Source organism: Entelurus aequoreus, linkage group LG19, assembly GCF_033978785.1.
Source record: "Entelurus aequoreus isolate RoL-2023_Sb linkage group LG19, RoL_Eaeq_v1.1, whole genome shotgun sequence".
NCBI lineage: Eukaryota > Metazoa > Chordata > Actinopteri > Syngnathiformes > Syngnathidae > Entelurus > Entelurus aequoreus.
Window position 1 is genome coordinate 37,627,502 of NC_084749.1, and position 576,716 is coordinate 38,204,217.

At 40.7% G+C, this 576,716-nt stretch overlaps 4 protein-coding genes and 2 non-coding genes across 6 annotated transcripts in view; 4 read left to right on the plus strand and 2 right to left on the minus strand.

Moving 5' to 3' along the window:
• Positions 1–91,769: 91,769 nt before the first annotated feature.
• Positions 91,770–363,922, plus strand: adcy1a (adenylate cyclase 1a). Its single transcript, XM_062028481.1, has 20 exons — positions 91,770–92,565; positions 140,792–140,941; positions 187,464–187,582; positions 221,587–221,698; positions 241,183–241,310; positions 256,024–256,182; positions 256,548–256,689; positions 258,655–258,810; positions 269,769–269,963; positions 279,633–279,730; positions 279,817–279,901; positions 290,083–290,172; positions 305,339–305,595; positions 308,993–309,119; positions 319,934–320,050; positions 325,381–325,527; positions 327,572–327,670; positions 333,540–333,654; positions 358,963–359,087; positions 362,294–363,922. Exons 1-20 carry the CDS (start codon positions 91,951–91,953, stop codon positions 362,624–362,626), a joined length of 3,369 nt encoding a protein of 1,122 aa, XP_061884465.1. The 5' UTR covers positions 91,770–91,950; the 3' UTR covers positions 362,627–363,922.
• Positions 363,923–388,847: 24,925 nt separating this feature from the next.
• Positions 388,848–390,934, minus strand: LOC133634965 (THAP domain-containing protein 3-like). The gene is made up of 5 exons (XM_062027628.1): positions 390,884–390,934; positions 390,404–390,503; positions 389,794–389,986; positions 389,519–389,608; positions 388,848–389,060 (listed from the first exon to the last, which is right to left on the minus strand). The coding sequence occupies exons 2-5, from the start codon at positions 390,481–390,483 to the stop codon at positions 388,848–388,850; spliced, it is 576 nt and encodes a 191-aa protein (XP_061883612.1). The 5' UTR covers positions 390,484–390,503; positions 390,884–390,934.
• Positions 390,935–447,485: 56,551 nt separating this feature from the next.
• On the plus strand, positions 447,486–456,096 carry igfbp1a (insulin-like growth factor binding protein 1a). Its single transcript, XM_062028491.1, has 4 exons — positions 447,486–447,983; positions 448,087–448,256; positions 454,440–454,568; positions 454,921–456,096. Exons 1-4 carry the CDS (start codon positions 447,602–447,604, stop codon positions 455,029–455,031), a joined length of 792 nt encoding a protein of 263 aa, XP_061884475.1. The 5' UTR covers positions 447,486–447,601; the 3' UTR covers positions 455,032–456,096.
• A 5,693-nt stretch (positions 456,097–461,789) lies between these two features.
• On the plus strand, positions 461,790–461,861 carry trnap-cgg (transfer RNA proline (anticodon CGG)). The gene has a single exon. It is a non-coding gene; the product is annotated as a tRNA-Pro (tRNA).
• Positions 461,862–478,092: 16,231 nt separating this feature from the next.
• LOC133634921 (insulin-like growth factor-binding protein 3) overlaps positions 478,093–576,716 on the minus strand; it is a 112,274-nt gene continuing 13,650 nt past the window's right edge. The window contains exons 2-4 of the mRNA XM_062027579.1: positions 567,801–568,042; positions 552,534–552,653; positions 478,093–479,190 (exon numbers count right to left, since the gene is read on the minus strand). Of these exons, the coding sequence (XP_061883563.1) occupies positions 479,065–479,190; positions 552,534–552,653; positions 567,801–568,042 (488 nt within the window). The 3' untranslated portion in view covers positions 478,093–479,064. The remainder of the gene's footprint in view (positions 479,191–552,533; positions 552,654–567,800; positions 568,043–576,716) is intronic.
• Positions 500,033–500,104, plus strand: trnap-cgg (transfer RNA proline (anticodon CGG)). Its single transcript has one exon. It is a non-coding gene; the product is annotated as a tRNA-Pro (tRNA).

The window sequence follows — 576,716 nt, forward strand, 5'->3', positions numbered from 1 at the left end:
ACGAGTATACGGACACTGTGACCTCATACATACAGTTCAATGAGGCGCGCATCATTCCAACGCGCACCAGGGTTTGTTATAACAACGACAAGCCCTGGTTCACACCCAAGCTCCGACAGCTGCGCAAGAAGAAGGAGGCTGCGTGGAGAAGCGGGGACCGAAGTACATACAGAGAAGCGAAGTACCACTTCACCAGGGAAGTGGAGAAAGCTAAATCTGTGTACTCTAACCGTCTACAGGAACAGTTCCGCTCCAATGATTCTGCGGCAGTTTGGAGAGGTCTAAGGGCCCTTACGAACTATAAGCCCAAAACTCCCCAGGCCCTGAATGACCGGACTCTCGCTCAGGGCCTCAACACACATTACTGTCGTCATGAACGGCCTTCAGCTCATCAAAGCCATGCTCCCCCCACCATCACCCTCCCCACCAATGCCAGCACTTCATTAAAGGAGTTAAAGGCCTCAAAGGACTCCAATGACATCACAGGACTCCAAAAACATCATAAGACTGTAAAGACCCTCTCCATCAAAGAAGAGGATGTACGCCGGCAGTTCTTGAAGCTGAATATGCGGAAGGCCCCCGGGCCGGATGGTGTCTCCCCCTCCACTCTCAGACCCTGTGCGGACCAGCTGGCTCCTGTCTTCACTGACATTTTTAACACCTCTCTGGAGCTATGCCGCGTGCCGTCCTGCTTTAAGACCTCTACCATTGTCCCTGTCCCCAAGAAAGCACGGATCACAGGACTAAATGACTACAGGCCGGTCGCGCTGACGTCTGTGGTCATGAAGTCCTTTTGAGCGCTTGGTCCTGCCCCACCTCAAGGACATCACCGCCCCCCTCCTGGACCCACTGCAGTTCGCCTACAGAGCCAACAGGTCTGTGGATGATGCAGTGAACCTGGCCCTCCACTTCATCCTGGAGCATCTGGACTCCCCAGGAACCTACGCTAGGATCCTGTTTGTGGACTTCAGCTCTGCCTTCAATACCATCCTCCCTGGACTGCTACGAGACAAGCTCTACCAGCTCAGCGTGCCCGACTCCCTCTGCAGTTGGATTAATGACTTCCTGACACACCAAAGACAGCACGTACGGCTGGGGAAGATTGTCTCGGACAGTCGAACCACAAACACTGGTACTCCTCAGGGCTGTGTACTCTCCCCCTGGCTCTTCTCCCTGTATACAAACTGCTGCACCTCCAGTCACCAATCCGTAAAACTGCTCAAGTTTGCGGATGACACCACCCTCATCTGGCTCATCTCGAATGGCGATGAGTCCGCCTACAGGAGAGAAATGGACCGGCTGACATCCTGGTGCAGCCTCAACCATCTGGAGCTGAACGCCCAGAAAACAGTGGAGATGATCATGGACTTCAGGAAAGTCACAGCCCCACCATCCCCCCTCACCCTGATTGACTCTCCCACCCCCGTGCCCATTGTGGACTCCTTCCGTTTCTTGGGCACCACCATCACCCAGGACCTCAAGTGGGAGCTGACCATCAGCTCCCTCATCAAGAAGGCCCAGCAGAGGATGTACTTCCTGCGGCAGCTGAGGAAACTTAAGGTGCCGACCGAGATGCTGGTGCAGTTTTACTCAGCCATCATAGAGTCCATCCTGACCTCCTTCATCACAGTGTGGTTCCCCGGCGCCACAGTCCAGGATAAGAATAGACTGCAGCGCATCGTACGTGCTGCTGAGAAGGTGATTGGCTGCAAGCTCCCATCCCTCCAGGACTTGTTCTCCTCCAGGACCAGGAGGCGTGTGGGTCGGATCACAGCTGACTCTTCTCACCCTGGACATGCACTATTCTCCCCTCTCCCCTCAGGCAAGAGACTACGCTCCATCCAGACCCACACCTCCCGCTACCTGAACAGTTTTTTTCCCTCGGCCATCAGGCAAATGAACAATAACTCCTAACAGCAGCTCCTTGAATTCCTTGAATCCCTTCTAAGTCTATCTGATAGCTCAGTCACAGCTCTTTTTATTACCAAATATGTGTTATATGTGTTTTATGTCGCACGTTTGCACCAAGAAAAATTCCTAGTTTGTGAACCCGTTCTCAAACAATGGCAATAAAACTATTCTGATTCTGATTCTGATTCTGATTCTGATTCTGATTCTGAGATAGACAACATCCACACTGACATTCACAATATGAAGCCTAAAATACCACAACGGAGACTCCGGACTGTTGAACGACTTAAGCTGTACATCAAGTAAGAATGGGAAAGAATTCTACCTGAAAAGCTTCAAAAATTGGTCTCCTCAGTTCCCAAACGTTTACTGATGTAACACGTAATACAGTGGTAAACATTTTGGTAACATCGAACATTACATATCCTGTCTTTGCAGTCTATTCAATTGAATATAGGTTGAAATTGGAGCGGCCACGAACAATCTGGACGTGTATACGGACACTGTGACCTCATACATACAGTTCAATGAGGCGCGCATCATTCCAACGCGCACCAGGGTTTGTTATAACAACGACAAGCCCTGGTTCACACCAAAGCTCCGACAGCTGCGCAAGAAGAAGGAGGCTGCGTGGAGAAGCGGGGACCGAAGTACATACAGAGAAGCGAAGTACCACTTCACCTGCAGTTCGCCTACAGAGCCAACAGGTCTGTGGATGATGCAGTGAACCTGGCCCTCCACTTCATCCTGGAGCATCTGGACTCCCCAGGAACCTACGCTAGGATCCTGTTTGTGGACTTCAGCTCTGCCTTCAACACCATCCTCCCTGGACTGCTACGAGACAAGCTCTACCAGCTCAGCGTGCCCGACTCCCTCTGCAGTTGGATTAATGACTTCCTGACAGACCGAAGACAGCACGTACGGCTGGGGAAGATTGTCTCGGACAGTCGAACCACAAACACTGGTACTCCTCAGGGCTGTGTACTCTCCCCCTGGCTCTTCTCCCTGTATACAAACTGCTGCACCTCCAGTCACCAATCCGTAAAACTGCTCAAGTTTGCGGATGACACCACCCTCATCGGGCTCATCTCGAATGGCGATGAGTCCGCCTACAGGAGAGAGGTGGACCGGCTGACGGCTGATTCTGATTCTGATTCTGAAAAGGATTTGCAAATCATTGTTTTCTGTTTTAATTTACGAATTACACAACGTGTCCAACTTCACTGCTTTTGGGTTTTGTACATGTGACTTGCTCTTGTGTTTGCTAATTATTTTCTAAAATTGTCCTTTATTATAATAATAATAATGCATTAGATTTATATAGCGCTTTTCTATCAACTATATAATCGAAGCGCTCACAGAGAAGTGAGAACCCACTATTTATTATTTATTCAGCCCACATTCACACGAAGGTGGTGGTAAGTTACATTTGTAATCACAGCTGCCCCGGGGTAGACTGACCAATTTGCGCATACGGCCCCTCCGACCACCACCAATCATTCATTCACCAATGTGAACGGCACTGGGTCAAGGGTGAAGAGTCTTTTGTCCAAGGACACGACGGCAATGATTTGTACGGCCAGAACCTGGAACCCTCAGGTTTCTGGCACAGCCGCCTTACACACTACGCCACGCCGTTACAATGTACTAAGACAAAATAATGTGTGCAGAGTGGAACCTCAAAAAATAAACCATTTATTGTGAAACCACAAGGTGTTTATTTTTATAAGATATTTTAAATTCAAAGTGTATGTTTTATTAGGTACAGCATAGGGGAGGAATGGCTCACAAAATTCACGGTTCAGATCTTATTACGGTTTTGTGACGCGGTTATCTGTTTGGTTTGGTGTGCATTGATGTTCTTTCTAACAACCAATAATCAATTGCGGTTCTTGCCAAAATATCTTAGAATGACTCCCAAATCTCTGACCGTTAACTGAATGTAAACAAAAAAAATAACTGTACTGTCTTTATAACCACATTGTATAACATCCCACCTACTCAGTGGCCTAGTGGTTAGAGCAGGGGTGTCCAAAGTGTGGCCCGGGGGCCATTTGCGGCCCGCAACTCAAGTTTTTTTGGCCCGCGGCATATTGTTGAAATAAAATAAGACAAAAAAAACAACAGTAAAAATGTAAGCATAATACCATACCATACCAACTTTATTTATAAAGCCCTTTAAAAACAACCACAGTTGAAGAACAAAGGGCTGTACACCACAAAGAAATAGAGGCAAAGGACAGGCTAAAAAATAACATTTAAAACAGAAGTAAAATACACATTTAAAAAGCAAATACAAATACCCTAAGAACAGTTTGTTAGATAAAAAGCAGTTAAAAACCGTTAAAAAAGTTAAAAACAGTTTAAAATCTCATGCTGGGTTAAAAGCCAGTGAATAAAAATGGGTTTTTAAGAAGGGTCTTAAAAATAGCCAAAGAATGGGCCTGTTGGAGAGGGAGAGGGAGATAATAAGCAAATATGGTAGCTAATTTTAATACTAATAATTCATACGAAGCAGACACATTGTTTTGTCTGTAAATTTATGTATGTTTTAGATAACATTTTTTAGTTTTTTTACAAAATATAATATCAAAACGGCCACCGCATGCTTTGACTCGTCAGTGTGCGGCCCTTTGTGGAAAAAGTTTGGACACCCCTGGGTTAGAGTGTCCGTCCTGAGATCGGTAGGTTGTGAGTTCAAACCCCGGCCGAGTCATACCAAAGACTATAAAAATGGGACCCATTACCTCCCTGCTTGGCACTCAGCATCAAGGGTTGGAATTGGGGGTTAAATCACCTAAAATGATTCCCGGGCGCGGCACAGCTGCTGCCCACTGCTCCCCTCACCTCCCAGGGGGTGATCAAGGGGATGGGTCAAATGCAGAGGACAAATTTCACCACACCTAGTGTGTGTGTGACAATCATTGGTACTTTAACTTTAACTTTAAGTTGAGGTCAGTAGCACACCGAATGTAAAGAAGGTCAAGGCTAGCGAGCCACATAATACGGTAAGGTAGGAGAATGAGATTGATGAAGAAAAGTATAAAGATTTGCAGACCAGGGATCTCGGTACTAAGCACAGTTAGGCTATTAAAAGTGTTAACCCAGTATGGGGAGAGGAAAGACAGTGAGCGTGTGCTGTAGGAGTTCAGAGTAATGGGGTAAACGTGGTCAATATTACAAGCATTACCACCATCTCCTGGTAAGGACAATGTGTTTTGCAGCAAGTTCAAGCGCATGGGATCCTAAAGCTACTGTGAATGTTCTAGGCTAATATACCCTATTTTTCGGACTATAAGGCGCACTTAAAATCCTTTAATTTTCTCAAAAATGGACAGTGCGCCTTATAATCCGGTGCGCCTAATGTACGGCATAATTTTGGTTGTGCTTACCCACCTCGAAGCTATTATATTTGGTACATGGTGTAATGATAAGTGTGACCAGTAGATGGCGGTCACACATAAGAGATACGCCAGTAAACAACAACAAAACTTTAAATGTTCCATTGAGAATATAGAACATTACATACGGCGTTCAAAAATCTGTCAAAATGTTTTTAGTACGACTTCGGTAAGCTATTAAGCCGCACCACTTGATGGATTGTCGGCGCATTAAACATACGAGTATTATTATGGTGTGTGTATAAGGACTGCAAAATAGCACCTATGAGCAGATGTTATCTGGCGTTTTGTTTCGCAATATTATGCAAAACCAACTGTTCTTACCTTCTGGTACCTGCAGATCTGTATTTGGGATCTGCATAAGTACTGAAAATTTGCGCGCTTCCACCACCGTAGTCGACAAGCTTCTTCTTTTTCTGTACCTTCCTGTTATGTGGCATTCATCTTCAGCTGTTGCCATTTCTAATATAAAGTAGTGTAAAGTTCTTTCTTATATCTGTCAGTTGACTAGCTATCAATGTGCTAAAAACTGTAGTGGGTTTACACAATTCACCCACGGAACTGTAGTTATTAGAGGGTTCCAGTCGGACGGTTTTTCCACGAGACGCATTTCTGGCGTTGATGTTGCACTATTGAGCCACGGATGAGGAGATGCTGCTCCGTTATTGATTTAAGTGAAGTCTGAATGTCATTAAAACAGTTAGCTCCATCTTTTGACACTTCTTCCAATCCCGTCCTTGCATGCTACACCGCTACAACAAAGATGACGGGGAGAATACCTGTCGAAGGTGAGCCACGTACGTAAGACCGCCCACAAAACAGAAAGCGGCTTGAAAATGGTCTGTAAATCATAATCTATGCAACACTTTCACCAAAGAATCACCATTGCATGTTATGTAGACCACAAGATAGTGTTTTAAATTTCATAATATGACTCCTTTAATGCGCCTTATAATCCGGTGCGCCTTTTGTATGAAAAAAGACCTGAATAGACCCGCTCATCGGCAGTGTGCCTTTTATTCCGGCGCGCCCTATGGTCCGAAAAATACGGTAATAAAGTATGGTTGGTTAGCACTTTACCTCAAAGTTGCAAAGAGGCGGTGATTGTCCCGATTAGAAAGCCAGGAAAGGATCCAACTAACCCGACCAATTATAGGTTTATAGCTCTGACCTCAAACTTGGGGAACTTAATGGAAAGGATGGTAACGGAGAGGCTGGTGTATTTTGGGGAGAGTGAAAAAAATCTTTCAGCATACCAAAGTGGGTTTAGGAGAGGAAGGGTAACCATGGATCCTGTAACGTGAAAAGCTCAGGTTAATAGAGATTCAGTGTTGGCAGTATTTTTTGTTGTAGAAAAACTTACGACATGGTTTAAAAGGAGGGACTATTAATTAAGTTAGGATTGATGATGTGAGGAGGCGTGGCCGGCAGACCTGCAGCGAGGCGGGGTGCGCCAGGGCCGACTCCGAGATGGCGGCGAGGAGGCTTGACCGGCGGACCGGCAGCAAGGCGGGTCGCGCAGGGACTGGCTCCGAGATGGACGTCAGGTGCGTGGATCGCCCACCTGGGCGCAATTCTATAGTCACCTGGCAGTGTGTAAAAGGGCAGCAGCCGAGAACGACGGGGCAGAAGGAGTTGGAGAGCCAGCAGTACATGAAGTGCGGAAGCGACCGAGAGCGAGACGAAGAGGAAGACAACGACGACGACGACGACGACGCGTGAGGCTGAAAAGCGAACCGCAGAGCGAGCAGTTGGGAAAAGGAGCACAGAGGTTTATTGAAAAATAAACAAAGTCACGAAACTGCTCGAAGTCATGTCTGTTCTTGGTGGTCCATGGAACCCGGAGGGAGGAAGACCTCCACAGATGGGTATCTCGGTTTGAACTTGGAGATGGACTCAAGTTTTTTTTACTAAATAGGTATATAGAAGTTAGAGTTGTGTCAGAGCTGTCGAGTATGTACAAAGTGGGAAATGGTACTCCTCAAGGGAGTGTGATTAGCCCCATTTTATTTTATTTTATGATCAATGACCTCTTTGAACAAGCTGAAGGCAGTATTGGGCGATCATTATTACAGATAATGGAGTTTGATTGAAACGTGGCGGAAACATTTGTCACATAACAAAGACAATTCAATAGGCAGTAAATGTGGTGGAAGAATGGTTTTATCGGTGGGGTTTTACGTTTTCAGTGGGGAAGACGAAAACAATAGTGAAGAGTCCTATCTCCCGTTACGTTGTATGGCTAGGTAATAGAACAAGTAAATGAGTTAAAGTTTTTGGGTATGTCGATGGATGCTAGGTGTCAGGTTCAAACACTGATGACATCTATTAAACTAGACAAAAGGCAAGGAATCAAACAGAGACAGAATTCAATTTGGACTCAATTGAGGAGAGACATGGCCACTGTACTCTCTGTACAGTCCTGCACAACGTTCTGACGAAGAAGGTTTTCATCTTCTCTTTTATTTAGATGTTCAATGTTTACGCAACAACACATTTCTCAACAGGAATGGGGAGTATGTAAACAGTCCTTGTTTTCGGTCACATTGAAGACAAAAGAAGAAGATCGCTTGGGCTTGTCCTGGATTCAGCTTGATCAGGTTTTTGAGGACAATGGATGACCCCTCCCGTCTATCGTACACAGCGGAATCTTCCAAGCGTTTGGCTTGGTGCAACAGAGACAGCTTTTTGTCTGTTCATTGAGAACTCAGAACGGAAAGTTTTTTTGATAATTTAAATACAATTTTTCTGACACTAGGCTTACATGGAATGCACATGTTACCAGCATCGTTACAAGGTGTAAAACAATATTGCACGTGATGAGATGTCTGGCAGGAGTAGAGTAGGACGCCAGCAGGACAGCCCTTAAAACGTTTCATATAGCTATGGTAAGGGCGATTGTACATTATGGGTGGATTGTATATGGGTCAGCAGCAAAAAGTGTGTTAAATTGATTGGAACCAGTTCAGACACAAGCACTGAGATTGTGTTGTGGAGCTTTCAGGACAACTCCTCTTTCTGCACTACAGGTAGAGATGGGGGAGATGCCATTGCAGATGAGAAATAAGCAAATGACAATGCAGTACTGGGTTAGTCTCAGAGGTCACTCTGAAATGCAGCATCCAACAAGAAGGACGAACAGTAAGGGAGCTAATAATGAATGTTTTGAATGGAGGGGCAGGAGAATAGCAGAAGACATGAGCTTAACACAAATGTAATTTCCTTTATCAAGACCTTCAACAGTTACACCTCCATGGTTGTTCCTTGCGGTTTCGGTCGAAGATCAAGGGCTGAGTGGAAGTGTGGCAGGGATGGTTGAAGACCGTTTGAATACTAAATACAGTTTGTTTACCCCAATATTTACGGACGGATCAAAAGATCCAAACACAAGAAGTACAGTTTTTGTATTTGTAGCACCAAGGCTGCGGACAGCGGTTACAAAAAGAACAACAAACCTTCTGGCAGTTGAGCTATTGGCAATCACAGCAGCGACACAGTAGTTAGAAGACTCCGACTCAAGTTCAGCAATAATCTCCATTCAGAATTTTAGGTCACAAAGCAGACAAGATATAGTTAATGAAATATATGAAATATTGTTGAGGCTTGAGAAGGTGAATACCAGCGTAAAGTTGCTATGTTTTCCAGCTCACTCCGGCAGAAAAAGGCAAAAAATTGGCAGATCAGCTGGCAAAACATTAACGCTAAAGCAGCACAGAGAAGTACAGTACCACCACCAAGGCAGAGGCAAAATCATTAATTAAAGGAAATATTTTGAAAGAGTGGCAAGTACACTGGGACATGAGTACATCAGGAAGACACTTATATGCAATACAGAACACAGTAGGAGTGGAAATAACTGTAAAAGGGCAACACAAATGAGGACTAGAGATGTCCGATAATATCGGACTGCCGATATTATCGGCCGATAAATGCTTTAAAATGTAATATCGGAAATTATCGGTATCTGTTTCAAAAAGCAAAATGTATGACTTTTTAAAACGCCGCTGTACGGAGTGGTACACAGACGTAGGGAGAAGTACAGAGCGCCAATAAACCTTAAAGGCACTGCCTTTGCGTGCCGGCCCAATCACACAATATCTGAGGCTTTTCACACACACAAGTGAATGCAAGGCATACTTGGTCAACAGCCATATAGGTCACACTGAGGGTGGCCGTATAAACAACTTTAACACTGTTACAAATATGCGCCACACTGTGAACCCACACCAAATAAGAATGACAAACACATTTCGGGAGAACATCCGCACCGTAACACAACATAAACACAACAGAACAAATACCCAGAATCCCTTGCAGCACTAACTCTTCCGGGACGCTACAATATAACCCCCCCCCCCCCCCACCTCAACCTCCTCATACTCCCTCAGGGAGAGCATGTCCCAAATTCCAAGCTGCTGTTTTGAGGCAAGTTAAAAAAAATTATGCACTTTGTGACTTCAATAATAAATATGGCAGTGCCATGTTGGCATTTTTTTCCATAACTTGAGTTGATTTATTTTGGAAAACCTTGTTACATTGTTTAATGCATCCAGCGGGGCATCACAACAAAATTAAGCATAATAATGTGTTAATTCCACGACTGTATATATTGGTATCGGTTGATATCGGAATCAGTAATTAAGAGTTGGACAATATCGGAATATCGGATATCGGAAAAAAAGCCATTATCGGACCTCTCTAATGAGGATGTAATAATATTACCTATTAGATTAGAGCTCTCCAGACTGAATAAAACATTGCACCTTATAAACAAACACCCAGCAGGCTTTATGTGACAGCTGCAATGCGATAGTCAATACAATCATTCCCATCCATCCATCTTCTTCCGCTTATCCGGAAGAAGATGTAATTAGTAATAAGTCGTTAATGATTTTGTCTCTGCCTTACAATCATTCATTGTGGGAAATACAGTACAGAAAGGAAAATACTAAGAGAGGAAGTTAAAAGACATGGGCATTAGGAGCTTACCCCTAGAGGGGTACTCTGCAGCAACCAAATAATCTTAGTGAAGTTTCTACAAGAGACAGGGTTTATGGAATATAATTTGGGATAGTAAGGTACAAAATTATATAAGTATTTAAGTGAGGAAGGGAGGGAACGCTGGTTCACACTCCGACAGAGTAGGTGGCGGTAATGCACCTTTAACGTTAAGTTCCCTGCCAATAATCAAAAAGCAGCGGAAGGTTTCAGTTTGCCAAGTCTTTGTCCAAGTAATGTATTTATTATCTGTATGTGTTTATTTTGTGTTTAAGTAATCTTTGAATATAGTATTGGCACAATTCATATTTTTGTACAGTTTCTTATTAAATATTTTAGTGGTAATAATGGTTATGCTTATGGGGTTAGTCTATGTTGAACATGCATACAATTACAATATGATGCCTCACATATTTCCAGTTCCTCATTACAGTATGTCCGGAAAGGAGTAGAAAGACGCAGAGCTTATTGAACGCTACCCCTTGACATTTGTTTGTATTCAAACTGTAACACATAGAGCTGTGTACCATTCATATTTGAACCAATACTTTACTGATTTCAGTCGGAATCAATATTGATAATTAACGCAAATTTTCGGTCATTTTGTGTGTGTGTTAATAAATAATTGTTTTTAATAATAACATCTATTTTTTATTGCAACATTTAAAAATGAGCTGATAATAACTGCTGCCCAGTAGATACATCTTGTTTTACTATCACATTTCTGAGTCTCATTTGGAAGTGTGACACTAAGTAGCAATTACAGTTGCAAGTCCAAGACGTTAGATTGCAGTAGTGTATACAAAACCCAAAACCAGTGAAGTTGGCACGTTGTGTAAATCGTAAATAAAAACAGAATACAATGATTTGCAAATCCTTTTCAACCTATATTCAATTGAATAGACTACAAAGACAAGATACTTAACGTTCGAACTGGAGAACTTGGTTATTTTTTGCAAATATTAGCTAATTTGGGATTTGACGCCTGCAGGAGAAAGGGGCAGAGCAGAAAAGAGAAACAGCAGATCAACTGGTCTAAAAAGGGGTGTATTTAAAGGCTAGCGTATACAAATTAGTTTTAAGATGGGACTTAAATGCTTCTACTGAGGTAGCATCTTTAACTGTCCCGTACTGTAGGGCATTTCAGAGTACTGGAGGTCGAATAGAAAACGCTCTAAAGCCGGAGTTCTTTGAACGCATAGTTCTGGTCGGGACATGGTACAATACAATCAGCAAGATAGCATGGAGCTAGACCGTTTAAGTGCCGATGATTGTCACACACACTAATGAAATTATCCTCTGCATTTGACCCATCCCCACAGGGGAGCAGTGAGCAGCAGCGGTGGCCGCGCCCGGGAATCATTTGGTGATTTAACTCCCAATTCCAACCCTTGATGCTGAGTGCCAAGCAGGGAGGTAACGGGTCACATTTTTATAGTCTTTGGTATGACTATAAAAACGATGTGTTTGAACTCACAACCTACCGATCTCAGGGCGGACACTCTAACCACAAGGCCACTGAGCAGGTTAGTATTTTATACGCAAGTAGTAAAACCTCAAAGTTGCATATTTAGTGCACAGGAAGCCAGTGCAGGTGAGCCAGTATAGGCCTAAAATGATCAAACTTTCGTGTTCTTGTCAAAAGTCTAGCGGCCGTATTTTGTACCAACTGTAATCTTTTAATGCTAGACATAGGGAGACCCGAAAATAATACGTTACAGTAATCGAGACGAGACGTAAGGAACGCATGAATAATGATCTCAGCGTCGCTAGTGGATGCATGAGTTTGCAGTTATCACTTCATTAAAGGTTTGATTGACATACCTTTAACATTTATTATTTCTGTTGTGAGTAAAGTCTGTTCACTTCAAACTAACACACAGACTCTGAGGAACTTTTGAGGAGGAAATACTGTTGTGTTACGAACTTTTGTGTGGTGTTGCTTCCTTATTTGTCTTCATTCAAAGCTGATTTGAATGTTTACTGAACGTGACAGCGTGTCATAATTATGTCGGTTAGCTGGAACAAAAAAATACCAACAGCAGTATCGTTAGTCCAGAATTTTATCCAGATATTAATCATGAAATGCCGTTACTAGATTACGTAAATGCTAATAAAAACTGTAATGATATATTTTACAGACAGAAAGTTGAAGAAATGTATACCTTATCCCATGTTTGTGCTACATCTCATTGTCATACTTGCCTATCCTCCCGATTTTCCCGGGAGACTCCCGAATTTCAGTGCTCCTCACGAAAATCTCCCGGGGTAACCATTCTCCCGAATTTCTCCCGATTTCCACCTGCACAACAATATTGGGGGCGTGTCTTTAAGGCACTGCCTTTAGCACCTGAAAAGGAGACTATTATATATGTCTCTGTTATCCATAGGTTTATCTATAAGCCGTAAAGACGGCAGGCACGGAGCTATTTCTCAGCGTGTGTTTATTCCAGCCGGCACGTTAATACACTGACACACAACATCCGGATTCCCATCATGCATTGCTTCAAAACTACGGCAAGTAGTAATGTCCAAAAACATAACAGAGACGAAGCAGAAGAACGAAAAAGAGACATGGCGACGATGAGTAAGAAGAAGAAGTACGCTTGCAAGTTCCAAAATGATTGGAAAAAATAATTTCAGTTCATCCAGGACAGCTCGAAGGGGAAGGGGTATGCTGCCTGCAAATTTTGTAGATCAGACTTCTCCATTGAACACGGTGGCCGAACGGATATACTCATTCATGAACGGATTACTTATATATATATATAAGAAATACTTGAACACCCCCCCATCTCCCGAATTCGGAGGTCTCAAGGTTGGCAAGTATGCTCATTATACAATTGAATGTTTTAAGCGGAAGTAAATGTGATCTCTGAAAGGGGTACCACTTATTTCCAAAGCAGGACCCCTAACCTGACATACCGTATGAGTACATAGCTCATGAAAACCAAGATGTGAAGTGAAGTGAATTATATTTAAATAGCACTTTTCTCTAGTGACTCAAAGCACTTTTACATAGTGAAACCCAATATCTATGTTACATTTAAACCAGTGTGGGTGGCACTGGTAGTAGGTGGGTAAAGTGTCTTGCCCAAGGACACAACAGCAGTGACTAGGATGGAGGAAGCTGGGATCGAATCTGGAACCCTCAAGTTGCTGGCACGGCCACTCTACCAACCGAGCGAACCACCCAAGATGTTTTTGTTATTTTCTTTGTGAGTTGGCCAAATCACCTATCTTACAAAAATATTCTAATGAAAATTACTGCTGTCATTTGATTATAATAATAAGACATTTAACTTGTTACGATGTCAGGGACAAGTGTGCTGCCGGTGTAGCCACAGTCTGCATGTTTGATGTTGTCCACTGAATGCTCAGGGGGTGTTTAAGTTTGCTCAGACACATGACAAATTAGGGGAGATTTTGGGACACTTCAGTTTGGACTCATTTAGCCTAAAGTGTTTCCATTGTTTGGTTTTGTTCTACAGTTGCTATTCTTAGCGTGTAAATATAAATGTGTTTATGAGTATTCTACAGAGGTGGGACCAAGTCATTGCTTTGCAAGTCACAAGTAAGTCTCAAGTCTTTGCCCTCAAGTCTCGAGTCAAGTCCAGAGTCAAGACAGGCAAGTCCCGAGTCAAGTCCAAAGTCAAGACTGGAAAGTCTCAAGTCGAGTCCCAAGTCCTGCATTTTGAGTTTCGAGTCCTTTCAAGTCCTTTTAACCACAGACTAATATTTTTACACAGATTGTGTATGCTTTTAAAACGCTGTATGTATTTATTAAAACAAGTGCATTTGAAATTGCAGGAAAAAAAATAGTGCTGACATTGCAATTCATAATAGCACTATTAACCAGTCATTTTAATAGTTTAAACAATTTTAAACATTTAACTCATTCCTTTACAGAATAAACACATTTGCAAAAACAAACATTAACATACTATTGGTTGTATTTTATGAAAATAATATTACCACAGAGTTGAGAAGGAGCAAAGATCTTCAATATTTGTATGTGAAAATCACAAATAAATCTTCTGGGGGAGGATGACCCCCCTACAGGGGTTTGGTTTACAAACTTTCAGCCCCACCTAAAACAAAATTCACCAGCCGCCACTGATTATGATGCATTCTCATTTTAGGCAAAATATAAGACAATACTTTCTTAACAGTATAATTGTAACCAGGAATAAGTCTTCAAGTAACAATATTCAAATACTAACATTGTTGGGTAAAACAGCATTTGGTTTTATTCTGAATGTAGTGAAACAAATTGGTGGTTTTAGCTGGTATAAAGACTTTCAGGTGTTTATATATGTTTAAGTATTTGGCAGACGCTTTTATCCAAAGCGACATACATAAAAAATACATACATAACAATCACTGTAAACATGATCATTTAAGGGAAGAATGTAATACAAAATATCAATACAAAGTGTCAAGACAGAATAAACTCTCTGCTGCTGCAGCAACAGAGATACAGTCTATAGGTCCCTAAGATATATAGATATCTAATGTATTCATACATTGTTTATGTAGGATATACGCATGTATATATAACCTAATCATATTGTTTCTTCAATTTAAAAATATCTTACCGTTTTTTCCCCCTTCTCTGGGATTATATTCCCAGTTTTGATCTCGGACGTCTGGTCACTTATAGCGTATAAGAATATTATATTACTGTTAAGCAAACTATGAATAATAAAACTTGCCAAAACATGTGTCCGTTATCATAGCTACACGTATGACAAAAAAGCGCGTGAAAATCAGTGGTATTCAGTGAGGTAAAATGAATTAAATGCGCTGACAGTTCATTGCTCCTGCCAAATGAATTGCACTGAGTGGAGCGGATCACCACTCCAAGATGGCGGCCCCGCGTCTCGTCTGCGCCAGTAGGCAGTAGCGCTCGATGCTGCGTACCCTTAAAACATGTCTATGGTTATAACGTTAGCAGTGAGTTTACAGCCTCACTAATTTAACTACACAGCAGATAAAAGTCATGTTACTTAGCAACTTCAAATGTCGAACGAAGTTGGAAGTTGTTGCGTCTCCGTCTGTAATATTCGAACTGCGTGATTTGCATACGCAATTCGTTTTTTGTTGACCAAGTCGTAGTTTTTATACCCGAACGAAACCAACTTTGGCATAATTGTTTCTCTCTGCCGCATTGTTTGACAACTCTTGTAAGGTGATTGTCCTGCAATTTGATTGGATGAATGCTGTGTGATGAAAACAACGTATAACTAATTTGATTGGCTGTTGTACTGAGAGCACACCAGCTGACAGGAACAACACGCTGATAGACAGACACGTATAAAATGAAAGATACGGAGCGCTCCCAAATAACTTTTTAAGCTTTGGGTTTTGGGGAAAGTAGCAAGTCATGTCAAGTCAAAAGCCTCAAGTCCAAGTGAAGTCACAAGTCATTGATGTTAAAGTCTAAGTCGAGTTGCAAGTCTCTTTACATTTTGTCAAGTCGAGTCTAAAGTCATCAAATTCATGACTCGAGTCTGACTCGAGTCCAAGTCATGTGACTCGAGTCCACACCTCTGGTATTCTACAAAACAGTGCTGGTCAGTGGCGGGCCGTGTGTTTCTCACCGAGGCCTTCAGTGATGTCCGACTTAGTCCGACTTCACCTCTCAAAATACCGTAATTGATGTCACCACATGGACACGGCTGGAGATACTATACAGAAACACACTTGCATTGAATCCCCTCAACAGTCTACAAAACGATCTATTTTTCAGCACTTTTAACATTCGATAAACCCGCTTCAGCAATTAAAACATATCTTACGTGGTACTGTCAAAATTAAAAGAATTGTATAAAACCAATGAAACCTGAAAAAAGTAAGAAATAAAATATTTGAACTCACAATTTGTAGCACCCATTCGACGCCGTATAAGCCGGTGGTACCGCTCATAGTCGGTAGTTGGTCGTAGACGATTGATTCGTGTGAAAGTGGCGGGCAAACCATTTCACCGCTGGGATAGCTTCCGGTGTCGGCCGACCTCATCTCACAGGATGTAGTTTCTCTTAAGTATCCTTCTTCAAAATGGCTTTGCAAAAATATATCTGCCACCTAATCAACATTTTGCTCTCCTTCTTTGTGAGTACCGGTTGTCATGATCCGTGGTCCGGATCATGTTTTGTTATGTTCTGTTAGTTTTGGACTCCATGTAGTTCCTGTTTTTTGTGCACCCTTGTTTGTTTTAGTTACCATGGTTACTTATTATTTCCACCTGCCTCTGATTAGTGTTCGCCCGCTCACCTGCTGCCCGAGCACTAATCAGAGGCATTATTTAAGCCTGCCTTTGCGGGTCAGTCGGCCTGGCTACATTGTTCGCTTATGCCTAGTCCACGTAAGATTTGTTTGTTCATGCCACAGCTAGTAAGTTTTCCTTGCCATAGTCTATCAATCAATCAATGTTTATTTATATAGCCCTAAATCACAAGTGTCTCAAAGGGCTGCACAAGCCACAACGACATCCTCGGTACAGAGCCCACATACGGGCAAGGAAAAACTCACCCCAGTGGGACGTCGGTGAATGACTATGAGAAACCTTGGAGAGGACCGCATATGTGGGTAACCCCCCCCCTCTAGGGGAGACCGAAAGCAACGGATGTCGAGTGGGTCTGACATAACATTGTGAAAGTCCAGTCCACAGTGGATCCAACACATCAGCGGGAGTCCAGTCCACAGCGGGGCCAACAGGAAACCATCCCGAGCGGAGACGGGTCAGCAGCGCAGAGATGTCCCCAACCGATGCACAGGCTAGTGGTCCACCCGGGGTCCCGACTCTGGACAGCCAGCACTTCATCCATGGCCACCGGACCTATGCAACTCCCCCTCGCAAGGGACAGGGGAGAAGAGGAGAGAAGAAAAGAAACGGCAGATCAACTGGTCTAAAAAAGGGGGGGTCTATTTAAAGGCTAGATTATACAAATGAGTTTTAAGATGGGACTTAAATGCTTCTACTGAGGTAGCATCTCTAACTGTTACCGGGAGGGCATTCCAGAGTACTGGAGCCCGAATAGAAAACGCTCTATAGCCCGCAGACTTTTTTTTGGCTCTGGGAATCACTAATAAGCCGGAGTTCTTTGAACGCAGATTTCTTGTCGGGACATATGGTACAATACAATCGGCGAGATAGGCTGGAGCTAAACCGTGTAATATTTTATACGTAAGTAGTAAAACCTTAAAGTCGCATCTTAAGTGCACAGGAAGCCAGTGCAAGTGAGCCAGTATAGGCGTAATATGATCAAACTTTCTTGTTTTTGTCAAAAGCCTTGCAGCCGCATTTTGTACCAACTGTAATCTTTTAATGCTAGACATAGGGAGACCCGAAAATAATACGTTACAGTAATCGAGACGAGACGTAACGAACGCATGAATAATGATCTCAGCGTCGCTAGTGGACAAGATGGAACGAATTTTAGCGATATTACGGAGATGAAAGAAGGCCGTTTTAGTAACACTCTTAATGTGTGACTCAAACGAGAGAGTTGGGTCGAAGATAATACCCAGATTCTTTACCGAGTCTCCTTGTTTAATTGTTTGGTTGTCAAATGTTAAGGTGGTATTATTAAATAGATGTTGGTGTCTAGCAGGACCGATAATCAGCATTTCCGTTTTCTTAGCGTTGAGTTGCAAAAAGTTAGCGGACATCCATTGTTTAATTTCATTAAGACACGCCTCCAGCTGACTACAGTCCGGCGTGTTGGTCAGCTTTAGGGGCATGTAGAGTTGAGTGTCATCAGCATAACAGTGAAAGCTAACACCGTACTTGCGTATGATGTCACCCAGCGGCAGCATGTAAATACTAAAGAGTGCAGGGCCAAGAACCGAACCCTGGGGAACTCCGCACGTTACCTTGACATAGTCCGAGGTCACATTGTTATGGGTGACGCACTGCATCCTGTCAGTAAGATAAGAGTTAAACCAAGACAAGGCTAAGTCTGACATACCAATACGTGTTTTGATACGCTCTAATAAAATATTATGATCGACGGTATCGAAAGCGGCGCTAAGATCAAGAAGCAGCAACATAGATGACGCATCAGAATCCATCGTTAGCAATAGATCATTAGTCATTTTTGCGAGGGCTGTCTCCGTAGAGTGATTTGCCCTGAAACCGGATTGAAAAGGTTCACAGAGATTGTTAGTCACTAAGTGTTCATTTAGCTGCTGTGATTGATTGATTGATTGATTGATTGATAGTCTATGCTAAGTATTTGCTTTAGCTCCAAGTGTGATCAGCACGTTGTGCCTTCGCATTTTTTTCCGTTTTTGTACCCTTTTGAGAGAGAGTGAGAGTGAGAGAGTTTGAGTTTATTTCGAACATGCAAGCATACAACATGATACATCACAATTTCCAGTTTCTCTTTTGAGTTTTGATGGTTAAATCATGTTTTTACCTGCACGCCTTGTCCGGAGTAGTCCGTCTGCCTTCCTGGGAGAACGACCCTGCAGTAAGCTGTGAAAACCTCGTCCTGACACCGGTGAGTTTTCTGTGGCTTTCTATGGCTCCGGTGCCACTTCCTGCTTTCGCAACTTTTGATTGGATACTCACTTGGAGCTCCCAAGTGAGTATCCAATCACAGGACACGTAAATGTCAGGGCCAGCGAGAAGGCCTTACTGACAACAACTCTTGATCTGATTTGGCTATCGCAACTGTCTATCAACTGTATGTGTCCGTTCCCTTACAGTGCACAGACGCCTGCATTGTTGATTCTGAAGGCCCCGGGCAGATTTCGTACAGCATGGCAACATAAGATAGCTGAATTCTGATTGGATACAACTTAAAACTAACCTAAAAACAACAGCACTGGAAGGAGCATAATATGACATGAAGAGAATATGAATACTTTTAGATATTTAGGGAAAGTAAATTAAAAATTACTTTTATCTTTAATTATGATCATGATTTCTGGTTATGTTAGGCCAGCATAGAAGGGTTTGCTGGCCCTGACGGCACACCACTGGTGCTGGTTAACTAACTTAGCAGGATCAAATGCCAGTGTGTGCCCTTCTCAGAGAGATTGTGTGTACATATATGAGTAAGTATCTTTCAATTATAACCAGCCAAACACAAAGCCTCATATTTCTGCAAGATCATGGTACACACACACACACACACGCACGCACACACACATGCATGTTGGGTAGGGTTTAACAGAATTAACGTGACTAAGGCTGGTGTGCTTCCCAATCACCCCGGATTGGGTTTTTAGAGTGAAAATCCCTCAGGAAAGCACTAATCCCTGACCGTAAGCAAAGCGTTCTCATTCTATCTCTCTCTTGTTTGCTCTATCATTCTATTTATAGCTCCGTTAAGCTTCTCTGTGTGCGACTGTTTACATTCAGAGCACCCTCTTTAGATTAAATGCCTTATTCCACTTGTTTCCCTTGGCTCTCAAGACAAAGAACTAAAAGCAGGAAGATTTTATTGACCAGCATGCACAGCAGGGGATGGGTAGACTTGATTTTATTGATGATGGCTTAACGGATAGAGTTCGAGAGAATAGGAGCAAGGGAGATGTGAAGATGACAAGCATGTTCAAATGTGTTCCTTGTGTCTGGGCAAGCTGTCTTTCTTTTGCAGCGACATATTGTCGTTAAGTTAGCTCCATTATAAAAATTATATTTTATTTTTATTTTTTCAGATCTCTCTAACCTTAATAATGTCATGTCTGTGTGATCATGTTTTGTTTTGGTTATGTTCGGTTTGGTTTTTACCCTTTGTGCACACTTATTTGTTTTGTTTCCATGACAACCCATTAGTTTTCACCTGTCCTCATGTCACGCACCTGTCTCACGTTTTGCACTCGCGCACCTGTCACTAATCATGTCACTGTTATTTAAGCCTGTCTTTTTCTGTTGATCGTCCTGGTGACATTATTCCTACTACCCCTGTTACGCCATTGATCACGTGTTCCATGCCATAGATTCCTGCTCTGTCAAGTAAGTTTTTGTTATTAATGATTAATGAATATAAGTGATTTTAGTTTCATGTTCATAGTTTTTTCCTTTGTGCTAGATTTGTTTTCATTAGCCAAGTTTGTTCTTCCGCCCTTGAGCGCGCCTTTTGTTTGCACCCTTTTTTGTAGTTATAGTGTTAAAATAAATATGTACTCACCTTCACGCCATGTCCAGTCCAACTTTACTTGCATCTCGGGAAAACGAACATCCCATAGTCCACGTTATGTCAAATAGCTGCAGGTGAATCCCCACATTTACCGTATTTTCCGGACCACAGGGCGCACTGCCGAAGAATGGTCTATTTTCAATCTTTTTTCATATATAAGGCGCACCGAATTATAAGGCGCATTAAAGGAGTAATTTTATCATAAAAAAAATTCTGAGTGGAAAACACTTCCTTGAGGTCTACATAACATGTAATGGTAGTTCTTTAGTCAAAATGTTGCATAGATTATGTTTTACAGATTATATTCAAGCCGCTTTCTGACAGTCTCTTCCGGATGCGCTGTTTTGTGGGCGGTCTTATTTACGTGGCTCACCTTCGGCAGCGTCTTTTCCCTGTCATCTTTGTTGTAGCGGTGTAGCGTGCAAGGACGGGAGTGGAGTAGAGGAAGTGTCAAAAGATGGAGCTAACTGTTTTAATGTTTAACTCTAATAACTAAAGTTCCTTGGGTGAATAATGTAAACTCACTACACCGGTATGTTTTAGCGCTTTCATGGCGAGTTTACTGACAGATATAAGTACGAACTTTACACTAAATTATACTAGAAATGGCAACAGTGGAGGATGAATGTCCCATAACAAGTAGATAGAGAAAAAGAAGCAGCTTATCGACTACCGTGTCATCACAGACTACAAAGGCGGACTCGCGCAAATTTTCAGGACTCATTCAGATCCCAAATACAGATCAGCAGGTACCAGAAGGTAAGAAAAGTTGCTTTTGCATAATATTGCGAAACAAAACTCAAAATAATATGTCTTACCTTATACACACAGCGTAATAATACTTGTATGTTGAAGCACAGTACAATCCATCAAGCGGTGCGGCTTCATAGCTTACCAAAGTTGTACTAAAACATTTTGATAGATTTTGGAGTGCCGTGTGTAATGTTCTATATTTTCAATGGAACATATAAAATGTTGGTGTTGTTTACTTGAGTCATATTGCAGTCTACACGTATCTCTTGTGTGTGACTGCCATCATATTGCAGTCTACACATATCTCTTATGTGTGACTGCCATCTACTGGTCATACTTATCATTACACCACATACCAAATAAAATAGCTTCGAGGTTGGTAAGCAAAACCGGAATTATTCCGTACATTAGGCGCACCGGATTATAAGGCGCACTGTCGAGTTCTGAGGGAAAAAAAGGATTTTAAGTGCGCTTTATAGTCCGGAAAATATGGTAGATTACTTTCTATTAGGGTTTGCTTCATGTATTGCTGGTGGTTATTTACAGCTAGAATTCACCAACTCGAGTATTTCATATATATTTCATATATATATATATATATATATATATATATATATATATATATATATATATATATATATATATATATATATATATATATATATATATATATATATATATATATATATATATATGAAATACTTGCTTTCAGTGAATTCTAGCTATGTATATTTTTTTATTTATTTATTTCATTTACATAGAAAAAAACAAAAAAAAACTTGAATTTCAGTGTTCCAGTGGCTATCCATTAGATGGCAGTATTGTCCTGTTTAATTTCTCCGTTCATGATGAGTATATCATTTCGGCCGCCATGTCTGTAATTTCCTCGTTCTTCTGCTTCGTCTCCTTGTTGTGTGCGCAGTTGTACACTCTATAAAAGCCCTAGATGTTATGACGTCTTTGGGCAGGCAAGCTGTTTATTTTGTGGGAAAGCGGACGTGAGAACAGGCTGTCCCCACTCAGTCTCAGGTCCGCATTGAGCTGGAGGGGGCGTGGCCTCCAGCTCCGGCTGAATACCGGGAGTTTGTCGGGAGAAAATCTCTGCCGGGAGGTTGTCGGGAGAGGCGCTGAATACCGGGATTCTCCCGCTAAAAACGGGAGGGTTGGCATGTATGGTATATTGTAGCGTCCCGGAAGAGTTAGTGCTGCAAGGGGTTCTGGGTATTTGTTTTGTTGTGTTTATGTTGTGTTACGGTGCGGATGTTCTCCCGAAATGTGTTTGTCATTCTTGTTTGGTGTGGGTTCACAGTGTGGCGCATATTTGTAACAGTGTTAAAGTTGTTTATACGGCTACCGTCAGTGTGACCTGTATGGCTGTTGACCAATTATGCTTTGCATTCACTTGTGTGTGTGTGAAATGTCGTAGATATTATGTGATTGGGCCGGCACGCAAAGGCAGTGCCTTAAAGGCACGCCCCCAATATTGTTGTCTGGGTGGAAATTGGGAGAAATTCGGGAGAATGGTTGCCCCGGGAGGGGCACTGAAATTCGGGAGTCCCCCGGGAAAATCGGGAGGGTTGGCAAGTATGTGTCTGGGAGACGCAACTGCTCTGTACTTCTCCCTACGTCCGTGTACCACTCCGTACAGCGGCGTTTTAAAAAGTCATACATTTTACTTTTAGAAACCGATACCAATAATTTCCGATATTACATTTTAAAGCATTTATCGTCCGATAAAATCGGCAGTCCGATATTATCGGACATCTCTACATACACATTCTGGAGATTGACTACTTATCCTACTTGTCTAAGTTTCTGTCTACAGTTGTCAGTTGGTCTTTTCAAGCTGAGATGTGTAGCTGTTTGCAGCAGCAACTAATATTTAACTCATTATAAAGGCTAACAATCAGTTGTGGCTGAGACCTTAGGTCTTTTGAGACACCCAGACAAAACAAAGTATGTTGCATTACCAATCTTGCACATAAGAGGTTGATTGTCTATTACAACTGCTTGTGTTATGCAGTAAACCGGAGATGCTGTAAACTTGTTATGCCATTTAATGTGATGGAGTTTCCCCCTCTGTGTATTTTACACTTCGAGGAGGCACGCCTCCACTTGTTGTTCATGCCAAGTGTCAATTGTGTGATTTGATGTGAGTCCAGCAGCTGCTGTACCTGTGACTTTGTGCATTTGCCTGCAAAAAAATGTGAGTGTTTATGTGGTGAAAACAAGTTAACCTGCTACCACCGAGGCGTTTTGGAGCAAACATATTTTGTTTGTAATATAATCATTTATTCAGGGCCATTGTTTTATACCGGAGTAACAGCACGTATAAGCGAAAAAAAACATTTGTAGGAGAACATCAAATTAGAGATCCTACATTTGCTTAAGACAAAGAGTATTGCACCCACCACTTGTGCCTTTAGATTTATAAGTCACTTATTTTTGTTGAGTTATTTCATTTGGTTTAATTTAAAGCAAAACAACAGTAGTTTAGTTTCAGTTAGATAATATGTTAAGTTGACGGTATGAATAATCGAAATGGTCGTTATCCCACATTTCCCAAAAATATTTAGACTTTAAAGGGGAATTTTGCCAATCTTTCAAAATCCATATGTGAAACAAGGACACGTATGTTGTTTTCTTTATCAAAACAGTTTTTGTCAGAAGTAGCTAACAATGTAGGTAGTGGAGATATAATATATTCTGCCTATAAACCATCCAAAAACCTCCAATGTCGTTTTATATACTGTATTTTTCGGACTATAAGGCGCACTTAAAATCCTATAATTTTCTCAAAAATCGACAGTGCGCCTTATAACCCGGTGCGCCTAATGTACGGCATAATTCTGGTTGTGCTTACTGACCTGAAAGCAATTGTATTTGGTACATGGTGTAATGATAAGTGTGACCAGTAGATGGCAGTCATACATAAGAGATACGTGTAGACTGCAATATGACGGCAGTAAACAACACCAAAACTTTAAATGTTCCATTGACAATATAGAACATTACACACGGCACTCAAAAATCTGTGAAGATGTTTTTAGTACAACTTCAGTAAGCTATGAAGCCGCACCGCTTGATGGATTGTAGGCGCATTAAACATACGAGTATTATTATGGTGTGTGTATAAGGACTGCAAAATGGCACCCATTAGCAGACATATTATCTGGCGTTTTGTTTCGCAATATTATGCAAAACCAACGTTTGTTACCTTCTGGTACCTGCTGATGTGTATTTGGGATCTGCATAAGTCCTGAAAATTTGGGCGCGTCTGCAATTGTAGTCCGTGCCGACGCCGTAGTCATAAGCTTCTTCTTTTTCTCTACCTTCTTATGTGGCATTCATCTTCCACTGTTGCCATTTCTAATATAAAGTAGTGTAAAGTTCTTATATCTGTCAGTAGACTAGATATCAAAGCGTTAAAAACTGTAGTGGGTTTACATAATTCACCCACGGAACTTTAGTTATTAGAGGGTTCCGGTCGGACGGTTTTTCACGGGACACATTTCCGGCGTTGTTGTTGCATCATTGAGCCACGGTTGAGAAGATGCTGCTCCATTATTGATTTAAGTAAAGTCTGAATGTCATAAAAACAGTTAGCTCCATCTTTTGGCACTTCTTCCACTCCCGTCCTTGCACGCTGCACCGCTACAACAAAGATGACGGGAAGAAGACGCTGTCGAAGTTGAGCCACGTAAATAAAACCGCCCACAAAACGGCGCATCCTGAAGCGACTGTCAGAAAGCGTCTTGAAGATGATCTGTAAAACATAAACTATGCAACATTTTGACCAAAGAACCACCATTACATGTTATGTAGACCACAAGATAGTGTTTTACATTTACAAAAAAATCATAATATAACCCCTTTAATGCGCCTTATAATCCGGTGCGCCTTTTGTATGAAAAACGACCTGAATAGACCCGCTCATCAGCAGTGTGCATTTTAATCCGGTGCGCCCTATGGTCTAAAAAATACGGTACATGCTGCAAGTTTGTAACGTAGTAATAGGCACATTCATGATAACATGTACAAACCCCATTTCCATATGAGTTGGGAAATTGTGTTGGATGTAAATATAAACGGAATACAATGATTTGCAAATCCTTTTCAACCCATATTCAATTGAATGCACTACAAAGAAGATAATTGATGTTCAAACTCATAAACTTTATTTTTTTTTGCAAATAATAATTAACTTAGAATTTCATGGCTGCAACACGTGCCAAAGTAGTTGGGAAAGGGCATGTTCACCACTGTGTTACATGGCCTTTCCTTTTAACAACACTCAGTAAACGTTTGGAACTGAATAGACACATTTTTTAAGCTTCTCAGGTGGAATTCTTTCCCATTCTTGCTTGATGTAGAGCTTAAGTTGTTCAACAGTCCGGGGGTCTCCGTTGTGGTATTTTTAAAACAATATTAAATACATAAATAATCATAATCTAAAAAAAAAATAAGGTTCAAGATGTTCATCATAATTGTTCTTCTTTGTACTTGTGAACACTTGTAGTTTGAACATTCTCTTAAACTGAATTATATTGGTGTTTTGTTTGATTTCTTTGGTTAATCCATTCCATAATTTAATTACAAATACAAATATGTTCATGTCTTAAGTGTTTTGAATTAGATTTTCCTCTAAGATTATATTTCTCCTCTTTCTGTCATGTCTGTGGGATCATGTTTTGTTTTGGTTATGTTCGGTTTAGTTTTTGGACTCTTTGTGCACTCTTGTTTGTTTTGTTTCCATGACAACCCATTCGTTTTCACCTGTCCTCATGTCACGCACCTGATTCATTTGGACTCACACACCTGTCATTAATCATGTTCAAGACTATTTAAGCCGATAGTTGCCAGGAAGTCAGCCTGGCGACATTAACTCTGTTTGACTTCTGCTACCCATGTTACCCATGCTACCATAGTTCAATGCCAAGTGAGTTTTGTCTATTTTCATGTTCCAAGTAAGTTTTTGTTTATTGTCCATAGTTTTGCCTTTGTGGTAGTTTTTCTTTCTTAGCCAAGTTTATCTCCGCCTTGAGCGCGCCTTTTGTTTGTACCCTTTTTGTAGTTTAGTGTTAATAAATAATGTCCTTACCCTCACGCCATGTCCGGTCCAAGTTCTCTTGCATCTCGGGAAAACAAACAACCCAAAATCCACGTCGTCATGACACTTTCGTTGAGAAGAATTGTTGTACATTCTTGGGTAGCAGGTTATAGTTTGCTTTGTACCTAATTTTAGCTGCTTACAAATGCACCAAATCGTTGAATTTTTATATTTTTGATTCAATATATAAAAGGTTTGAATGTTCTCTATATCCAACATTATGTATTGTTATAATTTATCTTTTTTGTAACAGTTAGTGAATGGAGCGCACATTTGTAGTTGTTTCCCTATATTTCTGCACAATAACTCAGATATGGTAACACTAGTTAACAGTACAGAATATGAAGTGATTTTTTGCTCAGTGCAATCAAATTTTAAGATATGTTTGAACCGTTTTCCTATCTCATTTGACATAATTGATTGGGGTGACGGCTAAGGTGCTATGTGAGGATCTACTAGGCCTAGGGGCAGTTGACAGTGAAGATGAGGACTACGTCCCTCATATTTCTATTCGGTACGTTACCATTAGATTCTAATTGCCACTGCCTTGCTGATTATTTAGAATACTTCTGTGAATACATTTATTCATAATTGGAAAAACATTTAGACATGGGTTCTTTAGATAATTTCTGCCCGTTGTAGAAGGGTCATGAGTAATGTCCTCAAAGACAATTTCCTCTCTGTAGGCCTACACGCCATTGTTATTTAATCTATTTGTCCTTTATCTATAATTGAGAAATACTTATTTTATGTCTTTAGGATGGATGGAGCATTGCAGGCGCCACCATGCCGAGATACTCTGCCAGTCATTGATGCCAGTGAGACCATTCACGACATCCCTGATGTAGAACCTCTATCAGCCGTCTTACCTCCACTTCATGATCCTGACTTTCCTGACAGACTGGACGTCATGAATGAAGATGACCTCATCGGGAAACATGCCCTTATCATTTATGAAGACAGTCTGAAGAAGCTGGCAACATTCCTGGGGCTTCCAGTGAAAAAGTGCCCTTACATAGGTGGTGTAGATAACCCGGTGGAGTGTCAATGCCGGGGTACTGCAAGGATCACGGAACGGGTAAGTTTTGTAGTCTCACTAAATCGCAAATAAGTGATGATTTGTGTTGAAGGCACTGCTGATGTGTTGATAATGCTCTTGTGAAACTTGATTACGCTTCCACAGTCTTAGATTTAGACTAATTTGTTTCCCATTTCTTGTCAGACATGCCCTGTTGGTCATGTGGCGTAGATATGGAGTTCACCAGAGGTGTGGACTCGAGTCACATGACTTGGACTCGAGTCAGACTCGAGTCATGAATTTGATGACTTTAGACTCGACTTGACAAAATGTAAAGAGACTTGCAACTCGATTTAGACTTTAACATCAATGACTTGTGACTTCACTTGGACTTGAGGCTTTTGACTTGACATGACTTGCTACTTTCCCCAAAACCCAAACCTTAAAAAGTTATTTGGGAGCGCTCCGTATCTTTCATTTTATACGTCTGTGTCTATAAGCGTGTGTGCTGCTTGTCAGCGTGTGTGCTGTCAGTACAACAGCCAATCAAATTAAATCTACGTTGTTTTCATCCCACAGCTCTCATCCAATCCAATTGCAGGACAACCACCGAACATGAGTTGTCAAACAATGCGCCAGTGAGAAACAATTATGCCAAAGTTGGTTTCGTTCGGGTATAAAAACTACGACTTGGTCAACAAAAAACGAATTGCCGTATGCAAATCACGCAGTTCGAATATTACAGACGGAGACGCAACAACTTCCAACTTCGTTCGACATTTGAAGTTGCACAAAGAAGGGTAAGTTTTGAATGTAAGATAACGTTTATTGGCTAAGTAACATGACTTTTATTTGCTGTGTAGTTAAATCAGTGAGGCTGTAAACTCACTGCTAACGTTATAACCATAGAAAATCTTCTAAGGGTACGCAGCATGGAGCGCTACTGCCTACTGGCGCAGACGAGACGCGGAGCCGCCATCTTGGAGTGGTGATCCGCTCCACTCAGTTCAATTCATTTGGCAGGAGCAATGAACTGTCAGCGCATTTAATTCATCTTACCTCACTGAATACCACTGATTTTCACACGTTTTTTTTGTCATACGTGTAGCTATGATAACGGACACATGTTTTGGCGTTTTTATTATTCATAGTTTGCTTAACAGTAATAGAATATTCTTATACGCTATAAATGACCAGACGTCCGAGATCAAAACTGGGAATATAATCCCAGAGAAGGGGGAAAAAAACGGTCAGCTATTTTTAAATTGAAGAAACAATATGATTAGATTATATATACATGCGTATATCCTACATAAACAATGTATGAATACATTAGATATCTATATATTTTAGGGACCTATAGACTGTATCTCTGTTGCTGCAGCAGCAGAGAGTTTATTCTGTCTTGACACTTTGTATTGATATTTTGTATTACATTCTTCCCTTAAATGATAATGTTTACAGTGATTGTTTTATATCTATTTTTTATGTATGTCGCTTTGGATAAAAGCGTCTGCCAAATACTTAAACATATATAAACACCTGAAAGTCTTTATATCAGCTAAAACCACCAATCTGTTTCACTGGATTCAGAATAAAACCAAATGCTGTCTTACCCAATAATGTTAGTATTTGAATATTGTTACTTGAAGACTTATTCCTGGTTACAATTATACTGTTAAGAAAGTATTGTCTTATACTTTGCCTAAAATGAGAATGCATCATAATCAGTGGCGGCTGGTGAATTTTGTTTTAGGTGGGGCTGAAAGTTTGTAAACCAAACCCCTGTAAGGGCGTCATCCTCCCCCAGAAGATTTCTTTGTGATTCTCACATACAAATATTGAAGATCTTTGCTCCTTCTCAACTTTGTGGTAATGTTATTTTCATAAAATACAACCAATAGTATGTTAATGTTTGTTTTTGCAAATGTGTTTATTCTGTAAAGGAATGAGTTAAATGTTTAAAATTGTTTAAACTATTAAAATGACTGGTTAATAGTGCTATTATGAATTGCAATGTCAGCACCATTTTTTTCCCTGCAATTTCAAATGCACTTGTTTTATTAAATAAATACAGCGTTTTAAAAGCATACACAATCTGTGTAAAAATATTAGTCTGTGGTTAAAAGGACTTGAAAGGACTCGAAACTCAAAATGCAGGACTTGGGACTTGACTTGAGACTTTCTAGTCTTGACTTTGGACTTGACTCGGGACTTGCCTGTCTTGACTCGGGACTTGACTCGAGACTTGAGGGCAAAGACTTGAGACTTACTTGTGACTTGCAAAGCAATGACTTGGTCCCACCTCTGGAGTTCACAGAATAAACACAAAAACATCACATCTAACAAACCATTCCATCTACTTTACACAACAAAAAACACAAATGTCATATCTACACAACATAACCATTACAACACAACCACTGCATTTCATATTACTAAACACGCATCCATCCATCCATCCATTTTCTACCGCTTATTCCCTTCGGGGTCGTGGCGGGGCGCTGGAGCTTATCTCAGCTACAATCGGGCGGAAGGCGAGGTACACCCTGGACAAGTCGCCACCTCATCACAGGACCGACACAGATAGACAGACAACATTCACATTGACATTCACACACTAGGGCCAATTTAGTGTTGCCAATCAACTTATCCCCAGGTGCATGTCTTTGGAGGTGGGAGGAAGCCGGAGTACCCGGAGGGAACCCACGCAGTCACGGGGAGGACATACAAACTCCACACAGAAAGATCCCGAGCCCGGGATTGAACCCAGGACCAACGTTCCCTCTAAGGTGCGCGCCTGTGCATCTGCGCACTGCTCAAGCGTCCTCTGCGCACGGCAAATCTATGCCGCGCACAAAATCAAATAAAAAAATAAGCGCATAACAATTTTCGACACACGGACACGACAGAGAAAACAGTTTTCGTCATCATTGTTCAAATATTGTAACGTCTGTCGAGACGCTTTGAGGACATGAATTCCATCGATCACTTTACTGAGCAAAACTCTTTATTGTCGGCCATAAACACATCACCAAAGCATTAGTAAAGAAAATGATATCTAGCAAAACTGGTCATTTTCTGCAGTACAAACCAGACCAAAAGCATCTTTGTTATATCAACAGCAGCCGCTCGCTCTTTCTTACTTGCGCCAACACATGCACATATGGCACTTACCCAGTGATGCGTTTACAGCCACACAAAAAGTCGGACAACTCCAACACCACACTTCAAGTGTCATTCCAGGTCGTCACACTATGATTTACCAATCAAATGTGTGCTTATTCTAGTGTCATTTATTAGGAATCTTCATTTATAAATATTAATCAGGAAATGCTGTTAGTATATTAAATAAATACTAATAAAAATATATTTTTTTACAAAGTTGCAGGAATGTACACATGATCCCCTGCTTACATCTCATTGTGCAACATGTGAATGTTTTAATGGGAACTAAATACAATGTCTGAAAGGGGTACAAATTATTTCCAAAGCAGGACCTCCACCCAGACAAACAATACAAGCACACAGTTCATGAAAAACAATATTTTCTGTTATTGTCATTGTAAGTGGGCCTAAACACTTATATTACAAATGGAAATGACTGCTGTCATTTGATTATAATAATAAGAGAATGTTGTCTGTCTATCTGTGTTGGCCCTGCGATGAGGTGGGGTCTTGTCCAGGGTGTACGCCGCCTTCCGCCTGAATGCAGCTGAGATAGGCTCCAGCACCCCCCGCGACCCCGAAAGGGACAAGCGGTAGAAAATGGATGGATGGATGGAGATTGAACTTGTTATTTAGTCAGGTTTGGGACAGGTGTGCTGCTGGTGTAGCCACAGTGTGCACGTCTGATGTTGCTCACATGGGCTCCACTGAATGCTCAGGGAGTTTTTGTGTTTGCTCACACACATGAAAAATTAGAGGGAACATTGCCCAGGACTTCTCAGGACCTTCATATTGTAAACACACATCACATCTAGAAAATATGACATGTTTTATAAACACAACCCAACCGTCATTTCTACACAAGTAAACCAAAGAGAATAACTAAATTGTGGTCAATTTACAATTAATGTATGCTCTTTCCAATACATTTTCAGTCAAAAATTGTCCCCCTGTGACGGCACCAACCATTGAGGAACTCCTGCATACCCGAGTCAGAAGGGGTCTTGGTAGGTAGAATGCCAAATTATTTTGTTTGAACCTCGGGCTGTAAGCCACACACACCAAACAAATGTCATGCGTAACACAATTGAAGAGTCAAGGTCAAGACTTAGTAGCTTCCTCTGCTTACTCAGGAGACTCAAAGTATCATCATCGATCCTGAAAGGTCTTTACTTATCTGCAGTGGAGTGTACAAACACACACAATCAGTCTCTCTCCCACACATTTACTCCCTTGCACACACTCTGGCTGACAGCCCATGCCCTCCTCACAACACTTCCCCCGCACACACCCTTCGCCCAAGTGAAACATATCTAAATCATACAGGCAAGCTTGTAACTCCGAGCACCACCTCTATCATCATGTACCGTAACTCATCTGCTGTACTATCCCCTACACCAGGGGTGGGCAATTAATTTTTACCGGGGGCCGCATGAGCAACCCGAGCACTGCTGGAGGGCCACATCGACAATATTTCAATTAAATTTTGCTCAATATTATTTTTGATATATACCGTAAGATAAATAATAATAATAATTTATAATAATAGTAATACTTCAACATAGTGTATGTAACAGCATTCCATGACTAATATAAATAAATTAACATTAATAATAAATGACAGTAAAATAAGCACACGTATGACTGAGGAGTCATAGTGTAACTTTGTGTGATGTTTGAGTTGTCCGACTTTTTGTGTGGCCATAAACGCAGCAGTGGTTTAGTGCTATGCGTGTTGGTGACAGATGACAAGTTGGTTTTGGCCTGGTTTGTACGGCAGAAAATGACTAGTTTTTCGAGATAGAAGTGTTTTACTTATGTTTTTGGTGTGGTTATGGCCGAATATAAACAGTTTTGCTCAATAAAGTGATCGATATAATTCCTGTCCTCGAAGCATCTCGATAGACGTTACAATAATTGAACGGTGTTCAATTGAACGGTGTTGACGAACACCGTTAGGGCCGCTTGTTGTCACTGTCACTCAAAGTTGCATTGCAAAATTACATAGAATAAATATGTTTATTTTGTTTAGAATTCAGATGGGATTTGATTTGGTGCGCGGCATATATTTGCTGCGCGCAGCAGACGCTTGAGCAGTGCGCAATTGCGCAGGCACGCACCTTAGAGGGGACGTTGCTTTGCAGTCCATGTCTTGTTGGAAACACGCCATTCTTCATCAACTTTTCTCTTTTTAGCGTCTCGGGTGTAAACCGTGCATCACTTGTCGCTGCATGTGCACCTTCACTCGCAGGTTACACACTGACACACGCCCATAAATAATAATTTTCAAAATAAAAGCAGCACAGTTGTATTGCGCGCACGACATAGATGTTTTTTCAACTTTATTTTGTAATTAATGATTGCAGCTGTTCACATTCACTCACAATCACGCACACGCATACGTCCACACGGAAGTAATACAAATAACGATTTTCAAAACAAAAGCAGCACCGTTGTATTGCACACTCGACATAGATACTTTTTAAAATTTATTTTGTAATTTATAATTGGCCTCACACGGGCCGGACAGGGACGCACAAAGGGCCGGATGCGGCCCGCGGGCCGCAGAATGCCCAGGTCTGCCCTACACGCACACATCATCATAATCTCACACTGCTACCAAAGAGCACCTGTTATACAGGTCAGGCCAAACAAAGCACTCTTCGTTAAACACTTTTCGCAACTAACTTTGGTTTCTATTTATCTCTCCTCAGTTCCAGCAATTCAGACTGAAGACTCATGAAGCCCAGTTTCAAGAGACATCCAAACTGGACTGTTATTATTGACATTGGGTCACAACCTGCCTATCAACTGCTTGTTGTGTGGTCATCATACTTGCCAACCCTCCCGATTTTCCCGGGAGAGTCCCGAATTTCAATGCCCCTCCCGAAAATCTCCAGGGACATCCATTCTCCCGAATTTCTCCTGATTTCCACCCGTACAACAATATTGGGGGCGTCCTCTACAACCTGTCGTCACGTCCGCTTTTCCTCCATACAAACAGCGTGCCGGCCCAGTCACATAATATATGCGGCTTATACCCACACATAAGTCAATGCAAAGCATACTTGATCAACAGCCATACAGGTCACACTGAGGGTGACCGTACAAACAACTTTAACACCGTTACAAATATGCGCCACACTGTGAACCCACACCAAACAAGAATGACAAACACATTTCGGGAGAACATCCGCACCGTAACACAACATAACCACAACAGAACAAATACCCAGAACCCCTTACAGCACTAACTCTTCCGGGACGCTACAATATACCATACTTGCCAACCCTCCCGTTTTTAGCGGGAGAATCCCGGTATTCAGCGCCTCTCCCGACAACCTCCCGGCAGAGATTTTCTCCCGACAAACTCCCGGTATTCAGCCGGAGCTGGAGGCCACGCCCCCTCCAGATCAATGCGGACCTGAGACTGAGTGGGGACAGCCTGTTCTCACGTCCGCTTTCCCACAAAATAAACAGCTTGCCTGCCCAAAGACGTCATAACATCTAAGTTATTTGGAGGTCTCAAGGTTGGCAAGTATGGTGGTCATCCGATTTTTATTACTATAACATTGATTTTGTAACTGTTTCTTTACATTGAAAAAAGTCTGAACAAATATGCTTGTTTATTGAAAAAATTGGGAAGGTTTTACACAATCAGAATAAATAAAACCTTTTTTGTAATAACATATATACATCAATAAATAACTTGAAATAAACTACATCAGACATTGGGTGTGAAGTGGATTAATGAAGTCATACTATGTTTTGCATGTGGTGAATGTTTGTATTCACCTGGGAGAAAGCAAACCACCAGTTTAAATAGTAGGTATTTCAGTTTGGGCACATAATAACATAAGCCCTTTAGTACTGACTTTTGTATGTGGATTGGATTAATTCTCGCGGAAGAAAAGGCAATAAAACTAGACCTTGGTATGCAAAGGTGATGGCCCGATCCGTGAGAAGAGACTACGTGTTTAACTTAATGACAGCATCTAAGATACGACCTGCATCTGTTGTCTTTCCAGACACTTTCACACGAACATCTCATTTTATGGTCAGGGTGTGCTGTCCTGATTTAGCACACACCCAGAGACAGGAAGGAGGAATATAAAACCGATGGTTTGGCTTCTCCAAGTTAGGAGCGCCTCATTTTTGACCTGACCTCCTCCAGGAACTGCAGCCCTGTATAATGACGCTCTCTTGTAATAAAGCAACTTTTGGTTCAGTAAAGCGTCTCCGACGTCTCTTTTGATCCAGCCGCACTGCAGTGCCATCCTTCTGTCCGGGCGAGGGTGACAAGACCAGAAATACACATCAAGTGTAAATCCAGTATATTGTCCTTTGGGGTCAGGGTATTTGTCCCTTATGGGCCAAACACAGCAGCTGGGAATAACTCGTGGGTTAGCTTGACCCAGTGCCCCATGCTGCCAAAAGATAAACTGACAATAGGCAGCATATCCAAATTGTCGGTTTTCATCCCCTGGCTCTCTCACTTCACCAACTACCAAAACATAATTTCTATACTGTATGTGGAGATGCAAATAGCCATCTTCTAAACAATAAAGGTCAAAATGTGGCAATTTGCTTATGCAGTTGACAGGCCCCTGACGACAGCATTTCCTTTTAGCATCTGTGGCCATTTCTCTACAGTTTCCACAAGTGCACCAGGGAAGAGCACCTGTAGGTGGAAGGGTGGGTGTGCTTTCCAGTGTTTGCAGTGCATCAAAAAGCAGTCCCGGGTTCCTGGAGAATAGCTGGGTTGCAAGGTCTCTCAGCCTCACCTCACTCATTTGCTGAATAATTACCTAAGTAACCAAACCACAAAATATTTTTTGCATTTACCTCGAGTAAATCTTATTACAAGAAGTAATGTTGGTGCAGTCTATCGATCAATTGTTTTGCACTCTGGTAACTTCTCTGGAAAAAGACAAACCTATGTCTGCACTCTGCGCTCATTTTGGGGTACTTGAACTCTCTCGTCTTTTGCATCTCTCCCTCTCCTTCCTCTACGGCCACCTACAGCAACAGGACTGGCATTACCTCCTCCTCGTGCACCTCTTTGGCCCCGTCCACCTCTTTGTCCTCTACCTCATTGGCCTCTTCCACTTGATCCATCGCTCTCTGGATTCGCTCCTCTCTGGCCTGTGTCTCCTAGATGAAACACAAAGAGCGAGGAAGCACATAGGCAAGGAAACCTGTAGACGTAATGAGGCTTACTGTACGTGTACATGTAGCTACGTTCTGGCACTGGAACGCAAGACTCGCTGGCTTATGAAGGCAAGTCTCTCATCTACGACAGGTGTGTTGATTGCAGAGCCAGTGCAGCACATAGGCAAGGAAACCTGTAGACGTAATGAGGCTTACTGTACGTGTACAAGTAGCTACGTTCTGGCACTGGAACGCAAGACTCGCTGGCTTATGAAGGCAAGTCTCTCATCTACGACAGGTGTGTTGATTGCAGAGCCAGTGCAGCCGCTCGGAGGCGCGACTGCAGCCGAAGAGGAACGCCCGTGGGCGTGTCTTGAGGTGCGCTCATCAGAGTGCACAGCAGGATGAGCGGCAGATAAGTGATCCGTAACACTTCCTTTGACTCTTCTTTTCCTTGGTCTACGGCTTCTCTCACCTTGCCAGCTGTCTTGCCTCACTTAGGACAGCGGGCACCTCATAACTGAAGTCTGCGTCAGTCTAAACAAATAAGAAATGGCCTACACAATTGCGGTTTCTGGTACGGTATGTGCATCAAACACATATGGGGTGGTATTTGCTTGGCACAATAAAATGGATTACATGTAATGATTTTCTACTTTGTGTATTGACATGGTAGTAGGCTATATGATTTATGCGTAACGTGGTTTATGCGTAACGTGGGTTGGCTCATAGAATCGCACACTGTACTGAAAGATGGTGATGTGCGTACATGGAAGAGAATGCAGTGCGTCAGGTTGGATGCCACATGGAATTATGCTGAACGAAATGTGGCAGTAATTTTACTGGTGGCCTTGGCTTGCCATCAAAGTAGGCCTACGCGATATATAATATAATATATATATTATTATGTTCAAAACCCAAAACTAGTGAAGTTGGCACGATGTGTAATTCGTAAATAAAAACAGAATACAATGATTTGCAGATCATTTTCAACTTATATTCAATTAAATAGACTGCAAAGACAAGATATTTAATGTTCGAACTGGGAAACTCAATTTTTTTTTGCAAATAATCATTAACTTAGAATTTAATGGCAGCAACACTGTTATGGGCTGGAGGAGGGAGTTGTGACGGCACAGTTCCACAAGGGGGCAGTAAAGCTATATGCTTCAGTATGCATACACAATATATATAATAATAAAACAATAATAATACAAACTAAGGAAATGGAGTGTGAACTAATATCCAAGAGTGTGTGGTGTAGACTAGGTGTGGGAATTACTTGAGTGTTTTACCGTACTGTAGAATCGAGAGCGGGGACAAAGCAGAGGAAGGTCCACGAGACAAGCGGTAGGTCCGTGGGGCTGAGAGAGAGGTGTCAAGAGGTCCGTGTCCAAGCAGGAGGTCGAGATCAAAGAGGCAGTCCAGGAAGCTAGGGGGGGGTGTGAGGAATGACGAGACACACAGCAACGTCAACACAGGAACAGAGGTATGCAGTAAGATCGACAAGGTGGACAAAAGACAATCAAAATGACGGGGGAAGAAAAACAGAGAGAGAGAGCGAGATTGCACAAGGCACGATGATCGCTTATTGCACGCCAACAGAAGGTTATGTTCCAGCGAGTGATGGCAGGTTATGCAGGCTTTTTGTAAGCAGGTCTGATCATTAGCTCCAGGTGTGCAGATTGCCGACGATTGATTGCAGCTGTTCGCTGCCGTTGGTCTGGGGCACGATTTGCGCGCTCTCGGAGCTGCGCTCAGAGCAGCGCACAGTTGTATGCGCACTGACGCACGCCCGGACCGTGACAAACACATTGGAAAAAAGTTGGCAGAGGGGCATTTTTACCACTGTGTTACATGGCCTTTCCTTTTAACAACACTCAGTAAACGTTTGGGAACTGAGGAGACACATTTTCAGGTGGAATTCTTTCCCATTCTTGCTTGATGTACAGCTTAAGTTGTTCAACAGTCCGGGGGTCTCCGTTGTGGTATTTTAGGCTTCATAATGCGCCACACATTTTCAATGGGAGACAGGTCTGGACTACAGGCAGGCCAGTCTAGTACCCGCACTCTTTTACTATGAAGCCACGTTGATGTAACACGTGGCTTGGCATTGTCTTGCTGAAATAAGCAGGGGCGTCCATGGTAACGTTGCTTGGATGGCAACATATGTTGCTCCAAAACCTGTATGTACCTTTCAGCATTAATGGCGCCTTCACAGATGTGTAAGTTACCCATGTCTTGGGCACTAATACACCCCCATACCATCACAGATGCTGGCTTTTCAACTTTGCGCCTATAACAATCCCGATGGTTGTTTTCCTCTTTGGTCCGGAGGACACAACGTCCACAGTTTCCAAAAACAATTTGAAATGTGGACTCGTCAGACCACAGAACACTTTTCCACTTTGTATCAGTCCATCTTAGATGAGCTCAGGCCCAGCGAAGCCGACGGCGTTTCTGGGTGTTGTTGATAAACGGTTTTCGCCTTGCATAGGAGAGTTTTAACTTGCACTTACAGATGTAGCGACCAACTGTAGTTACTGACAGTGGGTTTCTGAAGTGTTCCTGAGCCCATGTGGTGATATCCTTTACACACTGATGTCGCTTGTTGATGTAGTACAGCCTGAGGGATCGAAGGTCACGGGCTTAGCTGCTTACGTGCAGTGATTTCTCCAGATTCTCTGAGCCCTTTGATGATATTACGGACCGTAGATGGTGAAATCGCTAAATTCCTTGCAATAGCTGGTTGAGAAAGGTTTTTCTTAAACTGTTCAACAATTTGCTCACGCATTTGTTGACAAAGTGGTGACCCTCGCCCCATCCTTGTTTGTGAATGACTGAGCATTTCATGGAATCTACTTTTATACTCAATCATGGCACCCACCTGTTCCCAATTTGCCTGTTCACCTGTGGGATGTTCCAAATAAGTGTTTGATGAGCATTCCTCAACTTTATCAGTATTTATTGCCACCTTTCCCAACTTCTTTGTCACGTGTTGCTCGCATCAAATTCTAAAGTTAATGATTTTTCGCAACAAAAAACATGTTTATCAGTTTGAACATCAAATATGTTGTCTTTGTAGCATATTCAACTGAATATGGGTTGAAAATGATTTGCAAATCTTTGTATTCCGTTTATATTTACATCTATCACAATTTCCCAACTCATATGGAAACGGGGTTTGTATTAATAATAGTGGAAACAAGTTGAACAGTTGAATGCTTATGAATGCAAAGTTTTAAAATACTTCAAAGTGCACCTGCATTGTTTTGTGTTCTTTTCCAGACATATACCTTGTTACAGTAATTTTCTTAAGCAGGAGCGCTGTCAGGAATTTAGGTCTGCAGGACCCCCTGAAACTCACCCGCCCCGCCCATTTCCACAAACCCACCCACACACACAGACTCAACACCAGCCAGTCAGGGGTCCTTAGAATTGTCCCCACTCTACCACCCACCACAACGCCCATGTTTAAAACTAATCTCAAAATCTCATCCTATCTCGTTCTGGTAGCCCCAATATCGTGTATTGTCCAATTGGCCTTATGTCATCAACATATCTGAACCATTGTCTCGGATTGGTTCATTTTTAGGGAGTCCGGTGCCTAACTTTACACTTTTATGTACATGTTGGCCACAATAAGGGAGACCGGTGAGACTACAGCAACATCAACCCTTTTGTGATGACCTCCAGGTAACACACCCACCAGAGACATATAGTGGGAAAACACCACACCTAAAAGCTTGAGGGTCTGAGTGTGGTGGTCAGTGGTCACCCTGGTTAGGCTCTGGGAACTAACCCTTTCAGTGTCGTTGAGTTGTTTTACGGAGGAATTGTTTTGTAAAGATAACATGACATCTCTTAAAAATGTCATTTTTACTTTTGCTTTTAAAATGACAACATGTATGGCGGCGCGTGTGGACGCAGCGGGCACTCTGTCCCCAAGCTTGGAAATTTACACCAGACTGGCTATGATTCTGTCAAGCAGAGGTGTCAAACTCATTTTAATTGGGGGCCATATTGCAATTATGGCTGCCCTCAGAGGGTCGTTTGCATCAATGAATATGTATGAATACAAACGTAAAATTGTAGGAACGCCTTGTAAGAACGCATTATGTAAAAATGGTGCAATATGTAATCATGTAATACATTTTTCATTTCATTATGTAATAACACTACTATTTGTGATGAAATTCTTGAATGCATTTTGTAAATCTTGCATTTTGACAGAATGTGGAATGCACGTGGATGCTGCACTGTTTTTGACTACAATTTATTAAAAAATAATGTATCAAATGTTTAGATTTTTGAAAAACAGAAACATGCAATTAGTAATTGATGGAATAAAAAACATTTCATATTTTTAAATTTTGATTATAGTATCATGTAATCATGTATCATAATGTCAAGTAAGGTATATACATACATATATATATATATATATATACATATATATATATATATATATATATATATATATATATATATATATATATATATATATATATATATATATATATATAAAACACTTCATATTTGTAAATTTTGATTATAATATCATGTAATCATGTATCATAATGTCAAGTAAGGTATATACATACATATATATATATATATATATATATATATATATATATATATATATATATATATATATATATATATATATATATATATATATATATATATATATATTTATATATATATATATATATATATATATATATATATATATATATATGTATATATATATATATATATATATATATATATATATATATATATATATATATATATATATATATATATATATATATATATATATATATATATATATATATATATATATACACACACATACAGTACAGGCCAAAAGTTTGGACGCACCTTCTCCTCATTCAATGTGTTTTCTTTATTTTCATGACTATTTACATTGTAGATTGTCACTGAGGGCATCAAAACTATAAATGACCACATGTGGAGTTATGTGCTCATTTTAATGCCTTCAGTGACAGTCTACAATGTAAATAGTCATGAAAATAAAGAAAACGCATTGAATGAGAAGTTGCAAAAAAGTTGGCACAGGGGCATTTTTACCACTGTGTTACATGTCCTTTCCTTTTAACAACACTCAGTAAATGTTTGAGAACTGAGGAGACCAATTTTTGAAGCTTTTCGGGTGGAATTCTTTCCCATTCTTGCTTGATGTACAGCTTAAGTTGTTCAACAGTCCGGGGGTCTCTGTTGTGGTATTTTACACTTCATAATGCGCCACACATTTTCAATGGGAGACAGGTCTGGACTACAGGCAACTCTTTTAGTATGAAGCCATGCTGTTGTAACACGAGGCTCTGCATTGTCTTGCTGAAATAAGCAGGGGCGTCCATGATAACGTTGCTTGGATGGCAACACATGTTATCTTATTAACTTGTATGTACCTTTCAGCATTAATGGTGCCTTCACAGATGTGTAAGTTACCCATGCCTTGGGCACTAATACACCCCCATACCATCACAGATGCTGGATTTTGAACTTTGTGCCTATAACAATCCGGATGGTTCTTTTCCTCTTTGTTCCGCAGGACACGATGTCCATAGTTTCCAAAAACAATTTGAAATGTGGACTCATCAGACCACAGACCACTTTTACACTTTGCATCAGTCCATCTTAGATCAGCTCAGGCCCAGCGAAGCCGGTGGCGTTTCTGGGTGTTGTTGATAAATGGCTTTCGCTTTGCATAGTAGAGTTCTAACTTGCACTTACAGATGTAGCGACGAACTGTAATTACTTTCTAATGCCCATGTGGTGATATCCTTTACACACTGGTGTCGGTTTTTGATGCAGTACCGCTTGAGGGATCCAAGGTCACGGGCATTCAATGTCACGTGCAGTGATTTCTCCAGAATTTTCTGAACCTTTTGATGATATTATGGACCGTAGATGGTGAAATCCCTAAATCTCTTGCAATAGCTCGTTGAGAAATGTTGTTTTTAAACTGTTTGACAATTTGCTCACGCATTTTTTCACAAAGTGGTGACCCTCGCCCCGTCCTTGTTTGTGAATGACTGAGCATTTCATGGAAGCTGCTTTTGTACCCAATCATGGCACCCACCTGTTCCCAATTAGCCTGTTCACCTGTAGAATGTTCCAAATAAGTGTCTGATGAGCATTCCTCAACTTTCTCAGTCTTTTTTGCCACTTGTTCCAGCTTTTCTGAAACATGTTGCAGGCATCAAATTCCAATTGAGCTAATATTTGCAAAAAATAACAACGTTTTCCAGTTTGAACATTAAATATCTTGTCTTTGCAGTCTATTCAATTGAATATAGGTTGAAAAGGATTTGCAAATCATTGTATTCTGTTTTTATTTACGATTTACACAAGGTGCCAACTTCACTTGTTTTGGGGTTTGTACAAAACATCTTTGACAAAGCATTGTCGTAATAATAGACAATTTTTCATTTTGTTAGACGCTATTATTGTGAATTAATGTGTGATTGGTTTGAGAAGAGGGCGAAAAAAACGACATGACAACAAATAGAGAAGTGACTCTGGACATCCTGCCTATCGTCTTTTCTTTCTGCTGAGCTTTTATGCCATCTTACTAAACTAGTTATAGTAACAATCTCCATGTTATGTTATCAATGTGGACTAAACTGTAAAGTAAACAGGGAAGTGAAGCTCCACCTCTCTGCAAGCGCTGCAGTAGGCAGTTGCTCCATTGATGTCGGCTCACGGTGATTGTGGATACAACAAATTGCTATTGTTTTGTCAGGAGAACCACTTGCCATGGCTCTGGACCTGGTAATTCCATAATGTACCTGTGGAGGGGGGCGTGGCCTGCGGGCCTGCCGCAAAATGGGGTGTGCCAGGACCGGCCTCGAAGACAGCGACAGGTGCGTAGATGGCCCAGGTGGGCCTTGTTATCTAATCACCTGTCGCCCTTTTTTAGCAGCAGGAGGAGAGAAGTAGTTGGAGTTGGAGGTGCTGCTGAGCGGACGCAGCAGACAAAGACACTTTGCTGAAAAGCAAAAGCCTCTGCACATTTTATGAAAATAAAACAGTGTTATACCCTGAATTCCTGGCTCTCCTGGCAGCGTGTGGTGGTCCAAAGAACCCACTAGAGGGAAACCTCTAGAGTACCCTTTTCTTTCTCCATTTCTGCTCGCTATTTTCCCGCTTGTGGCTTATCGTTAACCAGTGAACACAGCTACATTTTCTATGTTTCGTAATGGACCGAGGGTCAACAAGGACACATGACGTTAATCGCGCGTCAAAAAAAGTTGCGCCATTAAAGGAACTTATAGTAAATGCGTTTTTTTCCTGTTAACTTTGACAGATCTAATTTAAATATAATTGCATGATACAAACAGTTGATGTAAGCTACTATCTTTAAACAATCTAACAATAGAGATGTCTGATAATGGCTTTTTTGCAGATATCCGATATTCCGATATTGTTCAACTCTTAATTACCGATTCCGATATCAACCAATACCGATATATACAGTCGTGGAATTAACACATTATTATGCCTAATTTTGTTGTGATGCCCCGCTGGATGCATTAAACAATGTAACTTTACCATGAATTGATTAACGTGGACCCCGACTTAAACAAGTTGAAAAACTTATTCGGGTGTTACCATTTAGTGGTCAATTGTACGGAATATGTACTGTACTGTGCCATCTACTAATACAAGTTTCAATCAATCAATCAAAAACAAGGTTTTCCCAAAATAAGAGAACAACTTCAACTCCAGTTATGGAAAAAAATGCCAAAATGGCACTGCCATATTTATTATTGAAGTCACAAAGTGCATTATTTTTTTTAACATGCCTCAAAACAGCTTGGAATTTGAGACATGCTCTCCCTGAGATAATCCTGATACCCATTACAACAATGGGAAATACTATACTTTGACTTTCACAAAGTGCATTTTTATTTATTTTTTTTTAAACATGCCTCAAAACAACAGCTACAAAAACAATGAAGGCACACAGCTTCAGTCCAGAGTATACTAGAGCATACTTGCCAACCTTGAGACCTCCGAATTCGGGTGGTGGTAGCAGGGGTGTATATTGTAGCGTCCCGGAAGAGTTAGTGCTGCAAGGGGTTCTGGGTATTTGTTCTGTTGTGGTTATGTTGTGTTACGGTGCGGATGTTCTCCCAAAATTTGTTTGTCATTCTTGTTTGGTGTGGGTTCACAGTGTGGCGCATATTTGTAACAGTGTTAAAGTTGTTTATACGGTCACCCTCAGTGTGACCTGTATGGCTGTTGCATAAAGCCGTAGATATTAGGTGACGGGGCCGGCACGCAAAGGCAGTGCCTTTAAGGTTTATTGCCGCTCTGTACTTGACCCTACGACCGTGTACACAGCGACGTTTTAAAAAGTCATACATTTTACTTTATGAAACTGATAGCGATAATCTTGAAACCGATACCGATAATTTCTGATATTACATTTTAAAGCATTTATCGGCCCATAATATCGGCAGTCCGATATTATCGGACATCCCTATCTAACAACATTGTAGATTTGTACACTTCTGCCAAACAATAATAAGGTATTTTCTTACGTTTTTCCCTTTAAAAAACGCATAAAAACCACTGGTCATTTTTTTACCCGGAAATGGACAGTACATGCATATCTATACATTAAGTGGATACATATGTCACTCAATAATTAAAAAGGGCTAGCCAATCCATTTTTTATACTGCTTGTCTTAATTAGTGTCTCTGGTGAGTTGGAGCTAAATTGAACGAGAGGCCAATCACATAATCATACAACCATCCACAGTCTTATTCACACCTATGGACGATTCAGAGTCTGACACATTGGCGCCAATCCCCTGGGTGCTTCGGGGCCCGAGCACCCACGGACAATGCCGAGCACCCATGTGGGGTTGATGGCATATTCTTTCTCACCACCAAGCAAAAACTGCGCATGCTCAGAAAAGTAGCGTCAGATTTACCGCCCGTCCGAGCACCCACTGGCAGAAATGTAGATCGGCGCCTATCGTCTGACATACAACATCTAATGGATGCCAAAATGGAGCTCTCCAGTCTGGGAGGCCTACGTGCGGCCAAGAGAGGCTTGTGCAATAGTTACTTGAGATGACTGATTCACTGAGGAGTATGTGCAAAATCCATTTACCTTTCACTTTACAGAAATCCTGTTATATTCTCTCAGGATGAGCATAATCCTACTTTGAAGTCCTCTGTGGCTGCATAGGTTTCTAAAAGCGGTGCGAAAAAGTATTAGGTTGTCAACACCGTGGGGAATTCATATATGTTCTGTTCAGTTTCCAACATGCTTATAATACAATTTCAATATAATGCATCACCTTTAAATAGACCCCCTTTTTATACCAGTTGATCTGCCGTTTCTTTTCTTTTCTCCTCTGCCCCCCTCTCCCTTGTGGAGTGGGGGAGGACACAGGTCCGGTGGCCATGGATGAAGTGCTGGCTGTCCAGAGTCGGGACCCGGGGTGCATCGGTTGGGGACATCTCTGCGCTGCTGACCCGTCTCCGCTCGGGATGGTCTTCTGCTGGCCCCACTTTGGACTGGACTCTCACTATTATGTGGGATCCACTATGGACTGGACTTTCACAATATTATGTCAGACCCACTCGACGTCCATTGCATCCGGTCTCCCCTAGAGGGGGGGAGGGGTTTCCCACATCTGCGGTCCTCTCCAAGGTTTCTCATAGTCATTCTCATCGACGTCCCACTGGGTTGTGAGTTTTTCCTTGCCCTTATGTGGGCGCTGAACCGCGGATGTTGTTGTGGTTTGTGCAGCCCTTTGAGACACTTGTGATTTAGGGCTATATAAATAAACATTGATTGATTGATGATGGGCCTTATTTCCAGTTGTACATCCAAAAAGTAGTAGGAAGAAGCAGAGTTTATTTAATCTTACACCTTTTCATATTGTAGCAGTTTTATCCCATTTCTTTGTTCTTTGTTTGTAACAGAACAGTGAATAAATAAATAGATAAATATACAATAAGTAAGTACAGTATTTTCCGGACTGTAAGGCGCACTTAAAATCTTTTTTTTTTCTCAAAACTCGACGGTGTGCCTTACAACGCGCCTAATGTAAGGAATAAATTTGGTTGAGTTTACCCACCTCGAAGCTATTTGATTTGGTACATGGTGTAATGATAAGTGTGACCAGTAGATGGCAGTCAAACATAAGAGATAAGTGTAGGCATTATGATGGCAATATGACTCAAGTAAACAACACCAACATTTTGTATGTTCCATTGAAAATATAGAACATTACACACGGCGCTCAAAAATCTATCAAAATGTTTCAGTATAACTTTGGTAAGCTATGAAGTTGCACCGCTTGATGGATTGTTCTATGCTTCAACATACAAGTATTGTTATGGTGTGAGTGTAAGGCAAGACATATTACCTGGCGTTTTGTTTCACAATATTATGCAAAAGTGACTTTTCTTACCTTCTGGTACCTGCTGATCTGTATTTGGGATCTGCATACATTCTGAAAAATTGCGCGCATTTGTCTTTGTAGTCCGACCCCGTAGTCGATAAGCTTCTTCTATTTCTCTATCTTCTTGTTATGGGACATTCATCCTCCGCTATTGCCATTTCTGATATAAAGTAGTGTAAAGTTCTTACTTATATCTGTCAGTAAACTCGCCATGAAAGCGCTAAAACATACCGGTGTAGTGAGTTTATATTATTCACCCAAGGACCTTTAGTTATTTGAGTTCTGGTCGGACGGTTTTTCATGGGTCACATTTACGGTGTTGTTGTTTCCGGATGAGAAGATGCTCCTCTGTAAAACATTATCTATGCAACATTTTCACCAAAGAACCACCATCACATGTTATGTAGACCACAAGGAAGTGTTTTCCACTTAGAAAAAAATAAATAATATGACTCCTTTATTGCGCCCTATAATTATATAAGAAAAAAGAACAAAAAAAGACCATTCATCGGCAGTATGCCTTATAATCCGGTGCGCCCTATGGTCCGGAAACTACGGTACACAAATAATAAATACATAAATAATCATTGTCTAATTTTTTTAAAGGTTATGTTTATCGCATTTCTTCTTCTTTGTACTTAGTGAACAGTTGTAGTTTGAACAGTTTCTTCAACTGAATCAACCTTTGTTTGATTTCCTTACTTAATTTATTCCATAATTTAATCCCACAAATATGGCTATGCTAAAGGTCTTAAGTGATGTTTGTGCAGACAAATTATTTAAATTAGATTTTCCTCTAAGGTTATATTTCTCCTCTTTTGTTGAGAAGAATTGTTGTACATTCTTGGGTAGCAGATTATTGTTTGCTTTGACATCATTTTAGCTGTTTGCAAATGCACCAAAATGTTGAATTTAAATATTTGTGATACAATAAATAAAGGGTTTGTATGTTTTCTATATCCAACATTATGTATTATTCTAATTGATCTTTTTAGTAACACCGTTTTGTAGTTGCTTCCCCATTGCAATGTTACACAGTGCCCCTCGGTGGTGATTTAAGGAAATTATTTCAGTCAGAAACGCCCCCATTTTCTATTGGTTGTCAATGTCACCTGATAAAGGTCGAAGGTCAGAGCAGCCATCTTGTTTTTCCATTGTATGTGAGACAATGTGCTTTACAAACATTTCCCTCTGAAGCTTTGCGTCTTCGTTGTTGAGCCTTGAAGAAGCTTTGTTTGTAAGTGTATCCAATAGTGATGGGTTGATGAGGCCTCATGAAGCCTTTCGACACATTGCAAAACTGCATTGATACTGTGTCGATACTGTGTCACTAAATACTGACATCTGCTGGACATTAAAAATCCCTACAGGCAACCAATGGACCGACTCAACTGACACTGATTTTATGACCTAGTATATACAATAATATAAACCAAGTCATTGTATTTCATTTAGGATTATTTCATATCTTCATTTAAATAAAAATATATTTTTATCTTTTTTAGATACAGTCAATAAATAATGTAAAAATGTATCGTGACTAGGATGGTAGAAGGTGGGGATTGAACCCCATAACCAGCAACCCTCCGATTGCTGGCACGGCCACTCTACCAACTTCACCACGCCGTCATTCCTGTACCTTTCTCTAGTAACAGTAGTGATGGGTCGTGCAACACAGATGCATCGGCGCATGCGTAGAGCTCATAGAGCGAAACCCTGTGTCGGTGCGCGTACCGCTTTTAGAAGGTCACGTGACCGATCATGAGCTGCTTTGGTCACGTGACCGATACGCGAACCGTATCGCACTGACGCCTCCTCTGTGCCCTGTGAGCAACGTTCCCTCTAAGGTGCGCGCCTGCGCATTTGCAGTGCTCAAGCATCCTCCGCGCACACTGTGCGCCGCACAGCAAATATGTGCCGCGCACCAAATCAAACCCATCTGAATTCTAAACAAAATAAACACATTTATTCTGTGTAATTTTGAAATGCAACTTTGAGTGACAGTGACAACAAGCGGCCCTAACGGTGTTCGTCAACAACACGCATTGCGCCGCTTCCTAATAAACACAGTTTGGCGCGCAGGCGTCAGTGCGATACAGTTTGCGTATCGGTCACGTGACCCGAACAGCTCATGAGCGGTCACGTGACCAGAACAGCTCATAATCGGTCACGTGACCAAAACAGCTCGTGTTCGGTCACGTGACTTCCTAAAAGCGATACGCGCACCGACACAGGGTATCGCTCTATGAGCTCGACGCATGCGCCGATGCATCTGTGTTGCCGGACCCATCCCTAGTGGCTGGATGTCCAGAAGGACATTAATGGTGGTGATCAACCAAGGGAATTGCCAAGGCTCAGTGACACAAGGTGAGCATGTAGGGCAGTGGTTTGCAGAAATTTGATGGGCAGGTTAGGTTGAATAAATCCCTGGTGGATTTCTTGCAAAAATAGATTGAACTTTTATTAGCCTTCTCTCTTTAGAGGTGGGAGGAAGCCAGAGGGAACCCACGCAGTCATGGGGAGAACATGCAAACTCCACACAGAAAGATCCCGAGCCCGGGATTGAACCCAGGACTACTCAGGACATTCGTATTGTGAGGCACATGCACTAACCCCTGTGCCACCGTGGGGATAGGATGATTGGCAACACTAAATAGGCCTTAGTGTGTGAATGTAAGTGTGAATGTTGTCTGTCTATCTGTGTTGGCCCTGCAATGAGGTGGCGACTTGTCCAGGGTGTACCCCGCCTTCCGCCCGATTGCAGCTAAGATAGGCTCCAGCACCCCCCGCGACCCCGAAAGGGACAAGCGGTAGAAAATGGATGGATAGCCTTCTCTCTATTAACCCGAAGCTACTTGGAGATACTAAACTGCTTTCAAATATGTTATAATCTCCTATGGTTGACCTAGCTATGGCAGCAAATATGGTGGAGTCATTATGTGATACAATTAGGGAATACAGGACCGATGCTTTTTGTGATAAATTGTGGACTGATATTGCAGACGCATCTGAAACGTGTAATGTTGCAATAGAGAATGGTAAGAGAAAGAGGGCACAAAAAGTACGTAGAAGACTGGGTGGATTTGTCTCAATGTCTACTATTGGTTTGCGGTATTCTAGGGAATACAAAGATGCCTTCAGGCAAACTCTGCTATGCCCTATCATTGATTCTGTTTTGGGAGAAACGGAAAAAAGGGTTTCAAAATCAATCTGCGCGATACTGCAATAATGTCCAATGTCAGCAATTGTCTTACAAGAGGATTCAGTCCAACTGTTATATGGGTGCCACCCCTGCAGAAATAGGTGCCACCTCTGGGAAAAAAAAGTGTGGACTCGCCACTGAAATAATAGATTGCTGATATATGTTAAAGGTTCTGAAATTTTTTCAATAACCTTTTTTTATCGTTTCCATATCAATTCCGTTACAATCAGTTGAGATCTTGGATTCACATGTTTTCACAATATTAATTGTTTCCTCTTTTGTCACTCCTTCGAAGAACATCGAGTTGGCATTTCTGTCTATGGTGTCATTCAAGTCCTCATTGACTTGGAATCTGGAATCTTTTCCTCCAGATTTGGTCCAATGTTCACAAAGTACTTATTGACGCTTTTAACTACTTCATTCATTGTGTAATTCTTTATATTTCACTGTAGACGTCCCAACTTGGCTCTCTCAGGTCATTCTTAAAAGCTGTCATACTTTTTTCTGTGCATATTCTTCGGAATTAGCCATCAAAGTTCCTCTTCTTGTAGTTTCCGTCATAGATTATGAAAACTGGCAGATGATCACTGATGTCAAATATAAGCAGACCACTTGTGGTATTATCAAAATCATTAGTAAAAATATTATCAATAAGTGTGGCTCTGTGTCCTGAGATTCTGCTTGGCCTTGTGATTTTAGGATATAAACTCAGGATGTACTTTGTGTCTATAAAGTCATCCATGGACTTTTGTTTGTTAGGGTTGAAAAGGTCAATGTTGAAGTCTCCATATAGTTTTTTTGACTGATTTCTGTTAAAGTTGCCTTAATCAAATGTATCAATGCTTGAATTAAGTGATCTATATATGCAGATGATTGATATGTTGTTTTTTTCGTGACATATTTCAATGGTTAGAAGTTCTAAGACTGGTTCTTAACCTTGTTGGAGGTACCGAACCCCACCAGTTTCATATGCGCATTCACCGAACCCTTCTTTAGTGAAAAATAAAATAGGATTTTTTTCAAATTCAAGACATAGGTATATGTTTTTTTTTACTGGTGCACAAAATGAACCGTGCATGAATATCACCTTGTTCAAAGAACAAAACCAACTCATATACTCTATTCTGTCGCTGATGGTGTCATTTGAAAGAGGAATTTGGGATTATTTACCTTCGGCCACTGTTCTCAGTATCAGATTCGCCATCTTTAACACAGCTGGTTTTATGAGTGTCTCACCAATGGTGTGTGGCTTGCCTTGCTTTGCGATCAGGTAAGCAACTTTGTACGATGCTGTGAGGAACGGTTTGTTAATGGGCACAAATCCAATAGCAGGCAGAGTGGCTTTTTCAACGAATCTGGCTCTCTTCAACTTGAATTCAGCAAGCATTGTGTTCTTGTATTCCCCATCTTCATGCAGCTTCATGAAGTGTTCCTTTAGTTTTGCCGGTGCGAGATAGTTGCTCAACTTGACATTGCAAATCATGCAGATAGGACGCTGGGTCCCATCACATTCCGTGATACATGTGAATCCATGTTGTACATATTCGTCCGACCACTTTCTTTTTTTGCTCGACATAGTTAGTATGGATTAAAATATCAAGAAAAAAATCACACAACGTACTACCACAACAGTCACATGTTGACTACGGAGTGTACTAAATTCCCCGCAGCACTGATTGGCCAAGCAATGTATTGTAATAATCCCAGGAATGTAGGCTCATACGTCTTCTTTATTTATCTTGTCTTTATTGTACAAGATGCAATTTAACCACACAACAGCTCCAATGTGCGTCTCTCCTCTTTCCCGGCAAAACTCGAACCCCCACTTTCTATCAACAATGTCACTTCCCTAACTTCCTCGGAAGTTCCGCCCCCCAGCCAAAGCCATTGGCTAACACCCCGTAGCCAGCCGCTACATCATCATCTGCAGCCAGTGATGGCCAAGCGGGGCGTATCATCACGAATTGACACGATGAGTCGGGTGTGTCTTGCCCTCCGCGGCGGAAGCTCCGCCGAACCCCTGAGACCGACTCACCGAACCCCTAGAGTTCGATCGAACCCCGGTTAAGAGCCACTGTTCTAAGATGTTATCAATAGCAAATGACATATTTTCCCCTGTTTCCTCAAGTTGCGTGTTTTCTTGCCGATTTCAGCATTGCGTTTAGGGAGGTGCTCGTTCATGTACACATTTGTGCCCTTCAGCTTTTTTTCCTTGTGTCAGCAATGCCATTTTGGATTTCCTGTTGGCGAGTTCAATGATGGTGACTGGGTTTGTATTGTTGTCTCTTCTATTCAGTGAAATGCACACATCAACGGTGTTAATATCGACATCAATTCCCTTTGATGGCCGAAAGTTGACCACTTGTTGCTCTGTTGAAGCAGCGTCCTTCTTGTCTGGTTCTCCTCTGTTGTCAACTGCTCTTGCATAGGACCGAGGATTGATGCGTAGCCCTACAATGATGATGTCATTCTGTTGTGTAAACTGATCCATTTCCTCTTTGATGTTTTCCAAAACACTGATATTTCCCATATTGGTGATATATTGTTGTTGTCTGGCGTTGAGCAGTTGTCTCAATTCTCCTCCATGAAGTTCTTCAAATCAGCGTTATCTAGTTGTTTGTGTCTCCATTGTAATGTTCTCCACAACACAGCTGTTGTGCCAATAGGTGTTGTCTTGCTGCTTGGCATTCGACTGTTGGCACAATGTTGCATTCTCTACTTTCAGCTTCCTCACCTCCTGTGGTAATGCTGTGTTGTCTTCACTGAGAATCTTCATCTCTTCTCTGAACGAAATTATTTTCTCTCTGATAATCTGTTCTTGGAGATTTGCGACATCTTTTTGTACACCATTGATCATCTGTTCATGGAAATTGTTGACATTGTTTATTATCAATAGCACTATTTCTATTGGTATTCATATTGCTCCATTTTTAGTGTAATAATGCTCATTGTCATTTCTGTATTTTTTTTTTTTTTTTTTTTTTTTTTTTTTTTAAATTTTCGCTAACTGCTTATTTGCTATTACTTTTACCATCATATTTGTACATGTCGTATTTGCTGATGTTGCTCTGTTGTTGTTGTTGTTGTGTTTGCTGTTGTTGTTTTTGTCTCTCTGTCTAATCCCCCTCTTGTCCCCACAATTCCCCCCTCTGTCTTCCTTTTTCTCTCTTTCTATCCCCTCCTGCTCCGGCCCGGCTGCACCAAATGATAATATAAATACATTTAATAAAGTCAAAATACAAGTAAGGCAACAAGAGAAGAATCCTACGCTTCTCTTTTGTAAAGTAAATCTGAACAGCCGATATGGGCATCTACATCTGCTATATGATTTGCCCGAGAAGCTGGGCAGGACATTATAAAAAAAAAAAAAAAAAAAAAAAAAAAAAAAAAAAAAAAAAAAAAAAGAAATTGTTGACATTGCTTTGTACCTCATTTACATCGTTTTGTAGAGTTCCTATTAGTGTTGTCCCGATACCTAAATGTATTTCGGTACTTTTTGATACTTTTTTATAAATAAAGGGACCACTGAAAATTGCATTATTGGCTTTATTTGAACAAAAAATCTTACGGTACATTAAACATATGTTTGTTATTGCAAGTTTGTCCTTAAATAAAATAGTGAACATACAAGACAACTTGTCTTTTATTAGTAAGTAAACAAACAAAGGTTTTAAATTGAGCTGCTGACATATGCAGTAACATTGTGTTATTTTCCGTTCTATTATTTTGTCAAAATTATTAAGGACAAGTGGTAAAAAATGAATTATTAATCTACTTGTTCATTTACTTTTAATACCTGCTTACCCTCTCTTTTAACATGTTCTTATCTAGACATCTGTTAAAATGTAGTAATCACTTATTCTTCTGTTGTTTGGATACTTTACTATTAGTTTTGGATGATACCACAAATTTGGGTATCAATCCGATACCAAGTAGTTACAGGATCATACATTGGTCATATTCAAGGTCTCGTGTGTCCAGGGAGGTATTTCCTGAGTTCATAAACAACCAAAATGCGTCAGTTCTCCCTTTTCTGTCTACACACTTTGCTTGTAAGTAATCCGTGATTGTGCGCCGTCGAACATGCTCGTCTACTCGTAAACCAGCAATGTGACGACGGCGGGGGGGGGCAGGGGGTGGGGGGTCGCTACTTCTTTAGAGGCTGTATAGTACCGAATATCATTCATTAGTATCGCGGTACTATACTAAGACTGATATGCCGTACAACCCTAGTTCCTATTGACGTTTTTAAGTCCGGTTCCACTTCTGGTAACACTGTATTGCTCCTTTCACGACTCCTTGTTGTGCTCATGGTTGCTTGGCAGCAAAGTGAAGCCGTTGTTGTTGTTAGCTTCTGCGGCGGCTCTAAGGTGTTTTTTTCACGTACCTTGCACCGGCCAGAGTTGTGTAAGCCTGTAGATCCCCTATCTGGTTAGAAGCGCTTGAAATTAGAGATGTCCGATAATATCGGACTGCCGATATTATCAGCCGATAAATGCTTTAAAATGTAATATCGGAAATTAACGGTATCGATTTCAAAAAGTAAAATGTATGACTTTTTAAAACGCCGCTGTGTACACGGACGTAGGGAGAAGTACAGAGCGCCAATAAACCTTAAAGGCACTGCCTTTGCATGCAAGCCCAATCACATAATATCTATGGCTTTTCACACACACAAGTGAATGCAATTCATACTTGGTCAACAGCCATACAGGTCACACTGAGGGTGCCCGTATAAACAACTTTAACACTGTTACAAATATGCGCCACACTGTGAACCCACACCCAACAAGAATGACAAACACATTTCGGGAGAACATCCGCACCGTAACACAACATAAACACAACAGAACAAATACCCAGAACTCCTTGCAGCACTAACTCTTCCTGGACGCTACAATATACACCCCCCTACCCCTTACCCCCGCACACCCCACCTCAACCCCGCCCCCCCCAACCTCGCCCACCTCAACCTCCTCATATCCCAAATTCCAAGCTGCTGTTTTGATGCATGTTAAAAAAAATAATGCACTTTGTGACTTCAATAATAAATATGGCAGTGCCATGTTGGGATTTTTTTCCATAACTTGAGTTGATTTATTTTGGAAAACCTTGTTACATTGTTTAATGCATCCAGCGGGGCATCACAACAAAATTAGGCATAATAATGTGTTAATTCCACAACTTTATATATCTGTATCGGTTGATATCAGAATCGGTAATTAAGAGTTGGACAATATCAGAATATCGGCAAAAAAGCCATTATCGGACATCTCTATTTAAAATATGTCCAACTCTTTCGGTTTTGTTGTTTAGCTTTGGTTGCTAGGCAACAGCTTTGAGTTAGCATTTAGAGTTTGCCCACGGTTTTTCGGCCCCTTCTGTTTGCTTACTTTAGCAAATCTCTGCCTCCCGCTGGGCCGAGTTGAAGTCAGATATGTTGGCAAGCTTTCCTGTTGCTGTGATCACAATCAGTAGTCAGTTTTTAGTCAGAAATGTGGTGTCGGGAGCGTAGCTCTTCTCGGAAACAGGAAGTGGGAGTAATGTCCTAAAGTCCTAATTATTTATATGTCAAGTTTTAGTCCTGTCAAAACCATTTCAAGCCTTATTTCTTTTCACAAGGCAAAGTCAGCATTTCAATTTTATTTCAGATTCAGGTCAACACACACAATGCAATCGCCTTCTCGATCTTGAGAAAAGTTTATTAAAAAAACAGGCAATCTGGCAGGATTGTTTTTAATTTTCAAAGATTCAACTTGTGCAAAATGAAAGGGTGCTTTAACTGTATGTTTGTGGGAGAGTGTGTATTTAGATGATAGTTGCTGTGGAAGTGTTGTTCAGCTTCCCTCCGACGTCTCTTGCTGTGGAAGATGAGAGGAGTTGACAAACAGAATTAAAAATATCTCTCAATAACACACCCACACACTGTAAATTGAAAGGCTACACACATGCACACGCATTCACACGCACTTGCAGACACATACACACACACTTTAACATACGGTGTTACTGCTAAATACAGTATTCTTTTAATATCTAATTTTTCCTGACGTGTACAACTTGTACTTTTCAGTGCAACATTAAATAAAAAGCCGTAAACGCCCAAGTGAATGTTTCTGAAGGCATGAAACTATTTGTTTTGTCATACTGGTGCATTTATTAATGTCAATGTTTACTTTAAAGGCCTACTGAAATGAAATGTTTTTATTTAAACGGGGATAGCAGATCCATTCTATGTGTCATACTTGATCATTTCGCGATATTGCCATGTTTTTGCTGAAAGGATTTAGTAGAGAACATCGACGATAAAGTTAGCAACTTTTGGTCGCTGATAAAAAAAGCCTTGCCTGTACCGGAAGTAGCGTGACGTCGCAGGTTGAAGGGCTCCTCACATTTCCCCATTGTTTACACCAGCAGCGAGAGCGAATCGGACCGAGAAAGCGACGATTACCCCATTAATTTGAGCGAGGAGGAAAGATTTGTGGATGAGGAACGTGAGAGTGAAGGACTAGAATGCAGTGCAGGACGTATCTTTTTTCGCTCTGACCGTAACTTAGGTACAAGGGTTCATTGGATTCCACACTTTCTCCTTTTTCTATTGTGGATCACAGATTTGTATTTTAAACCACCTCGGATACTATATCCTCTTGAAAATGAGAGTCGAGAACGCGAAATGGACATTCACAGTGACTTTTATCTCCACAACAATACATCGGCGAAGCTCTTTAGCTACGGAGCTAACGTGATAGCATCGGGCTTAACTGCAGACAGAAACAAAATAAATAAATCCCTGACTGGAAGGATAGACAGAAAATCAACAATACTATTAAACCATGGACATGAAACTACACGGTTAATGCTTTCCAGGCTGGCGAAGCTTAACAATGCTGTTGCTAACGACACCATTGAAGCTAACTTAGCAACGGGACCTCACAGAACTATGCTAAAAACATTAGCTATCCACCTACGCCAGCCCTCATCTGCTCATCAACACCCGTGCTCACCTGCGTTCCAGCGATCGACGGAGCGACGAAGGACTTCACTCGATCATAGATGCGGTCGGCGGCCCGGAGACGGAGGAAGTCAAGGTGAGGTCGGCGGCTAGCGCGTCTGCTATCCATCTCAAAGTCCTCCTGGTTGTGTTGCTGTAGTCCGCCGCTAATACACCGATCCCACCTACAACTTTCTTCTTTGCAGTCTTCATTGTTCATTAACCAAATTGCAAAAGATTCACCAACACAGATGTCCAGAATACTGTGGAATTTTGAGATGAAAACAGAGCTTTTTGTATTGGATTCAATGGGGTCCGAATACTTCCGTTTCAACGATTGACGTCACGCGCAAACGTCATCATACCTAGATGTTTTCAGCCGGAAGTTTCCCGGGAAATTTAAAATTGCATTTTATAAGTTAACCGTATTGGCATGTGTTGCAATGTTAAGATTACATCATTGATATATAAACTATCAGACTGCGTGGTCAGTAGTAGTGGGTTTCAGTAGGCCTTTAACATTTGATAAATGACACATTTAAGCATTTTGTCAAAAATTAAATAAAAAAACTGAATCCCTAGACTTTGAGGAAGTTCTTGCAGTTGTTTAATTTTGCAGAAAGAAAGGAGATAACCGATACACACTTACAGTTACTTCAAATGGAACCTTTCTGGCTTGAGCAAACACTTGATATAATCTGTGGTAGTCAGTAACTGCAGTTTTGCCAATTTGGCGACTTTGTCGCTAAATCTGGCGACTTTCCAACTCTCTAGGCCAGGGGTCCCCAACCTTTTTTGCACCAGGGACCGGTTTAATGTAGGCATTATTTTTCACGGACCGGCCTTCCACGTGTGTCGGATAAATACATGTATAGCAAATAAGTGCATGAAAAATGAATACATGAAAAAAGTCACCATAATGTTGAATTAGTGGGAGCCCCTGGCCTTTTCCTTTTGCAAAAAAGTTCTCCTTAGACTTTTGTTTTTTACTAATTGTTGATAGTAGTAAGCTTTTTTTTTGGCTTGCGTATCCGATGGGTTATAGGTGATACATCACATTCAAGGACAAGAGTTTGGATTTATAATAAAGCTAGACATACTTGCCATTAGTTACAATAGATTTCTGTCTATTTCCATTCTAAAAGTTATGTATTCATATTTTGTGCAATATTTCATACGTAGATACACAAATGTTACCTTTTTTTGGTCCAACTTTCCATGCGTAAATGCATCTGCTATTGCTAACTACTCGTGTAATAGGACTATGTGCAATAATACCAGGTACTTTAACTTACTAGGCCAAAGGAAATGTGTATTTTCTTCCTTCCGCCCTGAGATCGGTAGGTTGTGAGTTCAAACCCCGGTCGAGTCATACCAAAGACTATAAAAATGGGAGCCATTACCTCCCTGCTTGGCACTGAGCATCAAGGGTTGGAATTGGGGGTTAAATCGCCAAAAATGATTCCCGGGCGCGGCCACCGCTGCTGCTCACTGCTCCCCCCACCTCCCAGGGGGTGAACAAGGGGATGGGTCAAATGCAGAGGACAAATTTCACCACACCTCGTGTGTGTGTGACAATCATTGGTACTTTAACTTAACTTTAACTTAAATTCAGCACAATTATTATATGCAACAATTTAGCACTTCTCCATCTTTAACTACTTTGTTCCTGATCTGCCCTGATCTTAGGTCATCAACCTGCAGATGGGACCTAGCTTTTGGCTATGATTTGGCACCTTTACATGTTATATGTTAGCCGGACAAGCAGTAGAAAATGGATGCATGGATGTGCATTTTGCCGATATGGGCATTTACATCAACAATATGATTTGCCTGGGAAGCTGGACAGGACAAACAAATAAATACAAATAACAAATAAATTAAAATGTGCAATTTACCATGTAACAAGGATGTAAGAAATATAACAAATGGCGACTTCCTATCAGGAGTTTTATAATGCATCTATGAACAAGCTTATTGATGTGTCTGGTCAGACTGGCGATAGTTAAGTAGGACAAAATGCGGTCTGTTAAAAATTATTTAATGTCTCTGTGCGGCCCAGTAGAAAATACGTCACGGACCGGTGGTTGGGGACCACTGCTCTTTTTTGGTCAACAGCTACTAGTGACAAATCTACCGACTTCTTCTGGATACTTTTTTATCTCTTGTAGACTTTTTTGATTCTTGGAGACTGAGGTGAAAGCATCATCAATGAGCAGTGACGTGTGCTGCCGGTCCGCTGCAGAGTACCTCACAGGGAGGGAATTGCAGCGGTTCGCGCATGCGCTAATCATTTGTCGTCTGGACTTTTACGATGCGTTTGTTCCATTTGTAGTGGGGAGTTGGAATTTCCGAGTTCTTAGCTGAAAGTTTCGACTGTCACACTTACTGTATTTTCCGGACTTTAAGGCACACTTAAAATCCTTTTTTTCGCTCAAAACTCGACGGTGCGCCTAATGTAAGGAATTAGTTTGTTTGCGCTTACCCACCTCAAAGCTATTTTATTTAGTACATGGTGTAATATGTGTGACCAGTAGATGGCAGTCAAATATAAGAGATACGTGTAGGCTGCACTATGGTGGCCATATGTCTCAAGTAAACAACACCAACATTTTTAATGTTCCATTGAAAATATAGCACATTACACACGGCGCTCAAAAATCTATCAAAATGTTTTAGTACGACTTTGGTAAGCTATGAAGCCGCACCGCTTGAAGGATTGTCGGCGCATTAAACATACCAGTATTATGGTGTGTGTATAGGGTTAGACATATTATCTGGCATTTTGTTTCGCAATATTATGCAAAAACAGCTGTTCTAACCTTCTGGTAACTGCTGATCTGTATTTGGGATCTGCATGAATCGTGAAAAATTGCGCGCATCCGCGCTGACGCCATAGTCGATAAGTTTCTTATTTTTCTCTATCTTCTTGTTATGGGACATTCATCCTCCGCTGTTGCCATTTCTAATATAAAGTAAAGTAAAGCTCTTATATCCGTCAGTAAACTTGCCATGAAAGTGCTAAAACATACCGGTGTAGTGAGTTAAAATTATTTACCCAAGGATCTTTAGTTATTAGAGTTCCGGTCGGACGTTTTTTCACGGGACAAATTTCCGGTGTTGTTGTTTCCGGATGAGGAGATGCTACTCCGTTATTGTTTTAAGTAAAGTCTGAATGTCATTAAAACATTTAGCTCCATCTTTTGACACTTCTTCCACACCCGTCCTTGCACGCTACACCGCTACAACAAAGATGACGGGGGGAAGACGCTGCCGAAGGTGAGCCACATAAATAAGACCGCCCACAAAACAGCGCATCCTGAGGAAAAAAAAAAATCAATCTAAGCCTGGGCTCCTGGAGAGGGGGTCCAGACTGTGGCCAAGGAAAAAAAACCTCATGGCCGTAGCGCACATAAACATGTGTGTAAGAGGGACTCATATAAGGACATTAAAGTCATTGAAAGAGCAGAGCTGATGCAGCCAGCTGTTACTCCAGCAGTGCCACATCTACACACAGCCACAAAAGTAAAACAACAACAACAACAACAACAAAATATTCAACCAATAATATACATTGCGCACACATGATTACACAATGCATAGACAAGCGACCAAACAAAAATACAATTTCAACACCAACACACACTGTAGTGGCCTGTGCGGTGTTCCACGCTATCCTCTGCTGGGGTGGGGGGAGCATGGCCAGAGACAGGAGCAGACCCAACAAAGCAACCAAGAGAGCCGATTCCACCCTCGGCCGCCCACCAACTCTCGGCCAGTGTCCAGTCTGCATGGATGAGCGAGGATGCATCCAAGGAGAACGAGGCGTCCGATACCTGCTCATTCAGCCAAGACACTGTGAAGCCTGTCCGTCCCTGCGCTCAGCGCCATCTCCGCAGCCCCGTCTCTTCATCCGCATCTCCTCCAGTCTCTCTAAACGGACTCTGGTGTGGCAGAGACCCAGCAGCTGGTCCCCATGGCCAAAAGGCTCCCGGTAAGCAGATCCGGAAACCCACAAAAAAGCACAGCAGAAGTCACGAAAGTGCCACCCCTTGTCACACAGTCCCAAAGGGTCCCGAACCAAAAGGCAAAAAAAAAACCAAGAAGGAAACACCAGGAATACAAAAGGATGACACAAGAGTACAGAGCTCCTGCCAAAAGCAGTCATTACAGCCATGCCATCTTGGAAAAAATTTTCAAAAATCACTCAACTCTGAGGAAAATATGGAATTACCCGGTAGGTTTTCTTTTCCAAAGATAAAACCTGCATCAGGTTAAATATGTTAATTAGTCTGCAGTTAAAAATTTGTATTCACACCTTGGAAAGCTTTCACCAGGTGGATTGACCTGAATCATGACCCCAACACGGGAGATGTCTATTGAAACAAATGAGAGGATCATGGAACTTTAAGAAGGTTTATAATCACGCAAAGTTGCAAAAGATGCTGAATGTTCAGTCAGCTGTGTCTAAAATCTAGACCAAGTACAAATAACATGGGAAGATCATAAAAGGCAAGCAAACTGGTAGACCAAGGAAAAGACCAAAGCGTCAAGACAGAAAACTTGAAAGGAGAATTGCCCTTTTTTTTTTTTTCCCCCCTGTCATTTCTTAATGAAATTAAACAATGGATGTCCGCTAACTTTTTGCAACTCAACGCTAAGAAAACGGAAATGCTGATTGTCGGTCCTGCTAGACACCGACATCTATTTAATAATACCACCTTAACATTTGACAACCAAACAATTAAACAAGGCGACTCGGTAAAGAATCTGGGTATTATCTTCGACCCAACTCTCTCGTTTGAGTCACACATTAAGAGTGTTACTAAAACGGCCTTCTTTCATCTCCGTAATATCGCTAAAATTCGTTCCATCTTGTCCACTAGCGACGCTGAGATCATTATTCATGCGTTCGTTACGTCTCGTCTCGATTACTGTAACATATTATTTTCGGGTCTCCCTATGTCTAGCATTAAAAGATTACAGTTGGTACAAAATGCGGCTGCTAGACTTTTGACAAGAACAAGAAAGTTTGATCATATTACGCCTATACTGGCTCACTTGCACTGGCTTCCTGTGCACTTAAGATGTGACTTTAAGGTTTTGCTACTTACGTATAAAATACTACACGGTCTAGCTCCATCCTATCTTGCTGACTGTATTGTACCATATGTCCCGGCAAGAAATCTGCGTTCAAAGAACTCCGGCTTATTAGTGATTCCCAGAGCCCAAAAAAAGTCTGCGGGCTATAGAGCGTTTTCTTTTCGGGCTCCAGTACTCTGGAATGCCCTCCCGGTAACAGTTAGAGATGCTACCTCAGTAGAAGCATTTAAGTCACATCTTAAAACTCATTTGTATACTCTAGCCTTTAAATAGACCCCCCTTTTTTAGACCAGTTGATCTGCCGTTTTCTTTTCTCCTCTGCCCCCTCGCTGGGTTATTCTGGTTCCGGTGACCATGGATGAGGTGCTGGCTGTCCAGAGTTGAGACCCGGGGTGGACTACTTGCCTGTGCATTGGTTGGGGACGTCTCTGCGCTACTGACCTGTCTCCGCTCGGGATGGTCTTCTGCTGGTCCCACTATGGACTGGACTCTCACTGTTATGTTGGATCCACTAGGGACTGTACTTAGAGGGGGGGTTACCCACATATGCGATCCTCCCCAAGGTTTCTCATAGTCATTCACATCGACGTCCCTTGTGTGGGCTCTGTGCCGAGGATGTAGTTGTGGCTTGTGCAGCCCTTTGAGACTTTTGTGATTTAGGGCTATATAAATAAACATTGATTGATTGATTGACTGTAGGATGCAGAAACTGGCAGAAAAATTTCTATGCAACATTCATATTGTTGTTACTCAGACAGTGTTTGTGGGTCTGATGGACCCATTGCATTTTGTGGCTTTTAATGCCTCACAATCAAAGTTTATTACCTTCTCCCAATAAACATCTGTTCAGTATTTTAACATAAAAGTGTTTGATTGTGAGGCATTAAAAGCCACAAAATGCAACAGGTCCATCAGACCCACAAACACTGGCTGAGTAACAACAATATGAACATTGTGTGTTTGGTAGAGTGGCCGTGCCAGCAACTTGAGGGTTCCAGGTTCGATCCCGGCTTCCGCCATCCTAGTCACTGCCGTTGTGTCTTTGGGCAAGACACTTTACCCAACTGCTCCCAGTGCCACCCACACTGGTTTAAAAATGTAACTTAGATATTGGGTTTCACTATGTAAAGCGCTTTGAGTCACTAGAGAAAAAGCGCTATATAAATATAATTTACTTCACTTCACCTCAACATTACACAAGGGTTAAATAGCATGTTAGCATACATTAACACAAGGTTATGCACCAGACAATAGCATAATTTTTTTGTATTTGCACACAGCATCACAATTTGACCACAAATATATGTTGCAAAGGACAGGGGGAAAATAGTTAGTCTACCAACAAAATGCATTGACGTCCCTGTTCTTTTGCATGTAACTGTGTAGCGTTCAAGGACTACCAAGGCTGGTTGGTTGAGGGCTGGTTGGTTGACGGGGGAAGACGCTGTCGCTGTCTTTGTGCTGCTTCTATGTAAAAGAAAACCCCATTACACTAATGAAGGAAGAAACCCATTAACCAGTGCTTTGTAAGCTACACCTGGGTCAGATACAACGCAGTCATTCCTGAGCCTTCCCCTAATGTTTAGGCGTCAGCCTACTCTCCTCGGCTGCCTCCAGCTGCCATGCTAGGCATCCCGAGTACATCCAGCGTCTCTTCCTTGTTGAATCTCCCCCACTCCCAACACATTTCTGCAATGTCCTGCTCTATTCAGTCAGATCTCCACATTCCAGGCTATAGTCCACTGTGTTTGTGCTCCTTTCCGAGATCGTCTTTGCTCCTTGTGTACCGGACCAAATGCTCAAATACTCAGCCAAACAGCTCGTGAAAGTTAGGAGCTGTGCCCTTCCACCGTGCCTCTCAGTCATCCCAACAACTTGGACTACTGAAAAGATTCCGGTATATTCACAAAAGCTCCTGACGCAAGCTTATCCACTTTCAATCGGCAAGCTCCATTCCATCTAATTGGGTCCAGTCATCCCACTTTCCTGGTATCTCCTTCTACTGCCAACAACATCTCACTTTCCCCTCCAGGTGTCATATTTGATCTACATCTCACTTTTGACTCCCACATCAAACAGCTCTGCAAAAGCTCCTACTTCCATCTCAGAAACATTGCCAGACCTCGACCATTTCACACCATTTAGGATGCAAAGAAACTCATCCAAGCCTTTTTCTCCTCCAGGCTGGACTACTGCAACACACTTTTCATGGGGATCCCAAACAAGAGCCTTCAAAAGTTTCAATATGTCCAAAACTGCACAGCCAGGATCCTAATGAAAGTACGCAAAATTTATCACATCAGTCCAATCCTGAAAGACTGGCTCCCTATACAGAATCCAATTTAAAATCTCCCTTCTTACCAACCATGGCAACACCCCATTTTATCTGAAATAACTTTTAATCCCCCAAACCAACTCCAGACATCTCCGGTCAAGCAAATCAAACCGCCTCCTCACACACAAAACTAAGATTTGCTGGATGGGGGACCATACCTTCCACTCATCTGCACCCCGCCTCTGAAACATTCTCCCAAACCACATCAAAACTCCAAAGACAGTTGAATCCTTCAAAAACAACTCCAAATGTTCCTTTTCAACTGAGCATTCCTCTCCTAAGCAGCTTTTAATTGTTTTATTATTGTACTGCTCACTTTCTTGTTTTTATACTTTTAAACTTATTTTTAATAGTATGCACCCATTGTTGCACTTTGAGATTTGTTGAAAATGTAAAGTCCAGTATAAATAAGAATTATTACCGTATTTTCTGGACCATAGGGCACACCGGATTAAAAGGTGCACTGCCGATGAGCAGGTCTATTCAGGTCTATTTTCATACAAAAGGCGCACCGGAATATAGGGCGCATTAAAGGCCTACTGAAACCCACTACTACCGACCACGCAGTCTGATAGTTTATATATCAATGATGAAATCTTAACATTATAACACATGCCAATACGGCCGGGTTAACTTATAAAGTGACATTTTAAATTTGCCGCTAAACTTCCGGTTCGAAACGCCTCTGAGGATGACGTATGCGCGTGACGTAGACCGGCGAACACGGGTATGCCTTCCACATTGAAGCCAATACGAAAAAGCTCTGTTTTCATTTCATAATTCCACAGTATTCTGGACATCTGTGTTCGTGAATCTGTTTCAATCATGTTCATTGCATTATGAAGAAGGAAGCCGAGCAAGCAAAGAAGAAAGTTGTCGGTGCGAAATGGACGTTTTTTTCGAACGTAGTCAGCCACAACAGTACACAGCCGGCGCTTCTTTGTTTACATTCCCGAAAGATGCAGTCAAGATGGAAGAACTCGGATAACAGAGACTCTAACCAGGAGGACATTTGACTTGGATACACAGACGCCTGTAGAGAACTGGGACAACCCAGACTCTTACCAGGATTACTTTGATTTGGATGACAAAGACGCAGACGTGCTACTGTGAGTATGCAGCTTTGGCTTTTTTTTTGCGTATGTACGTAACTTTTTTAAAATATATAAGCTTTATGAACCTTGGGTTAGGTGAACGGTCTTTTGGGCTGAGTGATTGTGTGTGTTGATCATGTGTTTGAATTGTATTGGCGTGTTCTATGGAGCTAGGAGCTAGCAGAGGAGCTAGGAGCTAGCATAACACGTACCGTGGCGTGGTGGGTACAGCAGCCGTGCCAGAAGCTTGAGGGTTGCAGGTTCGCTCCCCGCCCCTTGCCATCCAAATCACTGCCGTTGTGTCCTCGGGCAGGACACTTGACCCTGTAGGCGCAAATTGGTAGCCACACTTCCGTCCGTCTACCCTAGGGCAGCTGTGGCTACAAATGTAGCTAACCACCACCAGCTGTGAATGTGGAATGAATGATGGGTTCTCACTTCTCTGTGAAGCACTTTGAGTGTCTAGAAAAGCGCTATGTAAATCTAATCCATTATTATTATTAAAATGTTGCATAGATTATGTTTTACAGACCATCTTCAAGTCGCTTTCTTACAGTCGCTTCAGGATGGGCTGTTTTGCGTGGCTCACCTTCGACAGCGTCTTCTCCCCGTCATCTTTGTTGCAGTGGTGTAGCGTGCAAGGACGGGAGTGGAAGAAGTGTCAAAAGATGGAGCTAACTGTTTTATTTACATTCAGACTTTACTTAAATCAACAACGGAGCAGCATCTCCTCATCCGTGGCTCACTAGTGCAACAACGCCGGAAATGTGTCCCGTGAAAAACCGTCCGACCGGACCTCTCTAATAACTAAAGTTCTGTGGGTGAATTATGTAAACCTACTACATTGGTAGTTTTTAGCGCTTCCATAGCGAGATATAAGTTATAACTTTACACTACTTTATATTAGAAATGGCAACAGCAGAGGGTGAATGCCCCATAACAAGAAGATAGTGAAAAAGAAGAAGCTTATCGAGTACGGTATCGGCACGGACTACAATGGCGGACCTGCACACATTTTCAGGACTTAAGCAGATCTCAAATACACATCAGCAGGTACCAGAAGGTAAGAAAAGTTGGTTTTGCATAATATTGTGAAACAAAACGCCAGATAATGTCCGCTAATGGGTGCCATCTTGCGGTCCTTACACACGCTATAGTAAAACCGTACTTGTATCTCTGACTACGGTAGCCGCAATGGGCCGACAGTCCATCAAGCGGTGTGGCTTCAAAGTCATACTGAAACATTTTGACAGATTTTTGAGTGCCGTGTGTAATGTTCTTTATTTTCAATGGAACATTTAAAGTCTTGGTGTTGTTTACTGGCGTCATATTGCAGTCTACACGTATCCCTTATGTGTGGCTACCATCTACTGGTCACACTTATCATTACACCATGTACCAAATAAAATTGCTTCGAGGTCGGTAAGCACAACCCCAATTATTCCGTACATTAGGTTGTAAGGCGCACTGCCGATTTTTGAGAAAATGAAAGGATTTTAAGTGCGCCTTATAGTCCCAAAAGTACGGTATTGTTATTATTATCAATGATATTACTATTACCAATTAAAGTATTATGCGGAAGGAAAACGTAAGGAAACAATGCAAACATTGTGTGTTTTCTACCGCTCAGTATTGGATCTTGTGCTGCTTCCTTTTATCAGTATGAGACTTGTGTGTCATTTACATTCCACAGGAAGTCACCTCATGCTGGTTGTCTTGAGAAAGGGACAGACTTCTAGATCACCTGGTATCACCTAATATAATATTGCTCTGACATTTCAAAAGTTGATTATATTTTGATGTATTGACTCTCCACACAGAGCTTGCGGTCACTCTACTCTCCTCTTGCCACACTGTTATGGGATATTTTCAGCAGTTCGATGGGGAGGTTTGTGGTTATGCTGTCACCTCCGAAGCTGCCGTCTGCACCAGCCTTACTTTCATGTCAGAGCATCAATTTGGAGAAATGTCAGTGAGCACGAAAAGAAGGGGTGCTGTGTCACCACGGCGGATACAGAACAGCTCAGCTACACTCATCAGCTCAAAGAAGCTGAAAGAGAAAGAGACAAAGAGAGAGAGAGAGAGAGAGAGAGAGAGAACGCCAGGGTGTTAGATTGGGAAACACCTCAGCAGCATATCAGTCAAAACTGCTCGTCTTACTGCTTCTGTTGCTATGGCAATAGTGGACAATCAGGCATCCTGGAGGGAGGATGGTCCAAATATCTGCAGCTGTCACTTACTTCAGGAGAGAGAAAGACATGGTGTTTGTGTGTGTGTGTGTGTGTGAGTGTGTGTGTACGTGTGTGTGTGTGTGTGTGTGTGTGTGTGTGTGTGCGTGTTCTGGCAATGCTTACTTAAAGGCCTACTGAAATGATTTTTTTTTATTTAAACGGGGATAGCAGATCTATTCTATGTGTCATACTTGATCATTTCGCGATATTGCCATATTTTTGCTGAAAGGATTTAGTATAGAACAACGACGATAAAGATCGCAACTTTTGGTATCTGATAAAAAAAAGGCTTGCCCCTACCGGAAGTAGCGTGACGTAGTCAGTTGAACATATACGCAAAGTTCCCTATTGTTTACAATGATGGCCGCATGAAGTGAGAGAGATTCGGACCGAGAAAGCGACAATTTCCCCATTAATTTGAGCGAGGATGAAAGATTTGTGGATGAGTAAAGTGCAAGTGAAGGACTAGTGGGGAGTTGAAGCTATTCAGATAGGGAAGATGCTGTGAGAGCCGGGGGTGACCTGATATTCAGCTGGAAATGACTACAACAGTAAATAAACACAAGACATATATATACTCTATTAGCCACAACACAACCAGGCTTATATTTAATATGCCACAAATTAATCCTGCATAAAAACACCTGCATGTTTGTTACGCTAGCTCCTAGCTCCTCTGCTAGCTCCTAGCTCCATAGAACACGCCAATACAATTCAAACACCTGATCAACACACACAATCACTCAGCCCAAAAGACCGTTCACCTAACCCAAGGTTCATAAAGCTTATATATTTTTAAAAAGTTACGTACGTGACGCGCACATACGGTCAAGCTCTCAAATGTTTAGCAGCCAAGGCTGCATACTCACGGTACCTGATATTCAGCTGGGAATGACTACAACAGTAAATAAACACAAGACATATATATACTCTATTAGCCACAACACAACCAGGCTTATATTTAATATGCCACAAATTAATCCTGCATAAAAACACCTGCGTGTTTGTTATGCTAGCTCCTAGCTCCTATGCTAGCTCCTAGCTCCATAGAACACACCAATACAATTCAAACACCTGATCAACACACACAATCACTCAGCCCAAAAGACCGTTCACCTAACCCAAGGTTCATAAAGCTTATATATTTTTAAAAAGTTACGTACATACGCAAAAAAAAAGTTGCGCACATACGGTCAAGCGATCAAATGTTTAGAAGCCAAAGCTGCATACTCACAGTAGCACGTCTGCGTCTTTGTCATCCAAATCAAGGTAATCCTGGTAAGAGTCTGTGTTGTCCCAGTTCTCTACAGGTGTCTGTGTATCGAAGTCAAAAGTCCTCCTGGTTAGAGTCTCTGTTATCCGAGTTCTTCCATCTTGACTGCATCTTTCGGGAATGTAAACAAAGAAGCGCCGGCTGTGTACTGTTGTGGCTGACTACGTTCGAAAAATACGTCCATTTCGCACCGACAACTTTCTTCTTTGCTTGCTCAGCTTCCTTCTCCATAATGCAATGAACATGATTGAAACAGATTCACGAACACAGATGTCCAGAATACTGTGGAATTATGAAATGAAAACAGAGCTTTTTCGTATTGGCTTCAATGTGGAAGGCATACCCGTGTTCGCCGGGCTACGTCACGCGCATACATCATCCTCAGAGGCGTTTCGAACCGGAAGTTTAGCGGCAAATTTAAAATGTCACTTTATAAGTTAACCCGGCCGTATTGGCATGTGTTATAATGTTAAGATTTCATCATTGATATATAAACTATCAGACTGCGTGGTCGGTAGTAGTGGCTTTCAGTAGGACATTGCTCTGTTTACACAGTCACCTTTAGGGGACCTCTGACAGTATGGGGACCAAAAAACAGGTCCCCTAAAGGGAAACCTTTTTAAATGATAGGCATCTTCAGAATGGATCTGACTAAGTGATTTTTAAGCTTTGGCCCATAAAATGATAAATAAATGGGTTATACTTGTATAGCGCTTTTCTACCTTCAAGGTACTCAAAGCGCTTTGACAGTATTTCCACATGTACCCATTCACACACACATTCACACACTGATGGCGGGAGCTGCCATGCAAGGCGCTAACCAGCAGCCATCAGAGGCAAAGGGTGAAGTGTCTTGCCCAAGGACACAACGGACGTGACTAGGAAGGTAGAAGGTGGGAATTGAACCCCAGTAACCAGCAACACCCCGATTGCTGGCACAGCCACACTACCAACTTCGCCACGCCGTCCCAATAAAGCATGTTTACTGGTTAGTTTGAGTGTGAGACATTTGCACAGCAGCCCCTTCATCGGGCTGTAGCTGGTACTGCACTTTTATGTTCAATGTTGTTAAAAATAAAAAATAAAAATAATAGTTCAAATGAGTTTGTATTTTATTTCTGTGGTTTAAAGTAAGATAAGATAATCCTTTATTGATCACACAACAGGGACATTTGGGTTACGTTGTTGACGTGTTTCAAATATTGGTAAAAGAGAAAATAAATGTTCTTGAAAATTGAAATATTTGTTATCCTGGCATTAATAGTACTGTGATTCTGTATGGTAACTGTCCTTAGTTAAAACTAATATATTTTTCCAAAAACAAATTCTGGTCTAGTGTTCCTTAGGATGACATTTTCATACAGCATGATTATAAAATAATATTACCTTAAAGTATGATTCACATTAAGAATGTCCATCCTTCTATATGTGGTAGTTGGAGTTGCAGACTAACTTCATTACTGCTAAATAGCAGTTTTCAGTAATGTCACAGAAGATGCAGCACTGGCTTTAACATTTAAGTGGTGAAACTTCCTATAAGAGGACAGCTGTAGTGCTGTATTCTGAGGATCATGTCATATTTCATTTGAACTTTTTTTTTTTTTAATGGTCCTCAGTAGTCACGTACAAATTTGTGTGAATTATGCAAAATTATTTAAATTTGCTCCCCATGAACCATATTAACTCTTTTTCCCCCAGGGTCCCCAGTAAGAATGATCAGCACATTACTTCATCAATCCAGAGATTTAAAGATGTGTATGAGCTAACTGGGCAGTGGCCATTTTACCTTTTTTTTTAATGCCTCCACAACCTGTAGAAAGGGTGGTCCCCACAAGTGATGATCAAAATCTTGGTCCCCATTCCAAATGATAACCAGTAGGTGTGTGTGTGTGTGTGTGTGTGTGTGTGTGTGTGTGTGTGTGTGTTCTTGTATTAATATTCTTCTTGAGACATCAACAAGGAAAAGTGCTTTCCATATGAGGACCCGTGAACAAGTCAGGACGGAAATCATGGTCCCAATACAGGAAACCATTGCATTTAATAGAGAATGTCTCATTTGGTGGTGAAATCTATCAAAATTAGGGTGGTCAAAAAAGGAGGGAATTTTTCAAAATTGACTGTCGATTTTAAAAGTACTCCCCCTCTGGCCAACGTATGAAATAACAAGCGTGTGTATAAGAAATTGAAATGCGCCCCCTTTGGCCAAAATTAATAAAATAAATATGTATATAGAGACATACTGTAATAACTTGAAGTAAATAATGAAGATTAAAAACAAATTTCAAACAAAACAAAACAAAAAAAATTAACTGAAAGCATTCTTTTTCTTAAAATGTCTCATTCTTTCTGTTTCTGTAATATTGCAATATTTTCTTGGAAAATTATTACTTTTTTATGGAAAATTATTACTTTTTAATGTAAAATGGTGACATTTGTCATATAAAATTCTGACTTTTATCACATTATTGCCAATTGTATTGTTGTTCCTTTAAATTATTGTCATTTGCATTAATTTTGCCAAGTAAAATTCCGATTATTATAATATTGCCAAAATGTTAGTTTTCTTATAAAATTGTGACTTTTGTCGAATAAAATTACGACTTTTCATAAAATTGCCAACATTTTAAGCTTTTCTTGTAAAATTGCGACTGTTATTGAGTAAAAGTCCAACTTGTATCATAATATTGCACAAATGTTCCGTTTTTTTTGTACGATTTTGACTTACGTTGAGTAAAATTACGACTTATTATAATACTGCCAAAATTCTACGTTTTTCTTGTGAAATTCCAACTCATTTTTCACAACAAGCGTTTTTATATTTGCATAGTATGTACTGTATATATTATTAATGTTGTAAATACAAATCTTTACATATCTAGAAAGGTAGGCACTTTTCGGAGGTCTCAAAAAGGTAACAAATACAAGAGTGTGGGTGTGAGTGTGGGTGTGTGGGTGTGTGTGTGCAAACACTCATTGTCTGCCTCATGGCTTATATTAAATACAATAGATGTTTTGAATCAGATGCAAATAATTATCTGTTTTAACACAAATTGAATGTGCAAATATTGTATGGTTTACAGTAACATTGACAATGTAGTTTCTGTATGGAAGAAACGATTTGAAGTTGAAATCTTTGAATTTAAAATCCACCTAAAGGGGAACTGCACTTTTCTGAAATATTGCCTATCATTCACAATATGCCAGACAAGAACACAAATGTTTTTTTTTTTTAATGTATTCTGACTCATAAAACGCTAGCAAGAGTCATCTGACAATGGTGGTAATGGGATTCACTTGCCTGTAAAGCGCTGTGAAAACATTTAAGAACCTCAATCATTGTATTATATATACGCTGTATGTATATATGTACTGCAAGAACAAGTACATTCTTGTTACTGCAGTATGTTGGTCATTTTAAGCATAGAGCAACATATTAATTATTTCACAGACTTATCACAGCTTTCGCTATTGCTTCAACAACAATTACTAATCATGGCAGACTTAAATAGAGACAACGACGACTACGTAGGGACAAATGATTCAGAACCTTATTTTTTAAACTAAATGTACAGAGAATAAGCTACAAGTTTTAGAAACTGTTTGAAAAGCATATCAAGCATGTAGCACTATCAAGTGCTAAGCAAGATATACAAACTACGAACATGATTAAACAATCACTTACTGTACAATGATTGCTCTCACTGGGATGCTGACTGATGGGATGTTCATATCTTCCCGTTTAGATAAAGAATTAATCATAATACTCACGTAGGTAAAAAGCAAACACAAATCAGAACAAGTGTCTTTTGGTGTCTTTCTCGCCATCTACGGGTATAAATTCCGGGTCTCTTTTTTACTTTTTTGTAAAAGCTGACTCAAGGAGAAACGCACAGTAATTTAAATGTACCTCTACTGTCCTGTAATTAATACAGTGGTGTGCCAACAGGGCCAGCAAGGCCTTCTCTGCTGGCCTAACATAACAAGAAATCATGATTAAATTAAATATATAATTATTTTTTAATTTACGTTCTCTAAATATCTAAAATTATTCATATTCTCTTCATGTCATTTTATGCTCGTTCCAGTGCTGTTGTTTTTAGTTTTACTTTGTATCCAATCAGAATTCAGCTAGCTTATGTTACCATGCAGTAGAAAATCTGCCAAACGCCTTCAGATTCAGCAATGCAGGCGTTTGTGCATTGTAAGTGAACAGGCACATACAGTTGATAGACAGTTGCCATAGCCAATCAGATCACCACTTGTTGTCATTAAGGCCTTCAAGATGGCCTCACGTTGAACGTGACATTTACGCGTCCTGTGATTGGATACTCATCGGGACCGTTAGCGGGTGAGTTTGAGAACACAGAGTTGAGAGACAGTTGCGATAGCCAATCAGATCACAAGTTGTTGACAGTAGCTGTTCTGTTACAACTAAAAGTTGTTAACTCTTGTTGTTAAAGTGTGTCCATCCATTTTCTACCGCTTGTCCGCTTTGGGGTGCTGGAGCCTATCTCAGCTGCATTCGGGTGGAAGGCGGGGTACACCCTGGACAAGTCGCCCCCTCATCACAGGGCCAACACAGAAAGACAGACAACATTCACACTCACATTCACACACTAGGGCCAATTTAGTGTTGCCAATCAACCTATCCCCAAAGTGTGTCATGCTTTTTATTTAATGAACATTGTTACATGTGTATACGACGCCATCATGTGGTCAGGGCAGTTAATATATCTTTGAGAAGTGTGTACTTTGAATCAAACTTTATTGACCGGAAGTTGCATAAGCCAAGCAGAGAAATTTACGACGTATGTTTTAATTGCTGATGCATTTTAATTGATTTTTAAATGTGCTAGAAAATAACCCGTGTTTGTACACTGTTGATGTGATTTAATGCAGAGTAGGGTGTAAATGTGTATATAGTATTTCTCTAGCAATGGTCATGTGGTGACATTAATGATGGTATTTTGAGAAGTAATCATTGAAGGCCTAGGTAGGAAATGCACGGTCCGCCACTGAATTAATAATAATAATAATACATTTTACTTATGAGGTGCCTTTCTGGGGATAGGTTGATTGGCAACCCTTAATTGGCCCTAGTGTATGAATGTGAGTGTGAATGTTGTCTGTCTATCTGTGTTGGCTCTGTGATGTGGTGGCGACTTGTCCAGGGTGTGCCCTGCCTTCCGCCCGAAGCAGCTGAGATAGGCTCCAGCACGACCGTGACCCCGAACGGGAGGATCGGTAGAAAATGGATCGATGGATTGCGCCTTTCTGGGCACTCAAGGACCCCAACAAAATCAAAAGAATAAAATCAATTGGATAAAAACAAAAACAAAGATCTATAAGACTTACAGTAAATAAGCAGTCAGGATAGGAATAGGTTTGTTTTGAGTCTTGATTTAAAGAGGGATATTGAGTCTATATTACGAAGGTCTGTTGGGCACCCATGGTGGACAGTTTATATAAGGGGACCGTGAGATGGATGGATGAAGAGGATCTTAGGGAATGTAAGGACGTAGCGACATGGAGCAGGTCAGAGAGATATGACGGGGAAGGTTATGGATAGCTTTAAAAGTGAGGAGAATTATTTTAAATTGGGTAAACTGTTTGATGGGTAGCCAATGGAGTTCTTGCAGAACAGGGGTGTGTTGGATGAAGGGGTTCTGGTGACTATCCTGGCTGCAGAGTTCTGGAGAAGCTGAAGTTTGTGAAGTGACTTGTGGGGAAGACCAAACAGGAGTGAGTTGCAGTAGTCCAGGCGAGAGGTGACAAGGCTATGGACCAGTATGGCAGCAGTATGTTGGGTTAGGGATGGGCGAAGTCGATTAATGTTGCGTGGATGAAAGTAAGCAGTAATGTTGTTTATGGGAGCTTGAAAAGAGTGTGTGCTGTCGAGGATGACACCCAGACTCTTAACTTGGAAGGAGGGTGAGACAGGAATTGCAGAGAGTAATGGACAAGCTGTTGGTCTTGGCTAGAATGGATTTTGTACCTACAAGTAAAATTTCGGTTTTATTACTATTGAGTCGGAGGAAATTGGATGAGAACCACAGTTTGAGTTCACTTAGGCAGTCTGTAAGGGAGGAAGGAAGAGAAGCAGTGGGTTTGGTTGAGACGTAGAGCTGGGTGTCATCCGCGTAACAGTGGAAATGTATGTATGTAATTCTTTAAATGGCAATACACTTCTATTCTATTCTATTCTATTCTATTCTATTCTGTTATAGAAGAGGTGTCTTGACATGTTTTGACGACACAATAAAGACAATAATGAAGTGCCTTTTGACTACCGACCTACTGTCTTTTATTTCCATTTGCTGCAGTGATGACGGCAATCGTGGTCCTGTCTTGATGGGAGAAAGCTGTAATAAACAACCCTCTACAGGCAAGTATGATGTGTAGGAATGTATGCCCCAAAAGCAATTTGACATAAGTAATTTGAGGCTCCGTGTCTCATCTGGATATTCCTCGGTTGCAGAGATCCACTCCACAGTTTGCAGCCAGCTGGCAGAGCAGCCATCTAGGAATCCAATTGTGGATTCATCTGTGTCTTTTCAAATGTAAAAGATATGTGACAGCATGTTGGCAATTTTTCCCCAAAAACCAGACTTTATTGCTGGTTGTACTGATTTTTTACATGTTTGGCAAACTTCCTTCAATTTGGTGTTACATACTTAAATCCTTGTGATCGCCGTTCCGTGTGAAATCATCTGTTGATCTCACACAAGCACTCTGGCAGTTGAGCACAATGACACAATCAGTTGGAATAAAAGAAAATAATGTTTTTCCTTGAATTGTATCTTATAGGTACTGTAATCTTCTTTGTACAGTTCTGAAGTGAAGTGAAGGCAGTGTGGTGTTTTCACACAGTGGTGTGCCGTCACGGCTAGCAAGGCCTTCTCTGCTGGCCTAACATAACCAGAAATCATGATCATAATTAAAGAAAGAAGTATTTTTTTATTTACTTTCCCTAAATATCTAAAAGTGTTCATATTCTCTTCTTGTCATAACATGCTCTTTCCAGTGCTGTTGTTTTTAGGTTACAGTTTGTATCCAATCAGAATTCAGCTAGCTTATGTTGCCATGCTGTACGAAATCTGCCCGGGGCCTTCAGAATCAACAATGTGGGCGTCTGTGCACTGTCAGTGAACGGGAACATACAGTTGATAGACAGTTGCGATAGCCAATCAGATCACTAGCTGGCCTTATGCTGTGATTGGATTAGTGTTGTCCCGATACCAATATTTTGGTACCAGTATCAAAATGTATTTCGGTACTTTTCTAAATAAAGGGGACCACAAAAAATTTCATTATTGGCTTCATTTTAACAAAAAATCTTACGGTACATTAAACATGTTTCTTATTGCAAGTTTGTCCTTAAATAAAATAGTGAACATACGAGACAATTTGTTTTTTAGTAGTAAGTAAACAAACAAAGGCTCCTAATGTGTCTGCTGACATATGCAGTACCGTATTGTGTCATTTATAATCCTATTATTTTGTCAACATTATTAAGGACAAGTGGTGGAAAATGAATTATTAATCTACTTGTTCATTTACTGTTAATATCTGCTTACTTTCTCTTTTGACATGTTCTATCTACACTTCTGTTAAAATGCAATAATCACTTATTCTTCTCTTGTTAGATATTTTACATTAGTTTTGGATGATATCATAAATTTGGGTATCAATCCAATACCAAGTAGTTACAGGATAATACATTGGTCATATTCAAAGTCCTCATGTGACCAGGGACATATTTCCTGAGTTTATAAACATAATATACATTTAAAAAAACCGAAAGGAGATTTTGTGATGCTAAAAATTATTGATGTAATCATAGTAGTATCGACTAGATACGCTCCTGTACTTTGTATCATTACAGTGGATGTTAAGTGTAGATCCACCAATGGCCTTTGTTTATATTGTAGCATCCCGGAAGAGTTGGTGCTGCAGGGAATTCTGGGAATTTGTTTTGTAGTGTTTATGTTGTGTTGCAGTGAAAATATTCTCCCAAAATGTGTTTGTCATTGTTATTTAGTGTGGTCTCACTATATGGCACATGTTTATGTCAGTGTTGGCGTTGTTCATACGGCAACCCTTAGTATGACATGTATGGCTGTCAGTGTTGGGACTAACGCGTTACTAAGTAACGCGTTACTAAGTAACGCGTTACTAAGTAACGCGTTACTAAGTAACGCGTTACTAAGTAACGCGTTACTAAGTAACGCGTTACTAAGTAACGCGTTACTAAGTAACGCGTTACTAAGTAACGCGTTACTAAGTAACGCGTTACTAAGTAACGCGTTACTAAGTAACGCGTTACTAAGTAACGCGTTACTACTAAGTTGCTTAGTAACGCGTTGCTTAGTAACGCGTTGCTAAGTAACGCGTTGCTAAGTAACGCGTTACTAAGTAACGCGTTACTAAGTAACGCGTTACTTAGTAACGCGTTACTAAGTACTTAGTGTTAGTGTTGGCGTTGTTCATACGGCAACCCTTAGTATGACATGTATGGCTGTCAGTGTTGGGACTAACGCGTTACTAAGTAACGCGTTACTAAGTAAGTTAGTTTCGGCGGTAACTATTAATCTAACGCGTAATTTTTTTATATACAGTAACTCAGTTACCATTACGGCATGATGCGTTACTGCGTTATTTTACGTTATTTTTATGTGGTATCGGCTAGAAACTGAAGATCTGAGTGTGTTTTATTGGAGCGCTCCGGTGGAAAAGAAGAGGCGTGCTTTCCCCCACCCACAGAAAGCACGCCTCCCCACAGGGGAGACGTTCCTCCATAGCCGTACTTCGGGTCTAACAACTTTCACTTTACCCGGAAGAGGGTCTTTACAGCTGAGGGTGAATGACGAGCCCGGCGGTTTGTTGCAACTTTGTGACTTTATTGCACGCAGGCATCCACCAAGCTAGAGCACCTACACGCACTCACTGTCGCCGCTCCCTCACCTCTCTCGCCCTCTCACTCACTGACGTCACTCACCTCTCATGCTGTCATATCTTAAAGGGCCACACACACACACACACATTACGCTACTCTCATAACAACTAACAAGACATCATGGCGAAGCCAGAAGTCGAGTTTTTTAACATGGAGACATTCTCAATACTTTTCTTTTGTCGAGCACAAAGAAAATAACATTTGAGTTAAATGTAATTTGTGTCTTGGATCAAAGATCCTATCTACTTAGAGTTAAAGTTAAAGTGCCATTATGTTGCAGCTATTTCAAATAGTTTTGTCAATTTTTTCTGGCCTGAAATAAATTGGCCCTTTGAAACATATCTTTGTCTTTGTGTGTTGTATGTAGACCACATTGCCTTCTGAGTTCAGTGATGCAAATGCATGTCAAGTTGATCAACAGATTGTATTATTCTCCAGTGCAATAACAGTACTGAAATGAAGGCTAAAAGGGCATTAATGGGAGCCTTAAAAAAAGGGGGGAAAAAATAAGTAACTAAATAGTTACTTTTCACAGTAACGCATTACTTTTTGGTGTAAGTAACTGAGTTAGTAACTGAGTTACTTTTGAAATAAAGTAACTAGTAATTGTAACTAGTTACTGGTTTTCAGTAACTAACCCAACACTAATGGCTGTTGACTAAGTATGAACTTCATTCACTTGTGTGTAGTGCCGAGGATGTCGTTGTGGCTTGTGCAGCCCTTTGAGACACTTGTGATTTAGGACTATATAAATAAACATTGATTGATTGATTGATAGTGTGTTCAAAGTAAAGATAAGCATCTTGAAGGTTAATGATCAGACATAATGAAGTATTGGCTTGACTTTGTCAACTATAGACCTTTTTTTATCACATCCATTGTCATGACTGCGGCGTGTTGTGAAGCATGTATAGCTCTCACTCGTCCTACAGGGATGATACTTAAAACTAATGTACTTGACATGTCTCCTTGGAGACAAGGATTAGTGATTTTGAAGTAGTTAATGCTGACTGCGGACAGACATTGGCCTCTAGCTAGTTAGCCATGTCTTAAAGCACCTCTTCCTGAGGGCATTTCAATGTTATAACTTCACCTTTATCTTTAGTTATTAAGCCAAAATTTGTCCGTTGTCACTTTCCTGTCTACAGACTGTGTGCGCTTGTAAGTACTCCGTAATTGTGCACTGCCGAACATGCTCGTCTGCACGACGTGACGACGACGACGGGTGGGGGACTGATACTTTTTAGAGACGGTATAGTACCAAATATGATTAATTAGTATCGCGGTACTATACTAATACCGGTATACCGTACAACCCGAGATTGGGTGTCCCAAGTGAGTATCCAATCACAAGTTGCAAAAACAGGAGCCATAGAAAGCCACAGAAACTCGCCAGTGCTCACAAAAAAGGAGAGCAACATGTTGATTAGGTGGCAGATATACTGTCGCGATCAAAAGTTTACATACACTTGTAAAGAACATAATGTCATGGCTGTCTTGAGTTTCCAATGATTTCTACAACTCTTATTTTTTTGTAATAGAGTGATTGGAGCACATACTTGTTTGTCACAAAAAACATTCATGAAGTTTGGTTCTTTTATGAATTTATTGTGGGACTACTGAAAATGTGACCACATCTGCTGGGTGAAGAGTATACATACAGCAATGCTATTATTTGGTTACATGTCCCTTGGCAAGTTTCACTGCAATGAGGCGCTTTTGGTAGCCATCCACAAGCTTCTGGCTGAATTTTTGACCACTACTCTTGACAAAATTGGTGCAGTTTAGCTAAATGTGTTGATTTTCTGACATGGACTTGTTTCTTCAGCATTGTCCACACGTTTAAGTCAGGACTTCCTTTACCACTTTTGACATGTGTTTGGGGCAGTGACGGGCAGTCAGGGGAGGCAGGTGAGGCGGGGCCTCACGTGCCATCATGGAAAGAAAAAAAAAGTAAAAAGAAAAAAAAAAATTTTTAATTGTTATATGTATCCAGTGATTATACTATAAAGTTATTTTCCATTTAACTTCACCAGTTTTAGATTATTTTTATTCAAAATCGCTAAATTTTCACATTTGCCGTTCAAATACTGAGAAGAGACTTGCGGTGAGTCAGCAGCCAGTTGAGCCTCGCCATGGATTGCGCAATGACTCGGCTAACTGCTGGCCTGCTGTGCAGTGAGACCGTATTGCTATATGAACTATATTATACATTTCCATAGTTTAGTTAGCTGAGGTATATAATGTACAGTGTATTTTGTCAACAACTGTATGTGTGTAACGTATTTCTTGTGCTGAGCAATCATAAAACGGCTGCGAAGACGCACTGGGTGAGGCTCGCAGTAATCCAGCCTCATGGTGGTAGAGGGCGCTAGTGATCCCAGATATCATGCTTGCGACTACCTGGCTGCAGAATAAGTGACAACAAGCAGCAACAGTTAGCAGCGATCGTTTATTTTTTCTTCTCGCCTGAACTTTTAACATGGAGGATTACATATCTAAAATAAAGCAGTTTTCTAAACTGGACTTTCAATCGAAGCAGGAGGTAATAATTAAAAGAAGATCTCCATCGAGACAGAGAGACTTTTAAAACTGAAGAAAGATAAGGAAGACTTCTATAAACAAGTTATCGATGCTTTTGTTCATAAGGAGCGGCGCATTGACTTCATTTATAAGTAAAGGTAAGACCATAATAACTTTTTTTTAATTAAATGTGCTTTTTTGTGTGCTACAGTTTGTATGTGTAAAGTTAAAGTTAAGTTAAAGTACCAATGATTGTCACACACACTAGGTGTGGTGAAATTTGTCCTCTGCATTTGACCCATCCCCTTGCTCACCCCCTGTGAAGGGAGCAGTGGGCAGCAGCGGCGCTGCGCCCGGGAATCGTTTTTGGTGGTTTAACCCCCAATTCCAACCCTTGATGCTGAGTGCCAAGCAGGGAAGAATGCTGGTATGAGCTTTTAAACATAACCCGTTAACTGCAGCCAATCAAATGGTGAATAAGATACTCTTTAGGGTTCATATGTTTGTAAATCTGACTGTGATGAAGTCAGTGCCTCACCAGCCATGAACCTCACCGCACGTCACTGGTTTGTGGTCATTGTCCTGTTGAAACACCCAACTGCGCCCAAGACCCAACCTCCGGGCTGATGATTTTAGGTTGTCCTGAAGAATTTGGAGGTAATCCTCCTTTTTAATTGTCCCATTTAAAGCACCAGTTCCATTGGCAGCAAAACAGACCCAGAGCATAATACTACCACCACCATGCTTGACAGTGGGAATGGTGTTCCTGGGATTAAAGGTCTCACCTTTTCTCCTCGAAACATATTGCTGGGTATTGTGGCCAAACAGCTCAATTTTTGTTTCATCTGACATCACATGGAAAAAGATAAGAGCTTCTGGAGGAAAGTTCTGTGGTCAGATGAAACACAAATTGAGCTGTTTGGCCACATTGCTGTATGTACACTTTTGACCCAGCAGATTTGGTCACATTTTCAGTAGACCCATAATAAATTCATAAAAGAACCAAACTTCATGAATGTTTTTTGTGACCAACAAGTATGTGCTCCAATCACTCTATCACAAAAAAATAAGAGTAGTAGAAAGTATTGGAAACTCAAGACAGCCAAGACATTATGTTCTTTACAAGTTTATGTAAACTTTTGATCATGACTGTATATTTGCATGGACATTTTCAAGAACGATATTTAAAGAGAAACTACATCTTGTGAGACGAGGTCAGCGATGAAATAAGAAAATGCCCGCCATTTCCACTCAAATCAACCGACTATGAGGGGCGTTACCATACTTGCCAATATTGGGAGGTGGGGGGGTGGTGGTTATTTACAGCTAGAATTCACCAACTCGAGTATTTCATATATATTTCATATATATATATATATGTATGAAATACTTGACTTTCAGTGAATTCTAGCTATATATATATATATATATATATATATATATATATATATATATATATATATATATATATATATATATTTATTTTATTTACATAGAAAAAAAACAAAACAAACTTGAATTTCAGTGTTCCGTTGGCTATCCATTAGATGGCAGTATTGTCCTGTTTAACTTCTCCGTTCATTGGGCAGGCAAGCTGTTTATATTGTGGGAAAGCGGACGTGAGAACAGGCTGTCCCCACTCAGTCTCAGGTCCGCATTGAGCTGTAGAGGGCGTGGCCTCCAGCTCCGGCTGAATACCGGGAGTTTGTCGGGAGAAAATCTCTGCCGGGAGGTTGTCGGGAGAGGCGCTGAAAACCGTGATTCTCCCGCTAAAAACGGGAGGGTTGGCAAGTATGGGCTATACGGTGTCGAATGGGGTGGTACAAATTGTGAGTTCAAATATTTTATTTCTTAATTTTTTCACATTTATTATCCATCAATTTTCTACCACTTGTCCCTTTTAGTTTATGTTTTTTGCAATTTTAATTTTGACAGTACGACATAAGATGTTTTAATTGCTGATGCGGGTTTATTGATTTTTAAATGCGCCAGAAAATAACCCGTTTTGTACACTGTTGAGGTGGTTCAATGTACAGTAGTGCGTAAATGTGTTTCTGTATAGTATTTCTCCATGCAAAGGTCATGTGGGGACATAAATTATGGTATTTTGAGAGGTAATCATTGAAGTCGGTCATCACTGAAGGCTTAGGTGGGAAACGCACGGCCCGCCACTGCAAAACATATATTTTCTTCACTGTCGATGTGGTATCAAGGGCCATAAAAAAATAGGAATACTATGGAGTTTAAAAATATTTGTCTGTTAATGGCCTAGGTCTGAAAAATTACGGTAACCACAGCTGACTTAGGGCCCTATTGTCTTGTTTGTTACGCATGTTTCTCTTATTCATATTCTCCCATTCAGCCTCCAGACACGCCCGTTCCATGCAAGTGAGGCACAAGTGTGTAAGTTGCGAGTGAAATCGGGCTCATTACTAATGAGGCAGACTTTTCCTTGATGCCACTTTTTGGCTGTGCGAAAATTTTGCAGCCTGACGTTTTCCTAACACTTGCGAATGTCATTGAAATCTGTAGAAAATGTAGAACTTAAAGTTCGAAAAGGCTGTATGCATCAATACCCCGTTTGATGCATGTGTTTCGTCATTGTTATGTGCCGTTTAACAGGCTGAATATTACATTTTATTAATAAATAAGTAGAGAAGGTTAAAACATTGTCATGCAGAGGAATGAATGCCATTAACATGTACAGACTAGAATATCAGAAATATTTATTCAGGTAGAAAAAATATCACCTAACATCTTTGACAATCAAAACATGATCATAATAACACATTTTGTGTTATTAATGTGTTAAACTGGTATCCAAACATGGAAGTGCAGTTCCTCTCCTCTACAGGCAAGTGCTCCTAAAGCAGGAATACACATTCTGTATTACTACAAAACTCAAACTCTGGCAAGACACGAACGCACGACAGGTATTTTTTAGTTCTTTTTAAAAGGGTGTTTATGTCCTTTTTGTGTTGTGCTGTTTTACAAAGCATAATGTTTGAAAACATTTCATTTCAGCAAATTAATTGACCAGTCATGATATTAAAAACTTACAAAATATCTGTCTATGGCACACTTATTAATAACAAAAAAATAAATCCTTCTGCGATTAATCAAGATTATTTTTTAAATTAACTATGATCAAAATGCGATTATCGGTTCTTGATATCAGATCTTTGACATTTGTAGTAGGCTCCTGAATGTTATTATAAACATAACTCCCCAATGTGATCTGTGGGATATAATTTTCCTTTAAGCGAAATCGGTCTGGTTTCAGGGTTAATGCCATAAGCATGTGGTTATCGAGAACATTCAAACCCTTTACTAAGTTCAATAATTTGGTGCATTTGCAAACAGCTAAAATTATGCACAAAGAAATACAATGTATTAGGTAGAACCATTTTGAACCCTCTCGAAAAAAAAATGTAATCTTATTCATCTCATTACTTACCGGTAACTTCTTATTTATGAAAAGCTTACTTATTACTAATTTATTCATCAACTCATTTACATATTTACGTATCTATTTGTATGTGTTACAGATTGATACAGGGAGTAAACAAACAAATGTGGAAGACATTTCTATAAAACGTAAATGGGGTCGGATGAAATAAGCTCTTCTTCTTCATACTCCTTTTCGGACATGCTGTCATGAGAAACTGGAAGTATGTTATGTAACATATTGTTATTATATGTATGTTGGAAATAAACTAATACCATAACCATGAGCTATAAACATTTAATCAATGATTAATACATTTTGCCACAACCAAATTGTGTACCAATAAAGATAAAAGACATCACATTAAATAATGTAACATTTACTGTAAATACTGACCGACAAAATATGTGCACAATGCATGAATGGCAATATAGGGCTTGAAAATGTAACGCGGAAATGCACTGCATTGTGGGTCTTGCTGGACTCTGAATCGCTTATTCACATGGCTGAATGCAAGACTCTGTGCTTAAGTTTTGTTATTTCTTTTAAACAATTTCAAAACAGGCCACATGGTGGGACGGGGGTTAGTGCGTGTACCTCAAAATAAGAAAGTCCTGGGTTCGATCCCTGGGCTCAGTGTCTTTCTGTGTAGAGTTTGCATGTTCTCCCCGTGACTGCCTGGGTTCCTTCCGAGTACTCCGGCTTCCTCCCAACTCCAAAGACATGCACCTGGGGATAAGTCGATTGGCAACACTGAATTGGCGTTAGTGTGTGAATGTGAGTGCGAAAGTTGTCTGTCTATCTGTGTTTGCCCTGCGGTGAGCTGGCGACTTGTCCAGGGTGTACCCCGCCTTCCGCCCGATTGCAGCTCAGATAGACTCCAGCACCCCCTGTGACCCCGAGAGGGAAAAGTGGTAGAAAATGGATGGGATGGGTTCAAAACATGACGCGAACGTGCGGCATCATTGACTGCCACGATTATGGTCATGATCGCTTCAGGAAAAAAAAGGGTTTGGTGAGATTTTTCTCATTTCCGGCGTTAACGCAAAGCACAATAAATTTGGGTTATTAAATAATGTGTATTTCTGGTCTTGTCATCCTCGTCCGGACAGAAGGATGTCAAGGCAGTGCGATTGGATCAAAAGAGACGTCGGAGATGCTCTACTGAACCAAAAGTTGCTTTATTACAAGCGAGTGTCATTACACAGGACTGCAGTACCTGGGAGGACGTCAGGTCAAATATGAAGGACTCCTAAACTGGAGAAGCCAAACCACCAGTCTTATATTCCTACCTCCTGTCTGTGTGTGCGCGCTGGGTCAGGAGAGCACATCCTGACCATAGAAGAGATGTTCATGTGTAAGTGTCTTGAAAACAACTGCTTTAAGTCATAACTTAAATCAGTGGTTCTTAACCTGGGTTCGATCGAACCCTAGGAGTTCGGTAAGTTGGCTTCAGGGGTTCGACGGAGCCTCTGCCGCGGAGGTCAAGACACACCCGACTCATCGTGTAAGTAAAAACTTCTCCCTGTCGGCATATTATGGATACCCCCAAACAATGTTCCCTCTAAATTTCCATATGTGTGAGCAAACGCAAAAACTCCTTGAGCATTCGGTGGAGCACATGTGAGCGACGTCAGACGTGCACATGCACTGTGGTCACACCTGCAGCACACCTGTCCCAAACCTGACTAAATAACAAGTTCAATGTTTTATTATTGTAACCAAATGACAGCAGTCATTTCCATGAGATAATTTTCTAATATAAGTGTTTTGGCCCACTTACAATGACTATAACATATTGTTTTTCATGAGCTGTGTACTAGTATTATATGTCTGGGTGGGGGTCCTACTTTGGAAATAATGTGTACCCCTATCAGATATCGCATTTAGTTCCCACCAAAACATTCACATGTTGCACAATGAGGTGTAAACATGGGATCATGTGTACATTCCTGTAACTTTCCGTTTTTAAAATATATCTTTATTAGTATTTCTTTAATATAATAACATCATTTTATGATTACGGTTCGGGTTCGGTGAATGCGCATATGAAACTGGTGGGGTTCGGTACCTCCAACAAGGTTAAGAACCACTGACTTAAATGTTGGCGTTGAGCTAGACAGGTAGTCTCTTCTCAAGGATAGGGCTAACAATTTTGCATTCCAAAGTCCCAATTAGGGCCTCTTTCCTACGAGAAGTGATCCAATCCACCTGTTAATATCAAACGAAGGGGCCTTAACGTATGTGCTCAAACTGGAATACCACTGTTTACTTAAACTTGGAGGTTTGCTTTCTCCAAGATGAATATGAACATGCACAATATGTAGAACATAATATGAGTTAATTCACTTCATAAGCTAAAAAATATATAAATGGATACTTTAATAATAATACCCTTGCCAAAATTCGGGTATCTCTTGTAGCTCATATGATAAGTAAAAATACATGAACATTACACATTAAAAGAATGAGAATACAGGCAATAAAACCAAGCTAAAATAAATATAAAAAAACAAGATAAAAAGACACTGGCTACAACAAAACATACTGTATATGTGTTCAGACTAAAGAGTCTCAGTGATGATCAGGAGCTTTTCAAATTTCTGTTGAACGTTATAATGGCTGTTGGGACGAAGGACCTCTTGTATCGTTCAGTCCAAGAGCACAAGTCTGTTAGGATGCAGTGGAGGAGGTGGTTTATGTTCTCCCATATTGCCTGCAGCTTGTACCTCCTTCTGTTTTCCACTACAGTATCCAGCATGTCCAACTCTCTCTCCAGCACTGAACTGGCTTTTTTTTTTTTTTACCAGCCTGTCCAACCGTCTAGTGTCTTTTGTTCTTGTGTTGCCACCCCAGCAGACAGCACCAAAAGTCAGGACACTTTCAACCACAGAAACAGCAAATGCCCTGGAGAGCAGCATTGAAACGATCAAACATGACTTTTAACGCCATCATCTGGTACATGTCGGTGTGTTCACAGCATTTTCAGTGGTATGTTTGAAGCAAAACATGTTTTATTCTGTTGCACATGTAGTACAAAACCCAAAACCAGTGAAGTTGGCACGTTGTGTAATTCGTAAATAAAACAGAATACAATGATTTGCAAATCTTTTTCAACTTATATTCAATTGAATAGACTGCAAAGACAAGATATTTAATGTTCGAACTGAGAAACGTAATTTTTTTATGCAAATAATCATTAACTTATAATTTAATGGCAGCAACACATTCCAAAAAAGTTGGCACAAGGGCATTTTTACCTTACATGGCCTTTTATTTTAACAACACTCAGTAAATGTTTGGGAACTAAGAAGACCAATTGTTGAAGCTCTTCAGGTGGAATTCTTTCCCATTCTTGCTTGATGTACAGCTTAAGTTGTTCAACAGTCCGGGGTCTCCGTTGTCGTATTTTACGCCACACATTTTCAATGGGAGACAGGTCTGGACTACAGGCAGGCCAGTCTAGTACTCGCACTCTTTTACTATGAAGCCACGTTGTTGTAACATGTGGTTTGGCATTGTCTTGCTGAAATAAGCAGGGGAGTTCATGGTAACGTTGCTTGGATGGCAACATATGTTGCTCCAAAACCTGTATGTACCTTTCAGCATTAATAGTGCCTTCACAGATGTGTAAGTTACCCATGCTTTGGGCCCTAATACACCCCCATACCATCACAGATGCTGGCTTTTGATATTTGCGCCTATAACAATCCGGATGGTTCTTTTCTTCTTTGTTCCAGAGGACACAACGTCCACAGTTTCCAAGACCACAGAACACTTTTCCACTTTACATCAGTCCATCTTAGATGAGCTCGGGCCCTGCGAAGCCGGCGGCGTTTCTGGGTGTTTCGCTTTGCATAGTAGAGTTTTAACTTGCACTTACAGATGTAGCGGCGAACTGTAGTTACTGACAGTGGTTTTTTCTGAAGTGTTCCTGAGCCCATGAGGTGATATCCTTTACACGCTGACGTCGCTTTTTGATGCAGTACCGTCTGAGGGATCGAAGGTCCGTAATATCATCGCTTACGTGCAGTGATTTCTCCGAATTCTCTGAACCTTTTGATGATATTACGGACCGTAGATAGTGAAATCCCTAAATTCCTTGCAATAGCTTGTTGAGAAATGTTGTTCTTAAACTGTTGGACAATTTGCTCACGCATTTGTTCACAAAGTTTGTTTGTGAATGACTGAACATTTCATGGGAGCTACTTTTATACCCAGTAATGGCACCCACCTGTTCCCAATTGCCCCGTTAACCTGTCGGATGTTCCAAATAAGTGTTTGATAATCATTCCTCAACTTTCTCAGTCTTTTTTGCCACTTGTGCCAGATTTTTTGAAACATGTTGCAGGCATCAAATTCCAAATGACCGTTTTCCATTTCGAACGTTAAGCATCTTGTCTTTGCAGTCTATTCAATTGAATGTAGGTTGAAAAAGATTTGCAAATCATTGTATTCTGTTTATATTTACGATTTACGCAACGTGCCAACTTCACTGGTTTTGGGTTTTGTAACATGTGGGTTTACGTTTCATCTTGGGTAAGCACAAAAAACAAATGAGTAATATTTTCGAAGAACTACCACAATAATCAAAGTATTTAAAAATAATGAAATGAGGCTGGGCTCCCTCACTCCATCTCAAACACATAAGAGATGAAAGCCGTATCTGTTTCTGCACAATTTGAAAGGAGGACCAAGCGCCATAACAGACTATGCATTCTGAAATTTTTCAACGGCATAAAAACTGACTCCATTGACGAAACATAGACAAGCTTGGCTTCGACAATAAAGTTAAAGTGCCAACGATTGTCACACACACACTAGGTGTGGCGAAATTATTCTCTGCATTTGACCCATCACCCTTGATCACCCCCTGGGAGGTGAGGGGAGCAGTGAGCAGCAGCGGTGGCCGCGCCCGGGAATCATTTTGGTGATTTAACCCCCAATTCCAACCCTTGATGCTGAGTGCCAAGCAGGGAGGTAATGGGTCCCATTTTTATAGTCTTTGGTATGACTCGCCCGGGGTTTGAACTCACAACGTACCGATCTCAGGGCGGACACTCTAACCCAGGGGTGTCCAAACTTTTTCCACTGAGGGCCGCACATGGAAAAATTAAAGCATGTGGGGGACATTTTGATATTTTTCATTTTCAAAACATAACAAAATATATGGATTTTTCATTTATTTTACCTTTAGGGGTCCCGGGGACCATAAAGGGTCTCAGTCATTAAAATGTTAAAAATAAGTAAAATTATTATTTTTTTATTTAACGCTTACAGTTAATCTCTATATCAACTTCAAGTTCAAATAAAGTAATTAAAAAAAAAAGGTTTTATGGCTTTTCTGTCAAAAACAACTAAGTTTTTTATAGTAAAACTGAAATATGCAGTATTTAGTAATTAGAGCCTTAAAAGATCAATAATGCAGGACACCATTGATTTTACTTCTTTAATATTTTTGAGTACAGTAATCACAGTGAAAAGATACATACAATACCACTAAATATATTTGGGATCCAAAAGGTGCCCCACTCATAAAGTGATACATTTTTATTAGGTTTTTCTTTTACTTTCAACACTTAAGTTACGGGATCAACTTCAGATATATCTGTCCATTTTACGTTTAAACTATTATTTTTTGGTTTTATGCTCTTTTGTCAAATAAAACTTTAATGTTTTTATATGGAATCTGCACAATATATGCAATATTTACCGCATAAGACATTTTAAAGTGAAGTAAGTGAAGCCTTGAAAATAATTCATTATTACATAGATTTTTTTGTCATTATTATTTTTTTTAAACAATGGCAAAAAAAGAAAGACAAAATTTAACAAAAAACAGCCTGCATGGCAGCTTTTTGTCAACTTTTTCTCGTTAGATTTCACCTCCTTCCACTTTTTTGAATGTTCTTTGTTTATTTTTGCAATAGCATTTCCAGAATGTGTGGCGGGCCGCTAAACAATTAGCTGCGGGCCGCACTTTGGACACCCCTGCTCTAACCTAACCACCCACTGATGGCGGCAGGTTACTCAAATCTTTTGTCTATTGGAAGTGCTCATATGGGTCAATTCCACCAATTTACCACTTATTTTTCCGAGGTAACACGCCTTTGGAATAGGGTACGGTTTGTCTCGGTGTGGTCTCTGGATGTATTTATTTTGTACGATCCATTTTAATCTAGTTTGATGCACTCTCTCACATTCATGAAAACAAAACCTACGTCCAGCGAAAACTGTTACCCAGCACCCACAATGCATTTCAAATTCACGTGCCCTTTCAAGGCCAATGTGTAAATAGTCAAAGACAAAGCATGCCCTTAAACCATAAGGGTTGCACATTATCGTACATTGTCCCCTTTCAGAAGCTTTTTATATATGTATATATTGTGGCTCTTTTTTTTTTTACCTACACAAATACGCAGATCAAATTCTTGTAATGCCGGAGCATTGTATGGTGCAGCTGATCTATTTTTAGCTGGAAACTACATCTGCTCTGACTGCAGACGCTGAGGGGAAATCACCGGCACTGCCTTGCTGCTGTTCCCCCAAACACCCTGATATTACATTGTAGACGCGTTATTGCACTGTTAATCACATACAGACTGCTCATTATAATTGAAAGTTGAGTCTCTTGAACGCACCACTGTGAAATGCAACCAGGATTTCATAACATTTAACAGTTTTTCACCGAAAAAATTTACTGAAACAAATGACTGCATGTAAAAACTAGCCTTATATTTCACAGCAAACATTTCACAGTCAAATACTGTAAATGGTACTGTGAAAGTAATTTGCTTGGAATTCACAATGTGGGTTTTTTTTACAGTGCATTTCTAGTGCCTGTTGGTTTTAATCTAAGCATGTTGTTACATCACATAGACCTGCTGGTAACCTTCCCGAAGACCCCCAAGTGGTCCAACTCCTTTGCAAGCAGAGGGAGGCAGCATGGTGGGTGAGAGAGAGAGGGAGAGACAGACAGAGCGAGAGAGAGAGAGAGAGAGACAAAGAGAAAGAGAGAGAGACAAAGAGAGGGAGAGACAGAGAGACTAAGAGCGGGAGCGAGAGAGAGAGAGACTAAGGGAGGGAGAAAGAGAGAGAGACTAAGAGAGGGAGAGAGAGACAGACTAAGAGAGGGTGAGAGAGAGAAAGAGAGACTAAGAGGGGGAGTGAGAGAGAGAGACTAAGGGAGGGAGAAAGAGAGAGAGAGAGAGACTAAGAGAGGGAGAGAGAGAGACTAAGAGAGGGTGAGAGAGAGAGGGAGAGAGAGAGAGACTAAGAGGGGGAGTGAGAGAGAGAGAGACTAAGAGAGGGACAGAGAGAGAGAGATTAGAGAGGGAGAGCGAGAGAGACTAAGAGATGTGTGAGAGAGAGACTAAGAGGGGGAGCGAGAGAGAGACTAGGAGAGAGAGATATTTAGAGAGGGAGAAAGAGAGAGAGACTAAGAGAGGGGGAGAGAGAGAGAGATTAAGAGAGGGAGAGCGAGAGACTAAGAGGGGGAGCGAGAGAGAGACTAAGAGAGGGAGAGAGAGAGATTTAGAGAGGGAGAAAGAGAGAGAGACTAAGAGAGGGAGAATAAAGAGAGAGACTAAGAGAGAGAGAGAGAGATTAAGAGAGGGGGAGCGAGAAAGAGACTAAGAGAGGGAGAGAGAGACAGATTTAGAGAGGGAGAAAGAGAGAGAGAGAGACTAAGAGAGGGAGAAAGAAAGAGATAGACTAAGAGAGGGAGAGAGACAAAGAGAGAGAGAGGGATTTAGAGAGGGAGAAAGAAAGAGAGAGACTAAGAGAGGGGGAGAGAGAGACTAAGAGAGGGAGAAAGAAAGAGAGAGACTAAGAGAGGAGAGAGAGCGAGAGACTAAGAGAGGGAGAGAGAGAGAGATTTAGAGAGGGAGAAAGAGAGAGAGAGAGACTAAGAGAGGGAGAAAGAAAGAGATAGACTAAGAGAGGGAGAGAGAGAAAGAGAGAGAGAGATTTAGAGAGGGAGAAAGAAAGAGAGAGACTAAGAGAGGGAGCGAGAGAGACTAAGAGAGGGAGAAAGAAAGAGAGAGACTAAGAGAGGAGAGAGAGAGCGAGAGACTAAGAGAGAGAGAGAGACTAAGAGAGGGAGAAAGAGAGAGAGACTAAGAGAGGGAGAAAGAAAGATATAGACTAAGAGAGGGAGAGAGAGATTAAGAAAGGGGGGCGAGAGCAAGAGAGACTAAGAGAGGGAGAGAGAGAGATTAAGGGAGGGAGAGCGAGAGACGAAGAGGGGGGGAGAGAGAGATATTTAGAGAGGGAGAAAGAGAGAGAGAGAGACTAAGAGAGGGAGAAAGAAAGAGAGAGACTAAGAGAGGGGGGAGAGATAGACTAATTAGAGGGGGGGAGAGAGAGAGAGAGGGACTAAGAGAGGGAAAGAGAGAGAGGTGGGGAAAGAGAGAGAGAGACTGAGAGAGAGAGAGAGAGAGAGAGAGAGAGAGAGAGAGAGAGAGAGAGAGAGAGAGAGCGAGAGAGAGAGAGAGAGATGATGCTGACTTTTCTGATGACACGCCAATATTCGTCAACCTGTGGCTAGGGTGCGCGTGGTGCTCCTGAGGCGGCGGGGGTCTGGGTCGTCACTTGCGGACTCATGGAGAGGAAAAAGAGTCCGAGACATTCCCATAAAGTTGCCACGTCGTGCGCCATCCCCGCTTCATGAATGGACCCATCATGGAGGAGATGCCGTTCCAAAGATTCAAGACCCGGCGGAGGAAGGGTCGCTGCCCGGCAGGTGCGCCCCTGGACGCCATCGTGTGCGAGGACGAGTTCAACAGCCAGGAGCTGGAGGCTCTCTTCCAGAACTACAAGCTGAAGCTGGAGCAGACCGCCACCCTCAAGGCTCTGGCGGTGCTAATCATCGCCGCGTCGTCGCTGTCCCTCATGGAGCTGCTCTCCAACTCCCGCCTCAGCCTCTCCAAGGGCTCCAACCCCGTGCACTGCGTGGTCTTCCTGTCGCTCTTCATCGTCACCAACGTCAAATACCTGCAGGTCACGCAGCTGCAGCAAATCGCCAAGCTCGCCCTGCTCTTCAGCTTCACCTTCGCGCTGCTCTGCTGCCCCTTCCCGCTGGCCCTCGGCACGTCGGAGACGGTGAGCGCCGCCGCGCCGGAGCAAGGCGTGTGGCAGCTCATGCTGGTCACCCTGGTGGCGTACATGCTGCTGCCGGTGCGGACTCTGCTGGCGGTGCTCTTCGGCGTCATGTTGGCCGCTTCCCACTTCATAGTCATCTCCACGTCGGTGACCGGGAGAACGCAGCAGCTGTGGAGACCGGTAGGTGTTGCACCTGTGGCCCACACACCTCTCGAACCACATGCTTTTTTTTTTACATTAGTTCATGCACTCGTTCAATCATAGAGGCTTTTTTTTCCCGCATTGCTGAAAAAATGAGGCACATTTGAACCCGGAGGCTCCCATCGGTGACGCATGTGAAGCAATGTTGTGATGGAGACATGCAGACATGCTGTAGTATGACACCTATGATAGCTCATTTGACCATTTTTTTTTGTTTTACAAATGTTACTCCTTTTTGTAACGTTTATTTCCATAGCTTATTTATTTGTATAATGGAGGGAATAAGCTTGTCTTGCCAGAGCATTAACAAAATATTGGTATCCTGAACTCACATTTCTATTAGAATCAGTGCTGTCAAAATATATATATTTTTAATCGGATTAATAACACTGAAATAATCATGATTAACCAAAGGTTATTACTAGCTTGCATATTTCCAATTAACTTAACTTTTTTAAAAATATGCCTATAATTCACAATCAGTATGTAAGACAAGCAAATGCATTTTTTTTATTGCATTCCACCTAAATAAATTAAGGTAATCGTGTCTCTCACCTTGATAATAAAAGGATGTGGACACAAACTGAGTAGTTGGTCCACTTTGACAGCCCATTATACCCGTAAATGGTGAAAAAGACCTACAAAGACGCTTCGATCCACCCCCCTATTTTCTTGGCGAGGATTATGAGTCATTCCTCATCTAAATGGGAATATATCAACATCCGAACAGCATCACAGTGAGAGCAGACATTGTACACTACGTGATGTTTTATTTCCATAGCTTATTTATTTGTATAATGGAGGGAATAAGCTTGTCTTGCCAGAGCGTTAACAAAATATTGGTACCCTGAACTCACATTTCTATTAGAATCAGTGCTGTCAAAATATATATTTTTTTAATCGGATTAATAACACTGAAATAATCATGATTAATCAAAGGTTATTGCTAGCTTTCATATTTCCAATTAACTTAACTTTTTTTAAATTATGCCTATATATCACAATAAGACAAGCAAATGCATTTAAAAAAAAAATTGCATTCCACCTAAATAAATTAAGTAAATTAAGCTAATCGTGTCTCTCACCTTGATAATAAAAGGATGTGGACACAAACTGAGAAGTTGGTCCACTTTGACAGCCCATTATACCCGTAAATGGTGAAAAAGACCTAAAAAGATGCTTCGATCCACCCCCCTATTTTCTTGGTGAGGATTATGAGTCATTCCTCATCTAAATGGGAATATATCAACATCCGAACAGCATCACAGTGAGAGCAGACATTGTACACTACGTGATGTTTTATTTCTATAGCTTATTTATTTGTATAATGGAGGGAATAAGCTTGTCTTGCCAGAGCATTAACAAAATATTGGTATCCTGAACTCACATTTCTATTAGAATCAGTGCTGTCAAAATATATATATTTTTAATCGGATTAATAACACTGAAATAATCATGATTAATCAAAGGTTATTACTAGGTTTCATATTTCCAATTAACTTAACTTTTTTTTAAATATGCCTATAATTCACAATCAGTATGTAAGACAAGCAAATGCATTTTTTTTTTATTGCATTCCACCTAAATAAATTAAGGTAATCGTGTCTCTCACCTTGATAAAAACAGGATGTGGACACAAACTGAGTAGTTGGTCCACTTTGACAGCCCATTATACCCGTAAATGGTAAAAAACTAAAAAGACGCTTCGATCCACCCCCCTATTTTCTTGGCGAGGATTATGAGTCATTCCTCATCTAAATGGGAATATATGAACATCCGAACAGCATCACAGTGAGAGCAGACATTGTACACTACGTGATGTTTTATTTCTATAGCTTATTTATTTGTATAATGGAGGGAATACGCTTGTCTTGCCAGAGCATTAACAAAATATTGGTATCCTGAACTCACATTTCTATTAGAATCAATGCTGTCAAAATATATATATTTTTAATCGGATTTATAACACTGAAATAATCATGATTAATCAAAGGTTATTACTAGCTTGCATATTTCCAATTAACTTCACTTTTTTAAAAATATGCCTATAATTCACAATCAGTATGTAAGACAAGCAAATGCATTTTTTTTATTGCATTCCACCTAAATAAATTAAGGTAATCGTGTCTCTCACCTTGATAAAAACAGGATGTGGACACAAACTGAGTAGTTGGTCCACTTTGACAGCCCATTATACCCGTACATGGTGAAAAAGACCTAAAAAGACGCTTCGATCCACCCCCCTATTTTCTTGGCGAGGATTATGAGTCATTCCTCATCTAAATGGGGAATATATCAACATCCGAACAGCATCACAGTGAGAGCAGACATTGTACACTACGTGATGTTTTATTTCCATAGCTTATTTATTTGTATAATGGAGGGAATAAGCTTGTCTTGCCAGAGCATTAACAAAATATTGGTATCCTGAACTCACATTTCTATTAGAATCAGTGCTGTCAAAATATATATATTTTTAATCGGATTAATAACACTGAAATAATCATGATTAATCAAAGGTTATTACTAGCTTGCATATTTCCAATTAACTTAACTTTTTTTAAAATATGCCTATAATTCACAATCAGTATGTAAGACAAGCAAATGCATTTTTTTTTATTGCATTCCACCTAAATAAATTAAGGTAATCGTGTCTCTCACCTTGATAAAAACAGGATGTGGACACAAACTGAGTAGTTGGTCCACTTTGACAGCCCATTATACCCGTAAATGGTGAAAAAGACCTAAAAAGACGCTTCGATCCACCCCCCTATTTTCTTGGCGAGGATTATGAGTCATTCCTCATCTAAATGGGAATATATCAACATCTGAACAGCATCACAGTGAGAGCAGACATTGTACACTACATGATGTTTTATTTCCATAGCTTATGATAGCTCATTTGACCATTTTTTTTTGTTTTACAAATGTTACTCCTTTTTGTAACGTTTATTTCCAAAGCTTATTTATTTGTATAAGGGAGGGAATAAGCTTGTCTTGCCAGAGCATTAACAAAATATTGGTATCCTGAACTCACATTTCTATTAGAATCAGTGCTGTCAAAATATATATATTTTTAATCGGATTTATAACACTGAAATAATCATGATTAATCAAAGGTTATTACTAGCTTGCATATTTCCAATTAACTTAACTTTTTTAAAAATATGCCTATAATTCACAATCAGTATGTAAGACAAGCAAATGCATTTTTTTTTATTGCATTCCACCTAAATAAATTAAGGCAATCGTGTCTCTCACCTTGATAAAAACAGGATGTGGACACAAACTGAGTAGTTGGTCCACTTTGACAGCCCATTATACCTGTAAATGGTGAAAAAGACCTAAAAAGACGCTTCGATCCACCCCCCTATTTTCTTGGCGAGGATTATGAGTCATTCCTCATCTAAATGGGGAATATATCAACATCCGAACAGCATCACAGTGAGAGCAGACATTGTACACTACGTGATGTTTTATTTCCATAGCTTATTTATTTGTATAATGGAGGGAATAAGCTTGTCTTGCCAGAGCGTTAACAAAATATTGGTACCCTGAACTCACATTTCTATTAGAATCAGTGCTGTCAAAATATATATATATTTAATCGGATTAATAACACTGAAATAATCATGATTAACCAAAGGTTATTACTAGCTTGCATATTTCCAATTAACTTAACTTTTTAAAAAATATGCCTATAATTCACAATCAGTATGTAAGACAAGCAAATGCATTTTTTTTATTGCATTCCACCTAAATAAATTAAGGTAATCGTGTCTCTCACCTTGATAAAAACAGGATGTGGACACAAACTGAGTAGTTGGTCCACCTTGACAGCCCATTATACCCGTAAATGGTGAAAAAGACCTAAAAAGACGCTTCAATCCACCCCCCTATTTTCTTGGCGAGGATTATGAGTCATTCCTCATCTAAATGGGAATATATCAACATCCGAACAGCATCACAGTGAGAGCAGACATTGTACACTACGTGATGTTTTATTTCCATGGCTTATTTATTTGTATAGTGGAGGGAATAAGCTTGTCTTGCCAGAGCATTAACAAAATATTGGTATCCTGAACTCACATTTCTATTAGAATCAGTGCTGTCAAAATATATATATTTTTAATCGGATTAATAACACTGAAATAATCATGATTAATCAAAGGTTATTACTAGCTTGCATATTTCCAATTAACTTAACTTTTTTAAAAATATGCCTATAATTCACAATCAGTATGTAAGACAAGCAAATGCATTTTTTTTTATTGCATTCCACCTAAATAAATTAAGGTAATCGTGTCTCTCACCTTGATAAAAACAGGATGTGGACACAAACTGAGTAGTTGGTCCACTTTGACAGCCCATTATACCCGTAAATGGTGAAAAAGACCTAAAAAGACGCTTCGATCCACCCCCCTATTTTCTTGGTGAGGATTATGAGTCATTCCTCATCTAAATGGGAATATATCAACATCCGAACAGCATCACAGTGAGAGCAGACATTGTACACTACGTGATGTTTTATTTCCATAGCTTATTTATTTGTATAATGGAGGGAATAAGCTTGTTTTGCCAGAGCATTAACAAAATATTGGTATCCTGAACTCACATTTCTATTAGAATCAGTGCTGTCAAAATATATATATATATATTTTTAATCGGATTAATAACACTGAAATAATCATGATTAATCAAAGGTTATTACTAGCTTGCATATTTCCAATTAACTTAACTTTTTTTAAAATATGCCTATAATTCACAATCAGTATGTAAGACAAGCAAATGCATTTTTTTTTATTGCATTCCACCTAAATAAATTAAGGTAATCGTGTCTCTCACCTTGATAAAAACAGGATGTGGACACAAACTGAGTAGTTGGTCCACTTTGACAGCCCATTATACCCGTAAATGGTGAAAAAGACCTAAAAAGACGCTTCGATCCACCCCCCTATTTTCTTGGTGAGGATTATGAGTCATTCCTCATCTAAATGGGAATATATCAACATCCGAACAGCATCACAGTGAGAGCAGACATTGTACACTACGTGATGTTTTATTTCTATAGCTTATTTATTTGTATAATGGAGGGAATAAGCCTGTTTTGCCAGAGCGTTAACAAAATATTGGTATCCTGAACTCACATTTCTATTAGAATCAGTGCTGTCAAAATATATATATTTTTAATCGGATTAATAACACTGAAATAATCATGATTAATCAAAGGTTATTACTAGCTTGCATATTTCCAATTAACTTAACTTTTTTAAAAATATGCCTATAATTCACAATCAGTATGTAAGACAAGCAAATGCATTTTTTTTTATTGCATTCCACCTAAATAAATTAAGGTAATCGTGTCTCTCACCTTGATAAAAACAGGATGTGGACACAAACTGAGTAGTTGGTCCACTTTGACAGCCCATTATACCCGTAAATGGTGAAAAAGACCTAAAAAGACGCTTCGATCCACCCCCCTATTTTCTTGGCGAGGATTATGAGTCATTCCTCATCTAAATGGGAATATATCAACATCCGAACAGCATCACAGTGAGAGCAGACATTGTACACTATGTGATGTTTTATTTCCATAGCTTATTTATTTGTATAATGGAGGGAATAAGCTTGTCTTGCCAGAGCATTAACAAAATATTGGTATCCTGAACTCACATTTCTATTAGAATCAGTGCTGTCAAAATATATATATTTTTAATCGGATTAATAACACTGAAATAATCATGATTAATCAAAGGTTATTACTAGCTTGCATATTTCCAATTAACTTAACTTTTTTAAAAATATGCCTATAATTCACAATCAGTATGTAAGACAAGCAAATGCATTTTTTTATTGCATTCCACCTAAATAAATTAAGGTAATCGTGTCTCTCACCTTGATAAAAACAGGATGTGGACACAAACTGAGTAGTTGGTCCACTTTGACAGCCCATTATACCCATAAATGGTGAAAAAGACCTAAAAAGACGCTTCGATCCACCCCCCTATTTTCTTGGCGAGGATTATGAGTCATTCCTCATCTAAATGGGAATATATCAACATCCGAACAGCATCACAGTGAGAGCAGACATTGTACACTACGTGATGTTTTATTTCCATAGCTTATTTATTTGTATAATGGAGGGAATAAGCTTGTCTTGCCAGAGCATTAACAAAATATTGGTATCCTGAACTCACATTTCTATTAGAATCAGTGCTGTCAAAATATATATATTTTTAATCGGATTAATAACACTGAAATAATCATGATTAATCAAAGGTTATTACTTGCTTGCATATTTCCAATTAACTTAACTTTTTTTAAAATATGCCTATAATTCACAATCAGTATGTAAGACAAGCAAATGCATTTTTTTTAATTGCATTCCACCTAAATAAATTAAGGTAATCGTGTCTCTCACCTTGATAAAAACAGGATGTGGACACAAACTGAGTAGTTGGTCCACTTTGACAGCCCATTATACCCGTAAATGGTGAAAAAGACCTAAAAAGACGCTTCAATCCACCCCCCTATTTTCTTGGTGAGGATTATGAGTCATTCCTCATCTAAATGGGAATATATCAACATCTGAACAGCATCAAAGTGAGAGCAGACATTGTACACTATGTGATGTTTTATTTCCATAGCTTATTTATTTGTACAGTGGAGGGAATAATCTTGTCTTGCCAGAGCGTTAACAAAATATTTGTATCCTGAACTCACATTTCTATTAGAATCAGTGCTGTCAAAATATATATTTTCTTAATCGGATTAATAACACTTTTGGATTTGAAATAATCATGATTAATCACAGGTTATTACTATCTTGCATAATAAAAATTAACTTCACTTTTTAAAAATGTTGCCTATAATTCACAATCATTATATAAGACAACCACACACATTTCTTTTTTTTTTTTATTGCATTCAACCTAAATAAAGTAATGCAATTAAGGTAATCGTGTCTCTCACCTTGATAATAAAAGAATGTGGACACAAACTGAGAAGTCGGTCCACTTTGACAGCCCATTATACCCGTACATGGTGAAAAAGACCCTAAAAAGACGCTTTGATCCACCCCCCTATTTTCTTGGCGAGGATTATGAGTCATTACTTATCTAAATGGGAATATATCAACATCCGAACAGCATCAAAGTGAGAGCAGACATTGTACACTTAGTGATGTTTTTTTTCCATAGCTTATTTATTTGTATAGTGGAGAGAATAAGCTTGTCTTGCCAGAGTGTTAACAAAATATTGGTATCCTGAACTCACATTTCTTTTAGAATCAGTGCTGTCAAAATGTATATATTTTTAATCGGATTAATAACACTGAAATAATCATGATTAATCACAGGTTATTACTAGCTTGCATATTTCCAATTAACTAAACTTTTTTTAAATTATGCTTAAAATTCACAATCGGTATCAGTAAGAATCAGTAAGACAAGCAAATGCATTTTTTTATTTTTTTTTATTGCATTCAACCTAAATAAATTAAGTAAATTAAGGTAATCGTGTCTCTCACCTTGATAATAACAGGATTAGAGTAGTTGGTCCTTTTTGTCAGCCCATTATACCCGTAAATGGTGAAAAAGACCTAAAAAGACGCTTCAATCCACCCCCCTATTTTCTTGGTGAGGATTATGAGTCATTCCTCATCTAAATGGGAATATATCAACATCTGAACAGCATCAAAGTGAGAGCAGACATTGTACACTATGTGATGTTTTATTTCCATAGCTTATTTATTTGTACAGTGGAGGGAATAATCTTGTCTTGCCAGAGCGTTAACAAAATATTTGTATCCTGAACTCACATTTCTATTAGAATCAGTGCTGTCAAAATATATATTTTCTTAATCGGATTAATAACACTTTTGGATTTGAAATAATCATGATTAATCACAGGTTATTACTATCTTGCATAATAAAAATTAACTTCACTTTTTAAAAATGTTGCCTATAATTCACAATTATTATGTAAGACAACCACACACATTTCTTTTTTTTTTTTATTGCATTCAACCTAAATAAAGTAATTAAATTAAGGTAATCGTGTCTCTCACCTTGATAATAAAAGAATGTGGACACAAACTGAGAAGTCGGTCCACTTTGACAGCCCATTATACCCGTACATGGTGAAAAAGACCCTAAAAAGACGCTTTGATCCACCCCCCTATTTTCTTGGCGAGGATTATGAGTCATTCCTTATCTAAATGGGAATATATCAACATCCGAACAGCATCAAAGTGAGAGCAGACATTGTACACTTAGTGATGTTTTATTTCCATAGCTTATTTATTTGTATAGTGGAGAGAATAAGCTTGTCTTGCCGGAGCGTTAACAAAATATTGATATCCTGAACTCACATTTCTATTAGAAACAGTGCTGTCAAAATATATATATTTTTAATTGGATTAATAACACTGAAATAATCATGTTTAATCACAGGTTATTACTAGCTTGCATATTTCCAATTAACTTAACTTTTTTTAAAATGATGCCTATAATTCACAATCAGTATGTAAGACAAGCAAATGCATTTCTTTTTTATTGCATTCCACCTAAATGATTGTGTCTCTCACCTTGATAATAAAAGGATGTGGACACAAACTGAGAAGTGAGTCCACTTTGACAACCAATTATACCCGTAAATGGTGAAAAAGACCTAAAAAGACGCTTCGATCAACCCCCCTATTTTCTTGGCGAGGATTATGAGTCATTCCTCATCTAAATGGGAATATATCAACATCCGAACAGCATCACAGTGAGAGCAGACATTGTACACTACGTGATGTTTTATTTCCATAGCTTATTTATTTGTATAATGGAGGGAATACGCTTGTCTTGCTAGAGCGTTAACAAAATATTGGTATCCTGAACTCACATTTCTATTGGAAACAGTGCTGTCAAAATATATATATTTTTAATCGGATTAATAACACTGAAATAATCATGATTAATCACAGGTTCTTGCTAGCTTGCATATTTCCAATTAACTTAACTTTTTTTAAATTATGCCTATATATCACAATAAGACAAGCAAATGCATTTAAAAAAAAATTGCATTCCACCTAAATAAATTAAGTAAATTAAGGTAATCGTGTCTCTCACCTTGATAATAAAAGGATGTGGACACAAACTGAGAAGTTGGTCCACTTTGACAGCCCATTATACCCGTAAATGGTGAAAAAGACCTAAAAAGACGCTTCAATCCACCCCCCTATTTTCTTGGCGAGGATTATGAGTCATTCCTCATCTAAATGAGAATATATCAACATCCGAACAGCATCACAGTGAGAGCAGACATTGTACAGTACGTGATGTTTTATTTCCATGGCTTATTTATTTGTATAGTGGAGGGAATAAGCTTGTCTTGCCAGAGCGTTAACAAAATATTGGTATCCTGAACTCACATTTCTATTAGAATCAGTGCTGTCAAAATTTATATATTTTTAATAGGATTAATAACACTGAAATAATCATGATTAATCACAGGTTATTACTAGCTTGCATATTTCCAATTAACTAAACTTTTTTTAAATTATGCTTAAAATTCACAATCAGTATCAGTAAGAATCAGTAAGACAAGCAAATGCATTTTTTTATTTTTTTTTATTGCATTCAACCTAAATAAATTAAGTAAATTAAGGTAATCGTGTCTCTCACCTTGATAATAACAGGATTAGAGTAGTTGGTCCTTTTTGTCAGCCCATTATACCCGTAAATGGTGAAAAAGACCTAAAAAGACGCTTCAATCCAGCCCCCTATTTTCTTGGCGAGGATTATGAGTCATTCCTCATCTAAATGGGAATATATCAACATCTGAACAGCATCAAAGTGAGAGCAGACATTGTACACTATGTGATGTTTTATTTCCATAGCTTATTTATTTGTACAGTGGAGGGAATAATCTTGTCTTTGTGAGGAACTCGCATGGCTGCCGTTTGTGTGTCCCCAGGATGCAAGAACCAGGAGGAGGAATAGCAGGTAAAATGATTTTAATTATCGTAAACAGAAAATAAAGCAGTCTTGCATAAAAAGTTCCAAACGTATAGAGTCTATCATCGAGCACTGAGGAGTGCTCGAGAGAAAACATAAATAGACATATGCTGATTGGCAGCAGGTGTGGACCGGCTGCCAATCAACGGCAGGTGAGGAGAAAGCAGTGCTCAGCGGAACAAACAGGAAATATAACAAAATAAGAGCACTGACAGGAAGTAATACAAAAACCAGGAAACAAACTGAAATGAAGTGACCGATCGTCACAGGACCCCCCCCTCAAGGAACAGATTCCAGATGTTCCCTGGAAACAAGAATGGAAAAAAGTCCAAAACTGACGGGAGGGCGGAGGGAGGAGTTGGTGGAGGGTCGCCAGGCCAAATGTCCTCGCAGCCAGCGAGGGAGAGTCAGGTGGCGGCGACGCGTTGAACGCCGCTGCCACTGGCGAGGTGGGCGACCACGGAACGGCCACATTAGTGGCCGACAAGGAGGAGGTCGCGCAGCTGGCGGCGACGATGATGATGACAGCGTCGTCGGTGGATCCGCTGCCGACGAAGAAGATGGCGGCACCGTGCAGAGTCCCGCCGGTGACGCGGAAGACCTCCGCGCCGTGCGAAGGCGCGCCAGAAAAGATGTCATCGTGGGCGGAGTCGTCGACGATGAAGCTGGTGTCATGGGCGGAGTTGTCGACAATGATGACAATGAAGATGGCGGCGCCCTGCAAAAGCCCGCCAGAGATGTGGTCGTGGGTGGATCCGCTGCCGACCAGGAAGATGGCGGTGTCGTGCGGAGTCCCACCAATGATGGAGATGGCGGCGCCGTGCGAAAGCCCGCCAGAGACGATGATGTCTCCGTGGGAGGAGACGATGGCGGGGATGACAGCGGCGTGTGCTTGGCTGCACCGCTGCTGGTAGTAGCCCCCCCTCCAGTAGGCGGATGCCAGACGCCGTTCACCACTGGGAGAAGGAGTTCCGGGTTGTTTATGTCCCCCGGTGCGAAAACCAGGGACGGGCGGTAGGGGGCCAGGAGGAGGGAAAAAGACACGTCCCTCGCCGAGTCCCAGCAGGAGGCCAGGAGGGACATCATGGAGGGCTCCACTGGAGCCTTCGCCGGACTGGCAGGACGAGCGGGTGCTGGAAGGGATAGCAGCCGTGGTGCAGCTGCTGGAAGCTGCCTTGGAGCAGGAACGGGTGCTGGGCGCTCAGCCGGTGTTGGTCGTTGTGGCGCCGCGACCGGCGTAAGACGCGGGGCTGCGACCGGCGTGCGACGCGGTGTGGGAACCGGAGGTCGACGCGCCGGCACAGGCGATTGCCGTGGAGCAGGGACAGGACACACAGCAGGCGACGGGGAAGATGGCGGCGGTGGCCGCGCCGGTCGGAGAGCCGGAGCCGGCGGCCTAGCCGGGAGGAGGGAAGGCGGCGGTGGCCGCGCCGGTCGGAGAGCCGGAGCCGGCGGCCTAGCCGGGAGGAGGGAAGGCGGCGGTGGCCGCGCCAGTCGGAGAGCCGGAGCCGGCGGCCTAGCCGGGAGGAGGGAAGGCGGCGGTGGCCGCGCCGGTCGGAGAGCCGGAACCGGCGGTCGAGGCGGAGGGAGAAGGTCCGAGCCTGCTGTGGGCTGGGACCGCACAAACCTGGCTTTCAAGTCCTCTATGAATTGTGCGGTCCAGAACGTCGGCTGTGCGTCGCCGACAGGGGTTCTCGCGAAGACACAGCATTCTGGCTCGATGATACTGTGAGGAACTCGCATGGCTGCCGTTTGTGTGTCCCCAGGATGCAAGAACCAGGAGGAGGAATAGCAGGTAAAATGATTTTAATTATCATAAACAGAAAATAAAGCAGTCTTGCATAAAAAGTTCCAAACGTATAGAGTCTATCATCGAGCACTGAGGAGTGCTCGAGAGAAAACATAAATAGACATATGCTGATTGGCAGCAGGTGTGGACCGGCTGCCAATCAACGGCAGGTGAGGAGAAAGCAGTGCTCAGCGGAACAAACAGGAAATATAACAAAATAAGAGCACTGACAGGAAGTAATACAAAAACCAGGAAACAAACTGAAATGAAGTGACCGATCGTCACAGTCTTGCCAGAGCGTTAACAAAATATTTGTATCCTGAACTCACATTTCTATTAGAATCAGTGCTGTCAAAATATATATTTTCTTAATCGGATTAATAACACTTTTGGATTTGAAATAATCATGATTAATCACAGGTTATTACTATCTTGCATAATAAAAATTAACTTCACTTTTTAAAAATGTTGCCTATAATTCACAATTATTATGTAAGACAACCACACACATTTTTTTTTTTTTTTATTGCATTCAACCTAAATAAAGTAATTAAATTAAGGTAATCGTGTCTCTCACCTTGATAATAAAAGAATGTGGACACAAACTGAGAAGTCGGTCCACTTTGACAGCCCATTATACCCGTACATGGTGAAAAAGACCCTAAAAAGACGCTTTGATCCACCCCCCTATTTTCTTGGCGAGGATTATGAGTCATTCCTTATCTAAATGGGAATATATCAACATCCGAACAGCATCAAAGTGAGAGCAGACATTGTACACTTAGTGATGTTTTATTTCCATAGCTTATTTATTTGTATAGTGGAGAGAATAAGCTTGTCTTGCCGGAGCGTTAACAAAATATTGATATCCTGAACTCACATTTCTATTAGAAACAGTGCTGTCAAAATATATATATTTTTAATTGGATTAATAACACTGAAATAATCATGATTAATCACAGGTTATTACTAGCTTGCATATTTCCAATTAACTTAACTTTTTTTTAAATGATGCCTATAATTCACAATCAGTATGTAAGACAAGCAAATGCATTTCTTTTTTATTGCATTCCACCTAAATGATCGTGTCTCTCACCTTGATAATAAAAGGATGTGGACACAAACTGAGAAGTGAGTCCACTTTGACAACCAATTATACCCGTAAATGGTGAAAAAGACCTAAAAAGACGCTTCGATCAACCCCCCTATTTTCTTGGCGAGGATTATGAGTCATTCCTCATCTAAATGGGAATATATCAACATCCGAACAGCATCACAGTGAGAGCAGACATTGTACACTATGTGATGTTTTATTTCCATAGCTTATTTATTTGTATAGTGGAGGGAATAAGCTTGTCTTGCTAGAGCGTTAACAAAATATTGGTATCCAGAACTCACATTTCTATTGGAAACAGTGCTGTCAAAATATATATATTTTTAATCGGATTAATAACACTGAAATAATCATGATTAATCACAGGTTATTACTAGCTTGCATATTTCCAATTAACTTAATTTTTTTTTAAACTATGCCTATAATTCACAATCAGTATGTAAGACAAGCAAATGCATTTTTCTTTTTTTTTATTGCATTCCACCTAAATAAATTAAGTCAATTAAGGTAATCGTATCTCTCACCTTGATAATAACAAGATGTGGACACAAACTGAGTAGTTGGTCCACTTTGACAGCCCATTATACCTGTAAATGGTGAAAAAGACCCTAAAAAGACGCTTCGATCCACCCCCCTATTTTCTTGGCGAGGATTATGAGTCATTCCTCATCTAAATGGGAATATATCAACATCCGAAGAGCATCAAAGTGAGAGCAGACATTGTACACTACGTGATGTTTTATTTCCATAGCTTATTTATTTGTATAGTGGAGGGAATAAGCTTGTCTTGCCAGAGTGTTAACAAAATGTTGGTATCCTGAACTCACATTTCTATTAGAATCAGTGCTGTCAAAATATATATATATATATATATATTTGTAATCGGATTAATAACACTGAAATAATCATGATTAATCAAAGGTTATTACTAGCTTGTATATTTCCAATTAACTTAACTTTTTTAAAATTATCCCTATAATTCACAATCAGTATCAGTAAGAATCAGTAAGACAAGCAAATGCATTTTTTTATTTTTATTGCATTCAACCTAAATAAATTAAGTAAATTAAGATAATCGTGTCTCCCACTTTGATAATAACAGGATTAGAGTAGTTGGTCCTCTTTAACAGCCCATTATATCCGTAAATGGTGAAAAATTCCTTAAAAGACGCTTCTATCCACCCCCCTATTTTCTTGGCGAGGATTATTAGTCATTCCTCATCTAAATGGGAATATATCAACATCCGAAGAGCATCAAAGTGAGAGCAGACATTGTACACTACGTGATGTTTTATTTCCATAGCTTATTTATTTGTACAGTGGAGGGTATAATCTTGTCTTGCCAGAGCGTTAACAAAATATTTGTATCCTGAACTCACATTTCTATTAGAATCAGTGCTGTCAAAATATACATTTTCTTAATCAAATTAATAACACTTTTGGATTTGAAATAATCATGATTAATCACAGGTTATTACTATCTTGCATAATAAAAATTAACTTCACTTTTTAAAAATGTTGCCTATAATTCACAATCATTACGTAAGACAACCACACACATTTTTTAAATTTTTTTATTGCATTCAAAATTAAGTAATTAAATTAAGGTAATCGTGTCTCTCACCTTGATAATAACAGGATGTGGACACAAACTGAGTAGTTGGTCCACTTTGACAGCCCATTATACCCATAAATGGTGAAAAAGACCTAAAAAGACGCTTCGATCCACCCCCCTATTTTCTTGGCGAGTATTATGAGTCATTCCTCATCTAAATGGGAATATATCAACATCCGAACAGCATCACAGTGATAGCAGACATTGTACATTAAGTGATGTTTTATTTCCATAGCTTATTTATTTGTATAGTGGAGGGAATAAGCTTGTCTTGCCAGAGCGTTAACAAAATATTGGTATCCTGAACCCACATTTCTATTAGAATCAGTGCTGTCAAAATGAATATTTTCTTAATCAGATTAATAACACTTTTGAATTTGAAATAATCATGATTAATCACAGGTTATTAATAATTTGCATAATTCAAATGATCTTAAAGGCGAATTTTGCCTATAATTCACAATCATTATGTAAGACAAGCACAAACATTGTTTTTTTTTTATTGCATTCTGCCTAAATAAATTAAGTAAATTAAGGTAATCGTGTTTCTCACCTTGATAATAACAGGATGTGGACACAAACTGAGAAGTTGGTCCACTTTGACAGCCAATTATACCCGTATATGGTGAAAGACATAAAAAATACGCTTCAATCCACCCCCCTATTTTCTCGGCGAAGATTATGAGTTATTCCACATCCAAATTGGAATATATCAACATCCAAACAGCATCTCAGTGAGAGCAGACATTGTACACTAAGTGATGTTTTATCATGTTTGTTGTCTCATGAAGTCTGCAGTGATGATGTTGAGGAAAAAATTGTGATGCAATTTTTAACTGAATGCTTAAAATGAGCAAAATACGTAAATATTCCATGTTGGTATGAATGTGCATGTTACTACATTACATATATACTGTACTTACAGCATCTATATAAAACCTTGATGGAAGTGTTTGGATGTTTTTTAAGCGTTTTGTAGGCAGAAAAGAGCGACTCCCCTAAGCTCCATTGTAAGCGAACTTTTGCTTGCATTTATTTAGTAGTTACAATCCATAAAAACAGGAAAAACATATGTATGCTTGTCTTACATAAGGATTGTGAAAGATAAAGCTGACCTTGCTGTCTTTATCGAGTAATGTATACATAGGTTGATTAATTTGTATCTTTTTTAAATTTTTATTAATATAAATGTTTTTTAAGTTGAATTAATATAATGCTATCCTGTGACCTGCTGTGATTTTGAGACATGTTATAAAAGAGGATAATGTATTGTATACCTAGTGCCACATACTATTTATGTAAACATACGAGTAATTTAAAGGCCTACTGAAATGAATTTTTTTTATTTAAACGGGGATAGCAGATCTATTCTATGTGTCATACTTGATCATTTCGCGATATTGCCATATTTTTGCTGAAAGGATTTAGTATAGAACAACGACGATAAAGATTGCAACTTTTGGTATCTGATTAAAAAAAGGCTTGCCCCTACCGGAAGTAGCGTGACGTAGTCAGTTGAACATATACGCAAAGTTCCCTATTGTTTACAATGATGGCCGCATGAAGTGAGAGAGATTCGGACCGAGAAAGCGACAATTTCCCCATTAATTTGAGCGAGGATGAAAGATTTGTGGATGAGTAAAGTGCAAGTGAAGGACTAGTGGGGAGTTGAAGCTATTCAGATAGGGAAGATGCTGTGAGAGCCGGGGGTGACCTGATATTCAGCTGGGAATGACTACAACAGTAAATAAACACAAGACATATATATACTCTATTAGCCACAACACAACCAGGCTTATATTTAATATGCCACAAATTAATCCTGCATAAAAACACCTGCGTGTTTGTTACGCTAGCTCCTAGCTCCTCTGCTAGCTCCTAGCTCCATAGAACACGCCAATACAATTCAAACACCTGATCAACACACACAATCACTCAGCCCAAAAGACCGTTCACCTAACCCAAGGTTCATAAAGCTTATATATTTTTAAAAAGTTACGTACATACGCAAAAAAAAGTTGCGCACATACGGTCAATCGATCAAATGTTTAGAAGCCAAAGCTGCATACTCACAGTAGCACGTCTGCGTCTTTGTCATCCAAATCAAAGTAATCCTGGTAAGAGTCTGTGTTGTCCCAGTTCTCTACAGGCGTCTGTGTACCGAAGTCAAAAGTCCTCCTGGTTAGAGTCTCTGTTATCCGAGTTCTTCCATCTTGACTGCATCTTTCGGGAATGTAAACAAAGAAGCGCCGGCTGTGTACTGTTGTTGCTGACTACGTTCGAAAAATACGTCCATTTCGCACCGACAACTTTCTTCTTTGCTTGCTCAGCTTCCTTCTCCATAATGCAATGAACATGATTGCAACAGATTCACGAACACAGATGTCCAGAATACTGTGGAATTATGAAATGAAAACAGAGCTTTTTCGTATTGGCTTCAATGTGGAAGGCATACCCGTGTTCCCCGGTCTACGTCACGCGCATACGTCATCCTCAGAGGCGTTTCGAACCGGAAGTTTAGCGGCAAATTTAAAATGTCACTTTATAAGTTAACCCGGCCGTATTGGCATGTGTTATAATGTTAAGATTTCATCATTGATATATAAACTATCAGACTGCGTGGTCGGTAGTAGTGGGTTTCAGTAGGCCTTTAAGGCCATTGGATTTTAGAGAGTGTACGGTAAGTTAGAACTTTACAATATAACGAGAAGAAGAGTTGAAGCTCAACTGAAATACTGTACAAAAATGTGACATTTTGGGAAAAGAGGGAATTTTTGGGATGTGAGTAATTGTTTGCCTATTTTTTTAAGGTGAAATAGATTGAATAGGTTGATAAATGATAAATGATAAATGGGTTATACTTGTATAGCGCTTTTCTACCTTCAAGGTACTCAAAGCGCTTTGACAGTATTTCCACATTCACCCATTCACACACACATTCACACACTGATGGCGGGAGCTGCCATGCAAGGCGCTAACCAGCAGCCATCAGGAGCAAGGGTGAAGTGTCTTGCCCAAGGACACAACGGACGTGACTAAGATGGTAGAAGGTGGGGATTGAACCCCAGTAACCAGCAACCCTGCGATTGCTGGCAACGCCACTCTACCAACTTCGCCACGCCGCCCCAATATGGAACACTGTCCTTTATTTTCAAGGGAAGTGGACTTTTGGTGAAATACGTAGCTTGAATGCTTTGAATAGGCCGAAGGTTTGGACATCAGAATGGTTTCAATCGGAGGAAAAAGCTGTAGTAGTAAAACTTCTCAAGGTTTATTTTCTTTCAAATGTTCTTAAGAAATATGTAAACTATGTAGTAAACTGTAGTATTTTTGGAAAAATAGGATCTATTGAAATGTTGAAGATATCCTGAATGCTTTGCATAAAATAAATATTTTGGTGTTGGAATGGTTTGCATCTGTTGCTATAAAGGAAAAAAATACATTAGTTTTCAACAGGATTGTTGACTCGGAACTATTATTGGAATTATTAACTCACTGTTTGTATGGACCGGTAATAGAGACATTTTTGGTTTGTGCCATAAGAAATGTGCAACTTTATCACATGTTTATACATTTCAACAACAGAACATAAAGTCACTGATTTGCGGGTGTTTGTTTTAATTCATGCAGTGCAAGATGCACGAGCATGCATCGTACAACACACACAGGCAAATAAAAAAATATTGTTGTTGTTTTCAGGGCTCTATGTAGGGTTGTACAGTATACCGGTACTAGTATAATACCGCGATACTAATGAATCCTATTCGGTACTATCAGGGGCGCCGAAAAGGGGGGGTAAAGGAGACGGATTCTAGGGGCCCACGATGGAGGAGGGCCCAGAGAGGCCCCTAATGATGATGAAATTATAATACAGGGGGCCCTGTAAAGATTCTTTTCATGGGGCCCAAAATCCCTAGCGGCACCCCTGGGTACTATACCGCCTCTAAAAAGTACCGGTCCCCCAGCCCCGGCGCCCCCCGTCGTCGTCACGTCGTGAAATTGCTGGTTTACGAGCAGAGGAGCATGTTCGGCGGCGCAAAATTACGGAGTACTTACAAGCAGACACAGTGTGTAGACAGAAAAGGGAGAACGGACGCATTTTGGCTTAAAAACTAACGATAATGGTGAAGTTATAACACTGAAACGCCCTCAGGAAGAGGTACTTTAAGACATGGCTAGCTAGATAGTGGCTAAAGTGCATCCGCAGTCTGCAGTGTTGTAGCTACTTCTAAATCACTAATCCTCGCCTCCATGGCGACAAATAAAGTGAGTTTCTTACAAGTATCATCCCTGCAGGACGAGGAATAGCTAAACATGCTTCACTACACACCGTAGCTCACCGGCGTCACAATGTAAACAAACGCCATTGGTGCATCTATACCTAACATCCCCTGTAATGATACCAACTAAAGGAGCGTATCTAGTCGATACTACTGTGATTACATCGACATTTTTTAGCATCACAAAATCTTCTTTCATTTTTTTAAATGTATATTATACATTTATATTATAAACTCAGGAAATATGTCCCTGGACACATGAGGACTTTGAATATGACCAATGTATGATCCTGTAACTACTTGGTATCGGATGGATACCCAAATTTGTGGTATCATCCAAAACTAATGTAAAACATCCAAACAGAAGAATAAGTGATTATTACATTTTAACAGAAGTGTAGATAGAACATGTTAAAAGAGAAAGTAAGCAGGTATTAACAGTAAATAAAGAAGTAGATTAATAATTAATTTTCTACCACTTGTCCTTAATAATTTTGACGAAATAATAGAATGAGAAATGACACAATATGTTACTGCATATGTCAGCAGACTAATTAGGAGCCTTTGTTTGTTTACTTACTACTAAAAGACAAGTTGTCATGTATGTTCACTATTTTATTTAAGGACAAACTTGAAATAAGACACATATGTTTAATGTACCCTAAGATTTTTGTTAAAATAAAGCCAATATTGCAATTTTTTGTGGTCCCTTTTATTTAGAAAAGTACCAAAAAGAATCGAAATACATACCGGTACCAACATATTGCTATCTGGACAACAGTAGCTCTATGTAAGTGCACATGCTTTAACGCTAACTTACATATAATTGTACTTCTAATATAACACTATATCGATGAATGGGTATAAATGTAAAGTATAATATGGACCAAGTCAGCTGTATAACAAATAATAAGTTAGTATGGCTGTGCAACGGTACGTTGTGTAAACTTCACTGGCTCGCACTGCTCCATTTAACTCTCAATTTGTGGGGATGGGTGGACGCTGGGCAGGCTACAGTGATTGTATGATTACATGTGGGTGTGCCAATTATCTCGTGGAATTAACTGTGCTGAGACAAGACTGACTGAGCGACTGGAAAAGTCCCGTGCATTTATTGACTTCAATTGAATAGAGTTATGAGCAACAACAAATGACATGATTTACCTGAATTGTTCCTTCCAGCTAGATATAATTTCCTTTTACTGGAGTGTCGTATTCAACACTTATGAGGTTTGTGACAAAACGAGTAATGTAAAAAGGCGCGCGTTACACAACTTCAGGTCAGAGTGGCTTTTCTCTATTTGAGGTTCACCATCAGTTCATTCAAATTCATTCTACCATAAAAGCAGAGTTACAATGACACCTACTCTGCAGAGTCAGAACGACAAAGTACGCATGCAGTCACATTATGTTTGTCATGTTTGTCATGTTTTTCATGTTTGTCAGCGAGCAAAAAAAAAAAGGGGCAGCGGCAAATTCTTTTGTGGCAATCCGCTCAAGTTAAATGACTGAATTTGCTTGCCAAATAACTGTTCAGCATTCACCCAGTAAACCTCAAAACTCCCAGATACACATGTACATCCAATATTTACCGTATTTTTCGGACTATAAGGCGCACATAAAATCCTTTCATTTTCTCAAAACTCGACAGTGCGCCTTATAACCCGGTTCGCCTAATGTACGGAATAATTTTGGTTGTGCTTACCGACCTCAAAGCTATTTTATTTAGTACATGGTGAAATGACAAGTGTGACCAGTAGATGGCATTCACACATAAGAGATACGTGTATACTGCAATATGATGGCAGTCACACATAAGAGATACATGTAGACTGCAATACGACTCAAGTAAACAACACCAAAATTTGTCCAATGTTCCATTGAAAATATAGAACATTATACACAGCGCTCAAAAACCTATCAAAATCTTTTAGTACGACTTTGATAAGCTATGAAGCCGTTCCGCTTGATGGATTGTACTGTGCTTCAACATACAAGTATTATTATGGTGTGTGTACTTTAAAGGCCTACTGAAACCCACTACTACCGACCACGCAGTCTGATAGTTTATATATCAATGATGAAATCTTAACATTGCAACACATGCCAATACGGCCGGGTTAACTTATAAAGTGCAATTTTAAATTTCCCGCTAAACTTCCGGTTGGAAACGTCTATGTATGATGACGCATGCGCGTGACGTCACGACGGTAACGGAAGTATTCGTACCCAACGTGTCACCATACAAACTGCTCTGTTTTCATCGAACAATTCCACAGTATTCTGGACATCTGTGTTGGTGAATCTTTTGCAATTTGTTTAATGGACAATGGAGACTGCAAAGAAGAAAGTTGTAGGTGGGATCGGTGTATTAGCGGCTGGCTGTAGCAACACAACAAAGAGAACTTACTTGGATAGCAGACGCGCTAGCCTATGCTAGCCGCCAACCGCATCTGTGATTGGGTGAAGTCCTTCGTCGCGCCGTCGATCGCTGGAACGCAGGTGAGCACGGGTGTTGATGAGCAGATGAGGGCTGGCTGGCGTAGGTGGAGCGCTAATGTTTTTATCATAGCTCTGTGAGGTCCGGTTGCTAAGTTGCTAAGTTAGCTTCAGCGTCGTTAGCAACAGCATTGTTAAGCTTTGCCAGGCTGAGAATTATTAACCGTGTAGTTACATGTCCCTGGTTTAAAAGTATTGTTGATCTTCTGTCTATCCTTCCAGTCAGGGATTTATTTGTTTTGTTTCTATCTGCATTTGAGCAGGATGCTATCACGTTAGCTCAGTAGCTAAAGAGCTTCGCCGATGTATTGTCGTGGAGATAAAAGTCACTGTGAATTTCCACTTCGCGTTCTCGACTCTCATTTTCAAGAGGATATAGTATCCGAGGTGGTTTAAAATACAAATCCGTGATCCACAATAGAAAAAGGAGAGTGTGTGGAATCCAATGAGACCTTGTACCTAAGTTACGGTCAGAGCGAAAAAAGATACACCCTGCACTGCCTCTCTAGTCCTTCACTCTAACGTACCTCATCCACGAATCTTTCATCCTCGCTCAAATTAATGGGGTAATCGTCGCTTTCTCGGTCCGAATCTCTCTCGCTCCATTGTAAACAACGGGGAATTGTGAGGAATCCTACCTCCTGTGACGTCACGCTATTTCCGGTATAGGCAAGGCTTTTTTTTTATCAGCGACCAAAAGTTGCGAACTTTATCGTCGTTGTTCTATACTAAATCCTTTCAGCAAAAATATGGTAATATCGCGAAATCATCAAGTATGACACATAGAATGGATCTGCTATCCCCGTTTAAATAGAAACATTTCATTTCAGTAGGCCTTTAAGGTAAGACATATTATCTGGCGTTTTGTTTCGCAATATTATGCGATATTTCTTACCTTCTGGTACCTGCTGATCTGTATTTGGGTTCTGCATAAGTCCTTAAAATTTGCGCGCATCCTCCTTTGTAGTCCGTGGCGACACCATAGTCAATAAGCTTCTTCTCTTTTTCTCTATCTTCTTGTTATGGGACATTCATCCTCCGCTGTTGCCATTTCTAATATAAAGTAGTGTACAGTTCTTACTTATATCTGTCAGTAAACTTGCCATGAAAGCGCTAAAACATACCGGTGTAGTGAGTTTACATAATTCAACCAAGGAACTTTAGTTATTAGAGAGTTCCGGTCGGCAATTTTCACACGACACATTTCCGGCGTTATTAAACTAGTGAGCCACAGATGAGGAGATGCTGCTCCGTTATTGATTTAAGTAAAGTCTGAATGTCTTTAAAACAGTTAGCTCCATCTTTTGACACTTCTTCTACTCCCGTCCTTGCACGCTACACCGCTACAACAAAGATGACGGCAAAAAGACGTTGCCGAAGGTGAGACCGCCCACAAAACGGCGCATCCGGAAGCGACCGCCAGAAAGCGGCTTGAAGATGTTCTGTAAAACATAATCTATGCAACATTTTGACCAAAGAACCAACATTACATGTTATGTAAACCACAAGGAAGTGTTTTCAATTTAGAAAAAAAATTAAAATAATATGACCCTTTTAATGCGCTTTATATTCCAATGCGCCTTTTGTATGAAACTACACCTGACTAGACCCGCCCATCTGCAGTGCGCCTTATAATCCGGTGCACCCTATGGTCCGGAAAATACGGTACACATATGCTGAAGTTAAACTCATAAACATTACCTGGCATTAACATGGAAAAAGGCTTAGGATTGTCTAGAAGTTCATCAGTGAACACAAAGAGATTTTATGTCAGAACGTTCTACTTAATTTACAGCCTTCCCAAATGAAATCAGAAGGCATTTTTCATTTGATGAACCTGAATAAACAGTCCCTAATGAAAATAACGGTGTATCGAATAACTCAAGCAGTGTTTTACTGAGTAGCTTAGACACAAACACAAGGCATCCATCTTGGTGTATGGACATGTTGTTTTTTGTTATTAGTCACATCATTAATCAATAAAAAAAACAACTTTGACCTGATCTACTAAAGGTTTGTGGGCTAAAACATGTACAAAGTTGATTTCCTAAGCTTGTGCGCTGAGGATTGCAATACATTTACTGTAAAAGTGTTAGTATTCATATATATGCAGAATATACACTGAATATTAGAACGCCCACAATACTTGGAGGAGGAGATGCAAATATCAAGTAGTGGCCACAATCTAATAAATCCATCCTGGAATGTTTTCATCTACTGTTTATTTAGCACATTTGGAAGGTATATAAGAAGAACAGATCAGATTTATATAGCGCTTTTTTAGACACTTAAAGCGCTTTACAGTGAGAACTGAGAACCCATCATTCCTTCACTCCACACTCACACATAAGCTACATTTGTAGCCACAGCTGCCCTGGGGTAGACTGACGGAAATGTGGTTGCCAATTTCCACCCACGACCTCTCCGACCACCAAACATTCATTCACAAGTGTCAGCAACACTCGGAGCCCAAGGACACAACAGCCGTGACTCGGATGACGGAAACTGGATTCGAACCAACAACCCTGAAGTTGCTGGATGGCCGCTCTACCATCTGAGCCACACCACACCACTAATTACAGTACGGGCAAACTGGCACAACTACACATAAATGGCAGTAAAATGAGGCAGGCACAATGCAAAGATAGACGATGGAGAGCGAATCCTTCGTCTTATGACTGTGTGTCAAAAAATGTGGACTATAAGAATATTGTATATTCAGCAATGCTATTTTATAATATTAAAAAAATAAAATAAATTCAACTAGATGAGGCAATTTCTGAAGGAATTGCGTGTGAATGCTCCAAAGCTGAAGTTGAAAATGAAATCCTGGAATTTTTTTTTTAATTGTTGAAGTAGAGCACACAGTTTGAATCAGATGAAAAATGTTGGAATTGTGGAATTATGAAGAATGTCCCATTGATTTCAATGGGAATTTCCCGCAAATTTCGGGACAAGCGGGAATTTTTTGGAAAATGGTAAAAAACTTGAATTGTTTTCAAATCGGTCGAGAAATGTTGAAGTAGTAACATGTTGAATTGAGAAATGGTATTACAGAATTCCTGGAATTTCGGGAAAAAACGGGAATTTTTTCAGTTCAAAAAACAAATTCATTTTTTGTCCTTATTCAGAGGAATGTTTTGACAGTAGAACGGTTGAAATTAGTTAAAAAATGTGGAAGGAGTAGTCGCCAGAAAAAAAGGTGGAAATAGGGCTTTGGAAAACCAGGAATTCTGGAAAATCCTGGAATTTTTTTGAACTTGGAAAAAAGTTCGTTTTGAATTTCCAGGATGGTGAAATGTGTTGAAGGTGGAATGGTTTGAATTGGTTTAAAAATGTGGAAAAGGTGGAAGTTTGAAAAATGGCCAATTCATTTTGAATGGGAAACATGTCCCAGAAAACCTGGAACTCTGGGAAATCTGGGAATTTTTGGAATTTGTCAAGGGAAAGCCCGCGATTCCCGAATAGGCTGAACAGTTTGAAGTTGGAACGGTTTGAATCAGATGAAAAATGTGGAAGGTAGAGCGCGCCAAAATCTGGAGAAGAAAAAGAAGAAGTTTAACTAGAAGAGGCAATTCCTGAAGGAATTGCGTGTGAGTGCTCCAATGCTGAAGTTGAAGTGGAATGCTGACAGAATGTAGTATGAATGTAAGAATAGTTTGAATGTTGGAATGGTTTGAACGTTGAAGAGCTGACGCTGAACTGAAATGCTAATAGAATGTAGGATGAATGTAGAAATGTTTTAAATGTTGAATTATATATATATATTTACCGTAATTTCCGGACTATAAGCCGCTACTTTTTCCCCTCGTTCTGGTCCCTGCGGCTTATACAAGGGTGCGGCTTATTTACGGCCTGTTCTTCTCCGACACCGACGAAGAGGATTTTGGTGGTTTTAGTACGCAGGAGGAAGACGATGACACAATGATTAAAGACTGACTTTTCATATACCGGTAGGCTGGTTATTTTGATAACGTACAGGCGAGCACTTTGTATTACTTTGCACCGTTGTATTATTTGTACTCTGCACGAATGCTGTTCGCCATGTCAAAGATGTGAAAGTTTGATTGAATGATTGAAAGATTTATTGTTAATAAATGGGACGCTTTGCGTTCCCAAACAGTCATCTCTGTCCCGACAATCCCCTCCGTGGTAGCAGGAACCCCTATATACTACGGTAATTACACATCAAAACCCTGCGGCTTATAGTCGGGTGCGGCTTATATATGGAGCAATCTGTATTTTTCCCTAAATTTAGCTGGTGCGGCTTATAGTCAGGTGCGGCTTATAGTCCGGAAATTACGGTATATATATATTAGGGTTGTCCCGATCCGATATTTGGCAAGGCATGGGAAAAGGCCGATCCAGATCCAGTTTTTAAAAAAATTCCGGTCCGTGTTTTCCAACGCACCGATTTAAATAATCCCTAATTTCCTTCCGGCATTTTCCAGCACACCTTCAATACATCCACAGGTCTGTGTCCTAACCGTTAAGACGGCCATGTGAATTAAAAGTTACCGGTAAAAATGTCAGCTGTGTGGGATTATTTTACCCTACAAAACGAAAAAGATGAAGAGGTGGAGTGCAAAACATGCCACAATAAAGTCAAGCGTGGTGGTAAAGTTGTAAGACATTTTAATACAACAAATCTGATCAAGCATTTAGCGAAATACCACCGTAAAGAATATGAAGAATTTCTAAAGAAAACTGACGAAAAGAAAAAGAAAGGTCCTACCAAACTAACTCTGACAGAAACGTTTGCGAAGCGTGACATACTGCCAATGAACAGTGCTAAAGCCCAGGGGATAACTAGAGTCATTGCCGAGGAAATCATTGTGGATGATGAGCCGTTATCTCTCGTGAGTAAAGTGGGCTTTCGACGCACCATCCAACACCTTGAACCACGGTACAACACGCCCAGCCGTCAACACATCCTTGAGAAAACAATCCCCCAGATTCACAAAGATGTTAGAGATTACATTGCCAAACAAGTAGAGAGTGCAAATGCTCTTAGTTTCACAACCAATATATGGAGCTGTGATCACCGCCCTTTATATTATTAAGTTTAACTGCACACTGGCTTGGGCCGGACTTCAACCCAAAGAGAGCTGTTTTACATGCGCGTGAGTTTAGTGCAGGGGTGTCCAAACTTTTTCCACTGAGGGCCGCACACTGAAAAATCAAAGCAAGCGGAGGCCATTTTGATATTTTTTATTTTAAAAACCAATACAATATATGTATAAAAAAGATACATTTAGGCCTCCACTCAGACTTGATCTCGGGGACCCCAAAAGGTTTTGGTCCAAAAAAATATTACAAATGTGTCATTATTTAGTATTAATATTATTATTAATATTATTCAAGGTTTAAATCTCTAAATCAACATTAGGTCTATCTGTCAATAAAACGCTTTCAAAGATTTAAGTTGTATGCCATTTTTGTCAAGGAAAACCGTGGTTTTTTATGGAAAAAAACACAAAATATGCAATATTTTCCCCCAAGATAGGTTGATTGGCAACACTAAATTGGCCCTAGTGTGTGAATGTGAGTGTGAATGTTGTCTGTCTATCTGTGTTGGTCCTGTGATGAGGAGACAACTTGTCCAGGGTGTACCCCGCCGTCTGCCCGATTGTAGCTGAGATAGGCTCCAGCGCCCCCTGCGACCCCGAAGGGATTAAGCGGTAGAAAATGGATGGATGGATGGATTTTCCCCCAATAAAATTTTAAAGTGGAGTATTTGAGATTATATAATAATTGGAGTCTTAAAAAGGTAATTAACTAGCAATGACACTTAAAAAAAAAAGTCCCACTAAAATTATTGGGGATCCAAAAGGGCTCAGTAATGTTTAAAAAAATTAATCCAACATTTTTTTTTAACTTTTACCACAATCAACTTCAGATCTATCCGTCAATTATAAGTTGTATTGTTGTTTGTGTTTTTTGTTTGTTCGTTTTAGGCCCTTCTTTAAAAAACTTTGTTTTTTAAATGGCAACCAAAAAATATGCAACATTTTCCCCCCAAAATATCTCAAAGTGGAATATTTAATGTGAAGTAAATGGAGCCTTGAATAGGTCAATAATTCATAATGACATTGATTTTGATTCATTATTATTTTTTAAAGAAAGAAACAGCCTGTATGGCAGCTTTGTGTTATTAGAGTAAATAATGCAACATTTTATTGTTACATTTAACCTGTTTGCTCTTTTATACCACTTTTTATGTTTTTTTTGTTTTTTTTCATCGTATTTTTAGAATGTGCCGTGGGGCCGTTAAAAAATTACCTGCGGGCCGCAAATGGCCCCCGGTCCGCACTTTGGACACCCCTGGCTTAGAGGCTCACACACAGCGAATGCCATCACAGACGCAATTGAACATATGCTACGCGCTTGGAAGATTGACAAAAAGAAGGTCCATGTAATTTTAAGACCTAACGCGGCCAATATGAAAAAGGCAATGGATCAGCTTGGCGTGCCCAGCCTGGGATGTTTTGCGCACACCTTACAGCTCGTTGTCCAACACGGTCTATTGGCACAGCGAGCTGTAAGCGATGCCATCGCCAACGGGAGAAAAATAGTGACCCACTTCAAGCACTCGCCCATGGCCTACTCAAAACTCGAGGATATCGAGGAAGGGTTGAATGTTGAACCGAAGCGTTTGCAACAGGACGTCAAGACCAGATGGAGCAGTACAAAGATGATGATCGACAGCCTAGTGCAGGGGTCGGCAACCCGCGGCTCCGGAGCCGCATGCGGCTCCTTGACCACTCTGATGCGGCTCAGCTACATACATGCCGACCCCCCGATTTTACCAGGAGATTTATGGATCTCAGTGTCTTTCATAGATTACTCCCAGGGAAAAAATTATCCTATTTACACTCTAATTACTAAATAAAGGACGTGCCCTAATTGCACTACAGTAATTGTCCTCTATAACATTTACATACAGTGTGCCAGTCCAGCCACATGTTGTATGTTGTTATTACTTGCACACACAGGAGACAGCAAAGCATACTTACTCATCAGCCACACAGCTTACACTGACGGTAGCCGTATCAAACAACTTTAACATTGTTACGTTACAAATATGCGCCACACTGTGAACCCACACCAAAAAAGAATGAAAAACACGTTTCTGGAGAACATCCCACCGTAACACAACATAAACACAACACAACCATTACCCAGAATCCCATGCAGCCCTAACTCTTCCGGTCTACATTATACACCCCCGCTACCACCAAATCCCTCTCCGTGCGTTGGTTGAGCGGAAGAGTTAGGGCTGCATGGGATTCTGGGTATTGCTACCGTCAGTGTAAGATGTGTGGCTGCTGAGTTAGTACGCCTTGCTGTCACTTACGTAAGCAAGCTGAAATTGCATTCTACGTGTGGTCGAGCAGGTACACTGTTAGGGCAGACTGTAGAGTGCGCCAAATGCAGCGTCATCACGCTCTGATATTCGGGAGTCTCCCGGGAAAAATGAGAAGGTTGGTAAGTATGACGCTATCAAGCGCCATTCATTCAAAACTCGCGGGCTGCACTAACATCAAATTTTCACATTAAAGTGCGTGCCGGTACGTGTGTCGGAGACCCCTGGTTAACATAGCACAAAGCATTTAAGCTTTGTATGCAGTGTTTTTCATTTAAAAAAATTTTTTGTGGCTCCCATTACTTTCTTTAATTTGTGAAACTTGCCAAAATGGCTCTTTGAGTGGTAAAGGTTGCAGACCCCTGGCCTAGTGCATTGTAAGCGGGCACTGCAGGCCTATGCATCGGATCGCGACAGCAATCTGCCAGCCACATTAACAGGCAACCAATGGTCGCTGCAAGAGAAAACTGCAACAATTCTTAAACCCTTCCAAGAGCTGACAGCCGAGGTTAGTGCAGCCTCCGCCACAGCAGCCGATGTTATCCCATCTGTCCGTGTCCTGACACGCTTTCTAGACAGTGAGAGCGAAGAACACCGAGGGATTCAAACCATGAAGGCCACCTTACTCGATGCGGTGCGCACACGTTTTGACCATGTGGAAACTGAACCCCTCTATGCCGTGCCAACAATGCTAGATCCACGCTACAAAGACAAGTAAGTGCTTTATAATTAGTTGAGCATGTTATAAGCTTCAGTACTATATTGAAAATATTTTACTCTACAGCTGGCATTTATTTCTTTGTCAGTATTTCAGTAACCTAATGTTTCGTAGATATAAGGTGATGGGAATGTATTATTATTGTTATTATTATTATAATATTATTATTTATTATTATTGTTATTATTCTTATTTTCCTTCAGTTATATGATGGGTGAGGAAATTAATGTCACTGTTGATCATTTGTGATCTATTTTGTGTTACATGTTGTCATTGAACATTAATATGTGGAGACTGGCTGAAACAATATAAAATAATTGATATATCTTTATTACATTTTATCCAAATGGTAAGGTTCTTCACTAATGCTACCAACCTGGATCAGGCAAAGGAGGCACTAAAGGTAGAAGTGATGAAAATGGAACAAGAACTGAAGACCATGCCCTCTGGAGAAGGTGTGGCTGAGGCTGAGACAGCAAGGCAAACACCAGGAATGGAGGCTGGAAGCTCAACCAGCAGCCTCGGCAGCTACTTTGAGAGACAATCAGTCTCGACTACCCGCCCTGGCGGCAACAGCAGCCAAGTTCCTCAGTGCTCCTTGCACCAATGTTGAGAGTGAGAGGCTTTTTAGCACAGCCTCACTCATCATTGATGAACACAGGAGCAGGTTGACACCTGAGCATCTTGAAGTGCTCGTCTTTGTTAGAAAGAATCTCCTCATTATGCTTGGACTGCAGTCAGACGGGGGGGAGGGGGCAAACAATTGAAGGGAGTGTGTAGATAGTTTTTTTTTTTAAGTTTACACTTGTTCAAGAGAAAGTATTGATGCTGAGTTATAGACATTTTATCCCACTCAGGTTGTTTGTGTGTTTTGCTTTTTTAAATAATGTTTATAGCATTATTTGCACTTTATACTGTTCACTTTTTTACTGTTTAATGATGCCATTTCTGTTTGTCATGTATAATTTTGTCTATTTTGTGTTTATCCTTGAATAAACAGGTCAGTTTCTTGTTACCAACCATTGTGTATTATTCAAACTCACCTAGCTCAGCTGGCTAGTTGTTATCAAGAGTACTAAAACCTTTTTCAACATGAATCTGACAACTAAGTAGGCTAAATAACTTTAAACTTTAATACATGCTCGGATAGGCCAGTATCGGCCAGTATCGGATCGGAAGTGCAAAAACAACATCGGTATCGGATCGGAAGTGCAAAAACCTGGATCGGGACATCCCTAATATATATATATATATATATATATATATATATATATATATATATATATATATATATATATATATATATATATATATATATATATATATATATATATATATATATATATATATATATGTAACTGCTGTGTACCCGTCCCGCCAAGAACCCACACACAGGCTGGATTGGATGATGTGGTTCTTTACTGGTAGCTGCAATGAGTGATCAGAACGCACATACACACAATATGTGGTTAGCACCTCTGCTGCTTTCGATGTCTACAGGGGGAAAATAATATCGACTTCAGTGCAAAATAGTAGGACATCTGACGTGAGCAATAACCAATTCAAAACGAAAATTCCACAACATAGCATTTCAACTGCCATTAAATAACTGTGTATCTTACAATAAATCTCACGTTAGCTTTAGTGTAATTTATAATATTTTGCAGAGCAATATCAAAACGTGTCTTACCATTAGCAGAGAACAGGAAGTCTACTAATAGCTTCCGGTTTGCGGTCATATCTACAGACTTTTCAGGTACCAGCAGATGGCGCAATTGGACCTCTCATTGCATAACAAACCAATATACATATTTTAGCAGGAATGTCACTCAAATAATCAAAGTATTTCTTATACCCGTTACATACACCCCCCTGAAATTCTGCTAAATTTAAGAGTGCACCACTTGAGACAAAAAAAAATATAAAAGAGGTTTTTACTAGGAACAAAACTGGTGTGCATGTCAGTTCTAAAACTCTCTCAAAAAGGAATGTGGAAAGAAAGAAGGTGATCAATCTCCTAACCAAACACAGACTCAGAGATGCCTGTTACACCTCTGAAATGCAAAATGTTGTTCCTATAGCTTCAAGTACTACTTAGACTCTTCTTTGGTCAAATACTTTCATAGCTCAAACTGAAATTGCATCTGTAAAGAACTTAAAGAAGGTATTAACTGATACTGTGGACACAGAATCTTCATCTACTACTTGCTTATTCATCTGACAAATAAGGCGTTGTGGAGGGTTCATGGAACTACGATCCCTGAGACCATAACGGCCAGGCTGTGTGCAAATTGCTTGAGCTAAAGGGCCTGGAACGTCACTGTTCAGAAAGTCAGTGTCAAGAATGGCTGTCTCAGGAGCATCAGTGTCCGGGGAATCAATGTCTTGTTGAAGGTCTTTGTCAGGAGGAGCAACGTCTGTGGGGATATTGTCAGGAGGGGACATGTCAGTAGAGTCAGTGTCCAAAGGGGTCACATCTGGATGGACAGTTACGGGAGGGGCAACTTCTGTGTCAGTGACTATATCTTCAGAGCACTGTGGTGAGCTTTCCGCACCATTAACAGCAGCATAGTCAACATCTTTAGGGACTCGCTGACTGTCCTGACTGGACGCAGTGACAGAGAGAGTCGGACTGAGCAGCATCAGACCTCCGGTCAAACGAGTCATCCTCCTCTTCAGAATTGACATCCTCTTCTGAATGGACTTCCTCTTCACCCGTCCGCATCAGCCAGTTGACTGTACGTACATCACTGCCTTCCACCAGATCAGGCACGTCAGGACATACATCACTTCCATGCGCAGCAGCGTCACATTCAGAGTGCCCAGAGACATTGTCCAGGTCTCTGTCACATGGCAGGAAGCTAACAGAGAGTAGTAGATTCCGGTGAACGACTCTCTCTCTGCCTGTCAGGCAATCCTTGACTCTGTAGACATTGAGTTCAGGTCTGACTGAAATGACTTCATAAGGAGTCGACTCCCATTTGTCTGCAACCTTGCGTTTTCCTGGCACACCTCTGTTGGCAATCAGCACTCTGTCTCCAACGACGAGGGGTGAGCCCTTGACTTTGCGGTTGTACAGCTTGACGTGGCGAGTCTGTTCCCTGAGACTGTTCCTCTGCACAATCTGAGCAGCTTCATGCAGATCCTTCTTCAGTTGGGACACAAAGTCTGAGTGACTGACAACAGCGTCATTGGTGAGAGCATGTTGAAACATGACGTCGACAGGGAGACGAGGGATTCTTCCAAACATTAGGTAGAAGGGTGCAAACCCTGTTGTCTCATGCTCTGCACAGTTGTAGCAGAAGGTAAGTTGCTGCAGCATTTGTGGCCACTTTGCTTTGGACTGAAGGGGAAGAGACCTGATCATATCTCCCAGGGTCCTGTTAAAACGCTCTGTGACACCATTTCCCACAGGGTGATACGGAGTCGTATGGGACTTCTGTATCCCAGCCATCTCCAGAAGATCCTTAATCAGCTTGCTCTCAAAATTGGCTCCCTGGTCCGAATGGATGCGCCGCGGAAAGCCATAAATTAGAAAGAAGTCATTCCAGAGACGACGAGCGACTTGCCTGGCAGTCTGATTCTTGCATGGGAAGGCGTGTGCCATCTTGGAGAAGTGATCGGTCACAACTAGAACATCCACAGACTTGTTCCCTTGCTCAGCAGTCCAAAAGTCTATGCAGACCAACTCCATAGGCTCAGAGGTGACAATGTTTTTGAGAGGCGCACGGCTGTGTGGTTCGGGTGTCTTCCCTACTATGCAGCGCTGACAAGACTGAACATAGTTCACAACATCCCGTTCCATGCCACTCCAGAAGAATTGTTGCCTCACCAGAGACAAGGTACGATGCTGGCCTTGGTGACCTGCTGAGTCATGGAGACCTTGGAGGATTTTCTGCTTTAAAGAGTCTGGTACTATGTACTGGAGGATCTTCTTGTTCATCTGGGGATCTTTTCGTATCTTGTACAGCATGCCATTCTGTATGGTCAGTCTACTCCAATGCTTTAGAAGTTTGATCACGCTATGCGACTCAAGAGCCCGCTCACGCCTGGTAGGTCTCTTGTGTCTCTGTACAAAGTACATGGCCCTGCCTACTGTCTTGTCTTGCTCCTGTTGACCAACAAGCTGACTCTGAGGGAGTGCAGTGGACTGGTCTTCCTTCTGTAGAAGACTGAAGGCAGCGTCCGCCCCAATCATGTGACTTACACCTCCAGTGGACTGAGCACTGAAGATGGCAGCGACTTCCTCTGACGCAACTGAGCCTCTTGTGTTCGGTGAAATTGCCTCTTGCACTGGCCCGTCTGATGTTTCACCACCTCCGTCCACAACAGCCTGACAGTTGTTGGACACTCTGAACACCTCTTGCACGGTTCTGTCATTCACACCGTTGACTTGTTCCAACAGTGAGGCATAAGGTTCGGTGACAAGGCGATGACCCACACACGACTGGACAAATGGCTCACGACTCAATGCGTCGGCTACGATGTTCTTTGGGCCAGGAATGTACTTCAAGTCGATGTCATAAGCAGCGAGCTTTGCCACCCACCGCTGTTCACACGCGTCAAGTCTGGGTTTGGTCAGAATATATGTCAAGGGGTTATTGTCAGTCCATGTGGTGAAATGTCTGCCTTTCAACCAGTGGCTGAATTTGTCGCATACTGCCCATTTCAAGGCAAGAAATTCAAGTCGGTGCGCAGGGTAGTTTAGCTGGGAGCGAGAGAGCATTCTACTCGCAAAGGCGACAGGTCTAGCTACCTTTCCACCAGGCGGAAGTTGCGACAGGACAAGCTCCAATCCCATCAAAGGATGCGTCGATAGCCAGAATGAACGGGGCATTGAAATCTGGGTGGGCTAGGGTGACACTTGTCATGAGGTCGTGTTTCAGTGTCTCAAACGCGGTCTGGCATGCGTCGGACCAATCAGCAGAAGTCAGCTTCACAGGACCTCCTTTCTTCACAGGTTTGCGACCTTTCTTGCGCTTGCAGTGAGCACTAGGTTCAGCTGTGAGCCTGAACAGCGGTTTAGCCTTCGCAGAACATGCCTCGATGAAACTTTGGTAGTACATCACCATGCCTAAAAACGATCTGATTTTACTAGGACAAGGTGTTTTACCATCAGATTCCATGATGTCTGCGACCTTTAGGTCATTTATGGCTCTGACTTTCTCAGGGTCTGTTCGGACTCCATCTTTACTGATGACGTGCCCGAGAAATTTCACATTCCTCCTGAGGAAGAAGCACTTCTTGGGTGCAAGCTTAAGGTTGTGCTCCTTGAGGCGGGCAAACACCATCTGCAGGCGTTTGAGTGCAACTTCTTCTGTAGGTGCAAATACCATCAGATCGTCGAGGTAACACAACAGGCTTGTGAAATTCTCGTCACCGAATATTGACATCATCATCCTCATGAAGGTAGCTGGACTGTTGCATAGGCCCTGAGGGAGACGGTTATATTCATGAAGTCCAAAGGGTGATGAGAATGCTGTATACTTCTTGTCATCGGGGTGCAAGGGGACATTATAGAAGCCTGATGTCAAGTCCATCGTGGAGAATAGAGCATTTCCACCGAGTGCGGCTAGAGCATCTGCTTGGTGCGGCAGTGGGTAGGCATCCTTCACAGTTCTTGCGTTGAGCCATCTGAAGTCAGTGCATACTCTGAGGTCTCCATTCCGCTTCCATACGAGAACGAGTGCGGATGCATATTCACTGCTCGACTTTTGAATAATGCCTTTTTCCTCCATCTCATTCAGAGTATTTCTCAGTTTCTCATATTGGCTTGGTGGTATGCGCCTGTATGGTAGACGGAACGGCTTGTCATCAACAAGGTGGATGCGATGCACAAACTCTTTGGCCCCTCCGCAGTCCATCTTGTGTCTGGAGAAGATTGACTCATATTCTTCAATAATGTGAACAAGCTTGTCTTTCCACTGCAGTGACACTTCGCATGACTTCAGATCAATGTCTTGCAGGCCCAGAGTCTCCAGTGCACGCACCATGTCCTCTTCTGACCTCGGATGCACATCTTCGCTCTGCACACACTACATGTTGCACTTGACCTCCTCCACTTTGGGTAGGTCCTCCACTGCGATACAGGGGGATACATCTGCGATCTTGGCGTTCCTTCTCAACACCACAGTTCTGTCTGTAGGGTTAATTACTTTAACGGGCACCCATCTATCTCCCCAAAGTGGAGTAATAACCCTTCCAACAAGGATTTTTTTGGGTCTGGCTTTAGACTGGGTCGGCTCAACGACCACGGTACTGCCTACTGACATCACAGCTGACTCAGGTAACGTGCCCCAGACAAGGTGCTCACTCTGTGGTTTCAGTGTTACACAACTTTTGACTTTCACTGTTCCCACCTTATCTGGAATGCATTCACCTCTCCATCTCTCTGTGTTGGACAGTAGTGACAAGAATTGGCAGTGGTCATCAGTCTGACCATTGTCTGGCGAGGAAACAAGCCTCCAGTAGCCGTCAGTGCTCTTCAGTTGAGTTAGGATATGCTTGATAGCATTGCTGCCAAGGATCATTGCTTCTGTCTGGCCAGGTACAACCATTACCGGAACGATCATCCTGCATCCGTAAACGGTAACATCAAGGTTATACATGTCTTTGGGGGAAACACGGTGTCCACCGCAGCCTACAATGACATAATCATCAGCTGTGTCCTTTGTCATGTTAGAGCATTGCTGCAGCAGGGACTCAACAGCAGACTCACTTATTGTACAGGCCATTGACCCGCTGTCTAACAGTGCTTTGAAAGTGGGGCCATTCTTTACAAGTACAGGCGTGTAGAACAGGCTATCAGTCTCTGCTATTCTCTGGAATCCCTGAAAGATCAGTTTCTTGGACGAGACTACTGTACTGCCACTATAACTGCTGTGCGACTCATAGAGGGATTCAATATCAAGCATGTCGGGCTTCTCATAACTGGTTGGAGGTTCAATTAGCTGATCTGCACGGTCCTCCCGTGTGCAGATCGGTCAGTTTTCCTGAGGCTGTGGAGTGGTCCTCCTCGCTGGACAGTCACGACGTGAATGGCCTGGAGCATAGCACTTGAAGCAAAGCCTCTTCTCCCGGCAATGAGAGAAAGCACTGTGACCGTCATCCTTGCAAATAATGCATGGCATGTCAGTGAACCTGTCATCTTTGTTCTCAAGACACCTGGGTGGAGCTCGCTTCCTCACTTGTGACTGGTTAGAGGTCCCACACAGCAGAACCTTTTCCAACATAGCCATCACCTCCGCTAGGGGGACATACTGAGGGCTCTGGGTTTGAGGTGGCTTGTGACCACTGTGGTCAAGGGCTGGACTATGGCTCACCTCAGCTGCGTGTACTGCGATGTCCATCCTCTTCACAGTGTGTACTGGGGGAGTTGCTATGCAGCTCATCTCAGCATGGTACTCATTCAGCACCTCGAGTACTTCACACGCTGACCATTTGTCGATTGTTTTGGATCTGAAAGTGAGGGCCAGGTCTTTGCAGGGACAGTTCTTAACCCTCCTATTGACCTCGATTTTTGCCTACACCATCGTTCCTCAGGGGTCACATAGACCCCAGAGATGTAAAGCTCTATAAGTTGTTGTGTGTGGGAGTAAGACACATGATCCAATTGACTTTTTTGTGCTCCCAAGTCTTCTGAACACAGAGAAGTCAACTCTGAGTCGATCTGACCATCATACACTGAATTATTGTTGTTTGAATACCGTTTGGTGTCAAATTTGACCGTTTTTTATTGATTTTTTGGCACACTACGCCCCCCCCCCCAGATAACCTCCCAGTGGTAAACCACTTATTTGTGCTCCTAGGTCCCCTGAACACAAAGAAACAAATTGTGAGTCAATCCAACCATCTTAGACCGAGTTATCGCAGTTTGAATACTGTTAGGCGGCCATCATTGAATGTGACCGAATTGTATTAATTGTATGGTGTTGTTGTTGTTGTTGTTTTTTGCCATTTAGATTGCACTTAGTCAGGCTTCTACCCTAAGACCAGCTATAGCTCTTAGGGTCATGGAAGCACGCAAACCCCCTGACCACGATAAGGTGGCAATCCTCCAGGGGGAAGTTTTTTATAACTTTTTTTTTTTTTCTTTTTTTTTTTCTTTTTTTTTTTTTTCAACAACAACAAATATCTGACCGTTGGCCATTTGGAGTGTCCATTTGAAAATAACAATATTCGTCTCACTCTCCAAGAAAGGGTCAAGCACAAACCCTCTGACCAGGATAAGGTGGCAATCCTCAATGGGGGAAGTTTTTTTATTACTCTTTATATTTTTATTTTTATTTTTTTTTGTTTTGTTTTTTTTCAACAACAACAAATATCTGACCATTGGCCGGCCATTTGGAGTGTCCATATTTGAAGAAAAAAATAACAAGACAGTAGGCTATTTACCAAAAATATTGTCTTATTTCAAAAAAACTAAAATACTGTAAAAGTCTGCCACTCCTATTTTTTCACAGACTGCAAAAAGTAGCCTAGAGTCTACCTCTCTCAAGAAATGTAAAACAAATGAAAAATGGCAATATTCATCCCCCACTCTCCAAGAAAGGGTAAAGCACTACTGGGCACATGATCCACAACGGATGTGCTCCTTGCAGATGTATTTGCCACATCCCCCACATGTATTAGTTGTCTTGTTATCGTTCCTAGTGGAACAGATCTGGCACCTGCCTCGTTTTTGCCCTCTGGCCACTGGAGGATTGGAGGTGTGTGCCTCCCTCTGAACATCCTCCACTATCACCACAGCAGCCGCTGAGGCTCTTGGTAGGACAACTCTTCGTGCAATTTGGGGTTGCACCAGCGCGTACCCCAGCTGTTCCAGGAACAGCCTCCTCCGGTACAGCTTTTCGCTGTTCCAGCCTTCACTGATCTCCCTCCAAAGCACAAAAGCGTTGTAGGCACTCACATCGATGATGTTGAAGAATACAACAAGGGGCCATCGTGCAGTCATGCGTCGGCAGCTGTACGTGCCTGTGACTTTATCCAGGTTGTCAACACCACCCTTTGTGGCATTGTAGTCCAACACCATTTGTGGCTTCTTGTCCTCCCTGGTGCTGAGCTGGGCATCCTTGTGCATCGTACTCATGAGCACAACGTTCTTCCCTTTCTTGGGGCAATACGAAACAGCTGTGGCGTTCTCAGTGAAGGCAAACACTGAGGATGTAGCCTGTCTGTTCTTGATTGCAACAAGCTCAGAGGGAAGCTCTGGCTTGTTCTTGCGGACTGTCCCCAGCATGGTGACTTTCCGCTTTGCGAGTTCTTCACCAAGGGCATAGGAGGTGAAGAAGTTGTCGCACGTTATATTGTGCCCCTCCAGTCCCTCAGCCATGTCCAGGACAACCCTCATGCCCTGATTTTTTTCAGGTGCTTCCCCAGGGGCTTTGCCGGTGTAGACCTGCATATTCCAGGCATAGCTCGACTGGGCATCACATGCTGCCCATATTTTAATGCCGTATTTGGCTGGTTTACTCGGGATGTACTGTCTAAATGGACAGCGGCCACGAAACGCCACCAGACATTCATCCACAGTCACATGGGGGCCTGGGTTGTAAAGCAATGGCAGTTGCTGAACCCACTTGTCCCATACATCCCGGATAGCTGCCAGCTTGTCATGTTCTCTCCGGCCCTGTCTTTTCTCTCTGTCATCGAACCGTAGGACACGAGACATAATATGGAATTTCTTCAGAGACATGGTGGCTGGGAAGATGGCCCTTCCAGTCTCTTTATTCCACAGGCTTTCTGCTGCCTCGCCTTTGGACTTGTACACGCCCCCCAAAATGAGCAACCCGATGTATGCCTGCAAGTCAATTGCATCGATCGGCTTCCAACTGTCCCCAAACACACGACTCCCCTCTAAATTGGTCATCAAGAGTACATGGTTCTCAATTGATGGTGTCATGAGGAGCTCAAATGCAGATTTTATGTCTTGGACACGGCTAATCGCATATCGGGTTGGGCCTGGAACCATTTTGATGACATTACCAGCGCTAAGTCTACCCTGCCGTTGACGTGGGGCAGGGGACCACGACAACTTTCCATTTTTGGACAGGAAAATGTCTGCTGGTGTTCCAGTGTTGACAGGAACTTCAGCATCAAGGGTCTCATCCTCATCAGAGGACGATGCCCCATAATCAGGGTCTTCCACAACATTGTCTTCGATTTCAGACACATTTTCCTCTATGTCTACCTCTTCACTAAAAACCTGATCCAAAACCTCCTGGACAGAGAACGTCTTGTGGTTTGGCATCATCAAACTCAAAACAAGAGAGAGAGAGAGAGAGAGTATATCACAAACAGCAGCAGAGAAATGGTTTAGAAGGCAAACTCGAAACAAGAGAGAGAGAGAGAGTATATCACAAACAGCAGCAGAGAAATGGTTTAGAAGGCAAACTCGAAACAAGAGAGAGAGAGAGAGAGTATATCACAAACAGCAGCAGAGACAGCAGCAGAGAAATGGTTTAGAAGGCTGCTATGCGAGTGCTTTTATATGTTTGCTCCTCCCCCCTCCCCTCCTCCTGTTCTCACACGGCGCGGGAACGGAATGTTTGAACTGTTCCGACATCCCGCCATTCCGACAGAGTATAAATTATAAATTTATTTTCAAGACCATTTATCTCAGTGGTTTCTGCATCAATTACTAATAAAGATCTACTCACTGCTTTTTTCTGTGTTCAGGGGACTTAGGAGCACAAATAAATGGTTTCCTACTGGGATGTTCGAGGTAGAAAAACGCTAAAATGGCCACCAAACGCTACTCAAACCACACTAGTTCAGCATGTAATAGTCAGATAAACTCACAGTGATTGTTCCATTTCATTTCTTGTGTGACACTTATATGGAAAACTGAGTTTATATGTATTTGTACGTTCAGAAATTACGAAAATCACTTTTGGTCACATTCAAGACCAAGCCTAACAGTATTCAAACTGCAATAACTCGGTCTATGATGGTTGGATTGACTCACTATTTGTTTCTTTGTGTTCAGGGGACTTAGGAGCACACATAAGTAATTTCCCACTGGGGGGTATTTGGTGGGGGGGGGGTGCAATGTGCAGAAATATCTATGGAAAACTGTCAAAATGGCTGCCAAACGATATTAAACCAACAATAATTCAGTGTATGATGGTCAGATCAACTCACAATTGAATTCTCTGTGTTCAGATCACTTGGGAGCACAAAAAAGTCAATTGGATCATGTGTCTCACTCTAACACACAGAGACTTATAGTGCTTTCCAATCCTGGGGTCTATATGACCCCTGAGGAACGATGGCGTGGTCAAAATGTGTACAGAGAAATGAGAAACAATCATGCAGTTGATTTTATATTTTTCTGTGTCTCCCTGATGGATTAGGAAAAGTCATGAAATATTAGGAAGAAAAACTAATGACAACCATCTTTTTAGAGACTCTCAAAATGCCTTGGGGTCACATTGACCCCAAGGACAATAGGAGGGTTGCGAGTCACCTCTGTTTCAGGGTTGTCCAGCGTCTTGCCTTGCTCTCTCAGACAGTCAATGGCGAGGTCAGCTGCACTGTTCAGTCTCAGCCAGTAGTCATAGGGGTCTTCCTGGTCTTTAGGCAAAGTCGAGTAAAAGTCAGCTAAGGGGACAGAAGAGTACCTAGTACAGCTAAAGTGTTTCCTAAGTAGACCATAAATCAGGTCGGGCTGAGCATACATGTCAATATTACTGTTCCTAATGCCAAACTTCACTACATCCTTAGCTTTTCCCCTCAAATGCATAAGGATCTCCTCAGCCTGCTCTTCGACTCTCACATTACTCCTCTTAATGAATGTTCTCATCAGATCTTCCCATTCATGCACCTTAATTGAATCCGACCCATCTCCTACAAATGATGGTGGTTCCTTAACCTTCCTATGTGTGACAACCTGAACCTGAGATACATCAGACACATGGCTAGGCTGACTCAGTGTGTTTGTTACATCCTGTGTGAAAGTTGAAGCAGAAGTTACTGTGTTATTTGCCTGCATATGCGACATGATGCTATCAGCTAACTGTTGACCTATTTCCTGAATGACAGTCCTCATCTGGTCAGCTACACACTCAGAGACGCCACTAATAGGATTTGGTGTAGACGTGACTTGAGGCAAATAAGAGCTAGTGCGCTGGTTAGCTGCATTATGTACGCTAGCATTGGAAACTGCCTCTAATGAGGGTAAACTAACACCTGGGGCATGACTATCAACAGAAAAAGGGATGGGAGTAGGCATACCCCTGCCTCTGCCAACTTGAATGGGTGTGCCAAACTTTGGGAAAAGTGGATTACTCTGAAAAGACATGTTTCAAAAATGTCTGCCACATTACAGTACAGTCCACCCCACTTTGTGAAATAATCAATAAGAAAATGGCAAATAGAATCAAAATGATAAAACAAATCAGCAGTCTGTGTGACACGTTACTGCTATGCCACATAAAATGATCTGTGCCGCTGTGACACACTATAATGAGCTTCGCTGCAATATATGCTACCCTTGCAAACTGTGAACACACAAATACTGTGAACTTGTGGCTTCATGGAGCGATGTGGTAGGCAGGACGGTCACCGGTTCGACGAACTTGATACAAGTCTCAGGTCACGGCACCAAAGTAGTAACTGCTGTGTACCCGTCCCGCCAAGAACCCACACACAGGCTGGATTGGATGATGTGGTTCTTTACTGGTAGCTGCAATGAGTGATCAGAACGCACATACACACAATATGTGGTTAGCACCTCTGCTGTTTTCGATGTCTACAGGGGGAAAATAATATCGACTTCAGTGCAAAATAGTAGGACATCTGACGTGAGCAATAACCAATTCAAAACGAAAATTCCACAACATAGCATTTCAACTGCCATTCAATAACTGTGTATCTTACAATAAATCTCACGTTAGCTTTAGTGTAATTTATAATATTTTGCAGAGCAATATCAAAACGTGTCTTACCATTAGCAGAGAACAGGAAGTCTACTAATAGCTTCCGGTTTGCGGTCATATCTACAGACTTTTCAGGTACCAGCAGATGGCGCAATTGGACCTCTCATTGCATAGCAAACCAATATACATATTTTAGCAGGAATTTCACTCAAATAATCAAAGTATTTCTTGTACCCGTTACATATATATATATATATATATATATATATATATATATATATATATATATATATATATATATATATATATGTATATGTATATATATATATATATATATATATATATATATATATATATATATATATATATATATATATATATATATATATATATATATATATATATACAAACCCCGTTTCCATATGAGTTGGGAAATTGTGTTAGATGTAAATATAAACGGAATACAATGATTTGCAGATCATTTTCAACCCATATTCAGTTGAATATGCTACAAAGACAACATATTTGATGTTCAAACTGATAAACGTTTTTTTTTTTTGCAAATAATTAACTTTAGAATTTGATGCCAGCAACACGTGACAAAGAAGTTGGGAAAGGTGGCAATAAATACTGATAAAGTTGAGGAATGCTCATCAAACACTTATTTGGAACATCCCACAGGTAAACAGGCAAATTGGGAACAGGTGGGTGCCATGATTGGGTATAAAAGTAGATTCCATGAAATGCTCAGTCATTCACAAACAAGGATGGGGCGAGGGTCACCACTTTGACAACAAATGCGTGAGCAAATTGTTGAACAGTTTAAGAAAAACCTTTCTCAACCAGCTATTGCAAGGAATTTAGGGATTTCACCATCTACGGTCTGTAATATCATCAAAGGGTTCAGAGAATCTGGAGAAATCAGTGCACGTAAGCAGCTAAACCCGTGACCTTCGATCCCTCTGGCTGTACTGCATCAACAAGCGACATCAGTGTGTAAAGGATATCACCACATGGCCTCAGGAACACTTCAGAAACCCACTGTCAGTAACTACAGTTGGTCGCTACATCTGTAAGTGCAAGTTAAAACTGTCCTATTCAAGGCGAACACCGTTTATCAACAACACCCAGAAACGCCGTCGGCTTCGCTGGGCCTGAGCTCATCTAAGATGGACTGATACAAAGTGGAAAAGTGTTCTGTGGTCTGACGAGTCCACATTTCAAATTGTTTTTGGAAACTGTGGACGTCGTGTCCTAAGGACCAAAGAGGAAAAGAACCATCCGGATTGTTATAGGCGCAAAGTTGAAAAGCCAGCATCTGTGATGGTATGGGGGTGTATTAGTGCCTAAGACATAGGTAACTTACACATCTGTGAAGGCGCCATTAATGCTGAAAGATACATACAGGTTTTGGAGCAACATATGTTGCCATCCAAGCAACGTTACCATGGACGCCCCTGCTTATTTCAGCAAGACAATGCCAAGCCACGTGTTACATCAACGTGGCTTCATAGTAAAAGAGTGCGGGTACTAGACTGGCCTGCCTGTAGTCCAGACCTGTCTCCCATTGAAAATGTGTGGCGCATTATGAAGCCTAAAATACCACAACAGAGACCCCCGGACTGTTGAACAACTTAAGCTGTACATCAAGCAAGAATGGGAAAGAATTCCACCTGAGAAGCTTAAAAATGTGTCTCCTCAGTTCCCAAACGTAGTAAGAGTAAGAGTGTTGTTAAAAGGAAAGGCCATGTAACACAGTGGTGAACATGCCCTTTCCCAACTACGTTGGCATGTGTTGCAGCCATGAAATTCTAAGTTAATTATTATTTGCAAAAAAAAACAAAGTTTATGAGTTTGAACATCAAATATCTTGTCTTTGTAGTGCATTCAATTGAATATGGGTTGAAAAGGATTTGCAAATCATTGTATTCCGTTTATATTTACATCCAACACAATTTCCCAACTCATATGGAAACAGGGTTTGTATATATATATATAATTAAATAAAAAAATAAATACATATGTCATATATATACACATATATAATTAAATAAAAAAATAAATACATCCATCATATATACAGTATATATTTTTTTTTGGGCCTTTTGGTTCGGGACCCTTTGGGCCTTTGTGACAAGGGGTGGAACTTTCGTGATGTCAGGCTTGTCCCTGACAGTTTGGTTATGTTTTAGTGTTTCCTCTGTGCTTGTCTTTATTTCCTATCAGCACTTTTATTTTGGTTGTTTCCTGCTTGTCTCCCTGAGTCAGTCTGGGCTGGAGTATTATCGATGTGATTGTCGTGGTGGAATGTCCGAATCTTAAACAGCAACAAAAGTGAATTTAGTACAAAAGTTTTATTTACCCATAATCAAATGGTACAAGGTTGGATTGAATTGCCCTGATTACAGACAGTTTTCTCCAGAGAAAAAGAAAGAGTTCCCTCGAGCAGGGAAAAAAAGGAAAGAGCTAGAATCACGCAAATCATGCCTAGACTTGGTCTACTTGGTTATTTATGGGTTTCCCTCGTGTGTCAAGGTCCAGTTGTTTTGGACCTGTTTGTTCTGCAACATCCTTGAATCCCTTAGCCATAACAAACAATCAAAACATCTTGTACAATGTCAGGGCGACTATACGCTCAACTCTTACACACATATGCTCTTCAAATGGTACAAAATAGAAAAAGGTGAAAAGGGCAGAAATTCCACTACATTGTCATCACTACCTGTCGTTGTCGCTAATACTTGTCAATGTCTTTGTTTGCGGTAAGCTGTTCCTGTTTGCTAGTTCCTAATTGCTATTTACAGTTTGCTGTCTCCTAGCTGCTTGTTTCATGTTATCCTGTTAGCCATTAGCTGTTTCCAGTTTTTCTGTTTGCTGGTTCCTGGTTCCTGGTACATTTTCTTTTTGTTGTCACGCATCTGGATCTTTCCGCCTCCTAGAGTTCACCTACGGCGTGCTACGGGGGGGGGGGGGGGGGGGGGGGGGGGGTTTAGGAGGTAGCGGGGGGTGTATACTGTAGCGTCCCGGAAGAGTTAGTGCTGCAAGGGGTTCTGGGTATTTGTCCTGTTGTGTTTATGTTGTGTTACGGTGCGGATGTTCTCCGAAATGTGTTTGTCATTCTTTTTTGGTGTGGGTTCACAGTGTGGCGCATATTTCTAACAGTGTTAAAGTTGTTTAAATGGTCACCCTCAGTGTGACCTGTATGGCTGTTGACCAAGTATGCTTTGCATTCACTTGTGTGTGTTAAAAGCCGTAGATATTATGTGATTGGACCGACACGCAAAGGCAGTGCCTTTAAGGTTTATTGGCGCTCTGTACTTCTCTCTACGTCCGTGTACCACTCGGTGACAGTGGCGTTTGAAAAAGTCATACATTTTACTTTTTGAAACCGATACCGATAATTTCCGATATTACATTTTAAAGCATTTATCGGCCGATAATATCGGCAGTCCGATATTATCGGACATCTCTAATAATAGTCTCTCTCCATTGGCACTGCCGGTACAGCACGCACAAACCTAATTATAATAGGGCGATTTGTACCATTTTTTTACACCACTCTCGGTCAATCGCCCGAAACACACCCACTAATAGTACACACAGTTTTATAGTTTGCAAACGTGATCGAGCGCGTGTTGTATGGGATCATAGTAGATCAGGCCCTTTGTCCGTCTTTTCACTGTAAAGCAATTGTTCTCCTTGTCACTCTGTGTTGCAATCTTCTGCACCTGATGTGGGCCATTGTGTAGCATAAACAAACACATATATGGACATGTGATATTTAGATTAACTCACTCAATGAAAATAAAGATTAACGGTAAAATGGTTTGTCATGGTTGCCGGATTTCATCTTTCAGTTTGGTAACATATACAGTGCATATGGGAAGTATTCACAGCGCTTCCCTTTTTCCACATTTTGTTATGTTACAGCTAGAGATGTCCGATAATATCGGATGTCAGATAAATGCTTTAAAATGTAATATCGGAAATTATCGGTATCGGTTTCAATAAGTAAAATTTATGACTTTTTAAAACGCCGCTGTACGTAGTAGTACACGGACCTAGGGAGAAGTACAGAACAGTTGCGTCTCCCAGTCATACTTGCCAATCCTCCCGATTTTCCCGGGGCAACCATTCTCCCGAATTTCTCCCGATTTCCACCCAGACAACAATATCGGAGGCGTGCCTTAAAGGCACTGCCTTTGCATGCCGGCCCAATCACATAATATCTACGTTTTTTCACACACACAAGTGAATGCATGCATACTTGGTCAACAGCCATACAGGTCACACTGAGGGTGACCGTATAAACAACTTTAACACTGTTACAAATATGCGCCACACTGTGAACCCACACCCAACAAGAATGACAAACACATTTCGGGAGAACATCCGCACCGTAACACAACATAAACACAACAGAACAAATACCCAGAACCCCTTGCAGCACTAACTCTTCCGGGACGCTACAATATACACCCCCCGCTTCCCTCTCCCCCAACTCAACCCCCCCCCCCCCCCCCAACCCCGCCCACCTCAACCTCCTCATGCTCTCTCAGGGAGAGCATGTCCCAAATTCCAAGCTGCTGTTTTGAGGCATGTTAAAAAAAAGAATGCACTTTGTGACTTCAATAATAAATATGGCAGTGCCATGCTGGCATTTTTTTCCATAACTTAAGTTGATTTATTTTGGAAAACCTTGTTACATTGTTTAATGCATCCAGCGGGGCATCACAACAACATTAGGCATAATAATGTGTTAATTCCACGACTGTATATATCGGTATCGGTTGATATCGAAATCTGTAATTAAGAGTTGGACAATATCGGAATATTGGATATCGGCAAAAAAGCCATTATTGGACATCTCTAGTTACAGCCCTATTCCAAAATGGAATACATTCACTTTTCTCATCAACATTCTAGAGACAATACCCCATTATGACAATGTGAAAAGAAATTGCAAAGATATCAAAAATGAAAAATAAAAAATACAAATAAAATAACATTTCCATAAATATTTACCAATACTTTGTTGATGCACCAATTACAGTCTCAAGTCTTTTTCATTACGACGCCACAAGCTTGGCACACCTATCTATGGACAGTTTCTCCCATTCTTCTTTGTCCATTTCTCTTTGAAGAACCTCTAAAGCTCCATCAGATCGTTGGCTTTCATCCAGGATATCTCTGTACAGCAGTGGTCCCCAACCACCGGTCCAGGGATCGGTACCGGTCCGTGACACAATTGCTACCGGGCCGCGCAGAAACAATAATTAATTTATAAACTACCGCATTTTCTCGGACTTAACTTTCGCCTGTCCCACTAAACACACCAAAAAGCTGGTTATTAGATGTATGTTACAACTCCTTTGTTATAGTACATGGGAAAATGCACATTAATGGACATGTAAAATGTTAATGTGCCAGATTGTAGGTTAATTTCTCATGCTCATTTTTTTGCTGTTTTTATCTACCACCCGTAGAAAGCCGGTCTGTAAAAATAATGCATGCATTAAACCGGTCCCTGGTGGAAAAAAGGTAGCGGAACTCAGCTGTACAGTATTGAGCAAAGGCTGGAAATACCTTTGTACATGGGATATTTGTGTAGTTTTTTATTAAAAAAAACAGAAACTTTTTCACATTGCCATTATTGGTTATTGTGTGTAGAATTTAGAGGACAAAAAAATAATCTATTCCACTTTGGAATAAGGCTGTAACAGTTAATCGCTTTGAATACTTTCAGGATGCACTGAACTCTCTATCTTTATGTCTTTGGAAAAAAGCACAATCACCTTGTAAATCAATAAATACCCCTTAGCAGTACATTAGTGAATAATTGTAGACTAATTGACTCCTCTTTTACTCCATTTTCTGATATTGCAAGTGCAAATGCCCATCCATCAGCTTTGTTTGCAGTGTCTGTTCTTGTTTGTGTGTAGCTGGTAGCCAACGGGGTGCTGTTCACCAGTGTCAACTTGACGGGAGTGTTTGTGAGGATTCTCACCGAGCGAACCCAGAGGAAAGTCTTTCTGCAAGCCCGAAACTGCATCGAGGAGAGACTCAGGCTGGAGGACGAGAATGAAAAACAGGTGAGGCTCAACATGGTTCCACGTTTCCAAAATATTTTGTCTTTTGCTTGTATTTTCACAAAATCTTTACTGTCTGCTAGGATTTCTTTTAGGACCCGTAGCCTTTAGAGATGACTAAAACGTCATGTTTTCTATATGCATTTTTTGCACCTCAAAATAAGTAATTCACCATAATATCAATACATTTTGGAGTTATTGGTAGATAACTAGAACGCTCCCTTTCCATCACCAGACTCCTCCTGGTGTGACGTCATCTACAGAACCGGGGCTTCATGTAACAGATGCAAGTTCAAATCCAGAAAACGGCGTACACAAGTAAATATTGAGATGTATTAAAGTATTCGCAAGCACAAATTTAAGCACATTTCTTAGCTACATAGCAATCTACTTAGAAACGGCCGCAGGCATGTGGTGGCTTGGTACGCCCAGACCACGCCTCCTTACATGCAAATCATATTGAAAATAGCTGGGCACGTTTTGACCAATCCCAAGTAGTCTGTCAAACTTTTGAAGAGGTGGCTGACTCTGATTAACCACCATATAAGTATCATTTGTGTAACTCCCAACTAGGCTTGTCCCGATACCCGTACCAAAATCGATACTTTTCGATACTTTTCTAAATAAAGGGGACCACAAAAATGGCATTATTGTCTTTATTTTAACAAAAAATCTTACGGTACATTAAACATATGTTTCTTATTGCAAGTTTGTCCTTAAATAAAATAGTGAACTTTTCACAACTTTTCTTTTATTAGTAAGCAAGAAAACAAAGGCTCCTAATTCAGCTGCTGACATATGCAGTAACATACACTATATTGCCAAAAGTATTTGGCCACCTGCCTTGACTCACATATGAACTTGAAGTGCCATCCCATTCCTAATCCATAGGGTTCAATATGAAGTCGGTCCATCTTTTGCAGCGATTACAGCTTCAACTGGGCTGTCCACAAGGTTGCGGAGTGTGTTTATAGGAATTTTCAACCATTCTTCCAAAAGCGCATTGGTGAGGTCACACACTGATGTGGGTCGAGAAGGCCTGGCTCTCAGTGTCCGTTCTAATTCATCCCAAAGGTGTTCAGGTCAGGACTCTGTGCAGGCCAGTCAAGTTCATCCACACCAGACTCTGTCATTCATGTCTTTATGGACCTTGCTTTGTGCACTGGTGCACAGTTATGTTGGAAGAGGAAGGGGCCCGCTCTAAACTGTTTCCACAAGGTTGGGAGCATGGAATTGTCCAAAATGTTTTGGTATCCTGGAGCATTCAAAGTTCCTTTCGCTGGAACTAAGGGGCCAAGCCCAACTCCTGAAAAACAACCCTACACCATAATTCCTCCTCCACCAAATTTCACACTCGGCACAATGCAGTTCGAAATGTAGCGTTCTCCTGGCAACTTCCAAACCCAGACTCGTCCATCACACTTCCCGATGGAAAAGCGTGATTCCTCACTCCAGAGAAGGCGTCTCCACTGCTCTAGAGTCCAGTGGCGACGTGCTTTACACCACTGCATCCGACGCTTTGCATTGGACTTGGTGATGTATGGCTTAGATGCGGCTGCTCGGCCATGGAAACCCATTCCATGAAGCTCTCTGCGTACTGTACGTGGGCTAATTGGAAGGTTACATGAAGTTTGGAGCTCTGTAGCAACTGAGTGTGCCGGTACTTTTTAGAGGCGGTATAGTACCGAATATGATTCATTAGTATCGCGGTACAATACTAGTACCGGTATACCGTACAACCCTACTCCCAACATAATGTGCTTATACAGTAGCCTGGTCACATGAGCCAGATTACAGTTTTATGAAAAACCAACAACCCCCCGCCCCTCAACCCCCACCCTGTTGCGATCCCGAGAGGGACAATTGCGGTGGAAAAATTGATGTGTTTGAAATATTTTACATTTAAAAATGCCAGTACATCACAAAGTATACGAAAGACTTTGACTCTTGTTTGATTACTCAATTTATTAATACAACAAAGGAATGCTTCTTGGCTAAGGAGTCACAGGATCACGTTTAGAAAGCAATAGGTAGTGAAATGGTTTCCTAGATACATTTCCTCACAAATATTAACATGGGGCAGCACAGTGTCACAGGTGTGTGCTGTTGCCTCACAACAAGAAGGTCCTGGGTTCGATGCCCGGGCTCGGGGTCTTTCTGTGTGGAGTTTACATGTTTTCCCCATGACAGAGTGGGTTCCTTCCGGGTACTCCGGCTTCCTCCCACCTCCAAAGACATGCACCTGGGGATAGGCTGATTGGCAACACTAAATTGGTGTCCTAGTGTGTGAATGTGAGTGTGAATGTTGTCTGTCTATCTGTGTTGGCCCTGCCATGAGGGAGCGACTTGTCCTGAGTGTACACCACCTTCTGGGATAAGCTCCAGCCACCCCCGCGTCCCGACAGGGACAAGCGGTAGAAAATGGATGGATGGATATTAATATGAATATGTAGTATTAAATGCATTGGCAGTCTTAATACATCTAAACTTTGCCATGAAAATGGGCGTACGGCAGGTTTATATTATTTTGATCCCTTAATTGCATGCTTTTGTCACCCTGGTCCATCATTACGTCAAAACGTATACACTACCGTTCAAAAGTTTGGGGTCACCCAAACAATTTTGTGGAATAGCCTTCATTTCTAAGAACAAGAATAGACTGTCGAGTTTCAGATGAAAGTTCTCTTTTTCTGGCCATTTTGAGCGTTTAATTGACCCCACAAATGTGATGCTCCAGAAACTCAATCTGCTCAAAGGAAGGACAGTTTTGTAGCTTCTGTAATGAGCTAAACTGTTTTCAGATGTGTGAACATGATTGCACAAGGGTTTTCTAATCATCAATTAGCCTTCTGAGCCAATGAGCAAACACATTGTACCATTAGAACACTGGAGTGATAGTTGCTGGAAATGGGCCTCTATACACCTATGTAGATATTGCACCAAAAACCAGACATTTGCAGCTAGAATAGTCATTTACCACATTAGCAATGTATAGAGTGTATTTCTTTAAAGTTAAGACTAGTTTAAAGTTATCTTCATTGAAAAGTACAGTGCTTTTCCTTCAAAAATAAGGACATTTCAATGTGACCCCAAACTTTTGAACGGTAGTGTATGTAAGTGTGTACATTATGAGCAAAAAATAAATATAAAATAATCTGAAAGCATATGTGTTATTGCATTTTCCACTTTGCAAATCCTTTTCAACCTATATTCAATTGAATAGACTGCAAAGACAAGATGTTTAATGTTCGAACTGAAAAAACGTTGTTATTTTTTGCAAATACTAGTTAAGGGGTAGAAAATGGATGGATGAATGGATTAGTTCATTTGGACTTGTAACCTGCAACATGTTTCAATAAAGCTGGCCCAAGTGGTAAAAAAGACCAAGAAAGTTGAGGAATGCTCATCAAACAGTTATTGGGAAAATCCCACAGGTGAACAGGCTAATTGGGAACAGGTGGGTGCCATTATTCGGTATAAAAGCAGCTTCCATGAAGTGCTCAGTCATTCACAAACAAGGCTGGGGTGAGGGTCACCCCTTTGTGAACAAATGCGTGAGCACATTTTCCAACAGTTTAAGAACAACATTTCTCAATGAGCTATTGCAAATAATTTAGGGATTTCACCATCTACGGTCCGTAATATCATCAAAAGGTTCAGAGAATCTGGAGAAATCACTGCACGTAACAGCAAAGCTGAAAACCAACATTGAATGCCCGTGACCTTTGATCCCTCAGGCAGTACTGCATCAAAAACAACATCAGTTTTCTAAAGGATATCACCACATTTACTCAGGAACACTTCAGAAAACCACTGTCAGTAACTACAGTTTGTCGCTACATCTGTAAGTGCAAGTTAAAACTCTACTATGCAAAGCCAAAGCCATTTATCAACAACACCCAGAAACGCCGCCAGCTTCGCTGCGCTCGAGGTCATCTAAGATGGACTGATGCAAAGTGGAAAAGTGTTCTGACGAGTCCTCATTTCAAACTGTTTTTGGAAACTATGGATGTTGTGTCCTCCGGAACAAAGAGGAAAAGAACCATCCTAAACCATAACCATAAGGCAAGATGGCGGCGCATGGTCTGCTGCGGCTATGCTAACGTTCTTGGGAGTGTAGAGCGATTTGGCAAAAAACACCCGTCATTTCTGTCAATTTCATGGCTGGCTCAAAGCGTGAACACTCTGTGATCACATACGACCGACAGACAATTCTGGATGTGGATGGATCGGGTCGTTATAGACTGAAATATGCATGTACGGTGGACCTCCTCGCTAGCATGGGAATACTTCGTGGGCTACATCGAGCGGCCTTTGTAGCAGCGGAGTCAAGTGCTAGCGGTGACCGCCAATGGAGACGACATAAGCGGTGCGAGCGGAAGCAGAAGCGGGGATGCCGAGCTGGGCTAACAACAAAGAGAAAAGCTAACCAAAGAAGCGTGGAGTCTCCGGGTAAGAAGCCATTCAAACTACAACTAGCCGGCGTCAGGCTGGATAATCCCTGCACACATAGCAATTCTCTTAGAATAAAACACAACTCACATAATGTTTTTTCTTTTGTGACCGTGTCATAGGCAGACATACATTGTACTGAGGTAGCTAACTATGATGCGTTCAGTTTATCGCAACATCAAGCAAACAATCTGAATATCCCCGTCTTATCAATTCCTAGATATGGTCAAAACTATTTAAAGTGCAATACGCATAATAAACGCAACATTATTAATATTACTACTTCGGATAATTTCAACAAACAATCCTCAAAACAGCCCACTACCTATAATATGGGCTTTTTAAACATAAGATTATTATCTTCCAAAACGTTATTAGTTAATGAAGTCATTAGAGACAACAAACTTGACGTCGTTGGTCTCGCCGAGACCTGGCTCAAACCAGACGATTTTTTTGCGCTAAATGAGTCATCTCCTCCTAACTATACCAATACACATGTTGCCCGACCTCTTAAAAGGGGAGGGGGTGTCGCACTAATATACAATGAAAACTATAATCTTACACCTAACCTAAATAATAAATATAACTCGTTTGAGGTGCTCACTTTGAGGTTTGTCACACCGCTCCCTCTCCACCTGGCTGTTATCTACCGCCCCCCTGGGCCCTATTCGGACTTCATCAGTGAATTCTCAGAGTTTGTTGCTGATCTAGTGACGCACGCCGACAATATAATCATAATGGGGGACTTTAATATCCATATGAATACCCCATCGGACCCTCCATGCGTGGCGCTCCAGACTATAATTGATAGCTGTGGTCTTACACAAATAATAAATGAACCCACGCATCGCAACGGTAATACGATAGATCTAGTGCTTGTCAGGGGTGTCACCACCTCTAAAGTTACGATACTCCCGTACACTAAAGTAATGTCCGATCATTACCTTATAAAATTCGAAGTTCTGACTCATTGTCAACAAACTAATAATAACAATAATAATAACTACTATAGCAGCCGCAACATTGATGCTGCCACAACGACGACTCTTACTGACCTACTGCCTTCGGTAATGGCACCATTCCCAAATTATTTGGGCTCTATTGATAACCTCACTAACAACTTTAATGACGCCCTGCGCGACACCATTGATATTGTAGCCCCTAAAAGGCGTACCCCATGGTTTACAGAAGAAACTAAAGCCCAGAAATTATCATGTAGAAAGCTGGAACGCAAATGGCGTGCGACTAAACTTGAGGTTTTCCATCAAGCATGGTGTGATAGTTTAATAACTTATAAACGCATGCTTACCTCAGCTAAAGCTAAATATTACTCAAATCTCATCCACCTCAACAAAAATGATCCTAAATTTCTGTTTAGTACAGTAGCATCGCTAACCCAACAAGGGACTCCTCCCAGTAGCTCCACCCACTCAGCAGATGACTTTATGAATTTCTTTAATAAGAAAATTGAAGTCATTAGAAAAGAGATTAAAGACAATGCATCTCAGCTACAACTGGGTTCTATTAACACAAATACGACTGTATATACGACGGATACCGCCCTCCAAAATAGTTTCTCTCTCTTTGATGAAATAACATTGGAGGAATTGTCAAAATGTGTAAATGGGACAAAACAAACAACATGTTTACTTGACCCAATTCCTGGGAAACTTATCAAGGAGCTTTTTGTATTACTAGGTCCATCAGTGTTAAATATTATAAACTTATCACTTTCCTCTGGCACTGTTCCCCTAGCATTCAAAAAAGCGGTTATTCATCCTCTACTCAAAAGACCTAACCTCGATCCTGATCTCCTGGTAAACTGCCGGCCGGTGTCCCACCTTCCGTTTATCTCGAAAATCCTTGAAAAAATTGTAGCACAGCAGCTAAATGAACACTTAGCGTCTAACAATCTCTGTGAACCTTTTCAGTCCGGTTTCAGGGCAAATCACTCTACGGAGACAGCCCTCGCAAAAATGACTAATGATCTATTGCTAACGATGGATTCTGATGCTTCATCTATGTTGCTGCTTCTTGATCTTAGCGCCGCTTTCGATACTGTTGATCATAATATTTTATTAGAGCGTATCAAAACGCGTATTGGGATGACAGACTTAGCCTTGTCTTGGTTTAACTCTTATCTAACTGACAGGATGCAGTGTGTCTCCCATAACAATGTGACCTCTGACTATGTTAAGGTAACGTGCGGAGTTCCCCAGGGTTCGGTTCTTGGCCCTGCACTCTTTAGTATTTACATGCTGCCACTAGGTGACATCATACGCAAATATGGTGTTAGCTTTCACTGTTATGCTGATGACACCCAACTCTACATGCCCCTAAAGCTGACCAACACGCCGGATTGTAGTCAGCTGGAGGCGTGTCTTAATGAAATTAAACAATGGATGTCCGCTAACTTTTTGCAACTCAACGCTAAGAAAACGGAAATGCTGATTATCGGTCCTGCTCAACACCGACATCTATTCAATAATACCACCTTAACATTTGACAACCAAACAATTAAACAAGGTGACTCTGTAAAGAATCTGAGTATTATCTTCGACCCAACTCTCTCGTTTGAGTCGCACATTAAGAGTGTTACTAAAACGGCCTTCTTTCATCTCCGTAATGTCGCTAAAATTCATCCCATTTTGTCCACAAGCGATGCTGAGATCATTATCCATGCGTTCGTTACATCTCGTCTCGATTATTGTAACGTTTTATTTTCTGGTCTCCCTATGTCTAGCATTAAAAGATTACAGATGGTACAAAATGCGGCTGCTAGACTTTTGACAAAAACAAGAAAGTTTGATCATATTACGCCTATACTGGCTCACTTGCACTGGCTTCCTGTGCACCTAAGATGCGACTTTAAGGTTTTACTACTTACGTATAAAATACTACACGGTCAAGCTCCTGCCTATCTTGACGATTGTATTGTACCATATGTCCCGGCAAGAAATCTGCGTTCAAAGAACTCCGGCTTATTAGTGATTCCCAGAGCCCAAAAAAAGTCTGCGGGCTATAGAGCGTTTTCTATTCGGGCTCCAATACTATGGAATGCCCTCCCGGTAAAAGTTAGAGATGCTACCTCAGTAGAAGCATTTAAGTCTCATCTTAAAACTCATTTGTATACTCTAGCCTTTAAATAGACTCCCTTTTTAGACCAGTTGATCTGCCGTTTCTTTTCTTTTCTTTTCTACTCTGCTCCCAACCCGGGGTGGACCGCTAGCCTGTTCATCAGATGGGGACATCTCTACGCTGCTGACCCGTCTCCACTCGGGATGGTTCCTGCTGGCCCCACTATGGACTGGACTTTTGCTGATGTGTTGGACTTTCACAATATTATGTCAGACCCACTCGACATCCATTGCTTTCGGTCTCCCCTAGAGGGGGGGGGGGGGGGGGGGGCTACCCACATATGCGGTCCTCTCCAAGGTTTCTCATAGTCATTCACATTGACGTCCCACTGGGGTGAGTTTTCCTTGCCCGTATGTGGGCTCTGTACCGAGGATGTCGTTGTGGCTTGTACAGCCCTTTGAGACACTTGTGATTTAGGGCTATATAAATAAACATTGATTGATTGATTGATCCTGATTGTTATAGGCGCAAAGTTAAAAAGCAAGCATCTGTGATGGTATGGGGGTGTATTAGTGCCCAAGGCATGGGTAACTTACACATCTGTCAAGGCACCATTAATGCTGAAAGGTACATACAGGTTTTGGAGCAACATATGTTGCCATCCAAGCAACGTTATCATGGACGCCCCTGCTTATTTCAGCAAGACAATGCCAAGCCACGTGTTACAACAGCGTGGCTTCATAGTAAGAGTGCGGGTACTAGACTGGCCTGCCTGTAGTCAAGACCTGTCTCCCATTGAAAATGTGTGTCGCATTATGAAGCGTAAAATACGACAACGGAGACCCCGGACTGTTGAACAACTTAAGCTGTACATCAAGCAAGAATGGGAAATAATTCCACCTGAAAAGCTTCAAAAATTGGTCTCTTCAGTTCCCAAACGTTTAGGGAGTGTTGTTAAAAGGACAGGCCATGTAACACAGTGGTAAAAAATGCCCCTGTGCCAACTTTTTTGCAATGTGTTGCTGCCATTAAATTCTAAGTTAATGATTATTTGCAAAAAAAAAAAATGTTTCTCCGTTCAAATAATATATATCTTGTCTCTGCAGTCTATTCAATTGAATATAAGTTGAAAATCATTGTATTCTGTTTTTATTTACGATTTACATAACGTGCCAACTTCACTGGTTTTGGGTTTTGTATAATACTAGTGCAGTGGTTCTTAACCTTGTTGGAGGTACCGAACCCCACCGGTTTCATATGCGCATTCACCGAACCCTTCTTTCGTGAAACATTAAAAAAAAATTTTTTTCAAATTCAGGACAATCAATCAATCAATCAATCAATCAATGTTTATTTATATAGCCCTAAATCACGAGTGTCTCAAAGGGCTGCACAAGCCACAACAACATCCTTGGTTCAGATCCCACATCAGGGCTAGGAAAAACTCAACCCAATGGGACAATGAGAAACTTTGGAGCGGACCGCAGACGTGGGGACCCCCCCCCCCCCAGGGCGACCGGTGCAATGGACGTTGAGTGGATCTTGCAAAACATTGTGAGAGTCCAGTCCATAGTGGATCTAACATAATAGTGAGAGTCCAGTCCATAGTGGGTGTTACGTTCCCTGATGGCTCAGAGTCTAGGGATCGTAGGGGAACGCAACATAAAAGTGTATAAACCAAATGAGTTGTAAATTAAAGACACAGAAGCCAAGATTTGAAAACAAAAACTAGTGTTATTGAAAAGTAACCATGGGGGGGTTACAACAAGACACAACACTAGCCTAGCTTGGGAATACAGGTGCTGTCAAAGAAATGAACAAAACATACCAAAACACACCTCTAGAAAAGAAAAGGTAAGCTGACTAACTAAAGCTATTTATTTAGCACAAAGAGGGGGGTCCAAAACATACAAGGGTGACAGCCACCACTAAGCCTGGTGTCTCTATACACAAACAAATCCTACGTGTGTAGTGTATAGAGGCCTCTGTCTAACCTTTCCCAAGACTAGGCTGCAGATGCTTACAAAAGTTGAAAGGTCAAACAAAAAGGAAGACAAAAAAACAGGTGGCACAAGTTTAGCAAAGAGCTTAACAAAAATGATTACAAAACAAAATAGCGTCAACGACAAAGTAGCATCTCTCAAAGCTCCACACAGCATGTCAGAAAAAGAATCCACCTCATCCAGTGGTGAGCAGGTGGTTTTAAGCAGCACAGGAGGATGAATGGTGGACCGGGATCGGCTGGCTGATCAACAGGTGAAATGAGGAGCAGCTGGGAACAGGAACCGGTTGATTGGCTGGGGTGAGGTTGATTGGCTGGGGTGAGGGTCACCCCTTTGTGAACAAATGCGTGAGCACATTTTCCAACAGTTTAAGAACAACATTTCTCAATGAGCTATTGCAAATAATTTAGGGATTTCACCATCTACGGTCCGTAATATCATCAAAAGGTTCAGAGAATCTGGAGAAATCACTGCACGTAACAGCAAAGCTGAAAACCAACATTGAATGCCCGTGACCTTTGATCCCTCAGGCAGTACTGCATCAAAAACAACATCAGTTTTCTAAAGGATATCACCACATTTACTCAGGAACACTTCAGAAAACCACTGTCAGTAACTACAGTTTGTCGCTACATCTGTAAGTGCAAGTTAAAACTCTACTATGCAAAGCCAAAGCCATTTATCAACAACACCCAGAAACGCCGCCAGCTTCGCTGCGCTCGAGGTCATCTAAGATGGACTGATGCAAAGTGGAAAAGTGTTCTGACGAGTCCTCATTTCAAACTGTTTTTGGAAACTATGGATGTTGTGTCCTCCGGAACAAAGAGGAAAAGAACCATCCTAAACCATAACCATAAGGCAAGATGGCGGCGCATGGTCTGCTGCGGCTATGCTAACGTTCTTGGGAGTGTAGAGCGATTTGGCAAAAAACACCCGTCATTTCTGTCAATTTCATGGCTGGCTCAAAGCGTGAACACTCTGTGATCACATACGACCGACAGACAATTCTGGATGTGGATGGATCGGGTCGTTATAGACTGAAATATGCATGTACGGTGGACCTCCTCGCTAGCATGGGAATACTTCGTGGGCTACATCGAGCGGCCTTTGTAGCAGCGGAGTCAAGTGCTAGCGGTGACCGCCAATGGAGACGACATAAGCGGTGCGAGCGGAAGCAGAAGCGGGGATGCCGAGCTGGGCTAACAACAAAGAGAAAAGCTAACCAAAGAAGCGTGGAGTCTCCGGGTAAGAAGCCATTCAAACTACAACTAGCCGGCGTCAGGCTGGATAATCCCTGCACACATAGCAATTCTCTTAGAATAAAACACAACTCACATAATGTTTTTTCTTTTGTGACCGTGTCATAGGCAGACATACATTGTACTGAGGTAGCTAACTATGATGCGTTCAGTTTATCGCAACATCAAGCAAACAATCTGAATATCCCCGTCTTATCAATTCCTAGATATGGTCAAAACTATTTAAAGTGCAATACGCATAATAAACGCAACATTATTAATATTACTACTTCGGATAATTTCAACAAACAATCCTCAAAACAGCCCACTACCTATAATATGGGCTTTTTAAACATAAGATTATTATCTTCCAAAACGTTATTAGTTAATGAAGTCATTAGAGACAACAAACTTGACGTCGTTGGTCTCGCCGAGACCTGGCTCAAACCAGACGATTTTTTTGCGCTAAATGAGTCATCTCCTCCTAACTATACCAATACACATGTTGCCCGACCTCTTAAAAGGGGAGGGGGTGTCGCACTAATATACAATGAAAACTATAATCTTACACCTAACCTAAATAATAAATATAACTCGTTTGAGGTGCTCACTTTGAGGTTTGTCACACCGCTCCCTCTCCACCTGGCTGTTATCTACCGCCCCCCTGGGCCCTATTCGGACTTCATCAGTGAATTCTCAGAGTTTGTTGCTGATCTAGTGACGCACGCCGACAATATAATCATAATGGGGGACTTTAATATCCATATGAATACCCCATCGGACCCTCCATGCGTGGCGCTCCAGACTATAATTGATAGCTGTGGTCTTACACAAATAATAAATGAACCCACGCATCGCAACGGTAATACGATAGATCTAGTGCTTGTCAGGGGTGTCACCACCTCTAAAGTTACGATACTCCCGTACACTAAAGTAATGTCCGATCATTACCTTATAAAATTCGAAGTTCTGACTCATTGTCAACAAACTAATAATAACAATAATAATAACTACTATAGCAGCCGCAACATTGATGCTGCCACAACGACGACTCTTACTGACCTACTGCCTTCGGTAATGGCACCATTCCCAAATTATTTGGGCTCTATTGATAACCTCACTAACAACTTTAATGACGCCCTGCGCGACACCATTGATATTGTAGCCCCTAAAAGGCGTACCCCATGGTTTACAGAAGAAACTAAAGCCCAGAAATTATCATGTAGAAAGCTGGAACGCAAATGGCGTGCGACTAAACTTGAGGTTTTCCATCAAGCATGGTGTGATAGTTTAATAACTTATAAACGCATGCTTACCTCAGCTAAAGCTAAATATTACTCAAATCTCATCCACCTCAACAAAAATGATCCTAAATTTCTGTTTAGTACAGTAGCATCGCTAACCCAACAAGGGACTCCTCCCAGTAGCTCCACCCACTCAGCAGATGACTTTATGAATTTCTTTAATAAGAAAATTGAAGTCATTAGAAAAGAGATTAAAGACAATGCATCTCAGCTACAACTGGGTTCTATTAACACAAATACGACTGTATATACGACGGATACCGCCCTCCAAAATAGTTTCTCTCTCTTTGATGAAATAACATTGGAGGAATTGTCAAAATGTGTAAATGGGACAAAACAAACAACATGTTTACTTGACCCAATTCCTGGGAAACTTATCAAGGAGCTTTTTGTATTACTAGGTCCATCAGTGTTAAATATTATAAACTTATCACTTTCCTCTGGCACTGTTCCCCTAGCATTCAAAAAAGCGGTTATTCATCCTCTACTCAAAAGACCTAACCTCGATCCTGATCTCCTGGTAAACTGCCGGCCGGTGTCCCACCTTCCGTTTATCTCGAAAATCCTTGAAAAAATTGTAGCACAGCAGCTAAATGAACACTTAGCGTCTAACAATCTCTGTGAACCTTTTCAGTCCGGTTTCAGGGCAAATCACTCTACGGAGACAGCCCTCGCAAAAATGACTAATGATCTATTGCTAACGATGGATTCTGATGCTTCATCTATGTTGCTGCTTCTTGATCTTAGCGCCGCTTTCGATACTGTTGATCATAATATTTTATTAGAGCGTATCAAAACGCGTATTGGGATGACAGACTTAGCCTTGTCTTGGTTTAACTCTTATCTAACTGACAGGATGCAGTGTGTCTCCCATAACAATGTGACCTCTGACTATGTTAAGGTAACGTGCGGAGTTCCCCAGGGTTCGGTTCTTGGCCCTGCACTCTTTAGTATTTACATGCTGCCACTAGGTGACATCATACGCAAATATGGTGTTAGCTTTCACTGTTATGCTGATGACACCCAACTCTACATGCCCCTAAAGCTGACCAACACGCCGGATTGTAGTCAGCTGGAGGCGTGTCTTAATGAAATTAAACAATGGATGTCCGCTAACTTTTTGCAACTCAACGCTAAGAAAACGGAAATGCTGATTATCGGTCCTGCTCAACACCGACATCTATTCAATAATACCACCTTAACATTTGACAACCAAACAATTAAACAAGGTGACTCTGTAAAGAATCTGAGTATTATCTTCGACCCAACTCTCTCGTTTGAGTCGCACATTAAGAGTGTTACTAAAACGGCCTTCTTTCATCTCCGTAATGTCGCTAAAATTCATCCCATTTTGTCCACAAGCGATGCTGAGATCATTATCCATGCGTTCGTTACATCTCGTCTCGATTATTGTAACGTTTTATTTTCTGGTCTCCCTATGTCTAGCATTAAAAGATTACAGATGGTACAAAATGCGGCTGCTAGACTTTTGACAAAAACAAGAAAGTTTGATCATATTACGCCTATACTGGCTCACTTGCACTGGCTTCCTGTGCACCTAAGATGCGACTTTAAGGTTTTACTACTTACGTATAAAATACTACACGGTCAAGCTCCTGCCTATCTTGACGATTGTATTGTACCATATGTCCCGGCAAGAAATCTGCGTTCAAAGAACTCCGGCTTATTAGTGATTCCCAGAGCCCAAAAAAAGTCTGCGGGCTATAGAGCGTTTTCTATTCGGGCTCCAATACTATGGAATGCCCTCCCGGTAAAAGTTAGAGATGCTACCTCAGTAGAAGCATTTAAGTCTCATCTTAAAACTCATTTGTATACTCTAGCCTTTAAATAGACTCCCTTTTTAGACCAGTTGATCTGCCGTTTCTTTTCTTTTCTTTTCTACTCTGCTCCCAACCCGGGGTGGACCGCTAGCCTGTTCATCAGATGGGGACATCTCTACGCTGCTGACCCGTCTCCACTCGGGATGGTTCCTGCTGGCCCCACTATGGACTGGACTTTTGCTGATGTGTTGGACTTTCACAATATTATGTCAGACCCACTCGACATCCATTGCTTTCGGTCTCCCCTAGAGGGGGGGGGGGGGGGCTACCCACATATGCGGTCCTCTCCAAGGTTTCTCATAGTCATTCACATTGACGTCCCACTGGGGTGAGTTTTCCTTGCCCGTATGTGGGCTCTGTACCGAGGATGTCGTTGTGGCTTGTACAGCCCTTTGAGACACTTGTGATTTAGGGCTATATAAATAAACATTGATTGATTGATTGATCCTGATTGTTATAGGCGCAAAGTTAAAAAGCAAGCATCTGTGATGGTATGGGGGTGTATTAGTGCCCAAGGCATGGGTAACTTACACATCTGTCAAGGCACCATTAATGCTGAAAGGTACATACAGGTTTTGGAGCAACATATGTTGCCATCCAAGCAACGTTATCATGGACGCCCCTGCTTATTTCAGCAAGACAATGCCAAGCCACGTGTTACAACAGCGTGGCTTCATAGTAAGAGTGCGGGTACTAGACTGGCCTGCCTGTAGTCAAGACCTGTCTCCCATTGAAAATGTGTGTCGCATTATGAAGCGTAAAATACGACAACGGAGACCCCGGACTGTTGAACAACTTAAGCTGTACATCAAGCAAGAATGGGAAATAATTCCACCTGAAAAGCTTCAAAAATTGGTCTCTTCAGTTCCCAAACGTTTAGGGAGTGTTGTTAAAAGGACAGGCCATTTAACACAGTGGTAAAAAATGCCCCTGTGCCAACTTTTTTGCAATGTGTTGCTGCCATTAAATTCTAAGTTAATGATTATTTGCAAAAAAAAAAAATGTTTCTCCGTTCAAATAATATATATCTTGTCTCTGCAGTCTATTCAATTGAATATAAGTTGAAAATCATTGTATTCTGTTTTTATTTACGATTTACATAACGTGCCAACTTCACTGGTTTTGGGTTTTGTATAATACTAGTGCAGTGGTTCTTAACCTTGTTGGAGGTACCGAACCCCACCGGTTTCATATGCGCATTCACCGAACCCTTCTTTCGTGAAACATTAAAAAAAATTTTTTTTCAAATTCAGGACAATCAATCAATCAATCAATCAATCAATGTTTATTTATATAGCCCTAAATCACGAGTGTCTCAAAGGGCTGCACAAGCCACAACAACATCCTTGGTTCAGATCCCACATCAGGGCTAGGAAAAACTCAACCCAATGGGACAATGAGAAACTTTGGAGCGGACCGCAGACGTGGGGACCCCCCCCCCCCAGGGCGACCGGTGCAATGGACGTTGAGTGGATCTTGCAAAACATTGTGAGAGTCCAGTCCATAGTGGATCTAACATAATAGTGAGAGTCCAGTCCATAGTGGGTGTTACGTTCCCTGATGGCTCAGAGTCTAGGGATCGTAGGGGAACGCAACATAAAAGTGTATAAACCAAATGAGTTGTAAATTAAAGACACAGAAGCCAAGATTTGAAAACAAAAACTAGTGTTATTGAAAAGTAACCATGGGGGGGTTACAACAAGACACAACACTAGCCTAGCTTGGGAATACAGGTGCTGTCAAAGAAATGAACAAAACATACCAAAACACACCTCTAGAAAAGAAAAGGTAAGCTGACTAACTAAAGCTATTTATTTAGCACAAAGAGGGGGGTCCAAAACATACAAGGGTGACAGCCACCACTAAGCCTGGTGTCTCTATACACAAACAAATCCTACGTGTGTAGTGTATAGAGGCCTCTGTCTAACCTTTCCCAAGACTAGGCTGCAGATGCTTACAAAAGTTGAAAGGTCAAACAAAAAGGAAGACAAAAAAACAGGTGGCACAAGTTTAGCAAAGAGCTTAACAAAAATGATTACAAAACAAAATAGCGTCAACGACAAAGTAGCATCTCTCAAAGCTCCACACAGCATGTCAGAAAAAGAATCCACCTCATCCAGTGGTGAGCAGGTGGTTTTAAGCAGCACAGGAGGATGAATGGTGGACCGGGATCGGCTGGCTGATCAACAGGTGAAATGAGGAGCAGCTGGGAACAGGAACCGGTTGATTGGCAGCAGAGGCAGTGATTGAGTGTGACCTGTACAAACAAATGAAGAAGAAACACAAAACAAACAAACCACCACTACGTGGAACGTAACGGTGGGGCCAGCAGGAGACCATCCCGAGCGGAGACAGGTCAGCAGCGCAGACGTCCCCAACCGATGCACAGGCGTGGTCCACCATGGGTCCCGACTTTGGACAGCCAGCGCTTCATCCGTGGCTTCATCCGTGGCCACCGAACCTCTGCCCCCCTCTCCCTCCACGAGGGAGAGGGGGGCAGAGCAGAAAAGAAACGGCAGATCAACTGGTCTAAAAGGGGGTTCTATTTAAAGGCTAGAGTATACATGTGAGTTTTAAGATGGGACTTAAATGCTTCTACTGAGGTAGCATCTGTAACTGTTACCGGGAGGGCATTCCATAGTACTGGAGCCCAAATAGAAAATGCTCTACAGCCCGCAGACTTTTTTTGGGCTCTGGGAATCACTAATAAGCCGGAGTTTTTTGAACGCAGATTTCTTGCCGGGACATATGGTACAATACAATCAGCGAGATAGGATGGAGCTAGACTGTGTAGTATTTTATACTTAAGTAGTAAAACCTTAAAGTCACATCTTAAAGGCCTACTGAAACCCACTACTACCGACCACGCAGTCTGATAGTTTATATACCAATGATGGAATCCTAACATTGCAACACATGCCAATACGGCCGGGTTAACTTATAAAGTGCAATTTTAAATTTCCCGGGAAATATCCGGCTGAAAACGTCTCGGTATGATGACGTTTGCGCGTGACGTCACGGATTGAACGGAAGTATTTGGACACCATTGTGTCCCAATACAAACAGCGTCTGTTTTCATCGAAAAATTCCACAGTATACTGGACATCTGTATTGGTGAATCTTTTGCAATTTGTTTAATGAACAATGGAGACAGCAAAGAAGAAAGTTGTAGGTGGGATCGGTGTATTAGCGGCTGGCTACAGCAACACAACCAGGAGGACTTTGAGTTAGATAGCAGACGCGCTATCCGACGCTAGCCGCCGACCGCACCGATGATCGGGTGAAGTCCTTCGTCGCGCCGTCGATCGCTTGAACGCAGGTGAGCACGGGTCGTGATGAGCAGATGAGGGCTAGCGTAGGTGGAGAGCTAATGTTTTTAGCAAAGCTCTGTCAAGGTCCCGTAGCTAAGTTAGCTTCAATGACGTCGTTAGCAACAGCATTGCTAGGCTTCGCCAGGCTGGACAGCATTAACCGTGTGGTTACAGGTCCAGGGTTTGGTTTGGTGTCTCCTGATAGTAGAAGTAATAGTAGTATTGTTTATCTTCTGTCTATCCTTCCAGTCAGGGGCATGTTTCTTCTGTTTCTATCCGCAGTTAAGCACGATGCTATCACGTTAGCTCCGAAGCTAAAGTGCTTCACCAATGTATTGTAGTGGAGATAAAAGTCACTGTGAATGTCCATTTCGCGTTCTCGGCTCTCATTTTCAAGAGGATGTACTGTCCGAGGTGGTTTAAAATACAAATCCGTGATCCACAATAGGAAAAGGAGAAAGTGTGGAATCCAGTGAGCCTTTGTACCTAAGTTACGGTCAGAGCGAAAAAAGATACACCCTGGCGTCCTGCACTGCACTCTAATCCTTCACTCTCACTTTCCTCATCCACAAATCTTTCATCCTCGCTCAAATTAATGGGGTAATCGTCACTTTCTCGGTCCGAATCGCTCTCGCTGCTGGTGTAAACAATGTGCAGATGTGAGGAGCTCTTCAACCTGTGACGTCACGCTACTTCCGGTACAGGCAAGGCTTTTTTATCAGCGACCCAAAGTTGCGAATTTTATCGTCGATGTTCTCTACTAAATCCTTTCAGCAAAAATATGGCAATATCGCAAAATGATCAAGTATGACACATAGAATGGATCTGCTATCCCCGTTTAAATAAGACAATTTCATTTCAGTAGGCCTTTAAGTGCACAGGAAGCCAGTGCAGGTGAGCCAAATTTTGACAACATTTTATGTTTTTTTTTTACTGGTGCACAAAATGAACCATGCATGAACATCACCTTGTTCAAGGAACAAAACCAACACAGTGCATGAACTCACAACAAATTACACACCTGCAAATCAGTGTGACTTCTGCTGTTGCCTTTGAGAGACAAGTTCAGACATGTGTGGCTTCACCTTGGCAAGTGCCACTCTCAAGTCATTTTCAAGTCATTTTCACAGCAAAGTCTGTTCCTTTTCTTCGTTTCCCACCCATCTATTAGTACACAGCTCATGAAAAACAACATTTTTTGTTATTGTCATTGTAAGTGGGCCAAAACGCTTGTATTGTAAAATAATCTCATGGAAATGACTGCTGTCATTTGATTATAATAATAAAACATTTAACTTATTTAGTCAGGTTTGGGCATACTTGCCAACCTTGAGACCTCCGATTCCGGGAGGTGGGGGGTGGGGGGTGGGGTGGGGTGGGGGGTGGTTGGGGCGGGGGCGGGCCGGGGGCGTGGTTGGGGGCGTGGTTAAGAGGGGAGGAGTATATTTACAGCTAGAATTCACCAACTCGATTATTTCATATATATTTCATATATATATATATATATATATATATATATATATATATATATATATATATATATATATATATATTTATGAATTACTTGACTTGACAGTGAATTCTAGCTATATATATATATATATATATATATATATATATATATATATATATATATATATATATATATATATATATATATACATTTATTTATTTTATTATACATATAAATAAAAGAAATACTTGAATTTCAGTGTTCCGGAGGCTATCCAGTAGATGGCAGTATTGTCCTGTTTAAGAGTGTCACAACTATGCTGTTTACAGCAGACAAACTGCTTTACGGTAGACGGAAACGTGACTGCTGTTGTTGTGTGTTGTTACCGCGCTGGGAGGACGTTAATGAAACTGCCTAACAATAAACCCACATAAGAAACCAAGAACTCGCCCTCGATCATTCTACAGTTATAACGTGATTGGGCAGGCACGCTGTTTATATCGTGGGAAAGCGGACGTGAAAACAGACTGTCGCCGCTGTCCCCACTCAGGTCCGCATGGAGCTGGAGGGGACGTGGCCTTCAGCGCCGGCTGAATTCCGGGAGTTTTTCGGGAGAACATTTCTTCCGGGAGGTTTTCGGAAGAGGCGCTGAATTCCGGGAGTCTCCCGGAAAATCCGGGAGGGTTGTCAAGTATGGGTTTGGGACAGGTGTGCTGCTAGTGTGACCACAGTGCATGTGCATGTCTGACGTTGCTCACATGTGCTCCACTGAATGCTCAATGAGTTTTTGAGTTTGCTCACACATATGGAAAATTAGAGGGAACATTGTTTGGGGGTAACCATACTACGCCGATAGGGAAACGTTTTTATTTGAGGCTGACTCACCGAACCCCTAGAGTTCGATCGAACCCAGATTAAGAACCACTGTAGCTTACCTTCTTTTTGTCTGTTATTTGAGCGGCGGGTATGCTCTTCTTTCTCCTTTCCCTCTCGATGGTGTCCCGGCTTTTTGGGATCACATTCGGCTTGAATCTTTTAATTATTTTCCATACAAACTTTGACCAAATCCCTTCTTTTTCAAAGTGGAAAACAATCAAATCCATCTATCTTCAACCGCTTATCTTCAACAGCTCCAGCAGAGACCCCCAGACTTCCCTCTCCAGAGCAACATTAGCGACTTCCTCCTGGGAAATCCCGAAGCGTTCCCAGGCCAGAGAGCAGATGTAATCCCCCCATCTGGTCCTTGGCCTACCGCGGGGTCTCCTCCCAGTGGGACGTGCAACGACGACCTCCCTAGGGAGACGCTCGTGAGGCATCCGCACAAGATGCCCGAACCACCTAAGCTGGCTCCTTTCCAAGGGAAGGAGCAGCGGCTCTACTCCTAGTCGCTCTCGGGTGACTGAACTTCTCACCCTGTCTCTAAGGGAGATGCCAGCCACCCTTCTGAGGAAACTCATTTCGGCCGCTTGTATCCGCGATCTTATTCTTTCGGTCGTGACCCACACTTCATGACCATAGGTGAGAGTAGGAATATAGATAGCTCGGTAGACCGAGAGCTTTGCCTTCTGGCTCAGCTCTCGTTTCGTCACAACAGTGCGGCAGAGAGACTGCAATACTGCCCCACCTGCTCCGATTCTCCGACTGATTTCCTTCTCCATCTTTCCCTCACTCGTGAACAAGACCCCGAGATACTTAAAGGCCTACTGAAACCCACTACTACCGACCACGTAGTCTGATAGTTTATATATCAATGATGAAATCTTAACATTGCAACACATGCCAATACGGCCGGGTTAACTTATAAAGTGCAATTTTAAATTTCCCGCTAAACTTCCGGTTGAAAACATCTATGTATGATGACGTATGCGTGTGACGTCAATCGTTGAACCGGAAGTATTGGTACACCATTGAATCCAATACAAAAAAGCTCTGTTTTAATCTCAAAATTCCACAGTATTCTGGACATCTGTGTTGGTGAATATTTTGCAATTTGTTTAATGAACAATGAAGACTGCAAAGAAGAAAGTTGTAGGTGGGATCGGTGTATTAGCGGCGGACTACAGCAACACAACCAGGAGGACTTTGAGATGGATAGCAGACGCGCTAGCCGCCGACCTCACCTTGACTTCCTCCGTCTCCGGGCCGCCGACCGCATCTATGATCGTCGCTCCGTCGATCGCTGGAATGCAGGTGAGCACGGGTGTTGATGAGCAGATGAGGGCTGGCTGGCGTAGGTGGATAGCTAAGGTTTTTATCATAGCTCTGTGAGGTCCCGTTGCTAAGTTAGCTTCAATGGCGTCGTTAGCAACAGCATTGTTAAGTTTCGCCAAGCTGGAAAGCATTAACCGTGTATTTACATGTCCATGGTTTAATACTATTGTTGATTTTCTGTCTATTCTTCCAGTCAGGGGTTTATATTTTGTTTCTAGCTGCATTTAAGCCTCAATGTGCTATCACGTTAGCTCCGTAGCTAAAGAGCTTCGCCGATGTATTGTCGTGGAGATAAAAGTCACTGTGAATGTCCATTTCGCGTTCTCGACTCTCATTTTCAAGAGGATATAGTATCCGAGGTGGTTTAAAATACAAATCCGTGATCCACAATAGAAAAAGGAGAAAGTGTGGAATCCAATGAACCCTTGTACCTAAGTTACGGTCAGAGCGAAAAAAGATACGTCCTGCACTACACTCTAGTCCTTCACTCTGACGTTCCTCATCCACGAATCTTTCATCCTCGCTCAAATTAATGGGGTAATCGTCGCTTTCTCGGTCCGAATCGCTCTGGCTGCATTGTAAACAATGGGAAAATGTGAGGAGCCTTTCAACCTGTGACGTCACGCTACTTCCGGTACACGCAAGGCTTTTTTTATCAGCGAACAAAAGTTGTGAACTTTATCGTCGATGTTCTCTACTAAATCCTTTCAGCAAAAATATGGCAATATCGCGAAATGATCAAGTATGACACATAGAATGGATCTGCTATCCCCGTTTAAATAAAAAAAATGTCATTTCAGTAGGCCTTTAAACTCCAGGTAGTTGTACAGTCCAGGTAGAGGACGAGACTCTGTCCCAGGTGGAGGAGTTTAAGTATCTCGGGAAAACAATCAAACGATCCCTGCAAATGACACTCATCTCGCTTAGTCCATCTCATTTTGTGCGAGACAATTTGATTGGAGAGGTCCATACTGTCCTCGTTTGGAAATGTAAGCAGGCAGACCCCTTTCTTTAGTTGTATTGCTACAACATGCAACAATGCATTTGGCAGGCATTATCTAATAAAATCTTACCGAAAAAACACATAATACTCAATATGAAATTGCTTCCTGTCTTCTTAGATTACGTCAACATGGCTTGCCCACATTTGGAGCTAAAGGTGGGCCTTTAAAAATGAGCTGACACTTGTTAGAAAACAAGCCAAGTATCACTACTTTGTCTATCGTGGGTGCTAATTTTACTTGTAGACATAATTTTTAAAGGCCTACTGGAACCCACTACTACCGACCACGCAGTCTGATAGTTTATATATCAATGATGAAATCTTAACATTGCAACACATGCCAATACGGCCGGGTTAACTTATAAAGTGCAATTTTAAATTTCCCGCCACACCTCCGGTTGAAAACGTCTAGATATGATGACGTATGCGCGTGACGTCAACGGTTGGTACGGAAATATTCGGACCCATTGAATCCAATACAAAAAAGCTCTGTTTTCATCCCAAAATTCCACAGTATTCTGGACATCTGTGTTGGTGAATCTTTTGCAATTTGTTTAATGAACAATGGAGACTGCAAAGAAGAAAGCTGTAGGTGCGATCGGTGTATTAGCGGCGGACTACAGCAACACAACCAGGAGGACTTTGAGGATAGCAGATGCGCTAGCCGAACGACCTCATCTTCACTTCCTCCGTCTCCGGGCCGCCAACCGCATCGGTGATCGGGTGAAGTCCTTCGTCGTACCGTCGATCGCTGGAACGCAGGTGAGCACGGGTCGTGATGAGCAGATGAGAGCTGGCGTAGGTGCAGAGCTAATGTTTTTAGCATAGCTCTGTCGAGGTTCCGTAGCTAAGTTAGCTTCAATGGCGTCGTTAGCAACAGCATTGCTAAGCTTCGCCAAGCTGGAAAGCATTAACCGTGTATTTACATGTCCAGAGTTTGGTAGTATTGTTGATCTTCTGTCTATCCTTCCATTCAGGGGCTTATTTGTTTTGTTTCTATATGCACTAAAGCCCGATGCTATCACGTTAGCTCAGTAGCTAAAGAGCTTCACCGATGTATTGTCGTGGAGATAAAAGTCACTGTGAATGTTCATTTCACGTTCTCGACTCTCATTTTCAAGAGAATATAGTATCCGAGGTGGTTTAAAATACAAATCCGTGATCCACAATAGAAAAAGGAGAGAGTGTGGAATCCAATGAACCCTTGTACCTAAGTTACGGTCAGAGCGAAAAAAGATATGTTCTGCACCGCACGCTAGTCCTTCCTCATCCACGAATATTTCATCCTCGCTCAAATGAATGGGGTAATCGTCGCTTTCTCTGTCCGAATCTCTCCCGCTGCTGGTGTAAACAATAGGAAAATGTGAGCAGTCCTTCCTCCGGTGTCGTCACGCTACTTCCGGTAGGGGCAAGGCTTTTTTTTATCAGAGACCAAAAGTTGCGAACTTTATCGTCGTTGTTCTATACTAAATCCTTTCAACAAAAATATGGCAATATCGCAAAATGATCAAGTATGACACATAGAATGGATCTGCTATCCCCGTTTAAATAAAAAAAATTCATTTCAGTAGGCCTTTAAGTCCAGTACTATGAATAAGTGTAGCAGCTTAGGTCCTTTAACGTTTCAGGTGCAGATGCATTTTAACAACAATTCCACTGTAAGGCAGTAATATGACAGAACCTATTTTAGGAAATGACAATTACAATTGCAAATTCTAAATTTTCTGTGTACACCTACATGCATGATGACACTAACTCAAGAACAGTCAACCCATCGGTACCCGTATGTGCACAATAAAACACCCGCACAAACATTGTGAAATAATCAATGTGTTGCTTTCAATAACATTGCCACACACTTAGCACCTGTGCATTTAAGATGGCTTGGTGATATGCTTTGTTTTCCAGTGCAGGAACAAGCTCCCTTCTGACAGGTAATTACACAAGCAGATTGCTTTCATGGTCTCCAAACTTCCGTAAAGGTCACAGTTTATCTGGAAGAAAGGAAAAGCACACACAACTAGATTGGGATCTATCAACCATGTTCAACTGGGCACACAAGCAGGTGTTTTGGATTTAAATTCCATCCATCAAACAAGCCTTTCGTATCACTCTGGCTGTTTGTTTGGGGGTTTTTCATTTGTGCTAAAGATTTAAACTAATACATCCAAATGTGATATAATTTATGATCACGTTCTACATCAATCTGGTTAATTGATCTCACAGAACAAAGCAATGCAGTGTTCACTCACTTCATGTGGAGCGTTTTGAAACATTGTTCTAATGCAGGGGTCGGCAACCCAAAATGCTGAAAGAGCCACATTGGACCAAAAATACAAAGAACAAATCTGTCTGGAGCCGCAAAAAATGAAAAGCTGTATATAAGTCTTATAATGAAGACAACACATGATGTCAGTGTCTATATTAGCTATAATAGCCTGCTATCAAAATGACTATGTGTTGCAGGCTGAAGCAAATCTTCGTTGACAGAAATGTAGAAATGTAATATTTATTCTACACATTTTTACAACATTAGAAACCATTAGTAAATCAGAGGCTACTGAGAAGGTGAGAGAACTCCTGGAAAATACTGTTTTTTAATGGCTAAAGGTATATATTTGTGTGTCCAAGTTAAAGGAAACGGCAGGCTGTCTTCTTTTAATAGATGTATTACAATCTTTGGCAAGCTAGGTAATGTTTGCTGTGGTCTGGAACAACACGGCACGCAAACAACTACCTGAAATGCAGCCAATAATACATACAGATAATGTGTCATGAGACATGCAAATATAAATTAAATACAAAGTAAAGGATATTAAAGGCCTACTGAAACCCACTACTACCTACCACGCAGTCTGATAGTTTATATATCAATGATGAAATCTTAACATTGCAACACATGCCAATTTGGCCGGGTTAACTTATAAAGTGCAATTTTAAATTTCCCGGGGAACTTCCGGTTCAAAACGCCTTTGAGGATGACGTATGCGCGTGACGTAGCCAGTAGAACACAGGTATGGCTTCCCCATTGAAGCCAATACGAAATAGCTGTTTTAATCTCATTCTAGATGTATTCTGGACATCTGTGTTGGTGAATCTGTTGCAATTTGTTCATTGCATTATGGAGAAAGAAGCTGAGCAAGCAAAGAAGAAAGTCGGTGTATTTTTGCGAGGGAAGTCAGCAACACAACACAGTCGGTGTTTCATTGTTTACATTCCCGAAAGATGCAGTCAAGATCGAAGAACTCGGACAACAGAGACTCTTACCAGGAGGACTTTGATTTCGTTAACAGACGCAGACGCGATACCGTGAGTACGCTTCCAAACATTTGATCGCTTGCTATAACTAGCTCGAGCTAGTAGCTAGTAGCTAGGAGCTAGGAGCTAGCTAGCGGGATTAATTTGTGGCATATTAAATATAAGCCTGGTTGTGTTGTGGCTAATAGAGTATATATATGTCTTGTGTTTATTTACTGTTGTAGTCATTCCCAGCTGAATATCAGGTCCCACCCGCGCGCTTCCAAACATTTGATTGCTTGCCCGTACGTGCGTGTCATGTACGTAACTTTGGTTAAATATATAAGCTTTATGAACCTTGGGTTAGGTGAACGGTTCTTTGGGCTGAGTGAGTGTGTGTGTTGTGCAGGTGTTTGAATTGTATTGGCTGGTTATATATACGGGATCCCGTCCATATTACCCGCTCGAGCTATAGCTCGAGCTAGTAGCTAGGAGCTAGCATAACAAACACCTAGGTGTTTTTATGTGGGATTAATTTGTGGCATATTAAATATAAGCCTGGTTGTGTTGTGGCTAATAGAGTATATATATGTCTTGTGTTTATTTACTGTTTTAGTCATTTCCAGCTGAATATCAGGTCACCCCCGGCTCTCACAGCATCTTCCACTCCCCACTAGTCCTTCACTTGCACTTTACTCATCCACAAATCTTTCATCCTCGCTCAAATTAATGGGGAAATTGTCGCTTTCTCGGTCTCTCTCACTTCATGCGGCCATCATTGTAAACAATAGGGAACTTTGCGGATATGTTCAATTGACTACGTCACGCTACTTCCGGTAGGGGCAAGCCTTTTTTTATCAGATACCAAAAGTTGCGATCTTTATCGTCGTTGTTCTATACTAAATCCTTTCAGCAAAAATATGTCAATATCGCGAAATGATCAAGTATGACACATAGAATAGATCTGCTATCCCCGTTTAACTAAAAAAAATGCATTTCAGTAGGCCTTTAAATGACCTCAAGTATAGCTACAAATGAGGCATAATGATGCAATATGTACATACAGCTAGCCTATATAGCATGTTAGCATGGATTAGCTTGAAGTCATGCATTGACCAAATATGCCTTATTAGCACACCACACATGTCAATAACATCAACAAAGCACACCTTTGTGCATTCAGGCACAGTATAAAACTTTTGGTGGACAAAATGAGACAAAGAAGGAGTGGAAGATTTTACATGTAAACAAACTGTGTTTGTGTCATGTTTGTCTGCAAACAAAAACATACTAAAACAAAAAATATATTTTTCTTCCCATCTTTTTCCATTTTCAATCCTTTTTAAAAAATTGCTCCAGAGAGCCACTAGGGCGGCACTAAAGAGCCGCCGGTTGCTGACCGAAGTTCTAATGCTAACAATGTGCAAAAAAAAAAAGCAAGTCCATCAACAAACTGTCATTATTAGTGGGCTAAGTTTAGTTGTCATGGAGATTTTTATTTTTATTTTTTATTTAACCTTTATTTAACCAGGAAAAAAATCCCATTGAGATTAAGAACCACTCTTTCAAGGGAGTCCTGGCCAAGAGGCAGCAAAGTTACACATAAAATCAGATTCACATTAAAATGACAGGATGGACATCAAGTAAAACAGTTACAGATAACTGAGGCTCCTTCAAATGCTCTCAGTTTAGATTTAAAAGTAATTAAGTCAGTCAGCTTCCAGTCTCTTTGTAACATGTTCCAAGTACAAGGAGCTGCATAGACAAAAACTTTTTTCCCTAGCTCAGTGCGAGCAAAAGGGACAGAGAGCAACAGCTGTTCGTTGGATCTCAGTGCATAAGAGTCCGTACTTCTCTGTGAAATCAATGCACAAAATGTAATTGGGCAATAGTCACAGAAGAGCCTTGTAAATACAGAAGGCCATCCCACCCGAGAGCACAAGTCACACTGGTGTGTCATGGCTGGGGGTCAGCAACCCGCGGCTCTCGAGCCGCATGCAGCTCTTTAGTGCCGCCCTAGTGGCTCCCTGGATCATTTTTAAAAAAGGATTACAAATGGAAAAAGATGGGGGGAAACATTTTTGTTTTGTTTTAGTATGTTTTTTGTATGAGGACAAACCTGACACAAATCTTTCCAATTGTTAGAAAGCCTACTGTTTAATATGTTTGTTTGTATGCTTCACTGATGAGAGTATTTGGTGAACATCGTTTTGTCCTACTGATTTTGGCGGTTCTTGAACTCACCATAGTGTGGACTGTGACGCAACAGTTTGTTTACATGTACAATCTTCCACTCCTTCTTTGTCTCATTTTGTCCACCAAACATTTTATGCTGTAGGTGAATGCACAAAGGTGCGCTTCGTTGGTGTTATTGACTTGTTGGAGTGCTAATCAAGCATATTCGGTAAGTGCATAACTGCAAGCTAATCAGTGCTAACATGCTATTTAGGCTAGCTGTATGTACATATTTCATCATTATGCCTATATTTGAGCTCATTTAATATCCTTTACTTTTATCCTCTTTGTACATAATTTAATTTTGCATGTCTCATGATACATTTCTGATAGTTGTTTGTGTGCCATGTTGTTCCAGACCACAGCAAACATTACCTAGCTTGCCAAAGATTGTAATACATCTATTAAAAGAAGACAGCCTGCCGTTTCCTTTAACTTGGACACACACATCTATACCTTTAGCCATTAAAAGCCAGTAATTTCCAGGAGTTGTCTCACCTTCTGAGTTGCCGCTGATTTACTAATGGTTTCTAATGCTGTAAAAATGTGTAGAATAAATATTACATTTCTGCCAACAAAGATTTGCTTCAGCCTGCGACACATAGTCATTTTGATAGTAGGCTATTATAGCTAATATAGACACTTACGTCATGTTATAAGACTTATATACGGCTGTGGAGGGAGGTGTGGCCAGCGCGCTTGCAGGAGCAAAGGTCACCGCCGCTGTCTATGGTGCTGAGGACAACGGCGAGACACAGCTGGCAGGTGATTAGATTTCACAGGTGGTACGTGGTAATCTAATCATCTGTTGTCTTTAACAGTAAGCGGCCGAGTGCAGGACGAGGAGAGGATACGGATGTGGCTGAAAAGTCACGTCCTGCTGGAGAGAAAAGTGTGAGAAAATTCTATGGACATTAAACCATTGTTAAAAACTGCAAGCTTGGCTCTTGTGCCGTGTGTAATAGTGGAACGGATAGTAAGCGACTTCCACAACGGCTTTTCATTTTTTGCGGCTCCATACATATCTGTTTTTTGTATTTTTGGTCCAATATGGCTCTTTCAACGTTTTGGGTTGCCTACCCCTGGTCATGGCTCTACAGTTTGTGATGAACCTCAAAGAAGCATGGTAAACACAGTCCACCATCTTTAGACACAAATTAATAGCATTCATGTCAAATGTGGCAGAGACAAGGCGCTTTTTAAAGTTTTAGTTTATTTACCAGTTGATCAATAACAGCTTTAAAAGTGAGAGAGTCATCAATTAAAACAATACATGAGATAAATGTCTTAACATTCAAGCGTAGTGTCCTCACCTTGGCTGCGTGTCTGGTCTGAATATTTTGCTATATAGCCTTCATATTTCACGGATTCAAATAACTTTATTGCAAACAAATATGAAGGAGAAATTACTGCCAAGACTCCACAAACACACCAAATTGTTTTTACTCACGCTCAACGATTCTGCCCGTAAAAAAAACAATTTGGATGTATAAAAACAATAAAAAAAACGATTTGCAAGTCTAAAAACAATTTTCTGGGATGTCATTTTCTGTAGACTGACGGCTACGGTTTCTTCCCTGCTGAACACAACGGCATAACAACATAACACTACATAACACTGTTTAAAGGCCTACTGAATTTTTTTTATTTTATTTAAACGGGGATAGCAGATCCATTCTATGTGTCATACTTGATCATTTCGCGATATTGCCATATTTTTGCTGAAAGGATTTAGTAGAGAACATCGACGATAAAGTTCGCAACTTTTGGTCGCTGATAAAAAAAAGCCTTGCCTGTACCGGAAGTAGCGTGACGTCACAGGTTGAAGGGCTCCTCACATTTCCCCATTGTTTTCAATGATGGCCGCCAGCAGCGAAAGCGATTCGGACCGAGAAAGCGACAATTTCCCCATTAATTTGAGCCAGGATGAAAGATTCGTGGATGAGGGACGTGAGAGTGAAGGATTAGAGTGCAGTGCAGGATGTATCTTTTTTCGCTGTGACCGTAACTTAGGTACAACGGCTCATTGGATTCCACACTCTCTCCTTTTTCTATTGTGGATCACGGATTTGTATTTTAAACCACCTCGGATACTATATCCTCTTGAAAATGAGAGTCGAGAACGCAAAATGGACATTCACAGTGACTTTTATCTCCACGACAATACATCGGCGAAGCACTTTAGCTACGGCGCTAACGTGATAGCATCGTGCTTAAATGCAGATAGAAACAAAAGAAATAAGCCCCTGACTGGAAGGATAGACAGAAGATCAACAATACTACCAAACTCTGGACCTGTAACCACACGGTTAATGCTGTACCGCCTGGCGAAGCCTAGCAATGCTGTTGCTAACGACGCCATTGAAGCTAACTTAGCCACGGGACCTCGACAGAGCTATGCTAAAAACATTAGCTCTCCACCTACGCCAGCTCTCATCTGCTCATCACGACCCGTGCTCACATGCGTTCCAGCGATCGACGGTGCGACAAAGAACTTCACCCGATCATTGTTGTGGTCGGCGGCCCGCAGACGGAGGAAGTCAAGGTGAGGAAAGCTGTACTCACGGTAGCGCGTCTGCTATCCAACTCAAAGTCCTCTTGGTTGTGTTGCTGCAGCCAACCGCTAATACACCGATCCCACCTACAGCTTTCTTCTTTGCAGTCTCCATTGTTAATTGAACAAATTGCAAAAGATTCACCAACACAGATGTCCAGAATACTGTGGAATTTTGCGATGAAAACAGAGCTGTTTGTATTGGGACACAATGGTGTCCTAATACTTCCGCTTCAACCATTGACGTCACGCGCAAACGTCATCATACCTAGACGTTTTCAGCCGGAAGTTTCCTGGGAAATTTAAATTTGCACTTTATAAGTTAAGCCAGCCGTATTGGCATGTGTTGCAATGTTAAGATTTCATCATTGATGTATAAACTATCAGACTGCGTGGTCGGTAGTAGTGGGTTTCAGTAGGCCTTTAAATTACAAAGAGGGGATTATAAAACAAATGTGTTAACCCAGACGTTGAGCTTGTTTCCCCTCTCTTCTGTCCGCAATTTTACTCCCCACCGTGCTCTGCTTCTTTTTTTTGGTATTTTTGACGAACGACACCATGCGCAAATAACAATACTTCTGACAGCCTCAAATTTACTCAGCAGCACCACCTGTCGTTGAAGAGTGCGAATTACGGGAACTCTGAGTGTGTGGATCGCAGGGTGGAATAATACCGTATTTTCCGGACCATAGGGCGCACCGGATTATAAGGCACACTGCCGATGAATGGTCTATTTTTGATCTTTTTTCATATATTAGGCGCACCGGATTATAAGGCGCATTAAAGGAGTCATATTATTATTATTTTTTTCTAAATTGAAAACCCTTCCTTGTGGTCTACATAACATGTAATGTTGGTTCTTTGGTCAAAATGTTGCATAGATTATGTTTTACAGATCATCTTCAAGCCGCTTTCTGACAGTCGCTTCCGGATGCGCCGTTTTGTGGGCGGTCTTATTTACGTGGCTCACCTTCGGCAGTGTCTTCTCCCCGTCATCTTTGTTGTAGCGGTGTAGCGTGCAAGGACGGGGGTGGAAGAAGTGTCAAAAGAAGGAGATAACTTTTTTAATGACATTCAGACTTTACTTAAATCAATAACCGAGCAGCATCTCCTCATCCGGAAACAACAACAAGGCCGGAAATGTGTCCCGTGAAAAACCGTCCGACCGGAACTCTCTAATAACTGAAGTTCCTTGGGTGAATAATTTAAACTCACTACACCGGTATGTTTTAGCGCTTTCATGGCGAGTTTACTGACAGATATAAGTAAGAGCTTTACACTACTTTATATTAGAAATGGCAACAGCAGCGAATGAATGTCCTATAACAAGAAGATCAATCAATCAATCAATCAATGTTTATTTATATAGCCCTAAATCACAAGTGTCTCAAAGGGCTGTACAAGCCACAACGACATCCTCGGTACAGAGCCCACATACGGGCAAGGAAAACTCACCCCAGTGGGACGTCAATGTGAATGACTATGAGAAACCTTGGAGAGAAAAAGAAGAAGCTTATCGACTACAAAGGAGAAAGCCCGCAATTTTTCAGGATTTATTTAGATCCCAAATACAGATCAGCATGTACCAGAAAAGTTGCTTTTGCATAATATTGTGAAACAAAACGCCAGGTAATATGTCTTACCTTATACACACACCATAATAATACTTGTATGTTTAATGCGCCGACAATCTATCAAGTGGTGCGGCTTCATAGCTTACCAAAGTCGTACTAAAACATTTTGATAGATTTTTGAATGCCGTGTGTAATGTTCTATATTTTCAATGGAACATATAACATGTTGGTGTTGTTTACTTGAGACATATTGCCATCATAGTGCGGCCACCACTTATCTCTTATGTTTGACTGCTATCTACTGGTCACACTTATCATTACACCATATGCCAGATAAAATAGCTTCGAGGTGGATAAGCTCAACCAAATTTATTCCTTACATTAGGCGCACCGGGTTATAAGGCGCACTGTCCAGTTTTGAGAAAAAAAATTGATTTTAAGTGTGCCTCATTGTCCGGAAAATACGGTACTGCTAAAAGTTTTAATTTGAAGGAAAAGTTTTTTATACATGCAAATGATGAAAAAAATGTTTCATACATAACTGCAAATATTTTTTTTTTACTTGGAATAAATTGTTTTCTTTACATGCAAATTATTTTTTAATTAAATACATTAATTGTCCGACATGAATAAAAACACTTGTGTGTGTTTATGGAATTTTGGCAGTAATTTCACTCCATATACCAGCACACATGAGACACGTGAGATGGCACGAAATGATAACGGTTTAGACCTTAAAAAAGAATCTAATCAGGCAAGTTAGCTAAAAAAATTGTTAGCCGAAAGTTTACTCAAATGTTTTGTACAAAAGAGTACAAATGCACAGAGGCTACTTCCTCCGCCATGAGTTGGTTGCGTATTCACCGGCGTCAGTTAGTTAGCAACATAAAGTTATGGACTGATTTTGATGAAACTTTCAGGAAATGGCAGAAATGAGATAAGGAACAAGTGGTTTAATTTTAGTTGCGGTCCGGATCATTTCTACCACATTTTCTTTTGTGTACATTACAAGTCTAAATTTCTCTGTGCGTCTATGCTAGCGGCATAAAAAGAAAGAGTGGATGACTGACAAGAACGTGGGTGTCCAAACTTTTTCCACTGAGGGCCGCACACGGAAAAATTAAAGCATGCGGGGGCCATTTTGATATTTTTCATTTTCAAACCATAACAAAATATATAGATTTTTTTTTTAAACAATTAGGGCTCCTGGGGCCCGTAAAGGGTCTCAGTCATTAAAATGTTAAAAGCAAGTCAAATTATTATTGCCTATTATTATATATGCCTTTTCTGTCAAAGACAACTTTGTTTTTTATAGTAAAACTGAAATATGCAGTATTTCCCCCACCGCCCTAAACATTCAGAAAGCAATGTTTGATGTGAAGTAATTGGAGCCCTGAAAAGATCAATAATGCATGACACCATTGATTTTATTTTCATTATTATTTTTGAGTAATCACAGTGAAAAGATAAATAAAATCCCACTAAATATCTTTGGGATCCAAAACGTACCCCACTCATAAATTTTTATTATTATTTGTTTTACTTTCAACACTTAAGTTACGAGATCAACTTCAGATATATCTGTCGATTTTACGTTTGAACTATTATTTTGTTTGTTTTATGCTCTTTTGTCAAAGAAAACTTGAATATTTTTATATGGCAACCACACAATATATGCAATAATTTTCCACATAAAACATTTTAATGTGAAATATTTGAAGTAATTGGAGCCTTGAAGATGTCAATAATTCATTATTATTGATTTTTTGTCTTTTTTTTTTTAACAATGGCAAAAAAAGGAAAATAAAGATAGACAAAATAAAAAAAAACAGCCTGCATGGCAGCTTTGTGTCAACATTGCAACGTTTTCTAGTTAGATTTCACCTCATTCCACTTTTTTAATGTTTTCTTGATTTTTGCAATGGCCTTTCCAGAATGTGTGGCGGGCTGCTAAACAATTAGCTGCGGGCCGCACTTTGGACACCCCTGGACAAGAAGGTTTACTCCATTTACTTAATTCCGCTATAGAACAAACACACCCTAATGCTGACATTGAACCCTTTTGCAGCCTGTTTGGAAGCCACAGACAAATAAAACAAATACAATTTCAGAATCATGCAATTTCATTCATCCTTTATTTATCTCCTTCAGGATGTTATGTAACTTTGTCTGTTTGTCTGTTAGCAAGCTCAACAAGTTATGGGTATTTTTTTTTATTACATTTTCAAGTAATGTCAGAATTGGGATAAGGGTGATCACATTTTGGGGGTGATTCACTGTCTGAATTCAGGATTTTATTAAAATATATTGGAGTGCTGTAGCAGACAACTTTCATGAGCTTATGGCAGTCAGGCAGTTAACAGAACAGGTGGATGACAACTTCACTTGTTGCTAACTATTACTATACAGTGTACACTACCGTTCAAAAGTTTGGGGTCACATTGAAATGTCCTTATTTTTGAAGGAAAAGCACTGTACTTTTCAATGAAGATAACTTTAAACTAGTCTTAACTTTAAAGAAATACCCTCTATACATTGCTAATGTGGTAAATGGCTATTCTAGCTGCAAATGTCTGGTTTTTGGTGCAATATCTACATAGGTGTATAGAGGCCCATTTCCAGCAACTATCACTCCAGTGTTCTAATGGTACAATGTGTTTGCTCATTGGCTCAGAAGGCTAATTGATGATTAGAAAAACCCTTGTGCAATCATGTTCACACATCTGAAAACAGTTTAGCTCGTTACAGAAGCTACAAAACTGACCTTCCTTTGAGCAGATTGAGTTTCTGGAGCATCACATTTGTGGGGTCAATTAAACGCTCAAAATGGCCAGAAAAAGAGAACTTTCATCTGAAACTCGACAGTCTATTCTTGTTCTTAGAAATGAAGGCTATTCCACAAAATTGTTTGGGTGACCCCAAACTTTTGAACAGTAGTGTAAGTGTAAAGAGTGTATTGGGTGTATCGGGAGTGGAAGGGGTAAAAAGACTGTATTTCTACCTACGGTAGATCTCTTGACCATGTATGTGTCTATGTGTCAGTATATGGAGGTTAACCCTGCAACTTGACTGGACCGTTAATGAATGTCAGAACTATTAGAAGGGTACTGTACATATGCAATAGGAAGGGGATTTATAGGGCCCCGGTCATCGTGATTTACCTGACACATGAAACGTGACGATTTTGGGGCGTGCACTAACCACTTTAGCCGCAATATAAAAGTAGAGTGTTCAATGTTTAAACGTGTTTTACAAACCCCAAAACCAATGAAGTTGGCACGTTGTGTAAATCGTAAATAAAAACAGAATACAATGATTTGCAAATCCTTTACAACCTACAGTCAATTGAATAGACTGTAAAGACAAGAAACGTAACGTCCGAACAGAAAAACTGTTATGTTTTGCAAACATTAGCCCATTTGGAATTTTATGCCTGCAGCACGTTTCAAAAAAGCTGGCACAAGTGGCAAAAAGACTGAGAAAGTTGAGGAATGGTCATCAAAATACTTAATTTGACCATTCCATCGGTGAACAGGGTAATTGGGAACAGGTGGGTGCCATGATTGGGTATAAAAGCAGCTTCCATGAAATGCTCATTCATTCACAAACAAGGATGGAGCGAGGGTCACCACTTTGTGAACAAATGCGTGAGGAAATTGTCCAACAGTTTAAGAACAACTTTTCTCAACGAGCTATTGCAAGGAATTTAGGGATTTCACCATCTACGATCCGTAATATCATCAAAAGGTTCAGAGAATTTGGAGAAATCACTGCACTTAAGCAATGATATTATGGACCTTCGATCCCTCAGGCGGTACTGCATTAAAAAGGGACATCAGTGTGTAAAGGATATCACTACATGGGCTCAGGAACACTTCAGAAACCCACTGTCAGTAACTACAGTTCGTCGCTACATCTTTAAGTGCAAGTTAAAACTCTACTATGCAAAGCGAAAGCCATTTATCAACAACACCCAGAAACGCCGCCGGCTTCGCCGGGCCTGAGCTCATCTAAGATGGACTGATGCAAAGTGGAAAAATGTTCTGTGGTCTGACGAGTCCACATTTCAAATTGTTTTCGGAAACTGTGGACGTCGTGTCCTCCGGAACAAAGAGAAAAAGAACCATCCGGATTGTTATAGGCGCAAAGTTGAAAAGCCAGCATGTGTGATGGTTTGGGGGTGTGTTAGTGCCCAAGGCATGGGTAACTTACACATCTGTGAAGGTATCATTAATGCTGAAAGGCACATACAGGTTTGGGAGCAACATATGTTGCCATCCAAGCAACGTTATCATGGACGCCCCTGCTTATTTCAGCAAGACAATGCCAAGCCACGTGTTACATCAACGTGGCTTCATAGTAAAAGAGTGCGGGTACTAGACTGGCCTGCCTGTAGTCCAGACCTGTCTCCCATTGAAAATGTGTGGCACAATATCAAGCCTAAAACATGACAACGGAGACCCCGGACTGTTGAACAACTTAAGCTGTACTTTAAGCAAGAATGGGAAAGAATTCCACCCGAAAAGCTTAAAAAATGTGTCTCCTCAGTTCCCAAACGTTTACTGAGTGTTGTTAAAAGGACAGGCCATGTAACACAGTGGTACAAATGCCCCTGTGCCAATTTTTTGCAATGTGTTGCTGCCATTAAATTCTAAGTTAATGATTATTTGCAAAAAAAAAAAAAGTTTCTCAGTTTAATGGTTAAATATCTTGTCTTTGCAGTATATTCAATCGAATATAAGTTGAAAATGATTTGCAAATCATAGTATTCTGATTTTATTAACAAATTATACAACGTGCCAACCTGACTGGTTTTGGGTTTTGTAGGTAAATTTCCAAATTCTACCACAGAGTCAGTTCATGTGTAGATTGGCGCTTCCCATTTTCAGCATACTGCATTGCAAAGTGATTAACCCCCCTTTAGTCAGGCACAATGAGAACACGTACTCACAGACAAAAAAGTACAAAGAACTTACTACGGTCAAGTCCAACAAGCAAGAAGCAACATCACTAAAATACAAGCAGTAAACTAAAGTAGAATGAAATGGACAACACAAAAGGGCAGACATTAACAAGGCATATGTGGCAAGAAGATGCCATAGGAAAAAGTTAAAGGCCTACTGAAATGAAATGTTCTTATTTAAACGGGGATAGCAGATCCATTCTATGTGTCTTACTTGATCATTTTGCGATATTGCCATATTTTTGCTGAAAGGATTTAGTAGAGAACAACGATGATAAAGTTCGCAACTTTTGGTCGCTGATAAAAAAAGCCTTGCCTGTACCGGAAGTAGCGTGACGTCGCAGGTTGAAGGGCTCCTCACATTTCCCCATTTTTTACACCAGCAGCGAGAGCGATTCGGACTGAGCGAAAGATTTGTGGATAAGGAACGTGAGAGTGAAGGATTAGAGTGCAGTGCAGGACGTATCTTTTTTCACTCTGACCGTAACTTAGGTACAAGGGCTCATTGGATTCCACACTCTCTCCTTTTTCTATAGTGGATCACGGATTTGTATTTTAAACCACCTCGGATTGATTGAGACTTTTATTAGTAGGTTGCACAGTGAAGTACATATTCCGTACAATTGACCACTAAATGGTAACACCCGAATAAATTTTTCAACTTGTTTAGTCGGGGTCCACTTAAATTGATTCATGATACAGATATATACTATCATATATACTATCATCATAATACAGTCATCACACAAGATAATCACATTGAATTATTTACATTATTTACAATCAGGAGTGTGGAGGGGGGGTGGGGTGGGGGGGTGGGGATATGGACATCAAGTAGTGGACATAGAGAGAGAGAGAGAGAGAGAGAGAGAGAGAGAGAGAGAGAGAGAGAGAGAGATCAGAAGGCATAAGAAAAAGAATCTGCATTTGATTGTTTACATTTGATTATTAGCAATCCGGGGAGGGTGTTAGTTTAGGGTTGTAGCTGCCTGGAGGTGAACTTTTATAGCGGTTTTGAAGGAGGATAGAGATGCCCTTTCTTTTATACCTGTTGGGAGCGCATTCCACATTGATGTGGCATAGAAAGAGAATGAGTTAAGACCTTTGTTAGTTCGGAATCTGGGTTTAACGTGGTTAGTGGAGCACCCCCTGGTGTTGTGGTTATGGCGGTCATTTACGTTAAGGAAGTAGTTTGACATGTACTTCGGTATCAGGGAGGTGTAGCGGATTTTATAGACTAGGCTCAGTGCAAGTTGTTTAACTCTGTCCTCCACCTTGAGCCAGCCCACTTTAGAGAAGTGGGTAGGAGTGAGGTGGGATCTGGGGTGGAGGTCTAGAAGTAACCTGACTAGCTTGTTCTGAGATGTTTGGAGTTTAGATTTGAGGGTTTTGGAGGTGCTAGGGTACCAGGAGGTGCATGCGTAATCGAAAAAGGGTTGAACGAGAGTTCCCGCCAGAATCCTCAAGGTGCTTTTGTTGACCAGAGAGGAAATTCTGTAGAGAAATCTCGTTCGTTGGTTAACCTTTTTGATTACCTTGGTTGCCATTTTATCACAGGAAAGGTTAGCCTCTAGAATGGAACCTAGGTAGGTGACCTCATCTTTCCTGGTGATGACACTGTCACCTACTTTTATGGTGAAGCGATTGACTCTCTTAAGTTTGATGTGGGACCCAAACAGGATGGATTCTGTTTTACCCAAGTGGATGGATAGCTTGTTGTCAGCGAGCCAGGTGCAGGTTCTACAGAGCTCAGCACTGAGGATTTTCTCCACCTGTGACTTGTCCTTGCCGGATACCAGCAGGGCAGAGTCATCCGCAAACAAAAACAATTCACAGTCACATGCCGATGACATGTCGTTTATGTATATTAGGAACAGTAAAGGTCCCAATATACTGCCTTGGGGGACTCCACAGCTCACCGAGAGGGGGGGGGACACGGTGCCGTTCACCTCTACCACCTGCTCCCTCCCCTCCAAGTAAGACTGCATCCAGCTCCAAGAGGTTTTGTTAAATCCGATTGCTCTGAGCTTATCCAACAGTATAGCGTGGTTAACGGTGTCAAAGGCCTTCTGAAGGTCCAGCATGACCATGCCGCAGTATTTGCCCGCGTCCACCTCATGTTTGATGTGGTCGGTCAGATAGAGAAGGCATGTGTCAGTGGAGTGGTTAGTTCTGAAGCCGGATTGGAATTTGTACATGAGTTTATTAGTGGCAAGGTAACTATCGACCTGTTCATAAACTATTTTCTCCATTACTTTCGAAATGGAGCTGAGAATAGAAACAGGTCGGTAGTTGCCAGGTTCCAATTTGCTTCCTTTTTTAAAGAGGGGAGTTACTCTTGCTATCTTAAAATCTTTTGGTACTTGGCCTTGTGTAATTGATAGGTTTATTATGTGCGTGATGATCGGGGCAATGATGGAGGCAGAGTCCCTGAGGAATCTGGAGGGAATATTATCAAGGCCGGTGGCCTTGTTAGGGTGGAGCGCGCTCAATTTTTTAAACACCTCATCAGCTGTGACCATTTCTAATTTGAAATCATTGTTGGATACTCCTAGCTTTCTGTAGAAGGCTTTAATGTGTTCTACACCAAAGCGACCAGAGTGGTGGGACAGCTTGTTGACAAGAGTTGCAGCTATGCTGGTGAAAAAGGCGTTAAGTCTGCTAGCTACCTCCATTTTGTCTGTAATGAGGGAGTCACCCTCCTTGATGCTGATGTTGGTGAGTCTTGTTTTAAGTTTCTGGCTGCAACCAGGAAGCTGGTTGTTGAGAATTTTCCAGAGCTCACGTGGCTTATTCATGTTTTCCTCTATTTTGTCGTTAATGTAATTTTTTTTTAAGGATTTAGTCAGGTTGGTTGACTTATTTCTTAATTTATTGCATTGCTTTTTGAGAGTTGAAAGGAGTAATTTGAGGTTGATATTATTGGGTTGTTTATCTACTTCTGTTTTACATTTTTGGTATTCAGAGTATTTCCTGTCTCTGTCTTTTATGGCAGCTAATAGGTCCGGATTCATCCATGGTTCCGAGCGGGCTTTGATCCTGACTGTTTTCACGGGAGCCATGTCATTTAGTATCTTTAGGAACGCCGTTTTGAAGCGATCCCAAGCGACATCGACCAGGTTGCTCGCGAGCACAGGGGACCAGTCCCACTCATCTAATTTTAAATTGAAATTGTCATTGGAGTATTTTTTGAGGGATCTGGATTGGGCTGTTATGTGGCCATTGGCTTTAGGTTTAGCTATTTTACGGGTGCAGAAGGTTAGATAGTGGTCGCTAAGACCACAGATCATGACCCCACTATTTTTTATTTTAGGCCGGTCTGAAGTGAGAATGAGATCTATGGTTGATTGGGTGGAATCACACACCCTTGTGGGTAGCGCTATTAGCTGGGAAAGACCGTGCAGATTACAAAACTTGCTGAAGGATCTGAAGACAGGCGCATCTTTGCGTTGAATATCTGTGTTCAGATCCCCAGTTATAATTTTCTCCATGTTGTCTGTCCCCGCCAAGCATTCTTCCAAAGCCCCATAGAAATCACTCTGATTAGGGGGTCTATAAACAGTCCCTATTAGTACCGGCTTAGCATTTTTAAATTTGATTTCCGCCCACACAGATTCCAGGTTATTGTGGTTAAGATCAGTGCGAGTTATGTATTTAATATCCTGGTGAATATACATACAAACGCCCCCACCGTGTTTATTCCTATCCTTTCTGATAACCGAAAAGTTTTGTATTTCTATCTCTGAGTCAGAAATACTTTGATCAAATTTGGTTTCAGAGAAACACAAGATTTTTACCTTCGTGTTGAGGAACATTTCTCTGATTTGGTCGAGTTTGGCTCCAGAGAGGCTGTTCACATTAAGGTGGATGATGTGTAGTCCACTGGAACCAAAAAGAGCATCAGAGTCCGCTGTGTTGTGGTACTGACCAGAAAAATTGTTGGTTATTATTGCTGTTGCAGTTGAAGAGCAAGGAGAGAGAGGCATATTGATCGTCCTCCAGGTGAAGGGGGAGGGAGAGAAAGGGGGAGGGGAGGGAGAGGGAGGAGGAGGCCAGGTAGGGTTGCTGGGGGATGGGTTGGGTTTCCTTTTGGCGGGCTTTTTTGAAGACAAAGAGAAAGAGAATAACGAAAATGTTTGTGTAAAGGCGCCTCTAAATCCTGTGTATGGCGCGTCCTCGGCCGTCCGGGACCGGGGAGAGGTCGCGTGGACCCCCGCCATCTCGTGCAGTTCCCCGCAATCACCGATGTCTGGGTCGCCGTCCACCGCAGCCGCCGCGTCGTTCACCGCCGCTGAGTCGCTGCCTTCTCTGATGACCGGGTCGTCCGCCGCCGCCGAGCCTCGGACCATGTCGATGAACGGGGCGAAGTCCTCCGCCGAGCCGCCGACCGCAGGAGCACAGGTGAGCTTGAGCTGAGACGAGCCGGTAGCCGAGTTAGCTTCGATGGCGACGCTAGCAGTAGCATTGCTAGTCTTCGCCAGTCGGGACAACATTAACCGTGTTGTTGCAGGTCCAGGGTTGAGTTCAGTGTCTCCTGATAGTAGAAGTAATAGTAGTATTATTGACTTTCTGTCTATCCTTCCAGTCAGGGGCATGTTTCTTCTGCCTCGATGTGCAGACAAGCACGATGCTAACACGTTAGCTCCGAAGCCAAGGTGCTTCGCCGATGTATTGTCGTGGAGATAAAAGTCACTGTGTATGTCCATTTCGCGTTCTCGACTCTCATTTTCAAGAGGGTAGAGTATCCGAGGAGGTTTAAAATATAAATCCGTAATCCACAGTAGAAAAAGGAGGAAGTGTGGGATAATCCGAGCAGTTGTTTGGATTCCCGATCGGGAGCGGAAGAGGGTGCGACCGCTCATCTCGGCGTCTCAGGAGATACTATATCCTCTTGAAAATGAGAGTCGAGAACGCAAAATGGACATTCACAGTGACTTTTATCTCCATGACAATACATCGGCGAAGCACTTTAGCTACGGAGCTAACGTGATAGCATCGTGCTTAAATGCAGATAGAAACAAAAGAAATAAGCCCCTGACTGGAAGGATAGACAGAAGATCAACAATACTACTATCAGGAGACACCGAACCAAACACTGGACCTGTAGCTACACGGTTAATGCTGTGCCGCCTGGCAAAGCCTAGCAATGCTGTTGCTAACGACACCATTGAAGCTAACTTAGCTACGGGACCTCGACAGAGCTATGCTAAAAACATTAGCTCTCCACCTACGCCAGCCCTCATCTGCTCATCAACACCCGTGCTCACCTGCGTTCCAGCGATCGACGGCGCGACGAAGGACTTCACCCGATCATCGATGCGGTCGGCGGCTAGCGTCGGATAGCGCGTCTGCTATCCAACTCAAAGTCCTCCTGGTTGTGTTGCTGCAGCCGGCCGCTAATACACCGATCCCACCTACAGCTTTCTTCTTTGCAGTCTCCAATGTTAATTGAACAAATTGCAAAAGATTCACCAACACAGATGTCCAGAATACTGTGGAATTTTGCGATGAAAACAGAGCTGTTTGTATTGGGGTACAATGGTGTACCAATACTTCCGCTTCAACCATTGACGTCACGCGCAAACGTCATCATACATAGACGTTTTCAGCCGGAAGTTTCCCGGGAAATTTTAAATTGCACTTTATAAGTTAACCCGGCCGTATTGGCATGTGTTGCAAAGTTAAGATTTCATCATTGATATATAAACTATCAGACTGCGTGGTCGGTAGTAGTGGGTTTCAGTAGGCCTTTAAGGCGCGCTATGCATAGGACCGCTTGATCCATGGGGAGCCCCGTTTTGCGTAAAGAGCCGTATGGAAAATGTCAATAAATGAGTGACAGGATACTTGACGTTAAATTTTGCCTAGAGATGTCCGATGATATTGGACTGCCGATATTATCGGCCGATAAATGCTTTAAAATGTAATATCGGAAATTATCGGTATCAGTTTCAAAAAGTAAAATGTATGACTTTTTAAAACGTCGCTGTACGGAGTAGTACACGGATGTAGGGAGAAGTACAGAGCGCCAATAAACCTTAAAGGCACTGCCTTTGTGTGCCGGCCCAATCACATAATATCTACGGCTTTACACACACATAAGTGAATGCAAGGCATACTTGGTCAACAGCCACACAGGTCACACTGAGGGTAGCCGTATAAACAACTTTAACACTGTTACAAATATGCGCCACACTGTGAACCCACACCAAACAAGAATGACAAACACATTTCGGGTGAACATCCGCACCGTAACACAACATAAACACAACAGAACAAATACCCAGAACCCCTGGCAGCACTAACTCTTCCGGGACGCTACAATATACACCCCCCGCTAACCCCCCACCCTCCCAACCCCGCCCACCTCAACCTCGTCATGGAGAGCATGTCCCAAATTCCAAGCTGCTGTTTTGCGGCATGTTAAAAAAAATAATGCACTTTGTGACTTCAATAATAAATATGGCAGTGCCATGTTGGCACTTTTTTCCATAACTTGAGTTTTGGGTAACCTTGTTACATTGTTTAATGCATCCAGCGGGGCATCACAACAAAATTAGGCATAATAATGTGTTAATTCCACAACTGTATATATCGGTATTGGTTGATATCGGAATCGGTAATTAAGAGTTGGACTATATCGGAATATCGGATATCGGCAAAAACGCCATTATCGGACATCTCTAATGTTGCCCCAAATGAATTTAATGGCAAATGATATCTCTGTGGCTCTCATTGCACACAGCATAAGTTTATATGTGGTAAGGCAGACCGTTTTGGGTTTGAAATCCTTGTCGACGTTGAGGCTAGTAATGTTTACACTTTTTTGATAGAATTTTGTTAAAGTTGCTATTGCATAAAAATATTGAACCATTTCTATCTCATGAATGTGTTTTGGTAAAACACATGCATCAAGTTACACAAAAACAGTATCTTCCATTCAAACATCTCCACCATTTTGAACAAGACCAACGAGCTGTCAAAGGACCTCAGGGACACGTTTGTAGAATTGCACAAGATTGGAATGGACTCAAAGACCATCAGCAAGAGACCACTATCGCCTCATTAGTTCAGAAATGGAGGAAATACAAGATTAAAGTCGTTTGCTCTGAAGCTCCATGGAAGATTTCAGAGAACCGGCAGCGAGAGGAAAAAAAACGTGACAGCCAAGAACAATCTAACATCTCCCTGCCACAGTGTCCCCAACTCAATATGCCACTGATGAGTGATTGGGAGCAGGTGCAACGCGTGGCCGTGACCGGCACAGGAAACCAGCGTTTTTAAAAGAAAACACAAATGAGAGGAGGGAGAAGGACAAAATAAAAAACATCATGGTAACGCAGAACATGACAGCAATTTGCTAATTGCGTGCAACTGAAATGATTCCGAAATATAAACATGCTGAAGTGGTTTCTGAAGTGATTGGATGGTTAATTTATTCAATGTTGTTTTAAACAACTACAGAGCTACTGAACTTCATGCACGGGCTTATCTGGGCTGAAGCCCAGGGGCCCAAGCTACTCAGAAGCCCTTGATTTTGACGGCAGAATTCAATGATTGGTGTTCATTAGAGATGTCCGATAATGGCTTTTTTGCCGATATCCGATATTCCGATATTGTCTTAATTACCGATTCCGATATCAACCGATACTGATATATACAGTCGTGGAATGAACACATTATTATGCCTAATTTTGTTGTGATCCCCCACTCGATGCATTAAACAATTCCAAAATAAATCAACTCAAGTTATGGAAAAAATGCCAACATGGCACTGCCATGTTTATTATTGAAGTCACAAAGTGCGTTATTTTTTTTAACATGCTTTAAAACAGCAGCTTGGAATGTGGGACATGTTCTCCCTGAGAGAGCATGAGGAGGTTGAGGTGGGCAGGGTTGCTGGGGGTTCTGGGTATTTGTTCTGTTGTGTTACGGTGTGGATGTTCTCCCGAAATGTGTTTGTCATTCTTGTTTGGTGTGGGTTCACAGTGTGGCGCATATTTGTAACAGTGTTAAAGTTGTTTACACGTCACCCTCAGTGTGACCTGTATGGCTGTTGACCAAGTATGCTTGCATTCACTTGTGTGAAAAGCCGTAGATATTATGTGATTGGGCCGGCACGCAAAGGCACGCCCCCATTATTTCTGTCTGAGTGGAAATCGGGAAAATGGTTGCCCCGGGAGATTTTCGGGAGGGGCACTGAAATACGGGAGTCTTCCGGGAAAATCGGGAGGGTTGGCAAGTATGACTGGGAGACGCAACTGCTCTGTACTTCTCCCTACGTCCGTGTACCACTACGTACAGCGGCGTTTTAAAAAGTCATAAATTGTACTCTTTGAAACCTATAATTCCGATATTACATTTTAAAGCATTTATCGGCCGATAATATCGGCAGTCCGATATTATTGGACATCTCTAGTATTCATAGCTGTCATGCGCAAACATCTCCGCTTCATCTAGCGATTGTGTACTCTCTCGCCCGCGTGAAAGGCCAGCGTACTATTAGTGAGCTAAAAACACAGGCAATCTCTCGGAAAGCCAGCATTTTACTTGATGTTGACTGGCCTCTAGTACACCTGAGGGGATGGGCGTTTTGAGGTTTGCCAGGGCGGGTGTTGTTGAGGTTTGGGGTCGGGGTGGTGGGAGGGCCCTTGGGTTCAGAAGTATAATATTTCCTCCGATGCAACTGTGTTGAGAACAATTACGCATTCATAGTTGCACAGCTATCTGTGAAGACAAAATCTTCCTCTGGTGACTTTGTCTGTTTTATCATCATAAATACAAATTCATTGCCTAATAATTTATTTCATCCAACTAGACACTTAGTAATTAAATCATTACATAAGTTTATAAATATATCCATGTTTCAACACTATGTTATTTGAATGGGTTAAGTCAGGGGTGTCCAAACTTTTTCCACTGAGGGCCGCACACTGAAAAATCAAAGCAAGCGGGGGCCATTTTGATATTTTTTACATTTAGGCCTCCACTCAGGCTTGATCCCGGGGACCCCAAAGGGGTTTGGTCAAAAAAATATAAAAAATGTGTCATTATTCAGTATTATTATTTTTATTATTATTTAAGTTTTAAATCTCTAGATCAACACTAGGTATATATATCTGTCAATATAACATTTTTAAAGATTTAAGTTGTATGCTCTTTTTGTCAAAGAAAACCCAGTTTTTTTATGGAAAAAACACAATATATGCAATATTTTCACCCAATAAAACTTTTAAGTGGAATATTTGAGATTATATAATAATGGGAGCCTTAAAAAGGTCAATAACTCATAACAACATTGATTTTAATTCATTATTATTTTTTTGAGCAATGACACTTAAAAACAAATCACACTAAAATTATTGGGATCCAAAAGGGTTCTACTCATTAAAGTGTTAAAAAATCAATTATAATTTTTTTTTACTGTTTACTTTTAACACAATAATCTCGAGATCAACTTCAGATCTATCCGTCAATTCTAAGTTTTATTGTTGTTTATGTTTTCTGTTTGTTCGTTTTAGGCCCTTCTTCAAAAAAAAAAAAAAAACAGCTCAGTTTTTTATATTTCAAACACAAAATATGCAACATTTTCCCCCAAAATATCTCAAAGTGGAATATTTAATGTGACATAATTGGAGCCTTGAATAGGTCAATAATTCATAATGACACTGATTTTGATTCATATTATTTTTTCAAGAAAGAAACAGCCTGCAAGGCAACTTTGTGTTATTAGCGTAAACATTGCAACATTTTTTTGTTACATTTCACCAGTTTGCTCTTTTATATGTTTTTTTATTTTTTTCAATCGTATTTTTAAAATGTGCCGTGGGGCCGTTAAAAAATGACCTGCGGGCCGCAAATGGCCCCCGGGCGGCACTTTGGACACCCCTGGTTTAAGTATTACATTTTGGATTGGGGGTTAATCAACCTTTATTTATTTATTTTTAAAAAAAGGTGATTTTTTACAAGCTTTTCCTCATTCATTTCAAAAGTCATTGTTGATGATTTTGCTCAACGAAATGTTCTAGCAAACAAGGGTTGTTGATATTTATAACATTCCCTTTTCAGGAGCGTCTGTTAATGAGCCTACTGCCCAGGAATGTTGCCATGGAGATGAAGGAGGACTTCCTGAAGCCGCCCGAAAGGATCTTTCACAAGATCTACATCCAACGTCATGACAATGTCAGGTATGGCGGTGTCATGACAACTGTGGACCAGAGGGTGTACAGTGAGAGGACCTGGTGTGTTTTCATCCAGATGTCGCCTGCTGAGGCATCACGGTCAAGTACAGCTTGTACAGATGTACAGCAATTACTATAAAGCAATGAAGTAGATTTAATTAAATTACATAAATGTTAGGAAGACAGAAGAACAAAATCAGTTTTCAAGTCAGGGGAGGTTTTTTTATATTCATACAGTATTCCTTATACTGTACATATACAATACAATACATTCAATTTCATTGAGGCCAGCTAATTAGTTCCTATTGTTTAGATTTGGAGAGCTGTGCAAAAAGAGGCAACAAGAAAGTTAAGACAAGACAAGACAAAGAAGCAAGCAGGAGAGATAAGGGAGAGGAAAGGGGAACGTCCGCCCTCGATGAGTGCCAGTGAGAAAGTAACTGTAATCGTTGCAAAAGTGGAGCAGACCGCCCTATGACGTTTTTGTGTTTACGACTATGTCACCATGGAGACAGTCATTTCACTCCATATTCATGTTATCCTGCTCCAACCCGTGGCGTTCTGCTATGTTGTTAAACCTGCAGCACACTACTACACTGCAAAAACTGAAATCTAAGTGGGATTAAATATCTCAAATAAGGGTGATATTTGCTTATTTCTTTGTCTGATAAGATAATTCTTCTCACTAAGCAGATTTTATGTTAGAGTGTTTTACTGGTTTTAAGTGTTTTGGTCCTAAATGGGGCGGTATAGCTCGGTTGGTAGAGTGGCCGTGCCATCAACCTGAGGGTTGCAGGTTCGATTCCCGCTTCCGCCATCCTAGTCACTGCCGTTGTGTCCTTGGGCAAGACACTTTACCCACCTGCTCTCAGTGCCACCCACACTGGTTTAAATGTAACTTAGATATTGGGTTTTCACTATGTAAAGCGCTTTGAGTCACTAGAGAAAAGCGCTATATAAATATAATTCACTTCACTTAAATTATCACAGTAAAATATTACAGCTTGTTGCTGAGATTTTATGACCTATATTGAGTAAAACATGCTTGAAACTAGAATATCAACTGTTGCAAAGCTGTGTCATCAACACTCACAAGTATAAAACCGCTTTTTCAAAGTAATCATTTCTTATTTCAAGCATGAAAAAAATATCATGACTTGGACACAATTGTGTCTCATAATTAAAACAGATGCCAGCCAAACTGACTTTGCTGTGTATTTTTCAACGAAACAAGAGAAAATACGTACTCATATAGTAGTACAGTTGGCACAGTACAGTAAACGGACAGTTAATAATTAAACATTCAGCATTTGACATTTCAAACTATTTTGAACAGAAATAGTTCATGCACATTCAGGTAAATTCTTCCAAATTACAATAACAAAAATTTGGCTGGGGGCCGGGCTGTATATATATATATATATATATATATGTATATATATATGTATATATATATATATATATATATATATATATATATATATATATATATATATATATATATATATATATATATATATATATATATATATATATATATATATATATATATATATATATATATGTATATATATATATATATATATATATATATATACATATATATACATATATATATATATATATATATATATATATATATATATATATATATATATATATATATATATATATATATATATATATATATATATATATATATATATATATATATATTCCTCGCACACTAATTGACTGAAAGAGCACGCACTTGGCGCGATGATGTCATGTTATCGATGGGAAAATGCATTTTTAGACAATTTCATTTTCACCCCGTCAGCTATGTTCGAATTGCTAGAGCTTTCATATCAAGTCTACTGACAGATATACCGTATTTTCCGGACTATAAGGCGCACTTAAAATCTTTTTTTTCCCTCAAAACTTGACAGTGCGCCTAATGTACGGAATAATTCTGGTTTTGCTTACCGACCTCAAAGCTATTTTATTTGGTACATGGTGACATGATAAGTGTGAACAGTAGATGGCAGTCAAACATAAGAGATACGTGTAGACTGCAATATAATGACAGTCACATGCAAGAGATACGTGTAGACTACAATATGACTCAAGTAAACAACACCAACATTTTAAATGTTCCATTGAAAAAATAGAACATTACACACCGCGCTCAAAAATCTATCAAAATGTTTTAGTACGACTTTGGTAAACTATAAAGCCGCACCGCTTGATGGATTGTACTGTGCTTCAACATAGGAGTATTATTATGGTGTGTGTATGAGGTAAGACATCTTATCTGGCATTTTGTTTCGCAATATTATGCAAAAGCAACTTTTCTTACCTTCTGGTACCTGCTGATCTGTATTTGGGATCCGCATAAGTCCTGAAAATTTGCGCGCTTCCGCCTTTGTAGTCCGTGGCGACACTGTAGTCGATAAGCTTCTTCTTTTTCTCTATATTCTTGTTATGGGACATTTATCCTCCGCTGTTGCCATTTCTAATATAAAGTAGTGTAAAGTTCTTACTTATATCTGTCAGTAAACTCTCCATGAAAGCGCTAAAACATACCGGTGTAGTGAGTTTATTATACACCCAAGAAACTTTAGTTATTAGAGGGTTCCAGTCAGACGTTTTTTCACGGCGTTGTTGTTGCACTAGTGAGCCAAGGATGAGGAGATGCTGCTCCGTTATTGATTTAAGTAAAGTCTGAATGTCATTAAAACAGTTAGCGCCATCTTTTGACACTTCTTCCACTCCCGTCCTGGCACGCACAACAAAGATGACGGAGAAAAGACGCTGCCAAAGGTGAGCCACATAAATAAGACCGCCCACAAAACAGCGCATCCTGAAGCGACTGTCAGAAAGCGGCTTGAAGATTATCTGTAAAACATAATCTATGCAACATTTTGACCAAAGAACCACCATTACATGTTATGTAGACCACAAGGAAGTGTTTTCAATTAAAAAAAAATAAAAAATAATATGACTCCTTTAATGCGCCTTATATATAAAAAAAGATAAAAAATAAACCATTCACCAGCAGTGCGCCTTATAATCCGGTGCACCCAATGGTCCGGCAAATACGGTACTGTATGTTAGAACTATACGCTAGTTTTATTAGAAATGGCAACAGCGGAAGATTTTAGCGTGCATATGTATGAGCCAGTCTGCCCCACAACAAGAGGATAGAAAAATATAGGGAACCCTTTGACTACAACTGAATCAAAATTGCGGACTCGCGCAATGTTCTTCAGGTAAACCTTTACCATATATGGAGATATCCGCTGATGTAACTTAGCAAAATCTGTCACAGTCTTCTCAAATTCAAAATGTCTTGTTTGGAAAGAGGCAACAGTGTTTTATTAATGGCTCCACCGTGCCTTAATGGTTTGAATTCACATTTTTGGGAGTTATATGGGATCCCCAATTACACAATAACAGGAGCCAACAGGTAAGAAAAGTTGGATTTGCATAATACAAACTCTTTAAATAATTTATCAGCTCAAAAATGTAATTGCTCGACAGATACGTAAAATATTTGTTATTTCTTACAGAAATATGTAGATTGTCGACACGTTCACGGATGATTCTCTCTCTCTCCACCGTTGCACTAATCGCCTCCTTTTGACAGCGGCCGCAGAACAGTGCCAGCCCTCATAAATCAAATCACATAAGCAGGGCTTGTATTTTTGGCAGACGCTGCAGCACGACAGATCAGTTCAGGAAAAATCTGATTTTATGGAAACATTATAGTAAGTCAAGCACAAACATACAAACCCCGTTTCCATATGAGTTGGGAAATTGTGTTAGATGTAAATATAAACGGAATACAATGATTCGCAAATCATTTTCAACCCATATTCAGTTGAATATGCTACAAAGACAACATATTTGATGTTCAAACTGATAAACATTTTTTTTGTTGCAAATAATCATTAACTTTAGAATTTGATGCCAGCAACACGTGACAAAGAAGTTCGGAAAGGTGGCAATAAATACTGATAAAGTTGAGGTATGCTCAAACCCACTGTCAGTAACTACAGTTGGTCGCTACATCTGTAAGTGCAAATTAAAACTCTCCTATGCAAGGCGAAAACCGTTTATCAACAACACCCAGAAACGCCGTCGGCTTCGCTGGGCCTGAGCTCATCTAAGATGGACTGATACAAAGAGGAAAAGTGTTCTGTGGTCTGACGAGTCCACATTTCAAATTGTTTTTGGAAACTGTGGACGAAAACTGTGGAGGAAAAGAACCATCCGGATTGTTATAGGTGCAAAGTTGAAAAGCCAGCATCTGTGATGGTATGGGGGTGTATTAGTGCCCAAGACATGGGTAACTTACACATCTGTGAAGGCGCCATTAATGCTGAAAGGTACATACAGGTTTTGGAGCAACATATGTTGCCATCCAAGCAACGTTACCATGGACGCCCCTGCTTATTTCAGCAAGACAATGCCAAGCCACATGTTACATCAACGGGGCTTCATAGTAAAAGAGTGCGGGTACTAGATTGGCCTGCCTGTAGTCCAGACCTGTCTCCCATTGAAAATGTGTGGCGCATTATGAAGCCTAAAATACCACAACGGAGACCCCCGGACTGTTGAACAACTTAAGCTGTACATCAAGCAAGAATGGGAAATAATTCCACCTGAGAAGCTTAAAAAATGTGTCTCCTCAGTTCCAAACGTTTACTGAGTGTTGTTAAAAGGAAAGGCCATGTAACACAGTGGTGAACATGCCCTTTCCCAACTACTTTGGCACGTGTTGCAGCCATGAAATTCTAAGTTAATTATTATTTGCAAAAAAAAAAAAAAGTTTATGAGTTTGAACATCAAATATCTTGTCTTTGTAGTGCATTCAATTAAATAATGATAAATGGGTTATACTTGTGTAGCGCTTTTCTACCTTCAAGGTACTCAAAGCGCTTTGACAGCATTTCCACATTCACCCATTCACACACACATTCACACACTGATGGCGGGAGCTGCCATGCAAGGCGCTAACCAGCACCCACCAGGAGCAAGGGTGAAGTGTCTTGCCCAAGGACACAACGGACGTGACTAGGATGGTAGAAGGTGGGGATTGAACCCCAGTAACCAGCAACCCTCCTATTGCTGGCACGGCCACTCTACCAACTTCGCCACGCCGTCCCCGAATATGGGTTGAAAAGGATTTGCAAATCATTGTATTCCGTTTATATTGACATCTAACACAATTTCCCAACTCATATGGAAACGGGGTTTGTATAATAAATTGCACAGTTTATTTTTAAAACAAAATACTGTAAAGGTTTGCGTGCACTAAAACACCTGCAAACTTGATAGCACACGCACAACAGTTCTACTAAATGTGTGCAAAGTGGATTGCGTCTGTTAAGTAAGCGGAATAAGGCATGCAATCCATGTTAGGTCTCTGTCTTCATTAATATGCAACATAAATGCTGATCGTCACAACACCCACAATATTTGGAGGCAGATTAAATTATGTAGCATGCGCAAAGTGATTAATCAACACTCATCACCATTTTGCCAGCACTGTTTTGCGTTTTATTTAGCACATGTCAGAAGGACATGCCATCTGACACAGACGCTGTGAGAAAAAGAGGTGCTCGTGCTGCTAAGACAGACGATGGAGGGACAAGAATCTTCCGTCCTATGTCTGTGTGTCCTGCTCAGTGGCCTTGTGGTTAGAGTGTCCGCCCTGAGATCGGTAGGTCGTGAGTTCAATCATATCAAAGACTATAAAAATGGGAAACAATTACCTCCCTGCTTGGCACTCAGCATCAAGGGTTGGAATTGGGGGTTAAATCACCAAAAATGATTCCCGGGCGCGGCCACCGCTGCTGCTCACTGCTCCCCTCACCTCCCAGGGGGTGAACAAGAGGATGGGTCAAATGCAGAGGACACATTTCACCACACCTAGTGTGTGTGTGACAATCATTGGAACTTTAACTTTAATATTTGGACTGACAAGACTAAAAAATATTACAAATATGGTCTATTCAGAAATGTCCGAGAGCTGTCAAACGTGGAGGAAACACATAAAATGGTAGGATAAAGTATTATTTATTATATGGTCATTAAATGCACATAATAACAACGACGTGCAACATGCAGTGACGTAAGTTCTGCCAAATGCAGCTTTTTTTATGCAGCTTGTCCGCTCTATCGGCGAGTGTGCAGGTATACCTAATGATATCACTGGCGAATCGATAGAGGGCTTCGGATTTTTCTCCATTTCCCACAATGGCCATATTGGTAGGCTTCATTTGTAAACACGCTCATTGTTGCTGATTATTCATCTAGTGATACTCATAATGCCGACAACATGTACGATTGTCAAATGTTGCCACAATTGCCACAATTAGAGATGTCCAATAATATGGGACTGCCGATATTATCGGCCGATAAATGCTTTAAAATGTAATACCGGAAATTATCGGTATCGGTTTCATAAAGCAAAATGTATGACTTTTTAAAATGCCGCTGTACGGAGTGGTACACGGACGTAGGGAGAAGTACAGAGCGCCAATAAACCTTAAAGGCACTGCCTTTGCGTGCCGGCCCAATCACATAATATCTACGGCTTTTCACACACACAAGTGAATGCCTTGCATACTTGGTCAACAGCCATACAGGTCACACTGAGGGTGACCGTATAAACAACTTTAAAACTGTTACAAATATGCGCCACACTGTGAACCCACACCAAACAAGAATGACAAACACATTTCGGGAGAACATCCGCACCGTAACACAACATAAAAACAACAGAAAAAATACCCAGAACCCCTTGCAGCACTAACTCTTCCAGGAGCATGTCCCAAATTCCAAGCTGCTGTTTTGAGGCTTGTTAAAAAAAAATAATGCCCTTTGTGACTTCAATAGTAAATATGGCAGTGCCATGTTAGCATTTTTTTCCATAACTTGAGTTGATTTATTTTGGAAATCCTTTTTACATTGTTTAATGCATCCAGCGGGGCATCACAACAACATTAGGCATAATAATGTGTTGATTCCACGACTGTATATATCGGTATCGGTTTATATCGGAATCGGTAATTAAGAGTTGGACAATATCGGAATATCGGATATCGGCAAAAAAGCCATTATCGGACATCTCTAGCCACAATCAAGGTGGGAGAGGTATTACTAGCTTTTATCGAATTGCTCAGGCTGCTTCTACACTAAGGCATACAAGGCATATCCCACCTAACCTTATCCCTGTCCACACACACACAATGCCATCGTTTAAGACCCCCTCCGTCCGCCGTCCGCCGGTGCAACGCGACCTAGTACGCATGCGCGGAAAATTCCCTTTTGTAGTGAATCACACCTGAGCCATCATCATTTAATCAAATCTTTAATGGACGTGTGGAATAAAAAATGTGATAAAGAACATTTGACAACAATCAATCTAGGGATCTAGATATCTGGTCAGGACACTCCTCACTCTTTTGCCTTCACCTTCATTGTCCATTCCTTTTTGGTGACTTTATATACTCTGGACCTAGACGTTGAGACCGCGACATACAGTACATGGCGGACACTAACTAATCCAGTCTGTTTTGCCAGTCTAAATGCATTCGCTGTTTTCCGTAGTCTTCCCTCATCGGCCAGGTAATACAAAACACACGTGTGGAGGGGGGCGTGGCCTGCGGGCCTGCAGCGAAGCTGGGTGTGCCAGGACCGGCCTCGAAGTCAGCGACAGGTGCGTAGATGGCCCACCTGGGCCTTGTTATCTAATCACCTGTCACTCTGTATGAGCAGTAAACCGGGAGGAGAGAGGTGGTTGGAGCTGGAGCACGAGCGCGAGCAAGAGAGAGAGAGAGACAAGAGACACTTGCTGGAAAGCAACCCACGGACTTATTGCAAAATAAAACTGTGTTGTGAACCTGAACGGGCTGTCATGTCGATGCTTGGTGGTCCAAAGAACCCCCTGGAGGGCAACCTCCACAATTTGTCGCCCAACCAAGCCCGGTTCAGGTTCACAACACAGTTTTATTTTGCAATAAGTCCGTGGGTTGCTTTCCAGCAAGTGTCTCTTGTCTCTCTCTCTCTCTCGCTCGCGCTCGTGCTCCAGCTCCAACCACCTCTCTCCTCCCGGTTTGCTGCTCATACAGAGTGACAGGTGATTAGATAACAAGGCCCAGGTGGGGCCATCTACGCACCTGTCGCTGACTTCGAGGTCGGTCCTAGCACACCCCGCTTCGCTGCAGGCCCGCAGGCCACGCCCCCCCTCCACAACACGCTACCTTTTTTATCACATCCACGGGAGCCCGCATTCTCATTGTCTCTCCTTCGACAAATGGACAAAGTTTTTCGCTTGGTAGAATCACACCTGACCTGGACGTTCAAAAGTTATCTTGCCTCTGACACAACACACTCGTTGACAAACATATCCCACCAGGCTGCCGTTCTTCCAGGCCTTATCCAAAACCGTCGCTCAACATTGCTGAGATGTGTTGTATCCCAAATAGCTGCAATCGCGCGTTTCCTTCTCTTAAGGTATTCATGTGTGATTTCCACAAGCGTCCGTACATGTAGAAGAGGAAGAAACACTGGCATGTCTGGATGACTCGCCTCCATCTTTCTAGTGGTTAGCTACGAGTTACGAAACTGGTTGTTATGAAGCTGGCTGTGGCGCGTTCTTTCTGACGTCACTTCCTGTGTTGGGCGCGGTCTTTCTCGCGTCACTTCCTCTCTGAACTCAGTTTTTAAACCATCGATGAGTCTACACAGAGCTAAGACCCGGAGATTCAAGAAATACACGGCGCACTTACCCGTGTAAAAATGTATCCAAGGAGGGGGAACTAAACAATGGTTTAGTGTGGCTGATACGGGGTTTAGGCTGAATAATTATTTGTTTAAGGAGTTATCCGGCTTAATGTAGACAGGGCCTAAGTGTATTTCTGGGCCGATGCAAGCGGCTGAAAATTATAGTGAACGGCAAAGGTGTGCATGGATTGCTGCAATCAACCGATCAAATGTGACATTTTATAAAACAAAACGGAAGCGACCTGGGAACAGCATTCCCCTAATCTTGCCTTATAGTCACAGTGTGCTGAGATGACCTTGGATTGGCTATTTGTGACTATCCAGGGTGTCAAACTTGGAACTCGTTTCTGAGAGTGCATTTCTGGACAGACATAAGCGGCTGAAAAAAGGAACGAACGGCGAAGGTGAGCATGGATTGCTACAATCAACCAACAAAACGATGTCCACTTGGTTTATGCAGGTAAACACAAACGTCACGAACCCATCCACAAACAAACCAGTCATAGCTTTCTAAACTCTTATAATTGTAAAAGTCCTTCAAGTGATAAAATGGACTGGGTTAAAGAAAATCAAGTAGTACTACTCCACTCAGACTTGTCGATCTGGTAAGGATCCTCACGTCCAAGTGCGACTGTTTTGTCCTTGCAACGAGTCAGGGACTTCTCATCTAGTGACCACATCGTATCAAAGCTGCCGCATTGTGTTTTTTCCACGGTGTCGCGCTATCGTGAACAATGGCACTCGGTGGACAATGCCTACCAATATGGCTGAATTGTAAGATACTTTAACAAAAAAATCAGAAGCCCTCTCTATAAGGTTTTTGAAGTTTTTTTTCCGACTGTGTCTGTAAAAAAGAATAGAGGTGAGGGCTTTAAGAAGTACAGCAGGTGTATTCAACTGGCAGCCCGTGGGCCACTCAAAGCCATTCCAAGTGCACTTTGAAAGCGTTTTGTAGATGACATCATAGAAATAACAAAGACTGGAGAGACACAAGAGCTTACAGATCGCTTGAACACAATCGACAGCACTGGTAACACACAAAACCCAAAACCAGTGAAGTTGGCACGTTGTGTAATTCATAAATAAAAACAGAATACAATGATTTGCAAATCCTTTTCAACTTATATTCAATTAAATAGACTGCAAAGACAAGATATTTAATGTTCCAACTGAGAAACTTAATTTTTTTTGCAAATAATCATTAACTTAGAATTTAATGGCAGCAACACATTGCAAAAAAGTTGGCACAGGGGCATTTTTACCACTGTGTTACATGGCCTTTCCTTTTAAAAACACTCAGTAACATGTTTGAGAACTGAGGAGACCCAATTTTGAAGCTTTTCAGGTGGAATTCTTTCCCATTCTTGCTTGATGTACAGCTTAAGTTGTTCAACAGTCCGGGGGTCTCCGTTGTGGTATTTTAGGCTTCATAATGCACCACACATTTTCAATGGGAGACAGGTCTGGACTACAGGCAGGCCAGTCTAGTACCTGCACTCTTTTACTACGAAACCACGCTGTTGTAACACGTGGCTTGGCATTGCCTTGCTGAAATAAGCAGGGGCGTCTATGATAACATTGCTTGGATGACAACATATGTTGCTCCAAAACCTGTATGTACCTTTCAGCTTTAATGGTGCCTTCACAGATGTGTAAGTTACCCATGTCTTGGGCACTAATACACCCCCATACCATCACAGAGGCTGGCTTTTGAACTTTGCGCCTATAACAATCCGGATAGTTATTTTCCTCTTAGTTTCGGAGGACACGACGTCCACAGTTTCCAAAAACTATTTGAAATGTGGACTCGTCAGACCACAGAACACTTTTCCACTTTGCATCAGTCCATCCTAGATAAGCTGGGTGTTGTTGATAAATGACTTTGGCTTTGCATAGTAAAGTTTTAGTTACTGTAGTTACTGACAGTGGTTTTCAGAAGTGTTTCTGAGCCCATGTGGTGATACCCTTTACACACCGATGTCGCTTTTTGATGCACTACCGCTTGAGGGATCGAAGGTCCGTAATATCATCGCTTACATGCAGTGATTTCTCCAGATTCTCTGAACCTTTTGATGATATTACGGACCGTAGATGGGGAAATCCCTAAATTCCTTGCAATAGCTGGTTGTAAAATGTTGTTCCTAAACAATTTGCTCACGCATTTGTTGACAAAGTGGTGACCCTCGCCCCATCCTTGTTTGTGAGTGACTGAGCATTTCATGGAAGCTGCGTTTATACCCAATCATGGCGCCCGCTTGTTCCCAAATAGCCTGTTCACCTGTGGGATGTTCCAAATACGTGTTTGATGAGCATTCCTCAACGTTCTCAGTCTTTTTTGCCACTTGTGCCAGCTTTTTTGAAACATTTTGCAGGCATCAAATTCCAAATGAGCTAATATTTGCAAAACATTAGATATATATCTTGTCTTTGCAGTCTATTCAATTGAATATAGGTTGAAAATGATTTGCAAATCATTGTAATTTGTTTTTATTTACGATTTTACACAATGTGCCAACTTCACTGGTTTTGGGGTTTATACAATTTACACATGATGAAGAAAAATACAGGTCAATAGCATTTCTGGACATAAACGTACACCACAAAGAGGATGGCAACATTCAAACTACAGTATACAGAAAACCCCCACAAACAGCCCAGTATCTTCTCTGGACATCAGAACATCCCACTGCACACAAACTATATGCAGTAATGACACAACTGGACTAACATCATTACTAACATGACAGATGAAAAAGACATGCTCACATTCTGCAAAAAAAGGCGAACAAAAACAAGAAATCGACACAAGGAATAAAGACACGGTAACACGACCATAAATCAGAGGAATAACAGAACCCAAACATAATATATTATATTTATCTCCTTAATTAGCAGCCTGTATTACCATTGATGAGAGAACAATAATTCAAACTTTAAAAAAAAACTTGGAAGTAGTCCGTGCCTCACTAGCTGTAAACGTATCACATTAAAGACATTAGACAGGCTGTTAGACGTCATTCTTCTGCAAACATAATATTGGCAAAATGCTGCAAAGAAAAAATGAGTTCAGCGGGATTGCACATTGAGAAACTGCCTCCCCTAATGTTTATGCTCTATATTTGATCAGGTCATGTTTTTTTACTGATTAAAATATTTAAAATGATTGGAATCATGTATAATATACCGTATTTTCCGGACCATAGGGCGCACCGGATTATAAGGCACACTGCCGATGAGCGGGTCTATTCAGCTCTATTTTCATACAAAAGGCGCACCGCATTATAAGGCGCATTAAAGGGGTCATATTATTATTATTTTTTTCTAAATTTAAAACACTTCTTTGTAGTCTACATAACATGTAATGGTGGTTTTCTGGTCAAAATGTTACATAGATTATGTTTTACAAATCATCTTCAAGCCGCTTTCTGACAGTCGCTTCAGGATGTGCCGTTTTGTGGGCGGTCCTATTTACGTGGCTCACCTTCGACAGCGTCTTTTCTCCGTCATCTTTTTTGTAGCGGTGTAGCGTGCAAGGACGGGTGTGGAAGAAGTGTCAAAAGATGTTTTAATGACATTCAGACTTTACTTCAATCAATAACGGAGCAGCATCTTCTCAACCGTGGCTCACTAGTGCAATAACAACGCCGAAAATGTGTCCCGTGAAAAAACTTCTGACCGGAACTCTCTAATAACTAAAGTTCCTTGGGTGAATTATGTAAATTCACTTCACCGGTATGTTTTAGCGCTTTCATGGCGAGTTTACTGACAGATATAAGTAAGAACTTTACACTACTTTATATTAGAAATGGCAACAGCGGAAGATGAATGTCCCATAACAAGAAAATAGAGAAAAAGAGGAAGCTTTATGCGGAGGCGCGCACATTTTCAGGACTTATGCAGATCCCAAATACAGCACAGCAGGTACCAGAAGGTAAGAAAAGTTTCTTTTGCATAATATTGCGAAACAGAATGGTAGATAATATATCTTACCTTATACACACACCATAATAATACTATCAATCAATCAATCAATCAATGTTTATTTATATAGCCCTAAATCACAAGTGTCTCAAAGGGCTGCACAAGCCACAACGACATCCTCGGTACAGAGCCCACATACGGGCAAGGAAAAACTCACCCCAGTGGGTTGGGTATCGTTTGAATTCGAACGATTCCAATTCCGATTCCGATTCTTTGTTCCGATTCCGATTCCTTGCGATTCTCGATTCCGATTCTTTTAAGAGGCAGGGTCAAAAAAAAGTTTAGGATATTTTAAATGAGCGAGCTAACCTACAGTCTTTCTGAATGAAATAGTCTGACATTCTCCATCAAATTTTAATTCTATTAACTTTTTATGAACTTTACCATAAATTCCTCACAGGGCTGTTTTCAACTAGAATATAAATATCAAATCTATGAACTTGAATATAAATATTATAAATTATGAATACATTTTCCCAGGGGTACACTTTCCTCAAGAGAGCTTTATTTTTGAAAACCTCATGAAAACACATTTACACACACAAGTGTATGATGCTGCAGGAAACCTCATGAAAACACATTTACACACACAAGTGTATGATGCTGCAGGAAACCTCATGAAAACACATTTACACACACAAGTGTATGATTCTGCAGGTACTTAAACATGTTACCGTGCTCCCACTGATGGGCTAACCTGGTGCAGAAAAGCAAATAAACAATAAGAAACAACTTGCAAAACCCAGTCCAGATTAGCAGCAGGTACAGTATAAAATCAGAGACAGTTCTTGTTTAGGAAAATGACCATATCCGCCTTCTCAGGCAGGATGCGTGAGCGTTCTGGACAGATAGTGTCTCCTGCTGTGGAAAATACACGTTCGCTGGGTGTGGAAGAAGCTTGAACGCATAAATAGGAGAAAGCGAGATATGACAGCAAAGGATAAGTCTTTTGTTGGTTCCACCGGACCACCACCATGCAGCAGGGTCGTCAGACATAAGTATCGGTGGAACGTCCTGGTACATCTGCAGCTCTCTCTCCACTCGTTTCTTGATGGACATGGAGCTCTGTTATTTCGCGGTTATTTCTTTTTTTTTTGTAAAGTAAAGCCACACTTTCGACCGCCGACGCCCGCTATCCATGCTTGAGCTTGACTGACTCGCTCGGCTATGCTAACACTTCCGGCGGTGGGCGCTTCTTCGTTGGTGCTAAGCGGCTTCTTCTTCCGGTTCGGCGGACATATTTTTTTCCGGTCGGCGGACTGGTATCGAAAATAGGAATCGAAATTTAAACTTTTGAACGATTCCGGGAGAATCGAAAAGTTAGTCCCGGTTCCAATCGATACTCGATACCCAACCCTAAATAATACTCCTATGTTGAAGCACAGTACAATCCATCAAGCGGTGCGGCTTCATAGCTTACCAAAGTCGTACTAAAACATTTTGATAGATTTTTGAGTGCTGTGTGTAATTTTCTATTATTTCAATGGAACATATAAAATGTTGGTGTTGTTTACTTAAGTCATATTGCAGTCTACACATATCTCTTATGTGTGACTGCCATCATATTGCAGTCTACACATATCTCTTATGTGTGACTGCCATCTACTGGTCACACTTATAATTACACCATGTACCAAATAAAATAGCTTCGAGGTCGGTAAGCACAACCAAAATGATTCCGTACTTTAGGCGCACCGGGTTATAAGGAGCACTGTCAAGTTTTGAAATAATGAAAGGATTTAAAGTGCGCCTTATAGTCCGAAAAATGCGATATGTATTTAAGAAGAGTTCAGTGTATATATATATAAAAAAACAATTTTTTATCCATATTTGTATTTTATTTTTAATAACTGTCACACTCAGGGCTGTAATGTATAATCGATAAAATAAAATATATATATATATATATATATGTATATTTTTTTTATTTTAGCCCAATTTTGTTCTAAATGCAGCAGCTGGGAATTTTCAATTGGTTATGGTGAATTTTCCATTTTGTGAGCTCATTCTTTACTTCACAGAAAACACTTTTTTTTTTGCGTTTTTTTATTTTTTATTACAAGAAAATAATTCATGTTTAAAGGCCTACTGAAACCCACTACTACCAACCACGCAGTCTCATAGTTTATATATCAATGATGAAATCTTAACATTGCAACACATGCCAACTTATAAAGTGAAATTTCCCGTGACACTTCCGGTTGAAAACGTCTAGATATGATGACGTATGCGCGTGACGTCACGGAGAGAACGGAAGTATTCGGACCCTATTAGATCCTATACAAAAAAGCTCTGTTTTCATCCTAAAATTCCACAGTATTCTGGACATCTGTGTTGGTGAATCTTTTGCAATTTGTTTAATGAACAATGGAGACTGCAAAGAAGAAAGCTGTAGGTGTGATCGGTGTATTAGCGGCGGACTACAGCAACACAACCAGGAGGACTTTGAGATGGATAGCAGACGCACTAGCCGGCGACCTCACGTTGACTTTCTCCGTCTCCGGGCCGCCGACCGCATCGGTGATCGGGTGAAGTCCTTTGTCGCACCGTCGATCGCTGCAACGCAGGTGAGCACGGGTGTAGATGAGCAGATGAGGGCTGGCTGGCGTAGGTGGAGAGCTAATGTTTTTAGCATAGCTCTGTGAGGTCCCGTTGCTAAGTTAGCTTCAATGGCGTCATTAGCAACAGCATTGTTAAGTTTCGACAGGCTGGAAAGCATTAACCGTGTAGTTACATGTCCATGGTTTAATAGTGTTGTTGATTTTCTGTCTATCCTTCCAGTCAGGGGTTTATTTATTTTGTTTCTATCTGCATTTAAGCCCGATGCTATCACGTTAGCTCCGTAGCTAAAGTGTTTCGCCGATGTATTGTCATGGAGATAAAAGGCACTGAATGTCCATTTCGCGTTCTCGACTCTCATTTTCAAGAGGATATAGTATCCGAGGTGGTTTAAAATACAAATCCGTGATCCACAATAGAAAAAGGAGAAAGTGTGGAATCCAATGAGCCCTTGTACCTAAGTTACGGTCAGAGCGAAAAAAGATACACCCTGCACTGCACTCTAGTCCTTCACTCTCACGTACCTCATCCACGAATCTTTCATCCTCGCTCAAATTAATGGGGTAATCGTCGCTTTCTCGGTCCGAATCTCTCTCGCTGCTGGTGTAAACAATGGGGAAATGTGAGCAGCCCTTCCTCCTGTGACGTCACGCTACTTCCGGTATAGGCAAGGTTTTTTTTTATCAGCGACCAAAAGTTGCGAACTTTATCGTCGTCGTTCTCTACTAAATCCTTTCAGCAAAAATATGTAAATATCGCAAAATGATCAAGTATGACACATAGAATGGATCTGCTATCCCCGTTTAATTAAAAAAAAAATCATTTCAGTAGGCCTTTAAGGTAAAAGTATTAATATATATCTTGAAGACAAAATGGTGTCGTATTTATTGTTAATCATTAGTGTTTTTTTTTTAATGTATTTATTTGGTTTTGTTTTGTTTCCTTGGTTTTATAGAAAGTGTGATGCCAACATTCTATTCAGGTGACGAAGCTGGCATAGGTTCCCATGTCGGTTTCCCTCAATTAAATGGATGAGCTGCCTGAAATTAATCACATTTACCATAATTTATTTTCCTTGATCACAGACTTTTACTGTGTAATATGAAGCAATAAATCTAATTACAGCAATTAATTGTAGGAGATGTATGGTTTTATCACCACGATATTGGGATAATACCTTTTTGGTTTAACTGCTCAGTCAAATACCCAGAAGTCATTTGACAAACTAATTCACTGGCAAAAGCACAATTGTATTTTTTTTCTCTTGAACAGTAATGATACAAACATTTTGTAACATTTAAATGTGTCTCGGTAGGACCAGCCATAAACTGTGTGTGTCCCTTAACAAGATTTTGTCATAGCACCCTTTCGGTCATTGATATATTTATTACTATTATTAAACTCCTGAAGCCCCTCCACCCCCACCTAGGCCTGGTCCGATAACACATTTTGCTCAATTATATATTGACCTACAAATTATTGCCATTCATTTTTTAGTCCAAATTAACCACCAATGTAATGACGATGCATAATAATATCCATCCATCCATCCATTTTCTACCGCTTATTCCCTTCGGGGTCGCGGGGGCGCTGGAGCCCATCTCAGCTACAATCGGGCGGAAGGCGGGGTACACCCCGGACAAGTCGCCACCTCATCGCAGGGCCAACACAGAATAGAACATAATAATAATGCAAGTTTATTTCCACATTCACCCATTCACACACACATGGTGGGAGCTGCCATGCAAGGCACTAACCACGACACATCAGGATCAAGGGTGAAGTGTCTTGCTCAAGGAGACAACGGACGTGACTAGGTTGGTAGATGGGGATTGAACCAGGAACCCTCAGGTTGCTGGCACGGCCACTCTCCCAACCGCGCCACGCCGTTTAAAGGCAATTAACTTGTATTTGTCGTATATTTTTCGTATATTTTAACATTGCACAAAACCCAAAACCAGTGAAGTTGGCACGTTGTGTAAATGGTAAATAAAAACAGAATACAATGATTTGCAAGTCCTTTTCAACCTATATTTAATTGAATATACTGCAAAGACAAGATACTTAACGTTTGAACTGGAAAACGTTGTTATTTTTTGCAAATATTTTCAATTTGATGCCTTCAACATGTTTCAAAAAAGCTGGCACAAGTGGCAAAAAAGACCCACTTGTTGCTAATTAGCCTGTTCACCTTTGGGATGTTCCAAATAAGTGTTTGATGAGCATTCCTCAACTTTCTCAGTCTTTTTTGCCACCTGAGCGAGCTTTTTTGAAACAGGTTGCAGGCATCAAATAATGAACTAATATTTGCAAAAAATAAAGTTTCTCAGTTCGAACGTATCTTGTCTTTGCAATCTATTCAATTGAAAATAAGTTGAAAAGGATTTGCAAATCATTGTATTCTGTTTTTTTTTCTATTTACACAACGTGCCAACTTCACTGGTTTTGGGTTTTGTATTTTTGCAAGGGAGTTGTCATGATCTGTGGTCTAGATCATGTTTTGTTTGGTTATGTTCTGTTGGTTTTTGGACTCTTTTAGTTCTTGTTTGCGCTTCCTTGTTTGTTCTGTCACCATGACGACTCATTGGTTTCACCTGACTCATTTTGACACACGCACCTGTTTTAATCAAAGAGACTATCTAAGCCTTTGGTTGCCAGTTAGTCGGCCTGGCGACATTGATGTTTTTTTCTTGCTCTGTGCTGACATGTTTCATGCCTTGCCATAGTTTGATGCTCGTTCAATGCCTTGCCAAGTACGTTTTTGTTTATTCATGTCACAGTTAGCGAGTTTTTGTTTCATGTCCATAGTTTACGTTAAAGTATTAGTTTTGTTCCCTGCGTTAAGTTGTGCCTCCGGCTTGTGTGCCCTTTTGTTTTGTAGTACTTTTTGAAAGATTAAATCATGTTCCTACCTTCAAGCCATGGCTGGTCTAGTCCGATTGCATCCCGGGAAAACAATCCTCGCAGTAAGCTGCGTAAAAATCCACGTTTTGACAGGAGTCTAGGTAGTTTTGCACATTTCTAATTGTATTCAAACAATCTCGTTATTGAACTTTGACAACAACATTGATTTTAAATTAATATGGCCCCTGTGATGAAGTGGCGACTTGTCCAGTGAGTGCCATGCCTTCCACCTAAATGCAACTTGGATAGGTTCTAGACCCAGAAAGGGACACACAGTAGAAAATGGATGGATGGATGGATTAACTTTCATGACGTCTTCTTTCATAACAGTCAGATTCAAATTAAATACAAAAAAATATCAAATCTTTACAAAAGCCCAGACTTTTTGGCCCTAAACAACTACATATAGGGTTTATGCTTCAACGTCACGGTGTCGCATATCAACTGTTATTGTGACCACGTGATGCAAAGACAGGTAGATGACATGCAAGTAAGACAATCTTTTTTTATTAGGTACGCCAAAATAAAATTACATCAGCGTGGTCAAAAGCAGAGAACCCCAGGTTAAAAAAACACAAGGCAAGGTAATGAACTTCAAAATAGCAAGTACTGTAGTGCCAAACATAAACAGTGCGCAGAAAAACAGAATAGGCAACACTATGCAAAGCAATAAGCAATCATCCAGGTGACGCTGTAAAATAATACCTCTTGATTAGACATCACCGACAGGTGACTCACTTAATAACTAACAGAGGGCAGGTACACTATATTGCCAAAAGTGTTTGGCCACCTGCCTTGACTCTCATATGAACGTGAAGTGCCATCGCATTCCTAACCCATAGGGTTCAATATGATGTCGGTCCACCTTTTGCAGCTATTACAGCTTGAACTCTTCTGGGAAGGCTGTCCACAAGGTTGCGGAGTGTGGTTATAGGATTTTTCGACCATTCTTCCAAAAGCGCATTGGTGAGGTCACACACTGATGTTGGCCGAGAAGGCCTGGCTCTCAGTCTCAGCTCTAATTCATCCCAAAGGTGTTCTATCGGGTTCAGGTCAGGACTCTGTGCAGGCCAGTCAAGTTCATCCACACCAGACTCTGTCATCCATGTCTTTATGGACCTTGCTTTGTGCACTGGTGCACAGCCATGTTGGGATGGCGTGGCGAAGTTGGTAGAGTGGCCGTGCCAGTAATCGGAAGGTTGCTGGTTACTGGGGTTCAATCCCCACCTTCTACCATCCTAGTCACGTCCGTTGTGTCCTTGGGCAAGACACTTCACCCTTGCTCCTGATGGGTGCTAGTAGCGCCTTGCATGGCAGCTCCCTCCATCAGTGTGTGAATGTGTGTGTGAATGGGTGAATGTGGAAATACTGTCAAAGCGCTTTGAGTACCTTGAAGGTAGAAAAGCGCTATACAAGTATAACCCATTTATCATTTATTTACTTATAAGAGGAAGGGGCCCGCTCCAAACTGTTCCCACAAGGTTGGGAGCATGGAATTGTCCAAAATGTTTTGGTATCCTGGAGCATTCAAAATTCCTTTCACTGGATCTAAGTGGCGAAGCCCAACTGCTGAAAAACGACCCCCCACCATAATTCCTCCTCCACCAAATTTCACACTCGGCACAATGCAGTCCGAAATGTACCGTTCTCCTGGCAACCGCCAAACCCAGACGGAAAAGCGTGATTCATCAGAGAACGCGTCTCCACTGGTCTAGAGTCCAGTGGCGACGTGCTTTACACCACTGCATCCAAAGCTTTGCATTGGACTTGGTGATGTATGGCTTAGATGCAGCTGCTCGGCCATGGAAACCCATTCCATAAAGCTCTCTGCGTACTGTACGTGGGCTAATTGGAAGGTCACATGAAGTTTGGAGCTCTGTAGCATCCGCTGACCCCTCTCTGTCAGTCTACGTGGCCTACCACTTTGTGGCTGAGTTGCTGTTGTTCCCAAACTCTTCCATTTTCTTATAATAAAGTCGACAGTTGACTTTGGAATATTTAGGAGCGAGGAAATTTCACGGCTGGATTTGTTGCACAGGTGGAATCCTATGACAGTTCCACGCTGGAAATCACTGAGAGCGGCCCATTCTTTCACAAATATTTGTAGAAATTGTTGATTAGGACACCTGATTCTGATCATTTGGATGGGTGGCTAAATACTTTTGGCAGTATAGTGTAGCTTAAACCAGAGGTATAGTCACTGAGAACAAAAGCAGACAGGTAGTGGAATGAAAAATAAATACCAAAGACAGGAAACACATAAGTACAAGAAATCTAGAACAATGCAGGAGGTTTATTACAGATTAATAACTTATTAATTACATCTCATTCTTTACTTGTTTGTTAAAAACAACACGCAATCAACAACCAAAACATAGATTGAATGTTTTCTGATTTTTTCAGGTTTGGTGCAATTTGAGGATCGTTGTGTTCCGGCTCATTAATTGAAAAAGAAATAACCTCAATAACTATAATAACATATCATTGTTGGGTGTCCCTGGTGTGTGAATTTCATCACCATTTCAAGAAGACAATTTTCGACCTGATATTAAGAGAATATTAGCATGTAAGAGTCTGGCCTGACTTTGCGCTGATTGTATTGCAACAAGGCCTCTAAAGAGAATAAGTGAGCTGCTTCAGTGATAGTGGATGTGGGAGTGGAGGCCGAGGTAAAATGTCAATGGCACCGCTGTCAAGAGACAAGCTTTTCCACCATGTCTGTATCTTTTTTTCTCTTGGCCTGTCTGCTTAGCTCCCACTCGTTTTTATAATTGAGGAGCATCTCTGCTCTTGCTACCCGAGTCAAAACATCACAGTCCAGTGAAGGTTCTATCTCCTGGGACCTGCTTCAAACACACTAATGTGGACACACTCACACATATTGAAACAATTAGCTTTATATTAAAAGGTTTGATTTAGCCCCGTTTTGATGTGACTCCAATTAGGGCTGGGCGATATATCGATATTCTCGATATATCGCGGGTTTGTCTCTGTGCGATATAGAAAATGACTATAACGTGATATTCGAGTATAGGTTCTCACACAGTTGCTTTTAGCTGCAGGCATTACACTGCATGCGTTTCCCACTCTTTGTTGTCTCTCCTTCTCACAGAGACATACAAAACAAGCGCACCTTCTTACATACGTCACACGCCCTCCCCGAGCAGAGAGGTAGCTACATGGGTAACATTAGCTGTGATGCTAACGGAGCGGTGCGAGTGGTAATACGAGAGAAAGAAGGTGCGAATCTGGTAACAAATGGAGGAAGAATTAATTCCCAAGAAAAACAGCACGGGGTCCATCGTGTGGCGGTGGTTTGGCTTCAAGCGGGAATATGTCGAACAATTATGTGGCAAAAGCGTTGCTACAAAAAGTAGCATTACTGCTAATGTAGGATCATTTGAAAAGTCACGCGCTAGAGAATGAAGAGTGCTTGAAACTCTGCATGTCAACATCTCCGTTCGGTGCCACACCCACAAAATGCCGAAGCAACAATTTCCAGATCAACACGGTATGAAAAAAAAATCAACAACAGAAGTAGATAACGTCCGCAGGAGCCTACCACAGAACGAAGAACATATACTATTTGAGTTCCTATTATGCAGCTCATTTTTATTTGACAGTTTTTATTTGACATCATGCACAAAAGTGCACTTTATTTGTTTTTAACTATTGTAGTGGCGTTCTGTACAAAAAGTGCACTTTAATTTAGTGTTGTTTTGATATGTCATCTTAGTGACATCATGCACAAAAGTGCACTCATAGCTTGTTTTAAAATGTCTCTGACAATCTTGCACTTTCTGTTTTGAAATGACATGAATGTTTGTGCCACTGCTTAATAACTGTTTCATAAATACAGTCTTGGTCAATTGACTTAGTTGTGATTTCCCTATCTGCATGAAAGTTTAAAATGAGCATATATTAATGCAGTATGAACAAGAATGTTTTTATGTAGTGTGATGTGCGGTCACAAACCAACCTCCCAGAGACAGTTTTGTTTAAAGTTCAAACGCCGCAGCGTTGTTTTATTCAGTCAGTTTTCTGAATAAAGGTTAACTTAAGTTCTTCCCGATTGGGGCTTCCATTGAAACAAACAAATTGTCACTTTTTCCAAGTCTTGATCATGTCTCCTAAATTGCCTGGAACATATAGCAGAGAAAACTGATCAGTGCCAAGTTCAATAAATAACTGCATTAAAACAAATCAAACATCTTACACATTTAGCAAACTATATTTCAGTGGAGCAACACACTTACCGCCCGATGGAAGCAGACCTTTCCCAGCAGGGAGCCAGCCACACCATGAGTCAAACACCGAGGTGCTATTTAACTCAAACAGTGATTGCCAACCTGACACAGCTGCCTTGGGGCAGGTGGCCACACATCAGCCTGATTGAGGATAAAATTAGGGATGTATTTGCCTTCAATGACCACACCTAAAGAGTGGCGTAGTTTGACCCCCTGATGCATGTTTTCACTGTGATGGCTGGCCCTCTGCCCAGTCTCACCTGTTCGGAGGTATTGTGAAGCTCCACATATCCCCCCCCCCCCTAAGCTCCTTGTTGGTACGAGGAGCTTCCTGTTCCTCATCTTCGTAGCGGCGGGACATCGCGTCGGCGTGGCGGATATCCTTTCCAGGGCGGTGCTTGACGGTGAATTTATCATTTTGCAGTTCCAGGAACCAGCGTGTCACCCGAGCGTTGCTGTCCTTATTGGTGGCCATCCATTTGAGGGGGGCGTGGTCGGTCACCAGAGTGAAGCGTCTTCCCCATAGGTAATACCTGAGATGGTGGATGGCCCACTTCACAGCAAGACACTCCTTCTCCACGGTCGAGTAGTTTTTTTCCTGCTTTAGCAGTTTTCGGCTAATGAAGGTTACGGGGTGTTCATCGGCGCCCACCATCGAAGGCCCCTTCCGTTTCGGTGGTCCAAGATACTCGGTGGGTTGACCGTTGGCGCATGAGGTCGTTGAGGGGGGCCGCTATTGTGGCAAAGTCTTTGATAAACTTCTGGTAGTAGCCGATCAGACCTAAGAAGAACTGCACCTGTCTTTTAGTGATGAGGCGGGGCCAATTCCGTATCTTCTCCACCTTCTGGGCTTGGGGTCGCACACACCCCCGGCCTATCGTATACCCAAGGTAGTCGGTTTCGGTCCATCCTACCCGGCACTTCTTGGCGTTCGCTGTTAGACCAGCCTGACGAAGGGCCCTGAGGACAGCCTCCAGGTGTTCCAGATGGTGGGCCCAGGTGGCGCTGTGGACCACGATGTCATCAAGGTAGGCGGCGGCATAGGATTGGTGAGGACGGAGGATTCGGTCCATCATGCGCTGGAAGGTCGCAGGGGCCCCGTGGATGCCGAAGGGGAGGACAGTGTACTGGAACAAGCCATCTGGAGTTGAGAAGGCCGTCTTGGGTTTGGCTCTCTGGGTCAGGGGTACCTGCCAATAAACTTTTCTCAAGTCCATGGTGCTGAAAAAGCGGGCAGGTCCAAGGCGGTCAATCAGCTCATCGGCTCTAGGCATGGGATATGCATCGAAGGTGCAGATTTCGTTTAGTTTTCGGAAGTCGTTGCAAAACCTCAAGGAGCCATCTGGTTTAGGGACGATGACAATTGGACTGGACCAAGGGCTGTAGGACTCTTCAATGACGCCTTGGTCAAGCATCTTTTTTACCTCTTCTTTTATCGCTTCCCTCCGCGCTTCTGGGACCCTGTATGGTCGTTGCCTGATCACCTTCCCAGGCCGGGTCTCTATGTCATGTTCTATGACATGGGTGCGCCCGGGCATCTCTGCAAAAATGTCCCGGTAGCGGCCCAAGAGCTCTTGGACATCTTGGACTTGTGTTGGGCCAAGGTCTACGCCTACATTGACGGCGGGTTTCTGGGAAGAGAGGTCCGTTAGAAGGGCAGGGCTAGGCAAAGGTGCAGCAGTGTGCCATCTTTTCAATACATTTACATGATACAGCTGCAAACCTTTCCTCCGGCCGGGTTGCTGCACACGGTAGTTGACGGCCCCCACTCGCTCAGTGATCTCGTACGGGCCGTGCCATTTAGCCAAGAATTTGCACTCTGCCGTCGGGACCAATACTAAGACAAGGTCACCCACCTTAAACTCACGGAGACGGGCGCCCTTGTTGTATGTTCGTGCCTGGGCAGCTTGAGCCTTCTCCATATGGTTCCGGACCAGTGGCCATACCCTTCTGGCTCTCTCCTGTAGGTGTTCCACGTGGTCTATAACGTTCCGGTGGGGGGAGGGCTGACTTTCCCAGGCTTGTTGGAGAGGTCCAGGAGACCCCGTGGATTCCGCCCGTAGAGCAGCTCAAAAGGGGAAAAACCTGTAGAGGCTTGTGGCACTTCACGAATAGCAAACAGTACATAAGGAATTAATTGATCCCAGTCTTTCCCGTCAATTTCAACCAGTTTCCTTAACATTGTCTTCAAGGTTGAATTAAAGCGTTCCACTAGTCCGTTAGTTTGTGGGTGATAGACGGAGGTTCTGATCTGTTTTTATCTTAAGCCATTTATACAACGCGGTCATTACACGGGCCATAAAACAGGTACCCTGGTCTGTCAAAACCTCGTCTGCTATTCCAACCCGGCTAAAAAGCATGAGTAGTTCATGGGCAACATTCTTGGCTGTAGCAACACGCAAGGGAATGGCCTCGGGGTGTCGGGTTGCATAATCGACAATGACAAGTATATAGCGGTGTCCACGAGACGATTTTGGCAACGGCCCCACAATGTCCATAGCTATCCGTGAAAATGGCGTCTCAATAATAGGAAGGGGTATGAGGGGATTCCGGAGAAAGGGCTGCGGTGCCGCTTTTTGACATTCCGGACATGTGCGACAAAAGTCCTCGACGGCTCGTTTCACCCCAGGCCAATAAAAACGTGCGACCACTCGGTCGTAAGTCTTCTGGGCTCCCAGATGAGCCCCTAATTGGTGGGAGTGAGCGAGGTACAACACCCGGGTGACAAAACTTTTCGGAACTAATAGTTGTTCGACAACTTCCCCCCCTTAGTTTTTTCACTTCGGTACAACAGACCCGCTTTTACCAAAAAATGAGGATAAGACACCCCACTCACCCCAGCGACCAGTTGACCGTCTATGGTGGCGATGCTTTGGCGGGCCATTTCCAGGTTCGGGTCAGCCCATTGGGCTGTGGCGTACTCGCCTTGAGGTGGATTCCCCTCGACCGGCATGAGCGGGAACTCAGAGAAGGGGTCTTCATTGGCTGGAGGGGTCTCTCCCCCACTGACGTCTCTCTCAGATGCTCCACTTCCTGGTGAGGTTCCTCTAGGTGCTCGGAAGGTGGGGAATGCGGTCCGCGGGGTCGAGGCTGCGGGGCGCCGGTCCCGGTGTCTTGTTTGTCGGGGAAGATGTGGGCGGCGGCGGCCTGGGTTCAAATACCGCTGGAAGAGGACACAATCCGTGCCTATCAGCAGAGGGACAGGTAGGTTGGGGACCACCCCAGCAGCCACAACGGCGTCTCCACGGGGGGTCTGGACCCGGATATGGCTGACCGGATAATGGCGGACATCACCATGGACGCAGGTGACCGGGACGATGTCTGAGCCGACAGCCCTCACCAAGGTGACGACGCTGCCAGAATCAATCAGGGCATGGGCGTCGGTACCTCCCACCCGCACCGGCAGGGAGGCATGGGGTCGGCCGGTGTCCCCGGTGTGCAAGCAAGGTCGGTGGGCACCCGAGCTGGCGGCAGAGGGCATTGAGACGTCTCGGTCCCGCTCCGGACAGGCCCAGGAGATGTGGCCTTCTCGCCCGCAGACATAGCACCTTCTGGGGGGCCGGGCCAACCTTTCCGGTGGGTTACTATCCCTTGGGGCATTACGTGGAGGAGTACGGGGCGGAGATCGCCGGCGCTCACGACCCATCCTTTCAGCAGGGGTGGGGCGGCTTGGCTCAGCTCTGGTGGTTCGGAGCATCTCATTGCTAACTTGGTAGTTCTCCAACAGAGCTACCAGAGAATCCAGGGAGGTGGGGCTCACCTGCGCAGCATACTTTCTGGCATCGGGCGGCAAAGCTCGAATACACCGATCAATCACCAATCTTTGGATCCAGGGTGTCTCCCCGCCACTCATCAGCCAGCCCTTGGTAAGACGTAGCAGCTCTGCGAGCTGGGCCCTGGGCGGCTGGCTGGCACAGTAGGCCCAGGCGTGGTATCGCTGAGCCCTAGCTGGTAGGCTGTACCCATGGCTTGCTAATATGGCGGCCTTGAGCTTGGGGTAGTCTCGTGCGTCCTCTGCTGGCAGGTCACGGCAGGCGTGCTGGGCCTCCCCAATGAGGAACGGGGCAATTATTCCTGCCCACTCACCGGGTGGCCATCGCTCCCTTGTAGCAGTGCGCTCAAAGAGCTCCAAATAGGCTTCAACGTCGTCCTCGGGGCCTTGTTTGGTGAGGACTCCCCCCGGGGCTCGAACCACTGCTTCGTCTTTGTCGACCATCTTGAGCAGTTCCTTCATCGCATTCTGCAACTCTGCCTGGCTTTGCAAAAGCGCCATTACTGCTTGCTCCATACTGTGGTTGGGGAGGGTCTTCTATACCTGCATTCTCCACCAATTTGTGATGTGCGGTCACAAACCAACCTCCCAGAGACAGTTTTGTTTAAAGTTCAAACGCCGCAGCGTTGTTTTATTCAGTCAGTTTTTCTGAATAAAGGTTAACTTAAAGTTCTTCCCGATTGGGGCTTCCATTGAAACAAACAAATTGTCACTTTTTCCAAGTCTTGATCATGTCTCCTAAATTGCCTGGAACATATAGCAGAGAAAACTGATCAGTGCCAAGTTCAATAAATAACTGCATTAAAACAAATCAAACATCTTACACATTTAGCAAACTATATTTCAGTGGAGCAACACACTTACCGCCCGATGGAAGCAGACCTTTCCCAGCAGGGAGCCAGCCACACAATGAGTCAAACACTGAGGTGCTATTTAACTCAAACAGTGATTGCCAACCTGACACAGCTGCCTTGGGGCAGGTGGCCACACATCAGCCTGATTGAGGATAAAATTAGGGATGTATTTGCCTTCAATGACCACACCTAAAGAGTGGCGTAGTTTGACCCCCTGATGCATGTTTTCACTGTGATGGCTGGCCCTCTGCCCAGTCTCACCTGTTCGGAGGTATTGTGATGCTCCACAGTAGACACATAGAATCATCATACTGCTGTGATTATATGCATCAAGTGTTCATTCAAGGCTAAGGCAAAATATTGCGATATATATCGTGTATCGTGACATGGCCCAAAAATAGCAAGATATTAATAAAAGGCCATATCGCCCAGCCCTAACTCCAATTGGTTTGTTTGCCTGCACAACTACAAAGCCCGTTTCCATGAGTTGGGAAATTGTGTTAGATGTAAATATAAACGGAATACAATGATTTGCAAATCATTTTCAACCCATATTCAGTTGAATATGCTACAAAGACAACGTATTTGATGTTCAAACTGATAAACTTTTTTTTTTTTGCAAATAATCATTAACTTTAGAATTTGATGCCAGCAACACGTGACAAAGAAGTTGGGAAAGGTGGCAATAAATACTGATAAAGTTGAGGAATGCTCATCAAACACTTATTTGGAACATCCCACAGGTGAACAGGCAAATTGGGAACAGGTGGGTGCCATGATTGGGTATAAAAGTAGATTCCATGAAGGATGGGGCGAGGGTCACCACTTTGTCAACAAATGCGTGAGCAAATTGTTGAACAGTTTAAGAAAAACCTTTCTCAACCAGCTATTGCAAGGAATTTAGGGATTTCACCATCTACGGTCCGTAATATCATCAAAGGGTTCAGAGAATCTGGAGAAATCACTGCACGTAAGCAGCTAAGCCCGTGACCTTCGATCCCTCAGGCTGTACTGCATCAACAAGCGACATCAGTGTGTAAAGGATATCACCCCATGGGCTCAGGAACACTTCAGAAACCCACTGTCAGTAACTACAGTTGGTCGCTACATCTGTAAGTGCAAGTTAAAACTCTCCTATGCAAGGCGAAAACCGTTTATCAACAACACCCAGAAACGCCGTCGGCTTCGCTGGGCCTGAGCTCATCTAAGATGGACTGATACAAAGTGGAAAATTGTTCTGTGGTCTGACGAGTCCACATTTCAAATTTTTTTTGGAAACTGTGGACGTCGTGTCCTCCGGACCAAAAAGGAAAAGAACCATCCGGATTGTTATAGGCGCAAAGTTGAAAAGCCAGCATCTGTGATGGTATGGGAGTGTATTAGTGGCCAAGACATGGGTAACTTACACATCTGTGAAGGCGCCATTAATGCTGAAAGGTACATACAGGTTTTGGAGCAACATATGTTGCCATCCAAGCAATGTTACCATGGACGCCCCTGCTTATTTCAGCAAGACAATGCCAAGCCACGTGTTACATCAACGTGGCTTCATTATAAAAGAGTGCGGGTACTAGACTGGCCAGACCTGTCTCCCATTAAAAATGTGTGGCGCATTATGAAGCCTAAAATACCACAACGGAGACCCCCGGACTGTTGAACAACTTAAGCTGTACATCAAGCAAGAAAGGGAAATAATTCCACCTGAGAAGCTTAAAAAATGTGTCTCCTCAGTTTCCAAACGTTTACTGAGTGTTGTTAAAAGGAAAGGCCATGTAACACAGTGGTAAACATGCCCTTTCCCAACTACTTTGGCATGTGTTGCAGCAAATTAAGTTTATGAGTTTGAACATCAAATATCTTGTCTTTGTAGTGCATTCAATTGAATATGGGATGAAAAGGATTTGCAAATCATTGTATTCCGTTTATATTTACATCTAACACAATTTCTAAACTCATATGGAAACGGGGTTTGTATTTAGCTCTGCAATTGCTCTGCTCACCCTCTCCTCCACCTTCACGTGATCTTCTGGCCTTCCCCTTCTCATCCTCATCCATCACACAAACAGCATGACCTGCAGCACAGTGGCATTCGAATGCAAATCACACAGCAGAGCTCTTCTGCCTGAGCAACAAACAACCATTATTGTAGGAGCCTATTATGTGCACATGCACCAAATATCAAATAATGTCATAGGCTAAAACCTGGTCAGATATGTTGCCTGGAAAAAAAATCAATAGCCACGATAAGCACATACAGTATACAAATGTTATGACACAGAAACAACGAGACTTGCAACAGAAGGTGAGGAGTAGGGGAGCATCCGTTGTCGAAGCTGCAGCCCTTCCGGCGCTGCTCCATCCGTCGCTCCTCAAGGGGTGAAGCGGTGGAAAAGGGGTTAGGTGGGGTTGTGGGTATGTGTGCATATCCCTTACACTAGTACAGGTATCAGTCGTCTCCCACTGAAACTCACTGAACAAGTTGCTTCATATACTGCTTTCCAGTAAAAATATACATTTTCATTTGTTTACATTTACAGAGAAAATACTTTGGTAATAGGTACCAAAATCCTCCTCCATGTACAAAACCCAAAACCGGTGAAGTTGGCACGTTTACCAGGCCAGTCTAGTACCCGCACTCTTGTACTATGAAGCCATGCTGTTGTAACATGTGGCTTGGCATTGTCTTGCTGAAATAAGCAGGGGCGTCCATGATAACGTTGCTTGGACGGCAACATATGTTGCTCCAAAACCTGTATGTACCTTTCAGCATTAATGGCGCTTTCACAGATGTGTAAGTTACCCATGTCTTGGGCACTAATACACCCCCATACCATCACAGCTGCTGGCTTTTGAACTTTGCGCCTACAACAATCCGGATGGTTCTTTTGACGTCCACAGTTTCCAAAAACAATTTGAAATGTCTACTCGTCAGACCACAGGACACTTTTCCACTATGCATCAGTCCATCTTAGATGAGCTCGGTCCCAGCAAAGCTGGCGGCGTTTCTGGGTGTTGTTGATAAATGGCTTTTGCTTTGCATAGTAGAGTTTTAACTTGCACTTACAGATGTAGCGACGATCTGTAGTTACTGACGGTGTTTTTCTGAAGTGTTCCTGAGCCCATTTGGTGATATCCTTTACACACTGATGTCGGTTTTTGATGCAGTACCGCCTGAGGGATCCAAGGTCACGGGCATTCAATGTTACGTGCAGTGATTTCTCCGGATTCTCTGAAGCTTTTGATGATATTACAGACCTTAAATGGTGAAATCCCTAAATTCCTTGCAATAGCTGGTTGAGAAATGCTGTTCTTAAACTATTCGACAATTTGTTCACGCGTTTGTTCACAAAGTGGTGACCCTCGCCCCATCCTTGTTTGTGAATGACTGATCATTTCATGGAAGCTGCTTTTATACCCAATCGTGGCACCCACCTGTTCCCAATTAGCCTGCTCACCTGTGGGATGTTCCAAATAAGTGTTTGATGAGCATTCCTCAACTCTCTCAGTCTTTTTTGCCACTTGTGCCAGCTTTTCTGAAACATGTTGCAGGCATCAAATTCCAAATGAGCTAATATTTGCAAAAAATTACAAGGTTTACCAGTTCGAACATTAAGTATCTTGTCTTTGCAGTCTATTCGATTGAATATAAGTTGAAAAGGATTTGCAAATCATTGTATTCTGTTTTTATTTACGAATTACACAACATGCCAACTTCTCTGGTTTTGGGTTTTGTAATATATCACTATATTAATGATTAAATGTTTTATAATTTGACAAGAGTTTTGCAGCAGCACACGCGCGTACAAGCTGTCCGGTTTGGATGTGCAGAGCGACTGCTTTAGTGCTCGCTCTGTGCATTGTTCTCCTTTCTCATCATACACGGTACCTTGTGTAAATGGTTCCACCTCAGTAAGCTGCTTCTTAGATGGGGTTTGTTGTCGTTGCAGTCTTGTTCGCCTCGTAAAGAGTTGCATTCCCCCTTCTCATCTTGATGCTGTTTCAGATGCGGAATAAGTTTGTTGTGCTACAGCCTTTTTTAAACAAACTTTGCACTGTGCAGTCACTTATTCCACGTCTGTTGCAGCAAGTCTAAAAACACTTTTCTTTTCTTTGGAACAAACGTCTTACTCTTAGCATTAGCCATGTTTTGATAGGCTTGTACATTTCTGCTAAGGGCAAGGGCTACAGAAGCTCAACGGGGCAAAAATGATGTCAGAGGAAGAGGAGAACACCATAGATTTTTTATTTCTTTTAAATCGTCTGCGACAAAAAACTTGAATTTATCGATGAAATCAATTCGTCAACCAGGCATAAAGTGACGTAAATGACTTTACACCATTAATGCTGAAAGGTGCATACAGGTTTTGGAGCAACATATGTTGCCTTCCAAGCAACGTTTTTTTCATGGACGCCCCTGCTTATTTCAGCAAGACAATGCCAAGCCACATTCTGCCTGTGTTACAACAGCGTGGCTTCATAGTAAAAGAGTGCGGGTACTAGACTGGCCTGCCTGTAGTCCAGACCTGTATCCCATTGAAAATGTGTGGTGCAATATGAAGCCTAAAATACCACAACGGAGACTGTTGAACAACTTAAGCTGTACATCAAGCAAGAATGGGAAATAATTACACCTTAAAAGCTTCAAAAATATGTCTCCTCAGTTCCCAAACGTTTACTGAGTGTTGTTAAAATGAAAGGCCATGTAACACAGTGGTAAAAGTGCCCTGTGCCAACTTTTTTACAATGTGTTGCTGCCATTAAATTCTAAGTTAAGGATTATTTGCAAAAAAAAAACAAGTTTCTCAGTTCGAACATTAAATATATTGTCTTTGCAGTCTATTCAATTGAATATACAGTAAGTTGATTTGCAAATCATTGTATTCTGTGTTTATTTACGAATTACACAACGTGCCCAACTTCACTGGCTTTGGGTTTCGTACACAAGAGCTTTTCCTGAAAGAGAATAGGTTAATGTACATATAGATAAACGGCATGACTCCAAATGATATAAAGGCCTACTGAAATGAAATGTTTTTACTTAAACGGGGATAGCAGATCCAATTTATGTGTCATACTTAAACATTTCGCGATATTGCCATATTTTTGCTGAAAGGATTTAGTAGAGAACATCGACGATAAAGTTCGCAACTTTTGGTCGCTGATAAAAAAAGCCTTGCCTATACCGGAAGTAGCGTGACGTCACAAGTTGAAAGGCTCCTCACATTTCCCCATTGTTTACACCAGCAGCGAGAGCGATTCGGACCGAGAAAGAGACGATTACCCCATTCATTTGAGCCAGGATGAAAGATTCGTGGATGAGGAACATGAGAGTGAAGGCCTAGAGTGCAGTGCAGGATGCATCTCTTTTCGCTCTGACCGTAACTTAGGTACAAGTTGGCTCATTGTATTCCACACTCTCTCCTTTTTCTATTGTGGATCACAGATTTGTATTTTAAACCACCTCGGATACTATATCCTCTTGAAAATGAGAGTCGAGAACGCGAAATGGACATTCACAGTGACTTTTATCTCCACGACAATACATCGCCGAAGCACTTTAGCTACGGAGCTAACGTGATAGCATTGTGCTTAAATGCAGATAGAAACAAAATAAATAAACCCCTGACTGGAAGGATAGACAGAAAATCAACAATACTATTAAACCATGGACCTGTAACTACACGGTTAATGCTTTCCAGCTTGGCGAAGCTTAACAATGCTGTTGCTAACGACGCCATTGAAGCTAACTTAGCAACGGGACCTCACAGAGCTATGATAAAAACATTAGCGCTCCACCTACGCCAGCCAGCCCTCATCTGCTCATCAACACCCGTGCTCACCTGCGTTCCAGCGATCGACGGAAGGACGAAGGACTTCACCCGATCATCCGTGCGGTCGGCGGCTAGCGTCGGATAGCACGTCTGCTATCCAAGTCAAAGTCCTCCTGGTTGTGTTGCTACAGCCAGCTGCTAATACACCGATCCCACCTACAACTTTCTTCTTTGCAGTCTTCATTGTTCATTAAACAAATTGCAAAAGATTCACCAACACAGATGTCCAGAATACTGTGGAATTTTGAGATGAAAACAGAGCTTTTTTGTATTGTATTCAATGGTGTCCGAATACTTCCGTTTAACTATTGACGTCACACGCATACGTCATCGTACATAGACATTTTCAACCGGAAGTTTAGCGGGAAATTTAAAATTGCACTTTATAAGTTAACCCGGCCGTATTGGCATGTGTTGCAATGTTAAGATTTCATCATTGATATATAAACTAACAGACTGCGTGGTCGGTAGTAGTGGGTTTCAGTAGGCCTTTAAAATTGTTATGAAAGTGAATTATTCTCTTTCGTTTTAATCAAGTAAAAAAAAAAACTCTCAATGTGCTGCACAAAAAACTCGAGTTTATCGATAAAATCGATATATCGACCAGGCATTAAGTGACATAAATGACTTGGATGATGGAAGGAGGCACATCTCGTTTTCTACTTTTAGGCCCCCCCTGTGAGAGCTGTCTACAGTCTAACCTAGTCAGTGATATCCATAACATCTTGTTTTGTTGCCATCTGGCCCGTCCCTCAGGTAATGAAATTAGGCCTCAAGTAGCTTTCATCACTTTCCTCAGCTGCACTCACCGTTTCACCAGCAGCATTCAGTTACAACCTGTAATTCATTTAGTGGTGGTGGGCTACCATCAAATGACACTTTCACTTATCAGATTTGATACTCACTGATTGCCCCTTTTGTCTTTACAGCAGAGTGATCTGTTAGTACGTTTAGTCAACAATAGGAAACATTCTCTTCTGTGACATCCATTCTGCTTTCTCTATGAGGATCAATATACAGTGGAAATGTAAAAATATGACATTCTTTGATGACTTGTAACGTTTTTTTGTGTTCTCTGTCTTGACAGCATCTTATTTGCGGACATTGTGGGTTTCACCAGCTTGGCATCTCAGTGTACTGCTCAGGAATTGGTCAAACTCCTCAATGAGCTTTTCGGGAAGTTTGATGAACTTGCTACAGTAAGTGGATGGCTTTTATTTTTCCATTAACTCCTCCATTGATGGTAGAATGGATTTATATAGAACATACACCACCGTTCAAAAGTTTGGGGTCACCCAAACAATTTTGTGGAATAGCCTTCATTTCTAAGAACAAGAATAGACTGTCGAGTTTCAGATGTAAGTTCTCTTTTTCTGGCCATTTTGAGTGTTTAATTGACCCCACAAATGTGATGCTCCAGAAACTCAATCTGCTCAAAGGAAGGTCCGTTTTGTAGCTTCTGTAACGAGCTAAACTGTTTTCAGATGTGTGAACATGATTGCACAAGGGTTTTCTAATCATCAATTATACTGGGGTTCAATCCCCACCTTCTACCATCCTAGTCACGTCCGTTGTGTCCTTGGGCAAGACACTTCACCCTTGCTCCTGATGGCTGCTGGTTAGCGCCTTGCATGGCAGCTCCCACCATCAGTGTGTGAATGTGTGTGTGAATGGGTGAATGTGGAAATACTGTCAAAGCGCTTTGAGTACCTTGAAGGTAGACAAGCGCTATACAAGTATAACCCATTTATCATTTATTATCATAATTAGCCTTCTGAGCCAATGAGCAAACACATTGTACCATTAGAACACTGGAGTGATAGTTGCTGGAAATGGGCCTCTATACACCTATGTAGATATTGCACCAAAAACCAGACATTTGCAGCTAGAATATTCATTTACCACATTAGCTGTGTATAGAGTGTATTTCTTTAAAGTTAAGACTAGTTTAAAGTTATCTTCATTGAAAAGTACAGTGCTTTTCCTTCAAAAATAAGGACATTTCAATGTGACCCCAAACTTTTGAACGGTAGTGTATATAAAACAAAATGTATGATTGACTTTTCAGACCTATATAAGGGGCCTGCCCATGACATAAACACTCAATGGAATTGTTTAGGGCAGTGTTTTTCAACCACTGTGCCGCGGCACACTAGTGTGCCGTGAGATATTGTCTGGTGTGCCATGGAAAATGATGCAACTTCCCCTAATTGGTCCAAAAAATATTTTTTTGCAAATCAATAATTACAAACCCCGTTTCCATATGAGTTGGGAAATTGTGTTGGATGTAAATTTAAACAGAATACAATGATTTGCAAATTCTTTCCAACCCATATTCAATTGAATGCACTACAAAGACAAGATATTTGATGTTCAAACTCATAAACTGTATTTTGTTTTTGCAAACAATAATTAACTTAGAATGTCATGGCTGCAACACTTGCCAAAGTAGTTGGGAAAGGGCATGTTCACCACTGTGTTACATAACCTTTCCTTGATGTACAGCTTAAGTTGTTCAACAGTCCGGGGGTCTCCGTTGTGGTATTTTACGCTTCATAATGCGACACACATTTTCAATGGGAGACAGGTCTGGACTACAGGCAGGCCAGTCTAGTACCCGCACTCTTTTACTATGAAGCCACGTTGATACAACACGTGGCTTGGCATTGTCTTGCTGAAATAAGCAGGGGCGTCCATGGTAACGTTGCTTGGATGGCAACATATGTTGCTCCAAGACCTGTATGTACCTTTCAGCATTAATGGCGCCTTCACAGATGTGTAAGTTACCCATGTCTTGGGCACTAATACACCCCCATACCATCACAGATGCTGGCTTTTCAACTTTGCGCCTATAACAATCCGGATGGTTCTTTTCCTCTTTGGTCCGGAGGACACGACGTCCACAGTTTCCAAAAAAAATTTGAAATGTGGACTTGTCAGACCACAGAACTATTTTCCACTTTGTATCAGTCCATCTTAGATGAGCTCAGGCCCAGCGACGCCGACGGCGTTCCTGGGTGTTGTTGATAAACGGTTTTCGCCTTGCATAGGAGAGTTTTAACGTGCACTTACAGATGTAGCGACCAACTGTAGTTACTGACAGTGGTTTTCTGAAGTGTTCCTGAGCCCATGTGGTGATATCCTTTACACACTGATGTCGCTTGTTGATGCAGTACAGCCTGAGGGATCGAAGGTCACGGGCTTAGCTGCTTACGTGCAGTGATTTCTCCAGATTCTCTGAACCCTTTGATGATATTACGGACCGTAGATGGTGAAATCCCTAAATTCCTTGCAATATCTGGTTGAGAAAGGTTTTTCTTAAACTGTTCAACAATTTGCTCACGCATTTGTTGACAAAGTGGTGACCCTCGCCCCGTCCTTGTTTGTGAATGACTGAGCATTTCATGGAATCTACTTTTATACCCAATCATGGCACCCACCTGTTCCCAATTTGCCTGTTCACCTGTGGGATGTTCCAAATAAGTGTTTGATGAGCATTCCTCAACTTTATCAGTATTTATTGCCACCTTTCCCAACTTCTTTGTCATGTGTTGCTGGCATCAAATTCTAAAGTTAATGATTATTTGCAAAAAAAAAAAAGTTTATCAGTTTGAACATCAAATATGTTGTCTTTGTAGTGCATTCAATTGAATATGGGTTGAAAATGATTTGCAAATCATTGTATTCCGTTTATATTTACATCTAACACAATTTCCCAACTCATATGGAAAAGGGGTTTGTATAATAATGTGCCGTTGTCTAGTGCAGTGTTTTTCAACCTTTTTTGGTATGTAAAAGGTATGTAACGCTTAAACCAAAAATTAACAAAAGGCAAGTCCCGCTAGGAAAAGGCACTGAAGCATAGGGATGGCTATGCAAAACAAAAGTAAAACTGAACTGGCTACAAAGTCAACAAAAACAGAATGCTGGACGAACGCAAAAACTTACAGCATGTGGAGCGGAGACAGCGTCCACAAAGTACATCCGTACATGACATGACAATCAACAATGTGCCCACGAAGAAGGATAGCGTACACACGACTTAAATAGTCTTGATTGGGAAAACAAAGCAGGTGCGGGCAATAGAACTTAAAGGAAAGCATGAAGCTGCTACAGGAGAACACCAACAAAACAGAAAGGGTCACCAAATTAACAGCGCAACACACAGGAAACAACAAAAAACCCAAAATAAGGCACGAAAACCTGATGGAGTTTCATTTTTTAACCTTTTCTACTGGTGGTGTGCCTCCGTATTTTTTTTAACGAAAAAATGTGCCTTGGCTCAAAAAAGGTTGAAAAACACTGGTTTAGGGTCCCTTGGACTGATGGGGGCCACCCAACCGGTCACTTCAGTAGTTGATGATCACCACAATCGCCGTGATCTGCAGGTGTTTCCTTCTTTATACTTTGATGGAATGAATTACCTCATGGATGCAATTATACTAGACGAACCGACCCTTCTGAACGTTTTTTGTAGGTGAATGATGACAACTGATTCCTGTGGCAAGCCGTTTTTTTTGCACACACAAATGCAATGTCTGTCATTTTTATTCTAGTTTTATTTATACTTTTTGTTTACATATAATGTAATTATCGGACCATAGGGCACACCGGATTATAAGGCGCATTAAAGGGGTCGTATTATGATTTTTTTCTAAATTTAAAACACTATCTTGTGGTCTACATAACATGTGATGGTGGTTTTTTTGGTCAAAATGTTGCATTTTTGTTGTTAATGATGAAGCAAATTAGTGTGATGTCTAATGCTACATCTAATCAAAGAAGCAATTACTTTATTTTTTCAAATATACTGAAGGAGAATAACAAACTAGTTGTGAGACAAAAATTGTGACCATATCACTTACTGTTAAAAGCAAGATACAGTGCAGCTGGGAAGTATTCACTTTTTCCACAGTTACAGCCTTATTCCAAAATGGAATAAATTACTTTTTGTCCTCAAAATTCTACACATAACACCCCATGATGATGATGGGAAAAAGTGTATTTCAAAATGTTCACAAATTTAAAAAAAATACAAAACTAAGAAATAAACAGTATTCACACCTGCCATGAAGCTCAAAAGTGAGCTAAGAGGAATCCTGTTTCAACTAGTCATCCTTGAGGTGTTCCTACAGTTAAATTGGAGTTCACCTGTGGTAAATTCAGTTGCTTGAATTGGAAACTTCCGGTTGAAAATGTCTATGTATGATGACGTATGCGCGCGACGTCAATCGTTCAAACGGAAGTATTCGGACACCATTGTATCCAATACAAAAAGCTCTGTTTTCATCGCAAAATTCCACAATATTCTAGACTTCTGTGTTGGTGAATCTTTTGCAATTTGTTTAATGAACAATGAAGACTGCAAAGAAGAAAGCTGTAGGTGGTCCGGTGTATTAGCGGCTGGCTGCAGCAACACAACCAGGAGGACTTTGACTTGGATAGCAGATGCAAAATGATCAAGTATGACACATAGAATGGATCTGCTATCCCTGTTTAAATAAAAAAAAATAATTTCAGTAGGCCTTTAAAGGAATTGTCTGTAGATCTCCAAGACAGGATTGTCTCGAGGCACAAATCTGGGGAAGGGTACGGAAAAAAAATATGCTGAAGGTCCCAATGAGCACATTGGCCTCCATCATACGAAAATGGAAGAAGTTTGGAACCATCAAGGCTCTTCCTCGAGCTGGAGGTGACCAATGGTCACTCTGTCAGTGCTATAGCTTTCCACTGTGGAAGAAGGGCGAACCTTACAGAAGGACAACTGTTCATTTCATTCATTCACTTGAATGTTCATTTATTTCAGGCAATGACACAGAAAAAGTACAAGTTGGACATCATATAATATTATTAATGAATATAATGCAAAAGGGAATGTACAGTATGCAAACACGACAATCCAGTTTTGCCTGAAACAAATGTCATTAGTATACACATTAAACAGTTTTGGCCTCGACACGGAGCCCTGGGGAACACCACAAGCAATGCCAAGATTATCTGATAAACCATTTTTACAAACTGTACCCTCCCGATTAAATAACTTTTTAACCAGTCTCCTAATTCCATATCTATCTTTATCTCTGCAGAAATCCACCAATCAGGCCTGAATGGTAGAGTGGCCAAAAGGAAGCCATTTCTTAATAACAAGTTTGCCAAAATGCACCTGAAAGACTCTAACATCATGAAAAACAGTATTTTGTCTAATGAGACGAAGATTGAACTCTTCAGCGTGACTGCCAGGCATCATGTTTGAAGAAAGCCAGGCACTGCTCATCACTAGGCCAATACCATCTAGGGTTGTCCCGATACCAATATTTTAGTACTGGTACCAAAATGTATTTCGATACTTTTCGGTACTTCTCTAAACAAGGGGGCCCACAAAAAATGGGATTATTGGCTTTATTTTAGCAAAAAATCTTAGGGTACAATAAACATATGTTTCTTATTGGAATCTAAGAACTATGTTGGCTTTAAATAAAATAGTGAACATACAAGAAAACTTGTCTTTTAGTAGAAAGTAAACAAACAAAGGCTCCTAATTGGTCTGCTGACGTATGCATTCTATTTTGTCAAAATTATGAGGGACAAACTGTAAAAAAATATTATTAATCCACTTGTCCATTTACTGTTAATAACTGGTTACTTTCCATTTCAGCATGTTCTATCTACACTTCTGTTAAAATGTAATAATCACTTATTCTTCTGTTGTTTGATACTTTACATTAGTTTTGGATGATACCACAAATTTAGGTATCGAATTTAAAAAAAGGAAAAAATATTTTGTGACGATAAAAACATATCAATGTAATCCTAGTAGTATCGACGAGATGCACTGTTGTACGTGGTATCATTACAGTGGATGTCAGGTGTAGATCCACCCATGCAATGTGATTACATTCAGGGAGCTAGCTTGCTGTTAGCGGTGAGATATTGTATCCTCCTACAGTGCGTAGTGAAACATGTTTAGCTATTCCTCGTCCTGCAGGGATGATACTTGTAAGAAACATACTTTATTCGTCGCCAGGGAGGAGAGGATTAGTGATTTAGAAGTAGCTAAAACACTCCTGACTACGGATGGACGTTTGCCGCTAGCTAGCTAGCCATGTCTTAAAGTAACTCTTCCTGGGGGCGTTTCAGTGTTATAACTTCACCTTTATCGTTAGTTTTTAGGCCAAAATGCGTCCGTTCTCCCTTTTCTGTCTACACACTGTGTCTGCTTGTAAGTACTCTGTGACTGTGCGCTGCCGAACATGCTTGTCTGCTCACAAAGCCAGCAATGACATGGCGTGACGACACCGTCATGCCTGGGAACTGGTACTTTTCAAACAGAGTATAGTATCGTTTTTGATTCATTAGTAACACGATACTATACCAGTACTGTATACCGTACAACCCTGATACCATCCCAACAGTGAAGCATGGTGGTAGCAGCATTGTGCTGTGGTGAAATATTTAGCGGCAGGAACTGGGAGACGAGTCAGGATTGAAGAAAAGATGAATGCAGCAATGTACGGAGACATCCTGGATGAAAACCTAGCTCCAGATTACTCTTGAACTCAGACCGGGGCAACGGTTCATCTTTCACACAGCCAAGATATCAAAGGCATGACTTAAGGACAACTCTGTTAATGTCCTTGAGTGGCCCCGCCAGAGCCCGGACTTGAATCCCATTGAACTTCTATGGAGAGATCTGAAAATGGCTTTGCAGCAACGCTTCCTATCCAACCTGTTGGAGCTTAAGAGGTGCTGCAAAGCGTAATGGGCGAAACTGCCTAAGATAGGTGTGCCAAGCTTCCATCCATCCATCCATCTTCTTCCGCTTATCCGTGGTCATGTCCTAGACTTCCCTCTCCCCAGCCACTTCGTCCAGCTCCTGTCAGGGGATCCCGAGGCGTTACCCAGGCCAGCCGGGAGACATAGTCTTGCCAACGTGTCCGGGGTCTTCCCCGTGGCCTCCTACCGGTCGGACATGCCCTAAACACCTCCCTAGGGAGGCATTCGGGTTGCATCCTGACCAGATTCCCGAATCACCTCATCTGGCTCCTCTCGATGTGGAGGAGCAGCTGCTTTACTCTGAGCTCCTCCCGGATGGCAGACATTCTCACCCTATCTCTAAGGGAGAGCCCCGAGCCGCTTGTACCCATGATCTTGTCCTTTCGGTCATAACCCAAAGCTCATGACCATAGGTGAGGATGGGAACGTAGATCGACCGGTAAATTGAGAGCTTTGCCTTCCGACTCAGCTCCTTCTTCACCACAACGGATCGATAAAGCGTTCGCATTACTGAAGACGCCGCACCGATCCGCCTGTCGATCTCACGACCCACTCTTCCCTCACTCGTGAACAAGACTCCGAGGTACTTGAACTCCTCCACATGGAGACATCGTATGGAGACATCCTGGATGAAAACCTAGCTCCAGATTACTCTTGAACTCAGACTGGGGCAACAGTTCATCTATCAGCAGGACAAAAATGTATGTATTCTATTTTGGATTAAGGCTGTAATATAACAAAATGTGGACAATGTGAAGCGCTGTAAATACTTCCAGGATGCACTGTAGATGTATGTTGTACTTAGACTGAAAGAATCAAAACATACTATTGAATCAAGAAGCTAATTTAATATGCTGCTCCATATATTGATCCAGCAGCTTAGAGAGGCTGACTGAAATAGAAGAATAGCTGATGGAGGTCAAGAAGGCAAAGTAAATGAAAGGTTCGAAGGGGAGAGATGAGTTAACTGATTTTTTGAGAGAGGGAGGAGATAAGAGCTTTGGAGATTAGGTTATTTGTGTGGGTGTGTGTGTGTGTGTGTGTATGTGTGTGTGTGTGTGTGTGTGTGTGTGTGTGTGTGTGAGAGAGAGAGAGAAAGAGCGGGCCGTTTGAGCACTGTGGAGACTCTTAGACTCGATAAAAGTAGTGAGAATAGAGAGCAGACAAAGTACATCAATATAAGCCTCTGTGGAGTTGTTCCCTGGGAAAGAAGATTAGGTGACTGTTAGGTTATCTGCAACCAGACTACTGTATCACACTGCATGACACACAACACACGCTTATACACATAAACACATTGTGTTATCATCATAGTTGAATTCATACCGTGCAGTGTGCCAAAACACTGACTCCGGTCAAACAGATGGAGTGACCACGGTGAAGGAACCCACTTGGTGCCGCGTGCCAGAAATAGTCTCACAACAACAACAGCCTTAACCTTTTGGCTCTGTATTAAAGATTTCCCCAGCAGATTAAGTCAACTCCAACTGCAGAGTATACTGTACCACAAACCCTGGTGATCATCTATCACTGTCTCATATTTTTTTTTAAATAAAGGTTTGCGTGTGCTAAAACATGTGCAACCATGATAGCACACACTAATATAGTATACTTGTGCAATTGCATCTCAAATTACAAACGTTTGTAGGAAAATAGAGATAGCAATCCATTTAGCGTGTCTGCCTTCATGTGTACACATAATTTGTGCTGATTATCAGATCCGGAGGTACTGCCCCCGATGTCCATGCAATGCTGCAGAGTCTTGTCAACCAAGACAGCTGCAGTCGAGGTCAGCAGCACACCATCCTCACCATACACAGTGTTGACAGTGCACTGCTTCCCCTCCCTGAGGCTGCGGATGATTGTCCAGAATCGCTTCGAAGCCTTTCGGAAGTCATTTTCCATGGCTTCCCCAACACCTCCCATGTCCGAGTTTTTGCCTCCGCGACCGCCGAAGCCGCACAACGCTTGGCCTGTCGGTACCTGTCTGCTGCCTCCGGAGTCTCATGAGCCAAAATGACCCGATAGGACTCTTTTTTTCAGCTTGATTACCGCCACGACAGGCACCAACCACCTTGCGGCCACAGCTCCAATCGACCGCCTCGACAATAGAGGTAGGGAACATGGTCCACTCGGACTCAATATCCAGCGCCTCCCTCGTGACATGTTCAAAGTTCTTCCGGTGGTGGAAAATGAAACTCTTTCCACCAGACCTTCACAATGTGTTTGGGCCTGCCAGGTCTGTCCGGCATCCTCCATCACCATTGGAGCCAACTCACCACCATGTGGTGATCGGTAGAAAGCTCCGCCCCTCTCTTCACCCGAGTGTCCAAAACATGTGACCGCAAATCCGATGACACAACTACAAAGTCAATCATGGAACTGCGGTCAAGGGTGTCCTGGTGCCAAGTGCACATATCGACACCCTTATGTTTGAACATTGTGTTTGTTATGGACAATCTGTGACGAGCACAAAAGTCCAATAACAAGACACCACTTGGGTTCAGATCCAGGCAGCTATTCTTCCCAATTATGCCTCTCTAGGTCTCACTGATGTTGCCCACATGAGCGTTGAAGTCACCCAGCAGATCAAAGGAATCACCCAAGGGATCACTCTCCAATACTCCCTTGAGAGAATCAAAAAATAGTGGGTACTCTGAACTGCTGTTTGGTGCGTAAGCACATAAAACAGTCAGGACCTGTCCCCCCCACCCGAAGGCGGAGGGAAGCTACCCTCTTGTCTCCTGGGTTAAAGTCCAACGTGCAGGTTTGAGGGGGTCAATAAGAATTGCCACCCCGGCCCATCGCCTCTCACTGCTGGCAACGCCAGTGTGGAAGAGAGTACATCCCCTCTCGAAAGAACTGGTTCCAGAGCCCTTACTGTGCGTCAAAGTGAGTCTGATTATATCTAGCCGGAACTTTTTCACCTCGCGCACCAGCTCAGGCTCCTTCCCCCCCGGCGAGGTGACGTTCCACGTCCCAAGAGCTAACTTATGTAGCCGAGGATCTGACTGCCAAGTGCCCTGTTTTCGACTGCCGCCGCGCTCACATCTCACCCGACCTCTATGGCCCTTCCCATGAGTGGTAAGCCCATTGGAAGGGGGACCCACGTTGCCTCTTCGGGCTGTACCCGGCCGCCTCGCCATCATGCCCCACCTGCAGGCCTGGCTCCAGATGGGGGTTCTGGTGACCCGCGTCCGGGCGAGGAAAATCTGAGTCCTTGGTTTTTCTTTTTCATCAAGGTCTTCATAATGAATAATCCTGATTAATAATCGTGTTTTCATTGTTGACAAAAATAATCGTAATTATTAGTTCGGCCATAATCGTGCAGCCCTATGTATAAGACTAGATCTCATATATGATCATTATTTGTATTTATATGGACAAAAAGTGCATTTATGTCTTATGGCCATAAGGTGCCGTCTTGCACAATTTTCACATGTATTTGTATCTATTTATGTTATTATTATTTTGTTTCTGCCATATTACTTTGTTAATAATGCTTGTGTTGTTTTCATGTGCACATTCAATTTCTACTTGAGGTCCATGAAACACAGTATCCTCATCAACAATAATGTTTCTTCTACAAAGAAAATCATTTAGATTTTTTTAAAATGATACAACTTGGTTAAAAGATTTCAGGATATGTACTTTTTGAAACTATTGAGCACATTTAAAAATACCGCAATAATAATTAATAACCGTGATAAGAAATGTTCATACCGTGACATCCTAGTAGGTAGCTTAAACAGTTGATCCTAAACTGTTCGAATCCTTCAGTGTATCCCAGCCATATTTTGTGTTGCCAACTCCACAAGAAAAGTAGCTAAAAGTGGCTAGATGACCTCATCGCCTCATCTGCAAGATTTTTTGCAATGGATGCTGTAGGAGAGATAAAAAAATGAATAAAAAAAAAATATAAGTATGATTACAACTACAAATTAACTTTCTTATTTTACACACCTTGTCTGTGTGTATGTCTCTCTGTGACAAAAGTTGAACATTTAGCTAGCTAGCACTGACATGCAGTCCAGAGAGGAGAGCCACGTGTCTTCAGACTGCAAAAGAAATGTGCATGTGCAATTAGGCTGCCACTTTTTCCTTGCCCTGATTTACAGAGCGAGACGTAAAGGTAATTATTTCTTCACTGTTATGTTAAGCTAATATAAATCACCGCATTGTTCCAATTCTATCGTTCATGTTAATGAGCCAGTCATTAGATTTGGTTTGTTAGTGAATATCACAACCCTCCATTCCTTTGATCCAATTTGATACACTAACATTTAACAATGCAGAACGAAACTGATTATTATTATTTTTATTATTTTTTTAAATCAAAATCCATCCATCCATCCATCCATTTTCTTCTGCTTATCCGAAGTGGGGTTGGGGGGCACAGTCTAAGCAGAAAAGCCCTGACTTCCCTCTCCCCAGCCACTTTGTCCAGCTCCTCCCGGGGCATCCCGAGGCGTTCCCAGGGCAGCCGGGAGACATAGTCTTCTTAACGTGTCCAAGTCCACAAAGCACATGTAGACTGGTTGGGCAAACTCCCATGCATCCTCAAGGACCCTGCCGAGAGTTTAGAGCTGGTGTACCGTTCCACGACCAAGATGAAAACCACACTTGTCCTCCTGAATCCGAGGTTCCACTATCCGGCATAGCCTCCTCTTCAGTACACCTGAATAGACCTTACCGGGAAGGCTGAGGAGTGTGATCCCACGATAGTTGCAACACACCCTCCGGTTCCCCTTCTTATTGAGAGGAACCACCACCCCGGTCTGCTAATCCAGAGGTATCGCCCCCGATGTCCACACGATGTTGTAGATTCTTGTCCACCAAGACAGCCCCACAGCATCCAGAGCCTTAAGGAACTCCGGGCGGATCTCATCCACCCCCGGGGACTTGCCACCAAGGAGCTTTTTAACTACCTCGGCAACCTCATTCCCAGAAATAGGAGAGCCTATCACAGATTCCCCAGGCACTGCTTCCTCATAAGAAGACGTGTTGGTGGGATTGAGGAGGTCTTCAAAGTATTCCCTCCACCGATCCACAACATCCGCAGTCAAGGTCAGCAGCACACCATCCTCACCATACACGGTGTTGACAGTGCACTGCTTCCCCTTCCTGAGGCGGCGGATGGTGGTCCAGAATCGCTTAGAAGCCGTCCGGAAGTCGTTTTCCATGGCTTCGCCGAACTCCTCCCATGTCCGAGTTTTTGCCTCCGCGACCGCCTAAGCCGCACACCGCTTGGCCTGTCGGTACCTGTCAGTTGCCTCTGGAGTCCCATGAGCCAAAAAGACCCGATAGGACACTTTCTTCAGCTTGACGGCATCCCTCACCGCTGGTGTTGGTTGGTTGGTTAGGGGACGGCGTGGCACAGTTGGGAGAGTGGCCGTACCAGCAACCTGAGGGTTCTTGGTTCGATCCCCACCTTCTACAAACCTCGTCACGTCCTTCACCCTTGCTCCTGATGGGTCGTGGTTAGGGCCTTGCATGGCAGCTCCCGCCATCAGTGTGTGAATGTGTGAGTGAATGGGTGAATGTGGAAAAGTGTCAAAGCGCTTCGAATACCTTAAAGGTAGAAATGCGCTATACAAGTATAACCCATTTACCATTAGGTTGGTTGGAAATACAACCCATTTCCATATGAGTTGGGAAATTGTGTTACATGTAAATATAAACAGAATACAATGATTTGCAAATCATTTTCAACCCATATTCAGTTGAATATGCTACAAAGACAACATATTTGATGTTCAAACTGATTAACTTTTTTTTTTTGCAAATAATCATTAACTTTTGAATTTGATGCCAGCAATACGTGACAACAAACTTTTTTGGAACATCCCACAGGTGAACAGGCAAATTGTGAACAGGTGGGTGCCATGATTGGGTATAAAAGTAGATTCCATGAAATGCTCAGTCATTCACAAACAAGGATGGGGCGAGGGTCACCACTTTGTCAACAAATGCGTGAGCAAATTGTTGAACAGTTTAAGAAAAACCTTTCTCAACCAGCTATTGCAAGGAATTTAGGGATTTCACCATCTACGGTCCGTAATATCATCAAAGGGTTCAGAGAATCTGGAGAAATCACTGCACGTAAGCAGCTAAGCCCGTGACCTTCGATCCCTCAGGCTGTACTGCATCAACAAGCGACATCAGTGTGTAAAGGATATCACCACATGAGCTCAGGAACACTTCAGAAACTCACTGTCAGTAACTACAGTTGGTCGCTACATCTGTAAGTGCAAGTTAAAACTCTCCTATGCAAGGCGAAAACCGTTTATCAACAACACCCAGAAATGCCGTCGGCTTCGCTGGGCCTGAGCTCATCTAAGATGGACTGATACAAAGTGGAAAAGTGTTCTATGGTCTGACGAGTCCACATTTCAAATTGTTTTTTGAAACTGTGGATGTCGTGTCCTGCGGACCAAAGAGGAAAAGAACCATCCGGATTGTTATAGGCGCAAAGTTGAAAAGCCAGCATCTGTGATGGTATGGGGGTGTATTAGTGCCCAAGACATGGGTAACTTACACATCTGTGAAGGCGCCATTAATGCTGAAAGGTACATACAGGTTTTGGAGCAACATATGTTGTCATCCAAGCAACGTTACCATAGATGCCCCTGCTTATTTCAGCAAGACAATGCCAAGCCACGTGTTACATCAACGTTGCTTCATAGTAAAAGAGTGCGGGTACTAGACTGGCCTGCCTGTAGTCCAGACCTGTCTCTCATTGAAAATGTGTGGCACATTATGAAGCCTAAAATACCACAACGGAAAACCCCGGACTGTTGAACAACTTAAGCTGTACATCAAGCAAGAATGAGAAATAATTCCACCTGAGAAGCTTCAAAATGTGTCTCCTCAGTTCCCAAACGTTTACTGAGTGTTGTTAAAAAGAAAGGCCATGTAACACAGTGGTGAACATGCCCTTTCCCAACTACTTTGGCACGTGTTGCAGCCATGAAATTCTAAGTTAATTATTATTTGCAAAAAAAATAATAAAGTTTATGAGTTTGAACATCAAATATCTTGTCTTTGTAGTGCATTCAATTGAATATGGGTTGAAAATGATTTGCAAATCATTGTATTCCGTTTATATTTACATCTAACACAATTTCCCAACTCATATGGAAACGGGGTTTGTAAATGTTGCTCAAATATCATAGAGCACCTTCTATTTATATTCAGTGTATCACACTCACGTCACTCATATGCTGTACGTGGCATGCGTGACCTCTGAGACAAGTGATCTCTACAGACGGTTTACACTTGATCTCTACATTCACACACATTCACAAAAGTCACATGATCGCAAAGATTATCCTCTTCACTTTATTCTGCATCGCCGTAATCAGTCATGGCTTAATACAGGCAGATATACGGAGGAAGAGAGGGATCAAGATACGTAGGTGATATGTAGTGAGCGATCAGTGCTCTAGCACGCCGTAATGCGTTATATGGAAATGTGTGTGTGTGTGTGTGTGTGTGTGTGTGTGTGTGTGTGTGTGTGTGTGTGTGTGTGTGTGTGTGTGTGTGTGTGTGTGTGTGTTTGTTCTTGTATTTCTACCCTTCTTGAAACATCAACAAGGAAAAGTACCTTCCATATGAGGACCAGTGAACAAGTTAGGACCGAAATCATGGTCCCAATACGGAAAACCATTGCATCTAATAGATAATGTCTCATTTGCACCCCTGGTGGTGAAATCTATCAAAATTAGGGTGCTCCCAAAAAGGAGGGATTTTTCAAATTGACTGTGTGTCGGTTTTAAAAGTGCTCCCCCTCTGGTCAACAAATGAAATAACAAGTGTGTGTAAAAATGTTAAGTGCTCCCCCTCTGACCAACATGTGTAATAACAAGTGTGTGTAAGAAATTGAAATACACCCCCTTTGTCCAAAATATATTTAAAAAATGAATAAATATGTATATAGAGACATACTGTAATAACTTCAAGTAATAATGAAGACTAAAAACCAATTACAAACAAAAAATACAACAAAATACAAATGAACTAAAAGCAGTCTTTTTCTCACAATGTGTCAACTTTTTTCTTATAAAGTTGGGAACAATTTCTCATATTCTTTCTGTTTCTGTAATACTGCAATATTTTCTCGTAAAATTATAACTTTTTTATATATATATGTGTCATATACAATTCTGACTTTTATCACAAAATTGCAATTTTTTTTGTTGTTCTTGTAAAATTGTGAATTTTTTTGAGCAACTCTTGTCATAATTTTGTCAAGTAAAATTCTGATTATTAATATAATATTGCAATTTTGTCAAGTAAAATTACCACTCTTTTCATAAAATTGACCAAATGTTAAGCTTTTCTTGTAAAATTGCGGCTGTTATTTAGTAAAATTCCAACTTTTATCATAATATTGCAAAAATGTTCAGTTTTTCTTGTAAAATGTTGTCTTCCGTTGAATAAATATGTCGTATAGGATTTAACTATACACAATAAAACATTAACAAAATTATGTGTCACATGAATGGTTTTTGAAGTAATACCTTTGTGACATGAAAAAAAACACAAGTAATGTAAAAAAACCCCATGGCGTTTAGTTTTTGATATCAATATAAAACACAAAGCAGTTTGGCTAATAAAGATGGATTCTAATAATCCAGCTTTGTTCTTCTCTAACGCCTCCTTGTGGTTCAGTACAACAATTTGGCCAACAAAAAAAACAAAACAGGAGTGACACCTCAACATCAAATACACAATCTTCACAGCCAGCGTTCAGTTCGATGAGATGACAAAACATTTTAGCTAGTATTGATGTTATTTGAACACTGATACAGTTTGCAGTTAAATGAAGGATGAGTGAACATCCCAGTAAACAAACTAAAGACTTCATAAACAAGATGTGACAATGTTCACGACACATTGCCTGCTGCATGTTTCCTCACCTCATTAACTCTCAGTCACAGCAGCTGAAAGACGCTGTATTGAGAAAATAAAAGCAACATCAAATAGTTTTTCTCCTTCACTGTATACTTTTAGTGTGGGGACAACTGTGTCTGTGTCCAATATTGTCCACACCTGTCTCCATCTAAACACAGCAGTGCACTCTTAAACGCACGCCGGGAAGCGAGGGAAAATGACGTTAAACCAAGCGCTTGGCTCCAATTACCCCGGGGAAAAATCTCCGGAGCAAAGTCCGTGTAGTTTATCCGCCATGATTATCAAGCCAAACGACGCTAGTGTGCATGCGCCTGACTTTGTGTAGCCTAAAATGCATTAATAAGTGACGGGGTTTCGGTAATTAAAAAATTAGACGGTATTACTAACCGTCTGGAATTTTATCGCAAATTATCATTATATCGTTTACTGTTACATCCCTAGTCCATTAACAAGTAAAAAGTCAAGGGCACTCAAGGCATGTTCTTGCCGCCGATGCTGGTCAATTTTTTAGGGCATTACAGCAAATGACGAGGGCAGTCGCGGCACATCCGAGCCCTGATACCGGGTACCGGTAGTTTTCGGAGGCAGTATAGTACTGTTTTTAAATAATTAGTACTCTTAGTATGTGTACCATACAACCCTAATCAATATCTAATAATAATTATAATAATTAGTATTATTATTATTATTATGGATTAGATTCATATAGAGTTGTTCTAGACCAGGGGTCACCAACGCGGTGCCCGTGGGCACCAGGTAGCCTGTAAGGACCAGATGAGTAGCCCGCTGGCCTGTTCTAAAAATAGCTCAAATAGCAGCACTTAACAGTGAGCTGGTCTCGCTTTGCTCGACATTTTTAATTCTAAGAGAGACAAAACTCAAATAGAATTTGAAAATCCAAGAAAATATTTTAAAGACTTGGTCTTCACTTGTTTAAATAAATTCATTAATGTTTTTTCTTTGCTTCTTATAACTTTCAGAAAGACAATTTTAGAGAAAAAATACAACCTTAAAAATGATTTTAGGATTTTTAAACACATATACCTTTTTACCTTTTAAATTCCTTCCTCTTCTTTCCTGACAATTTAAATCAATGTTCAAGTAAAACATGTTTTTATTATTATTGTAAAGAATAATAAATACATTTTAATTTAATTCTTCATTTTAGCTTCTGTTTTTTCGACGAAGAATATTTGTGAAATATTTCTTCAAACTTATGATTAAAATTCAAAACAATTATTCTGGCAAATCTAGAAAATCTGTAGAATCAAATTTAAATCTTATTTCAAAGTCTTTTGAATTTCTTTTAAAATTTTTGTTCTGGAAAATCTAGAAGAAATAATGATTTGTCTTTGTTAGAAATATAGCTTGGTCCAATTTGTTATATATTCTAACAAAGTGCAGATTGGATTTTAACCTATTTAAAACATGTCATCAAAATTCTAAAATTAATCTTAATCAGGAAAAATTACTAATGATGTTCCATAAATAATTTTTTTAATTTTTTCAAAAAGATTCGGATTAGCTAGAATTTCTCTTCTTTTTTTCGGTTGAATTTTGAATTTTAAAGAGTCGAAATTGAAGATAAACAATGTTTCAAAATTTAATTGTCATTTTTTTCGTGTTTGCTCCTCTTTTAAACCGTTCAATTAAGTGTAAATATCATTAATTATTAATAATAACATAGAGTTAAAGGTAAATTGAGCAAATTGGCTATTTCTGGCAATTTATTTAAGTGTGTATCAAACTGGTAGCCCTTCGCATTAATCAGTACCCAAGAAGTAGCTCTTGGTTTCAAAAAGGTTGGTGACCCCTGTTCTAGACACTCACAGCACTTTACAGTGAGAACTGAAAACCCATCATTCATTCATGTCACAGTCCTGGGGTTGACTGACGGAAACATGGCTGCCAATTTGCTCCTACGGCCTCCCCAACCACCTACAGACATTCATTCACATTCATACACCAGACTGGGCGAAAGGTGGGTGAAGTGTTTTGCCCAAGGACACAAAGGTTGAACTTGGATGGCAGAAGCTGGATTCGAACCAGGAACCCTCAAGTTGTTAGACGGCTGCTCTACCATCTGAGCCATGCCGTCCCACACTGCTTAGCATTTATTGACCTGCATTATATTTTTGACACACAAAATACACTATTATTATGTATTATTTTATATGTATTTTTTTTATTGCAGTTTGCAGTTTTTAATGTTTGATTTTTATAATCATTAAAAGAGGTTTACACAAAAGCTTAGAGCAGTGGTCTCCAAACTACGCCCTGCCAGCGTCCAAAATCCGGTCCGCAGGAAGTCCCAAGTTAAAAAATAAATACAAATATTTAAATAAATGTTTTTAGTATTTTTTCAAATCTGACCTTTCTAATTTATTTTGTAGTACATATATATATATATATATATATATATATATATATATATATATATATATATATATATATATATATATATATATATATATATATATATATATATATATATATATATATATATATATATATATATGGGGACGGCGTGGCGCGGTTGGGAGTGGCAGCAACCTGAGGGTTCCTGTATCAATCCCCACCTTCTACCATCCTAGTCACGTCCGTTGTGTCCTTGAGCAAGACACTTTACCCTTGCTCCTGATGGGTCCTGGTTAGCGCCTTGCATGTGCTTTGAGTATCTTGACGGTCGAAAAGCGCTATACAAGTATAACCCATTTATCTTATATATATATATATATATATATATATATATATATATATATATATATATATATATATATATATATATATATATATATATATATATATATATTAGGGCTGTGAATCTTTGGGTGTTCCACGATTCGATTCAATATCGATTCTTGGGGTCACGATCCGATTCAAAATCGATTTTTTTTTTCAATTCAACACGATTCTCGATTCAAAAACGATTTTTTCCCGATTCAAAAGGATTCTCTATTCATTCAATACATAGGATTTCAGCAGGATCTACCCCAGTCTGCTGACATGCAAGCAGAGTAGTAGATTTTTGTAAAAAGCTTTTATAATTGTAAAGGACAATGTTTTATCAACTGATTGCAATAATGTAAATTTGTTTTAACTATTAAATGAACCAAAAATATGACTTATTTTATCTTTGTGAAAATATTGGACACCGTGTGTTGTCAAGCTTATGAGATGCGATGCAAGTGTAAGCCACTGTGACACTATAGTTCTTTTTTTTTATTTTTTATAAATGTCTAATGATAATGTCAATGAGGGATTTTTAATCACTGCTATGTTGAAATTGTAACTAATATTGATACTGTTGTTGATAATATTCATTTTTGTTTCACTACTTGGTTTGTTTTGTGTCGTGTTTGTGTCTCCTCTCAATTGCTCTGTTTATTGCAGTTCTGAGTGTTGCTGGGTCGGGTTTGGTTTTAGAATTGGATTCAATTGTTATGAGATTGCTTTGTATTGTTTTGTTGGATTGATTAATTAAAAAATAAATAAAATACTTTTTTTTTTTTTTTTTAATTAAATAAAAAAAATATAAATCGATTTTTTAAAAAAGAGAATCGATTCTGAATCGCACAACATGAGAATCATGATTCGAATTCTAATCGATTTTTTCCCACACCCCTAATATATATATATATATATATATATATATATATATATATATATATATATATATATATATATATATATATATATATATACAGCCCGGCCAAATTGTTTTAACCCAATGCGGCCCCCGAGTCAAAAAGTGTGGGGACCCTTGGCTTAGAGATTTTATGTGTTGCATTTATTGCCCTTACTGTACCGAAAATGATCCCAATCGTGACTTTAAAACCGAGATATCTACTGAACTGTGATTATAGCGTGCAGTTCAACCCAATGCAATATATGATAATGTTCAGCAATATTTTCATCTGACGTTTTAACTTTTGCCCTCACATGTATTTTTTTTTATTCATGTAGTCAATGTGACATACCTCTCTGTGTTTAGGAGAACCACTGCAGGCGAATAAAGATCCTGGGGGACTGTTATTACTGTGTATCAGGATTGACCCAACCAAAGGCAGACCATGCCCACTGCTGTGTCGAGATGGGCCTGGACATGATTGACACCATAGCGTGAGTCACACAAAGACATGCATGGACACCAGTGTTCCTTCTACACAAACACACGCGCGGAGATAAAAATGTACATTTGAAATGTATAATTTGCAAAAATAACAATTATTTGACCAATACAATAGCAATAATTTGCTTTTCAACATATTTTGAAAACGTTCAATACATTTGATTTAAACATTTAACCTATACATTTGAATATATTATCATCTATAAGCTAAGATTTCCAGAGATGATTTTATAATTTTACTTAGTTTGGGTCGAATAGGAACCTCTTTTTGACATTTGACAGCCGAACATGACAGGCTACCGTGCAATAGTAGATCATTTTCCCTGAAAACAATAGTTAGAAAATGTATACATTCGTAATTTTCCTATTCCCTTTAGGGATTAACCATACGAGGTTGTGAAGTTCTCAATAGATAAAGTCACGCTCACGATTAATTTTTTCATAGAATCCGATCTCGATTAATATAAATTTTTTTTTTTTTTAATTAAAGTTGGATTGTCCCGTGCAGGATTATAGCAAGTAGCACGTCCCCACAGTTTACTACTGCAGTATCTTGTAACAGACATGTATGCCTTGATTGATTAGGGTAATATATACTCACAGCTAACGACTGTCATTTTGTTCATATATATAATTGTGCTTACAGTACAGGTAACCCACGCTCCGTTCCGTACCTCGGTTTAGGACCACGGTTTTGTTTCTTTTTCGGTACATTTTTTTCCTCTCAAAGTTCTTTTGTTATTTTGCCTGTCATCAAAAAGTGCCTTCTGCAGTAAACAAAGTATCAGTGGGGTACTGAATACTACAAGACTTTTACTTCAAGTTAACATTTACTAAACAATACTTTCAAATGGTAAATTATTATTTGTATTATTTTATTAGTGCTTTGGCAAACGGCAAGCGGTGATCCAGATTGTGGAATTTTTTAAAACTCAAATACTGTAGCATACATTGAATAAAATTACATTAAAGAGCAGTTAGATTTTTGGGTTACAGTAAAATAATGTGTATTAACACATAAAACAAGTTGAATGATTATTTAAGGAACAAAATAGTTTTTTTTAATCCAAAAACTCAAAAATTATTTGAACACAAAGTGTCTGTGTTATATCAGAGGAGTTGAATCTTTCCAGACACATAAACAAAACGTCTGATTGAAATATATTCAGATATAGTGGCCTATTGGTTAGAGTGTCCGCCCTGAGATCGGTAGGTTGGAGTTCAAATCCCAGCCGAGTCATACCAAAGACTATAAAAATGGGACCCATAACCTCCCTGCTTGGCACTCAGCAACAAAGGGTTGGAGTTGGGGGTTAAATCACCAAAATGAATCCCGGGCGCGGCGCCGCTGCTGCCCACTGCTCCCCAAGGGGATGGGACAAATGCAGAGGACAAATTTCACCACATCTAGTGTGTGTGTGACAATCATTGGTACTTTAATATAAAAAGGCCTTTTTCTGATTGGGTGTGTTTATTCTCCCATTCGGGACAAAGACTCCTGTGAGTGCCTGCAAGTCCTCATTCAGGGCACGATTTCTGGTGCACTCCACCAGATAGTGAAACTAAAGCCTGTCACTAAAGCCGCTGGTCCTTCTAAATCAGGGGTGTCAAAGTCAATTATAATTATAATTATAAAGAATTATATTTATAATAATGAGTTATCTATGGCCCCCGGGATAATATTTGATTAGTATTAGAACCGGCCCACAGGCCACAGCCGCCTGCTGCTGTTTTGCACGCACCATTAATCCATCAGTTTTGGCACTAGGAATTTTCAAAATGGGGGTACCAGGTGTCAGGTTCAAACACTGATGACATCTATTAAACAGACAAGAAGCAAGGAATTAAACAGAGACATAATTCAATTTAGCTCATTAAAGAGAAACGTCTGGGCTGTACTCTTTGCACAGTCTTCCACCACGCTCTGGCAAAATGGTTGCACGCCTCCTCTTTTATTTGGACTTTCCCTGATTACATTGCAACAGCTGTTTTTAAAGGAAGGGTGGTCGTAAACAGCCGTCGCCCTTGGTTACAAAACAGTTCAAAGAAAAGGTGCCTGGAGGGGGGTCAGGTCCTGCTTCCTCTCCGCTTTGTAGATCTCGGGTCAAGACAAAATCTTCCTGTGGATTACAATAGATCAAAGAAACCGACACCTTTATATCGCTTCCCATCCTACACATTGGAGTTTTACAAGCCTTTTGATTGGTAAGATCAAAGACAGCTTTTGTCTGCTCGTCGGGAACTCATTGAAACACAAAGTTTTGTGATAACTTAGATACAATTATTCTGACACCAGGCACCCCATCAAGTCATAAAAATCGAGTCTCACAGTACATTTTTGGGGTCCCACTTTTTTTGGAACCGTTTTGAAAATATATGATAAATGTATGCATTATCCTGTTATATCTCATTGTGTTTTGAAAAAAGGTTGTCATAAACCTTACTTAATTCATTAAAAAAAAATTATACAAAAGATACAATTGTTTAATGTATATGTAACATTTTTCAGTTATAAACATTCATTCACTTTCTTCTTTCCTTCATGGATCTAAACTTTACCGCTGCCGGTATTTTTTTATATATTTTTATTGTAATATTTTCAGAATGTGTTTGTTCTATTTTTGGCCAAAGTAAGACAACGAAAACAATCTGAAGTTGTCTTTATTTTTTAGTTTTAATGCCATGATTTTAATAGTCCGGCCTGCGTGTGCACGCATTTCCTACATGGGGCCCCTGAGCTAAAATGAGTTTGACACCCTTGTTCTAAATGGTGTTTTAACTTCTATGCTATTGTTGATTGTAAGACTGGAGACAAACACCAGTTTACAAACTACAGACCTGTTTCTCTACTTCCACAGTTTTCTAAAATTATTGAAAAGTTGTTTAACAAAAAATTGGACAAATTCATTAATAAAAATTAAACACTCAAAAACAATCTGTACAGCCCTTACCTTTGGGCTGGTACCGAGGGCGACTGTGTTGACCAGTTTGACGCGTGTAAATGATAGAATGTCCAGTACTGTAGAACTGTGTTTGGATATGACAATCCGTTTATTCCAGCTATCTAAATTAAATCAAATGTAGCTTAAATAACAAAGTATGCTGACCTGAATGGCACATTATCACAGCATTGTCACGGCACGATACAACACGATACCACATGACACGTCACGACACAAACACGAACACGGTCGAAAACTGTTTGTCCTCCAATCGCCGTGCCCATGCTCACACCTGAACCCAATTTAAAGAGGCTACCATAGTAACCGCACCATAGCAACAGTCACCTCCCTGTCAACCCTTCCTGGTTCCTAACAGGAAGTGGGCGGAGCAATCTGCCGAAAAGGAAATTAAACATGCTGAACCCAACAATCAATTAGAGAAAATAAAAATAAAAACAATATAAACAAATAAGGAATTTTGCCTCCAACACAATCAATACGGATACAGAGCCAACATGTCAACGTCAATGGCATGAATTAATAAAGGAAGAGATTACCGATGCAATAGATTCAAAAAATGTGCTGCTGCAGTGTTTATGGATTTAACAAATGCATTTGACACAATCAATCACAATATCTTAATAAACAAATTAGAAAAGTATGGAATCAGAGGGTTGGTCTTAAACTGGGTAAGAAGCTACTTAACCAACAGGAAGCAATACGTGAAGATAGGCAAACACACTTCTACAGAGCTGAATAAATCTTGTGGCGTACCACAGAGATCAATACTAGGACCAGAATTGTTCAATCTTTAAGCAAACGACATTTGTAAAGTTACAAAGGACTTAAAGTTAGTATTATTTGCAGATGACACAACTGCGTTTTGTTCAGGGCGAGGACACACAGAAGCTAATACAAATAATAACAGGTGAAATGATAACAAGATGGTTTGACAAAAACAGACTATCTTTGAATCTCAGTAAAACTAAAATAATGCTATTCGGTAACAGTAGAAGAGAAAGTCAAACACAAATACAAATAGACGGAGTAGCTATTGAAAGGGTAAAAGAAAACACATGTTTGGGTGTAATAATAGATGAGAAAATGAACTGGAAATTTTATGTGAAAAATATACAACAAAGTAGCAAGAAACACGTTAATAATGAATAAAGCAAAACATGTTCTAGACCAAAAATCACTTCATATTCTCTACTGCTAACCAGTGTTAGCATATCTGAGTTATTGTGCAGAAATAAGGGGAAACAACTACAAATGTGCGCTTCATTCACTAACGGTGTTACAAAAAGATCAATTAGAATTAGAGATGTCCGATATTGGCTTTTTTGCCGATATCCGAAACTCTTAATTACCGATACCGATATCAACCGATACCGATATATACAGTCGTGGAATTAACACATTTTTATGCCTAATTTTGTTGTGATGCCCCGCTGGATGCATTAAACAATGTAACAAGGTTTTCCAAAATAAATCAACTCAAGTTTTGGAAAAAAAATGCCAACATGGCACTGCCATATTTATTATTGAAGTCACAAAGTGCATTATTTTTTTTAACATGCCTCAAAACAGCAGCTTGGAATTTTGGACATGCTCTCCCTGAGAGAGCATTAGGAGGTTGAGGTGGGCGGGGTTGAGGTGGGGGGGGGGTAGCGAGGTTGTATATTGTAGCGTCCCGGAAGAGTTAGTGCTGCAAGGGGTTCTGGGTATTTGTTCTGTTGTGTTTATGTTGTGTTACGGTGCGGATGTTCTCCCGAAATGTGTTTGTCATTCTTGTTTGGGTGTGGGTTCACAGTGTGGCGCATATTTGCAACAGTGTTAAAGTTGTTTATACGGCCCACCCTCAGTGTAACCTGTATGGCTGTTGACCAAGTGTGCCTTGCATTCACTTGTATGTGTGTCAAAAGCCGAAGATATTATGTGACTAGGCCGGCACGCAAAGGCAGTGCCTTTAAGGTTTATTGGCGCTCTGTACTTCTCCCTACGTCCGTGTATACCAGGGGTCCCCAAACTTTTTGACTCGGGGGCCGCATTGGGTTAAAAACATTTGGTTAAAAACATTTGGTTCGGGGGCCTGGCTGTATACATATATATATATATATATATATATATATATATATATATATATATATATATATATATATATATATATATATATAGATATATATATATGTATGTGTATGTATGTGTATATATTAGAGATGCGCAGATAGGCAATTATTTCATCCGCAACCGCATCACAAAAGTCGTTATCCACCCGCCATCCACCCAAACCAACATTTTATCAAAACCACACCCGCCCGCCACCCGCCCGTTGTTATATATCTAATATAGACAATGCAAGGCATTAGTGAGGTTAGAAAGCTTTTGCCTGTTAAAGAAAGGATAAATGGGTTAATAAATGGGTTCAATGGGTTATACTTGTATAGCGCTTTTCTACCTTCAAGGTACTCAAAGCGCTTTGACAGTATTTCCACATTCACCCATTCACACACACATTCACACACTGATGGCGGGGAGCTGCCATGCAAGGCGCTAACCAGCAGCCATCAGGAGCAAGGGTGAAGTGTCTTGCCCAAGGACACAACGGACATGACTAGGATGGTAGAAGGTGGGGATTGAAACCCCAGTAACCAGCAACCCCCCGATTGCTGGCACAGCCACTCTACCAACTTCGCCACGCCGGAGACTGATCCAATGCAGCAGAGACATTCAATGCGTGCTAACGCATTAATATCTCTAAGAGATATTAATGCGTGATAATATTAATTATGGGCAGCACGGTGGAAGAGGGGTTAGTGCGTCTGCCTCACAATACGAAGGTCCTGAGTAGTCCTGGGTTCAATCCCTGGCTCGGGATCTTTCTGTGTGGAGTTTGCATGTCCTCCCTGTGACTGCGTGGGTTCCCTCCGGGTACTCCGGCTTCCTCCCACCTCCAAAGACATGCACCTGGGGATAGGTTGATTGGCAACACTAAATTGGCCCTAGTGTGTGAATGTTGTCTGTGTTGGCCCTGGCGACTTGTCCAGGGTGTACCCCGCCTTCCGCCCGGATGCAGCTGAGATAGGTTCCAGCGCCCCCCGCTACCCCGAAGGGAATAAGCGGTAGAAATGGATGGATGGAATATAATTTATCATTATTATAATATTATTGTCATTTCCATTAAGAAAGTGTTGACTATTGTTGCCAATGCCCTCAGATCAGGAGTGCGTTCCTCACACTTGGTGTGCGCAGTTGCAGCAAGCAGAACGATGCTTTTAAGAAGTTAAAAAAATGTTTTAGAAAGACTAGGCCTATATTTTCGTTAGGTAAAAAAAAAATTCTGAATTTATTTCAATGAATATTAACTTATTAACGTTATAATGCTCAAATAGGGACGAGGGCGGGGTGCACAGTGAAACAGTGAACAATTTTGCGACAAAGATTAACTTTTATTGATTGATCTGCAGCCATGACAGGCAGGAAAATAAAGATAAACACATAGCCTATGTTGTAGGCATAGGCTCATACGTTTTTAAGTTGAAATAAAAAAATAAATAAAAAATGTGCCCTGATAAGCCTTAGGCTGTCAATCACGCGCACAAACTTAAATTATACAATAACATATGTATGTCATCCCTATTTAAACAAAAATAAATTAAATAAATAATAATAATAAATTACCTGCAACTTATTGGCCAAGGCAAATAGCTGAAGGGTGGAAATCAAACCCATCAGACTGTGTTGTGTTGTGCTGCAGTGCCTGATGAATAATTGACTGTTTCAAAGAGTGCTGCTCGTTTTTCGTATGTGGGTAACAACATTTAAATATGTATATATATTTCCGAATTGGTTCAACCGCCACCCGCCCGAATCTACTTAAAATCATTTTTTTTCGTCATGTCACCCGCCCGACCCGCGGTTTATCCGCGGACTCCGCGGTTGTGTCCGCAAACCCCTCATCTCTAGTATACGTATATACATATATACATTGTCTTTATAATCTGTTTTGTCATTTAACATCAATTAACATTGATGTTCATCAACATTTAACATTGTCACGTTATCGATGGGAAAATTCATTTTTAGACAATATGATTTGCCTGAGCGGCTAGGAGACACCAAGAGTAACAAGCGGTAGAAAATGGATTAGAAAAGAAAGATTGAAAAAAAAAAAAAATAAATAAATAAAACAACTTTTTTTTAACTTGGGACTTCCTGTGGGCCGGATTTTGGATGATGGGGGGCCGGATCCGGCCCGCGGGCCGTAGTTTGAGGACCCCTGGTGTACACAGTGGCGTTTTAAAAAGTCATACATTTTTACTTTTTCAAACCGATACCGATAATTTTGAAACCGATACAGATAATTTCCGATATTACCTTTTAAAGCATTTATCGGCCGATAATATCGGCAGTCCGATATTATCGGACATCCCTAATTAGAATAATACATAATGTTGGATATAGAGAACATAAAAACCCTTTATTTATTGAATCAAAAATATTGAAATTCACCAAGTTGGTGCATTTGCAAACAGCTAAATCAAACTCAAATTAATCGTGATCAACGATCACGATCATATAATCGCCAAGCCTTATGCTCAGCTCAACTCACAATTTGGGCTCCTCAAAAAGTGCCGGGCTTTTTTCTACAAACATTTGTACTTTGAAATTGCTTTTGGAAATAAACATCTTGAGTACCGTGTTTTTCGGACCGTATGGTGCACCTCATTAAAAGGTGCACTGCTGATGAGCGGGTCTATTCAGGTTTGTTTTCATACAAAAGGTGCTCCTTTTTCATTATCCCATTTACTTTCCGTAAAACACCAGTTCCATTGGCAGCAAAACAGGCCCAGATCATAATACTACCACCACCATGCTTCACAGTAGGATGATGTTCCTGGGATTAAAGGCCTCACTTTTTCTCCGCTAAACATATTGCTGGGTATTGTGGCGAAACAGCTTTTTTTTGTTTCATCCGACCACAGAACTTTCCTCCAGAAGGTCTTATCTTTGTCCATGTGTTCAGCAGCAAACTTTAGATGAGCCTTAAAGGCCTACTGAAATGAATTTTTTTTATTTAAACAGGAATAGCAGATCCATTCTATGTGTCATACTTGATCATTTCGCAATATTGCCATATTTTTGCTGAAAGGATTTAGTAGAGAAAATCGACGATAAAGTTCGCAACTTTTGCTCGCTGATAAAAAAGCCTTGCCTGTACCGGAAGTAGCGTGATGTCACAGGAGGTAATATTCCTCACAATTTTCCTTTGTTTACAATGGAGCGAGAGAGATTCGGAACGACAAAGCGACGATTACCCCATTAATTTGAGCGAGGATGAAAGATTCGTGGATGAGGAACGTTAGAGTGAAGAACTAGAGGCAGTGCAGGACGTATCTTTTTTCGCTCTGACTGTAATTTAGGTACAAGCTGGCTCATTGGATTCCACACTCTCTCCTTTTTCTATTGTGGATCACGGATTTGTATTTTAAACCACATCGGATACTATATCCTCTTGAAAATGAGAGTCGAGCACGCAAAATGGACATTCACAGTGACTTTTATCTCCACGAAAATACATCGGTGACACACTTAGCTACTGAGCTAACGTGATAGCATCGTTCTCAAATGCAGATAGAAACAAAATACATACATTCCTGACTGGAAGGATAGACAGAAGATCAACAATACTATTAAACCATGTACATGTAACTACACGGTTAATAATTCTCAGCCTGGTAAAGCTTAACAATGCTGTTGCTAACGACGCTAAGGCTAACTTAGAGCTATGATAAAAACATTAGCGCTCCACCTACGCCAGCCAGCCCTCATCTGCTCATCAACAGCCGTGCTCACCTGCGTTCCAACGACCGACGGCGCGACGAAGGAATTCATCCGTGGGTTTGGCAGCTACCATCGGCTAGGCGTCTGCTATCAGGGTAAGTAGTCCTTGTTGTGTTGCTACCGCCAGCCGCTAATACACCGATCCCACCTACAACGTTCTTCTTTGTAGCCTCCATTGTTCATTAAACAAATTGCAAAAGATTCACCAACACAGATGTCCAGAATACTGTGGAATTATGAAATGAAAACAGAGCTTTTTCTATGGGCTCCGAATACTTCCCTTGCCCTCGTGACTATACACGCATACGTCAGCATAATAAAACGTTTTTAACCGGAAGTGTGGCGGGAAATTTAAAATTGCACTTTATAAGTTAACCCGGCCGTATTGGCATGTGTTGCAATGTTAAGATTTCATCATTGATATATAAACTATCAGACTGCGTGGTCGGTAGTAGTGGCTTTCAGTAGGCCTTTAAGGTTTCGCTTCTGGAGCAAGGGATTCCTTCTTGCATGGTAGCCTCTCAGTCCATGGCGATGCAAAACTGTGGACACTGACACCTGTGTTCCAGCAGCTTCCAATTCATTGTAGACAGGGGCGTCACTAGCTTTTAAGGACAGGGGGGGCTTAGCCCCCAGTAGATGCACAGGATGCGAGCGAACGTAACGCACGAGCACAAAACTTCACAAACGGCTAACAAAGACTTAGAAATGATTAATTGTTATTATTATTATTTCAGTGGGTTTATTTTCAATCTGTGTTCAGTACAACAACAAACATGGGTTTGCACAGTGACATTTTGTTTACAGCATCAACAAGAAACAATTACTTGCATGATCCTTCAAGATACACTGAAACACAATGAAAGTCATGGCATTAGCCTCTTTGTTATTAATTCACAACATAGAGGCTAATGCCACGACTTTCGCTCACAAAACAATAATTGTTTGTTCCCAAATATTTTGAAGTTGCACAGATTACATTTTGGGCACATATGTGATTAAAATGGTTGTAAATTCCCTCTGTCTTCCTTTTTCTCTCTTTCTATCCCCTCCTGCTCCGGCCCGGCTGCACCAAATGATAATATAAATACATTTAATAAAGTCAAAATACAAGTAAGGCAACAAGAGAAGTATCCTACACTTCTCTTTTGTAAAGTAAATCTGAACAGCCGATATGGGCATCTACATCTGCTATATGATTTGCCCGAGAAGCTGGGCAGGACATTATAAAAAAAAAATGGTTGTAAATTCAAGCCCTTGAAATATTACTTAATTACTTGAATTAAAGTACCAATACAAAACTCTTTGGCATTACTTTGAGTGGACAACCTCAAAAATCACCATCCCTACTGACAAACATGGGGGAGAAATGTGCTTTGGGGCTTTTTCTCAGCTATCTTTGTTTGTCTACAGAAAGACTTCACCACATTACTGTAAAGTGCTGATTAACACGATTATATACCATAGAATCTTGGAGGAAAACCTCCTGGCCTCAGCCACAGTATATAAATGACCCTGCCGACCTGTATAACCAACATATTACAAAACCCAAAACCAGTGAAGTTGGCACATTGTGTGTAAACAATGTGAATAAAATCAGAAATCAATGATTTGCAAATCCTTTTCAACCTATATTAAATTGAATAGACTGCAGAGACAAGATACTTAATGTTCGAACTGAAAAACTTTTTTTTTTTTTGCAAATAATCATTAACTTAGAATTTAATGGCAGCAACACATTGCAAAAAAGTTGGCACTGGGGCATTTTTACCACTGCGTTACATGGCCTTTCCTTTTAACAACACTCAGTAAACGTTTGGGAACTGAGGAGACCAACTTTTGAAGCTTTTCAGGTGGAATTATTTCCCATTCTTGCTTGATGTACAGCTTAAGTTGTTCAACAGTCTGTTGTCGTATTTTACGCTTCATAATGCATCGCACATTTTCAATGGGAGACAAGTTTGGACTACAGGCAGGCCAGTCTAGTACCCGCATTGTTTTACTACGAAGCCACACTGTTGTAACACGTGGCTTGGCATTGTCTTGCTGAAATCAGCAGGGGCGTCCATGAAAAAGACGTTGCTCGGATTGCAACATATGTTGCTCCAAAACCTGTATGTACCTTTCAGCATTAATGGTGCCTTCACAAATGTGTAAGTTACTCATGCCTTTGGTACTAGTACACCCCCATACAATCACAGATACTGGCTTTTGAACTTTGCGCCTATAACAGTCTAGAGAGTTATTTTCCTCTTTGATCCGGAGGACACAACGTCCATAGTTTCCAAAAACAATTTGAAATGTGGACTCGTCAGACCACAGAACACTTTTCCACTTTCCATCAGTCCATCTTAGATGAGCTCAGGCCCAGCGAAGCCGGCCGCGTTTCTGGGTGTTGTTGATAAATGGCTTTCACTTTGCATAGTGGAGTTTTAACTTGCACTTACAGATGTAGCGACAAACTGCAGTTACTGACAGTGGTTTTCTGAAGTGTTCCTGAGCCCATGTGGTGATAACCTTTACACACTGATGTTGCTTTTTGATGCAGTACCGCCTGAGGGATCGAAGTTCACGGGCATTCAATGTTGGTTTTCGTCCCTGCCGCTTACATGCAGTGATTTCTCCAGATTTTCTGAACCTTCTGATGATATTACGGACCGTAGATGGTGAAATCTCTATATTCCTTGCAATAGCTCGTTGAGAAATGTTGTTCTTGCACTGTTCGACAATTTGCTCACGCATTTGTTGACAAAGTGGTGACCCTCGCCCCATCCTTGTTTGTGAATGACCGAGCATTTCATGGAAGCTTATTTTATACCCAATCATGGGACCCACCTGTTCCCAGTTAGCCCGTTCACCTGTGGGATGTTCCAAATAAGTGTTTGATGAGCATTTCTCAACTTTCTCAGTCTTTTTTGCCACTTGTGCCAGCTTTTTTGAAACATGTTGCAGGCATCAAATTCCAAATGAGCTTATATTTGCAAAAAATAACAAACTTTACCAGTTCGAACATTAAATATCTTGTCTCTACAGTCTATTCAATTGAATACAGGTTGAAAAGGTTTCGCAAATCATTGTATTCTGTTTTTATTTACGATTTACACAACGTGCCAACTTCACTGGTTTTGGGTTTTGTATGTGACCTCTATGCTTTCCAGCAAGGGATTCTCCACCAGGTTTGAAGTCATGTTCCTTAAAGATGAAATACGTATTTCACCTAATAAAATACAAATTAATCAACCATCTTTTTGTGTGTGTTATTCTCTGCATTTTGTGTTGATATTCCATCTCTGTTAGAATAACGCTACCAAAAGTTATAGACCGTTTGTCTTTGTAAGGGAATACACTTACAAAATGAATTGTTTATTCCATTGTATATATTTGCACTTATATGACTGTTAGCGGAGACTACAACCCATTCATTGTATTTCTATCAAATTTGAACTTGATCAAATCAGCGATTTGCTTGAAAAGGATTGTATCGGACTGCCGATATTATCGGCCGATAAATGCTTTAAAATGTAATATCGAAAATGATCGGTATCGGTTTCAAAAAGTAAAATTTATGACTTCTTAAAACGCCGCTGTACGGAGTGGTACACGGACGTAGGGAGAAGTACAGAGCGCCAATAAACCTTAAAGGCACTGCATTTGCGTGCCGGCCCAATCACATAATATCTACGGCTTTTCACATACACAAGTGAATGCAAACGCATACTTGGTCAACAGCCATACAGGTCACACTGAGGGTGGCCGTATAAACAACTTTAACACTGTTACAAATATACGCCACACTGTGAACCCACACCAAACAAGAATGACATTTCGGGAGAACATCCGCACCGTAACACAACATAAACACAACAGAACAAATACCCAGACCCCCTTGCAGCACTAACTTTTCCGGGACGCTACAATATACACCCCCCGCTACACAACCCCCGCCCACCTCAACCTCCTCATGCTCTCTCTGTCACACCGCGGTGAGGGATGTCTTGTCTTGGTTTTTTCCGTCTTGTGAATTGCATGTTTTACTTTGAAAAGTAACTCCTCTGGTGTCAGATCACTTGCCCTTCCTTTTGTGTCATCAGTCTTACGTCATCCCTGACCCCTGATTGTTTCCACCTGTTTCCCATTACCCTCATGTGTCTTATAAGCCCACGCCTCCCTTTGTTCTGTGCCAGATTGTCTCGTTTATTCGTTCCTCTCTAATCTCCATGTCCATGCCTTGCCTCGTCTCGTGTTTATATACCTTGAGCCTGAATTCCTTCGTTGCTATTTTGAGTTTTCATTTTCTCCTCCTCAGCAGAGTGATTTTTTGTTATTTAGTTTTTTCAGTCCAAGTGGTGAGTTATCAGTTTTTCTTACAATTCTTTCTTCCCTCAAATTTTTGAGTGACATTTTTTGTTAACCTTTATTAGATTAGAGAAGTTTAGAATTTTTCATAGCCATTGTTTCTTCCTCCTGTTGGAGCATTTTGTGTTAATACGTTTTATAGCAAGGACGGCGCCAATTATAGTTTGTCTTTGTTTTTGTGTTTTCCTCCTTTCGGAGGGATTTTCGGTTGTTCCTTTTTTTTGGAACCTTTTTTCGCCGGATAGTTTTGTTATTATAGATATTGTATTACCCTGACTCTGGAGGTGAAAGGAATAAAAGCCTGTCGAAGTATTCCCTACTCTGCATCTGAGTCCTATCATTTTGACCAAGCCTGACACTCTCAGGGAGAGCATGTCCCAAATTCCAAGCTGCTGTTTTGAGGCATGTTAAAAAAAAATAATGCACTTTGTGACTTCAATAATAAATATGGCAGTGCCATGTTGGCATTTTTTTCCATAACTTGAGTTGATTTATTTTGGAAAACCTTGTTACATTGTTTAATGCATCCAGCGGGACATCACAACAAAATTAGGCATAATAATGTGTTAATTCCACGACTGTATATATCGGAATCGGTAATTAAGAGTTGGACAATATCGGAATATCGGATATCGGCAAAAAAGCCATTATCGGACATCTATAGGAGCAATACCAAATGCAAATATTCTTGAAGGCAGTGGCGGGCCGTGCGTTTCCCACCTAGGCCTTCAGTGGTGTCCGACGTCAACGATTACCTCTCAAAATACCATCATTGATGTCACCACATGACCATTGCTGGAGAAATACTATACAGAAACACGTTTACTGGTCATTGAAACACATCAACAGTGTACAAAACAGGTTATTTTCTCTGGCGCTAGGGTTGCAAAGGGGTGGAGAGTTTCTGGTAAATTTCCAGAAATTTATCACGGGAAGTTAAACTCGGGAAGTTTGGAAATATTGACCATTTTTTGATTATTCAAAGTTGGACACCGTCCATGGGAATTAATGGGGAATTACAGGGGATCATTATGATGCGTTCAAGAGTCTTATGGCCTGAGGGAAGAAGCTGTTACAGAACCTGGAGGTTCTGCTTTGGAGGCTGCGGAACCTCTTTCTAGAGTCCAGCAGTGAAAACAGTCCTTGGTGGGGGTGGGTGGAGTCTCTGCAGATTTTCTGAGCCCTGGTCAGGCAGCGGCGTTTTGCGACCTCCTGGATAGGGCATTTTTTTCCATAACTTGAGTTGATTTATTTTGGAAAACCTTGTTACATTGTTTAATGCATCCAGCGGGGCATCGCAACAAAATTAGGCATAATAATGTGTTAATTCCACGACTGTATATATCGGTATCGGTTGATATCGGAATCGGTAATTAATAGTTGGACAATATCGGAATATTGGATATCGGTAAAAAAAGCCATTATCGGACATCTCTAGTCCACAGTATTGGCAAGATGTTTGAATGTATTGGAGCCACACCTCCACTTTCTCAACACTATGAAAGTTGTCAGAAGATTTACATGGCTGCCCCTCCCTCTCAACGCATGCATTTTCTCATAGGTCAGTGGTAGAGGCAACTGAGGTGGACTTGAACATGCGTGTTGGCCTACACACGGGACGGGTGCTGTGTGGTGTGCTGGGCCTCAGGAAATGGCAGTATGATGTCTGGTCAAACGATGTCACTTTGGCAAATGTGATGGAGGCCGGTGGACTGCCTGGGTCAGTACTCACTGTTACTACCACAGAAACAAGACAAGCATGAAGCAAATGCAGTAGACATTTACTTACTCAGTATGTCATCCGGTCACGTTATGCTGGTTTTTCAACCAGATGTATTCAGATTCTTACCTCATTTCACTGTGTTCTTGTGTGCATGTCACCTACATACACAAAGTACAATGGCAATTTTTGAGTAATCCTGCTAACCACTAGACACATGTTCACCCATTTTACATGAGTGGATTCATTACAAAAAAATGCAAAAAAAAGATATGTAAGCGAATGGCAAATTACTGTGATATTTGTGTAAAGTGACACCAGTTTTAGCATTAAAAGCTTCATTTTGTCTTTGCTTGTGCTCTCAGCAAGGTGCACATCACAAGGACCACCTTGGAGTGTTTAAATGGCGATTATGAGGTGGAACCCGGCTTTGGACACAAGAGACACTCCTTTCTGCAGAAGCATCACATAGAGACATTTTTCATCGTGCCATCACACAGACGCAAAGTACAGCTGATTTTTTATTTTTTTCGCATTTTCTCTCTTTTTCACTTGGGTATAACACATCTGTCCGTAGTGTAGTAGTAGTAGGTAATCCGCTGGGACAGGCAGAGAAGCAGGTCATGTGTTAAGCTGCTACATACATGGCTGGTATCACTGTCTTACTCAACATGTACACGTACGCGCGGATGGTTTTTATTATTGCTCGGACGTAGTTTGCAGAGAAACTACAACTCATTTCTATTTACGTTGCATGACTAGTTAGTACGAGATTACAGAGATTATTGAATGCTGGCGTTGAATTGTATTTCATTATGGAGGTGGTTTAATATTAATTAGAATAGAATGGACTTTATTGTCATTATATGTGCATATAACAAGATTAAGGACTCCAACTTAAGGTGCGGTAGTGGGAACAAATATGGGATAAAAAAAAATAAATTACACAAAAAGTAATAAAGATAAAACTAAGAATTGGAATAAATAGACACATTATATATTGTATTACATTGAAACTTGCGTAAAAAGATAAACACATTGAAATTTTACACAGCCCATTTCTGCTTAAATAACTTTATGGGCATATATATCCAAGACCAGATCAAGAGCAGCACAGGCCACATTTTACATGCAGGTTTTTTTTTTAAATACTACTGGTTTTGCATATATCAAAGTGGGTTTTCATGTTAAATGTAAATGTTAAATGCTGTTTTGTACTTACTATACTACCACAGATGTACAATACTTTGAAAAATATTGATTCACTTAATGAAACCGTGACATTTATCGGGCGGTTTATTACCATTTCTGCTAATGTGACAAACAGGCTTTCGACTGCAATTTAAGGCTAAAAGCTTGATTTGATGTTACATTGATATCTTTGCAGCTTGTTTTACATTTTTAATTCTAGAAAATATATCAAGAACAGTTTAAGTTTAAATATTTTACACCATATTAAAGGATTAGAATTGAAAGTACCTTAAATGGCCAAAAAAAAAAAAAAAAATGCTTTTGGAGTTTATCTAGCACCTTTAAATGTTTTTCACAAAGTTGTATCAGGCCCATTTTTGGACATTTTAAGTATAGGCGACATGCATACTTGTGTATTATATGGCTACTATTTAAAATTTTAGATTTTTATTGCATGTTAAAACATACATTTATGTTATTTCCTACATCATTATTAATGTCATGATTACTATCTTGGACTCCAAATGTCATAATCTACATTTAACATGTATTTCAATTTAAGTAATACTATATATGTATGTATGTATGTATATGTATATACATACAGTACAGGCCAAAAGTTTGGACACACTTTCTCATGCAATGTGTTTTCTTTATTTTCAAGACTATTTACATTGTAGATTGTCACTGAAGGCATCAAAACTATGAATGAACACACGTGGAGTGTGAAATAACTGAGAACATGTTTTATATTCTAGTTACTTCAAAATAGCCACCTTTTTCTGTGATTACTGTTTTGCACACTCTTGGCATTCTCTCGATGAGCTTCAAGAGGTAGTCATCTGAAAGGGTTTTCACATCATAGTTATGATGCCTTCAGTGACAATCTACAATGTAAATAGTCAGGAAAATAAAGAAAACCCATTGAAATGAGAATGTGTGTCCAAACTTTTGGTCAGTACTGTATATGTTTGTGTATGTATGTATTATATATATATATATATATATATACAAACATGAATACACTGATACATATGTACATACACACACACACATATATATATATATATATATATATATATATATATATATATACATATATATATATATATATATATATATATATATATATATATATATATAGTATTTTATAATGAAAAAACACATGCCAATTGTTTCCTGTGTGTCTTGTATCCATAGGGAAAAAGCATTCATCAGTATCAGTATCATAGATAACCGTATATTTTTTACATATCCAACTAGCTTTTACTATTTTTCCAGATATTTCCTGGTTTAATCCTGTCTGACATCAAACCAGCCAAGAGGATGAAGTTCAAGACCGTGTGCTACCTGCTAGTGCAGCTCATGCACTGCAGGAAGATGTTCAAGGCTGAGATCCCCTTCTCCAATGTCATGACCTGTGAGGATGACGACAAGGTGTGTACTGGTCTCTATTTTATTGTGGGAAAGTTTCACTTTTTGTATACCGTATTTCCTTGAATTGCCGCCGGGTATATAGTATGCGCCTGCCTAGAATTACCGCCGGGTCAAACTCGTTTCGCAAATCAATTAGCGCATGCTTGGAATTACCGCCGGGTCAGAATTACCGCCGGGTCAAACTCGTTTCGCAAAATATTATTTTCATTAGCGCATGTCTATAATTACCGCCGGGTCAAACTCGTTTCGCAAAATACTTAGCATATGCCTAGAATTTCCGCCGGGTCAAACTCGTCACGTCACGAGTGACACTTCACCTGTCATCATTTTCAAAATGGAGTCTGCAGTCTGCAGGTGTACCTAATGTTGTGGCCCAGCAGCGACTGCAGCACAGATTTCATATTTCAGTCATTCACAACTCCTCCAACACGAACATTATACTTTTTGCACTTTTTGGCTTCTTATTAAATAACTTTTTTAAATAGATTCAATCTTGCACATGGAAACGTTAAGTGTGGGCTTTAGTTGATATAACACTCCCGTCAGGGGGTGCATTCTACGGCGGGGGTGCATTATCCGGCACAACACCGGGATGATTCATTGTGCTTTAAATTTTATTGCGGCATTAAGCGATGTCACGATGGTATCCTTACATCACACTCAAATTTATAAGCGCATGCTTAAATTTACCGCATGCCTTTGGTAAGCGCCGGAGTGAGAAGAGGTTTTAAATTAATTACCGCCCCGGCGCTAATTCAAGGAAATACGGTAAATCAAACAGCTTCCCTTTCTGCATTATAAACTAATTTCTGACGAATACGATATTTGACACAGCAGTATGTTGTTATAAAGCCAAACCAAGAAACAGAGACAAAATACTCAAAATGTGTAAGTATTGATATTCCTCTGTGTTTTTACAACACTTGTGGTAGTGCTGTTGTGTGTTTGAGGTAGGATGAAATAATCTGAAAATACAAAAATACAGTGGTACCTCATGCCACCTTGTGTACAAGTTTAATCGCTACTGTGACACACCTGTGCACTGAACTGTGACGTCCAGTGTCGCTCATTGAAATGAATCGAAATCGATTTAATCCTTGCCTGGCCCCCTCAAAACACCACCATTTTTCCATGTAACATGCCTTTTAAAAAGAAAAAACACATTGTGTATATACAATATATGTTTTTTACAAGTTATTTATACTGTGGAGGTCTTGCACCTCCGGGTTCTTTGGACCACCAATCATCAACATGACAGGCTCTTCCATGGGTACAACAGTGCTTTATTGGCAGGATTGTGCAAAAGTATTTTTGTGCTTTTCAGCAATTGTCTTTCGAGCACTGGAATGGTCTCTCACCAGAGTGTCGTCTGTCTTGCTCTCGCTCTCGTTCGTGCTCGTGCTACACCAACCGCCATCAACAACTCTTCCCCCACTCCTTCCCGGCTGCTGCCTTTAACAGAGCGACAGATAATTAGATAAACACGCCCAGGTGGGCCATCTACGCACCTGTCGCTGATCTCGAAGCCGGTCCTGGCACACCCCGCTTCGCTGCAGGTGCGCAGGCCACGCCCCCCCACATATACGTTTTTAACTTATGTTGTATGGATACAATATAAGTTATTTTTTTTATTGATATTAATACTATTGTACCATAAACAATACAATTGAATGTAATACAAACAACAACAGTGGTTGTATGAAGTAAAGTAATAATAACGTACAACATTTACCTTGGAAAGCAGACTTCTATGTTATCTTACTTGAGCTGTTTCTTCATCACACACACCATTAAGTACCAATAATTGTCACACACACACTAGGTGTGGTGAAATTAACCTCTGCATTTGACCCATCCCCTCGTTTTTATCCCCTTGGGAGGTGAGGGGAGCAGTGAGCAGCAGCGGTGGCCGTGCTCGGGAATCATTTTGGTGATTTAACCCCCAATTCCAACCCTTGATGCTGAGTGCCAAGCAGGGAAGTAATGGGTCCCATTTTTATAGTCTTTGGTTTGACTCGGCCGGGGATTGAACTCACGACCTACTGATCTCAGGGCAGACACTCTAACCACAAGGCCACTGAGCAAGAGCTTTACCATAATTTAATGATTTCGTTTTGAAATGATTTTATTTATTTATGTATTTATTTAACAGAGACAGTACAATTAAACATTGCTACCCGATGTCAAAGTACATAAGACTTCTAGCCACAGGCTAATTTGCAACCCTCGTCCCTGGTTAGGCTTTTAAAGAAAAGTTGAGAAAAGTGTATAACACATACAAACGGATTAAGACAAATACAACATAAAAATACATTAAAAATAATTTGCCCCATTTGTCCATTACTACACCCAGATCTAGTGTTCACACTTCTTAAAGTTAAAGTTAAAGTACCAATGATTGTCACACACACACTAGGTGTGGTGAAATTTGTCCTCTGCATTTGACCCATCCCCTTGTTTACCCCCTGGGAGGTGAGGGGAGCAGTGGGCAGCAGCAGGGCCACGTCCAGTAATAATTTTTGGTGATTTAACCCCCAATTCCATTGATGCTGAGTGCCAAGGAGGGAGGGAATGGGTCCCATTTTTATAGTCTTTGGTATGACTCGGCCAGGGTTTGAACTCACAACCTACCGATCTCAGGGCGGACACTCTAACCACTAGGCCAATGAGTAAGCCACTTTTTCAGTTTTGCGGAGAAAAGTTTAATGTCCGACTGTGACTTTAACTCCAGTGGCAAAGAGTTCCACAGATCTGAGGCCTTCACTGAGAACGCAGACTGACCCAGAGTGGTCCGGCAGCTTTTTAACGCCCTTCGACTGCACCTTGGTACTCCCATACCTTCGACTAATAAGTCGATAAATAACTTTTTCGACATATTTTGCGTCAGTATGGTACAGACTGGCAGCGCTATACATTCAAACTGCTTTGTCAAGTCAGTCGCTCGGTCATGTGTTTGTTTTTGATGACATAGTTCTTTAATTCATTGAATATCATCCACTTTTTCTACTCAGCACTGTTCTTTTCACACACTTTCTTTTTTCCAAGGGTTGAAAAAACTAACCAATGTCGATATCTAGCTATAAGCTATTGCTAAAGGGTTGTTAGTGGCAGTTTTGATCAAACTCGGGCATTCGTTATGCCACAGTGGGGAGGCGCCTAACCTCAACCTAACCTACATATATGCTCGCAACCTCAAGCAGAACAAGTAGCCTAGAGCAGTGTTTTTCAACCACTGTGTGGCGTGAGATACAGTCTGGTGTGCCGTGGGAGATGATCTAATTTCACCTATTTGGGGTAAAAATATTTGCAATATTTGCAAACCAGTAATTATAGTCTGCAAATTATGTGTTGTTGTTGAGTGCCAGTGCTGTCTAGAGCTCGGCAGAGTAACCGTGTAGTACTCTTCCATATCAGTAGGTGGCAGCAGGTAGCTAATTGCTTTGTAGATGTCGGAAACAGCGGGAGGCGGCGTGAAGGTAAAAAGGTGTCTAATGCTTGAACAAAAAATAAACAAAAGGCGAGTGCCCCTAAGAAAAGGGATTAAAGCTTAGGGATGGCTATGCAGAACGAAACTAAAACTGAACTGGCTACAAAGTAAACAAAAACAGAATGCTGGACGACAGCAAAGACTTACTGTGGAGCAAAGACGGCGTCCACAATGTACATCCGAACATGACAGGAAAATCAACAATGTCCCCACAAAGAAAAAGAAAAACAACTGAAATATTCTCGATTGCTAAAACAAAGTAGATGCGGGAAATATCACTCATAGGAAGACATGAAACTGCTGCAGGAAAATACCAAAAAAATTAGAAAAAGCAACCAAAATAGGAGCGCAAGACAAGAACTAAAACACTACACACAGGAAAACAGCAAAACACTCCAAATAAGTCACGGTGGGATGTGACAGGTGGTGACAGTACACCTACTTTGAGACAAGAGCTTTAATGATGCATGGTTGGTTATGGTTTAAAGTAATATCCAACAATTGCGACAACGATTTTTTACTGTCAACTGAGTTTCGTTTTTTAATTATTTCTGCTGGTAGTGTGCCTCTGGATTTTTTCAACGCAAAAAATGTGCCTTTGTCAGGCTTGGTCAAAAATAGGACTCAGATGCAGAATAGGGAACAATCCGGTAGGCTTTTATTTTGAAAGTTTATTTTCACCTCCAGAGTCAGGGCAAATCAGCATAGGCTATAACCTGACGAGTCGGTGAAAAAAGGTTCCACAAAAAGGAACAACCGAAAATCACTCCGAAAGGAGGAAACGCAAAAACAATAACAATGTATACTTGGCGCAGGATATAATCTATGATATTTATCATAAATAAAAAATGCTCCAGAAGGAGGGAGAAACAATGTTATAAAACTTCTACACTGTATCTTATCTAAAAAGGGTTAACAAAAGGTGTCACTCAAAAAATTGAGGAAAAGGAAGAACTGTAAGAAAAAACTGAAAACTCACCACTTCGGCTGCAAAACCAAATGACTAAAATCACTCTGCTGAGGAGGAGAAAAGGAAAACTCAAAATATCAACAAGGGAATTCAGGATCAAGGCTTGGACAGGACACTAGAGAGGCACGAACAAACGAGACAATCTGGCACAGAACAAAGGGAGGCGTGGGCTTATAAGACACATGAGGGTAATGGGGAACAGGTGGAAACAATCAGGGATCAGGGATGACGTCAGACTGATGACACAAAAGGAAGGGCAAGTGACCTGAAACGAGAGGAGAGTTACTTTTCAAACTAAAACATGCAATTCACAAGACAGAAAAAAACAAGACAAGACATCCCTCGCCGCCGTGTGACAGCCTTGGCTCAAAAAAGGTTGAAAAACACTGGCCTAGAGACAGCGTGTCTCATCTCATAAACTGGGGCACTCGTAAAAGCACTGTTTTACAGTTTGAAATGTTCTTTGTCAAACTTTTCGAAAAATAGACATGACACACTTTTGCTGGTCTATACTGATTCAGGTAATTACATTTGCAAACATCTTTGGACCGACACTTTCTCTAACTGGCTTAATCGACAACTTTTTTTTTTTGCCTTTAGTAGCTTGCTGTTGTCTTAGAACAGTGGTCCCCAACCTTTTTGTAGCTGGGGACCGGTCAACGCTTGAAAATTTGTCCCACGAACCGGGTGGGAGGGAGATTTTTTTAATTTTTTATTTTTTTTTCATAAAGAAATACAATCACGTGTGCTTACGGACTGTATCCCTTCAGACTGTATTGATCTATATTGATATATAATGTATATATTGTGTTTTTTATGTTGATTTAATTAAAAAAAAAAAAAAAATGTTTTGTTTTTTTAATTTTTATTATAAATTTCTTGCACGGCCCGGTACCAATCGGTATGCGGACCGGTACCCGGTGGTTGGGGACCACTGTCTTAGAATGTTCACATGATTATCCATTATCCTCAATGAAGTAGCCAACACCTGGGTTGTGTTTGAGGTTTCTTCCTAAATACTTTTTCCTTCTCCTCAACACCCCATCCCTTCCTCACACACACACACACACACACACACACACACACACACACACACACACACACACACACACACACACACACACACACACACACACACACACACACACACACACACACACACACACACACACACACACACACACACACACACACGCACACACACAGACCTCTGCACAGCCAGATTTATTGTACATGTCACACACCAACATGACTCCTACAGTACCACTACAGGCCAGTTATTTTCAACAATTAACATTGTGTGCACTGTCTCACACACACAAACTCTCAGTTCAACCAAGTCCACAAACAAAAATATAATATTTTTTCTGTTACTATGCATGTTGCTTAGTGGGACTTCTGGCATTCCTTGTGACGCTGAAGATTTGAAGCTTTGAAATGTGCTAATGACGCCTGACATATAAGGCAGAATGGCTTGCCATTATGTTCAACAAAAAAATATAAACTCTCCCACTCTGTTAAACATGTCCTGTGTTCTTTTTCATATTTTCGTTTTGCTGTGCTTTGTTTCCCTGCCATTTTGAGAGCGAACTTGTCGCAAATTGTTTACTACTGTGATCTCACGCACATGCACGTTTGACGTCACTCAAACCGGCTTCGGCTTCTTCTTCTTATGTTAGAATGACCATACGTCCTCTTTTCCCCGGACATGTCCTCTTTTGCGGGGCTGTCCGGGCGGGGTTTCTTAAATGCCTCAAATGTCCGGCATTTTGAGTTAGAGTTGCGTGTATTTTCAATGTATGTATGGATGCAGGTATGTAAATGTGAGGGTGGTCTTCCCGTCCTGCTGCGGGGAGTCTCTCGGCCCCTCGGGGTGGGGCGGCCCGCCTTTCTGTCTGCGTGGGGTGTTGTCTCTCGCTGGCTCGGGGGCTAGCTGTCTCCCGTGCCTTGTCCTCTGCTGGGTGGGTCTGTCTGTAGTCGTTGCATGTGTCCAGCTCTGGGGTTCCTGTCGCTGGCCGGCCTGGCTGTGAGGGGCCGGTGGTCCCTTGTTCCCTGGGCACCGCACCGGCTGTTTTGGGTTGGGCGTTCTGGGTGGCTGGAGCCGTACTTTGGCTCCCGCACACACTGGGAGACATATATATTGTGCATACAAATGCACATACATACTCACACACACACACACACACACACTATTAAACATACATATATACACACATACGAATATTAATTCATTAATACATACATACACACACACATTGTTACTTACCCACATACATAGGTACCTACGGTCCCACATATGCATACATACCTGTACATACATACATACATACTGGAGAAAACATTGCTAAAAAGTTGGCAGAGGGGCATTTTTACCACTGTGTTACATGACCTCCTGGTACCCTAGCACCTCCAAAACCCTCAAATCTAAACTTCAAACATCCCAGAACAAGCTAGTCAGGTTACTTCTAGACCTCCACCCCAGATCCCACCTCACTCCACTTCTCCAAAGTGGGCTGGCTCAGGGTGGAGGACAGAGTAAAACAACTTGCACTGAGCCTAGTCTATAAAATCCGCTACACCTCCCTGATACCGAAGTACATGTCAAACTACTTCCTTAACGTAAATGACCGCCATAACCACAACACCAGGGGGAGCTCCACTAACCACGTTAAACCCAGATTCCGAACTAACAAAGGTCTTAACTCATTCTCTTTCTATGCCACATCAATGTGGAATGCGCTCCCAACAGGTATAAAAGAAAGGGCATCTCTATCCTCCTTCAAAACCGCAATAAAAGTTCACCTCCAGGCAGCTACAACCCTAAACTAACACCCTCCCCGGATTGCTAATAATCAAATGTAAACAATCAAATGCAGATACTTTTTCTTATGCCTTCTGATCTCTCTCTCTCTCTCTCTCTCTCTCTCTCTCTCTCTCTCTCTCTCTCTCTCTCTCTCTCTCTCTCTCTCTCTCTCTCTCTATGTCCACTACTTGCTGTCCATATCCTACCCCCGCCCCCTCCACACCCCTGATTGTATATAATGTAAATAATTAAATGTGATTATCTTGTGTGATGACTGTATTATGATGATAGTATATATCTGATAGTATATATCTGTATCATGAATCAATTTAAGTGGACCCCGACTTAAACAAGTTGAAAAACGTATTCGGGTGTTACCATTTAGTGGTCAATTGTACGGAATATGTACTTCACTGTGCAACCTACTAATAAAAGTCTCAATCAATCAATCAATCACTTTTCCTTTTAACAACTGTAGTTACTTGAGTGGTTTTCTGAAGTCACCAAATCGGATCTGCTCAACGCCTTGACTAACACTCAGCTAACGTTTGGGGAGCTGAGGAGACCAATTTTTCAAGCTTTTCAGGTGGAATTATTTCCCATTCTTGCTTGATGTACAGCTTCATAATATGCCACACATTTTCAATGGGAGACAGATCTGGACTACAGGCAGGCCAGTCTAGTACCCGCACTATTTTACTATGAAGCCACGCTGTCGTAACACGTGGCTCGGCATTGTCTTGCCGAAATAAGCAGGGGCCTCCATAATAACGTTGCTTGGATGGCAACATACACTATATTGCCAAAAGTATTTGGCCACCTCCCTTAAATCACATATAAACTTGAATGTAGAAAACAGTCTTCATGCCTAAGTGCTTGATTTTATACACCTGTGGCCGGGCCAAGTGATTAGGACACCTGATTATGATCATTTGGATGGGTGGCCAAATCATTTTGGCAATATAGTGTATGTTGCTCCAAAACCTGTATGTACCTTTCGGCATTAATGGTTACCCATGCCTTGGGCACTAATAGACCCCCATACCATCACAAATGCTGACTTTTGAACTTTGCACCTAGAACAGTCCGGATGGTTCTTCACCTCTTTGCTCCGGAGGACACGACGTCCACAGTTTCCAAAAACAATTTGAAATGTGGACTCGTCAAACCACAGAACACTTTTCCACTTTGCATCAGTCCATCTTAGATGAGCTCGGGTTTAGCGAAGCCGGCAGCGTTTCTGGGTGTTGTTGATAAATGGCTTTCGCATTGCATAGTAGAGTTTTAACTTGCACTTACAGTTGTAGCGACGAACTGTAGTTACTGACAGTGGTTTTCTGAAGTCACCAAACCGCATCTGCTCAACGCCCTGACTGCGCCTAGAAATTCTGTCCATACGAGTTATCAACAGAATCGGTGACAAAAGGCAGCCTTGGTTTATGTGCTTTGCTATGGATTTTTTCCCCCCAAAGATTGTATTTTTTTTACTCATCCTCCCCCAGCGTCTACCTTTTTCCCATCTTTTACGGGGCGCCTTGTGGCGACCCATCAGCGTTCTTGTTCTGTAACCCTATACACTGTTTGTTTATCTAAATTACAACGGGTTTGTGCTGAAAACAAATGCTGTTGTACTTGTGCAATGACTGAATATAGATCCATACATCTAGTATTAAATGAGGAAAGACTGTTGTGATATATTAAATTCTAGTACCCTTTACAACATCCTATCTCTGTGTGATGTTTTTTTTATAAACAAAGTACAGATTCCAGCACAACATTGAGTAATTTTTAAGAGTAGCAATATCAGGTTTGAAGCCCATATTTAAAAGGATGTGCAGGACAAAAAAGGGCTCAGTGCTGCCACGTAGGTTGTTGTTGTAGATTGTGTGTCCGTCTGGCGAAGTGATGGCAAATTGCATTGACAATGAATGTGTTCATATAAAACAGTTTAAAAAACATTAGTAAAGGTTAATTGTGTTTTATAAAAAAAAAGAAAAAAAGCTCAAACTAGTTGACAGTTTGAAATGTTCCAAGGTTGAAGGCATTTTTAATGTCTTTTGGATAGAGTATATGTTCAGGGAAAGTAAATGCAATTTCCTACCTGTTCATGGTGGATGTTTTCTGGCGGCTCTTACGGCGTTCATTTCAGTTCAGTTCAGTTTCAGTTTATTTCAAACATGCATACGATACAATATAATGCATCACATATTTCCAGTTGTTTCATTACAGCACGTCCGAAAAGGAGTAGGAAGAAGCAGAGCTTATTTAATCCTACCCCTTTTCATTCCACAGCAATTTTATCCAATTTCCTTGTTCTCTGTATCAGAACAGTGAATAAATACATAATATAAAATAGTAAGTAAACAAATATTAAATACATAAATAATCTTTATCTCAAAAGAACAAAAAGGGTTCAAGATGTTCATCATAATTATTGTTCTGTGTACTTTGTGAACACTTGTAGTTCGAACAGTCTCTTAAACTGAATCATATTGGTGCTTTGTTTGATTTATTTAGTTAATCCATTCCATAATTTAATTCCACATACTGATATGCTAAAGTTTTTAAGTGTTGTACGAGCATACCAATGTTTTAAATGAGATTTTCCTCTAAGGTTATATGTTTCCTCTTTTGTTGAGAAGAATTGTCGTACATTCTTGGGTAGCAGGCTATAGTTTGCGTTGTACATAATTTTAGCTGTTTGCAAATGCACCATATCGTTGAATTTCAATATTTTTGATTCAATAAATAAAGGATTTGTATGTTCTCTATATCCAACACTATGTATTATTCTAATTTATCTTTTTTGTAACACAGTTATTGAATGAAGCGCACATTTGTAGTTGTTTCCCCATATTTCTGAACAATAACTCAGATATGGCAACACTAGCGAGCACTAAAGAATATGAAGTGATTTTATGGTCGACAACAGGTTTTGCTTTATTCATTATTGACGTGTTTCTTGCTACTTTATGTTGTGTATTTTTTTACATGAGATTTCCAGTTCATTTTATCATCTATTGTTACACCGAAAAATTAGTTTTATTTTACCCTTTCAATATCTACTCCGTCTATTTGTATTTGTGTTTGACTTTCCCTTCAACTGTTACCAAATAGAAATATTTTAGTTTTACTGTGATTCAAAGATAGTCTGTTTTTGTCAAACCCTCTTTTTAATTTGTACATTTCTTCTGTTATTATTATTAGCTTCTGTGTGTTCTCTCCTGAACAAAACGCAGTTGTATCATCTGCAAATAATACTAACTTGAAGTCCTTTGTAACTTTACAAATGTCCTTTATATAGAGATTGAACAATTTTGGTCCAAGTATTGATCCCTGAGGTACGCCACAAAATATTTTCAGCTCTGTAGAAGTGTGTTCGCCTGTTTTTACATATTGCTTCCTGTTGGTTAACCCAGTTCAAGACCAACCCTCTGATGCCATACCGTTCTAATTTGTTTATTAAGATGCTATGATTAATTGTGTCAAATGATTTTGTTAAATCCGTAAACACATTTACAACTGACATTTACTACTAACGATGGGGAGGCTCATAACTGAAATGTATGCTCGCAACTTATAGCATAACAGTTCCACAACCAGCTTTTGCAAGCAACAGAAAAACAGATCAAATAGTCTAAGTCTAATACCGTATCACTATCAGAGTCTAACTGTTTTGTGTGTGGTGTTTGTGACAGCGGAGAGCCTTACGGACTGCATCAGAGAAGTTAAGAAATCGAACATCCTTCTCCGCCGCCACCGTCCAGCAATCGCCAGGAACACGGGTCAACCGTTACATTGGAAGGCTCATAGAAGCTCGGCAGACCGAGTCGGAGACATCGGATATTAACTCCATGACGTTGTTCTTCAGGAACAGAAACAGGGAACGCAGGGTAAGACCAATCACACTTACGCAACATATGCAGATAGGAAAAGACTTGTGTAAATGTTTACAGTACTAATGCAGCAAATATATACACAACGGTATACTATATCGAGTTACAGTCAGAAGTGTACATACTAAGCACTCAACATTGCATGAATGTCTTTTAAATGTTGGGCACTGAAAGATTTATTTGAACCGTGTTTTTTCTAGGATGGTATAAAACCCAAAACTTGGCACGTTGTGTAGTTTGTAAATAAAAACAGAATACAAGGATCTGCAAATCCTTTTCAACTTATATTTATAGACTGCAAAAACAAGATATTTGATGTTCGAACTGAGAAACTTATTTTTTTTTGTAAATAATCATTAACTTACAATTTAATGGCAGCAACACATTGCAAAAAAGTTGGCAGAAGGGCATTTTTACCACTGTGTTACATGGCCTTTTCTTCTAGCAACACTCAGTTAACGTTTTGAAACTAAGGAGACCAATTTTTGAAGCTTTTCAGGTGAAATTCTTTCCCATTCTCGCTTGATGTACAGCTTAAGTTGTTCAACAGTCTGGGGTCTCCGTTGTGGAATTTTAGGCTATATATTGCACCACATATTTTTAATGGGAGACATGTCTGGACTACAAGCTGGTCAGTCTAGTTCCCACACTCTTTTACTATGAAGCCACGCTGTTGTAATATGTGGCTTGGTATTGTCTTGATGAAATAAGCAGGGGCGTCCGTGATAACGTTGCTTGGAGAGCAACATATGTTACTCCAAAACCTGTATGTACCTTTCAGCATTAACGGTGCCTTCACAGATGTGTAAGTTACCCATGCCTTGGGCACTAATACACCCCCATACCATCACAGATGCTGGCTTTTGAACTTTGCACCTATAACAATCTGGATGGTCGTTTTCCTCTTTGGTCCAAAAACGATTTGAAATGTGGACTCGTCGGACCACAGAACACTTTTCCACTTTGCATCAGTCTGTCTTAGATGAGCTCGGGCCCAGCAAAGTTGGTGGCGTTTCTGGGTGTTGTTGATAAATGGCTTTGGTTTTGCATAGTAGAGTTTTAACTTGCACTTACAGATGTAGCGATAAACTGTAGTTACTGACAGTGGTTTTCTGAAGTGTTCCTGAGCCCATATGGCGATATCCTTTACACACTGATGTCACTTTTTGATGCAGTACAGCCTGAGGGATCGAAGGTCCGTAATATCATCGCTTAAGTGCAGTGATTTATCCAGATTCCCTGAATCTTTTGATAATATTACGGACCGTAGATGGTTAATCCCCTAAATTCCTTGCAATAGCTCGTTGAGAAATGTTGTTCTTAATCCTTGTTTGTGAATTACTGAGCATTTCATGGAAGTTGCTTTTATACCCAATCATGGCACCCACCTGTTCCCAATTAGTCTGTTCACCTGTGGGATGTTCCAAATAAGTGTTTGATGAGCATTCCTCAACTTTCTCAGTCTTTTTTTGCCACTTGTGCCAGCTTCTTTGAAACATGTTGCAGGCATCAAATTCCAAATGAGCTAAAAAATAACAACGTTTTTCAGTTTGAACATTAGATATCTTGTCTTTGCGGTCTATTCAATTGAATATCGGTTGAAAGGATTTGCAAATCATTGTATTCTGTTTTTATTTACCATTTACACAACGAACCAACTTCACCGGTTTTGGGGTCTGTATGACTGCACATCATACTGTACATCTTCAACGATTTTTAAAAACAAGAACTGTTTTTTTTGGTTTTGTTTTTTTGTCAGTTTTCGGACTGTAAAAAGCAGGCTGGAATTAAGCTTCTGCAATGTTCTTTACAAAGCTCCAACCTCAACTCTATTGAAAATTGTGTAGAGTGCCTTGAAAGCCAGATGTGTACCAGGAAACTAACCAATTTACACAAATATGTATAACGACGTAGATACAGGATGTATAATTATTCCACACTGGAAATATACTGGTTCAAACTAATTATCAAGTGTATGAAAACGTCAGCTCATTCCACATTCAGTACAATAACGTGCTTTGTGACTGCACACTCCTCCTATGTGTTTTCTCGCACACCCTACACAGCTCAATTTTTTTCCCCCTGTATTTCCCTTGCACCCACGCCTGTAGTCTATGATGTGTGCGAGCGTGTGTATGTGTGTGTTTGACTAATTCACCCACCCTCTCAGGAGGGGTTGCAGATAATGATTTGGGAAAGTCTGAGCAGCACACAAGGTATCTTTCCCCTATGTGTGCGTGGGCAGCGCCCATAGACCAATAAATGAGACACAGAACAGGGAATTGTGTGCGTGGGAGTGTGGGTGCGTGTGCGCGCGCACGTTTGTGTGTGTGTGTATCAGAATAATAAAAGAAAGCCAACTAAGTACAGTAGAACAAGTCAGGAATCAGTCATGTCAGCAGATGCAGTCCTTCATGTTTAATATTGGAGATACCATACTGTAAGTTATAAAGCCTTGACATTTTCTGAGTATTAATTTCCTTGCAGGCATTCATTTTATTTGGTGCTTTGAAGTTTTATCCAAATTAAGTTGGATTCACTGTGTTTCAGTTTTATTTTTATCCTCAATCTAAAATAGAATAATACGACACATTCTATAAGAATTTTTTGTATCACTATTTCACTAGCTATAACCAATTAGTTACGTTATGTTGGTAATGTACTTCAATGCAGTGTTGTTGTTTACATTTGTATTACATGTAATTGAGGGTTGCTGAAGTAGAATATGCAACTTACCGGTACCTTAAATAATTGAATGTTATATTTGAGATAGGTCTAGACCACAGGTCTCAAACCCACTTCATTTTATTTGGCCCTCGAAAGCTTGGGAAAAATATGTATCAATAAAGTACTGTAACTTTTCTTACTAAATGTATTATTTATTTCTATTTTGGGAGAAAAACAAAAAAGTACTCCATGTAATCGCAAATTATGTGAACTTAAATATGGTCTAATTATGCAAAAATATATTAACAAACATTCAAACCATTTTTTAAATACAAATAAATACTAATGATAATTTCAAAGCAAGTTATCCATCAAATTGTGTAATGTGAAAGTAGCAATAGATTTCACGGTAAAATTGTGAAATTTACTGTGGTTTTTACAGCATTTTTCTCTAAATGAAAACATTTTTACTTTTTTTACTGTAACAAACTGTGGTGCCGTTTTGGCATTTACAGTAATACACCGAAAAATCTACTGCTGTTGATTTGCGGTAAAAAAAACCAACAACCCAAAAACGAACAAACTGGCAGCTATATGCTATATATGCTATATACCATGAATTGATTAACGTGGAGCCCGACTTAAACAAGTTGAAAAAGTTATCCGGGTGTTACCATTTAGTGGTCAATTGTACGGAATATGTACTGTACTGTGCAATCTACTAATAAAAGTTTCAATCAAAATTCAATCAATCAAAAAAACACTCAGCTGCCAAAATTTTACAGTCAAATTGCATTAAATAAAACCCCAAATGTACATTTTACAGTAAACTTCTGGCAACTGAGCTGCCTTTTCTTTTCTTTTAACCATAAAAACAGCAGTGCTGTTTTTCCATTTACAGTAAAAAACACTAAATTACAAAATTAATATTTATAATTATAAATTTTGAAGTGAAATTATTGCAACTTACCATATTATTTTTTACATTTTAGTTTAAAAAAAATCTACTAATAAAATTCATAGAAAATGTGTGTAATAATAGTATTCACTGTTAGACGCGGCCCTCTGGGGCCAAACTTAACTGTGATGTGGCCCTCAGTGAAAACGACTTTGACACCTCTGGTCTCAACTTTCCATTTTCTCTGTGGATAATTTAGGTGTATAGTGTCACACTAGTGCCCCCTACAGTCCAACCAGCATTAGTAACACATCCTAAACCGCACAATACATTTAAATGTGTTTTCATGAATATGTTATTAACAAATGTACTTGGGTTCCTCCACTGACTGATGGAATTGAGCCCTGAACACCCGTTGGAGTAAATTAAATGTCAATAGTAGAAATGGGTACCAAAACTCGTTTCCATAATGGCACCGGTGCCGACTTAAACGGCAATAAAGAGACCGGCAAAAAAAGCCACTGCAACAAGTGATTGGAGATAATATTGTACAAGTAACGTCATTTAAATGTAGCGTCCAGGCAGATACTTTTTTAAAACTTAATTACTGACCTTAATATGGAAACAGAAATCCTCAGGTCTTAACGCCGCCTATACATTTTGCTATAGCGTTCGCTGCAACCGCAACGCTTCCTCATTATGCACAATCACAGTCACAATGAGCGAGCCCAATGAGCATTCACCAGCCCCGTCCAGAATTTTGAACATCAACATGTCTTTATGTCTGCACCTTCTGGGCCTTATTAAAAATATCCAAACACCACCCGGTTTAACAAGGTTTTAATAGGAATGTTTCAACAAAAGTTTTTCTCTCCAGTAGAATGTGACCTTTCAGTCACGTCCGTATCCTCTCTTCCCTCCTGCTCCCGGCCGCTTACTGCCAGCTGTGTCTCGCCGTCAGCACCCGTCTGATGGTGCTCTGTCCTCAGCACCATGGACAGAGGCTCCTGCAGGCAGCGTTGGCAACATCTCCCTCCACGGTGTGCAATCTATAAAATGTTGTGCACTATTAGTGGGTGTGTTGCAGGCTATTTACTAACACTGCCGGTGCAATTGTAAAGTGGTGCAGACTTTGTTTAAATGAGGATTTTGCGTGTACTATACGGGGCATCCCCAAGGAGACACTCAATTACTGTACATTAAAGGCCTACTGAAAGCCACTACTACCGACCACGCAGTCTGATAGTTTATATATCAATGATGAAATCGTAACATTGCAACACATGCCAATACAGCCGGGTTAACTTATAAAGTGCAATTTTAAATTTCCCGCTAAACTTCCGGTTGAAAAACTCCTTTGGATATGACGTATGCGTGTGACGTCACGACGGCAACGGAAGTATTCGGAGCCCGTTGAATACAATACAAAACAGCTCTGTTTTCATCTCATAATTCCACAGTATTCTGGACATCTGTGTTGGTGAATCTTTTGCAATTTGTTTAATGAACAATGGAGGCTGCAAAGAAGAACGTTGTAGGTGGGATCGGTGTATTAGCGGCTGGCTGTAGCAACACAACAAGGACTACTTACTTGGATAGCAGACGCCTAGCCGATGCTAGCCGCCAACCGCACGGATGATCGGGTGAAGTCCTTCGTCGCGCCGTCGATCGCTGGAACGCAGGTGAGCACGGGTGTTGATGAGCAGATGAGGGCTGGCTGGCGTAGGTGGAGCGCTAATGTTTTTATCATAGCTCTGTGAGGTCCGGTTGCTAAGTTGCTAAGTTAGCTTCAGCGTCGTTAGTAAAAGCATTGTTAAGCTTTGCCAGGCTGAGAATTATTAACCGTGTAGTTACATGTCCATGGTTTAATAGTATTGTTGATCTTCTGTCTATCCTTCCAGTCAGGGATTTATGTATTTTGTTTCTATCTGCATTTGAGAACGATGCTATCACGTTAGCTCAGTAGCTAAGTGTTTCACCGATGTATTGTCGTGGAGATAAAAGTCACTGTGAATGTCCATTTCACGTTCTCGACTCTCATTTTCAAGAGGATATAGCATCTGAGGTGGTTTAAAATACAAATCCGTGATCCACAATAGAAAAAGGAGAGAGTGTGGAATCCAATGAGCCAGCTTGTACCTAAGTTACGGTCAGAGCGAAAAAAGATACGTCCTTCACTGCCTCTCTAGTCATTCACTCTAACGTTCCTCATCCACAAATCTTTCATCCTCGCTCAAGTAATCGTCGCTTTGTCGCTCAGAATCTCTCTTGCTCCATTGTAAACAACGGGGAATTGTGAGGAATACTAGCTCCTGTGACGTCACGCTACTTCCGGTACAGGCAAGGCTTTTTTTTATCAGCGAGCAAAAGTTGCGAACTTTATCGTCGATTTTCTCTACTAAATCCTTTCAGCAAAAATATGGCAATATCGCGAAATGGTCAAGTATGACACATAGAATGGATCTGCTATTCCCGTTTAAATAAAAAAAATTCATTTCAGTAGGCCTTTAATGTTATCATGTGATGTATTGCTATGTTTTCAAACAAACAGGAGACATGTACTTCTTTTTATGGGCATTTTAGAAGCAGTCGTGCAAAGGGCCGTAATTTGGTTTTGACAAATACCAAGGTCAAAAAATGGTAGTCCAAGAGGAGCTTTGAAAGGCTGAAATCATGGGTATCCCAGCACCATATAAATAATATTACCTTGAGCAACAAAATGAACAATCCCCTTTTTCAATTACTGTGCTGACTTTAGGGTGTTAAGTAGAGATGTCCGATAATATCGGACTGCCGATATTATCGGCCAATAAATGCTTTAAAATGTAATATCGGAAATGATCGGTGTCGGTTTCAAAAAGTACAATTTAGGACTTTTTAAAACGCCGCTGTACGGAGTGGTACACGGACAAAGGGAGATGTACAGAGCGCCAATAAACCTTAAAGGCACTGCCTTTGCGTGCCGGCCCAATCACATAATATCTATGGCTTTTCACACAAGTGAATGCAAACGTACTTGGTCAACAGCCATACAGGTCACACTGATGGTGGCCGTGTAAACAACTTTAAAACTGTTACAAATATGCGCCACACTGTGAACCCACACCAAACAAGAATGACAAACACATTTTGGGTGAACATCCGCACCGTAACACAACATAAACACAACAGAACAAATATCCAGAACCCCTTGCAGCACTAACTATTCCGGTACGCTACAATATACATCCCCCGCTACCCTCTACCCCCCACCTCAACCCCGCCCCCCGCCCACCTCAACCTTCTCATGCCATCTCAGGGAGAGCATGTCCCAAATTCTAAGCTGCTGTTTTGAGGCATGTTAAAAAAAATAATGCACTTTGTAACTTCAATAATAAATATGGCAGTGCCATGTTGGCATTTTTTTCCATAACTTGAGTTGATTTATTTTGGAAAACCTCATTACATTGTTTAATGCATCCAGCGGGGCATCACAACAAAATTAGGCATAATAATGTGTTAATTCCACGACTGTATATATCGGCATCGGTTGATATCAGAATCGGTAATTAAGAGTTGGACAATATCGGATATCGGCAAAAAAGCCATTATCGGACATCTCTAGTGTTAAGCACATTAAAGAATTTTAACATCATTAAAGCATAAGTTTAAAAAATGTATTTCACTTCAAATCCGACTTGGGTTTGAATTCACAACATATTGCTTTGGAGTTCATGTCATAGTCATGCACGCCATGAGGGACACAGGACGTGTGGGGAGGAATCTCTCTTAATATTCTAATCAATGACAGAGCATAACGTGTCCAAGAATACGTTTGGGTAAAATTTCATACGAAACCTCTTGTCATTCAGTAATTTACATTTGACATGTGCTTCTTCACACAAAACGCCACCCCCTCACAGATAGCAAAGCTAATCGGATGATGTTCAAAGCAAAAGTGGACTTCATTGTGTTACGATGTTGTCTGGAGTTGTAGCGAGTTCAGCTGTGCATGACCAAAGATTGTATATTAAGAGAGGAGGATAAACCGCATTGTGACGTCCCACACAAAGCCTATTTGCAGTCATATCATCTTTTTCTAGTCCCTTACAAAAATACGGTGGATATTATCTCGGTTCCCACAATAATAGTAATGGCCATGGTTGTGCAGTGCATCTACAAACCCCAAAACCAGTGAAGTTGGCACGTTGTGTAAATCGTAAATAAAAACAGAATACAATGATTTGCAAATCCTTTTCAACCTATATTCAATTGAATAGACTGCAAAGACAAGATAATTAATGTTGGAACTGGAAAACGTTGTTATTTTTTGCAAATATAAGCTCATTTTGGAATTTGATGCCTGCAACATGTTTTAAAAAAGCCGGCACAAGTGGCAAAAAAGACTGAGAAAGTTGAGGAATGCTCATCAAACACTTATTTGGAACATCCCACAGGTGAACAGGCTAATTGGGAACAGGTGGGTGCCATGATTGGGTATAAAAGCAGCTTCCATGAAATGCTCAGTCATTCACAAACAAGGATGGGGCGAGGGTCACCACTTTGTGAACAAATGCGTGAGCAAATTGTCGAACAGTTTAAGAACAACTTTTCTCAACGAGCTATTGCAAGGAATTTAGGGATTTCACCATCTACGGTCTGTAATATCATCAAAAAGTTCAGAAAATCTGGGGAAATCACTGCACGTAAGCGGCAAGGCTGAAAACCAACATTGAATGCCCGTGACCTTCTATGCCTCAGGCAGTACTGCATCAAAAAGTGACATCAGTGTGTAAAGGATATCACCACATGGGCTCAGGAACACTTCAGAAAACCACTGTCAGTAACTACAGTTTGTCGTTACATCTGTAAGTGAAAGTTAAAACTCTACTATGCAAAACGAAAGCCATTTATCAACAACACCCATCTTGGCCCGAGCTCATCTAAATCTGATGCAAAGTGGAAAAATGTTCTGTGGTCTGACGAGTCCACATTTCAAATTGTTTTTGGAAACTGTGGACGTTGTGTCAACAAAGAGGAAAAGAACCATCCGGACTGTTATAGGCGCAACGTTGAAAAGCCAGCATCTGTGATGGTATGGGGGTGTATTAGTGCCCAAGGCATGAGTAACTTACACATCTGTGAAGGCACCATTAATGCTGAAAGGTACATACAGGTTTTGGAGCAACATATGTTGCCAACCAAGCAACGTGATCATGGACGCCCCTGCTTATTTCAGCAAAACAATGCCAAGCCACGTGTTACAACAGCGTGGCTTCGTAGTAAAAGAGTGCGGGTACTAGACTGGCCTGCCTGTAGTCCAGACCTGTCGCCCATTGAAAATGTGTGATGCATTATGAAGCCTAAAATACCACAACGGAGACCCCCGGACTGTTGAACAACTTAAGCTGTACATCAAGCAAGAATGGGAAAGAATTCCACCTGAAAAGCTTCAAAAATTGGTCTCCTCAGTTTTCAAACATTTACTGAGTGTTGTTAAAAGGAAAGGCCATGTAACGCAGTGGTAAAAATGCCCTGTGCCAACTTTTTTGCAATGTTTTGCTGCCATTAAATTCTAAGTTAATGATTATTTGCAAAAAAAAAAAAAGTTTCTCAGTTCAAACATTAAGTATCTTGTCTTTGCAGTCCATCCGATTGAATGTAAGTTGAAAAGGATTTGCAAATCATTGTATTCAGTTTTTATTTACAATTTACACAACATGCCAACCTCACCGTAAACTTTTGTTGACCTTGCATGCAAAATCTATAAACATAATAAAGCATTGTTTCCAAACAAAATATGTATGTGTAGAGGTTGCCCTCTAGTGGGTTCCTCGGACCACCACACACTGCCACGAGAGCCCGGATTTCAGGGTACAACACTGTTTTATTTTCATAAATAGTGCTCGGCTTTTGCTTTCCAGCAAAATGAATTTTCCTTAGTCCGTGTCTCTCTCTCTCTGGCTCCCACTCCAACTCCAAACCCCTGTGTCTCGTTCCGGCTGCTGCTAATAAAGGCGACAAGTGATTAGATGACAAGGCTCACCTGGGCCATCTACTCACCTGTTGCTGTCTTCGAGGCCGAAGTATAGTACTGAAGTGTCCTTCCTTCCTTTTCCTAGTATAACCAGGTGGATGACGATCATTTCATCTGTGCAGTGGTGGTCTCTCTGATCCTGGATGCATTTTTTGGCCTTATCTATCTGTTAATGATCCCACAGTACGTAAAAAAAGTTCTAACCAGATCATTCTTTTCATGGTGTGTTGATCCAATCATTCCCAGTCAGATCTGTCTTTCTCTCACAGGGGGATACTTGTACTTCTTCTGTTGGTGTTGAGTGTTTGTTTTCACGTGGCTGGCGTCATGTACCTGCATCTTACAAGTGTCCAGGTAAGACCCCACCTCTTTCATGTTGGCCCACCCTTTTATCAACAATAGTAATCTGTGTGTATGTGTGTGCAGAGCCGGCCCAAGTCTCCATGGGGCCCTAAGCAAAATTTGATTTTGAGGCCCTCTATTTCTGCCAATAACATTGATTGTTGATCGTACACACACCTAGTTACTATAAACTCATTGCGACTCTGGTAGTGTTGTTCACATTATCCTATTGTTGGCCTGGCGTGTCTTTACATATGAAATGTAATTTATCAATACATGGTGGTGGCCCAGTAAGAACATGGTAACACTTTATTTTAAGGTACACCTATTCACCATTAATGAGTTGCTTAATAACATGCAAATTAGTAACATATTGTTTCTTAATTAGTCATTATTAAGTACTTATTAATCCCTTATTCTGCATGGCCTTATTATACAAGCAGTGAGCCATTAACTAAGAGTCTTCCCTAACCCCCACCACTAACCCCAACCCCTAACCCCAACCCTAAACCTAACCCTACCCCTACCCCTATGTTAATAAGCAACTAATTAATGGTGAATATGTTCCTCCATACTAAAGTGTTACCAAGAACATAAATACCGTATTTTCCGGACCATAGGGCACACCGGATTATAAGGCGCACTGTCGATGAATGGTCTATTTTGGATCTTTTTTTATATATAAGGCGCACCAGATTATAGGGTGCATTAAAGGAGTCATATATATATATATATATATATATATATTTTTTTTTTCTAAATTGAAAACACTTCCTTGTGGTCTACATAACATGTAAGGGTGGTTCTTTGGTCAAAATGTTGCATGGATTATGTTTTACAGATCATCTTCACGTCAATAATGAGTAAAGCAAAACATGTTCTAGACCAGGGGTCGGCAACCCAAAATGTTGAAAGAGCCATATTGGACCAAAAATACAAAAACAAATCTGGCTGGAGCCGCAAAAAATTAAAAGCCATATTACATGTGTCATGAGATATACATTTAATTAAGAGGACTTAAAGGAAACTAAATGACCTCAAATATACTTACAAATGAGGCATAATGATGCAATATGTACATATCGCTAGCCTAAATAGCATGTTAGCATCGATTAGCTTGCAGTCATGCAGTGACCAAATATGTCTGATTAGCACTCCACACAAGTCAATAACATCAACAAAACTCACCTTTGTGCACTCATGCACAACGTTAAAAGTGTGGTGGACAAAATGAGACAGAAAAAGAAGTGGCATAAAACACGTCCTAGAAAGTCGGAGAAAGTTATACGTGTAAACAAACTATACGGTGAGTTCAGGGACCGCCAAAATTAGTAGGACAAAACGGCGCTCGCCAAATACTCGAATCAGTGAAGCATGTTTAATACAAACAGTGTGATTTATAACAATTAGGGAGGTTTGTGTCATGTTTGTCCTCCTACAGAAACCATATTAAAACAAAAAAATAGATTTTTTCCCCCTCATCTTTTTCCATTCTTCATACATTTTTGAAAAATCTCCAGAGAGCCACTAGGGCGGCGCTAAAGAGCCGCATGCGGCTCTAGAGCCGCGTGTTGCCGACCCCCGTTCTAGACCAAAAATCACTTCATATTTTTTACTGCTCGCTAGTGTTACCATATCAGAGTTATTGTGCAGAAATATGGGGAAACAACTACAAATGTGCGCTTCATTCACTAAGTATGTTACAAAAAAGATCAATTAGAATAATACATAAAGTTGGATATAGAGGATATACAAACCCTTTATTTATTAAATCACAATTATTGAAATGTAACAATTTGGTGCATTTGCAAACAGCTAAAATGATGTATCAAGCAAACTATAACCTGCTACCCAATAATGTACGTTTGTACAACCATTCTTCTCAACAAAAGAGGAGAAATATAACCCTAGAAGAAAATGTAAGTTAAAACATGTGTATGCTCGTACAACAATTAAAGGCCTACTGAAACCCACTACTACCGACCACGCAGTCTGATAGTTTATATATCAATGATGAAATCTTAACATTGCAACACATGCCAATACGGCCGGGTTAACTTATAAAGTGCAATTTTAAATTTCCCGCTAAACTTCCGGTTGAAAACGTCTATGTATGATGACGAATGCGCGTGACGTCAATCGTTGAAACGGAAGTATTGGTACCCCATTGAATCCATTACAAAAAAGCTCTGTTTTCATCTCAAAATTCCACAGTATTCTGGACATCTGTGTTGGTGAATCTTTTGCAATTTATTTAATGAACAATTAAGATTGCAAAGAAGAAAGTTGTAGGTGGGATCGGTGTATTAGCGGTTGGCTGTAGCAACACAACCAGGAGGACTTTGACTTGGTTAGCAGACGCGCTAGCCGACGCTAGCCGCCGACCGCACGGATGATCGGGTGAAGTCCTTCGTCCTTCCATCGCTCGATGGAACGCAGGTGAGCCTGGGTGTTGATGAGCAGATGAGGGCTGGCTGGCGTAGGTGGAGCGCTAATGTTTTTATCATAGCTCTGTGAGGTCCCGTTGCTAAGTTAGCTTCAATGGCGTCGTTAGCAACAGCATTGTTAAGCTTCGCCAAGCTGGAAATTATTAAACGTGTAGTTACATGTCCATGGTTTAATAGTATTGTTGATCTTCTGTGTATCTTTCCAGTGAGGGATTTATTTATTTTGTTTCTATCTGCATTTGAGCCCGATGCTATCACGTTAGCTCAGTAGCTAAAGAGCTTCGCCGATGTATTGTCGTGGAGATAAAAGTCACTGTGAATGTCCATTTCGCGTTCTCGACTCTCATTTTCAAGAGGATATAGTATCCGAGGTGGTTTAAAATACAAATCCGTGATCCACAATAGAAAAAGGAGAGAGTGTGGAATCCAATGAACCCTTGTACCTAAGTTACGGTCAGAGCGAAAAAAGATACGTGCTGCACTGCACTGTAGTCCTTCACTCTCACTTTCCTCATCCACGAATCTTTCAACCTGGCTCAAATTAATGGGGTAATCGTCGCTTTCTCTGTCCAAATCTCTCTCGCTGCATTGTAAACAATGGGAAAATGTGAGGAGCCCTTCCTCCTGTGACGTCACGCTACTTCCGGTATAGGCAAGGCTTTTTTTTATCAGCGACCAAAAGTTGCGACCTTTATCGTCGTTGTTCTCTACTAAATCCTTTCAGAAAAAATATGGCAATATCGTGAAATGATCAAGTATGACACATAGAATGGATCTGCTATCCCCGTTTAAATAAAACAAATTCATTTCAGTAGGCCTTTAAAACCTTTAGCATATCTGTATGTGGAATTAGAATATGGAATGGATTAACCAAATAAATCAAACAAGGCACCAATATTATTCAGTTTAAGAGACTGTTCAAACTACAAGTGTTTACAAAGTACACAGAACAAGAATTATGATGAACATCTTGAACCCTTTTTTTTTTTTTTTTCTTATTTATGTATTTAACATTTGTTTGCTTACTACGGTATATATTTTTTTTATTATTTATTTGTTCACTGTTCTGTTACAGAAAACAAGGAAATTGGATAAAATTGCTATGGTATGAAAAGGGGTAGAATTAAATAAGCTCTGCTTGTGCTGTAATGAAACAACTTGAAATGTGTAATGCATTACATTGTATCGTATGCATGTTCGAAATAAACTGAAACTGAAATGAATCTTTAAGCCGCTTTCTGACAGTCGCTTCCGGATGCACCGTTTTGTAGGCGGTCTTATTTACGTGGCTCACCTTCGGCAGCATCTTCTCCCTGTCATCTTTGTTGTAGCGGTGTAGCGTGCAAGGACGGGAGTGGAAGAAGTGTCAAAAGATGGAGCTAACTGTTTTAATGACATTCAGACTTTACTTATATCAATAACGGAGCAGCATCTCCTCATCCGTGGCCCACTAGTGCAACTACAACACCAGAATTGTGTCCCATGAAAATCCGTCCGACCGGAACTCTCAAATAAATACAATTCCTTGGGTGGATTATACAAACTCACTATATCGGTATGTTTTAGTGCTTTCATGGCGAGTTTACTGACAGATATAAGTAAAAACTTTACACTACTTTATATTAGAAATGGCAACCGCGGATGATGAATGTCCCATAACAAGAAGATAGAGAAAAAGGAGAAGCTTATCGACTACGGACGACAAAGGCGGACGCGCACAGTTTTTCAGGAATTATGCAGATCCCAAATACAGATCAGCAGGTACCAGAAGGTAAGAAAAGTTGATTTTGCATAATATTGCGAAACAAAAACGCCAGATAATAATCCTTGTATGTTTAATGCACCGCCAATCCATCAGGCGGTGCGGCTTTATAGCTTATCAAAGTTGTACTATACATTTTGATAGATTTTTGAGCGCCGTGTGTAATGTTCTGTATTTTCAATGGAACATATAAAATGTTGGTGTTGTTTACTTTAGTCATATTGACATCATTATGCAGCCTACACTTACCTCTTATGTTTGACTACCATCTACTGGTCACACTCATCATTACACCATGTACCAAATAAAATTGCTTCGAGGTCGGTAAGCAAAACCAGAATATTTCCGTGCATTAGGCGCACCGGGTTATAAGGCGCACTGTCGATTTTTAAAGGGGAAAAAATGATTTTATGTGCGCCTTATAGTCCGGAAAATATGGTAATGCCAATGCAATAATAACACAAATAATACCAACGAATGAATGATGTCCAGGCTGCCACATATGGTTCCTAATTGCAAAATGTAGAACATTCAGCTACAAGAGTGGCCTGAGGTTGAACATTCCAAGTGATAAAGCTTTGTATTTACAGTAAAGTGTCATCAGTCTTGTACATATCAGTCTTAAATTACATGTTTTTATTTTTAACTAATTGCTGTTATTTAATGTTTACATTCTATCGAGAGAGCACAGTCCAAATGTTAAAAATACCTGGCCAATAAAGCTGATTCTTGTCATGATCCGTGGCCCGTATCCTGTTTTGGTATTTTCGGTTAGTTTTGGACTCCCTCAGTTCCTGTTTTATGCACCCTTGAGTTTGTTTTAGTTGCCATGGTTGCTTATAATTTTCACCTGCCTCTGATTGGTGTTCGGGACGCTCACCTGTTCCCCGAGCACTAATCAGAGGCATTATTTAAGCCTGCCTTTGCCGGTCAGTCGTCCTGGCTTCTTTGTTTGCTTCATGTTACGTGAGTATTGCTCGTCTTTAGTCTATGCTAAGTGGTAGTCTTAGCTTCGAGTGCGATCGGCACGTTGTTCCGTCGACTTGTTTTCTGTTTTTTTGTACCTCTTTGATTTTTTTCAAGAATAAATCATGCTCCTACCTGCACGTCCTGTCCGGAGTGGTCCGTTTGCATCCCGGGGGAACGAACCTTGCAGCAAGCTGCGACCCCCCCGCACGTAACAGATTCTCATTTGATTTATTATTTTTGGTAAGAAAAACTTGCAACAGCAATGTGCAAAAATAATTTGGAGTGCAAGAAAACAATCAAGTTCAACAATAGCATCACTCAGACATCTACAAAAGTAACAAATTCAATTGCAACAAAAACAAACACTTAAATAATATTAATGAACCGAGTTACTAGAAACAAGGTAACAAAAACGGTTTAAATGTAAATGTAGGTGTATAATGTAAAACATGTGGTATGGAAATCACTACAATAACTTCAGTTGTTTTTTTAAATATTATTTATTACAACTATGGGTGCTGTCTCAAAGTCATTTGTGATCACGTTTACACAGCTGGTTTTACAAATAACCCAGCCATCCATTTTGGTTCCCGGAATTTTGTAATTACGTTAGCCTTTTGGGGCAATTAACTTTATATCAATGGGCCTTTTGGGTTGTTTTTTGGTTCCATATTGGTGCAAAGGGCAAGCATTCTTTCGGCTCCCGAAACGTTACATATTACGTTCTTTGAATTTTATCGAATGTTCTGTGATGGCAATGCATTAAGTCTGCATATTCATTTCATACCAAATTAAAGAGGTAAGTTTGCCAAACATGTAGGAATACAGCACAAACTGTGATAAGCCCTGTTTAGAGGGTAATCGCCAATATGCTGTTACATGGCTGCACACACACACACTCCCCCCCCCCCCCCCACCCTCCCACCCCCACACACACCCATAGACAAATACACAAATTACGACACTTTTTTGGCAACATTCTTTTATACCAAATTAACTCTTCAGTCTGCATTGGATAATGCAAGCAATAACAGACTGAACAACAAGACATACTGTAACTTCAACTATTAGTTACACACACACACACACACACAAACACACACAGTGACGACAATGCAAGATGAAGTACAAACGATAAAACGTTGAATATTAAGAATATGTGAAAGTTTGACTCCTACCTTGTTGACTTCCCTGGCAACCTCCTTAAAGTGTTGTAATCAATCAGAAATATCAAGCAGCTAAACTGCGTCAAATATGGGGAAGTGTGAAGAGAGTTTTGCACATATTACCACTCATTCCTACGGAGCTCCTAAAGGGACATGGGGGAATTTTTTTTTTTTATAATATATATATATATATTTTTTTCCAGACATGTATCTAGTGCGCACGAGAAACTATCTTGTGCGCACGAGAAACTATCGTGTGCACACGAGAAACTTTTATTTTTATGTTTTTTCAATAAAAAGTTTATTTTCTCGTGCGCACGAGATACATGTCTGAAAAAAATAAAATTAAAATAAAAATTATTTAAAAAAAAAAAATCCCCCATGTCCCTTAGGGGCTCCGTACATTCCCTATAATGTGTAATTTTAAATTATGTATACATGTTCTATAATGTCCACAAAGTTCAATGAGCAGGATGTGTGTTATGTGCGACCGTGTGTTGACTTTTTTTGTTGGTTATTGTTAATTTACACCATGAGTAGGCAAAGTTGTTTTGATTGGGTTATATAAATTAATGCTGTGCCAAAATAAATTCAAAAATATACTTGTGAGTGTTAACTAAAAATTACATTGATCTTCTCTTGAGGGCGGTAAAATCCTTCCAATATCATACCAAATAATTTTGCGGAAGTATGAATTTAGATAAAAACACTACACGGGGTTGCTTCTTGTTGAACTTGTGATGACTCGCCGGCCGCACCAAAGACTCCACCGTAGTGTGGACATCAGTGAACTAGTATGAAAACATTATAAATATGCATGGACTCTAGGGGGTCCCCAAGCAGCCGCTTAGTTCGCTTATTCCTTGGGCCGGCTCTGTGTTCTTGTATTTCTACCCTTCTTGAGACATCAACAAGGAAAAGTACCTTCAATATGAGGACCGAGTGAACTAGTTAGGACTGAAATTATGGTCCCAATACGGAAAACCATTGCATCTGATAAAGAATGTCTCATTTGCACCCCTGGTGGTAAAATCTATCAAAATTAGGGTGGTCCCAAAAAGGAACGATTTTTCAAATTGACTGTGTCGGTTTTAAAAGTGCTCCCCCTCTGGTCAACATATGAAATAACATGTGTGTGTAAATATGGTGGTCCTATAGAGGTAAGCATTTTGTCTCAAGAAAGTATTAAATACAATAATTTCTGTGTCCGCGTTTGTGTGTGTGTGTGTGTGTGTGTGTGTGTGTGTGTGTGTGTGTGTGTGTGTGTGTGTGTGTGTGTGTGTGTGTGTGATCTTGTATTTCTACCCTACTTGAGACATCGACAAGGAAAAGTACCTTCCATATGAGGACCGGTGAACAAGTTAGGACCGAAATCATGGTCCCTATACGAAAACCATTGCATCTATTAGCGAGCCAAATACTAGAGTCCGAGAACATTGCTCCAAAGTCAGTATTTTTTGGTTGATTTAATGTGCATACAAAAGTAAACATTGACAGGTGCAAAGGCAGCAATATATGATAAAACAAGACAGCAGCTGAAGAAGGACTTCCCTATTCATCCCCCAAAAAACCCGCCAGGTGAACAGCTGATTTTACAACTTCCGGTGCTCAAATAAGACAACCATATGTGACTGTAGGATGAACAAATACACTACAGTACTAAGACTATAGTGGCCAATTAACAGTTAGCTTTTACAGCTGGGTTGCCCAAAGTGGGTGTAAGAAATTGAAATGCGCCCCCTTTGGCCAAAATGTATTTAAAAAAAAAAAAAAAAAATGTATATAGAGACATACTGTAAAAACTTGATGTAAATCTGCAAAGACTCCTCCCACCCCCACCAAGGACTGTTTTCACTGCTGGACTCTAGAAAGAGGTTCCGCAGCCTCCGAAGCAGAACCTCCAGGTTCTGTAACAGCGTCTTCCCTCAGGCCGTAAGACTCGTGAACGCATCATAATTAAATTATCCCCTCAGCTCCCCCCAAAATGGATTAACTCGCTGGAATAAAAAAGACAATATAACATACATCCATAAACGTTGACGCATGTGAGAAAGTGCAATATATTTATCTGTATAGTAATCTATTTATTTATTTATATATATTTATATATAATAATGTATTTCATATATATATGTATATATTATTGATATATATTCATTTATTTATATATGCACCTTATTGCTTTTTTTAATCCTGCACTACCATGAGCTTATGTAACGAAATGTCGTTCTTATCTGTGCTGTAAAGTTCAAATTTGAATGACAATAAAAAGGAAGTCTTTAGACTAGTCTAGTCTAGTCTAGTCTAGTCTAAATAATAAAGATTAAAAAACAATTCCAAAAAATAATAATAACTAGTCTTACCTTTTATATATTTGCATTGTATGTATATATTATTAATGTTGTAAATACAAATCTTTATTTTTGTAGGAAGGGTGGTCCTATAGAGGTAGGCATTTTTCATCTCAAGAAGGTAACAAATACAAGAATGTGTGTGTGTGTGTGTGTTCTTGTATTTCCAACCTTCTTGAGACATCAACAAGGAAAAGTACCTTCCATACGGGACCGGTGAACAAGTTAGGACCGAAATCATTGTCCCAATACGGAAAACCATTGCATCTAATATAGAGCCAAATACTAGAGTCCGTGAACATTTTTTTTGTTGATTTAATGTGCATACAAATGTAAACATTCACAGGTGCAAAGGCAGCAATATATGATAAAACAAGACAGCAGCTAAAGGAGGACTTCCCTATTCATCCCCCAAAAAACTTTTTTTTTTACGACTTCCGGTGCTGACGTAAGACAACCCGCATCCCATATGTGAATGTAGGATGAGCAAATACACTACGGTACTAAGACTATAGTGGCCATTGACAGTTAGGTTCTACAGCTGGGTTGCCCAAAAAGCGGCACAGGGGCCATCTGTGGTCCGTGACTCCTTTGTCATCGGCCTTAAGCACATTACAAAAAACAAAAAATAAGAGATCTCGTTTGCACCCCTGGTGGTGAAATCTATCAAAATTAGGGTGGTCCCAAAAAGGAGGGATTTTTCGAATTGACTGTGTGTCAGTTTTAAAAGTGCTCCCCCTCTGGCCAACATATGAAATAACAAGTGTGTATAAAAAAATTTAAGTGTTCCCCCTCTAGCCAACATGTGAAGTAACAAGTGGGTGTAAGAAATTGAAGTGCTCCCCCTTTGGCCAACATATGAAATAACAAGTGGGTGTAAGAAATTGAAATGCGCCCCCTTTGGCCAAAATTAATAAAACAAATTAAATAAATAATTATATAGAGAAATACTGTAGTAACTTGAAGTAAATAATGAAGATTAAAAACCAATTACAAACAAAAAATTAAAAAAATAACTAAAAGCTTACCTTTTTAATATTTGCATAGTATATATATATATATATATATATATATATATATATATATATATATATATATATATATATATATATATATATATATATATATATATATATATATATATATATATATAATTAATGTTGTAAATACAACCTTTATATATCTAGAAAGGGTGGTCCTAAAGAGGTAGGCATTTTTTGGAGGTCTCAAGAAGGTAACAAATACAAGAATGTGTGTGTGTGCGCGCACATTTGCGTGTGGGTGTGTGCATGCTTATTATCCCTCATACTGCTTAAAATAATCTTCAAATATTGCACTAAATCAAGTTTCTGAAAATATAGTAAGCCAACACTCTACATTTCCCTCAAGAATAGTTTCTTAATAGATTTGATACAACTATGTAATTAGGTTTTTTTTATCTCAATCCTCAAACCTTTTTCTTACCTACTTTTCTTTGTGTCTTTCTTTGTGGTGTCAGTGCCAACCAGGCTGCCTCACCATCCAGATCCGAACAGTCGTTTGTGTTTTACTTGTTTTGCTTTCTTACTCCATTACCCAGGCCTGCATGGTAAGTCCCTAACTTAAAAATGAAAAAATGTTCACACTGAAATGTTAAATTACATTCCCAAAACAGATATGCCAAACAGCAGTAATTATGTAACATTTCCTCTGTTTACGTTTACTTAAAGGGGAACTGCACTTTTTGGGGAATTTGGCCTATCATTCACAATTTTTATTTGAAGCAAGTACACATACGTTTTTATTTTTTGAAGCACTCTAGTCGATAAATGTTAGCAAATGTACGCTTACAAAGGAGCCTATGGGAGTCGCTCTATTCTGCCTATAAAGCGCTTAAAAAACATCCCAACACTTCCATCAAGGTTTTATTTACTCGCTGTAATTATATACAGTATTTTTCGGACCATAGGGCACACCGGATTATAAGGCGCACTGCCGATGAGCGGGTCTATTCAGGTCTTTTTTTCATACAAAAGGCGCACCGGATTATAGGGCGTATCAAAGGGGTCGTATTAGGATTTTTTAATTTATTTAAAACACTTCCTTGTGGTCTACATAACATGTAATGGTGGTTCTTTGGTAAAATATTGTATAGATTATGTGTTACAGACCATTTTCAAGTAGCTTTCTAAGCGTTTCTTCAGGATGCGCCGTTTTGTGGGCGGTCTTATTTGCGTGGCTCACCTTCGACAGCGTCTTCTCTCCGTCATCTTTGTTGTAGCGGTGTAGCGTGCAAGGACGGGAGTGGAAGAAGTGTCAAAAGATGGAGCTAAATGTTTGAATGACATTCAGACTTTACCTCAATCAGTAACGAAGCAGCATCTCCTCATCCGTGGCTCACTAGTGCAACACAAACGCCGGAAATGTGTACCGTGAAAAACCGTCCGACCGGAACTCTCTAATAACTAAAGTTCCTTGGGTGATTTATGGAAACTGTTGCGTTTGACCAGATGTTCCTCCAAGTGGGATGTAAAACGCTGGTCAGTCCCAAGTTCCTTAGATGACATATAAACTGAACTCAAAAGTACCACCAAGGACAGGATAGGTATTTTGTAATTTATTTTCAAATATTTGAGAATAGAGACCAGCCTCGAACAACACATATAAATGCGGAGCCCAAGTTGATCTGAAAACTTCCCGTAAAACACTCTCCTCTTCAATATCTCCCCCCGCCCTCACTTGTCTCACCTCAAACACATGCTCATTGTGTCTCTTATCTTGAGTCGGCCTGGGAAGCACAGGAAGGAGGAATTCCTCCTCTCTGCCTTCTACTTCAAGGCCGGCCCAAGTGCGAGCACTTTGTCATTAGATGATTTGAAAGCAAAAGAGTACAATATGGAACATTAGCTATTTGTAATATGACTATGGAAGTAAAACAAAATATGGATATAATGAAAATATATATATATCCTTCAATTCCCCCTTCAGATCTTTTAAAAAGATCTTTACCTCTAGTACAACACTTCTAAAGCACGCCCCACATTAAAGTAGGTGCTGTTTTTTTTTAATTTTTGAGCAAGCTAGCAATAAAACAACAGCTTAGCTACATGGGAGATAGATGGAGGGAGTCTACGGCAATGTCGTCATGGTCAGGGAAGGAAGCCAACAATTCTCGAAAGTCTTAAAGTTACCACTTTGCTAGACCCCCTTCAGTGACACTTAGCACAAGGGGGGATAAAGCAACCGCATGAGAATGTGATGGCCAAAAAACTCCAATGGAGACCAGGAAAGACTTAATTAGGTCAGTCCACCTGCCAAATGTGCTTTGGAGCCAATCTTTGAAGGGGTCAGATACCCCTGAAACTTCAGCAAGTTCCTTAGACAGGGCCTGGAGGCCCTCTAAGGCCCTTTGAACTGAGCCGTCGGGGGAAGTGTTGTTAGGACTGAAGGTACAGCATTGGTCACCAAACATTGCACACACACCTTCTTCCTTGGCTAGGATGCGGTCAAGGGCTATGCGGTTCTGGATGGCCATGAGGGAGGTCGGGGCAAGTTGTTCAGCAAGTCCCTCAACGGCGTCACGAGTCAGGTTGGTCAGTCTCAACAGATTATAAAAAACATAGTTAATGCCTTCTACATTTTTAGTAGCAGTCACAGGGAAAATAGCACCAATGATAGGAAGGTTTTCGAAACCTGCACAGGATTCATACCACAATTTACGTTGTGAGAGGACCCCCCTAGGTTGGCCTATTGCATCAAAGTAAACACCATCAGGATTTATCGTCAAATCAAAGGAGCCCGTTACACTCCTCCGAGATAAAATATGGCGGCGGCGGCGGCGGGGAGTTAGAGAGGCCGCTGAGACGGGAGTTGCAAGGGGAGTTAATGTGGTACCCACTAGGGTGAGTGGGGTCACCAGTCTAACCATAGCACAAAGCCCTACGGATAACGTTGGGATTCTAATGTACAATCTGTGCTCCCCACAATACCAGAATAAGTCAGCTCGTGCCCAAGGGCCTATCCTTGAGCCATCTATCAGTGTGGTGCACCAGGAAGGGTTAATGTCACCCAAATTGTTGGGGGACGAAGAGGGTCCTTTGAATTGAAAACACGTGTAATTCAGCTTTTGGGCCACAAATGGAAGAAGTCGGGTGGAATTGTCAACAGGAGGGCACACTAGCAAACAAATCGCACCCTGGTGGCGTGGGTTCAGAAAACAAGGAGATAAGACAGTTTGAGCCATTTGTGTCAGTCAACTTATAAGGGGCGGGATAAGTGTGGGGAAAGGGACATCCAGCGGAACAAGCAACACAGTCACCCAGGTTTTGGCTCTTAGCCACGCTAGTCATCCACCTGAGCCATAGGTTGCCTGCACCCGCTCCTAAGGTAAAAGTTACCAGGCCTTCGGTGGTGATGTCATTAGCACGCACAGATGTGAGAGCCTTTGAAACACCACCGAGGTGGGGTGGTACTTTAGGTGCTACAGAGGGTGTAGAGGTAGTTAACGCCCTCTCAAGGACATTAATTTTAATAATTCCTTTAGAGTCTGTATCAGTCAGGTCAACCCCCAAAACAACATAAAAGGGACGATGGGCACCACTTACCAGAGTATGTTGTCTGCATCCGACACCAATGGTTCAGGGTTGAGTCATTACAAATATAGAGGTTATTACCACGGTAATAGCTATTGTGTCCCCCGTAATTAATCACACTGCACAGGTCAAAAAATAAGTCTTGCTATCCACTTTGACCCAGTGTATTTAAAGTCCGCTGTATGTTCTAAGACACTTGTCAGTCACTTTCGTCGGGAAGGAAGAACTGAGACACAAAGACAGTAGAACACGCCCAAGTACCAGTCCGTCAGGGAATACTACTGGGTGTAACATCCTGCCTTTTGTCTATCAAAATCAGAGTAATTCAGGTAACGAAACGGGGATAAACATCAAACTTTTCACTTAATGTAACGACACAGATAGTTGTGCTGAAAACAAGCAAGAGAAATTGGATAACTTCGAGTATAAAGGCTGGTCTCAAATAAGGATATACAATATAGAAGTTGAAAAGAGTAATATAGGTAGAAAATCTCTCTCTCAGCGTCGTCTTCTGGGCTGCAGGATTATGTGTGTGTAATTAAAGCCTCGCTCTTCTATGACCTAGAGGGGGAGAGGTTACTAGCACAATCACCCCTTATGTGTGTTACCTCGTTAACACACACACTAAAAATGAGTCGTTTTCTGCTCCCGTTCTTCTTCAGATGCCTCAGGCTCAAAAGGCACCGCTAGGGGGTCGAGTGGGGCAGATGTTGTGGCGATGTCAGCAATGACCTCCGCTGGTGATCCGTCAGGTTCTTCAGCAGGAGTGCAGAGGGAGAGATGGTACCAGGTGTCCCCTTTACTAGCTAGTCGAAGGGCGTGAGACGTCCGTTCCACGACCTTGAAGGGACCAGTCCACCTGGGCTCCGTCCACTTGCGTTTGATGACCTAGATCTTGACCCTCTCAGCGGGCGAAAGGGAATCTGGAGTGGCGGGCTGTCATCCTCGTATCTGTACAGAAGAACTGGCACACAAATTCTGCAATTTTTTGTGTAAAATACCATTTTGGTTTTACGCTGAGTCCTCCTTCCATGGGGGGCTGCTGGTCCTGGGCTGACCTGTATGCAGCTCATAGGGTGAAAAACTCAAAGGGCGGTAAAACAGTTTTATTCACGGACCTTCGAATGATCATTAACGCTAATTGCAACATGTCAATCCAATTCAATTTGGTCTGTGCACAGATTTTAGCCAATTAGTTTTTAATGTTCTGGTCCATCCTTTCAACCTTACCTTGGGACTCAGGATGGTACCCCAAACCTGTGTTCTAGTCCGAAAGCCTTTTCGACCAAGGCTAAGTGAGTATTTTTTTTTTAAATGGTTGCCGTCGTCTGACCTAATCTTTTTGGGGAAACCATGTCGGGTTACTAGGTCATTCACAAGTCATTTAATTACTGATATTGCATCCTCTTTTGAGGTTGTTGTTGCTTCCGGCCAACCACTGTGATTGTCAACACAAGTCAGTACGTACCTTTTCCCTTGTACCGTATTGATCATATCAGTGAAATCAAAGACTATACCTGGTTCACCCTCACCTCCTCCATATTCTAAATTTGATCTACTAAACGACTATCAATGTATAAAATCGTTATTTTCAAATTAAAATTAGTTATAACTTCTTACCCACGGGAAAAATGTTAAAACTATGGAATGTGTCAGAGTCGGATGATTGTCGATTTTGTTCCAAGGAGTCTGTATCCACCCTCACTCACCCCCTTCTGTTTCTGAAAAAAGGACTGTGTTAGTAATACTATCACTTTCAGAAACATCTAAGAAAAAGGTCAGCTAATAGTCAAGTAGTGGAGGACAGGTCATGTTTGAGGTCAATGAAAGTCTCTTTAGCCTCTGTGGTCCACTGGGGGGTGTTGTTAGGGTAGGGGACCCCTTAGCGATATCACAAATAACTCAAACTCAACTAAACCCTAACTTTTATGTAACTTATTCAATATGGTGAAAGTAACAACATATGCTCATATTTATATTGTCACAAATACAAGAAAAATACTACCCTTATGGCGGATGCTTTAGCAATAGTATTTTGAAATTTTACCACACCTGGTGCCCCCAATAATTCATTAAGTCAAGCTCATGTTGTAGAAAGTCGAATGATGTGGACACGTTTGTTACTGAATACTTTCTATCAGACTTCTGCCATGGCAACTTTGTGTATGTAATGAGCAACTATAATTATTTGATATGTTTAAATGTGTAATGTGTCGTTTTAGCTCAGCTGTTGTGTAGCTGCTAGCTCCTCGTAGCCTACAGGTGTCTAAAGTGCAGCCCATAGTTATGTGTTTAACACAACTATGTGCTAAACCTAAACAATTTAAAATGTGGTATTTGGGTGTCGGTGTAATGTTTGGCAGCTACGCCGTGTCTTATCATTGCACCTAAGTTCTTTGGTTTTGTAGGCGAGACAGAGAGCAAGTGAACAATGTGGGACATCAATTGTGTCCATCTTATACCATGCTAGTTGTTTCAAAGATAGGTCAACATGAGCAGCCACACCTTGAGTTCCAACATATATAAATATAAAAAGGAGTCAAAGGTCTCCTGGTATGAGTGTCTAACTGGTGATCATAACATATGGCGAGTCGGGTGGCAAAACCACAGAAGCATCTCAGCCAGCCAGGGTTTTCACTGCTAGAGCAGTTGGATGTCAGCCATTCCTGTTTTTTCAGGCTGTGGTATGAGCTCAGGGAGGAGCCTTGGTAGTGGTGTCGCAGCTTGGTGGTTGAGCCGTCAGGTAACACCAGGAAGGTTCCTTCTGTGCGATTTTGAATGTCAGGGTACAGTCTGTAAAGGAGGTCATTACCAATTTGGCAGGGTGTGTGCAGGTCAATCACGAAGGGGTGCTTTAGTGTGTGTCCCGCAATCTGAACCGAAAGTGGTTTGGTGACAGGTAACCTTCTTGTGACCCCATCGAAGCCTTCGACCTTTAAAGAGGAAGCACACAGTTTCTTTGGTACCTCTGCATTCAGAATCGAATGGGTGGCGCCAGTGTCAATCACAAACTGACAACATTTTCCGTCGACACTCATGTCCAGCAGGGGGCCAGTCTGTATTTCCTGCTGGAGCTCCTGCTGTGGGCGTCCTTTGCCACGCCGGTATAATGTTCGTTTGCCGGCAAACCGGGACCTTTCCTGTTCAGAAATATTCGGACATTCTCGAGCCCAGTGACCAGGCTGGTCACAGGCAAAACAGTTTCTTCCCCGGATTGACTTTGAAGCACCGTGTTGTCCACCACCCGAGTCCAACCGTCTGGTTGCACGTCTGTTGAGGATTCTTTCCTCCACCTGTTGGAATTCAGAAGCAAGGTCACCCAGTGCTGAATATACCCTAGCTGATTTTTGACTAATTAGTTCTTTTGACCTTTTATCTTCAGCGATCTGTAAATTAAGGAGTTGCTTCCTTGCTGCTCTGTCATTAGCCTTATCATCCTCATCTTGAGGAAAGAGACTGCGCATAGCAGTAGCTATGTTTGTAACGTATGGTGTTATCGGTGAGGTCGAAGATTCAGCCATTAATCCTGCTTGTTGTTCTGTATTTTTGCCATCTTGTGTGGAAACACAACGATACAAAATGCCTCTAAAGTTTGCTACGGAGAGAGTGTATCCTGCTCTTAGCTTGTCTAATGTGTTGAGCCAAAGACTCCCACCTTCAGACACAGGTGGAAGTTTGTCAACAATGGCTTGCATGTCTGCCACAGCAAAAGGCTTATTTTGAAATCTGCCGCTATTATCAGGAAAAAGTGGATATGCGTGTCCCTCCAGCTTTTTTGAGCGTGTGTTGTATGCATGTGGTTCATGTGGGTGTTGGTCAATATAGCCTTCCATTGAGCCATTAACAGTTACAGGAGACCACAAAGTCTGGCTCTGTTGTGTGTTGTTCAAGAATGTCTGATGTGCACGTGAGAGGCTGTCATCTACTGGGGAAGGGCATTTGTTTATGGCAACAAAATGGTCTGGCGTGTAAAGTGAGGAGTTTTGCGTTGACTCATGCATTATCTGCTGTCTAGTAAGATTAGGCATATTCGGGAGGTTTTCCGCTGGGTGGCTGTTATTTTGGGGCTTAGGCACCAGAGGTGATTTACACTCAGGAGACAGCGTTAGTTTTGGAGGAGGGTTCAATCTTAGAGAGGGTGTTTAGCACCGCCCTCATTTGTCACAGGAGTAGGGGGTGGACCAGAGAGCTTTGTTTCTGTTTCGACCACCAGGGCTCCTCCTGTGACTGTCAAAAGTGGGTAAAAAGACGCCTCCGGCTTTACGTCATAGGGCGGTGGCTTAGTCAAAGTCTGGGCGGGTCGTTTGAATTGTCTTGCGCATGCGCGGCAGGCAAAAGACCAATCAATCCATTCTGTCATATTTGTCTCATTAATCATCTGTTCTTTTGCTGCATTTCGTTTTTCCACGTAATCCCCGTTTACTTTTATCATACGCCAAACTCTTAAATTCTCGAGCACCAACCCTGCTCCTTTTTCTCTCGACCTGCCTGTTCCATTTTCACCAGCGCACACACACACACACACACGTGAGCATGCGCATCCAGCACACACACACACACACACGCACGTGTAAGCACTCACACACACACAAGCAAGTGCCTACGGCCCTACGCACACACACACACACACTCTCTCTGCGTTTCACTTTACCATAAAACTTCCAGTTACTTTTTTATTTTATTTTTTATTTTACCAGACGTTTGAGTTCACAACTTTTCGAGTATTGTAAACTCCCTCTTAACCCTTTCAAGGAACGTTCTCTTTTTTTTTTCTTTTTTTTTTTTTCTTTTTAAACTCTACCTGCTAATTCCATTGTCGAAAACAGTGCATTCAATTGATTATTAAACAGTAATGATTCATCACATTTTCCCCAGCCGTCATCACATTCTTGTCTGTCACACTCCTTGTCCATTGTGTCTATTTTTCCTTAATTTTTGCGCACACTAAAGTGTCGCCGGGACCTCACAACCAGGGAATCTTTATTGTATTTATTACAAATGGCCTCCAGCCGTGGAATTTATCATATGGTACAGAAGGGCCTCCTCCCGTACGATCCTTAATTTTAGCGCACACGTTAATGCCGCAGGGAACTCGCAAACAGGAAGTATTTATTGTACTTTACAAAAGGCCTCCAACCCATCCTTAGTTTGTGTGCACATACAAATGTCAACAGGGAACTCACAACCAGGGAGTATTTACTGTACCATATGATGGGCAGCCATCCCGTTACTCTTTTTAGGGAAGACCAAACACCCAGGGCGAGCCACACCCGACTATTTGCTTACTCTTCAGTGAAGCAGCCCGTCACGGTAATCTTGACACAATGACGTGAATGGTATTCACAACTTTTATGCAATGGTGGCTACGGCAAAATGCAACCAATCTATCAAAATGTAATCAATCTATCAAAATGCAATCAATCAATCAAAATGCAATCAATATATCAAAATCACCACTCTGTGTCTGGGGTACAATTCTGTGTTTGACTTATAGACTTCTGGGCAGACTCCTAATGCAGATTTTATCTAAAAAGAAAGGTTCTGCTTACCTTGAATTATGTTTTGGCCATGTGAGTCTGTCCGGAAGATTGCAAGAGAAGGTCCAATTGTCAGCGTGTCATCTCGGACGAAGCCCCCAAATTGTTGCGTTTGACCAGATGTTCCTCCAAGTGGGATGTAAAACGCTGGTCAGTCCCAAGTTCCTTAGATGACATATAAACTGAACTCAAAAGTACCACCAAGGGCAGGATAGGTATTTTGAAATTTATTTTCAAATATTTGAGAATAGAGACCAGCCTCGAACAACACATATAAATGCGGAGCCGAAGTTGATCTGAAAACTTCCCGTAAAACACTCTCCTCTTCAATATCTCCCCCCGCCCTCACTTGTCTCACCTCAAACACATGCTCATTGTGTCTCTTATCTTGAGTCGGCCTGGGAAGCACAGGAAGGAGGAATTCCTCCTCTCTGCCTTCTACTTCAAGGCCGGCCCAAGTGCGAGCACTTTGTCATTAGATGATTTGAAAGCAAAAGAGTACAATATGGAACATTAGCTATTTGTAATATGACTATGGAAGTAAAACAAAATATGGATATAATGAAAATATATATATATCCTTCAAAACCCACTACAGTTTTTAGTGCTGTGATAGCTAGTCTACTGACAGATATAAGTAAGAACTTTACACTACTTTATATTAGAAATGGCAACAGCGGAAGATGAATGCCACATAACAAGAAGATAGAGATAAAGAAAAAGCTTATCGACTACGTATTACGTACGACACAGACTACAATGGCGGACACGCGCAAATTTTAAGGACTTATGCAGATCCCAAATACACATTAACAGGTACCAGAAGGTAAGAAAAGTTGATTTTGCATAATATTGCGAAACAAAACGCCAGAAAATGTCTGGTAATAGGTGCCATTTTGCAGTCCTTATACACACAACATAATAATAATTGTATGTTTAACTTGCCGAAAATCCATCAAGCGGTGCGGCTTCATAGCTTAACGAAGTCGTATTAAAACATTTTGACAGATTTTTGAGCGCCGTGTGTAATGTTCTACATTCCCAATAGAACATTTAAAGTTATGTTGTTGTTTACTGGCGTATCTCTTATGTGTGACTGCCATCTACTGGTCACACTTATCATTACACCATGTACCAAATATAATAGCTTTGAGGTGGGTAAGCACAAACTGAATTGTTCCGTACATTAGGCGCACCAGGTTTTAAGGCGCACTATCCATTTTTGAGAGAATGGAAGGATATTAAGTGTGCCTTATAGTCTGAAAAATACGGTATGTAATATTGTAACAGGCACATTTATAATAACATGTAATATTTCATACTTGCCAACCCTGAGACCTCCGAATTCGGGAGATGGGGGTGTGATATAGGGGGTGGCGGAGGGTGTATATATTTTCAAGTATCTCTTATATATATATATATATATATATATATATATATATATATATATATATATATATATATATATATATATATATATATATATATATATATATATATATATATATATATATTTACAAATAATCCGTTCATGAATGAGTATATCCGTTCGGCCACTGTGTTCAATGGAGAAGTCTGATCTACAAAATGTGCAGGCAGCATACCCCTTCCCTTTCAAGCTGTCCTGGATGAACTGAAATTATTTTTTCCAATCATTTTGGAACTTGCAAGCGTACTTCTTCTTCTCACTCGTCGTCGCCATGTCTCTTCTTCGTTCTTCTGCTTCGTCTCTGTTATGTTTTTGGACATTACTCCTTGCCGTAGTTTTGAAGCAATGCATGATGGGAATCCGGATGCTGTGTGTCAGTGTATTAACGTGCCGGCTGGAATAAACACACGCTGAGAAATAGCTCCGTGCCTGCCTACTTTATGGGTTATAGATAAACCTATGGATAACAGAGACATATAATAGTCTCCTTTTCAGGTGAGAAAGGACGCTAAAGGCAGTGCCTTTAAGGCACGCCCCCAATGTTTTTGTCCGGGTGGAAATCGGGAGAAATTGGGGAGAATGGTTGCCCCGGAAGATTTTCGGGAGGGACACTGAAATTCGGCAGTCTCCCGGGAAAATCGGGAGGGTTGGCAAGTATGAGACCCACCCATGTCTTTTGTTTACATTCATGAGCGCTAGCTTGCTGTTAGCGGTTAGCTATTGTATCCTTTTACGGTGTGTAGTGAAGCATGTTTGGCTATTCCTGGTCCTGCGGGAATGATACTTGTAAAAAATGTAGTTTATGTGTCGCCATGAAGACAAGGATTAGTAATTTAGAAGTAGCTAAAACACTACCGACTGCGGATTGATTATTAGTCGCTAGCTACCTAACGGCTAACAAGCGCAAGAGCTAAGCACATCTTGCAGAGCAGCACTTCCGTGTTTATAGCTTTAACTTTATCATTAGTTTTTAATCCAAAGTGCGTCCATTCTTCGTTTTCTATGTCCACGCTGTTTTTGTGTGTGTTACCTAATCTGCGCCTCTGGCCGTTTTACCAGCAATGTCACGACTTGGCGACGACGCGCCGTCATGTGCGTCATGGCTCCAATTGACTTTTATTTACGTTTATTTACGAGTTAGAATGCATTAAAAATGCATATGTGTTCTTGTCTCTCATAAGGATTGTGAATTATAGGCAAAATTCCCCAAAAATATGCAGTTCCCTTTTAAGTGAGCCACGATGAATACGGAAAAATTCAAGTCCCTTTCAAGGCAGTTAAGTTGACAATAGCCGCACACAAGAATAATTACCAGTATCAAAATATGCAAGCTCCACAAGATACTGTCATACTGTAGCTACTGTATTATGTGTTTTGACATTGAGTCTATGTTCATGTAAAAAATGAATTTTGACATGTTAGCATGTCAGGAAATCCCGGTTCGGGCATCCCTCTGTGGCGTATTCAAGTTCTCTCTGCGGTCACCAGGGGTGTGTGTACCAGTACAGTGGAACCTCGATTTACGACTTAATTGGTTTGTAAACGTGATTCGCATAAGAAACAATGTAAACTTGAACAATTGGTTCGAGCCTCGACAAAATTCCCTAATTTAAAAATTAAAAAAATGCACACATTGCCTATAATGTGTGTATGTGTATGTATATATATATATATATATATATATATATATATATATATATATATATATATATATATATATATATATATATATATATATATATATATATATATATATATATATATATAATCAAACCAACATAACAAACTACACAACAACAATAGCTAGCTTTACTGTCACGGCGTGCACACACACCAAAGTCCCTTTGCCTTTTGTGCGCTCCAAAACGTTACCAACCATGTTGTTACAATAAAGAACAAACAAAGGAAAATAATTGTTTTACCTTCTGTTCTTGTGTTGGTGAATATTTGTGACATTTTTTGAATAGTCTGGGATAGTGTTGTCCCAATACCAATATTTTAGTAACAGTACTCAAATGTATTTCGATACTTTTCGGTACTTTTCTAAATAAAGGGGACCACTAAAAAATTGCATTATTGGCTTTATTTTAACAAAAAATCTTACGGTACATTAAACATATGTTTCTTATTGCAATCGAAGAACAATTGTGTCCTTAAATAAAATAGTGAACATACAAGACAACTTGTCTTTCAGTAGTAAGTAAGCAAACAAAGGCTCCTAATTAGTCTGCTGACATATGCAGTAACATATTGTGTCATTTATCATTCTATTAGTTTATCAAAATTATGAGGGACAAGCTGTAAAAATTGACTATTAATCTACTTGTTCCTTTACTGTTAATATCTGCTTACTTTTTCTTTTAACATGTTCTATCTGCACTTCTGTTAAAATGTAATAATTACTTATTCTTTTGTTGTTTGGATGCTTTACATTAGTTTTGGATGACACCAAAAATGTAGGTATCAATCCGATACCAAGTAGTTACAGGATCATACATTGGTCATATTCAAAGTCCTCATGTGTCCAGAGACATATTTCCTGAGTTTATAAACATAATATACATTTTTAAAAAACGGAAAAGGATTTTGTGATGCTAAAAATACCGATGTAATCATAGTAGTATCCACTCGAAACGCTCCTGTACTTGGTATCATTACAGTGGATGTCAGGTGTAGATCCACCAATGGCATTGTGAGACCGGTACGATTAAGAGGCAGTATAGTACCGAATGATTCATTAGTATCGCGGTACTATACCAATACTGGTGTACCGTACAACCCTAACAGGAAGTGATGTCATTAAAAAGGCAGCCCCCATAGGGCTTTCAGCATCACACAAAATGAATGAATGAATAAACGAATGAAGCGTTCGTACACTGAGACAGTGTTTGCACACACTTTAGGCTGAATCTAAAGGTTCGTAGACGGAAAAGGTTCGCAAATAGAGACGTTCGTAAATCGAGGTTTCAGAGTACTTCTATTGGCAATCCGATTTTTCGGTAAAGACCCGTTGTTTTGGTGCAGAGGCGTTCAATTTTCTCTCACGATGCAAATCAAGCGAGAGACAAGAAGTGTGTCTTGCATCGTAGGTCTACTCTGTAAACAAATGCATCAATGAAGTCTCCTGTTTGTTCAAATACGTACATGGACAAGTGGACAAGAGTAGTGTGGCATTGTTCAGTTTAGCTGGTAAACAAGGCTACAAGCTGGTGCAATTAATGCTGCATTTAAGGCTATAAGGAATTGTAATTTATTAAAGACAAAATTATAATTCACTGTTTAAACTGTTACTGTTTATTGTTTGAATTGCTTTACTTTCATTACAACAAACATAGAAACCTAACTTAAACTAGTAGTGTCCAAAATGTGTGTTTTTTTATCTAAGCATCTTATTTTTCTTTGGCCCTTGCATAATCCAAATATAAAACAAATATTTTTTAGGTTAGATATAGTATTAAATATTGTTTGGTTTTGTTCACCAAAGCAAGACGTTGCATTAATTTCCGCTTTTTTGGCACAAAACGTATCAAAGTTCCCCCCACATATTCACATATCGCTGTATGTGGCCCTGGGTGGAAAAGTTAACATACTCCTGTTGTAAACTAAATATAATATTTCATATTTTTCATTGTATTTCATTTTTTGGTTAATTGTATTTGTTGTACCAAGTACAAACCTCAAAACCAGTGAAGTTGGCACATTGTGTAAATCGTAAATAAAAAACAAAAATGATTTGCTAATCCTTTTCAACTTATATTCAATTGAATAGACTGCAAAATCAACATACTTAACGTTCGAACTGTAAAACTTTATTTTTTGCAAATATTAGCTCAGTTGGAATTTGATGCCTGCAACATGTTTAAAAAAAGCTGGCGCAACTGACAAAAAAAGACTGAGAAAGTTGAGGAATGCTCATCAAACACTTATTTGAAACATCCCACAGGTGAACAGGCTAATTGGGAACAGGTGGGTGCCCTGATTGGGTATAAAAGCAGCTTCCATGAAATGCTCAGTCATTCACAAACAAGGATGGGGTAAAGGGTCACCACTTTGTAAACAAATGCGTGAGCAAATTGTAGAACAGTTGAAGTACAACATTTCTCAACAAGTTTTTGCAAAGAATTTAGGCGATCCACCATCTACGGTCCATAATATTATCAAAAGGTTCAGAGAATCTGGAGAAATCGCTGCACATAAGCGATGATATTACGGACCTTCGATCCCTCAGGCGGTATTGCATCAAAAAGCGACATCAGTGTGTAAAGGATATCACCACATGGTCTCAGGAACACTTCAGAAAGCCACTGTCAGTAACTACAGTTTATCGCTCCAGCTGTAATTGCAAGTTAAAACTCTACTATGCAAAGTCAAAGCCATTTATCAACAACACCCAGAACCGCTGCCGGCTTCGCTGGGCCCGAGCTCATCTAAGATGGACTGATTCAAAGTGGAAAAGTGTTCTGTGGTCTGACGAGTCCACATTTCAAATTGTTTTTGGAAACTGCGGACGTCGTGTCCTCCGGAACAAAGGGGAAAAGAACCATCCGGATTGTTATAGGCGCAAAGTTCAAAAGCCAGCATCTGTGATGGTATGGGGGTGTATTAGTGCCCAAGGCATGGGTAACTTACACATCTGTGAAGGCACCATTAATGCTGAAAGGTACATACAGGTTTTGGAGCAACATATTTTGCCATCCAAGCAACGTGATCATGGACGCCCCTGCTTATTTCAGCAAGACAATGCCAAGCCACGTGTTACAACAGTGTGGCTTCATAGTAAAAGAGTGCGGGTACTAGACTGGCCTGCCTGTAGTCCAGACCTGTCTCCCATTGAAAATGTGTGGCGCATTATGAAGCCTAAAATACCACGACTGAGACACCGGACTGTTGAACAACTTAAGCTGTACATCAAGCAAGAATGGGAAATAATTCCACCTGAGAAGCTTAATAAATTGGTCTCCTCAGTTCCCAAACGTTTAGCGAGTGTTGTTAAAAGGTAAGGCCATGTATCACAGTGGTAAAAATGCCCCTGTGCCAACTGTTTTGCAATGTGTTGCTGCCATTGAATTCTAAGTTAATGATTATTTGCAAAAACAACGTGCCAGCTTCACTGGTTTTGGGTTTTGTACATTAAACATGACCAATCTTGGTGTTTATTGTGGATCACCTGGTGATGAGCTGTCAGACTGACACACATTTGTTCTTCCATTCTTCTAGGTAGTATTTATTCCATGGGGTCGACTTAGATCAAACTCCAGCCAATCAGATGTGTTTGGTGTAGAACCCCCCAACACCGCAGCTGCAGATAGAGCCGTCCCAAACATGGCATATGCGCTATTGTCTTGTCTAGCTGGTACACTCACTATTGTCCCTTACCTCAGAGTGTCTTCACTTCCAAAGATCCTCCTGCTCCTCATCCTGTCTGTCACCTACACCGTCGTCATGGAGACCAGCGGTTATCGCCAAGCTGTCGGGTAAGAGTAAAGCTGGTCCCAAACAGCCCCGTTTTAGCCTGCTTTTGAGTTGCCTGACTCATTTAAGAGTCAATATGTCTTACAATTAAAGTGTACAATGGGAACAACTGGCCACTCCTGACCAGTCAGAAAGAAGATGGGTTGAATTTATTTTGCGTGTATTAAATCAATCAATCAATCAATGTTTATTTATATAGCCCTAAATCACAAGTGTCTCAAAGGGCTGCACAAGCCACAACAACATCCTCGGTTCAGAGCCCACATAAGGGTAAGAAAAAACTCACAACCCAGTGGGATGTTGGACAATATCGGATATCGGCAAAAAAGCCATTATCGGACATCTCTAGAAATAAGTTATTTACTCAGAAAGATTTTGTAAATGTTTATTTACATACCATAATTGTTTCCAAATGGTGCTTGTAACATGGCAGTAAAACGGATGATCAAACAAAACAGAAGTCATCAACAGTCTAAATAACTCTACTGTGACATCTTGGTGAGTTTGCTGAGGAATTTTTAAAACTGAAACAATACAAAAAGACTGCCGTTGTAAGTTAATAATACTGACACAGGCACTCGTGAACGTGTTAGCCTATTAGCTAATCCTAACGATGCTAGCGTCATTACATTACAATAGCCCATACAAATACACATGAAAACACTCCTACAGACATCACACTTGGGACGGTTCAGTAAGTATAAACAGTTTTAGTTATATTGTAAAACTTACAGACGGTGCTTGGAGTGATGAATGAAGAATCCATACGAGTAGAAATGCTATGGACGGCTAGACTTTACTTTCGCTTGAAAGCGCTACCGGTAAATGAAACGACATTGCAACACCTGCAGTGAACAAACCTGTCCAAAAGATGGCGCCATAGGACAAACAATAAAACACATTTTCAGGGTATATACTTTTAAAAAAAATGTGTTTACTCTTTTTATTTTGGCCTTTTATTACAGTTACTGTACCGTATTATAGCATGCACCCACTAAATTATAAAATAAAAAAATATGTTTCAAGATATTAGTTATTTACGCAGAAATATTTTATAAATATTTATTAATATACCGTAACTGTTGCCAAACGGTGCCGTAACATGGCAGAAAAATGGCTGATCACACAAAACCGCAGTCATCGTCACTGACTCACACCAGCTGCAGAAGCCAGCTCTTCAATCAGTTAAACAGACTCAGTTACTCCACGGTGACGTTTCGGTGAATTTACTGAGGAATTTGTTAATCAATACAAAAAATGCCATTGTAAGGTAATCATACTAACACAGACACTTGTAAATGTGCTAGCATATTAGCTAATGTTAACGACGCTAACTTCATTACATTATGATAGCACATACAAATATGCATGAAAACAGTAGTTTAATACCAGTAAAATTGAATTGTTTTAGATATATTGTAAAACTTACAAAGTTGCTTGGAGTGATGAATGAAAACAAACATAACGGTTCAAAGCACTAAATCAGGGGTCGGCAACCTAAAATGTTGAAAGAGCCATAATTAAAAGATAAATGGGTTATACTTGTATAGCGCTTTTCTACCTTCAAGGTACTCAAAGCGCTTTGACAGTATTTCCACATTCACCCACACATTCACACACTGATGGAGGGAGCTGCCATGCAAGGCGCTAACCAGCAGCCATCAGGAGCAAGGGTGAAGTGTCTTGCCCAAGGACACAACGGAGGTGACTAGGATGGTAGAAGGTGGGGATTGAACCCCAGTAACCAGCAACACTCCGATTGCTGACACGGCCACTCTACCAACTTCGCCACGCCGTCCCTATTGGTCCATATTGGACCAAAAAATACAAAAAAGTAATCTGTTTGGAGCCGCAAAAAATTAAAAGACTTGTATAAGTGTTATAATGATGGCAACACATGATGTAAGTGGATAATTAGCTATATTAGCCTACTATCAAAATGACTAAGTGTCGCAGACTGACGCAAATCTTTGTTGACAAAAATGTTGAAATGTAATATCTATTCTACACATTTTTACAACATTGTAAAACTCCTCAGAGGGTGAGATAACTCCTGGAAATGACTGTCTTAGAATGGCCAAAGGTATAGATGTGTGTGTCCAAGTTAAAGGAAACAGCAGGCTGTCTTCTTCTAATGGATTTATTACAATCTTTGCAAGCTGGCTAACGTTTGCTGTGGTCTGGAACAACATGGCACTATCAGAAATGCAGTTAATTTTACATACAGATAATGTGTCATGAAACATGGAAACATGGAAAAAAAAAACTAAATACACAGAGGATATAAGTAAAGGAAATTAAATGAGCTCAAATATACCTACAAACGAAGCATAATGAGGCAACATGTACATACAGCTAGCCTAAATAGCATGTTAGTATTGATTAGCTTGCAGTCATGCAGTGACCAAATATGCCTGATTAACGCTCCAACAAGTCAATAACATCAACAAAGCTCACCTTTGTGCATTCACCCACAGTATAAAACGTTTGGTGGACAAAATGAGACAAACAAGGAGTGCCATAAAACATGTCCTTCTCTGGCAGCGTGGGAGAGAGTTGTACATGTGAAGTGAAGTTAATTATATTTATATAGTGCTTTTCTCTAGTGACTCAAAGCGCTTTACATAGTGAAACCCAATATCTAAGTTACATTTAAACCAGTGGGGGTGGCACTGGGAGCAGGTGGGTAAAGTGTCTTGCCCAAGGACACAACGGCAGTTACTACGATGGTGGAAGCGGGATTGAACCTGCAACCCTCAAGTTGCTGGCACGGCCGCTCCACCAACCGAGCTATACCGCCCCGCCATGTAAACAAACTGTTGAGTCACAGTCCACACAACGGTGAGTTCAAGGGCCGCTGAAATTAGTAGGACAAACTGGTGCTCGCCAAATACTCTCATCAGTGAAGCGTAAGCACAAACATATTAGACTGTGGACCTTCTAACAATTAGGGTGCCGCTCAAGAGCCGCATATGGCTCTAGAGCCGCGGGTTGCTGACCCCCGCACTAAACTAGTGAGCGTAGAGAGTGAACTTGTTCAAAAGGTGGCGCCATAGCACAAACAATACAATTGTTATAATTCTGGTGACTGAGCGACAGATTTAAAGTAAAATTTAAAGATTTTTTTTGCAGCTTATGTAAAAAAATAAACAGTGTTAATGTATTATATATATACATGTATTAGTCATTGTTAAATGCGGCCCTCTGATGGCAACCTTAACTGCGAAGTGGCCCTCAATGAAAACGAGTTTGACACCCCTGTTCTAAAGTGTCCTTTCCACTGTAATCTAATTTGGGATGGTAATATTTTTTGACAATAACCACAACTTCAATTCACAATAACTCCAGCAAAGTGTAAGCATATTTTATTTAGAAAGTTCATGTTTTCCTATCTTTCAGTGGTGGGTTTTTACACACCCGCGGATATGATCCTGTGTTGGCTGTGTTGCTGTTTTCTGGTGCTCTGGTTCTCCACTCAAGACAGCTCGACTTGAAGCTACGCCTTGATTATCTATGGGCAACTCAGGTAAGTTTGTTTTGCTTGAAACAAAATATTTAGACCGTCTGTCAGCAGTTGAGTTGCAGATTAGATACAATTCCTGATTTGAATGGTTGTAAAATGGCAGTAGGATTGATTCTTTCAGAGGTACACAATCCTTTCGCAAGGACTGGGTAAACTAAATCTTCCTTAAATAAATATCCAAACAACAGAAGAAAAAATGATTACTAAATTTTAACAGAAGTGTAGATAGAACATGTTAAAAGATAAAGTAAGCAGATATTAACAGTAAATTAACAAGTAGATTAATAATTCATTTTCTACCACTTATCCTTAATAATTTTGACAAAATAATAGAATGATAATATGTTACTGCATACGTCAGCAGCTAAATTAGGAGCTTTTGTTTGCTTACTTACTACTAAAAGACAAGTTGTCTTGTATGTTCACTATTTTATTTAAGGACAAACTTGCAATAAGAAACATATGTTTAATGTACCCTAAAATTTGTTGTTAAAATAAAGCCAATAATGCAATTTTGTGTGATCCCCTTTATTTAGAAAAGTATCAAAGTATCTAAATAATTTTGTACCGGTACCAGTATTTGATGTAATTAGTTCATGTTTGGTCAACATTTGCTGAATATTCAAATGCCAATATTTTCTGACCCCTTTTTGCATACTAGTTTGTTTCCACCCATATTTTTTGATCCATGAAAATGGAAATGATTTTTACAGGTCATTGTGGGGATGTACAGCAATGCACAAAAAAATCACACATTTAAATGTGTTCTGTTTTTATCGTATGTCTGCTTAAATTTGTCATCTGTGACAGTTACAGAAAAATAGGATATTCAGAGTTAGTTAAACATGTTCTTGAAAGCCTATTATGATGGTTTGTATGTGTGCTCACATCACAGTTGTGTTGTGAATTAATGTCACTTTATTTGCACATATGGACTTTGACCAGTGTTAAAAATGAATGAGACTGCCGCCATCTAGTGGGGGTAACACGCAATTACATCTATGTCTGTGGCACTACAAAGCATTGGTTTTTTTTTTACAGATAAGTTTGATGTTTTTACTTGCAGGCATATATGAGGGGGAAGTCAGAAATGTGACATCACATGTACACGCTGCTCCATCATGCACTTTTGTCTGTGCTAATACAGTAATAACATTGCTTTATTCATATCATTTGGTTGTTAGCTACAATATGGTCCTGATTTACTAAGATCCAAATACTACGATCTTACTTCACCAATTATTATTATTAAATTCTTACTATTATTTATTTATTTATTTTTATTGTGATTACTTATGGAGTTTATTGTGAAAAAATTGTGAACAGGAAGTGAACAAAAAGTTTTGCAACTGTTATGTAAAGAAAAGGGGTAGGATTAAATAAGCTCTGCTTCTTCCTACTCCTTTTCGAACATGTTGAAAAGAAACTGTAAATAAATAAACTCAAACTCAAACTCAAACAGCGTGAGCAATCGATTGATTGATTGATTGATTGATTGATTGATTGATTGATTGATTGATTGATTGAGACTTTTATTAGTAGATTGCACAGTACAGTACATATTCCGTACAATTGACCACTAAATGGTAACACCCGAATACGTTTTTCAACTTGTTTAAGTCGGGGTCCACGTTAATATATTCATGGTAAATCGATAAAATAGTGTCTACTAGTGTTGTCCCGATGCCAATAATTTGGTACTGGTACTCGTACCAAAATTATTTCGATACTTTTCAGTAGGCCTACTTTTCGATACTTTTTCTAAATAAAGGGGACCACAAACAATTACATTGCTGGCTTTATTTTAAAAACAAATCTTAGGGTACATTAAACATACGTTTCTTATTGCAAATGTGTCCTTAAATAAAATAGTGAACATACAAGGCAACTTGTCTTTTAGTAGTAAGTAAACAAACAAAGACTCCTAATTTAGTCTGCTGACGCATGCAGTAACATATTGTGTCATTTATCATTCTATTTTGTCAAAATGATGAGGGACAAACTGTAAAAATGTATTATTAATCTACTTGTTCATTTACTGTTAATATCTGCTTACTTTCTCTTTTAACATGTTCTATCTACACTTCTGTTAAAATGTAATAGTCGCTTATTCTTCTGTTGTTCGGATGCTTTACATTAGTTTTGGATGATACCACACATTTGGGTATCAATCCGATACCAAGTAGTTACAGGATTCGAAGTCCAGGGACATATTTCCTGAGTTTATAAACATAATATACATTTTTTTTAAACGAAAGAAGATGTTGTGATGCCAAAAAATATCGACGTAATCACAGTAGTATCGATTAGATGCGCTCCTGTACTTGATATCATTACAGTGGATGTCAGGTGTAGATCCACCAATGGCGTTTGTTTACATTTTGATGCCGGTGAGCTACGGTGTGTAGTGAAACATGTTTAGCTATTCCTCGTCCTGCAGGGATGATACTTGTAAGAAACGTACTTTGTTTGTCGCCATGGAGACGAGGATTAGTGATTTAGAAGTAGCTACAACACTGCAGACTGCGGCTTGATTTAAGCCGCTAGCTAGCTAGCCATGTCTTAAATCACCTCTTTTTGAGGGCGTTTCAGTGTTATAACTTCACCTTTATCGTTAGTTTTTAAGCCAAAATGCGTCCGTTCTCCCTTTTCTGTCTACACACTGTCTGCTTGTAAGTACTCCATGATTGTGCGCTGCTGAACATGCTCATCTGCTCGTAAAACCAACAATGACACGACGTGACGACGACGAGGGTCGGTGGGGTGGGGCACCGGTGCTTTTTAGAGGCGGTATAGTACCGAATATGATTCATTAGTATTGCGGTACTAAACTAATACCGGTATACTGTACAACCCTAGCGGCTACTATTACTGGCCGTGTTGCCTGTGATTTACTAAGACTGCGTGTGAGTAAAGTGGTGCTGACTGCCTTATTTAGATGAGGATTTTTGCGTGTACTATACGGGGCATCACCACAAAGACAATTTCATTTACTGCACACTCCAACCTGTGGCCTTTTGCTATATTTTCAAACATACAGTGGACATTTATCACTTTTTATGGGCATTTTAGAAGCAATCGTGCAGTGCATCTACTGTACACTTTTTTTTAAATTTATTTTTACCACTGAAGGTGCATTTGAGAGAGGCTGCACTTAGTCCGATCAATACACAAAAATGCATACTTCAAGAATTACATTTTTTATATAAGAAATATTTTTATGATATACAGTTTGGACATTCAACGCGTTTTCTTTATTTTCATGACTATTTACATTGTAGATTGTCACTGAAGGCATCAAAACTATGAATGAACACATGTGGAGTTATGTACTTAACAAAAAAAAGGTGACATTACTAAAAACATGTTTTATATTTTAGTTTCTGCAAAATAGCCTCCCTTTGCACACTCTTGGCATTCTTTTTTTTTTTTGATTGATTGAGACTTTTATTAGTAGATTGCACAGTACAGTACATATTCCGTTCAATTGACCACTAAATGGTAACACCCGAATAAGTTTTTCAACTTGTTTAAGTCGGGGTCCACGTTAATCAATTCATTTCTCTCGATGAGCTTCAAGAGGCAGTCATCTGAAATGGTTTTCACTTCACAGGTGTCATAGTTTTGACGCCTTCAGTGACAATCTACAATGTCAATAGTCATGAAAACAAAGAAAAAATTCAAATGAGAAGGTGTGTCCAAACTTTTGGCCTGTACTGTATATACTAGAGATGTCCGATAATGGCTTTTTTGCCGATATCCGATATTCGTGGAATTAACACATTATTATGCCTAATTTTGTTGTGATGCCCCGCTGGATGCATTAAACAATGTAACTTTACCATGAATTGATTAACGTGAACCCCGACTTAAACAAGTTGAAAAACGTATTTGGGTGTTACCATTTAGTGGTCAATTGTACGGAATATGTACTGTACTGTGCAATCTACTAATACACGTTTCAATCAATCAATCAAAAACAAGGTTTTCCAAAATAAGAGAACAACTTCAACTCCAGTTAGGGAAAAAAGTGCCAACATGGCACTGCCATATTTATTATTGAAGTCACAAAGTGCTTTTTTTTTTTTTTAACATGCCTCAAAACAGCAACTTGGAATTTGGGACATGCTCTCCCTGAGATAATCCTGATACCCACTACAACTATGGGAAATACTATACTTTGACTTTCACAAAGTGCATTATTTTTTATTTTTTTAAACATGCCTCAAAACAGCAGCTACAAAAACAATGAAGGCACACAGCTTCAGTCCAGAGCAGACCTGGGCATTCTGCGGCCCGCGGGCCGCATCCGGCCCTTTGTGCGTCCCTGTCCGGCCCGCGTGAGGCCAATTATAAATTACAAAATACATTTTAAAAAGTATCTATGTTGAGTGTGCAATACAACGGTGCTGCTTTTGTTTTGAAAATCGTTATTTGTATTACTTCCGTGTGGGCATGTGCGTGATTGTGAGTGAATGTGAACAGCTGCAATCATTAATTACAAAATAAAGTTGAAAAAACATCTATGTCGTGCGCGCAATACAACTGTGCTGCTTTTATTTTGAAAATTATTATTTATGGGCGTGTGTCCGTGTGTAACCTGCGAGTGAAGGTGCACATGCAGCGACAAGTGATGCACGGTTTACACCCGAGACGCTAAAAAGAGAAAAGTTGATGAAGAATGGCGTGTTTCCAACAAGACATGGACTGCCAAGCAACGTTCCCTCTAAGGTGCGTGCCTGCGCAATTGCGCACTGTTCAAGCGTCTGCTGCGCGCAGCAAATATATGCCGCGCACCAAATCAAATCCCATCTGAATTCTAAACAAAATAAACATATTTATTCTATGTAATTTTGCAATGCAACTTTGAGTGACAGTGACAACAAGCGGCCCTAACGGTGTTCGTCAACACCGTTCAATTGAACACCGTTCAATTATTGTAACGTCTATCGAGATGCTTCGAGGACAGGAATTATATCGATCACTTTATTGAGCAAAACTGTTTATATTCGGCCATAACCACACCAAAAACATAAGTAAAACACTTCTATCTCGAAAAACTAGTCATTTTCTGCCGTACAAACCAGGCCAAAACCAACTTGTCATCTGTCACCAACATGCATAGCACTAAACCACTGGTGCGTTTATGGCCACACAAAAAGTCGGACAACTCAAACATCACACAAAGTTACACTATGACTCCTCAGTCATACGTGTGCTTATTTTACTGTCATTTATTATTAATGTTAATTTATTTATATTAGTCATGGAATGCTGTTACACACACTATGTTGAAGTATTACTATTATTATTAATTATTATTATTATTTATCTTACGGTATATATCAAAAATAATATTGAGCAAAATGTAATTGAAATATTGTCGATGTGGCCCTCCAGCAGTGCTCGGGTTGCTCATGCGGCCCCCGGTAAAAATTAATTGCCCACCCCTGGTCCAGAGTATACTAGAGCATACTTGCCAACCTTGAGACCTCCGAATTCGGGAGATGGGGAGGAGGGGGGTTTGGTGGTAGCAGGGGGTGTATATTGTAGCGTCACGGAAGAGTTAGTGCTGCAAAGGGTTCTGGGTATTTGTTCTGTTGTGTTTATGTTGTGTTACGGTGCGGATGTTCTCCCGAAATGTGTTTGTCATTCTTGTTTGGTGTGGGTTCACAGTGTGGCGCATATTTGTAACAGTGTTAGGGTTGTTTGTATGGACACCCTCAGTGTGACCTGTATGGCTGATGATCAAGTATGCTTTGCATTCACTTATGTGTGTGTAAAAGCTGCATATATTATGCGGCACGCTGTTTGTATGGTGGAAAAGCGGACGTGACGACAGGTTGTAAAGGACGCTAAAGGCAGTGCCTTTAAGGCACGCCCCCAATAATGTTGTTTGGGTGGAAATCGGGAGAAATTCGGTAGAATGGTTGCCCCGCGAGATTTTCGGGAGGGGCACTGAAATTCGGGAGTCTCCCGGGAGGTTGATACCGATAATTTCCGATATTACATTTTAAAGCATTTATCGGCCAAAAATATCGGCCTGCCGACATCTCTAGTATATACTATGTGAAAAAAACAAAAGCCATTCAAAAATACTAAAGGACAGCAAAACTTATCAATTTAATTTGTTTTAATCAGCCCCTTAAGTCCTCTAGCAGCTATATAATGATGTTGCTGAATAGACAATATGTCCACAAATATTTATTTTGGACCATGCAAAAATGTCGACACACACACACACACACATATGACGGAGGATTCTCGTCTGTCCTCCGTCTACCTGTGCAGACCAGCACTGATCCTGCGGCCGTGTGTGGAACTGTCGGTTTGTGCAGTTGCTAAATTAAACGCAAAATATAGCTCACAAAAGCGTGATGAGTGTTGACAAATCACATTGCACTTGCTAAATAATTATATTTGCACCTTCTCCTCCCAGTATGGTGGGCGTTTTGATGATCAACATATATTTTGTATAGAGATGTCCGATAATGGCTTATTTGCCGATATCCGATATTCCGATATTGTCCAACTCTTAATTACCGATTCCGATATCAACCGATATGATATGTACAGTCGTGGAATTAACACATTATTATATGCTTAATTTTGTTGTGATGCCCCGCTGGATGCATTAAACAATGTAACAAGGTTTTCCAAAATAAATCAACTCAAGTTATGGAAAAAAATGCCAACATGGCACTGCCATATTTATTATTGAAGTCACAAAGTGCATAATTTTTTTTTAACATGCCTCAAAACAGCAGCCTGGAATTTGGGACATGCTCTCCCTGAGAGGGCGGGGTTGAGGTGGGGGGAGGGGTAGGGGGCAGCGGGGGGTATATTGTACCGTCTCGGAAGAGTTAGTGCTGCAAGGGGTTCTGGGTATTTGTTCTGTTGTGTTTATGTTGTGTTACGGTGCGGATGTTCTCCCGAAATGTGTTTGTCATTCGTGTTTGGTGTGGGTTCACAGTTTGGCGCATATTTGTAACAGTGTTAAAGTTGTTTATACGGTCACCCTCAGTGTGACCTGTATGGCTGTTGACCAAGTATGAATTGCATTCACTTGTGTGTGTGAAAAGCCGTAGATATTAAGTGATTGGGCCGGCACGCAAAGGCAGTGCCTTTAAGGTTTTATTGACGCTCTGTACTTCTCCCTACGTCCGTGTACACAGCGGCGTTTTAAAAAGTCATACATTTTACTTTTTGAAAGCGACACCGATAATTTTGAAACCGATAATTTCCGAAATTACATTTTACAGCATTGATCGGCCGATTATATCGGCAGTCCGGTATTATCGTACATCTCTAATTTTGTATATTATTGAAGACAAGGAAAAAACATGGATTGCACGCACTTTTCCGCTCACTTAAGAGACGCCATCCACTTTGCACACGTTTAGTAGATCAGCTTTGCGTGTGCTGTCAGGTTTGCACGTGTTTTAGTAGACGCCAACCTTTAGTAAATCAGTACCTATTGCCCGGAGAAGAGGATTGCACTTTGTCAGGCCTCTACCTTCACACCTGTACACATGAAGACTAAGCTGGTCACTCTTTTTCACAATAACGTGACAATTTCTCTGGGGGGGAAACTAAAAAATAAAAGTAAAATAAAGTATCCTTCATCCACATTTAATCAACCATCACAACCTAATTCTTAAACTGAACTTAACCCTTAGTAGGACTTCACACGCAAAAGTGAATATTTGCAAAATTGAAAGTTACAGTAGTCCTATGAGTAATAAAAAAACATTCCTCTCAAACTAGTTTACCATCAAGTCAGCTGAATCCAGCCTCAAAGTTTCTGCATATTTCACTCATTCTATCTCTCTCTCTCTCTCACACTCACACACACACACACACACACACTAGGGTTGTACGGTATACCGGTATTGGTATAGTACCGCGATACTAATTAATCATATTCGGTACTATACCACCTCGGAAAAGTACAGGTCCCACATCCCCCATGACGTCGTCACGTCATGTCATTGCTGGTTTACGAGCAGAGGAGCATGTTCGTCAGCGCACACACAAGGAGTACTTACAAGCAGACACAGTGTGTAGACAGAAAAGGGAGAATGGACGCATTTTGGCTTAAAAATGTACGATAAAGGTGAAGTTATAACACTGAAACGCCATCAGGAAGAGGTGCTTTAAGACATGGCTAGCTGGCTAGCGGCTAAAAAAGTCCAGCCGCAGTCAGCAGTGTTTTAGCTACTTCCAAATCACTAATCCTTGCCTCCATGGCGACAAATAAAGTATGTTTTTTACAAGTATCATCCCTGCAGGACGAGGAATAGCTAAACATGCTTCACTACACTCCGTAGCTCACCGGCGTCACCGCGAATGACGCCATTCCTGAATGTAAACAACGCCATTGGTGGATCTACACCTGACATCCACTGTAATGATACCAAGTACAGGAGCACACTCTTATGGAGAAGTACATTCCATATGAGGACCGGAATCATGGTCCCAATATGGAAAACCATTGCATCTAATACAGAATGTCTCATTTGCAACCTGGTGGTGAAATCTATCAAAAATTAGGGTTGTCCAAAAAAGGAGGGATTTTTCATATTGACTGTGTGTCGGTTTTAAAAGTGCTTCCCCTCTGGTCAACATATGAAATAACAAGTGTGTGTAAGAAATTGAAATGTGCCCCCTTTGGCCAAAATTAATTAAAAAAAAGTATGTATATAGAGACATATTGCATTAACTTGAAGTAAATAATGAATATTAAAAACCAATTACAAAAAAAAAATTCTAAAAGCTTACCTTTTTTATATTTGCTTAGTATGTATATATTATTAATGTTGTATATACACATATTTATATATCTAGAAAGGGTGGTCCTATAGAGGTAGGCATTTTTTAGAGGTCTCAAGAAGGTAACAAATACAAGAATATGTGTGTGTGTATGTGTGTGTGTTTTCTTGTATTCATACCATTCTTGAGACATCAACAATAAATGATAAATGGGTTATACTTGTATAGCGCTTTTCTACCTTCAAGGTACTCAAAGCGCTTTGACAGTATTTCCACATTCACCCATTCACACACACATTCACACACTGATGGCGGGAGCTGCCATGCAAGGCGCTAACCAGCAGCCATCAGGAGCAAGGGTGAAGTGTCTTGCCCAAGGACACAACGGACGTGACTAGGATGGTAGAAGGTGGGGATTGAACCCCAGTAACCAGCAACCCTCCGACTGCTGGCCCGGCCACTCTACCAACTTCGCCACGCAGTCCCCAATAAAAAAAATACCTTCCATATGAGGACCAGTGAACAAGTTAGGACCAGAATCATGGTCCCAATACGGAAAATCATTGCATCTCATTTGCACACCTAGTGGTGAAATCTATCAAAATTAGGGTGGTCATTTTATACGAGAATATGTGTCTGCGTGCGTGTGTGTGCGTACATGTGTGTGTGTGTGTGTGTGTGTGTGTGTTTTCTACCCTTCTTGAGACATCAACAAGGAAAAGTACCTTCAATATGAGGACCGGTGAACAAGTTAGGACCAAAATCGTGGTCCCAATACGGAAAACCATTGCATCTGATAGAGAATGTCTCATTTGCACCCCTGGTGGTGAAATATATCAAAATTTGAGTGGTCCCAAAAAGGAGGGATTTTTCTAATTGACTGTGTGTCAGTTTTAAAAGTGCTCCCTCTCTGGTCAACATATGTAATAACAAGTGTGTGTAAGAAATTGAAATGTGCCCCCTTTGGCCAAACTTAATAAACACAAATTTAAAAAAAATATGTATATAGAGACATACTGTAATAACTTGAAGTAAATAATGAAGATTAAAAAACAATTAGAAACCAAACATTTAAAAAATAAAATAACTAAAAGACTGTATAATATAAAATATAATATAGAATATAAAAACCTTTTTTATATTTGCATAGTATGTATATATTAATAATGTTGTAAATACAAATCTTTATATATCTAGAAAGGGTGGTCCTAAAAAGGTAGGCATTTTCCGAAGGTCTCAGGAATGTAACAAATACAAGAATGTGTGTGTGCGTGTGTGTGTGTGTGTTCTGGCAATGCTTACTTAATGGGGACATCGCTCTGTTTACACAGTCACCTTTAGGGGACCTCTGACGGCATGGGGACAAAAAAACAGATCCCCTAAAGGTAAACCTTTTTAAATGATAGTCAGATCCATTTAGTGTTCCTTCGGATGACATTTTCATACAGCAAGATTATAAAACATTATTACCTTAAAGTATGATTCACATTAAGAATTGTCCATCCTTCTATATGTGGTAGTTGGAGTTGCAGACTAACTTCATTACTGCTAAATAGCAGTTTTCAGTAATGTCACAGAAGATGCAGGACTGGCTTTAACATTTAAGTGGTGAAACTTCCTATAAGAGGACAGCTGTTGTGCTGTATTCTGAGGATCATGTCATATTTCATTTGAACTTTTTTTTTTTTTTTTTTAAATGGTCCTCAGTAGTCACGTACAAATTTGTGTGAATTATGCAAAATTATTGAAATTTGGTCCCCATGAACCATATTAACTCCTTTTCCCCCAGGGTCCCCTGTAAGAATGATCAACGCATTACTTCATCAATCCAGAGATTTAAAGATGTGTATGAGCTAACTGGGCAGTAGCCATTTTACCTTTTTTTTTTTGTATGCCTCCACAACCTGTAGAAAGGGTGATCGCCACAAGTGATGATCAAAAACTTGGTCCGCATTCCAAATGATAACCAGTGTGTGTGTGTGTGTGTGTGTGTGTGTGTGTGTGTGTGTGTGTGTGTGTGTGTGTGTGTGTGTGATTCTGCCCAGGCGGAAGAGGAGAGAGATGACATGGAGAAAGTAAAACTGGACAACAAGAGGATCCTGTTCAACCTGCTCCCAGCACACGTGGCTCAACACTTCCTTATGTCGAACCCCAGGAACATGGTAAGCATCCACAGGCATGTTCAGACAGGATCAGCAGTCGGAAAATAGTTGACAACAATCAACACAAACAAAAGGTTTGCAGCACACTGGAATTCAGCAGGGACTCAAAGTCTCTGTGTGTAACCCCGAACCCTAACTCAATCCTAACTCCCCCATATTTATTACAATTGCTGTCTTTGTACTCTCATGTGAGAGCATTTCACTCATGTGACCAGTCCCTCCTGCATTGTCCCAGGACAAGAAAAAAAAAAGAGATGATACAAAACATTTGCAGTTGGAGGCCCCAAAATATGGAACTCTCTCCCCATGCAAATTCAAATCTGTTGAATCAGAATTTAAAACACATTTAAAAAAACAATCTGAGCTAGACTTTTTTGGTTACTTGTACTCGTATTCGCTTGTGTTTGCTTTTATCAGCTATTCTGTTTATTTGTTTTAAGAAGAGATGTCCGATAATGGATTTTTTGCCGATATCCGATATTTCGATATTGTCCAACTCTTAATTACCGATTCAGATATCAAGCGATACCGATATATACAGTCGTGGAATTAAAACATTATTATGCCTAATTTTGTTGTGATGCCCCGCTGGATGCATTAAACAATGTAACAAGGTTTTCCAAAATAAATCAACTCAAGTTATGGAATAAAATGCCAACATGGCACTGCCATATTTATTATTTATTTTTAACAAGCCTCAAAACAGCAGCTTGGAATTTGGGACATGCTCTCCCTGAGAGAGCATGAGGAGGTTGAGGTGGGCGGGGTTGAGGTGGTGGGGGGCGGGGTAGGGGGCGGCGGGGTGTGTATATTGTAGCGTCCCGGAGGAGTTAGTGCTGCAAGGGGTTCTGGGTATTTGTTCTGTTGTGTTTATGTTGTGTTACGGTGCGGATGTTCTCCCGAAATGTGTTTGTCATTCTTGTTTGGTGTGGGTTCACAGTGTGGCGCATATTTGTAACAGTTTTAAAGTTGTTTATACGCACACCCTCAGTGTGACCTGTATGGCTGTTGACCAAGTATGCTTGCATTCACTTGTGTGTGTAAAAAGCCGTAGATATTATGTGTAAACGCAGTGCCTTTAAGGTTTATTGGCGCTCTGTACTTCTCCCTATGTCCGTGTACACAGCGGCGTTTTAAAAAGTCATAGATTTTACGATACCGATAATTTTGAAACTGATAACGATAATTTCCGATATTACATTTTAAAGCATTTATCGGCCGATAATATCGGCAGTCCGATATTATCGGACATCTCTAGTTTTAAGTCTCTCATATGACTTTATTTTATTTTTCAAAACAACAGCTACAAAAACAATGAAGGCACACAGCTTCAGTCCAGAGTATACTAGAGCATACTTTCCAACCTTGAGACCTCCGAATTCGGGAGATGGGGGGGGGGGATTTGAGGTGGGCGGGGTTGGGGGAGGCGGGGTTTGGTGGTAGCGGGGGGTGTATATTGTAGCGTCCCGGAAGAGTTAGTGCTGCAAGGGGTTCTGGGTATTTGTTCTGTTGTGTTACGGTGCGGATGTTCTCCCGAAATGTGTTTGTCATTCTTGTTTGGTGTGGCTTCACAGTGTGGCGCATATTTGTAACAGTGTTAAAGTTGTTTATACGGCCACCCTCAGTGTGACCTGTATGGCTGTTGATCAAGTATGACTTGCATTCACTTGTGTGTGGGTAAAAGCCGCATATATTATGTGACTGGGCTGTTTGTATGGAGGAAAGGCAGACGTGACGACAGGTTGTAGAGGACGCTAAAGGCAGTGCCTTTAAGGCACGCCCCCAATAATGTTGTCCGGGTGGAAATCGGGAGAAATTCGGGAGAATGGTTGTCCCGGGAGATTCTCTGGAGGGGCACTGAAATTCGGGAGTCTCCCGGGAAAATCGGGAGGTTGAAACCGATACCGATAATTTTCCGATATTACATTTTAAAGCATTCATCGGCCGATAACATCGGCCTGCCGATATTATCCAGACATCTCTAATTATATGTGCATTTTCTCCTCCCGGTTTCGTGGCCGTCTTAAAAATGTGGCTTATATTCTGCATATACATGAAGGCAAACACACTAAATGGATTGTACTCGCTATTTTGCTCATTGAAAAGATGCACTCCTCATCGCACAAGCTTATTAGTACAATAGATCAGAGTTACGTGCGCTATCAAGTTTGCATGTGTTCTAGTACACGCAAACCTTTAGTAGATCAGACTCTAAAACAGGGGTGTCAAACGTACAGCCCGCGGGCCGGATCAGGCCCGCAAACAGGTTTTATCCGGCCCGCGGGATGAGTTTGGTAAGTATAAAAATTAGCCGAAATTTTTGAATGAAAGAAACTGCTGTTCTAAATGTGTCCACTAGATGTCGCAATAGCAATTCTTTGTATCTTTGTAGATTATGTTATATATGTAAAAAAAAAAAAAACACATTATGATAGTGCAAAAGTCGAGGAAAATGAGCAAACTACATAAATAACGTCCTGTAATTTGATTTTGATATTCTTTGATGGATTGAAAATTAACACCAATGATGAACATTATCACATCCTTTATTCAGAAAGTATAAATAACAATAAATAAAGGTAGAATACGTTTAACCGCAACATGTAAGTGTAAAAAAAAAATATATATTAGGATTTTTACTGTAACATGTTATTTTCGGGTCTCCCTATGTCTAGCAGTAAAAGATTACAGTTGGTACAAAATGCGGCTGCTAGACTTTTGACAAGAACAAGAAAGTTTGATCATATTACGCCTATACTGGCTCACCTGCACTGGCTTCCTGTGCACCTAAGATGTGACTTTAAGGTTTTACTACTTACGTATAAAATATTACACGGTCTAGCTCCATCCTGTCTTGCTGATTGTATTGTACCATATGTCCCTGCAAGAAATCTGCGTTCAAAGAACTCTGGCTTATTAGTGATTCCAAGAGCCCGAAAAAAGTCTGCGGGCTACAGAGTGTTTTCTGTTCGGGCTCCAGTACTCTGGAATGCCCTCCCGGTAAAAGTTAGAGATGCTACCTCAGTAGAAGCATTTAAGTCCCATCTTAAAACTCATTTGTATACTCTAGTCTTTAAATAGACCCCCTTTTTAGACCAGTCGATCTGCCGTTTTCTTTTCTCCTCTGCCCCCTCGCTGGGTTATTCCGGTTCCGGTGACCATGGATGAGGTGCTGGCTGTCCAGAGTTGAGACCCGGGGTGGACCGCTCGCCTGTGCATCGGTTGGGGACGTCTCTGCGCTACTGACATGTCTCCGCTCGGGATGGTCTCCTGCTGGCCCCACTATGGACTGGACTCTCACTGTTATGTTGGATCCACTAGGGACTGTAGTTAGAGGGGGGGTTATCCACATATGCGATCCTCCCCAAGGTTTCTCATTGTCATTCACATCGACGTCCCTTGTGTGGGCTCTGTGCCGAGGATGTAGTTGTGGCTTGTGCAGCCCTTTGAGACTTTTGTGATTTAGGGCTATATAAATAAACATTGATTGATTAATTGATTGATTTGTACATTTTCATAATGTGCTTGTTCTATTTTTAAACAAAGAAAACAATCTGAAGTTGTCTTGGGAGTAGATTTTTCTCAATGTGGCCCCCGATCTAAAATGAGTTTGACACCCGTGCTCTAAAACAATAAACATTTCTTTAAATTATGCATGATTCTCCTCCTGCATTTTTATAATGTAAAAAAATATAATTTTCAGAACATTTGAAAAACTATATAATTTAAGTTTACTATTAAAATGCAATTTAAGCATGGAAGACATTTGCAATAGATGGCCCATCCTATGAAGGTAAAAACTGTCACTCTCAGACACATTTGATAATATCTTATTGTAGTTGCAGTTTGCGTGGGTTTATGTCCTGTTTTCAAAACAAAAGTGAGCAATAATATCTCATGTAATAATGCATAACTTAAAGAAATGTACGTCAACACTGAGGTGCCTTTATCATACAGCATATGATCTCGTCGGTTTGTGCAGCTGTTCCTAATAAACGGTCTATTGTCTTTACCTTGAACCAGTAGTGCCGCCCAAGTGGCTCCCTGGAGCATTTTTACAAAAGGATTGAAAATGGAAAAAGATGGGGGGAAATACATTTTTTTGTTTCAGTAAGTTTTTTCGTTTGAGGACAAACATGACACAAACCTTCCCAATTGTTAGAAAGCCCACTGTTTAATATGTTTGTGTGTGGACATCGTTTTGTCCTACTAATTTTGGTGGTTCTTGAACTCACCACTGTGACACAACAGTTTGTTTACATGTAAAATCTTCCACTACTTATTTGTCTCATTTTGTCCACCAAACGTTTTATGCTGTGCGTGAATGCACAAAGGTGAGCTTTGTTGATGTAATTGACTTGTTGGAGTGCTAATCAGGCATATTTGGTCAGTGCATGACTGCAAGCTAATCAATGCTAACATGCTATTTAGGCTAGCTGTATGTACATATTGCATCATTATGCCTCATTTGTGGGTATATTTGAGCTCATTCAATATCATTTACTTTTATCCTCTTTGTATATAATTGAGTTTTGCATGTCTCATGACACATTATCTGTATGTAATATTGGCTGCATTTCAGATAGTTGTTTGTGTGCCATGTTGTTCCAGACCACAGCAAACATTACCTAGCTTGCCAAAGATTGGACTAAATCCATTAAAATAACCTGTTTCCTTGAACTTGGACACAATCTATACCTTTGGCCTTTAAAACCCAGTCATTTCCAAGAGTTATCTCACCTTCTGAGTAGCCTGTGATTTACTAATGGTTTCTAATGTTGTAAAAATGTGTCGAATAAATATTACATTTCAACATTTGTGTCAACGAAGATTTGCTTCAGCCTGCGACACATAGTCATTTTGGTAGTAGGCTATTATAGCTAATATAGACACTTATATCATATGCTGCCTTCATTATAACACTTATATAAGACTTTTAAAGTCATTGTGATAGTAGGCTATTATAGCTAATATAGACACTTACGCCTAGTGTTGCCTTCATTATAAGACTTATATACGGCTTTTCATTTTTTTGGGGCTCCAGACAGATTTGCTTTTTTGTATTTTTGGTCCAGTGTGGCTCTTTCAACATTTTTGGTTGCCGACCCCTGCCTTAGAGTATATATCAGTACAGTATCACGTTTTACAGTGTCACTTTTCACTTAAAAAAACTACTTCATACATTTTTCCTTCAAATAAAATGTAATAATACATTTGAATAAACTTTGAATTGTGTTTTGCCATTGTGTTGCCATGCTTTTAGACCATTTTTGGATGTCAAGCCATGAAACCAACGCAAACAACATTCTCTGAATCTCTGTCCCCACCAGGACTTGTACTACCAGTCCTACGCTCAGGTTGGAGTACTGTTTGCTTCAATCGCTAACTTCAATGACTTCTACATTGAGTTGGATGGAAACAACATGGGAGTCGAGTGTCTCCGGCTGCTCAATGAGATCATAGCTGACTTTGATGAGGTAAAAGCCTTGTTTAATTGGTTATTATCGGGATTTAGACTTAGGCTTAGACAAACGTTATTGATCCACAAGGGCAATTGTTCCACACAGTAGCTCAGTTACAAAGGATGGAAAGGATAATGCAGGTAATGCCTTTGATCACATTTAGAGTTGTGCACATACATTCCCGATCAAAAGTGTACATACACTTGTAAAGAACATAATGCCATGGCTGTCTTGAGTTTCCAATAATTTCTGCAACTCTTATTTTTTTGTGACAGAGTGATTGGAGCACATACTTGTTGGTCACAAAAAACTTTCATGAAGTTTGGTTCTTTTATGAATTTATTATCGGTTTACTGAAAATGTGACCAAATCTGCTGGGTCAAAAGTATACATACAGCAATGTTAATATTTGGTTACATGTCCCTTGGCAAGTTGCACTGCAATAAGGCGCTTTTGGTAGCCATCCACAAGCTTCTGGCAAGCTTCTGGTTGAATTTTTGACAACTCCTCTTGACAAAATTGGTGCAGTTCAGCTAAATGTGTTGGTTTTCTTTAGCATTGTCCACACGTTTAAGTCAGGACTTTGGGAAGGCCATTCTAAAACCTAAATTCTAGCCTGGTTTAGCCATTCCTTTACCACTTTTGACGTGTGTTTGGGGTCATTGTCCTGTTGGAGCACCCAACTGCGCCCAAGACCCAACCTCCGGGCTGATGATTTTAGGTTGTCCTGAAGAATTTGGAGGTAATCCTCCTTTTTCATTGTCCCATTTAAGGTATCGGTTCCATTGCTGAAGAAACAAGTCCATGTCAGAAAACCAACAAATTTAGCTGAACTGCATCAATTTTGTCAAGAGGAGTGGTCAAAAATTCAACCAGAAGCTTGTGGATGGCTACCAAAAGCGCCTTATTGCAGTGAAACTTGCCAAGGGACATGTAACCAAATATTGACATTGCTGTATGTATACTTTTGACCCAGCAGATTTGGTCACATTTTCAGTAGACCCATAATAAATGCATAAAAGAACCAAACTTCATGAAGGTTTTTTGTGACCAACCAGTATGTGCTCCAATCACTCTATCACAAAAAATAAGAGTTGTAGAAATTGTTGGAAACTCAAGACAGCCATGACATTATGTTCTTTACAAGTGTATGTAAACTTTTGATCTTGACTGTACATCTTAAATATTGATTAACTACTTGTAAGCTTTTCGTCTTAACAGGTATTATTATCTATTATCTATTTTTGACCCTAACGTTGGTTTTGCTACGACGAATGGTATAATTTTTTTCATGTTCGATTTTAATATTTTTATTGAAAACTGTGTCATGTATCATTGATACTCGAATGCAGCTGGGTAGGCTCCAGCCACCTCCGCAACCCCGAGAGGGACAAGCGGTAGAAAGTTTGATGGATGGAAGGATACTCTGAGAAATAATTTTAGCACAGTTAAGTACCGCCAGGATAAGAAGTTCTTAGGAAGTTAAGATTGTGTAAAACATTTTTGTATTAATCTTTTGTCTACTTTTTTTTTGCTCAATTCAAATCTTAATCAATTCCTGTCTAAAATAGAGAATTGGGATCCTCGGTTAAAAATCAGGCCTGGACATACATAAGATGACTAATAAAACTAATGTTGATGCAATGTGTATGTTTCCAATTTCAGGGTTTCATTTCGAAAAAAAAAATAGGACAATTTTTACTGTTTGTTAATAAATGGGACAAATGTGTGATGTTTTTTTATACATTCTTAACTCCCTACGGACTTGTTTGTCCTGGCGGCACTTAACTATAACTTGTGTATGCCCCTGATGTTTAAGGAGATACACATTGTCATCATTCATTTTAAAAGTGTCCTTTCATTAAAAAAGACCAATTTGAAACAAAGTTTGAATATGGGCCTGACGGAACAATGCACTTTATTTGATCCAAAAAAAATGTATTTAAACTGCCAATAGACACTAGAACATATAACAGCTTCAGCGTTCGACAACATGGTTTTAATATGCAAAAGTATTTTGTTTTCTTTGTGCTTTACCCCATTATGTCTTTCTTTCTAGCTGATGGACAAAGAGTGCTACAGGGATATTGAGAAAATTAAGACTATTGGTAGTACATACATGGCGGCAGTAGGGCTCGTACCAACAACTGGCTCGAAGGTACGGACAAACATGAACATTGTACTGTATAAAAATCTGTATGTGCTCGTAAAAATTGCTCAAAAGGCACTTTGGTGGGACAGTTTAATCCACAAAACTGCTGTCTGGAATTAGTGGCCTCTATAGCATTAGTATTATACTCTGCATTGACTAAAACATTGCTTAACTTCTCAAAATGCTGTAATTATTTTGGTTGAAATGCTTAAAAAAGTCAAAAACAATCATTGCCATACATTGCTATATATGCAGTTTGGAGGGACTGTATGCCAATGTTTGCCAGAACATACTTTGCTGTACAACAGTTGAGGTCTGGTATACTATATATTAGTGTTGTCCCGATACCAATATTTTGGTGCCGGTACCAAAATGTATTTCGGTACTTTTCTAAATAAAGGGGACCACAAAAAATAGCATTATTGGCTTTTTTTTTTAACAAAATATCTTACAGTACATTAAACATATGTTTATTATTGCAAGTTTGTCCTTAAATAAAATAGTGAACATACACAACAACTTGTTTTTTAGTAGTAAGTAAGCAAACAAAGGCTCCTAATTTCGTCTGCCGACGTATGCAGTAACATATTGTGTCAGTTTCCATTCTATTATTTTGTCAAAATTATTAAGGACAAGCGGTAGAAAATGAATTATTAATCTACTTGTTCATTTACTGTTAATATCTGCTTACCTTCTCTTTCAACATGTTCTATCTACACTTCTGTTAAATGTAATAATCACTTATTCTTCTGTTGTTTGGATGCTTTACATTAGTTTTGGATGATACCACAAATTTGGGTTTCAATCCGATACCAAGTAGTTACAGGATCATACATTGGTCATATTCAAAGTCCTCATGTGTCCAGGGACGTATTTCCTGAGTTTATAAACATTATATACATTTTTTTTAAACGAAAGAAGATTTTGTGATACTAAAAAATATTGATGTAATCATAGTAGTATCGACTAGATACGCTCCTGTACTTGGTAGCATTACAGTGGATGTTAGGTGTAGATCTACCAATGGCGTTTGTTTACATTTTGACGCCGGTGAGCTACGGTGTGTAGTGAAGCATGTTTAGCTATTCCTCGTCCTGCAGGGAGATTACTTGTAAGAAACGTAGTTTATTTGTCACCATGGAGGCGAGGATTAGTGATTTAGAAGTAGCTAAAACACTGCAGACTGCGGGTGGAATTTTGCCGCTGGCTCGCTAGCCATGTCTTAAAGCACCTCTTCCTGAGGGCGTTTCAGTGTTATAACTTCACCTTTATCTTTAGTTTTCAAGCCAAAATGTGTCTGTTCTCCCTTTTCTATCTACACACTGTGTCTGCTTGTAAGTACTCCGTGATTGTGCGCTGACGAACATGCTCCTCAGCTCGTAAAACCGGCAATGTCAATAACGACAAATATGATTCATTTTTATCGTGGTACTATACTAACACCGGTATACTGTACAACCCTTCTATATATACACTGGTATATATAAAAGTATGTCCCTTCTGTTCAAGTTGTATCCATCCATTCATCCATAGTTGAATGAGTGGATGGATGAATGGATGGATGGACAGTCCATGGTTTAAAAGAAGACGGATATAATTGCAAAGAAAGAAAAACAGTGATAGGGAATGGCAACGCTCACATGAACAATCACTGGCTTTAGGCCCTCTTAACAAAACCCTCTGACAGTTTCTCCCAACAGTCTGAATGGGTCTAAGTGCTACTGACACGGACAATTGGGATTTTGAACACTCTGAAGAAAAAATGCCCTTGCCTCCATTTCTTCTCAGAAACAAGTGCCTTCAAAATAGTTATATTGGAAGTATCAACTGGAAAACACTATCAGGCCATAGCTTGAGGTATTGCATAGTCCAAATATACATTTTGATAATAATACTAAAATGAACACTTTTTTCTTTTCAAAATTTAGGAACAAGTGTTTCAACACTGTTCCTTTTGAAGACCCTTGCTAACCCAAGGGCAGTGTCTTCCCTAACTTGATGCAACCCGAGGGTTCCTGACCCTGTATCTTGTCCCTGAAGACCATTTTGACATGATGCTTTCTCAAATAAAGAACTAAACTAAAATTGCTACATTGATGCACAGTCCAAGCATATCAGTGTTTGCATCAATTATTATTAAGATTTTATGTAATTACTATGAGCTACGCACTGTTTATGCACATAAGTTAATTGGCTATTGTGCCCATTTGCCATTGGGTTGAGTGAAGTGTCAATCCAAAGTTAAAAAGTTCAGTCCTATTTTACTGTGTGGCTAATGTACCCGGACAAATTTAATTAAAGATTAAGAATATGTGGCAATTATGCAAATTGTGTGTGTCTCACCCCGGACCTCCGTTCAAATCACAGGGCACTTTTCCACCCCCTGCGGGTGTGATCTGTCATGGCTCCAGAGTGACTGCCGGAGCGCTCCTCACAAATACGCAGAGTTTCTATTTCTGCTAAATGCCATAGATTGGCGGATCACTTCAGCAAAGAAACACAATCTGGTTTGTTTTCAAAATAAAATACTCTGTGTTCCAGGCGGGTCATATTTCACACTTTGCAAACGTCATACCTGAAGTCGACAGGTTAAAGGGTTTGAGACATTCTTTCACCACATTAATCAGAATCAGAATCAGAATCAGAAATACTTTATTAATCCCCGAGGGGAAGTTAAGAATTTTCAGCACAATCCCATTCAAGATCAGACAAACATTCCGGGGAGACAGAACAGGATCGCTGACGGGTCTGCCAATTTCAGGCATCCCTTTCAAAAAAGGTGAGATATAGGTAAACAATGGGGGGGGGTGAGAAAAAAAAATTGGTCTAAGCCTGGGCCCCTGGAGAGGGCGTCTAGACTGAAGCCAAGGGAAAAAAAAACTCATAGCCATAGCACACATCCCTCTTACATGTGTGTAAGAGGGAAACATCAAAGAACACAAAGGACATTAAAAGAGCAGAGCTGATGCAACCAGCCACTTCTACATACAACTATGAATAAAAAGTAAAAGAAACATATACACTGTGGCGGCCTCTGCGGTGTTCCACGCCATCGTCTGCTGGGGTGGAGGGAGCATGGCCAGAGACAGGAGCGGACCCAACAAAGCAACCAAGAGAGCCGACTCCACTCTCAGCCGCCCACCAACTCTCGGCCAGTGTCCAGTCTGCATGGATGAGCGAGGATGCGTCTTAGGAGACCGAGGTGTCCGATACCTGCTCATTCAGCCAAGACACTGTGAAGCCTGTCCGTCCCGGCGCTCAGTCCTAGCTCCGCAGCCCCGTCTCTTCATCCACATCTCCTCCAGTCTCTCCAAACGGACTCTGGTGTGGCAGAGACCCAGCAGCTGGTCTCCATGGCCAAAAGGCTCCCGGGAGGCAGATCCAGAAGTTCACAAAAAAGCACCGCAGAAGTGCCACCCCTTGTCACACAGTCCCAAAGGGTCCAGAACCAAAAGGCAAATATATATATATTTATATAATAACACATGAAAACAAGAGGGAAACACAAAAGGATGACACAAGAGCACAGAGCTCCTGCCAACAGCAGCCACTAAAGCGGCGCCGTCTTAGAAAAAGAAAAAAAAAGCCCACAATGCATGAAGAGATGCTTATTCTGGAGGTCCAAAATCAAAGACTCGTGTTACAGGCATAGCCTGTGACGGCTATTTTGGGGGCTTGTGTGAACTCTGACTTGGGTGGAGAGCGGTTAATAGGAGCTGGAGAACCAATCAATCAATCAATGTTTATTTATATAGCCCTAAATCACAAGTGTCTCAAAGGGCTGTACAAGCCACAACGACATCCTCGGTACAGAGCCCACATACGGGCAAGGAAAAACTCACCCCAGTGGGACGTCGGTGAATGACTATGAGAAACCTTGGAGAGGACCGCATATGTGGGTAACCCCCCCCCCCCCCCTCTAGGGGAGACCGAAAGCAACGGATGTCGAGTGGGTCTGACATAACATTGTGAAAGTCCAGTCCACAGTGGATCCAACACATCAGCGGGAGTCCAGTCCACAGCGGGGCCAACAGGAAACCATCCCGAGCGGAGACGGGTCAGCAGCGCAGAGATGTCCCCAACCGATGCACAGGCTAGTGGTCCACCCGGGGTCCCGACTCTGGACAGCCAGCACTTCATCCATGGCCACCGGACCTATGCAACTCCCCCTCGCAAGGGACAGGGGAGAAGAGGAGAGAAGAAAAGAAACGGCAGATCAACTGGTCTAAAAAAGGGGGGGTCTATTTAAAGGCTAGATTATACAAATGAGTTTTAAGATGGGACTTAAATGCTTCTACTGAGGTAGCATCTCTAACTGTTACCGGGAGGGCATTCCAGAGTACTGGAGCCCGAATAGAAAACGCTCTATAGCCCGCAGACTGGGAGATTCTGGGAATCACTAATAAGCCGGAGTTCTTTGAACGCAGATTTCTTGTCGGGACATATGGTACAATACAATCGGCGATGAGAAGAAGCATAGCCAGCCAGAGGTGTTGTTGCTTGCTACAAATACAAACATAAAGTAGTCCGTGGCAAAAGCAAGGCAAAGCTGTCGTCTTTTCAATGGGTCAAATCAGGTCAGTGTGTATCACAGACGCAGCCGGTGGATATTAACGGACGGGGCAGCACAGAGCCAGGGTCAAGCTTGGTGTACACAAACATATTTACCGTATTTCCGGACTATAAGGCGCACTTAAAATCCTTTTTTTTCTCAAAACTCAACAGTGAGCCTTAAAACCCTGTGAGCCTAATTTAAAGAATACGTTTGGTTGGGCTTACCCACCTCGAAGCTATTTTATTTGGTACATAGTGTAATGATAAGTGTGACCAGTAGATGGCAGTCAAACATAAGAGACACGTGTATGCTGCACTATGATGGCTCTCAAGTAAACAACGCCAACATTTTAAATATTCCATTGAAAATTTAGAACATTACACACGGCGCTCAAAGATCTGTCAAAATGTTTTAGTACGACTTTGGTAAGCTATGAAGCCACACCGCTTGAAGGATTGTCGGCGCATTAAACATACCAGTATTATTATGGTGTGTGTATAAGGTAAGACGTATTATCTGGCGTTTTGTTTCGCAATATTATGCAAAAGCAACTGTTCTTACCTTCTGGTACCTGCTGATGTGTATTTGGGATCTGCATAAATCCTAAAAAATTGCGTGGTCGATAAGCTTCTTCTTTTTCTCTATCTTCTTGTTATGGGACATTCATCCCATATAAAGTAGTGTAAAGTTCTAACTTATACCTGTCAGTAAACTCGCCATGAAAGCGCTAAAACATACCGGTGTAGTGAGTTTACATTATTCACCCAAGGAACATTAGTTATTAGAGTTTCGGTCGGATGGTTTTTCACGGGACACATTTCCGGTGTGGTTGTTTCCGGATGAGGAGATGCTACTCCGTTATTGATTGAAGTAAAGTCTGAATGTCATTAAAACAGTTAGCTCCATCTTTTGACACTCCTTCCACTCCCGTCCTTGCACGCTACACCGCTACAACAAAGATGATGGAGAAAAGACGCTGCCGAAGGTGAGCCACGTCAATAAGACCGCCCACAAAACGGCACATCCGGAAGCGACTGTCAGAAAGCGGCTTGAAGATGATCTGTAAAACATAATCTATGCAACATTTTGACCAAAGAACCACCTTTACATGTTATGTAGACCACAAGGAAGTGTTTTACATTGAGAAAAAAATTACAATAATATGACTCCTTTAATGCGCCCTATAATCCGGTGCACTTTTCGTATGAAAAAAGATAAAAAATAGACCATTCATCGGCAATGCGCCTTATAATCCAGTGCGCACTATGGTCCTGTTTGTTCATTGTATGTCAACAGCAGTATTCATTTGATGTTTTCCAGGCAAAAAAGTCCATCACATCACACGTCTGCACAGTGTCAGATTTTGCCATTGAGATGTTTGATGTCCTGGACGTCATCAACTACCAGTCTTACAATGACTTTGTCCTGAGAGTAGGTGAGTGGGAACACAATCACTACACACCTACAGTACAGTCCGTAAATACTCTGACCTATTGCACTGTGCACTATTGACACTAATTGCGAGTAAGTTTGCTCGGAAATGCATCAGAGAGAGCGCGTTCCCTCCAGGAAACTCGTCACAGCGAGACGTGAAGTTTTGGGTTCCATTGTGTTGGGTATCCTGTGAGGAGCTTGCGACAGAAGCTCTTGTTCAGTCTCAGCATAACACGGTTTATACATTGCCATCCGGTCCCCAGGCTCTGCGGCTCCATGTAGAAAGACTTAAAAGGTTTGTGAACCAAACACACAAATAAAATGCTTCAGTTGAATACTTGATTGTCAACCTTTTAATTCCCAAACTTTGTGTACATACAGTACGTAGGTTGCTGCTAGGCTGATTTATTCTTGTTGGCATTTGACCTTGATCCCTCAATTCAACAAATCAATTGGTGTCATACATCACAGGTCTTGATAGGGGCCTTCCAAATCTTGCACAGCCGTGGCCAAGAGTTTTGGGAGAGACCCTAAATCCGGTGTTTAACTCTGCTGTCTCAGTATTTTATTTTGTATTTATTATAGTATTTATTTTGACCTCACAAGCTGTTTTACCTTGACCGCTATATTTTTTGGGGATTAGATAAATGCATATGTAAGTACAAAATTGTGTGAGGAGAGCCCGACTGGTGTGCTTTCTGGTAAATTTCACTACCAAATACAGCCTGAATGAACTTTAGGTAAAACTGTTACCAAGTTTTGTGCAAATGACATGCATTCAAGTAAAATGTTTAAACATGATCCTGGATGACATTCTGACAATAGAATATATATATAAAGGTGAAAAGGTGAGGCCTTTGATGCCAGGAACACCATTCCTACCGTCAAGCATTACGGTGGTAGTATTAAAGGAATGGCTAAATCAGGCTAGAATTAAGGTTTTAGAATGGCCTTCCCAAAGTCCTGACTCAAACCTGTGGACAATGCTGAAGAAACAAGTCCATGTCAGAAAACCAACACATTTTGTTGAACTGCACTAATTTTGTCAAGAGGAGTGGTAAAACATTCAGCCAGAAGCTTGTGGGTGGCTACCAAAAGCGCCTTATTGCAGTGAAACTTGCCAAGGGACATGTAACCAAATATTAACATTGCTGTATGTATACTTTTGACCCAGCAGATTTGGTCACATTTTCAGTAGACCCATAATAAATTCATAAAAGAACCAAACTTCATGAAGGTTTTTTGTGACCAACATGTGCTCCAATCAATCCATCAATAAAAGTTGTAGAAAGTATTGGAAACTCAAGACAGCCATGACATTATGTTTTTTTACAAGTGTAAGTATATTGTTGATCTTGACTGTATATATATATATATATATATATATATATATATATATATATATATATATATATATATATATATATATATATATAGGAGAGCCCAAAAGGTTGGACACAGCTTCTCATTCAATGCATTTTCTTTATTTCCGTGACTATTTACATTGTAGATTGTCACTGAAGGCATCAAAACTAGGAATGAACACATGTGGAGTTATGTACTTAACAAAAAAAGGTGAAATAACTGAAAACATGTTTTATATTGTAGTTTGTTCAAAATAGCCACCCTTTGCTCTGATTACTTTTTTGCACACTCTTGGCATTCTCTCGATGAGCTTCAAGAGGTAGTCACCTAATATACAAAAAAAAAATAGCATTTTTTGTTCCAAGTTTTTTAGATATAAAATTTAAGTAATTCCCGGCCACTTTTGGCTATGACTGTGCACCACGCCCTAATATGCACCGTTTATTTAAAACTCGATCAGCAAAAAATCTAAATGTCCAGTTCCTCCCAACTTGGAGGACAAAAAGAAGGGACATTCCATTTATGTCAGAAGTTTGTTTACACGCAATTATCATGAGTATCATCAAGTTTGGGCCTTTCGTGAATCATTTGAACAGTTCCTTTTCCAGGGTGGAATGATCATTCAGCATACATCTTTAATTATTAAAAAAAAAAAAAAAAAAAGAATTAGCTCCACACGTGTATTTATTTTGAATTTTCGCTCATTTACACGGGTTTAAATATAATATATTCAGACATTTACCTAAATCTTTCAAGAAGTGGTGCTGAAGGTTCCATAATGTTTTCAACTGACAAGGCAAAACCCTATTAACTCTGCGATTAGATGAATATGCAGCCAGGAGTTTCTTCTTAGCAGCCTGTATTTTTGTCAGCACTTTCATCACTTTAAACAATTGTACAAAACCAAAAATCAGTGAAGTTGGCACGTTGTGTAATTCGTAAATGAAAACCGAATACAATGATTTGCAAATTCTTTTTAACTTATATTCAATTAGTGGAGGCCCTTAGGGATATTTTCGTTCACTTTTGTCTAAAAGCGCCAAATTTGGCACAGGTGTAGCTCAGGGCATACTTAAATAATTTAGCTAGGCCACTGTGGGGTCACCACAGTGGCCAATCAAATATGGCCTCCACTTGTAATAGCTTTTGTCTCTAACATTTGAAACAGATGAGCTACAAATGTAAACTTGGTGTCTATTTCATGTGTTTTGACAATTAGAAATGTGTTGGAATGCTCATTTTTATTTTTGGGTGTGTCTAGACCCCTAATTTGCATATTTCCAAGTGATATTTCCAAGTAGCGTTTTGCTATTCTGAAGACATTGGACGTAACTTGGGCATTGTTATGAGTAAAACCTGGTGCAACATGCATGATTCCTTTCTAATGTTTATATGAAATGTCGGCTGTGGTTGTGACATTTTGAAGACATTGGTTTCACTTACAGGGCAACTACTTTTTGGCTACTTGCGGAGAAGGCCACGTGGAGGCTGTCTTCTTCTCTCCCTTTTTTTAATTTTTAATTTTTTATTTTTTTTTGGGGTTGTGGGGTTGTTGTGTTTTTTGTTACCCAATTACTTGACAAAAGCTGCACCAAGTGTGCACATCCAGGTTAGTGTGCTGGATCCTCATTGTTGGTGCATGGCTTTGAGCAGACCTGGTCCTTGAAGGACAATGTCATTGAATACTCTTAAAGGTTCAGGAACAGATACCGTATGTAAGACAGTTGGAAAGTAAGGTGCCATCAAATGTGTGTCCTGGTTGTAAACAATACTTGTGTAAAACCAAGGCAGCCCTTGTCAACAAAAGTGCCTCATCTTGATCAATCTGGTTGGAATCATGGCCTCTAGCTACACTGTCTGCCACTTTTTGCTTGCTTGCAATGTACAAACGTGTACGTCTCCCTCCCTTTCTGGTGTTCACTCTAAGGCTGCAGCTAACGATTATTTTTCTATCGATTAATCTATAGATTATTTTTTTTTCGATTAATCGCTTAATCTATAGATTATTTTTCGATTAATCTATAGATTATTTTTCCTTTTACCGATTATTTTTTTATTCAAAATGAAGATGAAAAAATAAATGTAGGCCCGTTTTTTCAAAAGGCATGGCTTTTATTTACAAAAAAAAAGAAGTATGGCCACTCAGTCAACATTGACAACAACATGACTAAATATTCTGTAACAATGTAAACATTTAAAACTTTTAACATTTAACAAAATTAAAAGTAGCTTATTTGCTTTTTAATGTGCAAATATAAAAGTCAACATCCAGTGCAAATCTTAATATTCTGCAATAGTATAAGCATTTCAAAAGTAAAAGTATTGCTTATTTTGCTTTAAAATGTGCAAAAATAAAGATAAACATCCAATACAAAAAAGTGCAAAACGAAATATTCTGTAACAACAGTGTAAACATTTCAACAAAAGTGAAAGTATTGCTTATTTGCTAAAATGTGCAAAAATAAAGATAAACATCCAATACAAAAAAGTGCCAATCTAAATATTCTGGAGCACTGTAAACATTAAGTATTGCTTTTAAAATGTGCAAAATAAACATCCAGTCCAACACAGTACACAATAACCAATTCTACTCATTCCAGTGAGTGACTAACAGTTGTAATGAAGAAAGGTTAGCATGTGTACATGCTCTGGTTCTTTTCTTGTTTACAATATTCCCAGCAGCTGAAAATAGGCGCTCAGAAGGGGTCGATGTGGCTGGAACTGAGAGGTAATTAGCCTTCACCTCAAGCCAGGACTGCGAGTGAGCTGAGCTGCAGTTTATATTTCTAGAAGGTCAACGGGCTCATAGTGATGTTACTAGTAGTTGACTGGGAGGTGTTTATTATCATTTGGGGAGAGTCCGCTGCCTGATGCTCACCTGCTAAACACCTATCTGCTCCAAGCTGAAGCGCTGACTACATGCGCTCTGAATACACACTGCTGATTGGCTGATAATGCTTTGTGTGTACCAATCAGATGGTTGTGTGGGTGGGACAATGCTGCGTGTGTACCAATCAGATGGTTGTGTGGGTGGGACAATGCTGCGTGCTGAGACAGAGGCAGAGGAGCGAAGCAGCTTGTTAAGACTTTAGCAGCTAAAGTTAGCTTTAGCTTAGAAACTCGTTCGGTACACCCCCATGCCGAACCGAAAGCCCCGTACCGAAACGGTTCAATACAAAACACGTACCGTTACACCCCTAGCAGATGGACGAGCTAGCGTTGCTGATGAGAAGGAACAAGGACTTCTCCTCATCATGTGTGTTGTGTTTCACGGAGACTTGGCTGAGCACAAGTGTCCCGGACAGCGCGCTTCAACTGGAGGGCTTTCATCTCCTCCGCGCGGACCGAGACGCGGCGCTCTCTGGCAAAAAAAGAGGCGGGGGACTATGCTTCTTTATCAACAATAGCTGGTGCACAGACGTGACAGCGATTTTTAAACACTGTTCTTCTTCTCTGGAATATTTATTCATCCACTGTAAGCCCTTTTACTCACCGTGTGAGATTGTTTCATTCATTCTCGTGGCTGTTTACATTCCGCTCGGCGCGGACGTGCGTGACGCTCAGCGCGCGCTCGCAGGACAGATCTTACATGTGGAACGGTCTTTTCCTGACTCTCTTGTTATCGTGCTTGGTGACTTTAACAAGGGAAATTTGAGCCAGGAATTACCAAAGTATAGACAGTTTATTAAATGCCCAACCAGAGAGGAGAACACGCTGGATCACTGCTACACTACATTGAGCAAGGCTTTTCATGCAGTCCCGCGCGCTGCTCTTGGAGTATCAGATCACGTGATGGTGCACTTAATCCCTTCATACAGACAGAGACTGAAACTGGCTAAACCTGTTATGAGGAACATTAAGTGTTTCACCGCCGAGTCTGTGGACGAGTTGCGTGCTTGTTGGGAAACGACAGACTGGGAGGCAATTGGAGCAGCCACGAACAATCTGGACGAGTATACGGACACTGTGACCTCATACATACAGTTCAATGAGGCGTGCATCATTCCAACGCGCACCAGGGTTTGTTATAACAACGACAAGCCCTGGTTCACACCCAAGCTCCGACAGCTGTGCAAGAAGAAGGAGGCTGCGTGGAGAAGCGGGGACCGAAGTACATACAGAGAAGCGAAGTACCACTTCACCAGGGAAGTGGAGAAAGCTAAATCTGTGTACTCTAACCGTCTACAGGAACAGTTCCGCTCCAATGATTCTGCGACAGTTTGGAGAGGTCTAAGGGCCCTTACGAACTATAAGCCCAAAACCCCCCAGGCCCTGAATGACCGGACTCTCGCTCAGGGCCTCAACACACATTACTGTCGTCATGAACGGCCTTCAGCTCATCAAAGCCATGCTCCCCCCACCATTACCCTCCCCACCAATGCCAGCACATCATTAAAGGAGATAAAGGACTCAAAGGACTCCAATGACATCACAGGACTCCAAAAACACAATAAGACTGTAAAGACCCTCTCCATTAAAGAAGAGGATGTACGCCGGCAGTTCTTGAAGCTGAATACGCGGAAGGCCCCCGGGCCGGATGATGTCTCCCCCTCCACTCTCAGACACTGTGCGGACCAGCTGGCTCCTGTCTTCACTGACATTTTTAACACCTCTCTGGAGCTATGCCGCGTGCCGTCCTGCTTTAAGACCTCTACCATTGTCCCTGTCCCCAAGAAAGCACGGATCACAGGACTAAATGACTACAGGCCGGTCGCGCTGACGTCTGTGGTCATGAAGTCCTTTGAGCGCTTGGTCCTGCCCCACCTCAAGGACATCACCGCCCCCCTCCTGGAGCCACTGCAGTTCGCCTACAGAGCCAACAGGTCTGTGGATGATGCAGTGAACCTGGCCCTCCACTTCATCCTGGAGCATCTGGACTCCCCAGGAACCTACGCTAGGATCCTGTTTGTGGACTTCAGCTCTGCCTTCAACACCATCCTCCCTGGACTGCTACGAGACAAGCTCTACCAGCTCAGCGTGCCCGACTCCCTCTGCAGTTGGATTAATGACTTCCTGACAGACCGAAGACAGCACGTAAGGCTGGGGAAGATTGTCTCGGACAGTCGAACCACAAACACTGGTACTCCTCAGGGCTGTGTACTCTCCCCCTGGCTCTTCTCCCTGTATACAAACTGCTGCACCTCCAGTCACCAATCCGTAAAACTGCTCAAGTTTGCGGGTGACACCACCCTCATCGGGCTCATCTCGAATGGCGATGAGTCCGCCTACAGGAGAGAGGTGGACCGGCTGACGTCCTGGTGCAGCCTCAACAACCTGGAGCTGAACGCCCAGAAAACAGTGGAGATGATCATGGACTTCAGGAAAGTCACAGCCCCACCATCCCCCTCACCCTGATTGACTCTCCCACCTCCGTCCCCATTGTGGACTCCTTCCGTTTCTTGGGCACCACCATCACCCAGGACCTCAAGTGGGAGCTGACCATCAGCTCCCTCATCAAGAAGGCCCAGCAGAGGATGTACTTCCTGCGGCAGCTGAGGAAACTTAAGGTGCCGACCGAGATGCTGGTGCAGTTTTACTCAGCCATCAAAGAGTCCATCCTGACCTCCACCATCACAGTGTGGTTCCCTGGCGCCACAGTCCAGGATAAGAATAGACTGCAGCGCATCGTACGTGCTGCGGAGAAGGTGATTGGCTGCAAGCTCCCATCCCTCCAGGACTTGTTCTCCTCCAGGACCAGGAGGCGTGTGGGTCGGATCACAGCTGACTCTTCTCACCCTGGACACACACTATTCTCCCCTCTCCCCTCAGGCAGGAGACTACGCTCCATCCAGACCCACACCTCCCGCCACCTGAACAGTTTTTTCCCCTCGGCCATCAGGCAAATGAACAAGAACTCCTAACAGCAGCTCCTTGAATTCCTTGAATCCCTTCTAAGTCTATCTGATAGCTCAGTCACAGCTCTTTTTATACCAAATATGTGTTATATGTGTTTTATGTCGCACGTATGCACCAAGAAAAATTCATAGTTTGTGAACCCGTTCTCAAACAATGGCAATAAAACTATTCTGATTCTGATACAAATGACACATTCATGTTTTTGTGTAATGATGACAACGTATGCTCGCGCGGACGATTGACTAGTTGATGGTTTTCTTTTCAAATGTTCGTTCATAGCCGTTGTGCTGCTATGATAGGCCATTTCCGCTCGACACAGTGTGCATACAACAACATTATTAGGCCGTTTATTGAAATACTCCCACACTTTTGACCACTTTTGGCATGCTTTTCCCCCCTCGCTCGCACCGCTCGCATCGTCTGCTTTGACCGTCTGCTTTGCGGTCCGCCATGACGGTAGTGTGACGTAAATATGCGACGTGTCGACGCACAAAAACGGCGTCGACGTATTGACGTAACCGATGACGTCGACTACGTCGACCCGTCGTTTCAGCCTTAGTTCACTCCAGTCAGGCAGAAAAGAGAGGATATGTGTCTTGAATCTTGTTGTGTGAGCTTCATTATAACAACAGACATGCCCACGTTCATTCATAAGGGTTCTATAGAGTTGCCTTGAATTTGAAATTGTGAAGGAGCAATCTGAATCCTCAACTAGGGCAACAATTTGTGCTATAGTCAGAGGGTCAAAGGTTTCCCTGGATTCACTGGTAGACGCTTTTTCTTCTGATATGCTGGAATATGTTTTATGTTGTGCAACTTGTGGCTGCATATCTCAAGTTCAGATAACATTTGGTATGATAGTACACACCTGCTGCATGCACATCAGACGCTTGAGTAACTAGTCTCCCAAGAAGTTAAAAATCTTTACTAGATTCTGCCCAGCTTTTCATTTTGGAATCAACATTATTTGTTAAAGGCCTACTGAAATGAATTTTTTTTATTTAAACGGGGATAGCAGATCCATTCTCTGTGTCATACTTGATCATTTCGCGATATTGCCATATTTTTGCTGAAAGGATTTAGTAGAGAACAACGACGATAAAGTTTGCAACTTTTGGTCGCTGATAAAAAAAGCCTTGCCTATACCGGAAGTAGCGTGATGTCACAGGAGGAAGGGCTGCTCACATTTTCCCATTGTTTACAATGCAGCGAGAGCGATTCGGACCGAGAAAGCGACGATTACCCCATTAATTTGAGCGAGGATGAAAGATTTGTGGATGAGGAACGTAAGAGTGAAGGACTAGCGTGCAGTGCAGGACATATCTTTTTTCGCTCTGACCGTATCTTAGGTACAAGGGCTCATTGGATTCCACATTTTCTCCTTTTTCTATTGTGGATCACGGATTTGTATTTTAAACCACCTCGGATACTATATCCTCTTGAAATTGAGAGTCGAGAACGCAAAATGGACATTCACAGTGACTTTTATCTCCACGACAATACATCGGTGAAGCTCTTTAGCTACGGAGCTAACGTGATAGCATCGGGCTCAAATGCAGATAGAAACAAAATAAATAAACCCCTGACTGGAAGGATAGACAGAAGATCAACAATACTATTAAACCATGGACATGTAAATACACGGTTAATGCTTTCCAGCCTGTCAAAGCTTAACAATGCTGTTGCTAACGACGCCATTGAAGCTAACTTAGCAACGGGACCTTACAGAGCTATGCTAAAAACATTAGCTCTCCACCTACGCCAGCCAGCCCTCATCTGCTCATCAACACCCGTGCTCACCTGCGTTCCAGCGATCGACGGAGCGACAAAGGACTTCACCCGATCACAGATGCGGTCGGCGGCCCGGAGACGGAGGAAGTCAAGGTGAGGTCGGCGGCTAGCTCGTATTCTATCCATCTCAAAGTCCTTCTAGTTGTGTTGCTGTAGTCCGCCGCTAATACACCGATCACACCTACAGCTTTCTTCTTTGCAGTCTCCATTGTTCATTAAACAAATTGCAAAAGATTCACCAACACAGATGTCCAGAATACTGTGGAGTTTTGGGATGAAAACAGAGCTTTTTTGTATTGGATCCAAAGGGGTCCGAATACTTCCGTTCCCTCTGTGACGTCACGCGCATACGTCATCATATCTAGACGTTTTCAACCGGAAGTGTCGCGGGAAATTTTAAATTGCACTTTATAAGTTAACCCGGCCGTATTGGCATGTGTTGCAATGTTAAGATTTCATCATTGATATATAAACTATCAGACTGCGTGGTCGGTAGCAGTGGGTTTCAGTAGACCTTTAATGCCTTGTGCAGATCTTTCGTATCCTCCCCTGAATACCACTGGTTTGGGGATGACTTGATTGAAGCTTTTTAGGACTTAATAAGGAGGGGACAGCATGATCCTTATGCTTTCCAGCCCTTATAACACGAGAACTACAACAGTAGCTTCTGCAGCGTTTGTGGTATTTGGCCTTATTTAATACAAGTGTTGGTGCGATACCTGAACCATCATTCAATTGATCAATTGTGACATTTATACATGAAGGTATAGCATTCGCAATTTCATTTAAATCTTTGAGATTCTTTGCTAGCGACAAAAGTCCTTCGCTTTTGGGTGTTTGTAAGGGGTCATCAGACTGTAATTGGCAGAGATAACATAAGTCCCAATTGATGCTGCTGCTGCTACTATTACTATCAAATGATGTGGAGGCCATATTGTTTGATAATAGCTACACTGAAAAATGCATTACATGAAAATAAAGTTGATGATTTTCACAGTGTTAGATTAGGCAGTAGAATGACCGTACATAGATAAGCTCTTCTGTATGATTTTCACATCAGGAGAAGTCAGGAGACACAACAGTAGCCTGTCGAGGGACCAAACTATTATCACACTGTGTGGATAACAGTGTCGGAGTCTTCTCTGTAAGATACGTTTCTATTTCTGTTGAAACAGAAACCTATATTACAGGGGTGGGGGGGCACTGACTTTCTCTACTTTTAGGTTTCTGTTTCAACAGAAACAGAAACCTATATTAAAGGGGGGAGGGAGGGTAACACTGACTTTCTCTACTTTTACTAATGTTACAATGAAATATATCTGTAGCTTTACATTCTATCTGTGTTGAAATATATGTGCAATACATTTTGGTAGATAATGGCTATGTTGTTAATATGGATATTAAAGTGCTCTAATAAATAAATGATCATACATCTGATCATTCCAGTAGACTTAGACTTAGACTTCCTTTTTATTGTCATTCGAATTTGAACTTTACAGCACGGATAAGAACGAAATTTCGTTACATAAACTCATGGTAGTGCAGGATAAAAAAGCAATAAGTTGCATATATAAATACATAAATATATATAAAAATAATATATAAATATATATATATAAAATAAATAAATATATATATATATAAATATATATAAATAAATAAATAGATTACTGTACAGATAAATATAAATATAGTGCACTTTTTCACATGCGTCCACGTTTATGGATGTATGTTATATTGTCTTTTTTATTCCAGCGAGTTAATCCATTTTGGGGGGAGTTGAGGGGATTATTTAATTATGATGCGTTCAAGAGTCTTACGGCCTGAGGGAAGAAGCTGTTACAGAACCTGGAGGTTCTGCTTCGGAGGCTGCGGAACCTCTTTCTAGAGTCCAGCAGTGAAAACAGTCCTTGGTGGGGGTGGTAGGAGTCTTTGCAGATTTTCTGAGTCCTGGTCAGGCAGCGGCTTTTTGCGATCTCCTGGATAGGAGGAAGAGGAGTCCTGATGATCTTTTCCGCCGTCCTCACCACTGGACCGACGGCTGGGCGACGGCTGTTTACGACCACCCTTCCTTTAAAAACAGCTGTTGCAATGTAATCAGGGAAAGTCCAAATAAAAGAGGAGGCGTGCAACCATTTTGCCAGAGCGCGGTGGAAGACTGTACAAAGAGTACAGCCCAGACGTTTCTCTTTAATGAGCTAAATTGAATTATGTCTCTGTTTAATTCCTTGCTTCTTGTCTGTTTAATAGATGTCATCAGTGTTTGAACCTGACACCTGGTACCCCATTTTGAAAATTCCTAGTGCCAAAACTGATGGATTAATGGTGCGTGCAAAACAGCAGCAGGCGGCTGTGGCCTGTGGGCCGGTTCTAATACTAATCAAATATTATCCCGGGGGCCATAGATAACTCATTATTATAAATATAATTATTTATAATTATAATTATAATTGACTTTGACACCCCTGATTTAGAAGGACCAGCGGCTTTAGTGACAGCCTTTAGTTTCACTATCTGGTGGAGTGCACCAGAAATCGTGCCCTGAATGAGGACTTGCAGGCACTCACAGGAGTCTTTGTCCCGAATGGGAGAATAAACACACCCACCAATTTAATCAGAAAAAGGCCTTTTTATATTAAAGATTAAGATTAAAGTGCCAATGATTGTCACACACACACTAGATGTGGTGAAATTTGTCCTCTGCATTTGTCCCATCCCCTTGGGGAGCAGTGGGCAGCAGCGGCGCCGCGCCCGGGAATCATTTTGGTGATTTAACCCCCAACTCCAACCCTTTGTTGCTGAGTGCCAAGCAGGGAGGTTATGGGTCCCATTTTTATAGTCTTTGGTATGATTCGGCTGGGATTTGAACTCCAACCTACCGATCTCAGGGCGGACACTCTAACCACTAGGCCACTATATATATGGGGCGACATGGCATAGTGGGTAGAGCGCCCGTGTCAGAAACCTGAGGGTTGCAGGTTCGCTCCCCGCCTCTTACCATGCCGTTGTGTCCTTGAGGACACAACGTGTCGGACGTGCCCTAAACACCTCCCTAGGGAGGCGTTTGGGTGGCATCCTGAGCAGATGCCCGAACCACCTCATCTGGCTCCTCTCACTGTGGAGGAGCAGCGGCTTCACTCTGAGTTCCTCCCGGATGACAGAGCTTCTCACCCTATCTCTAAGGGAGAGACCCGCCACTCGGCGGAGGAAACTCATTTCCGCCCCATGTACCCGTGATCTTGTCCTTTCGGTCATAACCCAAAGCTCATGACCATAGGTGAGGATGGGAACGTAGATTGACCGGTAAATTGAGAGCGTCGCCTTCTTCACCACAACGGATCGATACAGCGTCCGCATTACTGAAGACGCTGCACCGATCTGCCTGTCGATCTCACGATCCACTCTTCCCTCACTCGTGAACAAGACTCCTAGGTACTTGAACTCCTCCACTTGGGGCAAGATCTCCTCCCCTACCTGGAGATGGCACTCCACCGTTTCCCGGGTGAGAACCATGGACTCGGACTTGGAGGTGCTGATTCTCATCCCAGTCGCTTCACACTCAGCTGCGAACCGATCCAGTGAGAGCTGAAGATTCTGGCCAGTTGAAGCCATCAGGACCACATCATCACCGCCCCCCCACCTGGACCCACTGCAGTACAGAGCCAACAGGTCTGTGGATGATGCAGTGAACCTGGCCCTCCACTTCATCCTGGAGCATCTGGACTCCCCAGGAACCTACGCTAGGATCCTGTCTGTGGACTTCAGCTCTGCCTTCAACACCATCCTCCCTGGACTGCTACGAGACAAGCTCTACCAGCTCAGCATGCCCGACTCCCTCTGCAGTTGGATTAATGACTTCCTGACAGACCGAAGACAGCACGTACGGCTGGGGAAGATTGTCTCGGACAGTCGAACCATAAACACTGGTACTCCTCAGGGCTGTGTACTCTCCCCCTGGCTCTTCTCCCTGCATACAAACTGCTGCACCTCCAGTCACCAATCCGTAAAACTGCTCAACTTTGCGGATGACACCACCCTCATCGGGCTCATCTCGAATGGCGATGAGTCCGCCTACAGGAGAGAGGTGGACCGGCTGACGTCCTGGTGCAGCCTCAACAACCTGGAGCTGAACGCCCAGAAAACAGTGGAGATGATCATGGACTTCAGGAAAGTCACAGCCCCACCATCCCCCCTCACCCTGTGTAATGGCAATCTTCACCTTCAAATGTTCCAATTTATTGTCATTATTCAACAGGTTTGAGGGAGTGATCCTACGCAGTAGCAAACATTGTATATGAAGTGAGGTCCAGTCGGAAATCCAGTTTATGCATATTTATTAACGAACTTGCAGGGTGAATGAAACATACCAGGGATTATTGCAGTGATATTGTGTTATATGTTCTCCTGCCTGTTGCTGTGTGCTGTTGTCTGCTGCTGTCTGCTGCTGTCTGCTGCTGGTAAGAACGGTTTGTGCTCCCACACCTGAGTCCTTCCTCGTTTGGCTCACCTGTGCTCCTACATATGCCTTCCCCCCTGCACTGCTCAACCAAAAAGCCCGCCACCTAGTGACAAAATAAAGTAATGCCAACACAAAAATAAAGATGCCTTAAATGGCTCCTACACACCGGCCCCTAATTGTTTACACTGTAACAATTACTTGAAAGGGAGCCATTCAAATTCACTTTTACACGATTCTTCTTCTCTGTTTTTTCTCATTTTTTTAAATTTTTTTTTTTCATAATTTCAAAATAAAAATATGTTGGCATTTATAGTTCATTAATCTTGAATCTTCCTTAATCTTCAATTTCAGTCTTTTGGAGGAGACATATCTTGGTTATTGGTCTTTCCAGTATGCTGTTTTTGGTCTTAAGTCCAACTGTGCGTACAAGACCTTTTGCATCAGGAATAGTTTCCAGTATTCTCCCCAGTAACCAGGATCCTCGTGGGGCAGTGGAATCGACCACCACCACACTGTCACCAGGGGCAAAACTTCTCTTGGCTCTGGTCCATCGCTGACGTTCTTGGATTAAAGGTAAGTATTCTTTTGTCCATCGTTTCCAAAAGAGATCTGCCATGTATTGTACTTGTTTCCATCTACGTTTGATGTACAGATCCTCCTTTACAAAGAGTCCAGGTGCCAATATTGCATTGGTTTTTAGCAAAAGAAGATGGTTTGGGGTCAGCGCTTCCAGGTCCATGGGGTCATCAGAGGATTTGGTTATGGGTCGGTCATTTAAGATTGCTTCAACCTCACACATTAAAGTTTGCAATCCTTCATCATCAAGTACTTGTTGACGAAGAACAGAGCGCAATACACTCCGTATCATGCGGATTAGTCGTTCCCATACACCACCGTGATGGGACGCTGCAGGGGGATTAAAGTTCCACTTTATACCTTGCTGTAGCATAGCGTTCTGGATTTTATCCTGATTCAAGCTGTTCAATGCTGTCTTTAATTCTTTTTCCGTCCTACAAAGTTTGTACCATTGTCCGATCTCAGAGATGAAACTTGACCTCTTCGACAGATGAATCTCCTTAATGCATGGATACAGGAGTCTGTGTCAAGTGTATGTGCAACTTCCAGGTGTACTGCCCTGCTTGCCATGCAGGTGAAAATTACACCATACCTTTTAACAAGACTTCGTCCTCTTTTGATTTCTATAGGACCGAAGTAGTCCACTCCTACATTCGTGAATGGAGGTTTGTCTGGTTGGATTTTTTCCAAAGGTAAGTCTGACATTTTTTGCTCTCCGACTTTACTCCTCTGTCGTTTGCACACAATACAGTCATTTATGACTTTTCTTGCAGCAGAATTGGCTTTGATGATCCAATATTTTTTGCGGAGACAAGACAGCATGTAATTTCTTCCTGCATGTCCGAGTTGCTTATGGATGTGGCATAATAGTAGTGTGGATATGTGGAGGTCCTTAGAGAGAATAATCGGATGTTTGATTTCTTTAGGCATTGCTAGCCTATTCAGGCGACCACCTACTCTGAGAAGTCCATCCTCCAGCACTGGATCCAATTTGTACAAATGACTGTTTCTTTAGACATTTTTCTCAGTCTGTAGAACAGACATTTCCCCTTGAAATCTTTCACCTTGACTGAATGAGATGACTGCATTCTCTGCTTGGATTAGATCTTGGGGAGATAAGCACTGTCCATGAAGTGTGGCTTTAAATACTTGCATCTCCTCTTCAATCTTCTTCTTTAATTTGACAGGATCATTTTCAACACTACTCACAGCAGTTTGAACTTCTTTTCTTTTCCTAGTCAGTTGCACGAGTGCGGTCTTTACTTTTAAAAGCCAGGCTGTTGCAATCTTCAGTCTCATCCAGGATGAGAAGTAATGGATGAAATAGTTAGTTGGGTTCAACTGACTTTTGACAATGGCATTTACTGTGATGCCAGGTTTGATCTCTGGATCATCAACAGAGATTTTGGATTCAACTTGCAAGATTGGCCATTCTTGGCTTGCTTTCCAGAGAAAATCTTGTCCTCTTATCCAATTTTTGTAGCCTAGGAAGCAATCTGCTGTCAGCCCTCTTGATGCTGCATCTGCAGGGTTTTCCTTTGTGCTCACGTATCTCCATTGTGATATGTCGGTAGCATCCCTTACAAAAGAGACTCTGTTTGCTACACATGTTTTAAAGCGTTTGGTTTCGTTGCTTATGTATTTAAGCACGGTTGTGATATCCGTCCAGAAAAAAGATTTCTCCAGTTTTAACTGTAGATCCTTTCGCAGCATTGTGTCAACTTTGACAGCGAGGACAGCTGCAGCCAGCTCCATTCTGGAAATTGTCATTTGTTTTAATGGTGCCACTCTTGATTTTCCTATGATGAATGCAACATGCACTTCTTTGTTTTTGTTTTCCAGTCTTAGATATGAGACGGTTCCGTAGCCACTCTCACTGGCATCTGAAAAGTGATGCAGCTGTGAGTGTGTGATTTGACCAAAGTGTGTAGGCTTCATGCACCGATCAACTTTAAACTCCTTCATTTTGCTGAGATCTGCTAGCCATCCTGTCCACTGTTGAGAGAAAACGTGTGGTATGGTTTCATCCCATTCAAGCTTTTCCTTGCAGAGCTCCTGCATAATCATTTTGGCTGGCAGAGTAAATGGTCCTAGAAATCCTAAAGGGTCGTATACAGAGCTGACCACAGACAAAATGTCACGTCTAGTGTGTGGTCTTTCTGGTACAACAACTGTGAACTTGAACACATCAGTTTCCACACACCAGTGTAGTCCTAGGGCTCTTTCCATTGGTAGATTGTCCTTGTCCATATCCAACTCCTTGATTTCTTTAGCCCTGTGCTCTTGTGGAATAGATGTTAATACAGCACGGCTGTTGCTGATCCTTTTGGACAGAGTAAACCCACCCATTTGGCAGAGAGCAGTCAGATCTTTTACTAATTGTACTGCTTCTTGTTCTGTGGGAATCGAACGTAAACAGCCATCTACATAAAAGTTATGGCGTACTGTGTCTGTCACCTCAGGTGGAAAATGAGCTTGGTTGTCTTCAGCAGTTTTCCTCAAAGCGAAATGTGCACAACTTGGTGATGACACAGCTCCAAATAGATGTACCTTCATCCTATATTCAGTCAGATCTCGCTGCATATCACCGTCAGGCCACCATAAGAATCTCAGGTAGTCGACATGCTTATCAGACACCTTAACCTGATGGAACATGGCTTTAATGTCTGCCATCAAGGCAACCGGTTCTTGTCTGAATCTGATGAGGACTCCGATAAGTGAGTTGGTAAGATCAGGACCCTGAAGTAGTTCACAGTTCAGTGATGTTCCTTTAAAGACTGCACCACAGTCAAAAACAACTCTTAATGGTCCTTTTTTTGAGTGGTGTACACCATGATGTGGAATATACCACAGTCTTCCATCTTTTCTATTCAGCTGGTCTGCTGGTACCAATTCAGCATAGCCACTGTCAATCATATCTGTGAGGAAATATGTATATTCTTTATGGAACTTTTCATTTTTGTTGAACTTGCGTTTCAGGCTCTGGATGCGTTGCTCTGCAATACAACGGTTGTTCGGCATGATGGGATCTTCTTCTTTAAAAGGTAAGTTTAAACAGTAATGTTCATCTTTAATCTTTGCAGAGTGACTCACAATATCAAGAAACTTTTCCTCTTCTCTTGACATTTCCTCTGTTTCCTTACTGGATCTTTCACTGAAATCTTGGTTGTACTGTTTGACTAATAAGTCCTCCAGGTTTAGAATGGATATTCTATTGACATCAGCAACAGGGCAGCCATTATGCCTGCTGGTGTCATCTCCTTTTAAAGGACCATAAATGACCCATCCCAATAGGGTCCTCACTGTGTATGGCCCGTCCTCCTGGCTATTGACCACCTCCCAGGGTTCCAGTACCTTAGAGGCATTTGTGCCAATGAGGAGGTCGATGTCAGAGTCAATTTCAGGTAATGTGATATGATTTAGATATGGCCATTGTTTCAAATCCTGCTGTTTTGAAATATTGTGTGGTGAAACCGGCATGGTTTTGTGTGTAAATACATCAGGCATTTGAATAAAGTCATTCGTATTTATCCTGGCTATTTCCAGTCCAGTGATGTGGTAGCTGGTTTCGGGGTTCACTTGATTCATGGTTTTGATAAGGATGTTTGTTCTTTGTCCTGTAATGTTCAGTCTTTGCATCAGTTTTTCTGTGCAGAATGTGGAGGTGCTTCCATGATCCAAAAATGCATATGTTTGTAACACTGTGTCTCCCTTGTTGCTTTTAACTTGTACAGGTACAATGGAGTAGATGGAGGGGTCATCCCCGGCCCCAATATGACCACAAGTATGCTTGGGAGGTGGGACAACAGTATTGGTTCCAATTGATTTGGTTTGTGTTTGTTCTGTCTGTTCAATGTGGAGTATTTGTGGATGTTGTTGTTTACAGATTTCACATAATAGACGATTTCTGCAGTCTCGACTTAAATGTCCTATTTTCAGACAGCCAAAACAGACTCCTTTTTCCTTTAAGAAGTCTATTTTTTCTTTGTGCTTCTTCCTCTTGAATTGTGGACAGCACTCCAGTGTGTGACCACTCTTCTTACAGAACAGACAACTGTGAGATTTGACAATCACATTCCTTTTTCCTTCATTTGACTCCACATTTTCTATGGGTATTAATGTTGTTGCAAAGTTGCTTCTTGGACTTGACTTTACTCTTGGCGTAGGGACGGATGAGGGTTTGACAGTTGATTGCTTATGGTCCTGAATGTTACCAAACAGTGGATCAGAGAGTATTTTTACTTGTTTTTCAATAAAGTTCACAAGGTCTGGGAAAATGGCACGATGGCCTTGCTTCTCCTGTAGGTCACAGGCCTTGTTCCTCCACTGCTCTCTGAGCTTGTATGGAAGCTTTAGGATGATGGTCCTCATATTAGAAACAACATTCATTTCTTCCATATAGGCCAGATTTTCCATTGCATTGGAACAACTTCTGAGGAATAGAGAGAATGCTCTCAATCCTTTTATATCCTCCAATTTAATTGTTCCCCAGGAAAAAGCCTTTTCCATATATGCTGTTGCAATATGATATTCATTACCAAAATGTTCCTTGAGTAGCTGTCTTGCCTTCTGGTAGCCCTGGGACGGAGGCATATGTTGGCAACTTTGAACCAGCTCTTTTGGATGCCCTGTAGTATATTGTTCCAAATAATGCAAACAGTCATAGGTGTCACACTTTTTCTCCACTCCATATTCAAATGCCCTTATAAAGGTTTCATACTGAAACGGATCTCCATCAAACACAGGTACGTCTTTTGATGGTAAGGAGGAATGGACATTCTGCTTAACCAATAAGGCATTGAAATCATGTTGTGCTTTTAGTAAATCAAGAATGTGATCTTGTTTGATGGCATTTGTGACAGGGGATGTAGTGTGAACTGTATGACTTTTAACATCCTCTTTTTTCATTTGTATAGTTGATTTTGACAGATTGTCAGTTTGCATTAAAGAGTGAGCAGCCTGTCTTGGAGTCATGTAATGAGCTTCGGTATATTTTTCATATGTGAATTGTTTTGGCTTCCCGACCTTTGTGTCAGAGAGGGGCATTGTTTTCTTTGGAGCAGCAGCTACCTTGTGTGATTCAGAGCTCATTCTTGACACTCTTGATCCTTCCCTAGATCCCATGGTTGCAAAAACTTGCTCCCTTGCATTTGCTGCTGCCAGCTTGGTTTCCATTTCCAACTTTTCCTTTTCCATTCTGAGTTGTTCCTGTTGTTTTGCGAATTGTTCCTGTTGAATTCTTTGTTGTGATTCAATTTGATGTTTTTTCTCCAATGCAGCAGCTTCTGCCATTAGAGCAGCCTTTTCGGCCTGGGCTCGAATGCGAGCAGATGAGGTAGAAGAGGTTGTTGATGTTATGGAACTGCGTGTGATTGAGACATTCGATGGTCTGTCCTGGGCTCCAATATCGGAAAGTGTAACACATAAATGTTCATCATGGGCAAGTGGGACATGCATTTCATCTTGGACTTGCGTTTCAACTGAGCCATGTGTTTCAGAGACATGCAATTGTGACTCCTCTTCCACAGGGGCAGTGTCATGTGTGGTTAGCTTTTTCACTTCTGATAAGCATTCATGCACAAGTTTTATGAAACCTTCTAGTTATCTTAATCTTTTCTTGAAACCAGTCATTTTTTCTATCAGGTTCCTCTTCAGGCAATGGTAAGGCAATCAATGAGGAATGATTTTCCCTTGCCTCTCCACACAAATGAATCAATTCATCCAAGTGACCTCTTACAGCATTTGCATTTTCATCATTTTCATTTGAATGCATGAGTTGTTTCATTGTGTCCCTTATTTTAGCAGCTTTTTTAACACATGCTCCTATTGCTTTATGATAATTGTCAACTTTCATTTCCAAGCCTTTGGCAGTATACGTTATGGCTCTTTTTCCCTTTCCAAAATATTGTACATTTTCCTTTTCAGGATCCACATTTTCGCCACCTTGTGGCTGTACATCATCTTTGCCACCAGACATAATTGGCCAAGTCCCTTGTGCTGCTTTCAGCTCCACACAACTCACCCTATAGAGCTGGCAGGTGTTTCCAGTCACCCTGGCTGATGAGCAGCAGCGTGGCCGTGGCACAGTTTGTCCTCTTGCGGCTTTTTTATGTCCTTCGGTGTTCTTCTTGTTGTCCTTTTCACTCGAAGACCACCGTTCTTACTTGATTGTAATGGCAATCTTCACCTTCAAATGTTCCAATTTATTGTCATTACTCAACAGGTTTGAGGGAGTGATCCTACGCAGTAGCAAACATTGTATATGAAGTGAGGTCCAGTCGGAAATCCAGTTCATGCATATTTATTAACGAACTTGCAGGGTGAATGAAACATACCAGGGATTATTGCAGTGATATTGTGTTATATGTTCTCCTGCCTGTTGCTGTGTGCTGTTGTCTGCTGCTGTCTGCTGCTGTCTGCTGCTGGTAAGAACGGTTTGTGCTCCCACACCTGAGTCCTTCCTCGTTTGGCTCACCTGTGCTCCTACATATGCCTTCCCCCCTGCACTGCTCAACCAAAAAGCCCGCCACCTAGTGACAAAATAAAGTAATGCCAACACAAAAATAAAGATGCCTTAAATGGCTCCTACACCCTGATTGACTCTCCCACCCCCGTCCCCATTGTGGACTCCTTCCGTTTCTTGGGCACCACCATCACCCAGGACCTCAAGTGGGAGCTGACCATCAGCTCCCTCATCAAGAAGGCCCAGCAGAGGATGTACTTCCTGCGGCAGCTGAGGAAACTTAAGGTGCCGACCGAGATGATGGTGCAGTTTTACTCAGCCATCATAGAGTCCATCCTGACCTCCTCCATCACAGTGTGGTTCCCCGGCGCCACAGTCCAGGATAAGAATAGACTGCAGCGCATCGTACGTGCTGCTGAGAAGGTGATTGGCTGCAAGCTCCCATCCCTCCAGGACTTGTTCTCCTCCAGGACCAGGAGGCGTGTGGGTCGGATCACAGCTGACTCTTCTCACCCTGGACACACACTATTCTCCCCTCTCCCCTCAGGCAGGAGACTACGCTCCATCCCGACCCACACCTCCCGCCACCTGAACAGTTTTTTCCCCTCGGCCATCAGGCAAATGAACAATAACTCCTAACAGCAGCTCCTTGAATTCAATCAATCAATCAATCAATCAATGTTTATTTATATAGCCCTAAATCACAAGTGTCTCAAAGGGCTGTACAAGCCACAACGACATTCTCGGTACAGAGCCCACATACGGGCAAGGAAAAACTCACCCCAGTGGGACGTCGGTGAATGACTATGAGAAACCTTGGAGAGGACCGCATATGTGGGTAACCCCCCCCCCCCCCCCCTCTAGGGGAGACCGAAAGCAATGGATGTCGAGTGGGTCTGACATAACATTGTGAAAGTCCAGTCCACAGTGGATCCAACACATCAGCAGAGAGAATTCCTTGAATCCCTTCGAAGTCTATCTGATAGCTCAGTCACAGCTCTTTTTATACCAAATATGTGTTATATGTGTTTTATGTCGCACGTTTGCACCAAGAAAAATTCCTAGTTTGTGAACCCGTTCTCAAACAATGGCAATAAAATATTCTGATTCTGATTCTGATTCTGATTCTGATTCATCTGCAAAAAGCGGAGACCTAATCCTGCAGCCACCAAACCCGATCCCCTCAACGCCTTGACTGCGCCTAGAAATTCTGTCCATAAAAGTTATGAACAGAATCGGTGACAAAGGGCAGCCTTGGCGCAGTCCAACCCTCACTGGAAACGGGTCCGACTTACTGCAGGCAATGCGGACCAAGCTCTGACACTGATCATACAGGGAGCGGACCGCCACAATCAGACAGTCCGATACCCCATACTCTCTGAGCACTCCCCACAGGACTTCCCGGGGGACACGGTCGAATGCCTTCTCCAAGTCCACAAAGCACATGTAGACTGGTTGGGCAAACTCCCATGCACCCTCAAGGACCCTGCCGAGAGTATAGAGCTGGTCTACCGTTCCACGACCAGGACGAAAACCACACTGTTCCTCCTTGATCCGAGGTTTATCTAGCCTCCTCTCCAGTACACCTGAATAGACCTTACCGGGAAGGCTGAATTCAATCATTATTTCCTATTATTTGAAAAGCAAATGTTGAAAGGTATGGCTTGAAAGTGTCTTTTTTTGATTGATTGATTGATTGAAACTTTTATTAGTAGATTGCACAGTACAGTACATATTCCGTACAATTGACCACTAAATGGTAACACCCCAATAAGTTTTTCAACTTGTTTAAGTCGGGTTCCACGTTAATCAATTCATGGTAAATGGTCAATGTCCTTCTTGGTTGGCATCCTGTCAGTCAATGCCAATACTGTATAACAATGGCTTCATTGTGAAAATTGACACTGGTGTTTCAGCAGTTTCTCCCTCGTGGCTGGCTTCAGCTCGTTTTCTTTGTTTTTGTTTTTCTTGAACATTTTAATCCATTTTCATTCATCTGAGATTGACGGAATATGACTTCTTCCAGACCTTGACAAAGTAGCCTCTGTTGTCGTTATATAAACTAACACTAAAGATATTTGACCAAAAACCAATGAAGCATCATCACTGCCATATTACCCAAAAATGTAACATGATGAGTTTTTATAATTTTATAAATTTCTCAATTTTAATAGCTATTTTAAGTGTCTTAATGGATTAGCCCCTGATGTGATGTGTCAAGAAATACAAATATAAGATTAAAGATTAAAGTACAAAGTAGTGAAGGTGTGTGTACTCGAGCTGCAGTCGGTGGGAGCTGTAGAGTGAAAAGGTGCCGGACCACTCTGGGTCAGTCTGTGTTCTCAGTGAAGGCCTCAGATCTGTGGAACTCTTTGCCACTGGAGTTAAAGTCACAGTCGGACATCAAACCTTCACAAAACTGAAAAAGTGGCTTAAGGCAAATCAGAAGTGTGAGCACTAGAACTGGGTGTAGTAATGGACAAATGGGGCCAATTATTTTCAATATGTTTTTATTTAACCAGGGACGAGGGTTGCAAATTAGCCTGTGGCTAGAAGTCTTATGTACTTTGACATCGGTTACCCATGGGTAGCAATGTTTAATTGTACTGTCTGTGTCAAATAAATACATGAATGAATGAAAGATACACATCCAAATAGTTGTACTTTTTTGTATTTCTGTAAATATTTTACAGTTGTTGAATTGATGATCTTGGATTATTTACAGCCGTGGTCAAAAGTTTACATACACTTGTAAATAACATAATGTCATGGCTGTCTTGAGTTTCCAATAATTTGTACAACTATTATTTTTTGTGATAGAGTGATTGGAGCAAATAAAGTTTGGTTCTTTTGTGAATTTTTTATGGGTCTACTGAAAATGTGACCAAATCTGCTGGGTCAAAAGTATACATAGAGCAATGTTAATATTTTGGTTACATGTCCTTTGGCAAGTTTCACTGCAATAAGGCGCTTTTGGTAGCCAACCACAAGCTTTTGGTTGAATTTTTGACAACTCCTCTTGACAAAATTGGTGCAGTTCAGTTAAATTAGTTGGTTTTCTGACATGGACTTTTTCTTCAGCATTGTCCACATGTTCTCAATTGGGTTTAAGTCAGGACTTTGGGAAGGCCATTCTAAAACCTTAATTCTAGCCTGATTTAGCCATTCTTTTACCATTTTTGACGTGTGTTTGGGGTCGTTGTCCTGTTGGAACACCCAACTGCGCACAAGACCCAACCTACGGGCTGAGGATTTTAGGTTGTCCTGAAGAATCTGGAGGTAATCCTCCTTTTTCATTGTCCCATTTAATCTCTGTAAAGCACCAGTTACATTGGCAGCAAAACAGGCCCAGAGCATAATACTACCACCACCATGCTTGACTGTAGGAATTGTTTTCCTGGGACTAAAGGCCTTACATTTTCTCCTCCAAACATATTGCTGGGTATTGTGGCCAAACAGCTAAATTTGTGTTTCATTTGACCACAGAACTTTCCTCCAGAAGGTTTTTTCTTTGTCCGTGTGATCAGCAGCAAACTTTAGACGAGCCTTAAGGTGTCGCTTCTGGAGCAGGGGCTTCCTTCTTGCATGGTGTGGACACTGACACCTGTGTTCCAGTAGCTTACAATTCATTACAGACTTGCTTGTTTGTGGTTATCGGTTGACTCTTGATCATCCTGACCAATTTTCTCTCAGCGTTTTCTTTCTGATCGTGGCAGTGACAAAACTGTGCCATGCAATTTATACTTACGAACAATTGTCTGCACAGTTGCTTTTGGGACCTTAAGCTGCTTTGAAATGGCTCCAAGTGGCTTTCCTGACTTGTTCAAGTCAATGATTAGTTTTTTTCAGATTTGTGCTGAGTTCCTTTGACTTTCCCATTGTTGCGTTTATCACCGAGTCTAATGACTGCATCCCATGAGCCCGATTTAAATTGGCTCAGAGAAGTCAACAGGTGTCGTCAATCATAATCACTCACATGAAGTTAAGAGGCTATGCCAGGAAGCTAATTTGATTTGATTGTAACTTTTCTACATCACCAACATTGATAATGTATTTTGCTGTATGTTTACTTTTGACCCAGCAGATTTGGTCACATTTTCAGTAGACCCATAATAAATTCATAAAAGAACCAAACTTCATGAATGTTTTTGTGACAAACAAGTATGTGCTCCAATCACTCTATCACAAAAAAATAAGAGTTGTAGAAATTATTGGAAACTCAAGACAGCCATGACATTATGTCCTTCACAAGTGTATGAAAACTTTTGACCACGACTGTAATTGTTTACAATTGGCTCCAAAAGACTTTCCTAACCTGTGTAAATCAAATTGTTCCTTTCATTGCCTTTACAGTACCATCGAGTATGAGTTGATTTAATGAATGCTGTTAAATAAATAATTTGCCTGAGAGAAAATATCAGCTGCTTGATAACAACCAAGAAGTTAATATGGCTTGGCCGTACAGAGGGGACATACATTCTCAAACTTTCAATTTAAAGTCTTAAAGACTTAAGTGCCTTAAGTTAGCCGTAGGGTCAAAGCGTGTGGAAAAGGTAAAGGCTTATGTTCCGGAAAATACAGTATATGAAAGATGAGAATGGCAACATTGTGACCTGGGTTTTATTTGTCTCAAAACAGTTTATGTAGAGATCAGTAAATGTGGTTACATCAAATACTACATATAGCAGTCATTTCAAACTACAAGCCAGAAGCAAAGTTTGATGAGAAAACATCCACCTCTGATGTGGTGACTGTAAAAATGAGCTCATGGAGAGTGTTGATTCTTTGGTTGTGCTCAGGAATAAATGTGGGTCCAGTGGTTGCAGGAGTCATCGGAGCCAGGAGGCCTCAGTATGATATCTGGGGGAATACAGTAAATGTAGCAAGCAGAATGGACAGCACTGGTGTACAAGGGAAAATACAGGTATGTATTTTAGGTCATTTTATCATTTTAATGCAAGCCAGGTAGAGATTGTCTAATATGGGAGTGGATAAGGAACATCATTACCTCTTGGATTTTTAACTCGTCACTGTTTACAAGTCATGAGCGTAATCCTTTTACCATAATGTAATCCTATGTATTGAATGTATTTGCATAGCTTGTTTTTTACAGTTCCATTTATAAATATAATAAGTAATAGTAACATTCGACACCCTGTTAAAGCATTAGAATTGTTAATTATCTTTAAAGACAAAAAATACAACGTTAACTATGAATGATAAAACACTGAATATTTACAACATAAGAACGTCGCTCTTCTTTTACTTCTCAGACCATTTGCTCAAATTGACATCTTGTACAATCAAACAAAACGCGATAAAAAGTCAACAAACACAAGTGGGATAAAAAAACACCTTCAATCTGATATAATATCAATATTTGGCAGAATTTTGTTGTAAAAATCTCCTTCCGCGTCTGTCCTTGACACCTGCGTTTCAAGCAGGCTGGTCTTGTAAACAAACTCCGCCCACACTGCTTTGTGGTGGTCCGCATGGAGCTGCTGTGACGTAGATTCCCGTAATAACGTGTATGAAACTCAAAAGCGCAGATTCCAACCATTGGAATACTTTCCATAGTTCAAGACTTATGGTAATTTGAAAACAACACTGCACATTGATGGTGTCTAAAAATGAAATATTTGGAAATGTCCGGCCAATCCGTGTTTTGCCCAGGTCTGATTGAAAGGATCTATCATGAGCATGTTTTGTCTTAGATACTGTAGATCAGGGGTCCCCAAACTACGGCCCGTGGGCCAGATACGGCCCGCCAGCATCCAAATTGTTAGTTTTTTTTTGTTGTTTTTTTATTATAATTTTGTTTTTAATTTGTCCTTTTTTGCCCATCCATCAATCCATTTTCTACCGCTTGTTACTGGGTAAAAAATATATATATATATACAGTGGGGCAAAAAAGTATTTAGTCAGCCACCCATTGATTGTCAATGGGTGGCTGACTAAATACTTTTTTGCCCCACTGTATATATATATTTTTATTATTATTATTATTTTTTTATCTATCCTTTTCCACACATCCATCAATCCATTTTCTACCGCTTGATACTGGATGAAAAAAAAAGTATTTTTTGTTGTTGTTGTTTTTATTATGATTTTTTTAATCTGTCTTCTTTCGCCCATCCATCAATGCATTTTCTACCGCTTGTTACTGGGTAAATAAAAAAATGTTGGGGTTTTTTTACAATAATTTTTTTTAATCTGTCCTTTTTCGCCCATCCATCAATCCATTTTCTACCGCTCATTACTGGGTAATTTTTTTATTATTATTTTTTTTTAATCTGTCCTTTTCCGCCCAACTATCAATCCATTTTCTACCACTTGATTCTGGATGAAAAAAAATATATATATTTTTTTTTGTTTGTTTTTTATTATAATTTTTTTAATCTGTCTTTTTTCGCCCATCCATCTATCCATTTTCTACTGCTTGTTACTGGGTAAAAAATATATATATACATTAGTTTTTTTAAACTGTAATTTTTCACCCATCCATCAATCAATTTTCTACCGCTTGTTACTGGGTAAAAAAACTAAATAAAATAGTTGTTGTTTTTTTACAATTATTTTTAATCTGTTCTTTTTCACCCATCCATCAATCCATTTTCTACCGCTTGTTTCTGGGTAAAAAAAAAATATATATATATATATATTTAAAAAAATATATATATATATTTTTTTTAATTATTATTTTTTGAATCCGTCCTTTTTCGCCCATCCATCAATCCATTTTCTACCGCTTGTTTCTGGTTAAAAAATAAAATATATATTTAAAAATATATATATATATATTTTTATTATTATTGTTTTAATCCGTCCTTTTTTGCCCATCCATCAATCAATTTTCTACCACTTGTTACTGGGTAAAAATTTATATATATATATATATATATATATATATATATATATATATATATATATATATATATATATATATATATATATATATATATATATATATTTTTTTTTTTTAAAAAAAACAACATTTTTTAAATTTTATTTAATTTTTTTTAATGTGTCCTTTTTCGCCCATCCATCAATCCATTTTCTACCGCTTGTTACTCTCGGGGTTTCCGCTCAAGCAAATCATATTGTCTAAAAATGCATTTTCCCATCGATAACGTGACATCATCCCGCTCGCGCCGCAAAGTCGGGCGAGAGAGTGAGTGGCAAGTGCGCGCTCTTTCAGTCAATTAGTGCACAAGGGGAAAAAAAAGCCGAAATCGTTGGGGGAAACGTAAAATAGACTCCGAGTGTAGAGTTTTTAAACATCAGTGGACATATGACTTTTTTTTGTTCAGTGTAAGGAAAGGCAGTTTAGATTTTATATATATATATATATATATGTATATATATATATATATATATATATATATATATATATATATATATATATATATATATATATATATATATATATATATATATATATATATATATATATGTATATGTATATATATATATATATATATATATATATATATATATATATATATATATATATATATATATATATATATATATATATATATACACATATATATAGTCAAGATTACTGTGGTTTATCCGTTATACAGTGGTTTATTTATATTAAATCCCCTGAAGATCAGGGAAACCTGCGAAACTGGCTTGTAGCGCTGAAATAGCCTCTGTGTTTTGTTTCCTATATATATATATATATATATATATGTGTATATATATATATTTTTTTTTCCTATATATATATATGTATATATATATATATATATATGTATTTATATATATGTATATATACTTTTTTAATGTATATATATGTATATATGTATATTTACTTTTTTTTTTCTAAATTTATTTTATATATATATATATATATATATATATATATATATATATATATATATATATATATATATATATATATATATTTTTATATATATATATATATATATATATATATATATATATATATATATATATATATATATATATATATATATATACCCCGGCCCCTGACCAAATTTATTTAACCCAATGCGGCCCCCGGGTCAAAAAGTTTGGGGACCCCTGCTGTAGATCATATCCAGTGTATAAAAGCTTTAAAGGACAACGTTGAAATACTGAGCATCATCATTTCTTCTCCAGGTGACAGAAGATGTCCATCGTGTCATCGCAGACCACTACAACTTGGTCTGTCGAGGCCAGGTCAGTGTAAAGGGTAAAGGTCAGATGCTCACTTACTTTCTAGAAGGACGGCGGCAAAGCTGCTGTCTGCTATCTCAGTCCCTTCAGCAGGCGTGCAATCCGGGAAGCCGCCCAAGCGCCTTCGCCCACGGAAATGTGCGCACCAAGTTAAGCCCCGCCCCTACGGTGAACACTTACGGTACAGTCAGGACCCCGAGCCCATGCATGGCGAAACCAACCACCTCCACCAGCGCCACTAGGTACCTGCCCTCTGTCCCCACTGCAGTAGTGTGACGTCCACTGTCGTCATGACGACATATTAGAAAATAGTACGTCAATGAGAGAGGAGATGAAAGACAAGGATGTTCTGCACGCCGCCATCTCAGTCCGAGAGACAGTCATCGTCCAAAAGGAGACCTGGACCCGAGCCCAGCATGCATCCAAGACTGAGCATCGTGGGGGCCTCGACTGGACTCTCCCTCCACGTTCCTGCCCTGTTTGTTGTTTGACTCCGCAGGGAGTCATGAACAGGATACAAGATGCTTAATTTTCTTTGCTTTGTAGTCAATCAAAGGCCAAGGATGTGTCCAGGAACTCCTAACCCTGCATCCACAACTACAATAAACGATATCAGCATCCCCACATGCACAGTTGACAGTGTAGCACGCAGGTCTCTCACGAAAGCACAAAACGTTCCTTTAACTACATTAGCTGACCCCTTTTTCACGGTATCAAACCAAAACTGTGCTATTTGCCTTAGCGGACGTTTACCTCTTTACTTAAGATGATTTGTTATGAAGGAATTCCGATGTAACTTCTGCTGGAGCATTTCTGATCAAGAGTTTTTGAAGTAGATAGAGCCAAATGTGTAATTATGCTATAAACTTGCCAAATTCCAACAGCCTTTTAATACATTTGGGGGACAGTGTACTCCTCATGGTGAACCTGCAATGGCACATGAGGTGAACATGTTTTTTGTTGAAGTGCATGAACCCACTGCTGCATTTCTCGTTTTGCTGTTTGCTGCCTGTGATGCTTGACTTCCAGATTCTTCCTTAGCAAAGTGTAGCAATAAAGACGTGCGTGTCCTATCTCAGCATATTCACCTTTGCATGCGGTAGCCAGCCGGATCCGGTTTTGACCTCATAGTCCATGTAGCCGGCAGACCGTGCACAGCAGCCACAAAAAGTCTCTGCGGACTTGAAGCATGACTTAAAAAAAAGCTTATTTTCCGTATCGTGTGGGTGTGACCTATTCTCTGTGGCAGTGTTTTTCAACCGTTTTTGAGCCAAGGCACATTTTTTGCGTTGAAAAAATCCGGAGGCACACCACCAGCAGAAATCGTTAACCTCTTAAAGGCCTACTGAAACCCACTACTACCGACCACGCAGTCTGATAGTTTATATATCAATGATGAAATCTTAACATTGCAACACATGCCAATACGGCCGGGTTAACTTATAAAGTGCAATTTTAAATTTCCCGCTAAACTTCCGGTTGAAAACGTCTATGTATGATGACGTATGCGCGTGACGTCAATCGTTGAAACGGAAGCATTCGGACACATTGTATGCAATACAAACAGCTCTGTTTTCATCGCAAAATTCCACAGTATTCTGGACATCTCTGTTGGTGAATCTTTTGCAATTTGTTTATTGAACAATGAAGACTGCAATGAAGAAAGCTGTAGGTGGGATCGGTGTATTAGCGGCTGGCTGCAGCAACACAACCAGGAGGACTTTGATTTGGATAGCAGACGCGCTATCCGACGCTAGCCGCCGACCGCATCGTTGATCGGGTGAAGTCCTTCATTGCTCCGTCAATCGCTGGAACGCAGGTGAGCACGGGTGTTGATGAGCAGATGAAGGCTGGCTGGCGTAGGTGGATAGCTAATGTTTTTAGCATAGCTCTGTTAGGTCCCGTTGCTAAGTTAACTTCAATGGCATCGTTAGCAACAGCATTGTTAAGCTTCGCCAGGCTGGAAAGCATTAACCGTGTAGTTACAGGTCCAGGGTTTAATAGTATTGTTGATTTTTTGTCTATCCTTCCAGTCAGGGGTTTATTTATTTTGTTTCTATCTGCAGTTAAGCCCGATGCTATCACGTTAGCTCCGTAGCTAAAGTGCTTCGCCGATGTATTGTCGTGGGGATAAAAGTCACTGTGAATGTCCATTTCGCATTCTCGACTCTCATTTTCAAGAGGATATAGTATCAGAGGTGGTTTAAAATACAAATCCGTGATCCACAATAGAAAACGGAGAGAGTGTGGAATCCAATGAGTCCTTGTACCTAAGTTACGGTCAGAGCGAAAAACGATGCGTCCTGCACTGCACTCTAGTCCTTCACTCTTACGTTCCTCATCCACAAATCTTTCATCCTGGCTCAAATTAATGGGGTAATCGTCGCTTTCTCGGTCCGAATCGCTCTCGCTGCTGGTGTAAACAATGGGGAAATGTGAGGAGCCTTTCAACCTGTGACGTCACGCTACTTCCGGTAGAGGCAAGGCTTTTTTTTATCAGCGACCAAAAGTTGCGAACTTTATCGTCTATGTTCTCTACTAAATCCCTTCAGCAAAAATATGGCAATATCGTGAAATGATCAAGTATGACACATAGAATGGATCTGCTATCCCCGTTTAAATAAAAAAAAAAAAATTCAGTAGTCTTTTAAACCATAACCAAGCATGCATCACTATAGCTCTTGTCTCAAAGTAGGTGTACTGTCACGACCTGACTTATTTTGAGTTGTTTGAGGTGTTTTCCTGTAGCACTTTCATGTCTTCCTTCCTTCTGCTTTGTTTTAGTAATGAAAACAATTTCAGTTGTTGCTAACCTTCTTTGCGGGGACATTGTTGATTGTCATGTCAAGTTCAGATGTACTTTGTGGACGCCGTCTTTGCTCCACAGCAAGTCTTTGCTGTCATCCAGCATTCTGTTTTTGTTTACTTTGTTGCCAGTTCGGTTTTAGTTTTGTTCCGCATAGCCTTCCCAAAGCTTCAATGCCTTTTCTTAGGGGCACTCACCTTTTGGGGCAGTATAGCTCGGTTGGTAGAGTGGCCGTGCCAGCAACTTAAGGGTTCCAGGTTCGATCCCCGCTTCCGCCATCCTAGTCCCTGCCGTTGTGTCCTTGGGCAAGACACTTTACCCACCTGCTCCCAGTGCCACCCACACTGGTTTAAATGTAACTTAGATATTGGGTTTCACTATGTAAAGCGCTTCGAGTCACTAGAGAAAAGCTCTATATAAATATAATTCACTTCACTTCACTTTTGTTTATTTTTGGTTTAAGCATTAGATACAAAGACAAACCCTCGTCGTCTCACACGACGTGTTCCCGACATCTACAAAGCAATTAGCTACCTGCTGCCACTTACTGGTATGGAAGAGTATAACACAGTTATTCTGCCAAGCTCTAGACAGCACAGACATTCAACAACGGCACATTATTTGCAGACTATAATTACTGGTTTGCAAAAAATATTTTTAACCCAAATATGTGAAATTACATAATCTCCCACGGCACACCAGACTGTATCTGGTTGTTGATTGTCATGTCAAGTTCGGATGTAATTTGTGGACGGCGTCTTTGCTCCACAGTAAGTCTTTGCTGTCGTCCAGCATTCCTGTTTTTGTTTACTTTGTTGCCAGTTTGGTTTTAGTTTTGTTCTGCATAAGCTTCAATGCCTTTTCTTAGGGGCACTCACCTTTTGTTTATTTTTGGTTTAAGCATTAGATACAAAGACAAACCCTTGTCGTCTCACACGACATGTTCCCGACATCTAGAAAGCAATTAGCTACCTGCTGCCATCTTTTGGTATGGAAGAGTATTACACGGTTATTCTGCCGAGCTCTAGACAGCACAAACACTCAACAACGGCACATTATTTGCAGACTATAATTACTGGTTGGCAAAAAATATTTTTAACCCAAATAGGTGAAATGACATCTCCATGGCACACCAGACCGTATCTCACGGCACACTCGTGGTTGAAAAACACTGCTCTATGGAAATGGATTAAAAGCGACGTTTTGCGTGGTTATTTGTGTAACATTTTGTAATATTCTTCGATTTTTAAAATCTGCTTTGGTATTCGAAAAACCTGGATGTTTATGAGGATTCATAAAAATCCCTGTGTATGTCTTCCTCGTGAATACAAATGATCTTCTAATCGGTTGCTCTGATACATGCATGCAACAAGTGGACACACTTAATGTAGGACTTCATGTCGTCCCCATGCATGTTCTATACAGGTAGCGGTCCTCTTGAATGTAAGGTGCTTTTTTTGACCCATGTCTACTCCTAAATTTGATGTGCGAACCTACTGACGATATTTCAGGATAGTTGTCAACTGTTTATTTTTTTTTTAACGTGCCAACCTATTTTCATAAACATATCAAACCTTTTTGTGTTGCGCTGTAGCACGATGAATATGTGACTGCAGTATATTGTGGATTGTCTTTGTTGAATGCCTAAAATGATATACAAAGCCCAAAACCAGTGAAGTTGGCACGTTGTGTAATTCGTAACTAAAAACAGAATACAATGATTTGCAAATCTTTTTCAACTTATATTCAATTGAATAGACTGCAAAGACAAGATATTTAATGTTCGAACTGAGAAACGTATTGCAAAAAAGTTGGCACAAGGGCATTTTTACCTTTTACCTTTTAACAATACTCAGTAAACCTTTGGGAACTGAGGAGACCAATTTTTGAAGCTTTTCAGAAGGAATTATTTCCCATTCTTGCTTGATGTACAGCTTAAGTTGTTCAACAGTCTCCGTTGTGGTATTTTAGACTTCATAATGCGCCATACATTTTCCATGGGAGACAGGTCTGGACTACAGGCAGGCCAGTCTAGTACCAGCACTCTTTTACTATGAAGCCACGCTGTTGGCATTGTCTTGCTGAAATAAGCAGGGGCGTCCTTAAAAACGTTGCGTGGGTGGCAACAAATGTTGCTCCAAAACCTGTATGTACCTTTCAGCATTAATGGTGCCTTCACAGATGTGTAAGTTACCCATGCTTTGGGCACTAATACACCCCCATACCATCACAGATGCTGGCTTTTGAACTTTGCGCCTATAACAATCCGGATGGTTCTTTTCCTCTTTGTTACAGAGGACACGACGTCCACAGTTTCCAAAAACAATTTGAAATGTGGACTCGTCAAACCACAGAACACTTTTCCACTTTGCATCAGTCCATCTTAGATGAGCTCGGTCAGGCCCAGCGAAGCCGGCTGCGTTTCTGGGTGTTGTTGATAAATGGCTTTCGCTTTGCATAGTACAGTTTTAACTTGCACTTACAGAAGTAGTGACGAACTGTGGTTACTGACAGTGGTTTTCTGAAGTGTTCCCGAGCCCATGTGGTGATATCCTTTACACGCTGATGTCGGTTTTTGATGCAGTACCGCCTAAGGGATCGAAGGTCACGGGCTTGGCCGCCTACATGCAGTGATTTCCCCAGATTCTCTGAACCTTTTGATGATATAACGGACGGTAGATGGTGAAATCCCTTAATTCCTTCCAATAGTTTGTTGAGAAATGTTGTTCGACAATTTTCTCACGCATTTGTTCACAAAGTGGTGACCCTCGCCCCATCCTTGTTTTTGAGCATGTCATGGAAGCTTCTTTTATACCCAATCATGGCACCCACCTGTTCCCAATTAGCCCGTTCACCTGTGGGATGTTCCGAATAAGTGTTTGATGAGCATTCCTTAACTTTCTCAGTCTTTTTTGCCACTTGTGCCAGCTTTTTTGAAACATGTTGCAGGCATCAAATTCCAAATGAGCTAATATTTGCAAAAAATCAAAGTTCACCAGTTCGAATGTTAAGTATCTTTTCTTTGCAGTCTATTCAATTGAATATAGGTTGAAAATGATTTGTAAATCACTGTATTCTGTTTTTATTTACGATTTACACAACGTGCCAACTTCACTGGTTTTGGGTTTTGTACTTTAAGCTGAGCAGTGTTTTTATATTGTCTCATAAATACCTTTATGAAGGGTTAAGATGAAAAGATGATGTACTTATTATATTGTTCACATGGGTGTACTGTAGCTTGCTTTAAGTTTCTACAACTGATTAAAAATGAGGACTTTTATAAAAAAAAAAATATTTTCAGTTGATAATGGGTGGGTTGTTATTTTTTTTGCTGTAAATTTGATATTTTCATACTTGATGCAATTGTTGTAATTATGACTAATTATTGTAAATTGTAGTCTTTTCCAGAGATATGTTAAGAACGATTTCCTATGTTTTTTGTTTGGAGATGTTTTACGTGAATGGAATTGTTGTTAAAAGACAATATTTTCTACTGTGTGTTTGCACTGCAATGATATTGACGTATTGTGAAGCTGGAAATAAAGTAAGCGGGTTCATGTCCCCGCTCTCTTCTTCGTCCATGCAAATACATACGTACATACTGTCCAAAAGGGCTCAAGTTGCATAAGAGTGGAGAAGCAGAGTTGCTGACGCAAGGAGCTATGCTGTGGTCAATGACAGCAGTGTTTTTCACAAGCAACTTCATGCTGATGTTTTTAACACATCTGCAACCATTACGAAAGATTACAAGAGTGTACATACTGTACAATACAAGTACCAAGTTCTTGAAATGTATAAAAAAAATAGTTTGACATAGTTTCATTGACCTCTTTATACACACATAGCCCCTATAAACTCTAAATGCAGTCTAGTGTAGTTGATTTGTTCGTTATTGTTGCATTGAGGGAACTCTCCTGAAGGAATCAATAAAGTACTATCTATCTGTCTATAACAATGTTGCAGAATGTTTAATTCAATCTAGCAGTTACCTTCAGGGGGGGGTGGGTGATACTGAAAATGTTGGGATCGTTCCATTACAAAGTAAAAAATTATCGCTCAATAAAAGTACATTTTAGTGGACACTTTGTCATGATCTGGCTTGGGTGTTGTTGGTCTGGACCCCGAGTAAGCAGAGACGGCAGGCGAAATGTGCAGGCAAAAAATGTGTTTAATGACAAAAACAAAAATAGTGCAGTAGGGAAGTGCACGGAACATTTTGGGAAAGCTATAGTGGGTTGCGGTACAAGCCAAAAAGCAAAATAATCTATCCCCCAGTGCAGAGGACAGGCCTAGCATAAGTAGCAGCTTGATTGGCAACCAGGGGACAGGTATGTCCTGATTGCCAATCAGGGATGTGGGAGCCAGTGCTCGGACTAAAAGAAGTGGTGGCAAATGAAGGACAACAGGAAGTGTATACAGGAAATAAAACCAAATACAATAAACTCATAGCTGCCATGTGAGAATCATGACACACTTTTCAGACTGAAACACGGGACAAATATCTTGGGCAAACAAAGAAAATGTGCAACAATGTAAAAATGTCAACAAAAAAAACAATGATTCCCTTATTTTTCTTAAATCACATAATATGTTTGAGCAAAAATCTATCATGTCTGTGTGATCATGTTTTGTTTTAGTTATGTTCGGTTTTATTTTTGGGACTCTTTGTGCACTCTTGTTTTGTCACCATGGCGACCGATTAGTTGCACCTGTTTTCACGTTCGGACTCACACACCTGTTGTCAATCATGTCTGTAATTAAGTCCATGGTTTTCAGTTAGTCTGCCTGGCGACATCACACGTTATCATCACTCTGCTTCATGCCATGTTCACAGTCCCATGCCAAGTAAGTTTTTGTTTCATGTTTATAGTTTTTTGCCTTTGTGCAAGTCTTTTGTTTTCATTAGCCAAGTTTTGTACCTCCGCCATTGTGCGCGCCTTTCGTTTGTTCTTTTTTGATAGTGTTAAATAAAATCATGTACTCACATTCACGTCTTGCCCGCGCCAACTTTCCGTTGCCATCCGGAAAAACAAGCCCCAAGGAACAAGTCTTGACAAAATCAGTGCAAAAAAAGCAAGAACTATTATTGTTTCTAATTAAATTGTTTGTCTTTTTGCCCCTAAATAAAGTTTTGTATGTAATCTTGCCCTGATGTGGGATCCGAGCCGAGGATGTCGTTGTGGCTTGTGCAGCCCTTTGAGACACTTGTGATTAAGGGCTAAAAAAATAAACTTTGATTGATTGATTGATTGATTGATTGAATCAACGAGCCGACAGAGAAATGTAACCTTATCAACAATGTAACAATATGAACAACATGGCAAAAATGCTTATTGTGAAGATAAATGTACAACTATGGCAGGGGTCGGCAACCCAAAAACGTTGAAAGAGCCATATTGGACCAAAAATACAAAAAACAAATCTGTCTGGAGCCGCAAAAAAATAAAAGCTGTATATACGTCTTATAATGAAGGCAACACATGGCGTAAGTGTCTATATTAGCTATAATAGCCTACTATCAAAATGTTTTGTCGCAGGCTGAAGCAAATCTTTGTTGACAGAAATGTTGAAATGTAATATTTATTCTACACATTTTTACAACATTAGAAACCATTACTAAATCAGAGGCTAGTCCAGTGGTTCTCAAACTTTTTTTGTCATCCCCCACTTTGGACAAGGGGGAGTTTTCAAGCCCCACCTGCCCCCATCACCCCAACAGAACGCTAATGCCAAACTTAACATTTTCAAATTTATCGAACATCAAGTAACATCAATTTTTATACATTCAAACTCCATCCATCCATCCATTTTCTACCGCTTATTCCCTTCGGGGTCGCGGGGGGCGCTGGAGCCTATCTCAGCTACAATCGGGCGGAAGGCAGGGTACACCCTGGACAAGTCACCACCTCATCGCAGGGCTACATTCAAACTCAATAACATAAAATAAAATCAAGTTCAATAATAAATAAAATAACTGTGCAGCTGTGGTATAACTTGCATCAAGTTCAATATCAAATAAAATAACTTGCATCAATTCAATAATAAATAAAACAAAAGTGTTATAACTTGCATCAAGTTCAATAATAAATCAAAAAAAGTGTTATAACTTGCATCAAGTTCAATAATAAATAAAAAAAAGTGTTATAACTTGCATCAAGTTCAATAATAAATCAAATAAAAGTGTTATAACTTGCATCAAGTTCAATAATAAATCAAAAAAAGTGTTATAACTTGCATCAAGTTCAATAATAAATCAAATAAAAGTGTTATAACTTGCATCAAGTTCAATAATAAATAAAACAAAAGTGTTATAACTTGCATCAAGTTCAATAATAAATAAAAAAAAGTGTTATAACTTGCATCAAGTTCAATAATAAATCAAATACAAGTCTTATAACTTGCATCAAGTTCAATAATAAATCAAATAACTTGCATCAAGTTCAATAATAAATGAAAATAAAAGTGCCACTTTGCAATCTTTGCCAAAAAAAGGAGGCCAGGGCAAGTGAACATGAGTTTTACAGTACTCCAGCATTAGTGGCTGCAATGAGCCTGTTTTGCACTGCACAGCTTTTCAAATGGGGGTTGCAGGCTTGACACTGCCACTGTTAAAACCTCATTGAATTCGGGGCTGAGCTGCCTTGACGCGAGTGTTTCCCGGTGAATGACACATTGTGTCCAATGCGCATTTGGCGCAACCCTCTTTATTAGAGCCTGCAGCCCGTTTCTTGACTTTGCCATGCGCGCCATCAGAGCAAAAGCCCACACAGTTTTCCCATTTAAGGTCGTGTTCTTTGAGGAAACTGTCCATTATCTTGAACAGCTCATCAGCAGTGGCTCTATTTTTTATGTATTTGCAAAACAGCAAATCCTCGCACAGTGACTCGCCATTCACAAAGCTTCCGCTTAGCCCCGCCCCCATTAGTTACTGTTGCTATGTCTGTCAAACTTTCGCTCCTACCTAGAAATGTAAAGCCTACAGGAAAAATAAGTAATTTACATTTATCTATATAGCAGATTTCACAGACAGAATCACAAAGTGATTTCCAGTGTGTATAGAAAATGAAAGCATAGTAAAAAAAAAAATCAAAGAATATAATAATAAAAAAATAAAAAAAATCTAAGTGAAATTTCCTCCCGTTCCTCGCGCCCCACCTGTCATGTCTCTATTCCCCACCAGTGGGGCGCGCCCCACACTTTGAGAAACGCTGGGCTAGTCAGAAGGTGAGATAACTCCTGGAAATGACTGGCTTTTAATGACCAAAGGTATAGATGTGTGTGTCCAAGTTAAAGGAAACGGCAGGCTGTCTTCTTTTAATAGGTTTATTACAATATTTGGCAAGCGAGGTAATGTTTGCTGTGGTCTGGAACAACATGGCACACAAACAACAATCTGAAATGCAGCCAATATTACATACAGATGAGACATGCAAAACTAAATTATATACAAAGAGGATACAAGTAAAGGATATTGAATGAGCTCAAATATGCCTACAAATGAGGCATAATGATGCAATATGTACATACAGCTAGTGTAAATAGCATGTTAGCATTGATTAGCTTGCAGTCATGCACTGACCGAATATGCCAGATTAGCACTCCATCGAGTCAATAACACCAACAAAGCGCACTTTTGTGCATTCACGCACAGTATAAAAAGTTTGGTGGACAAAATGAGACAAAGAAGGAGTGGAAGATTTCACATGTAAACAAACTGTTGCGTCACAGTCCACACTATGGTGAGTTCAAGAACCGCCGAAATTAGTAGGACAAAACAACGTTTTCACCAAATACTGTCATCAGTGAAGCATACACACAAACATATTAAACAGTGGGCTTTCCAACAATTGGGAAGGTTCGTGTCATGTTTGTCCTCAAACAAAAAACAAAAATATTTCTCTTCCTATCTTTTTCCATTTTCAATCCTTTTTTTGAAAATGTTCCAGGGAGCCACTAAAGCGGCACTAAAGAGCCGCATGGTATGGAACTATGGTCAAAAGTTTTTAGGGAGCATTAAATTTGAGGTTCGGCCTGTGTATTTTTTAAAGAAAGATTTTACGCAAAAAATATATTTTTGTTTGCATCACGAGAAATGGAGCAAATGTAAGTCAATATTAATTTAGCCAAAAATAACTAAAATGATGGATTTATATTGTTATAATATGTAATAATATAGTCTAAATCAGTGGTTCTTAACCTTGTTGGAGGTACCGAACCCCATTATTTTCATATGCACATTCACCGAACCTTTCTTTAGTGAAAAATAAAATGTTTTTTTTCCAAATTCAAGACAAAGTTATATGTTTTTGGTAACACTTTAGTATGGGGAACATATTCTAAGTCAGTGGTCCCCAACCTTTTTGAAACTGCGGACCGGTCAACGCTTGAAAAGTTGTCCCACTGACCAGGGGGGTATGTTTTTTTTTTTTTTTTTTTTTTTCTTGGCATAAAAAAATACAATCATGCGTGCTCACACAGAATGTATTTATCTATATTGATATATAATGTAGAAACCAGAAATATTAATAACAGAAAGAAACAACCCTTTTTTGCGAATGAGTGTAAATGGGGGAGGGAGGTTTTTTGGGTTGGTGTACTAATGGTAAGTGTATCTTGTGTTTTTTATGTTGATTTAATTAAAAACACCAACAACAAAAAACGTTATTTATTTTATTTTATTTTTTAAATTTCTTGTGCGGCCCGGTACCAATCGATCCACGGACCGGTACTGGGCCGCGGCCCGGTGGTTGGGGACCACTGTTATAAGTAACAAATACTTAATTTATAGTTATTTGGTTAGGGTTAGGGTTAGGGTCAGGGTTAGATGATTAAGGTTATAATAAGGCCATGCTGAATAAGGCATTAATAAGTACTTAATAATGACTAATTAAGAGCCAATATGTTACTAATTTGCATGTTAATAAGCAACTAATTAATGGTGAATATGTTCCCCATACTAAAGTGTTACCATATTTTTTTACTGGTGCACAAAATGAGCCGTGCATGAACATCACCTTGTTGAAAGAACAAAACCAACACAGTGAATAAACTCACAACAAATTACACACCTGCAAATCAGTCAGCTGTTGCCGTATCCGTAATACGCCGATAGGGAGAAGTTTTTATTTACACGATGAGTCGGGTGTGTTTTGACCTCCGCCGAACCCCTGAGGCCGACTCACCCTAGGGTTCGATCGAACCCAAGTTAAGAACCACTGGTTTAAATGGATCCGTCTTGAGTAAAAACATCCACACATGCAAACGAACAAAGAGACGAGTGTAAGGGGCAAAAAATAACATGATTTCTGCAAAGGGATTTTTCAAGTCCTGTTGCCGGAAGGACCAGGTTCCAAACATTCATCAGTGAAAAACTGTGTGTGTGTGTGAACTGGAAGTGTAAACGGCACGCTGGATATCCTGAGAAACAGAACGTCATGGCAACACGAGATCACCCATGACGCCAAAGTATCAACGTTGTGTTTTTTGTAATGAGTATGTGACTAACCAAACAGAGAAATACTGATACTTTTTGTCTTGTCTTGTGACTTTCGCTCCAAAAATTGGTGACTCACTTTTGTTTTTGTTTTGTTTTTTTAACTACCGTTGTGACACTTTATTGTGAAGAAAAAACTAAAAAAAAACTAAAAAAAACTGTTAGGTACATGACCGATCTTTGCTATTTAGGTCATGTCCACACTACATACAGTATATTTTCATATCGCGTCCACACACAAACGTACAGTTTTTTTTAAGACCTGACCTTTAGGAAAACACAGGGGCACTAAGCAGAATTTTATTTTGAGGATTAATACAAAATGTTCACACTTTTTTATTTATGTGAAATTATATTTACACTTTACTTTCATTTGATGCATGTTTTGTGCTAAAACCAATTACTGGGAAAGTAATTGTTCCATAACATTTGTCATCAGTATAAAATAACAAATTTAACATGATTAAAATATAAATGAACATATTCCTGGTACATCTGTTTACCACCGATAACGTTGTGCGCTACGGAGAAGAATGTAAACAATACGGGAATTTTTCCAAAACACTCTTATCAGTAATTGAGCAGGAAGGGGCTAGGAATTAGTTTGGGGTAAAATGTCTGTCATTCATTAGAGTTAAGCCATGTGATTAATGACAAACAATTATTGCATTAGTCATTTATATATATATATATATATATATATATATATATATATATATATATATATATATATATATATATATATACAGTACAGGCCAAAAGTTTGGACACACCTTCTCATTCAATGCGTTTTTTTAAATTTTCATGACTATTTACGTTGTAGATTGTCACTGAAGGCATCAAAACTATGACACATGTGAAGTTATGTACTTAACAAAAAAAGGTGAAATAACTGAAAACATGTTTTATATTCTAGCTTCTTCAAAATAGCCACCCTTTGCTCTGATTCCTTTTTCGCACACTCTTGGCATTCTCTCGATGAGCTTCAAGAGGTAGTCACCTGAAATGGTTTTCATTTTACAGGTGTGCTTGAAGCGCATAGAGAGATTGCCAAGAGTGTGCAAAGCAGTAATCAGAGCAAAGGGTGGCTATCAAAAACGATTTTATTTGGTTCATGGTGTAATGATAAGTGTGACCAGTAGATGGCAGTCAAACATAAGAGATACGTGTAGGCTGCACTATGATGGGTCTCAAGTAAGCAACACCAACATTTTAAACGTTCCATTGAAAATATAGAACATTACACACGGCGCTGAAAAATCTATCCAAATGTTTTGGTACGACTTTGGTAAGCTATGAAGCCGCACCGCTTGATGGAACCTGCTCAGTGGCCTTGTGGTTAGAGTGTCCGCCCTGAGATCGGTAGGTCGTGAGTTCAAACCCCGGCCGAGTCATACCAAAGACTATAAAAATGGGACCCGTTACCTCCCTGCTTGGCACTCAGCATCAGGTGTTGGAATTGGGGTTTAAATCACAAAAAAATATTCCTGGGCGCGGCCACCGCTGCTGCTCACTGCTCCCCTCACTTCCCTGGGTGATGGGTCAAATGCAGAGACTAATTTCACCACACCTAGTGTGCGTGTGACAATCATTGGTACTTTAACTTTTTAACTTCATTGTACTGTGCTTCTGCTGTGGGGCTGTCTTGGTTGACAAGACACTGCAGCATCACGTGGACATCGGGGGCAGTACCTCTGGATTGGCAGACCGGGGTGGTGGTTCCTCTCTTTAAAAAGGGGAACCGGAGGGTGTGTTCTAACTATCGTGGGATCACACTCCTCAGCCTTCCCGGTAAGGTCTATTCAGGTGTACTGGAGAGGAGGCTACGCCGGATAGTCGAACCTCGGATTCAGGAGGAACAGTGTGGTTTTCGTCCTGGTCATGGAACTGTGGACCAGCTCTATACTCTCAGCAGGGTCCTTGAGGGTGCATGGGAGTTTGCCCAACCAGTCTACATGTGCTTTGTGGACTTGGAGAAGGCATTCGACCGTGTCCCTCGGGAAGTCCTGTGGGGAGTGCTCAGAGAGTATGGGGTATCGGACTGTTTGACTGTGGCGGACCGCTCCCTGTATGATCAGTGTCAGAGCTTGGTCCGCATTGCCGGCAGTAAGTCGGACCCGTTTCCAGTGAGGGTTGGACCCCGCCAAAGCTGCCCTTTGTCACCGATTCTGTTCATAACTTTTATGGACAGAATTTCTAGGCGCAGTCAAGGCGTTTAGGGGATCCGGTTTGGTGGCTGCAGGATTAGGTTTTTGCTTTTTGCTGATGATGTGGTCCTGATGGCTTCATCAGGCCAGGATCTTCAGCTCTCACTGGATCGGTTCGCAGCTGAGTGTGAAGCATCTGGGATGAGAATCAGCACCTCCAAGTCCGAGTCCTTGGTACTCGCCCGGAAAAGGGTGGAGTGCCATCTCCGGGTTGCGGAGGAGGCCCTGCCCCAAGTGGAGGAGTTCAAGTACCTCGGATTCGTGTTCACGAGTGAGGGAAGAGTGGATCGTAAGATCGACAGGCGCATCGGTGCGGCGTCTTCAGTAATGCAGACGCTGTATCGATCCGTTGTGGTGAAGAAGGAGCTGAGCAGGAAGGCAAAGCTCTCAATTTACTGGTCAATCTACGTTCCCATCCTCACCTATGGTCATGAGTTTTGGGTTATGACCGAAAGGACAAGATCACGGGTACAAGCGGCCGAAATGAGTTTCCTGCGCCGGGTGGCGGGGCTCTCCCTTAGAGATAGGGTGAGAAGGTCTGCCATCCGGGGGGAGCTCAAAGTAAAGCCACTGCTCCTCCACATCGAGAGGAGCCAGATAAGGTGGTTCGGGCATCTGGTCAGGATGCCACCCGAACGCCTCCCTAGGGAGGTGTCTAGGGCACGTCCGACCGGTAGGAGGCCACCGGGAAGACCCAGGACACGTTGGGAAGACTATGTCTCCCGGCTGGCCTGGGAACGCCTCGGGATCCCCCGGGAAGAGCTGGACGAAGTGGCTGGGGAGAGGGAAGTCTGGGCTTCCCTGCTTAGGCTGCTGCCCCCACGACCCGACCTCGGATAAGCGGAAGAAGATGGATGGCTGGATGGCATTTTGACCAAAGAACCACCATTACATGTTAGAAAGTGATTTACATTTATATAAAAAAAAAATAAAAAATATGACTCCTTTAATGCGCCCTATAATCCGGTGCACCTAATATATGAAAAAAGATCAAAAATAGACCATTCATCGGCAGTGCGCTTTATAATCCGGTGCGCCCTATGGTCCGGAAATACGGTATTTAACAATACAATGTACGGGTGTCGGTTTCATTTCGTGCAACGACAGACCCCTGCGCCTTATAATGCGATTACAAAAAACATGTATGATGAGTGTGTGCTGACTATCATTTTGCATGTCAAATATCTCTATATGACACGAGGGAATGTAATGCACATGACAGCCAGTGAATATGTGAAGTGGACAGCTTTTTTAAACTGGAGATTTTTTTTTTACACCAGCGTGAGAGTCGGGGAAAATGTGTGGTTTTTGAGCATATCTGAGTTTGTGTGGACATGGTCTTAGTGCGCGTGCATGCATGCTGACATTTGTGGGTTTTACCACCTGCTAGATACTGAACAGCTCAAACACACCCCGCTCAGCAGCGCCAACATAAACATTCACACACTTTTGCGATAAGCAAGTAGAAATGGGTCTTTAGAGGCCTCATTTACAGCTGCGGAGAGGCACAGCAGCCATCTATCAGCAGCCTGAGTCAGACGTCAAGGTTAACGACAGTCGTATGACTTCCTGCACCCTGCAGATTTCCCAATGACGTCCCTGCGTCATAACATCCTTTATTGGAAATGCCGCTGGAATGTGTACAGCGTAGGAGGGAAAACGCAGGGCCTGTTAATCCATATCAACTTTTAATGAGATTTAAAGGCAAACTGCACTTTTTTAAAAAAATTGTGCCTATCCCCTCAAATCCCCCCAAAAAAGCATTAACTCGCTGGAATATGAAGACAATATAACGTACATCCATAAACGTGGATGCATATGCAAAAGTGCAATATATTTACAGTATCTGTACAGTAATCTATTTATTTATATCTGCACCTTATTGCTCTTTTATCCTGCACTACAACGAGCTAATGCAACAAAATTGTGTTCTTATCTGTACTGTAAAGTTCAAATTTGAATGACAATAAAAGGAAGTCTAAGTCTCTATCATTAACAATCCTTATGAGGGTCAAGAAGACAAAAGTTTGTTGTTTTTTTGCTTTCTAACATAAAAATCAGCTTGTTCTAGGTGGCCAGCAATGCAACTGATGGGAGCAATCAATTCTACCTCTAAATCACATTAAAAATGCATTAAAAAACAGTCAGCAATACTTCATTTATGTTCCATAACTTGTATCAATCAATGAATGTTTACTTATAAAGCCCTAAATCACGAGTGTCTCAAAGGGCTGCACAAGCCACAACGACATCCTCGGCTCAGATCCCACATCAGGGCAAGGAAAAACTCAACCCAATGGGATGACAATGAAAAACCTTAGAGGGGACCGCAGATGTGGGGACTAGCATAATATTGTGAGAGTCCAGTCCATAGTGGATCTAGCATAATAGTGAGAGTCCAGTCCATAGTGGATCTAACATAGTGTGAGAGTCCAGTCCATAGTGGATCTAACATAATATTGTGAGAGTCCAGTCCATAGTGGATCTAGCATAATAGTGAGAGTCCAGTCCATAGTGGATCTAACATAATAGTGAGAGTCCAGTCCATAGTGGATCTAGCATAATAGTGAGAGTCCAGTCCATAGTGGATCTAACATAATAGTGAGAGTCCAGTCCATAGTGGATCTAGCATAATATTGTGAGAGTCCAGTCCATAGTGGATCTAACATAATAGTGAGAGTCCAGTCCATAGTGGATCTAACATAATAGTGAGAGTCCAGTCCATAGTGGATCTAGCATAATAGTGAGAGTCCAGTCCATAGTGGATCTAACATAGTGTGAGAGTCCAGTCCATAGTTGATCTAACATAATAGTGAGAGTCCAGTCCATAGTAGATCTAGCATAATAGTGAGAGTCCAGTCCATAGTGGATCTAACTTAATAGTGAGAGTCCAGTCCATAGTGGATCTGACATAATAATGACAGTCCAGTCCATAGTGGATCTAACATAATAGTGAGAGTCCAGTCCATAGTGGATCTAGCATAATAGTGAGAGTCCAGCCCATAGTGGATCTAACATAATAGTGAGAGTCCAGTCTGTAGTGATATGTGCTGAGAAAACGGATATGACGCGGCGGATGCACGACGGACCTTTTATGATGTAACACCACTACTGTTATGCCGGCTATGTAAACAACCGGGTTGAAATAAAACATGTTCCAGTCATAACTACCCAGTGTATTATTTATACACTAAAGTGATCACCCACGCAGCAGAACGAGAGGGGGAGTTGTCCGAGGATAATTCTGTCGTTGCCCGCACCACACGTGAGGAGCCGAGCTAACTGATAGCAGCGGTCTGCACGTCGGGAGCAACCCAAACGAGAGCGCGCCATGGCTACACACCTACCGATCATGAACTGGACCAACCCGGACCTGAGTGAGGCCATATCACTGTTTAAACAGAAAATTATTCTTTACCTAGAGGATGAAGAAATAACAGATGATGCTAAGCAAGCGAGGAAAATATGCCGTGGCATTGGAGATGAAGGATTGAAACGGCTGAATGCAAGTGGTTTCAGTGAGGATGACAAGAAGAAACCGGCTAAGCTATGGGAATTCTATGAAGGTCAGTTGAAACTGAATGTGAATTTTAGGATCCATAGACTCCACCTAATGCAGTACAGGCAAAAGCCAAATGAGAGCATTGATGACTTTGTAACCAGAGCCAGAACGTTAGCTCAAAAATGCCAGTTTACTGATGAAGAGCTCAACGAACGTCTAATTGAACTCAGCATTGCTAGTACACCTCATGATGCTCTGAGAAATGACCTGTATAGCAAACCCAAAGGCCACTCTCTGGCGGATGTACTAACAGAAGGGTGGAAATACGAAGCCCTATCAGCAGGTAATGAACAGTTACAGCAACTTGGCATGTCACACAGTGAGAAAATCCACGCCGTGGACAGAGGGCGGACGTGCCCAAATTGTGGTAGGAGCCATAAACCCCGTCAATGTCCCGCGTATAATGACGAATGCTCTGCCTGTGGTGTAAGAGGCCATTGGGCGAAGTGCTGTAGGAAAAGCAAGCAGCAGAGACAGTAACGCTTCGGGCGGGGTGGGGGCCAAAGGAGTAAGTCCCCCCCACCACAACAGAGACGTGACAGACAACAAGCCTCCAGGGGCCACAACAGGCAACGTGGTGAGTCTCATATCAACACCATAGACGGCTCGGAGGCCGATGAAGAATGTGAGTACCAATCACAATTTCATTCAATCACCATCAGCGAGAAATGTATGTTACAGCATAGAGAGCAAAGCACCCAGAGAAGAGGCATACACAACATTGAAGGTGAGGCCACCTGACTTACGGGGTTACGGATACACACTCCGCCTAAAAATAGACACAGGGGCAATGTTGAACCTGGTAACTGTCAATGTTGACACAGTGAAGGAGAGGGACAATGCCAGAGACAGAGGGACAGGACCACTGAAGAGGATAACAACCATTGCAAAACTTAAGTCAGCTTATCCAGACCAGTTTGACAAGATAGGCAATTTCAGTGAAACCGCCAGACTCTATTTAAAAAAGGATGCTGAACCATTCATCGACCCCCCACGGAAATGCAGTATCCACATAAAGGACAAGTTGCAAGCAGAGCTGAATAAAATGGTAGAGCAAGATGTGATACGGAAGGTGGAAGAGCATACAGACTGGTGCTCCAGTCTGACATACAGCACCAAAAAAGAAGGGTCACTTAGGATATGCCTGGACCTTAAAAAACTGACTGCCGGCCTTCGGCGGTGCCCACACAAAATCCCAACTGTGGAGGAACTCAACCCAGAGTTTGCAAGGGCGAAAATATTCAGCAAACTTGACGCAAAAGCAGGGTATTGGTCTATACGCCTTGATGAAGAATCACAACCCCTGACAACATTCCGAACTCCATTCGGCAGGTACTGCTGGAAGCGCTTGCCATTCGGTCTGAGTGTCTCTCAGGACCTCTTCCAGGCCAAGATGGACCAGATCCTGGAGGGGCTCCGAGGTGTGGTCAGCATAGCCGACAACATAGCGGTCTGTGGTGAAACTGAGGAAGAGCATGACAGGAACCTAATCAACCTGATGGAACGAGCCGTTGAGGCAGGTGTTGTGTTCAACAGTGAAAAATGCACAATAAAACAAGACAGCATTACATTCTTTGGCAACATGTACACAGCAAAAGGTATCAGGCCAGACCCAGCCAAGATTAAGGGCATACAGAAAATGCCAACACCCCAAAGCAAAGAGGATCTGCACAGATTCATAGGGATGCTGACTTACCTGTCCCCATATATACCAAAGTTTGCAGATAAAGCTCACACCTTGAGGGGGCTGCTGAAAAACGAAGCACCATGGATATGGGACACTGACCACCAGGAGTGCTTCGAAGACCTGAAGTCAACAGTCACCGAGCATGCCTGCCTGAAATACTATGACCCAAACACTCCTTTAACCCTCGAGGTTGACGTGTCACAGAAAGGATTGGGCATGGCCCTGGTGCAGAACGACAGACCCATCGCTTTTGGCTCCAAGACACTGACTGACTGCCAGTCGAGGTACAGCAACATAGAGCGAGAGATGCTAGCCATAGTGTATGGGATGCAGCGATACCACACATACCTTTATGGAAAATCGTTTATCGTGGTAACGGACCACAAACCACTAGTCACCATATGTGCGAAGCCACTGCATGCTGCACCACCACGACTCCAGCGCATGCTGATAAAGACACAGGGATACAACTATGATGTCATATACCGACCAGGACCGCACTGAGACTGCCAAGGATCACAGACTCAACGCAGTCAAAGACGTGATCCACCAAGGCTGGCCAGAGAACATCAAGGACAGGCCGAAAGATCTGCGTGCCTACTGGTCCTTCAGAGATGAGCTTGCAATGGAATCAGGAGTCATATTCAAAGGCAGACAGATACTCATTCCAGACTCTATGACTGGTGACATACTGACACAGCTACATTTTGGCCACCAAGGCATCGAGAAAACATGTCGCCTTGCAAGAGAGAGTGTATACTGGATTAACATGAATTATGACATTGAGAGTGTGTGCAGGTCATGCAGGGTGTGTGTGGAACATCAGGATGCAAACCCAAAACAACCCCTTCACCCACACCACTTACCGTCAAAACTATGGCAGTCTCTGGCTTCTGACCTATTCGAGGTCAAAGGTCGCCAGTTCCTTCTAACTGTAGACAGGTACTCCAAATACCCATTAGTGGATGAGGTGCCTGTGCCGGCGTCTAGCCATGCGGTCGCACAAAAGCTGCGATTATACATGTCGCTGTTCGGACGGGTGGACGAAATCCTAACAGACAACGGGCCTCAGTACACAGGGCAGGCCTTCAAGACATGTGTAACAGACTGGGGGATCAAGCACATTACAAGCTCGCCCCACTACCCAACGAGCAACGGGTTCATTGAAAGGCATGTGAGACACATCAAATCTATTGTAACAAAAACCCTGGTACATGGAGGCAACCTTCAGATGGCATTACTGCAAGTCAGAGCAACACCCATCGATAGCAAACTACCATCACCTGCAGAGCTGATGTTTGGAAAACCTATTGCTACCCTGCTACCAAGCAGAGCAGATCCAGGGAAGGAGGAACATAGGCTACACCTGGAACAAAGAACAGAGGAAATGAAGGAGCACCACGACCGTGGATGCCGCAGAGAACTGCCCCCACTCTGCCCCGGACAGCATGTGACGGTGGTGAACAAGGACAGAGGAACATGGCATCCAGCTATTGTTGTGCAAAAGTGCAACGAGCCAAGAAGCTATGTTGTACAAACACCAAATGGCAACCGGATCAGACGGTGCAGGAGCCACCTGCGTGAGCTATACAACCCACAAATGCAGAGAAGCGTAAACCAGGCCCACATTGCTGAGCCACAGCACCAAGAGGAGGACACTCATGAGGGTCACCATGGGCCACCGGACACGGCCACAACGCCACCTTGTGACACACAGTCTCCCAATAGCCCAGATCCTAGACACACCAGATCACAGGCACCAATAGCCCAGGACAGAGGCACACAAGAAGTGGTAGGGCTATACACAGGCTCTCTCACTTCAAGGACTATGTGTAGTCCAGGTTACGTGGTTTCTTATTGAATCATTGACGTTATTGTTTTTGCAGACTATGTGATTACAAAAAAACAAAAAAAACAAAAAAAAACAGGAACAATGGAATTGATGGACATTACACTACTTACTGATGTTTGCACTAATGTTTGAAAGTGATACCGCTCATGTTGGTTATCTGAGGAATGTTATGTTTTTGTGTTTCTTGCAGAGAATTTATTATAACTAAGTTTACAGGGGAGGTGTTAGAACTAAACAGGGGGGATGTAGTGATATGTGCTGAGAACGGATATGACGCGGCGGATGCACGACGGACCTTTTATGATGTAACACCACTACTGTTATGCCGGCTATGTAAACAACCGGGTTGAAATAAAACATGTTCTAGTCATAACTACCCAGTGTATTATTTATACACATACAATAATACTTCACAGTCCATAGTGGATCTAGCATAATATTGTGAGAGTCCAGTCCATAGTGGATCTAACATAATAGTGAGAGTCCAGTCCTTAGTGGATCCAACATAATAGTGTATGATAACCAAACTGTAGCAATATTGTTATTGTACGAGCGAACACTGAGGAACTCTTGTTTTTATCCTAGTAACACATCGGCGTGCTACGATATTAGCCGTAAAAGCTAACTACGGCAAGAGATAAGTTGTGCAATACGACACCAATCTTACAGTATCTGTAAAGTAATAACCCACATTTCATGTTTTGTTTGTACTGGTGTTGTCCCGATACCAATATTTTGGTACCAGTACCGGTACCAAAATGTATTGCGGTACTTTTCAGTACTTTTCGGTAATTTTCTAAATAAAGGGTACCACAAAAAATTTCATTATTGGCTTTATTTTAACAAAAAATCTTAGGGTACATTAAACATATGTTTTTTATTGCAAGTTTGTCTTTATATAAAATAGTGAACATACAAGACAACTTGTCTTTTAGTAGTAAGTAAACAAACAAAGGCTCCTAATTTAGCTGCTGACATTTGCAGTGACATATTGTGTCATTTATCATTCTATTATTTCGTCAAAATTATTAAGGACAAGTTGTAGAAAATTAATTATTAATCTACTTGTTCATTTACTGTTAATATCTGCTTACTTTCTCTTTCAACATGTTCTATCTACACTTCTGTTAAAGTGTAATAATCACTTATTCTTCTGTTGTTTGATACTTTACATACGTTTTGGATGATACCACAGATTTAGGTATCAATCTGATACCAAGGAGTTACAGGATCATACATTGGTCATATTCAAAGTCCTCATGTGTCCGGGGACATATTTCCTGAGTTTATAAACATAATATAAATGAAAAAGAAAACTAAATAAGATTTTGTGATGCAAAACATATCAATCAATCAATGTTTATTTATATAGCCCTAAATCACAAGTGTCTCAAAGGGCTGTACAAGCCACAACGACATCCTCGGTACAGAGCCCACATACGGGCAAGGAAAAACTCACCCCAGTGGGACGTCGGTGAATGACTATGAGAAACCTTGGAGAGGACCGCATATGTGGGTAACCCCCCCCCCTCTAGGGGAGACCGAAAGCAACGGATGTCGAGTGGGTCTGACATAACATTGTGAAAGTCCAGTCCACAGTGGATCCAACACATCAGCGGGAGTCCAGTCCACAGCGGGGCCAACAGGAAACCATCCCAAGCGGAGACGGGTCAGCAGCGCAGAGATGTCCCCAACCGATGCACAGGCTAGTGGTCCACCCGGGGTCCCGGCTCTGGACAGCCAGCACTTCATCCATGGCCACCGGACCTATGCAACTCCCCCTCGCAGGGGACAGGGGAGAAGAGGAGAGAAGAAAAGAAACGGCAGATCAACTGGTCTAAAAAAGGGGGGGTCTATTTAAAGGCTAGATTATACAAATGAGTTTTAAGATGGGACTTAAATGCTTCTACTGAGGTAGCATCTCTAACTGTTACCGGGAGGGCATTCCAGAGTACTGGAGCCCGAATAGAAAACGCTCTATAGCCCGCAGACTTTTTTTTGGCTCTGGGAATCACTAATAAGCCGGAGTTCTTTGAACGCAGATTTCTTGTCGGGACATATGGTACAATACAATCGGCGAGATAGGCTGGAGCTAAACCGTGTAATATTTTATACGTAAGTAGTAAAACCTTAAAGTCGCATCTTAAGTGCACAGGAAGCCAGTGCAAGTGAGCCAGTATAGGCGTAATATGATCAAACTTTCTTGTTTTTGTCAAAAGCCTTGCAGCCGCATTTTGTACCAACTGTAATCTTTTAATGCTAGACATAGGGAGGCCCGAAAATAGTACGTTACAGTAATCGAGACGAGACGTAACGAACGCATGAATAATGATCTCAGCGTCGCTTGTGGACAAGATGGAACGAATTTTAGCGATATTACGGAGATGAAAGAAGGCCGTTTTAGTAACACTCTTAATGTGTGACTCAAACGAGAGAGTTGGGTCGAAGATAATACCCAGATTCTTTACCGAGTCTCCTTGTTTAATTGTTTGGTTGTCAAATGTTAAGGTGGTATTATTAAATAGATGTTGGTGTCTAGCAGGACCGATAATCAGCATTTCCGTTTTCTTAGCGTTGAGTTGCAAAAAGTTAGCGGACATCCATTGTTTAATTTCATTAAGACACGCCTCCAGCTGACTACAGTCCGGCGTGTTGGTCAGCTTTAGGGGCATGTAGAGTTGAGTGTCATCAGCATAACAGTGAAAGCTAACACCGTACTTGCGTATGATGTCACCCAGCGGCAGCATGTAAATACTAAAGAGTGCAGGGCCAAGAACCGAACCCTGGGGAACTCCGCACGTTACCTTGACATAGTCCGAGGTCACATTGTTATGGGAGACGCACTGCATCCTGTCAGTAAGATAAGAGTTAAACCAAGACAAGGCTAAGTCTGACATACCAATACGTGTTTTGATACGCTCTAATAAAATATTATGATCGACGGTATCGAAAGCGGCGCTAAGATCAAGAAGCAGCAACATAGATGACGCATCAGAATCCATCGTTAGCAATAGATCATTAGTCATTTTTGCGAGGGCTGTCTCCGTAGAGTATATTGATGTAATAATAGTAGTATCGACTAGATACGCTCTTGTACTTGGTATCATCACAGTGGATGTTTGGTGTAGATCCACCAATGGCATGTGTTTATATTGTAGTGACCCGAAAGAGTTGGTGCTGCAGGGAATTCTGGGAATTTGTTCTGTTGTGTTTATGTTGTGTTGCGGTGAAAATATTCTCCCAAAATGTGTTTGTCATTGTTGTTCAGTGTGGTTACACTATATGGCACATGTTTATGACAGTGTTGGTGTTGTTCATACAGCCACTCTTAGTGTATGGCTGTTGAGTAAGTATGGCCTTCATTCACATGTGTGTGGTGTGTTCAAAGTAAAGTTGGACATATTAATAGTTGATGATAGGTCATAGCGTAGTCTGGCCTTGACTTTGTCAACTTCCGAACATTTTAACACCTCAAAAGTCATGACTCCGACGTGTACTGAAGCATGAAAAGCTATCACACATCCTACAGGGATGATTCTTGAAATATATGTACTTGAATTGTCCCTATGGAGACAAGGATTAATGATTTAGAAGGAGTAACAACACTGCGGATAGTCATTAGGTACAGTACCGAATATGATTCGTTTGTATCGCGGTACTATACTAATACCGGTATACCGTACAACCCTAGTTTGTACACAGCTGAGCTAGCCAGACAGCGTATGCACTGTAGTTGTAATAAGACGCATGGCGTGTGACGTGTATCATGGTTGATATTAAAGTGTCTCACTCGATGAACAATTGTTCGGGGACATTTCCTGTTGATTTTGGGTAAGCAATCCATTTATGGCGATATAGTTTGGCTCCAAGTGCCATATTTATCACGTCAAAGTCGCTTTCATCCCTCTCTCACAGATTCCGTCCTCTTTGTCACTCTTCTTCGTGCTGGCTTTCTTCAAGCAGCAGCATATTTAGCTTCAAAAGTACAAGGTTGTTAATCCGCATTTGTCCAAAAATAGTTGTTGGTGTCTGTTACCAAGTCTGCCATGATTAGAACACACACGCAGGTTTGATTCGGGAAGTATGAACCATAGACATATATAAAGGCTAGATGACTCACCCGCGCTGCTGGCCGATGGAGACCGACGTTGCCACATGGCGGCCATCTTGCGTCGGGCAGCACGCCCACTCATAACATGAATGTCTATGGTGCATGTACTATTGAAATAACCATAGCTTGCTCAATTTTCAACCGATTTTCAAACGGGTTGGTTTGTTATAAACGTCAGAGATGTAGTTATGATACTGCATACTTATAATGGACTTTCATATGAAAATAATATTAAGCAGATAGGTAAAGCAATAGCTATACACACACACACACACACAGTATTTATATTACACATTTACCGAGATATTTTTTATATATAAAAAAAAATATATATATATATAAATAAATAAATACAATTCCATTTATTTTATTATATTGTTAATATTTATGTTATTTTATAATACATTTTAAAATTTAAATATATTTACATTTTATATATAAAAATCTGTCTCATGTTGCCACTCTGTAAGCTAAGAGTTGTTAATTTAGCAATGCCTTAGCTTGAATGACAGGGACACAACTAATGACAATAGCATAGATATTCACACCTTTATCAGAAGAACCAAACCAACATAAAATTATCTCACAGACAGTAGGTCCTGGCCAGTTCTGTCTCATTTATCACAAATATTTTGACATTAAATCTTCATATCGTCCCATTCCTAACCAATACCTTCCATAACCTGAAACTTTCTAGAAACCCATGAAGGTCTGTGATTGGTTTTGTATTTAGGTTCTGGATTTGGAAACAAATCCAGAACCTTTGAAATGCGTTACCACTACACAGCACGGTGCGCTGAGTTCCTGTAGTCGAAAAAAGCCCAAGAACAACTTGGTGTGGTGTGGAGGGGATGTAGGAAGCAGGGGCAGGTGGGGAGAGATGGGGCTTCAAGGTTGGCCTTTATAGCCTTGGGGCAAGCAGGCAATGCGTATAGGTGGTCAGTGGCCTGCCGCTTGCGGCTCTTTCGCCTCTCTCCAGTGGCTCCCTGTTGCTTTGGCAAAATATACAAATATATAAATATTAGTAATATGTTAATTAATAACAGTTACTTTTTTAACAATTCAATGTTCACTTATCAATGCTGTGAGCCTAAATCAATTTTTATGTTCTCCAATTCTCCAACAGAAAACACAACTCAGCATACTTTTAAGAAATTGATCTTAATAGGCTTGTCCCCTTATAAGGCAAAAATATGTTTTGTGGCTCTGGACAAAAATGACTCTTTTGATTGTAAAGGTTGCCTACCCCTGGGTGTAGTTTCAATGTTCGCACATGTTTATTCATCCAAGTGTATGAGTGACAGAGCAAGTGAGATAGCCAGTGGTTCTCAAACTTTTTACACAGAGTACCACCTCAATATAATAATATGACAAGCCAAGACCAATGGACACATTTGTCCGTGTACGGACATGTTGATGACACCTGGACATTCCACATGCAAATACTCACAACATCAGGCTGAGGTTCATCCTGAGACAAGTCCATTGGCAGGTTGTCTTCCGCTCTTCTAGCAGTGGTTGTGCTTCTTGTTGCTATCGGCTAAAATAAACATAAGAGTGAAAAAAAACATATTGAGTGTCTAAAATGTGCTGTAATAAGCAACACATTATTTCTTCCTAAACTTGCAGAAAGAAAAACTAAAGTGTGACATTTAATCACATATTTATATATTGATATATCAATCTTATACACCTTGAATTCTTGTTGGTCAATGATACACATACCCTTTGAAGATGAGCTGGAAAGTTGAAAATTGTTGGCACAACACCATCTTTAAGCCGGACAGTCTGCCCCGTCCTGTCAAAATCCTCACTCCTAAAGTGCTCACTGCAGAGCACTGTCCTGCCAGAGGCAACAAAACCATCCCTTCTTAGGGCAAGTTCCCACTGCCTCTTCCTCTCTCCGGTTTTGGGAAACCTTAAAAACGTGAGAAAGGTAGCCAGATATATAAATTATTGTCAACATTTTCCACCCTTCTTTCCTTTAACATTAAGGGTAAGGACAAAAATACACACCTAAATTATCATATTTTTGGGGTAATTGTATGTATGTATGTATGTATGTATGTATGCATGTATGTATGCATGTATGCATGTATGTGCATGTATGCATGTATGTACTTTAAGAATAAGACAACCACACTAAAAGAGTTATAAGAAAGGTGTCCAAAAGAAACATTCAATTGTGTAAAAAGCCTTGGGTCAACAACAATCTTGCAATACTATTATCTCACATAGCCCCGCTGTTCCTGTGTAGCAGGACCTGTATTGTACATACATCCACTAAGTAACTAACGATTATCCTAATTATAGTCATAATATTGTCATATCTTACCGGTGAAAGGTGATCCCACGGGTTCTCGTTTTGAGACTACGGCGATTAGAGCATCCGTAGGCTGCACAAAAGTCAGGCATCTTCACTGGTAGGCGTAGTTCTGTAAACACAAAGCCAGCAATTTCCTGTATCATAATGTAAGATGTTTTTAACAAACCAAACCGCTTGGAAATCATGTGCAACTTAAGTTATGTTGAAAAGAAAGAGCAATTCTGCCTCTCCCACTGATCCTTTTCCCATGAAACGAGCTAACAAAATTGTTCAGCTAACTTAGCTAACGTTAATAGGTACAGCTGGCCAGGGACAAACATACAACCTTATTTTTTAAGTCGTTTTTCGAACAGAAAAGCTGCAATTTCAACATGTCCAAGCATCCTGAATCATAGCCACGTTAATAACGTGTGTAATAAACAAAACCGTTTGTAAATCCGTCAAGATTTCAGCGAGTTAAGAGTATTTTTGTTTGTGCAGATCACTCACCTTACAACAGCTACCATAGAACGTACCAGAATAGTTGACCGTCACAAGATGGCCGCCGGTGAACTACGCTGGAGACTCCGCCTTGCGCCATCTACTGATATATATCTATGGTATGAACACACATGTTGCCAGAAGTGCTATGGAAACCGAAATCAATGCGCAGAAGAAATCAGTCCCGGAAATAATTAAAATGATGAAAATACAGTCAATATTGAACATATTTCATGTTGTTATGAACGTGTCTGTTACTACATTATATATAGACAGATAGATAGATAGTACTTTATTGATTCCTTCAGGAGAGTTCTCTCAGGAAAATGTAAAAATTGCACTGCGTATATCAGGGGTCCCCAAACTTCTTGGGTTAAAACAATTTGCCCGGGGGCCTGGCTGCTCGCCCGACATTGTGGTGCGAGCGCGATGATGTCACGTTATCGATGGGAAAATGCATTTTTAGACAATATGATTTGCCTGAGCGGCTCGGACACACCGAGAGTAAAAAGCGGTAGAAAATGGATTAGATAGGAAAAATAAAAAAATAAAAAAAATTATATATATATATATATATATATATATATATATATATATATATATATATATATATATATATATATATATATATATAAATATATATGTACATATATATATATATATATATGTATATATATATTTTTTTTTTTTTACTTGGGACTTCCCGCGGGACGGTAGAAAATGAATTACAAAAAAGGACACATTTAAAAAAATAATAATAAAAATAAATAAATGTGAGGGCGGCATGGCATAGTGGGTAGAGCGCCCGTGTCAGAAACCTGAGGGTTGCAGGTTCGCTCCCCGCCTCTTACCATGCCGTTGTGTCCTTGGGCAGGACACTTCACCCTTTCCCCCGGTGCCGCTCACACCGGTGAATGAATGTTGAATGAATGATAGGTGGTGGTCGGAGGGGCCGTAGGCGCAAATTGGCAGCCACACTTCCGTCAGTCTACCCCAGGGCAGCTGTGGCTATGAAAGTAGCTTACCACCACCAGGTGTGAATGAATGATGGGTTTTTAACATGTAAAGCGACTTTGGGTAAATAATGATAATGATAAATGGGTTATACTTGTATAGCGCTTTTCTACCTTCAAGGTACTCAAAGCGCTTTGACAGTATTTCCACATTCACCCATTCACACACACATTCGCACACTGATGGCGGGAGCTGCCATGCAAGAGGCTAACCAGCAGCCATCAGGAGCAAGGGTGAAGTGTCTTGCCCAAGGACACAACGGATGTGACTAGGATGGTAGAAGGTGGGGATTGAACCCCAGTAACCAGCAACACTCCGATTGCTGACACAGCCACTCTACCAACTTTGCCACGCCGTCCTTAGAAAAGCGCTTTATAAATCCCAGGTATTATTATTATTAAATAAATAAAAAATAAAATAAAATAAAATAAAATAAAATAAATAACAATATTTTGTGCTAAAAATATTAAATAATAATAATAAATAATAATAAATAATAAAAAATTATATATATATATATATATAAGTATGTATGTATATATATATATATATATATATATATATATATATATATATATATATATATATATATATATATATATATATATATATATATATATATATATATGTATGTATATATATATATAATTTATTTATTTATTATTTATTGTTATTATTTGTATTATTATTACTATTATTATTATTTATTAATTATTATTGTTGGCAACATATATATATATATATATATATATATATATATATATATATATATATATACATAAGTATATATATATATAAGTATATATATAATAAATAAATATATGTATATATATATATATATATATATATATATATATATATATATATATATATATATATATATATATATATATATATATTTATTTATCTTTTATTTGTTTTGTTTTTTTTAAATTATTATTATTTGTTATTATTATCATTTTTTTTTTTTAATGTGTTCTTTATAATAAATTTTCTACCGGCCCGCGGGAAGTCCTAAGTTTGAATGAATAAACCAATAAATAAATAAATATATTTTTTATATGTTTTATTATTATTTTTAAAAACATTGTCCTTTTTAAACCAAGTCCCAAATTTAAAAAAAAATATGTATTTTTTTTTAAATTAACAATATTTAATTATTTTTTTTTTACTTGGGACTTACTGCGGGCCGTAGTTTGGGGACCCCTGGTGTATATAAAACGTTGCTGGAGGGTTCCGTAGTGGTTTTAAAGGGCTTTGAAGGTTACAACAGTGACTCCCATTAGCCCCATCTTTCAAGCGTTTTTTTTATCATCTTTAAAATTTAAAAAAGAAAAAAAAAAAGACGTGTGTTCGTGTGTCTCATAATGATTGTGAACGATAGGCAAAATTCCAAAAAAACAGTGCAGTTCCCCTTTAAGAGTAATGGGTGGTTTTACAACATTTACTTGCTTGATGAGTATTTTATATAGTGATAGTTCAACTTGTGAGCTAGGACTTAAGGAATCAAGTTATTTTTTCTGTTTTTGAACCATCCAAGTCCGAACATTGAGCCTTGTAATGTTATTTATGTATAAGTACATCATATAGCGATAAAGCACTGTATCTGTTTTATTAGTCGCTTGCTTCACACAGGTGATAATCAAATGTTGTTTAATCCTTTTTTTTTTCATTATACAGATATTAAATCCACAGTTTTACTTTACCCAGTAGCAAAAAACACAGGCAAAATGCCACATACATCAAGCCATCAAAAGTAATTAGTTACAGTGGACATTTGATTTCGGTCTATCTATTTGACAGAGTCAGAGCGTTTGGCTGTTTTTAAAGGACCTTCTGCAAAACAGATTTTTCTTTCACAAGTTTTTTTAACTGGACTTGCAGGCCACTAGTTGAATAGTCCAAATGATGACAAAGAGAGGACTTAAAATAAAACCTTATTAGTATAACTAAGGAAGTTGAACTGACTGTATCTCACGCAAATAATCTAAAGCAACACCTTAATATTGTATTTTCCGCACTATTAGGCGCACTTAAAATCTTTTTTTTTTCTCAAAACTCGACAGTGTGCCTATAACCTGGTGCGCCTAATGTAAGGAATACGTTTGATTGAGCTTACCCACCTCGAAGCTATTCTATTTGGTACATGGTGTAGTGATAAGTGTGACCAGTAGATGGCAGTCAAACATAAGAGATAAGTGTAGGCTGCACTATGGTGGCCATATGTCTCAAGTAAACAACACCAACATTTTATATGTTCCATTGAAAATATAGAACATTACACATGGCGCTCAAAAATCTATCAAAATGTTTTAGCACGACTTTGGTGAGCTATGAAGCTTCCCCGTTTGAAGGATTGTCGGCGCATTAAATATACAAGTATTATTATGGTGTGTGTATAAAGTAAGACAGATTATCTGGCGTTTTGTTTTGCAATATTATCCCAAAGCAACTTTTCTTACCTTCTGGTACCTGCTGATCTGTATTTGGGATCTGCATGAGTCCTGAAAAATTGCGCGCGTCGATGAGCTTCTTCTTGATCTCTATCGTCTTGTTATGGGACATTCATCCTCCGCTGTTGCCATTTCTAATATAAAGTAGTGTAAAGTTCTTACTTATATCTGTCAGTAAACTCGCCATGAAAGCGCTAAAACATACCGGTGTAGTGAGTTGACATTATTCACCCAAGGAATATTAGTTACTGGAGTTCCGGTCGGACGGTTTTTCACGGGACACATTTCCGGTGTGGTTGTTTCCGGATGAGGAGATGCTGCTCCGTTATTGATTTAAGTAAAGTGCGAATGTCATTAAAACAGTTAGCTCCTTCTTTTGACACTTATTCCACACCCGTCCTTACACGCTACACCGCTACAACAAAGATGACGAGGAGAAGACGCTGCCGAAGGTGAGCCACGTAAATAAGACTGCCCACAAAATGGCGTATCCTGAAGCGACTGTCAGAAAGCGGCTTGAAGATGTCTCTGATGAAATCTCTGCAACATTTTGACCAAAGAACCACCATCACGTTATGTAGACCACAAGGAAGTGCTATCAATTTAGAAAAAATATATAATAATATGACTCCTTTTAATGTGCCTTATAATCTGGTGCGCCTAATATATGAAAAAAGATCAAAAATAGACCATTCATCGGCGGTGCGCCCTACGGTACAGGAAATACGGTACATAAATCACATTACCAAAAAAAATGGTATCTGCCAAAATGGAGGGGGACTTAGAGGGGTGTCTTGAGGAGCGCATCAGTTATGTAAATCACAAGTTAGGAACGCAGTGGTCTATGTTTGCTAATAAGGTAAACATGTCAATGCAAGGATCTGCCAATGTGTTTACAGTGGTCCAAGTTCCTCTATACAAGAGGAGCAGTATTATGTTTTTAGGAATTTGCTGCAAAAATGTTTGTCTCACAAGTTTCAAACTGTCAAACCCAGGCTGCCAGTTGAATGGCCCTGATGTGAACCTTTAGACGTGATGAAAAACTTTGAATCATTTTGATATTTTTTTTTTAAGAAACATGGTTTAGCTAGATTTAAAGGAGTCTCACAAAAATATGGTATCCGGGAATTATAGACATTTTCTGCAGACAGGTCAAAAGTGAAGAATTAGCTTGGAAGAAGATACAATTGCTACAATTATTTTGCCTTCACAAAGTCTTGAGTTGCTTGCGCAGAGTTGCCTAATATAATGAATGAATCCTTTGAATGACGTACGTATTGGAACTATGAGAAAGGCAAACTTAAAGAAGACAGTTACAACTGTTGCAAAACAAACAGCACAGTATGTTTTTTCTGCTCTTACTCAATCAAAACAATTGCACAACCAGAGAGGTGGGGAGAACAGTTTAGTGTTCAAGCACATTACTTGCACCAAAGGGCTGTGATAAACATTCTATAAACATATAAGTATATTTACATTGAAATATGAAGTCTACAGCGGTATAACAAAGTGAACTATTTCTTAGAACTCCAAGATGCATCACCAACACAAAAACTGATTAGTAAAGAAATAACATCCTCACTCTAAAGACTTTCTAATCAAGGATGTCCCCTGTGCAAGAGTGTTTTTCTATGTCTTGTATGTTGTGTTTCCCTACAAGCACATCAGTGCAAAAACACAATGGGTCAATGAACTCTGTGTTGTGTAAGGACAGAGCCGACCCTTGCTTTTTGTTCTACCTCTTGTACATGTTTGGCCTCTTTAAAGGCTCACACATATGGAATTTGACAGGCTGAGTCAAAAACACAGTAAAGCACACAGGCGATGACATAATACCCTTCAAAGCAGAGCAGTTTGACGTCTCCTGTGTATTGCGTCCTGAGTGATATTGCCACACAAACATGGTTCTGGTTAATCTCTGCTTCTGTTTGAGCTATTGAATAACAAACACTACATTGACCAATGAATTGGGACAGGCAAAACTAACAACAACCTGTCCAGTGAGGAAACAAAAACAATATTGTAAAGACCATCAGCAAGATAACCACATGGGTAATTTTCCTTCAGTCCTTCAAGCTAATACAGGGTTACGTGTGCATTGTTCCAGTGCCTTCTCTCCCCTTGCCCTTACCCATGGTATCTGTAGTGCATGGCAGTTGCCCAAAGAGTGCAGCTCCACCAGGATAGCACATTGTGTTGTTACCAGAAGGTTTGTTGCATTTCCCAACTAGGACTGTTACCTGCTCCTTTGAACTGGTAACAATCTTTCTTAATTTTCAGAAACTGTCCAGGTTCTGTTTTGTGCTGCAGTCCCAAACATATAGCAACAGGAGACTCTAAATCGCCTGATCAAATGCGAGTGTTGTCCTTAAAGTCTGGACAATCTTTTTTTTTTTTTGGTACGACCAAAAAACGATTTGCTTAGCATTTAGATTTCACTAAAACTTAGACTTAGACTTAGACTTCCTTTTTATTGTCCTTCAAATTTGAACTTTACAGTACAGATAAGAACGCAATTTTGTTGCATTAGCTTATGGTAGTGCAGGATAAAAAATCAATAAGGTGCAGATATAAATAAATAGATTACTGTACAGATAAATATATTGCACTTTTGCATATGCATCCACGTTTATGAATGTATGTTATTTTGTCTTGATATTCCAGCAAGTTAATCCATTTTTGGGGGGAATTGAGGGGATTATTATGATGCGTTCAAGAGTCTTACGGCCTGAGGGAAGAAGCTGTTACAGAACCTGGAGGTTCTGCTACGGAGGCTGCGGAACCTCTTTCTAGAGTCCAGCAGTAAAAACAGTCCTTGGTGGGGGTGGGAGGAGTCTCTGCAGATTTTCTGAGCCCTGGTCAGGCAGCGGCTTTTTGCGATCTCCTGGGTAGAAGGAAGAGGAGTCCTGATGATCTTTCCCGCCGTCCTCCCCACTCTCTGCAGAGACTACAAGTCTGAGGCACTGCAGGCTCCAGTCCAGACAGAGATGCTGTTGGTCAGTAGGCTCTCTATAGTGCCTCTGCAGAATGTGGTGTTGTCTTTATGTATTTGTTGCTCCTAAAATGAGTCTGGCAGTCATTTTCCATATTATCAGAGAGTAACTGGTAGATAAATACCTGTAACTGCTACAAAATCTAAAAAACAACTTTTTAGACATCTGAGGAGCAAGTGTGTCTCTCAGGTACCGTATTTTCCGGGATACAGAGCGCATCGGTATATGAGCTGCACACCCGAAATTTTAGAAGAAAAATATATTTCACCATATATTAGCCACACCAGATTTTAAACTGCAGATATGTATGTTGTGAAAATAATTATTCACACAAATATTCTGTAAATGTTCATTTACATACCGTAATTGTTACCAAACGATGTCAGTAAAACGGCTTATCAAACAAAACAGAAGTCATCGTTGAGGACCCACTAGCTGCAGAAGCTAGCTCTCCGATCAGCTAAACAGACTCAATAAGGCCACCGCGACGTTTTGGTGAATTTACTGAGGAATTTGTGAAACTGAAACAAAACAAAAAGAAGAAGTTAGTAACACTAATACACTCATGAATGTGTTAGCACATTTGTTAATGCTAACGAGGACGATAGCTTGTGAAAATATGGGGAAACACTCCAACAGACATCACAGACAGGACGGTTTGGTAAGCATGAATAGTTTTAGGTATATTGTAAAATTTAAAACGTTGCCTGGAGTGATGAATGACGACGAGAAGACGGAGCGGCACTTGTACTTCTGGTTAAAAGCACTAAACAGAAAGAAATACTGTGGGCGTTCACCCTGCTGCACTTGCAGTGAGCAAACTCATCCAAAAGAAACAAACAATAACACACCTTTTCACTGTCTCTGCTTGTGATTTATGAAAACTATCACATTTATTATACATTATACATTACATACATCAGTCCTATACATTACACACATTAGTCCGGAATTTACAGTACATGAGGTCAAAGCAGATTTTTATCTTAATAAAATTAGCACAAGCAACCCTTATCATTTCTGGAAGATGATTAAAGCTAATGTTATTCATTATCAATAGTGCTATTTCTATTGGTATTTGTATTGTTCCATTTGTAGTGTAATAATGCTCATTGTCATTTCTGTATTATTAACATTTTTTTCACTAACTGCTTCTTTGCTATCACTTTTACCATCATATTTGTACATAGCCAATTCGCTGATGCTGTTCTGTTGTTGTGGTTGTTGTTGTTGTTATTGTTGTTGTGGAGGGACATGTGGCCAGCGCGCCTGCAGGAGCAAAGGTCACCGCCTCGGTCTATGGTGCTGAGGATGAGCACCATCGCTGACGGCGAGACACAGCTGGCAGGTGATTAGATTTCACAGGTGGTACGTGTTAATGTAATCATCTGTTGTCTTTAACAGTAAGCGGCCGGGAGCAGGAGGGGAGAGAGGATACGGACGTGACTGAAAAGTCACGTTCTGCGGAATAATTAAAAAGCATTAAAAACTTTGTTCAACTTTGCACCCCTGGCTCCTGTGAAGTGTCTGTCAGGGGGACCGCTAGGAAGCGACTTCCAAAGTTGTGTTTGTTGTTGTTGTTGTTGTCTCTCTGTCTTCCTTTTTCTCTCTCTTTCTATCCCCTCCTGCTGCGGCCCGGCTGCACCAAATAATAATATAAATCCATTTAATAAAGTCAAATACAAATAAGGCAACAAGAGAAGTATCCCACACTTCTCTTTTGTAAAGCAAAACTGTACAGCCGATATGGACATCTACATCAACAAAATTATTTGGAAAAAAGGAAGATAATTAAAGCTTTGTTTCATGCTCAAAAGACACTGTGCTGCTGAATACATTAAAACAAACTGACAATAAATTTAGGTTAGACTCTTTCAACCAGCTCTTTTTCGCTTCTGAGTTAATGTTTGAGCAGGAAATACCAGAAGCGATAGATAGGTCAGCAGGATTATTCATTGTCCAGAGAAAATGCACTTTTTGATTTTAATCTTGCACTTATGTCTAGAGAGGAGGTACATTGATGCGCTCTTAAAGGCCTACCGAAATGATTTTTTTAAATTTAAACGGGGATAGCAGATCCATTCTATGTGTCATACTTGATCATTTCGCGATATTGCCATATTTTTGCTGAAAGGATTTAGTATAGAACAGGGGTCGGCAACCTTTACCACTCAAAGAGCCATTTTGACAAGTTTCACAAATTAAAGAAAACAAAGGGAGCCACAAAACTCCTTTGACAATTTAAAATGAAATAACACTGCGTACAAAGCTCTTTTTGCTTTGTGCTATGTTTTAACCAGGGGTCTCAGACACACGCCCCGGCCGGCACCTCAATGTGAAAATGTAATGTTAGTGCGGCCCGCAAATTTTAATTTAATGGCGTTTGATAACGTCATACTTTCCAACCCTCCCAATTTTCCCGGGAGACTCCCGAGTTCCAGGGTGTGATGGCACTGTTTTTAGCGCCCTCTACAGTCTGCTCAAACAGCGTACCTGCTTGGCCACATGTTGAATGCGGCTCCTGATTGCACACGTAAGTGACAGCAAGGCATACTTGTTCAACAGCCACACAGCTTACACTGACGGTGGACGTTTAAAACAACTTTAACACTGTTACGTTACAAATATGCACCACACTGTGAACCCACACCAAAAAAGAATGACAAACACATTTCTGGAGAACATCCGCACTGTAACGCAACATAAACACAACAAAACAAATACCCAGAATCCCATGCAGCCCTAACTCTTCCGGTCTACATTAGACACCTCTACTACCAAACCCCGCCCACCTCAACCGACGCACAGGGGGGTGGGGGGGGTTTGGGGTTGATGTGTGGGGGTTTTGTGGGGGAAGAGTTAGGGCTGCATGGGATTCTGGGTATTTGTTGTGTTGTGTTTATGTTGTGGTTCTCCAGAAATGTGTTTGTCATTATTTTTTGGTGTGGGTTCACAGTGTGGCGCATATTTGTAACGTAACAGTGTTAAAGTTGTTTTATACGGTGACCGTCAGTGTAAGCTGTGTAGCTGTTGACCAAGTATGCCTTGCTGTCTCCTACGTGTGCAAGTAAAAGCTACATACAACATGTGGCCGGGCAGACACCTGTTTTTACAGGCTATAGAGGACAATAAATGCAGTGCCATTAGGGCACGCCCTTAGTCAGTTATTAGGTTGAAAATTGGGGAACATTTGCCCTCAAGAGAGTCTCCGAGATCCGTAAGTCTCCTGGGAAAATTGGGAGGGTCGGCATATATGCTGGGAAAATTGGGAGGGTCAGCAAGTATGCAGCTGAGCCGCATCAGAGTGGTCAAAGTGCCGCATGCGGCTCCGGAGCCGCGGGTTGCCGACCCCTGCTATAGAACATCGACGATAAAGTTCGCAACTTTTGGTCGCTGATAAAAAAAGCCTTTCCTATACCGGAAGTAGCATGACGTAACAGGTTGAAGGGCCCATCACATTTCCCAATTGTTTACACCAGCAGCGAGAGCGATTCAGACCGAGAAAGTGACGATTACCCCATTAATTTGCGCAAGGATGAAAGTTTCGTGGATGAGGAACGTGAGAGTGAAGGACTAGAGGGCAGTGCAGGACGTATATCTTTTTTTGCTCTGACCGTAACTTAGGTACAAGGGTTTATTGGATTCCACACTTTCTCCTTTTTCTATTGTGGATCACGGATTTGTATTTTAAACCACCTCGGATACTATATCCTCTTGAAAAGGAGAGTCGAGAACGCGAAATGGACATTCACAGTGACTTTTATCTCCAGGACAATACATCGGTGAAGCACTTTAGCTACTGAGCTAACATGATAGCATCGTGCTTAAATGCAGATAGAAACAAAAGAAATAAGCCCCTGACTGGAAGGATAGACAGAAGATCAACAATACTACTATCAGGAGACACCGAACCAAACACTGGACACTGTAATGCTGTGCCGCCTGTCGAAGCCTAGCAATGCTGTTGCTAACGACACCATTGAAGATAGCTTAGCTACGGGACTTAGTCAGAGCTATGATAAAAACATTAGCGCTCCACCTACGCCAGCCCTCATCTGCTCATCAACACCCGTGCTCACCTGCGTTCCAGCGATTGACGGCGCGACGAAGGACTTCACTCGATCATCGATGCGGTCGGCGGCTAGCGTCGGATAGCGCGTCTGCTATCCAAATCAAAGTCCTCCTGGTTGTGTTGCCGCAGCCAGCCACTAATACACCGATCCCACCTACAGCTTTCTTCTTTGCAGTCTCCATTGTCCATTAAACAAATTGCAAAAGATTCACCAACACAGATGTCCAGAATACTGTAGAATTTTGCGATGAAAACAGAGCTGTTTGTATTAGGATACAATGGTGTACCAATACTTCCGGTTCAACCATTGACGTCACGCGCAAATGTCATCATATCAAAACGTTTTCAGCCGGAAGTTTGCCGGGAAATTTAAAATTGCACTTTTTAAGTTAACACAGCCGTATTGGCATGTGTTGCAATGTTAAGATTTCATCATTGATATATAAACTATCAGACTAGTATCAGTATCAGGTAGTAGTTGGTTTCAGTAGGCCTTTAAGGTTAAATGCAAAAAAAATATTCAGGCCCTGATGGGCTGGATTCTTACTTTTTAAAACACTGCTGCTGAACATATTGCAATACCTTTGACATACGTTTTCAATCTGATTAAAAAAACTGGCATAATACCTTGTATTATAAAGTCATCACTTGTTACTCCCTTAGTAGAGGGGTGACAAATTAAATCCCAATAATTATACGTCCAAATGACCTGTTTTGGCCAAGATATACCAAAGGCTTATAAGTGACCATGCAATTGAAATATATTTTGACAACAAATAACATTCTAAATACATTTCTGTGGTTTCCAAAATACAGCACTGTGACTGTCACTGTGAAACTGTTCAATACCTGCATAAATGGAACGGAAACTCTGATAATTGCCCCCGATAAAAAGATCCCCCTGATCAAGAACTCCCTTGGTGCTCTGGGTGCATCTGTTAAAATCAGCCTCAGAAACCTTGGGGTTGTGTTTGATCAGTCAATGTCTTTGGAGGGTCACTGCCGTCAACTCACCAAAAACTGTTTTTATTATCTCGGAAATATTTCTAGGGTGAGAAATTTGTTGTCAAAATTGGATCTCGAAATGATCATTCACGCGTTCATTCCGTCTCGTATTGACTATTGCAATTCTCTTTTCACTCTTTTCAACAAGTCAACACTAAAGAGACTTCAGACTTCCAGTTAAAGAGTTTAAGATTTTAGTCCTGACATTCTGTGCATTGCATTGTGGGGCCACTCAGTACATCACTGACCTGCTATGCCCTACTCTTCTAAAGATCCCAAAAACTTGTTTTAAAACCCGTGGACACCTGGCATATAGCTCCCAGAGTCTGGAATAATTTGCACCAGTCCCTCTGTGATCTTGACTGTGTTGAAACTTTTAAGAAACATTTGAAAACTTCTCTTTTTAGTAAAGCTTTTAGTTAATGCACCTTTTAACTGTGACGATCTGTCACTTCATTTCTGTTTGTTTCCTTGTTTTGTATTCACTGCCTGTCAGTGCTCTTGTTTTGTTTCCACTTCCCGCTTGTCCCGCTGAGCTCTGTGTTTTTTCCCTCACCTGCTGTTGATTCGCAGCCGGTCCACACCGGCTAGCCAATCAGCATGTTCCTATTTATGCCTGTCTCGCGCACTCCTCAGTGCTTGAGGATTGATTTATGTTTGTTGAACTTTTACATGCAAGACTGCTTCATTTTCTGTTTTGAGTATATTAAACTCATCTTACCTGTTCTCCGTTCTCCTGGTTCTTGCATTTTGGGGTCACAAATACGGCAGCCATGCGAGTTCACGACATAATCCTTGAGCCAGACTGTGACCTCGCAGGGACCCCTGTCGGCGACGCTCAGCCGACGTTCTGGAGGCTCGGACCTTCTCCCTCTGTCTCGGCCGACGGTTCCGGGTCTCCGACCGGTTCGGCCACCACCGCCTACGCTCCTCAGTGCTCAAAGATTGATTTATGTTTGGTTCTGTTACATGCAAGACTGCTTCCTTCTCTGTTTGGAGTAAATAAACTCTTCTTACCTTCTCTCCGTTCTCCTGGTTCCTGCATCTTGGGGTCACTAATCCGGCAGCCATGCGAGTTCCTCACATTAACTATCAATTTTAATCCACTTTGTATCCTTTTTATGATGTTGCCCCTGTTGTTTTAATTGAATTGTTGTTTTACTTCACCTTTGTTTTGTACAGCACTTTGTGATTTTATCTGTGAAAAGCGCTTCATAAATAAAATGTACTTACTTACTTACTTAGTTACTAAGTGCTTGACTCTAAAGAAAAAATATTTCACTGCATTGTTCTTATATGTGTCCAAAGGGTTTTGACAAGATCCAATTTTGTGATTTTATCATGCGGCTCTTTAGCGCCGCCCTAGTGGCTCTCTGAAGCTTTTTCAAAAATGTATGAAAAATGGAAAAAGATGAGGGGAAAAAAAATACATTTTTTGTTTTAATATGGTTTCTGTATGAGGACAAACGTGACACAAACCTCCCTAATTGTTATAAAGCACACTGTTTGTATTAAACATGGTTCACTGATTCGAGTATTTGGCGAGCGCCGTTTTGTCCTACTAATTTTGGCGGTCCTTGAACTCACCTTAGTTTGTTTACATGTATAACTTTCTCCGACTTTCCAGGACGTGTTTTATGCCACTTCTATTTCTGCCTCATTTTGTCCACCAAACTTTTAACGTTGTGCGTGAATACACAAAGGTGAGTTTTGTTGGTGTTATTGACTTGTGTGGAGTGCTAATCAAACATATTTGGTCACTGCATGACTGCAAGCTAATCGATGCTAACATGCTAGCTATATGTATATATTGCGTCATTATGCCTCATTTGTAGCTATATTTGAGCTCATTTAGTGTCCTTTAAGTCATCTCAATTCAATGTATATCTCATGACACACTATCTGTTTGTAATATGGCTTCTAATTTGTTGCGGCTCCAGACAGATTTGTTTTTGTATTTTTGGTCCAATATGGCTCTTTCAACATTTTGGGTTGCCGACCCCTGGATTAGTTTAAAGCATTAATAACATTGAATGTAGATTGTTACTGCAACTGTTTTAGTAAGACGGCATAGAAGCTCAGTAGAAAAGAGAAAAGGTCCAAAGTCACTTTTTATCTGAGACTTTCACGCTGCTAAGACACCTTCTCTAACTACATAACTTTTTATCTGAGACTTTCACGCTGCTAAGACACCTTCTCTAACTCTTTAACAAAATGAAAAAATGTCTTACATTACAATCATGCTTTGTCAAAAATGTGTACTATAATGCGACATTTATATCTAAATAAATGTTAGTACATCAATTGAACAATGGGGACTAGGATATTTTGTAGCAGATTGAAATAAAGGGTATACCATATTTTCCGGACTATATGGCGCACTTAAAATCCTTTTTTCCCCCCCTCAAAACTCGACAATGCGCCTTATAACCCAGTGCGCCTACTATAAGAAAGGAGTTTAGTTGAGCTCACCCACCTCGAAGCTATTTTATTTGGTACATGGTGTAATGATAAGTGTGACCAGTAGATGGCAGTCAAATATAATAGATACATGTAGACTGCAATATGACTCAAGTAAACAACACCAACATTTTATATGTTCCATTGAAAAAATAAAACATTACAATCTATCGAAATGTTTTAGTACGACTTTGGTCAGCTATGAAGCCGCACGGCTTAAAGGATTGTCGGCGTATTAAGCATACGAGTATTATTATGGCGTATGTGTAAGGTAAGACATATTATATGGCGTTTTGTTTTGCAATATTATGCAAAAGCAACTTTTCTTACCTTCTGGTAACTGCTGATCTGTATTTGGGATCTGCATAAATCCTGAAAAATTGCGCGCGTCCATGCCGACACCATAGTCGATAAACTTCTTCTTTTCCTCCATCTTTTTGTTATGGGACATTCCACCTGTTGCCATTTCTAATATAAAGTAGTGTAAAGTTCTTACTTATATCTGTCATTAAACTTGCCATGAAAGCGCTAAAACATACCGGTGTAGTGAGTTTACATTATTCACCCAAGGAACTTTAGTTATTAGAGTTCCGGTCGGACGGTTTTTCACGGGACACATTTCCGGTGTTGTTGTTTCCGGATGAGGAGATGCTGCTCTGTTATTGATTTAAGTAAAGTCTGAATGTCATTAAAACAGTTAGCGTCATCTTTTCACACTTCTTCCACTCCCGTCCTTGCACGCTACACCGCTACAACAAAGATCAAAGATGACGGGGAGAAGACGCTGCCGAAGGTGAGCCACGTAAATAAGACCACCCACAAAACGGCGTATCTTGAAGCGACTGTCAGAAAGCGGCTTGAAGATGGTCTGTAAAACATAATCTATGCAACATTTTGACCAAAGAACCACCATTACATGTTATGTACACCACAAGGTAGTGTTTTCAATTTAGAAAAAAATTACAATATTATCACCCCCTTAATGCGCCCTATAATCTGTAGCGCCTTATATATGAAAAACATCGAAAATAGACCATTCATCGGCAGAAAGCGGCTTGAAGATGATCTGTAAAACATAATCTCAGCAACATTTTGACCAAAAAAGCACCATTACATGTAATGTAGACCACAAGGAAGTGTTTTCAATTTAGAAAAAAATTATAATAATATGACTCCTTTAAAAGATAAACAATAGACCATTGATCGGCAGTGCGCCTTATAATCCGGTGCGCCCTATGATCCGGAAAATACGGTATTCTTAAACGTTCTGGTTGATAGTCCTCAGTTAAGGAATGTTTAGCAGGCTGAATATTTCATTTTATTACCAGCGAAGATTAAAACATGCAGAGATATGAATACCATTAACTTTACAACATGTAATGTAAAGAATATCAGAAGCATTTATTCAGGTAGAAATTACACTTTTTACATTACAAAAAATCTTTGACAATCAAAGCATGATCATAAGAGTCCACATTTTGTGTTACCAATAAGTGAAACTGATATCAAAATATGGTGTAGCACATCATCTGAATGCAAGTGCTTCCTTAGCAAGAATACAAATTCTGTATTCCCACAAAATATGAAATCTGGCAAGACACCAACACACTTAAGTATTTGTTTTAATTGTCATTAAAATCAAGTGTATGTCCTTTTTGTGTAGAACTGTTTAGAAAAAGCATAATGTTTAAAAGATATTTCATTAAAGCAAACTAATTGTCCAGTCATGTTAATACACACTTACAAATTATCTGTCTAGGGTAGTGTTTGATGAAGAAAAAGTATATCTATCTGAAATGAATTGTGATTTATTTTGAGTTAACTATGAACAAACTGCGATTAATTGCGATTGAATATTCTAATCGTTTGACAGCCCTCGTCAAAACCTAATTGACACCAAATTGCATTTGTATGCAGATCACACTGTTTCGTTTTGGGTTCTCCTGAGGCCGATGGATCTTTCTTGGTATGCAGGTTTGGGCAAGTCTTTTATTGACATAAACACAAGGTGTAGGACTTTTTGATGTTGGATGAGGTTCGTGCGGCCCGGCCGGTGGTAGAAAACATCAGAAAAGCGCTGCTGCAGCTTGGCAACATCTGCTTTCTGTGATGGTGTAAGCTGATTATCACAGAGGAGAAGGGGGGCTGGGCGGTGTGCGGGACCTCTGGCCCGAGCTCCTCCTTCTCCTCGACCGCCGTCACCATGTAAAGAGGCGGATGTTGAGATGGTAAATCTGGGTGTCTTCAGATGCCGGACCTCAAAATCCACATCCTTCACTCGTCGTGTGACCACAGAGGGTCCTTGCCACTTGGCGAGTAATTTAGAGCTGGATGTCGGGAGTAATACAAGCACTTTCTTTCCCGGTGAAAATTTCCTTAGCTGAGTCCCCCTGTTATACAGGCGCTGCTGACGTTCCTGGGCCCGGAGCAAATTCTCACGTGACAAGTGACCCAACGTGTGGAGTTTTGCTTTCAGGTCCATAACATATTGTATTTAATTGTTGCTGGGGCTTGGACCCTCCTCCCAGCTTTCCTTAACGAGGTCCAAAACCCTGCGTGGCTTCCTGCCATACAACAATTAAAAGGGGGACAACCCTGTGGAGGCCTGGGGCACCTCCCGCACTGCAAACAGCAGGAGATCCAACCATTTATCCCAACTAGGTTTGTCCTCGTGCACAAACTTACGGATCATGGATTTTAGTGTCTTATTCAGCCACTCTACCAGCCCGTCAGTCTGCGGGTGGTAGACGCTGTTCCGAATAGATTTGATTCCCAATAATCCGTACAGTTCCTTCACCGTGTGTGACATAAAGGACGTGCTCTGGTCAGTCAGAATCTCTTTCAGAATTCCGACTCGGGAGATGACCTGAATCAGTGCTTGCGCCACACTCTTTGCAGAGATGGACCGAGGCGGCACTGCTTCGGGATATCGAGTTGCGTAATCCACCAGGACTAGCACAAAACGATATCCCCGGGTGCTTGGGTGGAATGGTCCGACGAGGTCCATGCCAATCCGGGACCTCCATGAGTGGTAATGGGTGCAAAGGTGCCCTGTCTACATTATACACCCCCGCTACCACCAAACCTCCCCACACATCAACCCCCCCCCCCACCCCCCCCCTCCGTGCGTCGGTTGAGCGGAAGAGTTAGGGCTGCATGGGATTCTGGGTATTTGTTGTGTTGTGTTGATGTTGTGTTACAGTGCAGATGTTCTCCAGAAATGGGTTTGTCATTCTTTTTTGGTGTGGGTTCAAAGTGTGGCGCATATTTGTAACGTAACAGTGTTAAAGTTGTTTTTGTACGGCTACCGTCAGTGTAAGCTGTGTGGCTGTTGAACAAGTATGCCTTGCTGTCACTTACGTGAGCAAGCAAAAGCTGCATTCAACATGTGGCCAAGCAGGTACGCTGTTTGAGCAGGCTGTAGAGGGCGCTAAAAAGCAGTGCCAGCACGTCCTGAAATTTGGGAGTCTCCCGGAAATTTGAGGGGGTTGGGAAGAAAGACGCTATCAAGCGCCACTCAATTAAAAGTCGCGGGCCGCACTAAGATTAAATTTCCATATTGAGATGCGTGCCGGTGCGTGTGTCAGAAACCCCTGGTTAACATAGCGCAAAGCAATTTAAGCTTTGTATGCGGTGTTTTTCATTTTAAATTTTCCAAAAAAATTTGTGGCTCCCATTGTTTTCTTTAATTTGTGAAACTTTCCAAAATGGCTCTTTGAGTGGTAAAGGTTGCCGACCCCTGTTAGAGCAGCTCCGTACAAATTACACTATGTAATCAAACATTTCCAAACTGAATACCATATTTTTCGGAGTATAAGTCGCTCCGGAGTATAAATCGCACCGGCCGAAATTTCATAATAAAGAAGGAAAAAAACATATATAAGTCGCACTGGAGTATAAGTCGCATTTTTTGGGGAAATTTATTTGATAAAACCCAACACCAAGAATAGACATTTGAAAGGCAATTTAAAATAAATAAAGAATAGTGAACAACAGGCAGGCTGAATAAGTGTACGTTATATGACGCATTAATAACCAACTGAGAACGTGCCTGGTATGTTAACGTAACATATTATGGTAAGAGTCATTCAAATAACTATAACATATAGAACATGCTATACGTTTACCAAACAATCTGTCACACCTAATCGCTAAATCCCATGAAATCTTATACGTCTAGTCTCTTCCGCGAATGAGCTAAATGATATTATTTGATATTTTACGGTAATGTGTTAATAAATTCACACATAAGTCGCTCCTGAGTATAAGTCGCACCCCCGGCCAAACTATGAAAAAAACTGCGACTTATAGTCCGAAAAATACGGTAGTTTTAAATACAATTCTGAATGTATGATTTTAGTGTTCCCTTTATATTTGTCATGGTGTTGGGGAACAAAGTTATCAAACAAAGCCACAACCCACAAGCAGATAGCGTCACCATTGTTGTGGAGAGTTGGACAATCAATGTGTAAACGTGTGTGTGAATGGGTGAAAGTGGAAATAGTGTCAAAGCGCAATACAAGTATAATCCATTTTAGGCAACACCGTCATGCCCCCTCCGCCTGTGTAGCCTCCCGCAAGGCTTGTGTAGACGACCAAAATTATCCTAGGTTTGCGTCAGTTTTTGACAAGGAGGTCCCTGAGCACAGGCGAGCAGACTTTGTGCTTGAAATGTACAAATTATCGTATGAAAGAAACAACAACAGTAATTGAACATTCTGACAGATAGTGTGTACTTAATATCTCGGTGCGCTCTAAAAATAACCGAAAGTGTGTTTTTCAGCTTTTTGTATTGTTCTTGCGTCCGGAAGAAGTCACAAAGTATAACATTCTTTTCAGCTTTTATTGTCAATCTTTTGCTAACAGCAGGTCCAATTCTGACACATATTCTTTGTCGTGTACACACATATATTTCTCTCACACAACACTTCTTATTCTCCGTCAATAATCTCTTAGGCACAGTATTTTTACGAACTCTGAAGATGACCATACAGATTAACACCAGCATGTCGTTAGCTTACAATCGTTATTTAACAGTTTTATTTACATAATAGCTGTTCCGAACGGCCGAATAGCATTGCAAATAATGATACAAAACTCAAAACCAGTGAAGATGGCACGTTGTGTAATTCGTAAATAAAAACAGAATACAATGATTTGCAAATCCTTTTCAACTTATATTCAATTGAAGAGACTGCAAGGACAAAATATTTAATGTTCGAACTGAGAAACTTGTTTTTTTTTTGGCAAATAATCAATAACTTAGAATTTAATGGCAGCAACACATTACAAAAAAGTTGTCACAGGGGCATTTTTACCACTGTGTTACATGGCCTTTCCTTTTAACAACACTCAGTTAACATTTGGGAACTGAGGAGACCAATTTTTGAAGCTTTTCAGGTGGAATTATTTCCCATTCTTGCTTGATGTACAGCTTAAATTTTTCAACAGTCTGGGGTCTCCCTTGTGGTATAGGCTTCATATTGGGCCACACACTTTCAATGGGAGACAGGTCTGGACTGCAGGCAGGCCAGTCTAGTACCCACACTCTTTTACTATGAAGCCATGCTGTTGTAACACGTGGTTTGTGACGGATGCATGTATCCACATTTATCCATAATTAAGAGTTACTTCTTTCTATATTTCTATAGTCATATTTTAAATAGCTAATGTTCCATCTTGTTCCATCTTGTCATACACAAAGTTGCCATGGCAGAAGTCTGATAGAAAGTATTCAGTAACAAATGTGTCCGCATCATTCGACTTTCTACAACATGAGCTTGACTTAATCAATTATTGGGGCCACCAGGTGTGGTAAAATTTCAAAATACTATTGATAAAGCATCCGCCATAAGGGTAGTATTTTTCTAGTATTTGTGACAATATAAAATATAAGCATATTTAGTGGAGTTTGAGTTATTTGTGATATTGCTAAGGGGTCCCCTACCCTAACAACACCCCCCAGTGGACCACAGAGGCTAAAAAGACTATCATTGACCTCAAACATGACTTGTCCTCCGCTACTTGGCTATTAGTTGACCTTTTTCTTAGATGTTTCTGAAAGTGATAGTATTACTAACACAGTCCTTTTTTCAGAAACAGAAGGGGGTGAGTGAGGGTGGATACAGACTCCTTGGAACAAAATCGACAATAAATCCGACTCTGACACATTCCATAGTTTTAACGTTTTTCCCGTGGGTAAGAAGTTATAACTAATTTTAATTTGAAAATAAGGATTTTACACATCGATAATAGTTTAGTAAATCAAATTTAGAATATGGAGGAGGTGAGGGTGAACCATGTATAGTCTTTGATTTCACTGATATGATCAATACGGTACAAGGGAAAAGGTACGTACTGACTTGTGTTGACAATCACAGTGGTTGGCCGGAAGCAACAACAACCTCAAAAGAGGATGCAATATCAGTAATTAAATTACTTGTGAATGACCTAGTACCCCGACATGGTTTCCCCAAAAAGATTAGGTCAGACAACGGCAACCATTAAAAAAATATATATACTCACTTAGCCTTGGTCGAAAAGGCTTTCGGACTAGAACACAGGTTTGGGGTACCATCCTGAGTCCCAAGGTAAGGTTGAAAGGATGGACCAGAACATTAAAAACTAATTGGCTAAAATCTGTGCACAGACCAAATTTAATTGGATTGACATGTTGCAATTAGCGTTAATGATCATTCGAAGGTCCGTGAATAAAACTGTTTTACCGCCCTTTGAGTTTGTCACCTTATGAGCTGCATACAGGTCAGCCATTCACAGGACCAGCAGCCCCCCATGGAAGGAGGACTCAGCGTAAAACCAAAATGGTATTTTACACAAAAAATGCAGAATTTGTGTGCCAGTTCTTCTGTACAGATACGAGGATGACAGCCCGCCACTCCAGATTCCCTTCCGCCCGCTGAGAGGGTCAAGATCTAGGTCATCAAACGCAAGTGGACGGAGCCCGGGTGGACTGGTCCCTTCAAGGTCGTGGAACGGACGTCCCACGCCCTTCGATTGGTTGGTTAAAGGGACACCTGGTACCACCTCTCCCTCTACACTCCTGCTGAAGAACCTGACAGATTACCAGCGGATGTCATTGCTGACATCGCCACTACATCTGCCCCACTCGACCCCCCTAGCAGCGCCTTTTGAGCCTGAGGCATCTGAAGAAGAACGGGAGCAGAAAACGACTCATTTTTAGTGTGTGTGTTAACGAGGTAACACACATAAGGGATGATTGTGCTAGAAACATCTACCCCTCTAGGTCATAGAAGAGCGAGGCTTTAATTACACACACATAATCCTACAGCCCAGAAGACGACGCTGAGAGAGAGATTTTCTACCTATATTACTCTTTTCAACTTCTATATTGTATATCCTTATTTGAGACCAGCCTTTATACTCGAAGTTATCCAATTTCTCTTGCTTGTTTGCAGCATAACTATCTGTGTCGTTACATTAAGTGAAAAGTTTGATGTTTATCCCCGTTTTGTTAACTAAATTACTCTGATTTTGATAGACGGAAGGCAGGATGTTACACCCGACTAGTATTCCCTGACAGACTGCTGCTTGGGCTTGTTCTACTGTCTTTGGGTCTCAGTTCTTCCTTCCTGACGACAGTGACTGACAAATGTCTTAGAACATACAGCGGACTTTAAATAGACTGGGTCAAAGGGGATAGCAAGACTTATTTTTTTGACCTGTGCAGTGTGATTAATTACGGGGGACACAATAGCTATTACCGTGGTAATAACCTCTATATTTGTAACGACTCAACCCTGAACCATTGGTGTCGGATGCAGACAACATACTCTGGTAAGTGGTGCCCATCGTCCCTTTTATGTTGTTTTGGGGGTTGACCTGACTGACACAGACCCTAAAGGAATTATTACAATTAATGTCCTTGAGAGGGCGTTAACTACCTCTACACCCTCTGTAGCACCCAAAGTACCACCCCACCTCGGTGGTGTTTCAAAGGCTCTCACATCTGTGCGTGCTAATGACATCACCACCGAAGGCCTGGTAGCTTTGACCTTTGGAGCAGGTGCAGGCAACCTATGGCTCAGGTGGATGACTAGCATGGCTAAGAGCCAAAACCTGGGTGACTGTGTTGCTTGTTCCGCTGGACGTCCTCTCCCCACACTAATCCCGCCCCCTTTAAGTTGACTGACATAAATGGCTTGGTTCAGAAGGCCTTAGAAGGCCTCCAAGCCCTGTCTAAGGAACTTACTGAAGTTTCCGGTGTCTCTGACCCATTTAAAGATTGGCTCTAGACCACCTTTGGCAGGTGGACTGACATAATTAAGTCTGCCCTAGTCTCCTTTAAAGTTTTCTTGGCCATTATAGCCTCATGCGGTTGCTTTATCGCCCATGCACCCGCATCTTTGTTAGAGCTGTCAAAGGTCAACCCCACCCTGTTTCTAGGTTTGCTATGTCTCTGAAGGGGGTCTAGCAAAGTGGTGACTTTAAGACTTTCGAGATTTGCTAGTTTCCTTCCCTGACAATGACGACATTGACATAAACTCCCTCCATTTATCTCCCATGTAGCTATGCTTTTATTTTATTGCTAGCTTGCTCAAAAATTTAAAAAAAAAAAAACAGCACCTACTTTAATGTGGGGCGTGCTTTAGAAGTGTTGTACTAGAGGTAAAGATCTTTTTAGAAGATCTTGAAGGGGGAATTGACGGATGCATATATCCACATTTATCCATAATTAAGAGTTACTTCTTTCTATATTTCTATAGTCATATTTTAAATAGCTAATGTTCCATCTTGTACTCTTTTCATTGTTTTGATCGTCTCATGACAAAGTGCTTGCACTGTGGACGGCCTTGAAGTAGGAGGCAGAGAAGAGGAGTCCTCACTGCTTCCCTTCTCGGGCCGACTTGAGATAACGGACACAATGGGCATCTGTGCGGCCGTGAGGGCGGGGAGGGGGGGGGGATATTGAAGAGGAGAGTGCATTCCGGGATGTTGTCAGATCGACTTGGGCTACGCATTCGTATGTGTTGTTCGAGGCTGGTCTCTATTCTCAAATATTTGACAATAAATTACAAAATACCTATCATGTGCTTGGTGGTACATTTGAGTTCAGTTTATATGTCATCTAAGGAACTTGAGACTGACCAGCGTTTTACATCCCACTTGGAGGAACATCTGGTCAAACGCAACATTTGGCATTGTACTGCTGAAATAAGCAGGGGCGTCCATGATAACGTTGCTTGGATGGCAACATATGTTGCTCCAAAACCTGTATGTACCTTTCAGCATTAATGGCGCCTTCACAGATGTGTAAGTTACCCATGCCTTGGGCACTAATACACCCCCATACCATCACAGATGCTGGCTTTTCAACTTTACGCCTATAACTGTCCGGGTGGTTCTTTGCCTCTTTGGTCTGGAGGACACAACGTCCACAGTTTCCAAAAACAATTGGATATGTGGACTCGTCAGACCACAGAACACTTTTCCACTTTGCATAAGTCCATCTTAGATGAGCTCGGGCCCAGCGAAGCCGGAGGCTTTTCTGGGTGTTGTTGATAAATGGCTTTCGCTTTGCATAGTAGAGTTTTAACTTGCACTAACAGATGTAGCGACAAACTGTAGTTACTTACAGTGGTTTTCTGAAGTGTTCCGGAGCCCATGTGACGATATCCTTTACATACTGATGTCGCTTTTTGATGCAGTACCGCCTGAGGGATCGAAGGTCACAGGCGTTCAATGGAAATACAGTATCTAGTCAACGACAGCTGCGTTGCTTCCGCTGGAGACACTGCCCCCTTGTGTTTTAGAAGAGAGTTACAAGTCTGGCGCCACCTCCCACAGAATAACTATAAATCAAACTTGATGCCATTAGAGGGGATGCAAGCTCTCTCAATATCTTCCGCGAGAGTATATTGAGATCCCTCAGCTTCTGAGGATCCCCTAACTGCCCGTTGAGGTACTCAAAGTAAAACATAACCTCAGTACCTGTACTAAACAACACAGTTATACTCGGGAATTCACAACAACCACCTAAGCCAACTCAACCTGCAGATTCGTTACCCAACCTTGAATGCATACATACTTTTATTATCATCTAGAACGGTGTTTTTCAACCACCGTGAGATATTGTCTGGTGTGCCGTGGGAAATTATGCAACTTCACCAAATTGGTCCAAAACATTTTTTTTTCAAATTATTAATTATAATCGGCAAATAATGTGCCGTTCCTTAGTGTCTGTGCTGTGTAGAACTCAGCAGGGTAACCACGTAATACTCCATGTCAGTAGGTGGCAGCAGGTTGCTTTGTAAAAGTCGGAATGTGTCGGGTGAGACGAGGATGGTTTGTTGTTATCCCAATATGCAGAGCACAGCGGGAGGCAGGGTGCAGGTAAAAAGGTATGTTTTGCTTAAACCAAAAATTAACAAAAGGGAAAGGGAAAGGAAAAGGCAATGGCTATGCAAAACGAAAGTAAAACTGAACTGGCTACAAAGTAAACAGAAACAGAATGCTGGACAACAGCAAAAACTTACGGCCTCCACAAAGTACATTTCTACATGACATGACAATCAACAATGTCCACACAAAGAAGGATAGCAACAACGTAAATAGCCTTGCTTGCTAACACAAAGCAGATGCGCGGAATAGCGCTCAAAGGAAGACGGGAAACTGCTACAGGAAAACACCAACAAAACAGGAAGGGCCACCAAAATAACAGCGCAAGACAAGAACTAAAGCACTACACACAGGAAAACACCAACAAACTCAAAATAAGGCACGACGACCTGGTGGAGTTTCATTTTTTAACGTTTTTTGCTGGTGGTGTGCCTGCGGATTTTTTAATGAAAAAAATGTGCCTTGCCTCAAAAAAGGTTGAAAAACACTGCACTAGAAAAGGCAAGTAGTCGTATCGATCTGGAGCCCGGCCCATTCTTCCATTCTCATTTACAGTAATTAAACTATTTTTATGTGACTGTTCTGCACGTAGTGTCCTCTTGCAGTTAATAGACGCAGCTTTCCTGACTCACTCATGAGAATATATCCAGTTAAGTTTGCCAAGTACAAACCCTCTGGCACAGACTTCCTCCCACTTCTCATTAGAGGCACAATGAGAGAGGGAAACACTGGAGCTAAACAGAAAGTCACTCAGAGAAAGACAGCGAAGGAAGCAAAACACAATGGCTGCTGGCACATGGGAGCATGGATTTCCTGGGTTTCCCACACAAAAGTGTGCAATTACACATTCACAAACATATGCACTTGTTGAAAAACACAGTCAAACACACACACACGCACATTCTTGTATTTGTTACCTTCTTGAGACCTCTGAAAAAAGCCTAACTCTTTAGGACCACCCTTTCTAGATACATCAAGATTTGTATTCACGTTAATAATATATACATACTATGCAAAAATAAAAAAGCTTGTTGTGAAAAAATTAGTTGCAATTTCACAAGAAAAACTTAGAATTTTGGCAGTATTATAATAAAAGTCGTAATTTTACTCAACGCAAGTCAAAATTTTACAAGAAAAACTGAACATTTGTGCAATAATATGATAAAAGTTGGAATTTTACTCAATAACAGTCGCAATTTTACAAGAAAAGCTTAAAATGTTGGCAATATTATGAAAAGAGCCGTATTTACTCGACAAAAGTTACAATTTTATAAGAAAACTTTAAGATGTTGGCATTATTATTATAATTGTCGGAATTTTACTTGACTTTTGTCATAATTTTACTCAAAATATGTCACTATTTTATAAGAACAAAAAAAAAATTGGCAATATTGTGATAAAAGTCTGAATTTTATATGACAAATGTCACCAATTTGCATGAAAAAGTGATAATTTTACATACAAAAGTAATAATTTTACGAGAAAATATTGCAATATTACAGAAACAGAAAGAATATGAGAAATTGTTCCCAATTTATAAGAAAAAAGTCGACACATTGTGAGAAAAAGACTGCTTTTAGTTATTTTTATTTATTTATTATTATTTTTTGTTTGTAATTGGTTTTTAATCTTCATTATTTACTTCAAGTTATTACAGTATGTCTCTAAATACATATTTATTTTACTTTTTTATTAATTTTGGCCAAAGGGGGCGCATTTCAAATTTTTACACACACTTGTTATTTCATATGTTGACCAGAGGGGCAGCACTTTTAAAACCAACACTCAGTCAATTTGAAAATGTTTTAAAGTTTTATAAGAAAACTTTAAAATATTGGCAATATTATTATGATAATCGGAATTTTACTTGACTTTTGTCATAATTTTACTCGAAAAATATCACTATTTTATAAGAACAACAAAAAAAATTGGCAATATTGTGATAAAAGTCAGAATTTTATATGACAAATGTCACCATTTTGTCACGTGGGGGTCGCATCTTACTGCGGGGTCATTCTTCCGGGATGCAGACGGACAACTCCGGACAAAGCGTGAAGGTAGGAGATGATTTATTCTCCATAAATCAGGCACAGTCAAAAACAGACAAAAAACAAACAAGTCGTGTGCCGAATCAAGAAGCATAGAAGACAAGTAATTTACCCAACGTAACTGTTGCATTCGGCAAACAATGAAGCCAGACAGATTGTGGCGAGCAACGTGAATAAATAACTCTCTGATTAGTGCTCGACAGCAGGTGAGCGTGCCGACCACTAACCAGAGGCAGGTGAACCCGATTAAAACCCATGGAAACCAAAACAAAACCAGAGGTGCACAAAACAGGAACTAGGGGAGTCCAAATATAACAGAACATAACTAAACAAAACATGATCCGGGCCACTGATCATGACACATTTTGCATGAAAGAAGTAATAATTTTACAAGAAAATATTGCAAAATTACAGAAACAGAAAGAATATGAGAAATTGTTCCCAATTTTATAAGAAAAAAGTCGACACATTGTGAGAAAAAGACTGCTTTTAGTTATTTTAAAAATTGTTTGTTTGTAATTCGTTTTTAATCTTCATTATTTACTTCAAGTTATACAGTATGTCTCTATATACATATTTATTTTACTTTTTTTTAATTAATTTTGGCCAAAGAGGCGCATTTCACATTTTTACACACACTTGTTATTTCATATGTCGACCAGAGGGGGAGCACTTTTAAAACCGACACTCAGTCAATTTGAAAAATCCCTCCTTTTTGGGACCACCCTAATTTTGATAGATTTCACCACTAGGTTGCGTGGTGGAAATTCTCAAGAAAAACTCATAATTTTACTCAACCCAAGTAAACAGTTTACAAGAAAAACTGAATATTTGTGCAATATTATGATAAAAGCTGGAATTTTACTCAATAACAGACACAATTTTACAAGAAAAGCTTAAAATTCTGGCAATTTTATGAAAAGTCGTAATTTTACTCGACAAAAGTCACAATTTTAAAAGAAAACCTAAAAATGTTGGCAATATTATAATAATAATCTGAATTTGACACAATTTTACAAGAATAACAAAAAAAATTGGAAATGTTGTCATACAAGTCAGAATTTTATAGGACAAATGTCACCATTTTGCAGTAAAATGTAATAATTTTACATAAAAAAGTAATAATTTTACAAGAAAATATTGCAAATTACAGAAACAGAAAGAATATGAGAAATTGTTCCCATTTTTATAAAAAAAAAAGTCGACATATTGTAATTGGTTTTTAATTTTCATTATGTACTTGAAGTTATTACAGTATGTCTTTATATACATCTTTATATTATTTTTTAAAATTAATTTTGACCAAATGGGGCGCATTTCAATTTCTTACACCCACTTGTTATTACATATGTTGGCCAGAGGGGAAGCACTTCAAATTTTTACACACACTTGTTATTTCATATGTTGACAAACATTCAGTTAACCAGCTACTCTATTCCCTTTAAAACATGACTTAAAGGCCTACTGAAATGATGTTTTTTTATTCAAACGGGGATAGCAGATCCATTCTATGTGTCATACTTGATCATTTCGCGATATTGCCATATTTTTGCTGAAAGGATTTAGTATACAACAACGACGATAAAGTTCGCAACTTTTGGTCGCTGATAAAAAAAGCCTTGCCTGTACCGGAAGTAGCGTGACGTCACAGGTTGAAAGGCTCCTCACATTTCCCCATTGTTTACAATGGAGCGAGAGCGATTCGGACCGAGAAAGCGACGATTACCCCATTAATTTGAGCGAGGATGAAAGATTTGTGGATGAGGAACGTGAGAGTGAAGGACTAGAGTGCAGTGCAGGACGTACCTTTTTTCGCTCTGACTGTACCTTAGGTACAAGGGTTCATTGGATTCCACACTTTCTCCTTTTTCTATTGTGGATCACGGATTTGTATTTTAAACCACCTCGGATACTATATCCTCTTGAAAATGAGAGTCGAGAACGCGAAATGGACATTCACAGTGACTTTTATCTCCACGACAATACATCGGCGAAGCTCTTTAGCTACGGAGCTAACGTGATAGCATCGTGCTTAAATGCAGATAGAAACAAAAGAAATAAACCCCTGACTGGAAGGATAGACAGAAAATCAACAATACTAATAAACCATGGACATGTAACTACAGGGTTATTGCTTTCCAGCCTGGCAAAGCTTAACAACGCTGTTGCTAACGACGCCATTGAAGCTAACTTAGTTACGGGACCTCGACAGAGCTATGCTAAAAACATTAGCTATCCACCTACGCCAGCCAGCCCTCATCTCATCATCAGCACCCGTGCTCACCTGCGTTCCAGCGATCGACAGAGCGATGGAGGACTTCACCCGATCATAGATGCGGTCGGCGGCCCGGAGACGGAGGAAGTCAAGGTGAGGTCGCCGGCTAGCGCGTCTGCTATCCATCTCAAAGTCCTCCTGGTTGTGTTGGTGTAGTCCGCCGCTAATACACCGATCCCACCTACAGCTTTCTTCTTTGCAGTCTTCATTGTTCATTAAACAAATTGCAAAAGATTCACCAACACAGATGTCCAGAATACTGTGGAATTATGTGGTGAAAACAGAGCTTTTTGTATTGACGTCACGCGCAAACGTCATCATACCGAGACGTTTTCAACCGGAAGTTTAGCGGGAAATTTAAAATTGCACTTTATAAGTTAACCCGGCCGTATTGGCATGTGTTGCAATGTTAAGATTTCATCATTGATATATAAACTATCAGACTGCGTGGTCGGCAGTAGTGGGTTTCTGCTATATATATAATATTATATTATATTATATTATATATATAATATCTGCTGTTATTGGAAGTCATATCTGCTGTTATTGGTCATGCCTCTGTTGTAATGTATCTCCCCTCACTTCAGTTAAAGGCCTACTGAAATGAAATGTTCTTATTTAAACGAGGATAGCAGATCCATTCTATGTGTCATATTTGATCATTTCGCGATATTGCCATATTTTTGCTGAAAGGATTAAGTAGAGAACATCGACGATAAAGTTCGCAACTTTTGGTCGCTGATAAAAAAGCCTTGCCTGTACCGGAAGTAGCGTGACGTCGCAGGTTGTGGAGCGCCTCACATCTGCACATTGTTTACAATCTTGGCCAACAGCAGCGAGAGCGATTCGGACTGAGAAAGCGACAATTACCCCATTAATTTGAGCGAGGATGAAAGATTCCTGGATGAGGAAAGTGAGAGTGAAGCGATTCAGATAGGGAAGATGCTGTGAAAGGCGGGTGGGACCTGATATTCAGCTGGGAATGACTAAAACAGTAAATATACACAAGACATATATATACTTTATTAGCCACAACACAACCAGGCTTATATTTAATATGCCACAAATTAATCCGCATAACAAACATCTCCCCCCTCCCGTCCATATAACCCGCCAATACAACTCAAACACCCGCACAACACACTCAATCCCACAGCCCAAAGTACCGTTCACCTCCGTAAAGTTCATACAGCACATATATTTCCCCAAAGTTACGTACGTGACATGCACATAGCGGCATGCACGTACGGGCAAGCGATCAAATGTTTGCAAGCCAAAGCTGCGTACTCACGGTAGCGCGTCTGCTATCCAACTCAAAATCCTCCTGGTTGTGTTGCTGCAGCCAGCCGCTAATACACCGATCCCACCTACAGCTTTCTTCTTTGCTGTCTTCATTGTTCATTAAACAAATTGCAAAAGATTCACCAACACAGATGTCCAGAATACTGTGGAATTTTGCGATGAAAACAGATGACTTAATAGCTGGCCACAATGGTGTCCCAATATGTCCTCACAATCCGTGACGTCACGCGCAAACGTCATCATACGGAGACGTTTTCAGCAGAATATTTCGTGAGAAATTTAAAATTGCACTTTACTAATCTAACCCGGCCGTATTGGCATGTGTTGCAATGTTAAGATTTCATCATTGATATATAAACTATCAGACTGCGTGGTCGCTAGTAGTGGGTTTCAGTAGGCCTTTAAGGACATGTTCCATTTAAAATGAGACACAGAGTATCAGATTAAGGAAATATTGTGAGGACCGTAGAAGTACATAAAAACTTTGTAGGTCAGATGAAAAGTATTATATTGGGTGTGTATTGTATTGGCCTTTCATCCACACGGCAACAGCATTCTGGTTTCCCTGAAACAATACAGTAGTTTAAAAAAAAGTGCTTTCTTAGTGGGAATATCTGATAATGCCGCTTTTGTCATTATCCTGTGGACAAGCAAACCACTACTTTTTGAGACTGATAACTTTGGCATCTTGTCACGTCACTAGAAGAACGCAACTCGGGATGCAACGAGTAACCGGTTGTACTATTTACTGTGATTGAGAACGTAACTATTTTTAAAGAGTAAAGGTTTTACTACATCGTGTGTTACAGTCCTTCTTACTCACTTTAAACCGAAAGTATGCCGGTATGTTATTTTCGACACATCTTGCACAGAAGGAAAACAAAGTTACCAGCGATGCACGCCCTTATATGCACTTGTGGTGCCTTCCAAGGTTTCTGGTCGTTCCCATTAGGTTGAGTTTTTTCTTGCCCTGATGTGGGATCTGAGCCGAGGATGTCGTTGTGGTTTGTGCAGCCCTTTGAGACATTTGTGATTAAGGGCTATATAAGTCAACTTTGATTGATTGACCTATCGAGAGACACCCACCTCAAAAAAAGCTATGGTCGGCAGTTTTGGTACATTTTGGGGTACTTTTTGTTTTTGTCTTGTCCAGCCACTCGCACAAATCCTATTGTTGATGTAGATGCCCATATCTACTGTACAGATTTGCTTTACAAAAGAGTAGTGTGATACTTCTCTTGTTGCCCTATTTGTATTTGACTTTATTAAATACAAATATTTAGTGTTTGGCCCAGCCGGACCGGAGCAGGGTGGGATAGAAAGAAGAAAGAAAATGACAGAGGGGGAAACTGCGGGGACAGGAGGGGGATACGATAGAGAAAGACAACAACAACAAAAAATAACAACAGAAAACATCAACAAATATGATATGTGCAAATATGATACCAACGATTAAACCAGTGGTTCTTAATCTGGGTTCGATCGAACCCTTGGGGTTCGGTGAGTCAGCCTCAGGGGTTCGGCGGAGTCTCCGCCACGGAGGTAAAGACACATCCGACTTATCGTGTGAATAAAAACTTCTCCCTATCGGCGTATTATGGATACACCCAAACATGTTCCCTCTAATTTTCCATCTGATTTGCAGGTTGTTTGATTGATTGATTTAAACTTTTACTAGCAGATTGCAAAGCACAAGAATACATTATATAAAACAGTACAGTTTACACAGTACAGTACATATTCCGTACAATTGACCACTAAATGGTAACACCCGAATACGTTTTTCAACTTGTTTAAGTCCACATTAATCAATTCATGGTAATGTGTGTAAGGTGTGTAATTTTTTGAGAGTCCATGCACTGCGTTGGTTTTGTTCTTTGAACAAGGTGATGTTCACGCACGGTTCATTTTGTGCACCAGTAAAAAAAAACATGACTTTTTCTTGAATTTGAAAACAAACAAAACTATTTATTTTTCACTAAAGAAGGGTTTGGTGAATGCGCATATGAAACTGGTGGGGTTCTGTACCTCCAACAAGGTTAAGAACCACTGGATTAGACCAAAGAATCAGTTAAAGGCCTACTGAAACCCACTACTACCGACCACACAGTCTGATAGTTTATACATCAATGATGAAATCTTAACATTGCAACACATGCCAATTCGGCCGGGTTAACTTATAAAGTGCAATTTTAAATTTCCCGGCAAACTTCCGGCTGAAAACGTTTCGATATGATGACGTTTGCGCGTGACGTCAATGGTTGAACCGGAAGTATCCGGACACATTGTATCACAATACGAAAAGCTCTGTTTTCATCGCAAAATTCCACAGTATTCTGGACATCTGTGTTGGTGAATCTTTTGCAATTTGTTTAATGAACAATGGAGACTGCAAAGAAGAAAGCTGTAGGTGGGATCGGTGTATTAGCAGCCGGCTGCAGCAACGCAACCAGGAGGACTTTGAGTTGGATAGCAGACGCGCTATCCGACGCTAGCCGCCGACCGCATTGATGATCGGGTGAAGTCCTTCGTCGCGCCGTCGATCGCTGGAACGCAGGTGAGCACGGGTGTTGATGAGCAGATGAGGGCTGGCGTAGGTGGAGCGCTAATGTTTTTATCATAGCTCTGACGAGGTCCCGTAGCTAAGTTAGCTTCAATGGCGTCGTTAGCAACAGCATTACTAGGCTTCGACAGGCGGCACAGCATTAACCGTGTGGTTACAGGTCCAGTTTTTGGTTCGGTGTCTCCTGATAGTAGTATTGTTGATCTTCTGTCTATCCTTCCAGTCAGGGGCTTATTTCTTTTGTTTCTATCTGCATTTAAGGACGATGCTATCACGTTAGCTCCGTAGCTAAAGTGCTTCCCCGATGTATTGTCGTGGAGATAAAAGTCACTGTGAATGTCCATTTCGCGTTCTCGACTCTCATTTTCAAGAGGATATAGTATCCGAGGTGGTTTAAAATGCAAATCCGTGATCCACAATAGAAAAAGGAGAAAGTGTGGAATCCAATGAACCCTTGTACCTAAGTTACGGTCAGAGCGAAAAAAGATACGTCCTGCACTGCACTCTAGTCCTTCACTCTGACGTTCCTCATCCACAAATCTTTCATCCTCGCTCAAATTAATGGGGTAACCGTCGCTTTCTCGGTCAGAATCGCTCTCGCTGCTGGTGTAAACAATGGGGAAATGTGAGGAGCCCTTTAACACGCAACGTCACGCTACTTCCGGTACAGGCTAGGCTTTTTTTATCAGCGAGCAAAAGTTGCGAACTTTATCGTCGATGTTCTCTACTAAATCCTTTCAGCAAAAATATGGCAATATCGCGAAATGATCAAGTATGACACATAGAATGGATCTGCTATCCCCGTTTAAATAACAAAAAATAATTTCAGTAGGCCTTTAATGAAGTAGATAAGAATAACACAGATGCAGGCAGCATACCCCTTCCCCTTCGAGCTGTCCTGACTCCTGGATGAAATGAAATTCTTTTTTCCAATCATTTTGGAACTTGCAAGCGTATTTCTTCTTCTTACTCGTTGTCGCCAGGTCTCTTCTTCGTTCTTCTGCTTCGTCTCCTTCTTGTTGTGTGTGCAGTTATGCACTGAGCTCCAAAAGCCGTAGATTTTATTGTAGCGTCCGGAAAGAGTTAGTGCTGCAAGGGATTCTGGGTAATTGTTCTGTTGTGTTTATGTTGTGTTACAGTGCGGATGTTCTCCCGAAATGTGTTTGTCATTCTTGTTTGGTGTGGGTTCACAGTGTGGCGCATATTAGTAACAGTGTTAAAGTTGTTTATACGGACATCGTCAGTGTGACATGTATGGCTGTTGAACCAAGTATGCCTTGCGTTTTCATTAAACCAGTTATAAGCAGAGGTGGGTAGAGTAGCCAGAAATTGTACTCAAGTAAGAGTACTGTTACTTTAGAGATGTATTACTCAAGTAAAAGTAAGGAGTAGTCACCCAAATATTTACTTGAGTAAAAGCAAAAAGTATGTTGTGAAAAAACTACTCAAGTACTGAGTAACTGAAGAGTAACCTGTTCGTTTAATGATGACGGCAACAAATAATGCACAAAAACATAAAAATAGCAATGAGCAAATTCAGAGCAAGGAATATCTCTTAAGCAACTAAAACAATAATATATATTAAATAATAATACATTAACATAAAAAATTCAGGCAAATTGAGCCACAATACATAACATAACAGCACCATAGTCTCAGTAGGCAAAGATTACAAAGGAAAATAACAAGTTAGCCTTTACCCAAACCATAAACTGATAGGTGTGGGCTGCACCTGAGAACACACTGTGCACTTCTGATTGGTGTTTTTATGCATGCATGAGTGTGTGCGTGTGTGTGTGTGTGTGTGTGTGTGTGTGTGTGTGTGTGTGTGTGTGTGTGTGTGTGTGTGTGTGTGTGTGTGTGTGTGTGTGTGTGTGTGTGTGTGTGTGTGTGTGTGTGTGTGTGTGTGTGTGTGTGTCTTTGTCTGTCTCTCTATGAGGTTGCAGTGCGTTAATAAATGTCCCCACACGATGTACATTTGACAGTGATTCATAGCAGGGAAGCTAACATCAGCCTACGGTGACAGCCAACATATCTACTAACGTTACTTACCGCGATGTGCTTCCTCAAATTTGACGTTGAGTTCATGTAAGCCAGGGGTGACCACACTTTTTCAGCAGGTGAGCTACTTTTTAAATGACCAAGTCTAGGTGATCTACCTCATATATACATAAGCATGCACACACATATCATATATATATATATGTATATATATATATATATATATATATATATATATATATATATATATATATATATATATATATATATATATATATATATATATATATATATATACATATATATATATACATACATACATTTATATATACAGTATATCATTTATATTTATTTATTTTGCCGTTTTTGTTCACATGTTAAAGGTGTTTTAATGAATATACATGCATGTTTAACATATAGATTCCTTTCTTTCATGAAGACAAGAATATAAGTTGGTGTATTACCTGATTCTGATGACTTGCATTGATAGGAATCAGACAGCAGTGCTGATAACGTCCACGTTTTCAAATGGAGGAGAAAAAAAGTTCCTCCTTCCTGTCCAATACCACATGAAAGTGGTTGGTTTTTGGCATCTTATTTGTCCAGCTTCCATATTCGTTTTTATACACTTTACAAGAAATACATTGGCGGCAAACTCCATAGCTTGCTGGCTTTCGGAGACTCTTATTTTGTTAGCGCAGGCGCGATGGAGCAGCACTTTTATTGTGAAGACAGCAACTGTGCGGTCAGTCTTTAGGCTTTTGACGGGAGGTACGGTTGAAATAAAAAAGTGTCTTTTTTCCTTCACACTTTTATTAGTAGATTGCACAGTACAGTACATATTCCGTACAATTGACCACTAAATGGTAACACCTCAATAAGTTTTTCAACTTGTTTAAGTCGGGGTCCACGTGTGACGGTCATGTGACCGCCTGGCTCTGTTTGATTGGTGAAACGGAGTCCAACGTCACCAGTGACTGCATTTCATTGGTAAAACGGAGTGAAACGTCACCAGTGACTGTATCTGGTGAAACGCAGGCATGCGATAGATCCTACTTTGAAGGTCTGTCTGACAAACCAAAACAAACAAATGAATGTAGATAAATGGAGTGGTGTAAAAGTAGTGTTTCTTCTCTATAAATATACTCAAGTAAAAGTGCAAGTATGTTGCATTAAAACTACTCTTAGAAGTACAATTTATCCCAAAAGTTACTCAAGTAGATGTAACAGAGTAAATGTAGCGCGTTACTACCCACCTCTGGTTCAGTGACGTGCGGTGAGGTTCATGGCTGGTGAGGCACTGACTTCATTACAGTCAGATTTACAAACATATGAACCCTAAAGAGTATCTTATTCACCATTTGATTGGCAGCAGTTAACGGGTTATGTTTAAAAGCTCATACCAGCATTCTTCCCTGCTTGGCACTCAGCATCAAGGGTTGGAATTGGGGGTTAAATCACCAAAAAGTATTCCCGGGCGCGGTGTCGCTGCTGCCCACTGCTCCCCTCACCTCCCAGGGGGTGAACAAGGGGATGGGTCAAATGCAGAGGACAAATTTCATTACACCTAGTGTGTGTGTGACAATCATTGGTACTTTAACGTAACTTTAACTTTACACATACAAACTGTAGCACACAAAAAAGCACATTTAATAAAAAAAACGTTATTATGGTCTTACCTTTACTTATAAATGAAGTCCATGCGCCTCTGTTGTGCTGGATTAATGCACCCCTGCCGTAGAATGCACGTGTTGGAGGAGTTGTGAATGACTGAAATATGAAATCCGTGCTGCAGTCTGCAGGTGTACCTAATGTTGTGGCCCAGCAGTCATTCACAACTCCTCCAACACGAACATTATTGTTTTTGCACTTTTTGGCTTCTTATTAAATAACTTTTTTAAGTAGATTCAATCTAGCACATGGAAAAATTAAGTGTGGGCTTTAGTTGATATAACACTCCTTTCAGGGGGTGCATTCTACGGCGGGGGTGCATTATCCAGCACAAGGAGGCGGGATTACTGCGAGCCTCACCCAGTGCGTCTTCGCAGCAGTTTTATGATTCCTCAGCACAAGAAATACGTTACACACATACAGTTGTTGACAAAATACACTGTACATTATATACCTCAGCTAACTAAACCATGGAAATGTATAATATCAATCAATGTCAATCAATGTTTATTTATATAGCCCTAAATCACAAGTGTCTCAAAGGGCTGCACAATCCACAACGACATCCTCGGTACAGAGCCCACATACGGGCAAGGAAAAACTCACCCCAGTGGGACGTCGGTGTGAATGACTATGAGAAACCTTGGAGAGGACCCCCCCCCCCCCCTCCCCCCTAGGGGAGACCGAAAGCAATGGATGTCGAGTGGGTCTGACATAATATTGTGAAAGTCCAGTCCACAGTGGATCCAACACATCAGTGAGAGTCCAGTCCATAGTGGGGCCAGCAGGAAACCGTCCCGAGCGGAGACGGGTCAGCAGCGCAGAGATGTTCCCAACCGATGCACAGGCTAGCGGTCCACCCGGGGTCCCGACTCTTCTCAATATTTGAACAGCAAATGTGAAAATTCAGCGATTTTGAATAATAATAATCTAAAACTGGTGAAGTTAAATGGAAAATAACTTTATAGTATAATCACTGGATACATATAACAATTTAATTTTTTTTTTTCTTTTTTAATTTTTTGTCTTTCCATGATGGCACGTGAGGTCCCGCCTCACCTGCACCCCCTGACTGCACGCCACTGCTCCGGTTATAAGGTCATACAACGTGTCAGCATTTCTTGACATCTTCGAGTAAAGACCATTGTTAAACCCGTCCAACGCTACATTATTATGTGACTGGGCCGGTACGCTGTTATTATGGAGGGAAAGCGGACGCCCGGACAGCATGCGGCTGTTAAGAAGTGAAGGTTTCAGGTAAGAGAGGACGTTAAAGGCAGTGTCTTTAAGGCACCCCACCAACATTGTTGTCCGTGTGGAAATAGGGAGAATGGTTGCCCCGGGAGATTTTCGGGAGGGACACTGAAATTCGGGAGTCTCCCGGGAAAATCAGGAGGATTGGCAAGTATGGACAGAGATGCAGTTGGTCAGTAGGCTCTCTATAGTGCCTCTGTAGAATGTGGTGAGAATGGGGAGAGGGAGCTGTGCTCTTTTCATCCGACGCAAAAAGTGCATGCGCTGCTGAGCTCTTTTTACAAGAGCTTGGTGCTGCTTACGATCTCCACTGCTGTGCCGTTGATGAAGAGTGGAGTGTGGCTGGACTGGTGCCTCCTGAAGTCGACGATGATCTCATTGGTCTTGTCAACGTTCAGGACCAGGTTGTTGGTTCTGCACCAGTCAACCAGATGTTTCACCTCCTCCCTGTAGTCCATGTCGTTGTTGTCACGGATGAGGCCCACTACTGTCGTGTCGTCCGCATACTTCACAATGTGGTTAGTAGTGGACCTGGTGCAGCAGTCATGGGTCATCAACGTGAACAGCAGCGGACTCAGGACGCAGCCCTGGGGGGAGCCGGTGCTCAGGGAGATGGCACTGGAGGTGTTGTTGCCCACTCTCACAGATTGGGGTCTGTCTGTGAGGAAGTCAAGCAGCCAGTTGCATAGGGGGGTACTGAATCCAAGGGCAGCCAGTTTGCTCACCAAGTGCTGCGGGATGATGGTGTTGAACGCCGAGCTGAAGTCCAGAAACAACATCCGCACGTGTGTGTCCTTTCCTTCCAGATGTTCTAATATGTCCCTGGACACATGATTACTTTGAATATTACCAATGTATGATCATGTAACTACTTGGTATCGGATCGATACCTAAATTTGTGGTATCATCCAAAACTAATGTAAAGTATCCAAAATAAGTGATTATTACGTTTAACAGAAGTGTAGATAGAACATGTAAAAAGAGAAAGTAAGCAGATATTAACAGTAAACGAACAAGTGGATTAATAATCCATTTTTACAGCTTGTCCCTCATAATGTTGACAAAATAATAGAATATAAATGACACAATATGTTACTGCATATGTCAGCAGACTAATTAGGATCATTTCTTTGCTTACTTACTACTAAAAGACAAGTTGTCTAGTAGGCTCACTATTTTATTTAAAAACAAACTTGCAATAAGAAACATTTGTTTAGAGATGTCCGATAATATCGGACTGCCGATATTATCGGTCAATAAATGCTTTAAAATGTGATATCGGAAATTATCGGTATCGGTTTCAAAAAGTAAAATGTATGACTTTTTAAAACGCCGCTGTACGGAGTGGTACACGGACGTAGGGAGAAGTACCAAATACCCAGAACCCCTTGCAGCACTAACTCTTCCGGGACGCTTCAATATACACGCCCCCCCCCCCCCCCCCCCCCCCCGCGGTACCGGTACTAAAATATTGGTATCGGGACAATACTAATGTATACTATTTTACTTCAACCAGAATTTAATTAAATACACAGTTTTGGGATTAATAGAATATGCGGGAAACACATTTTCCAATAATCAAAGTTGCTACTGTTAAAGGCCTACTGAAATGCGATTTTCGTATTTAAACGGGGATAGCAGGTCCATTCTATGTGTCATACTTGATCATATCGCGATATTGCCATATTTTTGCTGAAAGGATTTAGTAGAGAACATTGACGATAAAGTTCGCAACTTTTGGTCGCTGATAAAAAAGCCTTGCCTGTAACGGAAGTAGCGTGACGTCACAGGTTGTGGAGCTTCTCACATCTGCTCATTGTGTACATTCATGGCCACAAGCAGCGAGAGCGATTCGGACCGAGAAAGCGACGATTACCCTATTAATTTCAGCGAGGATGAAAGATTTGTGGATGAGGAAAGTGAGAGTGAAGGATTAGAGAGCAGTGGAAGCGATTCAGATAGGGAAGATGCTGTGAGAGGCGGGTGGGACCTGATATTCAGCTGGGAATGACTAAAACAGTAAATACACACAAGACATATATATATACTCTATTAGCCACAACACAACAAGGCTTATATTTAATATGCCACATAACAAACACCTCCCCCCTCCCGTCCATATAACCCGCCAATACAAATCAAACACCCGCACAACACACTCAATCCCACAGCACAAAGTACCGTTCACTTCCGCAAATTTCATACAGCACATATATTTCCCCAAAGTCACGTACGTGACATGCACATAGCGGCACGCACGTACGGGCAAGCGATCAAATGTTTGGAAGCCGCAGCTGCGTACTCACGGTAGCGCGTCTGCTATCCAACTCAAAATCCTCCTGGTAAGAGTCTCTGTTGTCCCAGTTCTCTATGTGTTTGTGTTGCTGCAGCCGGCCGCTAATACACCGCTTCCCACCTACAGCTTTCTTCTTTGCTGTCTTCATTGTTCATTAAACAAATTGCAAAAGATTCACCAACACAGATGTCCAGAATACTGTGGAATTTTGCGATGAAAACAGACGACTTAATAGCTGGCCACAATGGTGTCCCAAAATGTCCGCTACAATCCGTGACGTCATGCGCAAACGTCATCATACCGAGATGTTTTCAGCAGGATATTTCGCGGGAAATTTAAAATTCCACTTTACTAATCTAACCCGGCCGTATTGGCATGTGTTGCAATGTTAAGATTTCATCATTGATATATAAACTATCAGACTGCGTGGTCGGTAGTAGTGGGTTTCAGTAGGCCTTTAACAATAATGCAACAAAACCTGCAGCAGACGTATACACAAGTACAGGCGTTATCTTGTTCGAAGGGGCCCTCCTTTAATCATGTGTGCCCATGAAGCTCCCCTTCCGAAGGGAACCATTATACATGTTAACCTTACGAGCCGGTTGTGTAATATTAATGCCGCAGGTGTACATTCTTTCCATGGGTGTGAGTTCAAACAACCCAGTTTTTAGAGCTCATACGTCATAGATACCCCCCTTTTGACACTCTCTTAAGGACAAGGTCTTAAGAACCATGAATGGAATTGAGTAGTGTGTGTGTGTGTGTGTGTGTGTGCGTGTGTGTGTGTGTGTGTGTGCGTGTGCGTTTGTGTTTTTTGTCCCTAGATTTGAGGCTCTCCTGACACAACAGAGAAGTTTTTTTGACAAAAGGTAAACATTCCAGGTGTGGGATGTTAAAATATCCAGCGTCGTTTGATCTTCGTCATGTGAAATGCGAAGGTGCTAATAAAAACATCTGTTTTCATTGCGCTACCCAAAATGAACCCTGCAGCAACGATACACGGGCTTGGTTTTATGGTTTTGGTCGGGCTGAGATCCAGCAGCGCAAATAAAAAGCAGGTCTGCCCGTGACCTGAGATGACTCTGCTTGCCTGATCCGACAGCACAGAAAAAAGTCAACAAACATTTGAATCTCTTACATTAAAACATGCTGTAATCATATGATCATCCATATTGCCCTTTGAATTAGGCGTTGGATTCATTAGACCGGGGGTCAGCAACCCGCGGCTCTAGAGCCACATGCGGCTCATTAGCGTCGCCCTGGTGGCTCCATGGAGCTTTTTCAAAAATGTATGGAAATGAAAAAAAATGGGGTGAAAAATATATTTTTTGTTGTGATATGGTTTCTGTAGGAGGACACACATGACACAAAACTTCCTAATTGTTACAAAGCCCACAGTTTAATATGTGTTTATGCTTCACTGATAAGAATATTTGGCGAATGCCGTTTTGTCCTAATAATTTCAGCGGCCCTTGAACTCACCGTTGTGTGGACTGTGACTCAACAGTTTGTTTACATGTACAACTTTCTCCGACGCTGCCACAGAAAGAGGTATTTTATGCCACTTCTTCTTTGTCTCATTTTGTCCACCAAACGTTTTATACTGTGCTTTTATACTGTTGTATTTTGTCCACCAAACGTTTTATACTGTGCGTTAATGCACAAAGGTGAGCTTTGTTGATATTATTGACTTGTTATGGAGTGCTAATCAGGCATATTTGGTCACTGCATGACGGCAAGCTAATCGATGCTAACATGCTATTTAGGCCAGATATATGTACATATTGCATCATTATGCCTCATGTGTAGCTATATTTGAGCTCATTTAATTTCCTTTACTTATGTCCTCTGTGTATTTAGTTTTTTTTTTCATGTTTCACGACACATTATATGTATGTAATATTGGCTGCATGTTTGATAGTTGTTAGTGTGCCATGTTGTTCCAGACCACAGCAAACGTTAGCCAGCTTGCAAAGATTGTAATAAATCCATTAGAAGAAGACGGCCTGCCATTTCCTTTAACTTGAACACACACATCTATACCTTTGGTCATTTTAAATTTTCCTGAGGGAACTCTCCTGAAGGAATCAATAAAGTACTATCTATCTATCTATCTATTCTAAGAAAGTCATTTCCAGGAGTTATCTCACCCTCTGAGAAGTTTTACTAATGTTTTCCAATGTTGTAAAAATGTGTAGAATAAATATTACATTTCAACATTTCTGTCATTGAAGATTTGCGTCAGCCTGCGACACATAGTCATTTTGATAGTAGGCTGATATAGCTAATATAGACACTTAATTCATGTGTTGTCTTCATTATAATACTTATAGACATCTTTTAATTTTTTGCGGCTCCAAACAGATTACTTTTTTGTATTTTTGGTCCATTATGGCTCTTTCAAATTTTTGGGTTAGACAATGTTAAGATGTTTTAACTCAGCAAGCAGTGAGAGTGTACCGTCTATTATTTGATAGCCACGTACAGTATTCTCAAGCACAAGCTTGTTTAAGCACTTGGAGGTTAGGGCGCATGAGCTACATAATGAAAAGCATGGATCATTTAGTTTATGTGCCAGCTCCCGGCTACGCTGGATCCTAAAATTACAGTTCAGCTAAGGACTGACTGACACAAACAAAGTCTCGTGTCTCAGATTGAAACTTATATAGGAAAACTGTGTTAGTTCCTTAGGGCCTGAATTCTAACAGTGTACCATTGTCCCAAATCCATGAAAGTTTTTGCGTACCAATGGAAAACGAGGTTCACAATATTTCTGTTCTTTTTTTCACTACGGGTTTCTCCTCTGCCGCCATTCTTTCAACTTAGCCCCTACCCTGCCTAAATTGCAAATGTTGAGAATGGTAAGCTTTTCTCAACATACTCATGCAGACTGGAAATAAAGAAATGCAGCCATAGGCAAAAAATGCATCCTTTCAACAGCATCGAATTCAACGGGAATATCAACAAATGGCATCTTGAGTATTTCCAATATTTGGGATGGCAAGGTTCGCAGCCGAGTGTGAAGCGACTGGGATGACAATTAGAACCTCCAAGTCCGGGTATTTGGTTCTTGCCCGGAAAAGGGTGGAGTGCCATCTCCGGGTTGGGGAGGAGACCCTGCCCCATGTGGAGGAGTTCAAGTACCTCGGAGTCTTGTTCACGAATGACGGAAGAGTTGATTGTGAGATTGACAGGCAGATCGGTGAGGTGTCTTCAGTAATGCGGACGCTGTTTCGATCCGTTGTGGTGAAAAAGGAGCTGAGCCGGAAGGCAAAGCTTTTAATTTACCGGTCGATCTACATTCCCATCCTCACCTATGGTCATGAGCTTTGGGTTATGACCAAAAGGACAAGATCACGGGTACAAGCGGCTCAAATGAGTTTCCTCCGCCAGGTGGCGGGGCTCTCCCTTAGAGATAGGGTGAGAAGCTCTGCCATCCGGGGGGAGCTCAAAGTAAAGCCGCTGCTCCTTCACATCGAGAGGAGCCAGATGAGGTGGTTCGGGCATCTGGTCAGGATGCCACCCAAACGCCTCCCTCGGGAGGTTTTTCGGGCACGTCCAACCGGTCGGAGGCCACGGGGAAGACCCAGGACACGTTGGGAAGACTATGTCTCTTGGCTGGCCTGGGAACGCCTCGGGATCCCCCGGGAGGAGCTGGACAAAGGGGCTGGGGAGAGGGAAGTCTGGGCTTCCCTGCTTAGGCAGCTGCCCCCGTGACCCGACCTCGGATGAGCGGAAGAAGATGGATGGATGGATGGGATGGCAAGGTTTATGCCCTTTGCAAGACTGGAGTCAACTTCATGCAATAACATTTTCTTTATGTCTAGACCAGGGATGTCAAACATGCGGTTCAAGCCGGCCCGCAAGATGTGTAAAATTGAGCTGCATTTTTAAGTTAAAAAACTGAATTTCTAAATGTGTCCACTGGATGTCGCAATAGCAATTCTGTTAGGCAAGCAAATAGTTTATACCGGGGCGAGCAAGTATACCAAGCAAGAGGTAAATGGTAAAGCGGGGTTGGGACTCCTCCTCCTCGACCCAATGTAAAATAAACAATTAGTAACCCCACTTCAGATGCTGCATGAGATACTGAACATTGAGCCTGGTTACATGCACATTTCCAAACGTTTTTGGTCCCCTGCTGTTCAGTTTTCCCTCGGGAAAAAGGTTTGCACTGCACATGGAAACGCGTGAAATTAACCGTTCCGGGCCCCAACCGTTTTGGACTGCTGGGGTACGCCTGTCCACAACCGTTTAATCACGCATGTATACACCCGAGACCTATTTACTCCGACGTCGGACGGAACGTCGTCACGTTTACGGTGTTACGTCGAGTGACACTTAAAAAACGGGGCGGTAGAGACATGAAAACGAGGAAGAGAAGGAGAAATACAAACAAACAGCATAGCGAGCAAAAGTCAGCATTACTGGTGTGACGGAGAGACTACGGTCTGCCTTAGCATTCTGAAAGAACTTAACATTATGGCGCGTATAGATGGAAGAAAGCACAGGAACGGTGACATTTATAAAAAAAAAAATTGTGTGAAGACTTGCGCAGTGCTGGCTATGTTAGGACAACCAAGCAGGTTAAGTATTGTTGGAAGACGCTCAAGACGGCATACTATAAGGCTAAAAAACAGAACAACACCAACGGCTGGAATTCTGCCGGTTTTGTCCATTACGACCTAATGGACCTTGGCAGCAGTCTAGCAGTCTTCACATGTAAACGGCATACGCTAGTTCTCGCAGCGCATGTAAACACCGTAAACTTAACAATTGGAAAACTGACCTCCGAGGGGAAACTGAACAGCTGGGTACCAAAAACGTTTGAAAATGCCCATGTAACCGCAGTCATTGATATAGTTCTGTGAAAATTATTGAAGCACACCTGTGAAGTGAAAACCATTTCAGGTGACTACTCTTGAAGCTCATCGAGAGAATGCGTAGAGTGTGCAAAGCAGTATAGGGTAACTATTTTGAAGAAAGTAGAATATAAAACATGTTTTCAGTTATTTCATCTTTTTTTGTTAAGTGCATAACTCCACATGTGTTCATTCATAGTTTTGATGCCTTCAGTGACAATCTACAATGTAAATACAAAAATAAAGAAAACGCATTGAATGAGAAGGTGTGTCCAAACTTTTGGCCTGTACTGTATATATATTTATATATATATGGTAACACTTTAGTATGGGGAACATATGAACCATTAATTAGTTGCTTATATATATATATATATATATATATATATATATATATATATATATATATATATATATATATATATATATATATATATATATATATATATATATATATATATATAGGGTGTAACGGTACGTGTATTTGTATTGAACCGTTTCAGTACGGGGGGTTCGGTTCGGTTCGGAGGTGTACCGAACGAGTTTCCACACGGACATATTAAGTAGCATACCGCACGTTGTGTAAACAATGCACACTGAGGCACAACACACGGCATGCTAGCAGTGACCGGGCTACTACAACATGCAAAAGCCAGAGCTGGAAGACCCTCTTGCCTCGTTAAGATCTCCCGTTTGGGAACATTTGGGCTTTGCGGTGCGATACAACAATGGATAACATCGCTTCAACGAAGAGAAAGACGAACAAACACAGCTCCCACCGCATTCAAGCAGCTTCTCCTCGGCGAGTCAGGCAGGGCTAAAGCAATAACAAATGCTGTTGGTTTTTTTTATAGCATCAGATTTAAGACCATATTGCATTAAAAACTAGATTTTGACCCACTTCTATGGTGGAAGAACAATGAGCCCATATATCCTCTTACTGCCAAGTTAGCCAGGCACTACCTCGCCATACCTGCTACCTCCGTGCCCAGTGAAAGGGTATTTTCCACAGCTGGAGACATTTTAACTGCAAGCAGGTCTGCTCTTTCTGCAGACAATGTGGATAAACTGATTTTTCTGGCAAAAAATATGAAAATTGAGTGAAAGTCACCAGGGTTAAAGGCTGGGGGGGAAATAAAAGTTAATCTGAGGCTGAGTTGACTTGAAACTGTTTAATGTTGCACTTTTTGTATGGAGAAGAAACGTTTTGTCATTTTATTTAATCGGAGCAACAACTTGAATCAGTTTAATGTTGCACTTTATATGTGGAAATGTTGCACTTTATATGTAGAAAGGTTTTGTTAAGAAACCAATTCTGAGCCTTATCTTATTTAGTTTTTATTTTATATATGTTGACTGCATTAACCCTGGCAATGGACCCTGTGTGTATATGTATGTTATTGTTATGCTTAGCATTCATGACTGCTGTTGCACTGATCAGCCTAGTGGTGGCTCACATCCATCACACACAGAGCTATTTTAAAGCAATGTTAAAAGGATAAAGCCATTGTTTACAAATTTTGGTAAATAAATAACCATAAAATGTATATTTTGTTGTTTTCTTACTGTCCCGAAAATGAACCGAACCGTGACCTCTAAACCGAGGTACGTACCGAACCGGAATTGTTGTGTACCGTTACACCCTTAATATATTGACAATCTCTTTATTGCAAAAACAAGCGACCATTTATTTATTTTTATTATTTTTCAACTAGTTATATGTTTTGGGGTAGTTTTCTTTAAACAAAATCATTTTCAGTAAAAGTAGAAACAAACAAAACATTTGGACTGCCTGTCGTGACATTCATGAGTTTACATCAGAAGTTTTACTGTAAGTAGAAAAACAAACGCAGCCTTAAAAGGGAACTGCACTATTTTTGAAATGTTGCCTATCGTTTACAATCATTATGAAATAAAAAAAAATATGCATTCTAACTTGTAAATAAAAGCCAATGGGAGCTCCTCTATTTCACCCATGAAATCCAATAAATAACCATTCAAAAAGTGCCAACAATACTCCATTTACATTTCATGATTTTAATATTAAGAATTAGTGATATTGTTATTATAAGTGCTAACGCAGACAAAGTAGCAGCGCTGTGATCACTTCCTGTGTCCCTATGTTTACATCATCGAGTGGTCTGCTGCTTTCTCGCTTCCTTGCTCCCTGTAAGTTTATTGTAGATCATAAATCATGCATCTCGCCTGGACAGAAGATGTCTGAGTAGGTATTCCGACAAGTTGGTTCACTTTGAGAGCCATTTAGGATCCGAAACTGGCGAGGACGACACAAAAAGAATCATGTTCCCCCCCGATCCCCACCCCGTTTCTTCGTGAGGGTTATGAGTCACCTAAATGTGAATATATGAACATCCTAGTAGTCGGCATCATAATTATAGCAGACCTCATACAGAAAGATACGTTTTATTATGTTTGTTGACTCTGATATTGTCTGCAGTGAGTAATAAAACAGTGATGAATTAATGCGCCGCGTATGCTTAAAGGGATCAAAATATGTAAATATTAAATGTTATTATAAATGTGGCGATTACTACATTACATATATACTTACATCATGTATACAAAACCTCAATGGAAGTGTTTGGTTGTTTTTTTAAGGGCTTTATAGGCAAAATTGCGCAGCTCCCTTAAGCTCCAATGAAAGCAAACTTTTAATCGCATTTATTTAATCTTTAGAATGCTAAATAATAATAATAATAATAATAATAACATCCATTGTCATGTCTCTCGTAATGATTGTAAACGATTGGCAACATTCCCAAAATATGCATTAATATGCAAAACCAACATTTCTTACCTACTGGTATCTGCTGTTGTGTATTTGGGATCTGCATAAGTCCTGGAAATTTGAAATCAATCTATGGAGGCACTGTGGAGATATTTATCAAACACTTTTGCTACCTTTACACTCCCTCCAAATGTCTGTTTCCCTATCCTCTTGTTATGCCTGAAAATAATCGAATCTAACTTCTCTTGGATCATGTGACTTGGGAAATATTTTTAAAAATTCAGAGGGGTCATGCAGTTAACAGGACTGACAGAAAACCCAGGGACACGACTTAAATGTGAATTTTAGCTCAATTTAGTCACGCGCAAACGTCATCATACCGAGACGTTTTCAGCAGGATATTTTGCGGGAAATTTAAAATTGCACTTTACTAATCTAACCCGGCCGTATTGGCATGTGTTGCAATGTTACGATTTCATCATTGATATATAATAATATCAATATCAGACGGCGTGGTCGGTAGTAGTGGGTTTCAGTAGGCCTTTAAAGCCAGAATATTTGAATCAGAGCCAATAGTAGTTTTTGCTTTCATTTAGTTAATTTGCAGTATTGACTCTATTTTGCTCAAACAAGTGTATGTAATAAAGGTGAATGAAGGAATTATTGTCTTTGCGTTGTTGTTCGCCCAATCACGTTTCAAGTTTGCAACTTCACTCTGTTGCAGATTTTATTTTAAAGCATATTCTTTCTTTGTACTTTTGGCTTAAGTTAAGCATGTTTTATCATACAAAATGGCAACCAATCAGAGCCACTGATTGGCTCTGTATTACTATATTAAATAAACACGTGTAAAGGTTACTATGTGGATCAGACCTTGCCTAATTAAGGCCCGTGGGCCCATTAATCTTTTCAATCTGGCCCGCCGGACATTCTCAAATGATTTTTTTAGATCTTTAAGATGGAAACTGTAGCCGCCATTATGATGTGCAGTGATGTTTTCAAATGACCGAAAGTCTTGAACTATACAAAGTATTTCAATGGTTGGAATCTGCGCTTTTGCATGATATACTAATTACTATGGTAATCTAAGTCACAGCAGCTCAGACGAGGCACCAAGCAGTGTGGGTGGGGAGCGTTTCCACAGAGTGTTTCCAGAGCGGCCAGCAGGAAATGTGGGTGTCAGGGACAGACGCGGAAGGAGATTTTTACAACAAAGTTCTAAAGCTTAGTGATATATAAGATATATTCGATTGTAGGTGGAGTTTTTTTTACCCTTTGCGTTCATATTTTGCTGTTTTTGCATTTTTGGTGCGTTTCTCTTGATTGTAAAATATGTCGATCGAGTTCATATGTTGTCAATATTCAGTGTTTTATCGTTCATAGTAAATCCCACATTTTTTATTTTTATGTACATTCTGGGGGTCTCATTCAGTAAAAAAAAACATAAAATTCCATTCCGTTTTTTAAGGCGGTCTGTCGTAACGTTTTTAGCCTTCCAATCAGACATTATTGTGAGGTTTTGTATTAATGTTCCTAAAAAATCAGATATGCCGGCCCCCAGACACTTTTTTTTTTTCTAAATGTGGCCCCCCCGAGTCAAAATAATTGCCCAGGTCTGATGTGGATGCTATTTCATGTCTAGATGTCTCTCATCATGTAAACATGTACAAACAGATTTATGCTTTAGCTATGAAAATATTTAATTTATAACTACAAATTCCCACTTTGCTGAATTGATTTTTATTTTTGACAGCAATAAACGAGGATTCACCCCAGTGGTCCCAAAACTAGGGCCCACGGGCCAGATACGGCCCGCCAGCATCCAAAATCTGGCCCGTGGGAAGTCCAAAGTTAAAAAAAATATATATATATATATATATATATATATATATATATATATATATATATATATATATATATATATATATATATATATATATATATATATATATATATATATATATATATATTTTTTTTTTTTTTATTTTTATTTTTTTTTTTTTTATTTTTTTTTTATTTTATATATATATTTTTTTTTTATTATATATATATATATATATATATATATATATATATATATATATATATATATATATATATATATATATATATATATATATATATATATATATATATATATATATATATATATATATATATATACAGTCATAGTCAAAAGTTTACATACACTTGTACAAAACATAATGTAATGGCTGTCTTGAGTTTCCAATCATTTCTACAACACTTATTTTTTTGTGATACTTGTTGGTCACAAAAAACATTCATGATTTTGGTTCTTTTATGAATTTATTATGGGTCTGCTGAAAATGTGACCAAATCTGCTGGGTCAAAAGTATACATACAGCAATGTTAATATTTGGTTACATGTCCTTTGGCAAGTTTCACTGCAACATGGCGCTTTTGGTAGCCATCCACAAATTTTTGACCACTCCTCTTGACAAAATTAGTGCAGTTCAGCTAAATTTGTTGTTTTTCTGACATGGACTTGTTTCTTCAGCATTGTCCACACATTTAAGTCAGGACTTTGGGAAGGCCATTGTAAAACCTTAATTCTTGCCTGATTTAGCCATTTCTTTACCATTTTTGACGTGTGTTTGGGGTCATTGTCCTGTTGGAACACCCAACTGCGCCCAAGACCCAACCTCCGGTCTGATGATTTGAGGTTGTCCTGAAGAATTTGGAGGTAATCCTCTATTTTCATTGTCCCATTTACTCTCTGTAAAGCACCAGTTCCATTGGCAGCAAAACAGGCCCAGATCATAATACTACCACCACCATCCTTGACGGTAGACATGGTGGTCCTGGGATTAAAGGCCTCACCTTTTCTCCTCCAAAACATATTGCTGGGTATTGTGGCCAAACAGCTCAATTTTGGTTTCATCTGACATCACATGGACAAAGATAAGACCTTCTGGAGGAAAGTTATGTGGTATATATATATATATATATATATATATATATATATATATATATATATATATATATATATATATATATATATATATATATATATATACACATATATTTATGTATCCATCCATTTCTACCGCTTATCCCCTTCAGGGTCGCGGGGGCAGCTGGAGCCTATCTCAGCTACAATCGGGCGGAAGTATATATATATATATATATATATATATATATATATCCATCCATCCATTTTCTACTGCTTATCCCCTTCAGGGTCGCGGGGGCAGCTGGAGCTTATCTCAGCTACAATCGGGCGGAAGTATATATATATATATATATATATGTATATATATATATATATATATATATATATATATATATATATATATATATATATATATATATATATATATATATATATATATATATATATATATATATATATGTATGTGTATACATACAGTATATATATATATATATACTGTATATATTGTATGTAGCCATCATATATATATATGTATGTGTATACATACAGTATATATATATATATATATATATATATACACATATATATATATATAAATATATATATATATATATATATATATATATATATATATACATATATATATATATATATATATATATATATATATATATATATATATATATATATATATATATATATATATATATATATATATATATATATATATATATATATATATATATATATATATATATATATATATATTTATATACTGTATGTATACACACACATATATATATATATACTGTATGTATACACACACATATATATATACTTCCGCCCGATTGTAGCTGAGATAGGCACCAGCGCCCCCCGCGACCCCGAAGGGAATAAGCGGTAGGATGGATGGATGGATGGATACATACAGTATATACAGTATATATATACATATATATATATATATATATATATACATATATATATATATATATATATATATATATATATATATATATATATATATATATATATATATATATATATATATATATATATATATATATATATATATATATATTTATATATATATATATATATATATATATATATATATATATATATATATATATATATATATATATATGAGGTGGTGACTTGTCCAGGGTGTACCCCCCTTCCGCCCGATTGTAGCTGAGATAGGCTCCAGCGCCCCCCGCGACCCCGAAGGGAATAAGCGGTAGAAAATGGTTATGTATATCTTTTTACAGCCCGGCCCCCGCCAAATTGTTTCAACCCAATGCGGCCCCCGACTCAAAAAGTTTGGGGGCCCCTGGTTTTCTCTATTTTAAATTGTTTACGACTTAGTATCAATTATTGTTTGTCTCAATTCTTTGTCTTGACTATTTTCTGTTTAAATCATGATAGAAGGGCAAAATCAGGGCAACGATCTTGACAAATTGAAGGTAAAAAAAATAATTATTGTCATCTGTACCGAGGATGTCGTTATGGCTTGTACAGCCCTTTGAGACACTTGTGATTTAGAGCTATATAAATAAACATTGATTGATTGATTGATTGATTGATTACTGTTACTGATACCACCCAGTATCATCCACACAGGATGCGTGTTTTAGCCCACGCCATGCAGCATGACTGCGTATTGACAGATGATGCAATCCTATAAAGCAGTTGCATGGGCCGATCCACTAAAGGGTGTTGCGTCAGCAGTTACAATGACAAAGAAAGGCCATTTGGGGTCCACCGTGGGAGACACAGTTCCCCACGCAGAAGTAAGTACGTGCCCGTGGTCAGGTCCGCACTTCCCCAGTCATGTGTGCGTCTATTGTGAAAATCTCGTAATGACACAGCTGCTTTGCACATTTGAGTCTCCATGCACGGACGCAATCTAGTCTTAAATGCCCTGACGAGACGTGTGCGCGTGCGTGTGCGTGTGCGTGTGGTTTCAAGTACGCGAGTGCACAAAAAGTACACAACGGTGGCTTTCATTTATTTGCGCAAAACTGATGAACACAACAATGCTCCCTCGTTAAAGTCGCACAAACTCACATCTCAGGGTGCACCCCGCAGCTGGGATAGGCTCCAGCACCCCACGCAACCCCGAGAGGGACAAGCGGTAGAAATGGGGAGGGAGGGTTTTTGAGTTGGTGCACTAATTGTAAGTGTATCTTGTGTTTTTTATGTTGATTTAATGAAAATAAAAAAACTTGTCCAGAGTGTACCCCGCAGCTGGGATAGGCTCCAGCACCCCCGCAACCCCAAGACGGTCAAGCGGTAGAAATGGGGTAGGGAGGGTTTTTGGGTTGGTGCACTAACTGTAACACAAGTGTTTTTTATGTTGATTTGATAATAACAAATATAAAAAAATTGTCCAGAGTGTACCCCGCAGCTGTGATAGGCTCCAGCACCCCACGCAACCCCGAGAGGGACAAGCGGTAGAAATGGGGAGGGAGGGTTTTTGAGTTGGTGCACTAACTGTAAATGTATCTTGTGTTTTTTATGTTGATTTGATCATAAAAATAAAAATAAAAAACTTGTCCAGGGTGTACCCCCCAGCTGGGATAGGCTTCAGCACCTCCGCAACCCCGAGAGGGACAAGCGGTAGAAATGGGGTAGGGAGGGTTTTTGGGTTGGTGCACTAACTATAAGTGTATCTTGTGTTTTTTATGTTGATTTAATAAAAATAAAAAATAAATAAAAATATAACACATTTCCAGGGTGTACCCCGCAGCTGGGATAGGCTCCAGCACCCCACGCAACCCCGAGAGGGACAAGCGGTAGAAATGGGGAGGGAGGGTTTTTGAGTTGGTGCACTAACTGTAAGTGTATCTTGTGTTTTTTATGTTGATTTAATGAAAATAAAAAAACTTGTCCAGAGTGTACCCCGCAGCTGGGATAGGCTCCAGCACCCCCGCAACCCCAAGACGGTCAAGCGGTAGAAATGGGGTAGGGAGGGTTTTTGGGTTGGTGCACTAACTGTAACACAAGTGTTTTTTATGTTGATTTGATAATAACAAATATAAAAAGATTGTCCAGAGTGTACCCCGCAGCTGTGATAGGCTCCAGCACCCCACGCAACCCCGAGAGGGACAAGCAGTAGAAATGGGGAGGGAGGGTTTTTCAGTTGGTGCACTAACTGTAAGTGTATCTTGTGTTTTTTATGTTGATTTGATCATAAAAATAAAAATAAAAAACTTGTCCAGGGTGTACCCCCCAGCTGGGATAGGCTTCAGCACCTCCGCAACCCCGAGAGGGACAAGCGGTAGAAATGGGGTAGGGAGGGTTTTTGGGTTGGTGCACTAACTATAAGTGTATCTTGTGTTTTTTATGTTGATTTAATAAAAATAAAAACAAATAAAAAATATAAAACATTTCCAGGGTGTACCCCGCAGCTGGGTTAGGCTCCAGCACCTCCGCAAACCCGAGAGGGACAAGCGTTAGAAATGGGGAGGGAGGGTTTTTGAGTTGGTGCTCAAACTGTAAGTGTATCTTGTGTTTTTTATGTTGATTTAATAAAAATAAAAAAACACTTGTCCAGGGTGTACCCTGCAGCTGGGATAGGCTCCAGCACCCCCGCAGCCCCAAGACAGTCAAGTGGTAGAAATGGGGGAGGGACGGTTTTTGGGTTGGTGCACTAACTGTAAGTGTATCTTGTGTTTGTTATGTTGATTTAATAAATTAAAAAAAAACTTGTCATGGGTGCACCCCGCAGCTGGGATAGGCTCCAGCACCTCCACAACCCCGAGAGGGACAAGCGGTAGAAATGGGGTAAGGAGGGTTTTTGGGTTGGTGCACTAACTGTAAGTGTATCTTGTGTTTTTTATGTTGATTTGATAATAAAAACAAATATAAAAAACTTGTCCAGGGTGTACCCTGCAGCTGGGATAGGCTCCAGCACCTCCGCAACCCCGAGAGGGACAAGCGTTAGAAATGGGGAGGGAGGGTTTTTGAGTTGGTGCTCAAACTGTAAGTGTATCTTGTGTTTTTTATGTTGATTTAATTAAAAAAAAACCCACTTGTCCAGGGTGTACCCTGCAGCTGGGATAGGCTCCAGCACCCCCGCAGCCCCAAGACAGTCAAGTGGTAGAAATGGGGGAGGGACGGTTTTTGGGTTGGTGCACTAACTGTAAGTGTATCTTGTGTTTGTTATGTTGATTTAATAAAAAATTAGAAAAACTTTTCATGGGTGTACCCCGCAGCTGGGATAGGCTCCAGCACCTCCACAACCCCGAGAGGGACAAGCGGTAGAAATGGGGGAGGGAGGGTTTTTGAGGTGGTGCACTAACTGTAAGTGTCTCTTATGTTTTTTATGTTGATTTAATAAAAAATAAAAAAAATAAAACACTTGTCCAGGGTGTACCCTGCAGCTGGGATAGGCTCCAGCACCCCTGCAACCCCAATACGGTCAAGCGGTATAAATGGGGGAGGGAGGGTTTTTGGGTTGGTGCACTAACTGTAAGTGTATCTTGTGTTTTTTATGTTGATTTAATAAAAATAAAAAAACTTGTCCAGGGTGTACCACGCAGCTGGGATAGGCTCCAGCACCCCTCGCAACCCCACAGCTGGGATAGGCTCCAGCACCCCTCGCAACCCCGAGAGGGACAAGCGGTAGACATGGGGGAGGGAGTGTTTTTGGGTTGGTGCACTAACTGTAAGTGTATCTTGTGTTTTTTATGTTGATTTGATAATAAAAAAAATATAAAAAACTTGTCCAGGGTGTACCCCGCAGCTGGGATAGGCTCCAGCACCCCACACAACCCCGAGAGGGACAAGCGGTAGAAATGGGAGAGGGAGGGTTTTTGAGTTGGTGCACTAACTGTAGGTGTATATTGTGTTTTTTATGTTGATGTAATTAAAAAAACACTTGTCCAGGGTGTACCCTGCAGCTGGGATAGGTTCCAGCACCCCCGCAACCCCGAGAGGGACAAGCGGTAGAAATGGGGTAGGGAGGGTTTTTGGGTTGGTGCACTAACTATAAGTGTATCTTGTGTTTTTTATGTTGATTTAATAAAAATAAAAACAAATAAAAAATATAAAACATTTCCAGGGTGTACCCTGCAGCTGGGTTAGGCTCCAGCACCTCCGCAATCCCGAGAGGGACAAGCGTTAGAAATGGGGAGGGAGGGTTTTTGAGTTGGTGCTCAAACTGTAAGTGTATCTTGTGTTTTTTATGTTGATTTGATAAAAAAAAAACACTTGTCCAGGGTGTACCATGCAGCTGGGATAGGCTCCAGCACCCCCGCAGCCCCAAGACAGTCAAGTGGTAGAAATGGGGGAGGGACGGTTTTTGGGTTGGTGCACTAACTGTAAGTGTATCTTGTGTCTGTTATGTTGATTTAATAAATTTAAAAAAAACTTGTCATGGGTGCACCCCGCAGCTGGGATAGGCTCCAGCACCCCCGCAGCCCCAAGACAGTCAAGTGGTAGAAATGGGGGAGGGACGGTTTTTGGGTTGGTGCACTAACTGTAAGTGTATCTTGTGTTTTTTATGTTGATTTGATAATAAAACAAATATAAAAAACTTGTCCAGGGTGTACCCTGCAGCTGGGATAGGCTCCAGCACCTCCGCAACCCAGAGAGGGACAAGCGGTAGAAATGGGGGAGGGAGGTTTTTTGAGTTGGTGCACTAACTGTTAGTGTATCTTGTGTTTTTTATGTTGATTTAATAAAACACTTTTTTTTTAAAAAATAGTCCAGGGTGTACCATGCAGCTGGGATAGGCTCCAGCACCTCTGCAACCCAAGACGGTCAAGCTGTAGAAATTGGGGAGGGAGGGTTTTTGGGTTGGTGCACTAACTGTATCTTGTGTTTTTTTATGTTGATTTAAAAATATTTCCATACACCCATTTTCTACCGCTTGTCCCTTTTGGGATCGCGGGGGGGTCGCTGGAGCCCATCTCAGCTGCATTCGGGCGGTAGGCGGGGACACACAAAAAAAACACACACACAAAAAAAAAATTGTCCGGGGTGTCCCCCGCAGCTGGGATAGGCTCCAGCACCCCTCCCGCAACCCCAAGATGGACAAGCGGTAGAAACTGGGATGTGTTTATTTAGCGTGGCTGCAACATCCAACACTTGTGTCGTCACCCCGGGTTTACATTACGTGCGGTTACTGGCAGTTCCAAAATAAACAATGACGTGATTGTTGTATTCAAATGAGCTGACGTAGGCGGACCAATCAGAGCTCTTGCTATCAGTACACCTTTTTCCCTCCCTCCCTCCCCCCCCCCCCTCAAATCATTCATAACGCGGATGCGTCAAACACATGCACGGCCCGGCTATAAATACGACTGCGCACACCGTACGGACAGACTAAATCAAACCTGACGCGCAACAGGAAGCAGGCGTACTTTTGATTATTGACATTGCGTTGATTTATTGCTTTTTATACTGTTTAATGATGCGTTTTGGTGGATTATGCGTCGTGGTGGCAACGGTGTGCTCCGTGCTGGCAACGGGGACGCTGGGGTCTCCGGTGGTGGCGGCGGCGGTGCCGGAGCCGATCCGATGCGCCCCGTGTACGCCGGAGAGGCTGAGCCAGTGTCCGCCGGTCGATCCCGGGTGCGCGGAGGTGTTGCGAGAGCCGGGCTGTGGATGCTGCCTCGCCTGTGCCTTGAAAGCTGAGGAACTGTGCGGGATTTACACGGCGCCGTGCGGCTCCGGGCTGAGGTGCACGCCGAGAGCGGGAGACCCCCGGCCGCTGCACTCTCTCACCCGGGGACAAGCCGTGTGCGCGGCGGGCGCAGAGCCGAAGCCGACCTCGGAGCTCCAGACACAAGGTAGGCCTTTTTTTTTGCAGCCCAACTATGTCTTTAACCCCCGAGACTTTAAAACGGACATCTTGTCAATTATAATTATTGGTTTTGTTTGTTTAAACTCCAGATCAGGGAGAAGATGAGGTTGATATGGAGAACACTGCCGTGGTGTCGGACCCCGGCTTCAGCTTCTACGTGCCCGGCCACAGTAAACCTTACGACCCGCGGGCCGCCGCCGACGCCCAGGAGAGCATGAAAGCCAAACTGGTCGCCATCCGCAAGAAATTAGTCGAACAGGTGAGCGATAAACAGCAAAAAAAAAAAACGCACATTTAAGCGCTGATGGGAATGATGTTAGTAAAAAGTTTGAGAGAAAACGGCACAGTGAGCAAGTCTCCACTAGGGGGGGCGCGAGTGCTGTTTGAATAGGCTCAACAAGCCTTTTTAAAATTGTTTGCAATTTCATCTGAACCAGTTTTTTTTTTTTTTTAAGTTTTTTCCTGTAAAACGGTACTGTGCATTAGGCTTGGTCGATACTTTACATTCTGGTATTTAACCAAATCCAAGCAGCAATACTGTGCATTAAAGGCCTATTGATTGATTGATTGAGACTTTTATTAGTAGGTTGCACAGTGAAGTACATATTCCGTACAATTGACCACTAAATGGTAACACCCGAATAAGTTTTTCAACTTGTTTAAGTCGGGGTCCACTTAAATTGATTCATGATACAGATATATACTATCATATATACTATCATCATAATACAGTCATCACACAAGATAATCACATTGAATTATTTACATTATTTACAATCAGGGGTGTGGAGGGGGGTGGGTGGGTGGGGGGGGGGGGTAGGATATGGACATCAAGTAGTGGACATAGAGAGAGAGAGAGAGAGATCAGAAGGCATAAGAAAAAGAAAAAGTATCTGCATTTGATTGTTTACATTTGATTATTAGCAATCCGGGGAGGGTGTTAGTTTAGGGTTGTAGCTGCCTGGAGGTGAACTTTTATTGCGGTTTTGAAGGAGGATAGAGATGCCCTTTCTTTTACACCTGTTGGGAGCGCATTCCACATTGATGTGGCATAGAAAGAGAATGAGTTAAGACCTTTGTTAGTTCGGAATCTGGGTTTAACGTGGTTAGTGGAGCACCCCCTGGTGTTGTGGTTATGGCGGTCATTTACGATAAGGAAGTGGTTTGACATGTACTTCGGAGGTTCGCCTACTGAAATGAATTTGTTTTATTTAAACGGGGATAGCAGATCCATTCTATGTGTCATACTTGATCATTTCGCGATATTGCCATATTTTTTCTGAAAGGATTTAGTAGAGAACATCGACGATAAAGTTCGCAACTTTTGGTCACTGATAAAAAAAGCCTTGCCTGTACCGGAAGGGCTCCTCACATTTCCCCATTGTTTACACCAGCAGCGAGAGCGATTCGGACAGAGAAAGCGACAATTACCCCATTAATTTGAGCGAGGATAAAAGATTTGTGGATGAGGAACGTGAGAGTGAAGGACTTGAGTGCAGTGCAGGACGTATCTTTTTTCGCTCTGACCGTAACTTAGGTACAAGGGGTTCATTGGATTCCACACTTTCTGCTTTTTCTATTGTGGATCACAGATTTGTATTTTAAACCACCTCGGATACTATATCCTCTTGAAAATGGGAGTCGAATTATGTGGTGAAAACAGAGCTTTTTGTATTGGATCCAATGGGGTCCGAATACTTCCGTTCACTCCGTGACGTCACGCGCAAACGTCATCATACATAGACGTTTTCAACCGGAAGTTTCGCGGGAAATTTAAAATTGCACTTTATAAGTTAACCCGGCCGTATTGGCATGTGTTGCAATGTTAAGATTTCATCATTGATATATAAACTATCAGACTGCGTGGTCGGTAGTAGTGGGTTTCAGTAGGCCTTTAAGCTTATATTTTGTTCATATATATTAGGGGTGTGGGAAAAAAATCGATTCAAATTCAAATCACGATTCTCACGTTGTGCGATTCAGAATCGATTCTCATTTTTTTAAAAACACATTTTTTATTTATTTATTTAAAATTTGTTTTTAATTTTTTCAATTTTTTTCAATTAATCAATCCAACAAAACAATACACAGTAATACCATAACAATGCAATCCAATTCCAAAACCAAACCCGACCCAGCAACACTCAGAACTGCAATAAACAGAGCAATTGAGAGGAGACACAAACACGACACAGAACAAGCCAAAAGTAGTGAAACAAAAATGAATATTATCAACAACAGTATCAATATTAGTTACAATTTCAACATAGCAGTGATGAAAAATCCCTCATTGACTTTATCATTAGACATTTATAAAAAATGTAAAAAAAGAACAATAGTGTCACAGTGGCTTACACTTGCATCGCATCTCATAAGCTTGACAACACACTGTGTCCAATATTTTCACAAAGATAAAAAAAGTCATATTTTTGGTTAATTTAATAGTTAAAACAAATGTACATTATTGCAATCAGTTGATAAAACATTGTCCTTTACAATTAGAAAAGCTTTTTACAAAAATCTACTACTCTGTTTGCATGTCAGCAGACTGGGGTAGATCCTGCTGAAATCCTACGTATTGAATGAATAGAGAATCCTTTTGAATCGGGAAAAAATCGTTTTTTAATCGAGAATCGTGTTGAATTGAAAAAAAAAAATCAATTTTGAATCGAATCGTGACCCCAATAATCGATATTGAATCGAATCGTGGTACACCCAAAGATTCACAGCCCTAATATACTGTATAGTGTATCAGCCTTTCCAAACCTGAGTCAGGACAGGTGATGCACTTTCATACGCACTTCAAACTACAACTTTAGTCTTTTTCAAAAATAGCTTTATTTGCTAAAAAAATAAAAATAAAGGTGGTCAAAAAATGTTGTCACCGCCAGCATAGGCTCCGATCTACATTTCTGCCAGTGTGTGTGTGTATTAAAAACAAAAAATAGATGTTCAGCGAAGTTAATATCTCATATGATTTGTGGCTTTACTATTTTGTAAAATGGACCAAACTCGCCACAAAAATTAACTACAACAAGATAGATTTTTCCAAAATTATTTTAAAGATTGAAAGTTGCCATCAATATGACCACCAGTCTCTCCACCCAACATTTGTCCAATCAGTGTCACCTGTGCACCCCTATATGTTTTCCTCACAGGTGCTGTAAAGTAAATGACTTTCTAAATTAAAAAAATTAACAACTTAACTTAATATATGCAGAGAAATATAAATAACACACTAATGGCTACCAATACTATAATGACCAACGCCAAAGTGAAGTAGCACAGTAGGCCCAAGTATTCATCAATCAGCACCGCAATGACCACCGCCAAAGTGCAGCAGCGCAGTAGGCCCGAGTATTCATCAGACAACAACCGGGCAGTATAGCTCGGTCGGTAGAGTGGCTGTGCCAGTAACTTGAGGGTTCCAGGTTCGATCCCCCGCTTCCGCCATCCTAGTCACTGCCGTCGTGTCCTTGGGCAAGACGCTTTAACCCACCTGCTCCCAGTGCCACCCACACTGGTTTAAATGTAACTTCGATAATGGGTTTCACTATGTAAAGCGCTTTGAGTCACTAGAGAAAAACGCTATATAAATATAATTCAAAACAAATCATTAATTTAAGCTGGACTACCGAAATATGAACACAAAAATGGCTACCATACAGTTTTTTATAAACAAACGTAAAATGTTATGCGTAAAGGCTATATAAATTGAACTGTAATAAAATGTAACAATAACAAAATAACTTGGCGACACTTTATAAAACAAAGGTACATACTGAATTCGTAATTTATAAAGCATATTTCTGACATTAATTATCATTAGTATGCAGTTTATAACAGTTATCAATGTGTTACTCATTACTGTATTGATTAGCTAATCTATATGATGCTGAATGGTTGCATTTTCGCACTTATTGAAATGTTTGAGTCTGTACAATATTTGTAGGTATTGTCAATGGTTTGGTTAGATCATTCAAAAGTGCATGTAAATAGGAGTTTTATAATCCCTCTAGACTAGGGGTGTCAAACGTACGGCCCTCGTTCCAGAACAGGCCCGCAAACAGGTTTTATCCGGCCCACGGGATGAGTTTGCTCAGTATAAAAATGAGTCAAAATTTATGAATGAAAGAAACTGCTGTTCTAAATTCGTCCACTAGATGTCGCAATAGCAATTTTTTGTATCTTTGTAGATTATGCTACATAATCTACATAACATCCTGTAATTTGTTTTTCAAATTATTTTTTTATCTTGATACATTGAAAACTAACACCAATGAGGTGACTGATGAACATTATCACATCATTTATTCAGAAAGTATAAATAACGACAAATAAAGATAGAATACTCTTGACCGCCACAAGTGAGCGTAAAAACCCCCCCCCAACAACATTATAATTCGTACATTTTCAGAATGTGCTTGTTCTATTTTTAAACAAAGAAAACAATCTGAAGTTGTCTTTATTTTTAAGTTATCGTGCTGTTATTTTTTAACCAGTGCGACCCACTTGGGAGTAGATTTTTCTCCGTGTGGCCCCCGATCTAAAATGAGTTTGACACCCCTGGTCTAGACATTTAAACATGCAGTTACACTTTTAGTGATGGTCATATTTATAAACTGCATAATATTGAGTATTCATGTCTGAAATATGCTTTGCAAATGATAATTTCAGTATTTACTTATGCTTTAATAATGCCTAATAGTGTCTACTTTTTATAATGTTTAACCAATAACTCTATTATATAAATTACATGTTTTCAATGAAGTAGTAGTATTTTTTTTACATTACATACAATTTAGCTAAATAAAGTCAATAGTGCTAAATTAATTATCTATGGTGATATTTGATTAGTGTTAGAACCGGCCCGCAGGCCACAGCCACCTGCTGCTGTTTTGCACGCACCAATACTCCATCGGTGTTGGCGCTAGGAATTTTCAAAATAGGGTCCCGGGGACCCCATCAAGTCATAAAAATGGGCTCCCACAGTACATTTTTGGGGTCCCACTTTTTTGTAACTGTTTTGAAAACAAATAATAAATGTATGCATTATCCTGTTATGCCTCACATTCTATATTGTGTTGTCATAAACGTTACTTAATTCATAAAACAAAAATAATACAAAGGAAAACACATTTTTATGCATATGTAAATGTATTCAGTTATAAACACTTGGATTTAAACTTTACCGCTGCCTGTATTTTTTTCTATCTTTTTATTGTCATAATTCCAGAATTTTTGTTCTATTTTTGGCCAAAGTAAGACAAAGAAAACAATCTGAAGTTGTCTTTATTTTTTAGTTTTAATGCCATGATTTTAACAGTCCGGCCCGCGTGTGCACATATTTTCCCTCCATGCGGCCCCTGAGCTAAAACGAGTTTGACACCCCTGCCTTAATGTGTCTTTTTTTTTGTAATCAATATGATAGCACATAAATATAGGCATCAACAGTGTAACAATATGAATTAAAAAAATATGAAAAATCCAATGGGTACACTGCAAAAACTGAAATCTAAGTAAGATTAAATATCTCAAATAAGGGTGATATTTGCTTATTTTCTGTCTGATAAGATAATTATTCTCACTAAGCAGATTTTATGTTAGAGTGTTTTACTTGTTTTAAGTGTTTTGGTCCTAAATGATCTCGGTAAGATATTACAGCTTTTTGCTGAGATTTGATGACCTATATTGAGTAAAACATGCTTGAAACTAGAATATCAACTGTTGCAAAGCTGTGTCATCAACACTCACAAGTATAAAACTACTTTTTTAAGTAATAATTTCTTACTTCAAGCATGAGAACAAAAATCATGATGTCGAGCACAATGATGTCAAGATAATGGCACTAGCATTTACTTAATTTAAGAATATTTTTCAACATATTGAGCAAAAAGGTCTCTTTTTTTTCCTACCAAGAAAAGTGCACTTGTTATTAGTGAGAATATAATTATTTTAAGGTATTTTTGGGTTCATTGAGGTTAGCTAATTTTAGCAGCTTTGCGCACTACTTTGCCCCCCTTAACATACTTCAAAACTCACCAAATTTTACACACATATCAAAAAACGCGTACACAACACTTTAGTCAAAAAACCAAACCCCAAAAATCAAAACTGCGCTCTAGCGCCCCCTAGGGAAAAAACAAAAACAAACTGCCTGTAACTCCCATTAGGAAGGTTGTAGAGACATGAAACAAAAACCTGTATGTAGGTCTCACTTAGACCTACATTTCATTTTAGTTGTTTTGGAAAGTCTTGACAAGCCGAATTTTCTTGTGCTATTGGCAGATCATTTTGCTTAGCTCAAATAAAATACCCCTACATTTTTTCATTTTTTTTATTGTTTTTGAACACTGACTTTTTGCAGTGTATTGGTTATTTGGATTGATCCGTCCACTTCTACGATGCAGCGCTCATTTAACACGTTTTTTCCTTCTCTTAGGGGCCTTGTCATATTGAGCTACAAAGAGCCTTGGAGAAGATTGCCAAATCCCAACAGAAACTAGGAGACAAACTGACCAGATTCTACCTCCCCAACTGTGACAAACACGGGCTTTACAAACCCAAACAGGTCAGTACCTCCAGTAAATACACAGTGTGAGTGAGTGAGTGAGTGAGATAGATAGATAGATAGATAGATAGATAGATAGATAGATAGATAGATAGATAGATAGATAGATAGATAGATAGATAGATAGATAGATAGATAGATAGATAGATAGATAGACTTTTTACTGGCTACTGGCTCCACTCAGCATGTTCTCACAAGGCGTTTGTGAGAACATGACCACTGTTTGTGATTAGCAATAACCATAGTGGTGTAGAGCCATTTTATATGAAATGACGATGGGGTGGTGTGACGGCACACGCGGACGGGGGGGTGCAAACAATTCAAAACTAAACAACCGTCTGTGTCTCCGCAGTGTGAATCTTCTCTGGACGGCCAAAGCGGTCGATGCTGGTGCGTTAACCCTTGGAACGGCAAGAAGGTTTTAGGTTCCACCGATCTGGCCGTGGACGCAGAGTGCTCTTAAAAGAGAGCCCCGCCTCTCACAAAGAGCTACTGATTTTCCATTTTGATAGCTGTATTATTTATTGACCTCTTCCTCGGGGGTGTTTTTAATGAGGTACACTGTCATTATGGGACTGTGGCCCCCCTTTTCCTCTCAAAACACCCGTCCCAAAGAAAAGAGGAGAGGACATCTATATTTCTTTTTCCAAATGGATATTTTTTAATATTAATGCATTTACATTTCAGTCTATTTATTTCAACTGGGTCGGATTTTATTTGTTATTAGTAATTATTTCATATTTATAACATGTTTGCCTTGTTATTATTTTTGTATGGGTGTATAAAGTGTATATATGTATCTTGGCCCTGACCAACTCCGTTGTTGAGTTGAGCTCGCTGTACCATTTAAGTGGTCTGGAGGTTTGGTTTGTGACAAACCAAGCAAGAACAAAAGCACTGAGTGTCCATTTTTGTAAAAAACATTTTTTTTACATTGTTGCCATTTGAATGTCTTTTACGTTCTGAGGTGAAGCATCGTCAGTTCTTTCCCGAGACCGCAGAACTCTCAAACCAGGGGTGTCCAAAGTGCGGCCCGGGGACTTGCTTTTAGTGAAAAATTCCTTTATCAATGAGATATATTGTTAGACGTTTCACTAATTTGCAAAGATGTCCTACGGATGGCCAACATTGGATTGGTTTTAGCATCTTTAATGTAAAATATGTATACTTCGCGGCCCCCTGGTGGAAGTTTGGACACCTCTGCCTTACACGCTCTCAGAAAACCTTCCCCATGCAGATCGTATGACAAGTCAGACGGGTTTTTCTACATTTACCTACCTCCGATATTTATGTGTCTGTATACAGTACGTGCTATTTGACTTTTTTATGTTGCTGTTCTCTCGGATTAAGAACACATGACCACCAAGAAGGAGTCCCGCAGTTGAACCGTGACGTTCAGAAGCGGTGCCTCTTTTCTGATCTACATGCTGCTGTTGAAGAGTATTGAATATGTCTATTCCAAAGTGACAAAACTGCTCACTCACTTTTGTAATGGAGATCTAATGTAAGAATAAAGGTGATATATTTATACTGTTTCTGGCTTATTAGACTTTGTTTATCTGTTCAAGCTGCACACGTTTACATGCATGCAATGATTTGATCCCATACGTCTTATTGTGCCATGGTCTGGGGACAGGCCACGGAATGTGTAGTGAAACCTCTGTTGTCGTTATATAAACAAACACTGAAAGATAGTCGACCAAAAACCAATGAAGCATCATCACAAAAGTTAAAAAGTACCAACGATTGTCACACACACACACATTGGGTGTGGCAAAATGTTTCTCTGCATTTGACCCATCACAATTGATCCCCCCCCCTGGGAGGTGAGGGGAGCAGTGAGCAGCAGCGGTGCCCGGAAATCATTTATGGTGATTTAACCCCCAATTCCAACCCTTAATGCTGAGTGCCAAGCAGGGAGGTAATGGGTCCCATTTTTATAGACTTTGGTATGACTCGGCGGAGGTTTGAACCCACGAATTACCGATCTCAGGGCGGACACTCTAACCCAGGGGTGTCAAACTCATTTTAGATGGGGGGCCACATGGAGAAAAATCTACTCCCAAGTGGGCCGGACTGGTAAAATCACGGCATGATAACTTAAAAATAAAGACAACTTCACATTGGTTTTTTTGGTTTAAAAATAGAACAAGCACATTCTGAAATTGTACAAATAATAATGTAGTTGTTTTTTACACCTACATGTTGCGGTTAATAGTATTCTATCTTCATTTGTTGTTACTTATACTTTCTGAATAAATTATGTGATAATGTTCATCAGTCAACTCATTGGTGTTAAGTTTCAATCTATCAAGATAAAAAAAATTACATCAAAATCAAATTACAGGATGTTATTTATGTAGTTTGCTCATTTTCCTCGACTGATGTGGTTTATTTTGTACATATGTAGCATCATCTACAAAGATAAAAAGAATTGCTATTGTGACATCTAGTGGACACATTTAGAACAGCAGTTTCTTTCATTCAAAAATTTCCGTTCATTTTTATACTTAGCAAACTCATCCCGCGGGCCGGATAAAACCTGTTCGCGGGCCTGATCCGGCCCGCGGGCCGTACGTTTGACACCCCTGCTCTAACCCATGGGTGTCCAATGTGCGGCCCGGGGGCCATTTGCAGCCCGCGGCTCATTATTTTGCGGCCCACGGCACATTTTGAAAATGCTACTACCAAAAAAAAAAAAAAAACATAAAAAATAAATAAAAGAGCAAACAGGTGTAATGAGAACATTTTGCAGATTTGACTCTAATAGAATAAAGTCCATCCATCCATCCATTTTCTACCGCTTGTCCCTTTTGGAGTCGCGGGGGGTGCTGTAAAGTAAACTGTAATAAAAATATATATTTAGATTAAATTCATGGTGGTATGAATTATTGGCCTATTAAAGGCTCTGATTACTTCACATGAAATATTCCACTTTTAAATATTTTTTTGGGGGAAAATATTACATGTTGCCATATACCGGTACATAAAACAAGGTTTTCTTGGACAAAAACGGCATAAAACATAAGAAAACAAATAATTATGAAAACGTATAAATGACAGATAGATCTGAAGTTGATCTAGGGATTTACGTGTTGCAAGTAAAAAATAATATATATTGATGTATTATCTTTTTTTTTAACACTTTTATGAGTGGGGCCCTTTTAAAATGCTGCTGAAAAACATAAAAATTAAATTCAAGCGCGAACAGGTGTAATGAGAAAATGTTGCAGATTTGACTATAATAAAATAAAGTAAACTATAAAAAAAATATCATATTAAAATTAAATTAATGTTGGCATGAATTATTGGCCTGTTAAAGGATCCAACTACTTCACATGAAATATTCCACTTGGAAATATATATACATTTTTTTAACTTTTATGAACCCTTTTGGATATGAAATACCTTCTTTTTTTTTTCAAACTGTTATTGCTCAGAAAACAAAAATGAACTAACAGCTATGTTATCATGAATTGTTGACCTAGTTACTTCACATCTAATATTCTAAACATTTGGGGGCGGAGGCAAGGGGGAATTTTTCATTTAAAAAAACATGGTTTTTTATGGCAAAAAAAATATGGCAATATCGCGAAATGATCAAGTATGACACATAGAATGGATCTGCTATCCCCGTTCAAATAAAACACTTTCATTTCAGTAGGCCTTTAAAAGCCTAACCAGGGACGAGGGTTGCAAATTAGCCTGTGGCTAGAAGTCGTACGTACCTTGACATCGGTTACCTATGGGTAGCAATGTTTCATTGTACTGTCCCTGTCAAATAAATACAAACATAAAATAAAAAATAATAAAACATGACAAAGTAGGCTGCATTCTGACCCGTTTTAACCCAAGCTTGCCTCTAAGTTGCTTTTCGTTTGGGTAAACATCCAAAACATGCAGCAGTTCCATATTGGACCACAATTTCTATATTAAGTGTGTGTGTGTTATCAGGGGAATCTCAAGTGGAGGTCCTCGTCTAACTTTAGACATTTTACCAAGGATGTGCAGCTGCACTCTACCTTTTGACCCGTGCTCTGTTTGCCTCGGTCGGGCACAGGAATTTGCTTCCACCTCTTGTGCCCACTGCCAGCCTGCCTGGCACCACCAGATTTATTTTTATTCTTTACAAATTGAACCTTTGCTTTATCCTTGTTGACACATTCCGAGACTGAGGGGTGCCTGATTGCATTCAGAGAACACGGCAGGCATATTTGTTAGCCTGCAGAATTTTTAAGATTTGAAAACCTGCATGGGCTTCTTTAAAGGCCTACTGAAAGCCACTACTACCGACCACGCAGTCTGATAGTTTATATATCAATGATGAAATCTTAACATTGCAACACATGCCAATACGGCCGGGTTAACTTATAAAGTGCAATTTTAAATTTCCCGCAAAACTTCCGGTTGAAAACGTCTATGTATGATGACGTATGCGCGTGACGTCAATCGTTGAAACGGAAGTATTCGGACACCATTGTATCCAATACAAAAAGCTCTGTTTTCATCGCAAAATTCCACAGTATTCTGGACATCTGTGTTGGTGAATCTTATGCAATTTGTTTAATGAACAATGGAGACTGCAAAGAAGAACGTTGTAGGTGGGATCGATCGGTGTCTTAGCGGCTAAGTACAATACTTACAGCAACACAAGGACTACTTACCCTGATAGCAGACGCCTAGCTGATGCTTGCCGCCAAACCCACGGATGAAGTCCTTCGTCGCGCCGTTGATCGCTGGAACGCAGGTGAGCACGGCTGTTGACGGGAAGATGAGGGCTGGCTGGCGTACTTGGAGCGGTAATGTTTTATCATAGTTCTGTGAGTTCCGGCTGCTAAGTTGCTAAATTCGCCTTAGCGTCGTTAGTTACAGCATTGTTAAGCCTTACCAGGCTGAGAATGTTTAACCGTGTAGTTACATGTACATGGTTTAATAGTATTTTTGCTCTTCTGTCTATCCTTCCAGTCAGGGGTTTATTTATTTTGTTTCTATCTTCATTTGAAAACGATGCTAGCACGTTAGCTCAGTAGCTAAGTGTGTCACCGATGTGTTGTCTTGGAGATAAAAGTCACTTTAAATGTCCATTTCGCGTGCTCGACTCTCATTTTCAAGAGGATATAGTATCTGAGGTGGTTTAAAATACAAATCTGTGATTTACAATAGAAAAAGGAGAGTGTGGAATCCAATGAGCCAGCTTGTACCTAAGTTACGGTCAGAGCGAAAAAAGATACGTCCATCACTGTCTCTCAAGTCCTTCACTGTAACGTTCCTCATCTACGAATCTTTCATCCTCGCTCAAATGAATGGGGTAATCGTCACTTTCTCGGTCCGAATCTCTCTCGCTCCATTGTAAACAATGGGGAATTGTGAGGAATACTAGCTCCTGTGACGTCACGCTACTTCCGGTACAGGCAAGGCTTTTTTTTATCAGCGAGCAAAAGTTGCGAACTTTATCGTCGATTTTCTCTACTAAATCCTTTCAGCAAAAATATGGCAATATCACGAAATGATCAAGTATGACACATAGAATGGATCTGCTATTCCCGTTTAAATTTTAAAAAATCATTTCAGTAGGCCTTTAATGCAGCGATACAATTGGAAACACATCACATGTTGTGTGTTCACTTTTTGTTTATTTAAAAAAACAAAAAACACATTACATCTTGAATCATACCAGTCTTTTCTCAGGTAAAATGATAGTGGTAAGTTCAAGAAATCCACAAAAGATTGATAAAAAACAACACATGCTTAGAAACATTTATGCACAGAGATTCTTAACAAAAAAGGTCAAAATTAAAAACGAGGGGAGGTTAGTAGGGTAGTGTTTTTCAACCTTTTTTGAGCCAAGGCACATTTTTTTCATAGAAAAAATAACGGAGGCACACCACTAGCAGAAACGTTAAAAAAATTAAACTCCACCAGTTTGTCTTTTTTTTAAAAAAGTTGTTATTTTGGTGGCTTTTCCTGTTTTGTTGGCGTTTTCCTGTAGCAGCTTCACGCCTTCCTTTGAGCGCTATTGCCTGACCTGCTTTGTATTGGCAAACAAGACTATCTTTCTTGTGTGGGGACATTGTTGATTGTCATGTCATGTACACACTGTAAGTCTTTGCTGTCGTCCAGCATTCTGTTTTTCTTTACTTTGTAGCCAGTTCAGTTTTACTTTCGTTTTGCATAGCCATCCCTATGCTTCAGTGCCTTTTCCTAACGGGACTTATATAAAGTTTTTTTTTTAAATAGGGACAGATACAGAAACATAGACATCTGAAACAGTTATCCAATGTATGCATCATAGTGTTTGTAGCCAAAGCTAATTTACAACACTTGGCCCCAACAACAACAACAACAACAACAACAACAACAACAACAACAACACAGATCCAACATAATTAAAATAGGAAAATAAAAAGAATAAGGCAAAGATGAGTCGATAATAATGACAATAGTAATAATACAGACAAAGTGCAGACTAGATAAAAAGCAATTAGTAAAAATTAGTAAAAACTAAACATGGGAACACGATTGTTTCTCAACTAGCCACAATTTTGTTTGTTTTTTGAAAGTGACAAGTGCAGGCATACTTTTCAAAGTGTGCCTTTTGTTCATTTTTGGTTTAATCGTAACAAACCTTTTTACCTGCACGCTGTCTGCCGCTGTGCTCTGCGAATTGGGATCACGACAAACCATCCTCGACGCGTTCCGACTTCTACAAAGCAATGAACTACCTGCTTCCACCTGCTGATATGGAGTATTACGTGGTTACCCTGCCGAGCTCTAGACAGCACCGACACTAGACAACGGCACATTATTTGCAGATTATTATTATTGATTTGCAAATAATATTTTTTTGGACCAATTAGGTGAAGTTGCATAATTTCCCACGGCACACCAGACAATATCTCACGGCACTAGTGGTTGAAAAACACTGTAGTAGGGGATGGGCGGATCGATCCAAATAGGAATATTATCGATAGCAATGTTGGTATCAGTATCTAGCTTGATCAGTTTTCAGTTCTCTATTACATTTACTGTCTATGAACATGGAAAAGAACAAACAAGTGGTTGTGTTGTTCATATTGTTTAACAGCATAATATAATATCAGAAAATCACCTCCATAGACACACAAGGGCTTTGGGGCCAAAAAGCCAAAATGATTGGAATGAGAGCCAATAGTTTTTTTTTTGCTTTCTTTACCTATTTTGCACTGTTGTCTTGACAAGCAGGGCTTGTTGGTCTAGTCGTATGATTCTCGCTTCGGGTGCGAGAGGTCCCGGGTTCAATTCCCGGACAAGCCCTCATCTTTATAAGTCCTTACCATGAATTGATTAACATGGACCCCGACTTAAACATGTTAATATTTAGTGGTCAATTGTACGGAATATGTACTGTACTGTGCAATCTACTAATTTAAGTCTCAATCAATCAATCAGTCAACAGATTCAAACAAAAAAAAATAAGGAAATAATGATGTTATTTTGTTGATACTTTTACATTGCTGTAAATATATACAAAGGAACCTCGATTGGCAAAATCGTTGTACAAACTTGTTGATTTACGAACCACAGGCCGAGTAAAAATATGCGTTGGTGTACGAACCTTGTCGGTGTATGAACGTTTCAGCCACTCAGTCTCAGCGCAGATTGCGGGCGGACTGATCAATCTCCGGTTCCTATTCAGTCAGCAGAACACAGTGTTGCTGTTAGCTATCTCCTTACTAACTCACCAGTGCCTCCATGGAAATGCCCCCGTCTACCTTAAAGAACTGCTCACCCCCAAATCCTCCACACGACACCTCCGCTCCAAACAGGCTAACCTCCTCCAACCTCCAAGGACAAAGCTACGAACTATGGGAGATCGGGCTTTCTGCTCCGCTGCTCCCAGTCTGTGGAACGCTCTCCCTGACCACCTGAGGGCACCTCAGACTGTGGATGCTTTTAAAACAGGCTTAAAAACCCATCTTTTAAAAAAAGCCTTTGTATAGATTTTTATAGATATGCATGCTGGTTCTAGCTATTGGGCTGTTTCTAGTTTTATATTTTATTTATTTTTATTATCTTTTATTATTATTATTATTATTACTATTTTCTTTTTCTTTTTTTTAAACACTGCGGCACTTTGAGGTTGTTTGCTCAATGTAAAGTGCTTTTTACAAATAAAATATATTATTATTATTATTATTATTATTATTATTAGCTATTGGCACACTTAGTAGTATTTTTTTTGGACTTTTTACAAAAATGTTTCTAGTTTTGCTAGCTCAATGTGGTTTTTAAGGAGAGCAATGGACAAGCGATGTGTGGTTTGAAACATTCAGGAAGCATCCACAGCGTTGTCAACACTGGGGTTTGTGGTTTCAAACAGCAAGACCACCACAGGGCTCGTGACAGTGTGTATGCGTGTCGGTGTGTGTGTGGGCCCAGCCTGCAGGGTGTTGTGATGCGTCTAGTGCAGTAGTTAGAGGGAAGGTTGCATGTCTACTTCCCATCTGCTTGCTAACCTCTCGCTGACAGACACTGCCACTGGCTAGCCCTTGTGGTGAACGGAGATGACAGACCGGAGCTCCCGCAGTCTCCTGCAGCTGTGAGGAGGTGCCGGTCGTCCTGGGTTTCCCTTGCCACCGGATACAGCTCCCCACAGCGAAGAAGCGACGTTGGAGTCTGCGCGTCTCCCTCGTCGCAAAAGACCTCAATGGCGGAGTGGGCGGATGATGGTTGCATAGAAGCTCCACAACGGTCACAAAGGCGGAAGAAGGCTGCAGCAAAGATGGGCCCCCAATTGTCTTGGCCTCCATGCCATTGGACCCTGGCCTTCTCTTTGCCAAGGACAGTGTGGTGGCTGTTTGTGCACCAGTCTCCCCACTTTAAAAGATTTCACGCACAGGCGTTCTCCTGAAGGCAATCCCACCAACAGGAGGCCAATCATACTTGTTTTGAGTGATCGCCGTGTCAGCGGGGCGGCTACATATAAGAAGAGTGTTTATCTGTTGTTGTTTTTTGGCTTACTGAAACCCACCACTACCGACCACGCAGTCTGATAGTTTATATATCAATGATGAAATCTTAACATTGCAACACATGCCAATACGGCCGCGTTAGCTTATAAAGTGCAATTTTAAATTCCCCGGGTAATATCCGGCTGAAAACGTCTCGGTATGATGACGTTTGCGCGTGATGTCACGGATTGAGCGGAAGTATTGGGACACCATTGTGTCCCAATACAAACAGCGTCTGTTTCCATCGCAAAATTCCACAGTATTCTGGACATCTGTGTTGGTGAATGTTTTGCAATTGGTTCAATGGACAATGAAGACTGCAAAGAAGAAAGCTGTAGGTGGGATCGGTGTATTAGCGGTTGGCTGCAGCAACACAACCAGGAGGACTTTGAGTTGGATAGCAGACGCGCTACCGTGAGTACGCAGCTTTCTTCCAAACATTTGATCGCTTGCCCGTCCGTGCATGCCGCTATGTGCATGTCACGTACGTAGGAAATATACGTGCTGTATGAACTTTGCGGAAGTGAGCGGTACTTTGGGCTGTGGGATTGAGTGTGTTGTGCGGGTGTTTGAGTTGTATTGGTGGGTTATATGGACGGGAGGGGGGCATATTAAATATAAGCCTGGTTGTGTTGTGGCTAATAGAGTATATATATGTCTTGTGTTTATTTACTGTTTTAGTCATTCCCAGCTGTATATCAGGTCCCACCCGCCTCTCACAGCATCTTCCCTATCTGAATCGCTTCCACTGCCTTCTAATCCTTCACTCTCACTTTCCTCATCCACAAATCTTTTATCCTCGCTCAAATGAATGGGTAATCGTCGCTTTCTCGGTCCGAATCGCTCACGCTGCTGGCGTCCATGATTGAAAACAATGTGCAGATGTGAGGCGATCCACAACCTGTGACGTCACGCTACTTCCGGTACAGGCAAGGCTTTTTTATCAGCGACCAAAAGTTGCGAACTTTATCGTCGATGTTCTCTACTAAATCCTTTCAGCAAAAATATGGCAATATCGCGAAATGATCAAGTATGACACATAGAATGGATCTGCTATCCCCGTTTGAATAAGAAAATGTAATTTCAGTAGGCCTTTAAAGAGAAAGTTGATTGATCTCCTCTTTGTTATGTTTGTTTCATATACAGTATTGTATAGCACTTTATGTTGTGTTAAAAGTATACAAACTTTTACTAAATTATGGACTTTTGTCGAGGCTGGAAACCTATTATTCATGTTTGTATGTTTCAAGTCCGAGTCCATGGTTCTCGCCCGGAAAAGGGTGGAGTGCCATCTCCCGGTTGGGGAAGAGATCTTGCCCCATGTGGAGGAGTTCAAGTACCTCGGAGTCTTGTTCACGAGTGAGGGAAGAATGGATCGTGAGATCAACAGGCGGATCGGTGAGGCGTCTTCAGTATAGCGGACGCTGTATCGATCCGTTGTGGTGAAGAAGGAGCTGAGCCAGAAGGCAAAGCTCTCAATTTACCGGTCGATCTACGTTCCCATCCTCACCTATAGTCATGAACTTTGGGTTATGACCGAAAGGACAAGATCACGGGTACAAGCGGCCGGAATGAGTTTCCTCCACCGGGTGGCGGGGCTCTCCCTTAGAGATAGGGTGAGAAGCTCTGCCATCCGGGGGGAGCTCAAAGTAAAGCTGCTGCTCCTCCACATCGAGAGGAGCCAGATGAGGTGGTTCGGACATCTGGTCAGGATGCTACCCGAGGGTCTCCCTATGGAGGTGTTTAGGGCACGTCCTACCGGTAGGAGGCCACGGGGAAGACCCAGGACACGTTGGGAAGACTATGTCTCCCGGCTGGCCTGGGAACGCCTCGGGATCCCCCGGGAGGAGCTGGATGAAGTGACTGGGGAGAGGAAAGTCTGGGCTTCTCTGCTTAGGCTGCTGCCCCCTGCGACCCGATCTCGGATAAGCGGAAGAAGATGGATGGATGGATGGATTGTTTCTTATTAAAACATTTACTTACAAATGACAAACTTTTCTATTTACGAACATTGTTCAAGAACAAATCGAGGTTCCAGTGTATTAAGACATTGTTAACAAATACATTTGCGGGTGCAAAAATAAATAAATACAAATTTTACACTGCTTTAATCCAATTGTAATTGTGACTAAACCAAATAAAGGCAAATTCACGAAATGATACAATTATTTAGAAAAAATTTAAAAAAAAGTATCCATGTCAGTATCGGTATTGGCAATACTGGCCCTGTGGTTCTAACAAGATGTGCATCCCATCGAGATGTTCTACAGTAATTAGCTCTACAAACTGAAAGAAAACCTGTCTTAAATGATTGAACCCTACACCAGTGCATCCCTTTTAATGGACCCTTTCACGTGTGTAGAATCTTTAGAATAAATACAGTTATGTTAGTGTATTTTGTCATTTAATTTGCATGTTTTACACTACATATAACCCAGTGGCGTGCCGTCACTAGAGGCAGGGGAGGCGGGGCCTCACCTGCCATCATGGAAAGAAAAAAAAAAGTAAAAAGAAAAAAAAAAAATTAAATTGTTATATGTATCCAGTGATTATAGTAAAGTTATTTTCCATTTAACTTCACCAGTTTTAGATTATTTTTACATTTGCCGTTCAAATACTGAGAAGAGACGGTGCGGTGATCAGCAGCCAGTTGAGGCACGTCACTGAGTTGTGCCTCAACATGGATTGCGCAATGACTTGGCTAACTGCTGGCCTGCTGTGCAGTGAGACCGTATTGCTATATGAATTATATTATATATTTCCATCATTTAGTTAGCTGAGGTATATAATGTACAGTGCATTTTGTCAACAACTGTATGTGTGTAACGTATTTTTAGTGCTGAGCATTCATAAAACTGCTGCGAAGACACACTGTGTGAGGCTCGTCTCATAACCCCGCCTCCTGGTGCCAAGCACTTCCGCCGCAGAATGCACCCCCGACGGGAGCGCCGCGGCCACACCAACCAATGCCCACACCCAAACCCTCCACGTGCAAGACCGAATCCACCCAAAAAAAGTCACTTAAAAAGAAGCCAAAAAGTGCAAAAACAACAATGCTCGCGCTGCAGGAGCCGCGAACGACCGCAGGGACACAACATTAGGTACACCTGCACTGCAGGTTCATATGTTTGTAAATCTGACTGTGATGATGCAGTCGTGCCTCACCAGACATTAACCTCACCGCACGCCACTGATATAACCTATAAAAAGATAACTGGTGGGCTATATGTTATGGTAGTCAAGTGAAGCGGTGGGAAATCAACCTATAAAGAGTAATTTAAGACCTGCTTAGACAACCACAAAAGCAGATAAAATCCACAATATTAGAACTTTTAAAACAGGTTTTTGTGTTATAAATTACTAGGGGATGCACAACTTGATGGGAATGCTCATCTTGTCTGAACAATGTCTTTACTAGGTATTGGAGCTTGATACGGCCGTTTGCAGTATTGCCGACCCCTCGAGTTTTTGATATATCTGGACATGGCTACATTGACATTATTGAAGGCCTACTGAAATGATTTTTTTTATTTAAACGGGGATAGCAGATCCATTCTATGTGTCATACTTGATCATTTCGCGATATTGCCATATTTTTGCTGAAAGGATTTAGTAGAGAACATCGACGATAAAGTTCGCAACTTTTGGTCGCTGATAAAAAAAGCCATGCCTGTACCGGAAGTAGCGTGACGTCACAGGTTGAAAGGCTCCTCACATTTCCCCATTGTTTACACCAGCAGCGAGAGCGATTCGGACCGAGAAAGCGACGATTACCCCATTAATTTGAGCGAGGATGAAAGATTTGTGGATGAGGAACGTCAGAGTGAAGGACTAGAGTGCAGTGCAGAACGTATCTTTTTTCGCTCTGACCGTAACTTAGGTACAAGGGCTCATTGGATTCCACACTTTCTCCTTTTTCTATTGTGGATCACGGATTTGTATTTTAAACCACCTCGGACACTATATCCTCTTGAAAATGAGAGTCGAGAACGCGAAATGGACATTCACAGTGACTTTTATCTCCACGACAATACATCGGCGAAGCACTTTAGCTACGGAGCTAACGTGATAGCATCGGGCTTAACTGCAGATAGAAACAAAATAAATAAACCCCTGACTGGAAGGATAGATAGAAAATCAAGAATACTATTAAACCATGGACATGTAACTACACGGTTAATGCTTTCCAGCCTGGCGAAGGTTAACAATGCTGTTGCTAACGACCCCATTGAAGCTAACTTAGCTACGGGACCTCACAGAGCTATGCTAAAAACATTAGCTATCCACCTACGCCAGCCAGCCCTCATCTGCTCATCAACACCTGTGCTCACCTGCGTTCCAGCGATCGACGGAGCGACGAAAGACTTCACCCGATCATCGATGCGGTCGGCGGCTAGCATCGGATAGCGCGTCAGCTATCCAAGTCAAAGTCCTCCTGGTTGTGTTGCTGCAGCCAGCCGCTAATACACCGATCACACCTACAGCTTTCTTCTTTGCCGTCTTCATTGTTCATTAAACAAATTGCAAAAGATTCACCAACACAGATGTCCAGAATACTGTGGAATTTTGCGATGAAAACAGAGCTTTTTTGTATTGGATTCAATGGTGTCCGAATACTTACGTTTCAACCATTGACGTCACGCGCAAACGTCATCATACATAGACGTTTTCAACCGGAAGTTTCGCAGGAAATTAAAATTGCACTTTATAAGTTAACCCGGTCGTATTGGCATGTGTTGCAATGTTAAGATTTCATCATTGATATATAAACTATCAGACTGCGTGGTCAGTAGTAGTGGGTTTCAGTAGGCCTTTATTGAAATTATAAGTATTTCACCAGTGGGAGTAAAGATAATAAACATCATTTGTATAATGAAAATAAAACATTAGTGATTGAAGTCCCTAAAATAGAATGAACTATTAAGAGTTTGCTGTGCAACTGGAGAGTCACTGTTCACAGGAAACTTAGTTTGATTCAGCTTCTTGCATTTTACATGCTGGCTAAGAAGTATGTACATAAAAAAGACACACTCCAAACATTACGGAGTAAATAACTTAAACATATATCTTTTTATACTCCTGTCCTTAAATCAAGTCTTTGAATAGATGGGACGTAGCACCAGCAACCTAACCTGACTCTTGCCAGATCCTTGTAGTTCGCTGAGCTCCACACAAGGATCTGGGCTCGAAGGCATTGCAAACTCCTCCCAGATAGCAAACAATAATGAAGCAATCAGCATCGCCAATGTATCGAATATTCATTATTTTAAAGATGAACAGAGAACGATTTTGAAGGCATTTATCGGTGGCAAGGATGTTTAAGCTCTTCTTCCGACCGGGTTTTGGATTTCCCAGCGTCGCTCTCATCAGCGTCACGGGTTGATTTCGATGTGAGTGGTTGAAGTAGCACGTCATTCAAGATAACAGACAAGTGGTTTATCCAATCAGATACAAGGATTTTTTTTCAAGGCCCCGCCTTCTGAAATACATCTCCTATTGAGAACTCCCGGATCCTTGTGTGGAGCTCAGCGAACTACAAAAATCTGGCGAGAGTCAAGTTACCAACAAGCAGGGTAGGGGGTAAGTTGTTGCTGTCTATGGGAGGAAGTGTACAACCCTTTTTATGCCACCGACCTACTGGGTAACATTCTTCTTTGGCAACCTGTCCATTTTTCAAGTCTTTACACAGGATTTGGAGAGCAACAGGATGAATGCTCTTGAGAGCCGACCAGACCCCCTTCCTCAGACCCCCTACCACTTGTGTGAACGCAAGAATATCTGATGAATACCATGAATTGATTAATGTGTACCCCAACTTAAACAAGTTGAAAAAATTATTCCGGTGTTACCATTTAGTGGTCAATTGTACAGAATATGTACTGTACTGTGCAATCTACTAATAAAAGTCTCAATCAATCAATCAATGCTATGGCCACCTTGTATGGATTTATTGGCATATGGTCATACAAGCTTGTTCTTGCTATCAAAGACCATAAATCATTATTTCTTTTGTCACAATTTCTGATGTGGCTTAAATTTCCCCCTCTTGTACGGAAAAGTACGTAATTTCATATAGGTCTGTTTTTCTTTTGCCAGGGTGAAGCTAAAGTGCTTTAAGTGCTTGTGCTTGTAGCACAGGGGCGGCTGGCATAGGGTTGCAAAATTCCGGGAATATTCAAAGTTGGAAACTTTCCATGGGAATTAACGGGAATATATGGGAATTAATGGGAATAAACATTGAATGCAACATGCTAGATCTTGCAGCATGATTATTAGCTAAAACAATCTGATTTAATGCAAATTCAGTTGAATTTCAACCCTGCACTGTGCATTCCTCCATCACATGCACAGATAATTCCCAGCATGCTAGACACTACAGCAGGGCTATTGAGGCCACACTAGTATTTGAGCCCAAGGACTGGTAAGTTTTGATGATATTACTGGGGTAAATATATTTGATCTATGGTATTTAAGTTTAAAAGAGGTGTAATTGCTTGTTACTGTATGACTGTAGACTACTCCAGCAGACTTCCACTCAAGCTAGCTAGTTGTTCCTGTACTTGTTAAATGATTTTGGGGCCAATATCTCTAGCTAGCTAGGTTTATGTACCACCACAGTCTCGTAATGAACCGAAAATATTTCTCCATTAGCCGTGATGCTAATTTTCTCTATGTTAAATCCCATTCAGTTATGCTAACAATGTTAGCGATCCGAATTTACCTTTTTTGTGATCAGTAAAGTTCAACTAGCACATACTAAATCAAAACGTGTAGTTTCCTTTGCCTTCTGTTCTGCTAGCCATTCTGTTGGCATACAAGAATGTAGGTTATAGTTTGATTTAGCATGCTGATTGAGTGTTCATGTATTCAATTAGCCTATTATTATTCATTTGTCCATCAGTAAAATATTTTTAAAGACTACTCCAATTGTTTAGCTGACTATTCATATCAGTGTGTGGCATTGCATTAGTGTTTTGCAAGAATAAATAAATACAAACAGAATAATGCCACGTACACCATCTGATGTGTGGAGACATTTCACCCCAACCAGTGTAGACGGAAAGGCTGTGTACATTTGCAAATACTGTGCAAAGAGCTACGTCAAAAATGCCACAAAGATGCAGCAGCATATAGACAATTGCCCAATAATATATCATTATTGTAATTCCCCATTAATTCCCATATGTTCCCATTAATTCCCATGGACGGTGTCCAACTTTGAATAATCAAAAAATGGTCAATATTTCCAAACTTCCCGAGCTTAACTTCTCGTGGTAAATCTCCGGAAAGTTTCCGGAAATTTACCGGAAACTTACCACCCCTTTGCAACCCTAAGGTGGCACCTGTGGTGGGGAAACCTTGTCACACCTGGATCACCCGGTTTTAACAAACCAACATCAGGTTACACCTTACAACATGCACTAAATTAGACTGATTTCTCAAATAGTTCAGCTCTAAATGAGCCTCCTACAACCCGTGGAAACACCTTAATCAGATTGCGTTTGGTTTTTGCAGAAGCCTGACTAACACACCCGGATTATGCGATTGAAAACCATATCTCTGGAGTGGGTGTGTGCTGCCGGACGGGATCCTTCGTGTCGCGCGAGATACAACTCGGAAGCAGATACCATTCAATAAAATATTGGCAACAACTGGAATGTAAAGGAGAATGTTTATTTGCTTCACAAAATAAAAGAACGGAACATTTTGAAGTGCATCAGTTGGAGAAATTTATTTAAGAAGGTGGCTAGGGAAATGGAGAATGTTGGCTTCATAGGAACTCCCACGCGAAATATGAATGAGATGTGGGAGAATGAAGCAGGTACTGTATATTACAAGGCAAAGAATAAAGCGTACACAAACTTCTTCACGCGGCATTTGTGCTCTCCAAACTGATTAACACTAACTTTGTATTGCACACAACTGGCAAGCTTGTCCAGAACAATAGCAACCTTCATCTGGAACAGTATCGGTCAGGGCGCAAAGTCTTTTCCTTCTGATTTAAAACTCCTTCAATCAATCCACAGAGCCTTCAGAATGAACTCTGAGACATTTGAAAGGTTTGTTTCCATGAGTCCCCGTTCGAAAATTCCTTCGAAACAACTTTCTTCTGCCAGTTTTTCTTTGCTTGGGACCTGCATTCACTCCGAGATATTCTTGGTAGAAGCGTCGTGTTCGTAGCTCAATCTAAGATCATTTCTCGATGCTGTCTGCTATTTAAAGGCCTACTGAAATGATTTTTTTTTTTTTTAAACGGGGATAGCAGATCCATTCTATGTGTCATACTTAATCATTTCGTGATATTGCCATATTTTTGCTAAAAGGATTTAGTAGGGAACATCGATGATAAAGTTCGCAACTTTTGGTCGCTGATAAAAAAAGCCTTGCCTGTACCGGAAGTAGCGTGACGTCACAGGTTGAAAGGCTCCTCACATTTCCCCATTGTTTTCAATGCAGCGAGAGAGATTCGAACCAAGAAAGCGACAATTTCCCCATTTATTTGAGCCAGGATGAAAGATTCGTGGATGAGGAACTTGAGAGTGAAGGATTAGAGTGCAGTGCAGGACGTACCTTTTTTTCGCTCTGACCGTAACTTAGGTACAAGGGCTCATTGGATTCTACACTCTCTCCTTTTTCTTTTGTGGATCACGGATTTGTATTTTAAACCACCTCGGATACTATATCCTCTTGAAAATGAGAGTCGGGAAAGCGAAATGGACATTCACAGTGACTTTTATCTCCACTACAACACTTTCGCTACGGAGCTAACGTGATAGCATCGTGCTTAGCTGCAGATAGAAACAAAAGAAATAAGCCCCTGACTGGAAGGATAGACAGAAGATCAACAATACTATTAAACCATGGACATGTAACTACACGGTTAATGCTTTCCAGCCTGGCGAAGCTTAACAATGCTGTTGCTAACAACACCATTGAAGCTAACTTAGCTACGGGACCTCGACAGAGCTATGCTAAAAACATTAGCTCTCCACCAAAGCCAGCTCTCATCTGCTCATCAAGACCCGTGCTCACCTGCGTTCCAGCGATCGACGGCGCGACGAAGGATTTCTTCACCAGATCATCGATGCGGTCGGCGGCCCGGAGACGGAGGAAGTCAAGGTGAGGACAGCGGTGCGGCGGCGGGCGTTGTAGCTTTCGACGACACCCCGGCCGCCATCAGAGTCGGCAAGAAACATACACTACCGTTCAAAAGTTTGGGGTCACCCAAACAATTTTGTGGAATAGCCTTCATTTCTAAGAACAAGAATAGACTGTCGAGTTTCAGATGAAAGTTCTCTTTTTCTGGCCATTTTGAACGTTTAATTGACCCCACAAATGTGATGCTCCAGAAACTCAATCTGCTCAAAGGAAGGTCAGTTTTGTAGCTTCTGTAACGAGCTAAACTGTTTTCAGATGTGTGAACATGATTGCACAAGGGTTTTCTAATCATCAATTAGCCTTCTGAGCCAATGAGCAAACACATTGTACCATTAGAACACTGGAGTGATAGTTGCTGGAAATGGGCCTCTAATACACCTATGCAGATATTGCACCAAAAACTAGACATTTGCAGCTAGAATAGTCATTTACCACATTAGCAATGTATAGAGTGTATTTCTTTAAAGTTATCTTAATTGAAAAGTACAGTGCTTTTCCTTCAAAATTAAGGACATTTCAATGTGACCCCAAACTTTTGAACGGTAGTGTATATTTCTCCAAAGTTACGTACGTGACATGCACATAGCAACACGCACGTACGGGCAAGCGATCAAATGTTTGGAAGCCAAAGCTGTACTCACGGTAGCACCTCTGCTATCCAACTAAGTCCTCCTGGTTGTGTTGCTGCAGCCAGCCGCTAATACACCGATCCCACCTACAGCTTTCTTCTTTGCAGTCTCCATTGTTCATTAAACAAATTGCAAAAGATTTACCAACCCAGATGTCCAGAATACTGTGGAATTTTGTGATGAAAACAGAGCTGTTTGTATTGTGATACAATGTGTCCGAATACTTCCGTTTCAACCCTCGACGTCACGCGCATACGTCATCATACATAGACTTTTCCAACCGGAAGTTTCGCGGGAAATTTAAAATTGCACTTTATAAGTTAACCCGGCCGTATTGGCATGTGTTGCAATGTTAAGATTTCATCATTGATATATAAACTATCAGAATTACAGCAGACATCAGGTACAACAGAGCTAGGCTGTACGCTAGCCGCAGATGCCTTATTTTGGTGTGATGTCATCGCTCAATCGAAAATGCAATTCATTTAGCCGAGCTAAAAGGAAATATGACCAATAGTCGCATTAGAGAGGGTCCAAGGACACTGGGAATTCACATGTAGGTGTGAAAATACACAAGAACGAACTATTTGAGAAATCAGACTAATTTAGTGCATAGAAACGTAGTGAAGAGAGGATAACCAGGGGGCAGCGTAGAGCTAGAGTTGGAAAACTACAACCTTTAGAGGTGGTTAGCAGAACGGGCTTAGGCATGGTGGTTGCATACATGAGGGACAAGTGAGATTGTAGATACAGGGAAAGGCTCATGGAAGGATGACAACAGGTGCTACTGTAGCAACAGACAAGAAGAAGACATGCTAGTCTGAACTACAGTATGTTGCATGTGAACACGTTAAAGAAAGATTCCAGTGTTTCCCATACCATTATATTAGGGAGGCTGGGGGTTACCTATTCCTTTTGTCAAACTAACTAAATTGTCCAATCTAAATGACACTATTTCTGTATCCAAATGGTCACACGTTTACAAATTCTCTGAATTGTGTTGATGAAATGACTCTATATTTTCACTTTCAGCCATGTCCTCCCAGGCGCCTCCCTGCGGACACACACAGGAGGTAGGCAAAAGTGCTTAAGTCGTGAATGAAGGCGGGGTTGAATGAAATATTTGCCGGCTTTTGCGTGACACCCTTTTTGCGTGAAAAGCACGGAACATAACGTTTTACTAACACTTGAAATCCATTAAAAAGATACCATTTTTATAAATTTGAATAGGGCCATGCCCATCCGGGTAGTTCTTGCAATGTGTACGTGTGTTGTCATGGTGATAAGTGACACTAAGTCTAATAAGTGATACTTGCAACCCTCCCGATTTTCCCGGAAGATTCCAGAATTTCAGTGTCCCTCCCGAAAATCTCCCGGGGCAACCATTCTCCCGATTTCCACCCGGACAACAATATTGGGGGCGTGCCTTAAAGACACTGTCTTTAGCGTCCTCTCTCACCTGAAACCTTCACCCCTTAACAGCCACATGCTGTCCAGGCGTCCGCTTTTCCTCCATATAAACAGCGTGCCGGCCCAGCCACATACCAATGTAGCGTTGGACGGGTTTAACAATGGTCTTTACTCGAAGATGTCAAGAAATGCTGACACGTTGTATGATCTTTTAACTGGTTTAATGATAACGTTAAATTCAAGCACACACACACACAAGTGAATGCAAGGCATGCTTGGTCAACAGCCATACAGGTCACACTGACGGTGGCCCGTATAAACAACTTTAACACTGTTACTAATATGCGCCACAATGTCAAACCACACCAAACAAGAATGACAAACACATTTCGCGAGAACATCCGCACCGTAACACAACAGAACAAATACCCAGAACCCCTTGCAGCACTAACTCTTCCGGAACGCTACAATAACATCTACGGCTTTTGGAGCTCAGTGCACAACCGCACAAACAACAAGAAGGAGACGAAGCAGAAGAACGAAGAAGAGACATGGCGACGACGAGTAAGAAGAAGAAATACGCTTGCAAGTTCCAAAATGATTGGAAAAAAGAATTTCACTTAATCCAGGACAGCTCGAAGGGGAAGGGGTATGCTGCCTGCACCTCAACCCCACCCCCGCAACCACGACCCCCCGCTCCCATCTCCCGAATCCGGAGGTCTCAAGGTTGGCAAGTATGGCTATGATATGTATGTGTGTATGCACAAGCAACAGCATCTTCTTCCTGGCTGGATAGCTAACGTTTTTAGCATAACTCTGTGAGGTCCCGTTGCTAAGTTAGCTTCAATGGCGTCGTTAGCAACAGCATTGCTAGGCTTCGACAGGCTGGAAAGCATTAATCGTGTAGTTACAGGTCCGTGGTTTAATAGTATTGTTGATTTTCTGTCCATCCTTCCAGTCAGGGGTTTATTTCTTTTGTTTTTATCTGCAGTTAAGCCCGATGCTATCACGTTAGCTCCGTAGCTAAAGGGCTTCGCCGATGTATTGTCGTGGAGATAAAAGTCACTGTGAATGTCCATTTCGCGTTCTCGACTCTCATTTTCAAGAGGATATAGTATCCGAGGTGGTTTAAAATACAAATCCGTGATCCACAATAGAAAAAGGAGAGAGTGTGGAATCCAATGAGCCAGCTTGAACCTAAGTTACGGTCAGAGCGAAAAAAGATGCGTCCTGCACTGCACTCTAGTCCTTCACTCTCACGTTCCTCATCCACGAATCTTTCATCCTGGCTCAAATTAATGGGGTAATCGTCGCTTTCTCGGTCCGAATCGCTCTCGCTGCTGGTGTAAACAATGGGGAAATGTGAGGAGCCTTTCAACCTGCGACGTCACGCTACTTCCGGTACAGGCAAGGCTTTTTTTTATCAGCGACCCAATGTTGCGAACTTTATCGTCGATGTTCTCTACTAAATCCTTTCAGCAAAAATATGGCAATATCGCAAAATGGATCTGCTATCCCCGTTTAAATAAAAAAAACTGTGCATTACAAAACTGGAGAAGAAAAATAAACAATCAAGCAAAACAGGTGCAAGTTGCATGAGCATTCCCTATGTTCATTGTTTTGTTTCTCTTCCAATCATTATATATATAGTATGGTTAAACACAAATATTTGAGCTCCTGGTAAGCAGCACGATAGATGTTTTTACACCTGCTCTTGTGCCTTGAAAGTGCATGTAAATGTGCGGGTGATGTATTTGATACCCAAAAGTGTACTCTGGTGGGAGTAAGAAGGAAGGGTATGTCAAGGATATGCTTAAGGCACTATGACTGCACATTTGTCATCTGTTCTTTTCTCCCTGCTGGCAGACTGCATGTAGAGGGACATAGTTAGTGCAGCAACCTTTACTTGGCCAATGTATTTCGTACGAAGACAAAATCCCAGTCCTGCCATATTACTTTTCTTGAAAATGGAACCTGAGCCAGTATTTGGACATATGTTGAATGGTACAGGGCCTGGAGACGGGGGCTGTTAGCTTGGCGGTATACAAAACCCAAAACCAGTGAAGTCGGCACCTTGTGTAATTCGTAAGTAAAAACAGAATACAATGATTTGCAAATCCTTTTCAACCTATATTCAATTGAATAGACTGCAAAGACAATATATTTAATGTTTTTTGTGCAAATAATCATTAACCTTGAATTTAATGGCAGCGACACATTGCAAAAAAGTTGGCACAAGGGCATTGTTACCACTGTGTTACATGGCCTTTCCTTTTAACAACGCTCAGGAAACGTTTGGGAACTGAGCAGACCAATTTTTGAAGCTTTTCAGCTGGAATTCTTTCCCATTCTTGCTTGATGTACAGCTTAAGTTGTTCAAAGATCCGGGGTCTACGTTGTGGTATTTTACTATGAAGCCACGCTGTTGTAAGACGTAGCTTGGCATTGTCTTGCTGAAATAAGCAGGGGCGTCCATAATAACGTTGCTTGGAAGGCAACATAGTGTATGTTGTTCCAAAACCTGTATGTACCTTTCAGCGTTAATGGTGCCTTCACAGATGTGTAAGTTACCTTAGTGGTGTATTAGTGCCCAAGGCTACTTGGGCATACTTGCCAACCCTCCCGGTTTTACCGGGAGACTCCCGGAATTCAGCGCCTCTCCCGATAACCTCCCGGAAGAAATTTTCTCCCGATAAACTCCCGGAATTCAGCCGGAGCTGGAGGCCACGCCGCCTCCAGCTCCATGCGGACCTGAGTGGGGACAGCAGCGAGTCTGTTTTCACGTCCGCTTTCCCACGATATAAACAGCGTGCCTGACCAATCACGTTATAACTGTAGAATGATCGAGGGTGAGTTCTTGGTTTCTTATGTGGGTTTATTGTTAGGCAGTTTCATTAACGTCCTCCCAGCGCGGTAACAACACACAACAACAGCAGTCACGTTTTCGTCTGCCGTAAACAGCAATGTTGTGACACTCTTAAAGAGGACAATACTGCCATCTACTGGATAGCCACCGGGACACAATTCAAGTATTTCTTTTATTTACATGTATAATAAAATAAATATATATATATATATATATATATATATATATATATATATATATATATATATATATATATATATATATATATAAATATATAGCTAGAATTCACTGAAAGTCAAGTATTTCATACATATATATATATATGAAATATTTATGAAATACTCGAGTTGGTGAATTCTAGCTGTAAATATACTCCTCCCCTCTTAACCACGACCCCCACCCCAAACCACACCCCTGCCCCGCCCCACCCCCGACAACGCCCCACCCCACCCCCCGGAATCGGAGGTCTCAAGGTTGGCAAGTATGTACTTGGGTGTAACTTTTAGCGTGATGTTAGCTCATTTTGCGGTGTGTGTGTGTGTGTGTGCGTGTGTTACGGACAGCAAAGCCCTGTCTGTCTGAGAGAAAGACAATCATTATTGACCTACAGTAACAACTAAGTTATTTCACTTTACCTTTTTCTGTGTTAATTGAGCTGTGTTGAAGCAGCAAAAAATGACATTATGTTAAATGAAGAGTTTATTAGTGCCCAAATAGCCTTGAGCACTAATACCCCATACCATCACAGATGCTGGCTTTTGAACTTTGCGCCTATAACAGTCCGGATGGTTCTTTTCCTCTTTGGTGCGCAGAACACGACGTCCATAGTTTCCAAAAAACATTTCGAAATGTGGACTTGTCAAGACCAAAGAACACTTTTCCACTTTGCATCAGTCCATCTTAGATGAGCTCGGCCCCAGCGATGCCGGCAGTGTTTCCGGGTGTTGTTGATGAATGGCTTTGCACTTTGGATTTACACAACGTGCCAACTTCACTGGTTTTGGGGTTTGTACTCTAGCATGTTTTGGAAAAAACACACTCCTACACCCCTCTAGCACAGACATGCTGCTGTGCAGTCACACATGTAATGCAAGCACCCACACTTTAAGACTAGCTCGGGCAGATTCACGGGCACACATTCACAGACACGTGGATACGATGGCGCTGCATTTTTGGGGTCACAGTCACAAATAAGTCATTTTAAAGTGAGTGGAAAAATCCCTCCTGTTTCTCTCCCTTTCCCACCCGACAAAATAGTGCAGATGAGATACTTCTCACTTTTCCAAGTGTTCATAGCTTTTAGCTTGTTCATTCCTGTAGAGCGAGAGAAACTCAGTACAGAACAGGTAGCTGCCGAGCCAGTCGGAAAGGCTGTGCGTCAACCCTTCCCTGCTTTCTTTCTTCTGTTCCTTCTCTGCCCCACTCCCGGCCATTCTGCCCGCTCATTGGCTCTCACGCTGGTGGCAATGTTTGTCATCGCGATCCCTGATGTCATAGCCAGGCAGGGGCTGTCCGTATTTGTCCACACACCAGCAATATCCCCGCCTTCTGCCTTTGGATGAACGGCACTGCGAAGAGATGTGGAAACAGCCCAATCTTAGTATATCATTAACAGACATTTTCAGTGTTTGCTTTTAGTTAACATGAACAATAAAAATAACTGAGATTCATCCAAAGTAAAGGTGTAAGGCAGATGTGTAACTATTTAACCTACTACTACCACCACACAAACTTCAGTCAAGTTATTGTGCAGAAATATGGGGAAATAATTACAAATGTGCGCTACATTCGTTAACCGTGTTACAAAAAAGATCAATTAGACTGATACATTATGTTGGATATAGAGAACATACAAACCCCGTTTCCATATGAGTTGGGAAATTGTGTTAGATGTAAATATAAACGGAATACAATGATTTGCAAATCATTTTCAACCCATATTCAGTTGAATATGCTACATAGACAACATATTTGATGTTCAAACTGATAAACTTTTTTTTTTGTGCAAATAATCATTAACTTTAGAATTTGATGCCAGCAACACGTGACAAAGAAGTTGGGAAAGGTGGCAATAAATACTGATAAAGTTGAGGAATGCTCATCAAACACTTATTTGGAACATCCCACAGGTGAACAGGTGGGTGCCATGATTGGGTATAAAAGTAGATTCCATGAAATGCTCAGTCATTCACAAACAAGGATGGGGCGAGGGTCACCACTTTGTCAACAAATGCGTGAGCAAATTGTTGAACAGTTTAAGAAAAACCTTTCTCAACCAGCTATTGCAAGGAATTTAGGGATTTCACCACCTACGGTCCATAATATCATCAAAGGGTTCAGAGAATCTGGAGAAATCACTGCACGTAAGCGGCAAGCCCGTGACTTTTGATCCCTCAGGTGGCAATGTATCAAAAACCGGCGTCAGTGTGTAAAGGATATCACCACATGGGCTCAGGAACACTTCAGAAACCCACTACTACTACTACATCTGTAAGTGCAAGTTAAAACTCTCCTATGCAAGGCGAAAACCGTTTATCAACAACACCCAGAAACGCCGTCGGCTTCGCTGGGCCTGAGCTCATCTAAGATGGACTGATACAAAGTGCAAAAGTGTTCTGTGGTCTGACGAGTCCACATTTCAAATTGTTTTTGGAAACTGTGTACGTCGTGTCCTCCGGACCAAAGAGGAAAAGAACCATCCAAATTGTTACAGGCGCAAAGCTGAAAAGCCAGCATCTGTGATGGTATGGGGGTGTATTAGTGCACAAGATATGGGTAACTTACACATCTGTGAAGGCGCCATTAATGCTGAAAGGTACATACAGGTTTTGGAGCAACATATGTTGCCATCCAAGCAACGTTACCATGGACGCCCCTGCTTATTTCAGCGAGACAATGCCAAGCAACGTGTTACATCAACGTGGCTTCATAGTAAAAGAGTGCGGGTACTAGACTGGCCTGCCTGTAGTCCAGACCTGTCTCCCATTGAAAATATGTGGTGCATTATGAAGCCTAAAATACCACAAGGGAGACCCCCGGACTGTTGAACAACTTAAGCTGTACATCAAGCAAGAATGGGAAAGAATTCCACCTGAGAAGCTTAAAAAATGTGTCTCCTCAGTTCCCAAACGTTTACTGAGTGTTGTTAAAAGGAAAGGCCATGTAACACAGTGGTGAACATGCCCTTTCCCAACTACTTTGGCACGTGTTGCAGCCATGAAATTCTAAGTTAATTATTATTTGCAAAAAAAAAAAAAAGTTTATGAGTTTGAACATCAAATATCTTGTCTTTGTAGTGCATTCAATTGAATACTTGTTGAAAAGGATTTGCAAATCATTGTATTCCGTTTATATTTACATCTAACACAATTTCCCAACTCATATGGAAACGGGGTTTGTACAAACCCTTTATTTATTGAGTGAAAAATATTAAAGTTCAATGATTTGGTAAAATTGCAAACAGCTAAAATGATGTACAAAGCAAACTATAACCTGCTACCAAAGAATGTACAACAATTTTTCTCTACTAAAGAGGAGAAATATAACCTTAGAGGAACATCTAATTTAACCCTTGTGTGGTGTTCGGGTCTGTGGGACCCGTTTTCATTTTTTATTAAAAGAACAATTATACAATTAATACATTTTTCAAACAGAGACGCACTGACTTTGGCTCATTTTCTGTGAAGAACATATATCAGAATACATATTTAATGAACACAAACCATACACCCCCCTACACATTTCTATTACATATAAGATGTCCGGGTCCACTGGACCCAGGGCTAATAGAAGTGTGGAAATTTATGTTCTGTGTACCACACACACACACACACACACACACACACACACACACACACACACACACACACACACACACACACACACACACACACACACACACACACACACACACACACACACACACACACACACACACACACACAGCAGGCCTAGACAGGAGGAGGACAGGGTGTAGGTACACAGAACATCAGAGGGTCAAATGTGCGAGAAAATGAGAGCAGACAGTGTTGACAAACAATGTGGCAACCTTGTGTGGGAACCGCAGGTGCAGAAACACAAAAGAAGAATCCCTGTGGGATGCAGAAACTGGCAGAGAAATTTTCCGTGCAACATTCATATTGTTACTCAGCCAGCGTTTGTGGGTCTGATGGACCCGTTGCATTTTGTGGCTTTTAATGCCTCACAATCAAACACTTTTATGTTAGAATACTGAACATATGTTTATTGGGATAAGGTAAACATCTGTTCGATATTTTAACATAAAAGTGTTTGATTGTGAGTCATTAAAAGCCACAAAATGCAACGGGTCCATCAGATCCACAAATTTTGTCTGAGTAACAACAATATGAACATTACACAAGGGTTAAAACATTTGTATGCACGTACAACACTTAGAACCTTTAGCATATCAGTATGTGGAATGAAATTATGGAATGGATTAAGTCATGAAGTTAAACATTGTACTGATATGATCCAGTTTAAGAGGTTGTTCAAATTAAAAGTGCTTACAAAGTACAAAGAAGAAGAATTATGAGAATTACTTTCAACCTTATTGAAAATAAGATATTCTTCATCTCAGTATGTTAATAAAGACTGAATTAATTAATTACATATTACAAAACTGCTGTATATAATAATTCACAGATGTCATTCTATTATAAAAAAGGTCAGTAAATGATGTATATATTTGTAAACGCTCTGAAGTGGGAAAGGGGTAGGATTAAATAAGCTTTGTTTCTTCCTACTCCTTTTCGGACATGATGTAAAGTGAATGATGTGAAATTGTGTGATGTATTATGCAGTAAGTGTGTTCATGTTCGAAATAAACTAAAGAAAGAAAGAAAAAAAAAAGACATGGTTTCCATGTTTAGTCTGGACCAGTGATATTCAACTAAATTGTTTTGGGGCCCACATTTCCAGAACGCAAACTCCCTTTGTTATAGGTTTTATTTTGTATATTCCAGAGAATCAGTGACCTCTACCTTCGACATTTGATTTTTAGTCTATTTATTTTCACGGCGTTAAAAAGAGAGAATGTGAAATGGAACTTTAAAGAACACTATTCGTAAACCTAATGAAGTAAAACAATTGACTACTGACTGCGTCTGAAGTACCGTATTTACAGGACTATAAGGCGCACTTAAAATCCCTTTTGGTCTCAAAACTCGACAGTGCGCCTAATGTACGGAATAATTCTGGTTTTGCTTACCGACCTCGAAACAATTTTATTTGGTACATGGTGTAATGATAAGTGTGACCAGTAGATGGGAGTCAAACATAAGTGATATGTGTAGACTGCATTATGAGTGTAGTGTAAAGTTCTTACTTATATCTGTCAGTAAACTTGCCATGAAAGCGCTAAAACATACCGGTATAGTGAGTTTACATTATTCACCCAAGGAACTTTAGTTATTAAAGAGTTCCGGTCGGATGTTTTGCCACGGGATGAGGAGATGCTGCTCTGTTATTGATTTAAGTAAAGTTTGAATGTCATTAAAACAGTTAGCTCCGTTATAAATAAAGTTGGTATGGTATGGTATGGTATCTTTTGACACTTCTTCCACTCCCGTCCTTGCACGCTACACCGCTACAACAAAGATGACAGAGAGAAGACGCTGCCGAAGGTAAGACCACCGACAAAACAGCGCATCCTGAAGCGACTGTCAGAAAGCGGCTTGAAGATGGTCTGTAAAACATAATCTATCCAACATTTTGACCAAAGAACAACCATTACATGTTATGTAGACCACAAGGAAGTGTTTTCAATTTACGAAAAAATTATAATAATATGACTCCTATATTCCGGTGCGCCTTATATACGAAAAATTATCGAAACTAGACCATTCATCGGCAGTGCGCCTTATAATCCGGTGCACTAAATGGTCCGGAAAATACGGTAAATACGCTACAACAACTCCTTAATAACACAAATCACATTACAAAAACATTTAACTGCTAAAAAAAAGAGAGGACTTAAAGGGGTGCCTTGAGGAACACCTCAGTTATGCAAATCACAAGTTTGGAGCCCAGTGTTCTATGTTTGCTAGCAAGGTTAAAATGGCAATGCAATCCCAAGTTTTGAACTGATCCGAGGGGCCGGTATGGTTCGTTCCCCGGCCGGATTTGGTTCTCCTGGCTGCCTGTTATAGCCCTGGTCTAGACAGAGCAGAATACATTAAGATTGTAGAATGTGAGGGAGTCACTTTGATACATGTTGTGCATTAAAGACACTAAGACTGATCGAATGCAGGTTAATACTGTATATGCTAAGCTACCCTATAAACAAAATACGAGCTTTGTATTACGGGTGATAAGGCAAATTAGCTACAAAAACATTACATACAGTAACACTGTATGTTGACCTCCCTTTTGCAGCGATTAATGCTTACTCTTACCTGATAAGGCTTAAGTGCAGGATTTTGAAGTGTGTTTAGGATTTCTTACCCCCGATTTGTCTAAAGCAGTGTTTTTCAACCTTTTCGGAGCCAAGGCACATTTTTTTCCTTGAAAAAATCCAGAGGCACGCCACCAGCAGAAAACATAAAAAAATGAAACTCAGCAGCCGATATTGACAGTAAATGAATATGAAGTAAATATGAATTCAAACCATAACCAAGCATGCATCACTATGACTCTCGTCTCAAAGTAAGTGTACTGTCACGACCTGTCACATCACACCGTGACTTATTTTGAGTTTTTTGGTGGACGCCGTCTGCTGCTCCACACGCTGTAAGTTTTTGCTGTCGTCCAGCCATCATTTTTTGTTTACTTTGCAGCCAGTTCAGTTTTAGTTTCGTTTTGCATAGCCTTCCCTAAGTTTCAACGCCTTTTCTTAGCGGGACTCGCCTTTTGTTTATTTTTGGTTTAAGCGTTAGATACCTTTTTACCTGCACGCTGCCTCCCGCTGTCGTCTGCATATTGTGATCACGACAAACCATGTTCCAGACATCTACAAAGCAATTAGCTACCTGATGCCACCTACTGATATGGAAGAGTATTACACGGTTACTCTGCCGATCTCTAGACAGCACATACACTCAACAATGGCACATTTGCGGATTATAATTACTGGTTTGCAAAAAATATTTTTAACCCAATGAGGTGAAATTACATAATCTCCCACGGCACACCAAACTATATCTCATGGTACACAGTGGTTGAAAAACACTGGTCTAAAGGAGCAATTGAGGTCAAATCTCCCCGAAGTTAGAGGAATGGTCCTGGCTCACAATACTATTCTATTTAAGTCCAACGGTGGTGTGATACTGCTAAGGTCCGTGCCCTCAACTTTTCATCCAGCCATACCTTTATTGACCTTGCTTTGTAAACTGGGCAAGCGTCACGCAGGAACAGGGAAGTGTCTTCTCCCAAATTGTTTCCATAAATTCAGAAGGGAATGAGTAATATAAAATAATCATGGTGGGTTGCTTGATTCGTGAGACCCAAGAGTTATGCTATCACACTGGCAGTGTCCACCTCAAGTCAACATGAACAGCATGCAAATGTCTTGTCTATTTTTTTACATAGAGGGCAAGGAATGAGACACACATTGAGGGAAGAAGAGTGAAAAGGTAAACATGGTGTTACTAAAATATTTGTCAAGGCCATTTGAAGCGTTGCAGGGAAACCAGTGATGCTATTCTGGGACACTGGCAGTATATGATTATGGCCAGAATGTGCACAAGGGCTTGTGCAAGTGTGCACATTAACACATTGAAAACATGTATTATACATACGCTATATTGTCAAAAGTATTTGGCCACCTGCCTTGACTCACATACTGTATGAACTTGAAGAGCCATCCCATTCCTAACCCATAAGGTTCAATATGATGTCGGTCCACCTTTTGCAGCTATTACAGCTTCAACTCTTCTGGGAAGGCTGTTCACAAGGTTGCGGAGTGTGTTTATAAGAATTTTCAACCATTCTGCCAAAAGCGCATTGGTGAGGTCACACACCCTGGCTCTCAGTCTCCGTTCTAATTCATCTCAGAGGTGTTCTATTGGGTTCAGGTCAGGACTCTGTGCAGGCCAGTCAAGTTCATCCACACCACTCTGTCATCCATGTTTTTATGGACCTTGCGTTGTGCACTGGTGCACAGTGATGTCGGAAGAGGAAGGGGCCCACTCCAAACTGTTCTCACGAGGTTGTCCAAAATGTTTTGGTACCCTGGAGCATTCAAAGTTCCTTTCACTGGAACTAAGGGGGCAAGCCCAACTCCTGAAAAAAAACCCCACAACATAATTCCTCCTCCACCAAATTTCACACTCGGCACAATGCAGTCCGAAATGTACCGTTCTCCTGGCAACCTCCAAACCCAGTCTCGTCCATCAGATTGCCTGATGGAAAAACGTGATTCATCACTCCAGAGAACGCGTCTCCACTGCTCTAGAGTCCAGTGGCCATGTGGTTTACACCACTGCACCCGACGCTTTGCATTGGACTTTGTGATGTATGGCTTAGATGCAGCTGCTCGGCCATGGAAACCCATTCCATGAAGCTCTCTGCGTACTGTACGTGGGCTAATTGGAAGGTCACATGAAGTTTGGAGCTCTGTAGCAACTGACTGTGCAGAAAGTCGGCGACCTCTTGGCTTCAGCATCCGCTGACCCCTCTCTGTCGGTTTACGTGGCCTACCACTTGGTGGCTGAGTTGCTGTTGTTCCCAAACTCTTCCATTTTCTTATAATAAAGCCGACAGTTGACTTTGGAATATTTAGCAGCGAGAAAATTTCACGACTGGATTTGTTGCACAGGTGGCATCCTATGACAGTTCCACGCTGGACATCATTGAGAGTGGCCCATTCTTTCACAAATGTTTGTAGAAACAGTCTCCATGCCTAAGTGCTTGATTGTATACACCTGTGGCCGGGCCAAGTGATTAGGACACCTGATTCTCATCATTTGGAATATACTTTTGGCAATATAGTGTATGTTGGATGTACAGGAAGAACATGCATCCAGTTTTTCCACACAAAGAGAGACACATTGTATTGCTCTGCTGAAGAATAACTTCTATCCATGTTTTCAAGAACTACGGTAACCTGCTTCTTCACTAAACATAGGTCCTCCCAATATGATTGTAAATGGTGGACGCTGCACTATTGGACTGTATATACTTACACATACATGCACCTCAGCAGTAAGAAGGGTATTAAGGAGTGACTTGACCTTGAACATAGGTAGACCTAGACATGGAATGACTCAATAAGTTGGTAAATAGGGTCTCTCTAAACATTGGTTCACAAGATTCCTTGTACTGACGAGGCATTGACGCGTACGCAAAGATATTTTTTTGTAATTATTGGAGAAGTACCTGCCAGCAGTTCCGAGTTTTTTTAAATTTCATTTAAAAAACGTTTAACTTAAAAGTTAAGCAGCATTGTTTTTCCATACTCCACCATGTAAATCCTCCTGGGAAAAAGCCTATTCGTTGTTTATCCTCTGTAACTGATGTTTGTTTTTGGTCTATAGCTTTTGTCAGAGTACAAAGTTAGGAAAAAAAAATAGTTGTAGTTTTCTAATAGCAAACTAGATACTGTAACTAGCCTGCTATTTAGTGGTTTACATTCACATTTTTGCCCCAAAATACATTTCTTTTGAAACTATTTTAATGTTTTTTACACTTTTTTTTATTATTACATTTAGAGATATCTGATATTCCGATATTGTTAATGCACTTATTTGTGGACGGCGTCCACAAAGTACATCCGTACATGACATGACAATCAACATTGTCCCTACAAAGAATGATAGTGTCCGCACGACTTAAATAGTTTTGATTGCTAAAACAAAGCAGGTGCGGGGAATAGCGTTCAAGGAAGACATGAAACTGCTACAGGAAAATACCAACAAAAGAGGAAAAACCATCACAATAGTATCGCAACACAAGAACTAAAACACTACACACAGGAAAACACCAAAAAACTCAAAATAAGTCACGGCGTGATGTGACAGGTGGTGACAGTACACCTACTTTGAGACAAGAGCTATAGTGATGCATGGTTGGTTTGGTTTGAATTCATATCCATCATATTCAATGAAAAAAATGTGCCTTGGCTCAGAAAAGGTTGGAAAACAGTGTGTTACACAATGATCAGGTCAATGCATAAGCCACTGCACAGATGAGTGAGGAGACCCCCACTGGTGTGCCAGCTGGCAAATTCCATTTCAACACACCCCAGGACAAATAAATGACATGCATTCAAATGAAACATTTACATATCCGTGTTTGACTTTGAACAATACAAGCGGACAAAATGGATGGATGGATGGATACCTAGAACGATCAATCATTATTCCTTAATAAAGCAAATTAGTCATTGTTTGTGATTGTTCACTTTCTGCCAACCCGGCTCCTTTTACCCCACCACGCTCATCAGAATACTTGAAAATCCTGACTCAACTAATCAGGTTGTTATTTAGCTTTGTAGTAATGCTTATCCCCCAGGTTCAAGGTTTGGCTAGGTCAGGGGTCACCAACCTTTTTGAAACCAAGGGCTACTTCTTGGGTACTGATTAATGCGAAGGGCTACCAGTTTGATACACACTTAAATAAATTGCCAGAAGTAGCCAATTTGCTCAATTTACCTTTAACTCTGTTATTATTAATAATTAATGATATTTATCTTTGTGGAAACACTGATCATCTTAATGATTTCTCACAATAAATATATATAGAAACAGATAAATATCAATATGCAACACTTTATTTTTATATTTTCTCTAAGTGCACATTTTTCAAATTGAACATTTTCAAATGATCACTTCTAAGACAGTCTTGTGAAATCACAATATCCCATTTTAACTAGCTAGCCACTAACATTTTTTAACAAATCATGAATTACTTTGCACCATGTTTGTACAAATAATAACTCATGTAAAATACAAAAGTAAACTCTCAAATTTTAAAATCATGTCACACTTTGAACTGGACACCAAATCTGTTATCTGTTTCTTTGTCAGTTAGTGAGAAGCCTGGCATTGCATGCTGTTAACTAGTGTGTTGTACTCTGGTGTGTAACTTGACACTGCAACTCTGAGTGAGTCTTGCAGATGTGCATCAGTGAGGCGTGTTCTGTGTTTGTTCTTGATGAAGTTCATGTCAGAAAAGGCTGATTCACAAAGATAAGATTTTTCCTCATTGTTTGCGGAACCTTCTTAATCTTTTGGACATATTTTCACAGCAATCTGGCCTTAAGCTTAATTATGATAAATGTAAAATGTTAAGGATCGGAAATCTAAAGGGAACGTCCTTTCGAATGGAATGCAAAGTGCCTGTTTTGTGGACAGATGGACCAGTTAACATACTTGGTGTTGTTGTCCCAGAAAATCTGGAAGATCTACGCTCAGTAAATTATGATAATCGACTAAGAAAGCTGGACAAAATTATGCAATTATGGAAAGGGAAATCCCTAACCTTGTATGGTAGAATGTCTATTGCCAACTCGTTAAATATTCCTCAATTTATTTATTTGTTTTTGTCATTACCAGCTCCATCACAAAACTTTTTTAAGATTTATGAGCAGAGGGTCTTCGATTTTGTCTGGAACGGCAAACCAGAAAAGATTAAAAGAAAGGTTTTGTACAAAGAGTATGAATATGGGGGCCTGAAACTTCTCAACCTTGAAGCTATGTGTCTGTCTTTAAAAGCATCAATTGTTCCAAAGATGTATTTAAACATTGAGTGGTACACAAATGTGGTTTCTGTTATTTTAGGAGAGTTCATTGACAATCATGATTTAGTCAATTTAATTATAGTACTCGGTAAAATGTTTATTTTTAAGGCCAAAAACAGATATTCACTTAGTATTACTTTCTTTAAAACATTTATTCAGTATTTTCTAACTTTAGAAAGTTACATGGTTGAAAACGATAATGATGCCAAAAAACATTTAAAAAAAGATGAGAAGTCCTCAAAGGCTTATTTTGAAAGTATAATTATGTTTATAGATTATATGATATCTGTTGTTGTGTTCCCTAATTTGAGTGACATGGACATAATCTGGACTGTACATAAATGCTTATTTTGAAAATGTAATTTTGTTTATAAATTATATGCAATCTGTTGTGTTCCCTAATTTTTTTCTGTGTACATGAATGAAGGTGTGTGTTGCTGAGTCCGACTTGGACATTATCTGGACTGGGCCTAGTTTAAAAAACCCTTTAAACAAATCTAATTTCATTGACAACCTGGTCTGTTGAAGATAAGGCCCTTTTTTTAAAAATAAAATAAAATAAGATAAATAAATAAAAAACATTTTCTTGGATAAAAAAGAAAGTAAAACAATATAAAAATAATTACATAAAAAATAGTAATCAATGAAAATGTTAGTGGACCAGCAGCCTATACAATCATGAGTGCTTCAGGGACTGTGTCCCTTGCAGATGTGTTGTCTATGTTGTGGGAACCAGAATATTGGTAGCAGAAAGAAATAACCCCTTTTGTGTGAGTGGGTGTGGATGAGTGTGCATGGGGGAGGTTGTTTGGGTTGATGCACTGATTGAAAGTGTATATTGTGTTTTTTCTATGTAGATTTAATTTAAAAAAAAAAAAATAAATAAAAATAAAAAAAAAATCAATTTTTTTTTTTTTTTTTTTTTTTTTTTTTTAGAACAGGCCCGCGGGCGACTCATCTGGTCCTTACGGGCGACCTGGTGCCCGCGGGCACCGCGTTGGTGACCCCTGGGCTAGGTTAAGTCGGACAACAAGTGATCCTGGATAACTTCAACTTCATTTGTAGTACAGGCCCAATTTGACATGCCAGTTGAGAGCCTCATTTCTTCAGCAGTGGCCTTCCACCCGATTGTAGCTGAGATAGGCTCCAGCGCCCCCCGCAACCCAGAAGGGAATAAGCGGTAGAAAATGAATGGATGGATGGTGCTAAATGTTAAGTGTAGTGTTTTTTGTTGTGTTTTGTTTTGTTTTTTACGCCTACTTAATACATTAAATAAATGTAATTAGAGATGTCCGAATATCGGGCTGCCGATATTATCGGCCGATAAATAGTTTAAAACGTAATATCGGAAATTATCGGTATCGGTTTCAAAAAGTAAAATGTATGACTTTTTAAAACGCCGCTGTACGGAGTGGTACACGGATGTAGGGAGAAGTACAGAGCGGCAATAAACCTTAAAGGCACTGCCTTTGCGTGCCGGCCCTATCACATAATATCTATCATCAAATCATTTTATTCTGTTTTTATTTACGATTTACACAACGTGCCAACTTCACTGTTTTTGGGTTTTGTAAACCAACCAACCAATCATGGATTTTCTTAACAATCATCATTGATGTTTCTCGTATATCTTGTCCCCTGCCCGTGGAATTGCTTCGCTATGGAGCTTCGATTTTTAAAAGTTAATCATTTTTAATGGAAAACCGTAGCTTTTACCACTGGATTATCATTACGGGAGAACCGTAGTTGTTGGCAAAGAGACGGCTCAAGATTTTAACACACATTGTAGGTTGGAAAAAACAAAGGAAAACGTAAAATATTTTTTTATATTTTACAGAGATAAAAACTCGAGATGTCTGATAATATCGGACTGCCGATATTATCGGCCGATAAATAGTTTAAAACGTAATATCGGAAATTATCGGTATCGGTTTCAAAAAGTAAAATGTATTACTTTTTAAAACGCCGCTGTACGGAGTGGTACACGGACGTAGGGAGAACTACAGAGCACCAATAAACCTTAAAGGCACTACCTTTGCGTGCCGGCCCAATCACATAATATCTACGGCTTTTCACACACACAAGTGAATGCAAGCATACTTGGTCAACAGCCATACAGGTCACACTGAGGATGGCCGTATAAACAACTTTAACACTTTTACAAATATTGCGCCACACTGTGAACCCACACCAAACAAGAATGACAAACACATTTCGGGAGAACATCCGCACCGTAACAGAACATAAACATAACAGAACAAATACCCAGAACCCCTTGCAGCACTAACTCTTCCGGCACGCTACAATATACACCCGCCGCTACCCCCTACCCCCAATTTCAAATTTGGGGGACTCAGCAAATCCCAAATATACAAAAACAGTTACCAATTGGTAAGAAAAGTTGGTTTTACATAACAGGTCCTTGTGGAAGTTGCCTCATAGCAGTTCCACTGTAGACACGGCACAAGAGCCAAGCGTGCAGTTTTAACAAAGTTTTTAATGTGCATAGATTTGTGTCCAACTCTTTCTCCAGCAGAACGTGACTTTTCAGTCAGGTATGTATCCTCTCTCCCCTCCTGCTCCCGGCCGCTTACTGTTAAAGACTACAGGTGATTAGATTAACACGTACCACCTGTAAAATCTAATCACCTGCCAGCTGTGTCTCGCCTTTCAGCACTGCCACGCCCCCGTCTGATGGTGCTCTGTGCTCAGCACCATGGACAGAGGCGGTGACCTTTGCTCCTGCAGGCAGCGCTGGCCACATCTCCCTCCACAGTCCCCTTTAAGTCTGCATATTAATGTCATACCAAGTTAAAAAGGGGAGGTTGCCAATATGTAAAAATAAAGTACAACCTGCGATAAAGCCAAATTTTTTAAGATAATCATTAATATGCTGTCCTATGGATCAGCTTGCGCACACATACGCATAAACAAAGAAACACACAACTTTTTTTTGGGCAAAACATTAGAGCGTTGATTGTGACATAGCATTAATCATTCGAACACAAACATAGAATGTAGGATTTACAATCATATCAGTAAATGATCAGAGACACTCCAGTTTGCATTGATTAAAGCAAACAATAGCTAACAGACCAAACAACAACACCCATCCATCCATCCATTTTCTACCGCTTGTCCCTTTCGGGTCACGGGGGGTGCTGGAGCCTATCTAAGCTGCATTCAGGCGGAAGGCGGGGTACACCCTGGACAAGTCGCCACCTCATCGCAGGGCCAACACAGATAGACAGACAACATTCACACTCACATTCACACACTAGGGCCAATTTTAGTGTTGCCAATCAACCTATCCCAAGGTGCATGTCTTTGGAAGTGGGAGGAAGCCGGAGTACCCGGAGGGAACCCACGCAGTCACGGGGAGAACATGCAAACTCCATACAGAAAGATCCCGAGCCCGGGAATGAACTCCGGACTACTCAGGACCTTTGTATTGTGAGGCACATGCACTAACCCCTGTTCCACCGTGCTGCCCCAAACAACAACACAAAACTGTTATTACCAACTCCCCACATCAGATCCTGACAACACTACAGTATGAATTAAAAAAGATAAAAAATTAAATATTAAGATTCGGTAAAAATTCCACTCCTACTGTACCTTTACTTCCTTAAAGATTTATAATCAATCAGAAATATCAAATAGCTGAAATGCCTCAAACTTGGTAATGTGTGGCGAGAGAGTGTTTTGTATATTACCTATTATTGCTTTATAGTGGATTTAAATTGGTGTAATTTAAAATTGTGACTGGTGCTTGAACATTTTTCATTATGTCCACATAGTTTAGTGGGCAGGCTGTGTGTTGTGTACCACATGTGTGTTAACTTTCTGTGTTGGTTATGGTTTATTTCCACCATGAGTGAGAAAGTTTGTTTGGATTGGAACTTAGATTGATGCTATGCTCTCATCACTATTATCGGCCGATAAATGCTTTAAAATGTAATATCGGAAGTCGGTATCGGTTTCAAAAAGTAAAATTAATGACTTTTTAAAACGCTGCTGTACGGAGCGGTACATATCCGGTAAAACACGGACGTAGGGCATACTTGCCAACCCTCCCGATTTTCCTGGGAGACTCCCGAATTTCAGTGCCCCTCCCGAAATCTCCCGGGGCAACCATTCTCCCGAATTTCTCCCGATTTCCACCCGGACAACAATATTGAGGGCGTGCCTTAAAGGCACTGCCTTAAGCGTCCTCTACGGTTGATATCGGAGTTGGACAATAGCGGAATATCGGATATCGGCAAAAAAGCCATTATTGGACATTTCTAATCACTATAGAATAAAACCCATGGTCACTTTTTTCCGGTTGACCTAAGATGTCACACCAGGCATCAGCGGCTCCGTACAAGTCAACACTTTAGCTCTGTTGTAGCTGATGTCTGCTGTAATATTGGTACAGATTACAAATATTACCTCTCTAATGGCTATGCTGATGTTGAATAGCAGACAGCATCAAAAAATGACCTTAGATTGAGCTACGAACATGACGCTACTACCAAGAATGTCTCAGAGCGGATGCAGGTCTGAAGCAAATAAAATCCGGCAGCAGAGGATTGCTTCAAAGGGATTTTTAGACGGCGAATCATGGAAACAAAACTTTTGAATGTCTCAGAGTTCATTCATAAGGCCCTTTGGATTGATGGAAGGAGTTTAAAATCCGAAAGAAACGACGGTTCGTGCCGTTCCAGATGAAGGTTGCTATTGTCCTGGACAAGTTTGCCAGTTGTGTGGAATACTGAGTTATCGTTAATCAGTTTGGAGAGCACAAATGCGGCGTGAAGAGGTTTGTGTACGCTTTATAGTTTGCCTTGTAATAAACCCACTTCATTCGTGTTTCGTTCGGGAGTTTGAATTAAGCCGGCATTCTCCATTTCCTTAGCTACCTTCTTGAATAAAAGCGTCCGACCGGAACCCTCTAATAACTGAAGTTCCGGGGGTGAATTATGTAAACCCACTACAGTCCATCAAGGTGTGCGGCTTCATAGCTTACCGAAGTCATACTGAAAACATTTTGACAGATTTTTGAGTGCCGTGTGTAATGTTCTATATTCTCATTGGAACATTTAAAGTTTTGGTGTTGTTTACTAGTGTCATATTGCAGTCTACATGTATCTCTTATGTGTGACTACCATCTACTGGTCACACTTATCATTACACAATGTACCAAATAAAATTGCTTCGAGGTTGGTAAGCACAACCAGAAGTATGCCATACAGTAGGCGCACCGGGTTATAAGGCGCACTGTCGATTTTTGAGAAAATGAAAGGATTTTAAGTGCGCTTTATAGTCCGAAAACATAAATTACCAGTAGCTTTACAAAAGTGGGAACACACAGGGGCATGAAAATTGATCTACCGTAATTTCCTAATTACTAACCCCAAAACCAGTGAAGTTGGCATGTTGTGTAAATCGTAAATAAAAACAGAATACAATGATTTGCAAATCCTTTTCAACCTATATTCAATTGAATAGACTGCAAAGACAAGATACTTTATGTTCGAACTGGAAAACTTTGTTATTTTTTTGCAAATATTAGCTCATTTGGAATTTGGTGCCTGCAATATGTTTCAAAAAAGCTACCTTAGCTACCATCTTAAATACATCTCAGTTTCTTTATTTCTCCCATTAATGCACTTCAAAATGTTCGATTCTTTCAATTTGTAAAGAGTCTTCTCTTCATTACAATTGTTGCTATGTTTTTATTGAATTATATCTGCTTCCGGTCTACATCAAGGCATTGAGACTGGCGCATGTGTGATTTGAAGGGTCTTTTCCGGACACCCATTTTGAGAGATCTGGTTTTCAATCGCATGATCCAGGTGCGTTAGTCCAATTTTTCAAAAACCGAGCACGATCGGATTAAGGTGTTTCCATGGGTTGTAGGATTCTTATTTATAGCCAAACTATTTGAGAAATCGGACTAATTTAGAGCATGGACACGTACTGATTGACGGAGGCCATTAATATAATATAATGGACACCTCGGTCTCCTTAGACGCATCCTCGCTCATCCATGCGGACTGGACACTGGCCGAGAGTTGGTGGGCGGCTGAGAGTAGAGTCGGCTCTCTTGGTTGCTTTGTTGGGTCTGCTCCTGTCTCTGGCCAAGCTCCCTTCACCCCAGCAGACGATGGCGTGGAACACTGCAGAGGCCACCATAGTGTATATGTTTCTTTTACTTTGTATTCATAGCTGTATGTAGAAGTGGCTGGTTGCATCAACTCTGCTCTTTTGATGTCTTTAATGTCCTTTGTGTTCTTTGATGTTTGATGTTTCCTATGTGTGCTATGGCTATGAGTTGTTTTTTCCCTTGGCCTCAGTCTGGACCCCCTCTCCAGGAGCTCAGGCTTTTTTTCTCACCCCCCCCATTGTTTACCTCTATCTCACCTTTTTTGTAAGGGGAGCCGGAAGTTGGCAGACCCGTCAGCGATCCTGTTCTGTCTCCCTGTAATGTTTGTCTCATCTTGAATGGGATTGTGCTGAACATTTTAATTTCCCCTCGGGGATTCATAAAGTATTTCTGATTCTGATTATTTCTGATTCAGATAATGTTAGTTGCCTAATTTTTGTTGACATAGGAGAGGTCACCGGTACAGGTGGTCGTTGGGTTTCAAACATGTTCCATTTCTGTGCCTTAAGTCAAGTTTTAGTGTGAATAGGAATTCATACCTTATTGATACTTAAATGAACGTGAGTTACTTACACTACACAGAACACATGATGGCCATAAAATACAACTTTTAAAACACAAGGATGTAATGAAAGCATAGTAAAAAAATTAAAACACCTTACTTTTACCTTACTTTTCCATGTGGTTGTCCTGCAGGCCGTATACCTTGTCAAAATAGTAGGCCTTGTTTCACCGCAGGACCTGTCACAGGAACTTTCCTATTTACTCTGGTAAATGAAATACCCCCCTGCGTTTCCACCAAAAACTAACAGGACAAATACAGTTTTATTTCAGTCAACTAAAATAGTTGCAGGATCTTTAGAGGGGCAGGCTGTGCTGTCGACTGTGATTGCTTGAACGCAGTTGGGGCGTGTCTAAAATTTTGTATTCAAAGTTTTAGCGGTGATTAGAGAATGAGAGGACAACTTGCTTATTTCCTATTTCTTTTGTATATCTATTGACAACGGAGAGAAAGAAAAATAAAATAACCTTTTGACTTGTGTGAGGGAAAACTGTGTGCTAAAGAAATATAATTAGTGGAACTGTCTTATAGTGTTTTTACTCAGCCGTAGTGTTTAAACTACCACGCGGTTTTTATGCAGTTTTTATTCTTTACAAACATAATTTCAATATGCAAAGCTGCAAGAAGTGGACAGACTCTCTGAAACATATTTGCAAAAGAATATACACTATATTGCCAAAAGTATTTGGCCACCTGCCTTGACTCACTTTGAAGTGCCATCCCATTCATAACCCATAAGGTTGGTCCACCTTTTGCAGCTATTACAGCTTCAACTCTTCTGGGAAGGCTGTCCACAAGGTGTGTTTATAAGAATTTTCGACCATTCTTCCAAAAGCACATTGGTGAGGTCACACGCTGATTTTGGTCGAGAAGGCCTGGCTCTCAGTCTCCGTTCTAATTCATCCCAAAGGTGTTCTATCGGGTTCAGGTCAGGACTCTGTGCAGGCCAGTCAAGTTCATCCACACCATACTTTATGGACCTTGCTTTGTGCATTGGTGCACAGTCATGTTGGAAGAGGAAGGGGCCAAACTGTTCCCACAAGGTTGGGAGCATGGAATTGTCCCAAATGTTTTGGTATCCTGGAGCATTCCAAGTTCCTTTCACTGGAACTAAGGGGCCAAGCCCAACTCCTGAAAAACAACCCCACACCATAATTCCTCCTCCACCAAATTTCACACTCGGCACAATGCAGTCCGAAATGTAGCGTTCTCCTGGCAACCTCCAAACCCAGACTGGTCCATCAGATTGCCAGATGGAAAAGCGTGATTCATCACTCCAGAAAACGCGTCCCCACTGCTCTAGAGTCCAGTGGCGACGTGCTTTACACCACTGCATCCGACACTTTGCATTTGACTTGGTGATGTATGGCTTAGATGCAGCTGATCAGCCATGGAAACCCATTCCATGAAGCTCTATGCGTAATGTACGTGGGCTAATTGGAAGGTCACATGAAGTTTGGAGCTCTGTAGAAACTGTAGTCGGCGACCTCTTTGCACTATTCAGCATCCGCTGACCTTTCTCTGTCAGTTTATGTGGCCTACCAGTTCGTGGCTGAGTTGCTTTTGTTCCCAAGCTCTTCCATTTTCTTATAATAAAGCCGACAGTTGACTTTAAAATATTTAGGGTGGAGGAAATTTCACGTCCGGATTTGTTGCACAGGTGGCATCCTATGACAGTTCCACGCTGGACATCACTGAGCTCCTGAGAGCAGCCCATTCTTTCACAAATGTTTGTAGAAACAGTCTCCATGCCTAAGTGCTTGATTTTATACACCTGTGGCCGGGCCAAGAGATTAGGACACCTGATTCTCATCATTTGGATGGGTGGCCAAAAACTTTTGGCCATATAGTGTAAGTGGTGGACTTTGTAGTGGCAAAGTGATCTGCTTACTGAGACTCGAGAACCTCGTTGTTTGGGGGATAAATGTGAAATAAAGGAAAATCTTATCAAATTATAACTGTTTAGTTTGTTACATGCTGTAAAAGTAGTCAGTAACAAGCCCATCCATCCATCCATTTTCTTCCGCTTATCCGAGGTCGGGTCGCGGGGGCAGCAGCCTAAGCAGGGAAGCCCAGACTTCCCTCTCCCCAGCCACTTTGTCCAGCTCCTCCCAGCGGATGCCGAGACGTTCCCAGGCCAGCCGGGAGACATAGTCGTCCCAACTTGTCCTGGGTCCTCCCCTGGCCTCCTATCGGTCGGACGTGCCCTAAACACCTCCCTAGGAAGGCGTTCGGGTGGCATCCTGACCAGATGCCCGAACCACCTCATCTGGCTCCTCTCGATGTGAAGGAGCAGCGGCTTTACTTTGAGCTCCCCCCGGATGGCAGAGCTTCTCACCCTATCTCTAAGGGAGAGCCCCGCCACCCGGCGGAGGAAACTCATTTGAGCCGCTTGTACCCGTGATCTTGTCCTTTCGGTCATAACCCAAAGCTCATGACCATAGGTGAGGATGGGAACGTAGATCGACCGGTAAATTGAGAGCTTTGCCTTCCGGCTCAGCTCCTTCTTCACCACAACGGATCGATACAGCGTCCGCATGACTGAAAACGCCACACCGATCCGCCTGTCGATCTCACGATCCATTCTTCCCTCACTCGTCAACAAGACTCTGAGGTACTTGAACTCCTCCACTTGGGGCAGGGTCTCCTCCCCAACCCGGAGATGGCACTACACACTTTTCCGGGCGAGAACCATGGACAAGCCATTTGTTTAATTAGCATCAACCAATGTTAAGGCTAATGCTAATGCTAACATGCTATATTTGATTAGTTTATGTTGTCGTCGTGAGATAAACTGTGAAATGAATGCTTTAATTATTAATATTTACAGCTGAAATGAACCTTAAGGACTCGCTTGACCCTCATAAATTAATTTACTGAGGTGACAAGTTTCTGACTTTTGGACACTGTGAACAAAAGACTGACTTTGTAGTTGAAATTCAATACACTTTGGGCCTGATTTATTAAGATCCACATACCACTAGCTACCACGGTAGCCAGTGTGTGCATAAATAAAATAGTGAGCGACAACACAAATAAAAAGGGGTGCAGTGCGCCTTATTTAACCCTTGTGTAATGTTCATATTGTTCTTACTCAGCCAGCGTTTGTGGGTCTGATGGACCCTTTGCATTTTGTGGCTTTTAATGCCTCACAATCAAACACTTTTTTGTTAAAATACTGAATAGATGTTTACCTTATCCCAATAAACATCTGTTCAGTATTTTAACATAAAAGTGTTTGATTGTGAGGCATTAAAAGCCACAAAATGCAACGGGTCCATCAGACCCACAAACGCTGGCTGAGTAACAACAATATGAACGTTGCACGGAAAATTTCTCTGCCAGTTTCTGCATCCCACAGGGATTCTTCTTTTGTGTTTCTGCACCTGCGGTGCCCACACAAGGTTGCAACGTTGTTTGTCAACATTGTCTGCTCTCATTTTCTCGCACATTTGACCCTCTGATGTTTGCTGTACCTACACTCTGTCCTCCTCCTGTCTAGGCCTGCTGTGTGTGTTTGTGTGTGTGTGTGTGTGTGTGTGTGTGTGTGTGTGTGTGTGTGTGTGTGTGTGTGTGTGTGTGTGTGTGTGTGTGTGTGTGGTACACAAAACATCAATTTCCACACTTCTATTAGCTCCGGGTCCAGTGGACCCGGACATCAAAGTGGTTGAAAAACACTGTAGTAGGGGATGGGCGGATCGATCCAAATAGGAATATTATCGATAGCAATGTTGGTATCAGTATGGAGCTTGATCAGCTAGATATTTTTCAGTTCTCTATTACATTTACTGTCTATGAACATGGAAAAAAACAAACAAGTGGCTTTAATATGTGGTTGTGTTGTTCATATTGTTTAACAGCATAATATAATATCAAAAAATCACCTCCATAGACACACAAGGGCTTTGGGGCCAAAAAGCCAAAATGATTGGAATGAGAGCCAATAGTTTGTTTTTTTTGCTTTCTTTACCTATTTTGCACTGTTGTCTTGACAAGCAGGGCTTGTTGGTCTAGTCGTATGATTCTCGCTTCGGGTGCGAGAGGTCCCGGGTTCAATTCCCGGACAGGCCCTCATCTTTATAAGTCCTAACCATGAATTGATTAAAATGGACCGCGACTTAAAGGCCTACTGAAATGATTTTTTAAAATTTAAACGGGGATAGCAGATGCATTCTATGTGTCATACTTGATCATTTCGCGATATTGCCATATTTTTGCTGAAAGGATTTAGTATAGAACAACGACGATAAAGTTCGCAACTTTTGGTCTCTGATAAAAAAAAGCCCTGCCCCTACCGGAAGTAGCGTGACGTAGTCAGTTGTTCGCTTCCTCACATTTTCCCATTGTTTTCAACGCAGCTAGAGCGATTCGGACCGAGAAAGCGACTATTACCCCAATAATTTGAGCGAGGATGAAAGATTCGTGGATGAGGTACGTGAGAGTGACAGACTAAAATGCAGTGCAAAACATATCTTTTTTCGCTCTGACCGTAACTTAGGTACAAGCTGGCTCATTGCATTCCACACTCTCTCCTTTTTCTATTGTGGATCACGGATTTGTATTTTAAACCACCTCGGATACTATATCCTCTTGAAAATGACAGTCGAGAACGCGAAATGGACATTCACAGTGACTTTTATCTCCACGACAATACATCGGCGAAGCTCTTTAGCTACTGAGCTAACGTGATAGCCTCTGGCTCAAATGCAGATAGAAACAAAATAAATAAATCCCTGACTGAAAGGATAGACAGAAGATCAACAATACTATTAAACCATGTACATGTAACTACACGGTTAATAATTCTCAGCCTGGCAAAGCTTAACAATGCTGTTGCTAACGACGCTGAAGCTAACTTAGCAACTTAGCAACCGGACCTCACAGAGCTATGATAAAACATTAGCGCTCCACCCACGCCAGCCAGCCCTCATCTGCTCATCAACACCCGTGCTCACCTGCGTTCCAGCGATCGACGGTGCGACGAAGGACTTCACCCAATCACAGATGCGGTTGGCGGCTAGCGTTGGCTAGCGCGTCTGCTATCCAAGTAAGTCCTCCTTGTTGTGTTGCTGCAGCCAGCCGCTAATACACCAATCTCACCTACAACTTTCTGCTTTGCAGTCTCCATTGTTCATTAAACAAATTGCAAAAGATTCACCAACACAGATGTCCAGAATACTGTGGAATTTTTGAGAAGAAAACAGAGCTTTTTGTATTGGCTTCAATGGGCTACCGATACTCCTGTTTCACTGGCTACGTCACGCGCATACATCATCATCCAAAGGTGTTTTCAACCGGAAGTTTAGCGGGAAATTTAAAATTGCACTTTATAAGTTAACCCGGCCGTATTGGCATGTGTTGCAATGTTAAGATTTCATCATTGATATATAAACTATCAGACTGCGTGGTCGGTAGTAGTGGGTTTCAGTAGGCCTTTAAACAAGTTGAAAAACTTATTCGGGTGTTACCATTTAGAGGTCAATTGTACGGAATATATACTGTACTGTGCAATCTACTATTAAAAGTCTCAATCAATCAATCTGTCAACAGATTTAAACGAAAAAAATAAGGAAATAATTATGTTATTTTGTTGATACTTTTACATTGCTGTAAATATATACAAAGGAACCTCGATTGCGCAGATTGCGGGCGGGCTGATCAATCTCTGGTTCTTATTCAGTCAGCAGAACACAGTGTTGCTGTTAGCTATTGGGATACTTTGTGTGGCTTAAGTATTTTTTTGGGACTTTTTACAAAAATGTTTCTAGTTTTGCTAGCTAACACAAGGGTTAACCCTTGTGTAATGTTCATATTGTTATTACTTAGCCAGCGTTTGTGGGTCTGATGGACCCGTTGCATTTTGTGGCTTTTAATGCCTCACAATCAAACACTTTTATGTTAAAATACTGAACAGATGTTTATTGGGATAAGGTAAACATCTATTCAGTATTTTAACAAAAAAGTGTTTGATTGTGAGGCATTAAAAGCCACAAAATGCAACGGGTCCATCAGACCCACAAACGCTTTTATTGGGATAAGATAAACATCTGTTCAGTATTTTAACATAAAATACTGTTAAAATACTGTTAACAGTATTTTAAGTATGTTTATCTTTTTAACAGATAAACATCTGTTAAAAAGATGTTTATCTTATCCCAATAAACATTTGTTCAGTATTTTAACATAAAAGTATTTGATTGTGAGGCATTAAAAGCCACAAAATGCAACGGGTCCATCAGACCCACAAACGCTGGCTGAGTAACAACAATGTGAACGTTGCACGGAAAATTTCTCTGCCAGTTTCTGCATTCCACAGGGATTCTTCTTTTGTGTTTCTGCACCTGCGGTTCCCACACAAGGTTGCAACGTTGTTTGTCAACACTGTCTGCTCTCATTTTCTCGCACATTTGACCCTCTGATGTTCTGTGTACCTACACTCTGTCCTCCTCCTGTCTAGGCCTGCTGTGTGTGTGTGTGTGTGTGTGTGTGTGTGGGTGGGTGCGTGTGGTACACAAAACATCAATTTCCACATTTCTATTAGCTCCGGGTCCAGTGGATCCAAACATCACATTGGTTGAAAAACACTGTAGTAGGGGATGGCGGATCGATCCAAATAGAAATATTATTGATAGCAATGTTGGTATCAGTATGGAGCTTGATCAGCTAGATATTTTTCAGTTCTATATTACATTTACTGTCTATGAACATGGAAAAAAACAAACAAGTGGCTTTAATATGTGGTTGTGTTGTTCATATTGTTTAACAGCATAATATAATATCAAAAAATCACCTCCATAGACACACAAGGGCTTTGGGGCCAAAAAGCCATAATGATTGGAATGAGAGCCAATAGTTTGTTTTTTTTGCTTTCTTTACCTATTTTGAACTGTTGTCTTGACAAGCAGGGCTTGTTGGTCTAGTCCAGGGGTCGGCAACCTTTACCACTCAAAGAGCCATTTTGGCAAGTTTCACAAATTAAAGAAAGTAATGGGAGCCACAAAAAAAATTTTTAAATGAAAAACACCGCATACAAAGCTTAAACGCTTTGTGCTATGTTACCGGCACCGGCACGCACTTTAATGTGGAAATTATATGTTAGTGCAGCCCGCGAGTTTTGAATGAATGGCGCTTGACAGCGTCATACTTGCCAACCCTCTCATTTTTCCCGGGAGACTCCCGAATATCAGAGCGTGATGACACTGCACTTGGCGCCCTCTACAGTCTGCCCTAATAGTGTACCTGCTCGACCACACGTAGAAAGCAATTTCAGCTTAATCACGTAGGTGACAGCAAGGCGTACTAACTCAGCAGGCACACATCTTACACTGACGGTACCAATACCCAGAATCCCATGCAGCCCTAACTCTTCCGCTCAACCAACGCACGGAGAGGGGGGGGGGTTGATGTGTGGGGGGGATTTGGTGGTAGCGGGGGTGTATAATGTAGACCTGAAGAGTTAGGGTTGCATGGGATTCTGGGTAATGGTTGTGTTGTGTTTATGTTGTGTTACGGTGGGATGTTCTCCAGAAATGTGTTTTTCATTCTTTTTTGGTGTAGGTTCACAGTGTGGCGCATATTTGTAACGTAACAATGTTAAAGTTGTTTGATACGGCTACCGTCAGTGTAAGCTGTGTGGCTGATGAGTAAGTATGCTTTGCTGTCTCCTGTGTGCTCAAGTAATAACAACATGCGACATGTGGCTGAACTGGCACGCTGTATGTAAAAGCTATAGAGGGCAATTACTGCAGTGCAATTAGGGCACGCCCTTAATTTAATAATTAGAGTGTAAATAGTAGTATTCTTTCCCTGGGAGTAATCTATAAGGGACACTGAGATCCATAAATCTCCTGCGAAAATCGGGGGTGTCGGCATGTATGTAGCTGAGCCGCATCAGAGTGGTCAAGGAGCCGCATGCGGCTCCGGAGCCGCGGGTTGCCGACCCCTGGTCTAGTCGTATGATTCTCGCTTCGGGTGCGAGAGGTCCCGGGTTCAATTCCCGGACAAGCCCTCATCTTTATAAGTCCTTACCATGAATTGATTAACGTGGACCCCGACTTAAACAAGTTATCATTTAGTGGTCAATTCTACGGAATATGTACTGTACTGTGCAATCTACTGATAAAAGTCTCAATCAATCAATCTGTCAACAGATTCAAACGAAAAAAATAAGGAAATAATTATGTTATTTTGTAGATACTTTAACATTGCTGTAAATATATACAAAGGAACCTCGATTGGCAAAATCATTGTACAAACTTGTTGTTTTACGAACCACAGGCCGAGTAAAAATATGCGTTGGTGTACGAACCTTGTCGGTGTATGAACGTTTCAGCCACTCAGTTTGAAACATTAATTAATTGTATCATTTTTCTTTTAATAAAAAATGAAAACGGAGACAATCATGTTAGCATGCTCTTACCGGTGTGTGATGTGTTGACCCGGCGGCACACATCTATAATCTGTCACACCTTTTCTGAATCGCAATCCAGACAACAGAAAGGCATGCTCGCTGACACTGTGCACAAGGCAGTGGATCGCATCATCGGTGCATTTGTGCGTCAAATGCAAGAACATGCACAATGAAAGATGTATTTTAATGTTGGAGATATATTATAGAAATACACTACCGTTCAAAAGTTTGGGGTCACATTGAAATGCCCTTATTTTTGAAGGAAAAGCACTGTACTTTTCAATGAAGATAACTTTAAACTAGTCTTAACTTTAAAGAAATACACTCTATACATTGCTAATGTGGTAAATGACTATTCTAGCTGCAAATGTCTGGTTTTTGGTGCAATATCTACATAGGTGTATAGAGGCCCATTTCCAGCAACTATCACTCCAGTGTTCTAATGGTACAATGTGTTTGCTCATTGGCTCAGAAGGCTAATTGATGATTAGAAAACCCTTGTGCAATCATGTTCACACATCTGAAAACAGTTTAGCTTGTTACAGAAGCTACAAAACTGACCTTCCTTTGAGCAGATTGAGTTAGTGGAGCATCACATTTGTGGGGTCAATTAAATGCTCAAAATGGCCAGAAAAAGAGAACTTTCATCTGAAACTCGACAGTCTATTCTTGTTCTTAGAAATGAAGGCTATTCCACAAAATTGTTTGGGTGACCCCATATTAATGATGACAGAAAAGTGAAATGAATTGCACGCCTTATTCTGCTCACTTAACAGATGCAATTCACTTTGCACACATTTAGTGAATCAGCTTAGCGTGCGCTATCAGGTTTGCACATGCTTTAGTACACACAAACCTTTAGTAAATCAGGCCCTTTGTTTTAAAAACATATCGTTATTTCTTTGTCTTTTGTTTACCGTATTTTCCGGACTATAATGCACACTAAAAATCTTTTTTTTCCCTCAAAACTCGACAGTGCGCCCTATAACCCGGTGCGTCTAATGTAATGAATAAGTTTGGTTGCGCTTACCCACCTCGAAGCTATTTTATTTGGTACATGGTGTAATGATAAGTGTGACCAGGTAGACGGAAGTCAAATATAAGAGATAAGTGTAAGCTGCACTATGATGGCAATATGTCTCAAGTAAACAACACCTAAATGTTATATGTTCCATTGAAAATATAGAACATTACACACGGCGCTCAAAAACTTTGGTAAGCTATGAAGCCGCACCGCTTGATGGATTGTCGGCGCATTATACATACGAGTATTATTATGGTGTGTGTATAAGGTAAGACATATTATCTGGCGTTTTGTTTCGCAATATTATGCAAAAGCAACTTTTCTTACCTTCTGGTACCTGCTGATCTGTATTTGGGATCTGCATGAATCCTGAAAAATTGCGCACGGTCACCTTTGTAGTCGATAAGCTTCTTTTTTTTCTCTATCTTCTTGTTATGTGACATTCATCCTCCGCTGTTGCCATTTCTAATATAAAGTAGTGTAAAGTTCCTACTTACATAGTGGATAGAGCAGACCTGGGCATTCTGCAGCCCCCGGGCCGCATCCGGCCCTTTGTACGTCTCTGTCCGGCCCGCGTGAGGCCAATCATAAATTACAAAATAAATCTAAAAAAGTAACTATTTCGAGTGTGCAATACAACGGTGCTGCTTTTGTTTTGAAAAGTATTATTTGTATTACTTCCGTGTGGACGTATGCTCGTGTGAGCAGCGGCAATCACAAATTACAAAATAAATAAAAAAAAACATCTATGTCGTGCATGCAATACAACTGTGCTGCTTTTATTCTGAAAAGTGTTATTTATGGGCATCCTGTTAGTGAAGGCGCATAGCGACAAGTGATGCCCGGTTATCCCCGAGACGCTAAAAAAAGAAAAGTTGATGACGAATGGCGTGTTTTCAACAAGACATGGACTGCCAAGTAAAGGTAAAGCCGTGTGCTTAATTTGTGGTACACATGTTGCTGTGTTTAAAGAATATAGTGTAACGACCTGCTAAAGTTGATGTTGAGTTGCGTAAATGAGGAGCGAGGACAGACGTGCATGTGGAAGGAACGAGATAAGTTGAGCTGTGTTAGTATAGCTTGTTCAATAAAAGTTTAAAAAGAGCGTCAGACTTGGTGTGCACTTCTTTTGGACGCTACAATTGGTGGTAGAAGTAAAACTTTGCGCATACTGCGCTGTTTGTGTGCTCAGCCGGCTACGTCATCGGGAGGTACGTGCCACGTGAGGAGCTCGCCGCAAAGAGAGAGAGAGAGAGAGAGAGAGAGAGAGAGAGGGAGAGAGAGAGAAAGAGAAAGAGAGAGAGAGAGAGAGAGAGAGAGAGAGAGAGAGAGAGAGAGAGAGAGAGAGAGAGAGAGAGAGAGAGAGAGAGAGAGGCAGTGTCTACAGGTGCAGCGCACGTTGCTTGCCATGGGGGAATTCCGCCCTCAATGAAGACTCCCAGGTTTGATGGCAAGGCAAACTGGGAGGCATTTCATCCCACTTCTGACATCAATTGTAGCGTCCAGAAGAAGTGCACACCAAGTCTGATGCTCTTTTTAAACTTTTATTGAGCAACCTATACTAACACAGCTCAACTTATCTCGTTCTTTCCACACGCACATCTATCCTCACTCCTCATTTCCGCAACAGCAACGCTTCCTCCTTCTTCGCCAATCACCTTACAGGCGTGCTACGTTCACAACAAAGAGGATGCAGGATAAAGTGACAGAAATTGAAATTTTTGTATTGTAATATACATCAGGAAGTGTTGTGTAAGAAAGTGTTAAAAATAAAACCATCAAAAGCCATCTGCTTTTGTATAAAGATAAGTTAGGTTAAATGAAAATATTATTATTATTATTATCTATCTTACGGTATATCAAAAATAATTTAAGCAAAATTTAATTGAAATATTGTCGGTGTGGCCCTCCAGCAGTGCTCGGGTTGCTCATGCGGCCCCCGGTAAAAATTAATTGCCCACCCCTGGGATAGAGTGTCTGCCCTGAGAGCGATAGGTTGTGAGTTCAAACCCCGGCCGAGTGTCTGCCCTGAGATCGGTAGGTTGTGAGTTCAAACCCCGGCCGAGTCATACCAAAGACTATAAAAATGGGACCCATTACCTCCCTGCTTGGTACTCAGTATCAAGGGTTGGAATTGGGGGTTAAATCACTAAAAATGATTCCCGGGCACGGCCACCGCTGCTGCCCACTGCTCCCCTCACCTCCCAGGGGGTGAACAAGGGGAGGGGTCAAATGCAGAGGACAAATTTCATTACACCTAGTGTGTGTGTGACAATCATTGGTACTTTAACTTTAACTTAACATATGTCAGTAAACTCGCCATGAAATCGCTAAAACATACCGGCGTAGTGAGTTTACATAATTCACCCAAAGAACTTTAGTTATTCGAGAGTTCCGGTCGGACGGTTTTTCACGGGACACATTTCCGGTGTTGTAGTTTCCGGATGAGGAGATGCTGCTCTGTTATTGATTGAAGTAAAGTCATTAAAACAGTTAGCTCCATCTTTTGACACTTCTTCCACTCCCACCCTTGCACGCTACACCGCTACAACAAAGATGACGGGGAGAAGACGCTGCCGAAGGTGAGCCACGTAAATAAGACCGCCCACAAAACGGCACATCCGGAAGTGACTTCTGCAGCTAGGGTAAATCTGCTGTATAAAAGCTATATGCACAAAGAACATCAAAACGTAAATAACAAAATATAAAACTGTAGTTGTAGAAATTATAGTTTGCCGGCATGCCCCAGTGAGATGGAACAAAGAGCCAATTACAACTTTGGGCAAGGAACAAACATGTAGGCTGCTGTGTAGCTGTCTGGGCCTCCAAAAATGTTTTATAAAGTTATTATAAAGCAATTGGGGTTGGTGAATATGTTTGTTCACATCACTCTGACTTTGTAAGGACAGAGAAAAGGAGACAGGGCTTTTGAGGGGGAGCCTCATCCTTCTCGTAACACACGCACACAAATCAGGAAAAAAAGAGCCAGAAACACTGCTGTCCCATGCACGACCCATGGTGATTCCTGGCCAAAAAAAGGAAGGAAAAGCAAGGTTCGCTGAAAGGTTGAATGAACATGATAATGGAAAGGGCTTACAAAATCAAAGAAGAGTGGAGGCCTTCAGTGATTACTCCCTGCAGGCATGTGATTTTTTTCGCATTTCAGTAGGCCTTTAAAGTTGAAGTACCAATGATTGTCACACACACACTAGGTGTGGTGAAATTTGTCCTCTGCATTTGACCCATCCCCTTGTTCACCCCCTGGGAGGTGAGGGGAGCAGTGGGCAGCAGCGGTGCCACGCCCGGGAATCATTTTTGGTGATTTAACCCCCAATTCCAACCCTTGATGCGGAGTGCCAAGCAGGGAGGTAATGGGTCCCATTTTTAAAGTAAAAAATATGTCGTTTTTATAAGAGATGTCCGACAATGGCTTTTTTGCCGATATCCGATATTCCGATATTGTCCAACTCTTAATTACCGATTCCGATATCAACCTATACCGATGTATACAGTCGTGGAATTAACACAACAACAGCAGTCATGTTTTTGTCTACCGTAAAGCAGTTCCTCTGCCATAAACAGCAATGTTGTGACACTCTTAAACAGGACAATACTGCCATCTACTGTACATGCATATGTGACAATAACATCTACGGCTTTTAGAGAGTGCAGTGCACAACTGCACACAACAACAAGGAGACGAAGCAGAAGAACGAGGAAGATACAGCCGTGGCGACGCCGACGATGAGTAAGATGAAGAAATACGCTTGTAAGTTCCAAGCCGCAGCTGCGATTGGACCTGGATAACCTCCGGGAAGAAGTAGTGGACTACCAAGTGCTTGGCAGTGAATATCTTACTCAGGAAGCAAAGACTGACCGGTTTTGGGCCATGCTAGAGAGAGATGGAAGATTCCAGAGTCTAGTGCATTTGATGAAAGCACTTTTGTGCGTGCCACACAGCAAAGCATCATCAGAGAGGGTGTTCAGCATGGTTAGAAAAATAGTGACAGAGAAAAGAACAAGGATGGACAATTCAACCCTTAACTCAACAATGAGTAGATGAGTGTTATGTGTGTGTATATGTGTAAATAAATGAACACTGAAATTCAAGTATTTATTTTATTTATATATATATGTATATATATAATAAAATAAATATATATATACAGGTATATATAGCTAGAATTCACTGAAAGTCAAGTATTTATTATATATATATATATATATATATATATATATATATATATATATATATATATATATATATGAAATACTTGACTTGGTGAATTCTAGCTGTAAATATACTCCTCCCCTCTTAACCACGCCCCCGCCCCACCCCCGAACACGCCCCCCATCTCCCGAAATCGGAGGTCTCAAGGTTGGCAAGTATGCTGTGAAGGCACCATTAATGCTGAAAGGTACATACAGGTTTTGGAGCAACATATGTTGCCATCCAAGCAACATCTTTTTCATGGACGCCCCTGCTTATTTCAGCAAGGCAATGCCAAGCCACATTCTGCACGTGTTACAACAGAGTGGCTTTGCAGTAAAAGAGTGCAGGTACTAGACTGGCCTGCCTGTAGTCCAGACCTGTCTCCCGTTGAAAATGTGTGGCGCATTATGAAGCATAAAATACCACAACGGAGACCCCGGACTGTTGAACAACCAGCAAGAATGGGAAAGAATTCCACCTAAAAAGCTTCAAAAATTGGTCTCCTCAGTTCCCAAATATTTACTGAGTGTTGTTAAAAGGAAAGGCCATGTAACACAGTTGTAAAAAATGCCTCCGTGCCAACTTTTTTGCAATATGTTGCTGCCATTAAATTCTAAGTTAATTATTATTTGCAAAAAAAAAAAAACGCTTCTCAGTCGGAACATTAAATATCTATCAGTCTATTCAATTGAATATAAGTTGAGAAGGATTTGCAAATCATTGTATTCTGTTTTTATTTACGATTTACACAATGTGCCAACTTCACTGGTTTTGGGTTTTGTATTAAAAAAACTAGTGGAAGATGGCAGAGGGATGCTCTTCCTTAGATTGAGCGCCTTAACATGACTGCAAGATATTTGTTATTTCATTGTATAAATCACAAATGGTTATTCAGATAAAAAAGTTCGTTTCAGGACCATGTCCACTCCCTCACTCCAGAGTTCCTCATCTCCAATCTATTAACTACACTCATCTGCTCATTGCCCCACAGCCAATCCGACTCTGCCATTCCACACGCCACACTCACCTGTGACTCATTACCAAACATCTATATACATATCCTCCTCAGCCAAGCTGCCTCAGGCAGTATTGTTTGACTTTGAAAGACTTCAGCCTGACTACACGGTTCTGTCCGTTTGTAGCATTTAGCTGTAGTCTTTGTTTGTTGCTGAACTATTTTTGCCGTTGACTAGGTTTTTGCCTACTCCCTTGTACTTTTGCATGAACTGCAGTAAAACCTTTAAAACCTGCACTTGCATTCAAGAATGTCATTACAGTTAGCTAACAGTGTTTGTATTCTTTTAGACTTTTGCATTTGGAGCAGTTAGAAGTGGAGAGGGAGTCGAAGAGACAGACACTGGCTATAAAATCCAAGGCAGAATCCACTAAAGCAAAAACAAAAATGAAAATGCAAGCTGCTCAGAAATTTGCCAGGAAGGTTCATGTCAGAGCCATCATAGCAAAAATGCGAAAGTAATGTGTAAATAATGTAAATAACTAGATGAATCATACGTGGCTGTGAAGTGACTGTATAGAGTAGGCTAACCCTTGTGGTTCCTGTGGTTGCGAACACAAGTTGTTATTACTGTAGTGACTAAATACTGTAACATAGTGACTAATACATACATAGTGATTCATTTGGATGAATGTGGTATGTATTTATGTAAACTCCGTTGATAATGGTTCAATTCTTTAAACACTTAAACATCTTTAAATGGTGCTTTTTTTGGCAAATTCTTGCATGTTCAATTGCTGAAAAACCAGGAGCTTCGGGGGGGACAAAAAGTTGGAGCTTGGAAAATGAATGGGTCAGTATGAGCAATGCATGGCTTCATATGCAGTACTGAACCAATTCATTTAACTGCAGTTAGAAATAGGTTGTTCTGTAGCCAAGACCACCGCTCCGATGTCTCCAAATGTGGCGCCCACCTCACCCACTCGAGAGATATGTATCATAATCTAGGTGTGTTAGTCCGACATTTCAAAAGCCAAACACGATCGGATTAAGGTGTTTCCATGGGTTGTAGAATGTTTATTTTGAGGCGAATTACTTGAGAAATCAGACTCATTAAGTGCAATGTAGTCACTGTAACGTCCTCCCCTTCTCTCTTAGGCATATTAGCAAACTGCAGTGGATCAAAAGCATGTTCAATGTTTTTAAAAGTTCTGATTGCACCAGTCTTTCAAGGGATTTCATTGGCAGTAAGGTCAGGACTATAGATCTGAAATCATTTATGTCAGGATGACTGGATTTAGGAACTGTAATAATAATCAAATCTTTCCAGACTTTGGGGACCTGCTGTGTTTCTAACGATTGGTTAAAAATTTACTGAAAAGCTGAGCTCAGTTCTTTTGCACAGAAGTAGCCTTCCACAAATATAAAGTTTTCATGCTGAACCAAAGTGACCCAGAGTTATTAGCAGCCACCTTGTCTTCCAAGAGGGACTTATTGCTTCCAATATTTAAATTTTCAGCTCTATGGAAGCCAATTGAAAATCTGATAATAAACTAAGTTGAAAAGCATTTTTTTTCTCTATGCTGGACTTTACTGACCAAGCAACCCTTGGCTTGTAATTGGGGTTGATTTTAACCCACTTACTGGGAATAATTGTATCTTAACAGAAGGCAGAATGTGAGCAAATGACATCCAAGTCATTAGAGGACTGCTTGAAACTATTCAGGCCTCCGTCAGTCGTAACGACTATGGAAACTGTGCCAGTCCAGAGGTCAAGCTTAAACTCAGCGACAACGCCTACTGTGGCTGATGAGTCCGATGTGAGAGAGGCAAACACGGCCGCATTTACTGCTTATGTAGCTGGAAGGCGCAACTGCAGGAGTGCGTGTCTTCCGCTTGGTTCTTTTTTCATTGGCTGTGGCATGGATCTTTTCCTCGCCAGTCTTCAGCTGTTTGTGAAGGACACTGCGCCATTTGCTGCGGTCAGCTGCTGCATCTTCCCAATGTTCAGTGTTGATGTCCAGGGCTTTCATGTCCCGCTTGCAGACATCTTTGAAGCGCAGTTTTGGCCGGCCAACAAAACTCTTGCCGGAGGCAAGTTCGCCATACAGGATGTCCTTTGGGATACGTCCATCCTCCATACGGCACACGTGGCCGAGCCAACGCAGCCTGCGTTGTCTGAGCAGCGTGAACATGGTAGGAAGACCAGCGCGTTCGCTTGAAACTAGGGCTGCAATAACTAATCGATTAAATCGATTAAAATCGATTATGCAAATAGTTGGCGATTAATTTAGTCATCGATTCGTTGGATCTATGCTATGCGCATGCGCAGAGGCTATTTTTTTAATGATTATTAATTTTATTTATTTTTATAAACCTTTATTTATAAACTGCAACATGTACAAACAGCTGAGAAACAATATTTAAAATAAGTATGTGCCAGTATGTTGTTTTTTTTCAATAAAATACTGGAAAGAATAAAAATGTAATTTGTCTCTTTATCCGATTATTAATCGATTAATCAACGTAATAATCGACAGATTAATCGATTATCAAATGAATCATTAGTTGCAGCCCTACTTGAAACATTCAGTCAGTGCAGTCAAAACAATCCTGCAGGAAACATTTTTAAACAGAATTACAATTACTGTAAACTTAGTTATTTCCTTCTTGAAGACGTAATTCATATTTAAGGGGGACCTATGATGATTCTAATCTACAATAACCACACATCCATGTGGTCTAGATCAGTGTTTTTCAACCACTGTGCCACAAGATGGCTATGGAAAATGAAATTAAAACTTAACTGGCGAGAAAGTAAACAAAAACAGAATGCTGGACGACAGCAAAAACTTACAGCGTGAGGAGCAGACGGCGTCCACAAAGTACATCCGTACATGACATGACAATCAACAATTTCCACACAAAGAAGGATAGCATCCGCACAACTGAAATAGTCTTGATTGCTAAAACAAAGCAGGTGCGGGGAATAGTGCTCAAAGGAAGACATGAAACTGCTACAGGAAAATACCAATGTGGAGGGAGGTGTGGCCAGCGCGCTTGCAGGAGCAAAGGTCACCGCCGCTGTCTATGGTGCTGAGAACGAGCACCATCGGATAGGGGCGGGGCATGTGCTAACGGCGAGACACAGCTGGCAGGTGGTTAGACTTCACAGGTGGTACGTGTTAATCTAATCATCTTTTGTCTTTAACAGTGAGCGGGGGAGAGACTGAAAAGTACAGAAAGAACGTTTTGTCTGATGAGCTTGTGGAAACAACCATTACACCTTTGTCAACTCTGCACACCTGGCGTATCTGGCGTATGTATCAGTGGGACCGCGAGTATGTGACTTCTACAACCAACAAAACAGGAAAAGCCACCAAAATAGGAGCGCAGGACATTACACAGAGGAAAACACCAAAAAACTCCAAATAAGTCACGGCGTGATGTGACAGGTCCTGACATTTACTTTGAGACAAGAGCTATAGTGATGCATGGTTGGCTATGGTTTGAATTCATACTTGCAACAATGACTTTTTACTGTCAATATCAACTACGGAGTTTACATTTGTAATGTTTTCTGCTGGTGGTGTGCCTCCGCATGTTTTCAATGAGCAAAAATGTGCCTTGGCTCCAAAAAGGTTGAAAAACACTGGTCTAGATAATATGCATTGGATATAAAGGATGTGCCGATCGATCAGCCACCAATCAGTATTGACCAATTTGTGTAAGAAATTGCCAATTACAAACGCCGATGCCCTCTGGCTGACACTGTATTCATTTTTAGTCATCCGGCTGTCGCAGTCAGTGCACAACACGTAAGAGGAGGGCACATCTATCCATAAGTCCATGCAGGGTAGTATCAGTTTATGATCCATTTTAGAGTGATTACCGTATTTTTCGGAGTATAAGTCGCTCCGGAGTATAAGTCGCACCGGCCGAAAATGCAAAATAAAGAAGGAAAAAAACATATACAGTATAAGTCGCACTGGAGTATAAGTCACATTTTTGGGGGAAATGTATTTGATGAAACCCAACACCAAGAATAGACATTTGAAAGGCAATTTAAAATAAATAAAGAATAGTGAACAACAGTCTGAATAAGTGTACGTTATATGACGCTTAAATAACCAACTGAGAACGTGCCTAGTATGTTAACGAAACATATTATGGTAAGAGTCATTCAAATAACTATAACATATAGAACATGCTATACGTTTACCAAACAATCTGTCACTCCTAATCGCTAAATCCAATGAAACCTTATACGTCTAGTCTCTTACGTGAATGAGCTAAATAATATTATTTGATATTTTACGGTAATGTGTTAATAATTTCACACATAAGTCGCTCCTGAGTATAAGTCGCACCCCCGGCCAAACTATGAAAAAAACTGCGACTTATAGTCCGAAAAATACGGCAGGTAGATATTCTTATTTTCTCAAAAAATGTTTTTAATTGTGATTTAAATCAGAGCTGTACGAATAAGCTTTTTCACTAAGAGCACAAATGAAACATTTTGGTAGCATGAAACCTTTTGGTAACACAGAAAAAATCAGAAGCAATATGAAATGTCCTAAATAACACATGTGTTATCAACACTCAAGCAATGTACACAGTAACACACTTGTAAAATCAAACATATAAACACAGTGCTATCATAAGGCCTAATGCAACACTCAATTAAACATCCCTATCCCATCGCGTTTTGTAGTCAAGTCATACTACGTCATGCCGTGCACACATACTGTATACTAAGCTATACAAACAGTCACATAACATGACTGACAACACATCAATTGAAATTACATTACTGATCATAATGCTACGTATACACATGCCAGCATGACCAGTGATAGTGATTTGGTTTTCAGTGTAACGAGTCCCCCGGGACAGGTGGTGATTTGAGTGGATCCTGGGAAAATGTTGTGGGTCCTAAGACAATTCAGAGGGCTTGCAACATTTACACAGATGCCTAGAAAGCACTAACTTCCCAAAGTATTTTAAGCATTTTAGCCTGCCCACTTAAGTTTTTAGCACGTAATGACGTTACTCAGATTGGTAAAATAAGCCGGCTGTCACGCCACGCTGTGCCTTATTTTGATTATTTTGGTGATTTTCTGGGTGTAGTTTTAGTTCCTGTCTTGCACTCTTATTTTGTGGTTTTTCACTTTCCTGTAGCAGCTTTACACCTGCCCTAGAGCACTTTTCCCCTCACCTGTTTTCTGTTTGTAATTAGCACTATTTAAGTTGAGCTTGCACCACCATTGGTTTGTCTGGACATTATTCACTGGTCGCTATTGATGATTACTTCCTTGCTGAGCTCACGTACGTACTTTGTGGACGCCATCTGCTCCACCTTACTTGTAAGTGTTTTGCTGTGTTCCAGCATTTTTTTTTGTGTCCCTCATAATCTGTTCATTCAGAGCACTTCCCTGTTGCTGTCGGTTTTTGTTTTGTTTGTTAAATCAATAAATACCCTTTTTGACTGCAGGCTGCTTCCTCGTTCGTCTGTATTTAAAATCAATACATCATTTGTCGTCTCACACAAAGCACCGGCTTGTGTTCTTATATTTTTTGTTTGAAAAATGCAACTGAGACCAAGTTGCACCATGTTGAGCCCTTTAAAGTTATGTATTTATTTATATTCCTTATTGTGGAAGGGGGCGTCGCCTGCGGACCTGCAGCGAAGCGGGGTGTGCCAGGACCGGCTTCGAGATCAGCGACAGGTGCGTAGATGGCCCACATGGGCGTGCTTATCTAATCACCTGTCGCTCTGTTAAAGGCAGCAGCCGGGAAGGAGAGAGGGGTTGATGGTGGAGCACGAGCACGAGCACGAGCACGAGCACGAGCACGAGCACGAGCACGAGCACGAGCCAGAGCGAGACTGACGAAAAGACAATTGCTGAAAAGCGCAAAGACAATTTATTGCAAAATAAAACATTGTTGTAAAACTGGAAGAGCCTGGCATGTCGGTGATTGGTGGTCCGAAGAACCCGGAAGGGCAAGTCTTCCACACTTATATTCTTTTTTTTTTAATGTTAAATATAATTCCTTTCCTGGTGGTATGTTGTGATATAGTTATAATAACAGCTGGATTATTTATGTTGAACATTTATCTGAAATTAAACAAACTGTCACAAGGGCATGACATACCCAGTTCAAATAAAATAGCATTTTGTAACGAAATAAATAACACCTAAAAAAACTTCAAAAATATCAATATAAATGCTGATTTTAAAACAAACTAACTATTCTTAACTGCAATTGATGGGTCTGTTTTGTTGAGAGTAGTGCAAATGTTGCAGTATATGAATTTGTTATCTGAAAAATGCAGACCTTTTTATGTGATGATAAGCCACAGCTAAAGAAAAGTTACCTTTTTAGGAGGAAAATGCAGAAGGTAGATGCTCCTTTTTTGCTTCAGGTTTACTAGAGGTGACAGAAGTGCGTGTAAACGATGTTGAGGTACTATATCACTAGTCTGATCTAGGGTTGTACCTGTATACCGGTATTAGTATAGTACCGCGATACTAATTAATCATTTTCCGTTCTATACCGCAGACACAGTGTGTAGACAGAAAAGGGAGAACAGACGCATTTTGGCTTAAACTAAAGATAAAGGTGAGGTTATAACACTCAAACATCCTCAGGAAGAGTTGCTTTAAGACATGGCTAGCTAGTTAGCGGCTAACGTCCATCCGCCGTCTGCAGTGTTTTAGCTTGTTCTAAATCACTAATCCTCGTCTCCATGGCGACAAATAAAGTAAGTTTCTTACAAGTATCATCCCTGCAGGACGAGGAATAGCTAAACATGCTTCACTACACACCGTAGCTCACCGGCATCCAAATGTAAACAAACGCCATTGGTGGATCTACACCTAACATCCACTGTGTTTATATCAAGTACAGGCACGTATCTAGTCGATACTACTATGATTACATCGATATTTTTTGGCATCACAACATCTTCTTTCGTTTATAAACTCAGGAAATATGTCCCTGGTCACGTGAGGACTTTGGATATGACCAATGTATGATCCTGTAACTACTTGGTAACGGATTGATACCCAAATTTGTGGGATCATCCAAAACTAATGTAAAGCATCCAAACAACAGAAGAATAAATGATTATTACATTTTAACAGAAGTGTAGCTAGAACATGTTAAAAGAGAAAGTAAGCAGATACTAACAGTAAATGAACAAGTAGATTAATGGTACATTTTCTACCACTTGTCCTTAATAATGTTGACAAAATAATAGAATGATAAATGATACAATACGTTACTGCATATGTCAGCAGACTATTTAGGAGCCTTTGTTTGTTTACTTACTACTAAAAGACAAGTTGTCTTGTATGTTCACTATTTTATATAATGACTTAACTGCAATAAGAAACATATGTTTAATGTACCCTAAGATTTTTTGTTAAAATAAAGCCAATAATGCAATTTTTTTGTGGTCCCCTTTATTTAGAAAAGTATCGAAAAGTATCGAAATAATTTTAGTACCAGTACCGGTACCAAAATATTGGTATTGTTACAACACTAGTCTGATCAGTAGTAGTAGAGTAAGTGTAAAATATAACTCCAAGAGTCTGCTGACCAGCAATAGCTTGTTCTTCTGTGGCATTTTTGCGTTCTCTTTCCATGCTTACTATCTCGTCAGAAGCAACTTGTATGCGCAGACGCAATTTAAAGTGTTTTTCATCACTGTCAACGGATCAGGCTTACCGTATTTTTCGGACTATAAGGCACACTTAAAATCCATTCATTTTCTCAAAACTCGACAGTGCGCCTTATAACCCTGTGCGCCTAATGTACGGAATAATTTTGGTTGTGCTTACCGACTTTTTTATTTGGCACATGGTGAAATGATAAGTGTGACCAGTAGATGGCAGTCACACATAAGAGATATATGTAGACTGCAATATGACACACCAAAATTGTATATGTTCCATTGAAAATATAGAACACTACACACGGCGCTCAAAAATCTATCAAAATGTTTTAGTACGACTTTGGTAAACCATGAAGCCGCACCGCTTGATCATGATGTGCTTCAACATACGAGTGTTATTATGGTGTGTGTATAAGGTAAGAAATATTATCTGGTGTTTTGTTATTTTATGCAAAAGCAACTTTTCTTACCTTCTCGTACCTGCTGATCTTTATTTGGGATCTGCATAAATCCTGAAAATTTGCGCGCGTCCGCCTTTGTAGTCCGTGCCGACACCGTAGTCGATAAGCGTCTTCTTTTTCTCTATCTTCTTGTTATGGGACATTACAATATAAAGTAGCATAAAGTTCTTACTCATATCTGTCAGTAAACTTGCCATGAAAGCACTAAAACATACCGGTGTAGTGAGTTTACATTATTCACCCAAGGAACATTAGTTATTAGAGAGTTCCGGTCGGGCGGTTTTTCACGGGACACATTTCAGCCGTTGTTATTGCACTAGTGAGCCACGGATGAGGAGATGCTGCTCCGTCATTGATTGAAGTAAAGTCTGAATGTCATTAAAACAGTTAGCTCCATCTTTTGACACTTCTTCCACTCCCGTCCTTGCAAGCTACACCCCTACAACAAAGATGACGGAGAAAAGACGCTGTCGAAGGTGAGCCACGTAAATAAGACCGCCTACAAAGCGGCGCACCCTAAGCGACTGTCAGAAAGCGGCTTGAAGATGATCTGTAAAACATAATCTATGCAACATTTTGACCAAAGAACCGACATTACATGTTATGTAGACCACAAGGAAGTGTTTTACAATTAGAAAAAAAAATAAATAATATGACTCCTTTAATTCGCCCTATAATCCGGTGCACTTTTTGTATGAAAATAGACCTGAATAGACCCGCTCATCGGCGGTGCGCCCTATGGCCCGGAAAATACGGTACTTATTTCATTACAGCACGTCCTCTTAAAGTTGAAACCCCTTCACCATGAATGAGCACAACATCGAGCAGTGGGAACGTGGGTTTATCTTTAATCACGTTCTTATCTTCAGTTGTTGAAATGAAATCCGCGGTGGCTGGCTAATTGTTTTGGTAGCAGTCAAATGTCTGCGCTGATCAAAGAGGGTTGATGTAGCGCTAGCGTGGTCTGCTAACAACCCAAATTTTACTCTATTTGATCCACTTTCTATGGATTTTAGGTGCAAATTGAGAATGAAGGGATTGAAATCCATATTCGCACATATTTTTCTCGTCGCACAATCTATTTGTATCGATTTAGCCTTACACCTTTGTTTCCATGCAGTCAGTGAAGAAACTGATCTAGTGGGAGAAAGGGTCTCTAAATGGCCCACCTCTGGAACACCTGATCCTTCCATCCACCCCTTGTCAGCTCTCAGGGTCATGGGGGTGCTGGAGCCTATCCCAGCTGCATTCAGGCGGAAGGCAGGGTACCTCATCACAGGACCAACACAGATAGACAGACAACATTCAAACTCACATTCATACACTAGGGCCAATCCCCAGGTGCATGTCTTTGGAGGAAGCCGGAGTACCCGGAGGAAACCCATGCAGTCATGGGGAAAACATGCAAACTTCACACAGAGAGACCCCGAGTCCGGGGATCTAACACAGGACCTTTGCATTGTGCCCCTGTACCACCGTGCTGCCCCTGATCTTAACTTTGGAAAAACCTGTGTGTAATACTCAATTGTTATATTTTCATTGTCAAACATGAAATAGGATTAGGGAACAACTTAAGCTATGGTCCCATTGTGTTTTCCAGTCCTCCAAACTAATTATTTTATAAGCATGTTTCTGGAAAAAAAAATATAGGTACACCTAAAAAATATAATTTCAATTTATTTAAAGTTTGTCAAAATTTGTCGAAGGGCTACTGACCAATGTTAGCTTTCAAAGGAGCCCAAAGCCATACCTCTACTCCCAAAATGCTCAAAATCAGCTTGGCATTTACTTTGGGAATTTACTTTAGTAAACACATTTTATAACTCAACCAACTTGTTGATTAATGTTTAGGAAAGTAAACATGAACATTTGTTTTGCCAAAGTTCAGTCCTTCACTTTTTCACAGTAACACCACACAGTCCCACTTTAGGAGCCTCAGCTATAAACTCTGGTAGGATCGAAAGCGGTTTTAAGCTTTAGTTAGATGTTGCACAGGCGTAGCGTTGTGGGGGAGGGTTGGGGTTGTGGCTTGTGTCGCTAGCTGTTGCAATATTTTGGGGACACAAAAACCATAAACATACAGCTCGTAAAAGTCGGTGGCCATAATGGGTTGCATGTAAAGGTCACCTCGGCCACTTCCTTCCACTTCCCTGCACATTAAAGAGCCCCTCTGTCCACCTGGTGTGAGATCTCTGGTCCCCATTTAGCAATAAGTCCCTAACTTTTCCTCTTATCTTTCTTCCCAAGTGATTTCCTAAGAGGAGTCAATTCAAATTCATGACGTGTTCTTAAACGCCCAAATTGTTCCCACCTGCTGTTCTTAAGTTGTTGAATGCCAAATGGTTAACGCGTGCGTGTCTATCATAATTTGCATATAAACACGCCCTTATTTCCCCAATATTCATATGTAAACACCCTTAATTCCGTAATTTGCATAGGTAAACGCCCTTAATTCCCCATATAAGGGCACAATTCCGGCGGAAAAGCCGAACATCAAACACACGGAGAAAACACAAACAGATTACAGAAGAGAAATTCGTATCATCCCGCAGGGGGGACAGCTCTCGGTAGCCTAAAGTGTTCAAATAAATATCCGTCACTTGGGGCAAATAGGTCGACATGGTCGTGAAATATGCGCTCCCTCCCCAGGGCACGATCTGCGGCATCTTGCAGTAGCCGCAAAAGCATTGCCATTGTGTGTGTGTGTGCGTGTGTGTGTGTGTGTGTGTGTGTGTGTGTGTGTGTGTGTGTGTGTGTGTGTGTGTGTGTGTGCGCGTGCGCGTGAACTCTGTATTTTGAAATGTCTATATATCCCTCAATTTACTATGTCTGTCTGTCTGATCTCTATTTTTCTATCTAGTATATATATATATATATATATATATATATATATATATATATATATATATATATATATATATATATATATATATATGTATATATATATACATATATATATATATATATATATATATATATATATATATATATATATATATATATATATTTATATATATATATATATGTATATATATATATATATATATACACATATATATATATATATATATATATATATATATATATATATATATATATATATATATATATATATATATATATTTATGTATCTATTTATCTATCTATGATATTAATTTAACATTAGACAATAGAAGTAAGGGAACTTGTCACACTTAAGAACAAATAGGCCACCCTAAGAGTGCTGTGGAGCACTCGTAGATTTTGTGCTTACCTACGAACAAATCCCAGCTAAGAAAACATTGGTGAAAACAAAAATCTCCTTCAAAACTTCGTAAGTGGGCCTAAGATTAACATTTGTTCTTAAGAACGGTTGCTGAATGGGGCCCTCTGTGGTTTGGACCATGATTATAGACTTTTGAAATTTACATTAAAAAAGTAATGACAATAACTGAATAAAATGTACTTCTGCCACAATGGTACACGCTTGATAAACCACCACTCTTCTTCTTGAGGTCAGTGCGGTCAAACTCATCAATGATCTGGACAAATTGGTTGGTTGTCTTCTGCCTCGCCCCTGCCTTGTCCTCAAAAAGGTGCCACACCTGCAGTTTGGGGTGGGACTTTCTGGGTGGCTGGTTTGCCTTCCACGCATACTGGTTCACAAATAATAATATACCTATATACCTACATACATACATACATACTAAATGTGGGAATCTTTGGGCACCTCACCATTCGATTACGATTTAGGAGCTACCATTCTATTAAAAATCGATTATTGATGCATTTTTAATATATGTATATTAATGCAGTTTTACTTTTATTTTCGTTTGACTAAATAAGCGTTTATCAATTGCAACTTTTATAAGCAGTGCATTTGCAATAAGAAACACTTAAATTAAATCACATTATTATTATTATTGAATTAATAAAAATGTGTGCATAACTGGAACACAGCTCTAAAATAGAGGAGCTGCTCGGATCTCTCGATGAGGTGTCTCGCTGCAGTCAGACAAATTTAGAACTGTCTGCATTACTTTATTTACAACACATGTATCGGTTATCAATTATTAATGTTTACTAATCGATTTTATAATCGTCCCTGTTCGAATTGCGATGCATCTAAAAATCAATTATTACCCCCACCTCTAATACATACACAGGCACACATACATACATGTACTCAATTATACATACATGCTTGAAAACACACATATTTACACAAACATCTGTGCATACTTATACAAATATACAAAACCCAAAACCAGTGAAGTTGGCACGTTGTGTAAATAAAAACAGAAAACAATGATTTGCAAATCCTTTTCAACATATATTCAATTGAATAGACTGCAAAGACAATATATTTAAAGGCCTACTGAAACCCACTACTACCGACCACGCAGACTGATAGTTTATATATCAATGATTTAATCTTAACATTGCAACACATGCCAATACGGCCGGGTTAACTTATAAAGTGCAATTTTAAATTTCCCGCTAAACTTCCGGTTGAAAACGTCTATATATGATGACGTATGCGCGTGACGTCAATCGTTGAAACGGAAGTATTCGGAGCCCATTGTATCCAATACAAAAAGCTCTGTTTTCATCTCAAAATTCCACAGTATTCTGGACATCTGTGTTGGTGAATCTTTTGCAATTTGTTTAATGAACAATGGAGACTGCAAAGAAGAAAGTTGTAGGTGGGATCGGTGTATTAGCGGCGGACTACAGTAACACAACCAGGAGGACTTTGAGATGGATAGCAGACGCGCTAGCCGCCGACCTCACCTTGACTTCCTCCGTCTCCGGGCCGCCGACCGCATCGGTGATCGGGTGAAGTCCTTCGTCGTACGTCGATCGCTGGAACGCAGGTGAGCACGGGTCGTGATGAGCAGATGAGAGCTGGCGTAGGTGAAGAGCTAATGTTTTTAGCATAGCTCTGTCGAGGTTCCGTAGCTAAGTTAGCTTCAATGGTGTCGTTAGCAACAGCATTGCTAAGCTTCGCCAAGCTGGAAAGCATTAACTGTGTAGTTACATGTCCAGAGTTTGGTAGTATTGTTGATCTTCTGTCTATCCTTCCATTCAGGGGCTTATTTGTTTTGTTTCTATATGCAGTTAAGCCCGATGCTATCACGTTAGCTCAGTAGCTAAAGTGCTTCACAGATGTATTGTCGTGGAGATAAAAGACACTGTGAATGTCCATTTCGCGTTCTCGATTCTCATTTTCAAGAGGATATAGTATCCGAGGTGGTTTAAAATACAAATCCGTGATCCACAATAGAAAAAGGAGAAAGTGTGGAATCCAATGAACCCTTGTACCTAAGTTACGGTCAGAGCGAAAAAAGATACGTCCTGCACTGCACTGTAATCCTTCACTCTAACGTTCCTCATCCACGAATCTTTCATCCTCGCTCAAATGAATGGGGTAATCATCGCATTTTCGGTCCGAATCTCTCTTGCTTCATTGTAAACAATAGGGAAATGTGAGCAGCCCTTCCTCCTCTGACGTCACGCTACTTCCGGTATAGGCAAGGCTTTTTTTTATCAGCGACCAAAAGTTGCAAACTTCATCGTCGTTGTTCTCTACTAAATCCTTTCAGCAAAAATATGGCAATATCGCGAAATAATCAAGTATTACACATAGAATGGATCTGCTATCCCCTTTTAAATAACAACAATTCATTTCAGTAGGCCTTTAACGTTTAAACTGGAAAAAAAAAAAAAAAAAAATTATTTTAGCTAATTTGGAATTTGATGCCTGCAACATGTTTCAAAAAAGCTGGCAAAAGTGGTAAAAAAAAAGACTGAGAAAGTTGAGGAATAATCATCAAACACTTATTTGGAACATCTCACAGGTGAACAGGCTAATTGGAAACAGGGCGTGCCATGATTGGGAGTAAAAACAGCTTCCATGAAATGCTCAGTCACTCACAAACAAAGATGGGGCGAGGGTCACCACTTTGTGAACAAATGTGTGAGCAAATTGTCCAACGGTTTAAGAACAACATTTCTCAACCAGCTATTGCGAGGAATTTAGAGATTTCACCATCTACGGTCTGTAATGTTATAAAAAGGTTCAGAGAATCTGGAGAAATCACTGCACGTAAGCAGCAAGGCTGAAAACCAACATTTAATACCCGTGACCTTTGATCCCTCAGGCGATACTGCATCAAAAACCGACATAAATGTGTGAAGGATATCACCAAATGGACTCAGGAACACTTCAGAAAATCACTTTCAGTAACTACCGTTGGTCGCTACATCTGTAAGTGCAAGTTAAAACTCTACTATGCAAAGCAAAAGCCATTTATCAACAACACCCCGAAACGCCGCCGGCTTCGCTGGGCCCGAGCTCTTCTAAGATGGACTGATGCAAAGTGGAAAAGTGTTCTGTGGTCTGACAGGTCCACATTTGAAATTGTTTTTGGAAACTGTGGACGTCGTATCCTCTGGACCAAAAAGGGAAAAGAACTGTTTGAATTGTTGCAAAGTTCCAAAGCCAGCATCTGTGATGGTTTGGGGGTGTATTAGTGCCCAAGGCATGGGTAACTTACACATCTGTGAAGGCACCATTAATGCTGAAAGGTACATACAGGTTTTGGAGCAGCATATGTTGCCCTCCAAGCAATGTTATCATGGACGTCCCTGCTTATTTCAGCAAGATAATGCCAAGCCACGTGTTACAACAGCGTGGCTTCATAGTAAAAGAGTGTGGATACTGGCCTGCCTGTAGTCCAGACCTGTCTCCCATTGAAAATGTGTGGTGCATTATGAAACCTAAAATACCACAACGGAGACCCCGGACTGTTGAACAACTTAAGCTGTACATCCAGCAAGAATGGGAAAAAATTCCACCTGAAAAGCTTCAAAATTGGTCTCCTCAGTTCCCAAACATTTACTGAGTGTTGTTAAAAGGAAAAGGCCATGTAACACAGTGGTAAACATGCCCCTGTGCCAACTTTTTTGCAATGTGTTGCTGCCATAAAATTTTAAGTTAAGTTTTAAGATTATTTGCACAAAAAAAATAGGATTCTCAATTCGAACATTAAATAACTTGTCTTTGCAGTCTATTCAATGGAATACTGTATAAGTTGAAAAGGATTTGCAAATCATTGTATTCGGTTTTCATTTACGAATTACACAACGTGCCAACTTCACTGGTTTTGAGTTTTGTATATAGACAAACATTTACATTATGTCTTATGGCCACCAGGTGCCATCTTGCACAATCCTTACATTTGTTTTATTTGTTTATCTCTTACATACATAGGTTGTCTTCTGCCTCGCCCCTGCCTTGTCCTCAAAAAGGTGCCACACCTGCAGTTTGGGGTGGGACTTTCTGGGTGGCTGGTTTGCCTTCCACGCATACTGGTTCACAAATAATAATATACCTATATACCTACATACATACATACATACTAAATGTGGGAATCTTTGGGCACCTCACCATTCGATTACGATTTAGGAGCTACTATTCTATTAAAAAATGATTATTGATGCATTTTTAATATATGTATATTAATGCAGTTTTACTTTTATTTTCGTTTGACTAAATAAGCGTTTATCAATTGCAACTTTTTATAAGCAGTGCATTTGCAATAAGAAACACTTAAATTAAATCACATTATTATTATTATTGAATTAATAAAAATGTGTGCATAACTGGAACACAGCTCTAAAATAAAGGAGCTGCTCGGATCTCTCGATGAGGTGTCTCGCTGCAGTCAGACAAATTTAGAACTGTCTGCATTACTTTATTTACAACACATGTATCGGTTATCAATTATTAATGTTTACTATTCGATTTTATAATCGTCCCTGTTCGAATTGCGATGCATCTAAAAATCAATTATTACCCCCACCTCTAATACATACACAGGCACACATACATACATACATGTACTCAATTATACATACATGCTTGAATGTATAATAAGGTGCCATCTTGCACAATCCTTACATTTGTTTTATTTGTTTATCTCTTACATACATAGGGTGCCATCTTGCACAATTTCCACATGAATGTTTATCTATTCATGTTATTTTGTTTCTGCCATATTACTTTGTTTATAATGCTTGTGTTGCTTTTATGTGCATATTAAATTTATTCTTGAGGTCCATGAAACACAGTGTTATTATCTACAATAATGATTCTTCTACAAAGGAAATCATTTTGAATGTGTTCTCAGGGCTTTCAATCGATTGCAACTGGACTGTTTGGTTTGTCTCAGAAAACTTTTTGCCTCTCATTCGAGAAGCTTGCCAGAAGCTTGTGGATGGCTACCAAAAGCACCTTATTGCAATGAAACTTGCCAAGTGACATGTAACCAAATATTAACATTGCTGTATGTATACTTTCGACCCAGCAGATTTGGTCACATTTTCAGTAGCCCCCTAAAAATTCATAAAAGAACCAAACTTCATGAATGTTTTTTGTATGTGCTCCAATCACTCTATCACAAAAAGAGTTGTAGAAATGATTGGAAACTCAAGACAGCCATGACATTATGTTCTTTACAAGTGTATGTAAACTTTTGACCACGACTGTAAATCAGTGGTGTGCCGTCAGGGCCAGCAAGGCCTTCTCTGCTGGCCTGACATAACCAAAAATCCTGATCATAATTAAAGATAAAATTATGATTTTATTTACTTTCCCTAAATATCTAATAGTATTAATATTCTCTTCATGTCATATTATGCTCGTTCCAGTGCTGTTGTTTTTAGTTTTAGTTTGCATGCAATCAGAATTCAGCTAGATTATGTTGCCATGCTGTACCAAATCTGCCGGAGGCCTTCAGAATCAACAATGCGGGCCTCCGTGTGAGGTAAGCGGACGGGAACATACAGTTGATAGACAGTTGCGATAGCCAGTCAGATCACAAGCTGTTGTCAGTAAGGCATTCTAGATGGCCTGACGTTGAACGTGACATTTACGTGTCCTGTGATTGGATACTCACCGGGACCGTTAGCGAATGAATTTGAGAACATAGGGTTGAGAGAAAGTTGCGATAGCCAATCAGATCACAAGTTGTTGACAGTAGCCTATCTAAGTAGCCTGATGTTAACGAGACTGTGATTGGATACTCACTTGTCATTCCAAAGTGAGTATCCATTCACAAGTTTCAATTTAGCAGTGTTGCACCGTAGCCATACCGGGATAGAAGAGAAGGAGATTAGGTGGCAGATGTATTGTAGCCTCCCGGAAGAGTTGGTGCTGCAGGGAATTCTGGGAATTTGTTCTGTTGTGTTTATGTTGTGTGGCGGTGCAAATATTCTCCCGAAATGTGTTTGTCATTGTTGTTTAGTAAATGGTAAATGGTAAATGGGTTATACTTGTATAGCGCTTTTCTACCTTTTTAAGGAACTCAAAGCGCTTTGACACTAATTCCACATTCACCCATTCACACACACATTCACACACTGATGGCGGGAGCTGCCATGCAAGGCGCTAACCAGGCCCCATCAGGAGCAAGGACACAACGGACGTGTCTAGGATGGTAAAAGGTGGGTATTGAACCAGGAACCCTCAGATTGCTGGCACAGCTACTCTCCCAACAGCGCCTCACCGTCCCCCTAGTGTAGTTTCACTATATGGCACATGTTTATGACAGTGTTGGCGTTGTTCATACGGCCACCCTTAATGTGACATGTATGGCTATTGACTAAGTATGCTTTCATTCACGTGTTCTAAGTAACAGGATCATTAAAAATGGCAATGATAGGACAGAGTGAATGCTTTTCTTGATACCTTCAACTAAAGACCATTATTAACCCATCAAATGTTACAACATATTTGCAAGGCCATTTTCCAGAAGGATATTTAAAAAGACAAACTACATCTTGTGCGACGATGTCTTTTCTGACCGATCAAATGGGAAAATGCTCGCCATTTCCGCTCAAATCAGCCGACAGCGTCGAACAGTGACTTCAAATATTTTATTTTTGTCACGTGTGTTTTGCAACTTACTGCGGGGTCGTTCCTCCCAGATGCAGACGGACAACTCCGGACGACAGCGTGAGGTAGGAGATTATTTATTTGTCATAAATCATACACCGAAGATACAAACAGGCAAGAACAAAACAAAAGGGATGCGTGCCGATCGCATGGGAAGCTAAGGTAATTACTTAGTACAGGAATCATAGAAGCTAGGAGACAAGAACTACAAACGTAACTGTTGCATGGAGCAAACAATGAAGCCAGACTGAGCGTGGCGAGCAAAGTGAATAAATAGCTCTCTGATTAGTGGTTGACAGCAGCTGAGCGTGCCGACCACTAACCAGAGGCAGGTGAACCCAATTAATCCCCATAAAAACTAAAACAAACCCAGAGGTGCACAAACAGGAACTGAGGGAGTCCAAAACTAACAGAACATAACAGAACATGATCCGGGCCACGGATCATGACAATGTTGTCACTTTTAATGTTTTTTGCAATTTTCATTTTGACAGTACCACATAAGATAAGTGGTAATTGCTGATGCGTTTTAATAGATTTTAAAGGCATACTGAAATGATTTTTTTTTATTCAAACGGGGATAGCAGATCCATTCTATGTGTCATACTTGATCATTTCGCGATATTGCCATATTTTTGCTGAAAGGATTTAGCAGAGAACATCGACGATAAAGTTCGCAACTGTTGGTCGCTGATAAAAAAAAAGCCTTGCCTGTACCGGAAGTAGCGTGACGTCACAGGTTGAAGGGCTCCTCACATTTCCCCATTGTTTACAATGCAGCGAGAGCGATTCAGACCGAGAAAGCGACGATTACCCCATTAATTTGAGGGAGGACGAAAGATTTGTGGATGAGGATCGTGAGAGTGAAGGACTAGAGTGCAATGCAGGACGTATCTTTTTTCGCTCTGACCGTAACTTAGGTACAAGGGTTAATTGGATTCCACACTTTCTCCTTTTTCTATTGTGGATCACGGATTTGTATTTTAAACCACCTCGGATACTATATCCTCTTGAAAATGAGAGTCGAGAACGCGAAATGGACATTCACAGTGACTTTTATCTCCACGACAATACATCGGCGAAGCTCTTTAGCTACGGAGCTACCGTGATAGCATCGTGCTTAAATGCAGATAGAAACAAAAGAAATAAACCCCTGACTGGAAGGATAGACAGAAAATCAACAATACTATTAAACCATGGACATGTAACTACACGGTTAATGCTTTCCAGCCTGTCGAAGCTTAACAATGCTGTTGCTAACGACGCCATTGAAGTTAACTTAGCTACGGGACCTCGACAGAGCTATGCTAAAAACATTATCTATCCACCTACGCCAGCCAGCCCTCATCTGCTCTTCAACACCCGTGCTCACCTGCGTTCCAGCGATCGACGGAGCTACGAAGGACTTCACCCGATCATAGATGCGGTCGGCGGCCCGGAGACAGAGGAAGTCAAGGTGAGGTCGGCGGCTAGCGCGTCTGCTATCCATCTCAAAGTCCTCCTGGTTGTGTTGCTGTAGTCCGCCGCTAATACACCGATCCCACCTACAGCTTTCTTCTTTGCAGTCTTCATTGTTCATTAAAAAAATTGCAAAAGATTCACCAACACAGATGTCCAGAATACTGTGGAATTATGTGGTGAAAACAGAGCTTTTTGTATTGGATCCAATGGGGTCCGAATACTTCCGTTCACTACGTGACGTCACGCGCAAACGTCATCATACCGAGACGTTTTCAACCGGAAGTTTCGTGGGAAATTTAAAATTGCACTTTATAAGTGGCATGTGTTGCAATGTTAAGATTTCATCATTGATATATAAACTATCAGACTGCGTGGTCGGTAGTAGTGGGTTTCAGTAGGCCTTTAAATGCGCCAGAAAATAACCCGTTTGGTATTTTAAGAGGTAATCATTGAAGTCGGACATCACTGAAGGCCTGTAATATACAGTATCACCATGTTGCCGATTAAACATGTTATAATTCTGTGAGTGTTGGGTTTCAGTGCGCTTTAAACACTAAAAAAGATTCATGATGTTCCTAGGGCTCTGTGTTAATGCAGGCTGGTTTTAAAGATAATTGTACATGTACATTGTACGTCTGATATGTCGATATTGTTACGATCCGTTGCCCGGATCATAGTTAGTTTACGTTTTATGTCTCTTGTTGGCTTAGTTCTGTCTCAGCACCCCTGTTTTGTGTCTCCTTGGTTGCCATGGTTATTTATAGTTTTCATCTGCCTCTGATTAGTGTTCAGGACTCTCACCTGTTCCCGAGCACTAATCAGAGAGCTATTTAGTCCTGCCTTTTCCCGTCACTCGGTCTGGTGCTTTTGCTTGCTTCAAGGTTCAAGGTTTTATTCGTCACATGCAGAGTACACCACAGTGAAATGCTTTTTTCCATGCTCTTCAGATATTGCGTACAGTGGGATCCAAACACTAGTAGTTGCAAAAACTAATACACTAAATACAAAAATGCAAACATTTGAATAGCTCTGATGTACATTAATTACAAGACAATAAGTTGCACAATAAGTCACAGTAGTTATGGTAGAAGTATCAGTACAAGTAGAAGTACAGTAGTCAAATACAGTACCAGTGCAATATCAAATAGTATAACAGTATATACAGTATATACAATATATACAGCATATACAGTACAGGAAGCAACAAATATTAAGGTGTCTACAGTTCTTTGGTAGTTGAGTAGTGACAGTAGTATGAACAAAGGTAATGGAACAGTATGACTTCTTTATACTCTTGTTTTTACATTATTTACAGTCATTGAATGAAGAGTATTGTAGTCCGGTAATTACAGTGGTAAGTAAAGTGATTCTTGTGTGTGCGATTTTGTGCAATTGTGATAAGTGTTAATCAGCGGTGCAGTTACGCAACTGCTACGGTAGTCCCTTGTGTTCCTTGAGCTAAGCTTTGTCTTACGTGTTTCCCCTTTAGCTATTCCGTTAGCTTTCCTTGTGCTAGGCACACGCTCTCCTTGTGTTTGTTTTGTTTATTCGTGAAGGATATATTGGGATAAATCGATTCCTACCCACACGCTGTTTCCGGCGTTCCTACGGCGTCTCGGAAGACCAATTTACGCATCATCATGCCGCCCCGTTCCTGTCCCCGTTACAGATATGTCAACATTAACATTATAACAGAGGTTTAATGCCACTGAGTCAGCTGTTGCTGCTTTTTCCAGGCTTTTGTTTGGACAAAATGTGCATGACAGCAGGTGTATGCGTTTGTATGTAGCAAAGACAGTTGTGAAACTACATTTGTGTGGATGGAGATCGTTTTAACCTTGGATATGTGTTTTTGAATATTTCCGTGTTCGTGTGGACATGGCCATAGATTGGTCGGATCTAGTCTAGCGGCTGGTGCCAATTCCACTGTTGTGCAGGTAAGTAGTCGCACGGTACGACAACAAAGCCGCTGTTTTCTCACCTCCTCCATTTGACTGTTGCGACTGCGTGTTCGGCCTCGCCATTCCCCTCAGGATATTTAGGGCTATTGATGATGTGGGTGAACCTGTACTCTGTAGTAAAGTCTTTGAAGGGGAACTGCACTCTTTTTGGAATTGTGCCTATCGTTAAGAATCATTATGAAAGACAAGATGATGGATGTTATATATGTTTTATGCAATCTAAATATTAAATACATGCGATCATAAGTCCGCTTATAATGGAGCTAATGGGAACTGTTCAATGGATGGGTGGGGGAAGAAGCGCTTTTCGTGTCTTTCTCGCCAGTTCCAGGTCCTAAATGGCTGTCAAAGTGTCCCTACTTGTCGGATTATATCCCCAGCAATGTTCCCTCTAAGGTGCGCGCCTGTGCAATTGCGCACTGCTCAAGCGTCCTTTGCACACGGCAAATCTATGCCACGCACAAAATCAAATACAAAAATAAGCGCATAACAATTTTCGACACGACACGGACACGACAGAGAAAACCGTTTTCGTCATCATTGTTCAAATATTGTAACGTCTGTCGAGACGCTTTGAGGACATGAATTCCATCGATCACTTTACTGAGCAAAACTCTTTATTGTCGGCCATAAACACATCACCAAAATATCAGTAAAAAAAATTGTATCTAGCAAAACTGGTCATTTTCTGCACTACAAACCAGACCAAAACCAACTTTGTTATATCAACAGCAGCCGCTCGCTCTTTCTCACTTGTGCCAACACATGCACATATGGCACTTAGCCAGCCACACAAAAAGTCGGACAACTCCAACACCACACATAAAATGTAATTCCAGGTCGTTACACTATGATTTACCAATCAAATGTGTGCTTATTCTAGTGTAATCTATTAGGAATCTTAATGTATAAATATTAATCATGAAATGCTGTTAGTATATTAAATAAATACTAATAAAAATATATTTTTTACAAACAGGAAGTTGCAGGAATGTACACATGATCCCCTGCTTACATCTCATTGTGCAACATGTGAATGTTTTAATGGGAACTAAATACAATGTCTGAAAGGGGTACAAATTATTTCCAAAGCAGGACCTCCACCCAGACAAACAATATAAGTACACCGTTCATGAAAAACAATATTTTTTGTTATTGTCATTGTAAGTGGGCCTAAACACTTATATTAGAAAATAACCTCATGGAAATGACTGCTGTCATTTGATTATAATAATAAGAGAATGTTGTCTGTCTATCTGTGTTGGCCCTGCGATGAGGTGGGGACTTGTCCAGGGTGTACCCCGCCTTCCGCCCGAATGCAGCTGAGATAGGCTCCAGCACCCCCCGCGACCCCGAAAGGGACAAGCGGTAGAACATGGGTGGATGGATGGAGATTGAACTTGTTATTTAGTCAGGTTTGGGACATATGTGCTGCTGGTGTAGCCACAGTGTGCACGTCTGATGTTGCTCACATGGGCTCCACTGAATGCTCAGGGAGTTTTTGCGTTTGCTCACACACATGAAAAATTAGAGGGAACATTGATCCCCAGCCATCTACTTTTCAGGTGAGAGGCATGATTTATGATCTACAACAGGGGTGGGCAATTAATTTTTACCGGGGGCCGCATGAGCAACCCTAGCACTGCTGGAGGGCCACATCGACAATATTTCAATTAAATTTTGCTCAATATTATTTTTGATACTGTATATACCGTAAAATAAATAATAATAATAATAATTAATAATAATAATAATAATAATACTTTCATTTAACCTAACTTAACTTTATACGAAAAGCACTGCTTTGGAAATCATTTGTACCCCTTTCAGAGATCACATTTAGTTCCCCTTAAACATCCTCATGTTGCACAATGAAATGTAAGCAAAGGATGAAGTGTGCATTCCTGTAACTTTCTCTAGTAACAGCATTCCATGATTAATATAAAATAAATTAACATTAATAATAAATGACAGTTAAATAAGCACACGTATGACTGAGGAGTCATAGTGTAACTTTGTGTGGTGTTTGAGTTGTCCGACTTTTTGTGTGGCCATAAACGCACCAGTGGTTTAGTGGTATACGTGTTGGTGACAGATGACAAGTTGGTTTTGGCCTGGTTTGTACGGCAGAAAATGACTAGTTTTTCGAGATAGAAGTTTTTTACTAATGTTTTTGGTGTGATTATGGCCGAATATAAACAGTTTTGCTCAATAAAGTGATCGATATAATTCCTGTCCTCGAAGCATCTCGATAGACGTTACAATAATTGAACGGTGTTCAATTGAACGGTGTTGACGAACACCGTTAGGGCCGCTTGTTGTCACTGTCACTCAAAGTTGCATTGCAAAATTACACAGAATAAATGTGTTTATTTTGTTTAGAATTCAGATGGGTTTGATTTGGTGCGCGGCATATATTTGCTGTGCGCAGAGGACTCTTGAGCAGTGCGCAATTGCGCCGGCACGCACCTTAGAGGGAACGTTGCTTGGCAGTTCATGTCTTGTTGAAAACACGCCATTCCTCATCAACTTTTCTCTTTTTAGCGTCTCGGGTGTAAACCGTGCATCACTTGTCGCTGTGCACCTTCACTCACAGGTTACACACGGACATACGCCCATAAATAAGACTTTTCAAAATAAAAGCAGCACAGTTGTATTGCGCGCACGACATACATGTTTTTTCAACTTTATTTTATAATTTGTGATTGCAGCTGTTCACATACACTCACAATGACGCACGCGCATACGTCCACACGGAAGTAATACAAATAACGCTTTTCAAAACAAAAGCAGCACCGTTGTATTGCACACTCGACATAGATACTTTTTAAAATGTATTTTGTAATTTATGATTGGCCTCACGCGGGCCGGACAGGGACGCACAAAGGGCCGGATGTGGCCCACGGGCCGCAGAATGCCCAGGTCTGATCTACAATAAACTTACAGGGAGCAAGGAAGCGAGAAAGCAGCAGACCACTCGATAATGTAAACATAGGCAAACACAGTAGCTATAAATAGTTTGTCTGAGTTAGCGCTTATAATAGCAATCTCACTAATACTTGGTTGATATTCAAGTCAGAAAATGTAAATGAAGTATTGTTGGCGGTTTTTCAATGGTTATTTATTGCAATTCATGGGTGAAATAGTGGAGCTGCCATTGGCTCCGCTGTAAGCAGACTTTTATTTAATATTTAGAATGTATTTTTAAAAATCCATCTGTCGTCATGTCTTTCATAATGATTGTGAACGATAGGCAAAATTCCGGAAAAAAGGTACAGTTTCCCTTTAAAGGCAGACCCACTGTACTGTGGCCCATTGTTCGACATGACTGCCCCCGGTACTCCCTGACGGCTAAACACCTCCTTCCGAGCTGCATATACTTTTACAGCAGAGGCCACATTCATATATAGCGTGAGAAATAATCCACAATCAGAAAACAAGTATTATTTTCCCAGAAAAACAAGTCTATTCCATTTTTTTGCCTGGGCCTCCCTTGTACTGGTGTCATCAGCAAGGGCTCTGCTCTGTGCTCTGTCTGTGCTGCAGTTTTCCACTATCTGACTGATGTGTGTAGACAGCCCTGGCCATCAAACTGATTGGCGGGCTCTCACTCTGCAATTTATAATACATTGGTGTCCACTGTGAAGATTCCGGAGAACTTCTTGTCTCATGCTGTGGGGAATCACAATCCTCTTTCCTCTGAGTAGTAGTAATCCCGCCAAGGTGAGATTTTCTTCTTCTGGCCAATATGTTTCCAGTTCTGGCGGGAGGGACTGTTTTTCTGGCCAGCCCGTTTTGCAGTAGCCGTTGATCTTCACACAAACTGGGTCAACTTTTTCTTCTCACTGTATCTCTGTCAGTCAGGCTTCTTTAGCAGCAAAACTGTAAATAACGGCATCCACAAACACTTTAACTTCTGCCTCATTCTCTTGTTCTTCTTGTGTGAGTGTATGTTTCACAGATGCTCTTGATAACATATCTGCTGTTATCAAGTTTTCCCCCCGGCACACGTACAATGTCAAAGATGAATCTAAGCAGTCTTAGTTGGAACCTCATCACCCTCAGTGGGAGCTCATCTAGTGCCTCAGTACTGAATATTGGCAATAGGGGCTTGTGGTCTGTTTCTTATCTGAACTTCAGACCAGAAGTTTGAAGGTACGGTAACAAGTTCAAAAAATCCTCTGCGGCGTCACCAGCAGCATACATAAAAGTGTTCACTTGAAACTCATCGTCTGTTTATCCAGTCCCTATGCAATTCTATAGCGTTGAAAACCTTTAGTCCCCCGTGGCCATTCATTATTGTCTGTCTGTATTTTTATTGTCTGCATTTTAATTTTGCTTTTATTTTCTTTCATTTCACTTTGTTGTCTGTGAAGCACTTTGAGTCTGCCTTGTGTATGAAAAGCGCTATACAAATAAAGTTGCCTTGCCTTGCCTAAAATCAAACTTTCCTAGCGGGACAAATTGTGAAGCGAGTGAGGAGGCTTCGTCCATATTTCTCTCATTCTCCTTTTCCCTTTCAGGTTTAAGTCCTCTTTTTTTTAATTTACTGATCCCACACTGACACCATGTTGTGTTATCCTGTTATCATTTAAGAATAATAAATGGAGATAGCCGAGTACAGTCCTACTGGTAAGTTACATCTTGAAAACGTGAGCCACCTTTCAACAGGTTCCCTTGACCTCTCAACTTACAAAACCCAAAACCAGTGAAGTTGGCACGTTGTAAATAAATAAATACAATTAATAAAAACAGAATACAATGATTTACATATCCTTTTCAACTTATATTCAATTGAATAGACTGCAAAGACAAGATACTTAACGTTCAAACTGGTACACTTTGTTGTTTTTTCCAAATATTAGCTCATTTGGAATTTGATCCCTGCATTTGATGTTTCAAAAAAGCTGGCAAAAGTGGCAAAACAGACTGAGAAAGTTGAGGAATGCTCATCAAACACTTGAACATCCCACAGGTGAACAAGCTAATTAGGAACATGTGTGTGCCATGATTGGGTATAAAAGAAGCTTCCATGAAATGCTCAGTCATTCACAAACAAGGATGGGGCGAGGGTCACCACTTTAGGAACAAATTGTCGAACAGTTTAAGAACAACATTTCTCAACCAGCTATTGCAAGGAATTTAGGGATTTCACCATCAACGGGCCGTAATATCATCAAAAGTTTCATCATCAAAAAGCGACATCAGTGTGTAAAGGATATCACCTCATGGGCTCAGGAACACTTCAGAAAACCACTGTCAGTAACTACAGTTCGTCACTACATCTGTAAGTGCAAGTTAAAACTGTACTATGCAAAGCAAAAGCCATTCATCAACAACACCCAGAAACGCCGCCGGCTTCTCTGGGCCCGAGCTCATCTAAGATGGACTGATGCAAAGTGGAAAAGTGTTCTGTGGGCTGACGGGTCCACATTTCAAATTGTTTTTGGAAACTGTAGACGTTGTGTCTTCCAGAACAAAGAGGAAACAAACTATCCGGATTGTTATAGGCACAAAGCTCAAAAGCAAGCATCCGTGATGGTATGGTTTTGGGTTTTGTAGTCAGATGACGTAAAACAACTGAGGAAGAAGAGAACTGAAGAGAACTGCAAAAAAGAAAGTGATCATCCTGCGCATAGCTCGGTTGGTAGAGCGCCGTGCCAGCAACTTGAGGGTTGCAGGTTCGATCCCCGCTTCCGCCATCCTAGTCACTGCCGTTGTGTCCTTGGGCAAGACACTTTACTCACCTGCTCCCAGTGCCACCCACACTGGTTTGAATGTAACTTAGATATTGGGTTTCACTATGTAAAGCGCTTTGAGTCACTTGAGAAAAAGCGCTATATAAATGTAATTCACTTCACTTCACACAAACGATGTAGCTTGACCAAAGATGACGTAAAAGCCACATTCAGGTCGCATTGCCGTTTACACTGAAGTGAAACCTCTTGATGTGGCCCAATCTTATGCGAAAAGATCAGATTTGAAGCACTTTGGAGCGTTTACACTGGGCAAAAAATTAGATCTGTCACTTAAAGGCAAAAAGATCCGATTTGGTGTGCAGTGTTAACGGGGCAATAGTTTACATATTGTGGAGGGAGATGGGGCCAGCGCTGTCTGCAGGAGCAAAGGTCACCGTGCTGAGGACAGAGCACCATCAGACAGGGCGTGGCAGCTGGCAGTAAGCGGCCGGGAGCAGGAGGGGAGAGAGGATACGGACGTGACTGAAAAGTCACGTTCTACTGGAGAGAAAACTTTTGTTGAAACATTATTATTAAAACCTTGTTAAAACCTGCACGCTCGGCTCCTGTGCCGTGTCTGACAGTGGGACTGCGAAGACGGAACTTCCACACATATGTTTATAGTTTATATATGTGGAGAGACTTTAGCTGCTAGCGAGAATGCTTCAGTGCGTTAAAAAAGGGTTCGTTCACTTGTCGCTGTGAAATTTGCGGGACAAAGCTATAATGTAGTATAAAAAGCTCTATTGTCGGCAAGATTTATATAATTGATATCATGTATCGCCCAAGCCTCCCGCACTTTATACAATACTACCATCTAGAGATGTGTATCGAGTATCTGTTTTTTTGGTACCGGTTCCTAATTGGATCGTTCCAGGAGGACGGTCAAGATTTTGGACAAATAATACGACTATTGATATTTTATTTTATTCAGCTGACCGTTATAATTATGACATGCTGTCACAGTCACTTCAGTGAACGTGTCCTCCAAGTAATCCACTCAAAAAACTGAACCATTTAAATAATATACCGTATTTTTCGGAGTATAAGTCGCTCCGGAGTATAAGTCGCACCGGCCGAAAATGCATAATAAAGAAGGAAAAAAACATATATAAGTCGCATTGGAGTATATGTCGCATTGTTTGGGGAAATTTATTTGATAAAACCCAACACCAAGAATAGACATTTGAAAGGCAATTTAAAATAAAAAAAGAATACTGAACAACAGGCTGAATAAGTGTACGTTATATGAGGCATAAATAACCAACTGAGAACGTGCCTGGTATGTTAAAGGCCTGCTGAAACCCACTACTACCGACCAAGCAGTCTGATAGTTTATATATCAATGATGAAATCTTAACATTGCAACACATGCCAATACGGCCGGGTTAACTTATAAAGTGCAATTTTAAATTTCCCGCCACACTTCCGGTTGAAAACGTCTCGGTATGATGACGTATGCGCGTGACGTAAACAGTTGATAGAAGTATTGGTACCCCATTGAATACAATACAAAAAAGCTCTGTTTTCATTTCAAAATTCCACAGTATTCTGGACATCTGTGTTGGTGAATCTTTTGCAATTTGTTTAATGAACAATAGAGACTGCAAAGAAGAAAGTTGCAGGTGGGATCGGTGTATTAGCGGCGGACTACAGCAACACAGCCAGGAGGACAGAGATGGATAGCAGACGCGCTAGCCGCCGAACTCACCTTAACTTCTTCCGTCTCGCCGACCGCATCTGTGATCGGCTGAAGTCCTTTGTCGCACCGTCGCTCGCTGGAACGCAGGTGAGCACGGGTGTTGATGAGCAGATGAGGGCCGGCTGGCGTAGGTGGATAGCTAATGTTTTTAGCATAGCTCTGTGAGGTCCGGTTGCTAAGTTAGCTTCAATGGCGTCGTTAGCAACAGCATTGTTAACCTTCGCCAGGCTGGAAAGCATTAACCGTGCAGTTACATGTCCATGGTTTAATAGTATTGTTGATCTTCTGTCTATCCTTCCAGTCAGGGATTTATTTATTTTGTTTCTATATGCAGTTAAGCACGATGCTATCACGTTTCGTCGATGTATTGTCGTGGAGATAAAAGTCACTGTGAATGTCCATTTCGCGTTCTCGACTCTCATTTTCAAGAGGATATAGTATCCGAGGTGGTTTAAAATATAAATCCGTGACCCACAATAGAAAAAGGAGAGAGTGTGGAATCCAATGAGCCAGCTTGTACCTAAGTTACGGTCAGAGCGAAAAAAGATATGTCTTGCACTGCATTCTAGTCCTTCACTCTAACGTTCCTCATCCACAAATCTTTCATCCTCGCTCAAATTAATGGGGTAATCGTCGCTTTCTCGGTCCGAATCGCTCTAGCTGCATTGAAAACAATAGGAAAATGTGAGGAGCCTTTCAACTGACTACGTCACGCTACTTCCGGTAGGGGCAAGGCTTTTTTTAATCAGATACCAAAAGTTGCGATCTTTATCGTCGTTGTTCTCTACTAAATCCTTTCAGCAAAAATATGGCAATATCGCGAAATGATCAAGTATGACACATAGAATGGATCTGCTATCCCCGTTTAAATAAAAAAATTTCATTTCAGTAGGCCTTTAACGAAACATATTATGGTAAGAGTCATTCAAATAACTATAACATATAGAACATGCTATACGTTTACCAAACAATCTGTCACTCCTAATTGCTAAATCCGATTAAATCTTATACGTCTAGTCTCTTACGTGAATGAGCTAAATAAAATTATTTGATATTTTACGGTAATGTGTTAATAATTTCACACATAAGTCGCTCCTGAGTATAAGTCGCACCCCCGGCCAAACTATGAAAAAAACTGCGACTTATAGTTCGAAAAATACGGTAGCTGCTCAGAAACAAGATAGCATCCGCTGACAGGTCTGTAGTCTCCGTTTTTTTTTTGTGTGGCATCAAAACACACCTAGCTTAAATGCACACCCACCTAACATGCTAATTGGTTACATTGATTTATATCAGTGGCGAGCCTTGCGTTTCCCACCTAGGCTTTCAGTGATGTCTGACTTCAATGATTACCTCTCATAATACCATAATTGATGTCGCCACATGACCATTGATGGACAAATACTATACAAGAACACATTTACACACTATGGTACATTGAATCAACTCAACAGTGTACAAAACGGGTTATTTTCTGGCGCATTTAAAAATCAATTAAAACACATCAGCAATTAAAACATATCTTATGTGGTACTGTCAAAATTAAAATTGCAAAAAACATATGAAAAGTTAAAACATATATATTTGAAATCACAATTTGTAGCACCTATTCGACGCCGTATAAGCCAGTGGTACCCATAGTCGTCGACTTATTCGAATGGAAATGGCAAGCCATTCCCCATTTCATCGCCTGAACAGCTGAGCTAGCTTCCGGGGTTGGCCGACATCGTCTCACAAGATATAGTTTCTCTTTAAATATCCTTCTTGAAAATGGCCTAGCAAATATATATCTGCCACCTAATCTATGTTTTGTTCTGGCTACAGCGCAACACTTCCCGCTTCCTGCTAAATTGAAACTTGTGAATGGATACTCACTTTGGAATGACAAGTGAGTATCCAATCAAAGTCTCGTTAACATCAGGCTACTTAGATAGGCTACTGTCAACAACTTGTGATCTATGTGTTCTCAAATTCATCCGCTAACGGTCCCGGTGAGTATCCAATCACAGGACGCGTAAATGTCACGTTCAACGTGAGGCCATCTAGAAGGCCTTACTGATAACAACCCATGATCTGATTGGCTATCGCGATTGTCTACCCCGTTTACTTACAGTGCACGGACGCCCACATTGTTGATTCTGAAGACCTCTGGCAGATTTCGTACAGCATGGCAACATAAGCTAGCTGAATTCTGATTGGATACAAACTAAAACTGAAAACAACAGCACTGGAACGAGCATAATATGACATGAAGAGAATATGAATAATTTTAGATATTTAGGGAAAGTAATATAAAAAATAATTGTATCTTTAATTATGATCATGATTTCTGGTTATGTTAGACCAGCAGAGAAGGCCTTGCTGGCCCTGATGGCACACCACTGATTTACATCATATTGTTTTATGTACAAGGCCTATGCTTTGCACATGAATGCCATATACAATATTTCCAACTGAGTGTAATTATAATGAATAGATGAATCAAGACGGATCTGTATGATTTTTACAAGATGATGACATAACAACTGCATTGCACCTTACATATTTCCATTATCTACAATTACACTCAGCTGGAAATAATATTTTTGTACGGCATTCATGTGCAGAGACATATCTTTTACATGATACAGTATACAAAATATATAATATTATCAATAAAATCAATTAGCATGTTCAGTGAGTGAGCAAGGTGTGTTCTAATGCCAAGCGGATCATGTCAGACGGTGACTAGAGAGTCTCTCTTGCGTCAGAGCAACTTTATTAATGAACACATTCCTTAAAACTGTTACTTTTTGAGTGGATTATTATGGGTTTGTGGATTACTGGATCGCTAGAAGGGCAATTGATGAAGCACGTGAGGATGAAAATGTGTTGCGATACAAACTTTTGTGTGGTATTGCTTCCATATTTGTAAATCATTATTCCAAACTAATAATCAGATCTTACCCGTCTCTTGTTTTATGCATAGCACCGGCACCTAAAATGAATTTGACAGCGTGATACAATCAGGACCGTCAGCTGGATTAAAAAAAACAAAACGATAGCCAAATCAATTGTCCAGAATTTTAAACGCTCCTTCTGTACCGACCCAATTAGGAGCCGGTAACGAAAATTCCCGGTACTCGGTATGGATTCCTAATAACAACTGAACATGGTCAGCACACTGTTAAAGACCAATTAAGAAATTAGATCGTATTGTTAAACAAATTAACATTTAGTAACACATGAACACACACAAAATTACCAAAAAGTGATAACGTTGACTATTAGTACTGATTCCGAAGTATCGGCAGTTGGTACCCTATCAGTTCAAATGTGAAAGGTACCCATCCCTACTTGGGTGAAACATGATAATGATTGTCTGGTTAATATTTGCCATTAACCCTAACATACAATCGGATTGGATTTGCATTGCATCATATTATCTAAATGTTTTATTTTTACCTCCTGACCGATTAGGAATTAGTGAAATCCAAGCTATGTCCGAGGGCTAATTGTTTTTCGGAACATGAAAAAAAAAAAAAAACATCAAGTCAATTCATTTAAAACTCGAGATTCACATAAACATGTTTTATCTGACCTATTTTACTCTGCTTAGACCTTTCTACAAAAACTAGCCCTCACTCTCCCTTTTCCCCACCTAACCCCCCTCCACACAACCCTTTTTTCTCAGTATTGTCACCCTTGACGGTTCACACGGTCTTCTCTTCAGAATGTTTCCGGTTATAAATCTGCAACACACCGTGAAGACACATTCCCTGGGTCGGATTTAACACAACACCCCATCGACTCTCTAAGTAACGGGTGATAAGGGTTGGCAAGCACAATGGCTAAGACCAGACCTGACACATTACTGCTAGATATTTGCTGACAGAATAGAGGAGAAGAACAACGACAAGTCTTAATTTACATGACTGGGAACTTTGGGAAAAGGGGGACGTTTGATTCCGAGAGGTTGTTTTCATTATGTTTATCGTTGTTTTGGCTTGGGTTTATCTCTGAATCATGGTGCTTCGGGTAGTTTTGGTGACTCATGTTTTCTTCAGAATGGGAACTCCTTGAATCAGAATAATGGGAAAAAAAGACTAGAAAACATTTAACACAGCAGCAAGTCATTCCGTGTTTCACCTTGCTTGACACCCTCCAGTGAAACACTGCATTTTCTACTTTACGTTAAAGAAGACCTATAATGCAAAAAAAAACAACAACCCTGAAATCAAACCATGGAGGCATGGTGGAGATATTTACAAAACTATCTTGCCTTCCTTCATACTTCTTCTGAACAATTTGTTTGTAATTTGACCAATGTGGGACCGTTTTCTCATTGGTAACATCAGCAGAAATCTCCATATATGGTAATGTTTTACCCGAATAATTTTGCACGAGTCCAACACTGTTGTCCAACATCGTAGTCAATAGGTTCCTTCTTTTTCTCCTTTCCTTTGTTTTAGGGCAGACTGGCTCGTACATGCATCCTCTAATACATTTATAATACAAAGTAGTGTATAGTTCTAACTAGTGTTGTAACGATACCAATATTTTGGTACAGGTACCGGTACTAAAATTATTTTGGGTACTTTTTGGTACTTTTCTGTACTTTTCTAAATAAAGGGGACCACAAAAAAATTGCATTATTGGCTTTATATTAACACAAAATCTTAGGGTACTTTAAAAATATGATTCTTATTGCAGTTAAGTTTTTAAAGGCCTACTGAAATGATTTTTTTTTATTTAAACGGGAATAGCAGATCCATTCTATGTGTCATACTTGATCATTTCGCGATATTGCCATATTTTTGCTGAAAGGATTTAGTAGAGAAAATCGACGATAAAGTTCACAACTTTTGCTCGCTGATAAAAAAAAGCCTTGCCTGTACCGGAAGTAGCGTGACGTCACAGGAGCTAGTATTCCTCACAATTCCCCATTGTTTACAATGGAGCGAGAGAGATTCGGACCGAGAAAGTGACGATTACCCCATTAATTTGAGCGAGGATGAAAGATTCGTAGATGAGGAACGTTACAGTGAAGGACTTGAGAGGCAGTGATGGACGTATCTTTTTTCGCTCTGACCGTAACTTAGGTACAAGCTGGCTCATTGGATTCAACACTGTCCTTTTTCTATTGTGGATCACGGATTTGTATTTTAAACCACCTTGGATACTATATCCTCTTGAAAATGAGAGTCGAGCACACGAAATGGACATTTAAAGTGACTTTTATCTCCAAGTAACATGGACCCCGACTTAAACAAGTTGAAAAACTTATTCGGGTGTTACCATTTAGTGGTCAATTGTACGGAATATGTACTTCACTGTGCAACCTACTAATAAAAGTCTCAATCAATCAAAAACTACACGGTTAAAAATTATCAGCCTGGTAAGGCTTAACTATGCTGTTGCTAACGACGCTAAGGCTAATTTAGCAACTTAGCAACCGGACCTCACAGAACTATGTACTCTCTCCTTTTTCTATTGTGGATCACGGATTTGTATTTTAAACCACCTCGGATACTATATCCTCTTGAAAATGAGAGTCAAGCACGCGAAATGGACATTTAAAGTGACTTTTATCTCCAAGACAATACATCGGTAACACACTTAGCTACTGAGCTAACGTGCTAGCGTCGTTCTCAAATGAAGATAGAAACAAAATAAATAAACCCCTGACTGGAAGGATAGACAGAAGACCAACAATAATATTAAACCATGTACATGTAACTACACGGTTAAAAATTCTCAGCCTGGTAAGGCTTAACTATGCTGTTGCTAACGACGCTAAGGCTAATTTAGCAACTTAGCAACCGGACCTCACAAAACTATGATAAAACATTAGCGCTCTACATACGCCAGCCAGCCCTCATCTGCTCATCAACAGCCGTGCTCACCTGCGTTCCAGCGATCAACGGCGCGACGAAGGACTTCATCCGTGGGTTTGGCGGCAAGTATCGGCTAGGCGTCAGGGTAAGTAGTCCTTGTTGTGTTGCTGTAAGTATTGTAATGCCCCGCAGTGGAGAAGGAGTCACACAGACGAGGATGCGCTGCTCAATCACTTTATTAACAAGCGGTAACTGGTTGTAGTTCAAAAAGTAACGCACACACATACACAAGCTGCTGTTAGCCAAAACTCACGCTCACACACACTCAAGTTCTCCGCCAACTCACTCGCGCATGCGCGTTCCCCAAACCCTTAAAGACACAGTACACTAATGCAAATATCACAGATATTACAGTATTGTACTTAGCCGCTAAGACACCGATCGATCCCACCAACAACGTTCTTCTTTGCAGTCTCCATTGTTCATTAAACAAATTGCAAAAGATTCACCAACACAGATGTCCAGAATACTGTGGAATTTTGTCGAAGAAAACAAGAGGCTTTTCTATCGGGTCCGATGGGGTCCAACCACTTCCGTTGCTTTTGTGACGTCACGCGCATAAATCATATCCAAAGGAGTTTTTCAACCGGAAGTGTGGCGGGAATTTTAAAATTGCACTTTATAAGTTAACCCGGCCGTATTGGCATGTGTTGCAATGTTAAGATTTCATCATTGATATATAAACTATCAGACTGCGTGGTCGGTAGTAGTGGCTTTCAGTAGGCCTTTAAATAAAATAGTGAACATACAAGACATCTTGTCTTTTAGTAGTAAGTAAGCAAACAAAGGCTTCTAATTAGTCTGCTGACATATGCAGTAACATATTGTGTCATTTATCATTCTATTATTTTGTCAACATTATTAAGGACAAGTGGTAGAAAATTAATTATTAATCTACTTGTTCATTAACTGTTAATATCTGCTTACTTCCTCTTTTAACATGTTCCATCTACACTTCTGTTAAAATGTAATAATCACTTATTCTTCTGTTGTTTGATACTTTACATTAGCTTTGGATGATACCACAAATGTGGGTATCAATCCGATACCAAGTAGTTACAGGATCATATATTGGTCATATTCAAAGTCCTCATGTGTCCAGGGACATATTTCCTGAGTTTATAAACATAATATAATTTTAAAAAAACGAAAGACGATGTTGTGATGCCAAAAAATATCAACGTAGTCATAGTAGTATCGACTCGATACGTGCTTGACCTTGATATCATTACAGTGGATGTTAGGTATCGATTCATCAATGGCGTTTGTTTACATTTTGATGCCGGTGAGGTACGGTGTGTAGTGAAGCATGTTTAGCTATTCCTCGTCCTGCAGGGATGATACTTGTAAGAAACTTACTTTATTTGTCGCCATGGAGACGAGGATTAGTGATTTAGAAGAAGCTAAAACACTGCCGACGGCAGATGGACTTTAGCCGCTAGCTAGCTAGCCATGTCTTAAAACAACTCTTCCTGAGGGCGTTTCAGTGTTATAACTTCACCTTTATCTATAGTTTTTAAGCCAAAATGCGTCCGTTCTCCCTTTTCTGTCTACACACTGTGTCTGCTTGTAAGTACTCTGTGATTGTGTGCCGCCGAACATGCACCTCTGCTCGTAAACCAGCAATGTCATGACGTGACTTCGACGCGGGCGCGGGGTGGTGTGGGACCGGTACTTTTCAGAGACGGTATTGTACCGAAAAGTATTCATTAGTATCGCAGTACTATACTAATACCGGTATACCGTACAACCCTAGTTCTAACTTATATCTGTCAGTACACTCAATATGGAGGTGCTAAAAACTACAACATGGCTGATGGGGAGAAGACACAGGCCGTTTGCCAGACGTGATGTAATGGCAGATGTGACAAATGTTTGTTACTGTATTTATCAGACTATAAGGCGCACTTAAAGGCCTACTTTAATGAAGTTTTCTTATTTAAACGGGGATAGCAGGTCCATTCTATGTGTCATACTTGATTTTGCGATATTGCCATATTTTTGCTGAAAGTAATTAATAGAGAACATCGACGATAAAGTTTGCAACTTTTGGTTGCTGATAAAAAAGCCTTGCCTGTACCGGAAGTAGGGTTGGGTATCGAGTATCGAGTATCGATTGGAACCGGGACTAACTTTCCGATTCTCCCGGTATCGTTCAAAAGTTTTAATTTCGATTCCTATTTTCGATACCCAGTCCGCCGACCGGAAAAAAAAATAATAATAAAAAAAAAATGTCCGCCGAACCGGAAGAAGAAGCCGCTTAGCACCAACGAAGAAGCGCCCACCGCCGGAAGTGTTAGCATAGCCGAGCGAGTCAGTCAAGCTCAAGCATGGATAGCGGGCGTCGGCGGTCCAAAGTGTGGCTTTACTTTACAAAAAAAAAGAAATAACCGCGAAATAACAGAGCTCCATGTCCATCAAGAAACGAGTGGAGAGAGAGCTGCAGATGTACCAGGACGTTCCACCGATACTTATGTCTGACGACCCTGCTGCATGGTGGTGGTCCGGTGGAACCAACAAAAGACTTATCCTTTGCTGTCAGATCGCGCTTTCTCCTTTTTATGCGTTCAAGCTTCTTCCACACCCAGCGAACGTGTATTTTCCACAGCAGGAGACTCTATCTGTCCAGAACGCTCACGCATCCTGCCTGAGAAGGCGGATATGGTCATTTTCCTAAACAAGAACTGTCTCTGATTTTATACTGTACCTGCTGCTAATCTGGACTGGGTTTTGCAAGTTGTTTCTTATTGTTTATTTGCTTTTCTGCACCAGGTTAGCCCATCAGTGGGAGCACGGTAACATGTTTAAGTACCTGCAGCATCATACACTTGTGTGTGTAAATGTGTTTTCATGAGGTTTCCTGCAGCATCATACACTTGTGTGTGTAAATGTGTTTTCATGAGGTTTTCAAAAATAAAGCTCTCTTGAGGAAAGTGTACCCCTGGGAAAATGTATTCATAATTTATAATATTTATATTCAAGTTCATAGATTTGATATTTATATTCTAGTTGAAAACAGCCCTGTGAGGAATTTATAGTAAAGTTCATAAAAAGTTAATAGAATTAAAATTGATGGAGAATGTCAGACTATTTCATTCAGAAAGACTGTAGGTTAGCTAGCTCATTTAAAATATCCTAAACTTTTTTTTGACCCTGCCTCTTAAAAGAATCGGAATCGAGCATCGTCAGGAATCGGAATCGAAACAAAGAACCGGAATCGGAATCGGAATCGTTCGAATTCAAACGATACCCAACCCTAACCGGAAGTAGCGTGACGTCACAGGTTGTGGAGCGCCTCACATCTGCACATTGTTTACAATCATGGCCACCAGCAGTGAGAGCGATTCGGACCGAGAAAGTGACAATTACCCCATTAATTTGAGCGAGGATGAAAGATTTGTGGATGAGGAAAGTGAGAGTGAAGGATTAGAGGGCAGTGGAAGCGATTCAGATAGGGAAGATGCTGTGAGAGGCGGGTGGGACCTGATAATCAGCTGGGAATGACTAAAACAGTAAATAAACACAAGACATATATATACTCTATTAGCCACAACACAACCAGGCTTATATTTAATATGCCACAAATTAATCCGCATAACAAACACCTCCCCCCTCCCGTCCATATAACCCACCAATACAACACAAACACCCAAACAACACACTCAATCCCACAGCCCAAAGTACCGTTCACCTCCGTAAAGTTCATACAGCACATATATTTCCCCAAAGTTACGTACGTGACATGCACATAGCGGCACGCACGTACGGGTAAGCGATCAAATGTTTGGAAGCCAAAGCAGCGTACTCACGGTAGCGCGTCTGCTATCCAACTCAAAGTCCTCCTGGTTGTGTTGCTGCAGCCGGCCGCTAATACACCGCTTCCCACCTACAGCTTTCTTCTTTGCTGTCTTCATTGTTCATTAAACAAATTGCAAAAGATTCACCAACACAGATGTCCAGAATACTGTGGAATTTCGCGATGAAAACAGACGACTTAATAGCTGGCCACAATGGTGTCCCAATATGTCCGCTACAATCCGTGACGTCACGCGCAAACGTCATCATATCGAGACGTTTTCAGCAGAATATTTCGCGGGAAATTTAAAATTGCACTTTACTAATCTAACCCGGCCGTATTGGCATGTGTTGCAATGTTAAGATTTCCTCATTGATATATAAACTATCAGACTGCGTGGTCGGTAGTAGTGGGTTTCAGTAGGCCTTTAAAATCCTTTCATTTTCTCAAAACTCGACAGTGCGCCTTATAACCCGGTGCGCCTAAAGTACGGAATAATTTTGGTTGTGCTTACCGACCTTGAAGCTATTTTATTTGGTACATGGTGAAATGATAAGTGTGACCAGTAGATGGCATTCACACATAAGAGATGCCTGTAGACTGCAATATTACTCAAGTAAACAACACCAAAATTGTATATTGAAAATATAGAACATTACACACGGCGCTCAAAAATCTATCAAAATGTTTTAGTACAACTTTGGTAAGCTATGAAGCCGCACCGCTTGATAGATTGTACTGTGCTTCAACATACAAGTATTATTATGGTGTGTGTATAAGGTAAGACATATTATCTGGCGTTTTGTTTCGCAATATAATGCAAAAGCAACTGTTCTTACCTTCTGGTACCTGCTGATCTGTATTTGGGATCTGAAAGTCCTGAAAATTTGCGCGCATCCGCTTCTGTAGTCCTTGGCAACACCGTAGTCAATAAGCTTCTTCTTTTTCTCTATCTTCTTGTTATGGGACATTCATCCTCTGCTGTTGCCTTTTCTAATATAAAGTAGTGTAAAGTTATTACTTATATCTGTCAGTAAACTCGCCATGAAAGCGCTAAAACATACCGGTGTATTGAGATTACATTACCGTAATTTCCGGACTATAAGCCGCACCTGACTATAAGCCGCACCAGCTAAATTTAGGGGAAAATACAGATTGCTCCATATATAAACCGCACCCGACTATAAGCCGCAGGGTTTTGATGTGTAATTACTGTAGTATATAGGGGTTCCTGCTACCACGGAGGGGATTGTCGGGACAGAGATGACTGTTTGGGAACGCAAAGCGTCCCATTTATTAACAATAAATCTTTCAATCATTCAATCAAACTTTCACATCTTTGACATGGCGAACAGCATTCGTGCAGAGTACAAATAATACAACGGTGCAAAGTAATACAAAGTGCTCGCCTGTACGTTATCAAAATAACCAGCCTACCGGTATATGAAAAGTCAGTCTTTAATCATTGTGTCTTCGTCTTCCTCCTGCGTACTAAAACCACCGAAATTCTCTTCGTCTGTGTCGGAGAAGAACAGGCCGTAAATAAGCCGCACCGTTGTATAAGCCGCAGGGACCAGAACGAGGGGAAAAAGTAGCGGCTTATAGTCCGGAAATTACGGTATTCACCCAAGGAACTTTAGTAACTAGAGAGTTACGGTCAGACGGTTTTTGACGGGACACATTTCCAGCGTTGTTGTTGCACTAGTGAGCCACGGATGAGGAGATGCTGCTCCATTATTGATTGAAGTAAAGACTGAATGTCATTAAAACAGTTAGCGGGGGGTAGCAGGGGTGTATATTGTAGCGTCCCGGAAGAGTTAGTTCTGCAAGGAGTTCTGGGTATTTGTTCTGTTGTGTTTATGTTGTGTTTATGTTGTGTTACGGTGCGGATGTTCTCCCGAAATGTGTTTGTCATTCTTGTTTGGTGTAGGTTCACAGTGTGGTGCATATTTGTAACAGTGTTAAAGTTGTTTATACGGCCGCCCTCAGTGTGACCTGCATTGCTGTTGACCAAGTATGCCTTGCATTCACTTGTGTGTGTGAAAAGCCGTAGGTATTATGTGATTGGGCCGGCATACAAAGGCAGTGCCTTTAAGGTTTATTGGCGCTCTGTACTTCTCCCTACGTCCGTGTACCACTCCGTACAGCGGCGTTTTAAAAAGTCATACATTTTACTTTTTGAAACCGATACCGATAATTTCCGATACCACATTTTAAAGCATTTATCGGCCGATAATATTGGCAGTCCGATATTATCGGACATCTCTAGTTTTACATGCATTTTCATTTTCATCAATAATTCATTTTCTACCACTTGTCCTTAGTAATTTTGACAAAATAATAGAATGGACAATGACACAATATGTTACTGCATATGTCAGCAGCTAAATTAGGATCATTTGTTTGTTTACTTACTACTAAAAGACAAGTTGTTGTGTATGTTCACTATTTTATTTAAGGACAAACTTGCAATAAGAAACATATGTATTAATGAACCCTAAGATTTTTTGTTAAAATAAAGCCAATAATGCAATTTTTTTGTGCTCCCCTTTATTTAGAATAGTATCGAAAAGTACCGAAAAGTATCGAAATACATTTGAAAATATTGGTCTCGGGACAACACTATTGTATACTTTAATCATCACCCAGTAATCTTTTACCTAACCCTTCAAAGCCAGGATGGACACACATGGTGGGCCCGCTTTAATAGCACAGTCAATGTCTAAAAGTGGCCTCTGGAAACGAGTTTTAGCTTCCTTGTTTTCCTTGCCACTATCTTCCAAAATGGGTTGACTTTGGGTGGCCCCGAGTCTATACCACAGACAAGAAAAACGAAACCGCTATTTGTTTTTGCCTCACCAACAGCACTCCACTCCTCCCTACGCCAAGACTACCACCATCAAACAAGCTCGCCATCCACACATTCTCCTGCCCGCCACATCTACCGTGCCACACACACTCCCAGGCCGCGTTCTTACCTCCCTACCCCCCACGTTCTCCCACACCGCACACCCACAAACACACCTGACCGACCTCATTTCCTGTGTGGCGTGAGTCAGACGACTGCAGTGCATTTTACTAGAGTTAGTCATTCAGATAATACGGTGTTGATGTGGCTGTCAAGGCAACCAGAGCAGCAAAAAAAAAAAGGAGGGATTGTGCACGTGTGGGTGGGTGGAATGAGTTAATGAGGATCCTTTAGAAACGTTCAGGCACGTGGCAAGTCTATTTGCATGTCTGCAGGTGTGTGCTTTGGGGGGAAAAAAAGCATGAGTTACTCACCTGTTTTTTCTTATAGAAACCTCTTCTGTCACAGTTGGGTATGCGGAAGCCTCTGGGGTTGAGTTCATTGCTGATTTTCAGACTATTTAGGATGCTCTCCATCTCCAGCCGACATGGGCCCTGCAGGAACATGGCAAACGTGTCCAAATGATCAACAGTGTACTTGTATTTGTTTGCAAACTTTAGAAAAGTCTTCGTTTTTCGGAAATGTCATGAAAATGTACCAAAAAAAAGCAGTTTCCTCCCCTCCAGTACATGTTTAATGACATGTAATCAGAACTGGTGATGTTTAATCAGCAGTAGAGAACTTATATGCAATATGTAGGGCAGTGTTTCTTAAATAGTTAGTCAGGACCCCTAGGAGGGGGGTCAGCAACCCGCAGCCCTACACTGCAAAAAGTCAGTGTTCAAAAACAAGAAAAAAAATAAAATAAAATTAGGGGTATTTTTATTTGAACTAAGCAAAATTATCTGCCAATAGAACAAGAAAATTCGGTTTGTCAAGACTTTCCAAAACAAGCAAAATTAGCTAACCTCAATGAACCCAAAAATACCTTAAAATAAGAATATTCTCACTAATAACAAGTGCACTTTTCTTGGTAGAAAAAATGAAGAGACCTTTTTGCTCAATATGTTGAAAAATATTCTTAAATAATTAAATGCTAGTGCCATTATCTTGACATAATGATATGCGCTCAGCATTACATTTACTTATACTAAAAACTTTTTTTTTTTTCTTAATGGAAAGGCAACAAGGCAACCGCTTGTTACTCTCGGGGTCTACTAGCCGCTCAGGCATATCATATTGTCTAAAAATGCATTTTCCCATCGATAACATGACATCATCGCGCCAAGTGCGTGCTCTTTCAGTCAATTAGTGCGCATATATGCAGCCCGGCCCCCTGTCAAATGTTTTTTTTATTGTAATTTTGAAGAATTTATCTGAATGTGCATGAACTATTTCTGTTCAAAATAGTTAGAAATGTCACATGTTAAATGTTTAAATATTAACTGTCCGTTTGCTGTACTGTGCCAACTGTATTACTATATGAGTATGTGTTTTCTATTGTTTCATTGAAAATAAAACAACAAAGTCCATATGGCTGTCATCTGTTTTAATTATGAGACACATTTGTGTCAAAATTATGATTTTTTTTTTTTCATGCTGGAAGTAAGAAATTATTACTTTGAAAAAGTAGTTTTGTACTTGTGAGTGTTAAAGGCCTACTGAAACCCACTACTACCGACCACGCAGACTGATAGTTTATATAACAATGATGAAATCTTAACATTGCAACACATGCCAATACGGCCGGGTTAACTTATAAAGTGCAATTTTAAATTTCCCGCCACACTTGCGGTTGAAAACTTCTATGTATGATGACGTATGCGCGTGACGTCACGGCGGCAACGGAAATATTGGTACCCAATGTGTCACCATACAAAAAGCTGTTTTCATCGAAGAATTCCACAGTATTCTGGACATCTGTGTTGGTGAATCTTTTGCAATTTGTTTAATGAACAATGGAGACTGCAAAGAAGAAAGCTGTAGGTGGGATCGGTGTATTAGCGGCGGACTACAGCAACACAACCAGGAGGACTTTGAGATGGATAGCAGACGCGCTACCGTGAGTACAGCTTTGGCTTCCAAACATTTGACCGCTTGCCCGTACGTGCGTGTCGCTATGTGCATGTCACGTACGTAACTTTGGGGAAATATTTGTTTCTTGCCGACTCTGATGGCGGCCGGGGTGTCGTCGAAAGCTACAACGCCCGCCGCCGCCACTCCGTAGCTAAGTTAGCTTCAATGGCGTCGTTAGCAACAGCATTGTTAAGCTTCGCCAAGCTGGAAATTATTAACCGTGTATTTACATGTCCACGGTTTAATAGTATTGCTGATCTTCTGTCTATCCTACCAGTCAGGGGTTTATTTATTTTGTTTCTATCTGCATTTGAGCCCGATGCTATCACGTTAGCTCCGTAGCTAAAGAGCTTCACAGATGTATTGTCGTGGAGATAAAAGTCACTGTGAATGTCCATTCCGCGTTCTCGACTCTCATTTTCAAGAGGATATAGTATCCGAGGCGGTTTAAAATACAAATCCGTGATCCACAATAGAAAAAGGAGAAAGTGTGGAATCCAATGAACCCTTGTACCTAAGTTACGGTCAGAGCGAAAAAAGATACGTCTTGCACTGCACTCTAGTCCTTCACTCTCACGTTCCTCATCCACAAATCTTTCATCCTGGCTCAAATTAATGGGGTAATCGTCGCTTTCTCGGTCCGAATCTCTCTCGCTGCATTGTAAACAATAGGGAAATGTGAGCAGCCCTATCCCCTGTGACGTCACGCTACTTCCGGTATAGGCAAGGCTTTTTTTTATCAACGACCAAAAGTTGCGAACTTTATCGTCGTTGTTCTCTACTAAATCCTTTCAGCAAAAATATGGCAATATCGCGAAATGATCAAGTATGACACATAGAAAGGATCTGCTATCCCTGTTTAAATAAAATGTCATTTCAGTAGGCCTTTAATGACACAGCTGTGCAAAAGTTGATATTCTAGTTTCAAGCATTTTTTACTCAATATAGGTCATAAAATCTCAGCAACTGAGATAATGTAGGACCAAAACCCTTAAAACAAGTAAAACACACTAACATAAAATCTGTTTAGTGAGAAGAATTATCTTATCCGACAGAAAATAAGCAAATATCACCCTTATTTGAGATATTTAATCTTACTTAGATTTCAGTTTTTGCAGTGTAGTGCAACATCATGTATCCTCTTTCAGAGATGTGTGAAAATGGAAAAAGATGAAGAAAAAAAATATTTTTTTGTTTTAATATATTTTCTGTAGGAGGACAAACATGACACAAACCTTCCTAATTGTTCGAAAACCCACTGTTTACCGTATTTTTCGGAGTATAAGTCGCAGTTTTTTTCATAGTTTGGCCGGGGGTGCGACTTATACTCAGGAGCGACTTATGTGTGAAATTATTAACACATTACCGTAAAATATCAAATAATATTATTTAGCTCATTCGCGTAAGAGACTAGACGTATAAGATTTCATGGGATTTAGCGATTAGGAGTGACAGATTGTTTGGTAAACATATAGCATGTTCTATATGTTATAGTTATTTGAATGACTCTTACCATAATATGTTACGTCAACATACCAGGCACGTTCTCAGTTGGTTATTTATGCCTCATATAACGTACACTTATTCAGCCTGTTGTTCACTATTCTTTATTTATTTTAAATTTCCTTTCAAATGTCTATTCTTGGTGTTGGGTTTTATCATATAAATTTCCCCAAAACATGCGACTTATACTCCAGTGCGACTTATACATGTTTTTTTCCTTCTTTATTATGCATTTTCGGCCGGTGCGACTTATACTCTGGAGCGACTTATAGTCCGAAAAATACGGTACATTAAGCATGCTTCACTGATGAGAGTATTTGACAAGCACCGTTTTGCCAACGAATTCCAGCGATACTTGAACTCGTCGTGGTTTGTTTACATGTACAACTTTCTCCGATGCTGCCACAGAAAGATGTGTTTTATGCCACTCCTTCTTCGTCTCATTTTGTCCACCAAACGTTTTATGCTGTGCGTGAATGCACACAGGTGAGCTTTGTTGATTTTATTTATTTGCTGGAGCGCTAATCAGGCATATTTGGCCAATCCATGACTGCAAGCTAATCGATGCTAACATGCTATTTAGGCTAGCTGTATGTACATATTGCATCATTATGCCTCGTTTATAGGTACATTTGAGCTCATTTAATTTCCTTTACTTATGTCCTCTGTGTATTTAATTAATATTTGCATGTCTCATGACACATTATCTGTAAGTAATATTGGCTGCATGTCTGATAGTTGTTTGTGTGCCATGTTGTTCCAGACCACAGCAACTGTTAACCAGCTTGCAAAGATTGTAATGAATCCATTAGAAGAAGACAGCCTGCCGTTTCCTTTAACTTGGACACACACATCCATACCTTTGGCCATTCTGAGCCAGTCATTTCCAGAAGTTATCTCATCCTGTGAGAAGCCTCAGTTTCACTAAGGATTTCCAATGTTGCAAAAATCTGTAGAATAAAAATTAAAATGCAACATTTCTGTCAACAAAGATTTGATTAGCCTTTGATAGTAGGCTAATATAACTAATATAGACACTTACGTCATGTGTTGCCTTCATTATAACACGTATATAAGGCTTTTAAAGTCATTTTGATAGTAGGCTAATATAACTAATATAGACACTTACATCATGTGTTGCCTTATATATAAGCCTTTAAATTTTTTGTGGCCCCAGACAGATTTTTATTTTTTTAAATGTTTGTTCCAATATGGCTCTTTCGACATTTTGGGTTGCAGACCCTGCCCTAGGAAATCCCGGTGAGGTGTCCGTGGGGACAGGGGAGATTTTTATTATTTCTGTTCACACTCTAGTATCCATGTAAGAAGGATACACACACACACAAAACCGCCCAAAAAACCGATACACACACATGCAGCTAGATGGCAGCAGTGCTTAATCTAAGGGATTTGTTTCTAATGCCGCTTCGATCGTAACTTAATATAAAACATCCGTGTAATATTGATTAAATATTTTCACAATTTGACAAATTGCGGCGCAGTAGTGGCTGCTGTTTGCAGGAGCTCTGCGCTCTTGTGTATCCTCATTTTGTGTTCTTGGTGTTTGCCTCTTGTTTGTTTTAATATGTGTTTTTTTCCATTTTGGTTTGGGCCTTTTCGAGCCTGCGCAACACGGTGTGGCACTTTAGTGCTTTTTTGTGAATTTTTGTATCTGCTTGGGGGAGCCTTTTGAACATAGTCATAATTGCAACAGAGACAAGCTGCTGGCTCTCTGCCACATTGCAGTCCTTGTGGAGGGACTGGACGATTTGCGGGCGACAAGACCTGGCTGCAGAGCTAGCGTTGAGCGTCTAGATCAGACCTGGGCAAACTAAGGCCCATATTGTTAAGCTTTTCAATCTGGCCCGCCGGACATTCCCAAATAATTTTTTTAGATATTTAAGATGGAAACTGTAGCTGCCATTATTGATGTGCAGTGATGTTTTCAAATGACCGTAAGTCTTGAACTATACAAAGTATTTCAATGGTTGGAATCTGCGCTTTTGCATGATATACTAGTTACTATGGTAACCTAAGTCACAGCAGCTCAGACGAGGCACCTTGCACTGTGGGTGGGGTGCGTTTCCACAGAGTGTTTCCAGAGTGGCCAGCCTGAAATGCAGGTGTCAGGGACAAACGCGGAAGGAGATTTTTACAACAAACTTCTGCAAGAAAAGTGATATTATATCAGATTGTAGGTGTTTTTTTTTATTACCGTTTGCGTTCATATTTTGCTGTGTTTGTTGCATTTCTGTTGCGTTTCGCTTGATTGTAAAATATGTCGCTCGAGAGGGGGTGTGACGTTCATATGTTGTCAATATTCAGTGTTTTATCGTTCATAGTTAATATTGTAAATCCCACATTCTTTATTTTCATGTACATTCTGAGTGTCTCAGAAAAAATGTTAAATTCCATTCCGTTTTTAAAGGCGGTCTGTCATAACGTTTTTAGCATTCAATCAGACATTATTGTGAGGTTTTGTATTAGTGTCCCCAAAAATAGGACCCATGCACACATACTGTACAGCAGATTTTCACAGCTTACATATAAATATATATATATATATATATATATATATATATATATATATATATATATATATATATATATATATATATATATATATATATATATATATATATATATATATATATATATATATATATATATATATATATATATATATATCAGTGGCGTGCGGTGAGGTTAATGTCTGGTGAGGCACGACTGCATCATCACAGTCAGATTTACAAACATATGAACCTGCAGTGCAGGTGTACCTAATGTTGTGTCCCTGCGGTCGTTCGCGGCTCCTGCAGCGCGAGCATTGTTGTTTTTCCACTTTTTGGCTTCTTGTTAAGTGACTTTTTTTGGGTGGATTCGGTCTTGCACGTGGATGGTTTGGGTGTGGGCTTTGGTTGGTGTGGCGCTCCCGTCGGGCGGTGCATTCTGCGGCGGAAGTGCTTGGCACCAGGAGGCGGGGTTATGAGACGAGCCTCACACAGTGTGTCTTCGCAGCAGTTTTATAAATGCTCAGCACTAAAAATACGTTACACACATACAGTTGTTGACAAAATACACTGTACATTATATACCTCAGCTAACTAAACTATGGAAATGTATAATATAATTCATATAGCAATACGGTCTCACTGCACAGCAGCTCAGCAGTTAGCCGAGTCATTGCGCACAATCCATGTTGAGGCACAACTGAGTGACGTGCCTCAACTGGCTGCTGATCACCGCACCGTCTCTTCTCAGTATTTGAACGGCAAATGTGAAAATAAAAATAAAAATAATCTGAAACTGGTGAAGTTAAATGGAAAATAACGTTAGTATAATCACTGGATACATATAACAATTTAATTAATTTTTTTTTCTTTTTACTTTTTTTTTCTTTCCATGATGGCAGGTGAGGCCGTGCCTCCCCTGCCTCTAGTGACTGCACGCCACTGATATATATATATATATATATGTATACATAGATAGATAGATGGTAAATGGGTTGTACTTGTATAGCGCTTTTCTACCTTTTGTTTTTAAGGAACTCAAAGCGCTTTGACACTATTTCCACATTCCCCCATTCACACACACATTCACACACTGATGGCGGGAGCTGCCATGCAAGGCGCTAACCAGGACCCATCAGAAGCAAAGGTGAAGTGTCTTGCTCAAGGACACAACGGACGTGACTAGCATGGTAGAAGGTGGGGACTGAACCAGTAACCCTCAGATTGCTGGCACGGCCACTCTCCCAACTTCGCCACGTCGTCCCGTTTTCATGCTTTCTCGTTTAGTCATGACGGAGCTCTGTGCCTCTATACACAATGGCATCTGGCGTGAGGGGGAGACGCTTCACGATGAGCCGCGAGGCTTGCATGTACCACGCTGTGAAAGTGAAAAAGTGAAAAAGTGCTTGATTTGATATGCGACGGAATCTGCTTTTTTAATGTTAATATCGCCGACATTCATCCGATTTTGTGTGTGTGTGTGTGCGTGTGTGTGCGTATGTGTGTGTGTGTTCTTGTATTTCTACCCTTCTGGAGACATCAACAAGGAAAACTACCTTATATATGAGGATTGGTGAACAAGTTAGGACCGAAATCATGGTCCCAATACGGAAAACCATTGCATCTGGTAGAGAAATCTATCAAAATTAGAATGGTCCCAAAAAGGAGGGATTTTTCAAATTGACTGTGTGTCGGTTTTAAAAGTGCTCCCCCTCTGGTTAACATATGAAATAACAAGTGTGTGTAAAAATTTGAAGTGCTTCCCTTCTGGCCAGCATATGTGATAATAAGTGTGTGTAAGAAATTGAAATGCGCCCCCTTTGGCCAAAATGTATTAAAAAAATAAAATAAATATGTATATAGAGACATACTGTAATAACTTGAAGTAAATAATAAAGATTAAAAACCAATTACAAAAAAAATATTTAAAAAGAGGCTAAAAGCTTATCTTTTTTATATTTGCATAGTATGTACATATTATTAATGTTGTAAATACAAAACTTTATATATCTAGAGAGATTGGTCCTAAAGAGTTAGGCATTTTTCGGAGGTCTCAAGAAGGTATCAAATACAAGAATGTGTGTGTGTGTGTGTGTGTGTGTGTGTGTGTGTGTGTGTGTGTGTGTGTGTGTGTGTGTGTGTGTGTGTGTGTGTGTGTGTGTGTGTGTGTGTGTGTGTGTGTTGTGGCAATGCTTAATGGGGACATCGCTCTGTTTACACAGTCACCTTTAGGGGACCTCTGACGGTATGGCAGTGGTTCTCAAAGTTTTTTTGTCATCCCCCACTTTGGACAAGGGGGAGTTTTCAAGCCCCACCTGCCCCCATCGCCCCAACAGAACGCTAATGCCAAGCTTAAGGGACGGCGTGGCGAAGTTGGTAGAGTGGCTGTGCCAGCAATCAGAGTGTTGCTGGTTACTGGGGTTCAATTCCCACCTTCTACCTTCCTAGTCACGTCTGTTGTGTCCTTGGGCAAGACACTTCACCCTTTGCCTCTGATGGCTGCTGGTTAGCGCCTTGCATGGCAGCTCCCGCCATCAGTGTGTGAATGTGTGTGTGAATGGGTGAATGTGGAAATACTGTCAAAGCGCTTTGAGTACCTTGAAGGTAGAAAAGCGCTATACAAGTATAACCCATTTATCATTCATTTATTTATATAAATTTATTGAACATCAAGTAACATCAAGTTGTATACATTCAAACTCAATAACATAAAATAACATCAAGTTCAATAATAAATAAAATAACTGTGCAGCTGTGGTATAACTTGCATCAAGTTCAATAATAAATAAAATAACTGTGCAGCTGTGGTATAACTTGCATCAAGTTCAATAATAAATAAAATAACTGTGCAGCTGTGGTATAACTTGCATCAAGTTCAATAATAAATAAAATAACTTGCATCAAGTTCAATAATGAATAAAACAAAAGTGTTATAACTTGCATCAAGTTCAATGATAGATCAAATAAAAGTGTTATAACTTGCATCAAGTTCAATAATAAATCAAATAAAAGTGTTATAACTTGCATCAAGTTCAATAATAAATCAAATAACTTGCATCAAGTTTAATAATAAATAAAATAAAAGTGCCACTTTGCAATCTTTGCAAAAAAAAAAGGAGGAGCTATGCATTTGGCAAGACAGAGCGAGTGAACATGAGTTTTACAGTACTCCAGCATTAGTGGCTACAATGAGCCTGTTTTGCACTTCCTTAGCTTTTTAAATCAGGGTTGCAGGCTTGACACTGCCACTCTTAACCCTTGTGTGGTGTTCGGGTCTGTGGGACCCGTTTTCGATTTTTATTAAAAGAAAAATGATACAATTAATTAATTTTTCAAACTGAGACTCACTGGCATTGGCTCATTGTCTGTGAAGAACATATATCAGAATACATATTTAATGAACACACACCATACACTCCCCCTACACATTTCTATTACATATAAGATGTCCGGGGTCCACTGGACCCGGGGCTAATAGAAGTGTGGAAATTGATGTTCTGTGTACCACACGCCCACACACACACACACACACACGCGCACACACACACACACACACACACACACACACACACACACACACACACACACACACACACACACACACAGCAGGCCTAGACGGGGAGGACAGCGTGTAGGTACACAGAACATCAGAGGGTCAAATGTGCGACAAAATGAGAGCAGACAGTGTTGACAAACAATGTTGCAACCTCGTGTGGGAACCGCAGGTGCAGAAACACAAAAGAAGAATCCTTGTGGGATGCAGAAACTGAAATGTCCATGCAACGTTCATATTGTTGTTACTCAGCCAGCGTTTGTGGGTCTTAGACTTAGACTTACTTTTTATTGTCGTTCAAATTTGAACTTTACAGTACAGATAAGAACGAAATTTCGTTGCATTAGCTGGTTGGCAGTGCAGGATAAAAAAAATTAATAAGGTGCAGATATAAATAAATAGATTACTGTAAAGATAAATATATTGCACTTTTGCATATGCATCTACGTTTATGGATGTATGTTATATTGTCTTTATATTCCAGCGAGTTCATCCATTTTTGGGGGGAATTGAGGGGATTATTATAATGCGTTCAAGAGTCTTACGGCCTGAGGGAAGAAGCTGTTACAGAACCTGGAGGTTCTGCTACGGAGGCTGCGGAACCTCTTTCTAGAGTCCAGCAGTGAAAACAGTCCTTGGTGGGGTTGGGAGGAGTCTCTGCAGATTTTCTGAGCCCTGGTCAGGCAGCGGCTTTTTGCGATCTCCTGGATAGGAGGAAGAGGAGTCCTGATGATCTTTTCCGCTGTTCTCACCACTCTCTGCAGAGACTTCCAGTCTGAGGCACTGCAGGCTCCTGTCCAGACAGAGAATCTGTTGGTCAGTAGGCTCTCTATAGTGCCTCTGTAGAATGTGGTGAGAACGGGGGGAGGGAGCTGTGCTCTTTTCATCCGACGCAAAAAGTGCATGTGCTGCTGAGCTCTTTTTACAAGAGCTCCGTTGTGTAGGGACCAGGTCATATTGTCAGTTATCTGCACCCCCAGGAACTTGGTGCTGCTTACCATCTCCACCGCTGTGCCGTTGATGAAGAGTGGAGCGTGGCTGGACTAGTGCTTCCTGAAGTCGACGATCTCCTTGGTCTTGTCGACGTTCAGGACCAGGTTGTTGGTTCTGCACCAGTCAACCAGATGTTTCAGCTCCTCCCTGTAGTCTATGTTGTTGTTGTCACGGATGAGGCCCACTACTGTTGTGTCGTCCGCATACTTCACAATGTGGTTAGTAGTGGACCTGGCGCAGCAGTCATGGGTCATCAACGTGAACAGCAGCGGACTCAGGACGCAGCCCTGGGGGGAGTCAGTGCTCAGGGAGATGGCACTGGAGGTTTTGTTGCCCACTCTCACAGACTTGTGTCTGTCTGTGAGGAAGTCAAGCAGCCAGTTGCATAGGGGGGTACTGAATCCAAGGGGGGCCAGTTTGCTCACCAAGTGCTGCGGGATGATGGTGTTGAATGCAGAGTTGAAGTCCAGAAACAACATCCGCACTAAGGCTGAAACGACGCGTCGACGTAGTCGACGTCATCGGTTACGTAAATACGTCGACGCCGTTTTTGTGCGTCGACGCGTCGCATAATGACGTCACACTACCGTCATGGCGAAGCGCAAAGCAGACGATCAAAGACGATGCGAGCGGTGCGAGCGAGGGGGGAAAAGCATGCCAAAAGTGGTCAAAAGTGTGGGAGTATTTCAATAAATGGCCTAATAATGTTGTTGTATGCACACTGTGTCGAGCGGAAATGGCCTATCATAGCAGCACAACGGCTATGAACGAACATTTGAAAAGAAAACCATCAACTAGTCAATCGTCCGTGCGAGCATACGTTGTCATCATTACACAAAAACATGAATGTGTCATTTGTATCTGCTAGGGGTGTAACGGTACGTGTTTTGTATTGAACCGTTTCGGTACGGGGCTTTCGGTTCGGTACGGGGGTGTACCGAACGAGTTTTCTAAGCTAAAGCTAAAGTCTTAACAAGCTGCTTTGCTCCGTCTGCCTCTGTCTCAGCACGCAGCATTGTCCCACCCACACAACCATCTGATTGGTACACACGCAGCATTGTCCCACCCACACAACCATCTGATTGGTACACACGCAGCATTGTCCCACCCACACAACCATCTGATTGGTACACACGAAGCATTATCAGCCAATCAGCAGTGCGTATTCAGAGCGCATGTAGTCAGCGCTTCAGCGTGGAGCAGATAGGTGTTTAGCAGGTGAGCATCAGGCAGCGTACTCTCCCCAAATGATAATAAACACCACCCAGTCAACTACTAGTAACATCACTATGAGCCCGTTGACCTTCTAGAAACTTAAACTGCAGCTCAGCTCACTCGCAATCCTGGCTTGAGGTGAAGGCTAATTAGCTCTCAGTTCCAGCCACATCGACCCCTTCTGAGCGCCTATTTTCAGCTGCTGGGAATATTGTAAACAAGAAAAGAACCAAAGCATGTAGACATGCTAACCTTTCTTCATTACAACTGTTAGACACTCACTGGAATGAGTAGAATTGGTTATTGTGTACTGTGTTGGACTGGATGTTTATTTTGCACATTTTAAAAGCAATACTTAATGTTTACAGTGCTCCAGAATATTTAGATTGGCACTTTTTTGTATTGGATGTTTATCTTTATTTTTGCACATTTTAGCAAATAAGCAATACTTTCACTTTTGTTGAAATGTTTACACTGTTGTTACAGAATATTTCGTTTTGCACTTTTTTGTATTGGATGTTTATCTTTATTTTTGCACATTTTAAAGCAAAATAAGCAATACTTTTACTTTTGAAATGCTTATACTATTGCAGAATATTAAGATTTGCACTGGATGTTGACTTTTATATTTGCACATTAAAAAGCAAATAAGCTACTTTTAATTTTGTTAAATTTTAAAAGTTTTAAATGTTTACATTGTTACAGAATATTTAGTCATGTTGTTGTCAATGTTGACTGAGTGGCCATACTTCTTTTTTTTTGTAAATAAAAGCCATGCCTTTTGAAAAAACGGGCCTACATTTATTTTTTCATCTTCATTTTGAATAAAAAAATAATCGGTAAAAGGAAAAATAATCTATAGATTAATCGAAAAAATAATCTATAGATTAACCGATTAATCGAAAAAATAATCTATGGATTAATCGATAGAAAAATAATCGTTAGCTGCAGCCTTAATCCGCACGTGTGTGTACTTTCCTTCCAGATGTGCTAAGCTCAGGTGGAGTGCAGAGGAGATGGCGTCCTCTGTGGAGCGGTTAGGGCGATAAGCAAACTGGTATGGGTCGAATGTGGGGGGAAGTCTGGAGACAATGTATTCCTTTACCAGCCTCTCGAAGCACTTCATTACAGATGTTTTTTGGGATGTCAGTATTTTAACATAAAAGTGTTTGATTGTGAGGCATTAAAAGCCACAAAATGCAACGGGTCCATCAGACCCACAAACACTGGCTGAGTAACAACAATATGAACACCACACAAGGGTTAAGTCATGCTCAATGTTCAGCTGAGACCTGTACTTCGTTTTGAGTGAAGCAACAGCTGAAAAGCCTATCTCACACAGATAAGATGTGGCAAAGGGGAGAAGAATGGACACAGCTCTCTGCCCGATGAGTGGATATTGATTAGCCTGCTACCCATCCGCGCAAAAGTTTCTTCCGCTTAGCCCCGCCCCCATTAGTTACTGTTGCTATGTCTGTCAAACTTTCGCTCCTACCTAGAAATTTAAAGCCTACAGGAAAAATAAGTAATTTACATTTATTTTTATAGCGGATTTCTACGGAGCCCCTAAAGGGACATGGGAATTTATTTTTTTTTAGACATGTATCTCGTGGCCACGAGAAAGTATCTTGTGGCCACGAGAAACTTTCTCGTGGCCACGAGAAACTTTTTATTAAAAAAAATAAAATATATATTTTTATTTTATTTATTTATTTTTTTTACTAAAAGTTTCTCGTGGCCACGAGAAACTTTCATATAAATTATATGGGTAGATATTTGTTCTAAAAAGGGTATTTCAACAAGTAAACAGTACAGTAGGTAGTTGATGTTGATATATGTAATGCACATAAGGGTATTCTAGTCAGATGCGCGTGTGTAAATATGCGATGTGTAAATATCAAAATATTACGTACGTCAAATCACTTTTTGTCAGGCAATATTACATTTAATGACAATTTTACATAAATTAATACATCCAAACACGTTGTACATATTTATTATTTGCAGGAAGAAATAACAGTTACAATTGTGTGTGTATCTTCCAAGCAAGAAAGAAGTTTGATCACATCAACATCGGACTAACTGACACACTCCGCTTCGCTGCAGGTCCGCAAGCCACGCCCACCCCCCACAGCCACAGAAGAGGAAAACTGTCCTTTCCCGGGCATGATAAAGTCTTAAATAATGTCAAACACGCAGCGTTACAATAACCAGGAAGATAAAGTGTTTGTCTCACACCTACTAATCAAGCATTCACATTTTGCCACAACACACATGGGGGAAAGTCCTAATTGGAAATACAGCCAAATTAACTCCTAAACTGCCATTTTAACACACACCAAACCATCAGCACGCATCCAATGCTTTCTCGTGGCCACGAGAAAGTTTCTCGTGCGCACAAGAAAGTTTCTCGTGGCCACGAGAAAGTTTCTCGTGACCACGAGAAACTTTTAGTAAAAAAAAAAATAAAAATAAACATTTTTTATTTATTTTTTTTTTTTTTTATAAAAAGTTTCTCGTGGCCACGAGAAACTTTTAGTAAAAAAATAAATAAAAATACACATTTTTTTTTATTTATTTATTTTTTTTATAAAAAGTTTCTCGTGGCCACGAGAAACTTTAGTAAAAAAATAAATAAAAATAAACATTTTTTTTTATTTTTATTTTTTTTTTATAAAAAGTTTCTCGTGGCCACGAGAGATACATGTCTAAAAAAAAAAAAAATCCCATGTCCCTTTAGGGGCTCCGTAGATTTCACAGACAGAAACACAAAGTGATTTACAGTGTGTATAGAAAATGAAAACATAGTAAAAAAAAAAATATCTAAGAATATAACAAAAATAAAAACAATTTAAAGTGACATTTCCTCCCGTTCCTCGCGCCCCACCTGTCATGTCTCTATTCCCCACCAGTGGGGCGCGCCCCACACTTTGAGAAACGCTGCGGTATGGGGACAAAAAAACAGGTCCCCTAAAGGGAAACCTTTTTAAATGATAGTCAGATCCATTCTGAAGATGCCTAAGTGATTTTTTAGCTTTGGCCCATAAAACATGTAGGTAACCCTAACCCTAACACGTACAAATTTGTGTGAATTATGCACAATTATTTAAATTTGGTCCCCATGAACCATATTAACTATTTTTCCCCAGGGTCCCCAGTAAGAATGATCAGCACATTACTTCATCAATCCAGAGATTTAAAGATGTGAATGAGCTAACTGGGCAGTGGCCATTTTACCTAAAATGTTTTATGCCTCCACAACCTGTAGAAAGGGTGGTCCCCACAAGTGATGATCAAAAACTTTGTCCCCATTCCAAATGATAACCAGTATGTGTGTGTGTGTGTGTGTGTGTGTGTGTGTGTGTGTGTGTGTGTGTGTGTGTGTGTGTGTGTGTGTGTGTGTGTGTGTGTGTGTGTGTGTGTGTGTGTGTGTGTGTGAGTGTACATGTGTTTGTGTCGATATCGTTAGCTCCACTCCAAAATCCACTGAATACATCAATAAATCACCAAGCAACACACAAAAACTAATATATTAAGAACTTTTAAGTACATTAAATACAAGATTGGCTCAGAAAATACAAATGTGTTCAGTGTAGTAGCTTAATTGTTTTTTGTTATGGTCTATATTTCTATATTATACTTTATTGGTCATATAACATGTGATGTTTTTTCATGTTTTGATCATGTACACTGCTATCAGTACTTTATGTATCTAAATGTGTTAATGTATTGCAAGATAACTGTGATGAATCTGAATTGAAACTAACATAAATCATAACTATGATGACTAGTTTGACAGGTTGTGTTAAATGTGTGTCTGAAGATGTTTACAAAAATTAGATTTGACTTACATACTCCATCTCCCTTTTGTTCTCCACTGAAAAGTTGTGCATATCCATATTGGCTCCCTCTGACACGGACTCCACCTTGTAGCTGTGAGTCTTCCTGTGATGATCTTTCTTGATCAGCTTGTTGTGTAACGGGGGTCTGGTGTCCATTACCCCTTTACTCTGCCCCACTTTGACAGTTGATAAACCAGGCAACATGGTCATTGTGGCCGTCTTGTTTCCTTCCTCCTGATTGTGGCCATGTTCTGCATAAGTACAACATAATTGGGTTAGTACAATACTATCATATAACATTGTGATTCGAATGCAACATTATAAAACATTTTAAAGCAGTATTGGAGTATATACGGAGAGTATACACTATTGTATTGGAGTATATACTGAAAGTATTCCAGGTGTTGATATATTTACATATATTTCCTCTGCTGTCCGGCTTTGCAAAGCACCAAATATATCCCAACATTTAATAAAGTCAAATAGAAACCTATGGAAAGAAATATATGTACTGCAGATATGGCCATCTACATCAACAATATAATTTACCTGGATATATATATATATATATATATATATATATATATATATATATATATATATATATATATATATATATATATATATATATATATATATATATATATATATATATATATATATATATATATATACATATATGTATATATATATATATATATATATATATATATATATATATATATATATATATATATATATATATATATATATATATATATATATATATATATATATATATATATATATATACTTTAGGTCAGGAAAAAACACAGAGGCTATATCATCCCTACAAACCTGTTTCGTCAGGGAAACCTCAGAAACAGGCTTGTACGGATGATATAGACTCTGTTTTTTCCTGACCTGATGTATATTCCGCTCTACCCCGGTATTGAGCACTGTATAACGAATATATATATATATATATATATATATATATATATATATATATATATATATATATATATATATATATATATATATATATATATATATATATATATATATAGTCGAGGTTTCTGTGGTTTATCCGGCCTTGTGGTTAAAGTGTCCGCCTTGAGATTGGTAGGTCGTGAGTTCAAACCCCGGCCGAGTCATACCAAAGACTATAAAAATGGGACCCATTACCTCCCTGCTTGGCACTCAGCATCAAGGGTTGGAATTGGGGGTTAAATCAGCAAAATGATTCCAGAGCGCGGCCACCGCTGCTGCTCACTGCTCCCCTCACCTCCCAGGGGGTGGAACAAGGGGATGGGTCAAATGCAGATGTTAATTTCATCACACCTAGTGTGTGTGTGACTATCAGTGACACTTTAACTTTAACTTTATATATGTAAAAAAAAAAAAAATGTACTGCAGATATGACCATCTACATCAACAATATAATTTACCTGTGTATATATATATATATATATTTACTTTTTCTTTTTTCTTTGGCAGCTTAGTCACAGATGACCATGCTAATTTACGCTCTTGGGTCACACATTTATTTAGATTAGCAATTTAATTTTTTTTATTTATTTATATACTGTATATATATATATATATATATATATATATATATATATATATATATATATATATATATATATATATATATATATATATTTTTTTTTTTTTGTAATGGTACACTAAAGGCCTACTGAAATGAAATTTTCTTGTTTAAACGGGGATAGCAGATCCATTCTATGTGTCATACTTGATCATTTCGCGATATTGCCATATTTTTGCTGAAAGGATTTAGTAGAGAACATTGATGATAAAGTTTTGGTCGCTGATAAAAAAGCCTTGCCTGTACCGGAAGTAGCGTGACGTCACAGGTTGAACATTTGCACATTGTTTACACCAGCAGCGAGAGCGATTCGGACCGAGAAAGCGACGATTACCCCATTAATTTGAGCCAGGATGAAAGATTTGTGGATGAGGAACGTGAGAGTGAAGGATTAGAGTGCAGTGCAGGACGTATCTTTTTTCGCTCTGACCGTAACTTAGGTACAAGGGCTCATTGGATTCCACACTCCTTTATCTATTGTGGATCACGGATTTGTATTTTAAACCACCTCGGATACTATATCCTCTTGAAAATGAGAGTCGAGAACGCGAAATGGACATTCACAGTGATTTTTATCTCCACGACAATACATCGGCGAAGCACTTTAGCTACGGAGCTAACGTGATAGCATCGGGCTTAACTACATATAGAAATAGACGAAATAAGCCCCTGACTGGAAGGATAGACAGAAGATCAACAATACTACCAAACTCTGGACCTGTAACCACACGGTTAATGCTGTACCGCCTGGCAAAGCCTAGCAATGCTGTTGCTAACGACGCCATTGAAGCTAACTTAGCTATGGGACCTCGACAGAGCTATGCTAAAATCATTAGCTCTCCACCTACACCAGCTCTCATCTGCTCATCACGACCCGTGTTCACCTGCGTTCCAGCGATCGACGGCGCGACGAAGGACTTCACCCGATCATCGATGCGGTCGGCGGCCCGAAGACGGAGGAAGTCAAGGTGAGGACAGCGGCACGCGTTGTAGCTTTCGACGACACCCCGGCCGCCATCAGAGTCGGCAAGAAACATATATTTCCCCAAAGTTACGTACGTGACATGCACATAGCGCCATGCACGTACGGGCAAGCGATCAAATGTTTGGAAGAAAGCAGCGTACTCACGGTAGCGCGTCTGCTATCCAACTCAAAGTCCTCCTGGTTGTGTTGCTGTAGCCAGCCGCTAATACACCGATCCCACCTACAGCTTTCTTCTTTGCAGTCTCCATTGTTAATTGAACAAATTGCAAAAGATTCACCAACCCAGATGTCCAGAATACTGTGGAATTTTGCGATGAAAACAGAGCTGTTTGTATTGGGATACAATGTGTCCCAATACTTCCGCTTCAACCCTTGACGTCACGCGCAAACGTCATCATACATAGACGTTTTCAGCCGGAAGTTTCCCGGGAAATTTAAAATTGCACTTTATAAGTTAACCCGGCCGTATTGGCATGTGTTGCAATGTTAAGATTTAATCATTGATATATAAACTATCAGACTGCGTGGTCGGTACTAGTGGGTTTCAGTAGGCCTTTAATTATTAATAGTTTATTGTTTTTATTTAAATAGTTTTGTCATCCTATTTTAGTCAATTATTAGTAATATATTTTCAGTTATAATGAGTGTTGTAATTATACAGTGCAATTATTTAATTATAATTTTCACATTTTAACTTGATGTTTTGTTGATACGGTACATTCATGTTTGTTGACAACGCCTAGCATGGCTGTACAAGCCAATTCTTAAGTGACAGTGCCTGTTACACTTAGTGCAAACATGTGTCGAGTCTACGTCCCGCTTCTGCTGTGCGATGGTATTTGCAGTACGTTTCCTCCGGTCTCTCTTCTCTGCGAGCTGGCCTCTCCTCAAATCAGCCTCTGCAATACCCCGTCTAACCGCTTGACGCCAGACATTTCGGTTCTCCGCCTGTATCTCCCAGCTGTCTAGAGGAATATTACACGCCTTCAGATCTGTCTTGCATGCGTCCTTGAACCGGAGGGAGGGACGACCAACACGTCTGGAACCAACAGCCAATTGTCCATACATAATGTCCTTGGGAAGCCGTCCGTTCTCCATCCGCCGAACATGTCCCAGCCATCGAAGACGGCGCTGGCTAAGCAGAGAGTTCATGCTATGGATATTAGCCCGCTGAAGAATGACACTGTGTGGAATATAGTCCTGCCAACTAATAACAAGGATACGTTTGATGCACCGCATGTGGAAAGCGTTAAGTCGACGCTCTTGTCTCATGTAAGTAGTCCAGGTCTCACTTCCGTAGAGTTAAGTGCTGAGAACGCAGGCCTGATAAACTCGGATCTTTGTATGTTGAGTAAGAGCGTTGTTTTCCCATACTCGTTTTGCTAGTTTAGCCATGATGGTATTTGCCTTTCCAAGCCTCCTGTCAAGTCCAACATCAAGCGAGAGTTTATTGCTGATTGTCGAGCCTAGGTATATAAAATTATCTACTACTTCTAAAGTGACACCATTCATCTTGATAGCAGGATTTGCAGCACCTTGAACGCTAACACTGGTTTTCTGCAGGCTAACTGTAAGTCCAAACTGTTCACAAGCATTCGCAAAACAGTCACTTAGACCAGTGTTATTCAACTATTGTGCCGCGGCACACTAGTGTGTCGTGAGATATTGTCTGGTGTGCCGTGGGAAATTATGCAACTTCACCTAATTTATCCCAAAAATATTTTTGGCAAATCAATCATTAGAATCCGCCAATAATGTGCCGTGGCTTAGTGTCTGTGCTGTGTAAAACTCGGCAGGGTAACCACGTAATACTCCATGTCAGTAGGTGGCAGCATTGCTTTGTAAAAGTCGGAATGTGTCGGGTGAGACGAGGATGGTTTGTTGTGATCCCGATATGCAGACCACAGTGGGAGGCAGGAGGCAGGTAAAAAGGGTATGTAATGCTTAAACCCAAAATGAACGAAAGGAAAAGGCTATGCAAAACAAAAGTCAAACTGAACTGGCTACAAAGTAAACAGAGACAAAATGCTGGACGACAGCAAAAACTTACGGCGTCTACAAAGTACATCCGTACGTGACATGACAATCAACAATGTCCACACAAAGAAGGATAGCAACAACGTAAATAGCCTTGCTTGCTAACACAAAGCAGGTGCGCGGAATAGCGCTCAAAGGAAGACATGAAGCCACTACAGGAAAACACCGGCAAAACAGGAAGGGCCACCAAAATAAGCAAGACAAGAACTAAAGCACTACACACAGGAAGACACCAAAACACTCAAAATAAGACACGACGACTTGGTGGAGTTACATTTTTTCAAGTTTTATGCTGGTGGTGTGCCTCCGGATTTTTTTCATGACAAAAATGTGCCTTGCCTCAAAAAAGTTGAAAAACACTGACTTAGACATTGTAAGGCTTCTTTGGTGTTGGTAACAAGAGCAGCATCGTCTGCAAAAAGTATATATATACTGTATATATATATACAATTTATATATATACTGTATATATATATATATATATATATATATATATATATATATACATATACATATATTATTAGTATTATTTTTTAACGTGGGAGATCCCACAGGCCAGATTGTGGATGCATTCATTTGGGGGATCCCAAGATCTCTAGCTTAGCAGTTTGCACGGGGGGTCGGCAACCGGTAAGGGCTCCCTGAAGCTTTTTCAAAAATATTTGAAAATGGGAAAAGGTGGGGGAAAATGTTTTTTTTAATATGGTTTCTGTGGAAGGACAAACATGACACAAACTAATTGTTAGAAATCTCACTGTTTGTATTAAACATGCTTCACTGATGAGAGTATTTGGCAAGCATTGTTTTGTCCTACTAATTTCGGCGGTCATGAACTCACCGTAGTTTTTTCACATGTACAACTTTCCCCGACAGCCACAGAAGGACATGTTTTATGCCACTCCTTCTTTGTCTCATTTTGTCCACCAAATGTTTTATACTGTGCGTGAATGCACAAACGAGAGCTTTGTTGATGTTATGGACTTGTGTGGAGCGCTAATCAGGCATATTTGGTCGGTCCATGACTGCAAGCTAACCAATGCTAACATGCTATTTAGGCTCGCTGTATGTACATATTGCATCATTATGCCTCGTTTGTAGGTATATTTGAGCTCATTTAATTTCCTCTACTTATGTCTTCTGTGTATTTAATTTATATGTGCATGTCTCATAACATATTATCTGTATATCTGTATGTATTGACTGCATTTCTGTTTGTGTGCCATGTTGCAAATGTTACTCAGCTTGCCAAAGATTGTAATAAATCCATTCTGATGTTTTCTCTAACTTGGACACACACATCTATACCTTTGGCCATTCTAATACAGTAACTTACAGGAGTTATCTCACCCTCTGAGAATCCTCCGTTTTACTAATGTTTTCCAAAGTTGTAAAAATATGTAGAATTAGTATTAAATTTCAACATTTCTGTCAACGAAGATTTGCTTCAGCCTGCGACACATAGTCATTTTGATAGTAGGCTAATATAGCTAATATAGACACTTACATCATGTATTGCCTTCATTATATCACTTGTGTAAGGCTTTTGATTTTTGCGTCTCAAGACTTTTTGTATTTTTAGTCCATTTTTTTACGGCTTTTTTAACATTTTGGGTTGCCGACCCTTGGGTTAGCATATCCCTATACAGTGTAGCATGTTTAGCTATTTCTCATCCTCCAGTGATGATATATGTAAAACACATAATTTTTTTGGTGCCATGGAGACGACGATTAGTGATTCAGAAGCAGCTTCACAATGTGGAGGGACGTCAGCAACTAGCTGGCTCATGAGAATGCTACAGTGTGTTGAGGACACGTTTTTTCGCTTGTCGCTGTCAAATTTGCAGGACACAGCTAGAAAGCGTCATTAACATGGATTGGAAAATGTATTTTAAACAGTAATTAATTATAAATATGCGATACTTTCCCAAAAAAGTTATTTAATTATTAATGGAATTACTATTTAATAAATGTAATTAGAGGAAGCAATAATTGTGTTACTTTGAAATAATTTCAAATATCTGGCATATGCTTTTGATACGTTGTGTGTGTATGTGTCTTTAAAAAGCACTGCCTGTTTCTAAGTAACATCTGTCGTTAGCGTCCAGACAGAGCAGCGTTAGCTCAGCTGTGTTTGATAGCTCAGACTCGCAGTTTACGGGCAGTTACGGCAGCTCGGTTGAATATTTACACTGGATTTTCTTTCCACCAGTTAAAGGTGCTGTTTGCAATGTCCTCACAGTAACATTTTTCAAAGCAAAACATATAACAAGAACACCACCAGCTAGCTTACGTTACCATTAGTGGTTTTGTCGAACACATTTTTTTGACAACTGTCCATATTTTTCGAAATAACATATTTTACCGGCCCAAATAAAATAATTGGTGTTTACGGCTGTCACTCACCCGGTCCCGTCAACACGTACGCACAGGGAGCGTGTGCACTTATACAAAAGTAGTCCAAGAGAAGCTACAAACAATTTACAGGCATGTTGCTGTTATGATAGAATATACATTAAATGACAGCTAACGTGAGCTATCTAAATTGCTATTATTAGCAAACAACACTTAAAGCTAATACAAATACAAATACAATTAACTCTTGGCATTCTCTCGATGAGCTTCAAGAGGTAGTCACCTGAAATGGTTTTCACTTCACAGGTGTGCTTGAAGCTCATGGAGAGAATGCCAAGAGTGTGCAAAGTAGTAATCAGAGCAAAGGGTGGCTATTTTGAAGAAACTAGAATATAAAACATGTTTTCAGTTATTTCACCTTTTTTTGTTAAGTACATAACTCCACATGTGTTCATTCATAGTTTTGATGCCTTCAGTGACAATCTAAAATGTAAATAGTCATGAAAATAAAGAAAACCCATTGAATGAGGAGAAGGTGTGTCCAAACTTTTGGCCTGTACTGTACATAAATATAAATAATTAGATTACTCGTTACGAGTAAAAGTAACAACATTAGTGACACCGTTATCATATAACGCCGTTATTCGAAACCTTAGTCATCAACATGCATTATCACAATATAACGATAGTATTAAACGCTCTATCGTCGGCCAGATTTATATCATTTTTATTAATTTTTTCATTCTTATATATATATATATATATATATATATATATATATATATATATATATATATATATATATATATGTATTTATATATATGTATATATATATATATATATATATATATATATATATATATATATATATATATATATATATATATATATATATATATATATATATATATATATATATATATATATATATATATATATATACATATTTTAAATACATTTTATAATTTAAGATTTATATCACTTATATGGTATATGGCCTAACCCTACCCTCACTCGTCCTGCTCTGTGAGTACCATGCTTAGCAAGTCTTTGTCCTCTAGCCCTTCAGTGATAATGCTACTTGTAAGAAACATAGCTTTTTTGTCAACATGGAGGGGACGATTAGTAACTTAGAAGCTGTGGTGGGAAATTAGCCGCACGCGTTCATTGCAGTGTGTCGCTCTAATTCCCTCGCTAGTGTTTTGGCTAGACATGCATTCTCCTGAATTGCATGCACATGTTTTTGTAACATAATTGTGCATCTCTGAGCATGCATCCTTTTTTAAAGAATATTTTACGTAAATACAGTCGTTTGCCATGGTAGCATTTAAACAAATAAACAAATAAATACCGGGAAACAGCTGCAATAAAGATTGGCTGGGCTCATCAGTCGATCGCAGATGAGTTAAAGAAAAGGCAAAACTTCTGTGATTATCACACCAACTTGCTTTTTTGCCTAAAACGCAGAGCTACATAAAACATATTATACCAGAAATTAATCGATACGTAACCTTAAAACGAGCTACGTACGAAATTTGACATGGTGTACCGTTACACCACCACTGGCAGCCCACCATTTCTGTTGACCACCTGATCAATTTACAAAACCCAAAACCAGGGAAGTTGGCACGTTGTGTAAATTGTAAATAAAAACAGAATACAATGATTTGCAAATCCTTTTCAACCTATATTGAATTGGTGCCAACTTCACTGGTTTTGGGTTTTGTATGATGTGGTGGAGCTCCACAATTTGATGGCCAAAAACTAGGGACATGGACAGCATGAGATGCAAACAACATGGGACATCAACCACTGCATTATTTGTGGTTAAACGACAAAGGATGGTCTTCATCACGACAGACTAGACAAATTACAATTATGACCCCATGTTTGATATCCTTCACAAGATTACTTTCTGCTGTGAAATTAGGCAGAGTCCTACACCAATGAGTGATTGCAC

Excerpts from the sequence above, each read along its gene's own strand:
- adcy1a (XM_062028481.1), top strand. The coding sequence starts at position 91,951 with ATGAATGGACCCATCATGGAGGAGATGCCGTTCCAAAGATTCAAGACC. Across the intron at positions 92,566-140,791 it reads CGCAGCAGCTGTGGAGACCG|CTGGTAGCCAACGGGGTGCT; the intron begins GTAGGTGTTGCA and ends GTTTGTGTGTAG. Across the intron at positions 256,690-258,654 it reads TGCCATCACACAGACGCAAA|ATATTTCCTGGTTTAATCCT; the intron begins GTACAGCTGATT and ends CTATTTTTCCAG.
- LOC133634965 (XM_062027628.1), bottom strand. The coding sequence starts at position 390,483 with ATGCCTGACTTTTGTGCAGCCTACGGATGCTCTAATCGCCGTAGTCTC. Across the intron at positions 389,987-390,403 it reads CGTGGGATCACCTTTCACCG|GTTTCCCAAAACCGGAGAGA; the intron begins GTAAGATATGAC and ends CACGTTTTTAAG. Across the intron at positions 389,609-389,793 it reads TTCCAGCTCATCTTCAAAGG|CCGATAGCAACAAGAAGCAC; the intron begins GTATGTGTATCA and ends TGTTTATTTTAG.
- igfbp1a (XM_062028491.1), top strand. The coding sequence starts at position 447,602 with ATGATGCGTTTTGGTGGATTATGCGTCGTGGTGGCAACGGTGTGCTCC. Across the intron at positions 448,257-454,439 it reads GCAAGAAATTAGTCGAACAG|GGGCCTTGTCATATTGAGCT; the intron begins GTGAGCGATAAA and ends TCCTTCTCTTAG. Across the intron at positions 454,569-454,920 it reads GGCTTTACAAACCCAAACAG|TGTGAATCTTCTCTGGACGG; the intron begins GTCAGTACCTCC and ends GTGTCTCCGCAG.